The 570,560-nt window shown below is 35.9% G+C and overlaps 2 protein-coding genes, 2 long non-coding RNA genes and 1 pseudogene across 15 annotated transcripts; 2 read left to right on the forward strand and 3 right to left on the reverse strand.

Moving 5' to 3' along the window:
• Window positions 1-25,115: 25,115 nt before the first annotated feature.
• On the reverse strand, window positions 25,116-32,319 carry LOC309635316 (activator of 90 kDa heat shock protein ATPase homolog 2 pseudogene; annotated as a pseudogene). Its single transcript has one exon. The product of its transcript is annotated as an activator of 90 kDa heat shock protein ATPase homolog 2 pseudogene (transcript).
• Window positions 32,320-129,471: 97,152 nt separating this feature from the next.
• LOC309635317 (uncharacterized protein) lies at window positions 129,472-319,574 on the reverse strand. Of its 4 annotated transcripts, XM_082406321.1 has the most exons (5): window positions 310,200-310,553; window positions 215,404-215,456; window positions 210,847-210,931; window positions 204,740-204,878; window positions 129,472-136,031 (listed from the first exon to the last, which is right to left on the reverse strand). In XM_082406321.1, the coding sequence occupies exons 1-5, from the start codon at window positions 310,289-310,291 to the stop codon at window positions 135,912-135,914; spliced, it is 489 nt and encodes a 162-aa protein (XP_082262447.1). In that variant the 5' UTR covers window positions 310,292-310,553; the 3' UTR covers window positions 129,472-135,911. The 4 variants fall into 4 exon arrangements, 1 of the variants encoding a protein (XP_082262447.1); XR_014248760.1 differs by lacking the exons at window positions 129,472-136,031; window positions 210,847-210,931 and having other exon boundaries at window positions 203,753-204,878; window positions 310,200-310,311; XR_014248758.1 differs by lacking the exons at window positions 129,472-136,031; window positions 210,847-210,931; window positions 215,404-215,456; window positions 310,200-310,553 and adding an exon at window positions 315,371-319,574 and having other exon boundaries at window positions 203,753-204,878.
• A 157-nt stretch (window positions 319,575-319,731) lies between these two features.
• EPHA7 (EPH receptor A7) lies at window positions 319,732-487,005 on the forward strand. 8 transcript variants are annotated; one of them, XM_082406314.1, is made up of 17 exons: window positions 319,738-320,057; window positions 324,448-324,512; window positions 328,098-328,767; window positions 378,487-378,642; window positions 379,461-379,796; window positions 453,657-453,781; window positions 456,620-456,803; window positions 461,646-461,754; window positions 462,407-462,462; window positions 466,864-466,977; window positions 467,806-467,991; window positions 468,574-468,635; window positions 470,147-470,356; window positions 471,073-471,222; window positions 479,722-479,915; window positions 481,129-481,284; window positions 483,462-487,005. In XM_082406314.1, exons 1-17 carry the CDS (start codon window positions 319,961-319,963, stop codon window positions 483,574-483,576), a joined length of 2,985 nt encoding a protein of 994 aa, XP_082262440.1. In that variant the 5' UTR covers window positions 319,738-319,960; the 3' UTR covers window positions 483,577-487,005. The 8 variants fall into 8 exon arrangements, with proteins under 8 accessions (XP_082262446.1, XP_082262444.1, XP_082262440.1 ...); XM_082406315.1 differs by having other exon boundaries at window positions 456,620-456,788; window positions 466,852-466,977; XM_082406316.1 differs by having other exon boundaries at window positions 456,620-456,788.
• A 36,389-nt stretch (window positions 487,006-523,394) lies between these two features.
• On the reverse strand, window positions 523,395-545,451 carry LOC309635321. The gene is made up of 2 exons (XR_014248763.1): window positions 537,208-545,451; window positions 523,395-535,050 (listed from the first exon to the last, which is right to left on the reverse strand). It is a non-coding gene; the product is annotated as an uncharacterized lncRNA (long non-coding RNA).
• Window positions 545,452-545,979: 528 nt separating this feature from the next.
• Window positions 545,980-558,077, forward strand: LOC309635323. The gene is made up of 2 exons (XR_014248765.1): window positions 545,980-546,023; window positions 546,333-558,077. It is a non-coding gene; the product is annotated as an uncharacterized lncRNA (long non-coding RNA).
• The last annotated feature ends 12,483 nt before the right edge of the window (window positions 558,078-570,560 follow it).

Here is a 570,560-nt window from a genome sequence, read left to right on the forward strand (position 1 = left end):
TCAGGGTATATGCCCAGTAGTGGGATTGCTGGGTCATATGGCAGTTCTATTTTTAGTTTTTTAAGGAACCTCCATACTGTTCTCCATAGTGGCTGTATCAATGTACATTCCCACCAGCAGTGCAAGAGGGTTCCCTTTTCTCCACACCTTCTCCAGCATTTATTTTTTGTAAATTTTTTGATGAAAGCCATTCTGACCAGTGTGAGGTGATACCTCATTGTAGTTTTGATTTGCATTTCTCTAATGATTAGTGATGTTGAGCATCCTTTCATGTGTTTCTTGGCAATCTGTATATCTTCTTTAGAGAAATGTCTATTTAGGTCTTCTGCCCATTTTTGGATTGGGTTGTTTGTTTTTTTGATATTGAGGTGCATGAGCTGCTTGCATATTTTGGAGATTAATCCTTTTATGCCAAGCATTTTTTAACAGCCTATACATGAAACATAAAGAAAAAGTGAATGGGAGATGCTTACTTAATTCAGTTAAAGACTTAATTAGGAGCTCAATTCTATCAGACATTTTATATTGCATTTTATTCTCATTTACTCTTTTATTTCTAATAGAAAATAATGGCATGCCAATTGTATATGATTATGGATAGCTATTTATGGAACTAGGTCTTGCCTCTACACTTAATTACATTTTGTTTGGAGGTTAATATTATATTACAATTGTAGCTTTTATTTCAATCTATTCTTACAGTTTTCCTCTCTCATTAAGACTTAGATTGCTGGTTCATAGATTCTCTTGTTTCAGATTTTCTCTATTTCTTTTTTCTATTTATAGGCCTATCCTCTAGTGCTGCATTATTCTTTTTAATGACTTTAAAAGCATTTAGGGGTAGAAGGAAAGAAATAATTCATTTGGCCATAGGCTGAAGGCTTTGACAACGTATTTACAAGCTAAATAAAAACATGCCATATATTTTGTGATTCCTAATGAATACATTTGGTTTTTATTTAATTTGTCTCTCCATCCTTTATTCTCTACACTGCTACAGGATCATTGTGATTACTATAACCTGTTCATCTCAAATCATGCAACTATGCATTGAAACTAATCATGGATATCCACCATCTGCATTGTTCAATATGTTTCATCACTTCATGTTTCTTCCTGTTCTGCAAAAGAATTTAGAATTATTCACTTATTACAAATATCATAGAACTAATTAATTTTATGTAACCAGTAATAAGACTCAAGAAAAACGTGACTAGATTCATGTTTCCATTAACACTCTTACTTGTTAGCAGCATGATTTCTTTAAAGCCTAACCCTATACTTGGCCCAACTGTTTTCATTATTCAGTAATCATTTACTGAGTATTTTACAAAATTACTTTAAATTCTATTGGATAAGTCAATTCAAATTAATTAATCACATAGTTGCAGTTTTATTATTATTCCATATTACCTAGGAATAAAGTCAATATGATACTTCATAAATTGAAACCATGCCTTCCTAACATGTTCTGATATGCCAACCAACAAATAGATTCTTATTTTTATTCATGGGATTCTGTAACCAATAACTGGCTGGTAAAGAATGTGTCAAAATCAATCAAGTTTTAGATACATGCTCAATAGATGGATAGGGAGAATCACTAGGTCTGCTCATAAAATTGCACTTTCGATCTAACAAGAGAAGCTATTTTTTCATTAGAGTTCCAAATATCTCAGTGTTTGGTGAAGTTTCCAGGTAATATATGCAGTGAAGAACATTACTAGGCACTAGGAAACAATAGGCTTCTATCAATCAACATGTATTTGAATATGAACAGCTTTTAGGAAAGCTTTGGGTATTTTTTTCTTTCACTGACATTGATGTTAATTAAGTATCATAATTTAATGAACCCAAAAAAGACTGACATTTGTACAATTAATCTTCACATGGCACGCAAATCTGATCCTCTAAATCTGAATTTCAGACAACTAGTACTGCCATTGTGCACATAGAAAAGAAGTCTGACACCGGCTTCCAAGTCTCCCATTATATTCCTAAGCATAGCAGCATAAAATAAATGAAATGAGACAAGACTTCAGCCACAATCTTGCTTTACTCAATTGAGAAGAGTATAAAGAATGAATAGAGGCACCATCAACTCTGGCATGGCTTACTGAAAATTTAGGGCAGCCATAGTAGGATAACAAAATATTAATTTGTATTGTGTCTTTCATTATATTTGCAAATATTTTTACATGCGTTCTCATGTATTCCAGATTCTGGCTGATTTCTTTGCTTTTATATACCTCAATTTTCCTACTAATTATCCCACTGAAGGACTCATTCCCTTTGAATTTTTAGTTTGCTTTTGTTTTAAGAGGTAAAATACTTAGCTTTCTTACAGTAGGCACTGGCAAGGGAATGGAATCACAATGATTGGCTTAATCCAGTGTTTTTCTACTTCCTATGGTGACATTAATGGGTTTGTGATATTAATTTGTTGAATTGCAACTAGCATTTCATTGTGGAATGAAATAGACTATACTAGACAAGAATCGAACAGAATAGAATAGAGTAGAGTGAATTACATATAGTAACCCTAGATGTTTTCATTTATATGTGTGTATATGTGTATCTGAATTAGATCATCATCTAACATGTTTATGCATTTATCATTGTAGGTGAAGTTAAAAATACTTATAAGGCACTTGCTGATTCTAATTAGGACTCACTCCAGGAGACAACATATTGTCCCAAAACTGTATGACTGCCATATAAAAGAAAGAAGTAAAATAGATAATGAAAAGACAATCACAGTGTCAACTATGATGAAATTGTAACATGACCCCATTCTATAATTCCTCCCCTGAAGTCACGGGTGAAGACCTATATATATGAGATCACTCCTGTGATTAGGTTACTATATATGGAAAAGAAAAGGGGAATTTGCAGATATAATTAAGGTTTCTATTTAATTGAGTTTGTGCTAATCAAAAAGAAGTTTACCTTGATGGGCCTGACCTAGTCAGGTGAGGCATTTAAAAGAGGATCTGAAGGTAAAAGATAAGAAGCAGCAGTAGATGTTCTTATGCTGGCCTTGAAAAAATCAAATTGCTATGTTGTGGAGAGAGGGTCATGTGGCAGAGACCAATGGATGACCTCTAGAAGCCAAAGATCTTTAACCTACATCTATAAGGAAGTGAATTGTGCCAACAGCCAGAGAGCTTGAAAGAGGACTTTGAACTTCAGATGAGATTAGAGCCCCAGCTGACGTCTTGATATCATCCTTTTGAGACCCGAGGCAAAAGACCCAGCTAAGACATGGCCAAACTTCTGACTTAAAGAAACTGTGAGATAATAAATGAGTGTTGTTTTCTCTCACTAAATACGTAAAAATGTGTTACATAGCAGTAGAAAACAAATACAGTTGTCTATCTAGATTCAAGTGCATAAAACCACTTTTCTTTGTCATGGAGCTCTCATTGATACTATCCGGAGAAACAAGATTGGCATTCTACCATCTGGCTGAGTTTTTGCAGCAAAAACCCATCATTAATATAGTTCTCTTTCCCATCTGCACATCATGTCAGATGAGTGTCTTTCCCCTTTGGCTTTTCATTATATGCTACAATCTTTTTTAAAAAATACACCCGGGTAAGAAAGGTCTCTTGGTATATAATTCTCACACATTTATAACGTAGATGATATTAACCTGCTTTACAGAAGAGAAAGCCTTCAGAAGATGGAGAGGTTTAGGGACCTTTTTTTTAAGAAACACTTAGCTTCTGTAGCTAAGTCTTCCACCACAGAGTTCAGGAGTCTCTCTCTAATTGTCTTTTTCTCACTAAATTTCTCAAAGCAAGAAGAAATCCAATTTGTTTACCATAAAGCAGATTTTGAAGTGAAATTAGTTGTTTGGGGTTAGCAAAGTTAAACTATTTGAACCTCCAGCTCCACATTTCCTCACTTGTGTGTGTGTGTGTCTTTGTGAGAGAGAGAGAGATAGGGATTATACCTATACTCCAGAGTTGTGGGAATTGAGATAACTACTGCATACATATTTATTTTAAACTTACTTAATCACTATCCTAATTCTGTTAACTCCCTTTATTGTGTACTTTAACAGAAGTTTATAATTTAATTTCAAAATTAAAATGGACCAGTACCCCAGAAATTCAGTAAAATCTTTGCAATATAATTTTTCACTAATAGAGAATTTATGATAATTTAAATAGAATGAGACCTGAAATTAAAGGGAGAAAAAATGAATAAATTATGAATACTAATAGAACAAAGGAGATATCTGGAGGAAATTTAATATATTTTAAAATATATTTTGTTATAATAATGCATGATTTACCATAAATTAATCTTATATAGATTAACAGATCTCTACCTAGCAACTTTTCATTGAGTATTATCATGAATATTTGTGCACCTACCCTTGCATTATTTTTATAAATCTAATTGAACTTTCCTCCCTATAATTTATTTGCCACATTAATGAGTTTTTAATCCAAAGTTAAAGTAAATCAACAGTATTTGAACATATTTAGATATCAAAATGTCTAAGAAACTTTTGTAAAAATAAAATCTATCTCTTATCTCTAAATATCTTTTTCCAAATTAAAAAAAAATTCAGAAAAGTTGAACTCACAAAAACAGAGAGTAGAGTAACAGGGGTTAGGGGTGGAGGAGATGGGGAGATGTTGATCAAAGGGAACAAATTTTCAGTTATAAAATGAGTTAGTTCCAAGAATCTCCTGTAGAGCATGGTGACTGTAGTTAACAATACTGTATTATATGATTGAAAGTTGCTATGAGAATAAAACTTTAATGTTTTATTCACATACACACAAAAAAGATAACTATGTGAGGTCATGGATTTGTTAACGTATCAAATTGTCACATTGCATATCTTAAACTTACACAATGTTTTGTCAATTATATCTCAATAAAGCTGGGAAAAAAATCTGTCTTCATGGCTTAAAATGGTATGCAAAAAGCATCTTCTGATAAACAGATTGAATTTAAAACTAGAAACAATCTATGATTATGTGTCTCAGTAGAAGTTAATTCTGCACTTCCAGCACACATCTGCACCAGTTGAAATCTAACACTTACATTAATACAGTAGAACAGGAAGCTGCCTGCTTTTGCAAATCTGAATCAATACCACTGTGTACGTATCATCATGCTTTATATATTATGTTTTTATTTTTCAGGGGTCATTATGATAATGACTACATGACTAATATTCCCTATCACATCTATGAGAATATTACCTGGCCAAAATTTATCATAGTACCTGTTATATGGCAAAAGATTTTTCTTTATAGACACTGCTTTTAAGCACTAAATGACAGGCATTTTTTAAATACAGATCTTCCTCAACTTACATGGGGTTATGTCTCAATACACCCATCATAAATTGAAAGTATCTTTAAGTCAAAAAATGCATCTAATACACCTAAACTACGAACATGGTAGCTTAGCCTAGCCTGCTTTAAACGTGCTCAGAACACTTGCGTTAGCCTACAATTGGGCAAAATCATCTCACACAAAGCCTATTTTATAATAAAGTGTTGAATATGTCATATAACTTATTGAACAATGTACTCAGAATGGTTGTATGGGTACAGGCTGATGATCACGTGGTTGACTGGGAGCAGTATCTTGCTGCCTCTGCCCAGCATCACGAGAGTATGTAGTCGCATAGTTTTAGCCCTGGAAAAGATCAAAATTCAAAATTCCAAGTACAGTTTCTACCAAATACTATCACTTTTGCACCATTGTGAAGTCAATAAATCTTAAGGCAAACCATTGTAAATCAGGACTAGTCTGTAACTTGTTAATCTACTATTGATATGTACATTACATTATGGCAACATCTGCATCCATGGGATTTTTTTACGCAGAAGTTTCTGCCTTATTTTGGATCTGTTTCCTTTCCTTTTGACTAATTCTTCAAAAACTGTCCTTTGATAGAATGAATAAAGTGTATGTTTAACCAAAGAAAAGGAACAATTTTAAGATATTTAAGAGTAGACCTGGAGGAAAAATCTTGGATTTCTCCACACCTAATTTTAGGCCAAGACATGGAAATCTACATTAAAACAACATTAAATGGAAAAACAATTGGGCCTGAATAACAAGAGAACTATGTTACAATTGAATTCCAACCATAAGAGCTCTCAAGATTATAATCAATTTTGTGATTTTTGAAAATGTCTTGCTTCTTTTAAAAATTATTAAATAAATGTAAAAAATAAACCATGTACTATGGTGTCTTCCATGGCCTCTGCTGCCTTCTCACTGGAACTTTCCTGGCTACAGACTAGAGATGAATTTTGAGAGGGGCAGCTGAAGATGATTTGAGGGTGGGCACAGTGCTGCCAATAGCCCCTGATGGAGCCCTTGCCTGAGGGCTCTCATGATTGAAACAAATGGCTCTCTACAGAATTGGACCTGGAAAATACAGGGGATAATACCATGTGATGAAAAGAGGAGAAGTAAGAGAAATGTAAAGGGCATTAAGGAGAAAGGAGTGAGAATCAGTATTTAGCTGGATCCCTAGAACACCTTCAGCCCATAATGGTGTTACAGCTTTATTATTAGATCTTACATGTCCTCGTGTTGAAATCTCTTCCTCTTAAGATGTCTTCAATGAGTTTCATACTTCACCAGAAGTAATACATAGGTTCAGAGAATTCCTTGGCATACAAATGAATTTTGGATGCCTCCTTTCTTACACTGTAAAATACCTGCTATTTTCAACTATGGAACATTGAAAAAAAGAAAAAAGAAAATAGGAGAGAGAAACAAAATGCTCTGTTGTATTGGATCCATTTCTATATTGACTTGACTACATTCAGTAAGTAAATCTGAGTTGACCTAGCTGTGGACAAATTGCTGACAGTCAGGATATCTTATTTCTTTTCTATAAACTTTGGTTATTTTTTTTTTTTCAGAATAGAACCTCTGAAATATGATTACTACATAACCAGATGGTAACATATTTTTTCCAAATGAATGGCATTTTTGTAAAAGAGTGTATTAATTACCATTTGCCACAAACTCTAGATAATCTCTACAACAGTGGTTCTGAAACTTTTTGGTCACAGGACCGTTTTTCCTCTTAAAATCTAATGAGAACCCTAAAAAACTTTGTTTCTATGACAAAGTTTTAAAAATAACAAAAGTATATTATATGTTAAAATAAATTAGATCCTTTATGAAGAATAGCTATATTTTTCCAAAAAATTGTGAGGGGCATTGTTTTGCATTTTTGCAAATCAGTTTAGTGCCTGGATGATAGAAAATCACTGGATTCTCATACCTGCTTCTGTAGTCTGTCTGTTGCAACACATTGTTTGGTTGGAGTATATGAAGAAAGTCTGACCCTAAACACACATGGAGTGGGACAAAGGAGGACCTCACAGACCCCTGAAAAGGTCTCAGGGTTCTCCAGGTATCCTCAGATCACACTTTGAGAACAACAGCTCTGTAGGTAGCCTTCTACTTGCACTTTTCTCTCTTCCTTAACCTCCTCACACTAAATATCTCTGCTCTTTCTTTTTTTCATTCATGTCATACATGTTTTTATTTCTTTCCCCTTCCCTTATCTATTTTTTCTCTACCCTATTTTCTCTTTACTCCTTTTTTTCTGACCTGTACCTCCTTCTTCACTTTTACTTACTCCCCTTGAACACTCTCTACTCTGTTTTCTCCAAGTTATATATGAAAATGAAGTCTTTCTAAAAAAGAGGTTATGTTGGGGGATCTTGGAAAGATGTATAATATTTCTTATTTATTCCTCCATAAATTGCCTCTGTAAATGGCAGCATCTAGCCATACATACAAAAAAGTCACATACCCTCATTTCATACATCTAGTCTCAATACTCTCCTTCCAAAATATACCTTAAATCTCTCTACTTTCCTTCAACTTCACTTTTCTAATCCGATGCAGATTAATCCACTTTCTCCCCTCGTTTGTAGTATTAAAACAGTCTACTAACTGGTTTTTCTTTTTCTCCACTTGCCAAACCTCACCAAAGCCACAATCAGTTCAATGGCCAATGTGATTGTAGTATAAGTTCTTGGTGACCTAGGTTGATCTCCTTTTCCAGATGTTGTAAGGATTGGCTAATAATAATACACAGATGACTGTGGTTCCCTCTGCAGATCGACTTACACAAAATAGGAGCTGCCTCCTCCTGAGGCTGCACCCTCTTACAGCCCCACAAAAGAAAATGGTCAGTGACTGATAGGTAGGGTAAAAGAGGCTGGACCCCTGCCTCCAGGACTAACTCTGTGGTGCAGTTTGTGTCCAGAGCTTTCCCATGGGATCAGATGAAGTCAGTCTCCACTGAGACTGCATTCTTGCTTCTCTCACTCCCATTCTTCTGAGACTGCTGGTTGTCTCATGCGCTGCTTCTAGGGAAGTCAACCTAAGACAGTAAAAGTCCAATATTCTATCAAATTATTTAGTTTTCTGCTTAAAACTCTCCAATGAATTCCAACCTCTTCTTTTCATCCTACAAAATACTGCTGTAACTGACAACTGCCTATCCTTCTGACATCATTTCCCATCAATCAGCTAAGAAGGAAAAATCTTTCCCCAGGGCATTTGCGCTTGCTATTTCTTCAGTGTGGAATTCTGTTCCCTGGATTTTTGTCATGTTCAGATTTCACTTCTAACATTACCTTCTGCTAGAGGCCTTTCTGACCACTCTATCTAAACTTGCTCCCTACCTTCCTTCCTCATTCATTCTGTTAAATTAATATTTTATGTTTTTCAGAGCATTCATTACTATTAGAAATTATTCTGTTTACTTATTTATTTTTAATTATCTCTCTACCCACTAGAATGTAAGGAATAGGTTTTATCTGTTTTGATCACTGCTGCATCCCTAAACATAGAACTAAGTATGTCATATAGTAGATGCTCAATAAATATTTGTTGGCTTGAATTAATATTGAATTATAACATTTATGCAATTAGTTTTAAAGTAATGTTGTATTCCATGATAATTTATTGATTTCCTCATTCATTCATTTAACAACTACTTTAGAGACTTATTTTGCTGAACTTTAAATTAAATGTTATAAAGGTTGGAAACCTGTGGTAGACACTACTAGTTTTCTTCAATATCTTGTTATTTTCCTCCTGGGAACACAAGAAAACTGCACTTTCTAGCCTCCTGTGTGAATAGGTAGGTCGTGTGAAAAATCCCATAACAGTAGTATAAGCAAAGCCCTCTAAGAATTCATCATTATGGGAAAGCAGGTGATAAGCAAAGGTTTCAATGAAAATGTGGTAATTGATGCTTTTATAAATGAATATTGGAGTAAATAATTTTAGTCGAAAGAACCAGGATGAAAGAGAAGAAAATGCAAAATCCAGTCAAAGGACAGAAAATAGTTTGGCCAGGACAAAATTATATGTGGGGGAGGAGTATTTGGATTGATGACCTGGTGCTGAAGGGAGAAAGCCACCCATTCCTGTTCTTCTATGATTTACAGATGGCCAGAAAATTTTTTTAAAAAGAAGAAGGAAAAAAAAAAAACTCTTCAAATACTCATGGCTTAATCAGCATAGTTCTACTCTTACAGAAAGTGAAGCAGCAGCTGTGTGAGATGTGATTCAGGATTTCATCCAGCTGTCTGCTTCTCAGCATCCTTACAATGTGGATAGTGCTGGATGTAGATTTATCTTTCCCACAAGCAGGGAAAGAGCTCTACTTTCCCTTTGGAGCTTGCACCCCATCTAAGACTGCACCCAGTTACATTTCAATGAATAACGATTTTATTGACTAATACCTATCAAAAATAATAAGTACTTTTATGGTCTCTTCTGTTGAACAAGTGCTTTATCAAAGTGCAAATATATTTGGATAAGCTTCTTCATCTGAGACTATGCTAATACATAAACCCAGGCTAATAGGTAACTCAGATGAATAGCTCAATCAGAGGCAGGGATTGGGGAAGGGGAGGCGGAAGCAAACTAATTAATTGACAGTTTTCAAACTGATCGATCAATGAAGTCAAAAACCTAAACCAGTTTATCCACCAGATTGAAGTTTTGTTTAAATGTTATTAATTGCAAACTTGGAGAACAAAAGAAGATGACTGATTACCAAAGTTTGGAATTCCTGAAGTGAATTTAAATCATTCCCTTTATCTTGGGAGGGAAAAAAAAGACATAACTTTCATCAAAATTTGTACAATGTGTAACCCTAATGGTGAAGTTAAGCTCCGGAGACCCTTTATGGAATATAAATCTCTAGTATTCTGAATGCTGTCACAATAGATGCCTCACCATAGGCAAACATGTTGTAAGATGCAATTGATGCACTTGCCAAACAGAAGCCAGAGAACTACCATGTCTTTTAATGGCTAAACAGAGAACATATCAGATTGCTTACCTGTTTATGTTATACACAGTCAGGAAATATGTTCTGACAGTTTCAAAAACAATATAATTATTTTTGAAAATTGAGGATGACATAGCTGTTTTATGATTCTTTAAATGTAATAAAATATAGAATCTATCTAGAGGGAGATTCCACCTTGATTTTCAATTAGCTTAATGAAACAGAGTAAACACAATTAGCCACAATAATTTTTACAGCCTCAATCATTATCTGTCAAACTATTTGGGTGATCATTTCTGCTTGCATAGTTGGGATAAATAAACAGGGCATAAAACACAGCAGGTCTTTTTGTCCCTGTGCTAGCTAAACTTGTATATCTCCTATGCATAGTTTATTATTTTTAAGCTGTAAAAGCTTTTGTGTCTTCTGTGTAATTTGTAAAGATGGATGACAAATGTTTAATAAGTAAAAGAAGGTGGGGGAGGCAAAGGAGAAAACGTATGCTTACATTTAATCAAAATTTAGCAAAGTGTTCAATTAGAAAATATCTTCTTTGTAGTGTAAATCAAGAAGGTGTTACAGCTCCTTATCAATGTCTAAAGCTGACTGGACATAGTCCCTAAAGGTTGTCTATCAATCCATGATAATAAATAGTTACATTCTAGGGAGATGGTATTTTCTTACACTTGTAAGACAAATTACTATTGAGTTTGTGTTCCTTTTCCTCACTCACTCACAAGTTTGAGCCAGTCATTCTCATCATTAACTTCTGGGAAGTAATAATTAACCCAATGTTCTAACACCATCACAAGGGCCTCTTAATATGCCATGTCTCTCTTCCCAATCTCACACTGTATGTGTGTGTGTGTTTTCTTGGTTTTTTTCTTTAACGAATTACCCATCAATTTTGACAGTACTGCTTATGAAACCAGTCAACTCAGTTTAAGTGGTTAGAGAAATTGAATGCAAAAAATGCATTGTAAAATCTCATAGAATCTATTTTAAAGAGAGGAAATATAACATTTGAGGAAGAACAATATCCAACAAGGAATGTAGAAAGGTTAATAAGATAGTAAGTGGTAGAAAGTTTCAAATATAGTTCCCGAAAATTCTTTCTTACACACTAACTCTTCTCCAAGTTGTTCTTTTCTCTAATCTATTTGTCACTCTCATAACTGCTTTAAAAACTTTGTTAATATATCATATCAATCTCTAAAATGAAGTCATCTTAATGATATTTTACCTTTAATGTTCCATTATTGTTTTGATACAACATATTCTTTATCTCATTTAGAAATATACAACAACCCTGTGGAAAGTTCTCCAGATACCCCCATTGTACTCCTGAAGAAAGTCAAAGTTGCAGACATTTCCTAACTCATGCCAAGTCATGCAAGCATTCAGCCCTGTGATTGGAACTCAGCCCCAGGTCTCTTTACTCTCAGTTCAGCATTCTTATGACAATACTCTCTGAAATCTGAACATTTCTCCACAATCTGGGAAAGTAATTTTTCTGCTCATCTCAAAATGTTTTTGTGTGAATAGTGCTATGGACTGAATTGTGTCCCCTCAAAATGTATATATTAAAGCCCTTACCTTTAATGTAATGTCATTCGGAGATAAGACCTTTGGGGAACTAATTAGGGTTAAATGAGGTCATGGGGGTGGGGCCCTCATGAAGAGATCAGTAACTTTATAAGAAGAGGAAGAGAGATCACGACTTGCCTTGTGCAGACACAAAGAAAAAGCCATCTGCAAACCAGGAATAGGGCCCTCACCAGGAATCAAATCAGCTGGCACTTTGATCTTGGACTTCCCAGCCTCCAGAACTGTAAGAAATTAATGTCTGTTGTTTAAGCCACACAGTGGTATTTTGTTATAGCAGCCAAAGCTGACTATAGTTATACAATTCATACCATGTTTATTGTATTCACAAATTCACATATTAACAAATGCATTAATTTAGAAATATGCCCCCTTTTTCCCCAAATTTTCATAATACCTGAATTTTCAAATAATTTTATGAGATTAAGGCCAGTTTTATTAATCACTCTCTTTTTGTTTGATTCCTTTTTGTTGGTGGAGTATTCACTTTTTCTTGTCATTCTAGTGGCTTCTCAGGAGGGCTTCAATATAAATGTGAGTAAGAAGTCAGATTGAGATGCAGACCCGACAAAGTCTGGACCCATCTTGTCCATCAGAGTATCAGAGTTGACCTGCCTTGGGCCAAAATGGCCTGGCCTTTTTACCCACACCTCACTCAGCCACTCTATGGAGGCTGTTCTGGGAAGCACAGTGGCTCACTGGAGTTGAGACACATCCTGAAAGTGCTGACTGCTGGAAATCTCTGTTGACTGCCTTCCTTACAGCCAAGCAGGATCAGGTTGGCCCATCTCAGTCTTCACAACAGCTGGATATTTAAGATTACCCATTACCATTACAGTGTGGGTAAAGGCAAATTCTGAACATCCTGAATGATGCCCTGTGTCAGAATATCCTGAAAAAATACAATACATAGATCCTGTTGAAGTCAATGGGATGACCTTGGCTATTTTCTGCCGTGTCTACACCCGATCACTTGCCTACTATGGTCACCACCTGGCTACTTTTGAAGAAACCGATTCACTGTGGAAGACCACACTAGCCATCTGCTCATCCTCTGGTCACAACTCTTGCTCCATTAGACCCACAGTATAATTAACTTTTACCACACACTTTACCTGGGTGAATAGCAAAGGGAGGGAATCTTAATAGCCAAGTGTTTATCCCCTCTTTTAGTAACCATATTTTGGATCAATTAATTAGCACTAGACATATAAGAAGAAATGTTAAGCATATATTAATCCTAAAATATTCAAAGAATCATTTAATCTGAATACAACTGTTGGCAAATATAAAATATTGTTTTTCTTTGTTTCTTTTTAACAGAACTAAAACGTTTATCCCCAACTCTCCTTGAAAAGCAGCTCAATTAGTATATCTATAACTGGTTTCTCTCTCTTTGCTCATTCCGTCCTTGGGAAGTGGAGTGATCTAAGGAATTTGTGAATTTGGCAAAGAATAGCTGGGCATATGTGACTCCACTCTGCCCTTCTTCCTCTTCTGGGAAAGCTGCTGAAAGAGAGCATGAGTTATACCCTGTTCTCCCAGGACAGGTCTCCACACGAGGCTGCCTATGAATGGAAGGTAAGGACCAGTCTAATTTTGAAACTATAATCCATGTCCTAAACCTGACTTTTATTCGTAATAAAAGAGACACTTGGTATTCATGTTTATTCTTTGTGTAATTTCTTCCTATTTCAGTATCCAAATATGAAAGAAGATACTGTGAGGGTCTTCCTCAGAAACTCTCAATAATTATAACAAGGTAGACAAAATAAATAAAATCCTAATCTGTCTTATAATGATGTCTTTGAATTACTTTTCATATAAGTAAAAGAGAAAGGAAAGTTAACAAGTAAATATGAAGGGGAAAATGTATATTTTAAGCTCCTTTAAAAGTCTGCTTTGACTTCAAGGTAATCAAAATTCTTATAAATATCTGATAATAATGCAACACAATAAATAATGTAAACAACTCAAGTTTTCATCTGCTATGCCAAATGTAATTCCTCTGGTTTCTTTTTGTTTGTTGGTTCATTCGAGAAAGTCTTCTTAAAACATGGATTGACCAGATGGGCTTCCTGTACTGCCGTCATATAAGAACAGCTAGAAATGTTGAATAAATAAATCAGTATGATAGAGCTGTATATTAGAAACAACAAACAGGGATTGTCCTAAATGTTTGCCCCATAGCCAGGTTACTTTGAGCCAGCATATGAAAGATTTTGTGATTAGGCCTCAAAGCACAAAAATACCAATTAATTATGATGATTAGATATGTCTTCATTAGTATGCTGTAAATAAATCATGCTCAGCATTATGCAGTCAGCTATCCTGGAAAAATATTCTTCTAGAGGGCTGTGAAAACAGCTTTATTAATTATAAATGCTCTGCAACTTACCACATATTATATTTTGAAATGTTAAACGTACATATATACACATGTTATATATGTGTGGAGGTATTTGTCAAACTGTTTCAGTGTTTCTTTATGCTACTTACCACTAAAATACTTTCCAGAATCAAGATGGGAGTTTGTTAAAAATCTGTATTTATTGTTAAAAATAAAAATGTTAGTTAGAACACTTATATTTCCAACTCCTTTCATGTTTTCAGATGACAGTGTTTCTCTTTGATATTTAACTTCTGTGTTTCCAGAGATGTTTTGTGAATGTGTTCCTCTCCACTTCCCACCCCACCCTCTTGCTGCCCTCAGTATATTTTCTTCATTTATTCAAACGAATTTCTTCCTGAATATGTCGCTGTTATTAAAAACATTTTCATTGCATTTGAAATTAAGCCAATTGTGCAAGGTATCCCCCATTCCCTCCTCCAGATCCCCTGTTCCCTTTTCTCTACCCTGCTAGACCTCTAAGAGACTGACCTCTGTGAACTGCGTCGAGCAATTCCTTGCCCTCTAGTTTCCAGTTGATTTCTGCTAATACGGATCCCTGGCGGGGGATCAGAAGTGGGTAGGGGAATTTATTCCCTAGCTCCTTCTCTGCAGGTTGACTGAGTACCTCAGCCAAAGGTCACAGCTCCTGGCATGTGATTCTTACCAACAGATCCCTCTATGGGTTTTAGTCCTTTCAGATCTAAGAGTGGTAACAGATCTTTCCCTGTAACTTGACTTGGGGAACTGCATTATCTCTCTGGTTTCCATATACCCTAGGCTAGCTTTTGTAAATAGTCCTTTAATTAAATTTATCTAAAATTACCCAATTTGAATAAGTAGTCTGTGTTCTACAGGACCTTGATTGATACATGCTTCTCTTGTAGATTATTCAAACAATACAAAAAGAAAAATAGTAAAACATGAATATCCTAATTACATCTTTTGATTGTGAATACTGGAAATACAATTCAAATTGGCTTTAGCACCTGGATTTTTCTAGTTTTCTGAGTCAATATATCACATACAGAAACATACGCAGAAAGATGCACTTTTCAGAGCCAGTTGGGGTTTAAATAGGCCACAACAGAAGTTCTAGGTCCCATCAAACATGATTTTCCATCTGTTACCCTGGGAAGGAGTTTGTATCAGTCAGGAGACAAAATCAAATTAGTTAACTTAACAGAAACAGTATATGTAAAGAATTGTTAGTTAGGTATTGAAGAATGAAAAAGGCAAAAAGAAAAATTAAGTTATTATAGAATGACTGTCAACAGGCTGCAGCTACCGTCCTAGGGCTTCGGGAAGGAGAGCAAATGTATAAATTTGGAGTAGGCGCCCTGCAGAGTTGAAACTCAGACCTCAGAGAAGGGACCACTGTTTGACCTAAACTGTTATCTCTTAGCTTGGAGGAGAAATGCCACTGGACTAGGACCCAGACTCCTGAAGAGGGATACTGAACAACATCAGAAGGTGCTGGAGTTTCTGCAGGCACACACCTAGGCTGGTCCAGCAAGTGTTGAAAGACTGCAAACTCAATTCAACATTTTACTAAAGCAAACTAGTGCCTCCGAAGGGAAGAGGTGAGAAGAGGCCAAGGTGATGCTGATAGGGACAGGAAGCCAACAGCAAGCAAACAAGATGAAACAAGTCCCTCTTCCTCCTTCATCTTTACAGCTCCCTCTTGTGCTTCATGCTGGCCAACACAGACAGAGAGGCAACTGCAAAGCTGACAGATTTCCAAACCCAGCATCACAGAACACTCTAGAAGAGAGAGTTTGAGCTGAGAGGCAATGGCTGAGAGGCAATGACTTAATAACTGGCATAGGGTAACAGCCAGAAAATCAACTACACTCCTTTAGTGAAAACACAGTTTCAGAGTTTTCACTGTATACCAGGCCCTGTGTGAGGCTAGTCTGCCTTAACTGCATGTAAATTTTTGTCTTATTTCTAATAGGGCATTTAATATGACAAAGAAAGCAATTATAATATTATGTAAGAAGTGCCATGATAAAGGTAATAATATGGGACTTTTAGAGTGGCATTTAAATTAGGCAAGAAAAATAAAGTATCCAAATTGGAAAGGAAGAAGTAAACTGTAACTATTTGCCAGGGGCATGATTTTATAGGAAAATTTAAAAACTCATCAAGAATCTGTTAGAACTAATAAATTCAGTAAAGTTACAGAACACAAAATCAATATGCAAAAATCTATTACATTTCCATACACTAGTAACAAATTATCAGGAAGAGAAATTAAGAAAACAATCCCATTTACAACTGCATCTAAAAGAATGTAATATCAAAAAATAAATTTAACCAAGGAGGTTAAAGATCTGTATACTGAGAACTACAAAACATTAATGAAAGAAATTGAAGAAGACACAAATAAATGAAAAGGTATTCTGTGCTCATGAACTGGAAGAATTAATATTGTTAGAATGCCCATACTACCCAAAGCAATGTATAGATTCAGTGCAAACCCTATCAAAATTCCAATAGTATTTTTCACAGAAATAGAAGAAACAATTTTAAATTTGTATGGAACCAAATACAGATTTGTACAAATGCAAAACCAAGTACAAATAGCCAAAGCAATCTTGAGGAAAAAAAAAAAAAAGGACAATGCTGGAGGCATCATGGTCTCTGATTTCAATCTATATTACAAAGCTATAGTGATTAAAACAGTATGGTGTTGCCATTAAAAGCAGACACATAGATCAAAGGAACAGAATAATAAGCCCAGAAATAAACCCACATTTATATGGTCAATTAATTTATGACAAAGGAGCCAAAAATACAATGGGGAAGGAACAATCTCTTCAATAAATAACATTGGAAAAATTAGACAGCCACATGCAAAAGAATTAAATTGGACCACAACAAAAATTAACTCAAAATGGATTAAAGACTTGAATGTAATATCTGAAGCCATAAAACTCCTGGAAGAAAACATAGGCAGTAAACCCCTTGACATAGGTCTTGGTAATGAGTTTTTGAATCTGACACTAAAAGCAAAAGCAACAAAAACAGAAATAAACAAGTGGAACTACATCAAACTAAAAAGCTTCTGCACAGCAAAGGAAACCATCAACCAAATGAAAAGGCAACATATTGAATGAGAGAAAATATTTGCAAATTATTATATATTATGTACATATATATAACTATATATCTGATAATAAGCTAATATCCAAAACATATGAGGAACCCATACAACTGAATAGCAAAAAATAAAATAAAATGAAATGTTTCAGTTAAAAAAGGGGCAGAAGATCTGAATAGATATTTTTCCAAAGAAGCATACAGATGGCAAACAGGTACATGAAAAGATGCTCAGCATCATTAATCATATGAAAATGCAAATCAAAAGCATAATGAGATATCACTTCACACCTGTTAGAATGGCTGTTACCAAAAATATAAGAAATCAGAAGTGTTGATGAGGATGTGGAGAAAAGAACCCTTGAGCACTGTTGGTGGGATTAAATTGGTACAGCCACTATGGAAAACAATATGAGGTTTCTTAAAAAATTAAAAATAGAACTACCATATGATCCAACAATTCCACTTCTGAGTATTTATCCAAATAAATCAAAAACACAAATTTGAAAATACATATGTATCCCCATGTTCATTGCAGCATTATTTACAGTATCCAATATATGGAAACAACCTAAGTGTCCATTGATGAATGAATAGATAAAGAAATTGTGGTATACATATACAATGGAATAGCATTCAGCCATAAAAAAGAAAGAAATCTGTTGTCTGTGACATCATGGATGGACATTAAGAGCGTTATGCTAAGTGAAGGGCATAGAAAGACAAATACCGGGACTTCCCTGGTGGTCCAGTGGTTAAGAATCTGCCTTCCAATGCAGGAGACGTGGGTTCGATCCCTGGTCAGGGAACTGAGATCCCACATGCCGTGGGGCAGTTAAGCCCGCACGCCACACCTAGAGAAGCCTGCACGCCCCAATGAAGACCCAGCGCAGCCAAAAACAAACAAAGACAAACACCACATGACCTCTCATATATGAAAACTAAAAACAAATAAAACACAAGCTTCTAGATACAGAAAACAGATTGGTGGTTGCCAGAGGAAGGAAGTGGAAGATGGGGGAAATGGGTAAACTTTTTTTTCAGCTTAAATAAATTGAAAAAAGGGAGTAAGGGGGCATCTGGTTGGTGAAAGGTAGGTTCCTTGCCCTGCTCTACGTGCCAGAGGAAAAAAGTCTTTGACCCTTTTGTCTCTCCTTGAACCTTGGCTCCCTCCAAGATTTACAATGGAGACTTTATTCCCAAATAAGTTAAACATTTGTATTTTGGCCCTGAAATATGTTCACTAAAAATTGTCCCTTTGGCAATCCAACATTCATATAAAATGTTCTTCCTATTTTGAAAGAAAAAACTCCTACCACAAGGCAGTTTCCTCTCATAGCAAAAGTCCGTTTTTACCAGTGTCTCAAAAAGAGAAAACTCTAAGTCTCTTCCATCACAGCATCTAGCCCCAAGTCTAGGATCCTTCAGTAACATCCGTCCTGACCCTAGTTCTCTTGAATCCAGTCTTGATATTCAACAAAATATATCTGAAATTATAAAGTTAACCATCACTTATTCCTGTAGCAGTAGTGACTGAAAGAAAAGGAACTGAAAGGAGAAAGAAGTTACAATTATGTATATATATTTTAAATAAAAAGGTTTGCAGAGAAAAAGATGTATACAATGGAGCCAATGCTCATTTTTACAATGATCACAAAATAATATATACATATATATATATACGAGTGTGTATATATATGTGTGTGTGTGTGTGTATATATATATATATATATAATCACTTTTTTTTTTTTTTTGTCTGCACCGCGAGGCATGTGGGATTTTAGTTCCCCAACCAGAGATCAAACCCGTGCCCCCTGCATTGGAAGCGTGGAGTTGTAACCACTGGACCACTAGGGAAGTCCCAATATCACTTTTATTTTTCTCTAAACTATATATTTCCTTTGCCATCAGCTGTTGTGGAGTTCTTTAGCAGTAAAGTGATCAACCCTTTATTCCTAGGAGTTCCAAGTCCTTGCTAGTTCTATCTATACAGAGTCCCAGTATTTTACAAGTAGATATGGTTGTATGAAAATTCCTCAGGGACCATTTAAGAATGCATCCTCCTTGACGCATCATTACTCTCTTTTTTCTTGATTTCCAGAATCTAATGACCCAATCCAATACAGTAACCCCTTTTTTTGCCTGCTGGCTCAGTTTCATGAGACTGAATTGTCTAGATGGTGTTGTTGACTTCCATGTAACCGTTGCTGAATCCCCTGGTAGAACATTTTTCCCACGGTTATTACTAATGTCTAAACTAGTAGTTCCCAATCTCAGGGATGAGAATTTTTCTAAAAATGAGAATGGCTGATTAGGTTTAACTGTGAGAGGTGCTAATTACAATTTTATTCCTTTGTTTGGGGACCTATATATACTTATTATGAAAGAAATAGCACCATACACTGGTCAATGTTTCAAATCATAGGTGGCATCCTATGATCTGGTGCCGTAATTGATTCTTCAATAAGGTATAAGACTAAAGTAACCTAAGAGCACTACCCCCATTGTCGTATTTCTTTCATGGGAAATTGAGTTCCTTGTTTGGAAGAAATTGTGAGAAATATCATCATGCTGAATAAGGTATTCAGTTGATTAAAACATTCATGAAAATGCTACCTTGAGGCATGATGAATGGAGAAATCAAATCTAAATCCAAATACAGAATAAGTAACTAATCCACATCACAGGAACTCTCCACGACAAAAGAAGTAAAAGAAAAAAAAAATCAACTGTTGCCCAGAGGTATTATGGTACAATATTATAAGTTCATATTTACTACTTTTGGAAAAATGTCTTCATACGCTGGTAAAGGGAATTCTGTGTTGTTGCACTTGTGAATTGCATCCATCTTGTTCACCATAGCCACATAGTTCATTAGGCAAGTTCTGAAGATATTATAGAAGGGAGATGACTGACACTGAGAGATCATGTTCTCTTGTCTACCTAATTATTATGAGTGAAGATGTCCTTTGAGCATGTAGCATGGATATTCTTTATGTTCCAAGCCCATTTCAAAAAAATTCTTCCCTGCTTCTCCTTCCTCTCCAAAATACTTATCCTTTGAGATTCCTTATTATCTATGAAAACTAGCAGCCACTTCCCATAAATTCTTATAGGTTCTTGTTTAAGGCAATGTGAAACAATTGTCAAGGTCTACATGATATACTAGCACCAGAGAAAACTGGACTTCCTGTGGCATTATTTTGTACCATGACATTCACAAGTGGCCCTGTAGGTTGTAAAGAAAGAGTATCCTCCAATAGGTACAATGAGTTAATATATGCTTAAAGTCTGAATAAGCATTTCCCTTTCACCAGGGAACCTTTACCTTGGTAAGTGGCTATAGGTGTCTTTAGGGTGAGGAATGAGGATGCTTCTTTGCATGTTCTTCAGTGTCAATGGACTACGGGTGGGAATTGTTTAGGGTGCCAACATACTCTTCCTACCAGTTCTTTAATTTCCACATGAGAGAGAAGGAAAAGATGTGAATTCAACTGATAGTCTTAATTTTACTATCTCTAAGACCACATTTTGTTTTTTACCCAGCTCAGTCCCTGCAGCAACAAAAGATAAGAGATTCTTTTATCTTGATCCTAGAAACTCCCTGGATTTCAATCAGTGCTATGAGCCTAGAATTCAAGGATTTTAACTTGTCATTCTCTTTCTTTAAGCTGCCCATTATGTTTGAAACAGCTGCTCCTTTTCTAAGTCCATAAATTCCTCATGTCATCCTACTGTTCTGTGGTAAGAGCAACTCAATTCCCATAAGTCATGCCTGCACTGCGCACTTGATGCCAGGTGACCACAGGCAATGATTTGATTAGGTTTTTCACTGCTGAAGAATTCCCATCTTGGCATTTGAGCAAGATTTTGACTAGCTGACCCAGCTATGCCAGATAAACAATTGATGGTCCCCATATTCCCTTGCAGGTATCTATCGATGCACCCCATTCCTTGGTAACAATTTCTCTCTCAGTTAGGGATCTTCGTTGTGAGCAGCAAAAACAGCTCTTCTAGCTAATAAAAGGAGAAAATTAATTTATTGAAGGAATGTTGAATAGCTCATAGAATTAACTGGCAGGATGGAAGACCTGCTAGGAAAATGGGCAGAAGACAACAGAAGCTTTGTGGGAGGAACTGCTGCCAAGATGATGTTGAAGAAATGCACTTGTTTGGATGCCCCTTAGGTACCAATGGTGCTATGGTACAGATCCACCGCTGCATACTACCACTGCTACACACACCAGAAAGTGATAGATGATAAATGCAAAGGACATAAATCCAAATATAGATCACTGGTAAGCATGAAAAAGAATGCAAAGCAAACAGAAGAGAAACTAAAGGTCATCTCTGTTGGTGATACACAGGAATGTAATAGAGGCATTCATTATTTGAGATTAAGGGGGAAGGGATATTAAGAGACATTTGATTAATATGCCATCTTTATTTAATATCTTCCATTATGCTCAATTATCAGTTGTATGACCTGGAGAAAGTCACTTATCCTTCCTGTAACTGGTTCATTATCTCTAAAATGAAGATAATAATATCTACCTCTGAGGACGTCGTGAGGAAAAGATGAGTAACACACACGAAACAGGTACAGGTGGTACCCAGCATATAGTATGCACTTTTAGGTGTTAGTTTACTAGTAGTAGTAGTAGTAGAGAGGTAAGAGCCACTTTAAGTTTGAAAAAAGAAATACAAATATGTAAATACAAAGAAAAGAGAGCACTTAGACAATTGTTACTATAATTAATTTGAGAACTGCTATTGGAACAAATTAGTCAATTAGATGTGTTTTACTTTTCATCTTATGTTAAAAAATTAAGTCATAATAATTGAATGAGTATTTTTCTCAGAGCTGATACTTGTCTTCAGATGGAAGTTTCTTTATAAAAATAGTTAATATGCTGGAATAGAAAGAAAATTTGGTTAAGCATATCTAGTAGGAACAGAGCCAACAATATACTTGATGCTAAACTATTAGTGGCAGTGCCATTATAGTGAGAAGCAAGATGCCACTATTACTACCAACTGAGTTCCTAGGTAATGTAATTATACAAAGCAATACATATATGGGATATTACAATGGTAGGAAAAAATTACTCTTGCAAAAAACATGATCGTCTATCTCAAAAACACAAGGGAATTAATGAACAAAATGTTTAAATTAGGCCTAATAAAATGGTTCTAAAAAGTAATTGAGTACACCAATAAAGAAAAATCAATGGCTTTCCCATTCATATACACAAGATTCAACTACTAGAAAATACAGTGAAAATATATAATAGAAAATTATGATGTAAAATAAAGGACAAATTCCATTCACAGTGGTAGCAAAACCTGTAAGATTCCTATGGATTAATCTGACGAGGATGTGTAAAACCTAAGTGGGGGGGGAAATATTTCCTGAAGACATGAAATATACCAAGATATTTTTTTCCTGAATGAGGAGTTTCAATCCTAATTCTTAATTTTTCTTAATTGTTAGTTCTCCTCCAAATCAGTTAATTTTTTAAAAAAATTCAAATTCACTTTTTAATTGTATTTGTCCAACTGATTCTAAACTGTTTTTCATTTGATATTTTTTGTTTTTTGCTTTGTTTTATTTTTGCTTTTCCTTAAACAAGTTTTCTCAAATAGAGATATTGTTAACATTTTGGTTAACATAATTCTTTGTTGGGTGGGACTCTTTTACTTATTGGAATATCTTAACATCTCTGGCTTTCACTTAGTAAATGCTAGTGGCACACCATCAGTCATTTTGACACCATAAAATACCCCCACACCTTCCCAATATTCCCTAGTGATATGGAACAACTTAATATTGAGAATTAGTGGTCTGGAAAATATCAAATCATACTATAAAGCCAAACAAGCAAAACATTGTAGTGTATACACAGAAATAGGCAAATAGGTCAGTAAAATCGAATAGGAAGTATGAAATAACAATAGATTTATGTACATGTACAAATTTTGCTTATCATGAGCATGATCTTTAAAATCATTGAGGAAAAGATCTATTATATATTGATTAGTGTCAAAAACAAGATCAGGTTAGAGATCTAACACTCACATACACACACACACACACACACACACACACAAGTAGTTTCTGGATGGATTGAAGCATTAAATAAAAAGGAAAATAAATGAATTTCTGGGAGGTCTGTAGGGGAGTATTTTAACAACCTTGACATAAACAATATTTTCCCTAGGAAGGAAAAAACTAGAAAAAAGTAACAGTTTTGCTTACAAAAATATTTAAAACTTCTGTAAAATGACAGACGCCATAAAACATTAAAAGGTAAATGACATGCAGAGAAGAAAAAATTAACAAACAAATAATACCAATAATATAAAGTGTTTCTGTACAATGATAAGTTGAAAATAAATTAATTTGGTGTGAAATGATCTTTACAATATTGAAATTTCAATCCAATGTATCATTTTAATGAAAAATGTTTTGTATACATTAAAATCAACAAATTTACCCCAATTGAAGATCAATTCTGATGATTAAAAATGTCCCTTCAATATTGGACAAAAAATAAAAGTAGGAAGAAAGAAAGAGACAGAAAGGGAAGGAAGGAAGGAAGGAAGGAAGGAAGGAGGGAAGGGGGATCTAGTTGGTCATAATCTGGTGAAATGTGTGAATTTCAAGGATTAAAAAAATACTAATTTATAAGAAGTGGAAGATCCAGCAGGAAACAAATCAGTAAGGACACAGTTGAATTCAAGGACACCATCAATCAACTGGATATAATTGACATCTATAGACTGCTTCAACCAACAACAGCAGAATACACATTCACCAAGATACGCCATGTTCTGGGCCATAAAACACACTTTAACAAATTTAAGAGAATAAATAGAGTTCATACATTATCTGCTCTCAGACTACAGTGGGGTTAAACTAGAAACCAGTAAGAGAAAGATAACTGGAAAATCCCCAAATAAGTGGAGATTAAACAACACACTTCTAAACAACACATAGGTCACTGAAAAAATTCTCAAGAGAAATTTTAAAATATTTTGAGCTAAATGAAAACACAACTTATCAAAACTTGTGAGATACAGTGAAAGCAGTGCTTAGAGGAAAATATCATTGAATAAATATATTAGAAAAGAGGAAAGATCTAAATCAATAATCTACATTTCTAGCTTGGGAAAATGGAAGAAGAAGAGCAAATTAAATCCAAAGTAAGCTGAAGAAAATAAATCATTAGAATTAGAGCAGAAATCAACAAAATTGAAAACAGAAAATCAATGGAGAAAATTGATGAAACTAAAATCTTGTTCTTTGGAAAGATTAGTAAAAAATATGTATACACCTCTAGCAGGCTAAGAAAAAAGAGGATAAAAAGTACTGTATCAGAAATGAAAGCAAAGGTCTCACTAGAGATCCTTTGGACGTTAAAAGAAAGATAAAGGAATACTGTAAACAACTCTATGCCCACAAATTTGATAACCTAGATGGAATGGACAAATTCCTTGAATGACTCAATTTTTCACCCAAGAAGAAACAAATGAGTCAGTCTAAACCTATTACAGAAGTTGAATTAACAATTTATAACCTTCCAAAACATAAAGCACCAGACCAGTGAATTCTACCAAACATTTAAGGAAGAATTTGTACTAATTCTCTAAAATCTTTTAAAGATGATAGAAACAGAGGACATACAATCTAACTCATTCTTTAAGGCCAGAATTACCCTAATATCAAAACCAGACAAAGACATTACCAGAAAAGAAAACTAAGACCATTATCTCTCTTGAACATTGATGCAAAAATCCTCAACAAAATATTTGCAAATTGAATCCAACAATGTATAAAATGCATTATATACCATGACCAAGTGAGATTTTTCCCAGGTATGCCAGGTTAGCTCAACATTCAAAAATTAAATAATGTAATCAATTATATCAATAAACAAAAAAAAATCATATGATTATATCATTAGATGCAGAAAGGCACTTGGCAAAATCCAACACCCATTCATGATAAAAATTCTCAGCAGACTAGGAACAGAGGATAATTTCCCCAATTTGATAAGTATTCTCATCAAAAAACTTACAGCTAACATAAAAGCTTTCCTACAAGTACAAGACAAGGATATCTTCCCTAACCAACTCTTTTTCACCATTGTACTGGAAGTACTAGCTAATGCAATAAGAAAAGAAAAGGAAATAAAAGATATACAGCTTGGGAAGGAAGAAATAAAACTGCGTTTGTTCGTAGAAGACAACTGTTTAGAAAATCCAAATGAGTGGACAAAAAAAAATGATGGAGTTAATAAGTGATTATAACAAGGTTTCAGGATACAAGGCAACATATAAATCTTCTTCACATAAAGCCTGGGCACCTCTCGATTGGCTGCTTCTGCACAGGCCCCTGGGAGATTGGACTTCTTATGCTGAGAACAGGCCTCTGTTCTCTGGAAATTTAGAGACAATTGATCAGTGCTTATGTCTTGGTATGTGTGGGTTGCCTGTATCTCAGGGAGGGAGTCAGCAGCACAGAAGCTTTCCCAGCCATGAAATTTTGCACAGATATATATTTCGAGATTGAAAAAAAATCTGGAAGAATTATTTCCACCAAGGGACCAAGCAAGTTTATAGTAGAGTCATGGATGAACAACTCCTAGTCCAAGAACTCCTGGGAGACTTTGAGGGTTTACCTCAGAGACCATCTGGTTTTGTTCATGAAGCTTGTGAGCATTCTAAACTGATCCCCACATTCAAGGAAACCCTTTTTCTCATTTTATACAGAGCCTTCTGACTGAGCTGTGTCCAAGTCTGGCCCCTTCTGTGATTATTTCCAACCCTCTAGTGAGTACCAGACCTGTCTATGCACAGATGAAGATTCCATGACCATGCTGGAATGCTGAAGAACAGCCAAGGGCTTTATTTCATAGTTATTTGTATGGTTTCTTCACACTGCAGGAAGGTGAGAGTGAGGTTTGTTAGGATTACTGTGACCTTACAAACGAGGCCCAGACTAGTACTAGCAGTAATCTGGGAGCACAACCTGGGTCTTTTGTTTCCCTGCCCAGCCCATTATGTAGTTTTTTAACTCTTTCCTTTTTGAAGCTAATATATTATTGATATCCATCCAGTATTCACAGAAGAGGGAGAATGAAGGGGTTATTAAAAAATTGTAGTTTGAACTTTGTAGCCCTATAATGAATGGGCTATTTCCTTTCTGGGTTCAATTTCAAAATGTAAACAAAAATGACTCCTTCAGTTCTAAAGTACTACTAGTACAGTTAAACACTGTGCGTAATTTTTTTGCTGACTTTTTAGGAGAACAATTTAAACAGATAGTAAGATTGTTGCTCTTTTCAAGTAAACAATGAGAAGTCAGGTAGAACTTATCTATCAAAACATAAAAACACAAAGAAAAAAAGCAAATATGTTTTAGAGGAAAAAGAAAGAGAATTTTTTGTTTGTTTTTTAAGGGAATGGTATCAACATGCCATTTATTTATTTATTTATTTTTGTCTTCCTGAGCTAAAACCACAGCTGAAAGTAAGTTTTCTAGGACAACATTTAGCTTGGGAAACTTCAACTATCTGTACTCAGGGACTCAATCTATCCCCAGAGGATCATCTATGGGAGGTAATGTTAATACCTAATTTCAGGTTACTTGCTGCTTTTAACTCAATGCAGAGTCTAGTCGTAGTAAAGATACAAACAATGCTTTAAATTCTGTATAAGTTCATGGATTTCATCCAATATGAATTAAGAGTTTTTGTCCTCATTTTTTAAAGTAATAATAGGGAAAATGTTAACTTGATACTTTCTGATTACAAAAAGTAATGCCCTTATAAAATCTTCTAACTAATTCAACCATCTAGGGTGGTCAGCTGCAGTAAACCTTTCATTTCTTCAAAATGCTGCTTCTACCAACAGAATCTCATGTTTTCTTCTTTACAAACAGGAAGTCCTTTACATTTCAATTGTAATTCCACTTACCTTGGATGGGGCACAAAGTTCAGTTCAACTTCTGGCCAGTTCCTACATCTCCACTTAATGATTATATTTTCATTTGTTAACAATTCCATACATTTACAGTGATTTTCCCATCAAACATTTGTGATTTCCTTCCCTTTTCATCTTCTAATACAGCAGGAAACTTATAAAATTTGTGCACCAAACTTTCACATTGAAGACACTATACAGCTTCTCTACAAATGTGTCAAATAGTTCCATCATGTGCAGTGCCACCACATTGGGAATCCTGATGCCCAATGCCATGGGAGATGGGGCCTGCAAGGTATTCTCACTCAGTCTCCTTTTAACAAGAGGCAATTCCTGAGTTGTCATAGCTTTTTTGGTAAATCATTCCCATCTTAAATTCCTTCCTACGTGCCTTCAGGCAATCTCAAAAAGCCTCCCTGCTCTTGGCAGTGCCTTCAGTTTCCATAATGTCCCCATCTTTATTTTTACTCACATTTGCCTCAATGTCATCTACTTCATTTTCTTCAGAAAGGTTGAATATTTCTATCAATCCCTTGTGCTTTGCTCTAGATTCTTTAATAATACCTTTCTAACCCAGTTTGATGTTCCAATCATAAAATGAAATACACTTTCCTTTCCAGCTGCTGCAGAAAACCTCATCTTGCACTTGCTTCAGCTTACTGATCTTGCAGCAGCCAGCCTATTCTCTACAACAGTGACCACCAGTAGCTCATCGAACTTCCCCTTGGACCAGCTGGTGACATCCTGCTCTGTCCATTGCCAGTTGTTCATGTTGGTCTGTCCTCCCACTCCTCCATGATCCAGGGCAGGTCCCCAGCCCCACTTGGCCATGTCTGCACAGGTGCTGCAGCCTCGTTCAGATTCAACACATGATATATCCTGAGGAATGTTCTATGTGCAATTGAGAAGAATGCCTATTCTGTTGTTTTTGGATGGAATGTTTTGTATATGTCTGTTAGGTCCATCTGGTCTAGTGTGTAGTTTAAGTCCAATGTTTCCTTATTGATTTTTTTGTCTGGATGATCTATCAATTGTTGAAAGTAGGGTATCAAAGTCCTCTACTATTACTGTACTGCTGTCTATTTCTCTCTTCAGATCTGTTAATATTTGCCTTATATATTTAGGGGATCCAATATGGGTACACAAATACTTACAAATGTTATATCCTTTTGTTGGATTGCCTCCTTTAATATTATATAATAACCTCCTTTGTCTCTTATTGCAGACTATTTTATCTGGTATAAGTATAGCTACCCCTACCCTCTTTGGGGCTTCATTTCATGGAATATCTTCTTCCATCCCTTCAGTTTCAGTCTGTGTGTGTCCTTAAAGCTGAGGTCTCTTGTAGTTAGCATATATTTGAATGTTGTGTTTTTTAACCCATTCAGCCATTCTATGCCTTTTGATTGGAGAATTTAGTCCACTTACGTTTAGAGTAATTGTTGAAAGGTAAAGACTTACTTTTCCATTTTATTTGTTGTTCTGTGACTGTTTTATAATTCCTTTGTTTCTTTCTTCTTCCCTTGCTCTCTTCTTTTGATATGATGATTTTCTGTAGTGGTATGCTTAGATTCCCTTCTCTTTATCTTTTGTGTATTTAGATAGGTTTTTGCTTTGTGATTACCATGAGGCTTACATAAAACATCTCATATTTATAACATTTTATTTTAAGCTTGATAATAACAACTTTGAATGCATAATAAAGCTTTACATTTTTACTATCCCACCCATGCACACACACATTTTATAATTTTGATGTTAAAATTTACATCTTTTATCTTATGTATCCATTAACAAATTATTGTAGTTACAGTTGTTTTTAATACTTTTTTATAACTTTCATATGAAGTGGTGATTAATTTACTCCATTAAAATTTTAATCAGAGTTCATTTTACTTTCAAAGGAAAATAATTCAGATATTAGAGCACAATTAAATCATGTAATTGTCCAGCTTCTATCTGTATTTATTATAAAGGTCATTTAAACATTTTATTGGGTAAGTCATTTTGCAAGATTAAAGAACTATTATTTCTGATCAATATGTATTGAATTCCTAAGTAAGACTGCTCTATACTCAATGATTTGCCCTAAACATAGACTCTATATTTAACTTAAAACCTTTATAAGGTATTTCTTTAAATTAAGAAAATTTTATATAACAAGGTATTGTTGAGACACTCAGCTATAAAATTGAGATATTGACATTACCATTGGAATTATAATAATGGACTGAGTGTGAGACTCTGAAAAAGATGATGCTTCATGCTGAATCACCTACAGCAGCTTGTATTTGCAGGGCACTTTGCCAGGTTGGATTTGCACTCTGTGACTCAGGATTCTTGATAAAGATAACTTCCCAGTGTGGGAGAGTATAACAAAACATTTTTAATAATATGTTCTAACAAATTGAGTTTGAATTGCATGCCTCATCTTTCTTTCTCTGGTCAATTTTAGATTCATTTCTTTGCAGAATCCTAGATTGTACTTAAGTGTTTCTCAAGGTCATTCATAGATCCTGGATTCCAAGGTCATAGAGACCTTGGCCTAAGTCCTGATACTATCTTGTAACAGGTTTATGAGTTCGGGAAAGTTGCATAACCTTCTAAGCCTGCTTTCCCTCATGTACATAATAGAGATAATAGATAATAGTACCTGCCTCATAGGACTGGGGTGAGAATTAAATAAGAAATTGCATATAAATGTTTATCTCATGCCTGATAAGTAGAAAAAAATGAATAAATGTTAGCTATTATATTATTATTATTTATTTGACAATGCCCCTTCCTCTAGTGGTTTGCATAGAGACGTTGCAAATATAATCAAACTGGACCCACATTCTTAGAATTTGAAGTCAGTTCCACCGTATGCTCATGTCTACACAAAGCTACTGATAGAACTGGATCCCAAAGTTGGAATTCAGACCAGAAGATCTGCTTTGTTGTGTATATGACAATGTACACAAATGTCTTTTCACAGGCCTACCTTTCAGCTGTGTTTAGCTTCTGTAATACAGATACAAACTAATTTAGACTTTGTTGCAAGATAGATTGCATAGGCAGCATGATTTGAAGCAATTGCAGTAGGTGGCTTTTGAGAAAGCTAAGCCGAAATGAAATGTATTTCATTATGGGTTTATTCTTGAGATGCAAAATATTTTAGGAAGACTAAGTCTTGATGTATTAACTTCTGCATTTGCCCCTTTTAGTTTTCAGTTTCAAGGCAGGCCCAGATGGGAATATCAAAAAGGAAATGCCCATCTTATGTGAACACCCTGTGTGGTACCTTTGGCCATAGAATGATATTTGTTCTTGAGAGGATAATTAAACTGTCCTTATCCAATGTCTCTTGCACATTATGTGTGTGCATTTTTACAAAGGGAAAACAAAACCTGACTGCAAAGCATAATTATAAATGGTAATAGTTACATTTTCATCATATGTATGCAATAAATAAGTCTGTCAAATCTAGAATTTGGAATTTGTAGTGTGCTTCCCTCCTGTACTGGTATATTTATTTTGCTCCTCTGCTAATGAGGCTAGCTTTAGATAGCCATGAGCATCAGTCTCAAATAAAAATTAAAAGTCAGTATATTACATTTCTCCTTCTGTTCTTTCTGCATATTACATTGCTCCATAAGCTCATTGATGCTGGAATTCTATCTCTCCTTTGGCACAATTTTCCTCTGTGGTATGATGCTATGAATATTTATGATACAATAAAAACAATATAATAATAGGCATTTCCTAATCTTGTGCTGCATATATCTTCCGACAGGAGCTGGGAGGGCTATATCTGTTAACTCCCACTAGAGAAGATCTTTATGTCCTGTGAAATAGATGGCTGTCCCAAAGACCTTCACTTCCACGTGAGTTAAATGGCTTCTGTACTGAAACATTCCGAGAAGAATTTTTTCTTCTTCCATATATAGTTTGGACTCTCATCATCTCTGAAATATTGCCAGATTTTCCTTACATTGAGTAGGCATCAATTGATATCCTTATTCATCCTTCCTATGTCAACCACTACAATTCATTCTTTTATAGCCACCTTAAATCTTTAGTCTCTAAAATTCCAGGGTCCAGAATACTCTGAGCAGACTATTATCTTGCTCAGTGAAGCAGTACTGCTTCATCCTCACTCATCCTCCATCACCTTAACTGACTGGATTTCTTTTCGTTTATAAATTTAACTCAAATTGTTTTCTTTTTTCAAATATTTGCCAAACTTTCTCATTCCAGCCAATTTTCCCAGCTTGATATCTGCTTAGCTACACATAATGCTCCTAATCTGTGACTTTGGATATTTCCCCATGTCAGTCTCTGCAGTCATTCTTCTTATCTATGTTATTAATATAGTTAGAATTCATTCCATATCCCATTAATAATTACTGGAAAAACAGGGTTTTTTTATTTTATCAACTACTAAAGAAATTATGACGTTCATATTATATGAATATCCTGATATTTTTATTGTAAAACTTCTTGGAATTATTTTAAAGCTATAAGATACCTCAAAAACACTTCTTCAACGTTTGGGGGGGGAATGTGTGTGTGTGTGTGTGTGTGTGTGTGTGTGTGTGTGTGTTTGTGTAAGAGAAAGAGACAGAAACAAAAACACAGACAGAAAATGCACTTTAATACATTTTTACAGGGGAACGTTTTTGGGAGACAGTTATCCACGAGTTTCTCACATTTCTGCATGTCTTATGAGCAGAGGCACAGGCCTTTGTTCTGGACTATTATTTCAAGGATGTTAGTACAGCAAACAGCCTCAGGAGATAGAGGTAGTTTCTCCCTCTGGAGCAAAAGGCAGTTTTATTTTTTGTTTTGTTTCTTTGTTTTTGTTGTTCTTGTTTGTTTATGTCACTGTCCAGTATAATGAAAACATGTTTATCTTTGGTTAAAAAGTAAGCATGTTTTCTACCTATTACAGAAGATTTGGTTTCTCTAACTCATGTTTTGTGTCTCGTACTGTAACCCACTACATGTTCAGATGTCAGCTGAACCTCTTCATGCCACCCTATGGGAATTGGAGCTTGGGGAAGCAGTGTAAACACTGACACTCTGGCTATTACTGTCATTGGAAATAATAAAGTCCTTTGTCTCCTATCCCAGGGGTTTATTTTTTATTTATTTATTTTTTGTCTTCTCTGAGTATCTATGAAAGAGAGGCAGAATAACTTGCTAGTCAGGTAAAATCTCAAACCCCTCCATTGTCCTGAGAGATGGGATGCTGGTGGAGACATGGCTTTCTGCAAGAATAAAGATAAGGGTATCATGGCTGATTAACAGGAGAAGAGGGAAGTTAGAAGAGGGAGGTTTATGTAAGAAGATCAAGTGGGTATAAAAAGTCCTCCATTTTATTTCCTTTTAATTAAGAGGAATTGTGGAGATGGTTTCAGGCCAAGCACTAGGAAGTAGATGTAAAGACAATTTCAAATGATGCCCTAGGTATTGCTAATTCTTTTGTAAGAGGGGAAACTGAAGGCTCTCATCCACTGATCATCCTCAGGCCTATTTCTTTGCATTAACTGGTACTAGGACTTGTCCTGGAGTTCGGTGGCAGAAAGTTCTACCACCAAACTCCTTTGGAAAACCACAGATGCAACACTGATAAGGATTTGTGCTCTTACTTCCCTGGGTGAGCTTTACAATGCTGATGAAAGTGACCCACTAATGAGTAAGAAATGGACCCAAAGAAGCCTAGTAAATTTGTTCAGTAAGCAATGTCACCTTGGAAAACTCCCCTAGGCCTTACATTGAAACTGGGAAAGAACTTAAGTTGTTATTTTGATAATGGAACTTCAGATGTCCTAGATTAAGGTGGAATAAAAAAAGTCTCCACTGCATATATCACATCCAAACTATCCAAGGGGAATAAATCCACAGCCTCGACCAGAAAGCAATGTGACTATGGCAGTTGGATCAAAGGTTCCCCAAAGCTAAAATAGCTGGTGTCAGTATGTATAATCTTGGTGCTCATATATGGCTTTGGGTGGACTGAAAACATTGGAGGTTCATTTGATTGAGCTGTATGTAGACACTACTCTGCTCACAATGGAAAGTAAACATAACGTGCCTTCTGATTCCCCCAGGCTGTCTGATTCCTCCCTCTTCATTAACCTGTCTTCAGCCACTTTAAAGAGAAAGATGATTTTGGATGAGTTCTAGGTGTCCCTTGACTCCATGAAAAACCAAAGCCCATATCCATCCATCTAGATTTGCAAGGGAATTTGGAGGAAGGAAAAAATTCAAATGTGTATAATTCTGTTGGAGAAAGGTCCCAACTCACAATCCCTCCTGATTCTGTAGTTCAAGGGATACGCAGATTTGGTAATGAGATTTGGGCTGGGTGCACATTAGGGAAGGGGAGCTAATATGTCTTGTGGATGGGGCCCTTTGGGTCAGTTCAATGTACTGTTGTGATTTCTGCTCCTGAATGTAAAATTTTATTAATTTATATGTGTTTACTGAATCCAGAGTGGATTCTCCCAATTAGGAAGTGTCACATATAGAAAATTGCTCGTGGGACATGTAAACCAGATCCTCTGCCTGTCTCCTCCAAGGTGGTCCATCAGAAGTGATATATAATCCAAGGACGACAAGTGGAAATCATAGTCTCAAGGTCTTAAAGATAACAAGGATAGGTTGCAATACCAACACAACAGCCCTGTGTGTCCAGTGAAAAATAATAATGGGAGATGGAGGCTTATAGTGGATTATTGGCAACTGAGTCTTGTTGTTGCTACTCTAGCCCCACAAATGATTTCCATTACACATACTGATGTCACTTGGTATGCTGTGTTAAACATTGGCAACACCTTATTTTCTATCCCACTGGCACCTAAGGATCAAGACCAGTGTACCTTCATGCAGCAAGGCCTCCAGTATACATTTGCAGTACTCCCCTGGGGGTACCTAAGCTCCCCTGCCATTTGCTTTCAGGGGGGTGGCCTAGGTAACATTAATGTCTCTACTTTATGAAGTCTGAAGTCTTCACTAAATAGATGACAACCTGCAGGTTCGCAACTTTGAAGCCTCAGTGTGAATGGTCTTGACTTCAGTGTTATTACATTTCTCCCAGCAGGAGTGGCTGATAAACCCCAACAAAATCTAGAGACTTGCTAGCCAAGGAGTATCTTGAGACTATGTGAGTGTATATCAAAGCTCTCAACCCCTCTGGCAATCAAGGAAGAACTGTCTCTTGGCCCCTCCTCAAAGAGAGATCCAACAATTTATAGAACTCTTTGAGTATTGAAGACTGTACATGTCTTGAGTGGGCATTCTACTTGGAACATTATATTGGCTAGTTCACAAATATGCATCCTTTGAATGGGACCCAGACCAGAACTATGGGTTGGAAGCTATCAAGTGAGCTTTGCATGATCTCTACACAAATGAGCTCCGTGACTGATGATATTGCTGATTGGAATCTCTGGCAAAGGGAAGCACCCTACATCCAGAGATGCCTCTTGCAACAGTGACATAGTTAAGTCATAAAGGTAATGACAACTTGGTTGAGAACATTGCTTGCCAAGATCCCCTACAGTAGCCCACACTGGCCAAAGTGAGGGAAATAAGGGAGCTCTGTAAGTTCTAGTAAATTGCCTTTGTCACTTTTGCATCTATCCCTTCTGAGTGTGAGCAGCAGATAATTGAAAAAGGTGAAGTTATAGCTACTGTAATGGGACACAGATATTTTATGGCAGTGGAGGAAGAGCATCGCCCTGGAACCTGGAGAGGGAACATCTTACACTCTGGGGAGACATGGATGAGAAAGGAACATTAATATTTTTTTTTTCTTTCAGACCATCCCTGGAGTCTTCCTCAAGATAAAGGCCCTCATGTATGTTTCTCAAACTAATGAGCACTTAAATTTAACTGATTTCAGGATCTGTTCTCCCCCACCAGGCAGCTCTGGTCACCATTGGATTGCCATTCCTCTTAAAATTACCAGAAGCCTATCAAAGGGGCAGATGGTGGCCCTGGTCCCTACACTTCACAGTACAATTGCTGTCAACACCTTTAGTATCTGCTTCACCCCTATGCCGAGTACTGTAGTTCAGTGATGCTACAGAGTGGATAAAAGCCACCCAGCTGATGATGCAGAAAAGTAGGACAGAGCACACTGACTGTCCTCAGACATTACCTTCAAAAACAATAACTAGATTCAATTGTTCAAACTAAACTGAGAAACATAAGATCTACTAGCTGGTTATGAGGCCACACTGGAGCGGAGTCAACGTGTGCTACTGGATCATGTAGACCCCCCGCTTCTGTGGCCCCAATAGCACTTTCTTTTTAGGGATACCACGTGTACCCTTAGGACTATATGTCTTGTGTGGAAACCAAGCATTAGCTTATTTTTCTCCCCCAAATGGTAATTATAACCTTAGGAGTGGTCACAAGAGACCTCCAAGTTTTTAAGGAAATACCCCTAGAGGATAACATAGCCCTTAGATGACTGCGCCATCTTCCCAAAATGATTACTTGGGGAAGCTTTCCAGAAAGGAAACTGATTTGTACTTGCACCCACCTTGCAGTCAGTTTTCCCTACAATGTGAGTTGTCCAATTAGAAAAGGTGATACAAAATTTGTCTTTGATGTTAGTTGAGGTGATCAAAGACACTGCCTCAGTCCTGGAATGTATTCAGGTTAGTAGTAACTCAGTAATCAGGCTTGTGATAGATGATATTGCCCCTAAGTTTTCTCCTTGAGTGCCAAGGTAGAGTCTGTGTAATCTCTAAAACTCCTGCTGTACCAGACTAGGGACATAGACCAAGTTGAAAAGTCAATGTGGAAATTTAAGGAGAAAAACACCTAGATTTCTGAGGTAGATCCAGATGGTTTATGAGATTTTCTCAGCTGGTTGGGTCTGGGACAGTTGGTGTTAATACTGCAAATTTCTTCATACTGCTGCTCAGAGTCCTATAGATATCAGCCTTAATGAAATGTAGTATGAGCCAAATGGAACATATTTAGTCCTAATCTCTATCAGCCAGATTAATCAACATGGCTGACAGAGGGCTATGCTCAGAGGAAACATTTTCCAGATGTCAAGACAGTGTTGGATGGAGAGGTGGATATCATTAGAAGACATGTCTCCATAGGTCTTGCCTGTTTATTGCTCAGTATGACAAAGATAGTGTTTCCCTTGGAGGCAAAGATCAGGCAGGTTTACTGCCCATTATAAAAGATTCAGTTTCCCTAAGGTTGGAATCCCACTCCTGGAATACAAACCACTGTGTGTGTGCAGGCACTTGGCTCATTTCACATTGTCCTATGGGGCACCAGCATAAATGCTGACAACTGCTATTGCTGTGAGTAATAAAGTCCTTTATTTCTGCAGTCTCCTGTCTTCTGCCAGCACCCACAAAACTGCAGCAAGCTAACTTGGAACACACGTGGAGTAACGTCTCAGACCCTTCTAAGTTTTTGACGTGCATAATATTGTTAATGTATACTAATAATAATTTCAGTTACATTAAGGAGAGTAGGAGAAAAAAAAATCGCTAGTCTACAGATCTTGTAGCTAACATTTTCATGGCATACTGGGCTTTAATTAAGTGACTAAATGAATGTGATTAAATAGAAGGCAATTCAGCACAGTCCTGAAGAGAACTTCTGATTTCCACTAAGAGGATTTATTTTAATATGTTGGAGAAATCGATGAAGGGTATAGAAAACGCCCTGTGACACAAATTGTGCTTTGACATTTGTAGATGGTTCTAAGGCTGTGGATTGTTTACATGAGAACCTTGCTCTAAATGAATTTACTCCTTTTCTGGGGTACAGGGTGAGTACGCTGCTCCCAGGCCAACCTGCTGGCACCTCCTAGGAGTGACATAACAGGTTTCAATACCCTCTAACTGAATTCTAGGCAATGAAACATACTGATAATCAGAACACTAGAACATCTGAAGATGATCCATTACTGAGTAGATGGGTATATGTTAATATAGTGTAAATCCGGAGTCATATGAATCAGGTACATTTCTAAATTAATTTTGACTTCATACATTAGAAGTAGTGGGAGGAAACTTACTGAAAAGTTTAAAAATGGATACAATATCTAACTAATGGGTTTGCTAATAGTTGTTCTCTGACCATGGACATGAATCTAGCGTTTTACATGTCATTCACATGAAGTTCAAAATGCCAGGTAGCCCAGAAATAGAAAACCATATCCATTTGGAGTCAGTTATTTAGCCATGCCTCAAGCATGAGTTGTTTAGTGAAAAATAGCAAAGAATGGTAGGTCAAATCTTAAGGAACCATCTTTCTATAACGCCTTATTCTTATAGCAAAATGGACTAACACTTGTAATTCTACAATTCCGTTCAGAAATGTGTGAGGGAAAATGTACTTGGGAAAAAATACTCAAAATTTTCTTCTTTGCTGGTATGAGAAAAAGGTGCTGAGGGTAGGGAAAAGTTATTAGTTTGCTATTACTCAATCCTTGCTGAGCACAGAACATAAAATAGGAATAAAGAAAGGAAGCCATCTCTCCAATCCCAGCTGCAGGCTGATGAATCACTTAGTGATTAATTGTTGCTACTAGTAATTGAAATAATCATATTTCAGAGAAGGAAAAAAAAGTATTTGGTCTCTAAAATGTTTTCTCCTAAAACTATCATTGCTGACATATTAAGGACTTTTAAAAAGGAGATATAAAGGTCTTAATGTAAAGCTAAAAGGAATATAACTCCCAAGATTGACCCAACATCTGGCATCAGGTTTTGAAAAACCTTCCTCTGGCCGTCAAAATCAGTTGTCCCCTTTACAATAACCAGCCCTCTTATTTTCCTGTATAGTTTTCTTTTCAGTAGAGTTTGCTGTATAGAGAACACAGCATAATGTAGAACACAAAACAATGAAAAACTGTTTAATATATATCGCCTCTTTTTCCAAAAAGCCAGTGAATTCACATTTACTGCCCCCAAAATGGTGTTTAAACTTTTTAATTAATGTGAGTCAACGGACAGACTTTATCATGTTCCGAGTTCTGGATGTGTGTGGTCGTATGTCAAGAATCTGGGGAGTCACTGCCTTCAGGGAGTTTACTGTCTCTAATTGTGGAGGTGTAGTGCATACAGAAAATGTTAGCAATAAGTATGGGACACGTGAGCACTAGAGAAAGACATCATGAAGTTGGACATTCGCATTTGGTGTGTGCTTAACGTGTTCCGGCCTTTTCAAAGTTTTTTCAAAACTAATCTCCACAATGACCCTGAGATGCAAGTATCATATCAGTTTTAAGTGATGAATAAATAGGATCAGAAAAGCTAAGTGATTTACTCACTTTCACACTGCCAGTAAAAGGTAGAGCCAGTTTCAAATGTGGTTCTCTTTCCATCTGATTGCAAAAGGAGGAGAGAAAGGTAACTCCACATTTTATATCCTTGGAGATAATAAAAGTCTGCGATAATAGCATTTATAGAATAGAATTATGAGAAAAAGCTGGCATGGGAGGAGAGATGGCTTTACTTGTGTATATTGTTTCTGAAGCAATACTAGGACATATAAGAAGAAATATTCCATTATCACATAGAGATTAAAAATCCTAGTTAAAAAAAGAAATCAGTCTTGGAGATGTGGGTATGGTATTCAACATTGTTTCACTGTAGACATAATGAAAAATAATAATAAATGAGCAACTGTATTCTTGATTCCACACAACTAAGTGATGCCATCTGGAAATTCAACTTCTAGGAGGTGTGATGAATAGTCGGCAGTGGGGGCTGTAACAGTTCCTTCTGTGCCTGTGTGTGCATGCAACACCTCACATTAAAAATTGGAACCTATTTTTTCTCCCTTGGAATACGGGTTAGACTTACTTGATCAATAGAATGTGGGGAAAGTGATGCTGTACTAGTTCAGGTCCTAGGCTTTATGGGACATGGCAGCTGCTGCTTTTATTCTTTTGCTATCCTGAGCCACCTGGTAAAGAAGTCTAGGCTGTCCATCTGGAGAAAGAGGCCACGTGGAGAGAGAGGCCCCAGCCAACAACCCAGCACTAAGGTCCCCAGCGTGGGAGTAAGGCCATCCTGATCCTCCAGCCCGGCTACCATCTGAATGGGTGAGTGCCACCGACACAACAGAGCACAGAGGAGTCACCTCTGAGGAGCCCTGCTCAAATTTGTGAATCACAGAGTCATGATTAATAAATGTGTTTCATTTTAGTCCACTACGTGTAGGGTACAGTGTTACCCAGTACTGCTAAAAGATAGAAGAGACTGACAATAAGTAATTAAACAAATACTTGCTTTTTCTTCCTGACAGGACATGAAGCATTCTATTAAGAAACATAAAACAGGATTGATAGCGAGCTGCCAAGGAGGTGGTAGAGAAGTGTTTGCGTTGGGTGGTCAGAGAAGGCTTCCTGAGGAGGTGACATCTGAACAGAAAAGGCAGTTAGAGCACTGAATAGGTCACAGTGATGAACCATGAACATCAGGAAAAAAATAATTCCCCAGTGTTTCATAATAGGTTATAATCGGCATGTCCAAAATCAAATTCCCATCTCTATATTGGCATCAGTATAGAAGGCTCTTCACCATCTTTTCTTTTGTCTGTATTACTATTTGTGTTTTAAAATGAGTTCATACACCATGTTCCTCAGAAAGGCCTGAGTTCTCTAACCTGAGCCAGTATCCTCTTCTACATCATCATTGCCACCCACATTTTCTTCTGGGAGAGTTGGAACATTTTATACAGCTTATTTCTTTTTACCCCAAACTTAAAGCTCGTTTTGACCTTTCTAATCTCACAATATATATATTGTAGGTGAAACGGCAGTACTTTCTTGCCTCTATTTACATTACATTCACTATCCTTTCTTTTATTCTTTTTTTTTTTTTAATCGTCTGTTGGATCCCAGATTAAGCACATCACCAAAATTTAGATTAAATCAAAAAAAGATTTTTTTTTCCTTTGGCCAATGGCTGCTTAATCTGTCACTGAAAAGTAGCAACAAAACAAAGCTTTTATCAACCAGAAAATGTACTGTGCTTCCTTTGGGAAGGTAAACAAGACAGCAGATATAGAAGCCTCACTCAAAGGGGGAAAAAAGAAACTGAAGGATTTTAAGAGTAACACCTGTCAAATGGAGCAGTAATGTGTACTGCTTGACAAAATAGGCTGGTGACTGTCAAAATAAATAATAAACCTTCCAGCTCTGACTAATGATAGAACTACACCGAAGACTTGAGGGAAGCATCCAACAAAATGCAAAATTGAAAGGAAAATTGGAACAATCGGCACAGCCTCCCAGCAGCTAAATTTCAAGTAATTTTGGAAAAACTCAGACCATTCACCAGGTTTCATGGCAGATGGAAAAGTTCCAAAAACTCTTCTGATCGAGCATTCCTGTTTTGTTAGGAAATCACATCTCTTCTGAAGGAGTGCCAAGAAGCTGGTTTCTGCTTTTTCAATACAGAAACAATCTTGCCGTGACTGTGGCATTCTCTCTGCAGACATTCAGCTGACTGCCAATAATATCATGAGGAGGAGCAGCCAGAGCTGGACCCCTTTGTAGGCAGAGTGGGGCAAATGGCAGAGAAGGCAGAGATCCAGGGAAAGGCCATCTCTGATTCCTTTCTACGTCCATTTCTTCCCAGTTGAGGTACCTATTTTTCTTTTCCCGTAGCTCCTTAGAGGATCATCTTATTTTTCCTTTCCAGAAAGCCAGGTTTTCTAACACGATTACAAAGAAAACTGCCCAAGAGTCTGCAGATAATGTTATGACCCTTTCCAGGGGCAGTTTCATTTAAACAAATTGTTTTGTGGAGGCCCCAAAACCCTTGATAAATTTCTGCTCTAAAATTTAATAATACATCAAAAGTGGAAGAATATATTGTTCGTGGAAGAATTTTAAGCATCTCAAAAACATAGTTCTGCAAAAGCCATCTTGCTTCAGAAATTATCCACTTATGCCTCAAGTTCTTAGTGGCAGAGGTGAGGGCTGGTTTGTCCCTCTGCCTGACTCCTTTAATTGTATTTTTGTTCCCAGGCAAAGCTATTTTCTGGGCTCCCAAAGTCAAAGTGAAAGAGAGAGGAGGAAAAACACTAAACAGAGTTATCGTCTCCCAAGGAGGGGCCACTTCTAGATATTATTTAGCCTACAGTAACATGACTTGCTTTCTCATTTAATTTTATTTATTTATGTTCTTCCATTATTTATTCCTCCTTTATCTGTTTCATGCATTATATTTATTGACCCTAGTTCCAGATATGTTTTTCATAAGAATTTGATTCTAAGTAAACAGTTTTGGGATGTGAAACAAGCAAAACATCAAATCTAAAAACATACATTTAGTACTTGTTTCTTTGCAGCCAAAATTATTTCCTAAAATCTGCAATTTAAAAAAAATCCTGACCATTTTATTTATTTTAAACATGATTTTGGAGAGTTATACTAGTCTAAAATCTGCATTCTATATTATTTTGATAGCCATATTTATTGCAGCAAAAAATCAAGAATACTCAGATTACAGAATGAATATCTGAACTCAGGACCATACCAGATATATGAGTAGCAAGTAATTGTCAAGATGTGTCATAAGTGAAGTGAAAGGTTGGTTCTCTCCAATAACCATGACTCACAAATGGACAGGAATCAGGATGTTTTGGCTTTTTACCTAGTGATTTCAACATTCTAGGATGATTTTATTCACCAGTCCTTTTGCTTGATCCATCCCACTCTAATTGAGGGTGACCCAACCCAGTCACCATCATGTCCAAGGAATCCTGCACTTCCTGCAGCAGTTATTCTGCTTGGCAGGACTGTCTTCTCTAAAACCTTCTCTGCTCATTATTCTTGCTGCCTCTGCAGGGTCAGTACTGTCTGCCAGTAAAGTGTTGTCTCCTTCCATTTCCTATTCCCATAACCACAAAAAGTAGAAGCAGTTCCCCAGTTGAGGAAAGAGCATTTGTCCATTAATAACCACACTAGTCTAGCAGTGAAATCCCTTGCTGATGCTCTAGTCATTTTTAACTTGGACTACTATAACCACATTCTGTGCTGCCTCCAAGGCTTTATTCTTCTTTCCAGTTTAAAATGATCTGCATTCTGCAGATCAAATCATTTTCTAGATGGACTTAAGTTATGCCCATGGGGAGAAAGAGCCTGGGCTTGGCAATGTTGCATATAGGGAGTGTGGTGTGGAATGGGGAGATGTGTATCTAAAAGGGCATTTAAATATACCATATGATGACAGGGACCCAACTTCGTAGTTTTTTTTGCATTCCAGGAATCAGGAACTCTCAAGATCTTATTACAATTTTAATGACTACATTTGACAAATTATGGGAATTTGCTCTGCCCGTGTCCCAGCTTATTACATAGTATTTAAAAATATTTTGTGTACAGCAAAATGATGTGACTTACATACATCATGAAATGATGACCACAATTTGTTTAGTGAGCATCCATTATCTCTTATAGATACAAAATTAAAGAAATAGAAAAAACTGTTTTCCTTGAGATGAGAACTCAGGATTTCCTCTCTTCACAACTTTCATATAGAACATACAGTGCAGTTGATTATATTCATCACGTTGTATGTTACATTCCTAAGACTTATTTATCTTATAACGGGAAGTCTGTAACTTTTGACTACCTTCATCCAATTCCCCTTCCCCTTACCCCCACCTCTGGTAACAAATCTGATCTCTTTTTCTATGAGTTTGTTTGTTGTTTTTGAAGTATAATTGACGTACAGCACTCTGTTAGTTCCTGTTACACAACATAGTGATTTGACATTTCCATACATCTCAAAATAATCATTACAATAAGTCTAGTTACCATCAGTCACCATACAAAGATATTACATAATTATTGACTGTATTCCCCACATCTTACATTTCATACTGGTGACTCATTTATTTTGCAACTGGAAGTGTGTACCTCTTAATCTCCCTTACCTATTTCCCTCACCCTCTCACCCCCCTGTTTGTTCTCTGTATCTATAATTCTGTTTTTGTTTTGTTATGTTTGTTCATTTGTTTTTTAGATTCCACATATAAGTGAAATCATATAGTATTTGTCTTTCTCTGTCTGACTTATTTCACATAGCATAGTACCCTCTAGGTTCATCCATGTTTTTGCATATGGCAAATTTCATTCTTTTTTATGGCTGAATAATATTCCATTGTATATAATACCACATCTTTATCCATTCATTGATTGATGGGCCCTTAGCTTGCTTCCATGTCTTGGCTGTTGTAAATAATGCTGCAATGAACATAGGGTACATATATCTTTTCTAATTAGTGTTTTCCTTTTTTTGGATAAATACCCAGGAGTGGAATTGCTGGATCTTATGGTAGTTCTATTTTTAATTTTTGGAGGAATCTCCATACTGTTTTCCATAGTGGCTGCACCAATTTACATCCCCACTAAAAGTGCAGAACGGTTCCCTTTTCTCCACACCCTCATCCTCACCAGCACTTGCTGTTTGTTGTCTTTTTAATAATAGCCATTCTGACAGGTGTGAGGGGATATCTCACTGTGGTTTGATTTGCATTTCTCTGATGATTAGTGATGTTGAACATCATTTCGTGTCCCTGCTGGCCATGAATATGTCTAACTTAGAAAAATGTCTATTCAGATTCTCTGCTTATTTTTTAATCAGGTTGTTTTTTTATGTTGAATTATATGAGTTATTTGGTGTATTTTTGATATTAACCCTTTATCTGATATATTGTTTGCAAGTATATTCTCCCATTTAGTAGGTGGAATTTTTGTTTTGTTTCTTTCACTAAAAAACCTTTTAGTTTGATGTAGTTTCATTTGTTTATTTTTGCTTTTGTTTCCCTTGCCTGAGGAGACAGATCCAAAAAAATACTACTAAGACCTATGTATTGGGAATGGGAATTTGCTCTGCCCGTGCAAATTTAAGGTCTACCTTAAATTTAAGGTCTACAGAGGTAGACCTTAAACTTATACAGTGCTGTATGTCGATTATATCTCAATAAAACCAGAAGAAAAAAATAATAAAAATTTTAAAATTTAATAAATTAATAATTGAGAAAACATCCATAGTACAGGAAACATTGTAAGACCTGAATGTAAGGCAAAACTCTTATATTAAAGGGTAATTTGGGGGAAAATCTGCCTTACATTTATTTATTATCAGATTAAACAAACACATAGGTTGTGTGTGACATGTAACAGATGCTCAGTAAATGTGTTTCCTTCCATAAGACATATATATATGGTGTTTTTGTGTGTGTGTGTGTGCGCAACCTTTGCAAGCTGAAAAGCCACCAAGGAGTACTGCCATTGTTTAATAACTTCCTCTTTGATGCAGCCAAATCAGCAGAGTCAATTCTTAAGAAACTCCTTGAGCAATAGGTACGTTGTCCACCAAAATCTGCAGATAAGAAAAGAGTAAAAGCAAGAGCAGCATGAGACAGTGATAGAAAAAGAGCAATTGTCTGCTACCCCTGGACATTGTTTAATTTCCTGGCATCCTAGACATTTTTGTGGCTTATAGTTTAGAATTACTATAGCCCTCTAAGAAAGAGTTAATTCATTACCAAAAGGTGAGCCATTTCCTGCCTACTTAATTGTAGAATCAGAGTCAGCACTATTTTATCAAAGGAACATTGGCTGTCACCCAGCATTAGTCACTTTCAGAACAATTATGATTTATTTTAGACATAAGGCTATGGATCTCTATTTCCAGATTCCATTTTGCCAACTTTGAGCCTTACCTCTTATGTAAGATTATTGCTGAAAACAGTGCTTCTCCAAATTGTCTTCCTTCACTTTTTTTGTCTCTTAAAAAAAATTAATTACATTCAAGCTAGTGAGCCTATGAACCGATGTGAGACAAATGCTAGCTCAAATATTGTTTGCATATAATCCTACACAGATGTGGAGCCAATAGGGAGCTAGATCACTGTGTGCTTTTACACATCTTTTAGTTAAGTTAAAAATCCAAAAGCTAAATCTTGTGTTCTGGGACAACATGTGAATTTGACATTTCCTGGAGGCTATTAGAACCATAAACCAATGAATAGACTATATTCATCCATTTAAGTGGTTTGTGACGTGAAAGACTAAATATTTACAGTGTCTTTTATCCTTAGATACAATATAATGATATCATCATTTTAATAGCTCTTTACTCAAATGTGGCTGCATCCCACTTAGATTTTAGAGACATGCATTTAAAATAGTTTGGGTCTCATTAACCATCTGAGTAAGGCCCAAGAATGACAAAATATATAGCAAGAGTTCAAGGCGTTGAAATTATGATTTTAGTTTTGATTTGTCTTCCCTCCTGAGTCTTTCACTATTTACCAAACTTTGCTCTAAATGTTCAGATAAGAAGATATATTTGTTCACACACAGTTAGTCAGAAGAAGGTCACTAACAGATCCCAGGCATCTGCATACAAATACAGGGCTACGCACACACAAATAGGGATTGGGCATTGGAATGTGAATGAACCAGGACAAAACTGTGGCAGCCACTATGGAAACAACGAAAGCAATGTGGCCCACTGCAAGCTGCATGAATGACCTTGTTGTATATAGGAAAATATAGTATTATCTCATAAAACCTATTATCTTGTCATTTGCTTTTCCTTTTAGAGTCCTACAAGTGCCTGAATGTTCTTCCTCTCATTATTTTCCCTGTGTATACTCTCACGGTTTCTGGAAAGAAAATTGAGTTGGTATATTTGGTTAATATTATTCTTCCCTTCTCCCTCCCATGCAGGATGAAAACAAAATCTGGTTTATTTTCAACACAGAAATGTAAGGACAACATTGACTAGTTTCTTCTGTATTTGGCTGTATTACTCACAGGTTTTCACTTATATTAATTCTCAGTCTTTTGCATAGAAGAGAAATAAAACATACTGACTGACATAGACATTATCAAAATAAATTTATGGTTACCTCCCCTAAGGTGTACAAAGGATATGATCTATTAGGACTTTTGTACTAAGACTTTTGGAATGCTCCATTCATAGTAGTTGACCTCAATGATTATTTCATAAATCATTATCCTAAAGCACCTATCTAAAATGTTTTATAATACCTTGGTTAGATCATTAGTCAAGCCATAGTTTATGTCATGATGAGGTAGAATCAAAATGAAAGAAATGAAAGCTAAGGGATTTTTTGGTTTGTAATATACTGATCCTTAATGAATGTTCAAAGAAAATCATGTATATACAAAGGGGTAATGTTTCTTTCTATCCCACAGCAGCGGGGAAATACACACACATATATATGGGATTAAATGTAATGTTAATAATAAAGACTATAAACGACAAGGTCCTACTGTATAGCACAGAGACCTATACTCAGTATCCTATTATAAACCATAATGGAAAAGAATATAAAAAAAAGAATGTATAACTGAATGTATAACTGATTCACTTTGCTGTACAGCCAAAGTTAACACAACATTGTAAATCAACTATACTTCAACTATATGTAAATCAACTATAAAAGAATAATAAAGACGGTGATATACTAGATAGACATTAAAGGATAAGTAAAATAAAACAAAGCAAATATTTAAAACAAAACAAAAACTCAGTTATTTATGGACTTTAACACCCAATTTCCTTATGCTATATGGGAAAGATATCTGCTGTGTAATACTTTACAAACTTATTGAAAGTATAAAATGAAACAATGTGCTTGAAAGAACTATGAAAATCAAAAGCAACAGGTAATGAGAAGATGGTATTATTACTTCACTGGTAGTGCTGGCAAGTGAGGATATATGAACAACACAACACCCTGTGTCTGCCTTTTAAGTGGAAGGATCATACCCATAAAATGTCATGGGTAAAAGAGTAGGGAGTTCTCAGCTTCCTTTGAACATAGCGGAAAGCTACACAGAAGAGATAACATTTGGACTTGATATTGGAGGTAAAGTAAGGGTTCTTCAAGTGGAGACGAAAGAAAACAGTATTCTGAACAGAGGAAACAATATGTACCCCTACAGATAAGCAAGAAAAATCATAATGAACTCATCAAACCTGTGGCTGAGATGGGGGAATGGGAAGATAGTGAGCCAGAGGTGGCTGAAAAAAAACCTGGTGTATCAGGGTCATTCATGTGTTAGTCTGAGGAGTCAAGATTTTATTGCCTAACTGATGGAAACTCTTGGATTTTATTTATTTATTTATTTATTTATTTATTTATTTATTATTGAAGTGTGGTTGATTTACAATATTATATTACTTTCAGGTGTATGGCATAGTGATTCAGTATTTTTACAGATTATACTCCATTAACGTTTTCACAAGATAATGGCTATTATTCCCTGTGCTGTACAGTGTATCCTTGTTGCTTATCTATTTTATACATAGTAGTTTGTACCTCTTAATCATATACCCTTATCTTGCCCCTCCTCTCTTCCCTCTCCCCACTGGTAACCACTAGTTTGTGAACACTGGGGTGGGAAAGCTTTTGAATTTTTAAAATGGAAAATGTATAATACAATGTATATTTCTGAAAAAAAATTAATCTCAAGTCAGTAGTGTGGACCTGTTATGGAAAGGATTGGTAAACAGACTAGAAAGAAGAATGGCTAGGAGGTTATTCCAATTATCCAGAAAGAAAGGATTAACAATCCATGCTAATTTGGTTGTCCTGAAAATGGTGAAGAAGGATGAGTTTGAGAGGTAGAGATATGGCAGAATTAATAATATCTGTTAACCATTTAGAGTTGTGGAGTAAAGGAGAGGTAGTGATATGTCGGTGTATTAGGGATTTCTGATATATAAAATGGGAGTAATTCTCTAAGCATGTACTTAAAACTCTACCAGAATGAAAAGTATATATTGCTCTAGTGTGGTTCTCTGCTGTGTTTGCCAGTAAGTAGTTTATTTCCTATTTGACCCTCTTCCCCACAGTATATAAAGCATTTTAAAAACATGTAAAGCAGATGCAAGCTAGCAATTCCTTCTTTTTAGTAATTTCTCAGATGAGATATAGAAGATTTAGGAAAAATTCCACTGTGCCCACCCCTTCTTACCATGCTTTCATTTGAACAGCATTCAGTCAAGTCCTGGGATTTCAGCTGGGGTCTTTCCTACGTGATTGGTGGTGTGGTCATGAATCACTAAGACATGCATCTCCTGAGTTTCTCCTTTTTCACCCAGTTCACTGATATACTTTGTTCAAGAGTGCAAATGTTCATGGTAAAAACTTACTTATCTCTTTCTCTTTGTTTAATGCATGACCTTAAAATGCCTGCATCATTGCTGTCTGTACAGCTCACACTTTAACCTCCAATGAGGCAGGAATTGAGCTTAATTAATTCCTGTTTATAACACTCAATACTGCCTTCTAAAAATATGGACATTTAATAAATGTTTTAGTGATAGTGGAATAATGTCTCTTCTAGGGTGCATCCCTTTCAACTGAACCTAGAACAGCATACATTGTACTGGTTTAGGGAGGATAAATGTAATTCCATGACAATTAAAAATGATAGGAGGAGTAAAAACCCATCCATCTGCCTAATGACTAAACTTCAGTGGTGAAGATTTGATAATTCTAGTGAAGTTGTTAGTGGAAGAGTCTTTTATTTTAACACATTTTAAAAATTCAGGGAAGTTTGACTGCTCCTGCTAGCTCAGTAGTGTCGAGTCACTTGAGGCAACCTCAGTGAACTCAGGAAAAGGAAAGGATCGGTATTTTCACTTTAGAACAAAAGAAAACATGATTTGTTTCTGTTTAAATTAATTCAATCTTTGTTCATATTGTTTCCAATATGGTACCCAAATCAAAGAATTTAAGCTCCCCCTTACACACACACATATACACACACACGTGTGTGTGTATGTGTGTGTGTGTGTATATATATATATGTATATATACATATATACATATGACCTTATATAAAATATATATGTGTATCTTCCCCTTGGAAAATAATCATTTTTCTTTATGTTTTATTACTTGAAAAGATTAAAAGATTATTATATTCAACTTCTTGCATCTAAAAGCTGCTTATCAACTGAAATGGGTATATATCAATTAAAATAAGTTTTTATTGATAGAATTTAAGAATTAGATTTTTTTTTATTGATTTATGGATTTGTGTGTGTGTGTGTTTTTAATACCTACAAAAATTGACCCATGAGGTTCCTAGGGACTGCTTGCTGAAAACTTGGCTGATTGGGTAAGGCTTCTTTTCATAGTCATATAATCAGTACTGTGAGCTTGGAATTGAAAAAAAAAAATCTCAAAATGAAGCAAAACAGATTTGTAAAAGAAAATTTCTCATTCTTACCAGAACACATTTTACAAATCTGTTCTATCTAGGTTAACATGTATTTTCAAACAACAGGAAAATTAAAAGCACAGTATAACTCTGTGTCCTAGGCTATTGAATAATTTCTTCTTGTTCAGGCCCCAGAGCAGGAGAAGTGCATTGGTTATTTCAATGACTTAGAAAAAGCATTACCTGAGTATTTTCAAATCAAGCTTATTGTTTCTAGCCAAGCTATTAAAGCAACCATTGTGATTATACTGTATTCCTTACTAACATATAATACACATTCAATTTAATTCTTTTGCTGCAGTTATTTTTGTGGTAGATGGTGAGTTCTAAAAAAGAAACAATACGCTCACGTCAGTAGTTTTTTGTATGTGTCAGGAATAGGATATTTAGAACTTCATTTGTAGAATTTTAAATCATGGCGTTGATTTTGTAGATACCACTGAAATACTTATTTAAGAGACACAGTCTTATTTTAGAAAATGTAGTTCCCATTTTATCATTTATATTTATGTTCCAGTAAATTTGCTTTCTCCTTTGATTTAATTTTATCCACTGAAAAATTGCCTCTGATGTGTTTTGCATTTCCCGCCCCTCTCCAGATGTGTCCTTCCGTGTTTCACCGCCAGCAGATTTACTCTGGTGTTGTTAGCAATTTCTGCCACCACAGAAAGTTATGCTTTAGTTTTTTCCTGTGGTCCCGTTGCAAAGGTTTAAGTGAAAATGAGCTACATTTCAGTTCAAAAGGACATTTCTGTCCAGTGAAGCTACTTAGTTATTTCTTTGAAAATTTAATTTTTATGCCTAAAAATAAATAACATTGTTAGTTTCTATTGACATTTTGAGACAAATTTTACTATTCCTAATAGTATTTTCCTTGAATTAACATTTTTTATTTATATACTTGATTTTTTAAAGGTTTCTTGAATTCATAATTAAATGTATTATGTCTATGACTTCTAAAGTGTGTATATCTAGTTTTATATTTCTAATCAATAGAAAAACATTAAAAACACAAAGTTTAATCTTCCCCACTGAGGGGACCTCTTTGGGTCTAAGTGCTGACACTCTGCCACCTCTGACAGGTAATTTGAAATACTTTGACATTACTTTTCCTAGTTGTGAAGGTAGGACCAAAAGACTTGCACTTTATTTATTTATTTAAACCAATAAATACCTTTTTATTAAAAAGAAAACAGAACACTAGTATGAGAGCCCAGGTATCTATCTTCAGAGCCTGTGCTATCATGAACCATGTAATAATGTTTTTTTTTTTTTAAAAAAAAGAGTTTGACTATGTTTCTTGTGTCTAGATAAGCAAGAAGACAAACCTGAAATATATCATAGATCTAGCGAAGACAGTTTGGAATTTGAGAAGTCACAGTCTGTATTAGTTGGGTTTTTTATTTATAAGACAGGCAAGCTCCCAGTAAAAATGTAAGGACTTGCACTTTAATGCCTGAAACTCATTTAAGAGAAAGATATTGATTCCCTATTCTGTTTCTATAGTGGCAATACAAATGTTGCTTTAATAAAATTAATAATGATGATAGTAAGAATTTACCAAATACTTTCTGGGTATCAGACATTATGATAAAGCTTGCATCAGTAAGAATAGGACAGGTTATGCTCTTGTAAAACAATCCCCAAGTCACCTCTGATGTCCAGCATGAGTCAACATGAAGGCCTAAGCTGAAGGAGGCCCCTTCTCCATAAATGTATCCACGGTACTTCCAGCAGGAGAGAGGAGGTATGGCGAATCTTAATTGGCTCCTCTGAAAGTTTCTGCATGCAACTCCCTGCTGTCAAAGCAAGTCAACTTTTAACTTTCAAGGCAAGTCACTAGGCCATGCCTAACTCCAAAGATGGTAGAAAGTGTAATCCTATCATACATCAAGAAGAAACAATATGTGTGAGCAGCCCTAAAATTCTGAGGGTCTTCTACAATCCTCAAATCAGCTTCTCCAATAAACATCAGGACTTTTTGCCAGCTCTGTCAAGCTCTATTTCCTTACCTTGCTTTATTTTCTTTAAAGTGGCTATAAATGTATGAACTTCTATTGTTTGTTTGTTCTGTAGGTATAGATATGGATAGATATGAATACATTCATAGCTAGAATGTACTCTACATGAGGGCAAGAACTTTCCTCCTCTTCCCTTTCCTTTCTTTTTTTTTCCCCCCCTCTTAACTCTGTCCAATACTTTCATTAGCACCTGGCGCATAATAAATATATGAATGAATGAATTATATACAGTTTACAAATAAGGAAACTGAATCTTAGAGATGTTAAGTAACTTAAGTAAGATGATAAAACCATGAAGTAGCAGAGCTGAGTTTCAGAGCCCAAGGTTTAAAACACTCAGCTGTAAAAGCTGCTGTGCTCGCCAACTACATAGGCTAGTGGGAAAGACATATAGAATTGTGAGGTAACATGAAAAAATTCTATAAGAGAAGCATATACAAATTACTATGGAATTACAGAGGAGTAAAATCTCGCCATTAGGTACAGCATATTTGAAGGTGATGAAAATAGTAGGAAGGAAGATTTCATGGAGTACCGTGCTAGATTTCCAGTGCTATCTTGAAGATGTGTTTACTACTTTGTTTGAAGTTACTTCTTTGACTTTCTGCTATGAGCTAGGCAGGTGCTAGCTTCTAAGGATACAGAAATACCCAAGACAGGAAAAACCTTTGCCCTTCTAGTGCCTCTAGTCTCATGAGTTACATGCCAGACACACACAGACAAAAATCAACCCTCAGTGAGAGGCTGACAGTCCTCTCTGTAGCTTGTGGAGGAAGAGGTGTGGATGAGGAAGAGGAGTTTTTACAGGGGTCAAGTGAGCAGATGTTGACAGGACCACACCCTGCAGAGAGGTCTTTGGGGAGTTATTGACTCCAAAGGCTGTCCCAGCTCACGATCATGGAACAAGATGAAACAGGGCCTGGGTCCCTGCTGTATTCCTTCTTCTCTCTTTACTAAAGCACCCCTCCCCCAATCATATTCTTCTACATTACTTTACAGGCAGATTCAGGGAAAAGGAAAAACACAACTTTTCATAAGACAGACTTAGGGCAAGCACCCAGAAAGAAAATACTTAAACTATCAGTCTTCTGCACTTAGAAGGATGTGAAATTTGACTCTTCCGAAATAAATGGGGAAAGTGTCATTCTTATCAATAACATACATTGATTAACTTCTGAGTTCAGGGCATGTTTGCAACATTTTAGTTAAGGGACAGTGGATGGTATGAGAATGGTAGATAATGATACATTTAGACATTCTCAGCCAAAAGTAAGTGGTAAAGACGCTAAGTCTATTAACATTCAGAGGAAGGAGTGGCATCCAAGGGATACAGTGGATACTGGGATGTGGTCAGTAAAGCAGCACTTTCCAGACAAGTAGAACAAGGAGTTATCAAAGTGAGGAGTTACCTCATTGAAGATTATGCTTGGCTGCCTATCATATAAAGCCCCAAAATAACAGTGTCTTTTAAAAAGATAGATTTTATTTGTCTCTTACTAGAAAAATCCCTAAGTATGTGGTAGAATATGATGTGATATTTCCCCAGGATCCTCTTTTTGTTCTGTCATTTATTCTGGGGGAAAAGTGACTGCATGCTCAAAGGAGTAATAGCCCACAGTTAAATAAAGGAACTATTTATAAAGGTGTCGAAAAGGTTAAGAGCAACAAAAGAGAATGTTGAAGATCCCAAGAACTAGTGACAGAGGGAAGCCAACATATCCTCAGGCTGCTCCAGGAAGTTAGAGCTGTGGCCATAGGAAAAGGAGCTGTGGCCATAGACAGAGGGACACAGCTGCTGCTAAACAGCAGCTCAGCAGAGAGGAAGTATAGGGAATGAACAAATAATCAATCTTTCCCATTGCCATTTTATTGCATCCCGTTGGCCAAACACAACAAGAAGCTGCAGGGCAAGAGAGTCCAGGGAATACTTTCAGCCTCTCAGAGAACAGAACAGGGTGTAGAAAAGTAAAGAATTGAACCAGAAGAACAAACAGAAAAGTCAACACAATTTTCAATCAACCCCTCAGCATTGTACCCCTTAACATCTGTTCTTGTCTTTTTTTTTTTTTCCATTTCGGGCGGCTTGAGTCACAAAATCACTTGGTGTCCCGTGGTTAGTCATTAAGAGTTTACCAGGACCTAAGAGTATGCCAGGAGCTAATTTTCAAGTCGAGTATAGCTATTTGGCAGGATAGGGCATGGATTTAATCTAAAACCCAAGAGGTCTCTGCTGCTATTCTCATGTTTCCACTTGCTAGAGACCTCACAAAGTATCTCCATGTACCACAGCCCCTTGCAGGACCACTGTGCCTGCCGGGTCCTAAGGACCATACGTCAGGGAAGCGTGTGCTGCAGCCGAGACCTGCTGTGTAGTCTTCTCTTGCTTTGGGCCCCAGTCAATACTATAGCCTTAAAGACCACTCGGTAAACATATTGAAACAACATGCCCAGTTATTTTATGTTATTTGCTTCAAAATCGAAAGAAGTTAATCAACCATTATGCCTATTTTGTGGGGGGGGGGAAGGGTATTGAAAAGTGCAGCCACTTATCTTTTACTTTAAGAGAGTATCCCTAGATATTCCCCACCTAAGAAACCCGAAGAAACTTCATGGATTTTGCAGGCCAGCACGTATCAAAATTATGGTGCTTGTTACTTTCTTCTTACCTGTTTCAATTAGCGTAATGCAATGCATCAGCATGCCACAAGCAACCAGATGAAGAAAGAAGATTCGTCTGTGCTAGATTATGACAGAGAGCAAAAGAATTGTCATAGAACTGAAAAAGAAAAAAAGATGGTAAAAAATGGTAAATAGTGCTACTGTTTGTGATGCGTGAAGACAATCTGTTTCTGATTATGTTAATTAGGTGGCCATTAAAAACAGCGTTTTTTAGGGTGAAGGGTGATAGCATACCAGGGTCTAGGGCATCCATTCACTTGCTCCAGTGAAGACACCATGTCCAGAACAGCAGATACAAACTGTCATATTTTCTGATGGTTATAAAGGTTGTTATAATCCACAGTCATTCTCCAAGATCCCTCTAACTTTTGCAGTAGTCAAACCGGAAAGTTAAATGGGTAGAAAATAAAGACATCCACTCCATTATCTCTTAAGTCCTTGGTTGGCGACAATAATGTCTGCAGTAACCACCAGGAATGCGGTATTGCTTTTGGTTTGGTATCTTTTGATTTAGTATCTTGAGGGAGAACACCACTAGAGGAAATTACATGGAACATTTCTACAATAATAGCCCTCATTCCATAGCTCAGAGGACCAATGTGAGGACTCTGTCAGTTACTAAGTATATATATTTACTCCAAAATATCTCAGGCCTAGGGAAATAACAGGAGAAACAATCCCAGTGGATTTAGTGTAAAATTGGCTTTGCCAAGATTGCATCTCTCACCTGATCTCCATTACCCCTAATTGACTAGAGGACCACATGCTTCCACTCAGAGCCAGCATCTAATAATCATGTAAGGCCTGGCTATTTGCTTTTTCTCAGTCACATTGTTAAGGGATTATAGCCTTCGGAGAGGACTTGGAGGAAGATTCACAGTACAGGGTTGAGGCCCTTTTCAAGGGTTTTTTCTCAAAGAGGGCTGGCCTCCCTGCCAGTCATTCTGGGTCTATGAGATAGTTTACATTTTAGAACCTAACGAGAGGCCGTGAACCTCACTACCGTATTTCAAGTCTTAATTTGGCTCAGCAGGCCTGGAATGTTCTGCTTATAAGTCAAACAGCGCATTAAGAGGTTGCCCAGCTGTTTCATTTACAGAGCCCTGGGGCTAATTAGCCACTGCTGTAGACCTCTGTGGCTGATTATGGTAATTGCGCCCACTATATAGCTAAAGGTTACCTGCCAGCACCTGACCTCACCACGCTGGGCTCCGTCATTTCCGCAGGGAGCCTAGTTCCACGGCAGCAGACTCACTGTCTTCCTGAGCTAATGGAGAGCCACCACCGTAGCCCTCTTCATGAATTCTGGCGATCCCCTCAGCCATGGACTCCTTAGTGCATTAGTGAAGAGAATTTCCTGCAAGTTGACAACTGTCTTGGCGTGGAAGCAGTTCCCTCCTGGTGGAGGCCCCTGTCTGTGCCACACTTGAATCTGATTCTCATTTGGGGAATGGAGTCAACGAGGAACGTTGGGAGTGGACACTGAAGAGCGTCAGCATCTCCTCGTGAAGTATCTGCACGAGGTAACATGATTTAAAGGTTTTTGTTTCATTTCGCATTGTTTTTTGGTTTTCACCGTGAGACAGGACTGGTTCTCTTCGGCAGGAATGAGTGGTTGGAGAGGGAGGATGGTAGGAGGGGCTGCTCCCTCAGAAAGCTGTGTTCAGGCAGATTTGAGGGTTCAAATTCTCAGCCTCATCTGTGTCTGTCTAATTGAACCCAAGCCACATCTCGGGGCCTTGGTTTTTCCCAGCTACTACTGTTAACTTATCGTAAGAGACCTGGTGGGAATGTGCAGTTTAGTTTTACACATCTGCACCGACTTTCACAATCACTCTATCCCCATATACACAGTGTCTGGGGAGCTGCTAAATATTGGTCATCCAGGATGTAGTGAAAAAGTATGTACTGTAGCTTAAGAAAGGCTTGAGTTCAAAGCCTTCCTCTATTAGAATTGCTAGTTATATCTCTACTTATCCTTGTTTGTTTTATTGTTAAAATTCGAGTATTGTTTTTTTTCCATGCTGCATGTAAGGAGTAAATGAGAGGACACGTATAATGTTCCCCGTGAAAGCAGTGCTCGCTATGAATTCCCATTTCCATCTTTTCCTTTCTTTTCTTTCCTCTCCCTTTCTTTTACATGCCTCAGTATAATTTTACAAAACAGTACTGCTGTAGTCCCCACTTCACCTCAAGAATTCAAAACCTTCTAAATCCCCTGCCTTTAAGGAAATATAAAAATGCTAGAGACACCATTGTATGTCCTTGTAGTATCCCTTAACACAGAAAACATTAGAGGAAGTATTACTAAAGCATTGTAAACATCTTGGGAAAATAATAACTCAAATATTCAAAATTTTATAACAGCTATGTAAACAAAATGAAAACAAGTTTTATGAAGATCATAAATATTGCACATTTCAATTCTGTTAATTTTTTTTTAATTCTGTTAATTTTAAGGACACCGCTTCCCAGATATAAAACAGGAGTTGGAAACCTGTAAGAACTTCAATAATTGAGTCTCTGTTCTGTGCCCTTTGAGGGCTAGTGCTAAATCTGATGAGTGGGGTTGTTTTTGACTTCCCGTTAATATTTCCTCATTAATCATTTGAAAAGAATTAACAGTGCCAGAGAGGAAAGATTTTTTTTTCTTTTTTTCTTATTCTTATTTACTATACAAACAACCATTTGTTTGATTTCGGTTTTATTCAGCGATTCCAAATTGGTCAATAAAATGCTAATGATTGCCAACATACTATATTTCTCCCTGGGAGATCATCATTTAATTCTAACAAATGCCAGTTGGATACTTGTTAAAACAGCAGGAACTAATTCATAGATTCGAGCTAAATAAATAAAGTTTGATTGCATATTTGTTCCACTCAGCTTTGATGACTAGCACTGTTAGAGAGGTGCTTCGTATAAATTACCTTGGAAAGGCCTGATAACCAAGTCTCAAGGATAAAACTGACATGTTAAAACAGTGTTGTGCGCCTACGTATCACCTGTTTGTGTCCCTGTAAATGAGCATTAGTTCTTGAAACTCACCTTCTGAAATTCTAGGGCAGCCCTAGAATTTCAAGCCCCATAATAGAGACCTTCAGGAACTTACTTTTCCAAAGGGTCTCTATGTGTTAGCCCACCCACTCCCAATTCAAAAATCCTGCTAAGATTAAGGATAATCCTAGAACATTACAAGATGATTTTAACTACCTTAACATAAAAGTGAGTTGAAGGAAATACTTAATGTTCACTTTGAAATAGACTTTCATAGGTGCTCTACTTGAAGCTTCTTTTGATTTCTTGGGAGAATCTACACTTTCAAAAATTCATCTTTGAATCAGCTTCTAGTAAAACATTTCTCAGGGCTTGCTTTTGGGAAATATGACCACTGTCTTATTTGTGTTTAGCTCACATGATTTACCCTCCAATGTAGTCTCTCTGTCTGCTATTTACATAAGATCAGCAAAGTGTCTATGTGTTTGCCCTACTAGGGTCTTATTTTGTAGCTTCATTTTGCAACAGTCAAAAAAGTATGGAAAACCAAAAGCTCAGTTGTTTATCTTGATGTTTTACCAAATATCACATAGGAAACAAATTATGTGTAACTTTAATTTTTAAAATTTGGTGTAATTTCTTTAAAAGTTATCAGGATCACAGAAGAAAGTTTAAGTAAATAGAAAAGTGACAGGTCATAAATCTTTTATTCCGAATTGAAGAGAAAAGAAACTGAGGACTTCCTGTAAATAATTTTAATAGATCCAGTAAGGACATGGAATGATTCTCTGGTTGCTGGTTATTTTCTTTTTATAATGCCAAACAACTGTCTTTATGTAACCTTCCTTCTCCAATATCACTAATATTCAGAGAGAAGATTTTTAAGCAGGTTCTTTAATATAAAGATTCACATTTAACAATACTTTTGCCTAGAGACTTTGTGTGTTTGTTAGAGATCAAACAGCTTCTAACCTCAGAATGAAAACTCAAATAGACAAAAACTTTACACAGGGCTCTCCTTGACATAGTAAGAAGAGTTACAAAGATTTTAAAGTTGCAGTATATACATTGAAAAAAGGCTCTAATACTTCTTTATTGTATGTATGAATTTTCTGTTATTACTAACAGTATTTGATTAAACTGTTGACTGTATTTTTAAATTCCAAATTGTGAATGTCAGCAATGTTATCACATTCATGTACTTCTATGTAGAATGATTTATCTCAACTGAGGTGACCAGCAAGTTCATACTGATGGCATCCCCAGGTGATGGGCAATTACTATGTTACTAATTAGTTAAAGATCTCTTAGGTTATTCAAATATAAAATGGTGGTGTAATATGTATTTGTGTACAGAATCATTATACCTTGTTTCCTTGGCATAATTTGAATGAGAGGATAATGACCTATCTTTAATATATGTCTGAACAACAGGGATGATTCTGAAATAGAGTTGAATCAGAAACCATTAAAGTTTTTAAATGGAAAAAAATGAGCACAGGCAATAAAGTGTATAAGAGAAATAGAGAACCTCAAGAGAAAAGTTAAAAGGCTAAAATCTGAGAAATAAATGTTTATTTAAAAGGTGACAGCTAACTGACTAACAAATGTGTATTGAGCATCTGGTGTATGCAGAATGCCATGCTTGACCCCAGGTCAATAATGAGTTCTTTACCGTTGTGGGTAGATGTGCCCAAGAGATAGTCATTTATCAATGCGTTAACAGTTTAGTTGTTATTCTGTAGTGTTGGGGAGAGAGAAAAATAAAACCACTTTTCACTTGATGCTCCAGATAATGAAAAGTTAAAAGAAAGAGATCTCATAATTCTGCTTATTTCTACAGGCCACATAAAGACTCAGAGGCTGGGTTCCTCCTCACACAGTGATTATACACTCACTGTGTGCCGAGAGCTGCTCTATGCTTTAAAACAGCTGCCATTAGTTGAGTACCTACTGTGTGCAGACAGAGCTTAGTGCTTCATATGTATTAGCAATTTTTGAAACCAGTTTTGGGTGTACCTATTTTACAACAGATGACTCCAAAGTTCAGAGAATTAAGCAAATTACCTGAGTTTACAAAGCTAGTGAGGGGATGAGGCAAACAGGAAATCTCTGTCACCCCACAGCTGATACATTTTCTGCTAAATTCCAGAGCCACCTTCAGAGGCATTGTGACCTTGATGACAAAAATTTACCATTAAGGTGTTGGGTGAATCTATACTTGTAATCTCACCATAATATTCAATTAACCCATCCACACTTTGACCAGTTACCTTCCAATACATCGAAATGCACTCTTTTTCATTTCTTCAGACACAAATCATCATGTTAATGTAACAGAAAAATTGCTAGCTGCTCTCCTTTTTATCTACACCACTTTTTTCCCCTGGGATTTAAGAAAACCTCTAAAACAGTAGTTTATTGGTGTTTTAAAATCTCAATGATACAAGTGAGTCAGTGATGAGAATGAAAATAGCTTCCATTTAGTTGCAGTTCATAACTTCTTCTTTCTTTTACTCCCATTCCAAAGAAGACTTTATATAAATTTAATAATTCAGTGCACGTAAGACACTTCATTAGAGGTTAAAATCACTTGGGCTCAAACTAGACCCGACAAGATTAATGGTGCTAAAGAATATAAATAAATAACTACAAAATGTTGATGTTGTAATTAAAGGGACATGATAGAGCAGATATCAAAGCTACCTTGAAAACAATTTATGTCTAGCTTGTGTGAGAAAAAAATATGGAATGTCTACTATGTGCCAGACCCTAGTAGGTAGTGTAAATAAAATGGGTATGGTCCCCAAACACGTGGAGCTTACAGACATGAAACAGATTTACAGAAATAAGTATAAAATTAGAGCATATTATAGTGCTAGGAAGGAAAGAATACTGAGAAAAATGATAATGAAGTAAGATTGAGATATTATAGAAAAACTGATAGAAAATAGCATTTTAGGTAAGCATTGGAGGGTAAGTTAGAATAGACAGGTGAAAAATGGGAAGGGAGTGTGCTAGGCAGACCCTCTACTGCAAAGTGTTTAGTACGTTTAAGGAATTGAAGTATCTGTTGGAACCTTGTGACTCAGGCAGAAACTAGAGCAAGATGACGTCATTTAAAATAAGCAATGGCCAGACTCTGTAGACTTTAGGCCTAGCATATTAAAAAGGGGTACGTTATAGTAAGGGAAAGATATTAAGGGTTTTAATCATGGGATTGAGGTCATTTGGTTTAGTTATAGCAGGATCACAATTTAATTAAAACAACATTACAAATGTGCATAAAAACATATGGATTATGTTGCTTGTTTATAGGTTCTCATATTTGTCTTTAATTTCCTCCTATCTCTTACCCATGGATCAGCAGGGGGTGGAAATAACTAAATTCTTGATTCTACATAAAGATTCATCAGACGTGATAGTTCCTTTGATGTTTAATCTTTCTTGGATAAAACACCATGCCTCTCATCAGGCTTCCCTCTCCACTCCCTGACTCTCTCCCTAAGGTGTCCTGTGGGTATTTCCAAGGTGCAGGCTAGCTGGGTGCTATCATGGGGGTGGGAAATGGAGAAAGAAGTGATGTGATTTTCAGAGTCTCCTCTTCCTGTAGATTCTTCTTCCCTCCCGCACCCCTACACTCTATGCCCAATTCCCCAGATCAGAAAGGGGCAGGTTTTCAGGTTACTTCCCCTCTGTCAAACCCTCCTAATACCAGGAAGCAGCACTCATTGCCACACACGGAAGGGGAGTTTTTTTCAACAATAGGAAAGACTGTAAAAAGAGTCCTAAGCCCTTGCCCCATATAAAGATAAAGGTGAAGATGAAGGAATTCAGATGATACTTTCTCAACAGAATTCACTAGCAAGCAACTGTTTTGCTGCAAAATCCCCTTATGAAGATGAGAAGAGGAATATAGTTTCCGTATTTCTCAGTCTTCATTCTGCATCAAATCCTAATCTATGCAGACCACTCCCTAGATCCTGAGGAAGACTAGTGCTTCCAGAACACTAGGACAAAAGTCACATAAACAGAAAGGCAAAAGAGAAAAAGCTCTGTAACAATTTTTAATTTATGACATGAAGTTTGTATAATGTGTAAAGATTTTCTAGAAGAAAGATGAAGTGGTTTGCCCTATAATGGCAACAGAGGAGATAGTGAGAAATGAAAGAGTAGATGGAGATCCACAGTGATAAGGGGAGACAGAGGGAGGAAATGTCCCACATTGTACCATACATCTTAACTTAAAAAAATGAATGTCCCCCCCAGTTCTTCAATATTTACTTATTTTATGTGTTAAAACATATTTAAATTGAAATCTGCCATATCAGGAAGAAAAAGCATCCTCTTATTAAAATATATAAGGAAATTTTCTTGTATTAAGAGCTTTGGAAAGACTTCTTCAATGCTATTCTTCTGATTTAATTTTTTTTTAACTTATAATATTTGGATAACCCATTCTTCCATGGCTGACAAGAATAAAAGATTGTCAACTTTGATGGCTTAATTACTAAGTCCCAACATTTTTATGTTTATGCTCTTTTATTTGTAATCATGTTCCCCCATTGCTGTTTACGTGGACCATGGTATCATGATTTGCATGTAAACTTTATCTAAAGTTGAAGAACTAAATATGTTATTTTCTATCACCTAATAATTCAAATTCTAAAAGAGAAATTACATGAGTGATACATACATTCAGATGTATTCTATAGGATGCCAAATACAGATAATAGAAGGTTAAAAACCTCCATATTAGGTTAGTCAAAAAGAGTTTATTGAGCGCTTATGTTTTAGGTACTGTTCTAGACACTAGAGCTATAACATGAACAAAACCAACTAAAGCCCTGCTGTCATGGAGGTTATAATCCAGTTTGAGGAGACATGTAATAAAATAAATTATTTTTTCATATTAAAAAGTAATAAGTGCTTTGGATAGAAATAAACCAGGGAAGGTGATGGAGAACTCTGGGTAAGGACATAGTCACAATTTTAAACAGGCCAGCCCAAGAAAGTTCTCATTAGGAAGTGCCGCTTAAGTAAAGATAGAAGGTTAGAGTGCAAGCCTGTGAGTTTCTAAAAGAAGAAGGTTCCAGGAAGACACGAGCAAGTTCAAAAGTCCTGAGAGGAGTGAGCCTTGGGTATGAGGCAGGGAGGCCTGTGGAGCTGGGGCAGAGCAGAAAGAGAGGAGGTCAGCGTAGCAAAGAGAAGCTGGATCAGGTAGTGCTGTGTGCACCGGACAGGAGTCTCCCTGCAAAACCCATCTGTTCTGCCACTGTCTGGAACACACAGACATGCTAAGAGAGTGAATACCAAAACCTAGCTATGCAATTTGAGTGAGTTTAATAAAAATGTCTTTCTTTCAGAAAAGACAGATTTCCATTTGTCTCAGCTAGCTTTTCATTCAAATTTTTGAAAGTTATCCATGCACCCAGCATTATATTAGTCTCCTGGTGGGTGAAAAATACATAATCCTGGTCTTTAAATGTGTTGATAGTTACTCTCAAATTTTGGGTCATGAAAAACACCTGGTAAGCTTGCTGAGCATTTATATTATAATGCCCAATTCCCAGAGATACTGATTCAGAAGTTCTAGAATGGGAACAAAAGTCTTTATTAGACACTCGTTTACTTTGATGGAGTTAGTCTAGGAACCACAGTTTAAGAATCGATTATCCAGGTGGTATGTTGTACCTTCAAAACAGTAACAGGTTATATATCTTCAGAATTGTATTTCTCCTTAAGAATACGTAATTATAACTAAAGAACTTTTGAGCTTTATTAGTTTAATACCTGTCCTCCCAACTAGAGGAAGTTAAACTGATGAAGTTTACACCTGCTAGATACTTCTCTGTGATGTAGAAGGCAGGATAATTTGCTGAGAGTAAGAAGGAAGGGAGGAAAGGACCAGGAGATTAAAATGTAGGGAATGCACACTGTGTAGTACAAGACGATGATGCAAGAAGGAAAACTGCCCTAAAATAACCTTCCTGAACCAACCATCTGTACTAGGTTCCCTTGCACAGGATTCTCATAAAATCCTCTCGTATCTTACAAAGAAGCGTGTACAGTGCATTAATGAGTATCCAGAGTTTTAGACAAGATAATAATTTGTCCTTGGTTATTCAAGTAGAAAAAAAAAAAAGATAGGAAAGCTGAGCTTCAAACCCACATGCATCTACTTCCAAAGCCATGTTCTATTAACTGTACTTTCTGCCTGCCTCCGGTATAGTACAATAAATTTCAAGAGTGACCCTGACTGTGTAAGGAAGTTTTTACATTGAATTTTTCAACTCCATTCTTCCCATTCCATATGCTGGTCTTTGTCCTACTCTTTTCTAAGCCCATTTTCATATGACAACATAGTTCTTTAAAGGTAAGTTCCATGTTGCTCACATCTACTATATCTAAGACTAGTTCTGAGGTAGTTTGGGGCTAATTCAGCAGTCATTAAATCTTCATATAAGTTCCTAGATCTTTAATAGAGCTGAATGATCTTGGGAATATTGCTGAACCCCTGAATTTCATTTTCCCAACCTATGAAACTGTAAAATGAAGATAAAAATGGTACTAACTCATAGCTATATATATACTATATATGTAACTATATATAGTGTATATATATCTACACACATACATGTGTATGTACATACATGTAAAATGTAAAAAACTTTATACAGTGCTTAAAATTGTGCATGGTACATGGTAAGAGTAGGTGAGGCATGTATTATAGCTGTCATCATCATCATCTTCATCATCTGTGGTTTACAATGGTACAGAATTGACTCCTCAGCATGTGTTCCTTGTTTTCCACATTACATTGCTTTAAGTAAGAATTTCTCTCTTCCTTAACTAAAAAATATAAAAATAAAGCCTATTTATACCACACTCATACTCACAAAAGAGAGCCAGTTCCCATTATCTTTACATTGAAATAAAAATGTTTCTATGTGTCTAATATAATATGTAAAAGTATTATCATTCTTCATAATAATTTCTTCATAGACTGTAAAGTATAAACCCAAAGAACTGAATAGGGGTCCTAACTCATTTTCTTGTTTGATAATTTATAATGAAGCCTTATAATTTGCCTTGGAAATTTTTCTAAAGGTGACATTTTACATTTAAACCAGAATGGAGCATAAAGACTCCTCCTCTTTCAGGAAGTACTGAGGAAAAGACTCCCCAGACCTGGGGAGCAACCCAAAGTGATAACCTTTACCACCTGGTCAAACAATTCTAAGGTTGTTTCCCAGCCCAGACTGATAAAGGAAGATTGCCCTTCTTTTAGCCAGGTGACTAACCAAGTGAACTAACTATAGGACAAAGAATAGCTAGAATTTACTCCAGTTAGAAGAGGCTATTTGAAATGGTAATTTCAACAGCAGGATGGATTTGTAAGAGTTTCGTGTAATAATAATTGTATATAAGAATTAAGCTCTAAAGCACAAGTGCAAGAAATACTTTAATGATTCAATAGAGAAAAATTACGTCTTAATTTAATCTGAGATAACTGTTTCTAGACTGACACTGATGCTGAACTTCTAGAATACACACTATACGTTCAAGTAATTTTTGAATCTTGTTAAATGCTTTTTAATGATGATGGGTTCTTTGAATCCAGTATAATATAATGTTTCTTTCTATGTTTAGATGGTGATGATATGACAATGAAAGATAGGAAATCATATTTTACTCTTTTTTGCTATCAAATTCTAAAGAATTTGGTTGTCTGAAAGTAATGAATTAAAGGGAACATTTCCATAAATTATAAGGAGCAAAAGTGAGTTACATTAAATTGATTCTCTATACTTCTAAAAAATAAAATGATTACTTTTCACATTTTAGTATATTAACATATATTGGCTTCAGGTGGACAGACCTTGTGTGTGTGGTGGGGGAATTATTGTATTTAAAGAGAAAAGTACAAGCTATAAATAAAATTATTTTTATTGTTACTGGTGTGCAATAAAAATAGGAAAATATTTTTCATTAAAATTGATGCCTTCCAACTTTAACTATTAAGGTTTCCTTTTCAACTCTGTATGGAGATTTCCAGGGGAAATCCAGGGGATAGAATTTATTTTATTTTTTGATGTGTTTTCTGATATTTATTAAAATCCTCTCAGACAGTGGAGAAGAGTATCTAGCTTACTCTCCAAGAGTGTCATTTACGGTTCAGATATAAATCTACAACGCTGTAATCAAGTATACAATATGGTATACACATCAACCTCTGTCTTTACTCCATCTGACTCTGCTTCCTGAATAGAGGGAGGAAATCTGATTGCCCAGAATATTTCTTTCACAAGGCCCATAGTTGCACTTTCTCAAAATTGACTATATATTTGGATCCAGGATTTTCACCATGAAAGAAGGAAGATACAAATAGGGAATGGGAACAGAGAGAAAAATTCTGAAGGGCAGCATTAGAGGAATAAGTAAAAGCTATGCTTGCTGGGAAGTTGAGAAGTAAAAACACCCATAGCCGTGAGCACATTTGAGCATATTTTCATCTCCAACACACCATTTCCCACTAAAAAGAATCAAGGAACTATGGAGAAATGGTTACTTGAAGGGCCATGGAGGGAAAGTACAGTACTTTATAGTGCTAAAAAGTTTTTAAAGTGCTCAAAAAACAACAGAAACATGTCAAAAAGATAAAGGGCTCCTAATGGCTAAATCTTGAACAGTTTGAACATCAAAACAAATAGTGATGTTAATCAATTCTGTATTAAAAAGAAAAAACAATCTGTGTCCATGCTGATACTAGAGAAGAGAAAGCTCTTCCTTATAATAAAATGGATAAATTATAGTCATAAAATCCCTTCTTAAATCATAGAAATAAGTGATTTTGGGGAAAACTCGTCAGTGTATGCTAAAAAGGTTTGATGGAAAATTGATTATTTATAAGTGTCAGTTTACGTCATAACTGATTATTTATTAATTACAAAGAAAATGGTCAGTTTTTAGTGGAGAAGCCTGGCAACATTGCTATACCAAATGCCATCAAGTTAACATCACCAAATAATGGGATAAATTGAAATCATGTGTCTCCGGATGTGAGGCACTGAGAAGGACAAGAAATCACTTGTATTCCTGACAAAAGATCATAACCTGTATCTATTTATGAGGCAACAATCAGAAAAAAAATTTCAGGAACATTCAGCAAAATCTCTGGCTACTACTATTAAGAAATGCCAATGTCATGAATGGCAAAAGGTTAGGAACCATTCCAGATTAAATGAGACTAAAGAGACATGAAGGCTGGATTAGAAGAAATTCTATTAAATGAGACTAAAGAGACATGAAGGCTGGATTAGAAGAAATTCTAACAGGACTTTAAGACACTTGGCAAAATTTGAATATAGGTGGTATATTAAAAGTACTCTAAGATATTAAAATTCCTCTATTTTATATTTGCATTATATATAAAATAATACCCTGTTGTTTTAGAAGATAAACATACTGAAACAATTAGGGGTAGACAATTATGATATCTTTAATTTACTCTAAAATTGTTCAGCAAAGATACGTATATACACACACACAAAGTAAATGTGACAAAAACGAACAATTGGTGAATGTGAGTGAAGAGAATAAGTTTATTAAGCATTCTTGCAGCTTTTCAGTTCCTTTGTAATTTTTTAAGTTAAAAGTTCAAAGAAAGATTGAAAGAACAAAGAGGTGGGGTACTTTTCGTTCATCCTGAACTGTACTATGGTACATTGCCCAAAGGTGGGAGTGGAGTTGGTCAAACAAAAGTTAGACATTTTAAATCAAGACACCATAAATAGTCCCTAAAAAACTGTGTTTTCAATAAAATGTTACTCATGTACATGATAATTATTTATTAAAATTTGCAAACATTTTCTCATTTTGATGAACTCTACTCTACTATTAAAATAATAATAATTACTTTAAAAGGAGAAGGCATAGGAGTTCCCTAGAAAATGTGTAAAAGTGAAAATCCCTAGCCACAATGCCCCCAAACTCTGACTCAGTAAATGTGTTGTGGGTACAGGCATCTGTATCCTTAACAAGCACTCAGGGTGATTCTGAAGCAGATCATTACAACCTACCTGGTAAGATACAATGAAGTGCTTTCAAGCTTCCTCCCACGGGAAGCCAGCTGAGTCTGGTTTTTGCCTAGGAGCAAGTGCAGGCTGTTAGCAAAAGATTGAAGAAAGTCTTTTCTAAAACCCAGGGAACAGCCATTCTGGAGCAGCAAGGAAGAATCTATATAATTTTGGTTTTATGCTCTAAGACTGAACATTTAATTTCTCCCACCTTTGACAAAACACTTTGAACATTTTCCTTACTCTCTCCTCCTCCTCTCCTTTTCATGGCTAGATAGAAATTAGGGTTTAAATGTATATTAGATATTAGAATTTACAGGCATTTCCTTTTTAGCAATTAAAAATATAGAAAATTGCAAATAATAAACACCTGCCATTTAACTTTATTGACATTTTTGTGATTTTTTTTCTATATTAAAAGTTTTTTTTTCTGCTAAAGTTGAAATTCCTATTGTTTGGAACTCCAGGTCCCATACCCATATCTCATTCCTATCCCCAAAAGCTAGGCATTATTTGGGATGCATTGTAAAAATTTTCTAGTTCATTTTCCTTACCTTTATATATACATATTTGCTCATAGAATATATATAGCATTTTGAGTGTTTTTCTTTATTTACATAAAGATACCATATCATACTGGGTGTTTCTCTTTGGTATTTTATTTTGTCAGTGAAAATATTTTTTAGTCTATTCATGTTGATAAAGGTAACTCTAGTTCAATCGGCACACATTTAAGGGAAACGTTGCTTAAAATGATACATTGAGAAGTCTAATGTTAAACAGTATTGTCTCACAATTTCCATGGCTTAACCTGAGTGCTTTATTCAGAGTCTATAGGCTTAAATAAAGGTTTCAGTGAGGGTTGTGGCCTCATCTGAAGATGTGGGACTCTCTTACATGCTAATGTAGCTGTTGGCAGAGTCCGGCTCCTTGCAGTTGTAGGGTTGAGGTTGGGAGTTCTCTTCCACGTGGCCCCCTGCATTGGCAGTTCACAGCAAGGCAGCTTAATTCTTTTTTTTTTTTTTTTTTAACATCTTTATTGGAGTATAATTGCTTTACAATTGTGTGTTAGTTTCCGCTTTATAACAAAGTGAATCAGTTATACGTATGTTCCCATATCTCTTCCCTCTTGCGTCTCCCTCCCTATCCCACCCCTCTAGGTGGTCACAAAGCACTGAGCTGATCTCCCTGTGCTATGCGGCTGCTTCCCACTAGCTATCTATTTTACATTTGGTAGTGTATATATGTCCATGCCACTCTCTCACCCCGTCACATCTCACCCCTCCCCCTCCCCATATCCTCAAGTCCATTCTCTAGTAGGTCTGTGTCTTTATTCCCATCTTGCCACTAGGTTCTTCATGACCTTTTTTTTTTTCCCCCTTAGATTCCATATATATGTGTTAGCATACTGTATATTTGTTTTTCTCTTTCTGACTTACTTCACTCTGTATGACAGACTCTAACTCCATCCACCTCACTACAAATACCTCCATTTCGTTTCTTTTTATGGCTGAGTCAAGGCCAGTGTAAGCATCTTCTGGCGTGTGTGTTAGTAAGGCTGAGACTTTATACAGGCAGTCCTCTCTTCGCAGGGTATGGTGGGGATATAAAAATGACAGTGCAAGCTGAAACCATGCAGAACAGTCTTAGCAATCAGTGAGACATTACAATCTTCATTACTGTTTTCTGTGGCCTTAAATTTTTGTCAAAACATTTAAAAATTCTCTTATTATAGATTGAAAATATATAGAAAAAATTTTAAATAGTAAAACTAAAATATATCTAGAACTGTAATTTCAAACAGTAGAAACATTCAGAATTAGTGTTTGATTTCTTTGTAAAAAAATGCTAATTATGAGTAGCTTGAACAGTGCTCACTTTCTTCTCATCTCATAATTTATTAAATGGAATGAGCATCTTTTCTATGCCTTGGTGAAATGTCATAGGCCTTTCTAAGTTTGAGTTAGCTTCCAACACTTTAACCTTTGTACCTTCAATATCATGAGATGGTTTCCAAGAGTTCCTTTTATGTAAGGTGTTCTACCAGCCTCTTCTTCTGGACGTCTCCATCCTTTCCATTCCAACCACTCCATTTTATGTCAGTAAGTTCACTTTTACTAAGTTCTTCAGGGTGCATCTCCTTTATGGTCACTTGTAATTCTGTACCATTGTTGATGTAAATTTTTAAAAGGATTACCTTCCAAAATTGACTTGTCTCATCACCATTAAATATTTCACAATTATTATAACTGCCTTAACCAATACTTGGAATTTGGGTTCAAATTTTACAGCTGCATTCTTATCAGCTCTGGTAGCTTCACCAAACAGCTTAATTTTAATCAATTTATACTACTTCTGGAACAATGAAACCAAACTTTACTGGCAGTAAAAATTATTCCTTCAGCCTCAGTAATTATCTTCTTTTTTTTTCAATTAAGCAACTAAAGTCAGTGCTTTGACCTGAATCTACACAAACTGACTGGGATTTTTTGTGTGTTTATTACAGCCTTCAATCCAAAGTGGAAATAAAAGCTCCATTCCTTAGTGCAATTTAAACTGAAGATATTGAAACAACTTTGCCCTTTTTTTTTTTTTAATAGATTCATGGTACTCTTTCAATATCATTGAAATACCATTAGAAAAAGTAACTTCATGCAAGGATAAGTCTTGTCCTATTTTCCCTTTGCTGTCTCCATATTCAAATACTCTAATCAAATCAAATTTTACTCCCAGTGTTTTCATTTTTCATTTCTTTCCTCTACATTTCTTTGTTAGTCAAGTCCCTCTATTGTTTATCCATTTCTGTGAAATGCTACATGTTTTATTGCAAGACAAGGAGATAATACAACTACATGCTTTGTTGTAAGTGCATGAAGTGACTAACGTGTGTAGTGAACAACTATGAACAGACTTTGAAAGAAAATCAGTGATTGGTCACTGATCATGATGTGCATCTGTTATTTATATAGTTATATGTAGACCGAAGAACTAGAAGCAAAATTTGTATATTTGCAAATACAATTAATATGCAAATATATAAAATCTGGATGATATATTTGGGGGACTGGTGATAGTTATCTAAAGTATGGTAAACGAAATTTGTGCATATCAGAACCATGCTAAGCAATGACTGTATATTGCAACCTAGTCACAATAGTGACATTCTATCATCTTTTCTATTGATTAGACACAAGTGACAGTTCCCACTCACACTCAAAGGGAGGGAATTATACAGAGCATAACACCGGAGGGGGAGGGGTGGTGATCATGAGGGCCGTCTTAGAATTTTACCTACCATAGCATTTGTAATTTTATTAGACTCTGCCTAATTCTGTGGCATTGTATGTTCCCACCAGGAGTATATGAGGATTACTGCCTCTCCACAGTTTCACTGAAACTATTATCAGATATTTATTTTTGCCAGTTCAATAGATTAAAAGCCCTATCTTTTTTTTTTTTTTTTAATTAATTAATTTTTTTTTTTTTGGCTGTGTTGGGTCTTCGTTTCTTTGCGAGGGCTTTCTCTAGTTGTGGCAAGCGGGGGCCACTCTTCATCGCGGTGCGCGGGCCTCTCACTGTCGCGGCCTCTCTTGTTGTGGAGCACAGGTTCCAGACGCGCAGGGTCAGTCGTTGTGGCTCACGGGCCCAGTTGCTCCGCGGCATGTGGGATCTTCCCAGACCGGGGCTCGAACCCGTGTCCCCTGCATTGGCAGGCAGACTCTCAACCACTGTGCCACCAGGGAAGCCCCAAAAGCCCTGTCTTCGATTGAAATTTCATTGCCTTAATTTTCATTGAAATTAAATATTTTTCATGTTTTTAGCCAATCTGCTTTCTCTTTTGAATTACCTATATTCATTTCTTATTTTCCTATTGAATTGTTGATATTTTTCATTTTGCTTCTTAGGAGTAGTTTATATAGTCTGGATAGTAACTCTTAGTATATTACATACAATGAAAATTTATCTTCTCAGTCTAGTCTATTCCTAGCTTTAATTTAGTTAATCATGTCTTTTATTGTATAGAGGTTTTAATTTGAATGTATTAAAATTTATCAATCTTTCCCTTCATGCTGTTTCAAAAACACTCTCCAAGCCCTAAACCAAGGTCATTAATATTTTTTCTTCACAAAAAATAGTACCAAACTATGAAATTAACAATTGATTGCTAAACCATGAAAATTACTCTAAATGTGTTGCAATAACTAGTTTAGATTCTAAATAGACAAAGTTAAAATTTAATATCGAAAGCAAATATAAATATAGAGAGAGTTCAAACAAATCATTACTGCTATATTAGTGGTATTTTCCAAAAGGATAAATAGTGTATTCTGAAAGCAACTCCTTCCAATAGGACATAGGTAGAAGATATCAAAGACAATTTGAGATTCAGCAAAAAAGGAATATGACTAAGATATCTTGGCAAATTTACACCTAGAGTTAAACGAAAAGTGCTATTATTCATTTTAAAATATCTCAAATGCATTAGAATGGCAATATTATTATAAAAACTGTCTACACTACAAATTCAAAGCATCACTCTGAAGCTTGGCCTGAACAATTTATCTTCTAGAATATAAGGTCTGTTTTCTTCTTCTTCTTTACAAGTAGGCTAATACGAAAGCACTTCAGTTAATAGGAAAGCCAAAGGATTGAGTCTTTTCATCAAAACACAAAATAGAAATGCTGTGAAATTAGAGATAGATCTGTTTATTTGTATAAAGATAAATTAAAAATGCATCTGTAAAACAAAGTCAGCTTTTTTGTAGTTGGCTTTCATCTGAAATAATCTAATGCAAATAGGAACACACTTGTATACTACGTGTGTTTGTTAATTAGAAATGGCTTTTAAAAATAGCACCCCAAATGCCCATTATTTAATTTCCAACAACTCCTCAACCTCACCAAGTTTTTGTTAAAATTGTCATTATATTACTGGGTTGCAATTCTTTTTTGTTTCTATGAAATCGTTCTAGAAAAAAATATTTTTCTGTTTTTGAAACAACTTTAACTTGTTTAATACATATTGTTTCACATGGAAAATATGCACACCCTTGAAAAGTCTATTTCTGTTATCTACATGTTCAGTATCAATGTGTGAAGAGAACCCTACAATTCAGCAAGAAACTCTACAAGGATCCTCTTAACCAATCCAGAGTCAGGATATCTGGTCATCTGGTCAGAGTCAGGATATCTGCAGAGCTTTACAGTACAGCCTGTTGCCTTGTGGATTGCAGTTTATTCCCTGTAGGCAATGCATCAACATCTGAAAACTTGAAGTTTTAAAAGAAAAAATTTTCAGGCATATAGACTCCTACATCAATCTCCAGATGGTTTCAATGCATTTTAAAATTTCAGTCTCAGAAATTCTCTGTAGAATTTTGTATCTTAATTCTTTAGTCTAAGAAATGTTCAGTTGGGTGCTTTCTGTTTGCTCTCTTTGAATTTCCCTTATATTTTCATAACATTTAATAACAACCACTTATTTTAAAAATCTCATTAAATGGCAAAAGCACAGGTGGAAGTTCTCTTTTATGAGGTCTCACACAGTCTTGCACGGCCCTGAGAGATGTGAATGTCTGAGGAATGTATAGACATTCGTTGTATATGTTTGTACATTCAAATAGCATATTACAATACTGTGGAGAATTGAGACAAGCCCATTGTATTTGCCCCTCCAAATCCACCCCCCTCTTCTTCTTGGGGGAGGGGGAGCGTGACCTAAAGGGACTAAATAGGAAGGCTCCTATGCCCTGGATTGTCCAGTTGTGAAGGGCCAATGGAAATCCCAGCAGAAGATGAGAGAGAGAAGAAAATGCGTTGAGGGTATTTTTTTCCTTGGCTCCCTTATAACGCGACCAGAAGTCACTGCTCCTGGCAAGGCAGCCAACTTATACTCTTTCCAAGTTCCTGGAACTTCCTTCCCCACTCCGTTTCAGGCTGAGGGGTGGTAACAACTTGGCAGTTACTAGCTCTGTGTTACTCCACAATTCTCTGGGTTCCCCTACAATCATACTTCTGAAGTAAATTGCTTTTTTGTAAATAAACTTGCCTCAAATTATTCTATTTTAAGTAGACCATGTTTTTACTGGGGCTCCTGGTATACCCACTATAACAAATTAATCATAAAATAAATTAATGATTCTCTAGACCAAATTATAAATATATTTTACATACACACAATTTTTCTGATTCAATCATCCAGCAGCCACTAGCAGCATGACAACTATTTGGAGGCATTCTTGACATTTTTTTTAGTGTCTAAAAGGAAACTTGAGAGAATATGATAGTGTATCCAGGTTGTGCCTAGACCAGTCACATGAACTGAAGGGGCTAATATTTTCTCACGCAGTTTGTGGAACAGGGAAAGACACTGTGTGTTGGGAGTGAAATACCAGGGCCCAGAAGAAATACTTGAGTTGTGCTTAAATTGTTCGCTAGAGGAGCCACAGGGATGGCCAACCCTCAACAGAGATTACATGAGCAGAAGAGAAAGGATGGCTGTGAGATGGGAGAATTTTAGAGAGGATTCCTGCTGGTGTAAAGTGCTAAGGAGAGTCCCCTGAAGATTCTGGCCTGAGGGGTTCAGATCACTGTGTGAGAAATTTATGTGGACTATGGATATACTGCTGAAAAAAATTTCACCAAGGACTTCCTGAGCTCTCATAGTTCTGAGAGAACAGGAAGGGGAAGATAAGGAGGTAACATGTGCTTTCTATAAGGAATAAGATCTGCCAGCTGGGCTGTGGTGGTGCAGACTTGGGGAACAGGAAGTGGTATTCATCCTTGAAGTTTGGTCTTCCACCAAGGCAAGAGTCTAGGGTAGAGTGGGATAAGCAGATACCCTCCCATCATTTGATCATGGGCCTCATAACAGAGTCAGGTCTTGTACTAAAATGTGAAATGTGTTGGCTAGAAAGAAAGCACCATCTCCCAGTCCCCATTTTTTTTTTTTTTTTTTTTTGAATCCTATTTCTAGTATATTCCTCACAACAGAGTTGACTAACAAGGACAGGATCAGCTCTAACCTAACTTCTGGGGGAGTGCCTGTGAGGAGCAGGGGACATGAACCTTCTCCAGATAGAAGTCACCAGCCCAAGGGAAAAATTCTCCCCAAAATGGCCTCACAGTTGGGTTGGCCAACACTCCTAGGAAAAGAAATTAGGGGTTGGATTAAAGGAAGAACCTTTGAGTCTTGAGTTGGTAGAGGCCTGGATAGTAATTAAATATCATGTCAATCTTCCCATTGACTCTTTTTAAGAAGGAACATATTGTGAACCCACTCAATGAACAAATATGGAAATATCATGTGAAATGAGCAAAGAATTGTTCTAGGCACAAAAAATCCCGCCTCGCAGCACTTAGGTCTAGTGCGGAAAGACAACAGACAAGATTAATGAGTCAGGTATGTCGTAGGTCAGGGGTCCCTAACCCCCAGGCCTCGGACCGGTACCGGTCGGCAGCCTGTTAGGAACCAGGCCGCACAGCAGGAGGTGAGCAGCGGGGGAGCGAGTGAAGCTTCATCTGCCGCTCCCCATCGCTCGTGCTACTGCCTGAACCATCCCCCCGACCCCCCGTCTGCGGAAAAACTTCCACGAAACCAGTCCCTGGTGCCAAAAATGTTGGGGACCGCTGTCGTAGGTGTTATTGGTGATAAGTGCTAAAGAGCAAAACAAATTGAGAAGTGGTCTAAGGAAAACGTGAGGTAGGGAGATGTGTTGACAACTGGGAGAAGAGGGTGCTGTGCCCAGAGAGCAAGTAGACTGGACAGAAGTCTCCTGTGCCAGGAGCAGCACCGGGGCCAGTGCAGCTGGAGTGGAGTGAACCAGAGAGAACGGCAGAAGAGGTCAGAGAGCCAAGGGGACCTAGACCCCGTGAGGCCATTGTAAGGACTTTGGCTTTATCATGGAATGAGGTGGAGGTGATGGGGGGTGATGACAAAGGAGGGATGTGATCTGGCTTCAGTTTGGGCAACGTCGTTCTGGCCGCTGGGTTGAGAGGTGACTGAAGGAGAGCAGGAGCTGAAGTAGGAGGCCAGGGAGGAGGCCATTGACTGAGGGCAGCCAGAGACTTGGTGGCTTGGGGGAAGGTGGCAGCAGGGAAGGGAATGAGGTCTGGCCCAGTTCTGGCTGTGTTGTAGATGTAGAGACTGCAGGCTGTGATGACCTGACCTTACCCTTCCTCCTATGCCAGAGGGAGCCTCCACCACACTGTCTGCCCCACATCTTGTGGAAAAGCAGCTCAAGTAGATTTGCTGAGGGCTGAGAATATTCACTGGCTGAAGAGGAGGTATTTCATACAAGGAAAACCATTTTTTCTTAGAGATAGCTTCCTCTTAAGTAAAAGATTTGCTTTTATCAAATTTGTATTTCCTTATGATGTTGAGAGAACTAAATTTATATATAAATAAATATATATATAGCATTATATATAATTTATATATAAATATATAATATATAAGATAAATATAGCATTATATATGATTATTCATAAATATATAATATATAAAATAAATATAACATTATATATAATTTATACATAAATATATAATATATAAAATATAGCATTATATAATTTTTATATAATATATAAAATGTATATATAAATACATATTACATACAATTTATGTATATTTGTATATATCATTATATATAAATACCTATTTATATGTAAATATATAGAGATAGATAGCTTTCAAAGGGGCTAGGGATGGCTAATGATCAAACTTTTGTTTTCCCGAGTGCATTATGCTAATTGAGGGCTAGGGCTAAAAGGATCAGAATACTGAAGGGATTTTTCCTAGCCTAGCCATGTAGACATCTTCTGCACTAGCACTCAAAGGCATAATGCTGAGGCTCTACAGGGTCCTCTGAAAATATGTCAGATCTGAGGAAAGCATTGGCTCCAAATCACAGAAAAAAAACAAACAAAAAAACCCCAAAAACCTGCATAATGAAAAATTAATATTAAATTTTAGTTAAATGTCTACCAATGTAGACCCTTATGTCAACTTCATTAATTGTTAAATTTTGAATTCTAAAAAAAATTCATGATATATGGAACAATTTTAGGTTACCTCTTTTCACTTTGCAAGAATCCTTGAGTTAACATGATTAATACAGTACAATTAGAGTCAATTGTAATTTTAAAAGTCACTTCCAGCTAAACTACGTCAAAAGCAAAGTTATAACAATCCTTTCAAAATTGTTTACTGCAAAAAGTCATTTAATGTGTTATTAGGATGTCCCACTAAGTCTGAGAAAGGAGAGAGAAATGTCTAATGGGAGTCACAGGGATCTTTGGAAGAAATGTAGACACCAACCAGGGAACCTTCTTAAATGTCTTAATTTTCCCATGGTGTCCTCAGTAAAAAGTTTAATATCTTATGGAGTTAGGATCCACCAAAATGCTAATTCTGCTTCAAGGTAGGATTGGAACAAATCAGAGGCTGCTAGGAAGAAAAAATTAAGTCTGTGTAGCACTGAAATATGCTAAATGTTGACTCACCATTTTTTAAAATAAACAAGCTAAAAAGAATAAACACAGAGATCATTGTTTTGGAAAAATCTTGTAAACTGAAGTTTTGATTTTAGTTTGCAAAAGGTATGAATTATGTTCAAAAATTTTTGTGGTATGTTTATAATTTGTAGATTATCTGGCAGAAAAGAAAATAAAGCTTACTGCTTTAAAAATGAACATGAATTCTTAGAAAAGGGAATGATAAAAATGAATTATCCAGAAAATTTTCTCTGACCTCAAGCAAAAGAAGAGCTACAAACTGTAGTAGCTGTAACACTTCCATAACAAGGAAAGGGCTGAATATGCTGATAGGAGTATTTCTAAGAGTTAACAAGAGGGGGAAAAGAAGTAAAAATAGCTTAAACAAAATTACTTCCAGCAATAAATTGTCATCTTATTAAAATGTAAGTTGCTGGATGCTGTATGTATTAAATCATTGCAATAATGGGAAGATTTGCACCAAGATTTGCAGCCATTATGAGATAATGATTGGAAGTTTTACCATTTTTCAAGTTTGATAACTTGAAATGCCCAACTTGAAACACCTCCCTTTCCTATTTCCCTTCTGAAATTAACCTATCTCCCAATCCGAAGGAACAATAGTAAGGATATATCTCTTTTTCTTTGTTGTCCAATTTGATAATTCTTATTCATCACAAATCCCGAAAGAGTATCCTTTTCATCTATCATTTGTCATTAACTGAGAGGAGGAATAGGTTTAACAAAGTTCTCATGTTCTTTTTCTTTTAATCCACAATTTCAGAATATAGTGGTCTACCAGAGGTCTTATTTCTCAACCAAATGCAAGGGGCTAAAAGTCCATTTAAATCACTGGGCAGGGATTCAAGAGCTCCCTTGGGATTCAGACAGCTCTGGGTCTGAATCATAGCTTTGCTTCTCCCTGACCAGCCTTATTACTACTTTCTGTAAGACTCACTTCCTTAATTGGTAACTCAGGGGTCTGGTAAGTTATCTTATTAGATATATGTAAGACATTGTCCAACTTATATGGTGTTAGAATTCTAGAATGAACCACATTATGACCAGTTCTCTGGCTTGTATGTTCAAAGGGGAAACAGAAGAGGTAAACGTTCATAAACACTTATATTTATTTTTGGAATATTAACCATAAATTTTTTTCATTATGAAATTATTTAATCTACTCAGAATAAACTTTCTAATCAATAAGCACAAGATACACCCATGCTTTAGGAATTGTATTAAAGGCCACAGCACCTTAAACTTTAGGTGGGATGTATTTGATGGCCCATTAGTTACCTCATCATTGTGGGTGCTTTCTCTCTCCCTAAACCTACTGCATATCAGTCCTAGCCAGGTCTCATCAAGGACAGGTCCTGAGGCTCCATCCAGAGACTTTGATCTTCAACAGTTAGGAGAGTTAAGAGACAAAAATGCAAACCAGCTCTGTGAGCAAGTGTCCTTGAGCTATGAGCTCTTCTAGTTGATAGAGTTGTTACAGTCTGAAGAGCCTGTAGTTATTCCCTGATCAGGATCTGTTGCCCTGGGGTATTCCATTTCACTGCTTACTAGAGCTGGTTATATACAAACTAATTAACTGTAATGTGTTGATCCTAGATATGATTATTGAACAAATGTTGACTCTGTTACACCTGCCCATCTAGCTATAGGATATTTTGGTTATACAAGTAGACATTCCTCATTTGTTGATGCTGATAAGATGCCGAGGCCACCACTGGGACCTAGTATCTCAATTCACAGATTAAATGAGTAAATATATCTTAAAGCACTTAGGCCTGTGCTTCATACTTTGTTAACAACATATTGGTGTTCATTTTTTTTTTCTTTTAAGAGCCAAAGAAAAACAAAAACCATCCATTGGTGTAGCCGCATGGGAAGGGGGTCGAGAATGTATTTCAGTTTGAAAAGTGAGTAACAGTTTGACTCAAATCTCAGGCATGTGGAACACGAAACCATTTTTCTCCCTTAAATCCCTGTTGCAGGCCATGAATAAGGCTTAAAATTCCCGCTTGTGCGGGGATATGAGCCCAGTCATGCCTCAGCCATTATCTCCTCTTCTTTAGGTAACTTCAGCAAAGTGAGAAGGTAATCCCAGATTTGTGTGTGATCATAAATTGTTTCTGTCCCCTTGCAAGTACCTTGCAACCTGAGAAAGATTTAGGATTCAGCATAGGAATGTTTGAGAGGATCCACCCCATAACTTTTATATACGTGGGTTAAGAAGTTTGTGTGGTTTTGGTTTTTTGTGTGCTTGAAAGGTTTAAGATAATTTAACCCATAACAGTAAATTTAAATGTCTAACTCAGTATTTGATTTAGGCTTGTGTTTTTAAGTTGAAATCTTACCATTTCTATATAGTGTTAGAACATTTAATCGTCTTTAGGATTCAACATCTTTAAAAGCTTAATTTATTAGAATTTAAGTACTCAAGAAGATTTTGTTTGTCAGACAAGTGAAGTATTTTAAAAGGAAATAGAACATATTATCTTTATAAATGCCATTTATGTTTATAGGTGTTTGATTAGAAATGTGATCAAATTTTATTCAAAGGCCTCCTTAAAGTGATTGCTAAGTGTGCTAGACTAACATATATAATAAGAGGATTTGTAAGAACTACATTTTTAAATTTTATAACTATAATGAATGAATACTGATATTTTAAAAACAGCTGCAGTTGCTGTTATCGTCCTAATTTTCATCATCACTGGTGCTTTTGTTAGTCTGCTGGACCTGCCATAACAAAGTACTGCCAACTGTGTGGCTTAGACCACAGAAATTTATTGTCTCACAGTTCTAGAGGCCAGAAGTCCAAGATCAAGGTGTCAGCAGGGTTGGTTCCTTCTGAGCCCTGTGAGGAAGAATCTGTTTGTGCCCCTCCCCTAGCTTCTGGTCATTCTTCTCATTCTCAGCAGCAATCTTTGGTGTTCATTGCCTTGTAGAAGCATCATCCCAATCTCTGCCTTTATCTTCAAATGGCGTTCAAGCCTGTCTTTCTAACCCAAGTTCCCCTTTTGATAAGGATACCAGTCACATTGGATTAGGGCCCACCCTAATGACTTCATTTTGACTTGATTGCCTCTGTAAAACTGTCTTCAAATAAGATCACATTCTGAGGGACTGGGGGTTAGGGCTCCCACATAAAGTTTTTTGAGAGATCCAGCTCAACTGATAACACTGCCTTGACAGGTTTTCAACATTCCTTTCAGCCATGTTTAAATTCTTCTCTTCGATAATCTGTGTTTTGCTTATACAATGTACCAGTTTTTAAACTGATATCACAAAGCCCTGTGTTCACATCGTGGCTCTGCCTTTCACTCAGTGGGTAAATGGGTTTCTATGATATTGTTTCTGTAAAATGGGAACAGCAGTGCCATTATATGAATTAAATAAAGTGGGTAAGTCACAAAGAAGAATTTCTTGTAAATAATGGAATCTTGGTAGGTGGAAGCTGCTAGAACTACTGTTATTACTACATTGTCTATGTTTACGATTATCCTGGGAGACAAAGAAATGTTTGTTCTTATGTATATTTAAATTCCCGATTTTATTAGCTGTTATAACAAACTTACCACAAATGTAGTGGCTTAAAACAACACAGGTCTAATCCCTTACAGTTCTAGAGTTCAGAAGTCCCAAATAAAGTTCATGGGGCTAAAATCAGGGTTGTTAGCAGGGCTGGTTCCTTCTTGAGGATCCAGGGGAGACTCTGTTGCTTGCATCTTCTAGCTTCTAGAAGTTGTTAGCATTCCTTGCTTTGTGGCCACATCACTCCAATGTCTGCTTCTTGTCATTGTCACATAGCCTTCTCTGGACTGTAATTCTACTGCCTCCCTCTCAGAAGGACCCTCATGATTATATTGGGATAATCAGGATAATCTCTTCATCTCTAGATCCTTAATTTAATCCTGGGTGTACAATCCTAACTTTATCATGTAAGGTGACATATATTCACAAGGTCTAGGGATTAGGGCACAAACATCTTTGGGGGCCATTATTCAGCCTCTCACACCAATTTTTGGATTAAAACATTCTCTCAACTTTTGAAAGCTAGGATTCTTGCTAAATTATAGCAGACCCCAGCAAATGGCAATAATGTGTAATTGTGTATGTGATGGTGGCCTTGGTTAAATTCGCTATTATGTAGCGTGGGAAGAGAGAGTATTATACAGATTGCAGTACTGAGGCAGAAAGGGGGCAATAGGGGCATCAGAGGTGTTATACAGAAAATGTCACAGTACTGTTCCAAGAAAGTATTGAGCTCCGACTCCAAGAGGAAAATTATATTTCCAGGAAAAAGGATTTAACCCAGCCATACCTGCCTCCACCCAGTAAGAGCATTGTAAGCTTGGGAGGAGGAGTCTGAGGGACTGCCAAGACTGGAGTCCAAGAGCAGGGAGAGCCAAGGTCATCAAGTCTTCCAAATAAATGGAAGGAATGACATCCCACAGATGTCTTCTGCAGCTGTAGAGCATCGTGTAGGGAAAGCAAGCCTTCCTCACAAAGCAGCAGATGCAGACAGGAGACATGTTCAGACGTTCAGAGTAGTAGTCTCTCCTTCCCCTTCCAGAATTTCTTATTGGTTTTAATTCTGACAGGGATGTCTCCATGTTAAAATTAAAATCCAGGAATAGTTAAGAGATAGGAGAATTCATAGGATACAAGGAAAATCTGTTAGAATTAGGAGCAAGAGACTAAGATTTATAACTCTCCTAATATGCAGATAAGATATCATTAATATCATCCTTCAAAACACCAGGAAATTCTGGATAATATATAACAAACATCCTTTTTAAATGTATAGCCTAGCTTTTGATAAATCAAGAGAATTCCCTCAGGGGCCAAAAATAAAGAGGAAGCTGAAAGCCAAGGAATTAAGCTGTCACTTTCAGTGCCTCGGAGGCATTTGACTCTAAATGTCTTCCTTGACTTTAAGCAGGTTAACTCAATTATGCCTGTAAAAGTTTTAAAGATGAAATAACCACCAAAAAGTAGAACATCTCAACCAAGAGTGGAGAAATAATATATATGAAAAAAAGTAGGAATTCAGGGGACTACTTGAGAGGGGCAGCTGAAATAATTTTCTCCTTGGACCTAAGGATCTTTTTTGAGCAGTTGACAATAAACATCATGCAAAATGCAATTTTTAGGTGGAATGAAAGCAAATTTTCAAAGCTCTGTTTATGCTTAAGTTGTACTCTTCAGCGTTGCTCAGTGTTCATGGTGTCTAAGAATCTGTCTACAAATTAGCAAGTCTTTGGCAATAGTGTGCCTTCACCTCCTTCTCCTACTCTTCCTTTGCTTAGGTGAAGGGACACCTATGCCTCTTCCTATGCCTCCCCCTCCCCCCTCCTCCCCCTCTTCCTCCTCCTCCTCCTCATCTTTAGTAAATGACAATATCTGTTTAATAAATATTATTGAAAAGCTTATCTATCCTACAACTTATCTTTGGGTCTCTTAATTCCTCCTCCATCCCATCTCTAGCCTTTCTGCAAGGAAAAAGAACCCTCCCCCCTTTTTTGTCTATAACCAAACCTTCAGGGACCTTTAAACCATTGCCTAGTCTATCTTCTCTCTCTCTCTCTCAGAATTTAACTTTCCTAAGTCTCTCTAATAATTATTCCTCAAAAGAAAACTTTTTACTCAACATTGCATGGCCCTTTGGCCATCTATTTTTTTCACTTTGCAATCAATAAATCAATATTTGTGAAAACATAGTCTATGCATATTTTCTATACTATCCCACTTTCAAACTCCAAATCCCATATATGATGCCATTATTCTCTCAATCCCAACTAAAACTTCTCTAACTGTGGGCAGTAGCGACATCCTTGATGTTAAATCCATGGCAGGTTTGATTGTTGATCTTAAATGTCTTTTCTGCAGCTTCAAACACTGCTGATTCACTTCCTCCATCTTGATCACTTCTTCTTTCTTGAAATGATTTTCACTTTTATCTGTGTAATAACCACTGTTTCTTATCTCTGCCCCTCCTATGACAAGAGTTCTCAAAATCTATGAGATGCTCTTTTATGTTGATAGTCTCTAGAATTTTCTGATTCTTCTCACATTATTCCTAGATGATTTCACTCTTTTTCATGGCTTCACTATCATATACACAATGCTAACAAGGTCAATGCTTGATTTTATCTCAAGTCTATATATTTTATATCCTACTAGATACTTCCATTCGGGTGTCCTATAAACACCGGTTTTCCTATGTTAAAGATGAGTTCTTTATCTTCTTCATAAAATACAGTTGGCTTTCCATATCTGTGGGTTTGGATCCTCAGATTCAAAGAACTGCAGATCTTGTACTACGTTTACAAGTACATGGTTAGTTGAACCTGAGGATACAGAACCTGTGGCTACAGAGGGCTGACTATGGGTATCCATAGTGGGTCCTGGAACCAATTTCCCATGGATAACGTGCAACAATTGTATTCTATTATTCCTTCTATCAGAAAGAAACATCACTTTTTACTTAGTTGTCCACATTAGAGATCAGATCTCATTCTCTACTCTTGCTTCACTCACGCATTGAAAAGCCACTGACTATGATCCTGACTTTGAAACATATCAAACACTCTTTTTTTTTTTTTAGTGGAGAAGGGGAATTCTTTCTTTCTTTCTTTCTTTCTTTATTTTTGGCTGTGTTGGGTCTTCGTTTCTGTGCGAGGGCTTTCTCTAGTTGCGGCAAGCGGGGGCCACTCCTCATCGTGGTGCGCGGGCCTCTCACTATCGCGGCCTCTCCCGTTGCGGAGCACAGGCTCCAGTCGCGCAGGCTCAGTAGTTGTGGCCCACAGGCCCAGCCGCTCTGCGGCATGTGGGATCCTCCCAGACCAGGGCTCGAACCTGTGTCCCCGCACCGGCAGGCAGACTCTCAACCACTGCACCACCAGGGAAGCCCCAAACACTCTTTACCATACCAGTTTCATTAGAGTATTGCTAGAAAGGTGTTGTATAACCATAAGCTACTAGATATATGAGATTACACATCCATAGTTGTCTCTATCAAAAATTGGGAGATAGGGACTTCCCTGGCAGTCCAGTGGTTAAGACTTCACCTTCCAATGCAGAGGGTGTGGGTTCAATCCCTGATCAGGGAGCTAAGATCCCACATGCCTCATGGCCAAAAAACCAAAACATAAAACAGAAGCAATATTGTGACAAATTCAATAAAAGCTTTAAAAGTGGTCCACATCAAAAAAAAAAAAATCTTTAAAAAAAAAATTGGGAGATGAGTCCTGAAGTATAAGTGTACATTCTAGTATAAATATTTGGAATTTTGGAAAATCTGAGGTATATATTTCTTAAACGTTGTATGGATTTTTTGAAATTTGACTCTTGAGAAATTCCATATTCAATGTTGAGACGAGTATAAATTTTTTGAATTGTGAAGTTATCAGATTGTAACATTACATAGCTGAAATAGATGTCCTCTGTGGGATTCAAATCTAAAAAATGTGAATAGCATAATGTAAAAGATAATAAAATTAGGCAAAAAATGAAAATGAAAGGAATAATAAGTTAAATTTTCCCATTTTGTATTCACGCAGTGTATCTGTTTTTATTCAGGGAAAGAAAGAATATGGGAAGAAGTCTCTTCATTATTTTATTCTATTTTTTAAATACAGGCATGATTTTTTTTTTTTTACTTTAGAGAGATACTTTTTATTTGATAATAATGAAAACTATTTAGTGATAACATCCAGATAATTCTATTGTTAACAGAACTTCTAACTTTTTATAGTCATCATTTTTATCTGAACTTAATTCAAAAACCAAGATGTATAGAAAAGAACAAACATAGCAAAGAATTTTTTTCAATCTCTTTGTTACATTAGTGTATAATATCCCCACTTATAAAAGTGTTAAAATCACCATTTTTTATTTTTGATAACCTTATTTTCAAAAATTTGAGATGTATAATTGAATTTAATAAGACACAACTAACCTTAAAGCTCAGTAAAAATGTAACTGTAAGATGAGTCCCTCTTTTTTTCATATTTTCCTGAAGCTTTTTAAACTATGGAATAGATAGTAAGAATAAACAAAGAAATTAACATTATAAAAGTTATCATTATAAAAATATCAGCAAGGTATAGAAAACAATAGATGTTTGTAAAACTATAAAGGATGTTTAGGGAAAAAAATGTTTAGAAAATATTCACTGGCACTAAATACTAAACAAAAGGTGAAGTAAAAATCTATCAATACCAGTAAAGGAAAATATTGGCAATACCTAATTTTCACCCCACCTAAAGCTCTAAAAAAAGGAATTCCCATCCCAGTCAGAAAATACAAGACTGTTGGAGAATTCCATGACTTTCACAAAACCGTGGCAATCACGAGTGGACTCAACTTTGATATCATGAATGGCAAAAATATTTATGTTTTCTCTGTTTCATTCTTTTCTTTTACTGTTGTGTTTATTTTCCTATAGGTGTTTTTGATCATTGATTTACTTGAGAATGTGTTTATCCCCTGTTCCTGATACAGACCTTCTAAAACACTTAATTTCCTGAGTGATAGGGGTCAGAGTAGAATCTTTTGTTATTCATAATAAGCACCTTTCAGCCATACCTGACTTTATGCTAATGAAGTGACCATTCGAGGATGAGAAATGGTTGTCAGAAGAACCAGATATGTGATTAGAATGTCGCAGGTTTCATCCTCACACCACAGCCTCAAGGGAGGGGAGAGGGGCTGAGATAATCACCAATGGACAATAATTTAATCACTCATACCTACACCATGGAACCTCCATAAAAATTTTAAATGAAGGAATTGGTAGAGCTTCCAGGTTGTTGAACATAGGTACATATGTGCTGGGAGGGTGGCACACATGAACTCCAAAGGGAAAGAAGCTCCTGTTCTCAGGACCTGTTCAGACCTCACTTTATGTACCTCTTCATTGGGCTGTTCATCTGTATTCTTTATAATATCCTTTATAATAAATTGGTAAACATAATTAAAATGTCCCCCTGAGTTCTGTGAGCTCTGTAACACATGATTGAACATATAGGAGGGGTTGTGGGAAGCCTGACTTTGTAGTCAAGTCAGACAGAAGTGGCTACCTTGGGGATGGCAGTGTTGTGGGACTGAGTCCTTAAACAGGTAGAGTCTGACACTAACTCAGGGTGAATCAGATACTTCAAGTTAGGAGCAATTCCTTGATACAGTAGATTTGAAGTCATAATGTATTTGGCATAAAATTTGCATGGCAAACTTGCATTCTGCTATTATAGAGATAACTGTGCTTAGGTGGATCTTCTGAGTTTCTTAGATTTCAGTTAAATTCAACAAAGAGTCCTCAATCAGACTGTGTGAGAAAACATAATCAGCCCTGGGGCCGTGAGTTTTGATGCTCCAACATAAAAAGACTATGTTGATGTAAAGTTTACTGAGGTCCCCCATTTATCTGTGGAGGTGGCTTTTTCTGGATCATTTTACTTTTATTTTATTTTTTATTGAAGTACAGTTGCTGTACAATATTATATAAGTTACAGGTGTACAATACAGTGATTCACAATTTTTAAAGGTTACACTCCATTTATAGTTATAAAATATTGGCCATATTCCCCATGTTGTACAGTATATCCTTGTAGCTTATTTTATACCTAATAGTTTGTAATATGATATTTCAATTGAATGCTGGATTTGGTGGCAAACTGTGTCCTAGTTGGACATCATGTTGCATAAACTGGCTGTGTATTGGTCATTATAAAAAATTTTAAGGGAACACTAAACACTAGCCTAGTGTTTCTAAATTGATTCCAAGATAACAAAATTATTTTTGTAAATGACTATCCCTTGCTACTCCAGATAATTTGTCTCTTTCTTTTTCTTTTCTTTTTTTTTTTTGTGTCTGTTTGACACAGTGCTTAGCATAGGCACAGTGAAGATGGCAGGACTGAATTTGATGGCACATCTTATCACTAAGGGATAGATTGCAGATTTCTCAAATGACTCAGCTAAGGAACATAAAGCTTTCTTTTGTACCTTTACTTTATGCAACTGATGGAATTATGCCAATAGCATGGCAAATGCCAAGTAGTAAATATAAACCCTCTGCCTCTTACAGAAACCCATTAAAACTTGAAGAATCTTATTGCTCTTAGAAATAGGCTTTGATGGCCCTAAAGTCTCCTAGAATTGCATATAAAGTTTCCCAAAAACCACCTTTAAAAATTCCTGCAAGCTGCTTCTCCAACTTCCAGCAAGAAAGGCCAGAATGCCAACTAAACACTACCAAATTGTATTGCTTTACAAATAAACAAAAAAATCATTAGTGAAAGAAGACATGAGAATGAGAGAGAAATGAATGAGCTAGTTAGCTGAAACATGCTTCAGTTACAAATAGGTATCCCTATCCCCTTTCTATATGAATACAAGATTGAGATATTCAGTATCATAAGCCACATTGGAAAATACACCCTATATTAAATTATGAAGAATAATTTATTTCACATAAATTCATTGCATGCCTACTGAACTACAATGATGAAGGATTGCCGGGGGTACAGAGACATTTTTACACAGTAGCTGACCTCAAGAAGCTTAGAATTTAGCACAAAAAAAGTAATATTCATGCATATAACACAACAAATTTGAATGAAATAAGTGTTACAATAGAAGGGCAAGCAAAATGCTTTGGCAAAAAAGAGGAAGGAAACGCTTAACAAAATAACTTTTGAGTGAAGCATAGAAAGTTTACTAGGATTTCACAGGAGTATGAGATTCTAAATTGAAGGACTGTCATTAGCAAAAGCAGGAATCATGAAAGTGCATTTGGCATGTTATGTTTGGTCTTGACCACTACAAATGTGTAAATGTGTAAATAAGGCTTAGTTTTCTTAAATGCTCACTGATTAGCAATGTGAACTTCCTGTGCTCCCTTTTCCCCATCTACAAGATGGGCTTTAAAATAGTACTTCATAAATTGCTGAGATTAAAGAAGAGAGTACATGTAAAGTATCTACAACAATGCCTGACACAAAATGAGAGCTCACCAATTTTTAACTGCTTTAGACTGGGAGCCTCACAGCTTTACAGAATTAGCTAATACAGCAACTTAGCTTTCCTATAATCTTAAGGGTCTTTTCTGCTAACGATCTTTAGGTTACATGTCTTTGAATGAGTAGACAGAAAGCTCAGAATGGATAACCTTTACAGTAAGGGAACTCAAGTGGTCCAGTCAAAGAGAGGTGATGTGCAGAGAAAAGTACAGTCCAGTTGACTAAAGCATTTGAGAAAATAATATACCCTCTACTGTGCTCTTTAAAAAAAAAATAAGCAAGTGGGTCAAAATGCATATATTACCATAGCTGTTATTTTAATCCCTTTCCTATCATCTCTAGTATTTCTTTCATAGTACCCCCAATGAATGTCTTAAGCAGTGGAAAATAAATATAATATTGAAATGCACTGTTCTACTTACAAATGCCCAATTCTGTTTTTTTATTGGTTATTTGGTGATGTTGCTAACCAGTAGTACCCGAGCAAATATCCTTCCATTACCCATTCATTTATTCAACAAGAATAAGTTACATCTCTCTCACATATCACGCACTATGTTAGGAACCAGAGGTAGAGGAAAAACAAGTTAATTTCCTTTCTGGCAAGGAGTTTAAAGCCTAGTAGGTGGGAAAGATATGTTTAAATATTTGCAGTACACCCTGATAAATATAATAAAAATCCTTCACAAATCTTGATGGCACAAACGATAAATATCTAAAGTGGGTCAGAGAAGATTTCCCCAAACCGATGACATGGTAACTGACTCTCAAAAGGTGAGTCAGGGCTTCCCAGGTGGCGCAGTGGTTGAGAATCCGCCTGCCAATGCAGGGGACACGGGTTCGAGCCCTGGTCTGGGAAGATCCCACATGCCAAGGAGCGGCTAGGCCCGTGAGCCACAACTGCTGAGCCTGCGCGTCTGGAGCCTGTGCTCCGCAACAAGAGAGGCCGCGATAGTGAGAGGCCTGCGCACCTCAATGAAGAGTGGTCCCCGCTTGCCGCAACTAGAGAAAGCCCTCGCGCAGAAACGAAGACCCAACACAGCCAAAAATAAATAAATAAATAAATAAATAAATAAATAAATAAATAAATAAAGGTGAGTCATTCGTTCTCCTGACAGGCTAGGAAGTAAAGGGCACTTCAAACAAGGAGCAAAGCACGTGCAAGGGTGGAGGCACCTAGTGCTCAGGGATCTTTAAGTGGTTAATTAAGGTGTGAGTGTACGTTATATTTGGGAAGTGGTGGGTAGTTAGAGAGGTAGTTAAAAGCAGAATGTTGGGCTTCCCTGGTGGCGCAGTGGTTGAGAATCCGCCTGCCAATGCAGGGGACACGGGTTCGAGCCCTGGTCTGGGAAGATACCACATGCCATGGAGCAGCTGGGCTCGTGAGCCACAATTGCTGAGCCTGCGCGTCTGGAGCCTGTGCTCCGCAACAAGAGAGGCCGCGATAGTGAGAGGCCCGCGCACCGCGATGAAAAGTGGCCCCCGCTTGCCACAACTAGAGAAAGCCCTCGTGCAGAAACGAAGACACAACACAGCCATAAATTAATTAATTAATTAATTAATTAAAAAAAAAAAAAGCAGAATGTTGAAAGTTAAATATGTTATATCTAGGAAATTAGAAAGACATTGAAGACTTTTAAACAGCAGAGTAGCAATTATCAAATACTCCTCTCTCTAAATTCTGGTACACATTCTACTATTCTGTCTTCTCCCAGGTTCTTTGATCTCTGATCTCCTTACCCATCCCACACCGATTCTACCCATGGAAAAGAACTGAGACTCACTGAAATGTCTTCTCTCTCTGACATTGCTCAAAAATTTGACTCTAATGCTTTGAAACATCATGTTTCAAATATCATTTAGTCTCCTTATTACAAATGGTAATTTTTTTCCATTTCTATTTTGTTATGGTACAAACCAATTCCATATAATTACTTTAGGAGACGGGACTCTTCTCCAATGTAAATATATTCACAAAATATCCTCTCTGAAGATTGTATACAAAATGTCTACTAGTGTCTTTTTTAATGGCCTTATCTGAGAAGAGGAGTATTTGAAGAGTCCACTACATGATTCTTCTTCATTATTAAAAAAAGTATGCTCTTTTCTGTCCCTCAATATAGCCTAACTTCAGAAATTAGAGTTAAAAATCTTTAGTATTCCTCTTTCTGGGGTTTTTTATTTAACCATTTCCTGCTTACCACACAACAGTTGCATCAACCCTTCTTTTAATATGTAATTGGGATATATACAGAACTAAACTTAAAAAAATAATAACTTACAGCTAAGAAAAAGAAGATTAAAAAGTATGCTTTTTTTTTTTTTAACAGATGTGATTTCTTAAAAATGCCTAAAATTTAGGACAAAAGTAATTGATCAGCAATTTTACAAATCAGGTATAAGAACAACACAGGATTCCAGTTTACAAACCACCAGAATTTCTGTTTGTGTAATAACTGTCTTGTGTTTTAAAATGCAAATTTCTTGCATTAAAATGGAAAAGAGGTTACTAACAATATGTATAGTCTGTTATGTTCATTGTTGGCTTTACATATCATATTTCATGAATTATTTCATAGCATTGGTATTAGGATTTTAAAATTCCCAAATCACATTCCAGAAAAGTTGATTTATATATCTTTATTACTGATGGAATAGTGTGAAATGTCACAGGCTTTAAAACCACTTTTTCTTTTATATTTAACTTTGCAACTTCAGGCTAATATTAAAATATTTAGTAGAGTCTGATCATTTCCTGCTGGTTGGATTATATTAAAAATATATGCCTTTATGGGCATAGAAATTAAATACGTGAACAATCAGGCTTTGTAAAATGCGCCACATATTAACCTAAGTAAAAGCCATAAAATATAAACAAAATGTGAAAATTTAGAACATTCTCATAATGTATGTTCTTTTTATGAGCTAACTGCTCTGTTATGGGTCATATTGCACAGACCAGAAAAAAGGATATAATTTAAAAGATCTTTTCATGTAGCTTTGAAAATGATAAACTAAGCTAAATCTTTAGTTGGGTTTTTTAATCATAAATCACTTTTAAGTTTAGTGACTATCTGACATAGTATTCTGACACCTTGACAATAAAGAAGGGCTTATGACAGTGCTGGGGGCATTGTTTTATAGTGTTTCCCTACAGTTAAGCAGTAAATCAGTGACAGACAGGATTCCTAACCTGCCACATTTTACCATGGTTACATTAAATCCACATTACAATATAAAATGTAATTTCTCCCAATCCCAGTTGAAGAAAAGTTACTTCTAGAAATCTGCATTTAAAACTTCTGGATGAAGTCTTGTTTGCATACAACCATGTAATTTCCAAGAAAATGCAGCAACTATTTCAATAATTGCTTGCTGAAGGCCCAGGAAGGGTCATTCCAGAAAAAGAAGTCATAGGTTGATGGGGTTTTTTTTTTTTCTCTTTAATGGATGTGTTTGTTCATTTGCCAGACTTTTTGGCAATGAATAAATTTAATACATCATCCAAAATTATGAGATTATTGTACTCATTTTGAAAGGAAATATGATGTAATACTTTGAATAATATGCTAGCCTTAACTGTGTGTAGTATAGAATAATACAATAGAGTGAAAGAATATGGGGGACTTCATTTAGTACATCCAAAATAACCTGATTTATCTGCATATTCACTTCAACCTCTCCATTAAACTGAGTTTCTTGTAGAAAAACTGTGACCAATTTCAAAGGAAACTGATTATGCTCAATATTTGCAAATGTCACTCATGTAACAGCAATGCCATACAAGCTTTCCTGGAAAGTTTTACTTGTAAAAGAGTAATAGTTCCCTTAAATTAAAAAAATAACAATAATTTAAAGTAAAAGGAAACTCAGGCATGAACTCTCACCTGGAAGAATTATAGAAAGAGAGAGAAAGTGTAAATACCTTTATAATGCATAATCTACAATGTCAACATATGTCCAAGATATGTGAGCCAATCTTTGGAGACATAGGGCTTAGGTGCTTTCATTTCCATTTTATTTTCAGTTCATTTACGAAGTTACTTTTAGCATAAGGTGATCAGATTATTCTTTACACAGCATTTCAATACTCAGTTGCAATCAATGTATAATAAAAATAATTGAAAGGTATCCATTTATGGATTGGATTTGATAAAATTTGAACTAAGATTTTGCAAACACAGAGCAGTCCTCGGACAGGATTAAGCATTATGCTGCATAAGATATTCTAGGAGACACCTTCATTAGTTGGTGTCTTCATTTTTTTTTTTTTTTTTTTTTTTTTAGTCCCAGGGTGTTTAAATCAGGTCAAAAATCATTTAGGATCACAGAGCCTGCAGTTTTTTTTGGTAAGGTCTACTAGAGATAGGTACTATGAAAGGGACATTTAAAATTAAATTTGTATTAATTTTGAAATTTAATTTGCTTCTGAAATCAGAATTGAAGTGTGTCTTAGACTCATTTATCAAGCAGGAGAATGTAAATACTCTGAGAAGACACAGGTTCACCCTGTAAGTAAGTAGTAGCTGTTTCGATTCCAATCTCTGTCTGCATGCTGGAACAGTAACATTATTCCATTGTAGGATATGCTTATCCTTTTTTTATCTTTGAATGCTATTTATTGATTTATTTATTAGAATTTTTAATGTCTCCCTAACTCATGTGGTCCGTCTTGGTAAAATGAATGACAAATTGTTGTTTGGGGGGCGACGTACCATGCAGAGTGCAAATGGGATTCCTGAATGGAAGACGTCCAGCATAGATCAAGACCTTGCCAATATGTGGGGGTTTTGTCTAAGCAATCTTTTTGTAAGCTTTTTAATGCTTAAACAGCTACCGAAGCAAACAGAGACATATTATTTATTAATTGTGCACCGTTAATAGTGAGGTCTCACCAACTGCCAATCCATATGGACATTAAAGCCCTCAGTCCTAAATCTGCTCAGATTAATTTCTTTCAAGGGCCTCCAACAGCGTGAGCCTGAAGTGAGAACGGGGTTTTGCTCCTGCCTTTTTATGCCATGCGTGGCAGATTAGTTCGCTAGGACTTCTTCACAAGCAAGAAAAGCTGCCATCCTTCTTGGTCCTGTCCAGTCCAGAGATTTACTAAGATGAAGATGAAAGGACTTTAGATCTGTTGTGTTTTTCCCAGATCCTCTCCAAAGCCTGCATAATCCTTTTGTCCCCACCCCGACCAAAAAAAAAAAAGTAATAAAAAAAAGATAAGAAACATGCTTCAACAAACTCAAACAGCTACAATATCTAATTATATTAAGTGGAACTCTTACTTGCAAAACCTCAAACTTAAAAAAATAATTAGGCCTAGTTGCAATTTCAAGATGTTTGTGCTTGTGATTCCTGGCTACTTTCAGTCATCTGATTCTTCATGTGAAAATGTAAAAACTACCTAATCTAATCATAACACCCCTACACACATTGTCTGCCACATATCATTATGTTCATTTTTTTAATAAGCACTGGTGGGCATTAAGGAGGCTTGGTTTCTTTTTTTTTTTTAATTTTATTTATTTATTTATTTATTTTTGGCTGTGTTGGGTCTTCGTTTCTGTGCGAGGGCTTTCTCCAGTTGCGGCAAGTGGGGGGCCACTCTTCATCGCCGTGCGCGGGCCTCTCACTATCGCGGCCTCTCTTGTTGCGGAGCACAGGCTCTAGACGCGCACGCTCAGTAGTTGTGGCTCACGGGCCCGGTTGCTCCGCGGCATGTGGGATCCTCCCAGACCAGGGCTCGAACCCGTGTCCCCTGCATTGGCAGGCAGACTCTCAACCACTGCGCCACCAGGGAAGCCCCATTTTTTTTAATTGAGACACATTCTGGTCTTTCCTGAAATTTGCAAACTAGCTCAATATTCCTGGATGGATCAGTTTAGAGAAAGGACCCAGATTTTGCTGCTTCCAGATCTACTTTCTGCTAGATGCCTCCTCCCATTCTTAATAGGCAGAGATGGTCATTTTGAGGAGTTTGATTGTCCCTGGTCACTCTCTTCTATCTTCCTGCTGTTTCTGGGTTCGCCACAATGTGACTTTTCACTCTTCTCCCTCCTGTTGTCTTGCCTCAGTCTGTCTAAATGACTTAAGTCATTTTGTGGTGCATTTATTTCCTTGTAGAGATTTGCAAATGATAGAAATCAGACAAGTTTTTGTTTAACAAATCAAAATATAAAGCCTGGAGATTTTGAGTGGGTTTGTATTCATGCATGAGTGTGGGAGTGTGTGTGCGTGTGTGTGTTTTAACGAATTCAACCACGGTCAAACACATTTTTAGTCACCTCTTAGGACAGTGTCTTTACCATGTTAACCAGATGTTCAGTAAACTATTAGAAAAGCTTAACTACTGAACTTGTGGAACTGCACTGTTTAAACAGGAACTCTGAATTCTGACTTCCGCCCTTTGCTGAGAAAGAACTAAAAGCAAAGTTCCCAAAGGAAGGTCCCCTTGAGAGAAGCTGGGACTCCGCAGTATCAACTGTAGATTTTTAATATTTTAATCTAGAAGACTAGCTATTTTCATCTTTCCTGTCCAGTGCACATTCCCTGTAAAAAGTATGCACGAAGCAGCCTATTACTCACAGGTAAGAAGGGAGCCAGTATGTGGACAGTCCCCTCAGCATACTCAGGGAGCACTCAGCCCAGTTTCTGCCTGGGCCTCCCGGGGCAGAAAAGGTCATTTTCCTTAAGAAACAGCTGAACCCTTCAAGGAAGCGCTCTGCTCTGGGCCTATGGAAATCACTCGTTTTCCACTGAAACAGTATTTTTAAAACAGCATTTACTCTTAGCAGTGGTAGCACTCCCTTTGTATTACTTTTTGTTTGTTTTCAAACAAGTCATTTTAGAAGGTCACCACTGCTTCCTGAGGAATATGTGTTCATATTTAAAGTCGATTGACTTTTAGTGACTTGCCAAGCTTTGTATGTTCCACTCTGGAGCAGTATTTAGTTGGCTGGGTAAACTCACCGCAGAAGAATCTGACTGTGAATGTATTTCTTTTTCCTTTGCTTATATTTTCTCTTTCTTCATCTTTAATTCTTAAGTCCAGACGGATGAAGGCACATTTTACTAATCTTAAAGATGTCTTCTAAACCATTTGCGGTTAGATCCTTGACTTTTGGATCTCAGGCAGCAGCTTGCTGTAGATCTAATGAAAATCTGTGCATGTGCACAAATTGACTAAAGGGAGTGCATCAAATGTTAATTCATAGCTACAGGAGTAATATGCAAATAGAGATTCTAAACTTACTGCACCATCATTTTTAATGAAATAAGTTATTCAGCCCTTACATTTAAAGAAATAATAAAATTATGCCTTGGCTCAGCACACTGGAATAGAGAGTCTCTTCCTCTCAATTCACTGATTGCCAATTCACTTTTCTTTGCCACCAAATGGATTTGAACTTTGTGAACTAAAAGGATTTTTTTCTTTTATCTTAATTTAGGTAAGCTTGACAGGAAAGATGCCTAGTTGTGTATAAATTATGTGCCAATATGTTTTTACTCATATGTAAATATGCACAAAAATGAATACTCATAAGACAGATTGCTAATTTCATACAATATTAATATAAATTCAATAAATATATTACTGCCTCTCAAAGATGAGAGCTATAAAACAGATAAACCTCACTTGTACCTGTAATGTTTTGAAAATTGAATATTTACAAAAAATTATAAAATTGTATCTAAGTTAAAAATTATATTTATAGCATTTACCTTAATATTATTATTTTCTATTACTTTCAGATAATTTTTTATTGTAGAAAAAGAAATTTATTTAATTTTTATTGTAATTGAGGGTATTTACTATAGGTGGAAAATATTTATTAGCAATAATTTTACAATTTGGTTCTAACAGAAAATTTTGAAATCAAAGGCACTCTCCATTGGGCAGCTGGACATTCCTATGGAATTCTACCAAAGATATATTTTTTCCAATAAAGTTTGTAGGCCCTTCATTATTAAACCAGTTCTTCACCTTCGTGAAGCAAAGCGTAATAATACAAAAACAAAAAAACTGAAGATTGGTCATGGGCTGAGCTGATGCAGATGTTGAGTCAACTTTCCCAGGTTCTATCCATCCTGTCCATTATCTCCAAGCACATGTTGACATGTATAGATTTGCTTCAGTCTAAGCAACCTAACCATCACAGTATAAAGGTAGAAGAGGTGAGATATCAAGGAAAATATGGTGGGAATACATGAAACATAAAAATAGAAGAGAGGCAAAATGTATACAGTTCAGAGAGGAAGAAATCTTGGACATTTAAGACTTCATCTCATAGCACAAAATGTCAGTAGGCATGGATGAAAGGAGGAAGATACCTTTACTTTGCCACCTAGTTATACAAGCTGCCCTTAGCATCAGGGGGAGGGAGGACTTTTTTTTTTTTTTTAATTGAGGTATAGTTGATTTACAATATTGTATTAGTTTCAGGTATACAGCAAAGTGATTCAGATATATATAGATACATTACCTATCTATCTATCTGTTATTTTCCAGATTCTTTCCCCTTATAAGTTATTACAAAGTATTGAGTATAGTTCCCTGTGCTATACATTAAATCCTTGTTGTCTATCTATTTTATATATAATGGTGGGTATCTGTTAATCCCATACTCCTAATTTATCCCTCCTCCACTCTCCCCTTTGATAACCATAAGTTTGTTTTCTATATCTGTGAGTCTGTTTCTGTTTTGTAAATAAATTTTTCTATTATATTATAGATTCCACATATAAGAGATATCATATAATATTTGTCTTTGTCCGATTTACTTCACTTAATATGATAATCTCTAGGGCCATCCATGTTGCTGCAAATGGCATTATTTCATTCTTTTTTATGGCTGAATAACCTTCCACTGTATATATATAATATATATGTATATACCACATCTTATTTATCCATTCATCTGTTGATGGACACGTAGATTGCTTCTATGTCTTGGCTATTGTAAATGGTGCTGCTATGAACATTGGGGTGAATGTATCTTTTGAATTAAGAGTTTTCTCCAGATACATGCCCAGGAGTGGGATTGCAGGATTATATGGTAGCTCTATTTTTAGTTTTTGAAGGAATCTACATACTGTTTTCCATAGTGGGTGCACCAATTTACATTCCCACCAAACTGTAGGAAGGTTCCTTTTTCTCCACACCCTCTCCAGCATTTATTATTCGTAGACTTTTTTTTTAAGCATCTTTATTGGAGTATAATTGCTTTACAATGGTGTGTTAGTTTCCGCTTTATAACAAAGTCAGTTGGCTATACATATACATATATCCCCATATCTCCTCCCTCCTGTGTCTCCCTCCCACCCTCCCTATCCCACCCCTCTAGGTGGACACAAAGCACCGAGCTGATCTCCCTGTGCTATGTGGCTGCTTCCCACTAGCTATCTATTTTATATTTGGTAGTGTATATATGTCCATGCCACTCTCTCACTTCATCCCAGCTTATCCTTCCCCCTCCCCATGTCCTCAAGTCCATTCTCTATGTCTGCATCTTTATTCTTGTCCTGCCCCTAGGTTCATCAGAACCTTTTTTTTTTTAGATTCCATATATATGTGTTAGCATACGATATTTGTTTTTCTCTTTCTGACTTATTTCACTCTGTATGACAGACTCTAGGCCCATCCACCTCATTACAAATAACTCAATTTTGTTTCTTTTTATGGCTGAGTACTATTCCATTGTATATATGCACCACATCTTCTTTATCCATTCATCTGTCAATGGCCACTTAGGTTGCTTCCATGTTCTGGCTATGGTAAATAGAGCTTCAGTGAACATTGTGGTACATGCCTCTTTCTGAATTATGGTTTTCTCAGGGTATATGCCCAGTAGTGGGATTGCTGGGTCATATGGTAGTTCTATTTTTAGTTTTTTAAGGAACTGCCATACTGTTCTCCATAGTGGCTGTATCAATTTACATTCCCACCAACAGTGCAAGAGGGTTCCCTTTTCTCCACACCCTCTCCAGCATTTATTGTTTGTAGATTTTTTGATGATGGCCATTCTGACTGGTGTGAGGTGATATCTCATTGTAGATTTGATTTGCATTTCTCTAATGATTAGTGATGTTGAGTATCCTTTCATGTGTTTGTTGGATAAACCATATTAACAAATTGAAGGAGAAAAACCATATGATCACCTCAATAGATGCAGGAAAAGCTTTTGACAAAATTCAACACCCATTTATGATAAAAAACCCTCCAGAACGTAGGCATAGAGGGAACTTACCTCAACATAATAAAGGCCATATATGACAAACCCACAGCCAACATCGTTCTCAATGGTGAAAAACTGAAACAATTTCCTCTAAGATCAGGACCAAGACAAGGGTGTCCACTCTCACCACTATTATTCAACATAGTTTTTGAAGTTTTATCCACAGCAGTCAGAGAAGAAAAAGAAATAAAAGGAATCCAAATCAGTAAAGAAGTAGTAAAGCTGTCACTGTTTGCAGATGACATGATACTATACATAGAGAATCCTAAAGCTGCTACCAGAAAACTACTAGAGCTAATCAATGAATTTGGTAATGGAGCAGGATACAAAATGAATGCACAGAAATCTCTTGCATTCCTATACACTAATGATGAAAAATCTGAAAGAGAATTTAAGGAAACACTCCCATTTACCATTGCAAAAAAAAGAATAAAATACCTAGGAATAAACCTACCTAAGGAGACAAAAGACCTGTATGCAGAAAAATATAAGACACTGATGAAAGGAACTGAAGATGATACAAACAGATGCAGAGATATACCATGTTCTTGGATTGGAAGAATCAACATTGTGAAAATGACTATGCTATCCAAAGCAATCTACAGATTCAATGCAATCCCTATCAAACTACCAAGGGCTTTTTTCACAGAACTAGAACAAAAAATTTCACAATTTGTATGGAAACGAAAAAGACCCCAAATAGCCAAAGCAATCTTGAGAAAGAAAAACGGAGCTGGAGGAATCAGGCTCCCTGACTTCAGACTATACTACAAAGCTACAGTAATCAAGACAGTATGGTACTGGCAGAAAAGCAGAAATATAGATCAATGGAACAAGATAGAAAGCCCAGAGATAAACCCACGCACATATGATCACCTTATTTTTGATAAAGGAGGCAAGAGCATACAATGGAGAAAAGACAGCCTCTTCAATAAGTGGTGCTGAGAAAACTGGACAGCTACATGTAAAAGAATGAAATTAGAACACTCCCTAACACCATACTCAAAAATAAACTCAAAATGGATTAAAGACCTAAATGTAAGGCCAGACACTATAAAACTCTTAGAGGAAAACATAGGCAGAACACTCCATGACATAAATCACAGCAAAATCCTTTTTGACCCACCTCCTAGAGAAATGGCAATAAAAATCAACAAATGGGACCTAATGAAACTTAAAATCTTTTGAACAGCAAAGGAAACCATAAACAAGATGAATAGACACCTCTCAGAATGGGAAAAAATATTTGCAAATGAAGCAACTGACAAAGGATTAATCTCGAAAATTTACCAGCAGCTCATGCAGCTCAATAATAAAAAAACGAACAACCCAATCCAAAAATGGGCAGAAGACCTAAATAGACATTTCTCCAAAGAAGATATACAGATTGTAGACTTTTTATAATGGCCATTGTGACTGGTGTGAGGTGGTACCTTATTGTAGTTTTGATTTGCATTTCTCTAATAATTAGCGATGTTGAATATCTTTTCATGTGTCTATTGGCCATCTGTAAGGATGTGTTTGTTTCAAAGAGCAAAGCTTTTACTGTAGGTGTATTAGTTACAGTATATAGCACTTAATAGATAGTAGATGCACTTACTTATCTTTGTTATTTATTCATCCATTTATTCTTCCTTTAAACATTGAGGCTTAAGAGCCTCATGTATCACTCTCCTAGGTGTACATTCTAACGGTAGGAAAAACATGTTAATCATTGATTATATAGAATAAGATCATTGTTAAGAAAAACATGTAACAGATAGAAATAAAAATATATTTTTAACAGTGACTAATAATAATTCTGAGGTTGTTAATATAAATTTTCTTTCTAAATCATTCATCTGAGAGTCATAATGTAGCCTTAATCTCATGATTTAGATAATTGGAAAGTGACTCTTTTTTAATTTAAATCTATTGAAATTGTATAATTAAATATCCAAAGTATAAAGTTTTGTAAAGAAAATAAATAACAGCAAGGCATTGCATAAAAGCTTTTGGAGGAATAAAGATATTAAGTTAATTTTTTGTCATTTACTATTGGGAGGATTTGAAAGCCTTGGTTATTGCATGCACCCTTTAAAAACATTTCTATTTAAGAATAAGCTGCATGTATACTTAGATGCATTACAGCCTAAGATATTATTGTAATAAAGTATAAATTCTAAAGTCTTGCCCTTTTCTGAGATATTAACTTCAATTCTGTAATGGGTTTTTAGCCTGTCAGGTTTAAAAACAACTGGAGTAAGAAAGATAAGTGAACAATACACATGAACAGAAGTTTAACGGAAATAAAAAAGTGAGAAATTTTGGTCAGTGGAAGAGAAAAAGTAGAAGTCTTGGCAGAGAAATAAGTAGACCATAAGTAGTTCTTAATGGCATGCTTATGGGACATAGCAATGTGTGTAGACCCACAAAGCCAATTTATGGCACACTCTACAATTGCATTGTTGTTGTGCAAAGGGGAATGTGCCATTGTAATGTGTAAACACAAAAATAGAATATAAGTCTTGTTAATGCAATATTTTGCAAGGGTGTGACCACTTTTAATAAACTTATGATTTCCACTCAGTCCAAATATCTACCAGGTATAATTCCAGATTTTATCAGTATAAAGGTTGTGTGTGTATGTGTGTGTTTGTGTGAGTGTATGTGTCCGTGTGTGTGTGAATGAGAATGAGAGCAGAGAGGGTGGGGTGGGGGTGGGAGAGGGAGAAAGGAAGGGAGGAGGTGCAAAGAAAGGGAAAGAGAGAGAAAAAAAAATATGCCTGAACCTCCTAGTGAGTAGGATTATATTGAATATAGAACTAACCTGGGCATAATTAGATTCAACAACTCTTATGTTTCCACATGTTGCTAATATCTACTTCTATTCCTGAGGAAGTGGTAAAAACTGGTAAATAACATTGTTCTGGCTTGGTCTGCATTCCTCTTGTTTCATTGTGCAGCTTTAGCTTATCCTGTTATTTCCTTCCACACTATTTATGCTCCATTCTGTTCTGTCCCGGTTTGGTCACCATCCTCTTGTAGGATACAGATCATGAGTCTTTACTTCCAAATTTGTTAAGTGTTCATTTTAAGACACACTGTTATTGCCAAAGAAGCTTTGCTTCTCCCCAGTACACACTGCAAAACTCCAATGGCTTGAATGCTTACAGAGGGCTTAGATGGCTTTTGTGTTGCATATTCAGTCAGCCATGTTCTCTAACCTGAGAAATCTTTGCTTATTTTCTCTATGCTTGATTCTTTGTCAATTTTCAACAGGGGAATTTGAAATAATTCTTGGACAAAGAGTTGGACAGAGGGGGAAGCAGTTGCCTGATTACAATCTATAGAAGTTCCTAACCAAACTGATTCTGTTAGATTCCACACCGCATCCTTTATATCTTTCATGGGAGATGGCCACTGTCCTCAGGCCCAAGAATGAATCGTTATTTGTCTAAATGGGTCACACTGGTCTCATTCCCTTTGCCAGTGATTACTTTAGGCCTGGCAGGCTACATGGCTCTGGCCAATGTTACATGGGGGAACTCTGCTGTATGTCATTTGGGACAGATTGTCCACTCTGATAAAAACTCTTTTTCTGAACTGAGAGGTTATCATGAGAATGGAATCCACAGCATCTTGCAACCAAGAGAAAACTCACCTGATGATGGTGGAGCAGAAACCTAGAAAAAACCCAGGTCCGTGTACAGCTATGTATCACTATGCTGAGCAGTTTAACTAACCAATCCCAACATCTGTCCCAGATTCCACTGAAAGCAGAGATTGGTAAAAACATACACTATTATTTCATTAAGACGCATAGCCTCAGTTTTTATAAATGATGAAAGGGAGATTGGAGTTAGAAAGGAAAAAAACTTTTTTTTTTTGATGTGTTATCAAACTGATAAGCATTTGTATCAAATGTGGCTAATTGCTCCACCTGGAGCTACTTTCCTGAAGAATCCAAATAAAGAACATAGGGCAGCTCTAGAATTGGTTATTGTGATGTAGATTTGGAAGAAAAGGAGAAAAAATTTATCTAAGGGCTCGTTCCTCCATTGTGTAATTTGGTGTTCAAAAGAGAAAGACAAAAAGATCTAGAGCGGTGCATAGCAACACATAATGGTACATATATGTACCTTCTATTTTACTATTTCTTGAGCGCTTCATTTCTTTGTGTAGAGAAGTCTCTTCTGGCATATTTTTTCTAAATGAAGAACATTCCTTGTAGTGCAGGTCTGCTAAAAAAGAAATTCTCTCTCTTCAAAAAAAAAAAAAAAATAGCTTCCATCTATTTTCATTTTTGAGAGATCTTTGAACTGGATATAAAATTGTGGGTTGACATTTTACTTCTTCCAATACAGCCATACCTCTTTTTATTGTGCTTCACTTTATTGTGTCTCAAAGGTATTGCATTTTTTACAAATTGAGGGTTTGTGACAACCTTGCGTCAAGCAAGTCTATCAGCGCCTTTTTTCCAACAGCATTTTCTCACTTCACGTCTCTGTTTTCCATTTTAGTGATTCTCACAGTATTTCAAACTTTTTCATTATTATTATATTTGTTATGGTGATCTGTGATCAGTGATCTTCGATGTTACTATTGTCATTGTTTTGAGGCACTGCATTAGAAGGCGAACTTAAGTGATAAATGTTGTGTCTGTTCTGACTGCTCCAGCAACTGATCATTCCCCCTCTCTCTTCATCTTCTCAGGCCTACCTCTTCCCTAAGATACAACAATATTGAAATTAGGCCAATTAATTACTCTAAAACGGTATCTAAGTGTTCTAGAGAAAGAAAGAGTCACACATCTTTCACTTTAAATTAAAAGCTAGAAATGATTAAGCTTAGAGAGGAAGCTATGTTGAAAGCTTAGATAGGCTCAAAGGCCTCCTGTGCCAAACAGTTAGCCAAGTTGTGAATGCAAAGGAAAGGTTCTTGAAGGAAATTAAAAGTGCTCCTCCAGTGAACACACGAACGATAAGAAAGCAAAACAGGCTTATTGATGATATGGAGAAAGTTTTAGTGGTTTGGATAGAAAAATCAAACTAGCCACAATATTCTCTTAAGCCAAAACCTAATCCAGCACAAGGCCCTAACTGTCTTCAATTCTATGAAGGTTGAGAGAGGTGAGGAAGCTGCAGAAGAAAAGTTTGAGGCTTTCAGAGGTTGGTTTATGAGGTTTAAGGAAATATGTCATCTCCATAACATCAAAGTGCAGGGTAGAGCATCTAGTGCTAATGTAGAAGCTGCAGCAAGTCATCCAGAAGATCTAGCTAAGATAATTCATGAAGGTGGCTACACTAAACAACAGATTTTCAGTGTAAACAAAACAGCCTTCTATTGGAAGAAGATGCCATCTAGGATTTTCATAGCTAGAGAGGAGAAGTCAATGCCTCGCTTCAAAGTTTCAAAGGACAGACTGTATTGTGCTTGAATCTGGTCCTATTGATTATTTATCACTTGACAATAACTAGTTTTTCTTATTTTTCTGCATATCTTATAATTTTTCACTGAATTCCAGACATGGGCTTTAGATCTATAGAGACTGAGATAAATAATATTTAATATGAATATGGGCTTTTCTTCATTCAGACCATTAGAATGGAGGGCTGTTCAGTCAGTCTAATCAGAAACTTAGCTGAGTTTTGGTTTTGTTGCTTGTACAGTTAATGTCAGTATATTACAAGCTTCAGTTCCTCTGGTTGTCAACTAGCATTGCATCATAGGAGGGCAGATTGGGGTGCAACACAGTTTTTTTTGAGCACTTATGTTCCACATTCAGCTTTCACCATCTTTGCATGCCCATATCACAGAAAGGGTCTCTCTCCACATTCTTGTCTTTCCCTCAGTCGTTGGCTGATATTGCTTGTTAGTAAGTACCAACTTTGTTTTAGGGGTGGGAGGTTCTATGTTATCCTTGTCTCATTTCAGCCTTAGGGGAGGCCATATACGTCTGGACCTTGGGGTGGGATTATTTTAGCGTTGATAATCCACTTCCTCATGGGAGCCAAATTCTGCCTTGTATCTGTGGTTGGTACTAGGTGGGAGTTTCCTACCACTGCTCCAGTAGTAGGAAAACTCTGCTTGGTGTTCATGTAAGATATGAGACCTAAGAACACTTGCCCTTCCCTCAGAGGCTAGTACTTCATCGTAGAGAAGAACCTTGGAAAGAGAGCAGAGCTTTGCCTCTATTCCTCGTGCTACTGCTTATTACTTCATTCACATCTTATAGATGAGAGTGTTTGCTACACCTCCCCAAGCAGCTTAAGGTTGTGTTGCATACAATAGGAAGGTCCACAGAGGTATGCAGGATGCTGGCCTGTCCCCCAACATCCAAAAATCACCTCCTGCTTGCTATCATCATGGATAAGCTCTCTCTCCCCTAACCTGCTCCCAGATTGCCACAATGATGGTGTTCCAGTTATCTGTTGCTGCAAATAAACCATCCCAGTGCTCATTGGTTTAAACCATTAATTTGTTAGAATCGTTCATAGTTCTCTTTGTTGACAAGCTCACCTTGGCTATCCTTGAGGTCTTTTATGCAGTTGCAGTCAAAAGGAGGCTGGGACTGGAGTCAAATGAAGCCTCAAATTCCAATATAGCTCATTCCCATGACAGATAGTGGATTATGGCTCTAGACTAAAACTCAACTGGATTTTTTAATGGAATAGCTATTCTTTGTACCTTGTGCTTCTCATGGTGTGGTGGGTTTTTATTAAGGATAAATTCTAAGAGTAGGCATTTTAAGATGCCCAAGTGTAGTGCAGCCTTTTAACTTAGCCCCAGAATGTCACATTTACCATATTTTATGAGTTAAATAAGTCACTAGAGACAGTCCAGATTTAGGGAGAGAGGGGATTTCACCCTTTAATGTGAGGAGCAGTAGGCGTGGATAGCAAGGGGAGGAATTGATGATGAGCATCTTCAGGACTGTCCTCCACAGACTGCCCTATGGGACCCATGATTCATATCTCTTGGGACATCCAGTTATTCACCAAATAAGAGCTTGAAGCTCACCTCATTACAGTACTAGTTTTAAACACAGGATCTTAGCATCTAAATTGGGTTTAACTCCAGGTTATCAGGTGTGAGTCCTCTCCCTCAGAGTCTGAAAATCTGTGAACTATAATATCTCTGCCTTTTCTATGCCTTCTTCTCAAACCCAGTATAAAATGGTGTTACAGGGATAAGAAAATTATAATAGACATTCCCATTTCAAAAGTGGAAAAGAGGATGGGGGCACATAGCCATCACCAGTCCACCTCTGTGCATGTCACCAGTTACCTGGTTAGCTTAAAATCTACCCTCTAGGAATGATTCTCCATGGCTCTTAAGTCCATTTTCCAGACTCTTGGTTCTGAGATCCAAGTCGTCCATAACAAATGACCAGTGTGTGCAGCTAAGTAGCTCTCATCTTGCTTTCTGCCTCCAGAAGGTTGGGGGCCCTGAAGGTTTTCATTTTGAACTGCCTCTGCCTTTTTTACTCCAAAGTGATGACATTTTTATTCATCCAATATCCCTAAAATGTTAGACATTTCTTATAAATCTTATTAGGGTTCAATTTACTTGACTGAAGCCATAGTCAAAAATTTCTTTGAGACAAGCCCCATTCTGTTTAGAGCTGAGAATCATGACACAGTGCTATAAAGATTTTAGAAATCTTTTTGTCTAGAGAGAGAGTCTAAAAGATATATCATTATCATACTTCCCAGCTTAAAATGCCTAGGAAGTATACCCTTAAGATTCTTAGAAGTCTTCTTTCTTAGCTGAGATGGTACACAAAGCACTGCCTTAAATATTTCTGAAGTCTTAACAAAAGGCCTTATAACCACAACTTCAGTCTGAACATTGCTACCCCGAAGCCTCATTTTACTGGCAAGACCTTGTATTTGATCTTTGCCCAGAGTCCGTTCCTTATTTTGAAAGCTTTTTTGTCATTGTGAAAGTCCAAGAATGAGAAACGATTTAATTTTCGACCTAGAATTTCCAGACTCTGTTATATTTCCTTGAAATTATTTTTGAAAATGAACAATTCGCTTTTCATCCCGTCTCTCTCTATCTGTACCTGATCATACATGGCTTTCAAAACACAGTTGCACTTTTATTGTTCTGGAAATCTTAATCAAAATCCATTATAGTATTTTCTGTTTTCTGCTTAATCCCAAGTTTTGCCAAACATTTTGATACAACAAATATGAAATGGGTCACTTTTCTTTATCCTCTAATAAAATTCCCTCCATGCCTTTCAAATCTACCAAAATAATCCTCTTGAGATCCCTTCAGTTTGTGTCTGCCTCTCAGTTTCAAAGAATGGCCACATGTTTTAAGTTTTTGTGAAGGCAGCAACCAACCTCTGGCATTATTTTTTGTTCTAGTTATTTATTACTGTGGGAAAAAAGTACTGCAAAACTCAGGGGTTAAAACAACCATTTATTGTGATTTCCCATGGTTTTGTAGGTCGACTGATCTCAATTGGTTGATTGTTTTTTTGAATTCCTTATGAAGTTACAGTAAGTTGCCAGCTATGGCTGGAGTGATCGGAAGACTCCACTGGGCCAGACGTCTAAGGTGGCTCATTCATATTGTCAGTGATGCTATCTGTTGCCTAGAAGCTCATCTTTGTTGTCTACCAGGGCAGCTATATGGTCTCTCCATGTGGTTTCAACTGACTTCTCACTGCCTGGGGGCTGGTTTCCAAATAGAAACATCCCAAAGCGGGCATTCAATGGGCCTAAGTAGAAGCTGCAAGACTGTTTTTGGACTAATCTTGTAAGACCCAGAATGTTACTTCTACTGCATTCTGTTGGATAAACAATGCACTAAGGCTAAACCAGGAGCAAATAACAAGCAGTATATGCATATAGAGAGAGAAGGATATTATGGCAGTCATTTTGGAAACTATCTACCATGGAAGGTGTGTGCAAGTTCTGTGAAGGAATAATGCTCAGAGTGGGCTAACTTGAGAAGTAGATCTTCCATAAAGCTTCTCTCTGTATCTGTGCACCATACATAGTACATACAAAAAACATATCATCTCGGTCCTCTACTAACTTCCTTGTCATTAATTTCTATCTTGCCTTTAGTAATCATGTTAGAGATTGAAAACTATGTCAATCTGTCAGTTGCTAAATTATTTTGTTTTTATTGTTTTATAGAAACTACCGCTTGTATATGAGCCTCATTTTATGACTACACACACACACACACACACACACACCAGGAAGACAGAGATTAACACTATGACAGATGACTCCCCTAATAAGTGCCCATGTACCAAGTAAAATATAGCATTTAACTTCTATTTACTTTGGTTAGATAAATTTTCAGAGATTAATCTGCTATGGAATTTTGATTCCCAAATACTGTTTTAACTAACCCAAATTTTACTTTTCTTTATACTGTGCTGATTTCTACTTAACCTCCATTACTCAGTTATCTAAATAATGACTACAATTACATATCACTAGACCATTTTACCAGATTGAGATTGTAATGGTTGCTGGTGATTTTTTTCATTTTTACCACAAACTTGTTGGCGCTTTGCCTTCTGTATCATCAGGTTGCTAGCTTTTGAACCACATGTACATTCATACAAATTTTAGGAGTAAATCACACAGGTAATTTAAGCTAATTAAAAATACAGTACGTAAATGTTCTGCTTTCAAGAAAATTACTTAACCTCTATGTGCCATCTTTAAAAATAGAACAAAATAATTACCCTGTATTATTTCATTGACATGTTTTAAGGGGCTGCTTAGAGGATCTTTTAGCTTGCTGAAGTCCTTCAGTATGCTGTAGTTCAACTTCAAAGTAAAAGAACTGAAGCAAACATTAATAACTCCTACTTTCAAAAAAAAAAAGACTGTTACTTTCAAAATGCACACCCACAAACATACACATTCTTATTAAAGTCGGATAAACCCAAATGTTTATCACCCAATATTCATTCAAGACATCAATAAATGAGCACTATATTAAAATCTGTGAGATTCATTTTTAAAAGAGTAGTTATAACCACAAGAGCTAATTTTAGGGATAAACAATATATAGAAAATAAGCATTTAAATAGTCAAGGAAAAGAATCACAGATTTCAGCTAATACATCTTGTAAGAAATTGTTGAGTGAGGTAACAGTAGAAGGAGTACTTGGAGGACTTTTAAAATTTTGTTGGTATTATGAAGGAAATACATACTCAATGCAAAATATTTAAAAATAAAAAATAAGGTAAATAAGAAAATGACCACACTTCTTGGACCCTCCACTTATTAGCTTTGGGAACTTGGCCTGTTTCCTAATTTGTAAAGTGGGAAAATAATGGTACCTACATTATAGAGTTGTTTTCAGGATTAAATGTGTTAATATGTATACAGAATCTATTAAGATTATTTAACACATAGAAAATATTCAATATGCTGGTCATTATCTTATTATTATTATATAAATTTCTTTTTAAAATTTGTTGGAAGTCTACCAAGTGTCAGGCATTGGTCTGGCCATTAGACAAAAACAGGAAAGATTAACAGACTTAAATCTTTGCCTAATGGAGCTCATATTCTAATGGAAAGAGACAGAAAATGCACACCAAAAATAAGGGGTATATTGCCTGTTAAAAAGTAATAAATGTTATGGATACAAGTGAGGCAGAACTGATGAGCAGGTGATCATACTTTTAACCAGTGTGGACTGGATAGACCTAACTGAGAAAGTTAATTCGAGCAAAGACCTGAAGGAGGTGATGAAGTAAGCCATGCAAAACACACAGTGCAAAGGTCCTGAGGTGTTCAAGGAACAGCATGGAGGCCTCTGTCGAGAGCAGACTGAGTGAGGGAAAGGGCAGCAGAGATGTGGTCCGAGAGCAAGAGGAGGAGCCCATCACGCAGGGACATGTAGGTCTATCGTTTCTAATCTGCATAAAATGAGGAGCTATTAGAGAATTTTGAGTAGACATGATCTGATGGGTGTTTTTAAAGAATCTTCTTTGCATCTTTGAGACTAGACCATACGGAGACAAAGGTGGAACTAAGGAAGCCAGTTGGGAGGCTATTGCAGTCATCCAGGAGAGAGATGATGATGACTTGGGCTAGGATGGTAGCAAGAAGAAATGACAGTGCTGAGCAAAAGACTGGTGGTGCAGGAGAGAGAAAACAAATTTCTTAAATAAAAGCATTGAATAGGAAAGAGAAGTAGGCAGACTGGCTTTAGATTAGAACTACTGTTCATACAGTAACAGGAGGGATAGCAGGACGGTGTGGGATTAGGGATTTATGAGATTCTCTTATACCATTGTTTCTAACTGCAGAGAAAAAAAACATTGATATTTGATGTGTCAGTGTCCAGGCTCTACTCTCAATAACACAGGAGAAAATGAGGGCAGAGATCGGGGTGAGGCATTTATAAGCCAAGAAATGCCAAAAAATTGCCGGCAAACCACCAGTAGGTAGGAGAAAGGCATGGAAGAGATTCTCCCTCAGAGCCTTCAGAAGGAACTGAATCGACGGACATGTGATCTTGTAGTTCTAGCCTCCAGAACCAAGAGACAATAAATTTCTGTTGTTTAAGGCACCCAATGTGTCATACTTTGTTAGGCAGCCATAGCAAACTAATACACTACCATAGCCAAGCGATCAAGGTCAACATCAACAGTAATAAGTCATGTTGATGGTATGTACCCTTGATAGGATGTGATGAAAATGGCACTTTATCTCTGTGGTCTTCCTCCAAAACACCACAACCACAGCCAAATCATGGGGAAAACATCAGAGAAATCTTAACTGTGGGACATTCTGTAAAATACTTGACCAGTATGTATCACAACTGTGAAAGTCATTAAAAACAAGGAAAAATGTGAGAAACTATCACAGCCAAGAGACATCTGAGGAGATATGATAATTAAATGCAGTGTGGTAAAGTGGATTGGATCCTGGAAAAACAACAACAAAAGTACACTAGGTAAAAACTGAGGAAATCTAAGTAAAGTATAAATTTTAGTTAATAAAATCTATCAATATCAATTAATTAATTATAATTAATGTACCATACTAATAAGCATGAGATATTGGGGAGATTAGGTGTAGGTTGTATGGGAACTCTAATATCTCTCATATTTTTATAATTTTAATTTTTGCAATTTTAATACTTTCTGCAATTTTTCTATAAAGCTAAGACTATTCTAAAAATAATATGTATTCTTAAAAACTATGGAAAATGGTGCACCTGCAATGGAAAACGGTATAGAGGTTTCTCAAAATATTAAAAATAATTACCATATGATCCAGCAATCCCACTTTTTTTTTTTTTTTTTTTTTTTTTTTTTAAACAGCTTTATTGAAGTATAATTGCCTTACAATAGTGTGTTAGCTTCTGCTTTATAACAAAGTGAATCAGTTATACATATACAATATGTTCCCATTTCTCTTCCCTCTTGCATCTCCCTCCCTCCCACCCTCCCCATCCCACCCCTCTAGGTGGTCACAAAGCACCGAGCTGATCTCCCTGTGCTATGCGGCTGCTTCCCACTAGCTATCTATTTTACATTTGGTAGTGTATATATGTCCATGACAATCTCTTACCCTGTCACATCTCACCCCACCCCCTCCCCATATCCTCAAGTCCATTCTCTAGTAGGTCTGTGTCTTTATTCCCGTCTTGCCACTAGGTTCTTCATGGCCTTTTTTTTTTTTTTTTTTTTCCTTAGATTCCGTATATATGTGTTAGCATACTGTATTTGTTTTTCTCTTTCTGACTTACTTCACTCTGTATGACAGACTCTAACTCCATCCACCTCATTACAAATACCTCCATTTCATTTCTTTTTATGGCTGAGTAATATTCCATTGTATATATGTGCCACATCTTCTTTATCCATTCATCTGTCGATGGACATTTAGGTTGCTTCCAGGTCCTGGCTATTGTAAATAGCGCTGCAATGAACATTGTGGTACATGACACTTTTTGACCTATGGTTTTCTCAGGGTATATGCCCAGTAGTGGGATTGCTGGGTCGTATGGTAGTTCTATTTGTAGTTTTTTAAGGAACCTCCATACTGTTCTCCATAGTGGCTGTATCAATTTACATTCCCACCAACAGTGCAAGAGTGTTCCCTTTCCTCCACATCCTCTCCAGCATTTATTGTTTGTAGATTTTTTGATGATGGCCATTCTGACCGGTGTGAGATGATATCTCATTGTAGTTTTGATTTGCATTTCTCTAATGATTAATGATGTTGAGCATTCTTTCATGTGTCTGTAGGCCATCTGTATATCTTCTTTGGAGAAATGTCTATTTAGGTCTTCTGCCCATTTTTGGATTGGGTTGTTCGTTTTTTTGTTATTGAGCTGCATGAGCTGCTTGTAAATCTTGGAGATTAATCCTTTGTCAGTTGCTTCATTTGCAAATATTTTCTCCCATTCTAAGGGTTGTCTTTTGGTCTTGTTTATGGTTTCCTTTGCTGTGCAAAAGCTTTTAAGTTTCATTAGGTCCCATTTATTTATTTGTGTTCTTATTTCCATTTCTCTGGGAGCTGGGTCAAAAAGAATCTTGCTGTGATGTATGTCATAGAGTGTTCTGCCTATGTTTTCCTCTAAGAGTTTGATAGTGTCTGGCCTTACACTTAGGTCTTTAATCCATTTGGAGTTTATTTTTGTGCATGGTGTCAGGGAGTGTTCTAATTTCATACTTTTACATGTACCTGTCCAGTTTTCCCAGCACCACTTATTGAAGAGGCTGTCTTTTCTCCACTGTATATGCTTGCCTCCTTTATCAAAGATAAGGTGACCATATGTGTGTGGGTTTATCTCTGGGCTTTCTATCCTGTTCCATTGATCAATATTTCTGTTTTTGTGCCAGTACCAAACTGTCTTGATTACTGAAGCTTTGTAGTATAGTCTGAAGTCAGGGAGCCTGATTCCCCCAGCTCCATTTTTCGTTCTCAAGATTGCTTTGGCTATTCGGGGTCTTTTGTGTTTCCATACAAATTGTGAAATTTTTTGTTCTAGTTCTGTGAAAAATGCCAGTGGTAGTTTGATAGGGATTGCATTGAATCTGTAGATTGCTTTGGGTAGTAGAGTCATTTTCACAATGTTGATTCTTCCAATCCAGGAACATGGTATATCTCTCCATCTATTTGTATCATCTTTAATTTCTTTCATCAGTGTCTTATAATTTTCTGCATACAGGTCTTTTGTCTCCTTAGGTAGGTTTATTCCTAGATATCTTATTCTTTTTGTTGCAATGGTAAACGGGAGTGTTTTCTTAATTTCACTTTCAGATTTTTCGTCATTAGTGTATAGAAATGCAAGCGATTTCTGTGCATTAATTTTGTATCCTGCTACTTTACCAAATTCATTGATTAGCTCTAGGAGTTTTCTGGTAGCCTCTTTAGGATTCTCTATGTATAGTATCATGTCATCTGCAAATAGTGACAGCTTTACTTCTTCTTTTCCGATTTGGATTCCTTTTATTTCTTTGTCTTCTCTGATTGCTGTGGCTAACACTTCCAAAACTATGTTGAATAATAGTGGTGAGAGTGGGCAACCTTGTCTTGTTCCTGATCTTAGTGGAAATGGTTTCAGTTTTTCACCATTGAGGACAATGTTGGCTGTGGGTTTGTCATATATGGCCTTTATTATGTTGAGGAAAGTTCCCTCTATGCCTACTTTCTGCAGGGCTTTTATCATAAATGGGTGTTGAATTTTGTCGAAAGCTTTCTCTGCATCTATTGAGATGATCATATGGTTTTTCTCCTTCAATTTGTTAATATGGTGTATCACATTGATTGATTTGCGTATATTGAAGAATCCTTGCATTCCTGGGATAAACCCCACTTGATCATGGTGTATGATCCTTTTAATGTGCTGTTGGATTCTGTTTGCGAGTATTTTGTTGAGGATTTTTGCATCTATGTTCATCAGTGATATTGGCCTGTAGTTTTCTTTCTTTGTGACATCTTTGTCTGGTTTTGGTATCAGGGTGATGGTGGCCTCGTAGAATGAGTTTGGGAGTGTTCCTCCCTCTGCAATATTTTGGAAGAGTTTGAGAAGGATAGGTGTTAGCTCTTCTCTAAATGTTTGATAGAATTCACCTGTGAAGCCATCTGGTCCTGGGCTTTTGTTTGTTGGAAGGTTTTTAATCACAGTTTCAATTTCAGTGCTTGTGATTGGTCTGTTCATATTTTCTATTTCTTCCTGGTTCAGTCTCGGCAGATTGTGCATTTCTAAGAATCTGTCCATTTCTTCCAGGTTGTCCATTTTATTGGCATAGAGTTGCTTGTAGTAATCTCTCATGATCTTTTGTATTTCTGCTGTGTCAGTGGTTATTTCTCCTTTTTCATTTCTAATTCTATTGATCTGAGTCTTCTCCCTTTTTCTCTTGATGAGTCTGGCTAATGGTTTATCAATTTTGTTTATCTTCTCAAAGAACCAGCTTTTAGTTTCATTGATTTTTGCTATTGTTTCCTTCATTTCTTTTTCATTTATTTCTGACCTGATCTTTATAATTTCTTTCCTTCTGCTGGCTTTGGGGTTTTTTTGTTCTTCTTTCTCTAATTGCTTTAGGTGCAAGGTTAGGTTGTTTATTCGAGATGTTTCCTGTTTCTTGAGGTAGGCTTGTATTGCTATAAACTTCCCTCTTAGCACTGCTTTTGCTGCGTCCCATAGGTTTTGGGTCGTCGTATCTCCATTGTCATTTATTTCTAGGTATTTTTTGATTTCCCCTTTGATTTCTTCAGTAATCACTTCATTATTAAGTAATGTATTGTGTAGCCTCCATGTGTTTGTATTTTTTACAGATCTTTTCCTGTAATTGATATCTAGTCTCATAGCGTTGTGGTCGGAAAAGATACTTGATACGATTTCAATTTTCTTAAATTTACCAAGGTTTGATTTGTGACCCAAGATATGATCTATCCTGGAGAATGTTCCATGAGCACTTGAGAAAAATGTGTATTCTGCTGTATTTGGGTGGAATGTCCTATAAATATCAATTAAGTCCATCTTGTTTAATGTATCATTTAAAGCTTGTGTTTCCTTATTTATTTTCATTTTGGATGATCTGTCCATTGGTGAAAGTGGGGTGTTAAAGTCCCCTACTATGATTGTGTTGCTGTCGATTTCCCCTTTTATGGCTGTTAGTACTTGCCTTATGTATTGAGGTGCTCCTATGTTGGGTGCATAAATATTTACAATTGTTATACCTTCCTCTTGGATCGATCCCTTGATCATTATATAGTGTCCTTCTTTGTCTCTTGTAATAGTCTTTATTTTAAAGTCTATTTTGTCTGATATGAGAATTGCTACTCCAGCTTTCTTTTGATTTCCATTTGCATGGAATATCTTTTTCCATCCCCTCACTTTCAGTCTGTATGTGTCTCTAGGTCTGAAGTGGGTCTCTTGTAGACAGCATATATATGGGTCTTGTTTTTGTATCCATTCAGCCAGCCTGTGTCTTTTGGTGGGAGCATTTAATCCATTTACATTCAAGGTAATTATCGATATGTATGTTCCTATTCCCATTTTCTTAAATGTTTTGGGTTTGTTATTGTAGGTGTTTTCCTTCTCTTGTGTTTCTTGCCTAGAGAAGTTCCTTTAGCATTTGTTGTAAAGCTGGTTTGGTAGTGCTGAACTCTCTCAGCTTTTGCTTGTCTGTAAAGGTTTTAATTTCTCCATCACATTTGAATGAGATCCTTGCTGGGTAGAGTAATCTTGGTTGTAGGTTCTTCTCCTTCATGACTTTAAGTATATCCTGCCACTCCCTTCTGGCTTGCAGAGTTTCTGCTGAAAGATCAGATGTTAACCTTATGGGGATTCCCTTGTGTGTTATTTGTTTTTTTTCCCTTGCTGCCTTTAATATGTTTTCCTTATATTTAATTTTTGACAGTTTGATTAATATGTGTCTTGGCGTGTTTCTCCTTGGGTTTATCCTGTATGGGACTCTCTGTGCTTCCAGGACTTGATTAACTATTTCCTTTCCCATATTAGGGAAGTTTTCAACTATAATCTCTTCAAATATTTTCTCAGTCCCTTTCTTTTTCTCTTCTTCTTCTGGGACCCCTATAATTCGAATGTTGGTGCGTTTAATGCTGTCCCAGAGGTCTCTGAGACTGTCCTCAGTTCTTTTCATTCTTTTTTCTTTATCCTGCTCTGCAGTAGTTATTTCCACCATTTTATCTTCCAGGTCACTTATCCTTTCTTCTGCCTCAGTTATTCTGCTATTGATCCCATCTAGAGTATTTTTAATTTCATTTATTGTGTTTTTCATCATTGCTTGATTCCTCTTTAGTTCTTCTACGTCCTTGTTAAATGCTTCTTGCATTTTGTCTATTCTATTTCCAAGATTTTGGATCATCCTTACTATCATTATTCTGAATTCTTTTTCAGGTAGACTACCTATTTCCTCTTCATTTGTTAAGTCTAGTGTGTTTTGACCCTGCTCCTTCATCTGCTGTGTGTTTTTCTGTCGTCTCATTTTGCTTATCTTACTGTGTTTGGGGTCTCCTTATCACAGGTTGCAGGTTTGTAGTTCCCGTTGTTTTTGGTATCTGTCCCCAGTGGCTAAGGTTGGTTCAGTGGGTTGTGTAGGCTTCCTGGTGGAGGGAACTAGTGCCTGAGCTCTGGTGGATGAGGCTGGATCTTGTCTTTCTGGTGGGCACGTCCACGTCTGGTGGTGTATTTTGGGGTGTCTGTGGCCTTATTATGATTTTAGGCAGCCTCTCTGCTAATGGATGAGGCTGTGTTCCTGTCTTGCTAGTTGTTTGGCATAGGGTGTTCAGCCCTGTAGCTTGCTGGTCATTGAGTGATGCTGGGTCTTGATGTTGAGATGGAGATCTCTGAGAGATTTTTGCCGTTTGGTATTACGTGGAGCTGGGAGGTCTCTTGTGGATCAGTGTCCTGAAGTTGGCTCTCCCACCTCCGAGGTACGGCCCTGATGCCTGGCTGAAGCACCAAGAGCCTTTCGTCCACACGGCTCAGAGTAAAAGGGAGAAAAAATAGAAAGAAAGAAAGGAAGGAAGGAAGGAAGGAAGGAAGGAAGGAAGGAAGGAGGAAGGAAGGAAGGAAGGAAAGAAAGAAAGAAAGAAAGAAAGAAAGAAAGAAAGAAAAGAAAGAAAGAAGCTATAATATAGTGAAGTAAAATAAAGCTATTGTAAAGCAAAGCTATACAGACAAAATCTCCCCCAGAAGCATATACATATACACTCACAAAAAAAAAAGGAAAAGGGGAAAAATTAATATATCCTGCTCCCAAAGTCCACCTCCTGAATTTGGGATGATTCGTTGTCTATTCAGGTATTCAACAGATGCAGGCACATCAAGTTGTTTGTGGAGTTTTAATCCGCTTCTTCTGAGGCTGCTGGGACAGATTTCCCCTCCTCTTCTCTGTTCGCACAGCTCCTGGGGATCAGCTTTGGATTTGGACCCGCCTCTGCGTGTAGGTCGCCTGAGGGCGTCTGTTCCCTGCCCAGACAGGACGGGGTTAAAGGAGCAGCTGCTTCGGGGACTCTGGCTCACCCAGGCCGCGGGGAGGGAGGGGTACAGAGGAGGCGGGGCGAGCCTGCGGCGTCAGAGGCCGGCGTGACGTTGCAGCAGCCTGAGGCGCGCAGTGCGTTTTCCTGGGGGATGTTGTCCCTGGATCACGGGACCCTGGCAGTGGCGGGCTGCACGGGCTCCCGGGAGGGGCGGTGTGGAGAGTGACCTGTGCTCGCACACAGGCTTCTTGGTGGCGGCAGCAGCAGCCCCAGCGTCTCACGCCCGTCTCTGGGGTCCGCGCTGATAGCCGCGGCTCGCGCCAGTTTCTGGAGTTCGTTTAGGCGGCGCTCTGAATCCCCTCTCCTTGCGCGCCGCGAAACAAAGAGGCAAGAAAAAGTCTCTTGCCTCTTCGGCAGCTGCAGACTTTTTCCCGGTCTCCCTCTCAGCCAGCTGTGGTGCGCTAACCCCTTCAGGCTGTGTTCACGCCGCCAACCCCAGTCCTCTCCCTGCGATCCGACCGAAGCCCGAGCCTCCGCTCCCAGCCCCGCCCGCCCCGGCGGGGGAGCAGACAAGCCTCTCGGGCTGGTGAGCGCTGCTCGGCGCCGAGCCTCTGTGCGGGAGTCTCTCCGTTTTTCCCTCTGCGCCCCTGTTGCTATGGGATCCGCGCTGTTAGCTGCGGCTCGCGCCCGTCTCTGAAGTTCGTTTAGGCGGCGCTCTGTATCCCCTCTCCTCGCGCACCAGGAAACAGGGAAGAAAAAGTCTCTTGCCTCTTCGGCAGCTGCAGACTTTTTCCCGGACTCCCTCCCGGCTAGCTGTGGTGCGCTAACCCCTTCAGGCTGTGTTCACGCCGCCAACCCCAGTCCTCTCCCTGCGACCGAAGCCCGAGCCTCAGCTCCCAGCCCCGCCCACCCCGGCGGCTGAGCAGACAAGCCTCTCGGGCTGGTGAGTGCTGGTCAGCGCCGAGCCTCCGTGCGGGAAGTGCGGGAATCTCTCCGCTTTGCCCTCCGCACCCCTGTGGCTGCTCTCTCCTCCGTGGCTCCGAAGCTTCCCCCCTCTGCCACCCGCAGTCTCTGCCCGCAAAGGGGCTTCCTAGTGCGTGGAAATCTTTCCTCCTTCACAGCTCCCTCCCACTGGTGCAGGTGCCATCCCTATTCTTTTGTCTCTGTTATTTCTTTTTTCTTTTGCCCTACCCAAGTACGGGGGGAGTTTCTTGCCTTTTGGGAGGTCTGACGTTTTCTGCCAGCGTTCAGTGGGTGTTCTGTAGGAGCAGTTCCACGTGTAGATGTATTTCTACTGTATCTGTGGGAAGGAAGGTGATCTCCGCGTCTTACTCTTCCGCCATCTTCTCTCCTCCCTCTCCATGACTGCAATCCCACTTTTTGGTGTATATCTAGAAGAATTGAAAATAGGATCTCAAAGAGATATTTGCACACCCATGTTCATTGCAGCATTATTCACAATAACCAAGAGGTGAAAGCAACCTAAATGTTCTTTGATAGATGAATGGATAAACAAAATGTGGTATATACATATAGTGGAATATTATTCAGCCTTAAAAAAGAAGGAAATTCTGTCATATACCACAACACGAATGAACCTTGAGGACATTATGCACAAAAAGACAAATAATGCATGATTCCACTTAAATTAGGTATCTAGACTAGTCAAATTCATAGAAACAGAATGTGGAATGGTGGTTTCCAAGGATGGAGGGGAAAATGAGGAGTTGTCATTTAATGGGTGTAGGGTTTTAGTTTTGCAAGATTAAAAAGTTCTAGAGATCTGTTGCACAATAACGAGCCTTTATTGTACACTTAAAAATAAGATATATCTCGTGTTAAATATTCTTACTGCAATTTTTGAAAATCTTGCGTTCAAATTTCACTGAACTAATTCTGATCTTCTCTCCCACCACTTACCTCAGCTGATTTAATTGGTCCAAGTCCTAATAATTAATATCATAGAATTTCAGTGTTGAAAGGGACCTAAAAGGTCATTTAGTTCAAACACTCATTTTTCATATTAAGAAACTCGGTCCAGAGTGTTTAAGATCATAAAGCCACTGATTAACAGAGTCTGAGCAAAAAACATCAAGTCACCTGACTCCTAGTCACTACACTATAATGCCATTTACAAAAGAGTGTCTCTTCATACCAATTTTTAATATTAATTTGCTATGCAGTGTCATTCAGTAGTTGGAATTTGCCTATTTTCTTTTTTGTTTTATGGAAGTTTTTTTTAAGGAAAACCTCCCTCCAGGAATAACATCTATTTAAATGTTTTTATGCGACCAGTGCTTCTTTTTGGTTTTAAACTACTATTTTTCCACCAAGATCATGCTATTTTCAATGAACTTACTCTCACAAACTATACTTAGGATACAGCACATTAATTTTAAAAGAGGCCACTTTTAAATGGAGAAATATTCAAAATGTTTTTGATAAAAATGACAAGACACTACACAATCCCACCACTCTAATTTAACTGTTTTCATTTTCAGACAGTTATTCCAATATTTATACAGAGCCTTACACATTTCATAATTCTATACATATGGCTCCATATTTATCAGGCCTGATAACGGTTATTTTTAATCACTACACAGTAGTCGGTCAAACTGATACATCATCATATTCTTAACCATGCACTTATTACAGACTATTTTTATTGTTTCCAATTTTCATTGATAATGTTAAATTGCACATAGTTTTTGTCTTCTGCTGAATAATTTAGTAAAGACAAATTCTCAGGACTGTTAGTTAATTCAAATCCTTTATTGTTTTTTTATCCCTAAAGTTAACCTTTAGGGATATGCAATTTAAACATTTTTAATGCAATTTAAAAATAATTTAAAATTATCATTGCATAATTAAAAATCATTTATCAACCCCCCCCCAAAATAATTTAGAACCATAAGTATGCAGACAATGTTAGTAAATGAAGATGTGTCTATTAAGTCAGCAGAGCCAACATTTACCAACTAAGACTATATATAAATGCATGGATATACATTGATAAAAGTTCAGGAAATGTTCTAAGGTAATATAAAGATATTTTTCAAATGTATAAGATTTTCTATATGCTTGTTTTTACAATAAAAAACTAAATAAGAAAAATAGAAACTGGAAATTTTTTGGCTGAGCCCTGTGCTAGTTTAGCCAAGACCTAGACCCTCTCTGATTCTGCCATGCTTAACTGTGTCTAACCCAAATGCTTTCCACAGTTAGGGTTAAAACATACAGGGTTTTTTTGATCAGCTTAGTTTATAGTGACATTGATAACAAGGTAGTGCGTTCACAAATAAGATGAAGGCCATGTTTGTTTTCCTTCCCTCACTAGAGACTTGAGAAAAGGCAAATGAAAAAAAGCTGTTTGATAAAGACAGTTTTTTTTTTATTTGAAAAAAATGTTTAGTCTTCAAATCCGATAGGTACACAATCTAACAGACGATAAAGAGGTGAAATTATAAAGAGGAAGAATATATTCAATATACAAGTCTGTCTTCATGAAAACCAAAGAATAATTTTATAAGTCAATTGCATGCAATTGTGATGAAAGAAAATACAGAAAGATGTTATATATTGCCTTTCACTGTCATTTTAAAACAGCCAAGTAGGTTAAATAAAAACTGTTTGAATTTTTTATATTCTAAAATCATTCGTTAGAATAAAAGGCAATATACAAAATATTCTAACGTTGAAATATAGAGAAATATTTTTAAAATATTATTAGAAAGCAAAAAGAACTCCACGAGAATAAGAGCTTCCACAAAAACAGAACAAATAAACAAAAACCTGCTTATAATACTTCTGAATAGAAATAAAATATATAATATTTTAAAAACTTTTTACTTGCTTTCAAGTGTGAAATAATCTTTAAAGAATCCCAATTGACTTTAGAATGAATATTACATTTTCCAGTCTCTTTGAGCAATGCTAATGACTTTGTGGATCTAAATAAAAGGAAAATAAGTGAAATTTAATAAAAACTGAGGTAAAACTCTATAATTTCAATATCAAAAATCATGCTAACCTTCTGGAAAAAGTTCATAGTATAAGCTATTTTATTTATTGTAATGATCAGTTATATTATTTAGCTAATAGATATTCTAGTCATGTTACGGTGGAAAATAAGATTTTTTAATTGCTATAATATTTTTAAGTGTATTCTTTGAGTTTGCTCATTTAGAAGCAGTCAGTTTGACCTTATGCTTTATAGCAAGTTTCATGTTTTCATTTTTTAAAACTACAAAATGAAAATGAGGAGTCCAAATTTCATCTTTTATAAATAAATGTCATTACTGATCCCTGTCTGCTGGGTGTGCTTTGGGGTTGTTGTTCTCACAGTACTGTTCTTTCATCTCATCCCTTCTTGCAAACAAAGGCAACTTGTCAGGGTTTGGGATATGAGCTGTGACCACAGGTTAGAGCAAAGTTAATTATTCTGTAGAAGCATCAAACCCAAGACTTTGACCTCAAGAATGTCATGCTTGAAGCAACTGGACTAGCTTGGCCATAGATAAAGCAAAATAAAGTTGCAAATGAGCTGGCATTTGAACCAGTGGTGGTAGGGTGAAGGTGGGAACTCATTTTTCCTCTGCATTTTGATTTTACCTTTGAGTAAATTAATCCATTCCAGAAAGTTCCTGGCACTTTCACTCTCTTCCACTCCTCTTTGTTTATTCTCATTCTCCCCTGCTCACAAATCCCCAAACCCTCACAGAGTCCTAAGAGTGTTGAGAGAGAGGATGAAATAAAGTCTTTCATCTTCCTTTAATTCCCAATCATCTATATGCTCTATCAATCAGTAAGCTTTTCTATCAATTGGGATAGCTTTCCTAATTTACATAATTTGTAGTTTAAAAGGAAAAAACGCTCATTTTCAGGTTTGGAACACTGATAATGTGTATCAACCCTAATCTCTTCTTCACTCCTCTTGCGAGAGAGATTAATCAAGATGCTGTGCCTACAATTGTGATTTTCCCCTACAATTGTCTTTTGGTTTTATCCTTCTTCGCCTTGACACAGCTTCCCCTGTAGCATATGCTCTCCATGGCTGATCCCTCACTTAAAGAACACTCTTAATGACTGACTTCCCTGACATGATTCTACATCCTCTCCAATACATTCCACTCATGAGCATTATAATGTTCTCCCTCAGATCCCTACATAATTACTGACTCCCCGTCACCAAACATATCACACTCAAGCTCTTCTCACTAACCTCAAGGGCACACAGATATTTCTTATCTCCGTCGATGTTAATTTCTCATTAACATCCAATGTGCCCCCATTTTCAGTCCAGGGTCAATACCTTCTAAATCACAGAGAAAAGTAACCTCTGTTTCCCTGTTTTCGAGTCACTGAACCCCCAACAGCTCCTCTCTTGCCCCTCATGCTCTTCATGGAGTTGATTAGGAACCTTTCTGTGTTCCAGTCTATAACCATAACACACACACACCAGAACCAACCCCAAACATAGCTGAGGAGCCCTGACTGCTTCTGATCATATTTTCATGTGGCCTCTTCCCAAGCGCTCAAGGACTGAGTCTATGCTATTTTGTTCTTTATCTTTTCAAAGTTAAAGGTCATGAATTAGAGCTCTACACAAAACATTGATGAGTCACAAAACACTGGGTGAAAAAAGGTAGAAGAATGTGTAGTTTGACATCATTTTTATAGAAGATTTTTTAGCACAAAAAACAATGTTATAAATATAAATACAGACCTTATAAATCTGTCATAGATATGTTAAGGTATGATTAAAACATATAAAGAAATGTATGGGAATGGCAAATCTGTAATTCAGGGGTAGAAGCAAGTTCTGTGCAGGAGCAGAAAGAAGAGGGGTCTTTAATCCTATAGAAAATGCTTTATTTCTTAAGCTGAATGGGGAATACATGAACATGTGTTACATTATTTCTCTTTTTTGTGTATTCTATGCTTTTTTATAGTAAATTCAAAGAGTAGGCAATATCCTTAACATTACACACCAAATTCAAAATACATGCACTATTTTCTCTACTGACCTGTAACATTAAACACATAATTACAGAAGGGACTTACAAAGTTATCTATTCCAAACTTCCTTCAAATTGAGAATCCACTACCTAATATTCCAATCATGAATTTATTGTTATTCTTTAAATTAAAAAAAAAATTTTAAAGTATCTCTTTGTGGTAAGCACCAAGATGTCAGTGGAAGACACAGAGAGGAATAAAAATCTGCCTATTTACTCTGGGAATTTAGACTGTAGAGGGAGAGACAGATCTTTAAAACCTTAAGTATTGTAGACACTATGATAAAAGGATCCAGGCAGAAGGCAAAGCCTGATGATGTGAAACTGAAAGTAGCCTAGCATATGGGCTGGGTGCTCAGGCCCAGAGAGGAATAAGGCAACCTCTTAGATATTAGGATTTTGTTTTCCACCCTGCACTCTCCAACCCTATAATCACACTCTGTACACGTGATCTTTATAAGTGTGTTAGAGCTATACACATAATGAATTTAATAATATTCCCGCCCCCACCACAAAGTTCCAATTGGTAAGATCTATGCATAGTCAAAATGCATAGCCTTTGTTTATGAAAGTCAAGCTAAATGAGGTGAAGAAAGGATGTGAAATAAAAGGAGGAATCAGTGATAATGCTTCAATTTTAATTCTAGAGATAATGTTGAAAACATTCCTTTTGCTTTTTGGATTTTTTGTTATCTCGATTGCAAATATTATTTTGTTCACCTGAGTAGTTATTGATACTTTCACCTTTATTTAAAGAAGTAGTTAGTTAGAAGCTCGTATGTTGGCATCAGAAACACTGTCACAATATAGCTGTATGTCTTTAGGGAAATTTCTTAACCTAAGACCTAATTTTCTTTTATGGAAAAGAGGAATGAAAGGAATATTGCTCCTAAATTGTTATGAGAATTAAAATAGATAATTCACATAATGTTCTTAACACATTACCTGGCACACAGTAAACACTCAAAAATGTTCATGTTTATTATTATTATTTCAAACTGCTTATAAGGAAAATCTAAAAGGCCATATGCTATTTTTTATCAGACATTTGAAACTCAATTGTACATAATTCCTTCCTAATCCCCTCTTAGTTCTTTCACTATACATTTTCTAAGATGAGACACTTTCAACTCTATATAAATATGAGTAACACTACAAACTAGAGACTTATGAAATCTGCCTGCCACTCCAATCAGGGAATTGTCTACGTGCTTTTCAGCAAGCATCACCATGCATTTACTTCTATTCTCTTTAGAAAGAAACCATTGATTTTAATGGGTAGCACAGAACGGTTGTGAGAAATTACTGCAAATAAACATGGCATCAAATTACATGCCACTAAGTGCAACATAACATCTAATGGCAATATAAATCTTGGTTGTATCTCCAAGTGTTATAATAATTGTTTGCTAGAGAATTCAGCATCTTTTCTATTTAAAATATTTGTATGCTAACTCTGGTATTACCTTAGGTGATGTCATTTTGTGAAGTTTATCTTTCTATAATTTGCAACTATGATAAAACTAATTATTAGAAAGTTGAAAGTTTTATCTGGTAGGTATATTCCTTAGGAAGATCTTGGGACTATACAGAAATGACAATAGGTGGTTATTCACAAATGATTATTCTCTTCGTTCTTCTGTATTGTCGAAGAACCTCAAAATGCATTCCTTACAAATAAGTTTCTTATTGTGTACTTTCAAAGTCTACACAAACAGTAACTACTGACGAAGAAATCAAACACATTTTTATAATTTGCACAAACTCATATCTGAAACCTTGAATTTCCACAGTTCTTGGGAAATAAATATTAGGGAGATTATTTTTTTGTGAAAAATGAGATAATATGTGGAAATTTTTATGTATATATTTATATAAAGAAATTATTTATGTATGTGTCTTTGGGAATCTTATTAATATTTTAAAAGAGATTACAAACAATAGAAAATTTATTTTTAAAGTGTTTTATAAGATTACTTAAACTAATAACAGCCACCACTTTCCTATACACACAGCGGGACCTGTTTAGAAATAACTATGTAAAAAACTTCCATAACCATTTATCACAAAATGTGGCAACTTTTAAAAATATATATATAAAATGATTGGTGCTAACTTACTGGCATATTTTGAAAAAATGCGGTATCATCTATGGTTTTATTTCTTGTAAGTGATTGGTATACATTAGCCTTTCTGCGGGAATATGAAGTATATGACATAATCTGGTATTTTAAAGTGACCAGAAGTGAAATCATGGTCAAGAGACAGTGCGTGGTGAAGAACAGGTACAAGCCATTTATCTTCATTTACTCTGTCTTTTTTTGGTTAATACCTATTCAGGGTTTTAAGGTAGTGCTGGGTGTCATCCCCCACTTTAAAAAAAAAAAAAGCTTCCTTTTTCTGTTAATAAGTAAACCTTTGATTTTTAGATGACAGAGTTAAATCATCCTTTAAAAAAATTGCTCAACAGGAAATCATATGGAGTGCATGTGGAAAGTCGGGAGAGGCGAGTGGTGGTCATCGAGGAGCCCTTGTGGCTGATGGACAGATCACTGGAGAACAGGAGGCCTTGTACTTATCAGAGCCTGACAGGCTCCAGGAAGGAGAGGTCCTCTGCCAGCACTCACTCCAAAACTTGACTAGTGTGTAGTTAGACACAGTACGATGATCACAGCATTGGATGCAGTCAGAATTTAATACCCTGGCAGCTGTGGAAACAGTAAGAGGATCCACCTCGCTATAGTGGGATTGAGTAACGTTCACAGGCTTCGCTGGGGGTTCAGAAAAGCATAGCAGTGCCTGCTCCGCTGAGCTTCTTATAATTCTCTAGAAGTTTGAAATTCTTCTGTTTCAAAAGGGACATTAGCTGAAGGTCGTTTCTCCTGACTGAGGTTGCAGTGATTAATTTCATTTCCCTTGTTCAAGTGGCCTGTGTATACCTTACAAAATTGCATCAACAAATTGGGTTAGTGGCCTATTAGGCTAAGAGAAATAAAATTATTGCTCCTCATCTCCTCTTTGTACTTTCTGCTGCAGCATGAGTGTGTCTCCCTAGGTCCTGATATCTTCACATGATAAGATGAACTTTAATAGAAAAATCGTAAGTAAGCAGAAGAATACTGCTAACTCAATTTTCCTTGAATGTGAAATAATTAGAAATCAGGGAAGTAGGCAATACTTCATTTTCTGGATCCATATATGAGAGTTTAGGAATCCAGCAATGCCTTTTGCTTTTCTTTTTTTTTTTTTTAAATCCAAATTTTGCTGCAAGAGACCATAGTTCTTTTTTTTTTTTTTTTTTAATTTTATAGCTACTTTATTTATTTATTTATTATTTATTTTTGGCTGTGTTGGGTCTTCGGTTCGTGCGAGGGCTTTCTCTAGTTGCGGCAAGTGGGGACCACTCTTCATCGTGGTGCGCGGGCCTCTCACTATCGCGGCCCCTCCCGTTGCGGGGCACAGGCTCCAGACGCGCAGGCTCAGTAGTTGTGGCTCACGGGCCCAGCTGCTCCGTGGCATGTGGGATCTTCCCAGACCAGGGCTCGAACCCGTGTCCCCTGCATTAACAGGCAGATTCTCAGCCACTGCGCCACCAGGGAAGCCCTGCTTTTCTTTTAAATTGAGATATAATTGATATATAACATTGTATTCGTTTTCGGTGTACAACCTAATGATGGAATATGTGTATATATTGCAGAATGATTACCACAAATCAGTTTAGTTAACATCCATTACCACAGTTACAACTTTTTTCTCTTGTGATGAGAGCTTTTAAGATCTACTCTCTTGACAACTTTCAAATATACAATACAGTACTGTTAACTCTAGTCACCGTGCTGTACGTCACATCCCCAGGACTTATCTATCTTATAACTGGACAGCAACGCCTTTTGACATATAGTTTTGCTTAGTTCAGTGGGACGCTGCATCTCTTTTGATACTTGTTTTTTCTTTGAATGTATGCAACCATTTGTTCCAGTGACGTTTCCATATTTTCTGTTCTGTTACAGATCCTTAAATATTTTTTCTCCTAGTAATTTATTCTGTTCAAAACTAAGAAATATTTTAAAATTCTAGTCATAGAAATATTCTGTTCTCAGAAGAGCAGAATAAATGGTCTTTATGCTAGGGAATAACAAAAAAAAAATGGATTTCTTGGATATGGTGGGAAGCAGATAGACAGGGATGTGAGCAGGAAGAAGTGTGTGTGAGAGGGCGGCGGTGTGTCCGTGTGTCTGTGTTTTGTTGCTGTTAGTACCCCCCGCTCCTTCATCAGGAGGGAAGAAACAAAGAGAGCAGGTGAGAAGTGTGGGCGATGAATTTTTCAGAGGAATAGATGAAGAAAAACAGAGCTATGTGAAAGCTGGTGGAATCCTATTAAAAGAAACAACAAACAGCTGTTTTAAAAAATCAAAACAAAAACCTGAGAGTACCATTACAAAGAACTTTTGTCTTCCTATCAGTAAGAATAGCAATTCATTTTTCTTTAAATTTTTGCCCCAAAATAAAGTATAAAATATGTTGATTTTTTTTTAAGATTTGTTGATATGTCAAGTGTCCTGGAATTCTAAATTAGTGATTTAGTTAATCATGAATCAGGCATCGCGTTTGTATAGCAGAGAGGAGGACATGAGCCTGCTTCATAAGCCAGTGACAACGCTTGTGACGAACGGGGGCACTTGCTGCTTTTTCCAATGGGAAGGATCTCTCTGGAACATTTTGGGCTTCTGCTGACGATGAAAATCAGTGCTCCCCAAAGGACTTTTACAAAGGAAACTGTAGGCAAAAAGAAAAAGATACAGATTACTAGTCGTTTATGTCAATTTAGATAAAGGAGTTTTATTTTGGTGGTGATGGGTTGTTTTGTTGTTTGGAGAGTTTGTTAATTGGACTGTTTGCTCTCAGACTTGTACATTGTTTACACATATATTCTCTATGCAGATGTCAGTGATTATTTTTTCTAAAGGGATAAGAGATATATAGAGATATATAGATAGATAGATAGATCTTTATGGGCCACATAAGCTCTCTGACTGGGCTGTTGCTTCTTTTACCTTCCCTCCTCTCCTCCCCTCTTTTTCATACTCCCCCTCCTAAAATGCCCGAATTGTTCCTCCCATACAATAAAATATTGCAGCTTTGAGGAGCCACTTATATAAGAACATTGGAAGGATACTCACCATAAGACCATGGACCAGTATTTCTAGAAATGACCTTAAGATCATTCCATTTAACACTGATATGTTTCTGAAGTTGTTTTATTTTCCTGATGAGGAAACTTACTGAGAGAAAACAGTGACTATATGTTGTCTTCTGTAATTCTCGATTAAGACACAAAATAGGTTTTAAGTCATCAATTTTTTTAATTTATTTTTTTAAAATATTTATTTATTTAGGCTGCACTGGGTCTTAGTTGCAGCATGTGGACTCTTAGTTGTGGCATGCATGCAGGATCTAGTTCCCCAACCAGGGATCAAACCCAGGCCCCCTGCATTGGGAGCGCTGAGTCTTACCCACTGGACCACCAGGTCCCCAAGTCATCAATTTTAAATCAGTGCCAATTCTTTTTCTAAGACTTCTAAAATGTTTGCATCTCACTAAAATGCTGACTCTGTAGATGTAATTTATAAGGTCGAAAGATAGATGATGGTGTGTCAAAGCAGCATCAAACTCCACGTTTGCATAGTACAAGTCATAACTAGTGTTTCAATATCTATTTTCTTTCAAGGAACATCTTATAAAGGATCTTTTGCCCTAATCCTAATCAGAAATCTCTTTAACAAGCAACTGGGGATTCATTTTTCATGAGCCTTCAAGAGTTCTGTTTCAGTCTTCTTCCTTTTTTACTTTTCACAGATTTCTTGAAGGATCTCATCAACACCAATCATTTTTATATCTAGTTTCCCAACTCCCTAGCTTTATAACTCCAGTCCTGACTTTTAATCTTTCTCTTGATCCATTTATCTAATAGCCTAATAGACATCTTTTTCTGGGGCTACAACATATATCATAAATGCCACGTGTTAGAAATATAACTCTCATTTTTCCCAAGCCTCTTTTTCCATCTGTATTACAATATCAGTCCCATTCAGTTCCTCAGGACTGAATGCTGGGCACCCTATTTAGTTTATCTACCTACCAACCCCCCCGCCCTGCCCCTTATCCCCATGCTAAACCACTTATCGAATTCTGTTGATTCTATCTCTTTTGTATCTTATATATACATCGGGTTTCCTTTTCCACCACTACTGACAGTGTAGGACCTCATTATCCTGGCTTATACTGGTTCAATAATCTCCCTGCCAGCAGCCTTGACCCTCTCTAATCCATACCTGACACTGCAACTAGAGTAATCTTTTAAAATGCAAATTTAATCATCTTATTTCCCTGTTTAAATCCTTCAAGCGGCTTCTCATTTCCTCTAGGTTAAAGTCCAAATGCTTTCGTATGGCATACAAGGCACTTCCATGATCTCACACCCAAACTCACCTCTTGCCCCTGCACCCCCCTTCCACCCATTCTAACTCCCAACCATGAAGGCCCAAACGGAACTTCTTGGAGTTTCTGCACAACCCAATTCTAATTTCTAACATTCTGCTTTCTCTACTTATGAGTCCTTTACGTCTTCATCCACTTCTCAAAGTCCCACTCACGACTTTAATGTTTAGGATTAGTGGCATACTCTGTATTAGGGCTCTCAAGAGAAAGAACCATCTATCTATCTATCTATATATATATATCTATATATATATCTATATCTATCTATCTATCTGTCTGTCTATCTATCTATCTATCTATCTATCTATAAAAATATATGATTTAGAAGGAATTGGCTCATGCAGTTATGGAGCCTGGTAAGTGCAAAATCTGCAGAGTGGGCCAGTAATACAGGAGCCCCAGGGAGAGGTGAGGTTCCATTTCAATGGCCATCAGGCAGGAAGAACCCATGTCGCCAGTGAAGACTGAGGCAGTCAATTGTAGAAGTTTTTCTTACTTGGGGGGAGGAAGGGGGGAGGGGTGTCAGTCTTTCTGTTCTATTCAGGACTTTGACCCGATGAGGCCCACCCACAATGGGTTGGACAAACTGCTTTACTCAGGTCCACTGATTTAATACTAATCTCATCTAAAAACACCCTCACAGAAACACCCAGAATAATGTTTGATCATCTACTGTATCTGGGAACCCAATGGCCCAGCCAAACTGACTCATAAAATTAACCATCACACTCAGTATGAAGTAATTTTTCAGTCCTCTAAAAAGAGTGAGTTGATTATTCTCTCAGTGTAGCATAAACATCTATTATATTGCCTCTATTTCTATTTACAACGTTTTTACAATTATTTATGTCAGTCTCTCCTACCAGATATGAGCTCCATGAGAAAAGATACCATTGCCCTGGCCAAAAATAATGGTTATGAAGATAATAATAAAACCAGAAATTGTAGCGCTCTCTATTATTTTCAAAATCTGCTCTCTCATTTGATTCTCACATTAATCATGTTTATGTACAAATGGCTGGTATTTTTTTCCATCTAATAGAAGTGGTAACTGAGACTTAGAGAAAATATGGGTTTGACCAAAGTTACAGAGTTAGCAACTGTCACTGCCAGAACTGCTGGATTCTATTTAGCACTTTTCCCCTCAATAATCAGGTTTTAATAAAAGCCTCTCCTAGTCTCTTATTTTGTCATTTTTTTTAGCTAAGTGTCTTTTACTTGGTTATTAATTTTCAGGCTCTTACTGTACATAGTGAAGTGATATGCTGTTACTTGGAGCAATATGTTGGAACATGCTACTGCTTGACTCATTTCCAACTTTCAATATCTGTAAAAAATAGAAGTGGTTCAAGTAGCTGCAAATTAAAGCGCAGTTTAAAATCACTGTATCATATCAAACCTATCTGTACTTTGGCTTATAAGTGCATGCTGCCTGTGCAAGGATAATCCATTACAGCTTAAAATTAGAAAAAGACTCACAGCAGGTCACTGGTTTTTCTGACAACATGACCTTCTAAATACTTCTTAAACTGAATAGATGTGTTTTCCACTCCACGTTTTCAAATCCAGATAGTTTCAATGGAGCCTCATTTCTGTCTGGGAAGCCTATTCGAGTCCATCATTTAATTAAACTGGTATTTGCATTTATAAAGCAGAAATGACCGAAGGCAAGGGCATCTCCTCATACGTGTGCCCTAGTTCCATAATGGAGATGTGCACATCTGTCAAGGTTGTTGAAACTGAAGCCATGTGTCCTCTGATGTTGGATGGTATTCTGGACACACTGCTTTAGCTTGTCTGCAGAGCAGTGTCAGATTTCACAGCCCCTCAAGGGATAAAAGGAATCTGTACTGAGATGTGGTAGTATTAAATTTGGTCAGTATTTCTCATCTCCCTTTTTAAAAACCATTTTTATTATGTTTATTTTCAGTGAACACTTAAGAAGTCTGGGGATAACTATAAATGTAACTGTTCACAATACCCACCCGATTCAAATATCCAGCTAATATCAAATACCCAGCTATTTAGAAACATGTGGATGACTGTGAGAAGGGTTGCTCTTCACAAAGATTGTGCCAGTACAGTCTCCTTTCTAGACTCAACATCCATGTTATTCCCTCAAACCAGATTTCTTCTCTTTGTTTATGTGACTGGAATTCCAGGTATTTTCCTCAGCATGCATTATCTTATATAACCACTTATCCAAATTTGTATCTCCCTGTCCCCCATACTCACAACAATTAAAAATTTTTATAACATTAAATTAAACACATAGTGGGTGATATTTTATGAGGCATTGTGGGCTTCTTGCAAAGGTAGTGATCATATTTCTTTTAGCCAGGATCACCATATTCTTTTTTTTTTTTTTTAATTAATTTCTTTGGCTGCATTGGGTCTTCGTTGCTGCGCGGGCTTTCTCTTGTTGTGGCGAGCGGGGGCTACTCTTCGTCACGGTGCGCAGGCTTCTCATTGCGGTGGCTTCTCTTGTTGTGGAGCACGGGCTCTAGGCACACGGGCTTCAGTAGCTGTGGCACACGGGCTTCAGTAGTTGTGGCTCGCGGGCTCTAGAGCGCAGGCTCAGTAGGTGTAGCGCACAGGCTTAGTTGCTCCGCGGCATGTGGGATCTTCCCGGACCAGGGCTCAAACCCGTGTCCTCTGCATTGGCAGGCGGATTCTTAACCACTGCGCCACAAGGGAAGCCCCACCATATTCTTAACTATGAGTGGAAGGCTGCTTCTTTAGGATAAAATGTAGGTTCCTGGTCTGCCTTTGATGGGGAGGATTTTAAATTGTGCAGCTGAGGGAGGAAACTTTAGGTTTCTTAACTGTTAAGCTGTTCCAAGAAGTTGTGCAGCTGAGAGGGGGAATATATCAGTGGGCTTCTCCTCACTGGGAGGTAGTGTAAAAGTGAGAGATTCTACAGTGAAATGGGCGTGGGGAGCAATGAGAGCCTGCCACAGCTGTGGAGAATTGCAGACTTCCTTTTGGCTAATGAGAGGGATCTAGAAGGAGCATCTGGCAGCTGGGAGGGGCCTACATTTTAGTATAGACAAGAATAGAAGATAAAAGGATGTAGTAGATGGAATACATGCACTTTGGTAAAGCATTTGATACAGTGTCTGGTGAAATTGCACTTTAAAATACTTCTAGTAGGTATAACTATCCAAACAGATGAGAAACACATGAGAAACTACACATAAAGGCAAAGGCATCGTAGCCTGGTATGGTTGGCATAGGACCGCCTGGAGGACTCAGCCTTCTCCGTGGAATCCGATGGGTCACGTTGGTGGGCTTGCCTGGTGCGTCACCTCCTCCAGTAACTGGACAGAATGGGAGGGGGGTTGTACATAATTCATGGATGATACTGAGTTGGGGATGTGATATGTGCACAAGTAAATCCTACAACAGGACTCAAGGAGCTCGGGGTATGTATATATCAGAGACTAGAAGGTCATGGGAAGTAGGATTCGTGTTCTTCCTATGTTCTGAGCAGTACCTGGTTCACTTTGGGGATTCTGCCATCATTCATTTAGCCCAAAGTGTCAAAGTCCATCCTAAATAAAGACTTGATTTTGCTAATCTATCTTGACAAAAATAGCAAGAGCCAACGACAGCAACTGGAAGCTGACACTTCCTTAATATGGAAAACAAAATAAATTTTAAAAAGTTAAGAATAAATATAGTTAATATGCAAATAAAAGCCACAGAACTGTACATTTCTATGTAAAATACAATAAAAGTCATCAGAATAAAAGTTAATTGTATTTTTAAACTGTTAGTGTGAAAATTATATTACTATACTTAGTAAATAGAAGATCTTCTAATGAATAAAGAAAAAGATACAAAGCCAAATTTAAGTGAACAGAAATTATATTTTTAGGTTTTGTTAGAGTAACAATAATTTAAAATGCAAAGATAATTGTAACCTTGAATGATTGCAGAGTATTTTTCTTACAAAGAGTAAGTCAGAATATGCTAATGGATGAGATAGGATGTGATAAGGTATTTCAATAGCTTCACAAAGCTAGGACAAAAGCCATATGGTGAAATCAATGTATATCTCCCTTTCTAAATCTTGTTATGTTTAAAAGTGGTCTTAAAAATCATTTGTCTTATAAAAAGACACATGTTCCTCTAATGGAAAGCAGTGCGCATCTGAGCACAATTTGTGACTTTAATCTGATTGCTAATAAGAAGAAGACTTTATATAAATACAAGGCAAATAATTGATGAGAGAGAACAAAGGAGTAAATCTAACACAAATTTTCTTCTCTTTTGGCGCTGAGAAAGGAAAGATGCAGAAGTTATCAAGCTGCATGGAAAATGTTAAAAAGGCAGAGTAAGGCTTTATCTCTAATTTACAGAAAGCTGTCATGGATGAGACTTGCACTCAACTGAAAGAGCAAAGCAATTGATGGATATTGGCCTAAAGCCCTAGAGCAGTGTGTGCACTTTGAAAACATTTTAAATTTAATTAAAATATTCAAGATGGTTGAAAGAGAGGTCTACTCAAACCAGAGTATAAACTACTACTAGAAAAATTAGTCATTATTAACAATTAAGGATCAAAGTCAAAATACAATAAAATTGTATGTAAGTATTGGTTTTGGCATATAGAAAAAAAGAAATCTTTTCTAAGACCAAGACCTATATTTTCATAGCTTACATTTTAAAGTAAATAGTGGCTATTCCCCCATAACCACCGCTCCAAAAAAATCCTTATCTGTTAATTTTGTTTTTAGGAAAGCTTGGTGTCCCAAGCATGAGGGTATGCCCAGTGAACCATCGCTCTCAGCACAACCTAAGTTAGTAATTTTAGTCATAAGCTTAAAAGATTAAACCTAGAAATGGTGATAAATAGACCCTGCCTAGATACAGAGGGTTTACATTTTAACCAGAGAGGGAAATTTTGTGATTAAAATTACCATTGACCTTAAAAATGTTATCTATTATCTTTTAGAAATTCTTTTATTGTATCAATCTCTTTTACTTCTTTCATTCTTTATTATTAACATTATTGTTTTCTTTATTCTCTCATTTTGTTCTTTATTGCTTCTATTTCTGGGTGGAGACTAAGCAAAGTGAAACAGTAGACTTTTGAAGTTATGTGAAGCCTGGTCCGAGCACTGACTGGGTGGCTGGCCTCCCACTCACCAGAATTTGCATCTACCTGAATTTCTGCATCCCACCCTTTTGGCCTCCCCTATCTGGAAACTTCCCTGGGTAGGAATGGTCACACACATCCAAGGTGCTCCCTACTGTCTTCACATTATTACATTCTTATTTGTTCATATTAATTCTTTGTGGCTTGTTTTTGGTTTCAAATCTAATATTGAGTAGTTTATATGGGGATTCAAGATTTTGAGAGTGCGATAGGAGGAGAGAGAGGTCTTTGATACAGGAAGAGAGAGGATCTTGTGGCTGTTGTCTAGTCTGATACCCTTCCTCAAGCTGGCCAGGAGTCAGGTCATCCCATGAATGCACATTTTCTACAATATTCCTCTGCCCTAGTGATGTCCAATCTGTGTAGACTTCTTCCTGACATCTTATCTCTCCTAGTCTGGAACATTTCATATCCCTTTTGCAAATGCTTAAGTATTTACATTCTAAAAGGAAATTTTCAAACATTTCAAAAGAAATGTCTTAATTACCAATTCAATTTTACTATAGAATAATAGCCCTCACAAAATTAAAATATATAAATATGTATGTTCATATAATAAGATTTACATAATCTTTACTATTTAAAGATGATATTATTGATGATAAACAAAGGTTACTATCAATGATACAGTAACTGGAAGTAAGAGTGCCTGGAAAGAGCAAAGCAAAATGAATAACATTTTCTAATCAGGGTCCATGAATTATATAGCTTAAGCCACATTTCATTTGTCTTTTGTAATAAAACACTGCATTATCAGAAAGTGAATATGTATATTTAATATTAGATTACATCCATTAGTAAATGAAAATATTGTTGACATGATGAAATTTAAGTTTAGAATGTTAATTTGGTAAATAAATTCAATGTTATGTTACTATTTTATTCTTGAAAGTAAATTATAAATAAATATATACATACATATATATATGTATGTATTAGAGAAAAATTAATGTAATTATTTTCTATCCACACAGGACATTTAAATCACAATTATTAATTGTTTTGGCAATAATCTTTATGATTCTCACAGTACCAAATTGTTTTGGAAATGTACTCATTGCAAGGTAAAAGAATCCAGTAGAACCAAAGGATAAAGTTGTCTGGAATATGAAAGAGTCAGTGATTCATCCATTAATTCAATAAATACTGGTATCTACCATATACTCGACAACCGTGCAAAGTGCTAGAAATTCAAAGATAAGGTGCTCCCTGCAGTTAATAGTCTAGCCAGATACGGTATCTCTTAGTTACCCTAGCTTCCTGGGTATTCATAAAATGGCAGCTCCATGTTCCTTGACAGATTAAGGTCCTGGCTGGACACTACTTTTCCTCTTTCCTTTTACTCTTGATTCTTCCCTCTTTTATTTTTCATTTATTATTTTTAATTGAAGTACAGTTGATTTCCATATTCTTCCCTCTTTGAAATCCTCTAGACTTGAACCCTACTATCCTAATTTCTTGCTTTCAGTTTATCTTCAGGTTGGACCTGAAAGATAACCCCTTTTCATATAACTAACTGTGGACCTTCCAAACAATCTTTCAAGTTCTCCTCCTAGCTGTACTGTTTCAAGTTTCAGGCATCCTGAGTAAAAGTTCCTTTTTGTTGACTTGGTCCCAGCCCGGAGGTCCCCCTTCTAAATACTGCATGTCTCCAATGCACTCTTTCATCATATCCTCGAGCAAGATCTGGAAGTCAAACAAGAGAAACAGACATGTAAACACATAGTGAAACCATGCATGTGGGATATTATTCCACAGAAGTCAACAAGGTACATTTATGATATAGAGCAAAGAAGAAATACATCAGTTTTTTTAAAGTATAAACTAAGATCATTTTGCCATAATTTTAAAGCATTCGCTATATCCTCTAACATAGTTCTTCTTTACCCATTTAGTAAGTAAATATTTACCTACTATAGCTCTGGATATGCAGTAATGAGGAAGGCCCTACCCTCTTAGAGTTTACAGTTTAGCAGTGAAAACAGACATTGAACAAGAATCACAAGGGTGTTGTGTGCTATAAAGGAGAAGAGCTAGGATCATTCAGACATATGATAGACAGCCTTTATCTAGCCAGCCTTCTGGGAAGAAGTGAGAAGGAGTGACTTCACATAATAATGTGTCAGTTTCTCGAGCACCATATCCATTTTTATGAGCCTACCTGTGATTCACCCAAGAGAAAGTGATCAACAATTATCCACATTTTAATTCTCTTTTAGGACAAGGCACTGTACTCTTAGGAAGTAAATATATTTACTGCTCAATTGCATTGCTTAATGTATAATAACACATTTCTCTTGCTGATGATCTTCTATTATCATAAGTGCTTATGGCAACAAAAAACAAGTGAACCAAAAAGTTAACGGACAGGAGTGCATTCAGCTCTTCCCATAACATGTTCCCCAAAGCACTAAGGTGGTAAATCATTTGACACAGCATGAGAAATCCACAGATACTTTTTTTGTTCCATATAGATACATTTAGGAATAAGTAGATGCATAAATTTATTCAGGTGTCCAAGATACTATCTGCATAATGTAGTTTTGCAACAAAGTACTGAATTGCTCAAATCCCACCTTTTCCATTAAGCCAGCCCTCTACCCATAAATTTGGATAAATCTTTTATTATTATTTTCATGTATTACATATCACATTTTCTCTCTGTGTCAGAGTTTTGTCAGTCTATACCATTAGAGGACCCTCTGCTACTGAGTGTTTGTTTATTCCCCCCTTTAAGTTTCCCACAGGAACCCTAGCACAGCGTCTGTTCTGCAGCCAGTATTTAACACATTTTTGGTGGGTTAAATGGAATGCAATGGGGGTAAGTGAAATGTCTATAAGATCAGTCATATTAAAAGTTTTAAAGTAATGATCTCAAAAAACACATCTGAATACTGAACAGAAGGTCCACAATTGTATAAACATCTTGACCATGATTATAATTATTTTCCTACAGAACATGGGGACATGAAAAATTGAAATCACTGAGTTATTTATTTCAGTCGCTTTTTTTTCAACCAATCTTCTTATTAGAATTGGTAGCTAATTTTCTGGTTTGAGAATTTTTTTTCTTCCAACTGATTTATGTTATAAAGGGAACAACATCAGGGGAATGATTAAATACTGAGGAAACAAAAGACCTAGGCAGCCCATAGATGACAAGCCCTGAATTATCAAGATTCTCTTGCTAATTGCAGCCCAATTACGACAGATTGGGGTGTTGCTATGTCAGAAAGACCAGAGTCAAAAACCATAGATGTCAGTACTAAATAGGCATAGAGAACGCACACAGCCCACAGGGAAGACAGTTATCAATACAGTTCCTTCCCCTGTGGAAAAGACTTTGGTAACTAGCGTTAGTCTGCAGGAAGTAGCTTTCCTAGAAGGAATAGGGATTCAAAAAAATACCCCAGGCTAAGAAGGATACTAAATGTGATGAAGAGGTCATTGAGCAGAGATCAAAGGAAGTCTGCAGCTGTTGTATTCTGGTTGTCCAGGGGTGTTCTTTGATGTCTGTATAACTGTTTGGGCTAAAATCAGAGCCCTGTGGAGGAAGGGCCACGCCCCCTACTTTCCCCAGTCCTACCCAGAAATTGAGAATTGGGTAAACACCCAGGCCTATCGGCTATTTAAACATTTAGAGTTACGGGAACGTTCTTACTTTGGAGAAGTGTGGTAGATGATTAAATAGAAAGTGTACACAAGTTAAATGTCTTTTTTCTTAATCCCCTATGCTAGTATAATATTTCATGTGTCAGAATTTCAGATTTCCAGTGATGAGTCTGCTGCCTCTTTCAAGTTGCATCTGTTGTACCTTACTACCTTCAAAATGATCTGATCTTTGTCTATCTTTAGACATGTTCCTAGAAATTAAGAGGTTAATGTTGAACTAGCTAAATTAAATATATTAGCCACCATGAATGTTATGTGTTATGATGTCATTATGCTTTGTCTCGCTAACACTTTATATATATATTTTTAAAACTCAGCAATATTTCATTTAGACATATTTCTTTTGGTAATGGTAACTAAATAACTAAAATATAAAAGGTTTAATTGTGAGAGGAAAAGAGTGCTTACATGTGTAAGGGATTTAAGGATAAATTTAAAATCCCCTATTTTCACAAACCAATTGAGTGCACATTTCTTAAGTCTTTCACCATGGCAACAGTGCCAGCGGGTTCACTCAGACCAATGTGACACAAATCTGGTATCATTGGCACATTTTCATAGCCAAAATGAAATTGAGAGTAATTATTGAATAACTCAAGCAAGAAAACCCTATCCCACAATTCCCTTAACTATTTGGCTAATAGGTTTCTGTCTGAAACATCCCAATTAATTACAGCATTTCACACTCCAGCCTGACTGTGGACACTTGCCAGTTCAATGATATTCGTCTGTCCTCTGTGCATGCAAATGTCTCCATAGCAAGGGACGTGCTTTCTGAAGAGTGACTCTCCTAGATACCTTAGAACATAAGTGAGGCAATCCAAACAACAGCATTGCAAAGTGGGTCTGTTTTATTTCTATTTAAAAGCCAGAGAGACGCAGCACCAAAAAGGCAACCTGTTTCCTCAACTGGAAAATTTCACTTAATCTCTGTGACACTAAAGGAACAAGTATTTAGAAAGTGTCCAATTAATGGGAGCAATGAAGACCACCGATTCAGACCATATATGAAAAAGCTGATCCCAGTTACTAAGTTTGTAGTAGTTTATTCTGGAACTCACTATATCTGCATTTATACCCCATAAGCAAAGTCTGGTTGACTGGGTAGATAATACACTGACCAATAGACAGAAGACAGAAACAATATTTGCTTTTTTATTGAAGACTCTGAAGATGAAGAAATGAACATTTTAAATAAGGCTTTTTTTCGTCTTTATTGCAATTCAGGCATACTTCCTCTGCTAATTTGTGAAATATAAATATCCATTTTATGATGTATAATTTCTGGACAGACTTGTTTCTAGAATAATTTTTAAAAGTGCTTTATTTCAGCTGGGTTTTTGTCTGGCTTTGTTTTCCTCAAAAAGAAAGCGAGAAACTATAAGGTTAGACATTTCAGGCTTCTTAAAAGCTTTAGATGCATTCTATTTCCTTTCAAGGTTTTATGTTGAGAAGTTATTTTAGGGATAGAAAAATTAATTACAATTATAGCAATTACAAAATGGAAGGTAAAAAGATACTGGGTTAATGTGTCATATACAAAGCGCAGGGCCTGGTTTATGTAAGAATTTTATAAAATACTCCTGTGTTACCAATCACATCATGCGAAAGTAGTTCTAGGGTAGCCAGCAGAGGGGATTTAGAGATCAAGGGCATATCCCACTGCTGTGCAGTCCACCAAGGGTAGTGCCTGTTGCAGTGTGGCTTTTGCTCTTGGTTTCAAGGGGAACCTTGGCACAGAGTTGGCCCTGGAGATGGAATTGTGGGAGCAACATACTGACCATTCTGGCCTGTGTGTTCAGCATCTTAAATGGGAGTTAATTGAATGGCTATGCCCATGGCATTCTGTTGTCCTGCCCACTTCGTCTGTCCCTGCAGGGATGGAAGGTAAAGACACCGAGTTCTGGGAAAATTAAGAGATGCCTAAAGGGCAAAGGGGCAAAGCTGCACTGCGGTCAGGCATGAAAATTTCTCCAGCTGTCAGTTTGGACTCCAAACACTAATTTTAAAGCAGAAAGATAAACCTTATCAAGTTGTATGCCTTCCCTAAGTGAATCTGTCTCAAAATGCTAGCCTCCTTCCTAAAAAAAACCCAGACAAATAAAAGCTTATGTTCGTTATTCTCATCGAGAAAAGAGAAAATTACCGAAATGATGCACTACTCTTCCCCTGTTTTCGGGTTACTTCAGTCCTTTTACACTCTTATGCATGGTTTCTTCACATGTCATATGAATGCTGTTCCTATGTGGAGCATTGCTCTTTGTCTGTTTTAAAAATTACAGTAATGGTTTAACCTCAGTCTCTAATTCTGTTCAAAGGCAATTTTTTTTGGTTTGTTTCAACATGTGCTTTCTTTAAAATGTCCAAACCAAAAAAAACAACATTTCTCCAGATGAGTGAAAATTAAAATATAATGTTTTAGCGACGAGGAAATCACCACCCCATCCCCAATCTCTTAGGGTACAAATGGTGACAAGAGCCCACCGTTTTGCAAGGCTCAGAAACATACCTGTTAGCGACCTTTGTTTGCATCTTCACTTTCAACCATCTCCACTTTTGAACCTTTAGAAGTACAGGCCACACTACTCGCTACAGTTTAATACAGTGGTATCACTGTTTCTCTCGTAGGTTGGCAGTACAGACAGTACGTTGCTCCCTGGGACACTCATTCAACAGACGTACATTCAACAAAAATTTATTGAGTGCATCCTATGCACTCAGCATTTTATGTTCCAGTCACACTGAACTACTTGCCATTCCTCCCACATGCCACCGTTTCTAGTCCTCATTCCTTTGATCGCACCAACCCCCCTGCCCAGATTGCTCCCCCCCCCGCAATTACTTCACCACATATATCTCTGTTCCAATCTTCTCCTCTTCAAGGCACGGCTCAAATGCGTCTTCCTTTTGAAACTATTTCTTATTCCTTTCAGCAGGAGGTGACTTCACCCTATTTCATGCCCCATAGGACCTCATCTGTACCCAGCTACTTAGTTTGTGGGATCCAGTACAAAATGAAAATGAAGTGCCTCTCGTTCACAACTAAATAAGAATTTCCAGAGTGACAGCAGAGCATGAAACCAAGCGTGGGCCCTTCTAAGCATGGGGCCCTGTGAGACTGCACAGGTCACACGCCCATGAAGCCAGCCCTGTCTGTGCCTCCCCAATGCACTAATTGCTATCAATTTTGTTAATGCGTGAGCTATTTTTACACACAGATTGACTTTTCTTTTTGCATATACTGTACACTCCTTGAGAACAGTGTCTGCATATATTCCCACAGTAACTAAGAGAGGGAGAGAGTGTGAGAGTCTTACAAAATATCAGATATTCTAATTCTTGCTACTAAAATGTAGTCCACAGACTGACATCACCGGGAGCTTGTTAGAAATTCGGAATCTCAGACTTTACCCAGAACAATGGAATTAATCCACATTTCACAAGATCTCTGTGTGATCTGTATGCATATTCAAGTTTGAGAAACACTGTTGAATGAGTAAAAGAATAGCTCTCTAGAACAGAAGGCACACGTGAGGTGAGAAAAAATATGTTAAGGGTTCTGTTACTATCTGTTATTCCTTCACACTCTGACAGAAAGGAGATTTCTGCCTTTTTCAAAAGGAGGGAAGTGTTGAGTTAATGGTTCCTGTCCCTCATTTAATCCTCTGATTTTCTCTTCCCTTTGAGAGGAAGGGCTACTTTTCTCATTGGTGATACAGGGAAAAGCCTGGTAGCTTCTAGAAGTGGTGCCTTGTAAAACGCAGGTATGGAAACACAGATCTGGAAATTCCAGTCTCTCTCTCCATCCCACCCTCCCTCTCTCTCTTTGATCTATCTCTCATTCTCCTGTGCTTTCTGGTATTCTGGTTTGCCCATGACTCCTATTGTTAAATAGCCAAACAATTCTGTCAGTATGACAAAAGTTAAACAAAACAGGCTTATTAATTGATATAACTCAGATTTCACCAGAAAACTCAAAAGGCGTCATGTCTACTATAATGTTCTGCCTTTGATTCTCCCTTTGATTCCTGTCAGAACCGTCCACATTAAGACTCTTTCAGAGCAGCCAACATAGCAGTTGTGTGGGAAGATGGAGTATTTTGGAAATTCTCTAAAAATTCCGGGTCTCTATTCCAGGAGATCCTGAAATATGTTTCCTCGAAAAGATCGTAAGAAGATTTGTGCAATCATGTAAATCACTCTCTCATAATGACAGCTCTGTGACTTGGCTTTTAAAGAAAACCTAGATAAGTAAATAGGAAATGTGGAAGGAAAAGTAAACTTAACCTTATTAAAAATTATCCTAGAGAATCTAAATTCACCAATTTAGGAAAATGTCTATTAAATAAATAGTTGCTTCAATGGTGCCAGAAAAGAAGCCTGATTTTATTTAGAGTGTATTCTGACATTTACTTATGACTACTTCTTGCTTACTTGCTCCCGAGATAGTTTATTTTCACAGGGTTAGATCTTAGGGCTGTGAATTCTTAAGATACATAATCAAAGTTTAGAATTTCAATACACATGGATTTTAAGAAAATTTACAAGACCTTTATAAAATTTCAACTCCAAAAGTGAGCTTATGTATCCAAGCGTATTTGTGCATAAAAGTCCTCTAGGGGAAAGTTTTAGCTATTTTTAATCTGGATAGTCCTCGAATTTTCCAGCCCTAATTTCACTTGTTCATATAGTCCTCGAATTTTCCAGCCCTAATTTCACTTGTTCATATTCATGGAAGTGAAGTTTCTTTGCTATTACATTTCAGAACCTGTTTGTGTTGTAAAGGTAATAATTGCAGGTAACATCATATTGAGTTCTGCTACCGAATGTCCAAAGTGCTAAATAGAAGGCAATCGTGGCAGACCAGTAACATAAGGGGAAAAGCCAGAAATTATATGTTGAGTTTGCTTAGAAGAGAGAACTTTATTCAAATCTTTTATGGTGATAGTAGCAGCTAGGAGATTCAGGTAAAGCTGAAACAAGCCAAATTTCCCTTAGCAAATTGCTTTTTGCTAATTGGTGGCAAGAGATAGCTACAGTTTTACAATAGCAACTTTGATTCCATTGTATAAGCTCTGATCATGATTCTATTCCTATGTATTGTTATCTATTTCTGTGTAATATACTACTCCAAAACTTAGCAACTTAAAATAGTACCCATTTGTTATTTCATATTTTCTGTGGATTAAGAATCTGTGTGCTGTGAAGGATTACTGGACTGAATGTCAATATTATGACATAGTATGAGGGTGTTTCGTGTTTGGTAATTGCAATCATTGTTGCTTTTGTTGTGGTCATCCATTTACAATGCTTGGTGTCAGTCTATTTATCTCTTGTAAAAATAAAATACAGTGTGTGTGTGTGAAAAAAAGAATCTGATAGACAAAAAAAGAATAGATACAGGTATATGTATAACTGAATCACTTTGCTGTACACCTGAAATTAACAAAACATTGTTAATCAACTATACTCCAGTATAAAATTTAAAAAAAAGAATCTGTGTGCTGTGTATCTAGGTGTCCATGTCTCCAGCTCACTCATGAGGTTGTAGTCAACCTATAATCTGGAGCTGCAGTCTAATCTAGAGATTTGACTGGCAGACGATCTGATTCAAATCTAATTAACATGGACTCCTCCACAGGACAATACATGACATGGTGAGACATTCACAAAAGAGCAGGAGAGCTTCAAAAGGAAGCACTTGTTTCTTTATAGCCTAAATGCAGAAATGATGTCATAGGTTTCTATTGGTTAGAAGTGAGTCACTAAATCCAGCCCACAGTCAAAGGGAGGAGATTATCAAAGGCAGGAATACCAGGAGTGGAATCACTGGGGGTCATTTTAGGGACCACGTATTACACCCTCCCACTTAAGAGAAAATAAGAGCTAAAGAAATGAATCATTTCTTCTGTTTTAGTCTACTACCAACATTTTCTAAGGTATTTTTATTTGATCAGCCTAAAGAAATTTATGTGTAATTCTCCCATTCCATCCTAGAAACATGTCATACTCTGGCACATTTTTGTTTCATGAATGGAACACACTTCACTTTGGGGGAAATATGAAACAATTGAAAATGTGTTAATCAGAATTCTTTCTTTTACTAGTAACCATAACCCAATTCAGATAAATGTAAATTTTAAAAAATTTTGTTCAATGCCTGTAAATTACAGGTGTGTTTGGATTTAGGCATGGCAGAATATAGGAATTTATCCAATTTATCATGTCTTTCTGTCTCTCACTCTCACATGCTCTTTCACTCTCTCTGTTTTTTCCTGTTTTGAACTCTTTCTTGAACAGGCAATGTTGATGTGGAGAAACCTGACATTTCCAGACTCATGTCATTTTTTATAGCCAGAATTTCTATTAGAAAGCAAGATTTTTTTCTATTCCAAAATTCCAACTGACATCCTAGAATCGAGCATTTATCATACTGGTTTAAGTTGCATATTCATTTTGACCAGGAAAGGGCATATGTAAAATATGTGAAGAGCCAGGCCTGGGTAATAGGTCTGTGCTTTAGGTTGGGGGTAGGATCAGTCTCACTCAAATAACAAGTACTGAGCGTGAAGGAAGAGTAAATCCCGAAAGTGAAATTGGGTGCTGAAGACTGGAATGGGTCCAGCCGAAACTACGTGTCCGTTACACGTATTTGTCTGTTACAAATATTTATTCAATGCCTATGACGGGCCAGGCACAATGCTGTCATTAGGAACAGTTCTTCTACCAACTAGTAGAGTTTTCTTCAACTCCTGGGAGAACAGCACAAGAGGGCTGATTAAATGGTAACGGTGGACAAAGTCCCCTAGTTCTGAGGGAAAACAAAATCAGCCCAAGTGAGTATTTTGCATCATAAAAATTTTTATAACTGCGTACGGCTTTAACAATTATGTTAGTTATACTAACATAATTAAATAGCTTATAATAGAGAGAAAATATTTTCAAAGCGCTTATTTTATGGTTAAAAATTAGGATCCTCCACCTTTGGCATCGTAACAGTATCAACTCTGGTACCACCTCCTGCCTCTTTGGCTACATAGTCATGGGAAGAGCAGAGTTACTTCTTCATTGTCCTGATTTGTCTTTCTCTCTCTTTGATGACTTGGAGCCTCTTTCACCAGAACCCTAGGGAGGCCAGGTTGGGCTTAAAATAATCACAAGGATCAAACATTATGGTGATTATTTCTACTTGGGAGTATATTCCTAAGGTGAAGTTATAAGTTTCCAAATCCGGTTTTGTCAAGGATGATATGTTAATTCATGTCATAGAATAGATCCAACCTTTAACATGCTTTAGGGCAGGCACATTACACACATTTGGAGTTCTCTTACACTTTGTTAGGAGATGAAGATCTAAAGGAACACTAGAAGACTAAAAGTTACCAAAAGAGACATACTGTTTCTCTGGCTTTAACCAAAAAAAAAAATCAACCTGGAGAAGGGCTGAGGGTCAGTGTATGTGTGCAGTTGTTTAGGGAATATGTTCATTTTTATTTGCTTAAGATCATGAACTGTTGGATCACTGCAGCAGTTGTGAATGATTTATGGAATGAGACACATCCCTGCTTAGTGCACAGACTATCAACTGTGCTAGCAATTACAGAGACATGGTGCTATTTTTAGTGGTACAGTTACACAGGAACCACATTATTATTATATGAAATATCATGAAATATAAACTAAGCTTCTCTCACAATGGAGTTCTTAGGAAGTTATGCCTAATAGAAAAGTCATGAGAGAATGATTATATTTCTCTGCAGTCTGTGTCTACACTTGCAAAATGAAGGGATTAACAGAGATTATACATCATTTTAGTTATAGCACTTGGTTCTGCAGGGAACCTTAATGGTCACGTGTTATATGTATCCCACTTCAAGGGTACACACATCCTCTACTGTATTTGGGCGAGGTCGGTGTGTCTTGTCTCCACTTCTCAGCCAGGCATTTGTCAGCTGCTTCTCTGCTTACACTGTGTTCTAGGCATGGTGTTCATTGCTATATTATGGCTCCTCCAGGTATAACTCAGATCATTTTATTCTCTAAAGCACCACCAACTTATAGATGTATGTGTGGCAAACATTATGTACATGTTTTGGAAAATGGAGGGGGTAGTTTTCAGAGCATGGAGACCAGAACATTTTTTAAATAAATTTTAAGAAATGTTTTTCTTAAATATTCTTCACCATTTCTGCTATGGAATCTTCACACTTGTTGACTCTTACCCCCAGGATTCAGCTTTGCTCCCAGACTGTAGAACTCTCCTTTCGCCCTTGACCTCTTCCCCAGTCGTCTCGAGCATTCTCCAAACCTCAGGTATCTGTTAATTAGTGTGCTCTGCAGATGGAGTTATCATTTAATCTAGTCTTAGTCCATGGGGCTACATACCTATTAAAGTATTTTCCTTGCAATGTAAATAGTTGATTGCACAGCTGCGTAAACTAACACAGATAGAAAACAAGACTGAGAGACACAGAAACACATGCAGAAAACAAGATACAGAGAGATATACAGACATAGACATGCTATATATGCATGATACACACATGCACACACTCAACATATATGAATAACAAAATAAGACTGGAATAGAAAAGAGCGATTTATTCTTACTGTTGCCACTCATTATTTGAATCAACTTTTTGAGGTATAATTTGTGAAAGAATTCCTTGCAATCTAGACATAAAAAAACTGAATATTGTAGACATATAAAAAGTAATGGTTACTAAATAAACCAGGATCAAAAGACCAAAATGGTTACTAAATAAATAAGATTCAGCTGAAGCATGCTAAATTAAAATCACAGAATAAACACACACACACAAAAGCACACACACGTGCGCTCACACGCGCTGAGCCGATGCAGCAATCTACACAATTCAGGGGAATACTGCTTCTAAGTGCTGATTGTGCATTTACGTGATCAGCATGATGGAAGGATTTCTGTAACTTAAGTAAGCCATTGTCTTGTCCTTATTCTTTTTGATGACTGTGTATTGTCATTTTTATCCTGGCTTCTGAAAACCATCATCACTCTGTGAGTAGAGAACGGACACTGTGAGCAAGAAAGGTTTGTCAAATGCATGCAGGAATAGGAATAAAGCTATCTGGTGTCTTGTCCTCATTTTATTTCTAGGCTGGGCAATCTTAGAAAATCCACCTAATCTCTCTGTACTCTTGAACTTTCCTGTTTTATAAAGTGAGACAACCACATATTGTTTATGATTTCTCTCACCTAAAAATTCCTATTATTCTATGAAAACATAACGATAGTCATATCTCACACTTGGGATCACAGAGTAATCATAATGCTGAAAACTTCATTTATAGAGAAAGTCCATCAGTAAATAACTAATATGTGTGTTACTGGATAACCCTCCCCATGCATGTGGTGGGTGAACCCAAGAAGGGAGTGCCAATTCTCCTTGGGTGCTGTGGAAGTATCAGCTTGATCCAGGCATCGTTTCCATAAAATTCCCTACTTAGGACTTTTACATGAAAACTGTACCCAAACAAAAACAGAATTGAAGCTCATTCAGTGAGCACAGGATGTCTAAAAAGGCATAGACTGATTTACTAAGCCATTTTATTAGTTATAGACAATTAATTCAGGCATCTCTATATGAAACATACAAACTTGAGTTGCATTGAGGCTACTTGTGGGGGGCTCGTGGCTAAGGACTGGAGGCGGGGACTCAGCTCCAGGTTCGAGCCTTTTTTTGTCCTTTGCTCTTAAGCTAATTTCTTATGTGTCACAGGTTGTCCTCGTGAATCAAACTTGTTCACCTGGCCATTATATTGTCTTTCTTTTTTCCCAGTTATTTTATATTGCAGTGGGTTTACTTATACAAGTTATTACTATATTTTGTTATCATTATTAAATATTAGTAATATTGGTAATAGCTAATATGTACTAAATGCTCACTATATGCTTAGCACCATTCTAAGTACTTTATAGAGATTAACTCATTCCGTCCTTGTGGTGCAAAGAGGAAGGAAAGCAGTCAGTATCTCCGTTGTACTGTTGGGGGAACTGAGGCACAGAGTAGTTAAGTAACTTTCTCAAGGTAACACAGTCAGTAGGGATGGCTTCAGAACTTGAACCCAGAGGCACTGATTGTAGAGTCTATCCTCTTAACCACTAAGTACCATGCCTCTTGTTGGTTTAATTATTTCTAGTGCATATTAACTCATTTATTACTATTGTTCCAATGCTCTGCATCCTTGTTGCACATATTAATATTTTTACTGTATCCGTTTTACCCCCTTCTGTATTTTTAACATTTTCTCTGTGGGATAAGACTCCCTGCAACAATCTACTTAGACCTGATAGGGTCCTCCTTCCTTTTCTCTGATCACTGTCTGCACTCTCTTTTTTCTCTCTTCTCACGCCACTTCCCAAGCTTGCACGTAAAACAATTCCTACCCTCTCCCTTCTAGCACTTCCACTCAATCTCTGCTCCCAAGGCCGTTGGATCAAAGATCCTCTCCTCCCAAAATGTGACTTAGTCTCTGATTTATTTTTATTATATATGGCTTGAATGAATAAGTTTCCTTCAGAAAAGTCCATTCCTTGAATGGAAAAAAAAAAAAAAAATCCATCCAGGTTTTTGTTGTTGTTGATGCTGTTTTGTTTTATTTTTAAACAATGTTCCCGGAGAGACCAATACCTGAAATTCCTTTCCATTTACTTGAAAGAGTTCTCCCACCTTTAAAAAAAATCCATATGTCAAAACTTGTCAGCTCTTTATGAATGGCAAAAGTATCTCTTAAAGGCTAAGATACTTAAGATTTGATTGACCAGTTGATGTGTGCAGGACTCTGCTAGACTCCAAGGAAATGGTGATCTGAGTGTCCTTTGATTGAACTTACAAAGAGACTGGGCAATTTACTCAATTTTGCAATGGCTACCCCCAGCACGACCAAATTGAAGGCTGTTGCTTTTGTTTATCACCAAGTGCATTTAAAGCATTGTGGGACTTGTTTAATCCAGATATCAGCTAAAAGTTGTTTCTTCGGATCTTAATGAAATTGTTTCAAACCTCTAATCTACGGATTATGGAGAATCAAATATCTTCCCCAAGGTTTCTATGAATTTCTGAAGAGGTTTTTGATTTTCAGCTGTTCTCTTGTTTATATTTAGGGATTAAATAAGTGTCTAGATTGTCTTATTCTGTTTTTAAGTGCTAACACTGAGGAGGAGCTCAGTATACTCTGTGTATAAACCTTTATTAAGGGTTAGAGGGATTGGAGTGCACAGCAAGGTTCTCAACTTAAAATTCCACCTTGGGTGGGTAAAGGTAAGGGAGGGATCAATAGCCAGAGTATAGAGGATATTTAGGGCATTGAAACTACTCTATTTCATACTATAGTGTGGGTACATGTCATTATACATTTGTCAAAACCCACACAATGTACAACACCAAGAGTGAACCCTAATTTAAAGGATAGTCTTTGAGTGATAATGAAGTGTCAGTGTAAGTTCATCAGTTGTAAGAAAGTACCACTCTGGTGTGAGATGTTAGTGGCAGAGGCTGGGGAGGTGGCAGTGGAAACGGGGCATATGGGAACTCTCTGTACTCTTGCTGTGAACTTAAAACTGCTCTAAAAAGTTGTCAATTTAGAAAATAGCCCACACTGGAAATACTGCTATTCCTAAAGCTTCATAACCATTTCTTTTGTTCTGACTTTATCTTCCTACCACGCTGCCCAGCCATCTCCTATCTCCTATTTTCTTTACTCTCTCACAGCCCCCTAAGATTTCTGTTCATATCCAGTGCAAGGCAGTATTACAGTCACCTTTACCAGCATGGGTTCCACAGAACCATGCTTTCAGAGTCCCATCAACCACTTCCAGTTGTCTCAATAAGGTATTTTCCCCAAAGACAGTTCTCTTCCTAAAGTTAGAATTCTGGAGCCAGCTGTTGAGGTAATTAAATCTCAAACTCCACTCAGTGAGCAAGGCTCTGATTGCTTGAAAGCAGCCCAGTACTCAGAATAAAATACTATCCTGAGTATTTTAATGCCTAAAATAATTATAAACATATTATGGTTCTACCTCTTTTCTTCTCATCATGCAGTGTAAAGGTACATTTCCTAAGTCCTTTTCTTCTCTCATGACGATTAAAAAAGGATAAATCCTTTGAAATCCTGAGACATTCCTAGCCATTTAATTTTTTGAGCTTGTGTCTGTTAAAAGTCAGAGTTAAATATTTCAGATTCTCAACTTGACGTTGATTACTTCCCTTAGTCCTTTTATGTCTCTAGATATTCCAAAAATTCCATGTTCATTTAGGCAACCTGAGGCAAGAATTCCAGCACCGCAATTTCCATTCAACATACATGTTACATCAGGAGAGTTATACCATAGTTTAAGTTTCCAATCCACCTTTACAATCTTCATGTCAGTGATGCTGACTTTTGATCCAAAGTGATATCCAAACATTGACTAAATTAGCTTCAATATTGATCTACTGCCTTTTTGTCATTGACTTTTCTACTTAATAGGGACTTATTTAATCCTGAAAATGGAGGTAAAAATGATTCTCAGTTGAGTTGGTATGTACAGCAACATCCTTGTGGTCTGTTTATTCTGGGCAATTTCATTTCATTCGTTAGACACGGTGGTCAGAAGAACGTGAATTTAAAATTAATATACTAAGATTACTATTGTCATTATCTATACAGAATTTTTAAAAAATTTTTCTCAATTATGTGTATGCCTACACTTTGAAGAAATCATTGTAAGTTTAAAGCCAAGTTTAAACCGTTATTCTTTCTGTTGCTAGTTGCTAATTAATTGTGCTTAATTATAACTCACTTTAAACGTAGTTATTATGAAAGTGTAGTTAACTATTCCACATTATGACAGATTGGGGTATAAAATAATGTATTCAAAGAACATCAAAATATTCTGTTGAAGTAAATATTTTCCAAAGTTTGTGTAATTATTACCCTCTGCTGCTGAAAACTCTATGAAATGACTCTATCTTAATATATATTATTATAAGACCAAATTAAAAATTGTTGAAGTAAATATTATGACTTTTCTATATTTTATATATGAACTTCAATTTTTTCTGCTAAGTGTATGCACATACATTTAACGATTAAAATTGAAAGATAGTTGAGTTATCCAATGATGCAAACTGAACAAAAATGAGAAAAGAATGCAATAAAGCATGACTTTTTAATGACTTTAACTAAAATAAAAAAGATTTTCATTGGTGAAAATGCTTTTATTAGAACTGAGATCATGCATAGGAAAGTTTAAAAAGTGTTGCAAAAGACTCCATCTTGCATTGTATCTTATATCCCTCTTTCAGCTATCTGCTGTATGACAAACCACTCCAAAACTTAGTGACTTAAAACAGCAACCACCATTTTTAGTTTTCACCTTTCTGCAACTGGGGGCATCTTTGCTCTACATGATATTGTCTAAGGTGGCTTGACTGGGGCTTGATGATCACAGATGGCTTCACTCACACGTCTGGCACCTCAGAATAGCTAGAAGAACTGTAGGACTGCCTGGGACTCTGCTCATAGGCTTTATCACTCAGAATTCTTGCCCAACCTTCTTTACAGGGAAGTGGGATGCCAGGAGAGCAAACATTAAGCAACCAGGTTTCTTAAAGCCCAGACTTGGAACTGGCACAGTCATTTTGGTAGCATTCTGTTGGTCAAAGCAAGTTACAAGGTCACCCAGATTCAAGGAGAGGAAATGGATTCCCTCTTGTGGCGGGGGGTTAGGACAAGCATGCCGGGGACCGTGATGAACTGTTGGCAGCCATCTTTGCAGCCGTCGCCTGCAATCACTATCAGACTGGCACTTAAAGAAAGAGACGTGGTGGCTAACAGGAATTTCCAATGTGCGAGACTTCAGATATCAAGTGAAACACCAACACTTTTTCGATGAGGTTGCTGCTATTTACGAATTCTGAGACTCCAAAATAAAATTTTAAAATGAGAAAGAACATGCTGAGATGTTGGCAAAGTTAGATGCCAACTAGCAGCTACCAGTTAGCACTGGTTAATTAAATATCACTGATTGTAGCCAGTTCAGTTGTGTTAGCAATCTATTCTAGGCACTCAGAATTTTTATCAGAAGGACATACAAATATTAGAATCAGTGAATGATGTGCTAATAGCCAAAATTATATGTCAGTTATCACATTTTCAATTACCTACCACATTTGGCAATTAACATGTTGTTAATCACCCGTTCTCCAATTTGATGTGACTTTCTAAAGTAAGTAGCTTACCCTCTACCTCTGAAAAATTACTGTTTACCATTGGTGAATACATAATCAGTTCCTAAACTTTACATTTAATTTAAAACTGTCTTGTAATGCATTCACCTCAAGCAGGATTTGTTTGGAGTAGTGTACATATATGAGAGCAGACCTTTGAAGCCATGGTTCTGTGGTTTGGATGTCCTCACTATACAAATAGTATGCCAAAAATGATTCTCAGGCATTAAGAAAGGATTTTTAATGATGCTCATTTTGACAATCAGAATGCTTTACATACAGGAGTGTTCTGGTGGCACTGTAAGGAAAGCAGAATGCTGCTCTGATCAATATGAAATTATATGAGCTGAGATTTTGAGTAATACTTCAAATGCGGTTCTTCTGTGTACATTTTGGCTCATGAAGCGTGGTATAGTGGAAAGTACATGGATTTTGACAGATTTGAGTTCAAATCTTAGCTCATTGAATTATTAGTGGATTTGGCAGCTATTGGGGTGTTAATGCTACCTAACAAACCATCCCCAACAATAGACGTTTAATTTTCTAGCTCATAGGTCTACAGATCAAGGCAGTCTGGTTCTATAGGCTATGCTTGGCTGGGCAGCTCTGTTTCAATCTGTGATCAGGATGGGCCTGATTCTTCAGTACAGGTCAGGTTTAGGTACCTCTCCCATGGATCAGTGGCCACCTAGGGTATATTATTATCATAATAAATAGTTAAAGGCAAAAGGCAAGCTAAGCTACACAACGCATCTAGAGGCTCTGCTCACAAAATATCCAATTATGGATATTCCATTGCCAAAGCACATGGCCAAATCAAGATAGGGCATAGAACATACTGGATTCCAAGAACGAGGCAGGGACTTGAGTGAATGTTTGCTGAATAATACTTCAATCAATCACAGTAGCTCTCCACATTTGGGCACTATCCTTATTGTCTCTGAGTTTTAGTGCTGTCATCTGTAAAATGGGAATAATGATATAACATGTTCAGAATTATGTGGGGATTAGCATGTTCTTGACACAAAGTTGACTGGATAAAAATAATTATGATGTCATTGAGTTCAACAAGGATCTGTGTTATGCAATAGATTTAGCTAAAATTAAAAGAAGTGAAATTTTTGCTAGTTTGAAATTTCTGTCATCAACTAGTAAATAGCATTTACTTCTGTTAAAATTAAAGTTGAACTCAGGCTATTAGTGAAAGTTTGCATAAAAATACTAATTTCCATTTAATATAGTCATAAAACCATATTCCTTAGATGTGTGGCATTGGCATATATCAGTAGATAAAATAACCAACAAATATACATTAAATGCTCTGAAAATTTGTGAAATTGCCATTGTAGCAAAGAACTGAAAATAGATATAACATAAGAGATTTCCCTTCTAGCAGCTTCCAATCTTGATATGGAGTATAAAACAAGAGCGTTTAAAACACAAATTAATGATGCAGATAATTAGATCGTAGAATTAAGGGAGGACAGAAATCTCAGTAGCTTGATAATAATCATGAATAAAACTCATAAGACAAGAAGTAATATTGTTGTAACTTAATTGAAGGATTAGTCTTGAGTAATAGAAATGGTTGGAAACTACTAGCTGGGAGAATTTGCCACCTTTATTACAGCTTTCTTTATAGAACATCTCCCTTGTCTCAAGCTCCATGCAGGCACTTTACCTTCATTAGTTCATTATCCTACAAAGTTGGTGGTTGTCCCCCTTGAAGAAGAGACTCGAAATTTAATAATTTTTAGAAATGCATCATAAGAGATAAAAGACTAGTGTTAAAACGACAGGTCTCAAACTCTATACCCAAAGTATTGACTGTGCAACACCCTCTCACATGGTGTGACTTACCTGGCTAAACAAGAGAGTATATGTAGTATAGCAGTAAGAAGTAATAATTAAAAGGGAAGCTTAGTTCATATTATAAATAACTTTGAATATCAAGCTAAGGAATTTGAATGCTTTGTGTCAATAGGGAGCCATTGATGGATTTTGAGCAGGAGGTTGATGAGAGTAAAGAAGTGTTATAAACAAGTCAGTATGCTACAGAGACATTAGACCACATTAGACAGATGAAAATTAGATAACATATTATGCCATAGTCCAGCACTGTCAGTGAAGGGTATGCAATAGAACATGAGAGAAGTGAAATAGAGGAGAGACATTATGAAGATGACATTAGCAGGGTCTTGAGAAAGGGAATTCTACCTTTTTGAATTCTTCATTCAGCCATATTTTTATATAGCATACAAGGGAAGAATCTTTCATGTTATTATTATATAATGTACAGCCATTAATATCTTATGTGTGTATGTGTGCAAATATGCCTGTAAAGCAGGGCCAATAAATGTGTTACCTTTCCCCTGTTAAGACATTCCATTGGCTCATACATTATTGTTGAAAGACAGAAGCAGATGTTAATGGAAGTGATGTTTAATGATCTGTGACCCTATATACAAAGAATACAGGCATCATAGTCATCTGCTAACCACATCCATGAAACCTGCCAGTGTGATAGAATTCCTGACCTTCAGATCTCAAGCACCAGCCTCTTCCCAGTGAGCTGAAAGAGCTCAGCTGGAGGAGGAATAAAAAACAGTGTAAACATTTGAACAAGTGTGACATCCCCTTGCATTGGGGGTAAGTAATATATACACAGCCTTCCCTTTACCTCCCATTTCCCTTGCAATTAGGATGAAGCTTGTTCTCAAGATGCAGAGCAGCTGGGGTTCACAGAAGGGCATTACCACAGTTGGATGCCAATCTTTAATGATGCAGTACTGTGTATGTACACAGACATCAAGGTCAGCAGCAAATATGTGAAAAATATCACAACAAGATTCTATTAAAAGCATCAATAATGATTCAGTGACCAAAGGAAGAAGTTCACTTTGATTAATTAGAATCTATAGACAGCTGAGCACATGAACTTTGTAGATGAAAGAAAGGGCAGTATGTATTATCAGTTTGAGGGTAAATCTCCAAAAAGTAGGTTTCGTTAATTATCATTACTGAAATGAAAGTTTCACTTTGACACTGAGAGTCGCCAAGAGAGAAGCAGTTCAAAATTCTTAGGCATGCTGCCATGTTATGATTAATTTTACAGTCCATGCATGGAAGTTTAGTTAGAGAAGAGAACTGTAGATATCTTGTACAATCCATCAAAATAGTAAGAATAAACTGTCACTCCCAACCTGAGCCGTGAACATGTTTATTTATGAGCCACTCTGCTGAAACTGAAAAAAAGAAAATCAAGACAGCAATGCAAAGAGAGGTATCTAAAATGCTCTCTGTTAAGCAACAGCTAATGGAAACTATGCAACAAAGAAAGCCTGGCTTATTTCCAGTTTTCAAAAAGATTGAGGACATTGGTTCAAATGGTTCAGGTTTCTTATTTGACCCACCTTAAGACCCTTAAAATCTAATGTGATTGTCTTTAGAATTTGGCTTAGGTTTTAAAAGTGAGTGAAATCTCTTTTTCAAATCTTTATTTTTAAACCTTAGTAAGAAAAACTGGAAATAAACACACCAACGTGGTAACTGTTCATCACTGATGAAAAGTACTGTGGATGATTTTGTATCTTTCCAGTTAGGCATTTTTTTTTCTCTTTTTCTACATTATAAATTATATCTATAATGCGACATAAAGCCAGGATCTTTTTTCTCTTTTATAGCAGCCTTATCCCCATTTCTTGGGGCAATGACTAGTGTAAGGTAGGGACTCAGTAAATATCTGTTAAATGAAGAAATGAATGAATGAATTGATCAAAGTGATATCAGTCTAATACCTCATAAGGAAATTGCTATTAAATTACCACTAATATAATTATAGATATAAATAAATGAACACAGATTTACACAAACTTTGACAGCTTCAGCTAAAAAATCTACTTATTATTAGCACTTGGAAGAAATTTCTACAAACCGCGAGGCCAAACTAGAAGCAAGTAAAAATTAATTGGTGGCTCCAATGTGTTATACAAAAATAAGAACCATGTAAACTTAAAAATATTTGATCCTCTTATTAAATATTATGTCAAAGGGAAGACAAAACTTTGATTACAAAATCAAATCATATGTTGTCAGAGACTTTTTGATGGGGAAGACAACTCATTACTTAAAAATGTGATCTAAGATGTTAAAAACTTGACAAGAAGATAATAAATAAGGAATGAAGCAAAAGAGCAGGGAACTGACAATTCATAGTCTGATGCTTTATAAAAAGATGACAACTAGAAAAAACAACAACAAAAAGAGCAAACATTGGAAACCTTTCAGAGCAAAATAAAATTACTGAGAAGAGTAATTATTGAATACAAAGAACTACAATTGCAGTGGATATGTTAAAAATCATGAGAAAACACTCCATACACGATGGAAATAAATTTGAAAACAAGTATTTATTTTAAACAGGTATTAAAATGGTTTTCTGAAGTGGTAGAAAATCTAGGAGTTAACCTATAACCAAAAATATAAAATGCAAAAAGTATCAAAGAAATACTGAACCAGATGCAGCCAGTTCCTTCTGATTTTTCTGACAAATGCTATCACACCTTCAGCAAGTAAATAATCTCTAGTCCACTGAAACATAGCCCAGAAAATAGAAAATTCTAAAGTTTCTCCCAATAATTTTTTGATGCTAGTATTACCAAACCTAAAAAAGTACATAAAAAACTAAAACCACTTTCTTGGAACTTTGCTTTTTTGCCTTCTCCCTGGAATGTTCTTCCTAAGCTGTGAATCCCTCTCATCACTCAGGCTCAAATGGCAACTCCTGAACTTTCTCTCAAAGGCTGTTCTGCCCCAGCATGGCTGTCTTTCTTATTCAACCAATTTTATTTCACTTGTTGAATCACAATGTGAACTTATTTTACTTGTTTTTTTTTTCTTTTTAACATGCTTTTTTTACATCTCTGGCCACTGGAGGGTAAATTCCATGAAGACACAGCTGAAACCTAAGTACCTTGAACACTGCTGACCAAGCACTGCTGAGTAGGCACTCAGTAGATATGTCTAAGTGTTGTTATTTCTCATTTATGAAAGACATGGAAACATCTTAGATATAAGTTAGATATTAATGAATGATTTCACTGTAAGTATAATAATTACATATGTTTTTATATGATCATAGATTAAATACAGCAGTGCATTAAAAGGATACTAGACCGTAAACTGATTATAGTTTATTCTGCAAAAGCAAGGATGCTTGGTTCAACATCAGAGAATCTGTAATTGTTCGCATACACATGTTAAGAGGCAAAAATATGATTGTTGGTATAGATGTATTTAAAGTATTTTATAAAATTCAGCAAATATTCCTACTTAAAAACATTTAGTACAATGGCATATTATGATGGAGGTAACTATGTAAGTAAAAGTGAGGTTTTGTGTGGTATTTGGTTACATTCCTGTGGCACATGGCCATAGATTACGGGTGTTGCTGTGGTCTGGGAGATAACTAAGCTTGACCAGGCCACCTGACAGGAAAGCTTGAATTCTAACTTGGCTCAGTTATCCCTCCCTTCTGATGTTCCTGATATAACTCTGCATTCTTTAAAGTTAACAAGTTTAAGAAATGGAAGAAGTTCTTAGTTGGACTGAGACTCTACAACCCCCTACACAAACTTTGTGGAAGTTGGACTGGAATGTGTGGCCTGGCCTATAGGAACGTGAAGCTGCAAACGTTGTGAAAAAGCACAAGGTCCAGGGCACTCAAGGGAGGCCAAGGACTTCTTTATGCAAATACAAGAGAGAAAAAAATAAAGCAAGCTAGCCAGGTCTTCTGGGAGAGAGGACTTTAAGTCACCAAATTAAAAACTAAATTATTAATGGGGACAGAACATGCCAATTGGCAATAATATTAAAATATTTTAAGAATCTAATGAAATTTTAAACCTTCAAACTAGAACAAAAATAGAAATATGCCTTGCTGAAATGGAATTGAGTCCAGAAAGAGAACCAAATTTTAAAACAATATGATAAAAATTATATTCAAAACCAGTGGGGGATATACTGCATTAGGACAAATGACAAGGCATTTGCGAAAAATAGTTAAATCTTTATGTTATTCCTTCTACTTGAATAAATTCCACATTCATTTCTAAATTAAATATGAAAATGGAATTATTAAAATTTCTAGAAAACTTAAATTTAAAAAATCTTATGGGTGTCACACTCTTTCTAATTCTGATCTAAAACCAGGAAAAAAAAACCCTCACAAAATTAATTTTAAAAAATGAACACTGCTTGTGGTAAAAACATGACAGCATATTTAACAGACAAATGACAAACTGGGGGAAATGTATAACATTTGACACTCAACTATGAGCTACTTCTACAAATCATTAAGAAAAATTTACTGTCTAATAGATAACAGAAAAAAATTCACACACACAATTTAAAAATAAATACATATGACCTATAATCATTATTAGTAATCCAAATAGGTAAAAATTATAATTAAGATGAGATATCATTTTTGCCTATCAGAAGCAACTTTTTTGTTTTTTCTAATAATAATGATAAAATGATGATAATGATAATTATGAGGGAAATCAGGCCGTTTAATAGACTACTAGTACACTATTTGACATAAATTCATAAATAGGCATTTGAAACTATATTACAATTATGAAAGGGGCATGTGTTGAAATTCTCCTTATGGGAACTTGTATCAGTTAAATAATCTGATATGTGCAAAGACATATGCATAAGGATTTCCATACCAGCACTGTGTTTTTTGTTTGTTTGTGTTTTTTTTAAAAATTTTTATTGGAGTATAGTTGCTTTACAATGTTGTGTTAGTTTCTGCTGTACAACAAAGTGAATCACTTATACATATACATATACCCACTCTTTTTTAGATTTCCTTCCCATTTAGGTCACCACAGAGAATTAAGTAGAGTTCCCTGTGCTATACAGTAGGTTCTCTTTAGTTATCTATTTTATACATGGTAGTGTCTATATGTCAATCCCAATCTCCCAATTCATCCCCCTCCCCCCCCTTGGTAACCCTAAGTTTCTTTTCTACATCTGTGACTGTATCTCTGCTTTGCAAATAAGTTCATCTGTACCATTTTTCTAGATTCCACTATAAGTAATATTATATGATATTTGTCTTTCTCTTTCTGACTTACTTCACTCTGTATGACAGTCTCTAGGTCCATCCACATCTCTGCAAATGGCACTATTTCATTCCTTTTTATGGCTGAGTAATATTCCATTGTATATATGTACCACATCTTCTTTATCCATTCCTCTGTTGATGGACATTTAGGTTGCTTCCATGTCCTGGCTATTGTAAAAAGTGCTGCCAGCACTGTTTTTTAATAGACAAAATGAGACATGATTGAAATGTCCATCAGTATTAAAACATTTACAGAAATGTTGTACATCTGTCTTCACAAGGGAAATAATTCTATGCAGTCATGATGCACAGAGTTATGGATGAGTGCATTTTCCACTGTGACTCTATACATACAAAAAAATTGGAAACTATATGTGAAATATTAACATTCTGAGCCTATTGTAGTCCACTGATCTTTATTTTCTTTTATATATATATAATGATATATAATGATAATCTTTATATATAGAAAGATATGTAAATATCTTTAATCAGAAAAAAATAAGAGTAGTAATAAAATGGATAAAGAAAGAAGACTTTTCTTCAAGATATTAAATCATAGCACAAAGTTTTAATTATTTCTATAATGTGATACTGGTGTAAGACAGTAAACAGACAGGTCAAGCAGAATTAATTTTGTTGATACTTCAATATAGATAGTTGATATTTAGAATATGCCAAAGGACATATCACAGATAAATCAAGGAAAGGGATGGATTATTCACCAGATGGTATAAAGAAATACATCTAATTATAGTAAAAAATTAACTTTGATCCTAATCTTACACTATACTACATTTTGGAATAATAGATTCAATCTGAAAAACGAAATAATAAAAAATTGAAGTGACTTTTGATCTGTGTAGGGATTAAGAATTATTTACTAAGTATGAGAGCAGTGGAAGGTATTATAAAGGAAAATAAAAGTTTATCTAAATACATCAATTTTAAAAGCATTTTGTGCTGAGAAAACACACTTTTAGAAATACAGTTCTTTATTCAAACAATCAAATGTTAAGGCAGAATAAAGGTATTTCATTCATGAAAAGATTCTTACATCCTGGGTACCATTCATAGGAAGATACTGAGGTTATACTTTAAAAAATAACATGAGTACAAGAGATAAGAAGCAGTTAAGAGATTCAAGATTGAGTTGATCTAATCCTTTAGAGCTACAGTTGGCCAGAAGATCAGGCTTGAAAAAAAGATGCTCCACAGAATAATTACGATAATAGAGACATTAGAAGAAATAAGGTATGAAATAACAGGGAATCAGAAACTTCAGGAAAAACAAACAGCTGCAAATGACAGCCACAAATCAATTGTAAAGAAGCCTATCCAAGACAAAATAAGAAGACTTTGGTGTTTATGAAGAAAAATAGAGGGAAAGAGTACATCAAAAATAAAAATAGAACGGCATCATTACAACCACGAATATTCTTTATGGAGAAGAAAGCATGTATTAATTTTTTCCCAACAAAACAAAAGAAAGGTAATTAGCAGTTCTAGGAGGAACCTAAGGAGGAACGTTTTTCAGTTCTGGAAAAGCCTGATTCAAATATGAAGGAGAACAAAAACAGTGTAATTTGAGACATCTTCTAGGTTTTAACAAAGAAAACTCTTGAGTGGTGCTGGAGTTGTGACGTTGAAAGCACAGAGAAGGAAGTGTAATTATAGAAAACTATATGATTCTGCAGTGAATCTTATCTATTTAGTCATAATCATAAATAATGTTTACTTCAAATTTTAGAACCAACCTATAAATAAAGCAAGAAACATTTAATAAAGTGTGCAAAACACAGATGTAAGGGAGAAGAGAAAGAGAATGAGATGGCAGAGTCCTTGATAAGTTCATTTAAAGTTACGAGGGAATCAAGAAGTACTTATTACCTGTATGTTTAAGGTATTGATTTAATGATCAAATTATATGCAATAGAGGAATTAAAGATGGGTTTACAAAACTAATTGGAGTTGGAGATAGAGGTGGAAGGGGATGTAAATTAACAAACCCTTATAAAGGATTGAATTGATGAAATTTATTATGAGCAAATTATTTAGACATCTAGATGTGAATGCCAGAAGAAATAAAAACAGAAATGACAGTATGGGGTTAACTCAAGAAAGTGGCCCTGAAATCTGGGAGGAATGAGCACGAAACTGTTGCTACTGAGGTTAAAAATATAAACCTCCATATTATGATAGCCCTATAAATGAAGTTAAAATGAAAGAGGCAGGCAGGGAAAATATTTGTAGCACATAGGATATTTTCAGGGTTAAAAACATAAATATCTTCTAAATAAATAAACATGAGTGTACTAATTTTTGAAAAGAAAAGGAATCTAAACTGGTAACTAACAAAAGGAAAAATATAGTCAATAAATATAAAAAATGTTTCATCAAACCAAATAAACTAATACACAAATTTGACAAAAATGTCTTTTTAAGCAATTAATTTTTCAAAATATTCAAAAATATTATAATATTAATGCTGTGGTAGGGACAGTAATGTAGATACTTTCACACATTGCAGTTGGCAGTGTGATAAAAGGTTACAGGTCAAATAATAGTAAATGTATCTAGTAGGTTGATCTAATAAATTTTTAGTAATTCACCTTAAAGATATAATCTTATTCATTCAAAGATTTATAAATGAGCATATTTATGTCAATATTATTTATAGTAGTCAATACAGCCATCTCTTGATATCCCCAGGGGAATTTGTTCCAGGACCCACCCCCCAATACCAAAATCTGTGATACTCAAGTCTTTTATATAAAATAGAGTATTTGCATATAACCTATACATATCCTCCTGTATACTTTAAATCATTTCTAGATCACTTATAATACCTAATACAATATAAATCATTGTAAATACAATGTAAGTGCTAGGTAATAGTTGCTGGTATGTGACAAATTTTTGCTTTTTGGAACTTTCTTGAATTTTATTTTTTTCTAATAATTTTGATCTGCTGGTTGGTTGAATCTGTGGATGCAGAACTTGCAGATATGGAGGGCTGACTGTAATTGAAAACAAGCAATGTCCAACTAAATGATTAAGTATGAGTGAAGATCCAATCAATGTTTTCTTAGACCACATAAAAACTGAGGAAAGCACACACAATATAAGATGAATTGACACAGCAGGCTGCTTACAATCTCAATTTAAATATATTTCCATTATCCATATAAATTTAAGTAATTTATTTGTATAAATATGGATTATATGCACAATTAAATTTATATGTATGCCTATATATGAACTTAGGAACAATTGCAAAATATCATGTCTGAGTGGCTTATTTATGGTTAATATTTTTCATGTTCTTTATATAATTCAAATTTTTAAATGTGTTCTTTTATATTATAATCAGATAGAATACATATTATTTATAATAAACTAAAATTAACTAAAATAAAAATAGTTATTATTTCACAAAGCCAAATATAAGTTATGTAATAACTTTGTACTTAGCTCAAATCATATCACTTGAATTAAATTGCAAAGTATTTTCAAGGACTTTGTGAGACTTAGTGATGAGTGACTAGCTATAACTAATTCATCATTTATATAACAAACCCCTCATTCAAAAATAGAACTGAGTGGTCTCTGAACATATGATCAAAAATGAGTAGAGGTTTTATTAATGAAGCTTATTGGGTCAACAGAAAGTTTTAGTTACCTATTTAGGCTTAATTACAGTTATAGAATTCCTCCAGAGATGGTTGACATAAATATTTATAAATTTTAAAATTAAATACATTTATTTTCATGAAGATTTAGCATTGCGATACTGGTAATTTTGTTTCAGTACCTATTTGGAGGAATTCATCAAGCCAAGGAAAGATAATAGGGATTTTTAAAAATTCAATTTCAGTGTATCTCACTTAAATCAGTAGAATATATCAGTTATACACACACATATTAAAAACTAGAATTTTACTGTGATATCACTTATTATGGTAAAGGATTTTATACAGGCATATCTGTTATAAACCTCAACCAAAGAGCTTTAGATGATAGTCTCAGGCCATGTACCCTAAGGGGAATGTTATTTTAAGTTTTCTATGTATAACAATTTTTTCTTCACTAAAAATACAAAAGTTAATTATCCAAAAAGCTAGAAGCTTGAGTACCTGAACTGTTTGGAAAATAAAGCCCTTCTGTTTTCTCCCAGTGGAAAGGTGGGCAATAGAAGAGGATGCCAGTAAATGAAGAATTAAAATAGATTGGGGCCAATTTCAAGGGAAATTATAAATTATAATAGAATTTGAACTATGTTCTGTTGGACAGAGGGAAACATTGTGGTTTTTTTCGTTGGGTAGAGATTGGGTCTATGCTTTGGACAGAATATCCCACAGAAATGCTCTGTGAATGAAGCTTTCTTGATTTAAGAATTTAGGAAATACGTTCTACATTTATAGACATTTGTTCAGATAATCACAATGAGTTTTATCATAGGAAAGGCTCTGAAAAGTCCTGTAATAAAATGTGAAATCTGCTTAACTTCATTAAATATATTTGCTCAATATATTTCATCAGAAATTAGTTTTGGAAATAACATCTAATCTTCTAAATAATCTTTGGAAACAACTGCTTTATAATGACATCAATATATTCTACAACGTAGAATATAGACAGCAATAAAAGTCTACATTATGCATCATTCATATGGCTTACCAGGGGAATTTATTTTTAGAAATTTTTTATACTAGGTCTGATTTCTAGATCTTAAGCTTGTCTTTTTGTGTAAAACATTAGTAAGCCCAATTATTAAATATATTAAAAGGTAAATTCCAACAGGTTAAAATGTGTCTAAAATGTATAAGAAGAATTATTTTAAAATAGTAAATAGTTTTTTTCTTTATGAGATATGCTATAGTCTATTAATTCCCTTAAAGGAGTTAATAATTAAATTTAAAAAAATCAAAGCTCAAAAAGCATTTTTATTTTAGTGTAAGTCCATGGGCATTACTTTCAAATCTTAAGTCAAACTCTATAATCTCCACTCCTACCCCCCCAAAAAAAATCCATAACCACTAAAAACTTCTGTTTCATCCAAACTAAAACTACAGTTTAGGATTTCTGAAAGATTTAATTCATACTTTTTACACAGAATTGATTTTGTGAGAATAAAAGACTATTTCACCAAATCACTTAGTCTGAGCAGAGAATACTGTTCAAATAGGCAGAATTAGAAAAAAGAAATATTAACATCTTTGAATGTCAGTGTTTGAAATACATCTTAAACGACTGACAGTTCTCTCTGGCACAGCTTTCTGACCACCTCATGAATTAGGAGAATGAACACAGCCTTGAAAAGTTAGAAGCTTTCTTCTTTTGGAAAAGTCATATTCACAATGACTTGTCATCTCCATTGTAAAACCCCCTCTCTGTGGAAGTTCTCTTGGGTCTTTATTTCAGTATTAGAAGGGACCAAACTCATTATGCTATTTAACACCTTGAACTAGACAGCAACTTGGCACAGGAAAGGAGCAGCCAGTGTTATATTTGCCATTAAACACAGGCACCTTTTAAACTATTCAGAGTGCAATTTTATTAAGCAAAAGACATATTATTGGCCTAGGGCCATTTACTATAAATATTTCCTGGTCAAGATCAATTGATGTAGAACATCTTGAATAATGCTACAGGAAATATAAAACAAGGCCTAGATGTCAGATGATATAAAACATTACATACATGTTACAAATTAAACTTAAATTATTTTGAAATCATAATTCATGTATGATCTGGATATTGTTGAAATAAGGTACGTAAAATCCAATCCTAGATATAATGAGAAGGCTGAGTTTATACAATATATAGGATATGCAAATGTCTCTCTTCTCTAGTGCTCTCAAAGTAGAATCCATGAAAAGCAAATCAGCTTTTGGCTCCAGAGAATGTTTCTTTCCCTCCAAATGTGGGAACATTAACCAATCAGTATCATTTTGGACGTCCCTTTTTGTCTTCATTACTTTAAACCAAGAGTCCTGAAAGTTAAGCAGTAATAAAGGAGGAAAGTTGAACACATTATAATGAAATTTTACTGAAGCCGAAAGCTTATTTCAGTGGCTACTAAGTGGTTAACATCAATTTGTAGGAAGATGGTAACTTAGTTATTCTTGCTTTGTTTCCAGATGGATACAGAGCAGCAGGAGGACTTCATGAGAATTTTAAAAAGAAAGAACTATTTTGGAATGAATAAGAAACTGATAGTCCTTATTTTAAAGGAATTCAAAAGCAAATCTCTTAGGTAGCAAAGGTATAACTTGGATTAGTAATATTTTGCAGTAGATATCATCTGTTCTTTGCCAACGAAGTTTTAGCATTGCTGTATAAGTAAAGAGAGAAAAGTATATTTGGGGCTATGTAATATATACTAAAACAGAAATGAAAAATTATTTTTATTTATAAATATGTTTTCAATGTAACAGAATTATCTTAGCAGAAACTTGCTGTATTTGCCCCTAACTAGGTTCAAAAAGTTGTCTAATGGTTTTTGCTGAATAAAGTAATTTGTCATTTGATGACCCTGAGGCCAGCAATCTCTTTCATCTAAGCATAGTTTTATTTTTCTTGATACAGGAAGTGAACAATGTAGAGAGAACAAAAAACACTAGGAAATGAGAAATTTGTAATATAGACACACCTTTCACCTCACATGCCCTCCCTCACTAAGAAGATTTGCATACATGTGTTATAATTTCCTAAATAGAATACCAGTTCCTTAAGAACACAGAGATAATCCTTCTACTTAATTGATTTCTCACAGAAATCAGCAAATTGTGAGTACCTAAAAATAAGTTAAGGATCTGTTAACTAAATTAAAGGTAAAGTTTAATAATGACTAATTTCTATATATGAATCCCCAAATTGCAACTTAATTAACTGAATAGACATAACACAGGACAGAGTAGGAAGATCAGTGTCTAAGTTAATTCTTCCCACTTACCAAGTGAAGTCAACTTGTGGACCTTAAGGAAGTTACCTAACCTCTCTAGAAGTAGGTTTTGTCAAAATTAAAATGGCAATAAAACAATACCTACTACAAGGTTGTTATAAGACTGTAATCAAATGTATGTTATATATAGTAGTGAAAGCACTATGGAAATAAAAGTACGTATCATAATTTACAAAAAAAAGATGTGGCAGATCAGCTCTATACCTACATACTCTTCAATAAAACTTAGTGTAAGTAATGATGATTATTACATTTATTTTAGAAAAGAAACAGCTTTAGATTGAGAGCACTTGAACAAAAGAGTATAGGATTAGAAATCTATAATTAAACCTAGAGAAGTATGTATACTTATACCACATATTCCTGAAAAAAGAATGAAGGAGCTCACACATCTAAATACAATTTGAAAGGGACAATTAAAAATAAAAATGGGAGAAAAACAACTCCTAAGAAACAGGGAAATAGCCATATTTTCAGAACCTGTTATGACTTATTTAGTGTAGTTGGCGTTTAAATTCCATCTGAGCTTTAGCAAAATTGTTGCTGTGGACAGATTGAGTGAGACCAACTTCCCCCAGCTGGTGTGAACTTCTTCATGAAGGGTGAGCAGCTGTAAGCCCTCGTACATGATGTTGCAGGGTCTTGCACGCTCCCCAGTGAGTTGTCTCCATTTTACCTACACTCTTGTTTCCAGCCACAATTATAGTTCCCTCACAAATAGAAAATCCCCTCACCCTGGACTTTATTCTGATCTAGGCTATTTAACTCTATCTCCCTCAAATATATTCTATCCTATCTGAAAATATCTGTAACTTTTCATCCGTCCTCTTCTCCTTCCTCTACTGAGAGAAAAATATAAAACCCCTCCTGTTTTCTAAAGCTAACTATCCTCTTGTGATCTTGATTGTCTTCTAACCCTCTTCCACCATCAATCTCCTGTGTGTTCATTGTATTTCAAACTCTTCCTCTCCACTGGTTTCTTCCTCTCTACTCAGTAAAATATTGATCTTTTCTTACAAACTGCATTTCCTGATTCCTGACTCATCCTAAAGTACAGAGAATACAACCTAGGAGGTAAACTCAATTCACCTTGAATACCAGTTACTCATGAGCTACCCAGATCCCCATCCCAAGTATTCAGCTTGAGTCTTATTTTGAATTTTTCTCCCCTCCCAACTGTATTTGAATTTAGCACATTGTGTCATTGTGCAGATTTTCTCAGCAATGTTTTTGCTTTGACTTCTTCCTGTTGGTTTCTTCCAGAATCATACATATTTACACTTTGATTGATTCCTTCTTTTCTGAATTATTGTCATAGCCTACTGTTTGCTCTTCCCACCCCTAACTTCCCGATCTCTAATCTATATTTTACGATATTACAAGAATTGTTTCCCCGAATCACACTTTTTATCTAATTTTTGTTGTTAAAATCTCAGTGATTTCCATTGCCTGAGAAATAAATTGCTATCTCCTAAGCAAGGCATTGAAGCGTTCTACAACATACCCCAAACGAGCTTTCCAACTCTTCCTACAACGGAGTTTCATGGACTCTCACTTTACAATTGCAATTGCAATGCAATAAAGTTGGCCCATGCTTTCCTGCCTCTGTGACTGTGATCATAATTTTTGATACCAAGATGACTCTTCTCAGAACCCTGAATGTCTTTGATGTCTTTAAAGATGTCCTTCAAAGTCTTCTTCTTACAGTAAGTTTTCTAGGATTCCCCAGCCTGAACTTTTTTCCATCTTTCAATTTTCCACAAGACTTTATGGTTTTCTTTTGACATTCACCTTCTTCCTTATCCTTTAGTTCTTTCTCTATGTATCTTTTCTTGGCTGGTAGACTCAAGCTCATCCATATCAGTCATTATGTTGCTTTTGTCTCTGCCCCACTCCTCATCAAATCTTTCTGCCTTGAAAATACTGGGCATTCATTTAAAAGTAAATGAAGGTTGACTTTGCACATCTCTACAAAATAAAAAATAAAGACCCAATTCTTCCTTTCTTCTTACATCAAAACAGAAGTTCACATTTTGCAGCCTGTTTGTGCACACCTACACACACAAAGAGCCCCTGAGATCTCGTCAACTTCAAAAGTAAAATCTTGTGCCAAAGTGATGTTTACATGGTGGGTGAAAAGAGAGAACTGGATGACAGGAAGGATGACAAGTCAAGTGAACCAAATCTGAAGTGGTAATTTTTACAACCTGAATAATCTGCTCTCCATATGTTCCCTGCAAATCCTAGGAAAGGTACTATAACCATGATCTTTGCATTAGAGTTGCGCATATATAGATTCACCTCTACGCAGGAATAAATTTAGAAATAGAAAAACAAGAGGAAAGATTTTTGGCAACCTTTCCTGAAAGTGTGTGCAAAGCTGAAAAGCCAAATGGAGAGAGGAATCTGCTAACCTTTATCACACACCACATACAAAGTAATCACACATCATAATGCTTTCATATCCTATGTTCCTTTCACATTCTCGGACATGGCACCACATACTTAAGCTTCCAGCAGCTGGAGAAATTATAATTATAACCAGACAGCAATGGTCCGTCTACCCATAGAGTTCAATGCCTCCTTTAGAGTTCTTGTCTTCAACAGTCTGAGACAAATAGAAAATTTTATGCTCATAAGCTGAATCCAGACTGTGACCTAAATTAGTTTTCTTAGATATTTTTTAACGTTTTAAATCTATACAATCAAAATTGGAGAAAGTAAGGTGAGTTCACTTTTATATGGAGGTGTAATGCAAATTTTTATACTCTTAAAAGGAGATCTTTCCCTCTTGTCCCCTTGGTTCTCATTGTCCCTTATGTGTCCCATCATAAGCAGGGAGATATGGACTACCATTTGGGGAAGAAATATTTTAGGTGATTTGTTCACATCTTTTTTTTTTTTTTAATATATTTTTTAGTAGATCTTGAGATTTTTAACTTAAGTGTGGTGCTATTTATTTACTTATTTACTTATTTGTTTATTTTTGGTTGCGTTGGGTCTTCATTGCTGCGTGCAGGCTTTCTAGTTGTGGCGAAGGGGAGCTACTCTTCGTTGCGGTGCGTGGGCTTCTCATTGCGGTGGCTTCTCTTGTTGCGGAGCACAGGCTCTAGGCGCGCGGGCTTCAGTAGTTGTGGCGCACAGGCTTTGTTGCTCCGAGGCATGTGGGATCTTCCGGGACCAGGGCTTGAAACTGTGTCCCCTGCATTGGCAGGCGGATTCTTAACCACTGTGCCACCAGGGAAGTCCCTGTTCACATCTTAAGAAATGATTTTATTGCCATCATCCTCAAGTACCTACCCTTTTGGTAATTTTCATTAGATAGTATCCCCTTTATTAGAAAATATAAGTACTCGTGAATACAGCACATCAGAGGCATTAATATTTGGGCTCTGTGTTAATGAGAACCTGTTCTCCTTAGGTACTCCAAAGCAGACAGTGGCCATCATTCTTGCCCCCTTATTTATCTTATTGGCTAACAGAAGACCAAGAAAAGCATAAGCAAGTTGTTAATATACATCTACAGGGCTTTTCGTAGTTGTATTGAGGTAGTGGTGTGATTAGAGGAACGTGTTTGGGGCCTGGTTGTCTGGGTTTGAGCCGTTCCCAGCTTCTCCTCTTCATTTGCTGGGTAATATTGAACGAGTTACTTAGAAAACTTATTTTGCATCTATTTAATCATCTGTGAAATGAGGATAATAAAACTCACTCTCAAATTTTCCTAAGGATTTAATAATATGATATGAGTAAAAGTGTCTAATACGCTCATTAAATTGTAACTCCCTTTTATCTTCTTCTTTCCCCCACCTCCATTGTAAAGGTAATTCAAGCACTATTTTGTCTTTCAGGTAGGTGGACTGTAGGTGTGGACCCAGTTTTCACTTTTATCTCACATCTGATCTCTGGACCCATCTGCATGCTATGTCTATTTCTGAAGCACTCTATTGCTTTTCACCATTTTTTAAAAAATGCTACCGGTATACAAACCGCTTACCTCTGCATAATATCTCAGTGAATTGTCATAACAGTTATTCAAAATAGATATTATTTATCTGTAATCTATACATGAGGAAACTGAGGTTAAAAGGCTAAGTGACTTTCACAATACCATGAAGGCTAAGCAAGATTAAGTGGCTTCTACCATCCCATAACATGAGTAAGTAGCAGTTCTGGGAATTGAATCCGATTGTCTAATTTCAAACTGACTGAACTTTCTCCTCCTTCATCCTGGGAGAGCTTTACTTTAGATAGTATCCCCCCCTTTAATATACTTCTATAATTTTCATATTAAACTCAACATTTTGCCCTCGTCCGTTTCCTCTTCCTGATCTCCTCTAGGAACCGAGAGAAAACTCTGCCTATTTCTGTAAATAGTAATCTTTAGTCACTATTATGTTAAAACAGACTTTTAACTGGGGAAAAATATTTCAAGCCATGGTATTTGAGCCAAATGAAAGGGGGAAAATAGTGCTTGTCAATTATATGAAATGACTTTTTTGGGTAAACGGCAGAATATTATACTTTTTAAAACACATACCACTTTAGGGTATTACATGATCATTAACTATAAAGAAAAGACATTAAATTAACTATGGCAGAAGGAACATAACTATTTGTACAATTAACAGTTAACAATAGCAATCTTGGAAATAAGGTTGTGTAAACATCATTAGGTAAGTAACCAGGCTTAGGCTTTAAGGAAGGAAAAATGAATGTGCAATATGGAATTTGAATGTCTGGATAATGTTTAGATCACTTCTATAGGGTTTCTGAGTAGCATTTTGTTGAAAAAAATATAACCTATCCTTCTGATTAAGATGAAAGAGACAAGGGAAAAAAGAGAGAGACCATGCTGATGTAAAAGAAATGTTTTTGCACAATAAAAAGCAGCATTTCCACAAAAATAATGCATCCTCTTAATAAATAGTAGGAACACTGAGAATTTTTCTTAAGCTACCATCAGTCATTAAATATTAAAGCATATTATTTCTAAGTATCTCTATTATAATTAATTTTTTAATTCAAATAATACCCTAATAAAATTAACAGCAAGAAATTATGAAAGACTATGGTAGAAACACATTTGGCTGAAAGATGAGAAAATATATGTGATTCCTCTTGAAATGAGAGCTACCAAACCACACAATAAAGTACAGTGTAATGGAATACAAAAAAAAAAAAACCAAAAAGAGAAAGTCTGAATGATTTGAGCAAAGAGGATAGGGAAAAAAGAAGAAAATGAGTAAGTTTGTCTGCCAAAATGTTTACAGTTTCAGACATTCTTATTTTGGACCCTGAGAAATAAAATGATTTTATAAATATGATTTACAAATAAACTCGAGGACATCCATACACTTAAGTTGCCAAAATCATGAATATGATCAGGAAGAATCTTTAAAGCAATGGAAAATAGTTAGTGATAAAGTGAGTTAAAAATGGTAGTGTACCAAAAATACAGACTCTGGCCCCAACTGCCTCTAAAATCATTACATTTAGATGTGTGACAAATCGATAATTGTTTGGGAAAATATAAGCAAAATATTAACAGAGGTTATCTCTGGATAATGTGGTTGTGCATAATTTTTAATTTCATTTTGTGCTAGTATTTTCTAAAATGGACATAAATTAATTTTGTCAAGAAAAGGCAATAAAGCTGACATCAGAAGTCCAAGTTGACTTAGTCTATTTTGGATGCTGATCGCTCAGACATGGCTCATGCATTTTCTTCAGTCAGGGAGATGCCACTACCAAGTGACTGACAAAGGGAAATAAAAAGAAACTCCTTTTTCAAAGAAAAAAAAAAAAATAAAGCAGCCCGTTTTTGGTTGTCAGTATGATCACATCAGACTCTAAGACCCATGGAGAGAGACGTTTCATTTAGTCTCTGTGCTGTGCAGAGCTACCGGTGCCATGCACACAATTATGATCATTGACAGTCACTCAATCTCGTTCCTTCTCTTCTGCGCCATTGCTGCCCTGGTGCTGCCTCGGCAGCATATTTAGGTTTTAAGTTGTCAATCATGATTCTTTTATATTCCCGCAAAATGAAAAAAATTCATAATATAAAAAAGATGCCTGGTGGGACAAAGTTTTTGCTGGACAACTGCATTCTTTTCCATGTGTGTACTCTGCAAATGTCTAATACACCAAATGTTCCATAGTCCAGTCAATGTACGTTTCCTTGTTTTAGTTTCCATCTAATATATGTTGAAAATTTGGCTCATTTATAAAGAATATTCAGCTACTGCTGCACAACTTCCCAAAGCTGCCTGAGATTAAATAGGGAAACCAATCAGAACAAAACAAGATCTCCTTTGCCCTTCTACATCAAAACACTACAATGCATTCTCTAACTGTTCCCAAGAGGAAAATCTTCATTAAGCTGAAATACATACATTGCCATAAATCAAAGCAACCATATATCTCTGCTTTGCACGTTCTATTTTAGGGTGAGTGATCAATACTACTTACCACTTAGGGAAAGAAAATAGGTGTGTGTGTGTGTGTCAGTGTGTGTGTCTGTGTGTTTCAGTATTTCAAATGGAATTTTCAGAGAATCTGAAAGCTAAAGAAAAGCTCTACAAGCACAAGATGAGCATTACAATAAATAGACATTTAGTGAACTTAAAATTGAATTCTAAGAGTAATGTGTGTGTATGTGTTTTCTCTTCATGAGTCAAAATGACCTAGGAAATATTTGCTACTCAAGAGATCACCTTTGAAAGCCCTAGAATCCTAGGATGAACAAGGAGGTGGCAAGCTTGGTGTTTTTAGGAACAACTACTTAGGGTTTAAAAAAATAAACTGTTTGATGAAGTTCTCATCCCTTTGCCAAGAACAGCTGGCCAGATATGTGGCTGGTCATGCTGAATAATAAAGTTTGGGACTGGATTGTCCCCTTGAAGTGTGTGAACTGCTAGACCTTCAAGTTCATTACCAGAGTTCTTCATGCACACATTTTTCAGTAAACTAGAACAATTACTATGCCTAAAATTGTGTGAAGCCATTTACCTTAATTGACTATGAGAAGTAATTCATTTTATACCAGGGTTTTGTTTGTTTTTTATATTTCTTCACAGAATAAATTAGATATATGCAAAATCAACAACAAAACCTTGTCAATTATCACTGCACAATTTTTGTTTTTTGTGCTTATTTAGTCTTAACATTTATAGATTCAGATGCAGTGTTTTTTCTTTTTCTTAATTGAAGTATAGTTAATTATAATTAACTTCTACTTAATTGAAGTTTAGTTAATTTACAATGTTGTGTTAGTTTCAAGTATACAGCAAAGTGATTCAGTCATATATATATATATATATATATATATATATATATGCACATATACATATTTTTTTCTTTTTCAGACTCTTTTCCATTATAGCTTATTACAAAATATTGAATATAGTTCCCTGTACTATACAGTAGGTCCTTGTTTATCTATTTTATACAGAGAAGTGTGTATATGTTCATCTCAAACTCCTAATTTATCTCAAATGCAGTGTTTTAAAAGAAGCTTGCTCCTGGAAAAATAAGCCAAATATTCAGAATGAAATTCATTTGCTGTTGGAAATAAATGTTTCAAATTTCTGACATTTTTAAGTGCAGAAAGATTAATGTACAATGTGTCCCAATAAGTGCTGTGAACAGAAGTAGTTAGGACTTTGATTATATGTCTCATCTCAGAAAATCACCTTCAGAAACCTAGAATGCCCTAACTTGAGTATAGGGCACTACTGAAATTACATTAAAAAGGCAGGGAAAATGTAGTTACAAGGTAAAAATGTAAGAGTAGTAATTACTTGGTCTGTGTTAGGGCAAAGTCAGGAGACAGAGTCATGGAATGAAACCCGATTAGCAGAGGTTACAAAAAGAAATAAGGAAACACTTATTGTAAGTGCCTGAGAATCAAAAGAATGTCACTGAAGAGTCCAAGTCCACTACTTAATAGGAAAAGGGAAAATTACAGACTACAAGGAGGGCAATACATTTAATTGCTCCTTGGGTTTCTTTTCTAAATACTAATAATTGTAAAAGGTTGCTTAATGTGATAATAGTTACCAGGGTTGAAGAGATCAAAAGGCAATGTCAGAAAGTAATAGATTGAGGTGAGTACACGTTATTGTGAATGTATTCAGATTAATGGTGCCTTGAGATGGACCAAGGAAGGAGATGCGTCTGATGCTGAGGTGACTGTGAGTGTGGAGAATGGTAAAATAAATTGAAAATATTCATTTCAATTTGAGTGGTCAAAAGACAACCATTATGCCAGCAAAATCTTTTAAAATTGATAATCATAAAATCAGTCAACTAGCAAATGTTTGTTGAATGTAAATTGTATTACTAAGAGAGGCTATGGACCCCAGTAAATCTCTAAAATATACATGATTTATTGCTACTCAAGCGGATTTACTCCAGATTTTGGTGAGTAGCTAATAATGTATATTACTTGTGTACACATTATTAGCTAATTGTGTACAGTAATTAAAGAACAGTTATGATGAATATGAAACTTGGTAATGAAGATATTCTAGGTCATATGTGACCAATGATCCAGGGTATCAAGCTTTCTTACTAATGTGACACTAATATTAACTCTAACCACATCAATTTCAGTGTGTAGAATAATTCTATTCTGCATTCTAATGCCGTTATCAAATTTTTCTCTTCAAGAGGGCTTGTTCAAGTCCCTGTGAAAAGAATATGAATTGTAAATAAATACCTATACCAAGGGAGCAGAACACATAAATGTACATTCTGACTTCCTTAGATCACAAAATACTTTTAAATAATAAAAAAGGCTTTTTCACTTAATTTATCTGCTGTCCTTCAAAGAATCAGCATTTTTTTTATATTTTAATTTTTTACTTAGTGGCATTGAACTTAAACTAAAGAAAAACAAAAACTGTTCACCCATTTGTCCCACCACCTACCCCCACCCCTCTGGCCTCTGGCAACCACCAGTCTGTTCTCTGTACCTGAGCTTATTTTTGTTTTAAATTAATTAATTTTTAGATTCCATATATAAGAGAGATCATATGGTGTTTGCTTATTTCACTTAGCATAATGCCCTTGAGGTCCATCCATGTTGTAGCAAATGGTAAGATTTCATTCTTTTTCTTATTGCTGAATTACATTCCATTGCATGTATATGTGTGTGTGTGTGTACATATATATATATATATATATGTATATATATATATATATATATATATATATCACAATTTTTTTATCCATTCATCCATGGATGGACACTTAAGTTGTTTCCATATCTTGGCTACTGTAAATAATGCTGCAGTGAGCTTGGCTGGTGCATATATCTTTTCCTTTTTCTTTTCACTCTTTCTTTTTTTTCCACTCCTTTTTTCTTTAAGTATAGTTGATTTACAATGTTGTTTTACTTTTAGGTGTATAGCAAACTAATTCAGTTATACATACATATATATCTATTTTTTCAGATTCTTTTCCTTTATAGGTTATTACAAAACACTAAGTATAGTTCCCTGTGCTATATAGTAGGTCCTTGTTGGTTACCTATTTTACATAAAGTAGTGTGTATATGTTAATCCCAGCCTCCTAATTTATCCCCCCTCTTTCCCCTTTGGTAACCATAAGTTTGTTTTCTACATCTGTGACTCTTTTTCTATTTTGTAAATAGGTTCATTTGTACCAATTTTTTAAGATTCCACAAATAAGAGATATCATATGCTATTTGTTTTTCTCTGACTTACTTCACTCAATATGACAATCTCTTGGCTATCCATGTTGCTGCAAATGGCATTATTTCATTCTTTTTTATGGCTGAGTAATATCCCATTGTATAAATATACCACATTCTTTATCCATTCATCTGTCAGTGGACATTTGGGTTGCTTCCATGTCTTGGCTATTGTAAGTAGCACTGCAATGAACATTGGGGTGCATGTATCTTTTTGAATTATGGTTTTCTCTGTATATATGCCCAGGAGTGGGATTGCTGGATCATGTGGTATCTCTCTTTTTAGTTTTTAAAGGAACCTCCATACTGTTCTCCATAGTGGCTGTACCAATTTACATTCCCACCAACAGTGTAGGAGGGCTCCTTTTTCTCCACACCCTCTCCAGCATTTATTATTTGTAGATTTTTTGATGATGGCCATTCTAACCTGTGTGGGATGATACCTCACTGTAGTTTTGATTTGCATTTCTCTAATAATTAGTAATGTTGAGCATCTTTTCATATGCCTCTTGACCATCTGTATGTCTTCCTTGGAGAAATGTCTATTTAGATCTTCTGCCCATTTGCTGAGTGGGTTGTTTCTTTTTTTGATATTGAGCTGCATGTGATGTTTGTATATTTTGGAGATAAATCCCTTGTCGGTCACTTCGTTTGCAGATATTTTCTCCCATTCTGTAGGTTGTGTTTTCGTTTTGTTTACAGTTTCCTTTGCTGTGCAAAAGCTTTTAAGTTTAATTAGGTCCCATTTGTTTATTTTTGTTTTTATTTCCATTAATCTAGGAGACAGATCCAAAAAGATACTGCTGTGATTTATGTCAAAGTGTGTTCTGCCTATGTTTCCCTCTAGTAGTTTTATAGTATCCGGTCTTATATTTATGTCTTTAATCCATTTTGAGGGAATCAGAAATTTTAAAAGGAACCTCAAATATTATAACCCAACTATCAAACCTTATTGGGGGTTCATGTATATTTTTTCTTTAAAATAGCCCTTATTTAAATTACTGCACCTTGAACCAATAATTAATAATTGTGTATTTACAGAACTAAATCTCAACTTCTTCACCTTCCTATTGTACAACTTGTAATTGAGTGCAAAGCAGACCATGTTAATAATAATTAGCGGTATTATTGGTATCTTACGACTATAGTAAAATAATACTAAACAAACCATAAAGACTCAGGCAAAATAAAATTGAAATTGCTATATCTTTTTTGGGATAATTAGTAAATAAATAAAAATAAATTTAGACGTAAAGATAGTTACTACTTTCCCCCAAAGTAGTGTCACTATTGGTTTCAAAATTATATGAGTATTTAAAGAGTTAAATATACGAAAAGAAATAATAGGAACAGACCAAAATCCAGAAAACAATGTTGAAAAGTCTTCTAGACTAGATAGTTTTATAGGTGAGTTGTTTCCTACTTCCAATGATAGTAATAAGCATTTATTGTAAGAGTAAAAGGTGAATTAATTTAATAAATTTATTAGTAAAATATTTTCTTTTTCAAATTAAACAAAAATTATATTCATGTTAGTAAACTTATAAAAGTTAATTAAGAAATCTTTTATGAAATCCCCAAAACGATTTCTAATTTTTAAAAATCAAATTATCATAACAGATTAGAAATAGAAAAAAGTATTTTAAAGGTGAACCATTGAAAGCAGTCCCATTATAATGAAGAACAAAAGAAGTATGGCAATCACTATTACTGTTATTCAAAAGTATTCTGTACATCCTAACCAATTCATGATTCTTATATGCTGAATATCTTCTATTCAGTTGTAGTCATTATTCTTTTTTATTTGTAAATTGTCTCAGGTTTGGCAACTGGTACCTCTTTCTAATTGTCTTCTGTGTCAATTTGACTTGGCCATATTAGTTGTTGAGCATATTTGCTTTCTGACACAAAAAGGTGGTCCAGACCTATCTTGTATATTTCTTGTCTTAAAACTGGAATCACCCATTTCTCCATGAACCCTAGTTCCTTAGTCAGGAATGGTAAACTGATGTTAGTTCTTTAATACTTTTACATACACACACACACACACACACACACACACGCACGCACAGTGATTTCTAAAGCCTGTTGCCATGTGTATTCTAATTTTTAGAAAAGAGTATAATGTTTTATTGAATATATTTATACTAATTTCTTAATATATAATGTTTAGTTCCCTTTTTAAAGCTATTTTGAGTCAATAAATTCCTGTACTTCTCCTCCAGTATCAAATTTAAACTGGTTAACTTTTAGTCCCAGTTTATACCTGTGAGGTAATAGTGAGTTTAGTCCACTTTCCATGGACTCTCCCATCCTCTTCTTATATTTGTCAGTGGCATTACTCTTATATTATCATATATTTCTGTCATCTTTATGCCCATTATTTAGTTCTAAGTATAAAGTTAAATTATTACATGTTCATCAACAGTACCTGTGGCAAAGTTTCATCAATCATATGCTGGATAGCTGAATCTTATTTTCTAGTTGGTTCTTCAGGCCAACCACATGGGAACAATATTCTCAAAGTTCTTCCATGCCCATAAATGTTTGCCTATGAGCTAAGAACAGTGTGGACAAATTTAAAATACTTGACTCACGTTTTCTAAGTGTCTAAATAATGCTGCTCTAAGGTCTTCTGGCATCAAATATTACAGCCAAGACATCTGATACTAGTTGATTTTTTGTGTGTGATTCTTTTTTTATTGAAGTATAGTTAATTTACAATGTTGTCTTTCAAGTGTACAGCAAAGTGATTCAGTTACGTATATATATTCTTTTTCAGATTCTTTTCCATTGTAGGTTATTACAAGATATTGAGTAATTTCCTGTGCTATACAGTGGGTCCTTGTTGTTTACCTATTTTATACATAGTAGTGTGTATATGTTAATACCAAACTCCTAATTTATCTCCCCCTGCCCCACTATCCCCTTTAGTAACCATAAGATTGTTTTCTAGGTCTGTGAGATTATTTCTCTTTTGTAAATAAGTTCATTTGTATCATTTTTTTTAGATTCCACATATAAGTAATGTTTTTCCTTGTATTCTGAAAGTTTTTAAACCAGTGGCTGGTCAAAGTTAGTCATTTTTCTGGAAACTCAAAACATGTTTTTTAAATCTTTGAAGTTCAGTTATTTTTTTAGGATATATCTCAGAATTTGACATTCAGATTTAAATTCCCATGTACATTGTGCCTTTTTAATTTATGATCATAATTATTTCAGGAAATTTTTATTTGAATTATAATTTAAAATACTTCATCCCATGGCTTTCCTTCTCTCCTCAGCATACTACAACCACACATATTGTACATCTCCTTTGATTGTCTCCTATATTTGTCCCTTTTTCTGATTGCCTTTTCCCTTTTTGATTTCTTATATTTTCATCCATCTCATTTCAATCCCTTCACTCTGCTTTACATGATATCTTTTTACTCTTACCTTTCTTCTCAGTTCATCTATTTAAAAAATATTTTTCTCCTGGCTTTTCACTCTTATTCCTGAATTCTGTCAGCTATTCTTTTAGTTCTGTTGTTAAGCCTTCTCATTCCTGAGATTTTCTGATTTTTGACATTCTTTCCAGGATTTGAGAATTTGCCTGATGTCTTTAAGTTATTTTGAAATATTAGGATACTGTGTTCATCTTCTGTGTGGCACCAATTTAAGAGTATTTCCCCTCCAATTGGGGTATCATTTGATTTTCATGTTTTTTATTACAATATTGTTTGTGTCAGATTCGATCTGACACAAACAAAACGCAAATTCTTGTGTTTTCTAAAAATGTTTTCCTGTGTTGGGACAGAGATAGGTCATGCTGGCTTTCCAAGCCTCAGAACTCCAGGGTTTCCTCCACTCTGTTAATATGAAGCGTTCAAACAGCCATTTTGTGCCTCCATTTGTCTGCCTTTACAGGATAAGCCTGATTCAGGACGGCTTTGTCCTTGATATTTCTCTAGGTTAATCAGATTTCCAAGGTCTGGCCTTCCAAAACCGTGCTCTCACTTTAAATGTTGTATCTTACTGCTATAATCATTTCATAGGTTTGCCTCCTCTGTTCTTTTTAACATATTTATAAAACTACTTTAACATGTATATAAAGGGATAAAGATATATGAATGTTAAAGTCAGTCATAAAAGAGGAGAGTGAAGGACTTGCCCTATCGTATATCCAGATATACATCCCAACCATAGTAATAAAATACAGGAATGAACAAATAAGCCAGTGAAATAGAATGGAGACTGACCCATATATAAAAGAATTTAGCATAAAATTAAAATGGCACCACAATCTAAAGGGAAAGGATAGATTGTCTGATAGATGGAAAACAAAATGGAATCCTCATCTAATCCACATGGAAATGTGAAGTGCATGAATGTATAGAGTGCTAGCACAGGTCAAGTATCATTAAAAAAAACAAAGCTTCAAAAGCTCGAACCATAAGACAAGAAATTTGTAGATTAAAGGATAAGAGCTCCAACACCTATTAGTTGAGTGAACTTGGACAATCCTTTAACTTTTACGTGCCTCAATTTCCTCATTTTTAAAATGGGTACTAAATGGTTTAATATATGCAAAATGTTAAAAAATACAATGTTTTGTACACAGTAAATGATAAATAATTGCCTACTATGACTACCTCTACTACTGTGCCCAAATTGAGAATTTCTTAAGGAGTGATATCACAAACAAAGTAATAGACAGGAGAAAGAAGAGAAGATATTTGCCAATGTCTAAAAACCATGAGATTAGTATTTAGAATATAAGAATCTTCTGCAAAAGAACCAGAAAAGGAAAGCAACCTGATAGAAAATGGGTAATAAAATAAAACAGGTTATTTATAGAAGATGAAACACAAGAAGCTATTAGGTTAAGTCATATGTAACTGCCATATTTTGTAAATCAAAAATGTTTGGATCTCAGCAAATTCATATGCTTCAACTTAATTAGTAATTGATGAGACATGGAAAATCATTAGTAATCAAAAAAATGCAAATTAAAACTGCAGTGGGGAAAAAAATAAAAGGCTTCATATAATGCTAAATGCTATCAGGGATGTCAATATATAGGAACCCTCGTACACTGCTGGTGAGTGTGTCGAGTGACATAGCCATTGTGGAAAGCCTTCAAGTAACACTTAGTCAAATTACATAAGTACATAGCCTGTGAAACAGCAGGTCCACTTGTGAATATATATCCCTGGGAAAATATTACTCTAGTTCATAAAGGGATATGTATGAAGACAGTTCTCCCAGTGTGTGGCAGAAAAAAGGTGAAAACATCCTTTGTGTCCATCACTGGGAAAATGATCAGGTAAAATATGGTAAATGTCAACCATGGAATATGCAATACTTAGTAGCATTGACTAAATGCAAAATGCATACCTATCAACACAGATGGATCTTAATAATACTGTTTCATTTTTTAAAGTAGAAAACAGAATTTGGTATATAACATAATACTATGTATCCATATAACAAAATGCTATTTATGCACACACAAAATATTATACTTGAAACACTAAAATGACTGATTCTGCAGAGAGGGAAATGAGATAGTGGTTATGGGCATTAAAGGAAATTAATAAAACAAGAATGGGAAATAGAGTAAATATTCAGGTCAAAAACATCGCAAAATTAAAAGGCAACTGCAAACTAAGAAAATGTTGCCACAAATATGACAAGGAGTTAATGTCCTTGATTTAAAGAGGAGTTTTCAACAATGAAAAGAAAAACAGTAATGCCTCAATAGAAAAATGGGCAAGAAGAGAAACATAGAGTTCCCAAAGAATAAATAAAAATGGTTATTAGGGATGTAAAGAAAATTCACACTTCTTAGTAGTAAAATTAATTTGAATTAAAAGAAAAATTTGTTTTTATTTTTCACACAAATGCAAATGTGAAAAATCATCATACTCAGTACTGGGGAGAGTGTGGTGACAAAGAGACATCCAGTGCTGATTGAAGAAGTTTCTGTTAATAGAAAAGGGTCTGGGAATGTGTGTCATCCTACTGTTGGCCAGTAATTCTGTTTTGGGGGAATCTATGATAAGGGAATAAATAGATGCAGGAGAGAATATTTATTGCACAGGAGTTTGTTACAGAGTAAGATACAATAGGGGAAATTAGATAAAAACAAAGGAGATGATTAATTCATAAGAAATATGAATAAATTATGTTTTCAAAGATTATTAATCTTTAAAAAGCTTACTTTAAATTAAGAGAGAAAATCACGATTAAAAAATATATATACATGTGTATATATATATACATATAAATATACACACATAATATATGGTAGGCTTTTTGAGGTTTCTGTTATTTTGACATTGAATAAGTACCATTTAAATTTGCTCACCTATTCTACAAGATAGGTAGAACATATTGCTTAATATGTTCAACAAACCAATGTTATGAAAAAAAAGTGAAGAATGGGGGAGGAGAGTTCTAGATTAAGACAAAGTTACCTGCTACTCTACCAAATTCATTGATTAGCTCTAGTAGTTTTCTGGTAGCAGTTTTATGGTTCTCTATGTATAGTATCATGTCATCTGCAAACAGTGACAGTTTTACTTCTTCTTTTATGATTTGGATTCCTTTTATTTCTTTTTCTTCTCTGATTGCTGAGGCTAAAACTTCCAAAACTATGTTGAATAATAGTGGTGAGAGTGGGCAACCTTGTCTTGTTCCTGATCTTAGTGGAAATGGTTTCAGTTTTTCACCATTGAGAATGATGTTGGCTGTGGGGTTGTCATACATGGCCTTTATTATGTTGAGGAAAGTTCCCTCTATGCCTACTTTCTGGAGGGTTTTTATCATAAATGGGTGTTGAATTTTGTTGAAAGCTTTTTTGGCATCTATTGAGATGATCATATGTAAATAAATATTTACAATTGTTATATCTTCTTCTTGGATTTATCCCTTGATCATTATGTAGTGTCCTTCTTTGTCTCTTGTAATAGTCTTTATTTTAAAGTCTATTTTGTCTGATATGAGAATTGCTACTCCAGCTTTCTTTTGATTTCCATTTGCATAAAATATCTTTTTCCATTCCCTCACTTTCAGTCTGTATGTGTCCCTAGATCTGAAGTGGGTCTCCTGTAGACAGCATATATACAGGTCTTCTTTTTGTATCCACTCAGCCAGTCTATGTCTTTTGGTTGGAGCATTTAATCCATTTACATTTAAGGTAGTTATTGATGTATGTTCCTATTGCAATTTTCTTAATTGTTTTGGGTTTGTTACTGTAGGTCTTTTCCTTCTCTTGTGTTTCCTGCCTAGAGAAGTTCCTTTAGCATTTGTTGTAAAGCTGGTTTGGTGGTGCTGGATTCTCTTAGCTTTTGCTTGTCTGTAAAGGTTTTAATTTGTCCATCAAATCTGAAGGAGATCCTTGCTGGGTAGAGTACTATTGGTTTTAGGTTTTTCCCTTTCATCACTTTAAATATGTCCTGCCACTCCCTTCTTGCTTGCAGAGTTTCTGCTGAAAGATCAACTGTTAACCTTATGGGGTTTCCCTTGTATGTTATTTGTTTCTTTTCCCTTGATGCCTTCAATATTTTTTCTTTGTATTTAATTTTTGATATTTTGATTAATGTGTGTCTTGGCATGTTTCTCCTTGGATTTATCCTCTATGGGACTCTCTGTGCTTCCTGGACTTGAATGACTATTTCCTTTCCCATGTTAGGGTAGTTTTCAACTATAATCTCTTCAAATATTTTCTCAGTCTCTTTCTTTTTCTCTTCTTCTTCTGGGACCCCTATAAGTCGAATGTTAGTGCATTTAATGTTGTCCCAGAGGTCTCTGAGACTGTCCTCAATTCTTTTCATTCTTTTTTCTGCTCTGTGGTAGTTATTTCCACTATTTTATCTTCCAGGTCACTTATCCATTCTTTTGCCTCAGTTATTCTGCTGTTGATTCTTTCTAGATAATTTTTAATATCATTTATTGTGCTGTTCATCATTGTTTGTTTGCTCTTTAGTTCTTTTAGATCCTTATTAAGCATTTCTTGTATTTTCTCCATTCTGTTTCCAAGATTTTGGATATCTTTACTTTCATTACTCTGAATTCTTTTTCAGGTAGACTGCCTACTTCCTCTTCATTTGTTTGGTCTGATGGGTTTTTACTTTGCTCCTTCATCTGCTGCGTATTTCTCTATCTTCTCATTTTGCTTAACTTACTGTGTTTGGGGTCTCCTTTTCGCAGGCTGCAGGTTTGTAGTTCCCGTTGTTTTTGGTGTCTGCTCCCAGTGGGTAAGGTTGGTTCAGTGGGTTGTGTAGGCTTCCTGGTCAAGGGGACTGGTGCTTGTGTTCTGGTGGATGAGGCTGGATCTTGTCTTTCTGGTGGGCAGGACCACATCTGGTGGTGTGTTTTGGGGACTCTGTGAACTTATGATTTTAGGCAGCCTCTCTGCTAATGGGTAAGGTTGTGTTCCTGTCTTGCTAGTTGTTTGGCATGGGGTGTCCAGCACTGGAACTTGCTGGTCACTGAGTGGAGCTAGGTCTTAGCATTGAGACAGAAACCTCTGGGAGAGCTCTCACTGACTGATATTACGTGGGGCCAGGAGGTCTCTGGTGGTCCGATGTCCTGAGCTCGGCTCTCCCTCCTCAGAGGCTCAGGCCTGACAGCCGGCTGGAGCACCAAGACCCTGTTAGCCACATAGCCAGGTATGTGGAGAGTTTCTTGCCTTTTGGGAGGTCTGAGGTCTTCTGCCAGCGTTCAGTAGGTGTTCTGTAGGAGTTGTTCCACATGTAGATGTATTTTTGATGTATTTGTGGGGAGGAAGGTGATCTCCACGTCTTACTCCTCCACCATCTTGAAGGTCCATCCTAAAGCTGGGTTTTAAGTAAAGTATTTTATTTAAAAAAATAAATAGCAATATGTTGTTAGACTTAAGGGACTGATCCAGTAGAGAGCAAATAGTGATGAGATAGAGGAGAAAAATTAGAATTACCAGACAAGAAGTGCTAGGAAAGTTGGCTTTTGGAATAGCTCATTTCTGATCATAGACGGGAAGGCAAAGTATGTGGGTATAAATGCTAGAGGGTGGGTATACATGGTTTGGAAGTCTGAAGAAATTTGCTTCTGATTGTTTTAATGTTCTCAATCAAGTAGGAAGAAAAGTCATCAGGTAAGAAAGAGAATGTAATAGGAGGTGTACAAGTTTGAAGAGAGGAGAAGGTGTGAAATATTCACCTAGGAAGGTGACTGAGTGAATGAACCGGGGACATATAATGTGATTGTCTGGGAGGATTAAGGGACCCCTTGAGGTTTATGACCACGAATTTCAAATGGACACGTCTATGAACTTGTATGCTTTTATCTAATCATATTCAGCTGGCTCAGGAATATAGTAGCTCTCTGCATCCAGTCAACTATGTAGTTTCACCAAGCAAATAGAGGGGCAAAGGAGTCTAGTATGTAAATATAGGAGTGGTTATACTGATTGACCATGGAATTATAATTTCAGTTGAGTAAGAAGATAAGTCAGGATATACATGGAATGAGAGACAAAGAAATGTCTATAGAATCAATACATTGGAAGTCCCAGTGAAGTGGAGTCAGAATAGTAGAGGGTGGAAACTTTAACAAGTTGTTATCTTAAAGCTTTATTGTTTTAAAATCTGTTATTTTAAAGTCTGATTAGTGACAGCAAAATATGTTTAGGTTACCTCGTTTTACTCTTTTTATTTTCCTCATATTCTTCATAAACCTGATTGTGCGAGCATCAAAGATGATTTGTCATAAATATTATTGTCCATGATTTTAAAAAATTGTCTTCCTCATAAAATTTGAATTGGAAGCTTCTGCTTTTAATTGAGCCTCACAAGATGAGGAATTTTTAAATAGGGCTTTTTCTTGAAAAACTTGTACCATTGATGAATAACTACAAATTAAATATAGCTATTAAATGATATTTTATTGAGTATTATGAATACTAGTACAATAAACAATTCTACAAAGATTAGAATTATAATTTAATATAATCTCTTATTCAGCTTTGTGTCATTTAAATTTGTTTTAGATTTCTTTTTTTTCTTTTTGCTAAAAGGAGATTATTTCTCTCTAGTTATCTAGCTAAGGTCCTGTTTTAACATTCATTTTTTAATCATTAATCTATTTTCCTGTTCTTGTAAATATTTGAAAGTTTTCAGTAATTACTTCTGTGTGTACAAGCAATTTTCACTAATTAATAGAGCATTTTGCCTTTGTAATAATAAACAACTATATGAATTGAGAGGAATAATAGAATTTCAATATATAAGCACATAAAGAAATTTTCACTCCAAGCTGCATTTGAAACACTTGGTTCCAATACATGTGTGAGTTGCACCTGGAATCTTTATTGTTCCATTGATTATTTTCTCTACTCTAGCACCAATATTACACTATCTTAATAATTTTGCTATAACATCTTAGTAATTTTGCTTTAAAATAATTATAATTATGGTAGATTATATTTCTCCACCTTTTTTTTCTAAACTTTCATAGAAATCTAAGTGGCAAAGATGCACTCATGTTATATGGGAAAGTATAAGGGTACACACACAAAATCTTTCCTATGTATAACACTTGGCCCTGTGCTCTTGGTTTCTAAACAAACACCACCTACCAGCCCAGTCATACAACATTTGCCCCAGGAATTTGGCACAGATTCCAGAGATTTTTTTTTTTAAACTTTAATACCAAACATTAATTTAATATTGAATATTTCTCAGATCACATGAACTTGAAATTCATTTGGGTTAGTTTCTATTACATTTAGAAGTATTTAATTTATAATTGCTTACTTTTATGTCAATTAAATAGAGCTCTTTTACAAATTAATTTTGATAGTACCACACAGAGGTAGAGACATATCATATATCTACAGTGTACACACAGACATACAGATTGACAAAATAAGAGATCATAATGCTTCATTTTTAAAAGTTATGAAGAAGGTGTTACAATATAAACTTACTAATTTATAATAAAAGTTGGAATAAGTTAAGTTTTTCTGCTCAGAAGGCTAACGCTTTTTACTATTCACAGAAAAATTTAAGGTTTTTTTTTTTTTTTTTAATGTCTGAAACATTTATTTTAACATATTTCCATACAAATAACCCAATGAACGTTTAGTATTAGTTGTTTTGTTTGTTTGTTTTTATACTGCAGGTTCTTATTAGTCATCAATTTTATACACATCAGTGTATACATGTCAGTCCCAATCGCCCAATTCAGCACACCACCATCCCCACCCCACCGCAGTTTTCCCCCTTGGTGTCCATATGTCTGTTCTCTACATCTGTGTCTCAACTTCTGCCCTGCAAACTGGCTCATCTGTACCATTTTTCTAGGTTCCACATACATGCGTTAATATACGATATTTGTTTTTCTCTTTCTGACTTACTTCACTCTGTATGACAGTCTCTAGATCCATCCACGTCTCAACAAATGACTCAATTTCGTTCCTTTTTATGGCTGAGTAATATTCCATTGTATATATGTACCACAACTTCTTTATCCATTTGTCTGTCGATGGGCATTTAGATTGCTTCCGTGACCTGGCTATTGTAAATAGTGCTGCAATGAACATTCGGGTGCATGTGTCTTTTTGAATTATGGGTTTTCTCTGGGTATACACCCAGTAGTGGGATTGCTGGATCATATGGTAAATCTATTTTTAGTTTTTTAAGGAACCTCCATACTGTTCTCCATAGTGGCTGTATCAATTTACATTCCCACCAACAGTGCAAGAGGCTTCCCTTTTCTCCACACCCTCTCCAGCATTTGTTGTTTGTAGATTTTCTGATGATGCCCATTCTAACTGGTGTGAGGTGATACCTCATTGTAGTTTTGATTTGCATTTCTCTAGTAATTAGTGATGTTGAGCATCTTTTCATGTGCTTCATGGCCATCTGTATGTCTTCTTTGGAGAAATGTCTATTTAGGTCTTCCGCCCATTTTTGGATTGGGTTGTTTGTTTCTTTAATATTGAGCTGAATGAGCTGTTTATATATTTTGGAGATTAATCCTTTGTCCATTAATTCATTGGCAAATATTTTCTCCCATTCTGAGGGTTGTCTTTTCATCTTGTTTATGGTTTCCTTTGCTGTGTATTTGTTTATTTGTTTATTTTTGTTTTTATTTCCATTACTCTAGGAGGTGGATCAAAAAAGATCTTGCTGTGATTTATGTCATAGAGTGTTCTTCCCATGTTTTCCTCTAAGAGTTTTATAATGTCCGGTCTTACATTTAGGTCTCGAATCCATTTTGAGTTTATTTTTGTGTATGGTGTTAGGGAGTGTTACAATTTCATTCTTTCACATGTAGCTGTCCAGTTTTCCCAGCACCACTTATTGAAGAGACTGTCTTTTCTCCATTGTATATCTTTGCCTCCTTTGTCATAGATTAGTTGACCATAGGTGCGTGGGTTTATCTCTGGGCTTTCTATCTTGTTCCATTGATCTATGTTTCTGTTTTTGTGCCAGTACCATATTGTCTTGATTACTGAAGCTTTGTAGTATAGTCTGAAGTCAGGGAGTCTGATTCCTCCAGCTCCGTTTTTTACCCTCAAGACTGCTTTGGCTATTCGGGGTCTTTTGTGTCTCCATACAAATTTTAAGATGATTTGTTCTAGTTCTGTAAAAAATGCCATTGGTAATTTGATAGGGATTGTATTGAATCTGTAGATTGCTTTGGGTAGTATAGTCATTTTCACAATATTGATTCTTCCAATCCAAGAACATGGTATATCTCTCCACCTGTTGGTGTCATCTTTAAATTCTGCCATCAGTGTCTTATAGTTTTCTGCATACAGGTCTTTTGTCTCCCTAGGTAGGTTTTTTCCTAGGTATTTTATTCTTTTTGTTGCAATGGTAAATGGGAGTGTTTCCATAATTTCTCTTTCAGATTTTTTATCATTAGTGTATAGGAATGCAAGAGATTTCTGTGCATTAATTTTGTATCCTGCAACTTTACCAAATTCATTGATTAGCTCTAGTAGTTTTCTGGTGGCATTTTTAGGATTCTCTATGTATAGTATCATGTCATCTGCAAACAGTGATAGATTTACTTCTTCTTTTCCAATTTGTATTCCTTTTATTTCTTTTTCTTCTCTGATTGCCGTGGCTAGGACTTCCAAAACTTTGTTGAATAATAGTGGTGAGAGTGGACATCCTTGTCTCATTCCTGATCTTAGAGGAAATGCTTCCAGTTTTTCACCGTTGAGAATGATGTTTGCTGTGGGTTTGTCATATATGGCCTTTATTATATTGAGGTAGCTTCCCTCTATGCCCACTTTCTGGAGAGTTTTTATCATAAATCGGTGTTGAATTTTGTCAAAAGCTTTTTCTGCATCTATTGAGATGCTCATATGGTTTTTATTCTTCAATTTGTTAATATGGTGTATCACATTGATTGATTTGCGTATATTGAAGAATCCTTGCAACCCTGGGATAAATCCCACTTGATCGTGGTGTATGATCCTATTAATGTGTTGTTGGATTCTGTTTGCTAGTATTTTGTTGAGGATTTTTGCATCTATATTCATCAGTGATATTGGTCTGTAATTTTCTTTTTTTGTAGTATCTTTGACTGGTTTTGGTATCAGGGTGATGGTGGCCTCACAGAATGAGTTTGGAGTGTTCTTTCCTCTGCAGTTTTTTGGAAGAGTTTGAGAAGGATAGGTGTTAGCTCTTCTCTAAATGTTTGATAGAATTCACCTGTGAAGCCATCTGGTCCTGGACTTTTGTTTGTTGGAAGATTTTTAATCACAGTTTCAATTTCATTACATGTGATTGGTCTGTTCATATTTTCTGTTTCTTCCTGGTTCAGTCTTGGAAGGTTATACCTTTCTAAGAATTTGTCCATTTCTTCCAGGTTGTCCATTTTATTGGCATAGAGTTGCTTGTGGTAGTCTCTTAGGATGCTTTGTATTTCTGCCATGTCTGTTGTAACTTCTCCTTTTTCATTTCTAATTTTATTGATTTGAGTCCTCTCCCTATTTTTCTTGATGAGTCTGGCTAATGGCTTATCAATTTTGTTTATCTTCTCAAAGAACCAGCTTTTAGTTTTATTGATCTTTGCTATTGTTTTCTTTGTTTCTATTTCATTTATTTCCGCTCTGATCTTTATTTCTTTCCTTCTGCTAACTTTGGGTTTTGTTTGTTCTTCTTTCTCTAGTTCCTTTAGGTGTAAGGTTAGATTGTTTACTTGAGATTTTTCTTGTTTCTTTAGGTAGGCTTGTATAGCTATAAACTTCCCTCTTAGAACTGCTTTTGCTGCATCCCATAGGTTTTGGATCATCGTGTTTTCATTGTCATTTGTCTCTAGGTATTTTTTGATATCCTTTTTGATTTCTTCAGTGATCTCTTGGTTATTTAGTAACGTATTGTTTAGCCTCCATGTGATTGTCTTTTTTACGTTTTTTTCCTTGTAATTGATTTCTAATCTCATAGCGTTGTGGTCAGGAAAGATGCTTGATATGATTTAAATTTTCTTAAATTTACTGAGGCTTGATTTGTGACCCAAGATGTGATCTATCCTGGAGAATGTTCCGTGTGCACTTGAGAAGAAAGTGTAATCTGCTGTTTTTGGATGGAATGTCCTATAAATATCAGTTAAATCTATCTGGTCTATTGTGTCATTTAAAGCTTCTATTTCATTATTTATTTTCATTTTGGATGATCTGTCCATTGGTGTAAGTGAGGTGTTAAAGTCCCCCACTATTATTGTGTTACTGTCAATTTCCTCTTTTATGGCTGTTAGCAGTTGCCTTATGTATTGAGGTGCTCCTATGTTGGGTGCATATATATTTATAATTGTTATATCTTCTTCTTGGATTGATCCCTTGACCATTATGTAGTGTCCTTCCTTGTCTCTTGTAACATTCTTTATTTTAAAGTCTATTTTATCTGATATGAGTATAGCTACTCCAGCTTTCTTTTGATTTCCATTTGCATGGAATATCTTTTTCCATTCCCTCACTTTCAGTCTGTATGTGTCCCTAGGTCTGAAGTGGGTCTCTTGTAGACAGCATATATATGGGTCTTGTTTTTGTATCCATTCAGCAAGCCTGTGTCTTTTGGTTGGAGCATTTAATCCATTCACGTTTAAGGTAATTATCAATATGTATGTTCCTATTACCATTTTCTTAATAGTTTTGGGTTTGTTTTTGTAGGTCCTTTTCTTTTCTTGTGTTTCCCACTTAGAGAAGTTCCTTTAGCATTTGTTGTAGAGCTGGTTTGGTGGTGCTGAATTCTCTTAGCTTTTGCTTGTCTGTAAGGCTTTTGATTTCTCCATCAAATCTGAATGAGATCCTTGCCGGGTAGAGTAATCTTGGTTGTAGGTTCTTCCCTTTCATCACTTTCAGTATATCATGCCACTCCCTTCTGGCTTGTAGAGTTTCTGCTGAGAAATCAGCTGTTAACCTTATGGGAGTTCCCTTGTATGTTATTTGTCATTTTTCCCTTGCTGCTTTCAATAATTTTTCTGTCTTTAATTTTTGCCAACTTGATTACTATGTGTCTCGGCGTGTTTCTCCTTGGGTTTATCCTGTATGGGACTTGCTGCACTTCCTGGACTTGGGTGGCTATTTCCTTTCCCATGTTAGGGAAGTTTTCGACTATAATCTCTTCAAATATTTTCTCTGGTCCTTTCTCTCTCTCTTCTCCTTCTGGGACCCCTATAATGCGAATGTTGTCACGTTTAATGTTGTCCCAGAAGTCTCTTAGGCTGTCTTCATTTCTTTTCATTCTTTTTTCTTTAGTCTGTTCCGCAGCAGTGAATTCCACCATTCTGCCTTCCAGGTCACTTATCCGTTCTTCTGCCTCAGTTATTCTGCTATTGATTCCTTCTAGTGTATTTTTCATTTCAGTTATTGTATTGTTCATCTCTGTTTGTTTGTTCTTTAATTCTTCTAGGTCTTTGGTAAACATTTCTTGCATCTTCTCGATCTTTGCCTCCATTCTTATTCCGAGGTCCTGGATCATCTTCACTATCCTTGTTCTGAATTCTTTTTCTGGAAGGTTGCCTATCTCCACTTCATTTAGTTGTTTTTCTGGGGTTTTGTCTTGTTCCTTCATCTGGTACATAGCCCTCTGCCTTTTCATCTTGTCTATCTTTCTGTGAATGTGGTTTTTGTTCCACAGGCTGCAGGGTTATAGTTTTTCTTGCTTCTGCGGTCTGCCCGCTAGTGGTTGAGGCTATCTAAGAGGCTTGATGGGAGTCTCTGGTGGTGGGTAGAGCTGACTGTTGCTGTGGCAGTCAGAGCTCAGTAAAACTTTAATCCACTTGACTGTTGATGGGTGGGGCTGGGTTCCCTCTCTGTTGGTTGTTTTGCCTGAAGCAACCCAACACTGGAGCCTACCTGGGCTCTTTGGTGGAGCTAATGACAGACTCTGGGAGGGCTCATGCCAAGGAGTACTTCCCAGAACTTCTGCTGCCAGTGTCCTTGTCCCCACCGTGACACAGAGCCACCCGCCGCCTCTGCAGGAGACCTTCCAACACTAGCAGGTAGGTCTGGTTCAGTCTCCCCCGGGGTCACTGCTCCTTCCCCTGGGTCCAGATGCGCACACTATTCCATGTGCGCCCTCCAAGAGTGGGGTCTCTGTTTCCCCCAGTCCTCTCGAAGTCTTGCAATCAATTCCCACTAGGCTTCAAAGTCTGATTCTCTATGAATTCCTCTTCCCATTGCCGGACCCCCAGGTTGGGAAGCCTGACGTGGGGCTCAGAACCTTCACTCCAGTGGGTGGACTTCTGTGGTATAAGTGTCTGCCAGTCTGTGAGTCACCCACCCACCAGTTATGGGATTTGATTTTACTCTAATTGCGCCCCTCCTACCATCTCATTGTGGCTTCTCCTTTGGATGTGGGGTATCTTTTTTGGTGAGTTCCAGTGTCTTCCTGTCGATGATTGTCCAGCAGCTAGTTGTGATTCTGGTGTTCTCGCAAGAGGGAGTCAAGGTATTTGTTCTTGATAAAGCCTTAAGGAGACTGTGACTCCAGAGATTTTTATGAGACTCTTGATAGTTTGATATCCTACTGGATGAGTACTATTATCTTTCCCATTTCACACAGGGGAAAATGGAAGTTAATGGATTTTAAGTAAATGGACCAACTAGATTTTAAGTGTATCAGGTATATCTTAGTATACTTCAGAACTTCTAACATTACTTGCCTATAAAGAACACAAAAATTTGATCATTGACTTATTATATACTTCATAAACAAATTCATTATTATAGATCACAGAATGTATTTTGGAGAGGAAATCAACAGAACACTCTTATTATTTTGACAGATAATTATTAGCAAACATCAGGAAGAAGCATCTTCTATTGTCTAGTTTGGGCATATAAAGTTAAATGTTGTCAAAACCATGTATTAATTGTCTTTTAGACAAGAGCTGAGATTTGGTCGGCTCATATATATGGTAATTGTCATTATTATGTGCAGTCCATTACAAATCATTAATAATGCACCATGTGGAAGAGGTTGTCAAAGCACCTCCATAGTTTTGCTGCATGACATACCTGTGAAGCTTGTTTTTAGTTTGAAGCTGCAGTCATGGACTATTTTCATCCATCTGTTCTGCATCATGTTCTAAGTGATTATTCTTGTTGAATAAATGTATCTCATCTCTGATGACTGCATGCCTAGTTGTGCTCTCTGCCCTTGCTTTTTGCTAGCAATTTATCTAAGAATGCTTCAAGTGAAGTTGTACTTAAATATTTTTTAAAAATTTATTTCCCATACCTCTTATTCAATAAAATCAAAGTGAAGTTGTAAAAGACCACTTATTAGAGATGTACCCCTTCAAAAATTTCTCTGAAGCAGCAGCCATAAGTGTGCCTGAGAGAATTCCTTACTGCAGAATCCCTAGTGCATCAAATTTCAGTAAAATGACTGGTATAGAGCTGGTAAGGTGAGTATACATGGTTTGGAAGTTCCAAAATAACAGGAACATGAAAATACAAGAGATAATATATAATTATTATACAAGAGACCAAGGTATATTAAAAAGTGTTTCTACTAAAAAGTATAGCTTAGAATTAAATGTAACTGTAAGAGTTACTCAACTAACTACAGTTCATATGAATACATGTCCAATTTAGATTTCTTTACTCCCTATGACCTTTCCATAACAGAAACTGTATAATGAGTGGAGTGATTGTTATGTACTCATAATTCAGGCAAGCACATACATTCTGGGTTACACGAGAACAAATATCTTGGCCCTTGATTTTCCTTAAGATATCATCCAATCATAGCCTAATGACTGTTTTTTCCCCTTTTTTATCACTCTTTATTAAGACTTCTTACTGATAGTAGATGTCACAACACACATTGGTCCTCTCTCATTCTTATATAATTTTCCATCCAAGCCAGATTCCTTTACGATAGTTATTATTTCTTAATATCATTCTACTCAAATCAATCACAATCTACTTTCATTATCCAACCACATGAGTCTTCCTAATTTTATCCTATCCCCTGAATCTGCCTTTTTTTAAAATAAAATAGAGCCCCCCACAAAGACAGAAGTTTCTTATGTTACCGTGGACATTAGCTCAACACTCGCAAGTAAATAAAAATAGATATGTAAGAAATAAACATGCCCAGAAAAGATCAGTAAGCCTTATTAACATATGCAGATGATGATAATGATAATAGTAATTTGTTGACCACTTGTTCTGTGGGGTAAGTACTATTAAGATGTACATTTTACTGATAAAGAAACAAGCTGAGATAATTACATAACTTAATGGAGATCATTCACCTAGTTAGTGAGAGAGTTTAGAAAAAATCAACTTTAGATTCAAAAGCCATGATCATTATGGTAAACTGTGTCAGAATTTTGGGAGATCAAAGTGAGAACCCTTCAAGGTATGGAAGCCTTGAGCAACAACACTACATATATCTTGCTGTTGTGCCCTTAACTTCTATAAGGGCTGTCAAAAACAGAGCATGTTCTCAGCTACTGCTACAAAGGTGGCTAGAATAATGTATATAAATTGTGCATTATTAAAAACAAACCAACACATAAGCAAAATAACTTCTGAACCTGTCATGGTAACATGTTTGGTAGGGTGGGGCTAGCAGGAGTGAATTTGGATACACTGCTGGAATGGCTCCTTGAAGCTTGGAAAACATGATGGCCTACAGTAAAAATGGGAGGTAGTTGTGAAAATTGCCTTGGCATAGTACTGAGGAAGGATGTAAGAGGTTCAGAGAGGTTGTCATGCTAGAATGAATTTATTATGTGTTATCAGTGAATTTATTATGTGTATTATGTGTTATCAATGAATTTATTATGTGTTATCATAAGCTGCCTATGCTCCCTAGGAGGACCTAGAGGACACTTCCTTCACTAAAGCAATAGGGGATGATCCAGTGGTGAGGGCACTGCCATTACTGGGGAGCTTAGTTGTAACTTTCCTTTGTGGGTCAGAGTTAATGGTAGGGAAGCCTTCTGGGTTCTTTAGAGGCAAAAGAATGAGATTCTGAATAGGACAAGTCAGATGACAGCAATGAACTGTCAGAGGCAAGGTGTTCACTATTACCGTAACAGGTAATTAATCCAAAATGGTAACCACAAGTCCTGACTTGCAGGGATCTGTGCCAACGGCTGACAGACTGTGGTGCTCCTAGGAGTGAAATGCGTGGATATCCAACAAGGGTGTCATTGACCTATACAATGACAAATACCAAATGAGAGTGAGCTGAAAGTTGATGTCCACTAATGCAGTTGAAAATCCCATTCCTCATCCAGTTTGTGTGGGAGTGGGCACAAAGGCACAAATTTTTATATCTTATATCAGTGCTAAGTAAAGCGTATCTAGCATAGAAGAGACACTAAATAATGAGGAGGATGACTCATTCAATGGAGGTCAGTCAGCTTTAGTCCTTGACTATTCCATACTTGTATAAAGGACCCATGAACAGAGTCACCACTAGTATTTTGGACAAAGGAATAAAAGTGACATACTTCTGAGCAGGTTGGAAAACTATTACGTTATCTGCTACCTTGCTTCTTTACCTTGTCGTTAGCATGGAAATATCCTTAAAAGGAGGTGCTCTGTCACACTGGGTTCCAAGGTGAAAAAAAAGAAGGGGTTAGAGAGATGAGTATACAGCTGACCAATGATGGACAAATAACATGTGCAAAAATTAAACCACTGTTTTTTTTAAAGCCACTGAGGTTTTTGAAGTCATTTGCCACCACAGAATTGCTTAATTTATTCTGGCTGATCACAACTATCGACTCTGAGTAATTATAGCAACAATTTATCAAAAAAAAAAAAAAAAAAGAATTAACTAGTCCTATTTTATAACCTATAATTCCCAGTGCTTAATTTTCACAGGGCCCTGAAGTCCCTTTCACAGGGACATAGAGAGGAGGACATGCACATTTCTGGATCATGACTTAATATCTGTTATAAAGACTGAGCTTATTTTCCTTGTGGCAGAGCTAAGTGTGCACAGGACTCATTTCAAGAGCAATCCTTGACAGGTGTTCAGCCAAGTTAAGTAATAGCTTCCTTATCACCATGTACAATGGGCTACCCATGTAATAGTGTTTTCAATTTCAATATATGCCACCTCAAATGAATTCATAGGCAATAAGTCAGTAATTTTCAACCTTTGCCTTCAAAATTTTATAAGGGAGGGAAGAGAGCAGCACATTCATTGCTGATTATCTTTCCAGGTCTAAATCAGGATCTCTACCACTCACAGACTGTCATTGTGAGTGAATGTTCAGTTTCCTATTAATTTGCAGTATCTTTGTAGACCTATCATTACCACAAATGCAAATGCAAGCTCAGTTTGATTTAACCACATAGGCACCTGCTCATTTGCAAAAACAAAACAAAAAAATCTACAATAATGTGTGATGTAGTTCACATTTCTGAGACTGAAAAGATAGTTTCTTACCACAAGGTAGAAGTAACAATGACAATAAAAATCTCTCTCCTTAGAAATATGAAGAGCCTGATAAATTCAGTGTGGACTTGAAGCTGTAGCCTCAAGGTCTTTACATTGTCCTAGGTGCCTTGGAAGCCCACAAGCCTTTGAACATGCATTAATGTTTTGTAGTAAAATCGTTAATTCTCGTGTGTATGTCATGGAAGGGAAGAATTAATTCAAGGAGTCTTCCTGACAGGTGTACCCATGGGTTGGGTATATGCAGAAGCACAGCATGTAAACACAAGTGTAGGACAACCCCTTCCTTTCCTTACTGTGAATCACTACTGTGTATTCTTATATCATGAGGTGATGGGAATAGTCCTTTATCCTGGGCAAAATCTCCACCATTGCGCATATAAATATTGCCTTTATTAGTCTAAGACACAATGAATCACAGTGTACCTTCCACAGATTCTTTTTTTCTATTACTTCTCTTGGTGGCCCTGGATCAAAATCAGATGGTTGTTTTTAAAAACAAAGACAGTTGGTGGTTAGACTTACAGAGGGTAATAGCAGTAAATTCCTACTTGCACGTTGCCTGAATTAAAGGAATAATATTTTGCTACAGTCATAGTTATACCACCGCTTCAGCCATCATGTTCCCTTTTGAAAGACATGGTAATATCGGTTTGCTGATAGAGCCCCAATGTCAGTCTTTAAAATGCCCACTCAAAATGCCCCTGAGTGATTTTTAGCATATTATGGGATACATCTTGGGGGGCGGGTGCCACTTCTTGGTATCACAGGCTATCTGGTGGTTTTCCCCAATTAAGATAGCTATGCACTCTTACACCTTTTCCAGATATTTAATGCAAGAATTCTTTAGGGTCAGTGTCAATAGCGACCCCATGTGCCAAGCATTGCATGTTCTTTACTCCAGCCATGGAATTTTATTTTCTGACAAGGATCTCACAGTGCCCACCTAGATACTTAAATTGTTGCATGACCCAATAGATAGCAAGAACAGTGACTTTATGGGCTTGAAATCATTACCTATGCTTCTCTAAGATGAGGACCAGAAAGAGGCAATGATTTTGGCAATTATAAGTTACTGAACAATTTGGAGAGCAGCTGCAGTAGAGTCAGTAAACGAAGCAGCTTTCACTCAAGAGGGCTCTTTCCAATAACAGGGAAAGTCCAACAGAAAAAGTTAAACCCATATGCTACATAAATATTTTATCATTTTTTCTCAATTTACTAAGTGATTTAATATGATATATCCTACTACATGTCATATCTGTCACATTAAAATGGCCAATTTTGCATTTTGATAAGTATTAATTAGCTTAATATTATTGGAAAAAAGAATGCTTCCAAGTATCCTAATGCAAATTGACTAATAATCTATTAAAATTTAGAACCCTATGTCCCAATTCCTTCACATATGCTTTTCAATTAATTCTTTATTTTCAAAATTACTATTGTGTTCTACCTCAAAAAAACCGGAAACCACCAAAAAACCATAAATATGAAGTTGTGAATCATAGGTAGAAAGTAATTTCTATTAAAAAATTGAAGTGTGTACTAACTGTCTCTGGAACTCTATGACAAACATTTTTCACAGGCGTTCGCCTTCTCATCAGATATACGTATATGATGGTTTGTTACAACCATTTAAAACTATTTTGAAAAATGCATATTAATGCAATGGAAACAAACTTTTTATTGGTATTTTTCAAAAATAATTTCCAATTAAACATGGTATTTAGGTTGGTCAGCTGCCAAGTATTTTTGTAGTTTTTGAAAAATTTTGTTTTGATGAATACCAAAAATAAATTAGTATACTTTTATTTTTTCTATCATTGTTAAGGATAGAAAAAGCTCTTAATTTGTATTACATATACAGATGATTTATGTTTTTTCATGCATGGTATGGCAATAGGACTTCTTAGAAGGATGCATATTAATAATCTTAGCTGAAGTTTATTCTTACTATCTAGCAAGCATGACTTCTTGTAATTTTATGGAGCACTTACATGGGTCTAGAGTCCAGAAATTGTTTGTATGTAGACTTCCAAAAATCTAAATGGTAATCAGTATTTTTCTTCTTAAACCAGTGGAATTATTTTCATTTAAACTGGCAGAGGAAAAACAGTTTCCTCTTCAGTAAATCATGGTATAGGATCACATATGGCCATAAAGCAATTTTGTAATAATTATATAACGATGAATTCTTGTGTAGACTGCTGTATCAGTGGAGGTCCAGTCAGGAAAACAGAAACCATATTTGCTATGTGAACACAGAGAAGTCAGTATATGAAATTGCTTAAACATATGTTAGAGAACTGGAACTATAAAAAGGAAATACTGAGGTAACACAGAGACAGTATCTTCTGGAAGTAACCACCAGCTCTGGGGCTGGGGAACAATGAGAGGTGGGTGGAGGGCCCTGGGAGCCATGTCCCTTGCACTTCTGAGGGGTCTGGCAGTGGGCACAAAAACAGGCACTGGAATCAACTGCCACTGCCAGGGTGAAGGGTTGTTGTTGAGCCATCTGTCAGGACCAGCAAGCAAAGAGGACAGAATAAGCCCTTTCTTCCTCTCCAGCCTTCCAGGCCCTTTCTTGTGACCCTGTTGGTGGAAACTATCAGGTAGCAGCTGGCAGTGTGGTCTGCAAGGTCTCCACCCCAGCATCATGGTTTAGAAGGATGGGCTTGGAGTCAAGAGAAAGAGTAGCTAAATAACTGACACATATTTATTAATGTTATTACTGTGAAATTCTTCTTAAAAATCTAAGGATTTAGATTTCATGATTTAATATATACTTTTAAAAAGTCAAGTTTGATGTACTTTATTTGTATATATCGCTATAAATCTTGGTATTTAATGATTTTTACTTATAGTAAAGGATTACACAGAAAAGAAACATTGTATTTTTCTTTGGTACTTCTTAACCTGTTCTCAAGTTCCCTCTGGATTTCTCCACTTGAGGGAAAGTGACAGAAGTGTTTCATATCTATGTTCACTTCTCTGTTCCTTCCCATCAAGAAGGGCAGGTTGACTGGCTGGGCTGTGCCATTTGTCAAGTTTGTCAAGGAATGAGTGAGCAGTACGTTTAAAGTGTAAGCTGCTCCTCTTTTATTCATGAAAGAATTTATTTATATATGTGTATTGTTATTGGACTACTAGTACAAATGTAATGATTGATTTTTCTATTAATGCCATGCGCACTGTTGATATTTCCATTAAAGCATAATATTCATGTTTAGGTACTAATGAAAATGTTTATCTTTATATATGGCAAAATGTATGATTAGTTGAAGTTTTTATTTTCCCATTCAATCAGTATTGGCATTTCTATGAAATAGAATTCTTTAAAGAAATTTAGAAAATTGTAATTAAGGTATTATGATTAGAAAAGTTAAGTTCATACTGAGAGTGGCATTTGTGGCATATTTGAGACTTTCTCTTAAGTAGAATTTGTCCTCAAGCAGCTAAAAAACATGCTAAGAAAGAAATGTTTGAATAGGGTCTTAAGAACAATTGCTTCCATGTATTGATAAAAGATCAGCTTAATTTAATTTATCAATTTTTATTTTGAATACTGGTGGACTTACCTGTTTGTAAGTGGGATCCTTAGTTAAAGTTCCTAAATATTCTTAAAACAGTCCATATATCTAAATGAGTGGGTAAGAGATTCTTTGGAGTTGTATAGCATCTTGATTCCATTCAAGGAATCAGGGACATGAAGCTTGAAGACATTTCTATGACTGTTTTTTAATTAAAAATATTTTTATTGTAAAAGATAACATATTACAGAAAAATGCACAGAACATGTACAGTCCAATGAATAACCTTAAGCAATTACATAATCTCCACCAAGGTCAAGAAATTGACCATTGCCATCTCTGGCAGGCAAGCTCTATGGACCTCAAAGACACCTGCTTCCCGTTTATTCATGCCCTTGTATTATTTGGGCTAGACTTGCTTCCAACAAAAAGAATGAGGCAGAGGTGATGGAGTGTCACTTCTGAGATTAGATAATACAAAGGACATGGCTTCCCTCTTGGCATTCCTTCTCTTGTTCTCCCTTAAATCACTCACGCTGATGCAAGTCAGCTGCAAAGTCATGAGACAGCCCTGGGGAAAGACCTGCACGAGTGAGCTTGGAAGCAAATTTCAGGGGTCTGCCAAAACCACATTAGTGAGTTGGCATAAGATACGTTAGCCCCAGTTGATGCTTGAAAGGACTGTCCTGACTGACGCTTTAATTTCATCCTCACGAAAGACACTGAGGCAGAGGCACCCAGCTAAATTGTGCCCTGATTCCTGATCCACAGAAACTGATATAATAATTATTTTAAACTGCTAAGTTTTGCAGCAATAGAAACACCATCACTCAAAAGCCCTTTTTCTGTCCCCTCCTAATCATTTCCCTTCTCTCCTACCCCGTCCCCCAAAGTAACCCATATTCCTACTTCTTTAAATTAATTTTTTAACTGGAGTGTAGTTTATTTACAGTGTTGTGTTAGTTTCTGCTGTATGGCAAAGTGAGTCAGTTATACATATACATATATCCACTCTTTTTTAGACTCTGTTCCCATATAGGTCATTACAGAGTATTGAGTAGAGTTCCCTGTGCTATACAGCAGGTTCTGATTAGTTATCTATTTTATATGTAGTAGTGTGTGTATGTTACTCCCAATCTCTCAATTTATCCCTCCCCCACCCTTTCCTCCTTGGTAACCATGTTTGTTTTCTACATCTGGGACTCAATTTCTGTTTTGTAAGTAGATTCGTTTGTACCATTTTTTTTAGATTCCACAAGTAAGTGATATCATATGATATTTGTCTTTCTTTGACTTAACTTCATTTAGTATGATAATCTCTACGTCCATCCATGTTGCTGCAAATGGCATTATTTCGTTCTTTTTTATGGCTGAGTAATATCCATTCCTCTGTGGATGCACATTTAGGTTGCTTCCATGTCCTGGCTATTGTAAGTAGTGCTGCAATGAACACTGGGGTGCATGTATCCTTTCGAATTATGGTTTTCTCCAGATATACGCCCAGGAGTGGGATTGCTGGATCATATGGTAGCTCTACTTTTAGTTTCTTAAGGAATCTCCATACTGTTCTCCATAGCAGTTGTACCAATTCACATTCCCACCAACAGTGTAGGAGGGTTCCCTTTTCTCCACACTCTCCAGCATTTATTGTTTGTAGATTTTTTGATGATGGCCATTCTAACCAGCGTGAGGTAATACCTCATTGTAGTTTTGATTTGCATTTCTCTAATAATTAGTGATGTTGAGCATCTTTTCATGTGCCTCTTGGCAATCTGTATGTCTTCTTTGGAGAAATGTCTATTTAGATCTTCTGCCAATTTTTTTATTGGGTTTTTTGTTCTTTTTGATATTGAGCTGCATGAGCTGTTTGTATATTTTGGAGATTAATCCCTTGTTGGTCACTTCATTTGCAAATATTTTCTCCCATTCTGTGGATTTTCTTTTTGTTGATCCATATTCCTGCTTTTAACACAATAGTTTTTGATTTCTCTGCCTTTGAACTCTTATGAATCCAACAATACAGATGACATTCTTTTGTGCCTGACATCCTTTGCTCCACATTCTATTCAGGAGATTCATTTTCATTAATCTGTAGTTTCAGTTGGGGCTCTTATGGTTATTATTGTTAAAATTCTTTTAGTACTCAGATTTATGTATTTCTAATTAGTACAAACCTTCAACTAGAATTTCTGTATCAAAAAGTCCTCATATTTCCAATGTTGGTGTATCATGACAAAATGTTTTCTGAAGTGGTTGCACCAATTTACACACCCAACAGCAGGGTATGAGAGTTCCCACTGTCCCACATCCTCACCCAATTTTGCTATCTTAAACTTTAGCCCTTCTTCCACGGGAAGAGCGGTATCTCAGAGGGGGGTTAACTTACTGACGGCTAATGTGGTTGAGTCTTATTTGACTTCACGGCCGAGTCCTGCCACTAAATCTATGGATTTGTCCTTTCCTTATCGATTTGTAGTATTCCTTTATAATGTATGGATACAAACCCTTTCTTAGCTGTACGTGTTTAAAATCATACCACCCATTTGTGGGGGTCAGGGGAGCTTGCATTTTTATTCTTCAAACGGTGCCTTCTGATAAGCAGTAGTTTTTATTTTAATCTGATTTCTCAGTCTATTTTCTATGGTTATCACTTTTATAACTAATATAAGAAGTCTTTCTCTTTCCCAAGGTCAAGAGGATTTCCCTCTATATTATCTTTTAAAACTTTATTGCCATACTTTTCATATTTATAACATAATCCACCAGGAATTGGCTTTTATATAAGTGTGAGGTAAGTGCCAGATTTCATTTTTTCCCCTATGGATATACAGTTGACACAAGATAATTTATTGAAAAGATCATCTTTGCCCCCTGGCATTATAGTGTCATCTATGTCATAAATCAGGTGACCATATACAGGTGGCATGTTTCTGGACTCTCAATTTCATTTCATTTAGCCTATATATCTGTTCCTATACCAATACACATTGTCTGAATTACTATAGCTTTATAATAGTTCTTGAGTTTTGGTATCTGTTAGTGTACATTCTCCAATTTTATACTTCTGTTTCAGATTTGTTTTGCATTTCCATATTTATTTTTTAACCAGTTTATCAATTTCTCCTAAAAAATACCCTTAAGGATTCTGGTCGGAATTGCGTTGAATCCTTACATAAGCTCAGGAAAAATTGACGTAGTTACAATAATTAGTCTTCCAATTCAAAACCAATATAGTCCCTTGATTTATTAGGCATTTTATCTTTGGTCTTAGTTCTTTACCTCCAGCTCTGTGCAGGTTTAGAGCTCAGGACATACACTGAGGGGGAGAACAGCCATATTTGAGCTCCCTGAAACCTCCCATTCTGTTAACCCAGTGCTGTGTGACCTGCAAAATCTCTGCTGGCCACTCTGTCCCCCTAGTAGCAACACTATATGCAGGTTTACTTAGGGATCTCTGCTTTTGTCTCAAATCTACAACCAACAAATGCCTGCAAGGATGCTCAAGTCCTTAGCTCTCCTCCATAAATGTATCCCCTTGTTGGAATCTTACTCTTTTTTTTAGTCTTTGTAGCTGCTGAAGTTCTCTGATGCCTTTAAGTAAATCGTTTTGTAACTTTTCTAGGTTTTCTGAATTGTTTTGATCTGCACCAAAATGTAGTTATCTCAAGGCTTAACTAGGGAAATATCCACTTCCAAGTTCAGGTGGTTGGTGGCAGGATTCTGTTCTTTGCAAGCTGTTGGACTGAGGGCCTGAGTTTCTCACTGGTAGTTGGCCAGAGGGAACTCTCAGTTCCTTGCGTGTGGACATTTCCAAGGTGTCAACTTGCTTCATGAAACCATGCAAGCTGAGAAGGCAATAGAGAGAGTCTGCTATTAAGATGGAAGTCACAATCTTGTTTACACAGTGACAGCCCAGCACTTATACTGTCTTCTGTTGGTTAGAATCTAGCTACAAGGTCTGGCCTACACTCAATGATGAAAGGGGATTACACAAGAACTGGAATGTGGAAAAGCTAACATGTGGAAGAACTGACCAAAAAATTCATATATAATTGGGACTTATGATCTTAGTCATGTCCTGATCACTCTTGCAGAAGCAGTTCTCTAATCATATCACGACCCTGCCTAATAAACATAGCAAAGAACCTCTTGCCCACAACTACCCACAATCAGACCCCAGTCTTCATTTCCAACTTTTCTCTTACCACTCCCTCATGAATTTCATGCTGTAGCCAGTGCTGTGAGCTCATTTCACAAGGTGCTTGCTCTGCATGTTTGTCGTGTTGCTCCCCCTGCCTGAAATAACGGATTCTTCTTCTCTTGCCATAAAGTAAGGTTTTTAGCCTGGAAAAAAGAAGGGGAGGTGGAAGGCACATTATTTTTCTCTTCACATATGTAAAGAGATAGCACCAAATAAGCCAATGTATAGAAGACTGAAAGGGCAGGTTTTCAGGTATAATGGAGAATTCCTGACAGCCATCAAGGCTGCCCAACAGTGAAATGAACTGCCTGAAAAATGGTGAGTTTTCCATTTTTTTATGTGTTCAAATGAAGGAAAAAAATCTGTCCATTACGGGGATAAAGGGATACCAGTGTTTAATGGGAGTTTAAATGAAAAGACTTCTGAGGTACCTTCCAACTCTTAAGAGTCCATGAATCTATGAATTTATATAAGGATAAAAAAACATTGAAATAAATGTTTAATGAGTCAGTCATTGAGTGAATGAATACAATGACTGATATGAGACTCAAATGGGGTCCCAGTGTATTGATGGCCTTAGAACTTTAGATCCTGCTGAGTTGTTTGTTGTCCTGCATGCAAGGATTGTGTGTCACAAAAACCAGGAGCCTTAAGTGAGACTGAACGCCACTATATACTAACTCCCTAACAAGAAATAGACATGGGTGCAGGCCCATCTGGCCAGGCTGTTTCTGTCACATACATGATGTCATTCAAGACAAATAAGCCAGACAATAGACAATGAATTTGACTATTGCATAAATTTGGTGTTATTTGGTGTTAAGATGCAACATACTCTTGTATAGATGAGGGTGGACTTTCCTTTAAGATAAATGGGAAGAAGTTAATTCTGGCACCCATGGCAGTGGATTTTAGATTTAGGGAAAGAAATTTGTTCTGGTCTTCCTGGAGCCTCAAGTAGATCTGACTCTGACATGTAGGAAGGGAAGAATTGCCATGGCCTCTGGAAGCGGGTCAGGAGCAAGACAGAAAGCAAGCCAACGGCTTCCCTGGTGGCGCAGTGGTTGAGAATCTGCCTGCCAATGCAGGAGCCACGGGTTCGAGCCCTGTTCTGGGAAGATCCCACGTGCTGCGGAGCAACTAGGCCCGTGAGCCACAATTACTGAGCCTGCGCGTCTGGAGCCCGTGCGCCGCAACGAGAGGCCGCGACAGTGAGAGGCCCGCGCACCGTGATGAAGAGTGGCCCCCGCTCGCCGCAACTAGAGAAAGCCCTCGCACAGAAACGAAGACCCAACACAGCCAAAAATAAATAAATAAATAAAATTAAAAAAAAAAAAAAAGCCCTACAAGTGATTTAAAAAAAAAAAAGAAAGCAAGCCAAATAAGGAGGTTCTGTGATGGGTCTGGACCTGTGCAATTGTTGAAAGTACTCACTTTTTTTTTTTTTTTTACATACACCTACTTTCCCAAATGTTTACTAGACTTTCATTACAATTTACAGTGTGGAGCCCATTGGCCAGCTGCAGAGTGTTGTAAAGTTAGCGCCAAGTCCCAGAAAAACAGATTGGGGCCAATTGCAGCATATAGTGCAAGTGGGGCAGAATGTGCACAGTGGGCCCCTCCCCCAGGAGACATGCAAGATGGGGCATTTGTTGGAAGAGTCTGTGAGACCCTCTCTCTGCCCAGAGCTCCAGGACCAATGCATCTTTCCACCACCTTAAACCACTGGTGAATATCTCCTCAAATTACAGAAAGACACACTGTGGAGGAGCAGCTAGGTGGAGACAAGATGGTGGAGTAGAAGGACGTGAGCTCACCTCTTCTTACGAAAATACCATAATCACAACTAACGAACTGCTGAACAACCATCGACAAAAAAAAAAAAAAAAAATTGCTGGAACCTACCAAAAAAGACATCCTACATCCAAAGACAAAGCAGAAGCCACAATGAAACAGTAGGAGGGGAGCAATCACAATAAAATCAAATCCAATACATGCCAGGTGGGCGACCCACAAACTGGAAAACAATTATGTCACAGAAGTTCTCCCACAGGAGTGAAAGTTCTGAGCCACATGTCAGGCTCCCCAGCCTGGGTGTCTGGCAACAGGAGGAGGAACCTCCAGATAATTTGGCTTTGAAAGCCACCGGGGTTTGATCACAGGAATTCCACAGGACTGGGGAAAGAGAAATTCTACTCTTGGAGGGTGCACATAAGGGCTCGTGCTTACTAGGACTCAGGGAAAAAAGCAGTGACATCATAAGATCCTGGGCCAGACCTACCTGCTAATATTGGAGGGTTTCCTGTGGGGAAACCCCCTGTGGGGGGGCGGGCGGTGTGCAGCTGTGGCTCACTGCAGGCACAAAGACACTAACAGCGGTAGTTCTGGGGAGTACTTACTGGCGTGAGCCCTCCTGGAGGCTGACATTTTCCCACCCAGACCAGGCCCCACAAATAGCCTGTAGGCTCTAGTGCAAGGATGCCTCAGGCCAAACAACCAACGGGGTGACAACACCCAGCTCCACCCACCAGTGGGCAGGCACCCATCCGTCCCACCAGAAAGCCTGCACAAGCCCCTGGACCAACCTCATCCACCAGGGGGGCAGACAGCAGACACATGGAGAACTACAACTCTAGCCAAGGCAATGAGAAGAAAACTAAATAATAAATAAAAGGAATGCAAATTGGAAAAGAAGTAGTAAAACTGGTGCTGTTTGTAGATGACATGATCCTATACGTAGAAAATCCTAAAGATGTTACCAGAAAACTACTAGAGATCATCCATTAATTTGGTAAAGTTGTAAGATATAAAATTAATACACAGAAATCTGTTGCATTTCTATACACTAACAAACAATGAAAGATCAGAAACAGAAATTAAAGAAACAATCTCATTGACCATTGCATCAAAAAGAATAAAATACCTAGGAATAAACCTACCTAGGGAAACAAAAGACCTGTACTCCAAAAACTATAAGACACTGATGAAAGAAATTGAAGGTGACACAAACAGATGGAGAGATATACCATGTTCTTGGATTGGAAGAATCAGTATCATCAAAATGACTATACTACCCAAAGCAATGTACAGATTCAGTGCAATCCCTATCAAATTACCAATGGCATTTTTCACAGAACTAGAACAAAAAATTTTAAAATTTGTATGGAGACACAGAAGACCCCGAATAGCCAAAGCAGTCTTGAGAAAGAAAAATGGAGCTGGAGGCATCAGGCTCCCTGACTTCAGACTATACTACAAAGTTACAGTAATCAAGACAGTATGGTACTGGCACAAAAACAGAAATATAGATCAATGGAACAGGATAGAAAGCCTAGAAATAAACCCACACACCTATGGTCAATTAATCTATGACAAAGGAGGCAAGAATATACAGTGGAGAAAAGATAGTCTCTTCAATAAGTGGTGCTAGGAAAACAGGACAGCTACATGTAAAAGAGTGAAATTAGAACATTCTCTAACACCATACACAAAAATAAACTCAAAATGGATTAAAGACCTAAATGTAAGACCTGGTACTACAAAACTCTTAGAGAAAAACAGGCAGAAGTCTTTGATGTAAGTCACAGCAATATCTTTTGCAATCCGTCTCCTGGAGTAATCGAAATAAAAAATAAACAAATGGGACTTAATTAAACTCAAAAGCTTTTGCACAGAAAAGGAAACCATAAACAAAATGAAAAGAAAACCCACAATAAAGGAGAAAATATCTGCGAACAATGCAACCGATAAGGGATTAACCTCCAAAATTTACAAACAGCTCATGCAGCTCAATATCAAAAACACAAACAACCCTATCAAAAAATGGGCAGGAGATCTAAATAGACATTTCTCCAAAGAAGACAGACATACTGATGGCCAAGAGGTATATGAAAAGATGTACAACACTGTTAATTATTAGAGAAATACAAATCAAAACTATAATGAGATATCACCTCATACCAGTCAGAATGGCCATCATCGAAAAGTCTACATGGGAGTTCCCTGATTACCTAGTGGTTAGGATTCTGGACTTTCACTGCTGTGGCCTGGGTTAGATACCTGGTCGGGGAACTGAGATCCTGCCAGCCATGAGGCAGGGCCAAACAAAGTCTACAAGCAATAAATCCTGGAGAGGGTGTGGAGAAAAAGGAACCCTCCTATACTGTTGGTGGGAACATAAATTGGTAGAGCCATTATGAAGAACAGTATGGAGGTTCCTTAAAAAAACTAAAAATAGAGCTACCATGTGATCCAGCAATTCCACTCCTGGGCATGTATCCAGGGAAAACCAAAGTTCGAAAGGATACATGCACCCCAATGTCCATTACAGCATTGTTTACAATAGCCAGGACATGGAAGCAACTCAATGTCCATCAACAGATGAATGGATAAAGAAGAGGTGGTACATATATACAATGGAATATCACTCAGCCATAAAAAGAATGAAATAATGCCATTTGCAGCAACATGGATGGACCTGGAGATTATCATACTGAGAGACGTAAGTCAGAGAAAGACAAATATCATATATCACTTACATGTGCAATCAAAAAAAATGATATAGATGAGCCTATTTACAAAACAGAAACAGACTTAGAGAATGAACTTATGGTTACTAGTGGGGGAGTGTGTGTGGGGAGGGAGGGATAGATTGGGAGTTTGGGGTTGACATACTATACTTAAAATAGATAACCAGCAATAGACCTACTGTACAGCACAGGGAACTCTGCTCAATATTCTGTAATAACCTGAATGGGAAAAGAATTTGAAAAAGAATAGGTACATGTATAACTGAATCACTTTGCTGTACACCTGAAACTAATACAATATTGTTAATCAACTGTACTTCAATATAAAATAAAAATTTTTTTTAAATGGAATCACAGGAAAAAAAACAATTTGCCATGTGAACTTTGCCTTTTATTTGGGAAGAAGTGAACACATTCTTGAGTGTCCCAGTCACAGTGGCAGGGACAGTCACCAGAGGAGTGGTGACCCTGGCAATCAACAGCAACAGAAACAGCCCAGTTTCCTCCACAATGCAGAAGGCCAGAGGAAAAATCCCTGACAAATTGCTTGAAAATATTCTGAAGATATTTAGACAGTGGCCATTTAGTAATAACGCACTTCATCTGTAAAATGGGGCAATAATACTTGTCTCTGCTTCCCTCCAGAGAAGTTATGAAATGTAAAATAATTCATGTGATGTGTCTGAACACCTTGAAAAAAATAGAAGTATATGATATCATGATTACCTCCATAATAAAAAGAAAATACTAAAATAATATGTGCATTTTCAACACCTGCAGTTGTATATGAAATATATAACTTTTATTGTTTCTGTCTAATCCACTGCACCCGCATTAAAAAAATGTACCCCAATGGTCCAATTTTTAAAAATACATAAAATTTAGACAGATACTTATTCTTTTATTCACCCCATTGTGCCTAGGTATCACAGAACATATTTTAAATAATATGCTACCATAAAGAGACCACTTCAATACAAATCTCCATAGTGTGGGTTAGTAAAAATTACTTTTAAAGGCAAACATCTGGCACCTCATAAATATATATCACCTTCCATCAAGAGTTTCTCAAACTCTCTTCATATATATTATACTTAAAAGCATTATTAATTCAGCATATTGTACATTGGTTTGAAAGTAGTCCCAAAGCAGAATTACATATGTAAAATATGGGCTGCAATACCTAGGCCTGTGCAGCTCATAAAGAACATTAGCCATGATCCTAAATCCTTTTGATTTAATGTTTTCTGTTAGCTAACAGGGGTGGGCGATTTTTTTGAGCACGGATACAAGAAAATACTATAGTTAAGCTTAAAGGCAGCTATTATTCTCATTTTTTTTTCCTCTCATGACATTTTAGCAAATTATTCTAGGCTTACATTTAGCTTGTGTCAAAAAAAATGTCTGAAATATTTTACTCTGGTTTATTTTTACATCTAAAAGAAATTTTCAGAGATGACTTGCCTTTACAAAGGCTGAATCTGAAACACCTAACTGGTATTTCTCCTTTTCTAGAGGATACTGTAAAAAAGAATATTCTGTAATACCCTTTGGCAATTTTTCCTGTCATTAATGATCTTACCAGGAAGTTATCTGAAGTTGTACTTCAGTTTGTGTTTTTTCTGTACAAGTAAATGCCAATTCTTCTTGCTGTGTCTTTAATAATGCTGCAGAAAATACAATCAGGTTTATTGTTATATTTTTGTAATGGTGCATATATTTAGTTCATAAATCTTATTATTTTGCCAGTGATAACACTCACTCCTTTAGCTGTTCCTGAAAGTTAAAGTTAGAGGCATTTTCTTGTATTTTCATATTTCTCCCAACCCCTTTAAGAAATGAATAACACAAAATGGGCACAAAGCTGAAAGTTGTGAAGGTGTGTGGCCTGACAGACTACACAGGCTGTTTACCTCACTCATCTCATATCCCTGGTATCTCGTCTAAAACTATTGATTTTCAGGCACTATGTTAGGCAGTGGAGATACAACTACAAGCATAACAGAATTTCTAACCACACAGAGCTTTCAACATAAAAGAGAGCAAAGAATAAGTAAAGAATTGGTCAAATAACTTAAAATTGTTTAAGTGCTCTGAGGGAAAAATATAGATGGTTATGCCCCAAAATTAAAAAAAAGGACCTTCTTTGGATGGGACGGTCAGAGATACTCTAAGCACCTCATGTTAAGTGTATCATGCTGATTTCCTGATTAAATAATGAATGGCCACATCTTCTTTATCCATTCATCTGTCGATGGACATTTAGGTTGCTTCCATGTCCTGGCTATTGTAAATAGAGCTGCAATGAACATTTTGGTACATGACTCTTTTTGACCTATGGTTTTCTCAGGGTATATGCCCAGTAGCGGGATTGCTGGGTCGTATGGTGGTTCTATTTGTAGTTTTTTAAGGAACCTCCATACTGTTCTCCATAGTGGCTGTATCAATTTACATTCCCACCAACAGTGCAAGAATGTTCCCTTTCCTCCACACCCTCTCCAGCATTTACTGTTTCTAGATTTTTTGATGACGGCCATTCTGACCGGTGTGAGATGATGGCACATATACACAATGGAATATTACTCAGCCATAAAAAGAAATGAAATGGAGGTATTTGTAATGAGGTGGATGGAGTTAGAGTCTGTCATACAGAGTGAAGTAAGTCAGAAAGAGAAAAACAAATACAGTATGCTAACACATATATACAGAATCTAAGGAAAAAAAAAAAAAAAAGGCCATGAAGAACCTAGTGGCAAGACGGGAATAAAGACACAGACCTACTAGAGAATGGACTTGAGGATATGGGGAGGGGGTGGGGTGAGATGTGACAGGGTAAGAGAGTGTCATGGACATATATACACTACCAAATGTAAAATAGATAGCTAGTGGGAAGCAGCCGCATAGCACAGGGAGATCAGCTCGGTGCTTTGTGACCACCTAGAGGGGTGGGATGGGGAGGTTGGGAGGGAGGGAGATGCAAGAGGGAAGAGAAATGGGAACATATTGTATATGTTTAACTGATTCACTTTGTTATAAAGCAGAAGATAACACACCATTGTAAGGCAATTATACTTCAATAAAGATGTTTAAAAAAAAATGAATGGGATACACACATCTTTTTCTCTAAATCATATTAAAATGACTATCTAAACATACGATATATACAGAGAAAATCCTGTACCAGTATTAGAAAACATGGAAGAATATCAGTCACACACCAGAAACTTTAAGAAAATTCTCTACATAAGGAGAATCTGCACAGACAACTGCTTGTCTGTATGCAGATGAACACCTCGCTTGGGAAATAAGTGAGATCCCAAAAGAACTCACTAGCAGCAGCATGCAGAAGGACAAACGGGGTATTAGGACAGTAAGACAGCAATATGTGATCCCACCGGAAACTCAGTAAGTGCTCAGTTCGTGTCTGCCGCCTTACATGTCTGATCCCCTGGCACTCGCTCACGGTGTATCCTTGGAAATACCCCTGCCAAATAATGGCTGCCATGATAAACACAAAAAGGTGGTCTCTGAATGGAGGGAGTCTCCCTGCTGCAAAGCCTATCCCATTGGTCTCTCTCTACAAACCTCTGGAAATAGAGCTCTAAACTGACAAATGATATATGGGAACTTTATTCTTCTCCCTTCATTTCAGCTTGAAAGACTCAGTCTCACAACCTCTGACAGGTCCCATTTCACACCAGAGCAGAATGATCCAAGAGAGTTCTCTGTAAGGAGAAGCTAGTATAGAAAAATCACTGGGTATACAAAAATTACATGGAAGTTCAAAAGAGTAACTCAGGGCTTCCCTGGTGGCGCAGTGGTTGAGAGTCCGCCTGCCGATGCAGGGGACACGGGTTCGAGCCCTGGTCTGGGATGATCCCACATGCCGCGGAGCAACTGGGCCCGTGAGCCACAACTGCTGAGCCTGCGCGTCTGGAGCCTGTGCTCCGCAGCAGGAGAGGCCGCGACGGTGAGAAGCTTGCGCACCGCGATGAAGAGTGGTCCCCGCTTGCCGCAACTGGAGAGAGCCCTCGCACAGAAACAAAGACCCAACACAGCCAAAAATAAATAAAAAAAAAAAAAAAAAAAGAGTAACTCAGAAGAGCAGTCAGAAGAGTTAGGTTTTCTGACAAAATCCTAAACATTTAAAAAGTATGTTTACTCATTGTCTCTTTATAGGAGTCAAGGCAGTAGTGCAGACAATGAAAGGGAAAATATGAACCAGAAGAAACTACACAGAGAAGAACAATACAATCACTGAATTAAAGACCTCAGTGAAGCAGACATTAGCAGATTGAAAAGGCAGAAACTAATGATCAACACTAACTTTCACTATGAGCCAGACAGTCTTCTCAGCACTGTGGATACAGAAATAAGGAGAACCAAGTCCCTCTCTTCACAGACTTCATGTTCCACTGGGGAGAGACAGCCAGAGGCACAATGAGCAATTAAACTTCTGCCACATTGGAAGATGATACGTGTAATCAAAAATCTATAAAAAACGGGGAAAGGGAATAGGGAGCAAGGATGACAGGTTGCAGTTAAAAATGCATGAGGTCAACAAAGTCCTCACTGAGAGGGTGACACTAGAAAGACTTGATATTGTAGAATAGACAGTGTGTGACTTCTTCCATCTTGACTTCTTAGATCACTCTCTAGGGATATCCAGCTGTCATGTCATGAGGACATTTAACCAGCCTGTGAAGAGGCTATCGTGGAGAAGAAATGATGTTTCCCACCAATAGCCAACACCAACTTGCCATACATGTGAGCAGGCTCTTTGGAATTGGGTCTCCCAGGCCCAGTAGATACATAAATACATGGGATGTATGCAGTCCCAGCCAACATCTTGCTGCATCCCATGAGAAGGTGAGACAGAATTTCTCAGCCAAGATGCCCCTGAATTTTGGACCCAAAGAATCTGTGAGAGCTAATATTTAAAATTTCAAATCACTAAGTTTTGGGATAATTTGCTAGGCAGCAGTAGATAATCAATACACATGCAGATATCCAGAGGAAGAGCATCCAGAAAGAAAAGCAAGGGCCAGTCTCTGAGATAAGAACATGCCTGGCATGTTTGAGGAACAGTAAGAAGGCCAATGTAGCTGGAGCTGAGTAAGGAAAAAAAAATATAAGAATTGGAGTTAAGTGAAGAAATAGGTGCCAGATGGTATAGAACTGAGTTAGCCATGGAAAGGATTTTGATTTTCACCTTGAGAAAGATTGGGACAGACGGGGATTTTAAACTCAGAAGTAACATAATCTGAATTAGAGTTTAAAACATTCACTCTGGCTGAGGCTCAGAATACAGTGGGATGGGGGGCAGTGAACAAGTTTAGAAGTAAAGAGTTAGGAGGCTATTGCAATAATCCAGGCACAAATGATAGTGACGTGTACCCGACCGGTACCAGTGAAAGTGGTAGAAAGTGGAAAGATTCTGGATATATATCGAAGAGAAGTCAAGAATTAGATGTAGGGTGAACAAAAAAGAATCAATGGTGACTCGTACATTTTTAGCCTTAACAAGTAGAGTAATAGAGTTAAATCTGAAAGATATCATAAACGAATAGCTATAATATTTCTTGAGGCAACTAGAGGATGATGGAAATAACAAGCAGGTTAGAAAAAGATCAAATCACACTTTTACAAATAAAAATTTTAGTTTGAAATTAAGAATTTTTCTATAAAAAAGCAGACAGAGGTGAAGAGAATTAATGAGTAGGATAAAAAGGATGTTGCAAAATAATACAGACTATAGCACAGAAAGCTAGAGAGATAATCTGTCAGATAATATGAGAGATAAGTTATGAGATAAGGAGGATATAATAATGTTTGACATAAATCCAAGGCTGCTAGTTCCATAATACCTAGACAAGTACTCGGAACACAGTAACTCTCAATAAATATTTACATATTTATTGAATTAATAATAATGCTAGAAAAAAGGTGTCAAGAGAAATTCCTATGGCAGCATAGGAATTTCTAGCTCTACCCCAACAAAAACATCAATTTGATTAACTATCTGCATTCAAAAATACCTTCATAAAAGTGAAGGATTCAAGGTGAGGGATTACAGCACGTGGGTGAAGCACAAAAATGAGAAAAGATGGATTGAGAAGGGTGCATACATTCACACTACCTCCATCATCCTTTCCCCAAGCCTGGGCAGCCTGGTGTGGAGACAGACACTCCCTGTGTGAGAAGAAGGAGAGTGAAGTGAGCGCTTGACTTTACCATGAACCCCAGAGGAGGCCTACCAAATTCCAGGCTGATCCCTGAGCCTTAGGTGGTCCCTGCATGCTCCCACAAACCCAGGCCCCTGATGTACCCTGGCACCTGCCAACTCCAGTGGCCTCAGTGGCTCCTGAAGCCCCAGGCAGCATATATGGCACCAGGCTCCAAATAGCTCCCAGCTCACCCTCACTCCTGCCAGCTCCTAAGGACCTGGGCAGCTCCTGAGACCCCAGGTGGCTCCCATGACACCAGGAGGTCAGTGGAATCCAACAATCCCAGGCTCCCAGCCCACCCCAGTGCCAACTGGCTCCAATGGTCCAGGGTGCCTCCTATGGCCCCAGGTTTTCGATGGGCTTCTGTGAACCTAAGCTCCGGCTCACCCCAGTGCCAGCTGGATCCCATGGCCCTGGGCAACTTTCATGGCACGAAGCTCCAGGTGGGCACCTGTGAATACAGGCTCCCAGCTAGGCCGTATGCCAGGCCAACTCCTGTGAACCCAGACTTTTGACCCACACCAGTGCCAGACCAATACCCACAGACCTAGACTCTAGACCAGCTCCCACTGACCCAGGCTCATGGCACTAGGCTAGGCCCAGGCTAGTACCCGAGACCTCAGGTTATAGGCTGACTCTTGTAGCCCCAGGCTCCAGGCTCATCCTACTATGAAGATGACCTCAATAACCCCAGCTTCTAAACTGGTCCCACCAAACCTGGCTGCCAGCTAATCCCAGTACTGGTTTGCTCCTGTGGAGTCGATATCTAGGTCTACAACTGCAGATCCAGGCACTGGGCTGGTGCCCATGTACCCAAGCATTAAGCTTGCCCATCTAATGACCCAGGCACCAGCTGTGCCTGCCCAAGGACTCTAGCAGCAAGTCCACCCATGGACACCATCAGATGGCCCACCCAGAATCTCTGGACAGACTGACTCTGGAGGGCTATGCCTGCTGAAACCAGTCTATAAAGACTAGAAGAGGTGCCTCTCAAATGCACAGACATAAATGCAAGGCCACAAGGATCATTAATAATGAAGGAAATAGGACATTGCCAAAGGAAACTAATAAAGCTTCAGTGACGAATCCTAAAGAAATAAAGATCTACAAGTTGTCTGACAAAAACTAAAATACAGATCACTTGAAATCACACAGTCAGAGGAGAAAAAGATAAAAGAATGAAAAAGAGTGAATTATGGGCTATCATTAAAAGAAACAATCTAAGCATTACTGGAGTCTCAGAAGCAGAACTGAACAAGAAAGGAGCAGAAAGATTAAAGAAATAATGGCCTTCAAGATGGCAGAGGAGTAAGACACGGAGATCACCTTCCTCCCCACAAATACATCAAAAATACATCTACATGTGAAACAACTCCTACAGAACACCTACTGAACGCTGGCAGAAGACCTCAGACTTCCCAAAAGAGGCCCTCAGGTGACCTACACGCAGAGGCAGGACCAAATCCAAAGCTGAACCACAGGAGCTATGGGAACAAAGAAGAGAAAGGGAAATATCTCCCAGCAGCCTCAGGAGCAGCGGATTAAATCTCCACAATCAACTTGATGTACCATGCAACTGTGGAATACCTGAATAGACAACGAACCATCCCAAAATTGAGGTGGTAGAGGTTGGAAGCAACTGTAGACTTGGGGTTTGCTTTCTGCATCTAATTTGTTTCTTTCTGGTTTTATGTTTATTTTAGTTTAGTATTTAGAGTTTATTATCATTGGTAGATTTGTTTATTGACTTGGTTGCTCTCTTCTTTTTTTAATTTTTTATATATATATATTTTTTTCCTTTTTCTCTTTTTGTGAGTGTGTATGTGTATGCTTCTTTGTGTGATTTTGTCTGTATAGCTTTGCTTTTGCCATTGGTCCAAGGGTTCTGACTGTCCTTTTTTTTTTTTTCCAGTATAGTTTTTAGCGCTTGTTATCACTGGTGGGTTTCTTTTTTGGTTTGGTTGCTCTCTTCTTTCTTTCTCTCTTTTTTTTTTTTACTTTTTACTTTTTTATTTTTAATAATTTTTTTCTATTTTAATAACTTTATTTTTTTCCTCCCTCCCTCCTTCCCTCCCTCTGCCCCTTCCTTCCTTTTCTCCCTTTTCTTCTGAGCCGTGTGACTGACAGGGTCTTGGTACTCTGGCTGGGTATCAGGCCTGAGCCTCTAAGGTGGGAGAGCCGAGTTCAGGACGTTGGTCCACCAGAGACTTCCCGGCACCATGTAATATCAAACGGCGAAAGCTCTCCCAGACATCTCCATCTCAACATTGAGACCCAGCTCCACTCAATGACCAGCAAGCTACAGTGCTGGATGCCCTATGCCACACAACTAGCAAGACAGGAACACAACCTCAACCATTAGCAGACAGGCTGACTAAAATCATAATAAGTTCACAGACACCTCAAAACACACCACCAGACATGGTCCTGCCCACCAGAAAGACAGATCCAGCCTCATCCACCAGAACACAGGCACCAGACGACTCCACCAGGAAGCCTACACAACCCACTGAACTAACCCTATCCACTGGGGGCAGACACCAAAAACAACAGGAACTATGAACCTGCAGCCTGCGAAACAGAGACACCAAACACAGTAAGTTAAGCAAAATGAGAAGACAGAGAAATACAGAGAAGATGAAGGAGCAAGGTAAAAACCCACCAGACCAAACAAATGAAGAGGAAATAGGCAGTCTACCTGAAAAAGAATTCAGAGTAATGATAGTACAGATGATCCAAAATCTTGGAAATAGAATGGAGAAAATGCAAGAAATGTTTAACAAGGACCTAGAAGAACTAAAGAGCAAACAAACAATGATGAACAAGACAATAAATTAAATTAAAATTTCTCTAGAAGAAAAGAATAGCAGAATAACTGAGGCAAAAGAACGGATAAGTGACCTGGAAGATAAAAAAGTGGAAACAACTACCACAGAGCAGAATAAAGAAAAAAGAATGAAAAGAATTGAGGACAATCTCAGAGACCTCTGGAACAACATTAAATGCACCAACATTCGAATTATAGGGGTCCCAGAAGAAGAAGAGAGAAAGAAAGGGACTGAGAAAATATTTGAAGAGATTATAGTTGAAAACTTCCTAATATGAGTAAGGAAATAGTCAATCAAGTCCAGGAAGGGCAGAGTCCCATACAGGATAAATCCAAGGAGAAACACGCCAAGACACATATTAATCAAATTATCAAAAATTAAATACAAAGAAAAAATATTAAAAGCAGCAAGGGAAAAACAACAAATAACACACAAGGGAATCCCCATAAGGTTAACAGCTGATCTTTCAGCAAAAACTCTGAAAGTGGCAGAACATATTTAAAGTGATGAAAGGGAAAAGCCTACAACCAAGATTACTCTACCCAGCAACAATCTCCTTCAGATTTGACAGAGAAATTAAAACCTTTACAGACAAGCAAAAGCTACGAGAATTCAGCACCACCAAACCACTCTACAACAAATGCTAAAGGAACTTCTCTAGGCAGGAAACACAAGAGAAGGAAAAGACCTACATAACAAACCCAAAACAATTAAGAAAATGGTACTAGGAACATACATATTGATAACTACCTTAAATGTAAATGATCCAACCAAAAGACATAGACTGGCTGAATGGATACAAAAACAAGACCTGTACATATGCTGTCTACAAGAGACCCACTTCAGACCTAGGGACACATACACACTGAAAGTGAGGGGATGGAAAAAGATACTCCATGCAAATGGAAATCAAAAGAAAGCTGGAGTAGCAATTCTCATATCAGACAAAATAGACTTTAAAATAAAGACTATTATAAGAGGCAAAGAAGGACACTACATCATGATCAACGGATCAGTCCAAGAAGAAGATATAACAATTGTAAATATTTATGCACCCAACATAGAAGCACCTCAATACATAAGGAAAATGCTAACAGCCACAAAAGGGGAAATTGACAGTAACACAATAATAGTAGGGGACTTTAACACCCGACTTTTACCGATGGACAGATCATCCAAAATGAAAATAAATGAGGAAACACAAGCTTTAAATGATAATTTAAACAAGATGGACTTAATTGATGTTTATAGGACATTCCATCCAAAAGCAGCAGATTACACTTTCTTCCCAAGTGCAAATGGAACATTCTACAGGATAGATCATATCCTGGGTCACAAATCAAGCCTTGGTAAATTTAAGAAAATTGAAATCATATCAAGTATCTTTTCCGACCACAATGCTATGAGACTAGATATCAATTACAGGAAAAAAAACTGTAAAAAATACAAACAGGGCTTCCCTGGTGGTGCAGTGGTTGAGAATCTGCCTGCTAATGCAGGGAACACGGGTTCGAGCCCTGGTCTGGGAAGATCCCACATGCCACGGAGCAGCTGGGCCCATGAGCCACAACTACTGAGCCTGCGCGTCTGGAGCCTGTGCCCTGCAACGGGAGGGGCCGCGATAGTGAAAGGCCCGTGCACCGCGATGAAGAGTGGCCCCCGCTTGCTGCAACTAGAGAAAGCCCTCACACGAACCGAAGACCCAACACAGCCAAAAATACATAAATAAATAAATAAATAAAGTAGCTATAAAAAGGAAAGTTAGAGTTGGAGGAGGATTCTCTCCACCCTCTCCTTCACCTGGCAGCTCCCACCCATTTAAAAAAAAAAAAAAAAATACAAACAAATGGAGGCTAAACGATACACTACTAAATAACCAAGAGATTACTGAAGAAATCACAGGGGAAATCAAAAAATACCTAGAAACAAATGACAATGAAAACACGACGACCCAAAACCTATGGAATGCAGCAAAAGCGGTTCTAAGAGGGAAGTTTATAGCAATACAATGCTACCTCAAGAAACAAGAAACATCTAAAATAAAAAACCTAAACGTACACCTGAAGCAATTAGAGAAAGAACAAGAAAAAAACCCCAAAGTTAGCAGAAGGAAAGAAATCATAAAGATCAGATCAGAAATAAATGAAAAAGAAATGAAGGAGGGCTTCCGTGGTGGCGTAGGGGTTAAGAATCCGCCTGCCAATGCAGGGCACATGGGTTTGAGCACTGGTCTGGGAAGATCCCACATGCCGCGGAACAACAAAGCCGGTGCGCCACAACTACTGACCCAGCACTCTAAAGCCCACGAGCCACAACTACTGAAGCCCACACGCCTAGAGCCAGTGCTCTGCAAAGAGAAGCCACCTCAATGAGAAGCCTGTGCACCACAATGAAGAGTAGCCCCTGCTCGCCACAACTAGACAAAGGCTGTGCACAGCAACAAAGACCCAACTCAGCCAAAAATAAATAAATAAATTTATAAAAACAAAAAGAAATGAAGGAAAAAATAGTAAAGATCAATAAAACTAAAAGCTGGCTCTTTGAGAAGATAAACAAAATTGATAAACCATTAGCCAGACTCATCACGAAAAAAAGGGAGCAGACTCAAATCAATAGAATTAGAAATGAAAAAAGAAGTAACAACTGACACTGCAGAAATACAAAGGATCATGAGAGATTACTACAATTATCTATATGCCAATAAAATGGACAAGCTGGAAGAAATGGACAAATTCGTAGAAAAGCACAACCTTCCAAGACTGAAACAGGAAGAAATAGAAAATATAAACAAACAAATCACAAGCACTGAAATTGAAACTGATTAAAAATCTCCCAACAAACAAAAGCCCAGGACCAGATGGCTTCACAGGCGAATTCTATCAAACATTTAGAGAAGAGCTAACACCTATCCTTCTCAAACTCTTCCAAAATATAGCAGAGGGAGGAACACTCCCAAACTCATTCTACGAAGCCACCATCACCCTGATACCACAACCAGACAAAGATGCCACAAAAAAAAAAAAACTACAGGCCAGTATCACAAAATCCTCAACAAAATACTAGCAAACAGAATCCAACAGCACATTAAAAGGATCATACACCATGATCAAGTGGGGTTTATCCCAGGAATGCAAGAATTCTTCAATATACACAATTCAATCAATGTGATACACCATTTTAACAAATTGAAGGAGAAAAACCATAGGATCATCTCAAAAGATGCAGAAAAAGATTTTGACAAAATTCAACACCATTCATGATAAAAACCCTCCAGAAGGTAGGCATAGAGGGAACTTACCTCAACATAATAAAGGCCATATATGACAAACCCACAGCCAACGTTGTTCTCAATGGTGAAAAATTGAGATCAGGAAGAAGACAATGTTGCCCACTCTCACCACTATTATTCAACATAGTTTTGGAAGTTTTAGCCACAGCAATCAGAAAAGAAAAAGAAATAAAAGAATCCAAATCAGAAAAGAAGAAGTAAAGCTGTCACTGTTTGCAGATGACATGATACTATACATAGAAAATGCTAAAGACACAACCAGAAAACTAATAGAGCTAATCAATGAATTTGGTAAAGCAGCAGGATACAAAATTAATGCACAGAAATCTCTTGCATTCCTATACACTAACGATGAAAAATCTGAAAAAGAAATTGAGGAAATACTCCCATTTACCACTGCAACAAAAAGAATAAAATACCTAGGAATAAACCTACCTAAGGAGACAAAAGACCTGTATGCAGAAAACTGTGAGACACTGATGAAGGAAATTAAAGATGATACAAACAGATGGTGAGATATACCATGTTCCTGGATTGGAAGAATCAACATTGTGAAAATGACTATACTACCCAAAGCCATCTACAGATTGAATGCAATCCCTATCAAACTACCAATGGCATTTTTCACAGAACTAGAACAAAAAATTTCAAAATTTGTATGGAAATACAAAAGAACTCGAATAGCCAAGCAATCTTGAGAAAGAAAAATGGAGCTGGAGGAATCAGGCTCCCTCACTTCAGACTATACTACAAAGCTACAGTAATCAAGACAGTATGGCACTGGCACAAAAACAGAAATATAGATTAATGGAACAGGAAAGCCCAGAGATAATCCCACACACATATGTTCATCTTATCTTTGATAAAGGAGGCAAGAATATACAATGGAGAAAAGACAGCCTCTTTAATAAATGGTGCTGGGAAAACTGGACAGCTACATGTAAAAGAATGAAATAAGAACACTCCCTGACACCATACACAAAAATAAACTCAAAATGGATTAAAGACCTAAATGTAAGGCCAGACCCTATAAATCTCTTAGCAAAAACAAAGGCAGAACACTCCACGACATAAATCACGGCAAGGTCCTTTTTGACCCACCTCTTAGAGAAATGGAAATAAAAACAAAAATAAACAAATGGGACCTAATGAAACTTAAAAGCTTTTGCACAGCAAAGGAAACCATAAACAAGACAAAAAGACACCCCTCAGAATGGGAGAAAATATTTGCAAATGAAGCAACTGACAAAGGATTAATATCCAAAATATACAAGCAGCTCATGCAGCTCAATATCAAAAAAACAAACAACCCAATCCAAAAATGGGCAGAAGACCTAAACAGACATTTCTCCGAAGAAGATATACAGATTGCCAACAAACACATGAAAGGATGCTCAACATCACTAATCATTAGAGAAATGCAAATCAAAACTACAATGAGGTATCACCTCACACCAGTCAGAATGGCCATCATCAAAAAATCTACTAACAATAAATGCTGGAGAGGGTGTGGAGAAAAGGGAACCCTCTTGCACTGTTGATGGGAATGTAAATTGATACAGCCACTATGGAGAACAGTATGGAGGTTCCTTAAAAAACTAAAAATAGAACTACCATACGACCCAGCAATCTCACTACTGGGCATGTACCCTGAGAAAACCATAATTCAAAAAGAGTCATGTACCACAATGTTCACTGCAGCTCTATTTACCATAGCCAGGACATGGAAGCAACCTAAGTGTCCATCGACAGATGAATGGATAAAGAAGATGTGGCACATATATACAATGGGATAAGTACTCAGCCATAAAAGGAAATGAAATTGAGTTATTTGTAGTGAGGTGGATGGACCTAGAGTCTGTCATACAGAGTGAAGTAAGTCAGAAAGAAAAACAAATACCATATGCTAACACATATATATGGAATCTAAAAAAAAAAAAAAAAAAAAGGTTCTGAAGAACCTAGGGGCAGGACAGGAATATACATGCTGACATAGAGAATGGACTTGAGGACATGGGGAGGGGGAAGGGTAAGCTGGGACGAAGTGAGAGTGGCATTGACATATATACACTACCAAATGTAAAACAGATAGCTAGTGGGAAGCAGCTGCATAGCACAGGGAGATCAGCTCAGTGCTTTGTGTCCACCTAGAGGGGTGGGATAGGGAGGGTGGGAGGGAGATGCAAGAGGGAGGAGATATGGGGATAAATGTATATGTATAGCTGACTCACTTTGTTATACAGCAGAAACTAACACACCACTGTAAAGCAATTGTACTCCAATAAAAATGTTAAAAAATTTTTTTTAAATATAGAAATTAAATCAAACTAAAAAAAATGTAAGGAAATAATAAGAACTTCCCAAATCTGGGGACAGATTTCAATATTTTCAATATCCAAGTTCATGAAGGTAATAAGTCACCCCAAAATTTCAACTCAAAACAATCTAACTCCAAGACACATAATAAAACTGAATAAAATCAAAGAGAAGGCGGGTAATGAAGGTGAGTAAATCACAAGTCTAGTATGAAGGTTACAGACAAAAGTATTGAAAATAACTATAAAACAATAATTTGTAAATGGATATGCAGTATATATAGATGAAAAGTGAAATCAAAACCAAAATATATGAGGAGATAGAAAGCTGTAGAACATTAGTATGTGTTTGGAGTTATTATCAACTTAAAATAGATTGTTGTAAATATAATACGTTTTCTGTAAGTCTAATGGCGACCACAAAGCAAACACCTATTGTAGATATATAAAAAATACTAAGAAAAGAATTGACATACCACTATAAAAAAAATCATAAAATCACAAAGGAAGAGAGTAACAGAAAAAAGAAGGAACAGAAATTACAAAAAGGCTACGAAACAGTTAAACAAATAGCAATAGTAAATCCATGCCTATCAAAATTATTTTGAATGTAAATGCAGTAACTTCTCCGATCAAAAGAGATAAATGGCTGAATGGATTAAAAAATAAGACCCAACTTTATGCTGCCTACAAGCGACTCATTTTAGCTTTAAGGACACACATAGGCTCCAAATGAAGGGATGGAAAATGATATTCCAAGCAACTGGAACCCAAAAGAGAGAAGGTTGCTATACTTATATCAGACAAAGTAGATTTTAAGTCAAAAACTTTAACAAGGGACAGATACATAATGATAAAGGGATCAATTCATCAAGAGAATATAACAATTATATATGCACCCAGTAATAGAGCACCTAAATATATTTAGCAAACACTACAGAATGGGAGAAATAGACAATAACAGTAGGGGACTTCAATACCCTACTTAAACTATTGGAAGATCATCCAGACAGAAAATCAGTAAAGAAACGTTGGACTTGAACTATAGCTTAGACCAAATGGACCTGACAGACATGTATAAAATATTTTACCCAACAGCAGCAGAATACATATTCTTCTCAAGTGCACCTGTAGCTTTCTCCAGGATAGATTATACGTTAGGACACAAGACACGCCTTAGCAAATACAAGATTGAAATCATACCAAGTATCTTTTCCAACCACAACGGTATGAAACTAGAGATCAGTAACAGGAGGAAAACTGAAAAAATAATAAATGTGTGGAAATTAAACAACCACTCCCAAACAACCAATGGGTCAAAGAAGAAATCAGAAGGGAAATAAAAAATTATCTTGAAACAAATGAAAATACAAAATACCAAAACTTATGGGATGCAGCAAAAGCAGTAAACTTTTATGACAAAAACTCTCAACAAAGTGGGTATAGAGGGAACAGACCTCAACATAATAAAGGTCATATATAGCATCACACTCAATGGTTAAATGTTAAAAGCTTTCCTACTAAGATCAGGAAAAAGACAAGGGTGCTCATTTTACCATTCCTGTTCAACACAGTACTGGAAGTTCTAGCCAGAGCAATTAGGTAAGAAAAAAATAAATAAATAATAAGTGTCCAAATTGGAGAAGAGGAAGTACAAGTGTCTCTGTCTGCAGGTGATATGATCTTATATATAGAAAGCCCGAAAGATGCCACCAAAACACTGTTGACACTAAAAAGTGAATTTTAAAGAAGTTGCAGGACACAAACATCAACATAAAAAAATCAGCTGTGCTTCTATGCACTAACAACAAACTACCTGAAAAAGAAATAAATAAAATAACCCCATTTCAACAGAATCACAAATAATAAAATACTTAGGAATAAATTTAACCAAGGAGGTTGTAGTGTAAGTGTCTGACAGTTTTTTGTTTATTTTTTGTTTTTTATCATAATGCAAGTGCCTAACTTAAGCTCTGATTGCTAAGGAATCCAATTCAAAGACAGCTCTCTTGACTAAACACACTGCCAGCCACATGACTAGGTAAGAGCCAGGCTTCGCACCACATCCACCTCACCCCTACTGCACCAAAATTTGCTTGTTTTAGAGATCTTTGATTCACTTAGATAACTGACTGTTGGCTGTTTGTTTTTCTCTTCTTGAACTTTAATTCCTGATCTTATGCTTTAAATTCACCAATAAAGAATGAACCCACGAAACCATAGGCCCCCACTACTGACCCCAATAAAAGCAGAGCTCCCAGGCCTGAGTGTGTGTGTTCTCTCTCTCCCCACCTGCCCTCATTCTGCCTGAGGCCTCACTGTGTGGCCTCAGGTGTGCCACGTACTCTCCAAGACCTGTGAGTAATAAACCCTGTTGTTTCACAGTGTCTTGATATTAACTGCTGAGGGCATCTTGCAGTCATAATAAGAACCACAAGGGCTGGTCCAGCCACAACATTGGTTCCAAAAGGGGAAAAGTCTATGGGGAGCTTGCCTCAGGCCCAGGTAAGCACCCAACCCTGCTATTTCTAGCCAAGACCAACACTATCAATAGGGTGGGATCAGCACAAAACAGAGGTGAAAAATCTGTATGCTGAAAATTACAAGAGCTTGATCAAAGAAATTAAAGAAGTCACATGCAAGTGGAAAGATATCCCATGTTTTATGAATTGGAATAATTAATGTTGTTAAAAGGTCCATACTCAAAGCCATTTATAGATTCAATGCAATCCCTATCAAGATTCCAATGGCATTTTTTACAGAAGGGCAAAACAATCCTAAAATGTCTATGATTTTTTTGGATAGACACCAAAAGTAATCAAAACAGTCTGGTACTGGCATAAAAATAGACACATAGACCAACCGAACAGAATCAAGAGTCCAGAAATAAACCCAAGCATATACAGTGAATGAATATTTGATAAGGGAGACAAGAATACTCAATGGGGAAAGCCTAGTCTCTTCAATAAATGGTGTTAAGAAACCTGGATATTCACAGGCAAAAGGATAAAATTCAACTCATATTTTATAACACTCACAAAATTAATGCAAAATGGATTAATGAATTAAATGTAAGACCCCAAACTATAAACCCATTAGAAGAAAACAGAGAAAAAGCTCTTTGACATTAGTCTTGGCAATGACTTTTTGGATATGACACCAAAATTGTAAGCACCAAATGCAAAAATAAACAAGTGGGACTACATCAAATTAAAACGTTTTAGCACAGCAAAAGAAATCATCAATGAAAAGAGAAGGAAATCTAGGAAACAGGAGAAAATATTTGCAAACCATCTGTGGGATAAAGGATTAATACAAATCAGTAGCTCATACAACTCCATAGTTAAAAAAAAATCCAATTAAAAATGAGAAGAGGATTTGAATAGACTTTTTTTTCAAAGAAGATATACAAAAGTGGCCAACAAGTACATGAAAAGATGCCCATCACTAATCATCAAGGAAATGTAAATCAAAACCACAATGAGATATCTCACACCTGTTAAAATGGCTTTCATCAAAAAAAATAAGAAACAAGTGTTCCTGAAGATGTGGAGAAAAGGGAACCTTTGTGCATTGTTTGTGGGTATGTAAATTGATGCAGCCACTACGGAAAACAGAATGGAGATCCCTCAAAACAGTAAAAATAGAACTACCAGATCATTCAGCAATTCCACTTCTGGGTATTTATCCAAAGGAAACAAAATCACTATCTTAAAGAGATATTTGCACCCTCATGTCCATTGCAGTGTTATTTACAATAGACAAGACACAGAAACAATGTAAGTATTCACTGATGGATGAATAAACAAAGAAAATATGGAATACATATACAATGGAATATTGTTTAGCCATAAGAAGGAAGGAAATCCTACCTTTTGTGACAACACAGTTGGACCTTGAGGGCATAAGCCAAGGGAAATAAGTCAGAGAAGAGAAAGACAAATGCTGTATGTTCTCACTTATATATGGAATCTAAAAAAGCTGAACTCATAGAAAGAAAGCAGAATGGTGGTTGCCAGGAGTTGAGGGGTGGGGGAATGTTGGTCAAAGGGTACAAACTTCCAGCTATAAGATGAATAAGTTCTGGAGATCTAATATAAGATGGTGACTATAGTTTAAAATAGAGTATTATACACTTGAAAGTTAAGACAGTAGATCTTAAATGTTATCACCACACAAAAAAATGGTAATAATGTAAGGGGACGTAGGTGTTAACTAATCTCATACTGATACTCATTTTGCAATATACACATGTATCAAATCATCACACTGTACCTCTTAAACTCACATATGTTATATTTTAATAATATCTCAATAGAGGTAAGAGAAAAAAAGAATGAAAGAGAATATTTTATAAAATTATGCCTGAAAATTTCCACAACAAATTCTTCAAATTAACAAAACACAAGGGAAAATGTACTGGATAAATAAAAATAAATTCAAATCCAAACATTTGTTTAAAATTTCTGAAGAATAAAAACAAGACGGTGACTGCATGTGAAGTACAATTAGATTGAAAGCAGAAATTTTTATCAACAACAATAAAGCCTGGAGCCTTATCTTCAAAACGTTGAACTTAGCACAGTATACCTAGGTAAACTTGCTTAAGACCAAAAGAGAAATAGACATCTTGAGAGAGGCAGGAGGACCTTATCTTTTACAAGTTCTTACTGGAAGCATCATGAAAGGATATAAAGCTGACTCCTGAATAACACAGGTTGGACTGTGTGGGTCTATTTATAAGTGGATTATTTCAATAGTAAAAACTACAGTACTACACCGTCTGCAGTTGGTTAAACCTGTGGATTCAAAACTGTAGATATGGAGGAACCTATATATACAGTCGCCCTATATGTGGAGGGCCTATTATAAGTTTATATTTGGATTTTCAACTGCATGGAGGCTCGGCAACCCAACTGTTGCATTGTTCAAGGATCAGCGGTATATCTAAAAAAAGTACATACAAGTAAAAGGAAGGTAGGGAAGTTAAGTCAAAGGCATTGGAAAGCAAGAAAATCTTGCAAAAGCATTGTCTGTAAACAAATAACAATATAAACAATGACAAAAATAATAATGGCTATTTATGAAAATACATAAAATGAATGACTAAAGGGGATCATCAAAATGAAAAGTATTCTAAGATGCTAAGATTATGCTAAATATCAGTCTTAAAATACTTAAAGTAAAATTTTTTAATTTTTTAAAACATTGAAAATAAGCGGAATGAAAAACTGGCGTAGTAAAAATAGCTTAACAGATCAAGTGGGCCAGAGCATTTTAAAATTTTCCATTAAGGGCCATTAATAGCAGAATACAATTTAGCATTTTTACTTCAGTCAATATCCATATTTGTTTAAATATAAAGGTATTGATTCCTCAACAGAAAAAAATTATTTTAGTAAAATTAATGTTTTGTAGGGGGATTAACCAAGATGGCGGAGTAGAAGGACGTACTCTCACTCCCTCTTGTGAGAGCACCAGAATCACAACTGGCTGCTGGACAATCATCAACAGGAAGAAACTGGACTACACCAAGGAGGATACCCCACGTCCAAGGACAGAGGAGAAGCCACAGTGAGACGGTAGGAGGGGCGCAATCAGAGTAAAATCAAATCCAATAACTGCTGGGTGGGTGAATCACAGACTGGCAAACACTTATACCACAGAAGTCCACCCACTGGAGTGAAGGTTCTGAGCCCCACGTCAGGCTTCCCAACCAGGGGGTCCGGCAACGGGAGGAGGAATTCACAGAGAATCAGACTTTGAAGCCTAGTGAGAATTGACTGCAGGACTTCGAGAGGACTGGGGGAAACAGAGACCCCATTCTTGGAGGGCGCACATGGAATAGTGTGCGCATCAGGACCCGGGGGAAGGAGCAGTGACCCTGGGGGAGACTGAACCAGACCTACCTGCTAGTGTTGGAGGGTCTCCTGCAGAGGCGGGGGCTGGCTCTGTTTCACCATAGGGACAAGGACACTGGCAGCGGAAGTTCTGGGAAGTACTCCTTGGCATGAGCCCTCCCAGAGTCTGCCATTAGCTCCACCAAAGAGCCCAGGTAGGCTCCAGTGTTGGGTTGCCTCAGGCAAAACAACCAACAGAGAGGGAACCCAGCCCCACCCATCAACAGTCAAGAGAATTAAAGTTTTATGGAGCTCTGACCACCACAGCAACAGTCAGCTCTACCCACCACCAGAGCCTCCCATCAAGCCTCTTAGATAGCCTCAACGACCAGAGGGCAGACAGCAGAAGCAAGAAAAACTACAATCCTGCAGCCTGTGGAACAAAAACCACATTTACAGAAAGATAGAAAAGATGAAAAGGCAGAGGGCTATATACCAGATGAAGGAACAAGAAAAAACCCCAGAAAAACAACTAAATGAAGTGGAGATAGGCAACCTTCCAGAAAAAGAACTCAGAATAATGATAGTGAAGATGATCCAGGACCTTGGAATAAGAATGGAGGCAAAGATTGAGAAGATGCAAGAAATGATTAACAAAGACCTAGAAGAATTAAAGAACAAACAAACAGAGATGAACAACACAATAACTGAAATGAAAACTACACTAGAAGGAATCAATAGCAGAATAACTGAGGCAGAAGAACAGATAAGTGACCTGGAAGACAGAATGGTGGAATTCACTGCTGCGGAACAGAATAAAGAAAAAAGAATGAAAAGAAATGAAGACAGCCTAAGAGACCTCTGGGACAACATTAAACGCAACAACATTCGCATTATAGGGGTCCCAGAAGGAGAAGAGAGAGAGAAAGGACCAGAGAAAATATTTGAAGAGATTATAGTCGAAAACTTCCCTAACATGGGAAAGGAAATAGCCACCCAAGTCCAGGAAGCGCAGAGAGTCCCATACAGGATAAACCCAAGGAGAAACTCACCGGGACACATAGTAATCAAAGTGGCAAAAATTAAAGACAGAAAAATTATTGAAAGCAGCAAGGGAAAAATGACAAATAACATACAGGGGAACTCCCATAAGGTTAACAGCTGATTTCTCAGCAGAAACTCTACAAGCCAGAAGGCAGTGGCATGATATACTTAAAGTGATGAATGGGAAGAACCTACAACCAAGATTACTCTACCTGGCAAGGATCTCATTCAGATTTGATGGAGAAATCAAAAGCTTTACAGACAAGCAAAAGCTAAGAGAATTCAGCACCACCAAACCAGCTCTACAACAAATGCTAAAGGAACTTCTCTAAGTGGGAAACACAAGAGAAGAAAAGGACCTACAAAAACAAACCCAAAACAATTAAGAAAATGGTCATAAGAACATACATATCAATAATTACCTTAAACGTGAATGGAATAAAGGCTCCAACCAAAAGACACAGGCTTGCTGAATGGATACAAAAACAAGACCCATATATATGCTGTCTACAAGAGACCCACTTCAGACCTAGGGACACATACAGACTGAAAGTGAGGGAATGGAAAAAGATATTCCATGCAAATGGAAATCAAAAGAAACCTGGAGTAGCTATACTCATATCAGATAAAATAGACTTTAAAATAAAGAATGTTACAAGAGACAAGGAAGGACACTACATAATGATGAAGGGATCAATCCAAGAAGAAGATATAACAATTATAAATATATATGCACCCAACATAGGAGCACCTCAATACATAAGGCAACTGCTAACAGTTATAAAAGAGGAAATTGACAGTAACACAATAATAGTGGGGGACTTTAACACCTCACTTACACCAATGGACAGATCATCCAAAATGAAAATAAATAAGGAAATAGAAGCTTTAAATGACACAATAGACCAGATAGATTTAATTGATATTTATAGGACATTCCATCCAAAAACAGCAGATTACATGTTCTTCTCAAGTGTGCACGGAACGTTCTCCAGGATAGATCATATCTTGGGTCACAAATCAAGCCTCAGTAAATTTAAGAAAACTGAAATCATATCAAGCATCTTTTCTGACCACAACGCTATGAGATTAGAAATGAATTACAGGGAAAAAAACGTAAAAAACACAAACACATGGAGGCTAACCAATACGTTACTAAATAACTAAGAGATCACTGAAGAAATCAAAGAGGAAATCAAAAAATACCTAGAGACAAATGACAATGAAAACACGACGACCCAAAACCTATGGGATGCAGCGAAAGCAGTTCTAAGAGGGAAGTTTATAGCTATACAAGCCTACCTAAAGAAACAAGAAAAATCTCAAGTAAACAATCTAAGCTTACACCTAAAGAAACTAGAGAAAGAAGAAGAAACAAAACCCAAAGTTAGCAGAAGGAAAGAAATCATAAAGATCAGAGCAGAAATAAATGAAATAGAAACAAAGAAAACAATAGCAAAGATCAATAAAACTAAAAGCTGGTTCTTAGATAAACAAAATTGATAAGCCATTAGCCAGACTCATCAAGAAAAAGAGAGAGAGGACTCAAATCAATAAAATCAGAAATGAAAAAGAAGTTACAACAGACACTGCAGAAATACAAAGCATCCTAAGAGACTACTACAAGCAACTCTATGCCAATCAAATGGACAACCTGGAAGAAATGGACAAATTCTTAGAAAGGTATAACCTTCCAAGACTGAACCAGGAAGAAACAGAAAATATGAACAGACCAATCACAAGTAATGAAATTGAAACTGTGATTAAAAATCTTCTAACAAACAAAAGTCCAGGACCAGATGGCTTCACAGGTGAATTCTATCAAACATTTAGAGAAGAGCTAACACCCATCCTTCTCAAACTCTTCCAAAAAATTGCAGAGGAAGGAACACTCCCAAACTCATTCTATGAGGCCACCATCACCCTGATACCAAAACCAGACAAAGATACTACAAAAAAAGAAAATTACAGACCAATATCACTGATGAATATAGATGCAAAAATCCTCAACAAAATACTAGCAAACAGAATCCAACAACACATTAATAGGATCATACACCACGATCAAGTGGGATTTATCCCAGGGATGCAAGGATTCTTCAATATACGCAAATCAATCAATGTGATACACCATATTAACAAATTGAAGAATAAAAACCATATGATCATCTCAATAGATGCAGAAAAAGCTTTTGACAAAATTCAACACCCATTTATGATAAAAACTCTCCAGAAAGTGGGTATAGAGGGAACCTACCTCAACATAATAAAGGCCATATATGACAAACTCACAGCAAACATCATTCTCAATTGTGAAAAACTGAAAGCATTTCCTCTAAGATCAGGAATGAGACAAGGATGTCCACTCTCACCACTATTATTCAACATAGTTTTGGAAGTCCTAGCCACGGCAATCAGAGAAGAAAAAGAAATAAAAGGAATACAAATTGGAAAAGAAGAAGTAAAACTGTCACTGTTTGCATTTGACATGATACTATACATAGAGAATCCTAAGACTGCCACCAGAAAACTGCTAGAGCTAATTAATGAATATGGTAAAGTTGCAGGATACAAAATGAATGCACAGAAATCTCTTGCATTCCTATACACTAATGATGAAAAATCTGAAAGAGAAATTATGGAAACACTCCCATTTACCATTGCAACAAAAAGAATAAAATACCTAGGAATAAACCTACCTAGGGAGACAAAAGACCTGTATGCAGAAAACTATAAGACACTGATGAAAGAAATTAAAGATGATACCAACAGATGGAGAGATATACCATGTTCTTGGATTGGAAGAATCAACATTGTGAAAATGACTCTACTACCCAAAGCAATCTACAGTTTCAATGCAACCCCTATCAAATTACCAATGGCATTTTTTACAGAACTAGAACAAATCATCTTAAAATTTGTATGGAGACACAAAAGATCCCGAATATCCAAAGCAGTCTTGAGGGAAAAAAACGGAGCTGGAGGAATCAGACTCCCTGATTTCAGACTATACTACAAAGCTACAGTAATCAAGACAATATGGTACTGGCACAAAAACAGAAACATAGATCAATGGAACAAGATAGAAAACCCAGAGATAAACCCACGCACCTATGGTCAACTAATCTATGACAAAGGAGGCAAAGATATACAATGGAGAAAAGACAGTCTCTTCAATAAGTGGTGCTGGGAAAACTGGACAGCTACATGTAAAAGAATGAAATTAGAATACTCCCTAACACCATACACAAAAATAAACTCAAAATGGATTAGAGACCTAAATATAAGACTGGACACTATAAAACTCTTAGAGGAAAACATAGGAAGAACACTCTTTGACATAACTCACAGCAAGATCTTTTTTGATCCACCTCCTAGAGTAATGGAAATAAAAACAAAAATAAACAAATGGGACCTAATGAAACTTCAAAGCTTTTGCACAGCAAAGGAAACCATAAACAAGACGAAAAGACAACCCTCAGGATGGGAGAAAATATTTGCAAACGAATCAACGGACAAAGGATTAATCTCCAAAATATATAAACAGCTCATTCAGCTCAATATTAAAGAAACAAACACCCCAATCCAAAAATGGGCAGAAGACCTAAATAGACATTTCTCCAAAGAAGACATACAGACGGCCATGAAGCACATGAAAAGATGCTCAACATCACTAATTATTAGAGAAATGCAAATCAAAACTACAATGAGGTATCACCTCACACCAGTTAGAATGGGCATCATCAGAAAATCTACAAACAACAAATGCTGGAGAGGGTGTGGAGAAAAGGGAACCCTCTTCCCCTGTCGGTGGGAATGTAAATTGATACAGCCACTATGGAGAACAGTATGGAGGTTCCTTAAAAAACTAAAAATAGATTTACCATATGATCCAGCAATCCCACTACTGGGTGTATACCCAGAGAAAACCGTAATTCAAAAAGATACATGCACCCCAATGTTCATTGCAGCACTATTTACAATAGCCAGGTCACGGAAGCAACCTAAATGCCCATCGATGGACGAATGGATAAAGAAGGTGTGGTACATATATACAATGGAATATTACTCAGCCATAAAAAGGAACGAAATTGAGTCATTTGTTGAGACGTGGATGGATCTAGAGACTGTCATACAGAGTGAAGTAAGTCAGAAAGAGAAAAACAAATATCGTATATTAAGGCATGTATGTGGAACCTAGAAAAATGGTACAGATGAGCCGGTTTGCAGGGCAGAAGTTGAGACACAGATGTAGAGAACAGACATATGGACACCAAGGGGGGAAAACTGCGGTGGGGTGGGGATGGTGGTGTGCTGAATTGGGCGATTGGGACTGACATGTATACACTGATGTGTATAAAATTGATGACTAATAAGAACCTGCAGTATAAAAAAAACAAACAAAACAACTAATACTAAACTTTCATTGGGTTATTTGTATGGAAATATGTTAATATAAATGTTTCAGACATTACATGAAATTTCTAAAAATCTTATATGTTCTGGTATAATGTTATAAGTCATAATCCTAGTTATTACTTTAAAATGTATATCTCAGAAATAACTAATTTTCTTGTCAACTGCATTATTATGAACTTTCATCAAATCTTTAACCATGGTCATTTTTAAGTCTTTTGTCATTTACAGACAGTTCTGGGTGTACTCTGATGCTTTTGCAAATATGTTCCTATAAAAGGGTTTCATCTTTAAGAAATTCATGGGAAATACTCTGACAAGTACAGGTTTCTGGTAACTGACTGTACTGCTGAACTGAATGAATAAGCATTTTCAGAACTCTAATGAAAAACTGATGAACTCATAAAAGTGCTAACAAAAGATCAAGATGAAAAAAGAAAATTACATGGGACTGAGTGAACTGATGAGGATGAGTATAATTTTTGTGACTTTCTGTTTGAATTAAAAAAAAAAAATCCCAGAAGGACTCAGAGGCAAAGAATATACAAATCAATTTTCACTGCAAAGTAAAGGAGCTGTTACAGTGGAGGATTACTGGACTGAATGTCAATATTATGACATAGTATGAGTGTGTTTCATGTTTGGTAATTGCAATCATTGTTGCTTTTGTTGTGGTCAAAAAAAAAAAAATAATGTTTTGTGTTCATGCTGTGACTTTATCTACTCCATGCATATCTCTATAAGCCCCTGAGTTGTGTTTATCACAGAAAATATCCTTGCCTTCACAGCTTACAGTACAGTTTTACAGTTACATTACTTCAAACTGTCAAGAAACATACTATTCTCAGGATAGTAAATTTAGCCTTCATACTTAGACCTCACAAAGTAACACATAAACACATGCACATGAACTATGGTATGACCTTTTGAGGTTGTCCAAAACACAAGGACATGATCTTCAGAAGATTATTAAAAGAATTGTACTTCATAATCAATTTATATACAGCAAGAAAAGGATGGTTCCAAGTAGGAATTTTAGTAACAAAATTCTTTAATATGTTAAAAGAGAGAAAACTAAATTATCATCTGCAAAAATGACAAAAAGATACCAAAGAAATTGTCATCTTTAGGAAATTAAATGTAGAATGATACTTCTTCAACATGTACAGGACAAGAATTTCTATGCTCTCCACTTATCATGCCATACTATTTGAAACTTCTTGTCAGTGTGATAAATAATAGTAGAAATAATTTGTAAAGGAAGGCATCCAGAATATGCCACTATCTACCTACAAAAAGCAAAGGAAAAAATTAAACTTAAAAGCACTTAAAATAAAAAATGGTATATGTTAGATGTGAAATATAAAGAAATAAAAAGTTTCCTTGGATACCTAATATCTAAGATGTGAGTCTCTATAGCAACCAATGTCTAAAATATATAGGAATTAATTTTATAAGAAATATTTATGAAAGGTATCACAAAACTTCATGAAGGAACAAAGAATATTTTAAAAGGTAAATAAAAGGAGAGAGATATACCAGATTTCTGGATGAAAAGATGGGATGTTATAAAGGTATCCGTTTCCAAAAATTACTTGTAAACATAATGAAATTCTAATCAGTATCTGAAAAAGATGTATTTCAAACTTGACAAAAATGTTTCTAAGGCTTATCTGAAAAAATAGATGGTGCTGTTCTTATGCCCTATCCCTTAGAGAAGGTCATGCTTGAGAGAAGCATTTGGACTATGTTCTACATGTCCCTGAAGATATTACATATATGGATGGACAGACAATTGGTATGCTACTGTTGTTAGGTTAACTGCATATCTTGATAGGTGTCCTATTCCATACTATTTTCTTACAATCCTACTAAGTAGGAAATCGTGTTTCAAAACTTAATGTACACTACATAGATCTTGGTACTCAGAATTGCAAATAAACAGTTGACTGAGCTTCAACATCTAACTTTTTCTTTCATAAATGGGAACTCAGATAAACACTGATATTTACTGAGCACTTATAATTTTCTAGGAACTTTACATGCATTTCCTCACACAATCTTTTATGCAAACACCATGAGATAAATATATCAGCAGTTCCATGAGAAAATTAAAGCTCAGAGAAATTCAACACCAGTTTTTCAACTACTTATTGGTGAACCTGATCAATCCCAGGACTTTTGGGCTTTCGATTCAGGCCTCTTCCTTGTTGCTGTCATTTGCTTATGGTTTTATTGCTTCTTTTAACTCTTTAATCATTTTTAGTATTCTTACTTCAAATATTATTTCTAGTTAGGCCGTTCTGCTCTTCATTCTACCTGCCAATTCTCATGTTACTTTATTTGCTATGCATTAGCAATTTTTGTTTGGTTGAAATTCTATTTATTTATTTAATTTATTACTTTCAATAGGAGGCCCTCAAGTTGTTGTGAAAATGTCACTTCAGAGATGTTTTTGGCTTGTTTATTCAGGGAATTTCAAGGGCTTCAATGATCCTGGACCAATTTCTACACTGAATTTCTGCCATGTGGTTCTCAGCCATGTGGGGTATGTGCATTATCTCTCCATACCTACATGGAAGGTATGCCTGGGATTCCAATTTCCCCTCAGTGACATTTTCTCTTAAGAGAGAGATACAACAAATCCCCTTACCTTTTTGCAGGAAGAGGTGGGGGAGTGAGGAGTACTGAGTTTTCTGCAGGTCCTTACCCTGAGCAGCCCTGAGGCATGCTGTCCATCCTTGTAAATCTTCACAAGCTTCAGAGCTCACTTCTCCAGCCCCTACAAGACCTTCTAGAACCCCAATCCCTTGACCATTTGAGTATCAGCCCTACCACTTTTGCACTGGTTTTGTAACTGATTTCAAGCAAATGCAGATTCACTTGTTATTATTTTTAGCTTAGATATTTAACTTTTTTATTCTAGCACTTCCATATGTTTTTAAAGGAACATTGCCTCTTCTCTCTCTTTCCACATGAGCTGAGTCTTGGAACCCCATACTCTTCCCTCATTTTTTTGGCTCTACTGACTGAGAAATCTTTCTAACCGTTTTTTTTTTTAAATCCCATCCACATATTTTCTGTTCTCTTACCCCTTCCTCATTTATTGATTTCTTCTATCTTCTCCCCTTTCCCTGGGGTGCCCCTTCCTCTTTACCTATGTTCAACATCAGCCAACCCTATTCTCCATCATTTTTTCCACTTTTCATGTAACTTATTACCTATTAGCTATACATTTTGTTTGGTTGTCTCTTGTTATACAAGGATAAAAGTCACAGCTGGAATATTATGCTATTTTTTGTGTGTTTCATTGGTTCGCTCAGAACACTACAAGAAATTACAACCAAAATGGGGCTTTAGGGATCAAATTATGATGAAAAATTAATTAAGTTAATTAACTGCAACTTGGAGTTTGAATGTACAGAACTCTTTCAGGTAATTAGCACACCTACAGGCTAGGCACTCTATTATTTAGGGTGTAACAAAGTGTGACGCTTAAACTGAAATCAGATAATTTATGGAAAGACTCTTTCTCAACTGTTAGTTCTAAATTAATATCAAGCATTTCATTTTTAATGTTAAGATATGTTAAATATGTCAATACAGCTTTAGAACGAAGATATTCTGTAAATGTGGCTAATTCTAATATACAAAATTAGGTAAAAATTACAGCAAAGATATTTTGATTGATGTAAGGATAGGGTTGCTCTATCATTTGGAGGTCACCTTTGAGCAGGACCTCAGTTTGTATAATAGAAAGAACAATAGCTCACGCTTACTGTGTAGTTACCATGTGTGACTTACCTTTAATCATTCCTCTCCTTCTAAAATGACCCTAAGAGATAGGTTATATTATTATTTCATCTTGCATATGAGAAACTAAGGCACAGACAGGTTAAGTAACTTGTTCAAGATCACACAGATATTGAGGTTTGGAGTTGGGATTTGAAATTAGACAAATTGGCTTCATTCTGGGCTTTGAAGAAACATTACACTTTCAAGAACTATACTTAAAAGTCTAAAGCAACCACATTATAAGAGCCATGAAGTCCTTGGATAAGTAATATTAATTGAAACCTATCTTTCAGTTAAGTATATATTAATATTTTAATCATTTTATAAGTATCTATAATTTACATGAAGAGATAAAACTTGCACTTTTTTTAAACCAAAAAGGTATTCCTTAATATATTGCCATTACAGGTGTGTGTTGTCCCAGTTGAATGTAAGCATTTTAGAAATACCATGAGAAGAGAAGCAGAGATCATTAGGATAGTCTATGAAGAGAAATTAAAGGAAAGACTCACCATAGGGCCATCTTTACCTGGCCTTGGTCCAAGAATTCATTATAGCTACCTGTGACTTTATTAAGATAAAGACAAATAGAGAGACAGAAATGAAAACAATAACCACATATAAAGGAAATTATTTTGACAATCTCTATTCTCAGGTACTAAAATAAAAATAAGAGATTTTTTAATATTTCATATGCAACATTTTTAATTTGTGTACTTCATAATTATTGTACTATATTTTCTTGATTACACAAGCAATATATGTTAATTATACAAAGTTTGGAAAGCAAAGAAAAGCAAAAAGAAAGAAAGGCAAGAAAAAGAAACCAAGGAAGGAAGGAAAGGAGGGAGGAAGGAGAAATGGAAGGAAGGAGGGAGGATGGCAAGGATGGATGAAGGAAAGAAAGAGAGAAAAGAGAAGGAGAAAAAAAAGGAAATAAAAAAATAAAGGAAAGAAAAAATCACCTACAGTTCAACTTCCCAGAGGTAATTTCTGTCAATATTTTGGTGTACTTTCCTTCCAATGTATATTACATATCATTAAAAATAGTCACATACACAGTGGGATGAATGCGTTCATTTGTAGTCTCCTTTTTCTGTTATCAATGCATTATGAACAAAACATGGCCTGTGCCATTAATCAATTATTTATCTTTTTCAATTTTTCATTTTAAAATAATTTCAGATTTACAAAAACATTTTAAAATTAATACAAAAATGTTGTATCTTTCCTCCATCTTTTCCAAATGTTAACACCATTATATAACACAATAAAATTATCAAAATCAGGAAATTAACATTGATACAATAGTAGTCAAAACCTAGAGACCTCATTGAAATTTCATCATTGTCCCACTAATGTCCTTTTTCTGGTCCAGGATCCAATCAGGACCACATATTGCATTTAGATGTCATGTTTCTTTAGACCACTTTAACCTGGGACAATTCCTCATTTTTATCTTCCATGGTCTTTAATCTTTTGAAGAGTATTGGTCAGATATCTCGTAGAATACCCTCAATTTAAGGTTGTCTGATGGTTCAGATTATGCATTTGGGGAAGTATATCACAGAAGTGATGTTGTGCCCTTTTCACTTCATCATATCAGGAAGTGATGAACTTATTGATATGTTCCGTTACTGGTAAATTAACCTTGTTCACTGAGGTAAGATCTTCTAGGTCTTTCCACTAAAAAGCTACCATTTCCCCTTTTGTTTTTAATAATTATCCTATGGGAAGATACTTGAGATTATGTAACTATCCCATTCCCATCATACTTTCACCCACTAACTTTATCACCCATTGATAATTCTTGCCTAAAATAGTTATAACTACATTCTTTACCAAATTGCAATTTTCTTTTTCCATCATTTCTTCTACAATTATTAATTTGAATTCTACTATAAAGACTGTCACTTCTCTCATTTATTCAAATATATATGTGTATATATATATGTATATATATATGCACATCAGTATGAACTCATGGATATTTGTTTTATGTTTTATAATCCATTACTTCTATTATTAATTTTCTTGCTCTAATTGTACCAGATATTTGGCCATTGGAGCATGTCCCAATCATTTTTTGAGCGCTTCCTTAATTTCTAGCACCACAAGATGTTCCTAGCTTATCATGTACTTTCCCTGCCCTGGAATCTGCCATGTCTCCAAAGAGTCCTGGTTCCATTTGTAGTAAAGTACCATTAGGAAACCAAGATCCAGGCACTGGGTATGCCGATTGCTACTTGGTTTTGTTTCCAGGCCCTTTCAGTAGACAGAGCTAGAAAATACATGTATATATACACAAAATTCTATACACGTTTATATTTATCTCCATATATGTGTATATCTATTTGTCTATCTATATTAAAAATAATGAATTTATACTGATATTTCTAATTCCACTCCAACAACTTCTAGCTTCCTTTCTTTCCTTATTTATAACTCCTTTCCTCCACAATAAGAAACCTGACACTTATGACCCACAATATTTACTCATTTGCTCAATCGAAAATAGTTTCTCAATTACTAACCCATTCTCCTAGTGAAAATGTTAGTTGTGTAAAATTGGTTTTGTTTGTAGATTAAATAGTCAAAATGTTGTTTTGCAAGTTATTTATATTAGTTCTTTTTTCTCCACCCCTTCAATATAGTTACGTTATTCATTTGTAATACGATTAAGTTCATTTATACTCTTCGTATTATATTTTAGGCTCCCTCCCCAAATCCTGGTTTCTTTTACTTAATTAATTAATATACCCCAAATTATTTTTTAAATTAACTCAGAAAGACCCACACTTAGCTTAAGTTCTGTTGTTGCCATCCTGAAATTTTTAACTTTTGAACCATAAGCCCCCCTTTTTATTTTGCACTTGGCCTCCCAAATTATGTAGTGGGTCCTGTGTCCTAATGAAGGTATCAATATACTCTTAGTAGTAGCTTGCATGTCCACCTGCTACGACATCTCAAAGTAATTCATATCTTTCACCATCCCTTACTTCTCATTCACTTCTCCTTTCCCAAGGAAAGTTTATTGTTGAGTTATTAATTCCATTATCTCCTAGTTCTTAGGAAATATTTATTATATACTTCATTTATTATTCCATCTTTAACTTCAAACATAGTCTTGGGTCTGCAACATAGTGAGTTAAAAAACTATCCTTACTTGGTAACTCATCAAGCTAAAATTGTGTTTATTTAAATCAGATACCTCAAGAATGCTTTTATTTTCTCTCTATTCACATCACTCTTAAAGTTTTACAGCATAGCTTTTGTTCCTTGAAACTTCATTTTCAAAGCTCAGTAATGATCTACTGATTGCCAAAATTAGCACATTTTCCCTAGTTTTTCACATTTCCTTCATAATGTTGTTGACCGCTGTTTTCTACTTAAACTTTTCTCCTCAACTGCCTCTCATGATAAAAATATTCATCCTTTTCCTCTATGCTCTGATGCACCCCCCTCCCGCCCCTGCTCAGTCTGCTTTTAGTGGATCTAAACAGGGCACATATCTTAAGGCTCAATCCTCAATCAAAAGAGCCATAGGAGAATTTAAAGGCAGGATGCAGAGGTAGAATCCAAAACCAAAAGGAGTGCTGGAGAAAAGCAGAAAGCTAAGAATTTCCCAGGATTTAGCTACAGAAATTTGGAATTTCTCTTTAGACTTTCGCTATTGAAGTGCTTCAGTCCAGTGATTCCTAATATTCTGGGAGGTTTCGAATTCCCAAAAGAAAGGATCTGATTGAGTCATCTTAGGCCTTGGATCAATCATTTTTGGCCCTGTACAAGATCAGGAATAGAGTCTTGGTCCTAGCAGTCGGAAAAGACCACAGTTGGTGTCTACTACAAATATTCACTATAAATATATCCTACATTTCTGCACTGAAAAAAAATTTCTGGACTTTTATTCCATTCTGTGTGATATAGTTTTAAAGCAGACAATGAAAACTAGCCAGTTAGTTCCCAGAGAGAGTGGCTGAATGAACATAGAACATAAAAAATATATATATATATATATCAGATAAGAGTTGGAGGGAAGAAAATATGCAATAACAGTTTTCAAATATTTTAAACTTATTATGAGTTAGAAAAGGTCAACTAATTTTCATACCTCCAGGGAACAGAAATGAATATCACGATGTAAAATATGTGTGATCGTATTTCTGTGGCTCAAAGAGGAACATTTTTTTATCTTTTATTGAAGTATAATTGACTTACAATACTACATTAGTTTCAGGTGTAGCACACAGTGATTCAACATTTTTGTACATTACAAAATGGCCACCACTTTAAGTCCAGTTACCATCTGTCACCACAGTTATTATAATTTTATTGATTATATTCCCTTTACTGAACATTATATCCCTGAGACTTGCTTAATTTATAACTGGAAGTTTGTACCTCTTAATCCACTTGGCCTATTTCGCTCATCCCCTCACTCCCCTCTCCTCTGGCATCTACCAAATTGTCTTCTGTATTTAGGATTCTATATCTGTTTTGTTTTCTCATTTGTTTTATTTTTTAGGTTTCATATAAGCGAAATCAGATAGTATTTACCTTTCTCTGTCTGACTTATTTCATTTAATAATACCCTCTAGGTCCATCCACCTTTGTTAAAAAAAGGCAAGATTTCATTTGTTTTTATGGCTGAGTAATATTCTTGTGTGTATCTCATATCTTCTTTATTAATTCATCTATCAATGGACACTGCAATGAACTTTGGGATGCATATATCTTTTCAAATTAGTGTCTTCGTTTTCTTTGAATAAATACCCAGAAATGGAACTGCTGAATCCATGTTAGTTCTATTTTTAATTTTTTGAGGAATCTCCAAACTGTTTTCCACAGTTACTGTACAAATTCACATTCCCACCAACAGTGCACCAATGTTCCCTTTCTCCACATCCTCACCAACATTTGTTATTTCTTATCTTTTTGATAACAGCCATCTAACAGGTGTGAGGTGATACATCATTGTGGTTTTGACTTGTACTTCCCTGATGATTAGTGATATTGAGCATCATTTCACCTGTCTGTGGGTCATCTATGTCTTCTTTAGAAAAATGTCTATTCAGGTCTTCTGCCCATATTCACATGTCACTCCCCTTATCAGATACATCATTTGCAAATATCTTCTCATATGTATTAGGCTTGCTTTTCTTTTTGTTGATGGTATGGTTTCCTTTGCTGTGCAAAAGCTTTTTAATTTGATGTACTGCCATTTGCTTATTTTTCCTTTTGTTGCCCTTGCCTCAAGGGACAGATCCAGAAAAATACTGCAAAGACCAATACCAAAGAGCAAACTATGTATGTTTTCTCCTAGTTTTATGGATTCAGGTCTTATACTCAAGTGTTTAATTCATTTTGAGTTTATTTTTGTATATGATGTAGGAAAGTGGTCTAGTTTCATTCTTCTGTGCAGTTGTCCAGTTTTCAGAACCATTTACTGAAGAGACTATCTTTTCCCCATTGATATTCTTGCCTCCTTTGCCAAAGATTAATTGACTGTATAAGCATAGACTTATCTGTAGCCTCTCTATTCTGTTCCATTGATCTATGTGTCTGTTTTTATGTCAGTACCATACTGTTTTAGGCATGATACCTCCAGCTTTCTTCTTTCTCAAGATTGCTTTTGGCTTTTTAGGGTCTTTTGTGTTTCCATACAAATTTTAGGATTGTTTATTCTTGTTCTCTGAAAAATGCCATGGGTATTTGATCAGGATTTCATTGAATATGTAGATTGCTTTGGGCAGCATGGACATTTTAACAATATTAATTCTTCCAATCCATGAACACAGTACACCTTTTCATTTGTTTGTGTCATCTTCAATTTCCTTTATTGATGTCTTATAGTTTTGAGAGTAGTGGTTTTTCACCTCCTTGGTTAAATTTATTCCTAGGTATTTTATTCTTTTTGGTGTAATTGTAAATGGGATTTTCTTAATTTTGCTTTCTGATAGTTTGTTGTTAATGTATAGAAATAGAACAGATTTATGTATATTAATTTTGTATGCTGCAACTTTACTGAATTCATTTATTTGTTCTAATACTTTTTTGTAGCATCTTTAATATTTTCTAAATATCTTGTCATGTCATTTACAAAGAGTGACAGTTTACTTCTTCCTTCCCAATTTGGATTCCTTTTTTTTTTTATTGTCTGATTGCTGTGGCTAGGATTTTCAATAACATTGAATACAAATTGCGAGAGTGGGCATACTTGATGTGTTCCTGATCTTAGAGGGATAGCTTTCAATTTTTCACCTTTGAGGATGATGTTATCTGTGAATTTGTCACATATGGCCTTTTTTATGTTGACATATGTTCCCTCTATACCCACTTTGCTGAGAGTTTTTATCATAAATTTATGTTGAATTTTGTCAGATCTTTTTTCTGCATCTATTCAGATGATCATATGGTTCTTATCCTTTGTTTTGTTAATGTGATGTATCAGGCTGATTGATTTGCAGATACTGAACCATTCTCCCATCCCTGGAATAAATTGCACTAGTTCATGATTTATTATACTCTTAATTTATTGTTGAATTTATTTTGCTAATATAACCACAATTTGTTGAGGATATTTGCTAATATAACCACAATTTGCTGAGGATATTTGTATCTAAGTTCATCAGGGATATTGGCCTGGATTTTTTTTCTTTTACAAAAAAAAATACTACAGTATCTTTATCTAGTTTTGATATCAATCAGGGTAATGCTGGTCTGAGAAAATGAGTTTGGAAGTGTTCCTTCCTCTTCAATTGTTTTAGAATAATTTTGAGAAAAACAGGTATTAACTCTTCTTTAAATGTTTGGTAGAAATCACCTGTGAAGCCATCTGGACCTGAAGTTTTATTTGTTAGAAGTTTTTTTGATTATTGATTCAATTTCATTACTAGTAATCAGTCTGTTCATATTTTGTTTCTTTCTGATTCAGTCTTGAAAGAGTGTATGTTTCTAAGAATTTATCCATTTATTCTAGGTTGTCCAATTTGTTGGCATATAATTGTCCACAGCAGTCTCTAATGATTCTTTGTATTTCTGTGGTATGGGTTATAATTTCTTTTCTTTCATATCTGATTTTATTTACCTGCGTCTTTTATTCTTGGTGAGTCTGACTAAACTTTCATCTAGTCTATATTTTCAAAGAACTAGCTCTTAGTATTATTGACCTTTTTCTATTTTTTAGTATCTATTTCTGCTCTGATTTTTATTATTTCCTTGAGTCTAATAACTTTAGGCTTTATTCTTTTTCTAGTTCCTTTAGGTGTGTAGTTTGTTTATTTTGAATTTTTCTTGTTTCTCGAGGTAAGGCTGTTCACTATGAAATTCCCTCTTATAACTGCATTTGCTTCATTCCATTGATTTTTTAAAATTCTGTTTCCATTTTCATTTGTCTCAAGGTATTTTTAAATTTTCTCTTAGATTCTTCCTCTTTGATTACTGAATATGTGATTATTGACAGGTACGTACTTGCTGCCATTTTATTAATTTTCTGGTTGTTTATGTAGTTCTTCTCTTTTTCTTTATTCTTCTGTTAGTCTCTTCCCTTGTGGTTTTATGATTTTTTAATGTTATGCTTGGGTTCCTTTCTCTTTTTTGTGTATATAATTATTACATGTTTTTGGTTTGTGGTTACCATAAGGTTCATGAATATTGACCTATATACATGTGGTTTATTTAGGGCTGCTAATCATAAGTTTGAATGCATTCTAAAAGCAATATATTTCTATTCACTCCCTCCCACGTTTTATGTTTTTGACATGATATTTTACATCTTTTAATTTTGTGTATTCCTTAACTAATTGTAGTTACCATTGATTTTATGACTTTTGTCTTTTAATTTCATACAAAATTTGTAAGTGATTGATCCACTGCCTTTACTATATATTTAACTTTACCAATGAGATTTTTTTTTCTTTCATAGATTTTCTTATTTCTATTTATGGCATTTTCCTTTCTGCTTAAAGAAGACCCTTAAACCTTTCTTGTACAGCTGGTATAGTGGTGATGAACCCTTTAGTTTTTGGGTTTCTGGGAAACTCTATCTCTTCTCAATTTTGAATGATAATCTTGAAAGGTAGGATATTTTTGGTTTTAAGTCTTTTTTTTCCTTCAGTGCTTTAAACACATCATGGCACTCCCTTCTGGCCTGCAAGGTTTCTGCTGAAAATCAGTTGATAATCTTACAAGGGTTTCCTCGCATGTGACTTGTTTTTCTCTTGCTGCCTTAAAATTCCTTATCTTTAAACTTTGTCATTTTAATTATAATATGTCTTGGTGTGGGTCTCTTTGGGTTCATCTTGTTTGGGACTCTCCATGATTCCCTAGGTTAGGGAAGCTTCCAGCCCTTATTTCTTCAAGTTTTCTGTTCCTTTCTCTCTCTTCTCCTTCTGGGACCCCCATAATGTAAATGTTAGTATGTCTGATGTTATCCCAAAAAGGTCCCTTATACTACCACAATTAATTTTTTTTTTCTATTTTTGCTGTTCTGATTGGGTGCTTGCCACTACTCTGTCTTCCAGATCACTGATCCATTCTTCTGAATCATCTGTCCTGCTGTTGATTCCCTCTAGTGTAGTTTTCATTTCAGTTATATTCTTCAACTCTGATTGGTTCTTTCTTATATTTTCTAACTGTTGAAGTTCTCACCACGTTCCTCCATTCTTCTCTCAAGTTTGGTGAGCACCTTTATGATCATGATTTTAAGCTCTTTATTAGGTAAATTTCTTATCTCCATTTCATTAAGTTTTTTCCCTCCCTGTAATTTTGCCTTGTTCTTTAATTTGGAACATATTTCTCTGTTTCCACATTTTGTTTGACTTTCTGCGTTTGTTTCAGTGAATTTGGTGAAATGGCTACCTCTCCCAGTCTTGAAGGCGTGGTCTTGTGCAGGAGCATCCTCTGTGAGTATTGCATGTGCCAGGCAGGTTTGGCAGGCAGGCTGGAGTGGGTGTGGATGGGGGAATCCTGGGGTGCACTGTGTTGGGGCCACGTTGGCAGAATGGATGGAGCTGGAGAAGATGAAGGCAGTGGGAGTGGAAGGGGGAAGTTCCAGATGCACTGGGCTGGAGCTGCCTCATCAGGACAGGTAGAGCTAAAAGCAAGTGCAGCCAGGGGGATCTGGGGCATGCCATGGCCAGGCTGTCTCGGTGGGATGGCTGGAGCTGGAGCAGGTGTTCTGGAACACCTTAAGAGCATGGGTTATTGTTGGCGTGGCCAGGGACCTGAGGCATGCTGGGATGGCCTTGGCAGGCTGGTTAGAGCACGTGGACTGGGGTCCTACCTGCGCTATCAAAGTGTAAGGGGAAGGCAATAAAAATGGTGTTCTCAGGTGCTTCTGACCCTGGAGAGAGTTCTAGCAGTTCCCTGCTTATTTAGCAATGCTCTGGGATTAGTAAATTTCCTTTACATGTAATCTAGGTGCCCCTTAAACCACTGGGTTGTTTCTTTTTTTCTGCTGTGCCTCAGGCCAGCCAAGTCTGCACAAGGGTCCCTTAGTGACATCCTCCTTTCTGCCGGTCAACAGGTCAGGAGCGGTCACTTATCTCTGTCTCTCCTATTTGTCTCTGTAGCCACTCTGTTTTTTGTTGTGCAGGAGCTGTTCAATCAGCCCTCCGATCTTCCTCAGTAGGAATTGCTCTATATGCAGATGTAGATTCAGTGTGTCTATGGGAGGAGGTGAGTTCAGGGTCTTCCTATGCTGCCATCTTGGACCCACCCAGGAGAAACACTTTAAAATCACAAAGTTTTCTATTAACAATGTTATGAGAATTTAAACACTATAAATATTATAGGCAAACTCAAATTTTCCTTTCACTGGAGATACTCAAATTGAAAATTAACAATTATTTGAGGAATATTCTAGAGAAATATACTAATACAATTTGAGGAATCTACAGTAACTATTGTCCAAGAATATAATTAAATAATGTTAGCACTGGAGTGGGTCTTAGGTACTCTAGTCTACTTAAATCACTCTATAAATGAACAACTGAGACAATGAAGTTTTGTAGCCCCAAGGTTGGTTAGTGACAGGACCAGAGCAGAAACACCCTTTAATGAATGCTCCACAAACCTAGAACAGATTACAACACCTACAATGAACAGGGGAACATACTAGTTCACAAGCAGAAACACTGGATAATATTAGTGCTTAATGTCAAAAGCTTTTCTGACAGGCTAAAGCTATAAAGTTTGCCAGATCACTCTGTTCTGATGTGGGGAAATAGCCTAAGCTGGCATTTTTTCCACTCAGGCTAATAAATATTTATATAGTGTTTAAATGTAAAAATAATATAAAACAAAACAAAAACATGCAGAAAACAGAAGAAAAATCACTGACAGCCCCACTCAAATACAATTATTTTGGTACTATGGTTTATCTAATTCCAATATTTATTACTTTTGAATATGTTTTATGTGGCTTATATACACATACTTCCCATATGTAAAATTCTGCACCTTCATTTTTACTTTCCTCCTATATATTATCACACACTCTTAAATAGTTCTCTACGTTTCCTTTAAAGGAGTTATCAAAGAACAATCTTAAGAAAATATCTTAATGAAGTGTTTTTTAAAAGAAGTAGCAGAATACAATTGCATTTTTTCTCATATTATAGCAATGTTCAGGTTGTACAATCACCATATGTAACTTGAGAAGATTCTCTAACCAGTTGGGATGAAAGGCTATGTCTTTCCTCCACAGTCATTCTCATCTGTGAATAATTTAAGGCAGAGCAGATTTGTGACTATACTCCCACCAATTTCTTAGCCATATTATCACAAGTTCTTTTCATAGGTAATGCTCCTCTTCAGAGTGATAGTAATGCTTTTCCTCTCCAGAGGGATACATATGGTGCATTACTCCCCTCCCCAATAAATATTGCGAATGAATGCAAAATATGTTATGTAAACTTGTATGTGCATTTAAAGCCCATATAAGATTCACGTATTTTCCTGTTCGGGAAACAATTTTTTTTTTTTTTTTTCAAAGGTGAGTCTGCATTTTTGCCAGAATGTTATCCTTTAAAATTTAATCCCTTGTGATAATTGAGCAAGAAATGTCAGGAAATCGTTATTCTGGTGAAAATGAGCACATGAACTATATGAAGGGCTGTGAGAGTTCAAAATAACAGAAAGAGCATTCAGGTTAAAGTTAGAGAAAGGAAGAAGATGATACAGAAGAATATTTTTATTTTTAATTGTATTTTTAAGCATACTGGAATACCAACACTAACTGTGGACAAAAATATCCTATCATTCATCCTTTGTTAAACATTAACATATGTTAACTATGTGTGTGACAATGACCAAAGCACCTCTCTTACTCTGAGTTCACCCATCAGTGCACTAAATGATACAGTGTCTAAGATTCCTTCCTGTTCTTCAAATCTCACTGCCACCTCCAACAATATATATTAAAACCACAAGATTACCTTAGTGGGAATACAAACGATTATTAAACATTGTCCCTGCTGTCAATGGGCCTAAATCTATATGGGCCTATATCTATGTTTCTAGTGAAACATAGCTAAATCAGGGATTATAAATAACAATAATACATAAATTAAACATTTTATTTTAACTTAACATATACAAATGATCACTCATTCACCAATCTTTTCAGGTAAGAACTTTTAAAAATATGGGTCTCATGATTGGAATATATTCTTTATAATTTCTACTCTTTGTTTCTTTGAAGTAGAGTGAAGTAGAGTGACGATCTATGTGTAAAAAAACCTTCCAGTATTGCTTTTCTTTTTCTAATCAGTTATTATGGTCATACTTATATATGGTCTTACTTATATATAAACTTAAGGATATTTTCCTCTGGTGAACACATATTGAGTCTTTCCAAAGCACTGGACTTAGTTTTCAGAGTCCAACTCTTGTCACACTTAATAACTAAATAATTACATATATATGATTATATATGTAATTGACATGATATGATATACATATCATATATGTAATTATGATATATTTGTAATTATATATGAAATAGTAATTATATATGACTACAATTTTATATGTAAAATATAAATATGTAATATTTATGTACTACAAATTATATATGCAATATGTAATTATACATAATTACAATTTTAGTTATAACTGTTATAAGTATGTTTGAGAACAAATTCAACTGACTCTTGTTAAGCATACGAGCACCTCATGGGAGCCGAAGTGCACAGGTGCACTAGAGAGAGGCCTACAAGCAATGAATATTCACTACGCCTTGGACAGCGGTCAGTGTCATTTGTAGACGGATGTGAGCACCTGTTAATACAGCAGTTGTACTCAGTGGAGACTGGGTAAGAAAACTTCTACTCTATTTGGGGACAACAAATAAGCATATAGAGAAGTGTGTAAAAATATGATACGAATTACTATAGAACAATGTAGTGAATATATAAATATATATAATCCAACGTCTAACAAATGAATGGAAAGTATATGAGTCCAGATAGAACTTTTCAGGGTAAAAAGTGTTAGGAGGTAACAGTTGTTTTCCACTCCTGTCCTCTCTCTGCCTCTTTAATCTTCCCATCCCAGGGGAATACAATGCCTTTTCTCATTGGAAAATTTGAGTTTAACATTTCCCTTCTTCTCTTTGGGGAATGACCTGCCCATCTGGAGTGGGCTTGCTCTCTCAACACTAGGCTCTGCCCCAGGTTGTAGAGGGACCTTGCCCCAGCCCACAGCTGCCAATGGTTTGGAATTTGATATTAAGAAGCACACTTGCCTACAGACATAAGCCACATTTTTCAACCCAGACTTTATCAGTAATAAAGGTGATATTTTGGCTCCCATCTACTTGTTATTATCTATTTTTTTCATTTGGTTCAGAATGTAAATGAAGAAGATAGTTCTAGAGAGTGGTTGGGCCCTTCAAAGAACCCAGCAAGAAGATCAAAGAAGGCTTGAGGAAAGGTGTGGAACTTCAGGTGGAGACAGAAATGGAGAGTCCCCAGAACTCACGTTTCACTGAAAATGGCTTTTAATGGGTCTGTCATTCCCAGCTCTTCGCTAATAACTCTTTCCACTCTACCACGAGAATCATCTTTCCTAGAAATGTGCTTGTGATTAAATATCTCAATTACTTCCTTAGCATAACATGGTTATTATTAGGGTGACCATTTATCCTGTGTTGTTTAGGGAAGTCCTAGTTTGAATCTGTTGTTTTGGTGTCATTATTTTTAACACCCCCTTCTACTCTTAAAAGTGTTCCAGTTTCAAAGTTTTATTATAACCGTATTTATGATGTACCTGTTACCTAGCCTTTCAGTCTCTTTTCCTACTTCTCTCTAACTTGCAATTCTAGCTCTACCCAATATAACCCACTCAGCAATTCCAAATAATGCACGCATGTTGTCTCCTATGGCTCTTTGTCACAGCTGCCCCTTTTCTATGGAATGCCTTTCCTTCCTCCCTCATTTGGTAAAATCCTACTTATTCTTCATGGTCCAGATCCAAGGTCACTGCTTCTATCAAGTCTTCCATGACCCCTCTCTGCTCATCCAAACTCACACTTAGTCTGTGTCTGCCACTGGAATGAAATGTACTTTGAGGCACTAAGGCACCAGTATATTTTGCTCGATGTATACAATTTAATTTTTGCTAAAACAGAATATAGAGAATGTTAAACAGTGTCTAAAGAGTGAACACTGCACTGAGAATCCTTTACTGTGGTTCAGAGCTGGGCATAAGACGCGCTCTGTAAGAGTCAAGCAGAGTTTAATGTTAAGCAGGTGACAGAGAATAAGCACAGGTCAAGCGGGATGTGTGAGAACTCTCCCTGGTGAGTATATTACTGTGCTTGTTTAGATGGGCAGTAAACAGTCCAGCTCCAACAGTGGCCTGTGCTAGAGAACAGTGGATTGTTTTTATAGACACTGGGAGACGTTGTTATGCTGTCACAGTGATTGCACTGTCATTATTGCTAACCTGTTTAGTGTTCTTTTGAGTCTTTTAACCACTTCAAGTGTACTGTCAAAAATTCTAGTACTCAGAACTGTGCTGTGATGACAAAAAACCTGGAGAGCTACTGGTAGGGTAACTAAGAGCATAGGTGTTTTGAATAAAGAAGACCTGGGGATACATTCTGCCACCCTCTAAATGTGACTTTAGATAAATTATTGAAACTCTCTAAATGAAGTTTCTTCATCATTAAAAGAGGGACAACCATATGATCCAGCAATCCCACTCCTGGGCATATATCCAGAGAAAACCATAATTCGGAAAGATACATACACCCCAATGTTCACTGCAGCACTGTTTACAATAGCCAGGACATGGAAGCAACCGAAATGTCCATCGATGGAGGAATGGATAAAGAAGATGTGGTACATATACACAATGGAATGTTCTGCCATAAAAAAGAATGAAATAATGCCATTTGCAGAAACATGGATGGACCTAGAGATTGTCATACTGGGTGAAGTCAGACAGAGAAAGACAAATATCATATGATATCGCTTTTATGTAGAATCTAAAAAAATGGTACAAATGAACTTATTTACAAAACAGTAATAGAGTCACAGATGTAGAAAACAAACTTATGGTTCTCAATGGGGAAAGAGGGGAGGGATAAATTGGGAGATTGGGGTTGACATATACACAATACTATATATAAGATAGATAACTCATAAGAATCTGCTGTACAGCACAGGGTACTCTACTCAATACTCTGTAATGACCTAAATGGGAAAAGAATCTAAAAAAGAGTGGATATATGTATATGTATAACTGATTAACTTTGCTGTTCAGCAGAAACTAACACAACATAGTAAATCAACTCTACTCCAATATAAATTAATTAAAAAATAAAAATAAAAAAATAAAAGAGGGACAAAAATACCTATCCTATAAGGTTGGTTAGGTCAGTTACATAAAATCATGCTTGTAAAGGGCAGTTAGATTAAGTACTCAGTAAATGTTAGCCACTCCTGCCTAGAAAATATTTGTGTACTCATGTAAGTTGAGTCATGATACCATGGGAACTAATCAACTGATGCAACTTTGTGTTTGTGGGGAAAAGTGTGCAGAAGAAAACTAACATGTTTGGTATATGTCTCCCCTAAACAGCTTTGCAGTCAGAACAGACTCTGAGCCACCAGCCCCAGTTTTCATAATTTGGCTCAAGCAGGTTGGTCACCGAGGGACTGACAGAGAAACCTGGTCCTCCTTCAGTGTACTTCCCTGGGGATAGTTTTCAAACTTGAATACCTTTACATCATTGCTTTCTCTCCCTCTCCCTCTCTTTTTTTCTTTTAAGAAACCCAAGTGTTTACCTGGCAAGGCTCTTTTTCAACCATTTTCCTAACAAAGGCCTCTATATCTTCTGAGTCATAACATGATAGAAAATAATTTCCTGTCTTCTCCCCTCCTCTATTCCTAAACCAAGTACACAACATAGTGAAGGTTTTATTAAAATGCTATTGTTATTAACGATGACAAAAAGAAGAGAGGACCTTATTTCTAATGTCCTCCTCCTCACTATACTCTATGAAAAATAAAAATCAAGAATAATGTCCCTCTGTAAGGACTAATGGTAGATTTGGGTAGACAAACAACAGAAATATATCCCGTCCATTTTTGAGAGGAAAATCATTCTGAGAATATCTGAGCATTTCTTCTACGCTAAGGTTGAGAGTCAGTGCCTGGGAGGGTCTCTGGGTAAAGTGCAGAGGAAAGGAGGGAGGTAACAATGGACAGACAGCAGCTGTACTGACCAGCAGTCGTAGCAGAAGGTTAATGGAAGATCAAGTTTAGAGAGTTATTTCTCTTTCTTCTATTGTTCTTGCCCAGATCAATGTTAATCTTGCCTCACAAATTGTTCTTCCATTTTTCTCATGATTGATAGAGATAATATCATCATAGGGTTGTTATGAGAAGTAAACATGATAATAAATGCAAAACACTAAATGCATTGCCCATGAACAAACTCAATGGTGTTAGTCATCATTATTATCATTAATTTTTATTATTGTCCTTATCATAGAGTGACACTAAGGTAGAATGAAATACTGGATAGATTGTGCAATGGTGTGAAATAGGATGAAGAGAAGATAATGGTTCCTGTACTAAGATAGGAGTTTGCAGATGAAGAAAACAAAAAATACAGAAACACTCTACTAAGAGGAAAGGGAGGTCCCATATCTATGAACACAGGGATATATATGTTCAGTGTTTGTTTGATTTCAGCCTGGGAGTCAAAAACACATGGGCTGTAACATGGTAAGAGGGCAAAAAGGATAACTGCGCTAGGGTGGAAGTGGAATCAGAGTAAGACGGAAAGCAAGATTGTGCAGAATACCAGGCACAGTGGAAGCTTCATGGAGACGACCCTGGAAATGGGCACAGATAATTAAGACAATTCTAAGTGCCAAGCTCCTAAGATTGAAGGGTGTGAGAGAAAATGGTTCTTCAGTGACAGGAATGTGGTGGCAAAGCAGTAACATCAGTGCAAAGCAAAGACAGTGAACTTAACAGAAGAGATTCAGGTCATCCTAGGAGACTTCAGAAAATTGAAGGAGATTGTGAGCGAAAAAGTATTCAGAGTTCAGTCCATGGGAAATGAATCAAGTTAAAATAAGAGAGAAGTATAACCTCAGTCAAAAGAGGCTAAGACATCAATATTCTTTAGGAACCAATGTGATACGAGCTCATAAAATAATGGGATCAAGTAATTAGCCTAATTTCCCAGGGAGAGTTTTGAGACAGACCTTTGCCACCCAATCAGGCAGTGAAATGTTTCCAAGAACATCTTATGAGTAAATTAATTAACTGGCCCTTTATCTCCTAAGAAAATGAGCAGGGCATCCTGGGATAAATAAATACGGAGACCTAGATATACCTGAACATTGCTATAATATGAGAAAAATGCTATTATAGTATATGGCTACTTCCTTTAAAAAACAATTAAGATATTCTTTTCTTAAAATTGTTCTTTGGGCTTCCCTGGTGGTGCAGTGGTTAAGAATCCGCCTGCCAATGCAGGGGACACGGGTTTGAGCCCTGGTCCAGGAAGATCCCACATGCTACAGAGCAACTAAGCCCGTGCACCACAACTACTGAGCCTGTGCTCTAGAGCCCGCAAGCCACAACTACTGAGCCCACATGCCACAACTACTGAGGCCCACGCACCTAGAGCCCCTGCTCCGCAACAAGAAAGGCACTGCAATGAGAAGCCCACGCACCGCAATGAAGAGTAGCCCCCGCTCACTTCAACTAGAGAAAGCCCGCGTGCAGCAACGAAGACCCAACGCAGCCAAAAAATTTTTTAAAAAATTGTTCTTTGATAGCTCCTTTAAAGGAAAGGTAGAGAACTATTTAAGAGTGGGTGATAATACCTCGGAGAGAAGTAAAAATAAACCCACATACTTGAATGCCCATTTGACCCACTTGATTGGGGCAAAGATAATGAAGTTCCTTTCACATGCTGAAGCATTTACAGTCATAGAAACCCACTTACTGCAATCCTTGTCTGAGTATAAATGCTGAATAAATGTGGCTTGTATCTAAAAGAGTACGTTTAATTTTTAACAATGTATTTTAATCCAAATATAGAGTACTGAATGATGGAGGGAATTTCTAGTACATTGGCAGGACTAAGGATGGAGATATTTTGGAGCCAAAAAGTCCTTTGCAACTTTTCAAATCTCACTAGAAACCTATATGTGCCTAGGACCAGAGTTCAACACAGCCAGTTTTTATACAAGTTTCTAGGAGTTGTGAAGGACACCACAATAAATATTGTCCACATTCCCTGGGGAAAGTAAGTCAAATTACTATTTGTGGAAAAAACAGTCTGAAATTGTGAGGGCTTCAGAAAGTCACCAAAGATCTGTCGTGGGATCAGGTGAGCTCTCAAAATTTAATAATTTGGGGGCTAGAGGATATACTAAAATTCTTATTAGCAAAAATGAGGGTAAAGGAAGCAGGGTGCAGAACTGTATATGTTTATATAGAAATTAAATATATATGCAATTGGGATAACAATATATTTGGAAGAACTTTCAACTTGTGGAAAGTTTAGAAAATGAAGTTCAGGGTTACCTGAGAATAAGGGGCTGGCTATTTTTACTCATCACTGCAATGCAGCCGTCAATATCTTTTCAAATAACCTTAAGTTCTCTGAACTCTTCTGGATTTAACTCAGATTTCTAATGCCATTTTAACATTTTATACAGTGGTTTAATAATACAGAGTCTTCAGCTCAAAAAAATTAGGAACAGATGGTGAGAATGGACTCATTCCCATTCCTGATGTGCACTTTATTATACTCCTTTCAAAGAGTGACTTAAAGCACATTCCAAAAACGTACAGTAGGTGTGTGGCTTGCGTCTCTTGAGAAATGAATATTTTTGTGCAGTATTCCTTTAACTATTGCTATTCCAAGCTCTGTTTTGGCATGCGATGGGACAATCTTAGAAAACACAGCAAATTAATAACTAGTGATGCAGATGTCCAACACAACAATTATTCTACAACCTATAAATGAATTTTAGTATTTAAATCTCTCTTTAAAATAAAAATTCTATTCCCTAATATTTAAAAAGGACTTTTTAACAATACTCAGTATCAACCACAATAGGATATTTTCAATTAATTTTATTTTATTATTTATTTATTTGTTTTTGTGGTATAATTGGCATATAACATTATATTAGTTTCAGGTACACAACTAGTGGTTTGATATTTGTATATATTGAAAATGAGCCTAACAATAAATAGGATATTTTTTAAATTCCTGATTTCAGAAATTGATTATGAAATGGTGACATAAAAATAATAACAGCAGTAGCTAATATTAAGTGAGTGCTTGTTATTTGCCAGTCATTATTTTAAGTGTTATATATTTTAAAATCTCATTTATTGTTCAAGATTACCCCAGTTTTAGGGAATACATTTTTAGGGATACGTTTACCCCCAATTCATAGATGAGAAAACTGAGATACGAAGAAATTAAGTATTTTGCCTTCCCAAGGTTTATAAATAACATACTCTGTTAGATGGCCATTAATAGTAACATTTAGTCACTAGTAGAACAGAAAATATTTAAATGTACACCTACAGAGTAAGATAACTTAATTGATTTTTTAATGTACTTCCTACTAGATTACAGTACAGTTTGTTGTCTACCAGAAACATAGGTAGCAATAAGTAAGTTTTCTCAAAGTATACCTCTGGCTCAATGTACTCCCACTATATCCCAACAAAGTCCCTAAAAGTGTGATTAAAATTTGATACTCTGCTTCTTATGTCATAGCTGTTTTACTAGAATTATAAACAGAGTGGAGAGGTTGGGAGAGGCGGATGCATTTCTACAGTGGTAACAGCTTGCTATGAGCACTTGGCTTGGGAGTGAGGGAAGTTACATATTGTAGAACATTAATAAACAGAAATCTCAATTAAATAGGGTCAGGAGACCAGAAGGGGGAGCTCTCACACCCTATGAAGATAGCAGGAAGAAGACTCCTTTCCTGGCAAGGTCTCAGTCAATGAAAAGCCATGGACTCTTTGTTTACTGTAACCCTCCCAACCCTTTGTTTACTGTAATGCCCCTCTGAAAAGGCATTCTCCTTTCTTTGCCATGCTGGGATTTGCACGTGGCTCACCATGGTTGCAGACCCCAAATTGCAATTCTCTGCCAATCCTGAATAAACTCATCTTTGCTAGAGAAATACCTGGCAGTCTATTTGTTTTAGGTCAACAATATATATGAAACAACAATGATCCAGATCTAATTCTATAAGGAAATTCCCCACAAACACTACTAAAGTGATCTGCTTGGAGTATACTTTGGTGTTCTGGAGTCACACATCCTCTTAGAGAGATTTTCAAAATAACACCTTGTCTTTGATCAGTAAATCTTTTCTTCAAATGACTTCCCAAAGATCATGCTTGCTTGAAAATTATGAGAGGAATAATGAAGCAAGAGATCCCTATCTTCATTTTATCAAGTGACCAAAGTTTGGCTTGTACTTCCTCTGGATTTACAAGTTAGGAAGACTGCACTGATTTGGGCTCTGAATTAGTTTTTGCCAATTTTGCATGCTGCATGAAGCAGTGGTTCTCAAACATTAGTGTATATCAGAATCAACTGGAGGTTTGTAAAATTCATTTTATTGGGGACCCTGCCCCCAAGTTTTGGATTCAATAGGCCTAGGATGGGGCTGAAGAATTTGCATCTCTAACACATTCCCAGGTGATGCTGATGCTGCCAGTTGGGAGATCACACTTTGAGAAGACAAATCAGTGTGTCCTACACGAGTCTTAAAACCAAGCATCGACCATTTTGACTTGCATTAGATTTTTAATGTCTTTGGTTATTTTTTCTGAGAGCTAATTGATAGTATTTAATACTTTATGGTTGGTTGTTATGTTTAAATTTTATAGCTTCCTTTTTTCAAGGATGGTTGTTGCCCTATACATTTTTCTCTTCTGGGTACTTGAATTCTAAATCCAAAAAAAAAAAAATGTGAAATTTTGTGAAGGCATACATTCATATATGTAAATCTTCCTATATTACCACAAGCTTTAGGTGGTGGTTTTGCTCAAATGAAAGGATTTTTTTTTTTAATTAAGAGAATGGTAATATGCTTCAAGTTGATCTTCTTTCTAAATGGATAATATTACAAATAATCATCGGTAGCTTTCCAGAGTATATACAAACCATATAAAGTAACTGAGGTACTGTGCTAGATTAGTCCCATTATTTTCTCTTTTATAAAACAGTCATTTCTTTAATAGGCTTAGAATATTATAAATAAAGTTTTGCATAGCACAATTCCTATCAGGTTTCGAGAAAAGATTTTTGGTGCTACTTAGATATGCCATCCCTTTTCAAGGAAGATTACCCTATAAACCTAATCTTGGAATTGAAGATGTTTATTGGCTAATAGTATAAAAAGAAAACACATTAAAAGCCAGTAAGAAATTATCTTGCTTATTAAATTTTAATATACAGCCACTCACGTCTGTGGCTTAATGTGGAACTCATTTTACAGATTGTTGACATGTTATTTTTTATGTAACAAATGAGAGAGTCTCTTTATCTGATAACTCTAAACACAGTTATGTTAAGGTACAGTATTTAAAGAAATGCTTACAAACTTAACAAAGTAAAGCCGAACATCTGTTTGCAAAGTAATTTTGCAGTCACTAAGAGTAAAATTATATTACTATTAGGAGACACAAAAGAAGACCAGAGGAGTTGTATTTTCTCAGCTTGTTTGTATTGTGAAGCACTGTTAAACAAATAGCATCTCCCTTTCATGGTTCAGAACCCCAGCCAATAACACAGCTGAGGCTGAAACTATTTGAGAGGGAGACTTGGCTTTTGTTGAGATCTGGCTGGAAGGCATTGCTTAGTAGAAAGCCAAATTGCTGTTGCTCTACCACAAATACTTTACAAGGCAAGGAACTTTAGAGAGAGACGACAGCAGAAACTATTAGAAGATTAATGAGGATCCCCCTGGCCTGTTCTTTTATGGATTGCTGGGAACTCTTTCATCAACCATATTTACTGGGCACGTAAATCTACTACAAAAATATGTATATATGATATGTATCTGTATCTACCTATCCATCCATCTATTTATATTTAAAAGGATTTCCTACAAGTCTGCTTTCAGGGAAGAGATCTTAAACAAAAGGTTTAATAACATTTTATCAATAATGAAAGACTCAAGGAGGAAAAATAAAAGGAAGGGGAAAAGCTAGGAAAACTTTCACTGTGCATGCCAATTAGACATTTTGCCCTTCAATGCCAACAATCTTCTTTTGGATTTTCTCATGAACATAAAGAAAGTAATGCAGGATGAAAGTGAAACATACTAACAGTGTATTAACGTATGTATTAAATCATTTTAAAACTGCTTTACCAGTAGTATTTGTTATTTCAACAACCAAATATAGACTTATGAATGAATTCATTACATAAAATTAACAAGAAAAATGAGCATCATGTTTTTTAAAAAATTGCAACAAATTTGATATTAAGTTTATATACTACCCACATAAAACTTAAAAAAATAAACAGACAACAGGTTTTAATCTGCTAATGGTTTAGAGGAGCAGAGTAAGTTTAAAACTTCAGATTCCAAGTAAAAATATCAGAACGATCCATGCAGTTCTGGATTAGTTTTAAAATAAACACCACGCCAAGAGAAAGAGCCCCCTTCTTTTGTAGCGCCACCCCTTCCCTTCCTTACTGCCTCTTAACAGGGCAGCATGTAGAGCTCTGGCAGAAAATATGCAAGTTAACCTAAACAGAACATATGATAACTCTCTGCTAAAGAAGGGTGCTCTGTTCCATTGACAGGGACAAGTATAACAAAAGCTGAACTACTTTTAGGTAACTGTTTTTGGTAACCAGATTTTTTAAAATTTAAATTTTAAATTTGGTATCATGTTGCCTCCAAACTATTTGGGATCACTTTACAACATTCCTAAACAAAACGGTATCCTAAATGCAGATGTATATAGATCCAGAACATAATTCACTTATGGAAAGAAACCAAATTAGAGTAATGGAGTGAGAGGAAATGAAGCAAGAATTATTAGTAGCGCCATCAAATCTCACAATGTAACCTCAGCCACATACCCACAGGAAAGAATATCATAGTAAGAGGTATGTGCTTATTATCATACATAGAAGACCATCACCAATGTCAACTATATAGACTTTGGAACAAAATTAAATACTTACATTTGAATATGAGTATGTTTGATATTTCCAAAATTTATTGCATTTCAGAAATACTACTGCTTACAACTGTCACATGATATCCATTAGCCTCTGGTTCAACCAAATCCTAAGATCCTCCCATTAGGTGAAAGAATAGTATTATTTACCAGATTAATGAAAAGTATAAACCAGCAGATCTGTCCTCTCCCTTTCTGAACCTATCCTTCTTTAAAACACAGTAATAAATAAAATGTTTAGACTCAAAGACTTTCCCTGTTAGGCAGCAGGCAAAACACAAAAGTAATCACATTTACTAAGAATAATTGAAAGGAAGGTATATCTGTAAAAAATAATAAAGATAAATTTATTTATGGATTTAGAGTCATTTCAAAGATAATTTCTAGTACTGTTTTGGCCTTCTATGTAATAACATACTATACAGTATTTTAGTAAAAATGATTTAACCCCAAAGAGTATATATTCTAATTTTACTGTTAAATTTATGATAAAATATTTTAATGATATGAAAAACTATTAAAATAAGTCCAAGAACTCAACACCTAGACTGAGACTTAACAGTTTTCAGTTTGGTATATTTGCTTCAGATATCTTTCCTTTCCTCCCTCCCTCCCTTCCTTCTTTCCCATCTTCCTTCCTTCCTCTAGATTAGTAATAAAAATAGATATTAAATGTATCATTAATAAATTAAAATTGTGATTTGGGCTGTGAAGAAGCTCATTATAATAAATCTTACTAATGATTAAGCAAATAAATTTAAGGATTAAAAAGAGATCTTACAAATATGTAGTCTAACTTCCTCATTTTTACCCAACTCTCAGTTCCCTCTTACTTGTCAAAAATACGATGGAACAAATTTTTTAAACTGAAACGTGTTTGACATATAACATTGTGCAAATATAAGATGTACAACATGTTAATTTGATACATTAATATACTGTAATATGGTTACCACTGTAGAAATAATTAGCACCTCCGTCACATTATATAATGATCCTTTCTTTTTAGTGGTTGAAATCATTAAGTTCTAGTTTCTTAGCAATTTGATGATTATAATACACTATTGTTTCTATATCCACTATATTGTGCACTAGATCTCTAGGGCATATTTATTACTCATTGCAAGTTTGTACACTTAAACAACATCTATCCTATTCCCCCCACCCCCAATCCCCTGGTAGCCACTATGTTACTTTATGTTTTTATGAGTTTGGCTTTTTTATATTCCACATGTAAATGATATTATATAGTACTTTTTCTTCTGTGTCTGACTTATCTCACTTAGCATAAGGTCTACCCGTTGTCACAAATGGCAGGGTGTCCTTGTTTCTCATGGTTGAATAATACCGTAGAACAAATTCTTAAACAGGTGGAGGAAAAAAATGCCTTCTAAGGTCACATTCAACATTAAATTCTATAATTCAAACTTAAATGTTCATAAGTTAGCTGTATTTTGGTGAATAGAAGCCATAATAGTTACCATGTTATACAACTGCGTTGAAATGCAAAGCTGGAGATCATGTAAGGAAACTTGAAAACGTTCATGTATGAACAGGCGGACACTGTTTTGTGTTCTTTTTTCCTTACCACAATCTTTCCTGTACAACCAGAGTTCTTGGCATACTGTAGATTCTCAACAAATATTTGCTGAACTAATAAAGAAAATAATAAAACTGTACATTGATTCTGTCTACCTTCTACTTAATGGCCCATCCTGCATACATTATCCTTTAAATACTCAGTGAACGCCTTGTGTAAATGACACTAGTTGGTGCCCCAAAAGATCTATCTACTTCCTAACCCTGGAAAACTTTGCATGCGACCTGATTTGAAAAATGGTCTTTGCAGGCGCAATTAAGGATCAAGACAGAATTACCTGGATTGTCCAAGTGGGCCCTAAATCCCATGACAAGTGTCCTTATCAGAAACACACAGCAGAGCCACATAAAGAGAGAACAGAATGTGGCCATGCAAAGACAGAGTCAGAGCTGAGAGTTATTTGGCCATAAGTCAAAGAATATATGAAGCTACTAGAAGCTGGAAGAGGCAAGGAAGGCTTGATTCTCCCTTAGAGCCTTCTGAAGGAGTGTGGACCCCGGATTTTGGACTGCTGGCCTCCAGACTTGGGAGTGAATGAATTTCTATTGTTTAAGCCATGTAGTTTGTGGTATTTGTTATGGCAGTCTCAGAAAATAATATAATACAGTGACCAAACAGCAAGTTCAAGGCTGGAAAGTTTACATTCTAATCCTGCCTTCATTTTTTTTATTGGTTCTGTGACCTTGAACAAGGGACACAGACCAATGAACATCAGTTTCCTCATCTCTAGGAGAGGATAACAACACTTACTCTATGCTATTCCCAAATGTCAATGAAATAAAGCACAGAAACAGTAAGACACTACAAATAGAGGAGTGTTTTAATGTCTCTTATAATCTCCTCTCAAAGATAAATCTCTCTGGGACTTTTACCTTTTTATCATATGGCACAGTTTCAAATCCTTCATCAAAATGGTTATCTTCTTTAAAGATAAAGAGAGGATTCTAAAGGCAGTAAGAGAAAAACAAAGAGTTAATTACAAGGGAACTCCCATAAGGCTATTAGCTAATTTCTCTACAGAAACTTTGCAGGCAAGAAGGGAGTGGCAAGAGATATTCAAAGTCCTGAAAGGGAAAAATCTGCAAGCTAGGATACTCTACCCAGCAAGATCATCACTTAGAATAGAAAAAGAGAGAAAGAATTTCACAGACAAGCAAAAACTAAAAGAGTACAGCAACACTAAACCTATCCTAAAGGAAATATTGAAAGGTCTTCTCCAAATAGAAAAGAAGCAAGAATCTATAAGAAAGAGAAAATCACAACTGGAAAGTAAATCACTTAAATAAGCCAGTACACAGATTTTAAAAAAAAAATTCTTTGAAAGAAATGATAACCACAATGAACAGCAAAAGGATAAACATGAAGATGTAAAAGAGGAAACCAAAATCATAAAATGTGGGAAGAAGAGTAAGAAAACGTAGATTTTTTTTTTTTTCAGAATGTGTTTGAGCCTACATGACTATCAGTGTAAAGTAAGTAGATATACGAAGGGGTTAACATACTTGAAAAACAGGTAATCACAAATCAAAAACTTACAATAGAGTCACAAAAACCAAAAAGAAGAGAATACAAGCATACTGCAAAAGAAAATCATCAAACCACAAAAGGAAAAACACAAAGAAAAAGAAAGGAACAAAGAAGAATACAAAATCAATGGGAAAACAAGATTTAAAATGGCAATACATACATATCTATCAATAATTACCTGAAATGTCAATAGACTAAATGTTCCAATGAAAAGACAAAGTGGCAGACTGGATTAAAAAAAAAAAAAGCCTACACTATGCTGCCTACAAGAGACCCACTTTAGGGCAAAGGACACACTTAGACTGAAAGTGAGAGGATGGAAAAAGATATTTCATGCAAATGGAAATGACAAGAAAGCAGATGGCAATACTCATATCAGAAAAAATCGACTTTAAAACAAAGGCTATAAAGAAAGATAAAGAAGGACACTATATAATGATAAAAGAATCAATACAAGAAGAAGATATTACACTCATCAACAAATATGTACCCAATATAGGAGCGCCTAAATACATAAAACAAATACTGACAGACATAAAGGGAGAAGTTGATGGGAATACAATAATAGTAGGAGACTTTAACACCCCACTCACACCAATGGACAGATCTTCTAGACAGAAAATCAATAAGGCAACAAAGATCCTAAATGATATAATAGAACAGTTAGACTTAATTGATATTTTCAGAACATTACAACCAAAAAAACCCCAGAATACACCTTCTTTTCAAGCACACATGGAACATTCTCTAGGATTGACCAAATACTAGGGCACAAAACAAGCTTCAACAAATTTAAGAGTAAAGAGATTATTTCAAGTATCTTTTCTGACCACAACAGCATGAAACTAGAAATCAACCACAGAAAAAGAAACAAGAAAACGATTACATGGAGACTAAACGACATTCTACTAAAAAAACCAATGGGTCAACGATGAAATCAAAGAGCAAATTTAAAAAATACCTTGAGACAAATGACAATGAAAATACAACCATACAAAATCTGTGGAATACAGCAAAACAGTTCTTAGAGGGAAGTTCATAGTAATACAGGCCTTTTTGAAGAAACAAGAAAAATCTCAAGTAAACAACATTACCTATCACCTGAAAGAATTAGACAAAGAAGAACAAACAAAACCTAAAGTCAGCAGAAGCAAGGAAATGATAAAGATCATACAGGAAATAAATAAACTAGAGATTTTTTTAAAAATGGAAAAAAGTCAGTAAAACCAAGAGGTGGTTCTTTGAAAGGGTAAACAAAATTGACAAACCTCTGGCCAGGCTCACAAAGAAGAAAAGAAAGAGAACCCAAGTAAACAAAACAAACACTGAAAGAGGAGAAATCATAACCGATACCACAGAAATACAAAAAACCCTAAGAGGATACTATGAACAATTATATGCCAACAAATGGGACAACGTAGAAGAAATGGACAAGTTTCTAGAAACATACAGCCCACCAAAACTGAATCAACAAGATATAATTTGCACAGACCGATCACTAGAAGTAAAATAGAATCTGTAATTTAAAGAACTCCCTACAAACAAAAGTCCAGGACCAGATGGCTTCACAGGTGAATTATACTAAACATACAAAGAAGAACTTTTACCAATCCTTCTCAAACTCTTCCAAACGATTGAAGAGGAGGGAACACTCCCAAAGACATTCTATGAAGTCACGATCACACTGATACCAAAACCAGATAAAGACACTACCAAAAAAGAAAATTACAGGCCAATATCTTTGATAAATATAAATACAAAAATTCTCAACAAAATATTAGCAAACTGAATCCAGTGACACATACAAAAGATCACACATCACGACCAAATTGGATTCATCCCAGGGTCACAAGGATGGTACAACATACACAAATCAATGTGATACACCATATCAACAAAAGAAAAGACAAAAACGACATGATCATCTCAATAGATGCAGGAAAAGGATTTGATAAAAGTCAATACCCATTCATGATAAAAAACATTTATGCAAGTGGGTATAGAGGGAACATATCTCAACATAATAAAAGCTATTTATGACAAAACCACCGCCAATATAATACTCAATGGTGAAAAGCTGAAAACCTTCCTGTTAAAACCTAGAACAAGACAAGGATGCCCACTCTCACCTCTTCTATTCAACATAGTATTGGAAGTCCTAGCCACAGCAGTCAGACAAGAAAAAGAAATAAAGTGTATCCAAGTTGGTAAGGAGGAGGAAATAGTGTATTTATATGCAGATGACATGATACTATATATATAGAAAACCCTAAAGACTCCACACAAAAACTACTAGAACTGATAAACAAATTCAGCAAGGTAGCAGGATACAATATTAACATAAAGAAATCAGTTGCATTTCTTTACACTAACAAATATCAGACAGGAAATGTTAAAAAAAAAAAATCCTGTTTAAAATCACATCAAAAAATAAAATGCTTAGGAATAAACCTGACCAAGGAGGTGAAAGACTTACATGCTGAGAACTATAAAACATTAATAAAGGAAACTGAAGATGATTCAGAGAAATGGAAAGACATCCTATGCTCTTGGATTTGAAGATATTGTTAAAATGGCCATACTATCCAAAGCAATATACAGATTTAATGTGATCCCTATCAAATTACCCATGACGTTTTTCACAGAACTAGAACAAATAATCCTAAAATTTATATGGAACCATAAAATACCGAGAGTTGCCAAAGTAATCCTGAGGAAAAAGAACAAAGTAGGAGGCATAGCCCTCCCAGACTTCAGACAATACTACAAAGGTACAGTAATCAAAACAGCATGACACAAAAACAGATATATGGATCAATGAAACAGAATAGAGAGCCCAGAAATAAACCCACACACCTATGGTCAATTAATCTTTGACAAAGGAGTCAAAAATACACAATGGGGAAAAGACAGCCTCTTCAGCAAGTGGTGTTGGGAAAGTTGGACAGCCACGTGTAAATCAATGAAGTTAGAACATCCCCTCACACCAACACAAAAATAAACTTAAAATGGCTTAAAGACTTAAATATAAGGCATGACAACATAAAACTCCTAGAAGAGAACATAGGCAAAACACCATCTGACATAAATTGTACCAATGTTTTCTTAGGTCAGTTCACCAAGGAAATAGAAAAGTAAAAAAAAAACAAATGGAACCTAATGAAACTTATAAGCTTTTGCACAACAAAGGAAACCATAAAAAAATGAAAAAACAACCTATGGACTGGGAGAATATTTGCAAATGATGTAACTGACAAGGGCTTAATTTCCAAAATACACATACAGCTCATACAACTCAATAACAAAAAAACAAACAACCTTATAAAAAATGGGTGGAAGATCTAAAGAGACATTTCTCCAAAGAAGACATACAGATGGCCAAGAGGCACATGAAAAGATGCTCATTATCGCTAATTATTAGAGAAATGCAAATCAAAACTACAATGAGGTACCACCTCACACAGGTCAGAATGGCCATCATTAAAAAGTCTATAAATAATAAATGCTGGAGAGAGTATGGAGAAAAGGGAACCCCCCCTACACAGTTGGTGGGAATGTAAATTGGTACAGCCACTATGGAAAACAGTATGGAGGCTCCTCAAAAAAACTAGAGTTTCCATATGATCCAGCAATCCCACTCCTGGGCATATATCCAGACAAAACCATAATTCGAAAAGACACATGCACCCCTATGTTCATAACAGCATTATTTACGATAGCCAAGGCATAGAATCAACCTAAATATCCATCAACAGATGAACAGATAAACAAGATGTGGTGTGTGTCTGTGTGTGTGTATGTATATCTATATACATACACATACATACACACACACACACAGACACACACATATATATACATATATATATACACACAATGGACTACTACTCAGCCATAGGAAAGAATGAAATAATGCCATTTGCACCAACATGGATGGACCTAGAGATTATCACACTAAATGAAGTCAGAAAGAGAAAGACATTTGCCATATGATACCAGTTAAATGTGGAATCTAACACATGACACAAATGAAATTATCTAGGATACAGAAACAGACTCACAGACATAGAAAACAGACTTGTGGTTGCCAAGAGTGTGTGGGGGAGGGATGGATTGGGAGTTTGGGACTAGCAGATGCAAACTATTATATATAGAATGGATAAACAACAAGGTCCTACTCTATAGCACAGGGAACAATATTCAATATCCTGTAATAAACCATAATGGAAAAGAATATGAAAAAGAATATATACATATGTATGTATAACTGAATCACTTTGCTTTACAGCAGAAATTAACACAACATTGTAAATCAACTAGACTTCAATAAAATACATTTTTCAAAAGCTTAAAAAATGGTTATATTCTTATGGAAGAATAAATTTGACTATTCTGAATATTAACTCTCTTTCTAATCATTAATTGAACAAACTTGGTCTCTTCCATTAGGATGCATAATCCATATTCTTGAATAATATACCTATTAGCCATTAATACCTAAATGCCTACTCAGCATCTCTACTTGCATGCCCAATATGCATCTCAAAATCAGTAAGTTCAAAACAGAAATCTTCACTCAACCTCAGCCTCAAACTTACCCTACCCCCAAGCCACTTCTCCTTTTAGATTTCCTCATTCATGGTCAATGGTTCCTAGATGAGCACACCTAGGCAATATAAAGTATAAAAGGCAAAATTAATTCCTCTCTTTGGTCACCTCTCACATCCAACCCACCAGAAAGACCTCGTGCCTGTACTTCTCACGTATATGCCAAATCTGACCATTTTCATTGAACACTCAACCACCGTGTTCATTACCGTCTTCTCTCAACAAGAATACTGCAACAGCCTCCTAACTCATTTCCCAGTTTCCATCATGGGTTTACACGTGGCTCATTTTCTACATGCTAGTCGGGCAAACTTTCAAAAATGTAAATCAAACCATGCCACTCCTCTGATTAAATCTCTCCAATGTCTTCCCATTGCAATTAGAATACAATTTAAATTTATCGTCTTAGCCCACAATACACGGCTGGATTTGGCCTCTCCCTGCTTGTCTAACCATTCACCACACTCCAGCCAAACAGACCTTCCTTGCCAAGCTCATTCTCTCATCGGGGACTTTACATATTCTGCTTAAAATGTCCTTGTTCTAGTTCTTCAAAAACCTGGTCCTTTCTAACAGTTAAGGTCCCAGCTCAAAGGTTACCTCCTGAAAGAGATCTTCCGTGGCCATCTCATATAAAGCAGCTCTCCCTCCTGTTTCTATCCTAGCCACTCCTGATCCCAAATTCCAGTTTTCTTATTACAGCACTTATTACCATAAAAGAGTGTCTTGTTTAGTTATTTGGGTATGCATTTACATCTGCTCTCTTTTTTGGAAGGTGATACCCACAAGAGAAATTACCTTTTTGTGACTTTGTACACCACCTGGCGTCAACTACCAGACATTTCGTGAACACTCAATGAATGTCATTAAATACTTCAAAAAAGCAGATGGGAGCAATAAAACAACAAAAATATGTGACCACTGTGGGAAAATGTGCAAATAGTCACAAATATATTTAAGTGTTCTGACTGAAATAGAGAAAATAAAGTGAGATAATTACTCTAAAATTCTAAAACTGTGGAAGAAATGTTAGTATTTTGAAGTATTGATTTAATATCCTTATTTTCCTTTCTAAAATCCTCTTTTCTGCACATTGAAAAATAGTACAGAATCTAATTAGTAATAATGAAGATATAACATTATGCAATGATAATGTAATTATTATGATTTGGTTTACAAAAGAAGAAATATAAGCAAAATAACATCCCCTAATAAAATTTTAACTCACATAAACATTTAAAGATCCAAACAACCACGCAGTAGGCTGATTCATATGAACAGTATGGAGTAATTCCAGCATTAATAAACTAATAATAGTCATTGCCTTTAATGAAGGTCATACAATTTCCTTTTTCAAGTCAACATAATTTTGAAACTTTATAACTCAAGGAAAAATATGAGGAAATATATGAGGGCTTGAAAACTATTCAAGCACGTCATGAATAGCAAGGGTACACACTTTACTCCTGGAAACTTTATCAGTGTAAAATGAAGATGATTATGATTTGATTTGTGCAGACTTGTATTTGTGATTACTCCAATGTTGCCTATTAATTCTTAGAATTATATTAAATATACTCAAGGAAGACTGGTTAATATCTCTTGAGATTTCCATGAGAAATAAATGTCTTTTTCATTTGGCTAGTCAGGTGGGAAAATATGAAGACAAAGTCTATACTAATTTACATAGCATACTGTGTTGTTTCCAAAGGCTCAAGAATATGCATTTTTCCGGATAGTAATAATCCCTTCCACTTTATAGTTTGCAAATCACACCACATACATTATTACATTTGAACCTCATAAAAATAAGTATAACAGTGTACTATTTCATTTTCGTATCAATAAATGAGAGAAAAAATTTACATAACTTTTCCAAATTGCATGGCTAGAACATGGACAAACCAACAAGAGCCCAGGGTTGAAATTTTCATCATACCATCCTCCCTTGTTAATTTCTTGACAGGTAGGGCATAAAGTAATTAAAGAAAAGTGCTTTCAGCTACTGCTACCCAAGCACGTGTCATGACATCCACATTTCCCTGCAACAGGAGAACCAGTTCTGACTCCAAGCAGGAAGTAACTCTTAAAAACAAGGGGCTTAAAAACCCCTCTTGCATCACCAAAGTAAAGAAGAAAACAGTAATTCTATGAAGAGAAAGCAGCTGCCAGCAGACACAAAGGTCTTAGAAGGGCAGAGAACAGCTGGAAACTACTCCTAGAGAGCAGTTTACAAAACATATTAAAGTGAAGCACAGCTTTCTGTAGAAATCAATTGATAAAAATCCAGTACTTAAAGATTATACATTGAGGAAGAAAAACAGAAAAAGACTGAGACCATTACATTAAGGAGGCTGAAGCTAGGTCAGGCAGACTTGGGCAAGAGAAACTTGAGAAAGATCAGAACCCAGACTGGACCATATCACACTGTTGAATGAATATTACAAGTCTTATGTGAGGGGAATTTGGAAAAGTCAGAACCTCTGTTATGCCTATTATAGATCTTACCTTACCACACTGTAAATTGTATAACACTTTCCTTTGGCTTATGGGCTCAGTTACTCTAGACAAAGTTGCTACTGTCATTAAGTTTCAGTATGAAGAGACTTCTCTGGATATGTTTATATGAAGATACCTAGACAATGCAGTTCCTATTAGTGTTAAAATTCTGGAGCCCAGATTAGATTAGTCAGTGAACCAAACTTACACCCTTTTTAATGAGGTTATTTCTGTCTTAGGCTGTGTTCATCCACAAACGGTCACTGCTTCACTCTAGGACAAGATTATACATGACTGTATCCCTCAGGCTCCCCAAACTTCTTCCTCCCTTATTCCTCCTGGGCCTAAGAGTGGTAATAGTTTGTTTGCTAATATACCCAAGATTACTGCAACAGTCTTTGTGATTACCATACACCCACACCTTTATAATTAGTAGCTCTGTAAATAAATCATTCTAGAATTAACCTATTTCAAGTGTGCCATCTGTTTCCTGTTAGTACTCCAAAAGATACAGATTCACATAGTACAAGACTCTTTGTTACCTAGTTCTCATCACAACCATGACAGATAATGAATTTTAGTATTTCCTATCGACACCAATGCAACTCGGGGTTGTAAAGTAATTTACCTAATGTCACACAGATAGTAAGGTAGTACCAAAATCTTGAAATAGAATAATCGGAGCCAAAACTTCTGGTATTTCCACTGTATTGCATTGACTCTTGAGTTTTTTATTATATATCTTTCCACATACGTATACCTGATTTCTAACAGAATTTGCTATAAAGTGACAGGATGTTTGAGTGAAAAAGATAGTACAGATAACCTATCTTAAAACCTTTATAAACAAATGAGGTAAGAAAACTGGGGAAAATGAAGTAATTTGCTCAAATTCACAAAGGTACTGACTGCCAGCCAAATTTCCCACACATTCTTTAAATAAACAGATATGTGCTATTCAATGACATACTGATACAGACAGGTGAAATGACTTGCCAAAGGTGATATACTCAAAGGTTGAGACATGTTTCTTATTCTCAAACATCTGTTATAAGAGTTGTAGGGGGCATCCCTGGTGGTGCAGTGGTTAAGAATCCACCTGCAAATGCAGAGGACACGGGTTCAAGCCCTGGTCCGGGAAGATCCCACATGCCGCGGAGCAGCTAAGCCTGTGAGCCACAACTACTGAGCCTGCACTCTAGAGCCTGTGAGCCACAACTACTGAAGCCCGCACACCTGGAGCCCATGTTCCACAACAAGAGAGGCCACTGCAATGAGAAGCCCGCGTACTGCAACAAATAGTGGCCCTGCTGCCGCAACTAGAGAAAAGCCCCACGCAGCAACGAAGACCCAACCCAGCCAAAAATAATAAATTAATTAAATAAATAAATTTTTTAAAAAAAAGAGTTGTAGGGCAGAGTAGGTGCTCATAACTCTAATAGAGAGGAAATCAATATTTTTTAAACTGAAATTATCCATCAATTGCTTTATCTAACCATTTTACAGTTTTGATTAGAAATAATGAATCAATTTCTGAAGGAAATGGTAATCTGGGGAACATATTTGACATTTTGAAATGCTATAATTATTATTATTATTCTCATATAGTATTCAGAGAATCACTATCTGGTCAAGTGAGGAATAATTCTGATATTTTACGCAATTTTGAGTAAACCTTATTACTAGCTTTAAAATGTAAAATAAAATAAGTTAGCTAAAGCATAGCTAACTCGTACTAAATATAAGACGCTAGTAAAATCAGGGGTAAAAAAAGAATTTCTAGTAAAAATGTTATAATTTTCATGTCTTTGGAAGTTCTAACCAATACAACTTATCAAAAATAGAAGTTAAATAATAGAAATGAAAATATGGGGAAAGAAACAAAATTATCACTTTTATGGATAATACGATTGTATAGCTAGTAATTTCAAAAGAATGAAGAGAAACTTCTAAATTAACATGAAAATTCAATAAGGTGGCTAGAAACAAACAAAATGACATAGTTTTCTTGTATAGCAGTATTAAATAATTAGAAGTATAATTTAAAAACGTATACTAGTATTCAAATATAAGGTACTCAGTAAGAAAATGAACAAAAAATATATGAGAGCTACATGAAATCAACTACAAAATTCCTGAAAGCCATAAATACATTAAAAGTCATGCACTATTTCTGGATCAAAATACAAATTATATAGATATCTGTTTCCAAACTTCAGTAAAATTATAATACAATTTTAATAAAAACTCTGAAGAGATCTTATCCTAATTAAAAAAAATAATTATAATGTTCATGAACAGACAAGCAGAAATCAAACAATTTTTGGGAGGAAATTTACACGAAGGAATTAGTTTACATAAAGGAATATATGATAAAGAAAACATGGAAAACAATGAGGAAAGAATAGATTAATCGACCAATTATCTTGCACAAATGGTCAGCTAATTTAAAAATATCAGCTAAGATTCTATCTTTATAATACATGCAAAAATACAGTATAGATTAATTAAAAATTTAAATATAAAATATCAAGCCATAAGAAACAGAAAATATTAAAACTTTCTACTTTTAAAGTCATTGGAAGTAATCATGAAGGATACAGTTAATATACTGGCAAAATAAAAATATAAAACTGAATGTTGAAAGTATTGTAAACATTAAAAGATAAACTGAAGAAATATTTGCAATAGAGAAAGGGTTAGTGAGTTTAATACATAGAGTTTAGTCAAGCAATTAAGGAAAAATTTGAGATAATACATAAATGAAAAAAGGATATGAGAGAATTCATGAAAAAGGAATTTTATGTAATAAATATATTTTAAAAAGGCTGAATGTCAAAAGTAATGAAAGATATTTTACTTAAAATAAAAATCAATTTTTCAACAAATAGATTTGCAAAGATTTTTTTAAAAGTTAGTTTTACAAGGTTAAGTTATGTACATAGTACCATGTTTGAAAGTATAATGATATAGCCAGTAATTTCATCCTTGGTAATCCATAACAAGGATATACCCTGAAACACAAATATTTATGCACTAAATTCTTCTACACTGCATTGGAGTAAAAACAGGATTAATTTGCATATGGGATATGATATTAACTATGTTCTACCAGATAGGAAAATAGTAGGAAGTTTTGTAAATTGTATTTCATGTTGATTCTTTTCTTCCCTATTTTACTGAGATATAATTGACATACAGCACCGTACAAGTTTGAGGTGGAAAGCATAATGATTTGACTTACATACATCATGAAATGATTACCACAATAAGTTTAGTGAACATCAACCATCTTATATAGATATAAAATTAAAGAGAAAAATATTTCCTTGTGTTGTGAACTCCTGGGATTTCCTCTCTTAACAATTGTCGTATATAACATACAGCAGTGTCAATTATATTAATCATTTTGTACACTATATCCCTAGTACTTATTTATTTTTTAACCAAAAATTTGTACCTTTAGATCCCCATCATCCAATTGCCCCTCCACCTAACCCCAGTCTGGTAACCACAAATCTGATATCTTTTTATATGAGGTTGTCTGTTTGGGTTTTTTTTTTAAAGTATGATTGATCTACAACACCATGTAAGTTCCTGGTGCACAATATAGTGATTCAATATTTCTATACATCACAAAATGATCAATATGATGTCTAGTGTCCATATGTCACCATACAAAGCTATTACATTATTATTGACTATATTTCCCACTCTGTACATTTCACTCCCGAGACTCATTTGGTAATTTAAAGTTTTCACCTCTTGAGCTCCATCATCTATTTCACTCAATGACCTGTACCCCTTTCCTCTGGCAACCACTTGTTTGTTCTCTGTATCTGTGACTCTGTTTCTGTTTTATGTTTGTTCATTTGTTTTGTTTTTTTAGATTCTACATAAAAGTGAAATCATAGGGTTTTTGTCTTTCTCTGACTTATTTTGCTTAAGATAATACCATCTAGGTTCATCCATGTTGTCTCAAAAAGCAAGATTTCATTCTTTTTTACAGCTCAGTAATATTCCATTGTGTGTGTGTGTGTGTGTGTGTGTGTGTGTGTGTGTGTGTGTGACATCTTCTTTATCTTTTAACCTACTGAAGGACACTTGAGTTGCTCTCATACTAAGGAAATTGTAAATAATGCTGCAACGAATATAAGGGTGCATATGTCTTTCTGAATTAGTGTTTTTGTTGATTTCAGAAAAAAAAAAAACCAGTAGTGGAATTTCTGCATCTTGTTGTAGTTCCATTTTTAATTTTTTGAGGAATCTCCATACTGTTTTCCATATGGGCTGCACCAATTTACATTCCCACCAACAGTGCACAAGGGTTCTTTTTTCTTCATATCCTTGCCAACACTTGATATTTGTTGTCTATTTGATAATAGCCATTCTAACAGGAGTGAGGTAATATCTCATTGTGGTTTCAATTTGCACTCCCCTGATCCAGTGATGCTAAGCATCTTTTCATGTTTCTGTTGGTCATCTGTATATCTTCTTTCAAAAGGTGTCTACTCAGGTCCTTGGCCCATTTTTCCATTGGGTAGTTTAATTTTTTGATATTGAGTTATATGAGTTCTTTGTGTATTTTGGATATTAACCTCTTACAGAACATGTCATTTGCAAATATCTTCTCTCATTTGGTAGGTTGCCTTTTTCTTTTGTTGATAGTTTCCTTTGCTGTGCAAAAGCTTTAGTTTGTTGTAGTCCCCTTTATTCATTTTTGCTTTGTTTCCCTTGCCTGAGGAAACATTAGAAAAAAATATTGCTTAGGCCAATTTTAAAGAGCATATGGCCTATGCTTTCTTCTAGAAGTTTTATGGTTTCGGGTGTTACATTTAAGTCTTTAATCCATTTTGAGTTTATTTTTATATATGATTAGAGAAAGTAGTCCATATTGATTCTTTTGTATATAGTTGTCCACTTTTCCCAAAAGCATCAATTGAAGAGGCTTTTTCTCCATTAGTATATTCTTGCTTCCTTTGTCGTAGATTAATTGCCCATATAAGTGTGGGTTTATTTCTGGGCTCTCTATTCTGTTCCATTGATCTGTGTGTCTGTTTTTGTGTCACTACCACACTGTTTTGATTAGAGTAGCTTTGTAGTATAGTTGAAAATCAGGGCATATGATACCTTCAGCTTTTTCTTTCTCAAGACTGCTTCATTTATTTGGGGGTCTTTTGTGTTTCCATACTAACTTTAGATTTGTTATAGTTCTGTGAAAAATGCTATGTATACTTTGATAGGGATTTTACTGAATTTGTAAATTGCCTTGGGTAGTATGATCTTTATAACAATACTAATTCTTTCAATCCATGAGCACAGTATATCTTTCCATTTGTTTGTGTCCTCTTCAATTTCTTTCATCAGTGTCTTATAGTTTCCCTAGTACAGGTCTTTTACACTCTTAGATTTATTGCTAGGTATTTTTTTTTTTGATGCAACTATAAATTTCTCTGATAGTTTGTTGTTAATGTACAAAACTGCAACAGATTTCTGCATGTTAATTTTGTATCCTGCCAATTTACTGAATTAATTTATTAGTTCTAATAGTTTTTTGGTGGTGTCTTTAGGATTTTCTATATATAGTATCATGTCATCTGCAAGCAGTGACAGTTTTACTTCTTCTTTTCCAATTTGGATTCCTTTTCTTTCTTTTTCTTGTCTGTTTGCTGTGGCTAGGACTTCCATACTATGTTGAATACAAGTTGTAGGAATGGTCATTATTGTCTTATTCCTGGTCTTAGAAGAAATGTTTTAAGCTTTTAACTGTTGAGTATGATGTTGGCTATAGGTTTGTCACATATGGCCTTCATAATTTTGATGTATATTCCCTCTATACTCACTTTATGGACAATTTTTTATCATAAATGATGGGTGAATTTTGCTAAAAGATTTTTCTGCATCTATTGAGATGATCATTGGATTTTTATTCTTCAATCTGTTAGTATGGTGCATCACACTGACTGATTTGCAGACATTGAACCATCCTTGCATACGTGGAATAAATCTCACTTGATCCTGGTATACGATCCTTTTAACGTATTGTTTAATTCAATTTGCTAATATTTTGTTGAGGATTTTTGTATCTGTGGTCAATAGTTATACTCTCCTGTAATTTTCTTTTCTGTGGTAACAAGAGATGAAGTGGAGTGACACAGACACTCCAGGCTAGGACTCTGATATATGAATAAAAATATCTAAAATAATTTGTATTTCCCTAATGTCTAATGATGCTGAGCATCATTCTGTGCACTTATTTGCCATCAGGATATCTTCTTTAATGAAGTGTCTTTTCAAAACTTTTCCACGTTCCTATTGAATTATTTGCGTTTTTATTACTGAAGTTTGAGTGTTTTATATACACTCTGAATAGTAGGCATATAGTGAGGTACCATTCCACATCTATTAAAAGCTATAATTAAACAAACTGACTGTACCAAGTATTGGGAAGATGTGAAGGAACTGGAACCCCCTTCCTTTTTTTTTTTTTTTTTTTTTTTACTTTTGGCTGCATTGGGTCTTCGTTACTGTGTGCGGGCTTTCTCTAGTTGCGGTGAGCAGGGGATACTCTTCATTGCGGTGCGTGGGCTTCTCATTGCAGTGGCTTCTCTTGTTGCGGAGCACAGGCTCCAGGCGTGCAGGCTTCAGTAGTTGTGGCTCACAGGCTTCAGTAGTTGTGGCTCGCGGGTTCTAGAGCGCAGGCTCAGTAGTTGTGGTGCACAGGCTCAGTTGCTCCATGGCATGTGGGATCTTCCCAGAGCAGGGCTCAAACCTGTGTCCTCTGTACTGGCAGGCGGACTCCTAACCACTGTGCCACCAGTAAAGTCCTCTCAAACACTTCTGCTGGTAAGATGGTACAACCACTTTGAAAAGCAGCTTGGCAGTTTCTTAAAATATCTACTATATAATCCATCCATACTACTCCAAGTACCTACCCAAAAGAAACAAAAGTATATGTCCATACAAAGACCTGAATATGACTGTTCATAGAAACTTTATTTGTAATATCCTCAAACTGGAAACAACCTAAATGTCCATCAACAGACCAATAGATAAATAAATTGTAATTCCATACAATAAAATACTACTCAGCAAAAGATAGGAATGATACTACTTACTGATACATGCAACAATATGGATGAATCTCAAAATAATATGCTGAGGTGAAAGAAACCAGACAAAAACTATGTATATTCTATGAATCCATTTCTATAAAACTCTAGAAAATGCAAGATAATCTATAGAGAAAGCAGATGAGTGGCATGTGAAAACTGGGAGGGAGAGAGTGAAAGGAGTGTGAAAAGGGTGCAAAACTGGAATTACAAAAGGTTATGAGATTAGTTTAGGGAATGAAACTTACCAAAATGTACATTTTGTATATGTAAAATTTAGTGTATGTCACTGTTACCACAATAAAAGCTGTTAAAAATTTATGGTGACCACGTGTTACTTTTCGTATTTAGATTATTTTTATTATTGTGAGTGCATTATTACATATTCAGATTCTGATCATGTAGTAGTAACTTAGTGGGTTAAGAGTTTCCCTCAAGGGAAAGGTTTATGGAGGGAAGTCCTGTGTGGGCCAGTTAGGCAGGGAATGTTATACAGATATCTCTCTATGGTATAGGAGGGAAGACAGAGAAGCAGGAGGGAGGACAGGCCAGAGGATAAAGAAAGATGAACATGGGCTAGTGGGACGAAATGGGTTTGAAAAGGTCCAGGAGGGCATGAGGCCAAGGTCAGTAGCTGAAGATCCAAGAAATTTAGGTGACCAGGCTGGTCACCTAACAGGTACAGTCTGGAGAGTCTACTTAGATTTGGGGGGAGAGCCTAGCATATTTCATTAGACTAGGGTAAGACAAGTGACATATCTATTCTAAGCTGGGTAATGAATTCACTGGTTAAACAAAGAAGAGATCTCACAGTGATGCTCTTTCAAAAGAAGAGAAGTCTCCATATTTGACTAGGAAGAACACTTCACATTATGTAAAAATGACTGTTGATGAAGTTGGATTGTGGCTGGAAAGGAAGATATGCGAACACTTTCATTTCCTACTGTGTATATAAAATAATTGCTTTTTGAAAAAGTAAAATCTCAATTTAGTGATAATGCTTAGGGATTAAGATGTCCTTGTTAATTGAATTTTTTATTTATACAATCATTGATGACAATCACAGAATTTCACAGCTGGAAAGGACCTTGGAGATCCTTTAGTCCAACCTCACTTTATAGATTAGGTAACAGAGGACCAAGAGGTTAAGTAAATGGCCCAAGGTGGCAGTCAATTAGTGACAACTGGGATTATAAGAGAAATTTAACTAGAACATGCTTTTGTTTCAATCCTTGTGATTGAAACTTTTTCTTCAAGAATGTGTTCATCTATTTAAATGTTTTAATATGGAAATACAGGAACTCTGAACCTACAAAGAGGTGTGCCTCCAATTTCTTCTTTTATCAATTGATTTAACTAATATTTATTAAATTCCTACTATGTTCTGGGCACTGATTAAGTTCTGAGACTAAAGAAATAAAATATAAATAAAAAGAGCTCATAGTCTAAGGTGCTGACAGAAAGTAAATGTGATTAATGCTATGACAGATGTAAGCATAGGGGCTCTCAAACCACACCAGAGGGATGTCTGCTGGGATGGAAAAGAGTTGTGACAAGTATTGCATTAATACAAACAATATATTAATTAGACACAAAAAAAACGTAAGAAAAACAAGGAAATAATTATCACAAAATTTAGGATAGCAATTACCTCCAGGATGGAGTAAAGGGAGGCCATTACCAGAAGCCCATTCAATTATATTGGTCATGATCTATTTCTTAAACTGGATGGGCACATGTATGCTCATTCTAAGTGATTTTTCTAAATAATAATATATAGTTGTTTGTACACAGGCTACGTTACATACAGAAAATATCTTTTAAGCAACTGAGAGCTAGAGAGAAGGAGAATAAGTGAAAACTACAGTCCCTCCAATGGTGAAGGGAAGAAAGGAGTTTCTATAGGAGTTCAAGGGGTATGAGGGGGGGAAAAATAAAGTATTTCAGCTTTTCTGCAGGCCAACAAGAAACAGATTGAAAATTACAGAGGACTATATTAATACCTATAATTATGAAAACTGGAGAATGTAAAAGTTTTGCTTGAGAAAAGTGGCAAGCACTTTCTTCTGTTAGACGAAAGAAAAAGGAAAAATAGTTAACTGCGAGAAACATTAGGAGCAAATAAAGGCATTTCCTGAAGCTCCTCTTGAAGGCTCATGGTTTTCTTAGCAAAAGTAAGGATCTTATTCCTTATTTGCCCAGAGAGTAAGGGCAAGAGGTGGTAAGGGAGGGATAGGGGAGTGGAAGGGATAGAGACGGGGAAGAATTGTTCTTAGAAGCTGGAGGGAAATGAAAAAGTATGAAATGTCCTCTAATGAATACAGACATTACCACTCAAGTCTATCTGAGGAGTAAGAGTAAACCTGCAGTTGATTATATTGGCAGTCTTGGGACTTTTTTTTTTTTTTTTTTTGCAATGATAAGCAAGCTGGCTGCAGAAGTAGAGAGCTCAGGTGGCTTAGAATAACACAAAGTGTTCTGTGGACTTGAATGAGAAAGCAAGGAAACATAGGGTGTTGGGACATGTCATACATTGGACTGGGTTATGAGATGTAGAGCTCCAATCAGGCAATCAAAAGAGTGGAAAGGATGAAGCCACTTGGACCTTAATCTAACTCCACCAGGGCAGAACAGGTATGGAGATTATGCTTAAGATTTAATAGTTAAGATTTATTGTGAGCCGAACTACAAAGTGCAGTTGAAAGGGGAAGGGGTGTAGGAGGTTGTGAGCCATGTACAAAGAATGTGATGAACTCAATTTGGATTCAGACAAAAGTCAAAAGGGGGTTTGCAAGATCAGGTGTTAGATCCCAGCAGGAAGGCAGAGCACAGCTATATAATCTGGTTGATGGCCCAGGAAATTTAGGAAAAAAGAAAAGTCATTATTCAGAACCAGGTCTGTAGGTGGAAAATAAAGGCCCATTTAGTAGGTGGGTATTTAGAAGCAACACTTTTGTACTTCTAGAAGGGAGTAGAAAAGGAGACAGGCTAAAAGAACGAAGTTACTAATTAGCTATGTTCTGGGAACTGGACCCCTAGAGATAAGGGTAAGTGTGACTCTGAAGTCTATATATCAGAGTCTTTGGCTGGAAGAATGACGAAGGCTAAATGTCTGTTAGATTGGTGTCTTCAGCTGTTCAGTCGTTCTTTCATAAGTCAGTTGCTCTTTGAACTGGGGGAAAAGAAAGGTGTACTGAATGTATAGAAGTGGACGCAGTTCCATTAGTGGAGCTTGGAACAGTAGAGTCAAGAGAACTGAGGTGGAAGGATTAATTAGGAGTCTGGGGTTAAAACATACACACTACTGTATATAAAATAGATAATCAACAAAGATCTACTGTATAGCACAGGGAACTACACTCAATAACTTGTAATAACCTATAATGGAAAATAATCTAAAAAAGAATAGATTTGGGGGCTTCCCTGGTGGTGCAGTGGTTAAGAATCTGCCTGCCAATGCAGGGGACACAGGTTCAAGCCCTGATCCAGGAAGATCCCACATGCTGCGGAGCAACTAGGTCCGTGCGCCACAACTACTGAGCCTGTGCTCTAGAGCCCGTGAGCCACAACTGCTGAGCCCTCCGTGCTGCAACTACTGAAGCCCACATGCCTAGAACCCATGCTCCACAACAAGAGAAGCCACCACAATGAGAAGCTCGCGCACCGCAACGAAGAGTAGCCCCCGCTCACTGCCACTAGAGAAAGCCCACACTCAGCAACGAAGACCCAACACAGCCAAAAATAAATAAATTTATAAAAAAATTAATAGATTTGTGTATATGTATAATTGAATCACTTTGCTGTATAACTGAAACTAACACAACATTGTAAATCAACTATATTTCAATAAATTTTTTTAAAAAAGAGAACTGAGGTGGATACTGTCAAAGAGAGCATGGTAAAAAAGGATTAACATCAGGTCTAGGAGACTGGCAGAATCTGGGCCCAGATGCTGATGAGATTTCTCTAGGTGTGATTAATACACTATGTTGGTGGACTTCAGGTTTCCTATTAGTTCGTATCTGTACCCAGACTGTACCAAATGATTTACAGTCACCTGTGTTTCTTCTTATAGCTGGACTTCAAGATCACATTCATCAGACTGTCAGAGCATGTGTTAGTGTTTTCAAAGACTCGCATTCTTAGGAAGCTTGAAGTGTTGCCCAAAACACATGAGCACCAGTGCTGTCAAAACTTCCACAGTATGTGAAAGTGCCAAATACACATATACAACACACCTGACTTCACAAAAAATTTAATCAATTTCACCCATAAGCCATGCTTAACAGAAAAATGACAAGCCAGAGTTGCCACCCTTGAGATTGTGGAATGTGGTTAATCATTTGGGAAGGTTAAAAAGAGAAGGGTGGGCAGAGGGCAGTAATACTTGTGAAGACGATTTGACGTGAAAAACAAAAGGAATAATGCTAAAGAAATGTAGGAACAAATACTCAAACAAAATAGAAAGGTGAAAGGTACATTTTCACTTTAAAAACGTTTCCTTGTTAAAATATGTTTTAAAGTTACTTTAAATATAAAGGATTGAATCTTAAAGAGCTATGTATGGAGACTTCACTGTGTGGCTCTTCACTTTGGAACTCTTCATTATAGAAGATTCAAGTCTATTTGGGTATCAATTGGAGAATGAGTATTCAATAAAATACCCAGAGGATCGCAAAACTATTTCACTAAAGGCAGTCTCAAAACAGGAACCTTGAGTATAGTGTTTTAGCAAAGTTCCAGTATATATTTGTATTTTAATCCTTTGGAATAAAAACTAGAATAATTTTCTTAGGAATTAAAACATAGAACTCTAAGAAAAACAGAAATAGACTCACAGACATAGAGAATAAACTTATGATACCAAAGGAGAAAGTGTGGGGAGGAAACCGTATGTACTGTATGTATAGCACAGGGAACTATATTCAAGATATTGTAACAACCTATAATGGGAAAAAATCTGAAAAAGTATACATATATATATATGAATCACTTTGCAGTAGAATCACTGTAAATCAACTATACTTCAATTAAAAAAACCCCCCCCCAAAAAAATATAGTACTCTAAGAATCTATGATGAGAATGCTAAGGAGAAAAATCTCTATTTTATTTTCCTAAAAAATAAGGAATACTTTATAATTACATCACTATGAGTAATATTTTTAATCTTCACTTTTTAAAAACATACATAAAAATATTTGAAAATTATCCAAACTTTTAATATCTCCCTTACTGTTGATTTCAATTGTTACCCACAGAAAGTTTAAAATTAGGTTTTCTGTGCTTAAAGCACAAAACTTTCATGAAAGCTTTTCTCAACCTTATTTACCCTGAGAAATATGTATCTTAATTTGATTTATGCTCTCGAATAAATAATCAACTTAATAGGGAATTTTTCTTAAAATGTAAATGCTATTCAACTTCAATACACAAACTTTTAAACTATTGTTCTGCAATAAAGATACATTTTGCAAAAACATGCCATGCTTATTTTTCAGTTCATTTTTAAGTTAATCTTGTGCGTGCGCGCGCGCACACACACACACACACACACACACACACTTGCTTAAGGGTGAACAAAACTTATGGTTGTACAATGTAGGGAAAATACAAAAGGGAAAAAGTCATTCTTATTCACTTTGAATTTTATCTATAGAATAAGCAATCACAGAAGTAGAAGAGAATTATATCTGTCATGTTCCCAACAAGAAACAGATGTCACACTCAAATTAGGATAATTCAACAGACTACCTGGCTATGGGGCTATTTACAGAGATGGGAGTGTAGGGGAACCACAAAGTAGATACAGCAGTGTGGGCTTAGTAGTAACTGTGGAGCTGAGGCCCCTGACCCAAGGGAGAAGGGAGGGAGCGGTTATTGGACCACTGAAGAGAGAGCCAAGAGAACACATACCTGACTTCATCCTCTTCCTTCCCCAGTGACCAGACCCAACCCAAAGCCTCTGGGCACAAGAGCTCCATGGCTGTAGGGCAAGTTGTTCCCTTTCCTCAGACAGAGAACAGGGTAGAGAAGGGAAGAGAACAGAAAATCCAAAGGAATGAACCAACAATGTCAAAGCCAAAAATATATAACCATAGCAAAAAACTCTTCTCCTAAACTAATAGATAAGATACGTAAATTATAATAATTATTGAATAGTATTAGTAATTACAACCAAGCAGCACATGGTTGAATTGCTTATAATTTCCATTACCATTAACGACAGAGTTCACAATCTGGCCTAACACAAATCCCATTGCTAAATCATAGTTAGAGGAGACACGGAGACACACGCACACACACACACACACACACACACACGCGCACACACACAATGTAATATATTCAACAGCTAGGTTCATCATTCATTCTTTCAGTCATTAACAGGTACTCTGCTAGGCACTAGGGATTAAAAAAGGAGATCTCTGCTCTCCAGAAATTCACAGTGCAGTGAAAAAGACAAATTTAGCAAGTAATTAGGAGACAATAGAAGTGAAAAGTGGTAAAGACCTCAGAACAGGGAAGCCTTCATAAAGTGCTAACTTTTGACCTGAGACTTGAAGGAATAATTACTCTAGACAGGGGATAAAGCTTGTACAAAAGCATGGAGTGAGAGGGTTTGGTATGGTTGGGAAACCAGAAAAAATAATTCAGAGTGATGGGGAACATTGTGAGTGAGGATGCAAGATGCATATGAGATAGAAAAGATGAGTTAGGACCAAATTATTAAGGCCCTGTTTGCAATGAAAATAGAATAAATTTCATCCTAAGATAATGCTTTTCAAACTTTTCACCATAAAAATAACACAGAGAGAAGACAGTGAACTTATACACCCACAGGTCTGTTGGCAACATCTGCAGCAGTTTCTACTTCAAGCAAAAACATTTTTAAAGTCTTAAACCTTACTGTGAAAACTAATGAGAATTTTGCATTCTACTCTTTTGTCTGTAACAACACAAAAGGGATATTTTGACACACTTAAAAATGAGTAAAGTGGATACTACAGTAAGCTCAGCCATAGTTAGTTTGGGGCTTCTAAAACTCCCAGGAATAAGCTAAGAAAACACCCTTTCCAGGAAGTTTGAAAAGCAGATTTGAAAAGTCTCATGGGGCAATAGAGATTTTATATACATATATATATAATATATAAAAATACAGACAGTGATACTACAGAAAAGAGAATGGATTCAAGAAATGTGGGCTCTAGCGTCTGGGAACACTGGGAGATGAAGAATGAGACAAGGATGGTCTCAAGTTTTCTATCTTGGGTAGCTGGTCTCAATGGTAATGATATTTTTGAAAATCACAAACAAAGAGAGGAAAGTTTGTCAGTGAATGTGGCGAGTATAGCTTGGGAACATAGTGAATTTCAAGAGTACGCCATACAGATTAGTAGAGCTTTCCAGAGGAATGATATAAAATAAGGTCTAGAGTTCTAAAAATGGAGGTTGAGATTAAACATCAAATATTAGTCACTCTGAAACCAGATCTGGTCTATACAAGTGTTGTGTTTGACGTTCACAGTGTGAAAATATGTTTTTGAACTAACATTCAAATGTTTGGAGACTAATTTCAACTATTCTCAAAATACTTCAAATTCAGGGAACCCTGGACCAAATTACCACATGACAAATCTCCCACTTACGAAGTAAAGGCTGCTCCTTTTGAAGAGGTCTGCACCCTCCTCTAATCAAGGAGGCATATACACTTACCTCCATCTGCCTCACTCATGTATAGTGTTACTTGTGAGACCCTGATGATGTTTATACTTGCAGTGTCTGGTCTAAGTGAAAGCTAAGCTTTTATAGTTAATGAAATCACTTGCATGAGAGAAGAGGAGGGTAAGAGAAAGGAGAAGGGAAAAGAGATGGGAAGAGAGACAACGAAAGGAAAGGGGAGAGGAGAGAAGGAGAATGTTTTCTCTGAGAAACAGTTGAACACTTGCAAAAAGAAGTGCCAGAAAAGGATTGCAAGGATGGTCAAGCCAGTAAGAAAACTGAGACTGTGCTGTCGTGAGAGCCAAGGGAGTAGAGATCGCCAATAAAGAAATGAGAAATCCCATGGGGTCGAAAGGTTCAGTTCAAATGAATTTGGAATTGTGGAGATCCTTGTTGTTTCAACACAAGTCAGACTGCAGTACATTTAGGGGAGTGGAAAGTGAGAAGAGAGATACAAGTAGCCCAAAACATCCTTTTAGTAAATGATTTTTTGTGTGTTCTTTGAAAAGTTTAATCCACATGACAGAGTGCATTCTAAAATGATTTCTGAGTTATTTTTTATATTTAACGGTTTGCAAAACAGATGAGAAATTAGTGTCCTAAATTATAAAATCTTTCTTAAACTTCAATTTAAATAAATTTTATTTTCAGGATACACATATCACCAGAAAAAAAGGGATTATTGGTAAAGAGAACAATGACTTATACTGTATCTAGAACATTGCTTGAATATGAGGATAGATGAGACTTGAAGTAACCCAACTTCATGGCAAGGCTGTGGTGATTATTTTTTACTTGACTTTGATACTGACTCTTCTCTATTTTAGAGGAATGAAAAAATATTAATAAAAGCATGTATAATGACCAAGATTTATGCAGATTATCCTCTCACTCAAATACTAACAAGTACATTTGTGGAACAGAAATAAATCCATTTACATCCAATGACCTGTCCTGCAGGTTATGGCAGAAAACCAAAGATATATTCAAAAGGAGTCTGTGATTGCAGAGAATTTATGGAAGGGACTGTTTTACAAAGGCTTTCACACAGTTAAAGGACAACAATAAAGAATGGTATAAGATCCAAGGGCTCGTGACAGTGGAAAGAAGGCCAGCCCCAGGCCTGAGTAAGTAAAAAGAGGGAATATTTACAAGAACCCAGGTAAACATGTAACTATAGGAAAAAAAAAAGGACAGGAACTTCCAGAAAGCAACAGCTACAGCCAATCTGAATGATGCCTGACAGGAAGGGAGCTGGGGGAATAAATATCTCAAACCCATTGTCCTCCAGATCTCCAATTTCCGGCCATTGTCTCCCATTTTCTAAACCCAGTCAGAACATAAGGGAGACCAGTTGATGCGACCATTAACGCCAGCCTTCCCACTAGCAGACAGAAGAGTAGAGAAGGGGTAAAAAGATATCTCTAGCATATCATCCAGAAAGTAAATAGTTCTCCCTCAGGGAGTTGCCTAGACCTTACATTACAGCATTTTCTTCAACCAATGGCGAGTTGGTCCCCTTTTGCAATAATAGTAATGTTTCATTTTCTCATTGTTTGGAAAATTGGCATATAAGGCAGCGTAATGGTTAGCGTAGTGGTTTTTTGTTGTCCGCTTGTTGATTTATAGCATCCAACCCCCTTTCTTATTTCCAGGGAATCTGTCATTGTTGACTGTCTCTGTGGGGAGGTGGGGAAAGGTGCTCCTGCCTTTGACTAGGAAAGCTTGAGAGATAGCCCCTTCCTCTTCCTGCCCTCTGCCCACAAAGGCAAGTCCCTGGACCTAAGAGCACTGAATGAGATGTGTTCTCCCAAGACCCTAAATTCAGAGGAAGTAAGCAATATTAACCAGAGTTAGGATTTCTTCCAGGCAGAGGAAGCTGTGCTCATTTCCTTAGCAACAGCAGTAGCAGCCTGGCCAGGTTATTCCTGTTAAGAACACTTGTAGTACTTTCTGTACTTTTACTACTGAGAAGCACTTAGCTCAATCCATTCTGCTAACCGAGGCTTCCAGCTTCTCTGCAATTACCTAAGTTCCAAAGATCCTCCCAATAAACGCTCTTGTTGGTTTCTGTTACGTGTACTCAGAAACATCTTCACATGTATGATTACCATTTGCAGCACTGAGTGGCCAGTTGGATGACACCAGGTTTTCCCCAGGAGCAGGTTTCCTTCACACATCTGATGTGGACCTATCTGCATTTGTCCTCTCCTCCTTACCCAGCACTCAGTCCCCATCTCAGTACCTGACCTAGTCCTTCCTTTGCCCTGACCCTGTCCTCAACCAGGGCCTTTCTCTCCCTTTCCTACCTTTCTTTTAAAATTAGTACCATTTTTTAATCTCAATCCTCATCTTCAGTAATATTTTAATTCCAAGTCTTTTAATTCCGATATTTGAATTCATTTAGATGCGTATAACTGATAGAAGCTTGACAGGACAAGCAATAGATTTTCACGTGTCAGAGGTCAGCTGTTAGTTGAGATATCTGAGGAACAGGGAGACTATCCCGGCAGTCTTAAAAACATCTCAGCAGTTAGATGACTGACTACCCTGCTTAAAAATCTAAATGCAAGAGAAAAAGGGAAAATAACATTTTATACTTGTCTACTGTAAGTCAACCGCACTGAGCTAGCCACTTTTGGACATTTTCTTTCATTCTCACAATAAGAGAGTTCAGGAAACTTCCCCAAATAAACTGCTATTTAGTGACAGAGCTGGGATTTGAACCTGTAACTCCTTCCTCAGCTCGTGCCACACCACCACTCTGCCTAAAAATGACAGCCACCTCTTCAAAGATTCTGACACTCCGAGTGTGAGAAAATAGTGGCAGCAGGCAGTTCAGTGACGAAGGTACAAGAGACTACATGGCATCGTACATTTCAAGATGAAATTTTTGACAGCACAAGAGGCGCTTTAGAAGAAGTCATGAATTTGATTGGGTTAAGCTTAGAACATCTACTAGAAAACCATTTCTTAAATTACTATTTTCTATGGTATTGATGGAAAGGAAACTGTATAATTTGCTCATGTGTCAGAGGTAGTCTGCTTGTTTACTGTTAATGATAATCAAAATATCTGACATGTAATAATGTTCGGGTAACACTTAAATCAACCTGATTATACTGGAAACCTAATAAACAATAACTACAGAGTTTTTTTGTTTAATATGCCTCTGGCAGCTGAAGTACTGCCAATCTGTAAAATATTTGAATTCCAAACCACAAATGGATATGTATTCGATTGTATAATCAAAAGAGAGGAAATACAAAACACAGCTTTGATGGAGTAGCCTTTTAACATAAAATTAAAGAAAAAAACCCTGAAAATCATAAAAGTACACTTCAATTTTGAATGTTAATTTTAGGGGATTAATAATATTTTGTGGCCAAGATGAGTTTCTTTAGCATAATTGAATTCTTTTTGGTAATCGGGTTTCATAGGTGTGACTGGAAGCAGCTGCAAAAGCAAATCAGGTTTTCTCAGAAAGAATATTAATGGCGTTCTGAAATTCCTCATTCCCAAGAGGAGAGTAAAACTTTAAGCTAAATACTTGAAAGAATACACATTTTACATGTTTCTTTTATTAGTGATGAGAGTTGCTTATTAATCAATGTTTAACAATGTAATTACAGCTGTTTTAGTCTCACCAGATAACACAGATTAATAAATGACCTGCAACTAGTGAAGTGTGCAGAAAGGGTAATGAATTCTTTCCATCAGCACACTAATATATTAGTAATAAACAAAGACCATGATGAATTAGGAGTATTGTAGAGTTTCTGAATATTGAAATCAAATTTCCAGATGAAAGCATTTAATCATTCAGTTTTCCTTCATTTACTTCTCTTCATGTCTGATAATGGGTTGGGATTTGCTTTTCTGGACTGCATTAAAATAGTGCATCTAAAGCTCATCTCATACTATTTTTGCAAGTTTACACTGATCCAACTCTTATTATTTTATATTAGTTTTACCTAACACTTAAAGTAGTGTAACTTTGATATCAACTAATCGAATTATTACGTTTAGAAAGCTCCTTGTTCCAGCTCAACAAGGTACTACTGGATGAGCCCTGTTTTTCCAAAACTGGCTTTAACTATGCAGAATTCTATTTGAAAAATTTAGTTAACTCAAAGGAGAAAGACACAAACACATGTGTTTTATGATAAATATCACCAAAATCTGATGGGCAAGGAAAGTTATTAGTCATACACACACCCAAAAGTAACACTGTACAATGTTTAAGAGTCATTTCAAAATATTTCTTTGTTTTAACTCTAGCCTTTCTTTGTTTTAACTTCTAGCCCTTGAAGTTCTGTAGCAGACAGTTGTTCGAACATGAACTTTACCTGGTGGCATATATTATACTACATGTTCCTTCGATTACATCCAATTACTACCAAATGCACCTTCCATATCATTTCCGGGGGGAAGATATTCTAAATCTGAGTTACTAAATTAGAAATGCAGTACTGTATTAAAAATAATTAGCTGCATAAGATGCCAAGCATTTTCTTAAACTATTTAAGAAATTATTATGCCTAAAATATATATACATATATATATTTTTTTCTGAACTGTATTTTAAGATGTAGATTCTGAAAGAAAGGTATAAATCCCTTTAAGACACAGAACAAAGAGTGAGCTACAAGTGGGAAAAGTCAAAGGATAAGAATTTGAAGCAGTGTAAATTTGTGCACTAACTTTCTGCCCATAATGAAAATGAGTTTAGCAAGAAAATTACTCTCTCCTGATGAGAAAGGCTAAATCACAGAATTTTTCAAAAACCCTGAGGGTTGACACTGCTTCCTGTATCCACATATTGTTGGAGATACCCTCTCTTTTTCTATCTTGACTCTAGCCTGGTGGAACAGAAAGCTTTTTCCTTCATGTAAAGGAAGCAAGTAAGCAGAGGGAGAAGTACTTATACATGAGCAGGAGGTAACAGTGCTTTTTCTCCATGAAAACCTCTCAAGGAGGGTGTTAAAAGCTTCAACTTTAAGGCTGGAAAGTGTAGTGGACAATGGCTGGAGAAATTGGAAGCATCCTACATTGCTAGAAGGGTTGTGAAATGGTTCAGGTACTGTCGAAAAGAGTTTGACAATTCCTCAAAAAAATTAAATATAATGTATACAACTGAGCAAATCCACTAAGTATATACTGAAGAGAAATGAAAACCGGTACTCAAATGAATACATATTCACGAATATTCATAGCAGCACTGTTCACAATAGCTGAACAGTGAAAACCATCAAAAGATGAATGGATAGACAAATTATTACAATGGAATGTTATTCAGTAAGAAAAATAAATGAAGCACTGATACATGCTTCAACTTGGATGAACCCTGAAAACATGCCGAGTGCAAGAAGTTAGTAACAAAACACCACACACTGTATGACTGCATTTATGTGAAATATATGGGACAGGTAAAATCCATGGAGACAGAGCTGATTGGTGTTTGTCAGCAGGAGGATGGGGAGTAACTGACTGATGGGTTTCCTTTTGAGTGAGAAAAATGTTTTAGAACTAGATAAAGTTCATAGTTGCACACACTGTGAATGTACTAAACACCACTGAATTGACATTTAAAATCATCAATTTTATGTTATGGGAATTTCACTTCCATAAAATTAAAAACAAACCAAGAAATAGATAAAATCATAATAAACGATGGCTAAATAGTGTTTATTCCAGAAAGAATGACCAAATCAGGATACCTACTTAAGTAAAAAATTCATTTGATTATACAAAGACCAATAAAGTTTAATAGCCAATGCTAATTTTAAAAAACTCTAAATATAAATAGAAGGAAATGATATAATGTTGATAAACATTAATAACAGATATGTAACAAAAACTTACCATTGTAGTGAATGGTGAAATGTTAAAATCGTAACACAAAAGTCAAGAACAAGACAAGAATGCCTATGCCAACTATTGTGATTATGAAAATTATTTTGGACAATTCAGTTAATGCAACTGGACTTTAAAAATGGGACTTTTTTAAAATATTGGAGGAATAAAAACATATTTATTTACAGAACAAATGATACATGCCCAGAAAATCCAAGAGATACCAAACTTCTAGAATTAAAAATAGAATTCAGTAAGTTGGGTGGTATCTGAAAAACATACAAAGTTCTATAAATAATTCCCAATAACAAGTTAGATAATAGGGTTGCAAAATAAATGTCCCTGTTACAACTTTAAAAACACTACAAAATACAATGAGTATTTTTTTAAGTACAGCACCTACATAATGGAACTGGAACACAGGGCATTCTCACCACTCTAGCCACCAACACCATTTAGATAAGTTTGTGGTACCAGGTTCCTAGGATGTTGGGGCAGAATGGCACAGATCAACCCACTGTCCATTCCACAGAAACATGCAGGGATTGGGCTTCTCAAACCTACCACAGATGCATGAGGGTTCCAGCATGGCAAAGATCTGTAACTGGTCCCAAGTGAGAAACCAGGGAGACTGGAGAGGATGAGGCTTTCATTGAGATGTTTGAGATGGAATCAGAACGTGGCAGAGGAAGCTAGGCCATGTAGCAAATTGTTCTCCATGTCAATTAGGCTGGTAAGTAATCCACAATAATAAGGAATATATACATATAATTTGTTAAAAGACTACTGACTTAAGTCTTTTCGCTATAAGACAACTTTTGTAAAGTTTGACAAGGCACTGTGGTGAGTTATATTCATAATTTCAAATTGTTACAATTATTCTGGCAGATGCATATTTTTAATCCCTGTTAGACAGATGAGGAAAGTGATACTAAACAGCTGGAAGACACCTGCTCTAAATCACAGAATGGATAAGAATGGGGACTGCGATTTGACCATAGTTGTGCATGCATATATCATTATGTATCATTCAACAACGTAGCCCAGAGTAAGACTGTAGTAATGTCTTTGATGGTGCTTCTTGAACAGGATTTATGTCCAAGATATACGCCTGGCACTAAGAGCTGGACTTACTACAAAGATCACATTCAATTAGTGAACAGGCACCATCAACTCTTCTCCTTTCACACAATTTTTCTAACAGTGCAGTCTTAGAACTTAGGCCTGAGTTATTGAACCTATAATTATGGAAAACTTTTGAGAAAAATGGATGAAAGCAAATGGTGAGATGTAACAGAAAATTCATTATCAACTTCTATATGATGGAAACACGGAATAGAGCAAGTGCTCAGAAAATTTAATAAGCACTATTTAAGGTTATGTGACGACACAACATATCTGAAGAAGAGATAAAAAGAGTCATATGGAAGCATCCTTTGAATTGAAAGAACCATCAAACAAACATAGTACTAAGAAATTTACACCAAAAAACCATAAACCAGGAAAGACCCTCTGCTGGGGAACATGACCTTAAAACATACTTGCTTCCCCAGATTGTCCAGATAGTACACATGACAGATCATGAGTTGATTTAATCATTCCTTTTATCACAGGTGAAAGTCTCTTTGTCTTTAATAGACAATGATATATTGACAGAATCTTGAAACTTGCCCAGCTGAGTTCAGACAAGGCTATCACAAATAACTCAGAAGCTGCAGGATCTGCAACGTGTGGAGAGAAGCTGTTTATGGGTGGCTTTTTGGGTGTAAAGAAGAGGATAACCTGTTACAGTCATGTGGAGTGTGTTTCTCTGGTCAACTGCAGATAAACTGGGGATGGGGATGGCTTCTGTCAAGGCATAAATCTCTGATAAGCTAAAAGAATCTTGCTCCATCAAGCTGTGACAGGAAACCCTACTGGGAACTTCAGCCTCACATTCGTCCTTCTGAGATATTTTCCTTGCAAGAAACTTCAGCCTTGTCATGGCAGATGCAAAGGGAGTTTGTTAGTGGGATTTGACCATCTTACAACTCAAGAAGGGCTTAGTTAGGACCTAGGACTTGAGCTTAATGCAATTTAGAATAACAATGTGTTTTTATTTCTGTATCTACTTTTTTTTTTAGTGGGCTGTCTTTTAGCTTCTTTTGTTTTTTGATTTATTCTACTACATGTTGAGAATAGTGATCAATGAATACATGCATAACACAGTCTATTATGAGAGTAATTGAGCATTAAAGAGTAAAGCTAGATTTACATCACAAAGATATGCAGTCTCCTGAAACAGGTCCCAAATTTGGGCCTTGAATATGTTCCTGTGATTGCTTAATATTAAAAAAAACATTGCCCAGTCCTTTTCAGAGGGAATTCAGGCATGTACTAGAACAACCCTGCTATCTGCTTCAGAAACACTCAGCATTTCAAACAAAAAATTTAAATGAAACTCCTATTATAAGACACCTAGGGAGACCTTCAAGATGACGGAGGAGTAAGATGTGGAGATCACCTTCCTCCCCACAAATACATCAGAAATACATCTACACGTGGAACAACTCCTACAGAACACCTACTGAACGCTGGCAGAAGACCTCAGACCTCCCAAAAGGCAAGACACTCCCCACGTACCTGGGTAGGGCAAGAGAAAAAAGAAAAAACAGAGACAAAAGAATAGGGATGGGACCTGCACCTCGGGGAGGGAGCTGTGAAGGAGGAAAAGTTTCCACACACTAGGAAGCCCGTTCACTGGCGGAGACGATGGGGGGGGCAGGCAGAGGGGAAGCTTCGGAGCCACAGAGGAGAGCGCAGCAACAGGGGTGCAGAGGGCAAAGTGGAGAGATTCCCGCACAGAGGATCGGTGCCGACCAGCACTCACCAGCCTGAGAGGCTTGTCTGCTCACCCGCCGGGGCGGGCGGGGGCTGGGAGCTGAGGCCCGGGCTTCAGAGTTCAGATCCCAGGGAGAGGACTGGGGTTGGCTGCATGAACACAGCCTGAAGGGGCTAGTGCACCACAGCTAGCCGGGAGGGAGTCTGGGAAAATGTCTGGACCTGCCTAAGAGGCAAAAGACCATTGTTTTGGTGTGCACGAGGAAAGGGGATTCAGAGCACCGCCTAAATGAGCTCCAGAGATGGGCACGAGCTGCGGCTACCAGCGCAGACCCCAGAGATGGGCATGAGACGCTAAGGCTGCCGCTGCAGCCACCAAGAAACCTGTGTGCAAGCACAGGTCACTATCCACATCTCCCCTCCCGGGAGCCTGTGCAGCCTGCCACTGCCAGGGTCCCGTGATCCAGGGACAACTTCCCCTGCAGAACACACGGCGCACCTCAGACTGTTGCAACATCACGCTGGCCTCTGCCGCTGCAAGTTCACCCCGCGTTCTGTACCCTTCCCTCCCTCTATGTAAATAGATTAAATGCTCTACAATCTATGTAAATAGATTAAATGCTCCAACCAAACGACATAGACTGGCTGAATGGATACAAAAACAAGACCCGTATATATGCTGTCTACAAGAGACCCACTTCAGACCTAGGGACACATACAGACTGAAAGTGAGGGAATGGAAAAAGATATTCCATGCAAATGGAAATCAAAAGAAAGCTGGAGAAGCAATTCTCATATCAGACAAAAGAGACTTGAACATAAAGACTATTACAAGAGACAAAGAAGGACACTACATAATGATCAGGGTTCAATCCAAGAAGAAGATATAACAATTGTAAATATTTATGCACCCAACACAGGAGCACCTCAATACATAAGGCAAATGCTAACAGCCATAAAAGGGGAAATCGACAGTAACACAATCATAGTATGTGACTTTAACACCCCACGTTCACCAATGGACAGATCATCCAAAATGAAAATAAATAAAGAACACAAGCTTTAAATAATACATTAAACAAGATGGACTTAATTGATATTTATAGGACATTCCATCCAAAAACAACAGAATACACTTTCTTCTCAAGTGCAGATGGAACATTCTCCAGGATAGATCATATCTTGGGTCACAAATCAAGCCTTGGTAAACTTAAGAAAACTGAAATCATATCAAGTACCTTTTCCAGCCACAACGCTATGAGACTAGATATCAATTACAGGAAAAAAACTGTAAAAAATACAAACACATGGAGGCTAAACAATATGCTACTAAATAACCGAGAGATCACTGAAAAAATCAAAGAGAAAATCAAAAAATACCTAGAAACAAATGACAATGAAAACACAACGACCCAAAACCTATGGGATTCAGCAAAAGCAGTTCTAAGAGGAAAGTTAATAGCAATACAATCCTACCTCAAACAACAAGAAACATCTCATATAAACAACCTAACCTTACATCTAAAGCAATTAGAAAAAGTAGGATAAAAAAAACCCCAAAGTTAGCAGAAGGAGAGAAATCATAACAATCAGATCAGAAATAAATGAAAAAGAAATGAAAAGAATAGCAAAAAAAATAAAAAATCAATAAAACTAAAAGCTGGTTCTTTGAGAAGATAAACAAAATTGAAAACCATTAGCCAGACTCATCAAGAAAAAAAGGGAGAAGGCTCACATCAATCGAATTAGAAATGAAAAAGGAGAAATAACAACTGACACTGCAGAAATACAAAGGATCATGAGAGATTACTACAAGCAACTATATGCCAATAAAATGGACAAGCTGGAAGAAATGGACAAATTCTTAGAAAAGCACAACTTCCGAGACTGAAGCAAGAAGAAATAGAAAACTATAAACAGACCAATCACAAGCACTGAAATTGAAACTGTGATTAAAAACCTTCCAACAATCAAAAGCCCAGGACAAGATGGCTTCACAGGAGAATTCTATCAAACATTTAGAGAAGAGCTAACACCTATCCTTCTCAAACTCTTCCAAAATATAGCAGAGGGAGGAACACTCCCAGACTCATTCTATGAGGCCACCATCACCCTGATACCAAAACCAGACAAAAATCTCACAAAGAAAGAAAAACACAGGCCAGTATCACTGATGAACATAGATGCAAAAATCCTCAACAAAATACTAGCAAACAGAATCCAACAGCACATTAAAAGGATCATACTCTATGATCAAGTGGGGTTTATCCCAGGAATGCAAGGATTCTTCAATATATGCAAATCAATCAATGGGATAGCCCATGTTTACAAATTGAAGGAAAAAAACCATATGATCCTCTCAATAGACGCTGAAAAAGCTTTCGACAAAATTCGACACCCATTTATGATAAAAACCTTCCAGAAAGTAGGCATAGAGGGAATTTACCTCAACATAATAAAGGCCATACATGACAAACCCACAGCCAACATTGTTCTCAATGGTGAAAAACGGAAACCATTTCCTCTAAGATCAGGAACAAGACACAGTTGCCCACTCTCACCACTATTATTCAACATAGTTTTGCAAGTTTTAGCCTCAGCAATCAGAGAAGAAAAAGAAATAAAAGGAATCCAAATCAGAAAAGAAGTAAAACTGTCACTGTTGGCAGATGACACGATACTATACATAGAGAATCCTAAAGATGCTACCAGAAAACTACTAGAGCTAATCAACGAATTTGGTAAAGTTGCAAGATACAAAATTAATGCACAGAAATATCTTGCATTGCTATACACTAATGATGAAAAATCTGAAAGAGAAATTAAGGAAACACTCCCATTTACCACTGCAACAAAAAGAATAAAATACCTAGAAATAAACCTACCTTAGGAGACAAAAAACCTGTATGCAGAAAACTATAAGACACTGATGAAAGAAATTAAAGATGATACAAACAGATGGAGACATGTACCATGTTCTTGGATTGGAAGAATCAACATTGTGAAAATGACTATACAACCCAAAACAATCTACAGATTCAATGCAATCCCTATCAAACTACCAATGGCATTTTTCACAGAACTAGAACAAAAAATTTCACAATTTGTATGGAAACGCAAAAGACCCCAATAGCCAAAGCAATCTTGAGAAAGAAAATCGGAGCTGGAGGAATCAGGCTTCCAGACTTCAGACTCTACTACAAAGCTACAGTAAACAAGACAGTATGGTACTGGCACAAAAACAGAAATATAGATCAATGGAGGAGGATAGAAAGCCTACAGATAAAACCATGTACATATGGTCACCTAATTTTTCATAAAGGAGGTAAGAATATACAATGGAGAAAAGACAGCCTCTTCAATAAGTGGTGCTGGGAAAATTGGACAGCTACATGTAAAAGAATGAAATTAGAACACTCCCTAACACCATACACAAAAATAAACTCAAAATGGATTAAAGACCTAAATGTAAGGTCAGACACTATCAAACTCTTAGAGGAAAACATAGGCAGAACACTCTATGACATAAATCACAGCAAGATCCTTTTTGACCCACCTCCTAGAGAAATGGAAATATAAACAAAAATAAACAAATGGGACCTAACGAAACTTAAAAGCTTTTGCACAGCAAAGGAAACCATAAACAAGATGAAATGACAACCCTCATAATGGGAGAAAGTATTTGCAAATGAAGCAACTGACAAAGGATTAATCTCCAAAATTTACAAGCAGCTCATGCAGCTCAATATCAAAAAAAACAAACAACCCTATCCCCAAATGGGCAGAAGACCTAAATAGACATCTCTCCAAAGAAGATATACTGATTGCCAACAAACACATGAAAGGATGCTCAACATCACTAATCATTAGAGAAATGCAAATCAAAACTACAATGAGGTATCACCTCACACCAGTCAGAATAGCCATGATCAAAAAATCTACAAACAGTAAATGCTGGAAAGGGTATGGAGAAAAGGGAACCCTCTTGCACTGTTGGTGGGAATGTAAATTGATACAGCCCACTATGGAGAACAGTATGGAGTTTCCTTTAAAAACTAAAAATAGAACTACCATACGACCCAGCAATCCCACTATTGGGCATGTACCCTGAGAAAACCGTAATTCAAAAAGAGTCACGTACCACAATGTTCACTGCAGCTCTATTTACAATAGCTAGGACATGGAAGCAACTTAAGTGTCCATCGACAGATGAATGGATAAAGAAGATGTGGCACATATATACAATGGAATATTACTCGCCATAAAAAGAAACAAAATTGAGTTATTTGTAGTGAGGTGGATGGACCTAGAGTCTGTCATACAGAGTGAAGTAAGTCAGAAAGAGAAAAACAAATACCAGATGCTAACACATATATATGGAATCTAAAAAACAAAAAAGGGTTCTGAAGAACTTAGGGGTCAGACAGGAATAAAGACGCAGACGTAGGGGATGGACTTGAGGATACGGGGAGAGGGAAGGGTAAGCTGGAACGAAGTGAGAGAGTGGCATGGACATATATACACTACCAAATGTAAACTAGGTAGCTAGTGGGAAGCAGCCACATAGCACAGGGAGATCAGCTCGGTGCTTTGTGACCACCTAGAGGGGTGGGATAGGGAGGGTGGGAGGGAGACGCAAGAGGGAGGAGATATGGGGATATATGTATAGATGATTGACTTTGTTATAAAGCAGAAACTAACTCACCATTGTAAAGCAATTATACTCTAATAAAGGTGTTTAAAAAAAGACATCTATTGTGTGTGCATGCACAAACATATTCATATGCCATAAACAATGTTTGAGAGTACATATGAACGTTTTTATGTACATGATGAGGATACAGTCAACTGCCCAGTAATCCTCTCTATGGATGGATGGGGGGAATGACAGTTGACCCTTGAACAACACAGGGATTAGGGGTGCTGGCGTTTCCTATGGTCAAAAATCCGAGCATAACTTTACAGTCATCCCTCTTTATTTGTGGTTCTGCATCCCTGGATTCAACCAACTGCAGATCGTGTAGTACTGTAGTACCTATTTATTGAAAAAAAAATCTGCCTATAAGTGGACCCATGCAGTTCAAACTTTTGTTCAAGAGTAAACTGTAGTTTATATATGTCAATCCCAATCTCCCAATTCATCCCACCCACCCCCTTCCCCACTCAGTAACCATAAGTTTGTTCTCTACATCTGTGTCTCTATTTCTATACACACTACTATGTATAAAATAGATAACTAATGAGAACCTACTGAATAGCACAGGGAACTCTACTCAGTGCTCTTGGTGACCTAAATGGGAAGGAAATCCAAAAAACAGTGGATATATGTATACGCATAACTGATTCACTTTGCTGTACAGCAAGAAGCTAACACAACATTGTAAAGCAACTATACTCCAATAAAAATTAATGTTAAAAAAAAGAGTGAACTGTAGTTGAAAATATACGTTTGTTGAATTAATTGTAACCCATATTATCCTGGTAATTATCTCCGTCTACTCCTACAGAGCCCCCATTTACTCCAAACTCCCTGCAACCCCCTCTTCCCAGCTACATCCTAGAACCTCCAGAGAATGTGCCACTCTCAGAAATAAGTTCCATCCAACAAACAAGAGGGGTAAAGTAAAGACAGGCAGAAAGAAAGCCTTAGGAGTGATTGATTCCCTGGTTCCAGTTAGTCCTAAAACCATCCCCACTCTTCCTTATATAAGCCATATGTTTTTAGCTATTCAAGTTATGCTGCTGTCACTCCCAACCCTACAGATGCCACAGTATTGCAAAACTTATCCTGGAGTCAACTTCTCATCTTCTGCTTCTATTCTTCCTTCAGATGCTAGGCTAAGAGAAAGGAGAAATTTCTGGCCTCGTATTTCTATCGGCATAAAGTGCCTGTGTGTAAAGCCCAGAGCACTTCTCTACCTTATGCAAACTCTCATTCTGCTTGACATCTTGTCAGCATTTGGCACAGCTGACCTCTTCTTGAAACACATTGCCCTACTGTATTCTAGGATATCACACTCTCCTTTATGCCTTCTTTCTCACTGGTTCTTCTACTCCTTGACAACCCCTATATATTGGGATTCCTGTATGTCCTCTCCTATACCTATATTCTCTCCCGATGGGATTTCATCAAGTTCTAAGGCTTTAATTACTATATGACAAATGTGTGTGTTTGTACCTGATCTTTCCCTTGATCTCCAGATTTGTATCTCCATTTGACTACTCAGCATTTCAACTTGGATGTATTGTAAGTATCTCAATATTAACAAGTATACAACAAACACTGGATACTCAACATCTCCCAAATCTATTTTCCCCTAGTTTTACCCATCTCGTACAATTTCTCGTATCAAAAAAGTTATATTTGATTCCTCTCTGAGCTCACTCCATACATCTACTGCATTTATAAGTCCTGTTAGCTCTACTCCAAACTGTAGTTGGAATTCGAGCTCTTCTCCTTATCTCCCCTGCTGTCACCCTCATCCCCATCACTATCATCTCTCACTGAGGGTTCTCCAAGAATCCTCTAGTTTGCTTCTTTCCCTTTGATTTCCCCACATGTGACTTTTTCCACATATTAGCCAATGTGGTCATTTAAAAATGTGAATCACATTACTTCCCTGTTTAGAACCCACCAATGTGACCCCACGGAATGAAAATAAAATGCAAACTTCTCATCTGAGCCTAGAAGAACCCACATGATCTGGCCTCTGCTGGCCAACTCCAAAATAGTACCAAACTATCCTGCCCAACATGAGCCACACTGACCTTCTATGTCTGATTCAAAAAGGATGGATCTCAATGACAATTCAAGGCCTTTGCATCACTGTTCCTTCAACATGGAACATTCTTGCCCCAGATTTTAGCTCAACTGCCTCCTTCCATCTCATTAATTCAGTATTCAAATTAAATAACACTTTCTGAAAAATAACTTTGCTTACGTCTTGATTTAAATTTGTCTTCTCTTCTAATAAACTTGATCATAATACCAGCATTTACTAGTCTCCAAACACGTATTACTCTCTGAGCCTGCATTGTTTTTAGTTGTTCACATTATTTGTCTCCCTCATGCAGAGTATAAATTCTGTGGAGATAAGTATAATTTGCAATTGCTACATCCCCAGGTTCTACAACCAAGTCTTGCTAAGAAGGCGAAAGAACAGGAGAAATATAAGAAGAATGAAAGGACAATGAGAAGGAAGAAAGAGACGAGGGACAGAGGGGAGGTGGAGAAGAAAGTCAAGAAATGTATTGATAAATCTGAACCTCAACTCAGAATACTCAAATTAGCCAAACTCCAAATGTGTTAGTAAGTCTGGTACCTGAGACTCTTGAAACGAACTTCCTAATGACTTGTAGAATGCACCAGAAGAAGGAGGTAGATGCAAGGGTATTAATTTGCCAAAGTTTGCAGTGGGTTTTAAACTTGACTGGGAAAGTGTCAGCAATTTTTAAACTTTGCTGCAGAAGTGTTTTCAACAAATGGTGCTGGAGCAAGTGAAGCATACCCCACCCCCAAAATAAACCTTTACCTAAGCCTCATACCTTATAAGAAAGCATTACTCAGAAGAATCACAGACTTAAATATAAAACTATTAAACTTTTAGTTAAAAACATATGGAAATGGGAAGCAGCCACACAGCACAGGGAGATCAGCTTGGTGCTTTGTGACCACCTAGAGGGGTGGGATAGGGAGGGTGGGAGGGAGATGCAAGAGGGAGGGGATATGGGGATATATGTATATGTATAGCTGACTCACTTTGTTATAAAGCAGAAACTAACACACCATTGTAAAGCAATTATACTCCAATAAAGATGTTAAAAAAAAAATCATCAATGTAAAGGTGTCAAATGAGAATATTTTAGGGAAAATAACTAGGTATAGACCCTTCATGAGATCTTTTATTCTCTAATAAGAGCAGAGCATAATCACATAGTTAAAACAATGGTAGGAAAAAAAATATATAGAAAAGTTTTAAGTCTCCAGAACAAGCAAAGAGATTTTAGACTTGATAACAAAAGCACAATTCATAAAAGAAGAAAAATGAAAATTTGAACCTCACCAAAATTAAAAACCTTTTCCTTGTGGAAGACCTTGTGAAAAGATTGAAAAAACAAGCTACAGATTGAGAAATAATATTTGTAAACCACTTATCTATAAAAGGTCTTGCATCTAGAATATATAACAAACACTCAAACTTCAACAGTACAAAAACAAAACAGTATAACTGGAAAACAGACAAAAGATATGAAGAGTCATTTCACCAGAGAAGATTTCACCAGATGGCAAATAAGCATATGGGAAAATATTCAATATCATTAGATATTAGTGAAATGTAAATTAAAACCACAATGAGATATCACTACATACCTAAATTAGTGGCTAATTTTAAAAAAATTGTGATAACACCAAATGCTGGCAAGGATGCAGAAAAATTAGATCACTCATGAATTACTGTTCAGAATGTAAAACGGTACAGCCACTCCGAAAAAGAGTATAGCAGTTTCAGTTTCCCACAAAACTAAACTTGTGCTTACCATATGATCCAATAGTTGTACCCTTGGGCATTTATCACAAAGAAATGGAAACTTATTGTCATATAAAAACCTGTACATGAATGTTCATAGCTTTATTTGTAATGGTCAAAATCTGGAAATAATCCAAATGTCCTTCAATGGATGAATGGGTAAATAAACTGTGGTATATTCATATAATAAAATGCTACATCAGCAAAAAGCATGAACTATTGATATACTCAAAAAACTTGGATGAACTTCATGGATATTATGTTGAGTAAAAACAGCCAATCTCAAAAGCTCATGTACTGTATGATTCCATTTGTGTAACATTCCTGAAATAACAAAATGATAGAGATGGAGAAGGTATCAGTGGTTGCCAAGGGTTAGGAATGCTGGGGAGAGGGGTTGAGTGTAACTACAAAAGAGGAGCATGTAATATCTTTGTGATAATGTAACAGTTCTGTATCTGGATTATGGTGGTAGCTACGTGACTCTACACACAGGATAAAATTGCATAGAACCACACACACACACACACACACACACACACAGAGACACGAGTGAGTATAAAACTGGTGACATCTGAATATGCTGTGGATTGTACCATTGTCAATTTTATGGTCTTAATATTGTACAATATTTTTGCAAAGATGTTAACACTGAAGGAAACTGGGTGAATGGTATTTAGTCCCTCTGTACACTTTGTATACTCTGATTCTGCGAATCAATAATTCTTTAAAAATGAAAAGTTAAAAAATCAACTGAGAATCTTTTTAAAAACTCAAGCCCAGATTTCATCTCGAACCAGTTAAGTCAGAATCTCTAATTAAGCCAGGTAGTAGTATGTTAAAAGCCTCCCAGGTAATCCCAATGAACAGCCAACATTAAAAACCAGCGTGCCAAAGTGTGGTTTTCATGGTGTGATCCCAAAATGAGAAGCAAAAAAATCATCTGGAAATTTGTTAGTCATGCACATTATCAGGCCCCACCCTAGACCTACCAGCTCAGAAACTGAGCAAGCTGTGTTTTAACAAAACTTCTAATTAATTTTGATGTATACTATCCAATATGGTAGCCACTAGTCACATGAGCTATTGAGCAAGTTGAAATGTGACTAATGCTACATGTTGAAATAATATTTTTGACGTATTAGCTTAAATAAAAGGTATTATTAAAACGAATTTCACTATTTATTTTAAAAAATTTCCAGCTCTATTGAGGTAAAATTGACATATAACATTTTACAAGTTTAAGGTGTACATGGTGATTTGACACACACATATATATTGCAAAATGATTACCACAATCAGGTTAGTTAACACATCCATCACCTCATAAAACTATAATTTTTGTGTGTGTGGTGAGACCATTTAAAATATACTCTATTAACAACTTTCAAGTATATGATAAAGTATTGTTAACTATGGTCACCATCCTGTACATTAGATCCCCAGAACATGTTGATCTTATAACTGGAAATTTGTACTCTTTGACCAACATCTTCCCTCACCTATTTCTTTTTAATATTTTTAGTGTGGCTACTATAAATTTTAAGTTACATATGGCTTACTTTATATGTCTATTGAACAGCAGTGCTCTACAGCAATTATTCTCAACTCTAAGTATACAGTAGAATCACTCAAAGAGCTCAAAAAAAAAAAAACAGAAAACCTAGTACCCCATCCCAGATTGATCTATATAAATCAAATTGCTAATAATGCAAACCTGGGGTCGACCATTTTAGAAAGCTTCTTGGATGATTTTAATGTGTTGCCAGGTATGACAATCACTGATCTAAAGCTGGGTTCTGAATTTTTGCCGCTTGGATTCCTTCAACAATTGGATTTGGGAAACTTCTCCCAGTAAATACACATTCACAGACAATTTACATATATTTTCAAGATACTTCTAGGCATCATATAAAGTCCCCGCTCTAGGACTTTCACATGGTTTACTTTTAAGAAATGGGTTTTAGAGAGTAACATTTTTTCATGTCCTTAGATCTAGACGTTTGTTAGCACATTTTGTTTCTAAGTAGATAAACTGGAGCGAGGGTGAGCTATCCATCTTAATCTCAGAGATGATTTTTTTTAATTAACTAAGCATGTATAATGAGAACGTATCCTGCTTAATTCTGGTTTATTTCCCCAATAATTAACTGCTATATTTTATTATGTATAGCTCTCTTTAAAAATGAATAAACATCCTCTGACATATTGTTCCCTCTTTTGAATTTTATATATTAGCTACTCTAATGCTTTTCAAAGATTTGAATTGTTATCATTAATGGCACTGCCAAAAATCTCACCTCCAGAAACTCTAGACTACAAGAACATTTGTCCTTGTAGAACATTTTTCTAGAAATAACTTCACAGAGCTGATTATAAAACTCATGGTCAAGCTAACTGAAAACTATTCATTCACGTATTCAACTATCAAGTACCTAGTATGTGTGTAAGCACTGTTCAAGGCATCATCGAAAGAAAATATTCCCCACCTTCAGGGGTCTTACATTCAAGTTTGGAAAGAAAGATAATAAATAAGGTAAGTAAAGACATGATATATTGAGTGGTGACAAGATCTGTAGAAAAAGAAAAATGGGGATAGAGAAGTCCAAGGAAAACCTTTGTGAGAAGAGACATGAGTAAACCTAAAGGAGGTGAAGGAATCATAGATATAAATGTCTAGAGGAATTAACATTTCAGGCAGAGGGAATTTGAATGCCTTGATGCAGAAGCTTGCCTGGCCTGTTAGAAGAGCAAGAAATCAGTGTGATGGAAAAAAGTAAGAAAGGGGAAAAGAGGCAAGAGAGTGGCAGTCACAGGGGTCATAGTCTGCTGAGATTGCTTGGGTCGTTAATGAGCTTGACTCTCATCCCAAGTGAGATGGGAGCCACTAGAGAGTTTCCAGTGGAGGAGTGAGGTGTTCGGACACACGTTGTAAAAGGATCACTCTAGCGGATGGTTGAGAATGAACTGAGGGTACGAGCAATTCCGGAAGTAGAGAGCCCAGGTTAACAGAATCATCCAAATGCTAGGGGGCAGGTGATATATTTTAAACTTAAATGCTGTACTTTATACCTGAAGTTCTAAGTTCCTATAATCACTTTATTTATAATCACTGTCAGCCTGTGTTATGTCCCAGGGGGGATAAAGCAGGAAGGGGAAGAACAGGAAGCAGCAGGAATGCATGGCTCTGGGTCCTTTTCTCTCTCTCAGAAAAAAACTGATGGACATGCCTTTAAAAGCTTCTTTATTCTTGCCATAATTAATAACATCACTTGTGGCACTGCATGCTACTTCCTGTCCAGTGAAACAGGAAGAATCAAGGCAGATGAAACATCTGTGGGCTTGTCTTAAGTAAGCAATCTATTTTCCAAAGATCAGGGTAAACTTCGAATGGGCAACAACTAGATATTGTCTCAAAGTATAGAGAAAGGTTTCTGAAGTCCTATCAACAAAAATCAGATCTTTGTGAAGCCATGGGATGGCACAGAATTTTAAATAGCACATTTCCCCCCTACTCAGAAATAAATATGTAAATATTTATTCAGATTTCTGACTAACATGGTTTCTTTGACAATAGAATTTCACAAAAACTTAGCAGAATCTTTCACACATATAGTCATCCACCAGATTACGATCAAAGCTCTATTGTACTACAATGCAGAAAAGTAGGTCTTTCCAAGAAATGATGCTAGGCCTATTGTATACTCCATGGGAAAAAAAATGCATCTTGACCTCTACCTGCCACCAAAAACAAAAACCAATTCTAGATGGATTACAGATCCCAATATGAAAGGGAAAACAATACAGACTGTAGAGGAAAACATAAGGAAATCTCTGTGGCCTTGAATTTGGCAAAGAATTCTTGAACAGAATACTAATATTACTAATCTCAGAAGAAAATCATGATAAAATGCACCATACTAAAATCAAGAACTTCTTTTTATCAAAAGATTTCATTAACAGAGTAAAAAGGCAAGCCACAAAGTGTGACAAGACATGTATACCTGACAAAGGATGCATATCTAGATATATGAACTCCTATAATCTATAACAAAAAGACAACTCAGACAAAAAGGACAAGAATATTTAACAGACGCTTAACAAATGATGATATTCAAATGGCCAGTAAACATACAAAGATGTATTCAAGTTCATTAGTCATCAGATAAATACTAAAACCACAATATGATATCACAGAACGGCAAAAATAAAAAATAGGAAAAATATTAAGTATATGGAGCAATTGAACCCCTCATACCTCAGTGCTCTGATAGATGTATGAGGAAACATAAACTGGGTACTTTAAACTGAAGAAACTTAATTTGGAAATTAGATGCTCGCAAAAATTTGTGAAAGTTCTTGTATTAGTTTTGTACAATTGCATAACAAATTAGCCCCGAAGTCAGCAGCTTAACATAACAACCAACATTTATTATCCCAGTTTCTCTGGGTCAGGAATCTCATGTAACCCAGGTGGACCCTTTGGGCCAGCGTCTTCCACAGGCAGCAATCAAGGTGCCCATCTAGACTACAATCATCTCAAGGCTCTACTCAGAGGCTTTGCTTCCTAACTCACACCTGAGGCTGTTGTTAGGCCTCATAAGATCTACTTTCAAGATCATTCAAATGAAATTTCTTCAGTTTAAAATGTCTAGGGAGTTTCTGTTTTTCCAGTAAAATATAACATATATGTACCCTGCTATGCCCTTTACGTATTATCTCTGCTCTCTGAAATTTCCATCCCCCCATCACCTTCATGTGGCCAGCTATTCCTTGCAACCCAAGACCAATCTGAAACACCAGTTACTGCTAGGATGTTCTCCCCATTCTGACTTATTGCTCTGAATACATCTATCAAAGCACCTATCTCATTTAAAAAGCTCCATCTGTTAATTACGTTAATTATGTGTATTTCTGTCACATACTAAAATTTTTTGTGTGATATTTTACAATATATAGAAATATTGAATCATGTTGTACATCTGAAACTAACATAATGTTTTATGTTAACTCTACCTCAAAATCATAAACTATGATATGCTAGGAAAAATATAATATCAAAACTAGTTGCTTCTGAAAACAGTTAAAACTTCGCACCGTATTTCAATTCTCTCCTCCGCCGTCCCAATTTTTTGTTTGTATCATACCTACATTCTCAGAACGTAAAGCTATTATGAAATAGGCTGGGACCTGGGGCCCTTTACCTGAGTGCTTGCACCTGGACAAAGGTCTCCTTGAGCAACAGAATACAAAGGAACTAAAAGGGACTAAAAATAACTGCACCCAAGGCCGGGCAATTACAAACAATAAGATACAAAAAGGCCACAAACCAACTGCCACTTCTGAGGTGCTAGGAGCAAAGGAGGGCACTGTGCATGACCCCTGCAGACAGCACCACCAAGGGGGTGGGCAGACCACCTAAGGCACCCCTCCAGCCCGACCCACCGACCCACTCACACCTTCAAGCCATTTAAGGAAACAGCCTGCTCTCCTTCAAGAGCGAGCAAGGGCACCTGTTTCTTGTTTTCACTCCCTCGTGCTACACCAGTCCCAATAAAGCCTTGCCTGAAATCCTCATCAGACGCCAAATGATTCAAGAGTCCAAGGACCCGAATTCCTATCAATTACCTACTATACTCTCTTCTTTTTAACCCTCCTTTAATCTTCACACTAATCCTTACTGCAATGTCTCTTTAGTTATTTTGACTTCTGAAGCGGGTTCTTTAGTAGAGTCCTCAAGGAGGGCTCCTGGAACACTCTCCTGAAAACACTGTAATAAAGACAGGATCCGTATTACCGATTTTTCCTTTTGCCTCTAGGCTCCAGTATGGCTCAGCATCAGACTGTTTGTTAATGAGCCTATCTTTAAAAGTTTGATATTTCTCTCATCAAGGATTTTTGGCATTAAATTTGCTTTTTGAAAAATTATTGCATTAAACTCATTTATCTTGATTTCTGAGTTGTTTGGTGCCCCTTAAATTTTGTGCCAGAGACCTGTGCCTGTTTTTTTTTTCTTTTTTTGTTTTGCCTCTCCTGGTTCTAGCCCTCAGCTGGAACTTCTCCGGCTTTTGTCTTTACTGTTCCCATCCTACTTAATTTTGACTCCACTCCTTAGAGCTAATGTCTATTGTGGGGTCTAGTCCCAGTGGAGGCCTGGCAGCCCAGTGTGAGAATTCAAAGACTTTCATGCCTTACTTTAGACTTCTCCTCCGCGTCTCAACTGCAGGTGCTCGCCCGGCTCCTCCACCGCTCCGGCTCCTCCACCAAAGCACCTCACAGCTCTGCATCAGGTCCTCATTTGGCACCTCCACCCGCGCATGCGTGGGGCTCTCCTGCTAAGAGGGCGGGGCGGGGCGGGGCGGGGCAGGGGCAGAGTGGGGCGGGGCAGGGGCGGGCTCACTCTGCTGCTGTACTGAGTGTGCGCAGGGCCCTCGGGCGTTCGGTTACACTGTTGCTTCCTTCTACTTTCCCCGCACTTGTGATGTTGGGCAGCTCTCATGGCTGTTGTCCACCCTTTGTATTCTGGGGTAACACGGGGATAACTTGTCCTCTACTCTTGTTGTAAATATTGTCCGTGGATTTTGGTTTTAATATCTTAATTGCTCTGTGTTATGTGGGAATCGTGGAAGACACAAATTCTACTTCCACGACCACTGCCATCTTCCCAGAATTCTTAATCTTAATTTATTTTTAAAAGGATACTTTAAAAGAAAACAATGGAGAACCAAAATTATTTGTTATGTACAGAAAGCATTTAAAAAAAAAAAAGCTACATTAAAAAAACCCCCAAGGGGCTTCCCTGGTGGCGCAGTGGTTGAGAGTCTGCCTGCCAGTGCAGGGGACACGGGTTCGAGCCCTGGTCTGGGAAGATCCCACATGCCGCGGAGCAACTGGGCCCGTGAGCTACAATTGCTGAGCCTGCGCATCTGGAGCCTGTGCTCCGTAACAAGTGAGGCCGCAATAGTGAGAGGCCCGCGCACCGCGATGAAGAGTGGACCCCGCTTGCCACAACTAGAGAAAGCCCTCGCACAGAAGCGAAGACCCAACACAGCCATAAATAAATTTAAAAAAAATTAAACTTTAAAAAAAAGAAAAAGAAAAAGAAAAAAAAAACCAAGACGATTTTTTGCTCAACGCCTAGGTATGTTCTCATTGTTAACAAGGGAGACTACAACTGCTAGGCACGTGACAGCTCCTGGTCCAGGCAGGATGTTGAGTAGACATTCCAAACACCCTTGTGCTACAAACACCCAGGCATGAGATGTCCTGGCCAAGCTCAGAAGAGAGGAAGGGGAAGGCCTGGGGAGTGAAGAGGGAAGGGAAACCCAGGTGCAGGTTGTGATCCAAGGTTTCAGCTGCCAGGGTCGGGGTCCTGCTATTGGCCCATGGAGCCAGGCGAGTGAATGAGTGTCACTGCCTTTTGATGGGAGAGAAGGCAGGGATCAGGGATGGAGACACACACACACACACACACACACACACACACACACACACACACATACACACATAGCCAGGTCTGCTGGTGGATTGTGCCCCTAATAGAAGGTTGACTAGAAAACATTCTGCTCATTGAGGAGGCTCTGTTGGCTGGGCTCCGGTTGAGGAAGAAAGAGACTCCCCTGAGGGGAAATATTACTAGGTCTCTGCTAGGGACTGAATATTTATGTCCCCCTAGATTCATATCTTGCAATCATAACATCTAAGGTGATGATATGAGGAGGTGGGGCCTTTGGGAGGTGATTAGGTCACGAAGGCAGAGCCCTTATGAATGAGATGAGTGCCCTTGTAAAAGAGGCCTGACAGAGCCCCCTTGCCCCTTCTGACATGTGAGAACACAGAGAAAAGATGGCCATCTATGAACCAGAAAGTGGGCCTTCACCAGACACCGAATCTGCATGCTCCTTGATCTCAGACTTCCCAGCATCTAAAACTGTGAGAAATAAAGTTCTGTTGTTTATATGCCACTCAGTCTACGGTACTTGTTACAGCAGCCCAAACGGAATAAGACAGCCTGGGATTCAGGGAGGCAGTGTCTGATTATAAGTGCTATGGATATAAGTAAAATAGAGGAAGGGGTGGAGGTGGGGAATGGGAGACATTTTGTTTTAACTGGGGTGATAAGTGAAGTTTTGAGTCAGGAGGAACATTAAGGAAATGATATCTAAGGAGAACACTATATGTCCATCTCCATAGGGCCTGAAAATGCATTTGAGAAATTCAATAGCCTTTTCTGATTAAAAACCAAAACAACACTTAAAATGGCAATAGGTAGAAATGTCCTTAACATGACCAAAAAAGTGTGTATATATATATATATATATATATATATATATATATATATATATATATATACACATCAAAACCCCAAAGCCAGCAAGTATCCACTATCATCAAAACATGCCCTGATCTCACCATGAACAAGACAGCAGATACTACAAATAGGTGGATTAGAACCTCAAGACCTTCATGAAATAGAATAATTTGATAAAACTAAAAAAGAAATTCCTGTAAATTGGTTAAAGACCTAAAAGATCATATTGTAACCCTAAGTGAATAAGATACTATGAAAAAATAACAGGAAAATTAGAAAAACAAAACAAGATAAAAACAATTTCTAAAACCAAAAAAAGAGTTATGGAAATTAGAATTCTATTGAATGGATTAGATAGCAGATTAACCAAAGTTGAGGAGAGAATTAGTGAACCAGAATGTTGCAGAGAGGTAAAGAGATGGAAAATAAAAAGAGGGCAAATACAATGAGACATTAAAGGGGTAAATATAGAGCAATTTTTTAAAACATATTTATTGTATTTTGAGATATTTGAATACATAGAACTCTAACATTGATCCTAAGCTTATCGCTGCTTTTTTTTTTTTTTTTTTTCCTTTTCATTCAGTATCCTTCACCATCCTGTTGTGTAGCCTTAGGAACAAGTATAACTGTTTGAATCACAGCTGTTATTCTCTAAAATGTACATAACTACCATTTAAAATGTGATGATCTACTGGACAGTTTCCCTCAAGTATCTGAGGACATGCATGTTATTATAGTATACCTTTGTTCAAACTTGGAAGGTAGTTGTTCCCTCAAAAGTTTATCTCAAAGATATATGTAAATATATGATAAATTGTTAAAATGAAGACAGAGATGTGATTGTATAGAAACATTAAATCCAAGTTGAGATCTGAAAGAACTCAAATAAGGGGTCTCGTCCTTCTTTATTGGAATGCTGGATAAATTTCTTTTCCCTGTACTTGTGAGGTAGATAAAGTAGGTTTTGCCTTTTATGGTTATCATCTATCCTTAAATGAGGCAAATTTCTGTCATGTTTTTCACTTCTTTAGTTTCACACACTTTACCACCAGAGCTTGCTGGATAAAAGACTGCCGAGAGAGTGACTATCAGATATTAAAATACTTAATTAAACTGAGAGAGACCTCAGTCATTTCATCAATCTAAAATCAACTAGAGAATGTGCCAGGTTAACTTTGTAGCTTTAGCTAAAGCAATGCATCTGTAAAACCAAACAATGATAATAATAAACTCACAGAATCTGAGATGGAGTATAAATTTTCATGAAATTTTTTTTTTATCTAAGAGCAGAGAGGGGAAAAGAAAACACCCTTGGACAAGCCAGATGATAAAATCCATATTGTGCATTGAATCATCTTGCAATTTATGGTCCGAAGTGTGACTATGAAGACATCATCACTGTTGAAGTGGCCGAAATCAACACTGAGTAAAACTGGCTAGTTACCTATTTCTCTGAACATATGATTTCTCTGTTTCTAAAAGGAAACATGAGTTACAAAGGAATCCTGATGGTGTTAGGTCTTCTGAATATTGGGCTATGCCTTTGTTCATCTGAATATGCCCCCAGTGCCTTTCTAAATATTTAATAATACTCGAAAATACTATTTTTAATCAAGGTTTCTATCAGTATTCTTTTTCTGAAATATTATGCTATTTAGATTGTGAACCTGTAATCTATTTGATCCACATCATTGAGGAGAAGCATAGTCACTTGTCTCTTTTAATTTGACTAGTTCAGCTTAAGGGGAAATCTAGCACCTCCTTCTTGAGGTTTTCTTTTCTCCATAATTGTCTAAGAACTCCTAGAAGTACAATCAGTCCAAAGGGATCAGATTTCTTCCCAATGATTCATATGTTCAGTCCACTAGTGACTTCATTTTCCTTACTGCCACACTGTATAACATTTGAAACCTAGCTTTACACAGAATTGCTACAGTGAAACCTTGTTCTGTAGTGTCACTCAACATTTGAGCTATAACGGTATAGCTCTTTTAGTTCACACTTACATAATTAGTACAAACACCATACCTGCGTTTCTGGGTTCAGAGGGCTTCTGAGCCTCAGGCATATGTGTTCACCCAGCAAATTTTAAGCCCAGAATTTTCATTCCCTCACAATAAGTACTTCTCTGAGGTACTTAGGCTTATTTACTTCTCAGAGCCATTCTAATATTTTAGAGCTTCTAATATTGTTGAAATTCAAATGGGATTGCGTCAGGGACTTAAGATACCTTTCCTCCCAGGAAGGTCCTTGTCTCATACAAATGTGCCAACTTTCCCCACAGAGAACACACTGTGGGACAAGTTAAGGGGTAGTATAAGGCACCGCCTTTGGCAGTGTGCAGAATTCCACCCTTAGTCAGTGGAGAAAGTACCACAGCTTTATATTTTACAGCTAGGACACACTATTCATGAATTCTTTTCCCCATAACATAGAAACACTATTTCTAAATTACTTTGATGCATAAAATTACTATTGTTGAGATTTTTCTTAGACCTCCTTGAGAATAGCCAGGCAAATTTTGACAGAATTTCATTTTTAGTATTAACCATGGCAGAAGACCAGGGAGAGAAGAGGTCTATAAAATGTTCCTCAAGCTAGAGAGTCCTAGGAACATCACAGGATCCTTAAAAACTCAGAACTGTCAAGTCCAAGGGAATACTCAATCCCAGCCTGGCCCTGTTTCCAGGGTAAAAAACTTTGGGAGTAAAGTGGGTGGAAAGGAAGGAAGAGAATATCTGAGGTCTATCTGGAGACTGAGAGTTGCTCAGATGTTTGGTTTAAAAGAATTGAAGAGAGCTTTTCTGCAATATAATTCACCTTCTAAGGTGTCTTCAGGGCCTCTTCAGTTAAATATGGCCTGAATAGACTGAAATAGGTTATAGAACATCTCACAGATTTTTACAAAGGCCTTTAAGTAAGTTGGCATAGGTACAGAGTATAAGAAACTTAAAAGTGTCAAAGGAACAAATAGGTACCAATTATTATATATAAAGTTATATACAAATATATATATACATATAATTATATATGCAGATAATTTCATAATTACCTCATTTTTATTCAGTGTGGACTTGGTTGGCTAGGACACCCAGAGGTCCTGATGCCCCCTGGTGGTCACTGAATTATCACAGATCTCCTTGACACCTGAAAATCCACTGGGTTTGAAGAGCTAAAAAATTGCAAGATGAGAAACCGTGAAATCATGTAGAAGTAATTTGCATAATTTAAACTAGTTCTTCCTATCAGTGCTGGTGATTTATAGAAAAATGAAGTATAAGTAGTGGAAAAGAAGAGCCTCCCGGGCAAAATCAAATTTGAAAAAAAAAAAAAATTCTTAAGCACAATTGGACATGTGTTAAGTGATTTTGAATATAATGTGTCACATTTCTCTGCTATGTTTAGTAGTTCTCTTATTAATAGTCAAATAATAAAAGTTATTTGATTTAACACCTTTGAATATTTTAAGCGATCAGAAAATTTCAGAGTGACACCTTAGCAATATTCAATTGGACTCATAATCTTGATATAAATTGTATTTTTATTTGTTAAGCTCTCTTGAATTAACTCAGTAATTGCAGTTAAAGAATTATAATTTTAATTTTCTAAGCATCACCAATTTATCTGACCATACAAAAGTGAATGAACTTTTACAAAGGCACAAAACATAGTCTTGACTTATGATTTGATTTCTGAACTCTGACTTCCTATACTGCTAGATAAATCTGAAATTTTGAAGAATAAGTAAAATTATTACTATGTTTTTTATGAGCTTAGTTTATGTACTTTTTTTTTACATTGGACTGCAAGTACATATTTAATATACACTACATAAATCATGCTAATGTAAATATGTAAGTGATTTTCCTGCACAGTGGAAAGACTATTTACATTTTGACCAAAATCACAAATAGAAAACCTAATTTTCTGTAATATCTATTAACTGAGACATAATGTTTCTTTTCTGTTTATAATCAGTTTCTTCTGTATGGTACCTTTTCTAATTCAGTTTAAATTACCCCCTTTTCTGTGATGAACTTGCATTTTCACATTTACCACCTGTGAATGTATTTAGATAGTAAGTGCAAAAGTAGTAGGTTCAGAGACATCCCTTTGAGTTTGTTGTCGTTGTTAACTACTTAGTTTGGCAGCCTTGGATTTGTAACATATTGAAGTCTCAGGTTCTTCCTTTACCCTCTAAAGGCCTGTTTACCACACACATACAAAGGCTTTTATTTGAAAATTTATGGAGGTAATTCCCTGAAGTCATTAGAATTTACTCCTAAGTGACTATTTCTCTCTTAAAATCAGAAAATATCCCCCAGAGATAAACAGTGAGGTAAATATTAGTGTTGACGCAAGTTAAATGAAGATAACAGCTATACCCTCATTTGGAATGTGTGTCTTGAGTTTGTACATTTATTTTCATATATGTACAGTTATGTGTGACTATTAGTAATTAGATAGATAAAAATAACATGGTGCATAAATATTGGGCATGTCTTCTTTGCATCTGAAAATAGGCATTTTTCATCTTTCTGCTATACAATCATGATAGATGTTTCAAAAGAGGGTCTATAAATGGTAATATTAAAGTTTTGGTCTCTTTTTTTCCATTTATTTAAAATTACCTAAATATAAGTTGGGTATTAAATCAACTGCATTTCACAATGAATACCTAAAAATGAAAAAACAGCTTTTAAATTTTCTGCTTTGGCTCACACATGTTGGTTATATATACACCATTTGGTATTGTTCAGGAAAATGATTTCTAATTCATTTTATATACACACATACATTTACTTTTCTAAAATTTGCCTTAGAGATAATATGCACAAATCATAGATAAGAAGCTAAAATAAACCATTTTAAAAATGATATAAAGAAATTACCTATTAAAAGTTATTTTAAAATATGAAAGTTTTGTGAACTGATTATTTTTCATTTCAGTGGCTTCATGTACAAAGAGGTTTACATGCTTTGCTGTTAGTCAAATACAGTCTAATGCCAATTTATATATTATATTTATATATTAAACTATATACTATATAATACAGTATAATAAACATTCTTTTCTTGACTAGGTCATTCAGTTTTTATTTAAATTCCATGACTTCTTCATCACTATACCTAGATACAAAAGAAAGAAGAAAAGGTTGGTAAACCTAAAAATGAGTATCACTGTGTAACTCTGCAGGAAAAACTGTCAGCAGTCTGGCACATGTGCATTTAATGTGAAGCCTCTTGTCTCTAAAAATAAAAGCGAAGCTGAACATGCCCCTATGTCTGATAGAGAGGGGACACAGCAAGGGGACTCCTTATACCACCTACACTCATCAGAGTGAAGGATGTTACTTCTTTCGTTTCCTGGTTTAATGGAAAGGTATTTGTATTCACATCACTGAGTATTAATCATTGAATAGATGAAAGGAATATTTTAAACTTTAAAGGCTACCTTGGTGTCATTCTAAGAAGTGGGGATGAGACCCTGGGGAAAGTGTTGAAATCCTGGAGAATTATTTTAACTACTCGAAGTGGTTTAATATCTGTGAGTATGTGAGATTAACAGTTTTATTGCCTATGAGTGGGGATCTATATTTTTAATTCTAATGTTTCACCTTACAATTTTTACTCCTTAAAGCATCTGTTTGTGTCTATACTGCTTGATCTCTGTAACAAGTGCACTCTACATCTTTTTGTCTATTTTCAAGGTTAATCTATTAAGCAGTTTACATTTTCTATGAATCCTCTAAAGGGCACTTAAGATGCTTTTAGATATAATTTCTAAAATATTTAATAGGGGTAATGGCTAGGAACAAGTAACATTTAAGAAATAAACTACAGACCCAAAGAGAGGTTAGAGGGGAAGGAAATCTCATTTCTCTCTTCTTCGTAATTGCATTAGGCAAGTAAAAACTACAAGAGACAATTTTCCATAAGATAAAAATTTTAAAATCTGGGGATCTGTCATCTCTTTGCTATAAATACCAGAAACAACTCAATTTACATTTCCAAATAGAAAAGTTAGGAAAAGTTTGGAGTCTTAGGCAAAGTCAAACTTTTTGTCTCTCATAAATAGAGGCAAATCGTGAATGACAGATTTTTTTTTTTAAGGGAAGAAATATAGGACAGGAAGAAAATAAAGCTTGTCTTTGACATGTGATCAAGTTACTCTGCTTGACCTTTGAATTTGATGATTTGGCAATTAAGGTTTTTAAGTTCTTCCTCTTATTGTACTACCCACATCTTGAATTGCAAAGTGTCAGAAACTGCCTAACGATAAAGGGATTCCTGTAGGCAGTCGTCCTCAATATTTAGTTAGACGAAATCAACTGTCGATATTAGTAACACTTTTTATTCTTAGCTTGCCTTTGAAAGATAATTATTGAATAATTATTGAAAAGTACTCAATATTTGCGAAAGAGGTCTTGATTTTAATTTAATTTTAATTAACTTAATGCATGGTAGCATTCTTTAAAATTAAATGTAATTTATGCAGCGAAATGGAAAACGATCAAAGTGTGGCAATTCCAGGAAAATCTCAGAAAATGATAAACATGTAGGAAAAACGATACGGAACCTTCAGAAGTTTCTCTTAATGTGCTACTTCGTCCAACCAACTATCGTTAAATGATAGGGCGGGAGCGAGAGGGCACATAAAACAAAAGACTTCCTTTCTCCACTCCCTTTTCCTCTGGTTCTTTTGCCAGAGCTTGTTTCAAACTCTTGGAAACATTGTTTGAACATAATACATTTGGTTACTTTTATTCTTCCAGGGATTGTGCTGGGTGGTGCCTAGAGCTAACTGCCTTTGGAGTAACAGAAAAAGAGAAGTAGTAACCCTTCAAGAAAGAAAAAGAACAAAGTTACCCGACCCGCGGAGGTTGTGACAACAACAAAAAAAAGTAAAAGGCACTTTACTTAAAGGCACAGCTCATTTCACTGTCCCGGCTCCGTGCTTGGTAGCTGAGAGATGGCTTGCATCCCCTCTGGTTTCTAAAGATCGCGAGGAGCACCGCTATAAACACGACTGTAAATTGGGAGCGTTATTTTAGGATTGATTCTGCTCCACGAAAGCTGCGGTTGCTAAAAGCAAAGCTCCCACAGCAGCACGCACCTCGGTCGCCCTCCACGTCCTCCTTCTCGGAGCATCCAGCGCCAGCCCGGAGCTCAAAACCTGGAGGGTATCCTGGACCCGCAACCTGACTCCGCTGGCCGCCGATTGGCCCACGCCCCGAACCCCGCCCCCAAGGCCGGGGCGGCCGTTTCGCCGGGACCCGCCCCCAAGCCCTGGGAATCGCCGCCTGGGAGGCCGGCTGCGCCTGCCACTCAGCCCGAGTGGCGGAGGCTCTCGGCTCGGAGCCCCGCCCCCCTCCCCCCTAATTGATATTATTGGAGTGTGGAGCAAGCGGCCGGTCTGCAGTCGGAGGCTTGCAGGCAGCAAACACTGTGCGGACCAAAGGAGGAGAAAATTTTTTTTAAAAGCTAAACGTGGAGCAGCCGGCCGTAAATCGAGAAGGGGAATCGATGCGTGGAGCGCAATAATTTTTGTTTTTTAAAAAAGCCCCGCATACTCCGGAGCAAACAGCATTTTAAAAGCTGCGACTCAACTGAAACCTAAGATAAAACCTGTTCATGCACCATGGTTTTTCAAACTCGGCACCCTTCATGGATTATTTTATGCTACATCTGGCTGCTCCGCTTTGCACACACCGGGGAAGCGCAGGCTGCAAAGGAAGGTAAGGTGATGGGAAAGCAAAGTTTGTTCTGACATTTATTTAGCTGTCTACCTGCAAGAGCCGGCTGGTCCGCGGGGTTGCCGGCCGCGCCTCCGGCGCCGGGCGACCCTCCCCCGCCGGCTCCCCGCCCCCTCAACGTTCGGGCCGCTCCAGGCGGGCGGGAGGCAAGCGGGCTGCTCCGAGACGCTTGCAGCCCCGCGCCCGGGGCCGTTCGCCCGACGGGAACGGGATTTCTGGCGCAGACTGTACAGAGGGCGTGAGCAGCAACGCAGGGCGGGGAGCGAAGGTGTGGGAACGGCCGGCAAGCTCATTCTCCGGGACCCCGGGCGGGTCAGATCTCTTCCTCTAGCCCTCTCCTCTTCCTCCTCTCGCCGTTCGTCTCCCTGGGAGTAAGCTGCGGCCGGAGTTGGTTGGAGACTGGGGAGTGCAGCCTCTAGTATCCTGACCAGCCTGCCGGCGAGCGGCTAGAGTCCGGAGCCTTTCTAGAGGCGCCGTGACTTGGGTGAACTCCGAACGCTCGGGTTACTAATGAAGTGCTCACTGCGTCCGAGGAGCCGGCGCGGGCCTGCGGCTGGCGCTCGGCCGCCTGCATGGAACAATAACGCGGCGGAGGTGAAGCAGCGGGCGGCGCGCGCTCCGCGCCCCGCGGGCCGGAGACATCTCCATTCAGCGCGCGCCGCGCGGGTCCCGGCGGCCGCAGGGACAGCGGCAGCCCAGCGGGCTCGGCGGGGCCGGGGAGGCAGGGGACGGGCTGGGGCAGTGCAACTGACCACGAGATGCCTCCCGGGCGACCAGAGGCCCCCAAACCTCTGCCCCACAGTCCGGCAGTTAAGGAGTACGAGTGGTCTAACCTTGAAAAAGACCTGGACCCCGAGGGCTAGCTCTGGTTGACAAGAGCCAGGATTCATTTGGGCAGCCAGATACGCCTGTATATGGCTATTCCCCCCCCCCCCCCCGCCCCTTCTCCTTTGAACCATTGACAGAAAGTAAAATACCTTTCGGTGCCTGTAGTTGGAGCTGGGGAAAAATAAATCCTGTCAATGGAAACGTCTTGCTTCTGAGCAGTGTCACAATCTACCCACCCTCCTCCGTATCTTGCAGGCTGTAAGTCTAAGGTTGATTTCCCAATATTTAAAAGCAGACTACTAATAATTACTTGTTCCTAAAGTGTGGAGGATGGAGAAATCTGTTAGCAGATTTAGGTCATGGTGGTCGGGAGTGGATACGTATCGGTACTCGCTTCATCTATCCCTGAAAACTTAGTGATTTAGTGCTGCTTTTAAAAATTCTCTTCGTGGACCCTTCTTCGGTCACTCAAAACACCCTCTCCCACAGCCAAACGCCATAGTCTACTCCTTGATCCAGCCTGACCTTCTGACCCCAGTTTCCACATCTGCAACCTGTGTTGATGCTGAACCCATTCAGAGAAAACCTTAACTTTCAGCTGTCGGTTTCGCGTTTGCAGGTGAACCCACATCTGATAGAAACACACAGCCATACACACCAAAGCCCACATTTCTACTCGCATGACATTAGCTATTAGGGACATTGAATCCTGGAAACTTGTATTGATGCCCCTGGAATAGCGGGACCCGAGGAAAAGTTTGCACCGCCGGGGCGAAACCCCGCGCGCGAGCTCGCACAGACCCCGGCTGGAGTTTGAGCTATAAATAACTGCATCACTAGGGGGAGAGGTTCCTGCAGTCAGAATGGCTTGCTCGCCCGCGTTCCTCTTCTGGGTGCGAAATACGTGGAGAAGATTCTGATTCTAGGAGGCCGAATTCTTTACGTGCAGAAGTGAGCTGTTTAAAAGGTGGGCGGGGGTGAGGAATGCGCTCCGCTTCTCGGTGGCAACGCACCCGGCGCGCCGCGGTGGCCCAGGGCTGCCGTTCTGGAAGCGAGCAAGCCCCGAGGCGGCGCCGCGGCACCCAGGGGCAAGCGCCGGGAAGCGCCTAGAACAGGTGCCTGGCTCTCCGGAGCAGATGGGGGTAGTTACAGGAAGAAGGGGCGCCCCCCTTTCTCCCTTTTTCCCGCACACGTTCTATCGGGGAGGTCAGTTCCGGCTACTGGGAGCGCGCGTGTAAGTCAGTCTGACGTTTGGAGGCGAAGTGCAGCCGCTGTTTTTCCTTTCGTTAATGCCGTCGCCGCGCTCCCTCTGAGGAGACGCTTCCCGATAGCCTCTCTCCTTCCCCCCCCCCCGGTTCCTTCTGGAGCTAGGGCGCCACCGGCTCTCTGGAGTGCCCAAGTCTGGCGGAGGTGTAATGGATGCTTCGGCCGGCGGGCGCGCCAGTCTGGCAGCGCCCTCTCCGCCCCGCCCCGCCGACGGCCCCGCCCCGGCTCCAGCCGCTGCCCGCGCGTCTCCGGGCTGGCTTGGCCCGGCGCGACCCGCATCTCGCTCCTAGCCCTCGCCCCCACCCCCTGCATCCCCCACCCCGGCCCGCGAGGCAGAGCGCAGAGTCCCCGAACCCCGGCCCGTGTGACCTGGGTCCTGGTTGGCCGCCGGGCTACGCCTCTGCGGGCGCGAAGGGAGGCTGGCGCTCGGTGCTCTGAGCGGGAAGGCAAAAGCGCGCACTTGCGGGCTGGTCCAGAGAGCGGACGGCGGAAGGGAGACACGCTGAATCGTTCAAGCTGGTTAAACGCTCAGGGGCCGGTTTCCCTTTTGTTTTATTTGTTCATTTGTTTCTCTCTTAACTTGTTTGCCATCACCGCCCCGCCGGGGTCCCTGGTTCCCACCCCAGGCTGTGCTGAGGGGTAACGGAAAAGGAGTAAACAATCATCACAGTGTTTAATTCACCCTCAAAAACGACCCAAGAAAGTTTCCTGGGTTTAAAATTCACTTGTCTCTTGTCACTGCGGAAGACCGAAAAAATAATAATAAGTAATCTCAAAAGGAAAGTACCTGGAACCCATGTTGTTTGTCCACGTTGAGGACAAAAACAAAATAAACTTTAAAAGTTACTTAATGTAAATTCAGTACTCTAAACATTTATGGCTGTTCCTAGTTCGAAGTACAACTTGGTATTTTAAAAGTGTGGCTTTGAAATTATAATTATTATTTGAAAGGGAGTCAAGTGTTTGTAACCAAGGTTGTGCTGTCATGGTCTCCCTGAGAGTCTTAAGTATAAAACATTTTGGGAAAAAAGTGTTTCTATATCCATTTTCAGTTATAGGGAATAACCTTGACTAGCTTGAAGGAGTTGAACACATAATCAACTGTTTCTTTTCTTAGCGTAACAAATTTCGTTACCTTTAAAAACACATTTTTTTCCCTCTGTTGGTCATTGAAAAGTTTATTTAAGCATGTATTTAATTTAAGTTCAAATTTTTACATTTTGCTGAGGATGATGGTAAGCGTATTTACATACTTGAAAATGTATTCACCATTATTTCTGGACAAATTGATACATTTGCTAAAATGCTATAGAATCATAGAAATATTTTTAAAGAATACAAACTCATGTAGCTCTGCAACCGGTTTGAGCAAAGAGTGAATGCTTTAGAAGGGGAATCGTCCTAAAAAGCAATAAAATATATTAAATTGGAAGTATGGTATATATTAATGTATGATATTTGCGTGCATTATCTTATATTAATACCATCAGGAGCATGAATTACATTTATATAAATATTAAGTGTATTATGCTTTATGGTAGCATAAAAGCAGAATACAACTGTTTTATAAAAGTCAAGTCAAAGTTTAAATATTCCATTTTGAGAATTACGTACTGCTTTGAAATACTGGGAAATTTAAAAAATAGACATATTGAAAACAAATGTTTGACTAACCCAATAATATATCTTGTAAGTGATAGGCAATTTATTTTTCTCATGATAACATTGCTTAATATAGTTTTTAATTGTATTCATTTTGGCTTAAGAGAAGACACTGTGTGTGGAAAGTTTAAAAAAAAAATAAGCTCCAATTCTCAAAAGGCACTAGGAAGTACTTTTGGAAGAATAGTACAAATTAATGACTGGCTGAGGAGTAATAGGGAAGTATGCTTTATTATGTTAATGTTATTATATTTGACAAAGTTTAGAGCACTCAGTGGTTTACAAAATTCTTTACAACATATTATTACTATAGAATCAGTATACTTCACATATCAATTTTTTACCCTTGCTTTCATGCTACTTTTGAGTTTTTTAGTTAATTTTAATATTTTAATTAAAAACTATAATGCTAGTGTTTTAATATCTTTTTTCCCCTAAGAAAGTGGAATGTATTTGTAAGAGGTAGGTATACATTTTGTCATTCATTAACGTAAATAACTCTTTATTTTAAATCATAAAATGGTAATTATTTTAAAAATTAGATCGACTTTAATAACTTTTACAAACATGTTTTCATTTTTCATCTGACATTTAGAAATGCAACTTTCTTTTTCAGTACTACTGCTGGATTCTAAAGCACAACAAACAGAGCTGGAATGGATTTCCTCTCCACCCAATGGGGTAAGGGCTTCTCCTGATAAAATATCAACCATTATTTTTTTTAAGTAAGAAATAAAACCTTTTCCTCCTCCCCCAGTGGAATTATTCACATTCTTCATATTGAAACTGTTTTGATCTCAAATATCTTGTTCAATATTTTGTTGTGCTTATAATGAGGCATTGAGTTCTTTGGGTAGACAAGGTATATTTAGAACATTGGAAAATGGATAAAAAATGAGCTCTTATTGTGAGTGGGACCATACCTCAGGTTCCAGGCTATAACTGTTAACTAATTACAGAGAACATGCTTTTCAGGAACTCACCTAAACCTCTTTAGTTGCTTTATACTTCCTTAGTATCATCACCAAGTAGGTTGTATGTAGTTCTTTAAAACAGTAGTTCTTTAAAACTGTTTTCCTCTTTTGAAAAACGTTTTAGCATCATTCAAAATATACTTGAAAAGGTAACTAAAAATGTAATATGCTCAATATATTAACATAAAATTTGCTCTAAAATATGATTTGGATTTTCTGAAATTTATATGTTGTGCTATCTGTTGTTATTAATCAGAAGTGATGGCAGGGTATGCCCATATCAGAGTAAAAATCTGTTACCATAAATGAGTGAAAGCCGTCCAATAAAATTCTATGAAAATATAAGTAGATTCTAAAAAAATTCTGACCGTATGTTTCATATATCTGAAAAGATATATTACTTACTTAAGTTTAGTTCAGTGTCTATGTCTTCACGTCTTATTTTAATTGTGAGACAGGACACATCCTTCATCCCTGACTAAGGAAGGGGGCTCCAAGAAAGGTAAACGTACCCCATCGTTACTTAAGTTAATCTTCGGTACAATAAAAAGTCTGGAGTCAAAGAGCATGAAGTATAACTGAGGATATAAAAAGTGTAAGAAACTTTGCAAAGACAAGAATGAAAGTCTGAAAGGGATTTTTGAGTATAAGAACATCATAAAATCAATATGTTATAAGCTAGAAGTTAAAGAATGCAAAATGTGAACAATGCAAATCTGTTTAAAGTATTTAGGTTTTTTATTAAATTAATATTTGAGAGACGCTTAAGGTCATATTGCAGCTATCTGTATTGGTCAGACAAAGCTATAAAAAATGACAAATATTTACAGATTAAATATAAAAAGTATGCTGAGTTTGAAGTATGAATGTCATACTTTTCTTGAAAGTGGAGTAGTTTCCATGAGTAAAATAATATACACTATAGGAAGACATTCGCAATAAAAAATGAAGCACCTTTCTTGCCAATGACAGATGTGACCCGTTTTCCACCATCCATCAATTAAAACAAATAGAGATACAGCATGGTTTTTAATCTCTAAGGGGAAGTAAACTGATATATTATTGTAATATTTCATCCATGTAATCCATAAAATGATGAATTATGACTGTCTATGTTATCTTGGACTGAAATGGACATTTTATCAGTCCAAAGTATCTTGAGTTAACCGTTAACCCTACATATCTTTAGGAATCAACAGATGATATTAGAAAATGACGACTGACAATATATTCCATATATGAAATGGATTGGCTTACATGTGGTTAAATATCTAACTGGAAATAAAATGTTATTAAGATATAAGTGTCTAGAAATAACTTTATAAGCATACTATAAAAGCATGCTAGCCGAATTAAGACTTCTTTCCCAATGGTGTTGTTTGTAGAAATCACTGAGGTCTCTTAGAAAGTGAGATAATAAAACAAAAGTTACATTAAATGCATTTATTTCATCTCACTCTTTGTTATTTATGCAACAGTTATCTTGAAACTTTCCCCACAGGAGTAAATTTTTAATTAAACATTAAAATTAACTGAGTTTCATTGGTAGTAAAATTGATTTTTCATACATTGAACAAAATAATATAATTGTTCTTGGAACTAGAAAAAGGAATTCTTGAGATATATTCCTTTCTAATAATTAGCCTTCGTTTCTCGTAACTAGGGAATTGTTCAAAAGAGCGCATTTATCCTTGGAGCTTTTCATTTTTTGGTAGATGCTACTACTAGTTTTACTTATTTTAATAATTTCAACCTAATTACGAGACTAAAATCTGCTTGTGCAAATGGAGGAATTTGGTTATATTTGGCTAAGGGCCATTCAAGCAAATTATAAGCAACTAACTGAAACAGGAAACTATGCACTCCATCAACTAGTCACAAACTCCAGTTGTGTTGAGTAAAAGCTGAACATGATAATCAGTTGTTTGCTGCATTTGAGGACCTTTGATGATATGTATAATAAAATTGTAGCAAATATATAATATTGCATCATAAGAAATTTCTGAATTACAGTATATTACTAATTTGTCTTGTTAGTTTTCTAAGAACTACTTTTAAAGTTAAATATTAATATTTCACAGAGCATTTAAGTAAATTGATTTTTCTGATCGAGTTTTACAAATAAAACTCATTACCACATGCTTATTACTTTATTTTCCCACCTGCTTTTCTTGAAACGATAGTTTAAATATTTCATGCTATGTGACTGGATTAGAATACTAATATAATTTTATATTTGGCATTTCCTATTGGGGAAATGAATACAAGTAGGTGACAATTTCACTATTAAGGTATCATAAATACAAACTTGGAAATTTTGTAATAATGGTAAGAAGAGACATAACTGTTATCTTAGGCTTTTAGGTGAAATGAATTTATTAACTAATGAGCAATATAGATAGATTATACAAGACTTAATCTTTAAATTGTTGCAAATTTGGCTAAGCTTATTGTTTTCCTTTTTTGTGAAAATATATGAGTTTGCTGTAGTGTACATTATATCAGCATATGAATGGACATTTTTAACCATCTGATATTTTTCCTGTCAGAAAGCTTATTACTGAAATATGATCCAGCATGCTGATTTGCCATGTACATTTGTTTGTCTGCTGAAAGCAACTTATTTGTAAAGATATATCACACTTTTATAACTACTTATTTATAGTTATGTGGCATTATGGATAGCATTATATATAACACTGCAATAAATAAATAACTCTGTAAAATGTTCCTCCCTTATATCTCATTTTGCAAAGATCATAAAAGATTTAGCATTATGAATATCAACATGTTGTGGAATGCTTTTACATTTCAGAGTACTTTTGGCATTTTCTTCCGTGTGTTTTTAGGTACTCTCTAAGTTTAACATCAACACTTAAAATGTCAACGGAGTTATCAAGAACTCTGCCATGTATCTGTATGTATATGCATTAAATGGTAATTTAAGTAATTTTGTTATGTGCTTTAGTCTATAAAAATCCCAAGCTCAGTGGAGACATTGGCATAAGCAAACATGTAAAAAGCAACACTAATACACCAGCAAACAGATATCAAGCAAAATGAAAGATTTATTGTATGCATAAACAACACAAGCAACGAAAATGATGTTCTGGCACCAGGATGAAGCGGAACTGAGACTCTGTTCTAAAGGTTACAGTGTTTGTCAGGGTAGGAATTCACCTAGGTCTTTCAAAGATATGCATTTGTGCTACACTAAAGAGTCCTCATGCACTTGCAAAAGCCAAATGTTATTTTTTGCTGAATGACTGATGACCTTTTCTAAATTTTACAGTGGGAAGAAATTAGTGGTTTGGATGAGAACTATACCCCGATCCGAACATACCAGGTGTGCCAGGTTATGGAGCCCAACCAAAACAACTGGCTGCGGACTAACTGGATTTCGAAAGGCAACGCACAAAGGATTTTTGTAGAACTGAAATTCACCCTGAGGGATTGTAACAGTCTTCCTGGAGTCCTGGGAACTTGCAAGGAAACCTTTAATTTGTACTATTATGAAACCGACTACGACACTGGCAGGAATATAAGAGAAAACCTCTATGTAAAAATAGACACCATTGCTGCAGATGAAAGTTTTACCCAAGGTGACCTTGGTGAAAGAAAGATGAAGCTTAACACTGAGGTGAGAGAGATTGGACCTTTGTCCAAAAAGGGATTCTATCTTGCCTTTCAGGATGTAGGGGCTTGCATAGCTTTGGTTTCGGTCAAAGTATACTACAAGAAGTGCTGGTCCATTATTGAGAACTTAGCTGTCTTTCCAGATACAGTGACTGGTTCAGAATTTTCCTCTTTAGTCGAGGTCCGAGGGACATGTGTCAGCAGTGCAGAGGAAGAGGCGGAAAACTCCCCCAGGATGCACTGCAGTGCAGAAGGAGAATGGTTGGTGCCCATTGGAAAATGTATCTGCAAAGCAGGCTACCAGCAAAAAGGGGACACTTGTGAACGTAAGTAATGTGTGCTATTAAAATTTCACTTTGCACTTTCTTCTACATCAGAGATTTTAAGTAATAATGACTATTAAGTAATAATGACTATTTGAACAAGTGAGTCTGCTGTGTACCAGCAGCCCAATTGAGTAGATCTTAAGCAAAGTCACTATTGAACTTATCAATGATTCCCCATAGTGATATCTGCACTAAGGAGTCAGTAAATATTGCAGTAAATATCGGCGATAATAATATTTGTTACTAAAATTTAATTGGCCCTATGCTTGACATAGAAGACAACAGTTGCACATTGGGCTACGAGATTTAGGAGAGAAGATTGGGCAGAGTGAGGTGAGATTAATCAGGATTTAATGATGTGTGATTCCTCCTGTCTTGAAACCCATATCGTCTGGCCTTGTGGATAACAGGAAAAGGAGGTTAAGGGGTCTGCTAACAAGAGTTCTACTAATAGGCAAGACACATGCAAATAGATTTACAAACTTTTAGAATTATTTTTTATAAGTACTAAAACTTTGATTCAAAAATCATCAAATTTCCCTTGCTAACTTTCTAAGGTTGCTTCTGCCAAAGCCGTATTTCTTTCCTGGACTAAATAATAAAAGGAGTATTTCTCTGATAAGTCACATTATAGGTAGACCACAATTTTGTGGAAGTGGGCCAAAGCAAGTTTTAGTTATCAGAATACATCAGCTGGAAGTTTTCTGTTTGTTTTGAAACAATAATAGCATATGAATTAGTGAACCTTTTCCTTTGTATAGTAAAACTGGATTTTCTCTTACATAGCTTTATGTGGTCATAATAATTGGCCAGTATTTTTCTATTTAAAACTATGTCACAGGGACCTTCAAAATTAATAGATATTTTTCTGTTTGTGGATATCCTGAAAATATAATAAGGTTATATTACTTATGTCTCTTATAACTTAGAAAACATAATATATTCCCCAGAATAACTTTCATGTATTCTTTGTACCCCTAAGCCAGCTGCATAATTTTAATATTTGTACATCCTAGTTAATTTAGAGGGAATTGTAGCTAACAGTGATTATTGTAACTAAATGTTTTTGCTAATTTACTATGTGCAGATACTCTTCTGTGTGCTTTACACATACGAGTTCTTTTAATAGATAGGTAACATTATCATCTCTATTTTACAGAAAATAAAATGGGGCTGTCAAGGGTAAGTTGCTGATTGCAATTACTTTAGTAAGTAATATTTGTCCTATCTTAGATTCAAGCTCAGGGTGTTCTGATTCCAGAGCCGGGACTTTAGCAACAGTGTTGCCCTGGTTTCCATCAGAAAGCAAAGAGAATCCTGGCAAATATTATTCTGTTTCATTGCTGAACTTAAATGCCTTGGTCCTAGTAGTTTGTTATGTAAATCACATTACTTCCCCATAAAATTCTCATTCTAGTAGAACATTTCAAGAAATAATTTAACAAATATTTAGATCTGTGTTGTCTAATAAGGTAGCTGGTGGCCACATGTGGCTCTGAGGTTCTAAAAAGTGGCAATTCTAAATTGATATGTGCTGCAAGTATGAATTACATACTGAATTTCAAAGGCTTAGTACAAAAAAAAAGAATGTGACAAACATCATTAGTAATTTTCTATGTTACTTAGATATTGAAAGAATCATACATTAGATATATTTGGTTAAATAAAATATAATATTACAATTATTTCAACTGTTTCTTTTTACTCTTTTCTGATGTGGCTACTAGAAATTTAAGAATTACGTATGCGGCTCACATTATATTTCTACTGCACACATTATTTAGGTAGAGTAACTGAGCAAATATATTTTTTCTGTCCTGGTTGAAGAGTTAAATACTTCATGTGGATGGTTGCTAGCATATAAAATGCCTATGACCCAGCACTCAATTATCATTCCTGCCATAGCTGACATTGTAAAGAGAACTCTGAGCTAAACAAATAGAGATGCTATAGGTTCTGGTCCCGTTGACCAGTTTAGCAGCCTCCTTTGACACTCCCTGAAGGAATCAAACCTGTCTACCCACTGTCCTCTTCCCCCTTCCTTCACTAGTATTTCTTAACAAGTAGAACATCCTGCAGGTTCCACATGTGTGGAAATCAAAAACTGATGGAGATTTATCACTACTAATAGGCAGAATGCTATTCCACTTGGTAAGTATAGAAATATTCTTTTTTTTTTTTTTAATTTATTTATTTATTTTTATTTTTGACTGTGTTGAGTCTTCGTTTCTGTGCGAGGGCTTTCTCCAGTCGTGGCAAGCGGGGACAACTCTTCATCGCGGTGCGCGGACCTCTCACTATCGCGGCCTCTCTTGTTGCGGAGCACAGGCTCCAGACGCGCAGGCTCAGTAATTGTGGCTCACGGGCCTAGTTGCTCCGCGGCATGTGGGATCTTCCCAGACCAGGGCTCGAACCCGTGTCCCCTGCATTGGCAGGCAGACTCTCAACCACTGCACCACCAGGGAAGCCCCAGAAATATTCTTAATGAACTAATTAATTCAATGAAAAGGAATGTTTTTATTGACTGGAAATGTTTTTATTGACAAGTACTTGAAAAATGATGGTAGATTCAACAAAAACTATTATAAGAACATTTTAACAACACACTATTACACTTCAGCTGTGAAAGCAGCCAGTTTCAGTAGTATGGAGATTTTGATTGATGTGAAAGTGGAATTTTAAATGTTTGCACAATTAAAAATGGGACACATAAAAATACATAAAAATGCATATAAAAGGCCTTATCCACAAGGCCTTTAGACAATTAAATTTGTCTAAAAAGAAACTAGGAAATAACATTAAAAGTCCTGCTCTTTTAAGGTTTAAAAAATTTTAAAGCAAATTATAGTCTCTTTTGTTTCATTTTGTGGATTTAACTCAATTGATTTCTACATTTACTTGTTAAGAAAAACAAACAGGAACTGTTTGAGTTCTACACTTCTGAGTATAGAATTTAGTAAGAAAAGCAGTCTTTAACTGCAGTAAAGAGATATATTTACCATGACGACTCCAATTTCTTCCAAATGAACAAAATCATCTCATTAAATGTGGTACTATTAAGATTATTCACATTCATTTATTTTGGTTTCGAGAATTGGAACCACATTTGAGTACCAAAATTATTGTCGCCTGCAAACTGCACCAAGGTACTTAAAAATGAAGTAAAATTAGTTCACTGTCATCTACTTTAATCTGCATTGGAATAGGTAGAATTAGGTATTAATAGTGAGAGTTCATTAAAAACATGTGATTAAAGGACTCAAGATGCCTCCTTATGGTTCAGCCGAAAAAGGATGTGCACACTAATTCAGGTAAATTGTCTATCGTGTAACGTTCTTAATTTTTAACCTTAGTGATGTTGACAAAGGAATTAAATACCTTATGCTTAACTGTGGCACTATGTTCATTTGCAAAAACACTTCCCTCCTGGGCATAATTCCAACGCATTGCTGTGAGAGTACTTGCCTCTGGAGTGAGTCCAGGCCTGCCTTTATAAGTATTTCTCCTGTTTCCTTTCAGTGATCCTGTTAAGAGTTTGAAAATAAATTCCAGTCCCATATAGAGGAAAACTAAAAGTGTTTGGGAGAGGATGCTAGTAAGCCCTTAGCCAAATGATGGTGGTTAGCTACTTAAAGGCAAGTTTATCTGGGCACTTTCTAGAATGGCAGCCCATTGTGATGTGTGTTAAAGTATAGTTTGAAATACGAACAACTGTGAAAACTGAACACAGTTTTGATCAGTTGATGGAAAAGCTTTTACTTCTTTGTGATTTTGGAAAAAAATAACTCAATTTTGAAAACCACATGTTTGTCAAATCTAATATATGGAGAACTTGTCTAATTTTTTAATATAGTGATTTAAAGAAAACATCTCTTTACAGTCATTTAAAAATATAATTCCAGATAGCATGCTTTGATTGTCAAACAGTCCTTTTGAAAATATTTAGCATATCAGTTACATCACAACTTCTATGCACAGTAACCAATATATTTAGATAAAAAGTGTAGTCATTTTAAAAAATTGAGAGCAGATTTTAGTTTACATATATAAATATTTTTAGAAGACTAATAAATCATATTCTGAAATATAATTTGAAATTTTTAGAACTTTTGTACAATTTTATTCCATTTTAAAAGTAGAATAGTATTTCTCAAAGTGTGGAACTCGGTATTATAACTTGGATTTGTATAAGTAGGTTGTAGTTTACACTGAAAAATTATGTTCATTTTTTCTCATTTAATCCTTACCATACCGCTACGAGGTAGAAAGTATTATTTTTTCTTTCTTTGAACTTAGGAAGAAACTGAAGCTCAGGGATATTAATAAGTAGCAAAATTGGATGAGAATCCAGGATCCTGTTTATCATTTCAAGTCTTTTTTCCCCACTGCACCACACTACTCCCTAAAATTTGTCCTGAACTTCAACCAGTGGATTTTAGTTACTGAAGAACTGATGAAACTTTATTCTGAGTAGGGTGACCATAAGTCTAGTTTGCTGGGGATAATTGTTTTACTTATTACGCTGTGTCTTTTTGCTTTCAAAAGTGTTCTGATTTGGATGATAGAATATATGGTCAACCTAATTGTAAAAAATCCAAGGATGTAATGCAGTTTACATGCACATACATCAGAACATAGAGATGTGAGCTGCTTGCATTATTTATATTGCTTAATTTTAATTTTCTGAGTTAAAGATTTAGTAATTTTTTTGATGATTTCATGTAAAGGGGAACTCAAATAATCATAGACTTCTAGTTTTTATTATAAGGAATTTCCCTAATAGTTTCTTCTTAATATTTTCTATTATCAAGTTAGCAGATATATCATTACTTTAAGAATGTAAAACTTACAGACATATAACGTATGTTATATGTTACTTCAATAATTAAAACATTCAACTTAATAGCATTAATAATATTGAAATCTGTGTTTGTTGATTAGATTTTTGAAAACCATGAGTTTTTTTCACAGAAAAGAAACATGTAATTTGTACCATTACTTTTCATGATAACAAATGAGTTTTTGTGATACATAGTATTTATAATCAAATATATACAGAAATGTAAGGTACACTATAGGGTTAATAGCTCAGATGCTGGAGTCACAGAGTTTTTAAATTCTGGCTCAACAACATACCAGGTGCATAAACTAGGACAATCTCTCTAAGCCTTAGTTTCCTTAAGTATAAAATGGGGCTAATAAAAATAGTACCTCCCTCATATAGAGTTCTTGTCAGAAGTGAATGAAATAATGCATGTAGAAACCCTAAGAATAGTATTTGGGACATAGCAAATAATCAGTGAATGCTTGCTATTATCTTAGTATTAATAATGCAACAAGGAGTTGGCTAAGTAAAGAAATTTCATGGGCTTCCCTGGTGGCGCAGTGGTTGAGAATCTGCCTGCTAATTCAGGGGACACGGGTTCGAGCCCTGGTCTGGGAAGATCCCACATGCCACGGAGCAACTAGGCCCGTGAGCCACAACTACTGAGCCTGTGCGTCTGGAGCCTGTGCTCCGCAACAAGAGGCCGTGATAGTGAGAGGCCCGCGCACCACGATGAAGAGTGGCCCCCGCTTGCCACAACTAGAGAAAGTCCTCGCACAGAAACAAAGACCCAACACAGCCAAAAATAAATAAATAAATAAAAGAAGAAAAAAAAAAAAAAGAAATTTCATGGCAGTGAGTGAATGAACATAGATCTCAAAGGCCACAGATAGTTAAATATCCTTTAAGTCAGTAATCTCATCCCTGGTAATTTACCAGGGAAGATATTTCAGTGAAAGAGAAGAACTTTTTATATAACCTTTTTTTTCCCTCCAGCAAAGCAATATATATAATTTGAAATATTGAAAATAACCTAAATGTCCAAAGTTAAGTGCCTCATCTTGATTGAACTTAGTCCTTAAAGTATCAACAATGTGATATAGGAATTTTAAATCATCTTATTAATAATTTTGAATGAAAAATAAAGAATAAAATGTATACACTGATATTTAGAATTAAGCAAAATATGCATAGGGAAAAGCATAGATGGGAACATAAATATCGTCACAATGAATGTGTCAGAATGGTGAAATAGTGGGTGATCTTCTTTCCCTGTGTTTTTAAACTTTCTTGAACATTAACCTTTTTTAGCCATATAATTATGTTTTATGTAACCTGGTAGCTCATACAAAGACAACTTGAATTGTATCTCCAAAATATGGGTTTTTAAATTAAGTTAGCATCTGTATAAAATACAGGGCTCAGGCAATAGAATAGTAGTAAATGACAGGTATAGTTTAAATGATTTAAAAGCGGGGAGAGTCAAGGCATTCAACAAAAACAGGTCATAGATTTTGTTTGTTTTTAAATTATTAATACATGGCAAGAGCTGTTGTAAGTGTTTCACATGTGTTAATTCATTTAGTCTTACAGAGAGGTGTTCCTTACAGAGAGGTAAGCACTGTTATTACCCAGTTTAAAGGAGAAAAACATACTTAAAAGTATGTAAAACATAAAAGTTACATTTTATATGTTAAATCATATTTACATAAATGATATGTATACACATTTTTATGTAAGAAAACTAAAGCACAGCAAGGGATGGCTTAAGTACCCACAATCACCAAGAGCACAGAGTGGCCGACTGCTGTTTAATCAAGGCAGTCTGGCTCCAGAATCCCTGCCCCTAACCAATACAGTGGACCACATCTTTATAGATGAGCATTTATCTATCACAAGGAATTTTTAAAAAATAAAGTTTCTTTCAGGATGTCTTCATGGTGATACAAATCTGAGCGCTTTCTTTCATTTATAATAATTTCAAAATACTTATATCTCTGTCTTTCCCAACATTCTAAATATTTCATCTGCTTTGCCATTTTCTTTTCTATTCCGGTTCTTCTTTCATGGGGCGGTCAGAATGCACTTTGTAAAACACAACATAGACCCCGTTACTGTATTATTCAGAAAGCTTCAGGTTCCTAATGACCAATAAAAATTCACTGTTTCTTAGGGTGGCATTTAAATACCTCCTACTTGACCCTAGTATTCTTTTCTAACTTTCAGTCACATAATTTATCATCCTTGAGAGCCCTGTTCCCTCTGCTTGGTACTGACTGGTCTCTCGTTCTACCTGAAGCACATCCATAGATGTTTTTATGATGCCCTATTACTTAACCTTTGGTCCCAAATAAACAGAAAAACAAATAAACCATCATGACAATAAACCATCATAAACCATCACAATTACCTATTGTATCTTAATCTCTCACATCCCCAACTTCTTCAGTGACCTCTCTTCCAAATTCTGATGGTAGATACTGGCTGTACCATTCTCCTGGTTTTTACCTTGCCTTGCCTTCTTCTACCAGCAATGCCACCTACCCTATCTCAGGCTGTTGAAATTTTGCCTTTCCTTACATTTCAAATTAAATGGCACTTATACCTTGTTAAAAGATCTCTGTGGATTCTTAAAAGTACTTTGCCCTTTCTCTCTGGGGATCTTCATATGCGATCTGATTTTTATCAATGTTTGTAATTTCCTTTTACAGCTTCTAAAGCTTCTTAACAACCAAAACTTACTTATAGTATTCTACCTACCTACCATGGTACCTAGCACAGTTCCTTGCACCACCCAAGTCTTCCAAATAAATGTTTATCAAATTTCTTAAAGACTTTGAGAAATTTGGTTATACACTACCCACTCCCAAGGCAAATATTTTCTTATTTCAAATTCATATCACTAGTTAATTTCTTGTTGTGTAAGTCCAGTCTCTGTGATTAGTCTTAAACTTTGTAAGAGAACCCTATATTGTATTTCATTTTGCTCATAGCATATAGCAAGTTGATATGCTAAGAATTAGCAAACATGAACAGGAGTCTGCTCCAGATATGGGGAATTTATTTCTATGAGAATAATGTAACTATTTATATTTATTCATTATCATATTCCCACTTTCTATTTGTCCATTGTCTTTATGTGTCTTTCCTTTTAACTACTCCATCTGCCTCTTTTAATGAACAAAAAGCCATTTCCCACTTTACTAATGTAATATTTATGTCTTGAGAAAGAGAGTTGCAAGAGCCTGATGCATTTTCTAAAATAAGAAGGTCTTAAAGCTTATTTATCTTATATGGGAAAGTAGCTTTTGTTTTAAGAATATATTGGTCTTCTTCCAAATTATATATTGTAAATATTATCTTGGTTTGCAAAACAAACGAAAAATAAGAGAAACAAAACTGAGAAATCAGTCCCTAAGCTAACATTACACTCTATTCTATAAATTGGAAATTATGTAAATTCAGTATCACGTTCAAATATATTTCTGCTATTTCAGTTATGACTACATTACATTACAATTTTTATACTCTTCTTTAAATTATTCACTTTCAGAAGCTCATAATACTTGTTTTTTTAAGGCTTTGTGAACAGGTAATGTGCATAGATCTGGAACAAATGCCATCGCTGTGTGCTCCAGTCTCAAATACCTTTTTCCAGGAGCAGCTACTGTTAATCAGTTTCTTCTGTCCTTTGCGAGATATTTGCTCATAATTCCTTAAAAAATATGGAGAAGGATAATTGTGATAATAAGAATCATAGCAAAATTTCCTTCTAGAACATTGTAGACTTCATTTAAAAATATACTGCTTTTTACTCATCTTCAATCAACATTGTATGTACCCACAGTACATTGAACATGATAACTATTCAAAAAATAAAGAAGGACAGAAAGAAGAAAGACCTGATGAAAGTTAGGAAAAATGAGGAAAGAAGGAAGGCAATATGAAATTCATATGTGCGATTTAACTTCCTATGATTTAGAAACTCAGTACATGACTTCAGAACATTTCTAATTATCCTAACTTTGGCAAGTATATGGTTACCCTTTTATATTTCTAGTGGAAGTTTAAATTGGCATCAGTTTCTAGAAGATAATGTTAAAATATAAATCAGTGATACCTTAAAATGTTGCAATTAATTTGATTTTTTTTTTATCGAGCTTCAAGCCATTTTCTCTAAGGTAATTATCACTAATCTACAAAAGCTTTTATTTATGATAATAGTATATATAATGTAGTTATTTTGTGTAAATAATGGTATTATTTTAATGGGAGAAATTTAACCCAGCTGTGTATTTGGTATTTTTCTCTATGGGCATAAAAATCTGACGCAGGTATCAGAGAGGAAAATTTCTGACAATCCTTTTATTCTAATTTTCCTCACATTTAAGTTAATTCAGGTTATCTCATCCTATGCAAATTATCACAAAAATTTACTTTTATGGAAGCTTATCTTCATTAGGTTATCGACATAGTATTAATATGTGTTAATTCCTATAGTATTAATACGTGGGCAGTAGAAGGGCACATGCACACATAAAACAAAAACAATTCAACTTTGAGTTTAGGTCAAATTAATGAGTTAAAGACATTCTTTTTTGTTTTCTACCTATAATATCAACTTCATTAAAAGTTATAATCTGTGTATACATATCGAATATTAATCCCTAATAATAGCATTTCACAGGAACCCAGAATAATACATACATCAGTTGAAATAAATGTGCATTATTTTTCTCGAATTTTGTGGTCTTATAAAGAAGTATGTAAGGTTTATTATTTAGTGTATTTTGTTTAGTCTGGGGTCAATGAATGACATAGAAAAGAGGGGAAAATACATTCTGGGGCATAGTAGTTTGAAAAAATTTTAACAGTTACATTTTAGGTATTGTGGATTTTGAATTTTTTAGTTTGGTTCTTTCATTTAAATTATTTACTGTTGATAATTATGTTATCTCTTGCTTCCAATATATTAGAAAACTAGGAGGCTTTGAAAGGACACATACTGTGGTTTATTTTTTGTTTCATGTGTCACCCAGTTAACATCTAGTTTAGCCCCTCACCTACGGTGGTATCAGCCTCAGACCTGCACTGAAGCTATTAACACTGAATATAGAAACCTAGATCCGGGGAAGGGGGCACTGTGTTGCTTTTATTAATAAAATATAATATTGATCACATATAATTATTAGCTAGATATCTTGTATTTGTCATTTATTAAAGTTGGTTAACAGTCTGTTATGTTAATATTACCTATTGTACTTTTTAAGAAGATCATTCTTTCTAAAAGAGAGATTAAGGGTGGGAGTGGAAAGATGTAGAATATATCTAAAGAATCACTAGATATAATAAAAGTTTATTCTGAGAAAAATAAATTGATTATTAGTAAGTTCACTATACTAATCTATGTTTTCCAATGATACATATGTTCTATGTTTATTTTAATAGTAGTTTATTATTTTAGCTAAACCAGTTCCCATATAGGCAATGACACTTAATGGCATTAACTTACCTATGACATTAATTAATGACATTAATTTAAACTAGTAGATAGGATAAATAAACTTGATTGATTTCAAAAAATGTTTCTTTATATCTTCTATTTTTAAAAGTTGAAATAATTATACTACATAGTGTTCCTATTTTAGTTGACACTTTCCAGTAAAGTAGTTTTATTCTTGAAAAGAGATGTGAGATATGCATCTTACCCACTTAAATGTATAAATTCATTATAACATAAATGTTCTGTGTACATTCTTATACTCCTTGAGGGTATAATCTCTTCCTAGACAATTAGAATCACAAATTCTTGAAGGTTGAGTGTACCTTAAATTTTGTTGAAGATAAATTAGAAGGTCTTGGGGGGGCTTGTAATAAATGGGACAACTAAGGACCTCATTTATAGTTCTAACAGTTTATTTATGACAGATCCCAAAGTAAAATCAGAACTTAACTGTTTCCTGTTTTCTTTCCACTTTAACATCACACACACACACAATACATATACATATACACACATGTATGTATGTACACATATGCACACATACAGATATAGGTACACACACAGACACACTGCCCACCTCTACTCCCACCAAGAAGAAAACATGCAAGTGAACACAATGGAACAAAAAATTAAGTTTATTGTTCTCCTTGATCCATTTTTAGATTGCTAAATTGCTGTGCACTAATCTCTTAATTTATAAGTGCAGAATAGTTAAGATTTTTTTTCTCTTTGGAAATCTCAGGTGACAATTATAAAGAGGCTGAATACTCATACAGGATATTCTTGGATTATTGCATATTTTAAAAAGCAAAAACAAAACAACATAAAGCTCAGTAATGTCTTTAAATTTTGCTTCACGAAGCAAACAATTTATAAACAGATTTTTGCTTCCTTATTTTCAAGTAGATTGTTTATATTTCCTCTACTATAAGTGAAAATAAATTTCACTTTTTTTTTTTACTTACTTTCAATTCTTGTAGTATTTTACCAAATCCTAAGAAGGTAAATTTTTGCAATTAGCGTGTTTTGGATTTTGTGACTATTGTAGGTAAATGTGTTTTAAAATGAGAACAGCAAACACCTCTTACATTATCAGAAACCTAGGATTTGGGAGGGAGCAGAAACTCTGCTGTTTAACTTTGCGGTTTCCGTCTAGGTCTCCCTCTGAGAAACCTACAGACTTCAGCTTTTCAGTCTTTTCAAGGACAGAGGGACAGTCAGACTTCAGTAAAATCTGTTTCTCAAACTGACCTCTAAAATTAACGCATGCTAAGCTTAGACATTCAGCTTGTGATCTGAAACTGGGAGAACGTGTGGCTCAGTATTTTAGTTTGCAAGGAAAACCTGATCGGAACTTTTTAAAAATTTGCTCTTTGGGCCATGCTTCTTGCTGTGTCTAATGTTTATTCTGCACAAACATTACGTACTTGAGCACTGTGTTTTTCAAGGTTGAACATAATGGTTTGATCATTTTACCCCTTTGTAAATCTTTCCAATATGATGACATTGCTGCTCACTTCAAATTCAGACAGCCATCTCATTGATTTTCAAGATTATTCACCAGGCCATCCCTATATATGTAGTCATCCTTCTTTCTAATATACTTCATTCATCCTTCAACATGGTAAAGTGGATGTTCTTTCCCATCCCAGCTCCCTCTGGTTTCTTCTTTTTTTTTTTTTCCCCCTGCATTGTTTCCTATAGTGGTATAGACTTGGCAATAACTTTTCATTTACCTTTCAGAAAATTCTACAGTATTCCCAAGTTTAAAACTTTTTAGAACATACTTTCCCATCTATTAAGTGGACTAAAAGTGAAAGTACATCTTCCTTCCCTACTCTGTGTCTTTATTGATGAAATATAATATAGCTGGCAACGTTTTGCCCTTTTGCCGTTCTGACATGACAGTAATTCTATATAACTCAGTATTATACATATTAATAGGCAGTTAATAAAAAGTTTGAACCTTATTAATAACTCTTTACTTGTTTTCATTGCAAAGTTTTGGTCTAATGATGGTATATCTTTCTGTTTTGAACTATTATCCATCCTTTCACATTGCCGGTAGAATTCTTCTTTTTTAAATATATTGATTTATTTTATTTTATTTTTTGGCTGTGTCAGGTCTTAGTTGCAGCACACGGGATCTTCGTTGTGGCATGCAGGATCTTTCGCTGTGGCGTGTGGGCTTCTTTCTAGTTGCGGCGCGTGGGCTCTGTAGTTGTGGTGCGAGGGCTTAGTTGCCCCGCGGCATGTGAGATCTTCCCAGACCAGGGATCAAACCCATGTCCCGTGCATTGGAAGGTGGATTCTTAACCACTGGACCACCAGGGAAGTCCCGCTGGTAGAATTCTTAATTAGGTGTAACAGGAAATCTAGTTTTTACCTCTTCTGTCATTGATGATGTTAATTATCTGCAAAAAATATAAAATTAAGCTTTTACTATTGACCAGAGAAGGAGTTTCATAATGGAAAAGTAAAAAGTGGTAAATTAAAAATTAAAACCACAAATCATAATATATGGCAAAACTTTCACAATTTGTATCCTAACTTGTTGAACTAAGAACATAAACCACACTTTGATCAATGTTGAAGTTTATAGTCCCTCTTGTAATATTTAGACAGTGAGTATCTAATTCTAGAATTACCACTGACAGTACCAAAAAGGAACTCAGTCAAGATGTGTATATGAATGCCTAATCACTTAAAAGTTCTCAATCCTTATTTTTTTCAAAAAGCTGTAACAGTTTCTGTTATGGTATGTTTAAATCTGAGAGAGAGAGATGGAAACTTAACAACAAAGGAGTGTGTAGTAATAACTTAAATAGTTTTTCCTGCCAGGAAGGCAGATTAAGGGTGAATAACAAAAGAGGAGCAAGGTTAGGATACTGACACAACTTCTTCTGATCTTTGGTTTTTTTAAGGATTTTCTGTCCTATAATACTCTATTGTGGAGACAACAAACTACGTGTTAGGTCTGTAAAAGACAGCATAAATATTCAGGAGCCTGTGAATACAGCTCATTTAAGCTCATATGATACAAGCTGAGACAGGGTTGATTTGTCGAAAAGCAAAACAGTAATGTATACCAGAGATCACATTAAGCACATCTTTTATTGCAGCCACTTTTTTTTTTTTTAACCATTTCCTAATATATGAGATGCAAAAACCAAGTCTGCTTTTGCATATAGGCTAATCTACACTGAAAATAGTATACATTTTATTCAAATAAATCAAAAGGACATGGTTATTTATTATTCATTAATGTCAACAGATAACTGACTATCACTTGCTGTCAGAGTGGAGTCTGATAGAATGCTGACATTGACTGATGGACATGGTCCTGAGAATCTGCATAGACAGACTAAGTCCGTTCAACATAAAACCCAGACTGGGCATGAGGAATCCTGTTAGTATTTTTATTTATTTTTAAAAAAACATTGCCTAGTATCCAGAGCTCATTTGATTTTTAAAATTAATTTTAGATTTTTAGCACCATCATTATAAAATAAGAGTAATAACTGATTTGATTTTAAAAATAATTCAGGTTCCTGGTGCTTCTGGCTCACATCTTGGAGGAATAATTTTGATTTTGTTCAGTCTGTCTTATAGAAAGAGAAATCAATAAATAAAAATTGATAGTTGCTTTGCATATGCATACCTGAAATTATTGGAATTTGGGGGGGGAGATACTAGTTACTTCAGAGAATAAAAGTTTAGAGTCATTGATATACCATGTATATGATATTAAAAATAAAAAGGAATTGTGTTCTTGAATTTCCCCTTGAATACCTATCAGCTTATACATTTTAAAATCGATTCCTCACCCTAATAAGTATACTTCCTATAGTGATAGTTGTTAATAATATATTTAGAACAAAATATTTGGCTGCAGAGATTTTAAGTGATGGTTATTTTTAAGTATAATTTATTTTCTCAACTTGAGTGAAAGCACTAACACTAAAAAATAATATGCAGAATTAATAGTTTTTATTTCAAAGTATGGGAAAATGATCATATTATATTTTGTCTGCAATTTCACAGAAGGGTTAACTTGAGTTTGAATTGGTACATCCTTATATTCATTTTTGTGAAATTTTCTTTTATTTTAAGTTTTCTCTTTTAGTACTGAGATTGGTATATTTTATATATACATATATTTATTAGCTAACTGTACAATTCCAGATATGCAAATATGTTAAATTATATTTTGCATGGAATAAATAATGTTGACAGTTATGTATAATAATATTTTAGAGCCTCTGAGTTATAAATCCATACATACTCAAAATAGTTATTTTTCATAAAATATGTTGCATGTAAATCTGTAAGAACTTTTCATCATTTATCATATATGTTCTGAACATTGGAATTTGAGGTAAGGTAATTTCTTTCAAATTATTCAAATATCAATAACAAATCTACAACATATTAAAATAGCTCACAGGCAGGATCTCAAAGAAACATGTAATTTATTACATGGTATAGCATCTTTGTTAGGTATCAAATATTTTTATGTATTTTTTAGTCAGGGAAGGACATATTTCACAGTGTCAACCACTGGTAGAAGGCAAAATAGAGTTCTGAAAATTATGTAGAATATTTTCAGGTACATTTGTTCTAAAATATGGTTGTCAATAACTGCTTATATAAAATGACTGGGAAGCCCTTTTTTCCTACCGACTGAATAGTTCTGCGTAACATATATTACATACTAGTTAGTCATCAAAATGACAGAAGATTTTGATTTTCCATTTAGAAGTATACTGTGAGATTATCTAAGGGTTAATTTCTTCAGACAAACGCCATATCACTTACATTAAAATGACTTTGGGAAACAGAGATAAATAGTTCAGCACTTTCTGTGCTGACATGATGTTTGCCTGTCTGACTGCATCCTTTCCAATACACAGCAGAGATGCAATTACAAAAAAGGACATCTGTGCCAAGGTTTAGCTAGCCAAAAAGGGCAAGCTCTTGTGTTTAAAAGGTAGAGAATCCAATCGATGAAAATGTCTGGACCTGTTAGCACCAATAAAACTGAAGGCCACTGGGAAGCTCAGAGAGGGTCTTTTGTTGTAGAGCTGGAAAGAGACCCAAACTACGACACTTTAGGGGAGCAAGGTCAGCAAGGAAGATCATCCGTCTTCTGCGGTGGCAGCTTTTTGTCAGATTCTAACCCTGTTCAGTGCAGGAACTAAGCCTCTACTGTTGACATCAACCGATTCTCAGCCAAGTGTAAATGAAGCTAATATTCACTGACCCTATGCATAGCAAATGAAGCCCTGTGTGTCACTTAAGAAATAATGTTATCTGACACTTCAAAAAGTGAATGATGGACAGAGTGTGTGTGTGTGTGTGTGTGTGTGTGTGTGTGTGTGCGCGCGCTTGTTGTTCAGGTAAACAAATGTATATCACTTAACCACTCCGTATTTTTAGTTGATTTTCACAGTAGCCACAGATTTGCCATTTTGACACTGATTTACCTTTGTATTATTTTCACTTACATGTCATGAAATTTTACATGCAGATATTCACTGTGCTGCAGAACAAACTCTTATTTGGCTTACTTTAGTTTCTGATACAGTACCTAGTCACAGAAAGAGAAGACTCAGTTTTCACTAATAAAAGATAAAATTTCAGAGAGAATTCTGAGTTCCTAGTTCACATTCAAAACATGATGAAGTAGAATATATGTCTTCATGATTGTAAAAAATGGACTGGTCTCATTATAGTATAGCAAGACAAAATGGCTATATTTTGTTTATCATTTCTAAAGCATTGTCTAAAGCCTCTTTTCTTTCGAGGTAGTAATATTTGTTACAACCTAATAGTCTTTCTTAGTCTATAAATCAAGATGTTCATATATTATGCTTACTGAGGATTATATTTTAAATTGCATTTTGTGCACTTCTCATTCTGAAAGATTTTGCATGGTACTTAAAAAAAAATTCTCACAAAAGTGAGGGCTAAAATGTACCAGTGCTCATAAATATCCATTACATCAACAATATTATGTAGGCAGTGTGCTTTGTAAGTAAAACAATACCACTAAAAAACTGAAAAAATAGCTGTGATAAATATAAAACAATAATTTTAAAGAATGTGCGGAATTCAAGGATTTAAGGGAAAGATGAGTTAAAGAATGGTGTTGAATTTTCAGAGTTCCATGGAGGTGATTTATCTGACATGGATTTCATGAGAATCACCAGGACAGATCTGCATCTAATTGACTTCAATCATGTTCGAACTGAAAATAAACAGTTGTAAAATATTTGGGATCTGTGTATTGATTTTTGTTCACCTCATCAATCTTGTTTATTTGTACTTATTAAAGGAGTGAACATGTTTTTTGTTCTACCAAACTTAAAAAGATAGCATCTGATCAGTAAGATATTTTTTTCTTCTTTTTTGACAAGTAACTAAAATCAGATGACATCATACACAAAGTTTTCTCCTGGCAGTGTTCCTGAATCTAATCACACAAAGACACTAAACATGTGTTTAGTCAATTCTTATTTCTTTTTCCACACATTTATCTGAATCTAAGCACCCTTGTAAGTAAAATGAAAGACCAAAGAGAAAATACCCGTGTTGAGAGTAACTTCACTGAGTTAGGACAGCTCTTTCTCTGCAATCAGTTGTTTATCTTCTGCAGGATTCAACAATGATGTACATATAAAACACAAGTATTAGAGTTGTAGCTTGTTTATGAATGATATGTGATAGCTGCGCATATAGATGGTAAATTCGGTCAGTGACAATTATTTCCAAAGCAGTGCTCTGACAAAGAGTAGCTTCATAAGTTTTGTTGTTAGCTGTGTTGGGGGGTCGGGGGTGGGTTAGGGGTTAGAGTTAGGGTTAGGGTTAGGGGGTGGGCTAAACTGAGCTGATTTTCATATATTTTGAATTGCATTTGTTTGTACAAAGGGTCTTTAAGATAAATCCAGTGGCTGTAAATACATACACACTTACTCCAGAAATGACAGGAGCCTCCTATTCTGGATATGTTTGTCGGAAGCAATCTATAAAAATTTGTGAAAAGCTCTCTGGAATACAAATATAATTTTGCTTAAACTTTCTACACTATTTTGTTATAGATTTTCTTGATTTCTTCAGAAATGTCCTTCAAAGAGTTTTCATAATAGAAGAAAGTAAGGGCGAACTTGTTAAAAGCCAGTACATTTTGCTTCATGGAATCACTGTTTAATGGATTTAGCCAGGTGTTTGAATCTACGTTGAAAAGGCCAATTGTACTTTATGATCTGTAGAAGTCAGATTGGATTAGTAACACTGAAGTTTAGAAACCAAAGTGTCATTTCGTGCTGCAAAGTAAGTCTCAGCCCCTTTGCCCTGAGAGTTTACAAAGTTCAATTCAGTTCCATCCTGCTAGCCCAGTAGAGGGTTTTTTATACGCGGATCAGTGTATTATGGTATCATAACGACTTCTGGTAACTTTCCAAAATGATTCCTTGTTGAATCATTTGAACTCGGGGTGTCATCTCACAGGACTGCTTGGCTGCTTCTTAGAGGCATTGTTTGAATTGGAAACTGAGACAAAGAAGGTACTAAACATCTTTCCTGTACTAATTTCCTGTACTAATTTATTGAGTCATTGATGGAGCTACATCACTCAACATTATACTAGGTGGCATATTCACATACAATACTGATTTGTATTTCAGATTTTCAGGATCCAAACAATGCCTGAAATAATTGGGATCCCTGGTTTCCTGTCAGAAAGCTGTAATAGTTGAGCGCTGTGGTTTGAGAAAAGATGCCATAGAGGGTTATTAAAGATGCCTTAAAAATCACACTACTTCAGTATGATTTATAATTTGCTAGAGCAGGTCTTAAAATGAGTTTCAAAGATCTTTACATTCACTCAAACTGTAGAATCAAGACAACCTTTTCCAGAGTTGATTATAGTTATTGCCTATATTATTATTAAATGAAATGAGATATTTTGTCCAACTGGTATTAATTTCATGATTTTCTCTAAAGTAAGGATTGCTATAATTTATTTAATAAGTATGTTTGCTTAAGTGTTAAACAATAATTCCCAATAAAATTTTTGTTTCTATTTATTTTCAAGGAAAAATTGAAATATATTTCAAGTAAATTAGTTCTTAATTTTACATTTTACGCTTTAGGACCTCACCTGGGAAATATATATATATATATATATATATATATATATATATATGTATATATATATATAAATAAGCATTTTGTCTATTGTTTTAAAATAATAAATGGTGCTTTATTGTGTAAAGGACAGGCTTGACATGCTTATGTTTTTCAATAAGAAAGAAATTGCTCTGGATTCAAAATCCCCCCTCCCCCAAAGTCAGTCTTTTCCATGGTATTAATTTTATATGCTGTGTTAATATATATTAAATGTTTCCTTTTTTATCTTCAAGGAACAATTTATGGAGAAATCAGGTAAATGGATAGTATTCAGTTTTAAATGCTGTTTGTTTATTCTTCCTGTTTAAAAAGTGAAGGAAAAAAATGGGACGGGTTATCTGTAGTATAATCAGTTGGAGACTCATCACGTGAATAGTGACATCTCTGAGAGCTATGAAAGTATTTTCCTTTGTGTCAATCTGGAGGGAAAAATAAACAGATATTTCCCATCTTTTCTTATTGAGGCAGCCAGGCAAAAGCACACACAGCAGCTGAAAAGGTAACTATCCCTTTGAGGGCATGGTTGATTTTTCTTCTGATTCTTACTGTGCTATAGGAGTCAAGGGTTTCTGGAGAAGCTTGACCTATGTTTGCTGTCAGGAAAAGTGGGTGATTTTCACTCTCTATACCTGCAGGTCTCTGAAGTTATGTGTAGATTGGAGTTTTCACTGCTTTGTCAGCATAGCTGTGGCTTTTTTTTTTTTTTTTTTTGACAGTTGTAAAAGAATCCTGAGATGGAAGGAATTGAGTGTAAACATTGCTTTCTTCTGTAGAGCGGAAGACTCCTATATAATTTATAGAAATTTAGATTGTAACATGTACATTTAAAAAAAATTTTAGATTGTGCCGTTTTATATTTAAGAAAATTGTGTCTAATGCTGACTGATAATGCTCCAAAGTATAAACATTATAATGAGTGAACTCCAACTACAATTCGGTTCTTAGATTTTTTTGTCTTAGATTTTCTGTCTCCTAAACCATGAAGGGTTTAATTTTTATTCTGTTTTTAAGTAGCTGGAAGTTTAATGAGGAAGTAATAGGTTAGAAAAGTAGATTATTTTATTCCATTGTCCTTATCTTTTAGCTAGTTAACTAAATAACTAACCATCTTCTTCCTCCATTTCTTCCACCCATCCTTCTTCCTTTCCTTCTGTTATTTACTTATAATCATAAATATAATATGGGTAGTTTATAATGACATAAATATATTCATAAATATATATAGATAGGTTTCCCAGGTCAACAGGGTTTGCAGTAAATCCTTTCTCATCTACATCTTTTCCTTTGGGACTGAGAAATTATTCCTTGAGTTTTTCCCTATTCATGCTACTTCCCTTAGGCCCTCCTCTGACTTGTTCAACCAATACATAAAAGTTGACATGAGGAGGTCAAGTGCTATATTTTCTTCTTGGTAACACCATATAATTATTTTGCACCATTTGAATATTCTGAAATGTTTTCTAGTGTTTTTTTCCTCTATTATCAGTTGTCTGTTTTTGTTTATTTCTTGGACAGTGGTATGTTTGTAGCTTATCAAGTGAAGATGATGCTGAAGTTTCCATTCACATTTTTACACCTATAATGACCTTTCTTGCTCTCAAGGTAGAGGTGCATGTTTTGGCATCTGAACCTCTGGAGGGCTAGTATGTAGCATAAAATTCCAGAGGGATTGCTTTCATTAGAATATACTCATAGTAAGGCTACAAGTACTAGTAGACTAGATTTAAATATGTGTGGACAATTTAAATTATTGCCAAAATTTAATTTTATTGAGGAAAATGAAACTGACAGGAATATAAGGGGGATTAGAGATTCTTCAGTGCTGCCTGGAGAGTAGAAGATCAAACAAAAGAAAAATATTGGCATTAACAGGAATTCAGTACTAAAAGGACGGCTGGGGAAAGATGTTTGGAATATAAAACCAATTCAGTTTAGTTCAACAAGTATTTCTTTTTTTTTCATTTTTTATTTATTTTTCTTCATTTTTTATTTTTTTTACATCTTTATTGGAGTATAATTGCTTTACAATGTTGTGTTAGTTTCTGCTTTATAACAAAGTGAATCAGCTATATGTATATATCCCCATATCCCCTCCTTCTTGCTTCTCCCTCCCACCCTCTCTATCCCACCCCTCTAAGTGGTCTCAAAGCACGGAACTGATCTCCCTGTGCTATGCAGCTCTTCCCACTAGCTATTTTACATTTGGTAGTGTATATATGTCCATGCCACTCTCTCACTTCGTCCCAGCTTACCCTTCCTCTTCCCCGTGTCCTCAGGTCCATTCTCTACATCTGCGTCTTTATTCCTGTCCTGCCCCTAGGTTCTTCAGAACCATTTTTTTTAGATTCCATATATATGTGTTAGCATATGGTATTTGTTTTTCTCTTTCTGACTTACTTCACTCTGTATGACAGGTTCTAGGTCCATCCACCTCACTACAAATAACTCAATTTCTTGAGTGCTTTCTGTTTATAGATAACTGATGAATTTGTTAGGCAGAGATAAACTTACATGAGTTTATAGATTGCCAAAAACACTCAAAATTAATAATGTTAACAATCCAGCAGTGAATATTTATCTCCTTTAATTTCTACCTTATAATATTTTTCTTTTGAAAATGCCTAACCAATGGTAAAAGAAAGAATAGTATGATGCACACCCTAATGGTTTTCAGTCTCTCCAATTTTTAAAATGCTGCCACATTTGTATTTGTTTTCCCCTCCCCACCCCTATCTGTGTGTGTGTGTGTGTGTGTGTGTGTGTGTGTGTGTGTGTGTAAGTTTTTTGGGGGGCTGAACCATTTGAAAATAAGTTGCTGTCATCATTATACTTAACTTCTAAGTGTAAGAAGTTAACATACTTTAAAATATTTCTCCAAAACAAAGGCATTCTGCTACATAATGCTACATTTCAAACCCTCCAAATTTAACATTTATTTAAAAGTTTATCTGGTAAATAGTACATGTGCCAATTTCCCAGTTGCCTCAAACTGTTATTTATACCTTAATTTTTTTTAATCCGTGATTCAATTAAGGGTCCCATATATGTTTGGTTGTCATATTTCTTTTTTTTCTCTTTAATCTGGAACTTTCCCTCAACACTTTTTTTTTTTTTTCATTTTACTGACAGTTTTTTTTAAGACTCCAGACCCATTACCTTTAGAATAATGCCACATTCTATATTTGCCTGGCCATCTCCTCATTATTAGATTCAAGTTAAATTTTTTGGTAAGGATACAATATAGTTGTTTTGGTTTATTTTCCATTGCATCACATCATGTCACATTGTCCCCTTATTTGTGATGCTGTTTGATGACTTGGTTCAGGTTATGTATACCATATCCTTCTATTGTAGTAGCCTGTTTTCCCTTCGTAATTAATCAGCCATCTATTCAGTGATACTTGGAGACACTATAATTTTCTAATTCCTTGACAATCTTTCACCCAGTGTTTTATCATCCATTGATAATGGCAAATGGAACCATTTATTACATTGGTAGTTGCAAAATGTCAATTTTCTAATTTTCTTATTTCTTTTACATTTGGTAGTTTGTTTCATTCCATAAGAAAGAGTTGTTCCTTCTCTGGCCCCAATTTTATTTTTTGAATAGTGCTATGGACTCATAGAATTTAATAAAATAATACTTGTTTAAAGTGAGTTTTTACTTAAAGAAGAATGATTTCTATTTAATGAAGAAAGAAATTGAATATTAATAGTATTCACTTTAATGTCAGTTCATAATTTTTCAGATTGATATTCTAACCCACATCTTCCAACCTTTGTTCTATTATTTTTTTCCATGTTTTCCCTCTGAAGAGGAGTTTAATGCATCTTTATTGTTGTGCATGCTTTGTAACTGAGTGAATAAGTATTTCATTTTCAGAGACTTTTTGAGACGTCTTTCAGAATGGCAGCATAACCCTATTAAAGTAATTAAATAATGGCTTAAAAATATCTCTTCTAGACGAAAGATACACAGAGGTGCCAGTCCAGAAACCAACACCAGCTAGCTCTATGAATGGGCAGGCTAGTTAATCTCTGAAGACCTTGGTCTCCTACATTCAGAGAGGGAAATACTAGCACTACCTTATTTCAAGAGATTGTGCGTGGACCAAATGATCTAATATACGTAAAACACTTACACAAGGAAAGTGGACAATAAATGTGCATAAAAATGAGGTGATGCTTGTAAAGCATTTAGCACACTAACACATGGTAGCAATCCGTACATGTTTAGCCACAATAGTTATTATTCTAAGAATTTCTGTCTGTGTTTCTTATTTTGGTAAATGGGCCTGGGAATGATCCAGAAGTCTTATTGATTCTACTGCCATAAAATCTCTCTGATCTATCCAATCGATTTTCCCCCATCCACTATCTTAGTTTAAGTCCTTTCCATAGCTACCTTAGAGAATATCAGTAGCCTCTTAATTTATTTGTTTGCATTTGGTCTTACTCCCCTTCAGTATTTTTCTACTTACCCTCCAGAGTCATTTTTTAAAATACAAATTCAGTCATGCCACAACTTCCTTCAAAAGGTATAATTGCCTCACGTAGTTTCCAAGTTATTCTTTAACATCCTATTCAAAATCCTTTTAACTTGCCTCTGCATATCATTTTGCCCATTGCTCATCTATACTGAATAATTTGAGGTATCCTAAATATTGAATTTCTCCTTCTGATTTTCATATATTGTAATTTTCTGCCTAGATTGCCATCTCTTTTTGGAAGACTTTTCTAATCTTATCATTCTCCACTCTCCTCCCTGCCCCCTTCTTCACAAATCCATAGCCATACTGGTCAGGCAGGCTTTCAGTGTGCGTCACCTTTATTGTATGCTCCCTATTAGATTATAGGTTACTACAGAATAATGGCATTTCCTTATATTCTTCACAACTAGCACCCTACCTGAAGGCTTAAACATATAAATGAAGTTATTTAGTTAATTTCTGTACCGCAGGACACAAAGATTACATATCATATCCAATATTCAGTTGTGCCAACAAGTAATTTTGGTGATAAGAATTATGTTGATAATAGGGATTCTCCTCCAAAGCAAGAAAAAGACCTTTGACTCTTGAAAAGGATATACCAACCTAAATGTCCAAGAATAGGAGATGCAGGCTATTATGAAATATCCCCAAGTTGAGATATCATATAGAGTCTCAAATCATGTCATTGTATAATGTTTATATGGGAAAGTGTTCACAATATTAGGTTAAGTAAGAGAGCAGTGAGCAGAGTAGTGTGACATCATTGTTAGGAGAGACTGGAAAAATATACACGAAGTTGCTAACATGGATCATCTGCGGCCAGTGGAGCTATAGGTTATATTTGGTTTTCTTTGGATTATTCTATGTTCTTTACGTTTCCTGCATTGATCATGTGTTACTATGTATGTATATATGTATGTGTGTGTATATATGAATATATGTGTACATATACTTATATATGTATGCATTTATCAATCTATCTATGTAATCTATCTGTAGTTTTTTTTTTATAAATTTATTTATTTTTTTTTATTTATTTATTTTTGGCTGTGTTGGGCCTTTGTTGCTGCACGCAGGCTTTCTCTAGTTGCGGCGAGCAGGGGCCACCCTTCGTTGTGGTGAGTGGGCTTCTCCTTGTGGTGACTTCTCTTGCTGTGGAGCATGGGCTCTAGGCGCTCAGGCTTCAGTAGTTGTGGCACGTGGGCTCACTAGTTGTGGCTCGCGGGCTCCAGAGCACAGGCTCAGTAGTTGTGGCGCACAGGCTTAGTTGCTCCGCGGCATGTGGGATCTTCCCGGACCAGGGCTCAAACCCGTGTCCCCTGCACTGGCAGGTGGATTCTTAACCACAGCGCCACCAAGGAAGTCCCTCTATCTGTAATTTTACAAAGAAAAAAGGAGCAAGGAAGTAAAACATGACAAAATTAGCCCATCCTTGCTTTGTTTTTCACTCTCATTAACATGTACAGTGCAAATACTTTTTTTGATTGTTGTTTAAAAATATGGGACACCATTCTAGTTAATAAATATGGGGTCTCTTATTTTCAGAAATATTTTAGTATTAAAAAATACAATCTAGACCAATTTAGTAAATGTACCACCATTAAATGTAGAAGGAAAACAGACTTTTGGGGGTTTAAAAAGTTATGAAGTGTTTAACTTTTATGATTCCTTTCTGATTACTGGATGACGCAGAGTAGATTATTTAAGCACACTGTATATATAAAATACATAAAACTATCTCTTTCTCCCTATCTCTCTCTCTCACATGTATATATCTGTGTATATATATATATATACACATACATATATATATGTACACAATACACACATGTATATTTTACTCTTATAGATTACTAATCCTTGAGCTGTAGGTGTTATTAATAAGCTATTATACATTTACAGTCAATTGCATTGTTTTGTGGCATTAACTATCACTTATAGAATAAGGTGCAAATGGGTAGCATGAGTTCTAGTAGGTTTTATGTATTAATTCCCCAAAAGTAAATGTGTCTTTTTGTGTAAGAAAGAAATTAATATATAACTGCATATTAATTCCAAAAATGAAACCAAATTAATTATAAACTTAACTACTAAAAGGAAGTAAATACACTGTAACAATCATTTTCAATAGCAAGTTGAATCTTGCCATATTCTGCATATTGCACATACATTTGTATTTGTACTGCAACTAATTTTTGATTGTCTGATATCATATCCAAAATTTCTGGCTTTCTTAGTTCAAATGAAAAATACAGTTTTTAATTTTCATGCCATTCGGTAGGTCTATTTTAAGGATGCCTCACTAATAGACTACATATTAGACTACAGAAAATATTTTAGGGAGATAAATCATCTGGGAATCATATGATAGAGTATAATTTATAAGAGTTTTTTTAAAGATATATAAACTTGTGGCCTCTAGCTCTGCATAGTCCTATATATTTTTTGGTAGATCAGGCTTCTCCACTCGGATGTTTAGGAGATAGATATCATGTCAGGATCCCAACCTTAGAAGCTTCTGCAGCACCAGGAAACTTGATTTGTGGAGTAGATGGAAAAGGCTGCCCACAGCTTGTGTTTTCCCATCACAGCAGCTGTTGCCCAGCCTAAGACTTGCATCAGGAAAATTTTCATCCCTGCTGACAGTTTCCTCCCAAATTATCTCCCCATCCATTAGTTGAAAAAACAAGCCAGAAAAACAAACAAACAAAAATCTGTACTGAGTTTCTGTGTACCATAGGTAAACTTTTTATTTTCATCAAAGTATAAAGGTTTAAATAACTAGTTACAATATAAGTCAGAAAATCGTAAATTATATATAAATTCTAATTAAGTGAGAAAATAAATTTCAACTTTATTAAAATAAAGGCTTTTAGGAGATGGTATGTACATTGAGTTTTAATAGACAGATGTGAAATCATATAAAGGCACTTCCAGGCGCCGTGAACATGATGAGCAAAGGTGGGGCATGTATGAAATTGCAGGTCATATTTGTTGATCAGATAGCTGGGGTGTGTGTGAAAAGGATTATAGTGATAAAGCTAGGAAAATAGAAGATAAGTTGGATTGAGTCTGGGGGGGCTTTCTATGTTGTACTAAGGAATTTGTACTACGTTTGTAGTTATGGAGAAATCATCACAAATTTTTAAGTAGGGTACATAATCAAAGTTGTGCTGTGGTGATAACTTGAAGGGAAGTTGAAGACTGGATTAGAGATGAGAGAAACCAAAAGCAACACCTTTTGGAGTGACTAGAAAAAAATCTCTGAACGAAGACCCTGTTACTGAGAATGGGAAGGAAGGGGTGTGTTAGGGACACATTAGGAAATAAAACTAATGCTCAGAAAAGCAACAAGATGTTAAGGGTGACACATGACATTAGAGTTTTGAGCTTCTCTTTTACTACTCTCTTGTTTAAGCCAACTTCACTTTAGTCAAACTAACTTCATTTGTCAATAGTTTCTAAATGCAGTCCTTAATTTTTGGTTTCAGTGTTTTCTATTGTGCTTGTTTCACTTTCCTGATACTCCTTTTCCTCTACATCCACGTGAAATATGTATATATTGTGTATCCTTCAAAAGCTCAAGGTAGCCCTTGAGCCCTCTCTGATTTTCCAGGTAGCCCTCTCTGATTTTCATGGTCCAAATGAATCTCTTCTCTCTTGAAGTCCCAGAATATTTTATTTGTATATTCTTTATGAAAAATATATTATTGCCTAAGATGCTACATTTCACTGGTAAAGAGCAAGAGCTTTGGAGTCAAATTCTTACTCTACTACTTACTAGTTGTGAACTTGAACATGTTACTTCATAATCTGTTTCCTCGTCTTAAATTATGGATTCATGGTAGAATCCATGGAATCTGAGTGATAGCTGATATTATTATTAATACTAAATTGTGTAATGTATATGTATTACTGAGTGACATCCCAGGAACAAAATAAGTGCTTAGTAAATTTAGTTTAGCTATAGATGGTATGTGAGTTGATGGGAATTACCTAAAAGCTTTAAGGCAGTAGGGAATGAGGCTCTCCCATCAAATGATGGGCCAGTCAGATTGAGTACTCTTAGTGCCAGGCTCTTAAAATTGGATAAAGACTTTGGGTACAATGGACAAAGCAGGAAAGAATAGTTTTCCAATACTCAGTTTTGCTAAAGTCTCATCCTTGGTCAGCTCAGAAAACCAGGTAGTCTGGGCTTCTGCCTTAAAATGAATGTGGCTGTGGATGGTGGTTGCATGCAGTGTTAGAAGCCTCTTGGAAGTGACTTAGATAAGCTAGGACCTTGTCAGAGGTATTTGTGAAAGTAGTAGTAGTAGTAGCAAAAGCTGGGAAGACAAGCTAGATCAAATCCCAGTGGGAGAGTTTTTCAGGAAGAACCATATGGGAGTAAGTAACGTCTCATTCCATCATCTAGATAGTTGTGAGGGGAGAAACCAAATTCAAGTGAGCCAAGGAATGAATGGTCAAGTGAGAAAATGGCTGTTGTGCAGAAAAGAAAACCAAGACAAAGTAAGCTTGTTAGCAGAATGGATAAAAGTTTATCTATTTAGTTACTTGGATGGTCCACATTAAAAGGGTTCTTATTCTCTGCTGGAGAGTTAATGATATGAATCAAAAGCTTTGAGAGGTTGGCATTAAAGACTTTTTCTATCCAAAGTTTCCTAAACTGATTTGATTGATCGAATGTGCAAAGCTGACTTTAAGATAAATCCTTTTTGTGTAATTCTTAGTAATGTTTGGAACAATGTTTCCAAATGCAGTGGGAAATGATTGTCTAGGGTCCTTGAAGGAGGAGGACATAGAACGCAGGATTAATGTAGGATCGGAAGAAGATTCAAGGCTGAGATCAAAGTGGGAAATATCAGAGTTGTTAGTGACTGGGAAATGAAAAAATTCTGATTGATGACGATGGCTTAAGTATGGCTGTGCTTGTTGACAGATAGAGAGATGCTATCAGTTTATCTCTCCAAAAGATGGAGCAGAATTGGGCTGAGAGGATCTCAGGGTATAAGGAAAAAGGACAGGGATGGGGAGAGCGGAGGGGGAGGGGGTACAGAGTACCCTGCCTCAGAATTCCAGAATGTAATTATCTTTTCTCCTGACTTATTAGCTCATTGGTTCCAACAACCTTTGATATAAAGTTTCTAAGCTTTTTAATTTGTGATTTAATTTGTGATTAATTCAATTTAATTTGTAATTAATTTGCTAATGTTTATTAATTAACCAGTTGTTAGAATGACTAAATACATGTGTTAATAATCACAATACCAAAAGAAGCAGCTTTCTTTGCCCTACAAAATAAATCAGACTGAAAGGTCCTACTTTTTAAGGACATATCTTGAAATGAAAAGGATTTTCTAAAATAAAAATCTTTAGTTTGTTTCAGAGAAGGTAGTAAAACACAATATGATCTTTTAAAGGCATATTATATTAGGTCTTACCTGTGTTCCCCACCATTTATGTTCAGTTCTCGACTTGTGAAAATGAGATATGTATCATTTAACTATCTAATAACTTAAAATAATAACTTGTTTTATTGCTTATTTTACTGTTAACTTAAAATTTATCACCTTAGAATTTCCTCAATTTGTAATTATCTTGTCAAGGACAGTTATGCATGAAGCACTGAAAGTAGATGAATTTGTAAGTAATAAATATGATCCTTTGAAATGAATACACCTGTGACTAGAACAGTAAAAATTTTCAGCAAAATCGGCTATGTGTTTTTGCTAAAGAGGATTTCACTATATTTAAGAGGATGATCTGAAAATGTTCAGGAGGCAATGCTTTAACGTTAACCAAAACACATGAAAAGAAAATGGAAACAAGACAGTCACCTTCCGCAGAGCTTTTAATAGTTACGGTGAAAAATTAAGGACCACCTGCCACGTTGAATTTTATAAGTATGAATGATGTAGCAGTACTTGCCAATACATTCAGGAATAAGTGAAAAAAGAGGGGTTTTATATAGTAACACAAACCTTCAAATGGAGTTAATAAAAGACAAGGCTTTTCTTTACTGGGTGGAAAGTTATCTGCTATATAGAAAGGCCTACTGAATGAAACATTTGTCCTCAAATTCCTTTTAATCTGCTGTGAGGTTCTGCCTGTTAGCTCACTTGGAATAATGTGCCAATTTTGTAAGGATAAAGAGAATTTTATCCTTTTTTCGTTCCTTTAGCTTCTTGATGTAACATTTCCTTGAATTTCACAGTACCTACCTGTTTTTAGCAGCTCTAATTTCAGACTATCACTTTCCCGGACTAAAGTGTAAAAACTGATATTCTCATGTCCTTGATGGAGAATATTCAAGAAATGCAATCCCAGTGAAAATGCTGCTTACTAATGGATATTTCTTTCTCCAGCCATCTTTAAAAATTCAGTTTCTGTTTCAACTCTTTAATACCTCCTGTTCTTTGCAGAGATGGATTAAAATGTCTAGTATCTGTGGAGGAATGCTTTTGTGGTAGCATATTGCTTTTGTATTATATATTGTAAGTGATTATCGTTCATAGCTCACACCTTAATAGTTTGAGTTAAAGTATTTTTCTTTGCTCCTACCAAAATATTTGCTTTGTCCTGTGACAGTTTGGAAATGAAGTACAAGAATTATGAGAAGGTATAATAGGGCTTGATTAGTTTGGCAACTAAGCTTTGCTTTTCAAAGTTAATTGGGTATTGTTCTTATAGATTGAAAAGATTTAAGTGGAAATAATAATAGATTTTAAAAATGTTATTTGGAGATTGAAATCTGTTTGGTGACTGTGGCAAGATATTCAGGTTCTTAGCACTAAACAAGGGTGCTATAGTTAGTGTGCAGGAAGGTTAAACATAAACAGCAACAAAAACTTCTTAGAGTTTTCAACTCAGTTTTAAGCAGGTCGTTATTGTGAAATATATTGATTCTAACTCACTTCTAAAAATATTGGTAGATATAAAATAAAATTTTAAAAACTAAAACAGAATTTCTTTAAAAAAATAAAATAAAATAAAAAATATTGGTAGAGGGGCTGACTGTTATAATTTCCAGAATCTCCAGATTTCAGAACCCTGATGTATGTCTAGGTTATTTAGTTATTTTAGTTGCATACAAAAGTGAATTTTACTGAGGGTCTCATCATTGTAATTTCATGAACTCTTAGAAAGGCCATTTCCCTTTGTTGTCATCTCATTCTACTGATTAAGGTGACACTCATTCTGTTGTTATTAATACCTCCCCTTTCACTCTTGAAAAGCTCCTGGTTTGGATGATAAATAATATAGTCACCTTCCATATAAAGTGTTTGACTTCCTCCTTTTCACACATTTTATATGTTTCTAAAATAATCACTTTTTTAAATGTATTCTTTTATCTTTTAGATTTTTTAAAATATAAGGCTATTATTGCCTACCATATCCAAAGTAAAATTTATATATGTGTAACCGGTAGTCATATCCACTAAGAAAAGTAATTATTAATGCCCTAACATTAAGTTATTAAACTATGACTCAAGTCTTCATATTTCATGATAGAAATTGACTAATTATAGTTTTTGGAGTTAAATTTAGGGCTGAAAATGTAGAGCATCTTATAGGATTACTTGTCAAATGCAACTAAATGGAAAGAAAAATCATCTTTTGGAGAAAGAGGCAATGCAACGTTTTTTGCTTCTCCGGAGTTAATGTGCATTTAGAGTGAACTTGCATGAAGGCAAATTTGATTTTTATAATTCATTAAATATTTATGTTCCAATCATGCCAGCCAACCCACGTGAAACATAATTTTAGCCTGGACAATGCTAATAGATATCGTCTTCCAATATTACTTATATTAATATAGATGTCTATTTATGATTTTATTCATCCAGTTATGTTCAATATAATAAGAGTTTATGCTCTTATTTTCATTTCTGTTTGTAATGGTTAGTAAATATACATATACACTAATGAAATGATTAGAAAATTATACTTGACAGTAATCATATGCCAGAATGAGTAGTATACACCAAGCAGCACACGACTTTGGCAGAGGTCTAGATCCAGGAAAAACACTCTGCTAGAAACAGAACTGGATTCAGAAACTGATGGCTGTGTTCTAAGCCCACTTTTACTCTTTAGTAACATTATAAATTTGCATGTTACTTAATCTCTCTGAGCCTTCACTTTCATCTCCTGTCCAGTGAGGGAGATTTGCTTGCCTACTTATCTCATATGATGTCATGAGGACCCTTTTACCTCTTATAAATCAAACTGCATTTTAATTTCCAACATTTTACTATTGAATCTGCTGGCATGTGCTAGACAGTTGGAAAGTGTAAGTGTAGAGAATGGGGACTATCTAGTAAAAATCTCTTGATTCTACCTCTCAAAGATCTACTGAATGTCCAGGTCTCTATAAACAAACTCATGCATCCTCTTACAGGCCACCATTACCTTTCACCTGTATTACTGAAGCAGCCTTCTCTCTGTTCTCTTTTTACGCCTCCTGCTAATCCATTGTCGTTAGAGTGATCTTTCTAAGTGCGAGCCTTGACAGAACGCTCTTTTCTTAAAATTCTTCAATGGCTTTCTATTCCTCTTAGAATAAAATAATAATTCTTAACTCTTACCCCTGCTTCTTTTTTCCAGCTTCACCTCTTGCTTCTCTTCCACTTGTATTCTACATTTCAGCCCATTGACATTCTGTCATCGCCTCAAATGTGCCATCATCTTTTCCCTCTCTGCTCTTTCTTTCCTTGTGAATAATCTCTTTCCACGCTCCTTTGAATATTTCTTCCTGAGTCTGCAGGTTTCAGTTATACCAGAAGAACTGTCACTTATCTGTGTTCCTACAGTGATCCGCTTTCTGAACACATCATGATTTATGAGAATTGCTTCTTTAATTATTGGTCTTCTGCTGGACTGAGAGCTCTGTGAGGGCAGGGATTTGTCTGTCTTTCTTCCCACAATGTCTACTGTTCTTCACATAAACAGTACATAAGAAGTATTGAAAATATTTGTTGAATGAATGAATAAGTGAATGACTACACAGCAAGATAGTACAGTAAACAAGATGTACCGTGATAAACATTTGACACAGGGTTGCTGTGATCAGAGTGTCGAAAGAATAACAGACAGGAATTAACTTGATATGAGAAGTAGCAGAAAGTAGAAACTCCAAGTTTCCTGCTACTGAAGGAATGACAAGTTCAGGGTTTGTTTTGTTTTGTTTTGTTTTTCCCTTTTGAATTTTAGGTTTGGATAGGCTTTATAAGTGGAGACACTTATACGTAGCTGGAAATTTGAAATAGGGGGCACTGATATGATCCAAGAGATAGATAGTGGTAATAACAATAGTTCTGTCCACTTCCATCTATATAGCACTTTTTTTTAGTTTTTTAAAAACTTTTTTTTAACAGAAGTTTCAAATGAGGTTAATTTCTAAGCAAATCATCTAGAGCTTTAGCTGGAGAACTTTGAAGAAAAATTAAGTTTATGAAAGATAAAACTAACTTTTGTAACAAAATTATGTTCTATTTTTGTATAAATATGAAAAAAAAAATCTAGCCATGATCCTTTCTTTATTTTGCCTAGTTAGGACAGAGCTTCATTAACACGGAGATGCCTAGGACTCAGAGTGAAACTGACAGATACCTGTTTGTAGTAAAGCAAGGTTTCTCAACAGCAGCACTATTGATGTTTTGTGCCAGATAATCCTCTGTTTTGGAGAGCCCAGCATCTCTGATGTCTGCCTACTAGATGCCAGTAACATCACCACCCCCTTATAGTTATCATAATAAAAAAATATCTGCAGACACTGTGAAATGTTCCCCGGGGGCAAATTCCCCCCACTTGAGAAGTATTGCACTGGGGAATTAAAAATTACATCCCTATGCCATAGATAGGAAAACTTTGTAATATACTGGAGCCTTGTAATTCCCAAGTAAATTATTTCTAGATATTTATTTGGTGATTATTAGCAAAATGCAGAGGACTGATGTCACTACTCTCAGGTATTGCTAGGAATGTAGAAGTGGTGAGGACTCTGGGATACTTTTCTCAGAAAGCAAAGACATCTAAGGAATAAAGGATGGGAACATAAGAAAGGGAAGGATAATTAATTTGTGTTTTGAGGATCTGCCTCAAAGATGGAAGGAGAGAATGTATGAGTCTGCCTGAATCTTTCACTTTATCTTATAATGGAAGGACATGATTTTCCAGAAAATCAGCCACATATGTTCCTACAGGTGAGAAAAACATCTTAGGCCTTCTGTTCTCATACATCATGATAGGTTGTGTTTTCTCAAAGATCTCATGTCAGTTGTTTGGCTGCAGACTACCAGTGTTGTGTTATTATGTGAAAATGAAACTACAGTTTGTTACTTGATTACTGCTCCTGACGGTACGGCCTGCTTTCTGGAGTGTGTCCTCTCTCTCTTTGCCTTGTTATCGTCAGACTTGTTGTTAATTATGAGAAGACCCCACCTCCTTCTCCCCAACTTGCCCTATATCCATAGATCATAAATCTCTTATAATGAAGGTTCTATTGGGCATGTGGGCTAAGAGAATTAACAACAGAAGTTCTAAAATACTGTGATTTTTTTTCGTTTTGTAGTCATGAAGGAAGAGAATGGTAGCTTTCATTTTTCTCTGGTAGCTTTCATTTTTCTCAGTTGTCTTTAGAAAAACATTGTCAGACTTGGCAGATGTGGGTGGAAAGCAGACTGATATCAAGTATCGATACTTATATCACTGTTAGTGGTAGCAAAGAAAACTCATGAACTGACCTGAAAAATAAGTTGTATGATTATAGAAATCTGTTTTTTCATTACTTTCCCCTTTCCTTCTCTTTTTCATTTTTTTCAATGAATGTTTTGTCTATGATAGCTGCCTATGAGATATCAGAACCTTTCAAATCTCAGTTTTTATCAGTCTGTCTTATGTTGTTTTCTTTTGGTATTACATGGCAAGTTACACAGATTGAACTGTGTGTTTGGTATATTTCCTTTCATTGTAGAGTATAGTGTAGAGTTGTATCTCCACCTAAATAACATACTAAACAAAGTAAGTTTACCTAGACCAAAACAACAGAAGGGGAAATAGGTTAATTTTCAAATGAAGAATTTTTTAGAATAATGTCATTTTAAAGAATCTAATATACCTGATTTCTTTAGTTGTTGAAACTATTAAAGGAATTGCGAAGTTGAAACTTTCGCACATTAAGCTACTGGATTTATATAATGATGCAGTTAAACAGATAGTTTGCAAAAATGTTGGAGAATATTCCAGAAGTTTTTATATGTTTTAGTGGAAGCAAAATTATCTTAATTAAAAAAAAGAGAGTTGTCTTTACTATGTTAACATAATGATGATAATTATATTAACTGACATGTATAGAGTACTGAGTATGTACTAGATATTGTTATAAGTTCTTAAATTTAGCCCATACAGCATTCATATTAGGAAAAATCTATTACTATTCCTAGGCAGTTTTCTATTCAGTGGTCTAGTGGTAGGTCTAGCATTTGAACCTCGGGTTTGAACTCAAGGTGTTTGTCTCCATAGCCTGCATTTTTAAAGACTGCCTTCTACTGTTCTATAAACTTTTCCTTATCCATCAATACACATTCACATATACAGATATTTTCTATTTCGGCAAAGAAAATTACAATGTACATAAATATACATAAAACAGCAACATCCTGGGTGATAGTAGAGACTTGCTTAGTGAGGCATGACACTCAGAAGGAAAACTTCAAAGGACCAAACTGCTGTGAAATGTAAAGGAAATAAAGTTAACACTGTTACATTTACTTGGAAGAATATGTTAACTATCTTATAAGATTGTGGTGATGCTATAATGTTACCCAGCATGAGATAGGTAGATAGATAGATACAAGATAGAGATCTTGAATCTACAGTGCTTAATTTTAGGAAGGGTAAGAGAGAGGAGGGGCTCAGTTGTCTAAACCAGAGGTCAAATATGGCTTCACTAAGGAGGTGTGGGTTGAAATTTTAGCAAATATATTTGTAATGAATCTCCTTTAGGAGTTCAGCACCACAGAGCTTACTCCGTAGTATAAATATCTCTAAATTTGAGCGTGAATCTAAGAAAAAAATAGTGCTCTATTTTAATACCTTTTGTGAGACTCCATGTTATTTTAGTGCTTTCTGTTGGTTGGGAATTCAGTAGTCTACTGTCTTATTATTTCTTCTGATATTTGATAAAATCTTCTTTATTTATTGTTATGCTGTTTCTCTCTGAAAGTTAATAATAGGAGTACTTATGAAACACCAAGGTGTGCTGTAAAAGGATTTATTCCTTCGTATGTTAGTCTAATATGTAAAATGAGATTTGTAGTAATTTTTTTTATCTTTTGCAAAACCACACACAACAGTATATTAATCCATAGTAAATGATGTGCTTATGTTAAGCTCGTGATTCTTCACAAGGGATTGCACCAGAAGAAAAGGGAGAGTAACAAATATAGCATAACCCTTTGTCATTCTAGAGAAATGACTTTGGAGACGTTGGCGAATCCTGAGAGCTAAAAATACCTCTAATTTTGATACTGTCATTCAAGCTCACTAATTAAATTATCTCGGTAACACTGGGGGATAATGCTATGTGGTGGTAAACAGCTGACAAATCAGTGTTATATCAAATTCCAGAGAATCAAGAATCAAGTATTCTTGATTTATTGTTGGCATGATTGAAAAACTATTCCATAGTATTTCCACAAATTATATTGAATAAAAGAAATATGATTTTAAAGTACTTTACTGCATACAAGGTTTCCTGTCCTACCAAAGTATTGATTGAAGAAACTTAACTGTAGGATTCAGCATTTCCAAAAAGTTAGGGCTTCTGTTTTCTACTTGATACAACTCTGTTTTCCACTTCACCAAATTCTTAAAAATCTAATATGGAGCATCTGGATTTTAAGAAAAGCTAAGGATTATTGCTTTTAGAATTTTCTGTTAAATTTGTTATTTTTGATTTTTGATATTTAAGCAACAAAGTAGAATTTTTGGATTATATTAATAAAATTAAATATGATATAAATATAGAGAAAATATGTCTGTTGGTTCATTTTAAATATAAATTATTATAAGTATATATTGACTATGTCAAAATACATAGATATTGTTCATTTTATTATTATGTATCACAACTAAATATTTGAATGGAAAAAAATACATAAACCCTAATCTAGACAGCTATTTTGACAATTCTTTTAAGAAACAGCACACTCTAAATTATAAGTCTGTATACTAAAATTTAGAAGAGAGTAGTATATTTTGAGAATTCTCTATTCCCTTTGGCAATATAACTTTATTTCAGAGTAATCAAAGAATTAATTTAATGAAAATTAAATAGCACTCAAGTTATTAGAACTACAAGCATAGTACTTTGCAGTTAAGTATTCAACACATTTCATGAACAACAGAAAACTATTTAGAAGTTTGGACAAACTGCATTCCATTTGGGGATGTAACTTAAATGGAAAATTTGTAAAGCAGAGATATAATAAAGATAACAGGTAAACAGCAATGTACCTTCTCTTGATAAAAAACTGTTTCCTCCAAATTCTAATTTTGCAACATATTTTATAGCACTCAATACTGTCTATTTGTATGGTAAGAGAAGAATTTCATTTTGGGAAAATCCTAGAACTTTATTGGCACTGTGGCCAGACGTTATCCTTTAACATCTGCACCTTGAAAAGCTTAACCTTTTAGCCTCTTACTTAAAGGACTACTAATTTAAACTACAAAATAACCATCTTCAAAAATTGCAAAAGGAATAGTCCTGTTCTTACAAGGTTTGGACTCTCTCCTTTTATAATTTTTGGCATTTGGCAAGGATCACCCTTGGTCTAATCATGCCATAGGTTTTATGTTCATTATGGTGACATGAAATAGAAGCACATGAAAATTTTCAACCATCAGATACCTCATTTTTCCATTGGCATACATCTACTCACAAAGGTTTTTATGTCATAAATTCTTATACAATGCTTGATTATCCCTAAATTACATAGGACTGAGTCAATAACACCTTAGCTTTTAGGTATTCTGTTTATTTAAACATACATACAACTACTATTCTTATCAGTCTTTTGTTGAACATTCACTCAAAAGGTAATTCAACTTAAATACTGAAAAAAAAGTCTATTCTAAAAATATTGTCTGATCTATTCCACCTGGTTTCCATCTGTGACAGTGTGTCTTCACAATGTCATGTGCTTTTCTTTTGTATGTTCTTTACCATTTGGCTTGGATGTAATCTTTGAACTGATTTTTCTTCTTCCTTATTGTCTGTATTCTGATTAGTATAAATTGAAATTTCCAAACCTTTATGTAGGTTTTGAGATGTTTTGATTCTAATTAATTAGGAAGATTTAATGCATTATAAGCTCTCTATAAAATATTATATTATAGTGCCATTAGTATAGCAATAGAATCAATCATTATATTCTTTTTTATTCTTTTCTTTGTAAGAACTTTCAACAGATTTTTCATTTACATTATTATCCTTTTCTGTGAGAAGGCAGTATTTCACTTCTGAATTTCTCAGTTATTTCAAATTGACGTATGTGGGCGTTTATGTGTTGAGTTTGATACTTTGTAGTGTTGACATTACATTTCCTGAGATCACCATAAATGTTAAGGTACTTTATATTTTTATCCAGTTTTTCTGTTAAATTTCAGTTTTGACTTGAAAACAGTGAGATATTATATGTGCATATAAACAGGCTTTAACCCTTAGTTTTATCATGCCCCTCCTCCCATAGGTCATAGGCAAAACAAATTAATTTGAGACATATGAAACTGAATGGAATAATACAAATGTACAGAAGGGTGTGTGGATATATGTGTGTGTTTGTGATCATAATAAAAGAAAACAACAGATGTAATAGCCCATTGTATTTAAAGTAGTTCTTTTGTTTACTCTACAATAATTGTTTTTAAAATTTGAAAGAGAGCCAGTTAGAAATAAATCGAAATCATTTTTCATAATGTAAGAAATATCAGTAATATTTCTGTGTTTTCCAATAGAAATGTTAATTACAAGAATTTATTTTAAAGGTGGCCTGTCTAGTTCCAAATTACTAACAGAAATGAAAGCATCTCTGTACTCTCTAGAATATGGCAATTCTAGATTATCTAAAACTAGAATATTCTTGGTTTTGAGTTTGGATAGATCATATATTTAAAGAAAAATGGTCTTGTTTAGGAATATGAGGGGGACTATTATTCTTTAGATTTTTGTCTTGGAAAAGAGCCCTACACTGAAAGTTTTGTTATGATTTATAATTCACTACTTAGTAGTTTCTCTTTCTTGGACCTTCCTTCTCCCATGTTCAAAGAAAATGCTCTCAATTATACTCATAAAATATTTTACATCTCATTCATACACTTATTCATATTACTATGTTAAGGATTCTCATAGAATCATTTTAGAAATCATCTAGAGCATTAATCTAAACATGGCTGTGCAGTTATTTCACTGTACAGCATAACAGGGAACTCCTTAGGAGTCTGAGCTCCTGAACTGTCTCTCCTTTAACTGTCAGAACTGTACCACATTCTACTAAGAATGTACCACGTCATTTCCATTGATCTGATTACTATGAAAAATTTACTAAGTGGTGTCAATGAATTAACCTTTGGTAAGTGGGATGGCTATTACCAGGTGCATACTGCTGTAGGATGAATAAATGTTCTTTCATTCAATAAATGTAGGTTAACCTCCTGCTGTGTGCTAGACATTGTGCTGTGGTTTTGGGATCCGTGGATAATATCATAATCCCTGTCCTTGAGGTGCTCACAGTGGGCTGGAGGAGACACACATGAAGAAATAATTATGGCAGTGATGGCAGTGTTAATGCCACAATCGTGACCAGTTTGTACTGCCTCCTACGTAGGAGTTAAGCTTCTGATTGATTGATTCACAAAGGATGAGTCAGTTATTCTTAAAAAAAGGAACTAAACTAGTTAAGATGTCTTTTTACATGTGTAACACAGCTTTTTCTAAAGACTTGATTAAGAAACATATTAAATAATATTCTGTTAGTACCAAGATTATCTTTTTGCAAAATACTGTGGATGCAAAGTAGATAGGATATGTTAGAACTATATCATTATTGGCTTGGTGTGGAGATAAAAATTAACAACTAACTGGTTTTCTATTATTAAGAAGTGGAAAGTGTGGGTATCCAGTTAGAGAATTCTTACTATTTTGTTTCTCTCTAACCATTCTGTTTATCTAACAATTCTGTTCATCTCACATATCTGTATATGTATGTATCTATTTGCTTTGTATGTGTGTGTGTGTGTGTCTGTTTTGAAAAAAAGATTGAGCTCAACATCATCATTTGTTGTAAGGACTTATTCTGCCTGTTATTTTCTTTTATTTCTGAGAATTAAGGATTGAGTGAATCTTCTCATTGTCCTGATGCATCTTTTTAAGATGTCCTGCTTCCAGGTAAACTGATTTCTTTATGATCTTCAGAAAATTTTCCTGTAACATAACAGAAATGATTATTTATTTCCCCACATGTTCAAACTGCCTTCAACTGCTTTAGGGTAATTTGCTTCACAAGACTTAGTATTGATCCATATTTTATAACTGACTAAATAAGAAAAAAAGAGTCTCCACAAAATAGCTAGAAAGATTGCCTTAACCAATGATTTCGTTTTAATCATTTTTGAAATGATTGCAGAAAACTGGTGGTGAAAAGCCCGTATCTTAGACTGCTTAAAAGGGAAGGTCTGCCCTTTATTTTAAGAAATTAAGATGAAATTAATTCTTTTCATTTTGGCTGTGGATCTTGCAGACTTTATCTACATATATGTAGTTTTAAATAGATTGTAGAAAACCAATTATTGATGAAGCACAAAGTAGTCTGATTTTAATTCTTTGAATTTAACTAAAAATGTTCACTTTATTAAATATAACAAAATCTCAAACATTTTTATTTATATACATATTTCTTGTCCAGCTGAAGTCTTTTGAACTTGAAATAACCTGCCCTTACAGAGTATCCTGATGTTGCCAGATCCACTATTAGCCTCATTGAAAAACAAGCCAATAACTGCCACAAATAGCTCCCCAGTTTAAATATAATTGGTCAATAATATGTACCTACACACATTTCCTGCATGTCTACCTACACTGAGTAGTTTTTTCACTTCACATTGATGAAATGCTACAGCTTTGGCAGGAAAGGTGACTTCTGAGTCTATGTTCAACACTGAAATAGGAGATAATTAAGTGCATTGTAAAAGATACAAATTAAGGTACAATATTTATAATTTATGTAAGTAATTTCTTATGAAAAATCAGAAATTTAATTAGCTTAAGCACATAATTAACATAATTATCCATACGATTTGATGCTAGGTCAAAAGGTAATATAGTATTGAGAGATCATATTTGTCTTTCAGCAGTTATAACTTTGGTCTATTGCCTGGCACAATGCAAAGAGTAGGCAAACAATAATTATTTAGTCAGAGAATGAATGCATAATATGGCCATATTTGCCTAATAATTAATTTGTGTTTCTTATTTGCATATATCTCTGGTAATGGGGAAGTGGCTCAGTGTTTATCAGGGGTAGAAACCAGAGTGGGATCAAAACTTTGCATGGAAATTGACGTTGTGAAATAATCATAATAGTTTACTATTTATTGAGTGCTTATTCTCCACCAGACATTGTGCTAAGTTCTTCACATGAATCATATACTGTAATTCACAATAATCTTTGGAAGTAGTCTTATTATTAGGTTTTTCTATTTTAGGTATGGAAAAACTAGGCTCAGAGAACTTAAGCAATTTTACAAAGGTCACACAGCTAGTACATGCTGGAGGGAAGTCAGATTCATAATTTATATAAAGGACAAGTTGTATTGCCTTTTCAAGATTGTTGGAGTGAGACCTTAGATGATGAAATTAACAATGTCTGTAATTCAGAATATGAACTTTATCTTTTAAGAACTGTTGTTTTTAATATGATTATGTTAAAACAAGAATCTTGATCTTTCAAAAGAGGAATTCTCACTCGTATATTTTACATTATGTTTTGAATATAGAGCTTATATTATCTGACCTTTCTTGCTGTTTTCAAAACTGTGAGGATAATTCAGCATAAGAAGAATGAATAATATAAACAAATTACAGAAAGTATGTTATTATAATAACTATAAAAGAAATATTTGAAAATAAACTTGACAGTGGCCTAAATGCTAGAGTAAATCGTATCCCCCATCTGAAATCTTCCTAACACAAGTTGCTGTTTAAGAACTTACTGCATCCTCTTGTTCATAATGACATGCCCTCAAGGAAATCTTTTAGTAAAATAAAATAATACTCTGTCATAAATGTCACACATTTTTTTAGTTACCACAAATAAATAATATAATATTCGAGTTTGGTTAGCTGGCTTCCCCTAATTTTGACCCATGGGAACCCCATAATTATGTTATTTTGCTATAGACATGAATTAAGGTTAAGATTACTTTAGTTCATTTCCGGTGGGGTTACTAAATCCTGAGACTTCATAGTTAATTTATGTTTTTTATCTGTAGGTTGATCTCAAAGTAGACCTTTGAGGATAATATTGAGTGAGATCCAGAAGGGTCTGATATCATTTTGAATCTTTCCTTTTATGGGAGTTGACTATTAAGTAATTTACATAATTAAAAATTCCGTTTCTGGATCCTTACCTGCATGAACCAAAATGGATGTGCACATCTCTGAGAACACACACAGGGTTTGGCAACAATGGCACAGGGAGAGATCGAGGTGAATGGCTGAGCAGAGGAATCCTTGACACAGTGCCTGCCACTGCCTGTCAGGGATGCACGCAGAGACGGGACGGCCCTTCCAGAACCTGTCTTTCACACTCTTGCTGAGGCACCACTGAAAGACTAAGTGGGTGTGAGTTAGCATGTACCGTTTTGGGGCAGTGATGGTGATAGAAATATACGTGTTTTTACAGATAGCATTTCAACGAAAACAATCATGCTAGAGTTTAACAGCTAGATAACCAATTACTGTGTTGTTAAAACAACCTTTTGAAAATTGAAATAAAAAAAAAAAACTAGTGTCTCTAGCTCTTAGTAATTAATAACAAGGAAACAAGGACATCGAAGCCGAGAATGTGAAATGGCTTTGTCCAAATTGCATGCCAGTAAGTGGTGGCGTGGATTTGAACACAGTTCTTTGAGTTAAAATCCAGTTCTCTTTTAAGAATAAGAGAATAAAAGGAAAAAAGATTTTGAATATTCTAACTTGACATTTTTTTCCTCTTTTAATCATTTTGGTAATGAGGTCAGGATTATGGTGAGATTCTGGTACAATAGAGAGCGTTTAAATGCCAGACTTCAGCAAAATTCCTAGCGTATTTCAAACTGATAATTTAACGAAGAAGAAAAAACTGTTGACACAGTGCTTTGTTTTATTTCCTTTTACAGTCTAAATCCTAAAAATAAAACTTTTAAATCCTTGTTATTTTACATCTGTTTCTTTTCCACTGTATAATATCAAAAAACATGAAGTACTCAATTAAATAACACAAATAAATAACATCTATATTTATAATGCCCCCCAAATTAGTTTTTCTTTTTAGTTTTAAAAATCCCAAAATTATTTTCAGCACTTGAGCACCTGTTATCAAACTTTATATTTCTGCATCATTTCTTTTCTAAACTCTTACAAGTTAGTTATGGGATAACATGGATGGTGCTTCACAAACTGTAATATACTCGTTACATCATGTTGTTTTTATCCTCCCTGCCCTCTGTTCATTCTCAACGTGAAAAATCATAACATGTCAATGACAGGAGGTCTGGCTTTCAGGCCGACTTTTGTAATTATTCCCACTGAGGAACTGTCAGTAGGATTAAAATACAGATCCTGGATCTGTCCATCCCAGATGAGGTCAGCACTTTGAGCAGTGGCAGTACTATTTCTGCAATCTGTGCTTTCCCCTTTGCATGTAGAAGCATAGACATTAATATGACACAAATATTTGAAAGCTCCTATGGAAACAGGCTAGCTTGGCCTAAATTCAGTCAGTTGTCCATCTGCAGTCAATAAAATAACAGCATTCATTAGAATCCGTAGCTATGTATGTGTGTAGATTCTACAATAATATTAAAGCCCAGAAAGTTTCAATTACAGAACAATCCACTTATAGTTCATAATTAATAAACTCTTTGCAGCTGTGTAACTGTGGCCGGAAACATCTGCAAAGCCTCATATTTTACACACAGACACATACACATAATTCCTTCAGAAAAAGTTTAATTGTGCTTAAAATCACAGGTCTGGAAACAGAGGAAGACCTGAGGAAGCTGAGTCTAGTTATATTCAGTTAGCTCCTTGGAGGAGGAGTTGGGGGGGAAAGGAAACCAGCCCTTGTCTGGCACAGGTGATGTAGGTAAAAAATAAGAATGTTTAAGGTCTATTCATATATTCACTGAAAACTAACTTTGTATATTATCTCCCCTATATATAACTTGGTATTGATAAGCATCTATTTAAGTTATAAAAGTACTCAGTAAAATGCTAGTCCTCAGATAAAAGATAAATTATTATTTATAAAACTCTAAAATTAGAAATGGGTAAAAAGAATATATTGATTATATATTTTCCTTTGTTTTGGAATTTATAGTTAATTTTTTACACCTAAATGTAGCTTTATAAAAATAAATGAATATAGAGCATATGTGTTAGAAAGGCAAACTAACATATTTTCGACAGAAAATTTGGTATTTTTTCTTAATGTTGTCTAACTTAAATGTTCAGTTTGATGTTGCATTATCAATGGATTTTATTATACATGACAACGTTACTGAGGTAAAATTCACATACCATACCATTCACCCATGACAGTTAACAATCTAGTGTTTTGTTAGTATAGTTATAGAGTTGTACAACCATCACTACCAATCAATTTTTGAACATTTTCATCGCCCCAGGAAAAAACCCTGCACCCATTAACAGTCACTTGCTATTCCTCTCACTACCCCAGCTCTTAGCAACATCTAATCTACTTTCTGTCTCTATAAATTTGCCTATTCTGGATATTTCATATAAACAGAAGTATATAGTATGTGATCTTTTGTGACTGGATTCTTTCACATGGCACAATGTTTTCAGAATGTATCAGAATTTAACTTCTTTTGATTGCTGAATAGTATTCCATCGTGTGTATTCATTTATTAGTTGATGGACATTTTGGTTGTTTCTACACTTTGGGCTATTATGAATAATTCTGTTATAAATATTTAATTATGTTCAAGTTTTTGTGTCAGTAAATGTTTTCATTTCTCCTGGGTACATACCGAGGAGTGGAATTGTTGGGTAACATGATAACTATGTTTAAACTTTTGAGGACTTGCCAGTTTTTTTCAAAGTGGCTGCACCATTTTACATTCCCAGCAGCAGTGTATGAGAGTTCTAATTCCTCCATATTCTTACCAGACTTCTTTTATCTGTCTTTTTTAATAGTCTTCCTACTGGGTATAAATGGTTTATCATTGTAGTTTTGAGTTGCATTTCCCTGATGACTAATGATCTTGAGCATCGTTTTGTGTGTTTATTGGCCATTTGTATATGTTCCATATAGAAATATCTATTCAGATTCTTTGCCTATTTTTTGATTGGCTTATTAATGAATTTTAATTTTTTGATTATTTTAAAATTCTAACTTATTATAATTCTCAATAATATCTAATCTTATCTCCCTCATCAATTTTATGGTGGACATATCTTTTATCATGCGTTCTTTACAGACTTTGATAGTCCAAGAAAAGACCTAGAACCTCCAGGATGATGATTCTAAACACCTGGAAAGCTTTTAAAATATAGATATATCCGAACCTTAATAATGACTCAGTTATCTTTAATAGGGCCAAGACAGTAGTCTCTTTTCAAAGCATCCCTCATGTGCAGTCATGGGGGACAGCCCACTAAGATATGGAGTTTCAGTGCCTTAATGTTCAGGATGGGTCAGCTATGTCTGAAAGTAAAGATGGAGTTTAAGATTTCCAAAAAAATGTGCCCATTATGGTTGAGGGAATCTTTCTTGGCTGTAGAGAAATTCTAGAAGTATGTGGATTTTCTGGGATGACCAGTTTGTGGGAGAAGGTCCTTAGAAGTATAATCAGATAGGATATCCCCCAAGCTTACCCTTGTAGGTCATAAACCTAAAGCACCAGGGTAAGTCTGAGTATCTACACCTTTGATCAGAAAAAAAAGAGGTATTCCACTTCATCCAGCTGCTTAGCCTGAAGAGTGGAAATTTGTCGGCGGCTTTTACAGTGGCCTTCAGGATTGTTCATTGAGAACACAGAGTTGTTACACCAGTACCCTGATTGTTCCACAGACTGCCTCATGCAAGTATATACTCAAAGGCCTGGCACCCCATTGCTTATACACTTGAAATCCATTGAAGACAGCTATAGCATATGCTAATGTTAGGAGAGTTTGAGAATCAGGATACAAGGCTTTTGTATCAACTCTCTTATGTATTTAGATATCTTTGTGTTCAGAATTTTGTTGCTCTTAATTTACTTATAAATGGGAAACCCTGTTCCACTTTGTGTGTGTGTGTGTGTGTGTGTGTGTGTGTGTGTGTTTTAAGAATTTAAATCCCACATATTTATGAACCAATTTTGTTACATAAGACAATCTTCTTATTTAAAAATGGTTGAAATTAAATATAATATTACAGTTACTTCATTGCAGTAAACAATATAGCAGATCTTGGAATATAGTATATTTTGTAATATAATTTAATAGTTATATTACAGTAGATAATCTTGTTACTGTCCAGTAAAAAGAAGTTTCATGTGCTTCCTAGATTTTCTTTTTCTTTGGTGCTTTTCCATTTAAACAACTGGCCAAGCGAACACTTGCTCAGTGTATGAAATCTGACAAGATTATGGTTCTTAGCTCTAGGATAATGAACTTATGTTATTTTATTCATTAAGCCCCTGAGGGCTAGAATAAAACAGTCCAAAGAATCAGTCCCAGGCCTTTGTGGTAACACTGAAAAATACTGTTACTAAAATAATTGGTGAAATATTATTTTTACAAAAGTAAATATTGAAAACAAATTTTATACATATTCCCAGTCTTCATCAGTCCAGTGAAATATTACCTTAAAACAATGTTCAGTTTAAAAAACAGTCATCGAAAGGCAGGAGATTAAAATGGTATGTTTCTTATTGTAACTAATTTTACCATAGTGCCTACAGTATATTAATTAAAGTTTGCTTTGAGTTCAAATGCTGTTGAACAAATTGAGAAATAAAGCAAAGGAAGCAAAAAGTTTTAAAACTGCTATTGCACGATTCCTAGAAAGTTATTCTTATATACTTCATCATTATGTATAAAGGGAATTTATCTTTGATTGAGGTTTCAGAAGGCATTTACCATGAAAAACTTTTTTACTAGTACGTTTTTGGAAAACCAGCTGAATTTATAGAGAGGAGAAATTGCCCTTATTTCCATGTAGGCTTTTGGGAGCAGCTGGGGAGCTCATCTAAGTCTTCCTTAAGTGGTTAAATCTCAGGTATATCACTTCACCCCAGTTTCTCTCTGAGTATTTTACTCAAGCTATTTCATCTAGATATCTCATCTAAAATTTTAATTTTATGAGCATCTGTTCCTTCCTTCCTAAACTTTTTACTACGCAATTGCTCACTACTATCCTGAGAGATACAGGTTATGTCTTCTCGTGTTCTTGGCTTTGCTCTTCACACCATAGCTCCCAAGATTTTGTACTTATTTTTAATAAATCTAAATTAATAGCTTCCTTAGATGTTAAGTGAAAACTCTCTTGTTACAACTTATTATTTTCAATATTAAGTGAACTGAAACAGAATAGTACTTCAAAGAAAAAATGTTAAGACTTTTATGACCACATTTTTTCGAGATTGCTTCTCTCATTATCTATTTAATGATGGCCTACATGTACTCCATTATTTTGCAGGCATCTACAATGCCAAAATTCATGGTGAAATTGAGATCTATTTAATATCTCTTCTGTAAGGTGTACTAGGATATTATTTCAGCGTTTTCTAAGTTAAAGTAATAACTTTAAATTAGTCAAAGGGTATAATAAAAGGCAACAGGGGCCCATTGAAAATTCATTTTTGGGGTTGCTAAAGCTTCGAGACCCATTGAACAGATGCCAGACTTTGGCTCATTCAGCAGTCAAGGCTGGTGCAATAGCATATGGTTGAGTCTCAGCAGTCCTGTGTTCTAAATCCAGTTTTAACCTAGACAAACAGAATTATTTGAAGAACTCAGGTTAATTTTGCTTCAAGTCTGTTTTTCCCATCTGCTAAAATGGTAACAGAATTTAATGAAATTTGAAAGTTGAACGATAAGGGCTTTAAATTTCTCTACATAAGGTACTGTATACATTCTACAAATCATGTAAGTGGAGCAAGAAATGGACCTACTTATTTGTGGGAAAAGTGGAAGTAAGCCTTTGGTTAGAAGCCTTTATTTGCAACAGGAGGGTGAGAATTGCAAGAGATTCCACTAGGCAGTTTGCTGCCTACTGTTCTGGAAGCCTTACCTAATGGATGTTAAATCGTGTTGCCATTCCCCCCCCATTTCCTTGCTCCCCAACTCCTCTCCCTGTAAAAAGTGAGTAAATACACATAATATCATCAAAGGCTCTCAGCATACAACTCTTCTCTCTGTCTCTCTCTCTTTCTTTGTTAATTCTCTGGGCCTTAATGTTATCAAGCTGCAGGTTGTGAGTAAAGCATTGCCTTCTCTGTGTTACGGACGTTCTATCTGATCACTCAATTACAGATAATACATGGGGCAAGATACAGTGCATACTTAAAGAAAGGAATTTCCAGCCTGAGAAATCCATGCTAAATCCTTTATCCTACCAGTTAACCATTCTTTTACGCGGCAAGATTGTATCTTTAGAAACATTTTAAAGTGTTACTTTGTTTCATATTATTTCAAAATCGAGCTCATTTTTCTCTCTGTGTCTTAGATTTGTAGTAATTGCTACAAGAACACGTGAAGGTGCATTAAGCTTCGTTGCCTAATATGTTTGTGAGTGCTTCCCTCTTGTATGAATTGAGGAAGCCAACTAAAGGCAGACTGGCTTCTGAGGGCAGCAGTGGATCATAATTTACAAAGAGATGATGGTAGTTCTGTTCACAAATCTATAACTTATCTATCACAATATGACCTATCTTTAAGTTTCTAAGTTATCTAAAATACCTGTCTTGTTCATATAAAACAGCCTTATATTCTTGAAGCTTAAAAGATAATTTGGAGTTCTCAATTGTACCAGATTATGTATTAAATATTCAGCATGTGAACAAAAGTACAGAATGACTTGACTTTTTTCTGGAGAATATACTATCCTAATAAGATAGGATTGTTTTTCCCACCCAAGAGTGAAAATGTGATTACACTCCTGAATAATGCTCAAGTTGAGAACATTAAACAAACTTGAACCTAATACATAATTGAATTTATGTTAAATATTCACTTATTTTTCTTTATAGATATGATTTATTAATTTCTATTAAATTTGAAGGTCACTAAAACTTAAATAGATATTCATTTAATAAAGATGGAGGGTAAATTGAATCTATTTAATATATTCAATGTATAGTACCATCAATTAATTTAAAAATTGTTGAGATAATGAAAATTGAACTTGCTAAATTTTAATTGAAGATAAATATGTAAAATGTCTGGGGATAGTAAATAGTTCCAGGTTACTTAATTTAATAACAAGTAGTCTCTAAGTGAGTTAGGGCAACTTCACTGGAAGGTGATAGAGATGTCTATTCATTGCTGAGAGCAGTTGCTGTGTTAGTGTGACTATCTTAACCTCTCCCAGCAGAGGAGAAACAGTTATCACCTGTTTGTAGTTGATGGCTTTCTCCTTATTTCTGGCAGAATAGGTTTCTTCTATTCATAGCATTTCATTATTTTTAGTAACAAGGAAGTTCGCTTAGTGGAAAGCAGCCTGCCTTGGAACTTAAGTTGGTTGAAATTATATCTTGAGGTTTTCTGAAAATTGCAGGGTGCGAGGGGGAATACATTTCTATCATTTTCAGATGACAGTTTTTACATCACTATTATTTCTAGGCAGGTAATAAAATTAGTTTAGTATTTTTCACTATGAACCAAATTCACACATAAAAACTTAATTTATAGCTATACTATATTAAGAAAACATAACTTTGAAGTGTGTTAATGCGAATCAACAAGCAAGTTAATTATTACTGAAATCAAAGTTCCCCTGAATTAACTATCCTGAGATTTTATCTAAATAAATTATGCTTGTGTTTAGTTTTGGTCTCTAGACTTTGGACTGATGCCAACTACAGGTGCAAGTTTGCTATATCATTTGGTTTTTATTATTTTGTTTTAAAATACAGTATTATACAATTGGGTTATTGATATACACTAAACAGAATTTTACCATAAAGGGCATGTTTTTCCCTTCTTTTTTCATATAATTAGAGACTTATGGTTTATAATTAGTTCCCAGGAAACGTGACAACAGATATAAAAAGAATGTGTTAGAAATTTCTTCTTGGAATCTAGGTTTCTATTGAGTCTGGTGATAGCAAATTTGGAAACCAAATTTCACATTTTATTCTTTGCTAAATATTACTAAAATTTAAAGAAGGTCTGTTTGTTCTCATGTTTCTATTTTCACTTTGTTCTGCATTCCCAGCCTGTGGCCGTGGGTTCTACAAATCCTCCTCTCAAGATCTTCAATGCTCTCGTTGTCCAACCCACAGTTTTTCTGATAAAGAAGGCTCCTCAAGGTGTGACTGTGAGGATGGGTATTACAGGGCTCCATCTGACCCACCGTATGTGGCGTGCACAAGTAAGTTCATAATTGTAAAATACGGACTTTCAAATCCCTTCCGTTTGTTTGTAGTATTGTGACATCATTGAGATAGGCATGAAATTTATGAGTACATTCCACAAACCGATGAGGCTAAACAATAATATAAAAGAGATACATCTTACATCATCATCAGTGTCATTTTCATGTTTGCCAGATCAAAATGTATTTTAATCATATTTTACACATGTATGCAATAGGAATAATAAATAAAATGTAAAAGTTATTTGAGTCTTGCATGGCTGTGAAATGTGATTAAAAAGTAATGGTTTCTGAATTAAAATTCCATCACTAAATAGGGCAAATCTTACATCTTGGTGCTTCAATTAATGTATGTTTGAGAGATTCAAATCCAAAGCCAATTCCAGCCATTACTATAAATCATTCTTGAGCACATTAAGAATGAATGGATGTATTCTCTGTTATACAGTTAAAAGGCAAAGTATTTTTAAACAACTGCACAACTGTTTTTTTAGGTGCATTAACTGTTCTTTTTTAATAGCTTGGAAGAAAAATAGCTAAAGACCATGGCAAAAGGACAGAGACAGTTGTTATCCTGTTTTCATTTTGACATATTAAATAGAAAATAAATAAAGCCTCTTGCCAAGTGAATTCAAGAAGGCTTTTATTCAGTTTCTCTAGGAAAGGTAATGAAATGTTTATGTGCAAGAGAGCATTTCAAGTAGTTTTCTGTATGGTAATTGAGCCACTAGCTTAATGCCCCACATGGATCCTTCGGTTCATTTTTGTTTGTTTTTTGTCTATTTTGTTTATTTGCTTATTTTTGGTTTCCAAAGGGCCTCCATCTGCCCCACAGAACCTCATTTTCAATATCAACCAAACCACCGTGAGCTTGGAATGGAGTCCACCTGCAGACAATGGGGGAAGAAACGATGTGACCTACAGAATACTGTGTAAGCGGTGCAGCTGGGAGCAGGGCGAGTGCGTTCCCTGTGGGAGTAGCATTGGCTACATGCCCCAGCAGACTGGATTAGAGGATAACTATGTCACTGTCATGGACCTGCTGGCCCACGCTAATTATACTTTTGAAGTTGAAGCTGTAAATGGAGTTTCTGACTTAAGTCGATCCCAGAGGCTCTTTGCGGCTGTCAGTGTCACCACAGGTCAAGCAGGTATGTTTTTGTGTTTGTCTTGACAAAGTGAAAATGTGACTACATAAGTGAGGTCTCTTGCTTGAATATCTCGTTAACTTGGCTCTACGGAACTTGATTATTCCAGCTTGTTGATTATTCACACCTTTAGCTTTTCTTTGCTATTTCTTCTGTTGCCTGTTAAACCATTACTAGACTCATTAACATCTCCTCCAGAGATCTGGCAGGAGAAAGAAAAGGGGATAAACTGTAAACCAATTAAGACTGCTCTAAGAGGACCAACTCTATTAAGATCTAGGGGAGGAGAGGGAAAATATCGGACAAAATAAGATGTAGGATATTTCTTGCATTTTTTACCTTTTTGTGTGCTACGTGCTCATGATTAAAATCTACAGGCTAATCAGGAATAATGAAGGAGTTGGCTTCAGTGTCTCACATGGTGTTAACCAGTTTTTTACCACATAAAATGTTATATTTGTAATAGATGGCAAGTCTGCCTTAAAATTTGCATGAGGGAATTTTACATTCCTCCCTAGATTTGTGATCATATTGATGTCTATAGTATTGGAATAAGTACTTGAGAGATCTCATGAGGCTTTCAAAATAAATGAATTAAGAAATATAATAATCATGATGATTGTGAACTGGTAGCTTAGCCTAAAAGCAGTTTTCGCTTATTTTCTTATTGGCATTTAAGATGCCCTGCTTGGTCATTCTTTGCTGTGGTAAGTAGGTTTTGGAAAATATAAATTGGGAAGGAAGCTTCAAAAATGGGAGACTTTCTAAACCTTTAGAAAAATATTATTACTGGGGGAAGTTCCAGAAATTGAGGGCTTTTTCAAACTTTTGAAAATTCTTGCTGCTGAAGGATGACGCTATGTAGTCAAAGTAGCCAAGTGCTATGTCATCGTCATTAATAAAATTGGACCTGCACTGGAGTACTGAGTTGTGTAAGCATCATAATAAGCTTATAACAAGGTCTTCTTGATCTTTGGCTAGCTGTCAACAGTCAATATTATCCCAAATTCCTGGACATAGACTAATCTATTCTTCATATCTATGCCAATTTTAATAAAATGTTACCTATTTAAATTATATCTGCACAGTGAAGCCTATGTATATAGTCTCATGCTTACCATTTTGAACAGATTAGTGGGTTCCTATTCTAAAGGTTTTATTTTGGTGTTTATTTCAAAGGCTATTGCAAATCAGATTTCTTACGTAAAAGCTGAAGTCTGGAGGTAAAACCACATAGAAACTTTTAGATCTTGAAAAATTGGGCAAAAGAAGCAACTCATTTAACGGATATTTGGATTGATTCATTTTATTTACCCTTACACCATTTGCCATTCTTTTATAATGCTGTTGTTAGTAGGTGTTTTTACTTGTTTTGCTTTATATTGAAATTTGTCATCGTAACGTTACAGTGAGTGGGTTTGAAACATTTTAGCTTCATGATTATGATACTAGAGCTATCTTTGGAACCATTAATAAAAACTCTTAGGTCTGCTGAGCTAGAATAACTGCTTTATTCTTGCTGATAATAAGAAGGGGTATTTTTATTTATTTTTTAATACAACCTACAGATACTGAACTGATACCACAAATAGAGTTTGCCAGGTAGGCCACTTTGGGGATCTGTTTCCTTGATCTTTAAATGTCCATTGTTTAATTTTTCAGGTTAATAGTACACAGCCTAAATAGGTCACAGATATTCCATAAGTTCCTGAATCAACTATCTTATAGTAGTTACGTAAAATGGCTTTGTCCCTTGATTCTCTTCCAGTTAAGAGCAAACGAGGTTTGTTTAGTTTTGGGGGGGAGGTAATTTAAATGTACAAAAATTAAATTGCTATGATTACACAACTATGTAAATATACCAAAAATTGTTGAATTGTGTGCTTAAAATGAGTAAATTTTACGGTATGAGAATGATACCTCAGTAAAGCTATTAACATTTTTAAAAGAATAAATATAATAAAGTTAAAAAGCAAGCTAGGTTTGTACTTTTATATTAAAATAATTAATTCACAATTGCCTGGTCCCAACTGCATCTCAAATACTACAAACCCGTGAATTTACACTCTTAGCTTTTTCTGCTTTCAAAAAGAAAAGCATTAATAAGGCAGCAAGCTGTGGTAATTTTTTTTTAACATCTTTATTGGAGTATAATTGCTTTACAATGGTGTCTTAGTTTCTGCTTTATAACAAAGTGAATCAGTTATACATATACATATGTTCCCATATCTCCTCCCTCTTGCATCTCCCTCCCTCCCACCCTCCCTATCCCACCCAAGCTGTGGTAATTTTTAAAGTTTTAGTTTATTTTTTAACAGAGGAAATTTAGAATATGTTAGTGACTATTGTTCAGTTAAATTTGTACCCATTCCCCCCACCCCATCATCAATATTTTTGCTTTTTCTAAGGGGGGAATGATTTGAAACTTTGTCCATGTTTACAACTATCCATGGAAACCTACAATGATCCTTAAAATTCTCATTCTGTGTTAATCAAACAGCATCACCTCCCACCTAGTTTATGCTACAGTCACTTCAATAATGAATTTAAGGATCTCTGCTCAGTTGTCAGTTATCCCTCATCAGCAATCCACTGATGCCTAGTACAAAAAGAATCTGCATGTGTCTGGGCAAGAAGAGAGAGTAAGGATGGGAAATCATCAGGCAATGTTTGAAAGGTAGTGTGTACTTTGTAGTTCCTTTTCTATTAAGTTTGGAGTCTGGAGCTCAGGACCCCCCATACCAGTGTTTGTGGAAATGGAAGTACATTGAAGACCCCCTCGTCCTTTCCTCAGGGTAGGAGTAGGGTTAATGGTGTTTAAGGACCTGTACCCCAACCCCTGTTGCCACTTATGAGGTATGTGCTGTTGGGTAGACCGCTAAAGTTCCACATGAGTAAGATGGAGATAAGATGGTATCTATCTTCCTGCATTATCCTGTTAAATGAGATATTGGAGAAAACTTAAAAACTCTTTTTTGTCATAAAAATGTTATTTGCCGTGAGTAGCATAATGAATGCTGATTAATCCTCTTTTTATGTAACTCTTTATGAACCTGTCAAGGCAAAACACACTAAAATCTTTACCTATTGCCATGTGTCCAGAGTGGGGGGTATAATCGAGGTCCAGGATTGGCAATTATGTGTTATAATGTTGCAGGAGGGAGAAATTAATTTTTTTTATCTAGTCACAAGTTATCTTAAGACTGAGATTCTTATTTAAACCAATAATTAGCTTTAAGATGAGATGTTTATAGAGAAGCCTAATACGTGCTATTCATATTTAGATAGTTTTTGTATTTACCTATCAGGAACATATTACCTACACAAGCTGGCTGGAATGTATTCTTTTTGTTGTTGTTTTGTTAGGAATGATATTGACCTATTAAGGGTGAAGTCACACAGATCAAACTTAGGTACATTGGAGATATTAAATATATATATATATATATATATATATATATATGTATATGTATATGTAAGATGGAAAGCACATGCATTTGATTTATGGCATTATGAGCTTCATTCTTCCTTACAGTGGAAGGCTCCGGATAATTAAACAAGTGTTCTGAAGAGGTAACTATTTAAATGCTAGTTTTCAAAACATTAACCCAGCCAACTGTACTGAGTAGTATATGTTAAGCACTGTGCAGGATGCTCAAGATAGGAAGGCAAAGAATGGTCCTATCCTTATGAGAAGCTGTTACTATAGCAGATATGTATTAATTTATACAACTAATGATAGGACACTTGAATATAATGTGATGCATGCTATAGAACAAAATTTGGAACAAAATACAGAACCCCAAAGAAGGAATGATTCATTCTATCTGTGGAAAAAAGGGGAGTCCTCACAGAAAAGATGCCAATCAATCTAGAACTTTAGAATGGATATGGTTTTGCCAGAAGGAGGACAAGTAAGTCATATTCTAGGCCCTCAGGCGGACCTGTCCCATGAAAACATAATCATTGCCACTACATTCCTTCCACAGATCAAGTGCATTAACACACCAAAATGGGCTGCAGAAAAGTTAGTAAAAACAGGTCACCCTAAAATTACTGTCTCTGTCTGTAATACCTTCATTCACTGTGGGATCATTTAGACAATTAGATAATTTTTAACCTTTTTAGAAAACATAATATAAAATTATAATATGTGGTCTTTCCCACAAACAGACTTAAGAGACTTAGTCATTATTCTTCAGGTCAGTAATCATGTTATGTTTTTGTCTTTACCGTCTAACACAGTTCTTTCTCTGTTCCGAATGTCGTGTAATTAATTCCAGTAAGGAAACTAGTCACACACAAGAAAAGTTAAATGATTTTACGGGAGTGAAAACATTCAGACATGAATGGAAAAGGCATAGGATTTGATATTTGATGACATGATAACTTCATGTTAGACAAGTTATTTCACTTCTTTAACTTGAATTTTCTCCTGAAATGGGATCATGTTACTTGACTCCTCATATTGTAAAAAAAAAAACTGAGCTTTTAGCTTAATACCTAAATACCTTAATACCTAATACCTTTATTTGTTAGAATACAAACAAAGTGTTTTTGTTTTTGTGTGTTATTGTACTACAACAATGATAATAATAAAAGTAATGATAAGGGTTTACAAGTGATTGAACACAATACATTTTTGGTACTTTTTAAATGTACCAGGTCCACGGAAAGTGTGTCAAGTTGGGTCACTTAATGTCTGTGGACTCCTGTAGTCCTCCTAAGTAACGGAGAGGTCTGGGGCAGAAGACCTCTAAGAGCCCATCTTATGTCCATAATTAAATGGACAATCATAATACAGTACAAACTATACATTGCACAGTGCAGGGTTGACTGCAAATTATTGATAGCTGAGTAATATGTGTACAGATACTATCATTTTTAATGGGATCCATGACTTACAATGCTGTAGAAAGCACTGGGAAGGAATTAAGAATGAAAACTGGAACCTCTTGAAAGAGGATATAATTTCCCGAATTGGGCTCCCTAGAAAGCAGACACTTTGAGGCAGATTCCTTGCAGGAGTTGTGTTAGGGCATGTACTTGGGATCAGCACCATCTGAAGAGAAAGGAAAGGAGCAGGACTGAGCAGAAGGGAAATTGAGCCATAATGCAGTCTCACTGGGATCCTCTGCCAACTCCATGGCAAGCTCTCCACCCGTAAGGGACCTTCAGATTGTCCCAAGTGGAAGAGATAGTGGCAGGCTTTTATACCTCTTTGTCGTACAGACACTGGCTGCAGACTCCTCTAGCAGGCTCCTCTAGGAAGGTGTCATTTTTCAGACAAGGAAATTCTAAAGGGCGGCAGGGAACTGAGGGTTGCTTTTGCCATGCTATCTCAGCAGCTAGCAAATATGTTCTTCATTCCTTCGCCGAGGGTAATGGGGACCGTCCATCATCACATCCATTACATAGAGTTAAATCATGCCAAAGGATACAAGGGGCAAAGTTCAGAGTGTGTTTAGAGAATAAGTGGTAGCAACTGGATGAATAAAGATTTGTGGGAAGAACTAATGGGAAAGTTTATTTTTAGGAAAGAAGACCTTTCTAATGGGGGGAGGAGATAGTGGGAACTGAATGTTTTTGAACAGAAAAGTTACGTAAATGACCCTGGTTTACATCTTAAACTTTTGTGTATCTTCCACAGAACATTTGATGTATTCCATATAGCAGTTTGTTTTTAAAAAAATTCTCCTGCTTAGCCTTGATTCCTCTGGAAAACAGATATATAGAAAACATTTTCTGAAAATATGAGAAAGTATCAGCAAAGTTGCCGTTTTGAGGCAAAATTTCTTAATTTCTCTACAAAGATGTCATATAGAATCTCTCTCAAAAAGAACTATTTTCTTTTTATCATCATCAGTTTTGTTGTATATGGGTGAATGGTTTATATAGCACTTATATATATATTATATCATTAAAATTTGAAGTAAATTTATAAAGTTGGTAAAACAAGTATTAATACCATTTACAGGTAAAAAGTTGAAGCTTAGACTTAACAGTGTCACGTGGTAAATTATAAAGTGGTGACCCAGATTATTGTAATCAAGTATACCCCTTACCTCAGAATTATTATGCTCTGTAATCTTATCATGGACTACTATCTTAAAGAATTTAGCTCTACAATCCTTTGCATGGGAATTTGCAGATTGATTTAATGGTCTGATCATAAATTACTCTTCAATGAAAAGGGGACCTCCTAAGAAGTTTTGTTTCCCGAGGATATGAATAACACATATAATCTCTGAGAGGGAGCATTGGTAACTATAGTATTTGCCTCCTGGCTATGATTTTATTGCCCTTCTTTAAGAAACTTCAGAAACATCCCTTCATATCTTAATGGACTAATTTCCCGTATGTCTTCAAATCATATTTGAAATCATATTTCAAATCTTATTTCTCTGTCAAAATTAAGATTGGCTTCAGTATTCCCTTTACTTAGATTTGTGATGTTTACATAATGTTCCAATTGAAATATAATCATAGAGTTATATGATATAACATTATACATAAGCAAAATTCTACAAAAAAGAGACAATACCAAAAGTCATTTCCTGTATTTGTCTGAAATATCTTCACTCACATTTATTAATGTGACTCAACTGTGATGATTTTTCTCATAAGTTAACTCAGATCATCTCTTTTCAATGATTTTAAATAGTAGGCCATCAAATTATGTGTCCTTTAAGGAAAACCAATTAATTCCATTTAAGTTTATATATTTTGAGATTTCTTAATTTTTTAAGGGAACGTAATGTTAAGAAAATAATATTTTCTTGTTTGAGAGCATTTTCTGAGTAATATTAAAAACAGCTATTGCCATAAGGTGAAACAAGATATAAATGCAAAAAAACCCCAACAATGACAAAAAATGTGTGGAAATAGTGTCAATGTTATTAAAACATGCATACATACATACACACACTTATGCAGTCTGCAGCAGAAAAATCAACTGAATGTGATTCCTTTAACAGTAAACCATTCAAAAATGCATTTCTGTTTCTAGTTATTTTGTAAATCTGATGTACCTGAATGGCATAGCAGAATTCATTCATGCTAATTTATACCAGAGGGCATGACATTTTAGAAATTTATATGCTTTGCTTTGCAAGTAGGAGCTTTAGACTATGTTAGTGAAATTGAATCCTTTATAAAGTATTTTTGTGACACCACTAATTTAAAAATATACATGTAGATCCATTTACAGTTTTTCTTCAGTGATCAGTAATTAAAAAATATATATAAAAGAATTTTTTGGATGCTATTTTAATAAAATTTTCATTATAGGAAATGCAACCATGTGGTATAAGTACTGATAACAAGTATTAGTGACTACTTGTTGACTATTTAGTATGTGCTGATCACTTTATATGTAAAGACCCATATGCCTACACAGTATCTTCACATCCCAAATTCACACTGAAAATTTGGGAGAAAATTATGTCTTTTTGTGATCTGATCTTACAGTAAGTATCTCATGCATTTTCCTATAATATTTTTCACATATTATGTGTGAAATGTTTGTCTTCCCTGTTAGAATTCACAGTGTAAAGAAACAGTGGCATCTTTGGTCTTATTCTCTAGCCTCTGTAACATATTGGGCCCAGGGTACATGCTTAGTAAACTTGTTGAATTAAATTCATAAATTCATTGTTTTTTGTCATTTAAAGAGACTTTCTAAGATTATCAAGATTAATACATAAAGGATTAGTTAAATTCAAATGCATTACAATTTTATTTAAATTATGCAATGAATATATAAGATAATTATTTGAAGTATAAAAATTTTGTGATTTGTTCTTAAAGCTATAGATATACTTAAAATCTTAAACTGAGTTTTTATCCACAACTTGGTATTTAAGTAGAGATTTAGAACAAAAGCTTAAAATAATCTTGTTATGAAATATTAAGATACAAGTCACATTTAATTTTGAAAACTTTTATAATTCTTCATATTTTGAAAACCTGCAGAAGGTCGAATTAATTTTTTTCTTTTTGGACTACTATTTTAAGCACATGACACCAGCTTTTTATAGTTTATTTTAATAGTTTTTCCCTTTGTGTAGTTTTGTAACTGCTTAAGACTATAGCACATAGCTGTTCTATGATTTTTCTTGATTAAAATATATGTAAGGAAATGCCTGTAAACACCTGTGTTCTCACCCCACACCTTCATCTTCATCCCTCCTTCCTGTTCTCCAGTCTCAGTATGTTTGTAAGTTGTCATATCCACCCTTTTCTGATTTTATAAATATTTGTAGTGAACTATCTATGCTTATGTTGTCAGGGTGACAAGTTGATCTGCATACTATTGGATGGAAAGACTCTGTTAACGTTTGAAAGAAATCTAGTATGTTTTAAGAGTCTCTTGTGTTTTCATTTCAATATATCTTAATCTTTTCTTAAACTCTTTGATCTCAAAATTGCTGTTTTGTGGGTAATGATATTTAAGTGGGAAGAAAGAGTTGATTTGTGCAATAACTCAGTTATAATACTGCTGTGGGCTGAACTGTGTCTTTCCCCAAATTTTTATGTTGAAGCTTTAACCTCAGTGTGACTATATTTGAAGATAGGGACTAAAAGGAGGTAGTTAAGGTTAAATGAGGTCATAAGGTTGGGGCCCTGATCCTACAGGACTAGTGTCCTTACAGTAAAAGACACCAGAGAACTGGCTCTCTCTCCATGCACATGCAGTGAGGAGAGGTCAGTGAATACATAGCCAGAAGGTGGCCATCTACAAGCCAGAAAGAGAGGCCTCATCAGAACCTGAACCCTACTGGACCTTGATCTGGGACTTCCAGCTTCCAGAACTATGAGAAAACTAATTTGTTTTTTTTAAAATACCAAACCTATGGTATCTTATTATAGAAGCCTGAGTAGAATAATACAAATACTCATCCCTGAGATAGTTTAGTTCCATCCTATTATTTTGAAGGAAAGTATTTATTTTCCATATGCATGAGGACAGCTAAGGCATGAACACGTTTTTGTGAATAGGTCAAGGAGTGGGAGTTGTAGGCATTTTATGCATTTCTGTGATTTTGCCCCATCAAAAAGTACTAAATTTATTTAGTGCAATGCATTACTAAGTGCCAGAAAGACCAATAGTAATATTTTGCTTTTGACATTAAAAACATTCTGTTTTTTAAACCAGAGCCAATTAATTATCTCATAAATTGTAGAAGGTGCTACATTGATGGTAGCAGAACATTCAATACAAAATAAGTTATGAGTTTTGTCCCTGAATATTCAAGCTTGAGCAAGTTTGTCATATTCTTGGCAATTTTAAACTAGCAATTTCTACATGATTAAGAAGTGACTGCAGTTTCAGGATTTTCTAGTGAAAAAAATTTTATAACTCTATGTTTTGAATATTTAAATTTGTAACTTGTTAAATTTAAGCTTCCTCTAAACAGACTCTTCAAAAAATATGACTGCCCGTTAGGATCATTATCCTGGAATAGTCCATAATGATGGAATTATGTAAAGTAATTCTTATTATATATGCATTGTCCTTAATAGGAGATCCTTCATTTTGCTACTGTCAGTTTGTAGAGATTATAGATAATTGAAAATATAGCCACTAGAATGTTCTTTATAAAGAAATAGCTACCTTACTTTTAAAGTCAAGGAGTTTGTTCAAGTGAGATATAGAAAATCTGTTTTAACTGAAATGTGACTAACCAGACCACCTGCTCTTTACTTTTAGGGAGAAAAAGATACAAAAAACAAGTTAACAGTAGGGACTGATGTAAAATATGCAAAATTTTTTCAGGTTACAGTCCTGGGTCAATATATATTGAATCCATTCTCTTTTTCTGGAGGTATTACACAATCATAAATAATAAAACAGCAAAATGTATGTAATATAGTAAGGTTACTCTGCTAAGAATATAAACTAACACGTTTGTGAAAGATTTTCAAATATGAATTGAATCAAGAAGTGATTTTTGGTTGATCCTTAGTTGACCAAAACTGGTTACCTGATTTACTTGGTGGTGTTCCACAACACAAAAAGGTTTTGATCTGTGAGTTGTTTGCTTAGTTCTTATAAAGCAAACTGTCATAACCATTGTCCCAAAGGAATAGCATTATGAAGACAGGCACAGTTTCAGAAAAACTTCATTTAAGAGTCAAGAAATCAATAAGCTGCATTTCAGAGAATGAAAAGTCAGTAGATGGTAATTTCATACATTATTCATGTACAGACGAGTATATATAATGTGAATTGGTAGTGGTGATGATGATGATGATGATATTGATGATAAACATTCAGTGAAACTAATATAATGTTGTATGTCAATTATACCTCAATTTAAAAAAAAAATGGATTTGAAGTACATATTTAGGTTCCACCCAGTCCCAACTCCTACACTGTGCTACACCCAACTATACACATCATTTTAAGCCCTGGATGAGCTGAGGGACATAGCTTTGAGACAGGTAGGAGATAGTTTTTAAATTGACAAGCATTTAGTTGTTCTGTTTTCAGTACCAGTGTTAAGAGAGAGTAAATGTTGATTATTTTATTCCTTGCTTCGCTGGTGATGAATTGAAGCAAATTTGATTCAGACAAGCAACCTGGTGGAATGATGCAGAACCATCCACAAAAACATCTGTACTAATCAACCAATGCAGTAAATTAGAGCTACAAGGAAAAGACATTGATCCAAGAGAATCATTAACAGTTTTAACCAACCGGTCTAAGTTATAGGGTAAAGGAGAGAACACTATCAAGATCTTGCTTTTCACATCTGTCAATTACTACTGCAAAAGCCTGATTGCTACTTGTTTCAGTTCAAACTGTTTCATGACTTTGGTTCCCTTTATGCTATTGTAAGCAAGAAACAAGGATTAAGAGGTAAAAACCCAGGAAAAATTATCCAAATTTCCTGCACTCCATTTACAAAGGAGTCAGTCACAAAGAGAGAGATAATTGCTGCAACTTAACAAAATAATCAGGGAGAAGGCAGAGTGGATGATATATGTTCTGTGACAAAGCACGGGGCAGAGATGTGCCTGCAGTCCTGTGGTTGCTTGCCTTGTTTTAAGACACAAGGACTAGAGAAGATCCGTGAAAAACAATTAGCGTAACTTTAACGCACACAGTTCTTAATTATCCACAGCATGTTGACATCAGATAATTATTCTCCCAAATTTTAATAATATTTGATCATAACCTCAGCATATAGAAAGATGCAGAACACTGAGCATAGCATTCATGATGGCCATCATGTATTATATGATAACAAATGCAAGGATACTGGTTAAGCCATATCCCTATTGTATAGTTTATTCAAATGTTGCTAATACTCTTAAACACAACACCCTTAGCTCCAGTTACATTAGGCTGTTACATGTGATCTGATGTATCTACAGACATGTATATGGACAGTTATAACTATATGTATGTTTTAACTTCATACATTTTATGAGCATATATACATTCCTAAACGAACGGATTTTAGGATGTTGGTGAAACTTAAAAGTTATAGGTTTGGGAATCATAATCATAGATGGCGAGTTAATGAATGGCCTTTTGGGGGAAAGAGGAGGTGGAGCTAGAATTTAAAAGTTTGAGAGAGAACTGGCAGAATATCCAAAGCACATGACGAAAATCAAAAAGGAGTACCCAGACCATTTGGATAGGAGGGCTGTCACAGTAACCAAAGAAGGAAAATTTCCTGAGTCAGTTGATCATAGAATCAAATGTCACAGGAGGTCAATAGAATGGAGACAGAAGAAAGTCCACTGGATTTAACAGTTTCAAGCCATGAGACAATTTTGATAGACAACTTGGGGTAGAGAATGTCATGATCATATTTGTCATGGTTCAAAACAAAGCCCCACACTATGACATATGGGGCGTAAGTGCTCAGTGTTGGCTGAATTGAAATGTAATTACTTTTTATGCTTATTTCATACAACATTTATCAGACTGGTAAAGACTCTAAGGTAGATTATGAGTCTGAATTTTGTTTGAAAAAAAGACCGCCTTTGTTCTTTTCTAATACATTATCATAACCTTGTTTTCTCCTTGTTTTGACATCTCATCCTGTTTTCACACATCCCTGACATCACTAAGAACCCAGATTTAGCCTCACATAAATTTCATTGTTGAGAACTCATAATCTCAGAAATAGAGGTCATAAGAGAAAAGATGTTAATTCTGTTAAGATAAACTATGCATTTATCATTCTTAATATAAAATGTTGCTTAATTCTTAATTATTATACTAATATATATTTTCTTCATATAAAATAAAGTATATATAGGTATAGATATAGTTACATTTTATGTTATGCTTTTTGTTTTCTTAGTTCTTTTTCTCCGTAGTTTCTTTGCTTTCCTCAGACATTTTAAATTATGTTCCATATCATGTGTTCATCTATAAAAATGTAGGAGAACTACCTAAAAGTTTGGAAACTTTATTCTTGCTATTTCTCTGTATGATAATACTAAGCCTTCACCTTTTATTTTGAGTCACATTTCCTTTATCTTTAAAAATTACATAAACAACAAACAGAAAGCCATGATGCTATTTCACCAAACCTTGGGAGTTATTATGATTTGTAAGTCACTTCTCGTGCACCTGCTGCATTAAATACTGGTGTTATGTTTGAAAAGATACTAACTGACCTCCTTTAGACTGCTGTCTGACTACTTTGATGTTTCATTATTTTCTTCAATCCAGGGATGAAATGGATGAATGGATCTTAATTATAGTGTCCTGGTGACTCTTTTTTCAGACCATTTTTCTGGACAAGCCTCAGCTAATCTGACAAATCATGAACAGTTTACTTTATAGTTTGGCTGGGATTAAGTTACTAACTGGAACCTGCAGGGAACATAAAGAACAGTGTCTCCTGATAAAATGCATTGGATGTTTACCATGCCTGTTTTCAATTTTAATCAGTAACCTTTAGGAATGGAGAACTATAAACAGTTCTCTGACAGATGTATTTTTATATGTTCACCTATAGCACTTCAAACAAAAACAGGCCCTGTGTATCAAATTTACATATCTAAAATCTTATTGTGTCTTTGCCTATGAAAGCTACATAATCATTTGAGGGTTTTTAATAGTAAATCAATATTTACATTATTATTTAAAGATTTTCATACACCAAACATCTTTCAACTTTTATGCTGTTTTTTATTTTTTCTGAGACAGTGATTGGCTGTTTTTGTGAATTTCATATGCAGTCTACTAGATGACATGGTTTCCTTGTTCAGCATTGTTTGTTTTTGTAGACAAGAAAACTCTTACGTGTTTTCTTTATACAGGTCAGTAAAAGCAAGATGTGTTCATTAGTTAAACAAATGAGTAACATGTAAAACCATATTTTCCAGTAACTATCATTTAACTGGACATTTTGCTTCATCTATCTTCTGTTAGGTGTGTAATAAACATACCTGAAAGAACTCAACATAGAAATTAGATGTAATATCCCTCTAGGTAACTGAAATTACCCTGATGTTGTTTTAAAACAGTTTTTAAATTGTTCTTAGACTGTAAATAAATGTATTGACAGTAAAGAATTAACAACACATCCAGGAAGACTTTAAATAATGATGATGTAAAATACGTCTTATGCCATTCAGTTTATCTAATTTATAACTCTGTTTGATTACCCCAGCAAGCCTTTCATCTATAGAATTGCGCCCTGGGGACTAGTCAGCTTATTAATTCATCACTTGTTCTTTTATGGTTGCATCCCTATTACAGTATGAACATAGGATGATATTCTCTTCTGAAAGCTGCCAGCCAACTGGTTCCAGTCTAGCTGACCTTTTGTTTGTAACTATGATCCTAATAGTTTTTCTATTGGCTTCTGTTTCTAAAAGGTTGCATTACAATCTACCTTTTTGTCTTATGGTATCATGATGAGGATAGGCCTGCAAGAGTGAATTCCACACCTGCAATTACAGAGTTTTATAAAGAGGAAAGACCTGCTTCAAGTTAACCTGTAGTCTTTTTTAAAATGCCTTTTGATTTATCTGTCACCTGATCCATCAGCAATGAATAATTTTCATGGAAGGTGCACTTTAATTACATTCCCATTTGACTTGCATTATCAAGCCCTATCTAGGTAATTAATCTCACCAAGTATCCAATTTCGGCCTTTATTGCTGGCAGGCAGGCCTCTTGAATTATGTGTGCTTGAATGGGTCTTGGGTCATTTTAACCAGGCAGACCCTGAAAGAGATCTGGGGCCTTCCAAATCCTGGAACCGTGACTCAGAAAGTTTTTTTTTTTTCTTAGATATTGTGATTAAATTATATCTGACATCAAAAGTACACTTCCATCTTTAATGAGGCCTATAGATTACTGTAATCATGAAAGCCTTCACTTTTAGGTATAGCCAATCTGTGCGTAATTTTGTATGTGGGGAGCTGTGCTCAGTTGTTAACTGTAGCTAACATCTGTATCAATCTGCTGATATAAATTTGCCACAGTTCACCACCTACACTTAAGCATGTTCCTTTAGTTCAGGATTTAAGATTTATATGAATTTAGGTGAATATTTGACTTAAAAGACGGTTAGATCAAAATTAGAATCACAATTATCCTGCTTTGTATCTAGTCATATACTTTTCAAAAGTTCTCTTTGTTCTGAATTAACAAATAACTCACCTTTTATGTTTTCCCTATCTTTTGATGATTTTCATTAAGGAATTACTTATACCAATTAATGCCAAAGTTCAATGATCTTACCAAGTTAGCTTACACACATACGTACCATAATTCTGAAATATGTAACTTGCCTTTCTGTTATAGTGTTGTTTTAAATCTAGTGCAAAAATTTCAGTGTGCTTTGTGATTTTCTAATTTGGAAATTATGCTTATAGGGAATATAGTTTTTACTTCTCTACTCTGAAGACATTTCAAAAAACACTGGGAGCTTCTTGAAAATCAAATTAAAATATAGTGTAAATAGATCAGTGGCCTGTGAAAGTGATCTTAATATCTGTCAATTTTTTAAGCCTTAGATTGCCTGATTAGTAGAAGAGAAGGCTGTCCAATCTTTTGTAGACTAAATAGGCTATAATGTTTACACAGTAAGATATTTTGGAAAATATGGACTGGTGATACTGAAAAAAAAGGATGAGTACTTCTCCACCTTCTACTATCACCCTTGCATGGTTAATCGTGTACATCTCCGCCGCTTACCCTGACCCCTCTCACAAATTCATGCCATGTATCTCCACAAGGCCATAGGTTATGATTGAATTTATTAGTATTCCGCCATCAAACCAAACGCTACACAGAAAAAAGTCTAACTAGTTTTTTAAAAATCTCTTAATATGTAACTTTAATTTTTGACCCTTTGTTTTTTAGACAAATAGTACAACACATTTTAATGGGATACATATTAATTATGGATTCCAAAAGCATTTAACACAAGTTTGTAAGAATCACATAGTATTTTTTTATCCAAGTATTAGTTTCCCTTGTCATTTAGAAATGAGTCTTCTATTTTTTTCACAGTGGTTTAATTGCAAGAATATATAGAAATGTTTTACCATTCATAATATTTCTAGAATGGAGATGCAATAATTCAATTTAATCTATTTTGACTAGACATGTTCATAATTATTGCTTACAAGCTACAAGATAGCTTAACTCAGAATTTAATTTGGCCAGGGATATTTGCTACTGAATGGTTCACTATTGTGAATTCCTCAGTAAAGTGTGTGTGCACACACATCTGTATATATACACACATGCACATCCAGATATGTACATACCACGTTGTATGAATATGTATGAATTCATATTAGACATTTTGAAAGGAATTATTTCCTTTATGAATACACTATTAACATATATGCCCCTGATAATTAGATATATAGTATCTCTTAAATAGTTATATTTCCTCTTAAATGTTAATAGCCAAACAAGGAGCTTATGACTTTTCAACATCTGTCCCTACATTTAGCTTCTTTTTGACATTTCTGATTCATGACGGTTTGTATTTTTCAGTAATTGTTATTGTTCCCTGTAACATCATTTTGAATTGGAATATAACAAATATAATTAATGTTCACAGATAAAGGAATTGAGACTTAAATGAGAAAGACTGCTTATATAGTATCATATAGTAAATCAGTAGAATCTAGTTTAGAATTTAGGAATGGTTTGTTAACTAGAAACATTCTATCAGAGTTATTTTGCTTTTCTTCCATATATTCTTTGATGTTGATCTTTTTCAGTGTATTGACTTGCCAAAAATTTTTATTGCTTAGGCTGTTTACAGAGCCAATAAATATATCAAAATAAAATCAGTTTCTACATAATAGTGCATGGAGAGATAGATAGACTTAAAAGACACATTAGATAAGTTTGACTTAGAATGCTGGATTTGGAATCAGAGTGTTTGAATCCATGCTATATAAGTTGTTTTTTGACCTTGGGCAATTAATGCAGTCTCTATATCTTACTAGTTAAGTAGGTATTACATAAAGCAATACATGAAAAAGTTTTATAAAATAAAAACACTTTGCAGTTGTCATTTGGTGGTGTTGATATACTAGAATGGAAATTTGAACAGCTGTGCTATAAATTTGACTGTAGCAAAAGCACTGTCTTGGAAAAATTAGCAAAATAATACTGATTATAGCAAAAATTAATATTGACCTCATTCTCCTAATATGTAGTCTTCTCAATAACCAGGCCTACGAAAGTAAAGACATTTCTAAAAACCTATTTCTGGGCAAAACCATCATAATTCAGAGAATTCCAGGAATTAGTATCAGGTGTGTTAGATATAATCGATTTCATAAAATGAACTTTGAATTCTTAAGACCCTATCTCACAATAAATTAAAAACCTATTTTTATTGCCAGTTTTCATATTATTTTACTTTTAGAAAATGATGCTCAGTATCAATGTTAAAATTTAATATTTTTTAGGATTTAATTTAACATAAAGTTTAATTTTCTAGATATATGGAGATATTATAGCTATATACAATTTTCTTTACTACTCCATCAGAATATAGGGATCTTCCACTTTTAGGCTCAATTTATATTGTATTTTGAGGGTACGATAATATAAATCTAGAAGAAAATGATTTTATAGAAACAAATTGGAAGTATTCTAAGGATCAATAATCTTTAGTTATGCTTTTAAAAGAAGATATCCTAGTATCCATCTCCATTAAATAACAGAATTAAAATGACCTATTTTTGTTTTGATTATTATTTAATATCCAGATATAACTGAAAGCTTTGAAGAAATTTTAAATACCTGGGAACATCTATATTTGTAATTTAAGCCCATTTATGGCAAACTGGGAGTAGGAGAAATATGGTTTATTGAAATAACAGTTCAGAGAGAAAGTTGAACTTCAGTGGTTCAGATATGGCATAGGATCTCAAGCAGAGTGTTCCATTTTGTAACTCTGTACAAGCTTACTAAGTACCTGGAAACTGTTCTCTTATTTGGTATATTTGATTGGTTTCTACTTTTCCAGTGGTTTTTTTTCTGTTGGCTAAAACATGAGCCACTGAATACACATTCTTGCACACACACACCCTGCTTAGATTACTTCAAACGATTGGGGGAAAAAATGCAAGAATTAGGAAGCCAAAAGATGTAAAAAAAGAAAGAAGGAGGAGAACATGACTTTGCACATGCATTCTAGTTTTGGATGGAATAATATATGACAGCTGTTCCAGACTGACCTTTACCTCAGAAAGTCCTTGTCTGCCTTTTACATTTCTACCCCCAGGGGCTATTGATGGGGATTTTTGGCAACATGACAATATTCTTGGGCCTCCTGTCCTGGAGTTTTATACTATTTGACATGTCATCTCTTTCTCTTTTCTTTTCTTTCCTTCCTCCCTCCCTCCTCCCCCCACCCCTTTTCTCTCTCCTTTCTGCCTTTCCTGCCTTCCTGTTTGATTTGGTGGTGAGCAGCAGCTAGGTACAGAAAAAAAACATGCTACAATATGAAACCACTATTCCAGTGTCACAAGAGTCATATAAATGGTGAACAAAGAACAGGTTGTTCCCTGAGAATTCATTTCTTTGCCTCCAGTATGCTGCTGCTTTTTCCATCCTGTGATATTTACTTCTCTTTCTTAGGTACATCTGACCTGAGAGCTGCAGGTATGAGATCAGTGGTGAGAATAACAACAGATTTGTCTCTGATACTGTCCTGTTTGATATGGAAAAATATTGGAATATTTTCTTTTCCTGCTAGCTTTCTATGAGAGAAATTTCTCAATTATTGACTGAATGCATTTATACAAATCTGCATGAGTGGTTTTTAAAAATAGGTGTTTGAGACCTTTTGAAAACAGGATTTTCTTTCCTTTGGGTACTTCAAAATTCTCTTCAGTAAAAAGCAGCACTATGTCTAGACTGATTTTATATTTGTAAAAGTTGCTTTTTCTAAGGGTAGACTTGGTCAGAGAACTACCCACAGAAAAGTAGGTCTCATTTCTAATCTGTATTCCAAAGAATAAAAATAGAGTCTTTTATTACAGCCTTATTCAAACAGTGTGTAAATACATTCACTTACTACAAGATCTTGTGATTCTGACCTTTTAGAAATGGTGTGTGGTCACTGGAACCTTGCTTTTGATCACAGGTAGTCTTTGACATTATTGAGCAATCTTATCCTTGAGGATCTTCCCCTAGTGTTCTGGGTCAGTCTCCCATGGGAGAAAAGTGAGGTTTTCGTGGAGTTGAAAACAAAGCAGCAGTACACTCTTCTGTTGTTTAAGGTACTTTTCTGTGAAGATTCTCACTGTAGTTAATGTGCCTTCAGCCAAATACAGCAAAACCACACCATCAGTCACTTTTAATTACTCCTTTAAACTTCACTCATGCCTTTTTCTTAACCGCTTCCAACCCCCATCCCTAAGGGTGCCGAACAAAAGGAACAAGTTAGCTGATATAAGCTTCTTTGGGTTTTTTTTTTTCTTCCTTTTCTATAGTGTTTAATAAAGGAGATCCAATTTATATCACTCTAAGCACCATCCAAATTTACGGTAAAATTGTTAAATTGGAGGAAGGATGCCATGCAAAGCAAGAGAGATTACTCTTGGCTGCTTGAGGAGTAGCTGCTATTGGAGCTGGTCATGGGGAAAACTGTTTGCTTCTCCTGTTCTTAGAAGGTGTAAAAGGCTTTGTACACCTGTACATTTCACTCTGCATTAGGCTTTCAAAGTGGTGGGCTCACTATATCAAAACAGTTTGTAATAAACAGCATATGAGTAGAATCTGAAACTTTATGTATGTTTTGCACTTGCACGGTTTACTGATGCTAAACTCATTGAAGAGAGTGCAAGGAATATTCCTCTGAGCCATCTTAAGAATCAAGAGCAATGTTGTAAATGAAGTTACACAATGGTTATATGTTATTTTTCTCTCTTATGTTAAAAAGCCTTATAGTAGTTGAAAGGCTTGAAAGTTTTGGTACTCAGTACATTACATAAACGTTTTAAGTTTTTTCCCTTTTATGATACTATTTTAAGTGTGCTTTTTAAAATGTATAAATTACAATTAGACCTTATCCAATTTATATTGTGTAACAGGATAATACCTGTGCCTCTTTTCTAGAGAGAAAGCTGCATCATACGTCTCTCATATCCTGTATAAATGTTTGGATCTCTATCCTACCAACTCTATAGATTATCAAGAGATGAATAAGGGAGTTCTTTATTAAATAGCTAAATAACTTCTTTCTCTCTGTTTAAGTTTTCACCAAATGCAAAGGAAAATGATGTAATTTACAGTGATTCATATTTCAGTAAGAAATTATTGTTATAAGAATTCAGAAACTATAACTATTTTCCAGATCTCCATTTTACTTCCTATAGATAGCATGGGATTTAAAATTAAAAAACAAAAACTGTGGATGATTATCATAATGTCACTAAATTATGGGTTAACTTATGGGTCCAATAGGTTTTTTGCCTTTTGCCCCTTTCTTTATCTTAGTACTCTATATCTTTTCTGGTGGTCTCCTTCACAAAACACAGGTGCTTTTTTAAGTATAATTATTTCACTGTTTTTTGTTTAAGTAATTCCTTATGTCCCTAATGACACCCAGAGCTTTAACTAATCCTTTGGAATTATAATGTAAATACCAATGAAATGGTAAAATTTAAAATAGAATTCATGTCCCAGGTTTGGTCAGGCCAAAAAGCTTATATTACAATCCTAGACAGATAATATATCACACATGTAGATGATTATGCTTTACATTGGATGAAAAGTCTCATTTCATTCTAATACTAAAAACAGAAGTAGAGAGAATTTTTATAATATTACTTGAGTACCCCCTTATATTTTAAGAAACAGGAAAAGTAAGACTGGAGTTACAGGAGAGGTAGTTAGTGATTCAATCCTGCCTACTAACATTTTATTGACTCCCTAGTTTGGGGAGAATGCATTATTCAGAATGCTGGGGAAATTTAAGCAAATTGCCCCAGGTGATAAGTGTCTGGGTAAGCTGACCAGTGAGGTCAGACTGTGGCCCATCCGCTTATCTCCTAGGTTATATTACTTCTTCCTGTTCTTGATTTTTGTAGTTGTGTTGTCTTTATTTCCATCCTAATAAACATGTGATGCATCCGCAAACTGGAAAATTTCTAAATACAGTCTACACATCACAAATCTATACCACTTTTGGATTAAGTGTAAAAGTATAACATGCAATTGTATTCATGGAATTCAGGGGATAAAATGGATTTGCATCACACTTTTAACCTTAATATTTGTGGATTTGATTCAGAATACCCTAGTTATAATGCATGGAAAACCCACAAGGATGTAGATTTCTACCCAGTGTAGCAGCCATGGTAACATTTAACATACTTCTTTGGACATTTTCCCAACATTTTATGTTAAATTTGCTCTCTAGTAATGGAAAGTATTTCAAATTGTAGGTGTTGTATATGCAGGTTAGAGAATTATCTCTAGAAATACCAAATTAATGTAAGTAGAAATATAAAATTAGTTTCTATTATTTTGATAATTTTGAACCAGCAGTTTTCATGTTTAAATTAAAATTTTACACAATTTGATTGCTTTAAATCTTTGCCAGATCACATTGTTCATCACATCAGTTTCTTTGAAAATTTGAAATTCGAAAACATCCTGAATAATATTGTCTACTTAAATGTATTGAAAATTTAAGGCATTTTTCTAAAACATCTGTGGCTTTTGCCTTCAGGTATATTAATAGGATGTGCACATAACCAATATTAATGTTTATATGAACTTGCTTACTTTTGCCATGAACAAGAATATTACAACGTAGCACAAAAATTTAACTTCATTAAAGTTATAATTGAGTTCCTGTGTAAACACTGCATATAATAAAAATATAAGCCACTTAGCAAAGAAAGAACTGGAATTTGCAGTGTTTATAAAAGTTCATATCAGATTAAAGATTACAAATGTACAAAGCTCACACTCTATAAATAACCGTTCGTTGTTTATAGCATGTTCTCTTCATAGTCAGAGCCAGTTAGCAGAAGTGAAACTTGCCAATGAAAGTAAGAAGAGTTAAAATATCTGTTGTTGTGTATATTTTATGAACATTGTTATTCATTTATTAATCTTCCAAAAAGACTTTTTATTCGTTTATTTTTATTTTTTGCTTGATTCAGTTCCACTCCTCAGCTCCCCCCAGGTCCATGGAGCTTCCCTGTAAACATTCCGTGAATACAGTTCTGTGAGAATATTCTTAAACAGGTGCTCTTATTCCACATGTTTTCTGTGGTCACGCACCTAAAAATGTAAGGTGCATAGTACGTGCAAAATACATACTTCTTGAGAAAGTAGATTTACTTTCTTCCAGTTTTATTGAGATATACTTGACATACAGCACTGTATAAGTTTAAGGTGTAAGCAGCTTAATGATTTGACTTACATACGTCATGAAATGATTGCCACAGTCAGTTTAGTGAACATTCATCACCTCATATATATTCAAAAGAAAAAGAAAACAGTTTTTCCCTGTGAAGAGCTCTTAAGATTTCCTCTCTTTACAACTGTCATATATAACATACAGCCGTGTTAATTATATTTATCATGTTGTACATTACATCCCTAGTACTTATTTACCTTGTAACCAGAAGTTTGTACCATTGGACAACCTTCATCACCATACAAAGATACCACATTATTATTAACTGTTTTCCCCACACTGTACATTTCATTCCTGTGACTCATTTATTTTGTAACTGGAAGTTTGTACCTCTTAATTTCCCTCACTATTTCACTAATAAAATATATTGTTCTATTTTATTTATATATTAAAATAGATACCGCTAATTAATCAGATTTTAATACATTATTTCTATTGAATTGAACTATGTGAGTAAATGTGACTTAGAGTTATCTGTGTTCCCCTTAAGGCAGAGTTGATATAATGAACTCCTTTGCATTCAGTAGTGGCTTGTGGATACTTTGGGACAGACAGAAAGACATAGTGGTTTACACTAGCAGCTGAAAAGTGAAAAATACATACCACTGAAGAAATAATTGATAAACTAAACAATGTATAAAGAGTTGTTGATATTTGTCACGTATACACAAATAACACTGAGAAATTTATTGGGTGAAAAAGCACTGTTGCCTCAATTGTTTGTATATTTCAAATTAAAAAATTATTTGTCCTCAGTTATATAAATTATTTCTTTAACTCTCGTGATCGTTTCTTTGAAAAAGTTTATGTGCGTACATAAACAAATCTAGTGTGCATTCTAGAAGGAATCTCTTTTTTGAAGTAAGTTCTAAAAGAAAAAAAAGAGACCTATGTCTGTGTTTGATTTGAGGGAGCTCCAGAGAATGCTCTTTATATATTTTTTTTGGATGAAGATGTAATTCATATTTCAGTAAGGTATGTATTCAAGAGTTGCAGAATTTGGAAAGGGTTTATGGGTGGAGAAAACTGAGAAAGACATTTGGATTTAGTTAGAAGGATATTAATGGAAACCTTAGAAAACATGGTTTTATTATAGTGGTGTGACTATATGAGAAATGAAACTGGAGGAAAAACTGTTTTTAGGCCATCTCTGTTTACTGCTTCTCCTAAAGTACAGTGATATTCCTTATTTATAGTATTCTGATTTATACATTCTTTGCCAAAAGTTATACCTAAAATCTTATAGTTTTACTGCATTACCATGTTGCTAATTTATATTTCAGCATTGCAAACTTTTCTTCAAATAGCCATGGTTTATTGAAATGTTTGATCACTCTTAAATGTGAATATGATCAGACAAATCTTCTACTGTAAAGCCATTTAAGAAATCCTCAATATTGTAGTTAAGTGTGTGTGTTTTCCATAAAGAAAAGTCCTAAGATCAGTTCCAGGATAAGTCAATAAATGCTTGACACCTAATGCCCAAGCTAACAAGGAAGAGAGGGAATAATATTTTGGGGGGGGTGCTTTGAAGAAAATGCTGTTGATTGCCTTGGATAAACAGTTTATCCATGATTACCACTTTATGCATTATTTGGAAAAATTTAATTACTGTGTTTACCATTGTATACAAGGACTATTCCAAGCTTCCCTTAGCCATCTCCTCCCCTTATCCCACTGATTGTGACATTTTTCTCCACTCCACCAAAAATGTAGTTTTTATTTTGACCGGTGTAAAATGATGGATCTGGTTATACTTTGGGTGAGAGTTTACATTGCTAATGATTTAATTCAACAGTATCATTGCTCAGTATCTTCTACTCCAAGACTAGGTCTTTGTTTTTGATTTCACTTCAGCTGTTGAGCATAGTAGAAAAAAGATGGAGCCCTCAAGCAAGAGAGACATAGTTTTACTTTCTAGTTCTGCCACATTACTATTGTATGAAGTAAACAATATATAAAGCAAGATTATTTTATATATAATATTATCAAAAGTTCTTGAGAAAATGACAAAAATATTTGAGAAAACCCAAGAAGTCCTAAATTTATTTAACCTCAGTCATGCTTTCTAAGGTATGGAATGTATACTTTGGGAAATGTCCCCTTATTTTCAAATTCTACAGAGAACAACTATATTGGAAAAGTACTTGAAAAATCAAATATATCAGGATTCATAGTTCATGGTATAGCACTCACATTCTTTATCAGGTGTGGAGTAAAATTCTTGGAAGAGCTCTTGGACCAAATGCTGTTGCTGCGTTAGTGTGTCTAAAAATGGCAATTTAATTTCATATTTGTGTTAATATTGCTTATGGTCTGGCTTGGACGTTAATTGATAAAACCTTTCAAACTTTTTGTCTGAAATAAAAACTGCTGATAATTGGCTATTAAAAATTTCAGTTATTTCTGCTTAGAAGGTAGATGGTAATTGTTTAGTGGCCAATGTCTCCTTTAGAACTTGAGGGATAAGCTCTGTAGTTATTTATCTTACGCATATATTACTTATATCATTACAATACAGATCTGGAGAAAGATGATATTTGTTCAGTCTGACACTAAAATATGAAATTTCTAAAGGAGACAAAAGTTGAAAGTTAATGGTAATTTAAAAAACAAAATAACTTCATTAATCTCAGTTTCATGAGGAGTTCGTTATCTGCATGTATTTAAATGATGAGACTTTCACCATTATGGTGTCATCATTACAAGCTGATTTTGATCATGAAAGGTGGTTTCGAACATGGATTTTATAATTCAGTTTTGGTGTTCTTTGTCTACAAAATATTTCCTTTCTTCTTTTCCTGTCTTAATTTTGTTATCTTTAAGAACTTAGAACTTTGCCTATTTTGTTTACTTTATTGTTAAATCAGAGTATTATTTTGTTCATGGTGTGTATGTAGTTTGCTTTAGGAGACCACGCCACCTTTCCCCCCTATATGCCCCAGTGACTCTTTCTCCTATTATTTAAGTTTTGTGCTTTGAGGGGCACATTGATTATGTAGAGCTTTCATGGGCGTTCTCTAATGAGAATGTATTATTACCCAGAGTGAATAGTGACCCTATAATCCTTTTCAGTTGCTATAACTCAGGAACCAATGTCCTAGGAGAAATCTTGGTATCCAAAAATAATAAAGTTGGGTAAGACCAGCTTACCTCTATTTTGAGTTAGGAAAAAAATCAATAAAGTGTGATGTATGGTGCACTTCTAGGAAGGTGAAGATTCCATCATACCAGACCTCTTCCCAGCTGGCTGATTGTTGATAATTCACTGGTGCCATGCTTTCCCTTAAAACTTTCATTCATGGAATTCCCTGGCGGTCTAGTATTTAGGACTCTGCGCTTTCACTGCCAGGGCCCGGGTTCGATCCCTGGTCAAGGAACTAAGATCCTACAAGCCTTGCGGCATGGCCAAAAAAAACCCTTTTATTCATTCTTTTATTGTGCAAAAATCTTTATTCAATGTATCATAAATTTTATACATATTTCTAGGTCCTGGGAGAAAGAACTAGACAAAAAAAATCCGCTCTTAAGAAACTGCTAGTAGGAGTGAGATGCAGGGTGGAAAAGAGAAAAGTCTATTAAATGTGTGACATATTTAAAAACTAGATGATGTTGTCCAAATAGTGTAAGAAAGGCATGAACAGAGTGTCAGAGGGGTTGCAGTTTTTAAAACGTTGTCAGAGAATGTTTCTTGAGAAGATGACATTTGAATACAAGCCTGAGTAAGATATGAAAGCAAAACCAAGGGTAGGAAGAATGTTCCAGTCAGAGAGAACCCTCTGTGTGAGGTCCTGAGGAAAGAGCATGGTGGGCATGTTGGGCTGGGAGGAGGGGGTAGCTGGTGTGGGGAGATAGAAGAGAGTAGAGTGGATGCCAGAGATTTAATGGGATTGGAGGATATTGTGTTGGTCCTTGTAGGTCATTGTAACCACTGGCTTTAGATGGAGATGGAAAGTTCCAACAGAGGAGTGACATCAGTCTACTTCCATTTTAACAATATAATTTGGCTGCTGTGTTAAAAATGGATAAGAAGGGTTCAATGGTGGAAGTGGGAAATTAGTTCCGGAGGTTATTGCAATAGTCTAGAAGGGAGATGAAGTTACACTGTGTTCGGCTACTGGCAATGGAATGGTAAGGAGTGGTGGTCAGAGTCTGGATACATTTTGAATATGGAGTCCACAAGATGAGTTGACTGTTGGAATGAGGGCTGTGAGAGAAAGAGGAAGATCAAGGGTAATTCCGAGCATTTTAACCTGAGCAACTGAAAAGATGAAATTGCTAGTAACTCAGATGCAGGAGATTATGAGAGGGACAGGTATGAAGGAGAAAATTAGGAACTCAGTTTCGGATATGCTAAGTTTAAGATGCCTATAGTTGGATATACAAATCTGGAATTCATGTGTGAGGTCTGCGTTAGTGATATAAATCTGGAATTATCAGCAAAATATGGAATTTAAAGTAATGAAACTAAATGTGATCATACATGGAGTGAGTATAGCTAAAATCACAAAGAGGGTTCAGGTCGAAGTGCCAGGGCAATGGGTGATGAGGAACAGTCAGAAAAAAATGACAGAGAATGAATGGCCAGTGAGATAGGAGGCAAATTCAGAGTTTAATGCTCTGAAAACAAAGAAAGTGTTTCAAGGAGAAGGCAGTGATCTGGGTCGAATGTTAATAGCCCTGCAAGGTGAGCAGTGAGAACTGGACTTTGGATGCAGTGAACTCCGCATGAGTCTGCTGGCCATTGGAACATCTCATATGTCTTTGATTGCACTCATCTATCGTCTGAGGATGTCTGACATTCAGCTCTGCTCCACACTTGTTACCTCCAACTGGGAGTATTGTGTCCAGTTATGATGCAACTCACAATCCTGCCATATGAATACCAGTCGAAAGAATGGGTTTGGCTCACTTGGAGAAAACAGAGGACGATACAATAGTAATCTCCAAAAAACTATGAAGCTTTATATCTAAGAAAATGTTTTTCTTATATTTGGTTATAATTTGTCTCTTTGTGGTTTCAGCCCATTCATTCATTTATTCATTAAATATTAAGTGCCTATGATATGTCAAACACTCTGCTGGCCACTGGAGACCAAGTAGTGTGCAAGGAAGGCAAGATCCCTATGTTCGTGGAGTAGATTATCTGAAGAATTTTAGTCCAAAACTGTAATATGCCTTGTTGAGATTCCAGCTCTGTGGGTATTCTGCATTAGCAGGAAACTCACTCACTAAAAGTGAAAAGGGAAGAGAAAGTGTAATCTCACCTTAAAAATTCAAGGAACAAAATATTTCTGTTTTAAAAATTGCTTTTTTTTTTGCTTGTTTCTGCTTATAATTTCCAGTGAATTACTGAAAATCATCACATATGGTGGATTTAGATCACATGCTAGTCAGCCTTTCTTCTAAGGAAGTCCTAGCTGTACTATTCATTAAACGTTTAATACTCATATTAAATTCATTTAAAATCACTTCTTATACATGTTTAAATGACTTAATGTTTTGTCAATGTTGTATTCTGATTTGGGTTGTGTTTTTACTCGTTTGTGAAACAAATATTTAGTGAGAACTTACGTATGTCAGGTAGTTTGCTGAGGGCTGGGAATTCTGTGGTAAAATGGGCATAGTGTCCCATGGAACCTAGATTATTGGGGGAGATAGGTATCAATCTCTTTTCCTTTTTGCTTCTACTTTCCACGTAACATTATTCTTGAGTGTTCTTATGAGATTTTCATTAATAAGCTCTAGCCTATTAATAGGATTATCTGCGTATGGCTGTTTGGTGAAGATATCAGGCAGTTTGTAAGTCTAGAATTATTGTTCTTGAATCTTTGATGGATCTCAGTGATGGCAAAGACAGGATGTTATGTCATTTTTTTCAGTAAGCGTAGGCATCCGCATTACATCTATCTTGAGCCAGCAAAGAAAACAGATAATTATTTAATCTCATGTGTTTGATGATAACCATTCTTCTTGGCAAATGCTTGAATTAAGCAAGTTTTCTTCATTGGTATTTCTATGATTCAAAGTCCTTTTTCCAGCCAATTAAATATATTCAGAGTCTTCAAAGTGTGTCTAGTATATATAAAATATTAAAAGTACACCAGTATGTTCAAAACAATTTTTCTACTGCAAGCAGAATTGGTTCACTGTATACCTGTTTTCAATATTAAAAAGGTGGTAGTTCATTTTGTTGGAATATTTTTAAAATTCCTTTTACTTATTTTATCTTTTATTTTTCTCCTGGGTGCCCTAGTACATGTATTTGGCAGGAGCAGGAATAGGTGTGAAGGGTAGGAAGCAGTAGTATATAGTAGGATGTTGTATCTTCACTTTTACCAATTTAACCCAAGCTTGAAGTTATGGAAAATTTTAGACAATAGATCCTAACAGATGCTTGGATCTTGTGAGTCAGTCACACATCACTGGTTTGGCCCATGTTATCGTGCAGCTGAATGGGCCTGGCAGTTGCTTTGATGAAGTGGCATACTATCTCTTTTAGAAGAATACGGTGGAGAGTTTTTTACTTAGAGTTTTGATGATTAAAAGGAGATCGAAGAAGTAAGATAATGTTGACATTTCTATTAAATAAAAACCAGGCAGGACTAATTCTTTCTAAATTCCATTGGTCCTCTGCTTTGAATTTAGGATTAGAATTGAACTGTATTTTATACAAGTATTTCCCTTTGTTTATATATTGCTTTTGGCAATTCTAATTTTTTTTTCCTTTCCTTAAAAAACCTTTTGGTCTACACCATAGGTATTTATATGCATTGTGATTTGGATCTTTTTTTCTTTCCTGCACTTTCTTTTCACTTGGGGAGGTGCAGAGATGGAGGCTAACAGGTGTTTTTCTCAGAAAGATACTTAACTGAGGAAAATCTCCCTCTTTATGTGCTCCCTCCCTTTCCATCTCACTGTCCTCCCACCCATTCCCATTTTTTTAGCCTACATAAACCCCAGTCCTAGAAAAGGTGTATTTATGGGAAAGAATGCTTTTTTCAGGATTATTATTAATTACGTAAAAAATAAGATAGTGAGTTTACATAAGTTTAAGGCGTACAGCATAATGATTTGACTTACATATACTGAGAAATGATTACCACAATAAGTGTAGTTAATATGGTTCGGTGTTTTCTTTTCTTGGCCATGTTTCTCAGAGTCAAAGAGTGGGCCCTCCTATTTGCCACAGCATACTTGCAGACATATTTCTAAAGCACGGCCATCAATGTTATCTAGAAGTAATGTGCACGGTTCAGAGAATACGCAGTTTTCTGTTTCCAGACTTTTCCTTTTATTCACTAATATGTTGTATGAATTCTCTGACCCCATTCTTGCCTCAGTGACAATCCTGTTATATTTTTGTACTTCATACCTTTCATTTGCTCTTGGGTCTCCCAAAATCTAATAATGGTTTATAGATATTTCTTCCCCAAACTGAAAAACCTTCTAGCCACTGAGGTTTATGGAATATTCTTTAGCACCACCTGAAGTTAATCTCATTTTCAGGTAGAAACTTTAAAAAGTTACTTGAGATTTAATTGACCACTCTACATAACTGAGGCCCAAGAAAAAACATTCTCATAAATATTATAAGGATTCAATCATAAGAATATTTCTTGTTAGTTAACAAATTCATACGTAGGTAAAGAAAGTTATCCCAGGACAAACTTAATGCAGATTTGGAAAAAAATCATATTGGTACTCTCCATTAACATTTATGTTGTGGCTTTTTTCTAAGCAAACAGATCAAAAGATAGTAGCAATACTCCTGTGAAAACTCTCAAAAATATTTCCTGTGCTCAGAAAGTCCATCTCCCCCTTCATGGATGGTTTAAGATAACTTTTGGCAACGAAGAGCAGACCACTGATAATACTTGGAGGTAGTTTTGTATTTGTGATTAAAGGCATGTGAAATGTATAAGTGGAAGGACTCCTGGAGTTAAGATGTTAATATTTCAGTGATAGATAACTCTCTTTGAAAACATAGCTTTTTATACAGATTTGGTGTGAAAATGTTTAGTCGAGCAGATGGAGATCCAGCTGGTAGAGTATATGTTTGTCAGGGTATCTGGCATTTAGCTACATCCAAAAATGATATCAAACCGAAAAATGCTAAGAGCAGCCCTGTATGAAAACCAGTATGATCAGTTAGGGGTAGCATTCCCTCAGTTTTGATTTTCTAACCTTGTAGGAAGATATTGTAATCCAGAGGGAATTTTCCACTTCAAAAATAAAACCTGAGAAAATAGAAATAAAATTGTCAAACAGCTGCCTTTCCAAAATCATGATTACAGTAGGCCAGGAAACACATGCTACTTCGTGCGTTGAAATTTGGTACCTAATGAACAGTATGTATCTGTAAGCATACAAAATCATACATATTTCCCAGAACTTTATATTCTATATACTTAAAGTCATCATTTTGGTTTCATGAGCTAAACTGTAAGAAGTGGCAGAGGATAATGAGTAGAATAGTGCAAGAAAGATGGAAAGCATTTGGGGAAGAATGACAGGAGCCCCAAATATATTTGAAAACATTTTACCCTGTGGGATGCCAGTATTTAATAAGCCCACACTGAAGTGGATAAAAGGCCAGCTTAGTATGTTTACTCCTGAGTTTTATAACATGTATATTTGGTTGCTTAATATAGTCAACTTATTCATTTCTTTCCCAAAAAGATGAATTATTAGAAATAAATTATTTTGTCAAAATGTACATGTACATCAAGAAGTCCTATATTGCACATTTGAAATTGTTTGCATTGAGAGCAATGAACAAAAGTCATAATTGTAGTTAATAAAAAATTTTACGTCGTGTTTTTTGTTTGGTTCCCCTTTTGATACTGTTTTAGTAAAATAGAAATTCAAACTTTAAGTTCACTGAAAATGACCAATTTGATTGATGTTTTATATGAGACCTCCATAGCATCAATTAATATATTTATTCATAGAACCGTTAACACACACACAAGCGTGCACACACGCACAAGCGTGCACACACACAGAGTGGGGAATGGAATGTCCCCTGAATATACTCGGAACCGCTTACCACAGTGAGTACGAGAATCTGCAGGTGACTTTTGGAAGGTTTACCGTAGAGATTTAAATGAATCACTGACTCCAAAGAGAATTTTTGATCCTAATTTGATTTAATGAACTCATGAATTTGGGATCCCTGTTTTATAAGTATAAAATCAGAATAAGATAGTCACTAATATGCCTCCCTGATTCTGCCACTGATATATCAAGAGCTAACTATACTACTTTAAAATATCTCCTTACCAAACACTTGGGCAGGGAAAAGCATGTTTCCTACCATGATTTAGTTAGTTCAGATTTAGAAATTGTTTAAGGAAGCATGTGTATCTGCAAAACTCTAGTGTACTTGTCAGAAAGCACACCTCTGTGAAATAAAAAATCCTTTGGCCTCTCCAGGGAGCTTCATATTTCATAAAACAAGACCAAAAAAAAAAAGAATTGCTCTGAGTAGACAATAAAAGATATTTGCTTTTTATTTCCATATAGTTCTTTATTGCAGTATATCTTCCTAAATTTTAAAAAGAATGGTAATGAATAGTATATTTCCTCTCTTCAAATATTCGTCTTAAACTGTACTTGTTTAAATCACTTTCCTATAGTATAAATTATATATATATGTATATAATATATAAGTTAGAGTATAAATTATGCATGTATATATATGTGTGTATATATGTATGTATCTATTATATATATAAATAAAATGTGTGAGTGTGTGCATCTGTGTGGTGTAAAAACCTGATTGCTTAATTTACTTTATACTGAGTCCTGTGTTAGGTTCTGTGCATACATCATTTCAGTGAATCCTCATAGTACCCTATAAGGCAATGTTAATTTCTCCATTTTACAGATGACAAAATACAGGTGTAGAAAGTTTGATAACCCGAAGTTGTACAGAGGCAGGAATCAAACCCCAGTTCACGCTCTTTATCACTATGCCTTAATGCCCTGTCCTAATTTTCTAGTCCTTTCAAGATCCAAAATTAAGTCTTAAAGGGCATAGTTTAGATATTCACCTGAGTAACTGACCAATTCCTTTAAACAAATTCCTAAGCAATTAACCTATCAATGTTGAGGCAATTAATGTTGAGGTCCCCATGGAGCCACGTGGCCCTTGGTGACCTGGAGAGGGGATGACTCCTTTCAGGTGGCAGTGCCTCCCACCTCTCACTGAAGATGCAGACATTCCCAGGGAGGCCAGGTCTGGCAATTCCAGAAGGCAAGCCAGAAACTTAGATTTTGTCAGTGAAATCTCAAGATTTTACAGTTCTTGTGGAATAATTCAATTTTAAAACAAACAATACCCACACTGGGTCAACAAAACAGAAAAATAGGAAGGAAAGAAGAAGTGCATTAATTTGTGAGCTCAGCAGGAGAGGCAGGTTGAATTCTAGGAGTAAACAGAGTCTGAGACAGAGATGTGCACACAGGAAGTTTCTTGGGGACTGCTTTTGAGATCAACACCTCTAGGGTGCAGAAGTAGCAGGACTGAGCAGAGAGACTCCCTGAGCTAAGATGCGACTGCAACAGCGGCCTCAGCCAATCCCACAGAGCACTCTGGCACTGGGCGGGTATTACAGAGTTACCCTGATTGGGGCAAGGAGCCAGGCCTTTATGCTGTCTGTCCTCCCTTTTACCGTTAAGTAGTCATTGGATATGCACCCGCTTGGGACTATGGACTTGGGCCATGTGGCTCTTATTAGCCTAGAAAAGTTTTCAGAGGGCGACTCAGCCAGTATCAACACAGTTATTACTAAAGAGGAGGAGCTAGGGAGTCTGGGTGGGACACCACAGCAAGTATGGCATCCTGTTATCCACAGTCTAGCCCCGGCCACTTTTTTTTTTTTTTTTAAAGGAATTCCTTTATTTTTTTTTTTTTAAATTTATTTATTTATGGCTGTGTTGGGTCTTCGTTTCTGTGCGAGGGCTTTCTCTAGTTGTGGCGAGCGGGGGCCACTCTTCATCGCGGTGCGCGGGCCTCTCACTATCGCGGCCTCTCTTGTTGCAAAGCACAGGCTCCAGACGCGCAGGCTCAGTAGTTGTGGCTCACGGACCCAGTTGCTCTGCGGCACGTGGGATCTTCCCAGACCAGGGCTCGAACCCGTGTCCCCTGCATTGGCAAGCAGATTCTCAACCACTGCGCCACCAGGGAAGCCCGCCCCGGCCACTTTTACCGCCTAAGTCATCTAGTAACTGTTTTCTAACTATTCCCTAATAATCTAGCCATCTCACCAGAAACACCTACCTTCCACCTCTACACATTCAAATTCTATCCATCCTTAAAGAACTTCTCAAACCTCCCTTTTTCTATGACTCTTTATAGACCATATCATATATATATATATATCTATGCCACTATGAGATATATATATGTAATCAACAAATAGTATATTGATGTTACCCATTCTTCGATTCTCAAAATTTTATGTTCCCAAACTTCATGTCAGGTACTTGTTACAAATGCAGACACTGGTACCTAAACTCAGGAAGTTCTGATTCTGTAGGTAACTGGGTTGGAGCCCAGTTATGTGCATGTTTATATGTATGCAGGTGATCCTTAATTTAAATACATATGCCAGATGTTTATATAGCAGTTTGATATATACCGATTTAAAAGAGACATAAAAATAGAAATTCATATATCTTCTTCAGGGCGTGGGTTGTGTTTTTGTAAGCCTTCCTCAAAGCACTTACGGTAAATAAGTAAAAGTTACTGCTATTTTATTTATCAGTTATTAGATGAGAACAAAATACATAAAAATATACAAATTCTTTTGTAAACATGAGACATGTTATGAGTGAAATTATATTTTAACTAATCAAAATTATTCTGGAAAACTTCTGACTTGGTAAGCTCCCTACATTCCCATATTTCAGGATTTTAATGCTGCCTCAGAACTTGGCTAATTGTGTTGGGCCATCTTGTCTCTAAAGCATTAAATACTAATAAAGCTGTGTAAGCTTGAAATATAATTTTCCAAATTATATTTTCTGACTAGTCCTTATGAAATTTCATTTATTATCAAAAATGCAACACATGTTTTATTGTAAAATGTATGTACTTCCCTCAGTTGTAATGCACATCTGACCTGTGTCTAATAGCATCTTTTTAAAACCATGGAAGAGAAGAGTAAGCATTATACTTCTACAGAACCTGGTTTTTCTAGCTACATTCTTAAATATGTTTACTAAATATGAAAGGGAATTGTTTTTCTCCCAAGTGAAGTAAAATTGCGCTACAAATCATTTTGTGCTAATGATTGTATTCTTTTAAAATGGCGAAGAATATTCAGTCTCTAATCACTTTACCTATCATGGCAATATAATGTTAATTTTAAAGAATTCTCTTTTGAAATGAAAGAACTAATATACGAATCTTTATTTGAATTTTCCTTATGTATCAAAATGCTTTGCTAAGCTTTTGTTAAATCTGCAGAATATTCCAACATGTTGAATCTTCTTAGTATTAAAATACAACATTTATTAAAGCACTTCTGAGTAAAATAAAACCAGGCATGAAAATATAATATCATATAAAATTTCTACAGTTTCACAAGGAGGTTAATTAATCAATGAAATGGATCAGTGATTTCTCTTCCTTAAATGAGTAACCCATTAATACTAGCACACAAGACATGCCACGGATTTTACCACTAGGTCACATCTTTAATTATCTAACATACTTATTGTAACATATTACCCAGTTTAACACACAGTCCATCATTCAAATATCTAGTAAATATGTACCAGTAAGAGGGATCCTCAGCATGGAAAATTTATTTTTCAGCTTACCACATAAATTGAAAAAATGTATAAAATGAATGATTTCATTGCCTTATAGATATTATTTTCTATGTGAATTTAAAATGATCAGTTATTGGTTACTAAATAAAGATTATTATAATACTTGATTGATAATATAGGCAGTCTCTCAGCAAATCCTGTTGACTTTATCCTCAACATATTTATATATTTACAAAATATCTATGTAGAATCTGACCACTTTGTTCACTTCCATGGCTATTTGGCTGTTTCAGGCCACCAACATTTTTTACCTGGATGACTGCAAAACTTCCTAACAGCTCTCTTGTTCTACCTTGGGCCCCTTATTGTCAGTTCTCAACACAGCAACTAGAGTCTTCTTAAAGCATGTACGATTTTATTCCTCTGCCCGGAAGGCTGTTATAACACCCTGTCTCACTGAGAGCACGAGTAAAAGTACACCAGGCTTTCTGTGCTCTGCTTCCTACCCCACCTCCTTAACCTTTCTGGTCTCGTCTCCTACCATTACCCCCCTCACTCACTTACTCCAGCCATATCAGTCTCTTTGCTGTTCCTAAAACACACCAGAAATGCTCCCACCTTTGGGCCTTTGTTCTTGGTATTCTCACTATCTTAGTATTGCCTTCACCTGGATATCAGTTTGGCTAACTCATCTTCTACAAATCCTTGTTCAGAGCCTACCTTCTCAATGCGGTCTATCCTGACAACCTCCTTAATGTGACAACTTTTAAATTCTCAGTACCCTGACACTCTGACCCTGCTCTACTGTGTCTCTATGTCAGAGCACTTTTCACCTTCCACACTACATAATTTTTTTAGTTAAAGCTGCAGGGTAGAGATCTTTATTTTCTTTGATTTTATTTCCCTAACAGAAGAGTTGTGTGAACATAGTAAACCCTTAGTAAATATTTGTTAAATTGAATTGAATTGTGACATTAGTAAGAAGGTGAACTATTAAACACATTTTATGTGTTAAATGTGTTACGAGTTATTTATGTGTTAAGAATTGAAATCTAAATTTAAATGACTGCAAAGATTAAGTAGAAACACCAGAAAAATTAGTTATACTGGTCAGAAAAGACCAGCATTTTTTTCTGTCAGCCGCAAATAATATTTTCCTGATTCTAGAATTTCAGGAAACTTTAAAATTAAAAATGAAAGGCTGACAGACAAGGAAGACTTCAGGAAGCTTTAACAACTAATCGCATTATGATATCATCACCATAAAGATAATGACATAGACTACAAAGCAAAAAGACAAAAAAAAAATGACTGTATAGTTTTATCTCCACTATTTCTTAAAAACAATTGTGTCTAAAAACTGTGTGAGCAAAACATAAAATTGCATGATTAATGGCATCTTTTAAATTAAATACATTTGTCTTTATTTAAAATGCACTGATTTTTAGTATTATCTGTCTTTTTCTCATTTCTAGTGAAAACTGCATAAGGAATAGCACTAGTCCACAAACCTGCACTTAGGTACTGTGAACCAGTGAACTCATTGCCTTCAAAATGCCTGATTCCAAGTAGTTTCTTTCTATCGCTACATGTATCTTTCACTTTCTCACCAAGCAGATGGTAGCATAGTGGCAAGCTACAGAGACATGCAGGCCAATTTATTCTGCCATGCAGTGAAAACTAGAATTTGTGCTAGAATTTGTAGGCAAAATAAAAGCAAGAGAAAGAAACTAACATTTTTGAGAGCCATATTATATACCAAGCACTATGTTAGTGTTTTCACATTTATATTATATATATATATATATATATAATTTCATTTAAGAAATCCATGAATTAGCGAGAGAGAGATATTAACACATAGGAAAACAGTATGTCTTATAAGAACAACATTTTTCTTCTGAGAAGAGTAGTGCCATAATTGGATTAGCTCTTCATGCAGTGTAATATTTTGATCAAAAGGAAATGGTAGAGCATTCCAGATACAGAACATGATTATGAAGAAGGTATAGAGGTGAGAACAAGAGCTGTGGTTATTGGATGGCTGACCTGAAGGAGGATGAAGAGTTCCAACTCATATTGTAACCTCATTAGATAAACTATTTCATCTCTTTCTGTAGCTAATGACTCTCCAAGGGGTTCTTAAGCCAGCTGTGATGGTAGCAGGAGCCAGCTTCACATATTGAGGTGCTAGACAGGGTCAAGGATTTCTGCTTTTATAACAGCTGAAGGGATTGGGTGGGAGGTGATGTGAAGGAAGGACATAATTTAGCTCTGTTTTATTCTTCCAAAGTTGGTTCTGCCCAAGCAGTCAATATTTAGACTTGTCATTCTGTATAACTCTGTGACAGACTACAAATGCTGCTTAAAATTAAACCTTCATATGACAAGACCTTATTAAAGAAAGTTCATAGTTGGATTAATCACTTTGCTAGTGTTAAAACAGAATATCCTGAAAAATGTGTCAGGGAATCCACTATGGTCCATAATTCATACATAAAAAGTATCAAAACCAGCACAAAACTGGGTCTTATATAAACATGCCCCCCAAGTTAGCACCTTTCCTTTTTGAACACCTTTGTTTCTAGGCTAGTTCCTATTGCTGTTTATACCATACATTCCTAGGACATGCCTCCAAGTATCACGCATGGAGAAATGTCAATTCATTTTCACGTTAGCTTATTTAAAAATATAATTAAGAGAGTAAATCATCTTTAAAATCCGTATAATAAATTCCAAAGCCAGAAGGTTATGGGTTTTCTGTAAGAGTGTTTTATAGCTACCCAGGCGAACATGCAACTTACACAGTAGAGAATAAAGTCCTCAAGGGCTTCTGCCCTTAAGCTTGCTTTCTTCCTAGCAGAAAGAAAAAGAAGGGAAGAGAGGAAATTCAAAGTGTCCAGCATGTTTGGCAAAGAGCAGCTAGGGAGGAATGACCCTAGTAAACGTAGGAGGTAGTGTTACTAAATGTGCAATATGAAATTACTACATTCCATCTTAAGGGTGTGGTTTAGTATTCTATTGTCAAGGGTAATTACTATTTTCCTTCTGACTTCTAAACGTTTTCAATATTTGTTCTTATAGCTCCATCACTTACACATTTAGAAGCCATACATATGAGGAAATATATCTGAGAACCTTGAAATGAGCACCATTTGTTTATATAATGTAGAAACTCAGTAATCAACAGGAAGTTCCTGAAAATATATAATTCTTCTATTTTAGAAGTGAAGTGAAAATCTATGCCTTAGGTTTACTTAGTCATTTTTACCAACTGATATAGAAAGTAATTACTTAACTCAATTAGTAGTTTATGTGTAAATTATTAATTGCATATCAAAAAAAAAAGCAACTTGGGACCTGATAGGTAGTCATTTAAAAGAGTAGATATTGCTTAAAAAGTGTAGATGTTTGTGGGCTTCCCTGGTGGCGCAGTGGTTGAGAATCTGCCTGCCAATGCAGGGGACACGGGTTCGAGCCCTGGTTTGGGAAGATCCCACATGCCACGGAGCAACTGGGCCGGTGAGCCACAACTACTGAGCCTGCGCGTCTGGAGCCTGTGCTTCGCAACAAGAGAGGCCGCGACAGTGAGAGGCCCGCGCACCGCGATGAAGAGTGGCCCCCGCTTGCCACAACTAGAGAAAGCCCTCGCACAGAAACTAAGACCCAACACAACCATAAATAAATAAATAAATAAAAGGCAAGTAACTTTTATTTAAAAAAAAAAAAGTGTAGTTGTTTGCAATGAACTTGTATTACACACAACCTAAAAATTCTGTAAATGTAATACATAATCAAATACAAACTATAGCTTTCAAGGTCTCTAAAAATATCTCTAGCTCCACAGGGAAAAACCCTAAGTATTTTCAGGCTGATTCTGTAAGAGTAAATCCTAATGTTATAAGCTACTTGACATGTTCAAGAAATGAAAAACTTACAAGGATTTAGTTTTCACATTATTTAGGAAGCTAGAAAGGGGACGTTACACTCTCAGACTTAAACACAGAAAATCTGCTACATATTCATTATTAAATAGAAAAGATTTTTAGAAATCAACTCCTGCGCCTGCCATACCAGTTGCGGTTTGAGAGGGTAGACTCATCTAATTATCTGTTGGCTTCCCTCTATTATTATCATAACTACGACAGTTCAGAACCTTCCTATGATAGCATAACTCAGTCATAGGCTTCTGTTTACATCGTGTCTTCTCACTGTAGCCTCTCACCACGTTCCAAAAAAGGTAGGAGCAAGAAAGACAAATATACAATATCGCTTATATGTGGAATCTGAAAAAATGGTACAAATGAACTTATTTACAAAACAAATAGAGTCACAGATGTAGAAAACAAACATGATTTTGGGGGCCAAAAGAGGGGAGGGATAAATTTGGAGATTGGGATTGACATGTATACACTACTATACTATACATAAAATAGAACCTACTGTATAGCACAGGGGACTTTACTCAGTACTCTGTAATGGCCTACATGGGAAAAGAATCTAAAAAAGAGTTATATATGTATAACTAATTCACTTTGCTGTATACCTGAAACTAACACAACATTGTAAATCAATATACTGCAATAAAATTTTTGTTTAAATAAATGCAATATGGGATCCTAGCTGGGATCCTGGAACAGAAAAGGACATTAGTTGAAAAACTAATAAAATTTGAATGAAGCCTAAAGAATAAAAAGTAGGAGCTTAGCCATTTCTTCTTTGACTCAGAGGAGCTTTAATTTCTACAACAGATCCAATGAAATCAACTTTTTCATAAACCATTACAGGTATCTTTTACGGTACCCATTCCAGGAGGCCTAGTCTTCCAATAGCGTTCTTATAAGAAAACATAAACTGCTTCTTAGGGAGAATAAAACTCAGTGAATTATCAGCACTTTGTTTATCATAAGTAAAATAACACATTGGGAGAAACCTAAATAGCTTCATAGGCCATGAAATTGGTAAGGCAAAAACATGGTGCACTGTAGTAAAAAGTTGAACAAAGGAAGATCAGCAGATACTCAAGGTGTTGCCTTTTAAAAGATTGGCACATGTATTCTTCTGAGTAATGTTCACTAACATGGTTTCCAGGTTGTGGTTCTAATGGTTGGTCATGGTTGTACGTCATGTCTGTAAGGTGGACTTGCTACTCTGTTGGTTGAATGAAGCTCTCTAAATGCTCAGTAGATGCATGTTATAACTGATGATTGTGAAGTAGGTTAGGAGATATGATGGAGCTGGGCGCGTCTGGGGAAGTGTCTCTGCCCTTTGCAGTCAGATGTCTTTATGCTACCTTGTTAAATCTTCCTCCAGGCCTAAAATTCTTCATCTTCGAAATTGAATCACCGTAGCAGTTATTAGGATGGTTACTGTGCCAATTAAATAATAGATAATTAATATTATACAACATAATAGGAGTAGTGGTAATTGGGTGTATTATATAGGATTTTTTCCCATGTAACACTTCTTAAAAATAAAGCAACTTACTCGTTTAACTGAAATTTCTCAACATTTTTTTTTAAAGATTTTTTTGATGTGGACTATTTTTAAAGTCTTTATTGAATTTGTTACAATATTGCTTCTGTTTTATGTTTTGGTTTTTTGGCCACAAGGCATGTGAGATCTCAGCTCCCTGACCAGGGATCAAACCCGCACCCCCTGCATTGGAAGGTGAAGTCTTAACCCCTGGACTGCCAGGGAAGTCCCCTCAACATTTATTTTTTGATGTAATTTATTTTTATATATAGTTTTTAAAAAATTAGATATTTCCCTCAATGAAAAGAAATATTTCCTATGGGATATGCTTGTTTAGCCTCAAGGGGAAAAATGTGAACCCAATAAGATTGTTTCAGTATGACTATTTTTCAGAACACTCTAAATAGCCTCTGTCATGCATGTTGAGACAGCTGTTGTCAAATGAAACTAATATCTTATAGAAACCAGACAATGGAATAAACAGATGAAGACAGGGATGAGGTGGTTGATGGAACAGAAAAATAATGGAGAAAAAAGTATAGACTACAATACAGAAGCAAAAGAATTGAAAAGAGAAGAGAGGTAAAAGGACTGGGAATATAACATAGAACACAGGACGAATAGAAAAGATGAAGAGAAAGGCCATCCCTAAACTCTTCATTTTCTGTAATGTATTTGCTACCCTCTGTGTCTGGCTGCCAATTAGTGCTAGGTATGGAACTGTTGCCTCAAATTTCCCTCTTTCCCAGCCTGAAACCATCTTCCTTAGTCTGGTCCTCTTCCTCATTACAGGGTAAGGAAATCTCTGCTTGAGTCTTTATAATGCTTGTACCGTCTCTTTAAGGAATACTTAACTCTGATGATTAATACATTTTTTTAAATAAATGTTTATTTATTTATTTATTTATTTATTTTTGGCTGCGTTGGATCTTTGTTGCTGCGTGCGTGCTTCCTCTATTTGCGGCGAGCGGGGGCTACTCTTCGTTGCGGTGCACGGGCTTCTCATTGTGATGGCTTCTCTTGTTGCAGAGCACGGGCTCTAGGAGTGGGGGCTTCAGTAGCTGTGGCCCACGGGCTTAGTAGTTGTGGCTCGCGGGTTCTAGAGCGCAGGCTCAGTAGTTGTGGCACCCGGGCTTAGTTGCTCCACGGCATGTGGGATCTTCCCGGACCAGGGCTCGAACCCGTGTCCCCTGCATTGGCAGGCGGATTCTTAACCACTGTGACACCAGGGAAGCCCAATACATATTTTAAAAAATTTTGTCTCTTTAAAACCAGAAATCATATGAGAAATACCTTGGGTTTAATTTTGCAATCTTAAAATTTTCATATTTGGTAATTATTTAAAAAAGAATATGTCTTATTCTGCTTAGGTATGTATATTAAATTTTGTTTGTACCTCTGATTATACCAAATAAGAATGTTTTGCTATATGAGGTTCTCTAATAATAACATTTATTGTTTCTGGCTATAAAAGCAACATGTGTTTGTTATAGAAAATAGGAAGTCCAGATATGTACAGTGTTCAAACAGGAAAGAAAATGATCACCAACAGTTAAATTTTTCCCAGATTTTCATTAGTAGTGTTTATTTGATTCTATATGCTACTTTTTCCTCAATACCACATAGGATCATTTTCTCTTGAAATGAAATATTTCTTGAAAACATTACTTTCAGTGGTTTTATAATATTAACATATGCAGGGTATTTAGATTGTTTTCAAATCTTCACCACAGTTGATAATCCCTTCCTATTTCTTTCAAGATATACCTTTTAGCGTCTATTTAGGATACGTTTACAGAAATAAGATTGCCCAGTCAAAGATTTTGTGCTTATTGGTAAATTGCTTTACACAGGGTTTATTTCAGTGTGCACTGTATCTAACAATATAGGAGAGAAGTTGCCTTGAGTTTTGAGTTTTGTTTTGAACTTTTATGAGACTACAAAGTGAAACACTATGTAAAAAAATTGATGTCATCTACTGGGGGGGCTTTCCATTGCTGATTTTCATTCAATTTTCAATGGCTTCCACAATGAAACTGAAAAGTTACTTGGGAGTTGGAGAGTATAACTTTCTCCATTGAGGCCATAACCAAAATTTATATGAACTTGACTCATGTCATATGCCAAGTAATTTATTCCAAAACTCAGCACCATGAAAATGCAAATTAACTATAATAATTCATCTTTATTGAAGACTATTCAAAAACATAGCCCTTTTTAGTCTTTTTAAATGTACTTGTTAGATGCCTGATAAAGTAATAAAACTGTCAAGGACTGTGAGCCAAGTATAAAGTGACTAAAATGGTTAAAATTCACCTCTAAACTTGCTTTCCATAACCCTGACCTCACTTCCTTTGCTTGCCTTTTAAAAAGTAAAAACTGAAGAATGTTATTTTCTGATATAAGTGAGATTAACAGAACATCTATCTACATTGTTTATTTAGTTGTGCAACTACTCATGTTCATTAATATCAGAAGTTATGTTAATGCTAATTTTAGTTGCTAGTCTCTACATGAACATTTATTTTGTTCTTTACTTACGTGCTCAAAAATAAAACATCTTATTATAAAATATTTTAATAGTATCATGACACTTGGGTAGGTATGTATTCATTTTCTCATATACTTATGTTTAATTAAATTATATAGGACCATAATTTATGAAATTTGAAAAATAGATTTTATTTGAATAGCATATATAATAAAGACATCTCTGATTAACCTTATTGGGCACCAGGAATTTTTGGCATTGTTTCAATAAAAGTGATAATTTCTTTATAAGCCATTATTTTTTAAATAAATACTAGCTTTTCAATTGATGTATTAATGTGGTGAATGCTGGAAAAAAGTTTTGAACAGAAAAATTTTATAACTTTGATGACTACAATGATTTCTTATTATCAGTATTTCATATTATAAAGTATTTAATACAGAATTTTTTTAAAGTGGCCAACATTTCAAGAGGCATTTCATAAGTTAAGGTTATTCCATTTGTACCCTTCAAGGAAAGATCTCTGAAATTAAAAGATAGTTGAATTATTTATAAAAATTGTCATATTAATTGGGTTTTAAAGATCCACATGTAAGTATTCAACTATGAATTTTTAACTATTATCAGAATTAATAGTGCATTGATTCTACTACTCATAACAGCAAAAAAAAAAAATGAATAAGAGTATTTTTCCTCTTGTGTATTGAAATCTGTTACATGATAGCCAGAGCAGGTGTTGAAGGGCCTGTGTGCTCAGCTCAGTGAGCCCCAGAGAAAAGATTCCAGTATCCTGAGCAAGAGGAATGGTCAGAGCCTGAGACAGAGTTCTCATGTAGCATATCACTCATTAGTGATTAAACCTCAAAAGATTAAAAATGGGCAGCATACAAAGAATATGCTTCCTATTTGGACAGTGTCAGGTTTCTGTGACTCTGATACTGTTTGTCTGATACTGTTTGCTTATTCTGCTCAAACACATCTCTCCCACCCTACACTCTTCACCAGGGAACACTGCCAGTGGGAGAGCTCTGGATAATGTTCTCTCTTTATTCTGAGAGTGCTGCCATCCGAACAAAAATGCTCACATCCATATTCATCGTAAAGAAATATTGATATTTGAGAACCAGGTAGAAATTGTTTACTACTTTCACTATTTTATAGTAACCATAGAAGGTATTTTTGTTATTAGTAAATCTTCCTGGTTTCATCTGGACTCAAAGCCTGGATGAGAGCTTTCCCCAGAAGGAGGAGAACAAGATGTGATCACATAGTCATCAGGGGATAAGTTATAAAGATTGGTCTGTATTAATATGTAGCATAAGTGCACACACATTTTACCATAATTTTTCCTTATTTTTCCAGGGTCTGCTAACTGCTTGATCTGAATGCCATGAAATTCTATTTGTACTAATCAGCCTAATGGGAGTACAAATAAGCTTGACTCAAAAATTGTATACTTTACAGTATAAAATTTAAAAACAGTTTTTTAGCTTTCATTGAACAGATTCAGCTCCTTAAAAAAACTTTTTATTTTAGGAAGAAAAAAATGGGTGAGGTTAAAAACTCTTCTTTCCATAATATCTATTTGCTAAAATAGTGTGGGAATAATTTAGTCCAGAAAAAGCTGAAAATGGTAGCAAAAAAAACAGTTATTTAAAATTTGTTATCAGAGTCAGAACAACTCAGTTCATTAGCTGAGTTCATTAAAGGTTTATTATCTTCGCTTTAATTCTGCTATATGGGATAGAGAGTGCCTTAACTAGAATTTTATGTTTATATTTGTCATCGTGGTGAATTTTTTTCCTATACCACGTATTGTCACACTGGTTGGTTTTCTAACATAGAAAATACAGAGAAATATAACATTTGGTTGATACAATGATAGTATCATTAAGTATTTTCTTTGTAAGGAGATACAATTTAGGTAGGCTTGATAATTTATAGTCTGATTTCATTTTCCTAGCAGTTACATTAAAATCCTATGTTCAAATATAGTATTATTTATAATTTTACTTTTTTATATTAGATCATTCTGTTACGATTAAATTGAGATATGAACAATTCTAAGTGTATCAATCTACTCTGATATTTTCTGTTAAAATAAATAATAATTGCTATTAAAAGAATTAGGTTATTTTATTTTTATAGAGAGACTTTTCACTCGTTTAAGAGGGAATTTATTTCTCTCACCTGATGAACCAAAACATCAGTGAGAACCTAGCATTCCCACTGTAGGTCATAGAATTCAGTTCAAATCTTATCCTAGCTGGAAATAAACTGAGGGCTGACATTCTCATACTTTAGAGAATGTAGTTAGATTTTTAGAGGGTCTGTATTATTTACATATTTCATGAATATATGAAATGATTTGAGCTGCACATGAATTTAGCTTAGAAGTCAAGGAAAGAAAAAGCAACTTACTTACACTGAATTTTGTTAAACATTGGAATTAATTTCACATAAAAATGACTATATTCAGTTCAGTATAACATAGGTTACATGAAATACTATCTAGCTTTAGGTCTCTGTTTTGATCTAATGCCTCTGGTTTTATAATTTTTAAGTCCGTAGTTCTGTGCCATGCACACATTACTGGGTTGGGTATATCATCAGGAATTACTATTTAATTAAATCCATTTGAGTAGTTGAAAAATATATTCCTAAAACTTCTTGGTACTTTGTAGGAACCTAATACTTTGCAGACTCCCTGAGGGCATTTTTTATATTTTCATTCCCACAGAAGCAAACATTTACGGTTTCCTTATCCCATTTAATGAGATAAAATTTAAAGTTTTCAATCTCTGGCATGTCAGCAAAACAAAGAGTCTTCCAACTGGGATTCCTGGAAGGATTTATGAGAGTAGAGAAGAATTGTAGGCTGCTTCCACAATTCTCCAGTCAAATCATATTTTTAAAAGTTCTTTTAAAGTAAGAGACATGTTTGGACTTGGTTGAGATAAGTATGATTCTGGCATAAATAGTGATGACCACACTAATTTTTCTTTTGGATATCTGTTAATGAGCATAATGGTGACTGTTTTAAATATCATTACCTCTGTGAGAACATTCAGGATATATGGGGTCAATATATTTTTTTAAATCTTTCTGCAAGTTTGCAAAGATGGCACTAATGGAGGTGTTGACAACGGGGGGGAAAGGATTTACTTAGTTCCCAGTATTTATTCCCATAAGTAATAGAATAACTTAATGACCTTGATTTTCATCTGCTTGGCAGTTTACAGTCTGTATTTTTCACCGTAACCTAAATATGTCTAATAAGTCTAAATTAGCATTAAAATTTATGAAGAATTAGAAGGAAAGCCACTTTCAGAATCAGTAGTTATTGGTCACTTAATTGCTTAGTATCATGTATTGTGTTTTGTTTGTGACCAGCGAAGTATTTCTTTCTTACATGGGCATTTTAGGTTGGAATTGCCCATGTGGTTTTTGGTGGTTATAGAGAAATTGCAGGAGGAAATATTCCTTACAAAAAGTGATTTGTAAACAGCATAGAGCATATCAGGGGATTATTAGGAGATTTCAATCCACTAAATTCTGTAGAGCAGAACTGCTTCAACCTCTCATATGATTCCTTGACATTTACTTGCATAATTTCTCTTTTCACTGTCATCACCTTTTACTTTCCTTTTTTCTCTGCTTAATCAAATCTTCTCCCATCTTTTAAGGTCCAGTTTAGGCTTTTCTTTCACGAACTCTTTCAATTGTTCATTGATTCCATACATATGTATTTTATATCAGGAAGCAATAGAAATAGTATAGAAATAGTTGTGAAAAAAACACAAAAACTGAAGCCCTCTTTGGAGCTTCAATTTATGTTCTAAATAACTTTTTAAAATAAAATCTTAGAATTTATTCTCAAATTCTAGAGAAGTAAGGGGGATAACCAACAAAATTAATAAACTATATGGTGACTTAGAAGGTCATAAATAGGAATAGGGAGTAGGAATGTGTGGTAAGGCAGAGGCTGATTGAACAAGTTTAAGTAACAGGGTAACATTAATAACATGGAGGAGGAAAGGGAGCAAACCATGTGCATATCTAAGGGAAGAATGTTCCAAGCAGATGGAACACCATATGTGAAGCCATGAGGCTAGAGCATGCCTGGTTAGTTCTGGTCATGGCAAGACTATTACTAAAAAAGCAAGGGAGCAAGTAGTGGGCAGTGAAGTTACGTAGCTACTCTGAGGGCTTGGGTTTTTTCACTGATGTAGTTGGAAAGCCATTGGAGAGTTTCAGCACAGGAGTGACATAATCTGACTTAGGGTTTTAAAGAATCCTCTTCTAAATCCACAGCATTCTTTAAGGCATATATCTTATTATATGCAGTTGCATCTTACTTTCTTAACCTGATTATATTCCCCTTTCAATCAAGGACATAAGGTATAATCAATCATTTTATACCCCCTGGAGCATTGGGAGTGAGGTATATGGTATAGTGGCATTAAGTAAATAATCGTTGATTTGGTTTGGAAGGCTGGAGTAGAATGGATAAAATAAGCATTACAACCAGCATTGGCAGCCCTGGAAATCTTTTCTACACAGATTTGTTAGTTTACCTTTAAATACAAGCAGCCGATAGAAACTGTTTTTCTATCTTCAATCTAGAACCAAGAACAAATCACAAACCCTTAAGTTGCCTCTATATTGCCTTTCAAAAGATGTAGTTTGAGCAAGTATCCAAAATTTAGGTCTTAACGTGTTACAACCCCTCCGTCCTAGAATGCCTATTAGGTCTTTACACTTTTCTTTAGTGGATCCTGTGATTTAATCAGAAATTTCTGCAGTGTTCTTTTCATTTGCAGGCAATGAAGGCTGTCTTTAAAAGTAAATGCACAACCATCTTCCTCCTATTCATTTCTCAGACATTTATATCTTGCAGCATGTGAGAAGCATATTAAGTGGCTGTTAGGTGAAAGTAGAAAGGTTTCCACAAATAATGCCTGACAATTCAATCAAAGAAAATCAGGAGGAACAATTCATGGAAAAAGGTGACATAGAAGATAGGTGGGGTTCCTGGGGACATTCACAGAATAGAGTGGTCCTTTGCCTTGCTTTTTCATACTCCAAAAATACAGCTTCACCTCCCATTGTTACAGAATCAGAAATCACCTATCTACTGATAAAATTACAAAATTAAAAATCTCCAGTTAAAGCTTATTTAATTTCATTTAAAAATGCAGAGTGTATACTATGCTGATTCATATGATTATGTGTACGATTTTGTCTCCATTTATTTCCGTTTTGTTTCTTAAAAAGGAATAAATGGTAAGGTTTTACTACTCAAGGAGGTGATCTGTATGCTAGATCTAAAATTGCAGCCATCAACAATATTTCCCATCTTTCTACCCTGCCATATTTTTTCTTCTTAGCACCTCTCACTGTTATCATAGTATATATTTTACTTATTCATGTTATTTCCTATATATCTGCTTCCCACCCCCATTAGGATGTAAGCTCCTTGAAATATACATATATAATCTATTTTATTCATTGCTTAATACACTTAAGAAAGTGCCTAAAATATATTAAACACTACAGTATTTGTTGATTGAGTGAATGAAATAATTATGATTACAAATTTATATATAATTTGATATGTATTTATATATATATGTCTGTATATACACACACCAAATGATTCCAGTTTGTTGTGTTTTAATTTTATATATGCCACTCTTTGACACAGAGAAGTTTACATTTTTATAAGTCTATCTTTTGCTTAATGGTTTATATCAGTATTAATTATGCTTTGAAAAACCTTACCCATAACAAATTTACAAAAATACTTTTTCAACTATTCTTCTTTTATTAAATGGCTTAGATTTTATATTAAGATTTTAAATTATCAAGAATATATCTCATATGCAATGTGAAGATGTTTTTAACTTTCTCCTTTCACTAATCTTTTCAGTTGCTTTGATACTATTTATTGTAAAATTCATCCTTCTCACGGTATTTTAAAATGCTAATATTTTATACCAAGGCCATGTAGAGACTAGAGCCTGTTTCTGGACTTTTTAATCTTATTGAATTCTTCATTGTTTATTTTGTTGGCTAATATGACATTATTTTACTTAATACAGATTTAGATTTTTATATTTGTCCACCTAATTATAATTATCCTAATTTTATTCATTCTAAAGTATTTACTTGTCCAACCAAATATTAGTTTCTTTGTGTTGAGGTTTTTAAAAAGCCTCTTGGAATTTTCATTGAGTTGTCATTTTATTGAATTTTTGGATTAATTTGAATAAAATAGAGATCTGTCCAACATTGTGTCTTCCCATCTCAGAACATATTCTATTCCTTTATTTAATTACATTATGTGTCTGTGTAGCTGAGTAAAGGATTATTATTTTGTTCATATAAGTCCTGTTGATTTCTTAGGTTTATTCCTAGGTGATTATTCTTAATGAATTTTTATGCCTGAAGGAAAATAAAATCACTGTTGACTTTCAGAGCTGTAAGATTAAATCTACCATAAGAAAGCCAACTTTTCAATTCATAAAATTTACAGATACGTGCTGCATTTTAAAGGTTATGAAATAGTACACTACGAATGACAGACCGTGCACTCTTTCGTAGTCAATTTACTCAACAGAGCATTTCTGGAAGGTGCTTCACACCATGCCCATTGGTCCACGTCTTTAAACTCTGTAGTAAAAGGTACCTAAAAGTGGGAATGTTTTTTGTTTGTCTTCTTTGTGGTTCTAATACATGGATCAGAGAAGTACCGTCTTGTGGCTGCCCAGTTAGTAACAATTTGACATACTGGAAAACCCACTGACCAGAATACAAGAAAAACTGAATTCTAATCTACTGATCTATTAAGTTACCATTTACCCTTGACAAGTCACTTCAGTTCTTGGAGTCTCAGTGTCCTCAGCTATAAAATTCAAGATATTGAATTGGAAAAGATATTTTAATTTATTGACTCTGTTCCCACTGTGACCCTACTACTGTTCTGTTTGCTGGCTCTGTGTCAGTGAATAAGGCAAAGTCCGCGTCCCCATGGAAATTAGATTCTAGTGCACCTAGAACCGTTCTCAGTCTAATGTTCTCTGTGTCTGTATTACAAATTGTGATGGAGTCTGGAGGAGAACTAAGCCCTAAGTTATAATCAAGAAAGATACAGCCACTGGAATTCAAGTACAGTTGGCCCTCTGTATCTGCGGATTCCACATCCACCAATTCAACTGGCAAAACTTGAATTTGCCACATGCAGGCAACTATTTACATAGCATTTACATTGTATTAGGTTTTTATAGGTAAAGATGATTAAAAGTATGCACACCCACCCACCCAAAGGGCCAAAGAATAGTCCCTGTGACATTCTGCCTCCCTCCATTTAGTCCCTCTTGGAAATCCATCATCAAGCTTGGGGACTTCACCCCAACAAAATTGTAAGCATTGTTAGGTTTTCGTGTAAGGCTCTTGCTGTAGCGTGGATAGCTGTGATTGGTGAATCAACTGTCTGTGGCTACCAGTTGCACTGAGATTGTAACAGCATTTTTACTTTCTGCACAACAAAGAAGCTTTGTAAATAAAATCTTAACATTTTGGGTCTGTATAAGAAGAAAAGTATACGATGTACGTAGGTTATATGTAAAAACTACCCCATTTTATATAAATAGCATTGAAGATGTTGGTATCATTGGGGATCCTGAAACCAATCCCTCGTGGATACCAAGAAATGAATGTACAGTAAATTCTCTAGTGACTATCACTAAAACCAAGAAGCTCAGGAAATAGCATCAGGTGATATACTAGGCTTTATAACCTGCATATTTTTATATAAATTTAGTTCAACCAGCTCCTGCATGTGTCTGTGGATAAGCTTCCTTACCTCTACCTTTCTAAACTTCAAAATGCTCATTTGTACAAAGGCTACAATAATAGCCACCTCAATGGTTTATTTTGAGGAGTGAATGAAATAACATATGTCAACATTTTAATATAAAGCCTTAGAAAACCTCTGCTTAATAAATCTTAATTTTTGTCCCTGTTCAACATACTCTGAAATTGGAACTTTTCTTCACCTGTGAATTATATTAGGTTGAGGTCAATGTAAAGATCACAGTAGGTCAAAAACAGAGGATGTATAAGTCATAGAAGCAGCTTTTCTGTTTAACAACATGCTGATCTACCAAACGCCTCCTGGAAAGAGAATTTCTGAAATGACACAGACCTAAAAGCTAAAGCTAATTTTGTTCCCACCCAAACTAAGGATAATTCCAACTCTAATCAATGAGGAATTAGATATAAAATATCATAATGGAAATAAGGGTCAGCCAGGGTATTTTTGGCAGAGACATGCTGAAGTAGAAATTTTAGTGGCTTAAAAAGCATTTAGCTCAAGCCTTTGTAGTATGTTTTGGTGCAGACTTGTAGATATAGTATATAGGGGCCTCAATTACTGAGTTTCTGTTTTTAGTAAATAGCTGCCCTGTAGGTCACTAAGTGCTATTGCTGACAAGGTTGTATATGAGAAAGCTTTTATTTTAATAACCAGTGACAACTTTGTACTTATAAAGAACCTTCCATTTCTCCAAATCCTTTGGTTCAGGATAGCTAAACAGAATTGCAGTCACCTCTAGAATAGTGGACCTAAACCGAGTATTAACACAAGAATAAATGGGACATCAAAGAAAAGGAGATTTTTGAGTAGAAACAGAGCACCAAAACTAATTCTTATAAAATGTGGCTTGGAGTCTTTATGGCCACGTTGAACAAAATGCTTTTCTCAAGATCCATATGCACTAACCTGCAAGTAATTAGGCTCACTTTCCTCAGAAAGAAAAAGTAAGTTAAACCTAGATCATGTAGACTCTACATTGTAGTTGTCAGCTCTTGGTGTTGTAGGTTTAGTGACCTTGGGAAAGTTACTTAAATTCTCTTATCTACTTCCTATTTGTAAAATGGTGAAAATGGCTTATCCAAGGACTTTTGATGATTAAATTAGGTAATTATATAGCACACCTTTTCCAGTGACCAGCATACAGTAGTTGGAAAATTCATGAATAGTGGCTAATGAGAAAGCATAATTTAAAAAATGCAGTTGACAGTTGTAAAAACAAACACAAAAATCTGTAAGGGGCCATGTGTTAAGCAAGATTTTATAGAAAAAAACTACAAAACATTTTCAAATGACATAAAAACGACCCCAAGGTAGAGAAAGGCTGACAATATTTATTGCTTGGAAGTCTTCATACCATAAATATATCAAGGCTTCGTAAAAGAATTTTTATATTCAATATGATTATAATCAAATTTCCCATATAATGTGTGCATGTATGTGTGTGTGTAAAACTTAATGTTAGTCAAATTCCTGAATTGAATGGAAAAAGGGAAAATGGATAGGAACAGATAAAACAATTTTGAAGAAAAGGTGTGGAGATGTATTATAAAGCTGTGGAATTTTTTAAAAATATGCCATCAGCAAAAGGTAAGTAGCCTAATAAAACAGAAACAGAAAAAATATTTCAGACATATACAGAAATACCATATGTGACAGTGGTGATATAATTAAATAAATAGTACTATAACACAATTTATTGTACTGTATAAAATAAATAACATTTCTATAGAATAAAGACAATTGTGAAGAGAAAAATATAACTTAAACAATTTTGAAGAAAATATAGAAGACTATCTTTATGACCTTTGATTAAAGAATTTCCAGGAAACCCAGTCCATAAAGAAAAGGTTGATAAAATTGACTATATAAGGAAAATATAAGGCACACAGTGAGAGGAAATGTTATACATATCTACCAAAGGAGTAGTGTCCCGTGTTTATTTTTTTAAAAATTACAAAATACTAAGAAAAAGAAAACAATCTTATGAAATGTATGAAACTGAAGAAACAGGAATGGTTAATAAATCAATAAAATTAGGGAAATGCAAAAATGAATAGCAACAAAAGACCATTTAACACATAAGAAGAATAAAATAGTAATCAAAAATATAATAGAATATTGTGTTGTCTAAAACATAAAAATGGAAATTTTATAAATTCCTGGTAGAAATAGAAATTTATAAAACTGCTTAAAATAATATAACAATATTTATCAAAATGAAAATTATCTTACTATTGAAATTCTAGTACACACAGATGTTCAAAATGGTTCACTGTATCATTGTCAGTGATTAATTACAAATAAAAATGGAACATTAACTTAAATGTCTGTTAGGAAATACTGGCTGTTAGATAACATTTTTCTTTCTGTTTTTAGACTATGTGGGAATTTTTTAAAATTTTTAATCAAATTTTGTCCCAACTTTTTTCTCTCTCCCCACCCCTCTCTCTCTTGCTCTCTCTCAATTTCTGAAAATAATCACACTTGATAGGATTTGGAAGATTTTTTCCACAAAAAAAAAGTAATTCAAAACTTTTAAATCTTAAACTTTGGAAGGATGACCATTAAACAAGCTAACAAGAGTTTTAAATAGAGCTGTCACATATTTCAGGTGAAATTCAATAAAATGTGTGCAAGCAAAGGTATTGGTTTTATTCTACTTTTTTGTAGACCACCGAAGCTTTGATTTATTATCAATGGCATATGTGAATACTTACCTATTAACATATGCCTTGAAAAAGTTGGATTTAAACTAAGCATGTATACATCATTATTAAAGGTATATAAGTTTTTGAGAGCTGGGAAGCTGTAATTAATATAACCATAGATGGTTATCTAAGATGATACATATTATATTTATATATTCTTTGAAACAAAGCAACATTTAACTATAAATTTATAACATCATAATTTTATTTTTTTAATCTGTGTATGTTAGAAAACATTCCTCTTAATAATAAAGATGAAACTAGTTAACTAGTTAGCCATGAAAAAAATGTACATTTCTCCAACACACATTCTTCTTCAGTTTTGGTTTACTGGTAGTTACATATAAATCAACTTTTTAATACATCAGAACGGAGTTTGTTTTCTTACCTATAATTGTCATTTGATTTAAAGTTAGCTTAATTTAGTGTGTTGCCCCTGATGCATTGCCCATTTAAGAGGGTAAGGAAAATCTTATTACTACATGGAAAAAAACTTAGTATATTCTATTCAGAGTCCAAAGTTAAAACCCAGGGTATATTGTCATCTCCACATTCAAAATCATAGTGTATTAAGACTTTTTCCACAGCTAACATCCTTGAGGTTGACATCTTCTTGTGACTGAGTAGATAGCAGTAAGAAATTCAATTACAGCAAGTCGGCTCTGTCATTGCACCTGTCTGCTTGCGCAGGAAATGATTTGTAAATTGGGCTTTATCTTTCCCATCCCATAAATCTCCTGTCCATAATTGACACTTGTCACCATAGATGAATAGTGGGAGAAAGGAAACAGAAAGTAAATGAGTAGCCCACCTGGGAAAACAATGTCTTGTTGCCTTTGGGAGTCATTTGCAAACAGCAGTACCTACAGGCCAGAGTTTTTATCCACAAGCAGGTGGCAAACATTTTGCAACTGAAAAATAAAATGCCTGAGCTGAATCACAACGCAGACAAGAACAAAGGAACAATAATTAATATATAACATTTTTCCTGAGCATATAAACATGTCCTCCAAGGAAATAGAAGCTTTTCTTTACTATTTGTGATGCTCGCTTATTGCTGCTGCACATTTGTAAGTATCGGGTTGGTGTCGACCTGTCAAAATGCATTCATGAAGCAAGCATTTCATCTGTCTTGGGAGTTGATATTGTCACTTGTTACACAACTCAACATCAGTTCAAAGTTGTTTGATACCAGTGTCAACAGATTGGTTTAAAAAAGACAAGAATGGTGATGTTTTCTTTCAGATGTCAAAGAAAGAAACAAGGGATTTCATAAAGATGATCTTGGGAGCAAGCACTAACCGTAAACATATGACAGATAAATCTTCATATCTAATTTTCCTAAACGGCTTATTTAATTTTATGTTTCTTTCTGAAGCTTATCTCATATTGTGAAACACTCATATTTTAAAACAAAAGAAAAAGCATTTCAGAATTTATTAATAATCTCTTGATACTAAAATACCTGAGTATTCTAAAAAACCATTCTTAAATTGTCACCAAAATTTTGATTAATAAAATATAACCACAAATGCAAATATATTTAAATAACAGATCAAATATTTTACAAACTAAATTGTGAATTACAAAAATCATTATTTATGAATCATGTATGGCTTGCCTAGTCTTTTCTACATATTACCTGATTTTTTAATAATTCTTTAGTGTATAAAATTTTTATCAGTAGTTTTAAAAATATACAACTTATTATTAGGAAAACAGAAATTATCATTTCTTTTGAATATTTGCAGATCCAGAATTATTTCTTTCACTTTATGTTTTAAAATATATTCTAACTTAAAAGGATAAGAACGTCATCATTCCCTTTGCTCCTGCAGATCAGCACGAATATAAAGAGTTATTTCCTCTAAAATAAGACCAGAAGATTAGAAGTGTAGAAATGGCAGAAGCATAGACTTAACTTGAATACCTCTCCACTATCTGCTCCTATCATCTGTGGTTCAAAAGGTTGTTTGCCTATCTACCTAGCATTTAAAGAAGTTGTCAGCATTCTGTTATTTTTGTACTGCAAGATGAAAGTTTGAGTGAGGAAGTTAAGTTGCTTCTCTGTAGGTTATTGTTAGTATAAAATAAATGATTTATTTATGCCGACTTTAGTATGCTGGGCTTGTAAACACAGTGGGGAATTTCCTGGATATTGATCTAAAGCAATAGGTGTTTATAGTGTAATACAGTGGTATTCCACAACTCTTTATCAGGGTCAACTTTGTCATTTGGCAACTTAACCTAAGAACAAAGAAAAACCTTTTAACGCAAGTTAAGAGTGCTGCCTTTTACCTGCCTTTTCTTAAATCACCAGTTTTCCAATAAAAAAGTATATGTGCTATTGTTTATCTAATGAGTGTATCAGTCTGGCCATAGATATTTAAAATACTAAGGTAATATCAACAATATTAGGCAACATGGAAAACGGAGATGTGGATATTGTTGTAAATTTATTTTAAAGCATCTTTAAGTAGATGCATTGCTTGTCCAAATGTCAAAAAACCTTTCAAGTTGTTCCACAAACACATATGAAGTACCTGCTTTGTGTTTGGTTCTGTGCAGTGTCTGGGAATGTAACCAGGAACACATACAGTCCCCACCCCAGTGGAGCTCATGTACTGTAAGGGAGGAAGGCATGTAAACAGGTAATTCCCCTAGTTGAAATATACACCAAGTACAGAGAAGCTAAGCCTTCAGTTGTCTTGAAGTTGTGGGCCAGAGCTTACCAGCAGACTAGGACATGGGTTTCCATGTAGAAGAAATTGAGTAGCCATAACTACGGAGTCATGAAATAGCATGAACTGTTAAACAAGAGAGAGATTTCCCTGTTAAACAAATTTGAAGGCATTTTGCAATCCTGGCAGATAGGTATGAGAAGGAAATGACAGGTAAGTGATGCTGGAGAAGTAAACAGAGGCCAACCAGGACAGGCCTTGTATGCTGTGCTCATTTTATGACAGCTGTCATTTATTCTATACTTAGTTTGCTAAGCACTTCCTATCTTTTCTCATTTAATACTTTAGGTATCTCCTTAAAATTTGATATTATTACTTTGGAGAGATGAGAAAACTGAGGCACGATGAAATGAAATAATATGCCCAAAGTCACACAGCTTAAGTACCCAGCACTATGATTCTTAATTGGGAGCGATTAAAAGCGCTTAGAAGCATCAGAATAATAAAATCAGAATGTTTTTCAAAAGTTATAATAGGTGTTATCAAGAAATGTTAAGGCCATCCATTGACATAATTTAAAATAATAACAAATCAGTGTATTAGCAAAGACAATTCCCTCTTATCAGAAAATATTACAGTTTATAATCAATATTCAGAATTTAACATATAATAATTTATTTAGTAAATATCATCCTTACATTAGAATTTGTTTGCATGGATGATTTCACATTTTGTAGAGCATTTACCAAGTCATATTCTTTATTAACACACATAATTAAAAAAATGAAGTAAGATATAATAATCGAATAAGATTGTGCATCTCTGCACCTGATGCCTGAATATAGTATATCCCCGTGGATCTAAAGTAAAATACTCAAGGTTTCAAATATATTGTATTTAGAATATTTACATTAAATTATAAAATGACAGTTTGCACTAGAAGAAAATAGTGTCAGTGAACCGAATAGAAATGGTTTTTGTTGTGCTGTTTTGTAAAGTCGATTTGTCATGCTTATTTCCTCTTTAATTTCTTTCTTTCATAATAATACTAACAGTTATTGAAAGATTGCTAATTGCTAAACGTGTATGTGACTCACATTTATTATCTTTTAAAATCTCTGCAGCACCCATATCATTTCAGTTTTGCAGATGAAAAATTATGTAGTTCAGAGCAGTTTAGCAACTTGAGCAAGATGACATAACTAGTAAGTGGCAGAGCTGGGATCAGATATTTTCTGTGTGACTTCAAAGCTTGTGAAGTTCAGCGGTGGGGCATTTTTATCAATACATTTTCTTTCCATTTACTCGAATTACTCATATATACATACAAAACAGTGCCCAGTCGTATGTTGTGGTGAGGATGGAGGTTAATTTCAAGCATGAGAAATCAAATTTAGACTGATTCGAAAATACTTTTCCTTCTAACTCTGGGGCATAATGAAGTTACATGCCATGCATGTGTGTATGTATGCACACGCGTGTATGTGCATGTGTAGGGCTGTGTGTGTGTGTGTCCTCAGTGGCCTAGTGTCCTTTTGCACTGTACCTAAGGAATAATCTACAGTTTTTTTTTTAATGGACCAATGGGCAGCTAACAAATGATTCTTGTTCCTTGAACATATAACCTGGTACTCTGGCACCAGAAAATTATTCCTTGTCTGTTATTTAGTGGCAAAATATTAATCTATTCTGCAACTTTTATCAAATACTTTATTTGGCTGTGTGGTTAGATGCTTAATGATAATTCTTTTTTGTCTCTGACTAAAAAAACAAAAACAAACAAACAAAAAAACCCCAAACCATAGAACACTGGAACTCTGTTAAATTCAAATGTTCTTATTTTAAAATACTGTAGAAGGAACCTTCCATTCAAAATAAATTCTTAATAAGCACAAACCATACAGAATCTGTCTCTCACTTTTCATTGATATGTAACACAAAATATGTTACACAAGTGCTTTTGTTTGTCATCCATGACAATTTACAGCAGAAATAAGGGATGTGTTCAGAAATATGATGGAGTTTTCCAGAGAAGTGTGCCACTGGACAAATTTTATTACTGGACAAAAGAGAAAATGCACTCATCTTAAAGAGCAATTAAGCATTTATTGGTCAGTGACTTGCAATTTTAAGTGAGTATCAGCAGGTTAATACTTGCAACATAGACAGTTAGAATACATTTCAATGTTACATTCTCTGCCTGCAGTTGTACTTTTTGTTTTCTTTTGTTTTATGATGATGAAAAGTCAGATTTGTATTAACCAGGAAATAGAATTACCTTAAATGAATTATTCATGCGACTTTCTGCCAGGTTCCTAGTCATAAGATAACCAGGTCACTGGGCATTCTGAAGAGCCTGGCTCTAGCACTGAGTGAGGAAAGCTTGTTATGTGAACATGTAACGGAAGGTGCTCAGAACCTGGCATTGCTTCACTTCTCAGAAAACAGAAGTTGCTGTTGAGCCTTGGTGCTGGTTTGTAGGTTAATCTGTTGATTTAAGACAAAAGAGATCTACAGCTGCATAACTAACCTAAAACTAAGAGAGAGAGAGAGAGTAGGGAGAGAGAAAAGAAGAAAGAAATTCTGTGTCAGAGGAAAATTTTAGATCAGAATTTTCTTATCAGAATTTTGTAAGCAAAATGGACCATGATGAAAACAGTCCCTTGAAATTAGACCTGGCAGATTGACCCACAGAGTTGAGGAAAAGTCTAATGCTATTTCTCATGTATTGGCGATTGTTTGAATAGAAAGCTGAAGAGTTATCAATTTCATCCCTTTATTAAATATAGAGTTTATTTTTAGAGACGATGCACCAATAAAATTTCTGAGACTGCCTTATATCAATAAGAAATATCTGTAATGTACAAGTCATTTATTTCACAATACTTTTCTGTAGTTACCACATTTGGAAATCAGTAGTGATAAAATTACCAAAATATGTGGGTCATAAAGTGCTTTTAATTACAGATATGAAAAGTTTGTATATGAGTATCATTATATATATGTGTATATGTATGCATATGTTCATATATAGGATACATATGTATTTATATTTAGGTACTGTAGATGAAGAACTATAGTATTTTCTTACATGAAAAATTACTTTGAATAAATATTAAGAAGATATATTTTATATATGTATATAAATATAAAGTGTATCAATTTTTATAAAAATAATTTGTTCTTTTATAATTTTCAAACATTTTGCTTTTTTATCCCAAGCAGTTTTAAGGCCAAAAGAATAAGTATTAACTAAAATCCTTCTTAATGATGACCATTTAAATAAAAATTCAGGGAACTGAAACTAACATTTTGATGGGCTTTGTTTTATTAACAAGTATATTATATATAACCAATGTTTTTATGTCCCATGATTTTATATATCTCCAAAATCCTGTGCAGACACACAGAACAAGATGTAATGAGAGAACTTGGTTGCATTTGGAAATTTTTTTAATAAAATAAAATAACACCTCAGAATACCATAAGCAAAATTATGCTTATTTGAAAGAATAGTTTGAATTCATTGGTATCAGAATTTATCTTACTGATATTGATATTTTGAAAATTACCAAAAATTAATAACTGACTTTTAAGTTACTCTAATATAGGATGGTTTCACTAGTTTGTTTGTCTTTTTTTTTATCATTTGGCATTTTGTGATGGTTTTCCCTTAGAGAATTGCAATAGATATTGCAAGCAGTAGTCCAAAAAAACCAGTCTGATCTTAAGGTATGTATTCAACTTCGCAAAGTTCTGAAAGATACTTTCACACTTTAATTTGAGAGAATAGTTATCCTGGAACAACAACAAAAAAATTTGCATCCTAGAGGAAATTTTTAGATAATTGAGAGCTGTACTTTATACGTTAAACCAGAATTTAATATGTACCTAAAGGCTGGGAACTGTGATAAATAGTGAGGACATTTTGTTGTCAAAACCAAACATGTCCCTCCAACCTTATGGAGCATACAGTGGGGGAGACAGACGTTCATCAAATAATTATACAAACGCATGTCAATTTCCACCTCTAAACTGCTGTAAATGGAAATTTTCTAATTCCATGAGAACACAAACAGATTGGGTTGTATTCAGTCAGAGAAGTTGGAAAAGATACTCTAAGAGGAACAGTCAGAATGATGTTTCACCTCAGTGTGAACAGGAGTTTGTCACAGCTGAGGAACAAAAGGAATATAGGATACACAGAATGGGGGGATATTTATACATGGTGAGGCTGGAAAGATAGATGGAGGTCAAACTGTAAGCTATGTTAAGGTTTTGGTCCTTATTCTAAAGTCATGGAAAGCCAATTTTTAACAGCTTTCATTAGATATAATTTGCATACTATAAAATTTACCCATTTCAAGTGTATAATTCAATGATTTTTGGTAAATTTAAAGAGTTGTGTAATCATCACCACAATAAAATATTAAAGCATTATCATTACCCTAGTAAGATCCCTCCTGCCCATTTTCAGTCACTCCCCATTCCTACCCCCAGACCTAGCCAGCTAAAAATCTAATTTTCGTCTTTATAGCAGCGGTTCCCAACCTTTTTGGCACCAGGGACCAGTTTCATGGAAGACAATTTTTTCACCGACAGTAGGGAACGGGGATGGTTCAGGCGGTAATGTGAGCAATGGGGAGCGGCAAGTGAAGCTTCCACTCACTAGCCTGCCTCTCACCTCCTGCTGTGCGACCTGGTTCCTAACAGGCCCCGGACTGGTACTGGTCCTCGGCCCAGAGGTTGGGGACCACTGCTCTGTCTTTCTAAACATTTTATATAAATGGAGTCGTACAATGTGGGTCTTATGCATCTGACATCTTTCAGTTAGCACACTGTTTTTTGAGGTTCATTCATGTACCATATAGCAAGTCCATTCATTTTTATGAATTGAATATATACTGAATATATACTGTTCCCTTGTATATATTCCATTTTATTTGTTTACCAGTTGATGGATCTTTAGGTTGTTTCCACTTTTTGGCTATATGAATAACATTGCTATAAACTTTCATGTTAATGTCTTCATGTGGACCTATGTTTTCATTTCTCCAGCGTAGACAACTAAGAGTGGAATTACAGAGTCATATGGTAACTTTATATCTAACTATTAAAAGAATTGCCAAACTGCTTATCGAAAGTGGCTGTTCTATTTTACATTTCCACCAACAGTGTATGAGAGTTCTAGATTTTCCCACATCCTTTCCAACACTTGTTATTATCTGTCTTGTTGACTGTAGCCATTCTAGTTGATATCAAGTATATAGTATCTTAATGTGTTTTTAATTTGCATTTCCTTAATGACTAATGAAAATGAGCATCTTTTCATACAACCTTCAGGAAATTTGGCTTTTGAATGAGGAGAAGTGGCTTGCAAAAGGAAAGAAAAGAATTAGCCAGACAGATAGAGAAAAACTAGAAGAATGTGTCATGCGAGCCAAGGATAAAATGAGGAAAAGTTAACAATATTAATGCTGTTGAGAATACAAGAAAGATGAGGACTGAGAAAAGTACTTCACTGTGGTTAGATGAGGGCATCGGTGGCTTATCCAACCAACTGGATGGAATGAGGTGGACTGAAGCCAGACTAGAGAAGGTTGGAGCATGAATGGGTTTTGAAGAAAGGGAAAAAAATAATCTAGACAACTTTTTTGGCATATTTGACTGTAAAGGGAAGAAGAGTGATTCCCTGGCAGATGGAAGGGGATATAGGCTTGAGAAATAATTTTATTCGCGTGGGAGAAATCTGTAGTCTATTAGGCAGAATCCAATGGAGAGGAAGAGATTGGTTACATAAAAGAGAAAGGGTAATTTGTATGTAATAAATGTATCCATTTATTAGTTATTAGTCCATTAATAAATGTATCCACTTAGTACTTAGCATGTACTAAGTGGCTAAAATATGCATGGTGGTGTGTTCCTTGCTAGTACTGTCAATCAATTTGAGACTCTCTATTTCACCTAGGAATTTCTCGTGTCAAATGGCTAAATGAAATAATGTCATTAAAAGGTGTTCTTATAAAAAGTTCTCTTTAGTTAACATGTTATTCATGCTGTCTAGTAAATGGCTTCTCTCCAGGAAAATCTGTTTAAATCACCTGATATGACCTTTTCAGACCTGACCATTGCACTGTTCAGGTTTTCTACAGCTATCTGGTCCTATAAGAAAAAGCCTTACCTGAAATAACTCCCTGATGTGACCAAACAAAGAAAACATTTTTTCTCACTTCACTCTTAAACTTGCCAGATAAAGATTTAGTGATATCGTAAATATCTCTCAAGTCCCAGTTTACGTAACCTTACTTTTTATCCATGATCTGGCGCCTTCACTTAGGAATCTGAATCACTTTCCTTCATCCTTTCTGTTCTATATTCAGAAAAGAAATTAATTGAGGAGGTTGGAAGTGTAGAAATCAAGTTAAGTGAATGATCTCCCTTTCTCTTGCTATTGGGAAGATGAGGGTGGCAGGCACTGCCTGTTTCCTCCCTAATATCAAGTTCTTTCTTCTTATTTACTATCGTTTTTTTAGGGCAGCAGTATACCCAGCTTAAATTTTAGAAATCCATGTCCAACCTAGGGAATAAGATGAATGAGACAAAAACAAAAGACTGCTAGAGCTTGCTGGAATAGTTGGCTTTCCTTATTTAGACCCGGAGCATTCCACACTGCCTTTTCATTGCAAGCCTGCAACATGGATATGATTGCTGTAGCAGCGGCAATCGCAACGCATTGCAACCAATGAGGGAAAGGCCAGGAGAATCATCTTTACATCCTTGAGCCACTGGACAAAATATAGCAACTGCTCACTTGTGAAGTATATTCCTTTTTGCATGAGAAAAGTAAAAAACAATTAAACCCTTGTTTATTTGGGTTTTACTTACTTGCAACCAAACAAACTCTAACTTAGAAGTGAGCAAACTTTTTCTGAAAAGGACAAGATAATAAAAATTTCCTGCTTTATAGGCCATATTTTCTCTGTTATAATTCCTCACCTCTGATATTTTAGCACAAATAGCACCCATAAGCCATATGTAAACAGATGGATGCAGCTGTGTTCTAGTGAAATTTTATTTACAAAAACAGGTAACTAGCCAGATTTGGCCCAAGGCCATAGACCCCTGCTCTAACTGATAAAAGGTGAAACTAGGGGACGTATTGTCCTTGTATTTATGTTCTAGTTAGTTATTGAGATGGTTATTTCCTGGTGGCTGGAGACTATTTAGGAATAAAGTCAAAACTCCCTATAAGGAAGATGAGGGCAGTGGCAGAAGCCTAGTAAATATTGATCAGTTTCTGTCTCTGGCTAAGAGACACCAGAATTTTGGCAGGATTCTGGAAGATTTTAATTCTTGTATTGAAGCACCTGTATTAAATAGTAATAGCAAACACATTTTTTTCATCCTATTGGTTTTTCTGTTTTCCGTAGTTACTAGCATTGAAGCAGAATTGTTTTTAACTCATTTTCTTAACAAATGTACAATATTTTAATGACATTCTGGGTCAAAATGTGTTTGTTGGCTAACCTGGCAATCTAAATGCTTTTTTTGATACTGATTCTATGAAAAATGAAGTCCAAGTTACAAACAACTAAACTACAAATTAACTTTTGTAACCAAACTTATTCATAAATTGGTAACTCTCCCTATATATAACTATTTAATTATAAGCCAGATTTTCCCAATGTATAAAAATGACTCTTTGGGTATTAATTGGCTACTTTAGGAAATGGCATTAATTTTCTCTTGGTACTAAAATATTATTTAGTAAATTAATGCCACATGGCACCATCAGCATTGTACAGGTTTAGGAAATTGAAGGCAGTTTTCATCTATGCCTGACTTCCTAAGCAATAGCAACAGCTTTAAAATACAAGCTGCAATGCTAGTTGAAATGTATTCAGGAGACTCTATTAAACTACGTACTTAGTTTGTAGTAGGTTCTTGAAATAAAGTAATAAATCTTGACTGGTGTTGAGAACTTATTATTAAGCAATGTGAATCTCTTAAGTTTATGCACTTCAGAGATGAAATGTATTCAGAGTACCTGGAGCAATTGGGATGATAACATTTTTTAATTGCACATTTTAAGTGAGATAATTTTAGTGAGTTTTGAGATACTTTAGGTTTCCTTCTTTTTCTGTTCCTTCACCTTCTCCTTCTCCTCTTCCTCCTTGTTACATTCTTCTTCCTCCTTTCTTCTTTTCCTTCTTGAATAATCAAACTTATAATAGAACGGAGAATTAAAATCAAATTATTTGTGAGGAGCACTGGAGTGATGATTTCTGCAAAAAATGTAAAAAAATAAGATAAACAAAACCACTAACGAAGAACAATAGCTGCAAAAAAAAAATTGTTAGATAATATTTAAGAAAATAGATTGATTTGGATACATACAAGTTTTAGGTAGGCCTAGAAAACATACAGTCAAAAATAATTCATACCGGAGTAGAAGACACAAGCAGGAAAAGTAAAATAAAAAGAAACTGTAAAGTGGAAAAGCATGAGATTGATAGCAGCCAGAATATCATGAAATTGGCTGTTCTCTTCAACCATTATCAAGAACTTGGGATAGAGTAAAAGAATGGTGTAACAGGGAACTGTCACACTTACTTCTGCTGTATTATGTTTTGTATTATATCACTTTAAACACATTCATATCTCTTTGTAAACAGATATACCCTCAATTATATATCATGTAATAAAGTGGCTTTCAAAAAAATTTTAATGTATTTATTAAAAGTAATTCATAGATGCACGTTGTATATCTGTACTTTGGTATATTTATACACAAACACTCACATGTGAAACAAACATTTTATGAAACCATATCACTATATGCAGTAAACTCAATTTTTATGGTTTCATTCATTTTTTAAAAACTTTGGTTGTAACACATTATACCCATTTTATGATGATGAGAAATGGTGGTGTACTGGAAAAGGACTTGGGGGTTAAAAATGCAGTGTAGTCACATAGTAAGCACACAGCTGGCATTCAGTAATGTAAGTTTTATTCTAATGGGAATTCTGAATATACATTATTAATGTCCTGCTTCAAGGCAAATCTCATGTCTCCTCTTTCTTTAATATTCTTTCTATTAACAATGTTCCTCTTAATAAACAACCTACATGTTATTTAAATAAATGCTATACTGCCTCTGAAAAGTAAACTGAATCTTTGGAATTCCAGAATGTTATAATATACAGAACAATATTTTAAACATTGTGTAGATATTTAGGAAGAGGACCTAATGAGCTTACTTAGCCACATAGTTATATATGTAAATATTAGTATATATGTTATTACATAATTTAAGAAACATTCATATGTGTTCATGATACATATAATAGTATATAAATTAAAATTATTTATCTAAATGAGGGACTACATTCATCTCATATTGTAAGGAAGTATAGTTACAGTATATTGAATAAAAAATTTAGACAGTCTGTGTTTAATATAAATTAATAGAAAGAATATTCATGTTGTAAAGAATGTAAATAGATAACTATGAAAATTATAATTAAAGATAGCCATAACACAAGGATTTGGACTAAATCAGCGTTTCAAAAATTGTCGACTGGTATTACAATATTTTTGTGATTGAAATACAATATGATTCTCTATTTATAATAAAACATGTTCCAAGGTCAAAGAAAATGTACACAACTGAAAAGCTTATTCTGATGACATGTAAAGGAGGTTTTGGTCATTAACAAATGTGTATACACACACATGTATATCTTATTCTTAACAAGGGTTTATTTTCATTATTGAAAAGGTCTGATTGTGGGCTATAGCTATCCCATACTTCCTTATAAATCATTTCTATAAATAGTTCATCATTAAAGTGAGACTATAGTCACGTAGTTGACCTTATAAATAGGTAGCCTTTAGCTCTAGATTCATGGAAAATTAGAGATGGAGTCAGATTACTTGATAGACCACATGTGAAAGTATGTGTTTTTTTTCTAAAGCAATCAAAATATTAATTTCCCCACCACCCAAAATAGAAGAAATTGCTTCATCTGTATTGTTCTCTCAACTTAATATGTAATATTTTTAAAAGAATGTGTGTTGTTGGACCTCTTCCCGTTTTGGTAGTTATTTCATTTTTTTTACAATGATACGTTCCTTCTAAATGACTTAACCTTAATGTCTTTCTGTTTAGCTGGTATATATAAAATAGAGAGTATAAATTATGGAAATTGGTCATTTCTAAATGATTGAAATTGAATAAAACCTGTCAATATTTAAAAGCCTAACATTTGCTAGCATTTATTATAGACAGCCCTGGAATTCCACATTGAAATGACAATTTATTTTCCTGCCAAAGCTTCAGAGGAATTGATCTCAGGCTTAGCTGTACAGCAGCTTCATCTGAGGACCATTTGAAAAATAATGAGGCCTGAATCTGATCTCAGGATCAGAGTATTCTGGAATGAGTCCCAGGCATCAGTAAGTCTAATACAGACAAACTAAGTATAGGATCATAATAAATATACATATATATATGTATTTCTTACCATGTCGCAGGAGTGGTTTTAAGTATTTAACATGTATTTATATACTGATTTCCAGAACAATTCTATTTATGAAGTATGCACTCTGATTAAAGCTATTTTAAAGCTGAGAAAACTGATGCTCAAGAAGTTTGGTTCCTTGTTCAAGATTGCACAATTTGCCAATAAACGCTGGAACCTAGGTGCACACCCAGTAGACTGGCTTTGAGCCCATGCTCTTCAGTCCTTCGCTCTACTGCTTCTCCAAATGTCCTGCCTTCAAGGAGCATCAGAATAGCTGAGGAGACAAACAACTATGAAATAATTAAACATTACATTGTGTAGTACTGTCAGCAAGGGAAATAGGATTTTGGGGAAAAAATAATAAAATAATTCTGTATTAGCCGAAGCAGAGGAAGAATGATTCAGTGAGTTGTAACTTTTTTGTGGAGGCCACTAGAGAGAAAATCATGGATCCAATCTTGAACCTGGCTCTGTTATTATTTAAGATAATAGGAGACGACTATAGTTATTTATAGGCATCTGGTCAAATATATCAGTAGTACATTCACAGAATGGAATACAACACAGCTGATTAAAGAGTGATGCAGATATGTATGTGTTGAATGATACAAGTTATAAAATACAAGACAAATGAAAAACATCAGGGTTTTGAACTATTAGAATAATATCATCCCTGTTTTTAAAATATACATACTTTTGTATATATCTAGACTATTTCTGTGAGGATACCAAAGAAACTACTAAAAGTAGTTGCTTTAGGGAAGGGTAACTTTGTGACATGGGAACAAGGTTCAGAGGAAGTCTCCCTTTTCACTATATTCTCTTGTACCGTTTGAATTTTGTTGCATATAACATGCATTTGCCATTTTTAAAAAAGTAATTTTAAAAATCTCTGCTCAGATTGACCTCTTCTGGTATCTGCAGGTTCTAGGACTACTACCTATTGAGTAGACCCCTAAGGGTCTTTTCATCATTATGGCCCATCATGGAGTCTCAACACATGCTAAGTGTGTGACTTAGCTTTCCTGCTTCTAGTGCCTGCTCTCAAGAAGTGCCAGCACCTAGAATTATTGCAGCGTAGTTGAAAAAATATAGGGATTGGAATTTGAAAAATGTGATTGAATCCAAAATCTGCCCCTTTCTGAGTGGATGCTACTTAATTTCTGTAACCCTTAGCTTTTCCACCAGTAAATAGAACAACACTACCTACCTGTACGGTTGTAGTAGGGAAGAAAGGAGATATATATATATATATATATATTTTTTTTTTATATTTATAGCAAACTGTAAGTTTCTATAGAAATGCCACCATGCCCTGCATCGAGTAAATGCCAAACAAACATTTGTTGAGTAGAACTGAGCTAGGAAAAAGTACTAACTGTTGATTGAAAAGATAGGTGACATGTATGACTCAATATCAAGGGCTCCTTAACCCTGCTGGATTGTCATGTTAGGTTATCATTTAGTTATTCCTCTGTGGGTAGGACTGGTGTGAATAATACAGCTGGTTCTGGGCAGCTGCCTAATTTATACCTGCTGTTTTTACAATATTCTATTTTATTTACATAGATAGTTACAATTACATTGTAATTCTATGAAAATGCAAATGCACCTGGAGTTACAAATTAACGGCCTCATCAATTCACATTTTACTCAGTACTTAAGCAGAGATGAGCAGGAGTCCAGATATGTTTTTAGAACCAGTTGCCACAGTGGCTTTCTCCACAGCCCTCAGCTCTTTGCCCTTTAAAGCACTTTACATAGACTTTCCAGGAGGTGCGAACTCGTATTGTAATTAATTAAACATTCCAAACAATTGGTTACTAATCATCTGATGATGGCAGAGGAAACTTTATTTTCAGAAAGATGTATTAGCAGATCATTTTTGCAAAGATGTTGTGACTGTTGCTTTAAAGAACAGCGCTATCCATAGTTGATCAAGTAGCAGAGTAGTGACGTTTGTTGTTCTGTGAGGAGTGTTATTACCCTACTGAAAAGATATTGACTTTACTCACAGTATATACTTGACTGGCACCCCAATCACGATGCTTTCTTTTTCCTGCTTTGTCAGTTCAATATCATTCATTTTTTGTTACAGAACTTTCAGATCTTATATTTTAGCTCTTATTCAAGTTGCCTTTTCAGTAATTGTTCTTAAATATATTTAGAAATCCATTCTGTGATATGTCTTATGTATTATATTGTGTATTTTACATTTTTGAATAAAACATCATCATTCTAATTGGTAGGTGATAGCTAGCAACGCAAAGAGCGTAATTTAATTTTGAGAAAGATCAATTCATTTCCCACTGATTTGTTCAACTGCTTATTATAGAATGAGATTTATGTTTGTTTTAGCCACAAATCAAGTTCCTCTCCAACCAAAAACAATTTTACAGGTACATATTGCAAATGGATTGCACATAATTCCTGCAGACTCCATTGCCCTTAATCCCTGTGCTTTAATTTTTAGATAAAATTTTGTATTTATTGCTCATGATATTATTACTGACCCTTTTTTGTTCACAGCCAGGAAATTGAAGTTTAGTGAAATCACGTTAGAATTTTTTACATATTCCTAAATACCCTAAAAATTGAATTGATATGTTACATGATACTCCACTGGATCATGTATACTTTTGGTCTACTCTTTTGTTATTGGAATAAATTTACATGTGTTTTTATACATTTGTTCTGTAGTGCAAAAATGAAACACCTATGGGGAAGAGTAAGAAAGCTAAAAGTTGTGTATTATAAAATCCTAAACTCCTAATAATACACACATTTGTTATTTCAAAGGATGACAAAAATGAGCTCCATACTATAAAGCAACAAAAGTGTTCAATAAAAGTCTATTATTCTATAATTGTCAGATTTGCATTTGATTGTGTTCTAAAGATGTTTTCATTTTCACTTTTTGTGTTTACCTAATGGAAATCTAATAAGTGTCAATGGATGTAACAACTTGAGGTGTGTGGTGAAAGGTCATTTCATACTTGTTGACCTATCTTTCCTGATTGTATTATTTAGAAATACAAATATTATTTTTCCACTCACCATTCTTTGTTGAAATTTAGTGGGAGAATTTATGTAGTGAAAATAATGACCAGTATAAATAAATTACTTTTAAAATCCAAAATCAAATTCATGAACTTCATTGAAGTACTACCACAAAAAAAAAAAAAAATTCTTCCAAATGTATGATGGAGATTTCTTTTCTATAAGACAGTGTGTTTTGAGTCCTAATCAAGATCAAAATTCCTTGATTCCATGTTATTTCAACATAAATTTCAACATATTGCATTATTAAACTATCCTATCACTAACCTTTTTTCACAGACTTTGTTAAAATTCCAGTAAATCTATTCTTTCTTTACTGTACGTATTAGTTTTCTATTGCGACCATAAATAGTTACCACAAAAACTTCAAAACAACACTCATTTCTTATCTCCCAGTTCTGTGGGTCAGAGGTCTGAACACGGCGGGGCTCAGCTGGAGCCTCAATTGCCAGCCTCTTGGGCTGAAGTCAAGTTGTCAGATGGGCTGGGCTCTTATCTGGAGCCTCTGGGGAAGATCCACTTCCAACCTCATTGATGTTGTCAGAATTCCAGGCCTTTGTGCTGGTACCATTGAGGTCTCCATTTCTCTGCCTCTGTCACCTAGGGCATGTCTTTGATCCTTAAAGGCTGCCCCCATACCTTATGTTCCCCACGTGACTCCTCCAGCAGTGGCGGGTTGATTCCTTCTCATGCTTCAGATCTCTCTGGCTTCACCTTTCGCAACATCTGTCTAGCCCTGGCTGGAGAAATCTCTCTGCTCATAAGGACTGATGTGATTAGATTGGGCCCACTTGAAAAAGTCCAAGATAATATCTTTATTGTAAGGTCTATCACCTTAATTACATCTGCAGTGTCCCTTTTGCCTTGTAATGTTGCACATTCATACATTCCAGAGATTAGAGTATGGAGTTTGGAGGGCCATTCGCTTACTATATTATGTTTTAAAATTGTCTTTTTCCTCACTTTATGCTAGGAAATGTTTCCATACATATAGGTAAGCTTAACATTGTGGGGGGCATAGGGTGAGGGGGAATGGAGCCCTTATGAGTACATTTCATCTTGTAACTTAAATATAATTTTTGTACTTGGATTTTAATTAAAAATTGATTAAGATCAAAGATCATGCATGAGTGCTTGAAGCTCAAAATCTGGAAAATGTTGACTGGTTCAGGTCTGTACATAAACCCACCATTCTTACTGATTATTTTTCAATTCAAAGCCTCATACTAAACGATCCTAGCCCACAAATTTACCTTTTAGCCTGTTATTTGACTTTTGCTTTTCTGTTGCATCAACGTTGTTTTTATACTGTTGAGATTTACCACTTTAAACCACAGAAAACATTTCTGTATTTCCTAAGATCGTCTTTCACTGTCATTTGTGTAGACTCCAGATATGTCCCCAATAATTCTTGAAAATATTTAAGGGCAAAACGTTCCATCTGTTTCTTCAGTTGAAATTAATTTTTATAGCTGAATATTTCTAGAAATTTAGGTGAGAAATTAATCTGTTAATCATTTTTTAGAAACTCTACTACAAATTCATGTTTAAAAGCTTGCCTCTCTGAATTTGTTTTCTTACATTTTCCAATGCAGGCAATTTACTATTGTCGATTACTATTTATTAGCTTCACATTAATTCCAATTACAAAAGATTTTATTTCACTTTGATAATTATGAAAATTATAAATGTCATAATACCTTATGGGTTGTTAAGTATGTATATGATTTAATTAGTTGTATGCATATTCTTTTCAAAATGAACTTCAGATTGTAGTTAATTGAATATTTTGGTGTAAGAGCATATTCTTAGTGAAATTGTTACAGTGTGATTAATTTAGCAGATCAAATATATTAACCATAGAAATCAATGTTTTTTAATATTTCTTTCAATTTTACTTTTATGTATAACTTTATCTGCAAATCATGACTGTTAGAATCTGATTAGCTTAGAGATATTTTTGTTTATAAACTGTATATCTTATGAGTTGTATATTCTCTATGCCTGAGATATTGAAACTCAAGGGAAAATATTATCAATTTTTATGTACCAAAGTGTTGTATTTGAAGGACATAAGGTAGGGAAAGATTTTTCCTACGTGCAATTTATCTATTCTCAAGGGCCATGTGCTAGTACTTCTGTCTCTGACTCTTTTAAATGTGTGGCTTGATACAGTATTAGCAAGGGATAAATTTTTAAAAATAAGAAATACACAGGAAATCAGGAGTATAGTCACTGACAGATATGGCTCTTTGTACAAAAGAGGGAAAATACATTGTAGAGTACTGCACCGCTAGTGCTGTGTTACGGGCTTCAAAATACTGTACATTTCAAATGTGTTTTTTGGCATCTTTCCCCCCATTTCCCAATTACCATCATTTTATTGGTAAAAGTTCTTTTTCCAGGATGAGTAATGAGTTTAATGTTAATGTGTAACTTGCAGAAATCATGTCTCATACTATACTTAGATCTTGCTGCAACATATTAGAGCTAAATGAGGTACATTTATACCCCAAGTCTCTGCCATATTTTGGAGGATTCAGTGTCTCGTCTCCCTCATCTTGCTGTTTAGGGATAGGAACTAAGCAAAGTGTTTTATAGTTTGACTTACACTGAAGATCACATTAAGCTATGTGTGTTGTTCAAAGAAGACCTAGAGATTGGCACCTACTAGTGCTCCCACCTATTTCCATTTAACCTGTTTCCAAATGGCACACATCATGCCGTAAACCCTGATCGGAGACCCAGCAGCCTTACTGAGTAATTTATGTATTAACTATTGCAGTATTCTCACCTGTGCTGCATTCTGTTTTTTACTAATTAAAATTAAAATACAGATTTTATGAATGGCTTTAAGTAAATTAGACTATTAGAGATTACTGGCTAAGTAGAATCTCATCTCACCATTAGCTGGGGAATGTGTTTCCCAAGGCTATGGCTTGGGGATGCAGCTTCTTAAACCACACAGTTGGCTGAGATGCTAAAAATGTTATGGGTGGAGAGATAAATTACTTTAGAAACAAGTTCTTCTTCGCTGCATATATCCAGGTTTTAAAAGTCGTGGCAAAAATAAGATTCCTTATTAGAAATTGGCTTCGTTGGAAACATATCAGAAACGCATTTAGTCTGTAAACAGTCTGTTGAGTACTTCAGCTGCATGCCCCTAAAGGGAAAGTTGTTCCACTTAATCTGCCCTAGTTATGCTTTTGTTAGTAATCTGAGAGGAAATGGGAGTCATGCATCTTCCAGGTCCTTCCCTCAAAATCGTCAAGCCAGACAGCAGTGACAAATGTTTTTCTAGACATTGATATAAGAAAATATTAAGAAGTAGAAGAAACAAAATAAAGCCAAAGGGATAAACATCAGAAGCTTGCTTAAACAGCTTTAGACCCATATAATTGCTTTTCTGTCAGCAGGATTATTAACAATTTTGGACATCTGAAAATTAAATTAACAGCCTGAAAATATTTTACAGAATGAGATAGAGCATGATACATGAAACATAATGACCCCACTGAAATTCAGCCAAGCCAATGCAGCTACTCATTTAGACAGAGAAGATAACTAGTTAATCGTCACTGAACAAATTAGACAGAGCAAATTAGTTTGCTACATTCCACAGTCTTAGCTACCAAAAAGAGTATATGCCACTAATTAGGATGAAGGAACTCTAGCATGTTATTATCTGTATATAGAGAGAAAGCAAAACTGTAGCTTGAATTGCTTCTATCAAAGCTTGAAGCCTAGGTTACGTAGGTATAAATTACATGTGGAAGAGTCTGTGTGTGTATGTGTGATCACGCACATATTTAAGTAACAGAAGCCTTACCATTTTCTCACACCTTAACCTAATGAAGTATAAAACACCCACACGCACACACACGCACAGACACACACGTGAAACATAAAAACATTATTTTAAAGTTTGATTCCTTTAATTGAAAATGAAAGTAGCCATTTAATATACTTTGGCACAGTATCAAGTTATTTGTTTCTTTTAAAAAGTGTACTGCTGTTGCATGTGAAATAAATATTTGGACTTAGAAATCATATTTTGTAGCCTTAATTAGCATTCCTTTGCTTAATTGTCATTCTCAGCCCCATCATTTCCATTTTTCACTAACTTGAACAATGCTATCTTCTGCTGTTTGCACTTTAATTTAAATTTCTATTAAGGTTTATGAACAGTAATAAGGTCCTGTTTGAATATTCATTAGCTTCTGAATTGTGAGCTATGAAAAGGTGCTTTCTTTTACCTTAATGAAACTGGCACAGCATGGGACTGATCAGTTGTGACATTTGATTTGAGGCATCCAGTGAATTTTCTCATTGTTTATTGACACATCTTGTCCAAACAGCTCCCTCGCAAGTGAGCGGAGTAATGAAGGAGAGAGTGCTGCAGCGGAGTGTGGAGCTTTCCTGGCAGGAACCGGAGCATCCCAATGGAGTCATCACCGAATATGAAATCAAGTATTACGAGAAAGTAAGTGCTAAGAACAGCTGAAACGTACCACCACGTACGATGCTCGGTGTGTCTTGTGTCATCCTACCGCACTGTCGACTAAAGCTGGTCATTATAACAGCTATTTGGAGCTGCTTCAAAATAGATAGTTAATTGTAACCACTTTTAATAACCCTCTCCCTGAATCTCTGGTTCATTATTATAATGATACTTTCTGTGTATTAAGTTTTTGTGTTATACAGATGAAAATATCCCACTAGTAGTATGTTTAGGTATTCAAGTTTTGATGTCCTCACGATTAGATATAGGATGTTTATTTAGTACCACAGAAACCACAGGGCCCAATGTGGTATTTTTTTTCCCTCTGTGTTTTCGAAAATGTTTCTTTTAGGGTGTCTGTTTGAGCCCTTGATGATTTATTTTACGTATGTGGTTTCGGTGGTAATGACGTGGCCTCAAATAATTTTGTAATTTGAAAAAATAAGAATATTTTCTGTAATAAATGTGTAGTGTTCTCCGAACTTCAGAATCAGGTGATGATATTTCACTCCTTTAAATTCCTCCTGAAATTTATTTCATATATGTTGTACTAATTATGTCTACTACTTCTTTATACCCTTCTCTCCATGAAAAAAATAGCATGGCTAAAACTCAAGTACTGCCCCTTTAATCCCCTATAATGGCTAAATTTTAGTAAGTAGTGACATATCTCAGTGTATGAGTGCATTTATTTCTGACCCATCTAGAGAAAGATAGACAGACAGACAGACACAACCCTGTTCACAAATTATTTTCTAGGCTGTACCTCTCAGAAAGACCTGATTCAAGGTTTGAAACATGGAAACTATTATTATTACTAATAGTAATAATAATAATAAGTGTTACTATTATTGACTTAATTAGCTGAAGTACTCTAATATACATAACCATTTTAACCATTTAGACAGAATTTCAAAATGGAAACGTAAAGCTTTGGAAATACCTGGGGACTGAATTGACTTGATTGAATCGTTTAAATGCATACAGTGCCTTGGCAATAGACACTTTTTTTTCACTTTGATGGAAAAACAGATAGTTTAAGATTAGTTTCAACGTTCAGATTAAGTTTACAATATTTTTACTTGTTATTTCCTTTATGAATGCGTAACTTCCATAGCCAAAGTTACATTTTAAATACCTCATTTTTGTACCAGAGAATACATTTCTTGTCTCATCAAATGTATTTCTAAGGGGATACTTGTTTTTAGTGTTGGGTTTGTTATGTCTGTTTTCCTGTGAACTCTGACAGTTTTAAGTCCCTTCTGAAATTTCATCAGATTTCAAAAGCAATGGGATACATTTTAAAAATATAAGTTAGGTGGTAAGTGAGAGAAAAGTTTCTTACAATGCGACACAATATTTTGCAAATCCTTGCTCTGGAATAAATTTGTTCAAATAGTTACTTTTCTATTTTACATGACAGAAACAGTGTATCTACATTCACTGAATTTTACAAATTACAAAATAATCTTACAAATAATACTATTGCTTTATAATGTATGTAAGCCTGTGATCTAATGTATATATCATTATGTCTTCTAATATCAGTTATGCCTAGTTCTTTTATTTGAGGTAAATATATATTTATAATATCAACTCTCATTTTTATAAATGATTATAATGAAGACAATTACAAGTCAGCTTCACTAAATCCAGTTTAAGTATACATTGATTTATGCTTTTGCAAATATCATCGTGAAGGTAAATCAAACAACGAAACCAACATTTTCAGATTTCACTGAATAGTTTTATTTCTAGACACAGTTGAGTGCAGGTATTTATTATTGAACAAGTAAGAACCCGTCTAGAATTGTATATTTTGATGAGTAGTTTTTATAACTTTTTTCATAAACAACACATTAGAATCATATCAACTAAGCTTTAAATTTTTATTCATTTAACTATTGTTTAGATGGAGTGTTTTATATTCTTGATTTTTTAATTATTCCATTCTTAAGCTTATCATATGTAATATGATAAACACATTTTTAAACTCTGCAAGCCTCAGTTTTCATATCTGAAAAACTGGGAAATTGAACTGAGATGTTTAAAATATTGCTAAATCATAAATTATATAACACTTTAAGTTTTATATTTAAGACATTAACTTTTATATTAATAGTTTTAACTTCAAGTATTCCATCAAATGCTATTTTGTAAAAGTGGTTTGATTCTGTGAGAAATACATTTTTCTTTTTTTTAGCCGCACCGTGCGGCAGGGCACGCACGACCAGGGATCGAACCTGTGCGCCCTGCAGTGGAAGCCCAGAGTCTTAACCCCTGGACCACCAGGGAAGTCCCCTGAGAAATGCAATTTTTAATGAAAACAATTGATATGTCACTATGCTGGTGGTATTAGCTAAGTTTCTTGATTTTATAGATGTCCATAAAAATTTTTAGCCTGTGGCTTTTTGCTTGTTGAATAACATTCAGGAACAGTATTAAGAGAACCACATTATGAAGTGAAGACCTCTACTAAACTGTAGATTTTACAAGTGTACTTGTGTCTTGGTCAAAAGGACATTTGATTATATTTATGGATAAATAGTTCTTGCCACTGTGCCCTCTACCAACAAAGCAAAGGCTCAACACATCATAAATGTTTTTAAAAAATTATTTCTCTTTGAAATTTATAGAACAAAGGCATGTGCTCACATTTACATTTTATATTATCTGAGAAACAACTCAGTGTTCCAATATTCCACAGGGTACAATGTAACCTTTATAAAAACAATGCAGCAAATTGAAATAAATTGCAAGAATTGGCTGTCAAATTGCCTGGTTGCAATCACAATTAAATATTCCCTGTATTGTTTCTAGGATCAAAGGGAACGGACCTACTCGACGTTAAAAACCAAGTCCACTTCGGCCTCCATTAATAACCTGAAGCCAGGAACAGTGTATGTTTTCCAGATTCGGGCTTTTACTGCTGCTGGTTATGGAAATTACAGTCCCAGACTTGATGTTGCTACACTAGAGGAAGCTACAGGTAAAATGTTTGAAGGTAATTACCATCTTTGGTTTGGATTCTTACTCTCTATAACTCTGGCATATTTTTTTTTCAGTACTGGGGGCGATGATTTAGTTCAAGATGATTTTTACTTTTAAAGGTGAATGTATATGCATATGTATATATATATTCTTTGTAAAGGTTATTCAGAATAATAATTTAAAATTTGCAGTTTTGTGATGTATACCCTTGTGACTCAAATTAGTTTCTTTAATACAAACTGGGTTTATTTTGAAAAGATGAAGTCAGAAACAGAGGCAGGACTTGTTCAAATGTGTATTGATAGAGACTGTTTTGGTAGACCCCAAAATGATCTTACTCTAGTTGTCAGTCAAAGCTGCCCCCAAAATGAAGCCAAATGAAGCCAGGAAAACCCCCAAATGAAGCCGGAAACCCCCAAATGAAGCCAGGATGTACACCAGGGTGGGCCAGAGAAAGGTGGTTTATAATAATCATGGTTAATTCAAGCTACTTACCTTTTAGCAATGATTTCAAAACTTGCCATTCAAGAAGAAGATCTTAGACCTTGTCATTCTTTTTATTTTTGTCATCTTCTTTCATTTTTATGAAATATTTCCAACATACTAAATGACATATTTAAAGTATATGTGAAATATTAAGAATAATTAATTGAATATCTCTGTATCTACCACTCAGCTTAAAAATAGAACATCAGCAATATCTCGAATCCCCTTTATCACTTTGTGTTTTATAATGCAGCATAGGAACATAACAAAAATACACGTGTCTATAGTGTATCACAAATAAGCAGATGTATCTTAGGACGCACGTCCCAGTCTACTGTCAGAGTGCATGTTTAGAACAGCTTGAGTACCACTGCTGGTTGTTATTCAGCTAGGTTGAAGCCTCAGAGTGTGTTTCTGTGTTTTGGAAGTTTTTGATTTCTCTCGATATTACTCAGACTCAAGGTTCACCCAGCTGTTACCTCCTCCTCTCCTTACCAATCTAGTGTTCCTGTGGACTTCTACACAAATATTAGCTAAAAAATATTATATGATTTTCTTTTCTCAATTTTTAATAGAAAATTTTTTAAATAAATTAAATCAATACAATTTTGATCAAAGAGTTATTTTGACTTCGGGAGAATATTTTTCTAGCTCTTTTAAAAGGTAGAATAAATTGGTAAATTCTTTTGCATTAGCCATTGCTTATGAAGTTTGCTAACAGTAGTCTTTTTTCAAAATATTTTGTTATATTTTTAAATTAAGCAGTAACTCTCAGAGCCTCAAATAATAAAACATATGTTGAAATAAATTTGAAATATAAATAATTTATATAGAATTATAGACACAAAAGTCATCAATTGAAAAAGATTTCACATAATATGATGTGATAAACTTATTATCATTATTCTTTGTCATCTTTTTTAAATGGAGTGTGTAAGATTAAAACTGAGAATATCTAAGTTCAATGGCCCCAAAAAATTACAGTGTTTTACACTAATATTTCAACATTTAAACATTTGAGTGGTCTTCTGTTAAATGTGTTGCAGTAGTTTTTCATTTAGACTGATCTCTTGATATTTTACTTTGTAATTTCTAATACAATAAAACAATTCAAACTATGTTTTTTTTCATATTCTAATGAATAGTTCAAACTTAAAGAACCATCAATCGGCTATACTTACCCAAACATTCTTTATCAGTTAAAGGTTTAGGTTTGAAAACTTTCAAAAATGAGTTTGTACATTTTCCTGACTTCGTAAATTAAGAATGTTGGGTCAAACTATTATTTACTAGTGCTGAGGTTCATAGATATTATTTTCATTATTTAACAATGAAGTAACTAACCCTCAGAGAAATTGAGATGAAGTAGTAGAACATGAATGAGCACATGAAATTAATGTTAAAAATGAATTTTGCATTAGAAAGGATTTGGTGATTTTTTATCATCAGAATAGTCTCTCCACTGGAAGGTCAAGTTGATGAAAGAACAATCCATATCTCCTTTTCTTACTTTAGTCTTGCCAGCGCCTAATATAGTGCTTGATGCATAGAAGGCAGTCAGTAAGTAAGCAAGAAAGGAATACCTCACAGTCATCAAAAAAACAGATTATCAGGATCAGTCGGAGCTAGTAGACATATTCCTGTTTTCACATTTCAGCTCTGCCATGTCCATTTGTGTGACTTTGGATGAGCTACTTCTCTGTGCAGAAGTTGCTAGGATAGCAGCACCCAGCTCTCAGAGTAGCCTGAGGATTAAATAAGTTAATGTACCCAAAGTGCCAAGTTCAGTGCCTAGCACACAGACAGTCTTGAATGTCAGCTTTTCTTATTTAGGACAGCCATTCTCAAGCCTTTTGGTCACAGGAACCCTTACAAGCTATTAAAAACTATTGAAGATCCCCAAATAGATTTTGACTATTTGGGTTATATTTATTTATGTTCACCACTTTAGAAATTAAAACTGAGAAATTTTTAAAACACAAATATACACAATACGCATTTCATTAGCCATCAGAGTGATATTATCACGTGTCATGTAAGTTCTTGGGAAACTCAACTGTGCACTTGTAAGCATGTGAGAGTGAAAAAGGCAAATAACATTAAATGAAAATAGTGTTGACCTTGCAGATTCCCTGGAATGTTCCTGAGGAACCCTCAGGGTTTCCCAGACACCTTTTAAGAACTACTGATTTAGCACACGTTACTGTGCTAAGAATTAGGGAAGTACAGAAACACATGACACATTTGATGCTCTCAGTTAGTGAAAAGAGAGAAACTTGTACACAAGTTCTGACCGTACAATTGAGCACTGGTAGAGTGCATGGCCCAGTGCTATCAGAGTGTCAGGAAACAGTGATCCTCTGTGCTAGGAAGGAGGGCAAGAAGGGAAATGCCACCAAAGAGAAGTTACCTGAGCACTGTTTGGAAAGAGAACTCAGATTATTCCATTGCACATACATCCTAAAATCCGCTTCTGCACAGAGCCAACGCTACTGTTTTCACAATTTTTAAATCATGGTGTAGTGATTATGACACATATAAATTACTTTTAAAATGTATTATCCATGAATTAAATGAAAATATGAACCATAAATTTTGACTATGTTAAGATTAAAGTGTGACCCTGAATATATATAAAAATATGTAAGTAAATATTCACAAACTCTAATTCATCATTCACCTGAGTTCAGTTTTCTCATTGGAGTTCTGTTTCTGAAGCTATGGGCAGAACAGAGCCTAAGACAAGCAAAAAATTAGACCCATGGGACAGATTGACTGAAAACAATTTCTACACATACGTGTTTAATTTTTTCCTTTCTCATGAACAAAACTACTCCATTCTTTTTCCTCTCTTAATATATATTAAAAGACAGATAAAAACAAAAAACAACCAAACCAAGAAAAATACTTGAAGGCATCTTTTCTCTGTTTAATCATAATAGGCTGTAATTCAGAAATTAAAGCTGTAAAGTTGCTTTCTTTTTCTTCTTTTTCTTTTTCCCTTGTTTCATTCCCTCAGGGAGCAAATCAGCAGGCGCTGAATTACGGAGTGTGTATAATACCTCTTTTCAGAAACCAATACACCAGAGCTGTTTTTACTGTTTTTCAACATAAGAGCTATCTATAGTTAGCATAGGTATACAAAATTAAGAGATGAGTTGTCAAAGGAGGGAGACGTAGATAAACTAGAGAAAGGCCAATCAGAAAAATTTATGCTTCCTGTTGGGGCAAGACACACTCTGCCTACATAAAATTTACTGCTCTGGAGACTGAGTCCCTTGCCACACCAAGAAGGAGTAGTATTTTCCATCCTACCTTAAAGATTACAGCTGTTGATTTTTTCAGAAATAAGCAAACTATATTAGTTTGATATTATATAATTATCAATTTGCAACTGGATCAGCGATTGGAATATATATTTTCATTGTGTTGCATTCTTTTGATTATTTTATGAAGTCTATACTGGTATTGAAAATATAATGCTCTGGGGAAAATGTGACAATTGTGAATTGCCAGATAAGTAAAACTTCACTAATTTGGAAAAATCCAAGTGAGAAGGCCGTGTGACTCGATGAAGAATCAGAATCAGAGGCTGCTTTAAAGGACATGTAAACATATACTGTTCCCAAAGAGACTCTCAGAAAGGTTCAGCTGGGCTTGCCTTAATGAGCGTAGAAGAATCACTTAGCATTGTACAGGAAGCAACTACGATTAGATAATGCAAAAATGTTTTTTACAGTGCTTGCAGAAAGTTGGCTCTTTCATAAATAGCCTAGCTCTTAAACTCTCAAATGTGTATATTGCCTACTTTGTCAAATTAATACCAGTAATTCTGTTCATTTTCCTTAATTAAGGTGGATTATAAATTCATAATGATTTACTATGATTACATGATGATTTTTATTCTATATTGATGATATGAGAGATAAATCATTTAAGGTGCTTTGAAAAATGCTGAGAGTATGTATTTGGGTTCCTTTTTTACACACCAGGAAAACAGACACAGAGGGATCAAATACCTCACTGAGGGAAAAATAAGGATTTAATAGCAATTGTAGATGAAAGATCTTTCTCTCTTGATTTATAACTAAGTTTCCAACAATTAAGCAGGGGATAGCCATTCAATAAGGCATTTTGTAGGGATCTTTTCTAGCTGAAGAATATAAAATAGATGAAAGTATTGTCCTTACCACTTATTTAAAATGGAAAAATAAATGTTTATTTAAATTTATGTTACAATAGAATGCATTTAAATTAAAGGTGAATTTAATAGCATAGCTGTCTTGTTTATAAGATTTTGTTTAACCTCTCTCAAGTGCTTGCAAGATATTGAGTGTTTTATTGAGCCTTTTTTTTTTTCTGTTTATAGCTACAGCAGTCTCCAGTGAACAGAACCCTGTTATTATAATTGCCGTGGTTGCAGTGGCCGGGACCATCATTTTGGTGTTCATGGTCTTTGGATTCATCATTGGAAGAAGGTAGGAGACAAATTTGTTCTAATCTCTAATATAAAATGTGTTGATTTTTCAGAATTATGTCAGCCTATTACTTATTGTTGAGTTTAGAATGTTAAATAGTAAATGCAAACATTTGTTGTCTCATATGAAACATTGAAAGTCAATAGATTTCCATTCTCCCAAGGTCAGAATGTAGTGTGAGCTTGATCATTGCCTTTAGTTTAAGAGGAATGAGTATTGTAATTTCTATTGGGTGACTTTTTATTAGTTATTTTCAGAGTTAGATTTTTGTAATAAATATAGAAGACACCTGGGGAAAGATTTACTCTTTTAGGTAATGGTTTGTGGAAACCATTTAAAATCTGTTGTTGTTGTTGTTGTTTTTTCAGGAAAAAATATAAGCAAATATTCACTCATTGATAAATCTAAATCTATGAAATATGTCCCTTCTACAATGTCTCACACAAAGACTTTCTATTCCCTGCTTTTTTTAAATCATGTGAATTGCTATATTATTATTGAGTTCAGAACTATGGACAGAAAGTTTATGTATTTTGTTTATAGCTCTAACTAGCATGTTGTTAAGTAATTAAGGTATATCATACTGAATTTTAAATATATAAAGTGAGATTATTGGTTGAGAATAATCATCAAAAATCTGATTTTTTTCCAGGCACTGTGGTTATAGCAAAGCTGACCAAGAAGGGGATGAAGAGCTTTACTTTCATTGTAAGTGTTTAGCTTTTCTTTATTATTATTTACCCCAATTAATACAGAAACCTGGTTGTTAATATTGGCATGAATAAATTCCTAATGCATCAGGCTTGAAAATATATCATGAGCTCAAAAATGTTACTTTAAAACATTTGAACAAGATATGCAGAATGAAGATCATATGATGTGAATTTTTAAAAAATATATTCAGACATGTAATCTCTCATAAGAAATTTTAATATAACTACAAGGATATTCAGCAGCTTTTATGTCACAATTGTTCCTTTTGCAAACTTTGCCCAAGTGTTTCATATCATTCTAATAATGATTCATTAAATATTGCATGTGCCCATGTTGTAGCTCAGGAATTCATTTCAAGTTAAAAGGATAGGCCCTTTTTTTTCTACCCAATGAGTGATGATATAATGAAAGACTAAGCTAAGGAGCCTCTTTCTCTCCATCTACTGTAAAATGTCCATCACAGATGATATTTCAAAGGACGTAAATAGTATAATAATAGGATTCAATCCTCTGATGTTTTCCTGTGGATTTGGGCTACCTGATTCTTAAAAGTTTATTTTAGAAATAATATCAGAAGAAAGCTCAGGGAACCAAAGAAAATAGATGCCCGACTGCATTAATCTTATCGTTGTTGCATGTGGATGGCAAGTGAAAAACTGAGAGCCGTACAAGTAAATGTTGACTTCTTGCAGTCAAAGTAAAATCCTAACAGGGAAATGATTTTAGTTCTGATAATTGATGATGCCCTTATCCAAACCCATTATTCCTATTTTTAATCCTTGAAGATATTGAAAAATAATTTTATTTATTATTTTTCTTAGTAACCATAATCTTTATGAAAATTTCTCATGGGGAGATAAATTTCCTGTAAATGGCATAAGAATTACATCTATTTTTGTGTTATTTATCAAACTCTTATGTCAGTATCTAAGAAGATATTGTCATATACCCCTTCTAAAGTCACAGGAATATGTAAGCATCAATCAGGGAAATGTGTGGTTGAAAAAACACAAGTTGTGAACACCATTATTATCATTCCTAAGTTTCTTCAGTGTGTTATTAATTGTTGAACCAATAGCTCCCTTAACTTTAGTTTTCAAAAGAAAAGTGGCTTTACATATTACATATCCAAATTGATGATGAAACTCTGTAAAATTCCAACCACTGACAGCAGGAAGGGTATTGGGACAGTAGAAATTATAGTAAAAGGTATGACCAAAGGGCGCTTTATCATGAAGTTTAAGTTTCAAGGCCCCTCACTTTCACAGACTCCTTTCAAGGCCCTGGAAGAGCCCTAGCAAGTTAGTGTGTAGAATATTTTTTCTTAAAGAAAGTATCCCAAATTGTAGAAGGTTCAAGCCCCACAAAACTTAAATCTGCCCCTGATTATGACTGAACACCTGTGATTCTGCCCCCTCCCCCCTGGGATTATTTGACATGCTCCCAATGTCAGTGCGTCCTCTTGCTAATCTGGCAGTGATTTTGTGACAAGTCCCAGTAATGAGAGTACCATAGGCCGTTTACACCTAGAGGATATACAGAAAAAGTGGAAGTTACATTTTTTTTCTTTTTCATGACATGAGAGAATACTTTTAACACTTCCCCAGACAGAAAGGAGAGGATCAAAACTTGAATGCATTAATTTTTGTATCTAGTTTAAAATGTATATAGAAGAGTGACATAAGACTATAGTTGCTGGAATCCTTGACTCTATCCATATGTTAATAATTTGATGGCAAAATCATTTAATAATACCTTAATCAGTATGTCACTTTTCTTTTCTTCATTGAGGATATCTGAGACATCCCCAAATGATCAAATGCTGCCTCTTAGTTTATTTGCTATTAGCTTGCAGGTTAATGCTGAAGGTAAATTAAAACATGGCTTACCTAAAACATGATGTATAGCCTAATGCTTAATTGTCATCACTCAGTTTTGATATTTTGGTGCCATCCCCTTTTTTTACATTTGACATCCAGTTTGTAATTAGAAAAAAATAAAGCTGCATGTTTTACCTGCTAACATAGAAAAGATAAGCTTGAGGTATATATAAACAGTTTTCATCTCTAGAGCAAAATATCAGTGTTGGTTTTAAGATGTTTAACATTCATGAGAAATGTAAATGAGATATTAAAACACAAAAAAGCTCATACTCTTAAATCAGGAAAAACAATAGACCAAAATATTCAGAAATTACATCAAAATTTTTCTTATTTTAAAGCATCCATTTTGAAACGAATAATGAAAGAAAAATAAAGTACACTTAAGATATCCTATCTTGGTAAAACCTTGATATTTTTGAATTACCCTTTTTACAAGGATATCTTTTCTTGTCACTTGATGAGAACCAGGCATTTTATTTGATTTTATGACTGTATTTACAATACGTAAAGTACGACACTGTGGTCACCAGCTATTTACAAGTTGGTGTCCTTTTATTCCTTTAGTATACAGACAATTTCCTGAGGTGCTAAGACACCAGATTGAATTTTTACAGAAACATGAAAGCAACCATTTTCCTAGCTTTTAGAGCACTGAATTTAATAGAATGTCCAGTCATTTGTATCAGGTGCCCTCCACTCTCCATGGCCCCAAGTGTTACATTTAAAGATATAAACACGATGGAGGAGTTTAGTGAAGCAATTCCAATTTACATTTTGTTTCCTCCTACCATTTCTTCTAACAATGTCTTTGAATCTAAGCTGGGCAGTATTTCATGTTTTTATGCCAAAATTGCTCTGGCCTGTCAAAATGTTTTATGACAGCTTGAATAAAGAACCATCAGAGACCCGTTTGCGATGCAGAAGGCTACCTTCAATCCAGCTCCCGTATCACAAAACCAAACCAAAAAGAAAAAAACAAACAAACAAACAATGAAAGAAAGGAAGAGAATAAAAAGGGAGAAGATGGCTCATTCTCCATCTGCCTACCAATCTAGGAGGTTAACCTATTGTTTTCTTCCCTTCTCTCTTTTTCTCTTCCCGCCCCCCTTCCCTGTACTCCTTTTTCTCTCTTTTCTCTTTCTATCCCCTCTCTCTTTTCTTCTTGTGTTTTTTTTTTTTTTCATGTTCAGCTTTAGTAACAAATGAGCATCTGTCAGTTTTATAGACTGCAACAGTAATTGTTTAAGACAATCAATTTTGGATAAACAGTCAACTACAGCAGAATAATTCAAGATTTTTAAATCCCATTTTTCCTTTATACATTCTGCTTCTTTTTGTTTGTTATATGCTTATTTTAAAAATATAATTTCAATTTGATGTGATGACATAAGCACAGTTAGGCTACAGTGTAATACATAAAGAAATATATTGTTCTCCAAATAGTAAGATTTAATGAAAAGATTGTTCAGTGGCTTTGTTAAAAACAATAAAGTTTTTCTGAGGATATAGTGTATCTTTTCATTGCATTAATATAACCAAATATATGCCTATCTATCTTATCTTTGTCTTTAACCAAATGATTAGATTTGGAATACATTATTGTAATTGATTTAAAGTTGACATAGCATTCTCTGTTACCTGCATGCTTCTGGGTGCATTTTAAGAAGATTTTAAGATGATTCTATGTTGTTTGAATTTTGACTACCTTTTCTGAGGCATATTGGCTACCTCCTCATAGCAGTTAAGATCTTCCAGAGCCTTATAATTGAAAGTTCATATAAACCATTCCTCTTTCAAATTGCTGTCATACATGGTTAGCAGATCCCAGGAATATTGTAAATTTTCTAACTTTACTCTGCACTTTGTACATCTGGCCTCTATTGCCCTTCAAGGTGAAGAAGAAACTGTGTCATAGTAGATTTCTCTCTGGTTCTGTGATAGCAGTCCCTCACATCTTGTATTAATTTATATGTCTGTGTCAATGGTGGTTGGTCTTTAAAAAAATAAATCAAAAGAATAAGTAAGATGTCTAACTGTTTTTAATATTGCTGTCAGTGTAGTAGGCTACCTGTAAATGAAATGTCTTCTTTTCCCAGTGTATTAATTTGATTGATTGACTGAATGATAGATTTACAAATGTGTTTCCAAGTCCATTACAAACCTCAGTATGGCTTGAACTATGCCATGATAGCAGTGAATTTAATTAAACCTCCAGTCGGATAAGAGTCATGTCAGAGAATTTCGGTGATGTCCTTTGTTGATTTACTGGAAAAGCAATTCAGTTAGTAACCTATGAGCTGGATCCTATGTTACCTATAGAAGCTTGCAGATAATACCTATACGCCTGCAGACTGAAGTAGTCTGTTAAAACTGCTGTGAATCAGGTGATATGGAAGCAAGTTCACTGTTCCAAGGAGCACTCTGCATAATGAAATTCCTGGGCTGACTGCACAATAAGTGCTTTGCTTCATCACAGTCATGCTTTCTTACATCATTACAGTTAAATTTCCAGGCACCAAAACCTACATTGACCCTGAAACCTATGAGGACCCAAATAGAGCTGTCCATCAATTCGCCAAGGAGCTAGATGCCTCCTGTATTAAAATTGAGCGTGTGATTGGAGCAGGTAAGGCTGTTGTAGCTTCCTTGTTCAGCTGTTCCATTTAGCCAAGATCGAAAGTCATACATCATAATGACAGGCAAATAATTATAACTCAAGTATAGAACCTTTGCATTTACCTGAACTGTTAGAAGCAATGAGCCTGTACTTGTTTGTGAAATCTTAAGAAAAAAGTGAAAAAGAAGCATGTGGTACAGAGAATCGTGTATCTTTTGTCTTCCGTTGGATTTTTAAGATATCGTTCTATTATAAGCTATTTCGTAATAGTTCTGGCCTGTCCAAGAAATGACTTCGTATTTAAAATAATTAGAATGTCCCGAATTTTGCTGGAATATACATTTCCTCTGACTTGATTTACCATCTTCCTGCTAAGCTTTAGGTATTAGCCGTTGTGCTGTGTAATTCCATGTAGAAGATTAATATGTATGGATTATTTAAAAGGAGGATTATTTTCTGTGGATACAATGTATCTTCAGAATAATTATACATTTTTGGATCAAGTCCATTAAATCTAGCAGACATAAGTAGCTATGAATTCCAGATTTTTAAATCTTTGAGAAGTATTTGCTTCTCAAGCTGTGAAAACAACATCAATGTTTAGAATTTGCTAATGTGCCCTTATACTCTAGTAAGCAGTGTACATTATGCAGCGTATTTCAAACCTGAACGTTGTTTCTGAAAGAGTTTTTGTTAACCCAGTTAAAAAAAAATAATAGTGTGTGTAACAGATAGTTTAGGAAAGTTTAAAAGTGCTTTTAAAGAATTTAATGCATTTACTTTAAGAGAGGAAATATTTCTGACATTAAAATACACCTCCCTGTTCTGTTACTTCAGGAGAATTTGGAGAAGTCTGCAGTGGTCGTTTGAAACTTCCAGGGAAAAGAGATGTTGCGGTAGCCATAAAAACCCTGAAAGTTGGTTACACAGAAAAACAAAGGAGAGACTTTTTATGTGAAGCCAGCATCATGGGGCAGTTTGACCACCCAAATGTTGTCCATTTGGAAGGGGTTGTTACCAGAGGTAGATATTGATTATATATTTCATTTATCCAGCGAACTGTCGGAAATTAGTGTTATTTCATAGATACTAAAAAATCAAATTGTAAATACATTGCATATTCTTAATGAATTTTTTTTCTTGTTATGTAACTGACTAAATTCTCTCTTGTGTTACCATCTCAGAAAAAAAAAATCAGGATAAATGAATGCAGGTTTAGAGCTAAAGAATATATCTGATAGATAGATGGAGTGACAGATATTTTCATTTAGCTTCAAAGCCACAAAAGTAATACAGTTTAGTCTTCACATTTTCTGTAAAGTGTCATTTTCTCTGAGTTTTGTTCACACAGCAGGAGTCAGAAGAACACATTGACTTTTACTGTTTAATTTTATGAATCATGACCACGTTCCAAACAGACAGTTAATGACTCTTTGCGTTTAGCAGCACTAAAAGCGTTAAAAATACTCACCGCTCACCCAGTCAGTCTTTCAAAAGAGCACCATGTGTTTTATCCGGAGTGAGAAAGAGGATAAATACGAAGTTTAGACTACGGTTTTGGAAGCAACACTGTTTTTTCTTATGTATATATTTTTGTAATTTTAGGGAAACCGGTCATGATTGTAATAGAATTCATGGAAAATGGAGCCCTAGATGCATTTCTCAGGGTAAGTAACAAAGTTATTCTCCCATTCTAAATATACTATACATGCTACCAATGTAGTTTTCTGAACTTTTCTTTGCAGTGTAAAATGTGAACAGTATGAACTTCAACAGGTCACAAAATTGTCTTTGAAAAGCAGATTAAAAGAGTCTTAGACTGGATTGAACTAGAATATTTTTGAGCATTTAAGTGATACAATGTAGTTAAAAAATAGTTTCCATTGACATATTACCACAAGTACGGAGGATACCTGAAGCCCCGTAATTTGAATACCTGTTGTAGCGTAGCATTTTACTTTTTCAGTACAATTATAAATGAAATACAGACGTAATACAGAGAAGACTGAGAAGTGAGATAGCCATTCAACGTTGGTAGGATGATCCCAGCTCTGCTCTGTGGAACCATTTCTGTTATATTGTTATGTGAACACCAAGCCTAAAATAAAGAATTATGAACCTTTTTAGAGTTACAAGTATGTTATTTTTATAAATAATAAATTCTAAACATAAAAACATACGTATTTTTACATTCAGAGACTTTCCACCTAAGAACGTGAACACATGTTAACATTTTTTCAAATGGCAAAGAGAAAATAATGAGAACATACATGATCTAGAATGATCAGTTTAATAAGGATTCAGAGGATTTTGAGAGGTCTTTATTGCTGCATCTTGATGATATGCAAGACGCAACTGTCATCTTGCATATGACACGCAAGATGATATGCATAACTGTCAACTCTCTGGAAGAAAGCATCACCTAGCAAGCCCATCTACTCAATCCACAGTCCTCATGCACCGTATCTGTAATTCAATTGGAGAAATCTGTGGGTTAAAAATATATGGTGGCCAGTTGGTTGCAAAGAGTGCTCAATTCTACTTGCTAGTACATGTATTTTAGAGAATCTTGGTTATAAGTAATGTACCTATGGATAGCACAACAATGAAAAGTATAAAATGAAAACTAAGTCAGCCAGTATAATCCTTTTCTACCTCTTAGTTTGTCTTCATCCTTACTCAGAAGTTTTTTCACCTTTACATTTTTTACCATTTAGAGAAAGAAAGCTAATATATGTGTCTTTATCCCTTTTATATTTTTAGATTATTTATGTAATTTTTGGCAAGTGAGGAAAACAGTTAACTGTCAGGGATCATTTTTTTTTTATATTCCATTCCCTAACTTCGACTTAAAAATTAGCGTATACTTTTGGATTTGCACAATCTGAAATTATTATTAGTTAATGTTAACAACACATCCATATAAATAACTAAATGATTATCAGAACAACACATCCATATAAATAACTAAATGATTATCAGAACTCTATTACCTGACTATCTATCAAGTTAAATCAGCACCTGTTATGTCTTCCACAAGTGTCTACACTACATAGAAAATTAACTGGTGATTCCTAGTATACAGTAGAAAATGACTAGGGTGCAGACATTTTTCATGGTGATTTTTTTTCCCTTTCAAAGCATAGCTAACTGGACTTTCATTTTTGTCTTCCTGTAGAAACACGATGGGCAATTTACAGTCATTCAGTTAGTAGGAATGCTGAGAGGAATTGCTGCTGGAATGAGATATTTGGCCGATATGGGATACGTTCACAGGGACCTTGCAGCTCGTAATATTCTTGTCAACAGCAATCTTGTTTGTAAAGTGTCAGATTTCGGCCTGTCCCGGGTTATAGAGGACGATCCAGAAGCTGTCTATACAACGACTGTAAGAAAAAGTCTATTACTGCACCTTTTCATATTCCTGCGATTTTCCTACCAAGAAAGCAGGGCCTAATAATACAAAACTAAATGGGAGAAAAGAGGCAAATTGATCTCAGCTTTTTGTTGTTGCTATTTTTTTCCTTTTGGAAGAATCTTTGTTGCTTTTACAATCTACATATAGGCTAAGACGAGAAGTAATGATAAAAATGAGAACAGCTTATTTTATATTGGGATGTTCATATAAATAATATACACATACAACGTTTGGGTACTAGCAGTCATAATTGTAGCATAAAAATATAATCCCATTTTAATAAAGGTTTTAATAAAAGATTAACTATGCTAATTCTTATAACTTTTGTAAGATTAGAAAAAGGGAAAATATGAGGATTTACTTATATACTATTGATATTATTCCAATGTTTCATTCCATTTTAGTAGCTGTTTTGTCTAATTTGTTATTGTCCTTTCGACTAGACTCTTGCCCTACAACCACATAGGTCCATTATTGATTTGCCTTAAAAATGAAAACTTAACTGTGACATTTTAAAAAACAGATTAGTAACTTTAAGTGCACTTAGAGAAATTCAAGATGAATAGACCTGATACTGCTGAATTGCCAACCAAATACACAAGTGTTTAACTGTAGCTTAATGGTTCTGCTATAAATGTTTTATACATTATTATACATACTTAAAATGTCAATTTCTTTTTATACAGGGTGGAAAAATTCCAGTAAGGTGGACAGCACCTGAAGCCATCCAGTACCGGAAATTCACATCAGCCAGTGACGTATGGAGCTATGGAATAGTCATGTGGGAAGTTATGTCTTATGGAGAAAGACCTTATTGGGACATGTCAAATCAAGATGTAAGTGTTACACTACTTAAACTAAAAGGATTTATTTAATACATTAATATTCATATTATGGGAACATGTAGGTAATGGCTCATAAGAAGAAACTTTTATAGAATCATAAAAAGATGATTGCTGAGTTTTCACAATTATTACCACAAATTACCACAATAATTACCATAAATTAGTGGTTCAATTAATTTCATTTTGTCTTCATTTTGAAGAATTGCTTTTTCTTTTTTTATTTAAATTCTCTGGACATAATAGAAGCCTGCAAAGGATATTTCTCCTTAATAAATGTAATCATGCTGAGCTTGCACACCTGTAGTGGGAGAGTCACATGAATAAAAGAATCATTTGCGGAGGGGAGGGTGAGGAAGGTTGTGTTTGATTTTGTTGTTGAAGCTTGTCTTTCTTTTTTTAATTTCCTGATAAAATCTGTTTAAATTATCTATTGTTGATTGATTTACTTAAATTTTAATTTCATGAGATAACCTAGATTCTATGATCAATATTGGTGTTTCATAGTGATATTTTAGAATGTAATCACAATGGGACTATCTTTGGAAATTTCTTCTAAAAATACAACTTATTAAATGTGTATCTTGTTACTAAGGCGTAAGATACGTTGTTATCCTTTAAGAAGCTGATGATAGTTCTTGAGCGTATACGTCTCACACCAAGAAACCATTTATAAAACAATATAGCATAAGTGCAAGTAAGTATTTGCTTCTCTAAGTTGAATTTTACGAAATTAACATTTTTGTAAGCCAGAAGCTTTCAAGTACTGGCAGATTCATATGGCTTAATTTATTGAAAATATGAGTGAAATTTAGATAAAAGTAGAGCAAATGTAAAATCTAGGAAGGTACCCTGGACTTGAACTAGAAATATGGAGAAGACCTTGGTTCATAGTTGATTAGAGAATTCGCCGAGGGAGCCCTTTGGAAAGTCCAGAAATAAAGGCTTAGTGAAGTGTATGGGGACCAACCAAATAGACTCCTATGCATCTCCTATAAGGGAGATGCATACATCGTTAGTGATTTGAAATGAAGGTTAGGTTGGGGCAAATTGATGAAAGCTTCTTTTTGAAGGAATTTGGAAATGGTAAAAATGCATGCTCTTGAAGAACAGAGTAAAAAAATAAGTGGTGCTTGAAGAAATTCTATGTTACCATTGAAAAGAAGGATGTGACAAGCAAACCGGTTTGGAGTAGTCAATTCTCGAGGTACTATAAACATGGACAGCAATAGACGCTGACTAACAGTAAAGTTGAGTTATTTTTCAAAAACAGATCATGATCATTGTTATATAAAATTAGTATCTCTTTTTTATTTTAGAATTTTCCACATCAAGTTCCTATGGTTCTTAAAACTTATAAATAGCTATTTTTAGACAACTAAAATGAGACTGCTTGTTGGTAAGGTAATTTTCAATACATCTTTTAATAAATGTTTGCATTGGCTGAAAAATTCACAGCCTGAAGAGGGGGAGCTTTGAAATCAGTGAAATCTTTTGCTATTTTGAATTGAATAATTACATAAAATTTTTATATTTGGGGGTTTTTTTTTTTTGGTTTTGGTTTTGGTTTTTCAAAGATAAAAGTCTGAATGATGAGTCCATTTGGCAGAGGCAAAGTTGTTAATATTTGACAGGTCTCAGTGTCAAAGATTTCATGGACTGTCAAAATGTGGGCAAACAAATCCTTGGGGCAGAGAAAGAGAAATATTTACATTTCCCTAGACACTCGGCAGAGTTTCATTTCTTTTGACACCTTCCTTCTGTACTAGATTCAAACATAAAGGGAATGACAGGAATATAAGATGACTTAAATTCAAAGTTCGCTTAACTTCTAAAAATAAATAATAGAAATGGTTAAGAAGAAAAAAAAAAATCTTCAATTTAGTTTTTAGTATTCCCTATTGTTTTTCTTGAAAATTAAATATCATAAATGTATATTTAGTCTATCAAGCATTAATAAATATTTTTACTGATCAAATGAAATTTTTATAGGCCCAATGAAGTTTACTTCTGACCTAGAACATTTTAGCACCATCTTTCTTCTTTTTTTTAATCACAGAGGTCTGAATTATTAAATTATTAAATTCAAACACAAGAAATTACCTATGCAGTTCAGTTTTTATAGTGAAATTGATATTAATATTCTTCTTAAAGCATAATATTCATTATTTTATACTTATGTTAAACTGGTATTTGAGCAATTATATGTTTAATCTTCAATATACAAATGGTGGAAAAAACTGGATAATTTAAAATAATGAATTCCATTCTAGCAAAAATATTCTCTAGAGAAAAGCTTTTTTCTTGGAGTCTCTGGGTAGGAGACCTTGGAGAGACTTAAGTGACCTGCCAACTCCCTGATGCATATGGAAATCCTCTGTATATGTGAATATATGTTATTTTTCTGGGAATGTTGCTTTCATCAGATCTTCAGAGACATTAATGTTTTAAAAATCAGTCTAGATTGATTGAGAGAATCACCCTTGATTGAATCAACTCACTTTGTATTGTTTAAATTTAGTTGGTAGAAATTTGTTAAGGATTTTAGAAAGCCCTCAAATTTCAATACCTTGGGTTACAAGAGACTTTTCTTAAGTCACCATGAGAACAAGATCTAAGTTGATAGTTAATATTTGTCAGGAACTCCACAGAATTCTAGGCTGAAAGCTAAATAAAGTGAGGTTTCTGTGATCACTCTGAAGAAATAAAAAAGAGGTACACTAGTCCCTTAGTATCCATGGGACATTGGTTCCAGGCCTTTGGCAGATACCAAAATCTGAGGATATATAAAATATAAAATGACATTGTATGTGCACTAAACTTGTGCCCATCCTCCTGTATACTTTAAATTATCTCTAGATTACTTATGATACCTAATACAATATAAATACTATGTAAATAGATGTGAATACAGTGTAAATGCAGTGCAAATAATTACTGGTGTGTGGCAAATTCAAGTTTTGCTTTTTGGAATTTTCTGGTTTTCCTTTTTCTTTTGAAATGTTTTCATCCATGGCTGCCCAATCTGAAGATGTAGAATCCTCCCAGGATATGGAGGGCTGACTGTATTGTAAAATCAATGAAGTAGATAGTGCCAAGAGGCTTTAGTTGCACTCTAAAGCAGGGAATAAGCAAGAAAATCTTGGGAAAAGATAATATGCATATGTATGAACTTACCCACACCCAAATAGGTTTATCACAGGATTACTGCTCATTGTTTTTCATGTGCCCATAAATTTCCTGAGTTTTGACTGAAATGGAAGCAGTTAGAATCTAGGTATTTGCAGTTAAAACCAAGAGGGTAGGCTTTCCCAATAAATTTCCAACTTTCATTCTTCTTTAAAATCTGTAGGTGTTTAGCCCTTTCCATTAATGACCTTTCAAAGACAGAACTTATATGTATAAATGCAGTCAAATATAATACATAATACACAAATTGGAAATACTTATATTTGGTGTTCACAGCAGCTGTCTTTTAATTGAATTTATGCCTTAATTAGTCCAAATATAATTTTCATAGTCAAATTATGAAATTTTAAAATTCTTCATTATATGGATTACTTTTTTTCCTGTTTATAGTACTCAACAAAGTCATTTCTTCTTACTTTAAGGTAGGCCAATAAATCATCCAATTTACTGGTAGGTAGTCACAAGGATGGTAAAAAATTAAGCATCCATAAAGATAGGAGACATAAAGATAATTCTTTAAAGTGGTCCATGAAAAGACATTTAAGAGCTTTGAAAATATAATATGCTTGTAACTAAGTTTATTCTCAGCTAAACTGTGAGCCCTCAACTTTTCGTTTTAAAAGTCACCACTGATTTATTACTTTTTTTGCATTAAGATATAAAAAATTGTGGATTTTTTGGTAAAACTTTGCTGTAATCCTGTATGTGAGGTCCAAAATATTTAATTGCATAAAATGTGGGTCATGTTATTGTGAGGTTAATGAGATGAAAATGGGCATAAGTGGAGAACAGAAGCCAATCATGTTATCTCCCATTTTGAGTTATTACAGGCCCATTATCATGGGGTCTGTCTGTGCTCCTTTTTCTCTTATCTAGTGTCCTGCTGTAGGAATAGTGAAATACATCTCGGCAAGCAAATGTGTGTTTTCCAAGTATTTCTTGGCAGTCTAAGAAGTGTCCCATGTTGGATCCCATTGTTGTTTTAAAATGTCATTTACCCTAGTCACTTCCTATTCCTCTGGGAATGATCTAGAATTAGAAATTGTTATGAATATTTTCCTTTTTTTCTTTGACTTTTATTATATTGCTAAGGCTAGATCTCGACAGGCAAATCCAAGGGGTTTCTAGTAATTTCACAAAAAGACGTTTTAAATGAATTCCATGGATAATTGCATAATGCTTTAAGAAGTGTAGGATCAGTCATCTTACTGTGTGTTTTGTTGTTTCTGAGAACGTGTAACTATTTGCGCAGCACACTTTTTGTTTTCCCAGTTGGAAATATAATGCAGCTCTCAACAGCATGGGCTCTGGTCAGACAGCCTCCATCAAATTCTGCCTCTTCTACTGACAGCTATGTGATGTTTTCCCGGTGCTTAACTTCTCAGCACCTCTGATTCTTTGTCTCTAGAATCAATATAATAATACTTGCCTAATAAGGTTTTTGTAAAGATTAAATGAGATAATTAAAACAATGCTAATCGTATAGTAAGTATTCAATAAATATTTACTATGATTATTGTATCGTTAAAAGATAACTTGTTTCTCTGGCAGGCTAACCAGATAAAACCTGCGGAACCTCAAGTCTCAGTTCCTGGCTGAATCATCCCTTGAGGGCGGGTTTATCCTCAACAGGCTTGCCTTGAATTATGCCAAACTATGCTCTGTAGAGACCAAGGTTCCCAGAACGTATCTCTGGTACCCCTGTAGGTAGGAGCATGATTGTTAATGGCAACTTTGGAGTCCCAAAGTCCATTCCCAGTCCAGAGCATTTCTTATTTTAAATGTTATACTTTGCTGCTGCTCCTTTAAAAATTTGTAAACCACTGTGCTTTTGAAAGCTAGAAGTTTCATTTTGTATTGATAAATGTTCTCTGTTCTAATACTAGGAATCGTCAAATTTCTGTAGTGCAATAGAGATTAACTACAGAAGTTTACTAACTCTTTCATTCCTGTAAGAGTTATTTCATGTTACTTTATTCTTGGCACAAAGATTTAAGAATATACTGTGCTCAAAGCCAAAGAATTCTAATTGGAGAGCTGTTGAAGGGTATTTTGTCAACAGGATCATGATAAGGTTTAGATGTACGTTTAAAAGATTATTTAGGGGCTTCCCTGGTGGCGCAGTGGTTGAGAGTCTGCCTGCCAATGCAGGGGACACGGGTTCGAGCCCTGGTCTGGGAGGATCCCACATGCCACGGAGTAACTAAGCCCGTGCGCCACAATTACTGAGCCTGCGCGTCTGGAGCCTGTGCTCCGCAACGGGAGAGGCCGCGATAGTGAGAGGCCCGCGCACCGCGATGAAGAGTGGCCCCCACTTGCCACAACTAGAGAAAGCCCTTGCACAGAAACGAAGACCCAACACAGCCATAAATAAATAAATAAATGATTAATTTAAAAAAAAAAAAAAAAAAGCCACCTTACTACGCTGGTCTAAATTTAAAAAAAAAAAAAAAGATTATTTAGAGGGAAATAAAAAAGGAAAGATTTCTCTACCTGCATTGTTCCTTTCAGAACTTCTGAGAAAAAGCTACAAGTGGGGAAATAGGAGGTGGTAGAAAATAATAAGCATTGCCCCAATCTTATGAGAATGGGGATGGAGTCCCATCAATTCAGAAAAATACTGCATATGTTCAGATACAAGCAACCTCAAAATAGAGGAAAGCCACTCTTTTCCCCATAAAAAAAATGTTTACTCTTTGGTCATTTTGAATATATAAAGTTTTACCAATTATTAATTTACTTATTCACAACTTGAGCCACTGTTTAAATAACCCAGCTTTCCAAAGCACATTATTTTTAGTTTTTTCTAACTTGTTTAACATAGAGCACTTTTGAATCCTAAAATAGCGCTGTCCCTGGAGTGTTATACAAAGCCACATGAAATTCTTTGCATTTAAAAGGTTTTTTTTTAATTTAATTCCTCCTGTAGTTATATGTTGGTGATCTTTACAGAGGTCCCATTTGTGTATGTTTTCTTGTGTGCTTTTTAAAGGGATATTATAGAGGAATGTTTACAATGATATCCAACATTTGTAGTTACAGAGTCATAAACAGGAAAATTTTAAAACTTCTCTCATACAACTTTCACTAGCATTCAATACCAACACTGATTAAAGTCACTTAACGCTAAGGTGTTTTCTCCATAGCTGTTATACAAAATAAAGTACTGAAGGAAAGATCCCATAGTGTGAGACTTGGTAAAGACATAACTACATAACTATGGGATAATGGCTCCATTACTGCAAAAATAAATATATATTTATGTGTTGTATTTTAATCTATTATGTTCATGGTATTTTCTACCACACTTCCCCCCACCCCATACCAATTTAATAAAACAAATATAAAGGTAACATTTAAAAAATTGTTGTATTCAAAATTAATAATAAACTTTAGGGTAAATAAGCTTTAAAACAAAAGTACATAAGCAAAAATAAATAATTTTCACCAACCCACTAACCTAATTTTCAGAGTAAAGCCATTTCTAATTACAGCACTGTGTATGTGTATACACACACACACACATACACACACACACACACAGAGAGATAGAGATATCCATATACATATAGGAAAAAATACTTCTACCTTTTGAGTATATTGTATTTAGGAAGTAGTATCATCAGAAAGTGGTGACTAATTGCCTGTGCATGTAAGAGAGTCTAGATTGTTCTCATTTCAGCTCTCTGGATGGGTTGACTGGAAGTGTCATTAATTGAAAGAGTAAGAGCTTTGGGGAAAGGTAAATAAATTCAATTTTAAATAAAGTATGAAGTTCCTATGGAAAATCTAGGGGAAGATATCTAGTAAACTAATGGACTTACAGCCTAGTGATCAGGGGAGATTTTGGGCTGAAGATTTTATACTTATGAAATTTTTCAAAAATTACTCTATTTAAGTTTATCTCTTTACCTTTTAAACTTTATCAATTTGCATGTATAAATTTTCCTTAAAGAAAAGTGGACACTGTTTTTCTTATACAGAGGATTTTCTCTAAAAATTGTTGATGCTAGCTACTTTGTTTTTTCCATCCTACAACCTTTTACATTTTAATGTGCTATTCTTGAGTGTCAGCAAGCATCTTAAGGATATGTTTCCCTACAAATATTAAGTTCATCGACGTTTCTTAAAGCCAGCTTTTGTCTGCCTACTTTAGTCCTGTTTTCTTCAAAAACTCAGGGTTACCTCTTTTTTTTTCCAGAGAGCCATTTTTTCCTACATTTCTACTATTATTATGTTAGTATCAAAGGATTTGTTAATCCCTCTTCAATAATATTTTGATGTTTTACAAGTCCTTCTTATTTGTGTTTTTTTGCTTTCCTATTATTTTCCCTGTGCTGCTCAGATTTGTAACAATGTCTGATTTTAAAATCTTTTTTTGCTTTCCATATAAATAAAAAACCCAAGTCTAAATAAGTAATTTTTGGACTTTCTGATTGCCCTGTACAAATGTTTATGGAGGTTTAGTTTTCATTAACATTCAAAGCTTGATACAAATAGCCTCTTCCGCTGTTAATAGATATAAATGGGCAGTGATGTGCTGATAAAAGTTTAACAGCCAGCACTCTGAGTGGGAAACTGATTTGTAACCTTTCCCAATTTCCTGGTATAACCCTTTCCTCCCTCCATCCCCCAAGGCTGGTTTCAGTCTGCCTGTGTGAGGTCACGGGACTTGGAGTTGGGAAGTGATCCAATCACCTTTATGAACAGTACAAATTGGTTCTAGCACAATACTGTATCTTGTAACACTATACACTTCATAAGTATATAAGCTTCATATTGTTTAAAATAATAGTGTGCTTGGTAACATTTTCTGTCATAGTACATTCACATATTTGGATATCTTGTTGAAAAGTATCATTTGAACTCTTCAAAAAGTGAAACTTTGTGGTAGGGGCTAATTCTGGGTAACTCAGACCTTCTTTTTACAACTTGAGGGATTCATAAATGTATGGAAAGATATGTACATACACAGCTATATACAATAAAATCGTTCCGTTAACATCTTCCCTTTTGAAAACCTCTGGGATGACATTAAAAAAGTTTCCATCTGTTGCGCCCTGGGTGAGCTTAATTGTTGCTCCCTATTGCTGAATTAACTAGGAAATGTCATCATACCCTGCGCTTCATGCACCCCTTAATAGCATGCTTAATATCAATGGATGTTTTGGAAAAAATAAGTAAGTCTTTTGCATAGAAGTGTACTTTACTCTTATCTGGATAAATCACTTTGCCTCCTGGGCAATTCATTGGATTATCATTGAATCTCAGTCAGTATTATTTTAATGTCCTTTTGGCTATTAGGTTATAAAAGCAATAGAAGAAGGTTATCGCTTACCAGCACCCATGGACTGCCCAGCTGGGCTGCACCAGCTGATGCTGGATTGTTGGCAGAAGGAACGTGCGGAAAGGCCAAAGTTTGAACAGATAGTTGGAATTCTAGACAAAATGATTCGAAACCCAAATAGTCTGAAGACACCCCTGGGAACGTGTAGTAGGTAAGAAATAGCTAAAGAAATGAAATCTGGGAGAAATTCAAACTTCATATGAACCGTTTATCTCCTCAGCCCCACCCCGATGGCAAATTGACATTTGTGTTAAATTATTAAAGTCCATATTAAATTTCTTATCTTTACAGAAGTTTTTTTTTTTCTTTTCAGATGGCTTGTCTTAGTTAAATCAGTGTTTAAAGAGATCTATTCATTGTTATTGCCTTAAATAAAATTTATGATCAATATCACTGGCTGTCATTTTAGAAAAATTTCTCAAGTGAATTTGTGTGATTAGGTGGCATTTCACTTTTTCAAATTATCAATATTACATGGATTTTTATTGCTGTTGCCCCAGTTTTTTACTCTATCCATATTATCTATTAGACTGTTTTGCTTTGACTTTCATAGTAAAATGATTCCATGAATTGAATTCCAAGGTAATTCAATACATGATTTAAGAGGTATACCCATTAAAAAGAACCTAACCTCCCCATGCGTGCTTCATGGTAATGGTAATGTACATTAGTAGTTATTCGGCTTCAGCTGCCAGGTAGACCTGTTGCTCTGTCGTCTGTACTGTAGTCAGGCCCTTGCGGAGGTGTATGAACTCACAAGGCGCACAAGGGGTGCCATTGGTACAGTGGGTGCATTATGTTCTCTAAAGCACCCTCTGAACAAGTTAGTTCACAGCCAGATGTGCTTTCTTTACTCCCAGTTAACTTTCAGAGAAGCAAATGAACAAATATCTACTGATTACAAATATTGTTGGCCATACTCTGAAAAGTACATGGAAGATGCAATCTGCTGGTCATCATATCTAAATAAAATAGAAATTTTGGAGTCAGTAGGTTTTTTTTTTAAACTTGTTTTATTGAGGTATGGGTGATTTACAATGTGTTAATTTCTGCTGTACAGCAAAGTGATTCAGTTATCTGTATATATACAGTCTTTTTCATATTCTTTTCCATTATGGTTTATCACAGGATATTGAGTATAGTTCTCTGTGCTCTACAGTAGGTCCTTGTTTATGCATTTGGAATTTGGAATTATTGGGCAAACTTTACGCATTAGATTTTTATTAGCATATCTGTTTATTTGTTATTACAATATCAATTAAAATATGTAATTTTATTTTTTATATCCTTACTTTTGTGGGGCTAAGGCATGCTTTCTTTCGTAATTCATGAAAAAATTGCTTTTCTGTATTATTCTCACCCAGGCCAATAAGCCCTCTTTTGGATCAAAACACTCCTGACTTCACTGCCTTTTGTTCAGTTGGAGAATGGCTACAAGCTATTAAGATGGAAAGATATAAAGATAACTTCACAGCAGCCGGCTACAACTCCCTTGAATCAGTCGCCAGGATGACTATCGAGTAAGCTTAAACCTGCAAAATTATATTGAAGAATGTATCAGGTGCAATCCAAACGTTAGACTTTAGGTCATCTTCCATATATTAAAGAGGTATGAACCCAAAAATCAGGGAGAAAAGTGTCTCTTTAATAAGTGCCTACTATGTCCCAGGCATTTTGCTAAACAGACTTCTGAACATACAGTATCTTTTTTAACCTTCATGGCAACAATTTTATTAAGTCAGTAGTTTTACATACGACAAGGCTAAGGCTCAGAGAATTTAGATATTTGCCCTAAACTGACTCAATCGTAAGTGGTAGCTAATTTGTCTCCATAGCCAGAGTTCAGAACACCACCCAGTGAGACTTCCTCTTTCATTAACCGCTGTATTATCTATCTTTTTTAATTTTTATTTTATATTGGAGTAGAATTGATTAACAATGTTGTGTTAGTTTCAGGTGTACAGCAAAGTAATTCAGTTATACATGTATAACTATTCTTTTTCAAATTCTTTTCACATTTAGGTTATTACAGAGTATTGAGCAGAGTTCCCTGTGCTATACAGTAGGTCCTTGTTGGTTATCTATTTTAAATATAGCAGTATATTCATATCAATCCCAAACTCCTGCTGTATTATTTAGATTCCTAGTCACTGGGGAAACTTTCTCCATTGCAAAAGAGGATTTCTTTCACCATGTTTGTATCAGACATTAAAAATCTCGAAATTTCAATACCAAAATGCATTATGAAATCCAGTATGAGCACTTTCTGAAGAGGTCAAAGGACGCCTAATTCAATTAACCGTAATAAGAATTTAACTTAAGTTTTGGAAGGTTTGTGATTGATTGATTTTTTTTTTTTAATTGAAAAATGACCTGATAAAACAGTTTTTGAAATTGCTCTGAACTGGAGGTAAAAAGAACTAAATATTTCTTTCCGGCTCTATAACTGATTATGTGGTCTTAGGAAATACATTTAGTATCTCTGGACCTCAGCTTCCTTGGCTGCAGCGTTACTCTTACAGGCAATGCAGTTCCTCTCAGTCAGTGTGTTTGAAAATGGGAAACAATTATCAAGGTTCTATTAGTGGGATGCTATTTACATCCCACTAAGACTGTTGGGAGAAGTGTTTCACATTTTTCAGATGAGAAGAAAGCCAGCAATCACATACTCTTTCCTGGCATGTCAGGAAATGGCATATACATGAATTTCGGCATGTGCATGCTCTCTCGTTTGGTTTTCTGCTAGGCACCACGTGGGTAGAGCTGATGTAATTACACCTGTCTCTCCAAAGTAATCTACTCCCCTGAAAAACTGTGCTTCTCAAGGTCTTATTAGACCACGGCTCTGAAATATCGCAGTATCTACTGTGGCTATATTTTAGCTACTTGTAAATACCTAAGCTCAGTCTTTGTGGCTAATAGGAGGGGTAACAGCCACAGACAGATACAGCTGGCGTATGGCAAATTTAGGCTATTAAACAGAGGTATTGCACACTTTAAGGAATTTTTTTTTTCCAAAATGTGGTCAAATGATTGTACTAAACTGAAGTATACAACCAATAGTATGCTCAGGATTACCACACGTTAATTAAACTCAGTATAATACTTTGTATGATCCTTGATGATTCTTGATCTACTAGAGCCACGCAATGTTTCCATTCATACTATATCCTGTTTAAACAATGAGATATTTTAAACTTTCCTTAAGTTCAAGAATACTACATTTCAAGTAACGTTTCCTAGCTGTACCTTAAGTTAATAATAATTTGAAGGCTTTGATAATTTCTTAAATAAAATGTCAAATCAAAGAATTCCGTCGTGGTCCAGTGCTTAGGACTCAGTGCCTTCACTGCCCAGGGCCCAGGTTTGATCCCCGGTCTCGGGGAGCAACCCCCCAAGTCGCGCATAGCGGCCAAAACATAAAGTCACCTCACCCGGTTAAAAAAAAAAGGTCAGATCGTTTAAAAATAACTGATCATGACAAATTGAGATCCTGAGCAGCAGGGTTTTACAAAGGAGAATGTTGACGCAGGTTGCCAATCCGACCCACTGTGGGAATAGGATCTTAATATCCAAGAACACCAAGATAAGATCTGTGTGCCTAAGATAAACATATTAATTAAAGAGTTGATGACAGTTTAGTACCAAATACAATTTTTGTAAGGTGACTAATAAAAAATGCATTTGTCTTTTTCAGGGATGTGATGAGTTTAGGGATCACACTGGTGGGCCATCAAAAGAAAATCATGAGCAGCATTCAGACTATGAGAGCACAAATGCTCCATTTACATGGAACTGGCATTCAAGTGTGATGAGCGTTTCTCCCTTATGAGGGAGACTATGGACCACGAGAGAACAGTACTGGCCTTCAGTATATGCGTAGAATGCTGCTAGCAGACAGTTGATATCCTGGGTCCTTCCTACAGTGAAGAGAAGATTTAAGAAGCACCTATAGACTTGAACTCCTAAGTGCCACCAGAATATATAAAAAGGGAATTTAGGATCCACCACTGGTGGCCAGGAAAACAGCAGTGACAATAAACAAAGTACTACCTGAAAAACATCCAAACACCTTGAGCTCTCTAACCTCCTTTTTATCTGATAGACTTTTTAAAATGTACATAAAGAATTTAAGAAAGAATATATTTGTCAAATAAAATCATGATCTTATTGTTAAAATCAATGAAATATTTTCCTTAAATACGTGATTTCAGACTATTCCTTTTTAAAATCATTTGTGTTTATTCTTCATAAGGACTTTGTTTTAGAAAGTTGTTTATAGCTTTGGACCTTTTTAGTGTTAATCTATGACACATTACTACACTGGGTACCTTTGAAAGAATCTCCAATTTAAAAAAAAAAGCATAGCATGATTGAAGATATATCTCTGTCAGAACATTGGTATCCCTTTTGTGCCATTTAATTTTGTTTAATCAGTGCTGTTTTGATATTGTTTGCTAATTGGCAGGTAGTCAAGAAAACGCAAGTTGCCAAGCGCTCTGATATTTTTTAAAAAGAAATTTTTTTGTAAAGATCTGACAACACACTATCTTTTCAGTGAAAAAAGCAATAATGATGCATAAATACTATAAGGCACTTTTAACAGATTGTTTATAGAGTGATTTTACTAGACAGAACTTAATAAAAACTCAAAGTGTAGGTTTCTGATTATAAAAAAAAAAAGATGAGGCACTTCATCTAAAGAATGTTGGTGAAGGCAAGTCTCTGAAAGCAAGAACTAGCCAGTGTTATCTAAAATTTAATCTGAGCACATCACGATGTTTTCAATATCGAGACATTAGGAAATTTAGGAGAAATAGTTGACATATATTTTATATCCTATTCTGTTTAATGCAGTCCAAACATGAAAGGAAAGAATTAAGTTTTATATTAGAACTCTGAAAGCATGATAAAAGGGGCAGTTCACAATTTTCACCTTTCAAAAACAAATTTGCTGCACAGAATATCACCACTGCAGTTTAAAAAAAAAAAGTCTTTTTATATGTGAACGCTGATGCGGGAAGCTTGTTAAATGAAAGAACGCTTTTTACCATGTAAGGAAGAGGTGAAGGGTCTGGCTTTTTCTTTAAGCTTTATTAAACAATATTATTTGATGACTGTGTTAGAATTTCATAAGCAATAATTAAATGTGTCTTTATAGCTATTTCAGGAATGTATACATATTGTGAGTAATGCTTTCAAAAGTAACGAAAATCATGAACTACCCCAGAATTGAACTGTTGTATTTCCAAAGAGAATTGGGCTGTTTATAATGATTTTAATAGAGAACGATCCCAGGGATCGGTCCTAATTGGTCTTGTTTGATAATGTGGGCACCCACAAACAAACAATCAAATAACAGAAACAAAACCTGTAAATGTTCCTTTGTAAAACTTGTAAATTTTATTTATACTGTCTTGTTTTGTACACACATTTCTCTGTAGTGGGCTCTGAATACATTGAAAATGCACTATATTTTTCTATTTTACTTGCAGAGCATCACAAAAGAACAGGTATTTTCAGTGCTACATAATGTGTTTTCCCACATTTAGGACCAAAGACGGCTATAGAAAAACTCAAAAGGATTGCATCCCAACCCCTCCCCACCCCTTTTTCTTTCTTTTAAATCACTGTACAGTGTTGTTTGATATTTTAATTTATTTTTTGATTGACTAGAAAAATCATTTTAATTTCACTAAAATGTTTTTTGTCCCTAAGGAGAAATAATCTGTAAAATAATTTTAATTAGCATAATATAGTCACCTAGACACTTCCATTTGTAATCTTTGTAATAGACTGTAAATATATTTTTGGAACTATAACACAATGTGCTTGAGGGTTATTTTTCAGTGTCTGCAGTGTATACAAGTGTTTATACTAAGTACAGCACTTTACAATCCTAATCAGTAGCATTGGCCTTTGTGAGAATGAGTGAAAGAGTTTGAGTGAGTGTTCTTAATTCCGTTTGGATTCTAGACTCACTAATAATGAAGTTCTTTTCTTGTTCATAGCTTAAGGTGCTTATTTTTTCTATTAAAATTAAATTAACAAAAAGCCATTCTAGAAATAGAAAACATAGTAGGGTACATGCAAACGGTGTCTTTCCTGCTTTTTTCTAGCACTAGATTTATAGTTGAGTAGTCTTTCTTGAGTAGAAGGGCAGAATAAAAGTTTTTTTGAGTTTTTTTTCAAAAATAACTTTTTCCTTCAGCAATATACCTCATCTGCCTTAAATTTTTTACAGCTCTTTACAGGGAAAGGGAGAAGGGATGGGAAAGACACACAGCACAATAGGAAGGGTATGACGCATCACTCTCTCATTGGTAGGTTTCTTTTCCCAATCAACATTATGATTTTGAAATACATGTATGTGAAACAGATATTCAGAGAAAAATAATTAACCTTGTAATGCTGATTGTAATACTGTCTTCCAGAAAGAGATGAAATGGTATAACGATAAGAATGTACAACTTGCACCTTGAAATCCTTTTTCTTTTCTTTTTTTTTTTTTTTTGATAAATTAGTGCTCAGGGGAGGAAGGGTAGAGAAAGCAAACGTCAGAAAGAGAATTCAAACGTAATAAAAATGCAAAAGGAAACAGCCTCCTTGCTTAAACAGAGCCACCTTTTTTAGAATGCTGTCTTCACACATGACTTGTGTTTTGCATTCAGGACTGAAATAAAAGTAACTTTTATTACATCTGAATCTAACATTTTCTCGGCAGTTGATCTGGGCCTTGTTTACTAGGACTGGTGGTTTATGCTTGTCAGAGCACTCTGAGTTGAATCATATTGTATACTTATGTAATCTACATTAGCTAGTACTATTTAGGACGCTATTTTAATTGCTCCTCTTATCCGTGTTTTTAAGACAATTAAAATGGTGTAAGTCACCTCTCTTTTTTATTTAGATAATGCTGATATTCTCCCTTTTGTTTCCTGAGTAGCCTGGAACTGTGCTACTCACTAATGTGCATGTTCAAATAAATTACTGATGTGTATTTTTTTGCTATATGTGGAGAAATCATGGGGAACTCGGGGCGAGATGTGCTTTTTGTTGGTTGAATTTGTCCCTCCTTGCCTAAGAATTACTACAGGGGTCATCCTTTTATAAGGACAAAATGCTTTTGAACAGTGTCTTCAATGTATCAAGCACAAATAACTCTTTCTTCAACACGAAGCATAAGTCTCTTTTTACCAGCTTACAATAATAAACGAGTCTATTAGACAATGTAAAGAAAATCCTGTCTCCAATCATTGGCGGATTGCTTTATGTCCCTTACTCATTCTTTATTTTCTTACACAATATCATGAAAGGAGTTGTTTAGAGTAAAGGTTTTATTGAAATATTTCAGGGAGCCAATCAGAATATGAAGAAATTACTATCCTTTGCGTCCCCTCCTTCTGCACACAGACTTAATTCCACTCTAATTATTACAGAATAACAAGTTAAGACTATGTCTTCAAAGAGCCAAACTGTCAAATATTTTAATTAAAACCTCTTTTGTTCTCTTTTGAATCTACAACTACATGGTACTAACAAGAATATTTGCATGGGAAAGGTAACACTTTGTCATGAGACCCTGACAAATATTTCTTACATTTAGTATAATATGGCAACTTGGAGAGTCTCTGCGTTTAAGATGCTGCAGGATGCAAACAGAGAGTCCAGAGAAAATGGGAAAAGTGATAAATCTGGTTATCTGATTGTTTATCAACGACACTGACTTAGATCAGACCAACTTGCACCTGAAATAAAGAAAACGAAACACTCCCTTTGCTCCAGCATCACCATTGTAAGCTCTACAAACTCTGAACAAATATCCAAACATGTTTCAAAACATGAGACTAGGCAGATACCAGGTGACATGCTATCACTAGTTATGCTGAGGCTCAGGGTAGGCTGAACTGAAATTGAAAGATAATCTTGAAGTCTTGGCTCTCCCTGACTCTTCAACAAGCAATGCCCTTCCGAAGTTCACACAGTGATTATTACATAGCCCAGAACACTGACGCACAGTCAAATGATCTCTTAAAGTACTGGATTTATAAGTGGTACAAAAATACACTATTCTACCAGCACTCGTTCTTCTCCAAAAGTATAAAGCCATTATGAAAGATATACAAGTTCTATCACTAAGTAAAAATTAGATTTTAATACTTTCAGTGATCATCAGTAACAAGTGTTTGCTGAAGTATTTTTATCTTCTACTGTTACCCTTTGTTTTATGTTGTTAGCTACAGTGAAAACTCAATATCAATTTTGAGAGAAGCTTCTGAGAGGATCAAAGAGGTGATCAAATTCCTAAATTCAAAAGATTGTAACTACTGATATTAACAAATGATAAAAGACAGTGCATGGTGACTGGCAAACCTGCAATCTGCTCTGAAGGGAAAAGCATGCTCTTGGCTTTGTGGCAGTGGCCCTTCAACAGCCCCTACCCAGCTGCTCTACTGTTCTGTCTAATGCATCTCAGCATAGCTTGAAGAATACGAACAAGAGAATAAAATATTTCAATAGGATGCTTCTGTGAACCTCATTAGAGTTAAGTGCTGTAGGGGGGTATTTTTTTCAAGTTCAGTGATTGAATGTAATTAAATCTATTATTAAACAATAAAAGACCTCTTCTGATGGACCTTGAGGTTAAAATAAATGTAATTAATTGATCTAATTTAATTGGACCTATCTCACAAAGTTTGGTAAGTAGCAATAAGTAGATCTAGTCTAGTGTTCCATGGGTCTGTGACAGCACTAGAAATCCCTTAGGTATGTAACAGTAGTAGGGATTCTCAAATTGCTGGCGTTTGATGATTTGGGCACAGTAACAAGTGAGGTGTCTCTTCTAAACCTCCATGAATAATAAGCAAAGCTCCATAAGAAATAACCTGCAACATGTATTTCATTATTTCAGATATCCCAGGTTTCCACTACTGAAGGTTATCTTTGTTTCCCTTTTGAAATTCATAGACCTTAATTACGTATATTTGTGGTTTTATATATAACTTAAGAATGCACAGTATATTTTTAATGAATGATTAATCATAGATCTTAAAGATGCTCACAGGAAGAAACAACAGGCACATTTGTTTTAAGTAATGTTGGTTCTAGTTTAGCAGAAGGCAAACACATACTCTTCAAGTCTCACCATTTCACTATGGAACGAAAATTTAAAAAAAGGAATGACTGGACAGCTAACTCGAGAAAAACAAATAGAGAAAATTAAGCTACATATGCAGAACTGTGTTCATATAAATCACATCTCTAAAATATTTCACAATTCACAGAAAGGAGGTAAACAACTCACACATACTTTTTTAAAGTGACATGAATTTGCAGACACTTACTACACAGATGGTTAGACCTATAGTAAAATACAAGAGAAAGTTCTAAATTTAACCTGGTTTCCCTCTGTCAGTTAGCTAGAGATAAGCACTGTTAAGATTGAAAACCAGACAGAATATGTAGCTAAAATGTTCTCTTTCTAAATGAAAGAGACCCACAGCTTTCTTCAGCTCTGACATTTGCACGAGTGTTTTAGGGATCTACTGGGCAGGGGATCTGCTGGTCATATGTTATTGTAATTCCTTGTTACCACTTAGATCGTCACCCCTTGCACGCTGAGCTCCAAGTGTATTCACCGGAACCCAACTTAACAGAACCCACAGGAATCTGACTTTACAAACACACGTGCTTAGCTTGACCTGAGAAGTAGACAGGAGTTAATGCATGGGCTCCTGCTGCTATTTCGATGGCTCTGCTTCTCATAAAGGAATACCTGTTAGCTTAGTTGTGGTGCAGGGCCAGCAGACACGGAGCAATTAAACCTCTTCTGATCTACCTGAAAAACAAAACTAGCAAACACGAAAGAACGCCATCCTTCAGATTTGCAAAGGAGCAAGTAATACTGTTTATTAAAGTGTATACAAAAGCGTATATAAAAGGAGCAAGTAATATTGTATATGAAAGTGTATATAAAAGGCAGGGATGAATTGCAGGAAATCTGGAGAGTCCGCTAGGAGAAGCTGAGTGTAATGGAAGAGGCAATAAAGAGTTACTGGCAATTCTGACCAGAAAAAAAAGGATGTGGTGGGAATAGAGTTTACAGAACCAAGGTCTGGCCCTGATGCTTGAAGAATGAATTAATTACTCTCTATTTCTGGATCAGAGCAATAGAATCACCTTCTACGCTTTCACAGCATTGCTCTCCGTTCTCACATTCTCTCTCACTTTTCTACACGAGGGAAATCCCCGTCTTCAATACACAACTCATAGTTGTCTCCTCCAAGCCTTCACTGACACTCAGGAGGTAGACGTCTCTCTTCTGTGCTTTGCTTCTGCTGCTGGTGCTGTGATTCCCCTATTGTGTTCTGTCAGATTATGTGTGTGTGTGTGTGTCTCTCCCACTAGATCAAGGGCTCTTGGAGGGCAGAAGCCAAATGGAAATCTTTGCTTTATGTCCTTTGGGATTTAGCTGTTTCTGGCATTCGGTAGACACTCTATAAATATTTTAGAATGCTTGAAGTGCAAATTAATTCAAATTGGTTTCTTTTTTTTTTCGTAAAAGATAGCGTGGATCAGGTGCTCTGAAGGATAAATGGGGTACAGTGAAGGTGGTAGTAAAACGGGTGTTGAGGGAGAAACTAATTGCAGAGCAAGGATGGATGCTTCTGGGATAGGCTGGGGCAGCTGGAAAGCCCGGGAGACTGAGCCAAGGAACACAGTGATGGGGACCCCGGTGTAAAAGGGAGGTGGGGAGGAGATAATTAGTAAACAAGACCAAATAGCAGCATCTTCCTGATGTTGAAAAAAGTAGGAGGTATCACTGGTTGTAAATAACAGAGCAAGATTAAAGAAGAACTTGAAATCAAGTAGAAGAAATTGGACTTGATGAGAGAGACAACGAAGAGCTATTTACCAATATCTTGTCTGACAAGGCAAAGACATGGTGAGAATGTTTTTTAAGGAACAGTAATCTGCAGAAAGATGTGAGCTGTGATTGTGAATATTTTAAAATTAAACCTAGTCAAGGGAAAAGAATATTTTTCTTCTTCTGGAATGAAAAAGTCCCTCACTCCAGCTCTCAATCTCAGGATTATGTCAGTAATTCTATAGCTAAGTAAGAATAGAATAAAATAGAATTTTGTGGGCTTACTTGTGAGTTTAGTTACCATTTACATCTTGAAGAGGCGGCAGAGTGTGGTGGGTGATGGCAGAGGGTTTGAATACAGACCATGTGGGACTAATTCCTATCACCACATGGGTAATACAGAGGAGACAACTTAATTTCCCTGTATCCTTTCTCCTATCTTACCTGTAAAATGGGACTAAATAGTACCCGCTTCAAGAGTTGTTAAATTTGTTAATTGATGCTTGGAAAGTACTTAAAACAGTAGTAAGTGCCCAGTACAAGTTAGCTCTTATTATTTCCCTGGGAAATATTTTTGTCTACATTCCTTTCTAACTATCTATTTGACAAACACTTATAAACACACCTTTGTGAATTCTGAAATAACTCACTTACAAATAAATTTTAGAATATTAATTATACATCTTCCTCCCAAATTTCAACCTTATCTTTTTCTCAGTTTTTAAAAAAATCACTACTGATCATATCTCTCAAAAACGATGGTTCATTATGTCCAACTGATTTTAGCTTTTCGTTATCACTGGAATCTAGCACCTTTTTCACAGCCACTGCCCGAAACTACATTTTCATCATCTCTCACCTAGACTAATGTTACATCCTCCAGTGTGTTTGTCTTTCTCTAATCCTTTTTAATTATGACCTTCAGAGTCATTTCTCTGACACGTATCTGATCTGGGTTTCCCCCAGTTTAAAAGACTTTAATGGCCCCTCACTGATCAGAGAACTGCACTCAACATAGCAACAACAGTTGGGATCCTGCCTTTGTGATCTTCACCATTATCCCCACCTGCTGGACTAAACCACTTGTGATTTTGGAATACAAAGTTCTTTCATGCCCCCTGTCGTTATGAGTTTTCTGAGAGAAGCAAGTGAGTCTATTTTATTCCTCCTGGTATCTATGGAGCCCAGCACAGATTTAAAGGCTAGTGGTAGCTTCTATGCCTATACCATGAAGCAAGAATATGGAATTATCTTTAAAACAAATACTGGATAAAAATTTAAATTTGAGGAAAAACACACAATCCTCCTCAATTCATAACTGGTATCACAATGTCGTTTTTTCACTTTCTAAGCATCTTCTTCACTGACTTGGACACACCTCTAGGAACTATACAACAAAACAGATCATTTGTTAATAAGCGTAGCATTCTGAGTTATCATAGAAAATGATATCGATGTGCTTATGTGCAAATTTACATTTTCTCTCATCTAAATATATGTTTTCAATTTTATCTTTCACTGCTACTTATTGGAGAAGTGGTGGAGAGAATTCTGCATGACTTTATTCTGCCATCCAATCAAGGAGTCAGAAAATCTTCTCCAATTTTCCATTACCCAGTAATGTTATATAATATTTTACATTGTTTCTTTATCTGTCAATTACTTTGCTTCACAGATAGGAAGCAGAATTTTTGTGCAACTCACATTTCTATTCCAAAACCTGGCACAGTTCCTAGCACCTTGCAGATTCCTAATTGGTGTGTGTTGAGTGATTGAGGGTCATGTGACCCTCAAGCTCTTCACTGCCTCAGAGACTCTGATACACCAGCAGTAGGTCCTAATCTAATGCATGAAGACCATTCTCCAAAACTGAGCCTCTTAACCACTCTCCTTCTATTGAAGTGTCTCTTTTCAATGTCACAGAAGTTTCCCAGATGCTGCACTATGCCATGTGTCACATAGTCCTCATCTTCATTGACCTGAGAGATATGCATAACCCCATCTGAAGCCTCCAGACCACAGTACCGCAAAGATCTACACATCTGGTCCAAACATATACTCCAAATGACATCAGCAACTTATGATCACATCTTAATTTCTGATCGGATAAAATCATCATAGTTATATTCAATTAGCTGCTCACAAACATTTTTGAATGAAAAACAAACATGGAATTATAACTTCATCCTTCCAAAATACCATTCTGACTAGTTAAAATATCACCACTGCCATGACATATATTCTTCTCCCCATCTTTTTCCAAATAATCAAGCTAACAACTTTACATATTTTCCTAACCTTACAGCTACTCCTCTCCTTTAGCAAGAGGTCTGTATGGCCTTAGCACAGGTGATGTCACATTTAGTATTTAGCCTGTTTTCTTGACTTTAACATTCTTAAAATGCATACCTTCATGCTTTATCATGCGGGTATGCTGGGTTAAATAAGTGAAACACCTGCTTCTGTAATTCTCACTCTACCTCTATTCTTTGCTCCCAAAGCAGCAGCAGACCCTGCTCCCTGCCTGTGTAATATGTTTGGGAAGAGGGCTGAAGAGGTTTCCCATCTACTGCTGCAACAGAGCAGCACCCTGTGGTCCTTGTCCCCCACCACCATGTCTTCCACCTGCCTTGTGTCTGTGGAAAAACTTTAGCCAAAGAATAAGTTTAATCAGAGAAGTGAGAAAATGCAGAAACAAAGGAAAACAGTCAAAGGAGACCAAATAATAATAGTTTAGTATTAAGCATAGTCAAGGACCTTTAGTTCCTTCTCAAGGGCTATAGATAATATTCTGAGCCATATCCTGTGAGCTGTCTTATAGATACTGAAACCCCCAGCATGTGGAAGAAGTTAACTACATGATGACCCGACTGTAGCCATGACAAAAGCTGCCACAACTCCGAGAACTGGCCTCAAGGAAATGGGAAAAAACCAGCCCTGGAACTGAAGATCAACTGTACTTAAAACAAGATGACGCTGGTCAAACCACCACATGACCAATTTCAAGATGACTGTCAGAGCTGACTGTGCTCTTTCTGCACGTAGCCCCTCCCTTCACCTATAAAAGCTCTTGCCCCCTGGTTGTCAGCTGGGTCGGGGTCGGGGGGAGGGAGACTTTGGACAGAAGTTCGCCCTCCCCTCCTCCCTGCCTAGTTGCCAGCACTGAAATAAAACAAACTTTCCTTTCCACCAACCTGGCCTCTTTATTGGCTTTTGAGCGGCGAGCAGCCAGACCCCATTTTCGGTTACACTGCCCTCACACGTTCAATGTGTTAATGATAAGAGCCAACACCTGCTGTTAGAGATATGCATTTTGCCATCTTTCAGGAGTAAATATATCATCATGGTTTTTACTTTCTTTCCTTTTATAAATAAAGATTTCATTTTCCATTATAGTAGTACAAATGTTGTCTATGCATGAGCTGTGGCCATGGAGTTACTGTAAGGAATTTTCCTTTCCATATATTCACCTAGCACTGCATTTGGGCTGTCTTGCACATGGTAGGTTCATAATCTATAATTTTGACTGAACAACTGTGTCGCCACAACTGAAGCTAAATAAATACATTTCACATATAACTAAAATACAATCTTTCACTTACAAGGTAGACTCTCAATTTTGAGTGCTAAGTTTTAACAACCATCATGGGTATCTCCATATATATTTACTATCAAAGAAAAATCTTTACACTTAGAGAGAATACAAATAACTAAGGTAGAGGAAAAAGTTAGAAGCTCTCAGTATTAGAAGTTCTCAGCTATAGAAGTATTAGTCCTGGTTCCACCATTTACTAATTCCTTGACATTGGGAGAACAATTTAACTCTATAAAACTCAGTTTTCTGGTCCATCAGATTGGAGATATCTGCCTTGCTTTTTTTAAACAGTAACTTTATGAAGAGCACATGAAATTAAACAGACAAATGAACTTTAAAAAATATAGAGCAAATTTAAAATAACATTATGATGACTATTTTTCTTTGAAATGGAATTTCAGATGTTATCTTCTTGCCAATTGCTTTCCCATAGTTTCAGTTGAACCTGGTAAAATTCAAATATATTGTAGGGAAGGATTTGATGTTTTCTTATTTTCAGTGATTATGGTATATGTGCTTCTGATCTGGGTTGGTATTTCCTAACTTCCTTGTGGCCTTTCAAGCTTCATGGCTTGGATGGCCCCTAGTCCAAGAATTTCCCTGCTTTGCTTTCTTTCACTTTGGTGGTCTCCAGTCAAGCACAGTCTCAAATTCAAGGTTTTTCTTTGTAGCTGTTAAAGCTTCCTACAATCTTGCAGCATGTAACCTGCAAGGTCTCTTAATCCCATAAACTCTAAATCACATCCCGTACTCTTCAAACTACATATGATTTATCTGCTCTCACAGCTCCACCTGAAAAGAGCCCCACCTGGAGTTTCGTGGCCGTTGTGAGTTCTCTGTGTTGGCCCCTCGGTTACAAGCGGCGGGTGTTGCTCAGCACATGAGTAAGCTGCCTGAATGAAAGACCTGCAACTTCTGCATGAATAAATGCTGTTTGCTCTTTCTGTAGTGCTCCAGGGTATAGTAAATTTTGATTTCTTTATTTTAATCTTGTTTGTACGCATATCTAATTATGCTTGTTGGTTTAGTGCTGTGTGGAGAGTGTTGGGTAATGGTATTATCCATCTTGGAATGTCAGCCAGAGGACTAGAGTTGAAACATGACTAAGGTTGGGTCAGCATTGGTGTTAGGGTCTGTATAATTTTAGAGATTTATACGTTGGATGTAAATATTCACATCGGCCTCAAGGAGGACAGACATTTTCTCACCAGGTTTCAGGTGATTTGAAAATCAGATAAGAAGATGTCTGGCATTTCTGAGGCCTTTTTTTTTTTTAATTCTTAGGATTTTTAAAATTTTATTGAAGTATAATTGATTTACAATGTTGGGTTAATTTCTGCTGTGCAAAAATTCTTTGGAGTTTTAAATGACTCACCCCCTTTAAAATAAAATAGATTGCCTTAATAGTTTTTGATTTTAATATATTTCAGACAGGTAGAAATATGTATGCAGATGTATAAATAGCAATGCTTTAAAGCTAACCACTTCAAAACTATTATGACTGAATAAATTAATACATAAATGTTATTGAGACTAAAGAAATACATTTCAAAGAGTTACTGAAATAAACTCTGACTTGCTTGGTAGTTTCTCCACCTTTGACTATAAAATGATAGGTATTATCATGTGTAACTGCATATAATTTTTGATAATATATGGCACATTGTATCTTGATTTGCATTTTACTGTTTCCCAAATCTCCCGCAATTCTGGTTCTCCAAACCCACTCTTTTTGTTATCAAGTTTGCAGCATCTTTTCTCAATTTAATTTTCAAAATCTGATGGCAAAAGGTGAGAGTAGTCCCTGTTTCCATTTCAGAAGTAGATGTGTAGACCTTCGTGGGATTCCGAGGTATGACAATTAAGACTCTTCTGTCCTCAGGGAAACTACAAGTGTGAGCAAGGTAGGCATCTACAAATACTTGAACTTGGCTGGAGGAAAAGGTGAGTAATGTTTGTTTCTTCCTTCAAATCCCAGTTCTACCAATTACAGGTAGTGTGACCTTGGGCAGGTTACATAAATGCATTTTGCCTCATTTTCTCCTTTGTTAAATGGGAATGATAAATACTACCTGTTTTATAAGGTTGCTCTTAGAATTAAATAAATTAATATATATAAAGATCTTAGAAGAGCCCCTGGCTATTATTATTTCAATCATTAAGCTCTGTGACAAAGGACCCCTCAGTGTAAGTTAAGGGGCAGTAACCCATTGGAGGATGGTATGCCTCATTTTAAACTTCCAAAAAGATTTGCTGAAAGCAACTTAAACATCAGGCATTTTGCTAGACCTCTGAGCCCTATGATTATTCAAGAGTAAATGATAAAAAATGTAGAGAACTCAGAAAATAGCTTTAGAGAAATTTTGAACGAAAGATCTATACCTGAGCATGCAGATTTCCAGAGCAAAGCAAGGACTCCAGAAAGAATGGAAGAAAACCTGCTCAGGCTCTGCCTTAGGGCACAAATGTGAACTGTGGATTTCTTAAATCTCTTTCTAATCAGATGCAGATGAGACAATTGCATAGATATGGAAGAAAGACAGACTTTGCTTATAGTACTGATTGGGCCCCTCACTAATTATGACATTGAGGAAACCACTCAACTTTTTTAACCTGTTTCATCACCAGTCAAATGAGGCTAAAATACTTGCTTCATATCTGTGAGTCTGTTTCTGTTTTGTTATATTTATTCATTTTTTTGTATTTTTTAGATTCCACTCATAAGTGATATCATACAGTATTTGTCTTTCTCTGTCTGACTTATTTCACTTAGCATAATACTCTCTAGGTCTCATGGTTACCAGTGGGGGGAATGGAGGGAGGAGGGGCAAGATAGGGGTATGGGATTAAGAGACACAAACTACTATGTATAAAATAAGTAAGCAACAAGGATGTATTGTACAGCACAGGAAACTATAGCCATTACTTTGTAACAACTTAAGTGGAGTATAATCTATAAAAATATTGAATCACTATGTTGTACACCTGAAACTAATATAATATTGTAAATCACCTATACTTCAAGAAAAAATAAAATAAAATAAAATACTTGCTTCAAAGTGCTGTTTTGAGAAAAAAGAGAGAGAGAAAACACAGGACGCTGTCTGCTCATATAAGACAATGTTTACTTCCCTCCCCTTGACCATGCCAAGGGCTGACCAGGATACACTGAGATAGAGAGTGTGCCTTTTCCTTGGTCTTCCAGGATCTGTCCCCAAGGACAGAAGTGCTGGCAGCCCAGGCAAGCGTAGTAGTGACTTTATCTCCACAGTGCACACAGAAACCCTGGCTACTCTCTTTCTCCCAAGAAAATTGAGGGATCAAACTTTTTCAATCTGTCTCCACCCAAATTAGCCTTCCTAGTAAGGAGCAGCCAAGATGTGACACAGGTAAAATCTCTTACCATTACCATGTCTAACTTTTGCTATGGTTAACAGAAATCTTTACGGAGAGAAGTGGAAACAAAACATCCATTCTCCACCAATAGCCCCCAAACCCAAGGTATAATCCGGCTACCAAAATTTTAAAGATGTAGCAAAAATATTTGAATTAGTCAGAATTAACACTTAGTATATTTTCAAACTCAGCTGACACCACAAACCACAAATGTATGGAATCTATGTAGAAAAAGAGAAAAAAAGTCAAGGTGAAAGAGATTAAAGAGCCAATTGGTTGTTGAAGCAGAGGTATACACACACACACACACACACACACACACTCACTCACACTCTCTCTCTCTCTCTCTCACAAGAAATACCCTCATTGAATGGAGCATTTATGAGTACATATGATAGTCTGATGCTTAGAATCATAAGCCAATCTGCTGTCACAGGTAGGGTAGATAAGATAGTTTAACTCTCAAAACTTGATGGTATTTAATAGTGAAGAAATGTAAGCCAAAGAAAGAGAAATACCTAATTATTATTTTTATAACTTAATTTCCTCTTTTGCCCAAATTCCCTTTCCTTCCACTACCACAACCTACTGAAAGTTAACTTTTTTAAGAAAGTATACCAGCAGCCTACCTTTCTAAAACTGCATAGGTTTACAAAACCCATTTCTTTCCTATTTTCTAAATAGCTGTAGGCAGAATCATAAAAATTACAGAAAAACACAATCTTCTACTTTATCTTGATATGCATTTTATACTGTGTCACCAGTGGGAGAAATAATATCTCACCTTCATGCACAGTTCAGCATATAAAAGGCAATCTATTTGGATAACTATGCAAAGAGCTTCAGCTAAGCAATAAAATGCAAGTCAAGAAAGTATCTTGCACCCCATCCTTTTATGAATGTTTTTTGTTTGTTTGTTTTTTAATTTATAAATTTATTTATTTATTTTTGGCTGCGTTGGGTCTTCGTTGCTGTGCGCTGGCTTTCTCTAGTTGTGGCGAGTGGGGGCTACTCTTTGTTGCGGTGCCCGGGCTTCTCGTTGCGGTGGCTTCTCTTGTTGCGGAGCACAGGCTCTAGGTGCGCAGGCTCAGTAGTTGCGGGCTTAGTTGCTCCGCGGCGTGTGGGATCTTCCCGGACCAGGGCTCGAACCCGTGTTCCCTGCATTGGCAGGCGGATTCTTAACCACTACGCCACCAGGGAAGCCCTATGAATGTTTTAAAATGGGAACATGTAGACTTCTAGTTTGATCGCAGGCAGTCATTAAAGTTGCAGTTCTAGCCAGGCTCATGTTGTGCTGGGCAAAATCCACATTTGAAATATTGGGAAAAAGCTTAAAAGTTGTCTTTCAACTTCCAATAGTTGACCTTCTCCGGTGTACTAAGTAATATGATACAAAGTGTTGTCATGACTTCTATATTGTAGAATTCCAAAAGTGAGTTCCTATTTATTTGGAAGCATTTCCACCTGTTTATCAAACTTTCTTTACTGCGTGTTATCGAACTCCTTTCTTTCATTTGGAGGGTAGTGGTTGAGGTTTGCTTGAAACGTTTTTATAAAGCTGTTAGTGTCTTAAATATTTCTCAGGGAATATCCATATCCATGCTAATTTAGCTGTAGGGATCTTAAAGATGAAAAATAAAGAAAAGCTAGTCTTGTGTTTTTAATAAACAAAAATAGTCACACAAAACAAATAAATTACATAGTATTAGATAATCTAAGATTATCTTGAGAGAAGTACAAAATTTTCATGGCACTCTCAAGAAGCATTTACAAATTGCTCATCAGTCTTTAGAAATAAATAGAAACATGATTGGTCCAAACTTCTCTGATAAGTAGCACTTTCTCACACCATCATCAGATTGAGAATCATTTGTCAAAAGCCTTGAGGCACCCTGAAATGTAAAACACGAAAAAATTTTACTTCAAAAGAAATCTAAGTAGGAGAATAGCTCTTTGTGTATATTTGGAAACAGAGTTCCCATTGCTTAATAAGCTGTAGGTTAGAAATATTTTATATGACTATCAATGTAAGGCCTACTTTTCCCAGGCACAATCTGAACCCACTCATTCTAATTCTCTTTTTATTTGTTATTATTTATTTATTTTTTTAGGCTGCACCCTGTGGCATATGGGACCTTATTTCCCTGACCAGGGATCGAACCCATGCCCCCTGCATTGGGAGCGCAGAGTCTTAACCACTGGACTGCCAGGGAAGTCTCTAATTCTCTTTTTAGTCCCATAACCGCTGACATCCCAACCCCTCTGTAGCAGCACTGCTTGTCTCGCTCGCAAAGTTTAAAATCTTGCCAGTTATACTGGTATCTTTTTTTTTTTAATTTCCTACTTTACTTAAGTATTACTTCATAGACAAGCCAAAATTAATGGACCTGAGCCAACCCCAAATCGTTTTGCCTAAGTATTTGCTTTAGTGTAAAAATCTTTAGTTAGCAAAATGATGTTCTACGTAAGAAAAGAGAGCAGAGTCTAGGGCAGAGGTCTCCAAGCTCACACTTAAATCAGTGATTGGTTTAAACTCGGACACACAGAAGAATGCATTGGGAGTCTTTTAGAAATACTGATGCTTTGCTCCCACCTGCAGCATTTTGATATACTTAGTCTGGGGTGCAATCTGTACATCAGGATTTTTATTTTCTTAAATCCAGGTGATTTAATTGTGCAGCAACTCTGGGGAACCACTAACTCGGCCCATGGATTTACAGGCTTTGGGATCGACCCAAATAACACTCTTCTAGCTCTTTCCTCACTTAAAGAAATTTTATAAAAGAGGATTCCTTGCAAGTCTCCTTTCCACCCCCAGCCCTCATAACCTCAGGAAAAATGAAGCAGTTGCCTCCGTCTCACGATTTTTCATAAAGCTTCAGACATGTCTACAATAGGGAAATGTACAGGGAAGGATATTCATCTTAATTATGTTAATCCTCCTTAGCCAAGAAATGGGAAGTTGAGATCATCCCTCTGGATCAACAGAGATATGTTTATCATTGCCTTAAAATTGTTTGGGGGTAATTTGAATACATCCTTCAGGTTTGTAAAAGATTCATGAAATAGCACTATATTTCCCTGTGGGTCACTCTATACCATCTAGAATACCAAAGGCTATGACTTTGTTATTTATTTTTCCAAATGCTATTATTTCAGAGTTCTCAGTGTTTCAGTATGAGTGCACCAATTTAACTCTATAATAATCTTCATGGTTTTTTGCCTCTTCCTGGAAAATGTTTTTGGCTGTATCTCTTCAGTAAGACTTTGAAATAAATGGTAATTTTCAAACATGTAATAATAGTGCTTTGTAACATCTTCCCAAGAAAAACTTAGAAAATGCTTATGAAGTTTGATTGATTTTTATTGGACACCTGTGAGGTAAATAAATATGTTCGGGGCCATTTTGCATGGGCTAAAATGAGGCAAGAGATATTTCCAGAGATTTCATATTACTGAAATTGGTTTGTGATTTCTGATATTTTCATTATTAGAAGTCTTCATAGATATACATAATCAATAGTGCAAATTTAATTTATTGACTATATCAGGAACTCTAGAGCTTATTTGTTATCCTTTTTTCCTTAACTATTATTAGACAAACATTTTTTCCAAATATATTTAAATATTTAAGAATAAAAATAATACTAGTTAATGTACTGTTAATAATAATAACGGGTAACAGTTTGCCAGAAATATGCTAAATATGGTATGAAATTATTTGAATTAAGTCTTCTAAAGCTCAGTAAGGTGAGGATTTTGTATCTTTATTCCCTAGATGTGGAAATAGGGTTGCAGAGGTTAAATGATTTCCCCCAGTTACACAGAGCATAAACTGTGAGAGCCAGAATTCACACTTAGGTTGATTATCTCTAGAATCCATGCTCATTATAATGTAATGAAATTAACACCAGAGTGTAGCCAAGTGTGTGACATTTTAACATCCTGAAGAAAAGTTTAAAATCCAGTCCCTAGTTATTGGCCAATGGGATATGCTATCTAGATATTTAGAAACATGAATGCATATTGATTTGATTTGATTTTTAACCAAAAACTTGGTGTCACTTACATGCATCTTTGTTTTTACATAAATGGATTTACAATTAGCAAAATCCAAAATGTTTTTTTCAGAATAAATACATCAATGTTTTAAATATGAAAGACTATTTGGATTATCACCATCTGGATATAAATGAAGCTTTCTTTTCTTAAAAAAACTTGAATGTATAAGTTAAATAAAAGGAGAATATTCATTGCCCATTTAGAGTATAAACCTCACATCTCTCCTTTATCTTCAGGAATCTCCTGGTGGTCCAGTGGGTAGGACTCCGTGCTTCCACTCCTGTGGCCCGGGTTCCATCCCTGGTCAGGGAACTAAGATCCTGACCATGGATCAAGCCGTGTGGCACAACCAAAAAAACCAGAAAAAATAGGTAACCACCCTCTTCTATCTTATTATCTCACAATCACACTAGTACCAGGGGCCAGACTCTTTATAACATCAAACTCAAACAGCTTGGCCCATAACTTTCTTCTTTCAAGAACTTCCCATAAATACCCCCAAACAATGCTTAGGTTTTTCTAGTAGCTACATTCACAAGGTGATATGTGTTCTGATATGCTAAGGCATTACCTAAAGCTCAACAGTTCTCATAAATTATTGTCATTCCATAGTTTCAGATAGAAATTGGCATACTTTTTAGATGGAATGCCTAATAAACTGATTGTCTATAAATTCTAAGAAGAAGAGTTACCATTTAAAGGTGAATACATTACATTTTGGATACAGTTTGAAAAACCATATTGGAAGTATTGATAAGCAGAATTACAAGGATAAAAACTGCCCCAATTCAGAGAAGATGATGGCATAGTTGAGGCTGCTGGAAATACAAACACACACGTACACCTGCACACACACACACACACACACATTCATATGTGTTAGGAATGCACATGTGGGATTATGTAGTCTTTTGATGAGAGAATAAAAAAGCATATAAGTCTGATACCTAAACTTGGATGCGTGTTTACTGCTGATGTCAGTGCATTATAGCCATTGGTATGAATGACATTGCTAGAATCAATATGTGGTGTCTTTTTATTCATCATGATAATTCTGTGAAGCAGATATTATCATCCTCCATCCACAAATGGGAAAGCCAAGTTCAAGAGCAGTTGAGCAATATGTCCAGTGTTTTACAGCCTTGATGGCTATGTTTGACTCTGAAACACCACATGCTTCCCTACGTACCACATTAACTGAACTTAGTTGCATTTTTTTTTTTTTTCTTTCCTGGTTCTAAATGTTCTCCTGCCTGAACAGTGGAGAAATACAGGTATATCTCTAGACTCTTGTCATAAAAGCTTTCCAGAACCATAGAATATGACTATCTTACATTCTCTGTTACATGGTTGAAAAAAGTGGTAAGTTAAGAAATTATCTTATTCAAAATGACCTTTATTTCAGGTTTGTTTAGTGATGGGTATATTTTTTTTTCAATAACTTCCAATTATAAATAAAGGTAAGTAGCTTGCAGTTCTCAAATTAGAAGTATAGTTCTAAAATACTGAAAGGAAACTTCAATAAAATTCAATAAGAGGCATAAAAATATTTTGAAAAGTGAATAATCAATAAAAATGACTCTATTTTCTCAGTATATGTTGCCAAAACCTTTGAGACAGTCTTTCAGGTGCTGGGAGGCATGATGCTTTATTACATTTGGGGAAAAAAGCATAAGTGGCATAAAATATGAGAAAAATTACAAGCAACTTAAAAGTTTAGAGAGTAGAAAAGACGATAATAATTTTATAATCATGAATTACAAACAGCTAAAATTAATTTTATTGCTGCCCTAATGCTGTAACAGAATGCTGGGTCTGTAAGATCCTCATAATGATTCCGGGCTGGAACCCTAAAGAAAAACACGGTCCTGAGACTGTGGTTCTGCCTCTCTGCTTCCTCCCTGCAGGCTTGTCACGCCTCTTTTTTTTTTTTTAATTTATTTATTTTATTTATTTTTATTTTTGGCTGTGTTGGGTCTTCGTTGCTGCACGCAGGCTTTCTCTAGTTGCGGCGAGCGGGGGTTACTCTTCATTTCTGTGCGAGGGCTTCTCATTGCGGTGGCTTCTCTTGTTGCGGAGCACAGGCTCCAGACGCGCAGGCTCAGTAGTTGTGGCACACGGGCTTAGTTGCTCCGCGGCATGTGGGACCTTCCCGGACCAGGGCTCCAACCCGTGTCCCCTGCATTGGCAGGTGGATTCTTAACCACTGCGCCACCGGGGAAGACCCTTGTCACACCTCTTTAAGTTTTCACTGCTTTTCCTTAAAGAAAATGATTGCTTAATTCATAATTTAGATTCAGATTTTAAGTAAATGCTTAGAGATGAAAGGGATAGATAGCACTAGCAAAAGAAACTTGGTTTCTAATCTCACCTTGTGACCAGTAATGACTCTGGTAACTCTCTGAGCCTTAGTTTCCTCATTGGCCAAGTCAAGACCTTGAATGAGATCAGTGGGTCTCAAACTCTAGTGGGTGTCACAGTCACCAGGCGGGCTTGTCAATCACACACTGCTAGACTCCACCCTGCGTTTCTGATTCTCTGAGTTTGAGGTCAGGTGGGGACATTTACATGTCTCTCAAGTTCCCAAAGGAGCCTGATATTGCTGGTCTAGGACCCACACTGTGGGAACTACTGAATTGGATGACGTCTAAGGTCCCTATTATGTCTAACATTTTGATTTTTCTATGTGAAGATTTCAAATTATTTTCCCCAAATTTCCTGCAACAATATTGTAATACTGACCTTTTCACATTTCTATACACAAATAATAGAATAAACATATCCTTACACTGGACACTTATAGCTAGGCTTCAGCATTTTCTAAGATTTTTTTTAAGGAGAATGAAACCTACACTGTACCTAACCTATTGTCTTGTGTCTATTGTTCTTATTATTGACATTTTAACAGATATGAAGACAGAGAAGTTAACTTCCTCAAAAGATTGCTAGTGACAAAAAGCTCAAGTTTAACTCAAGTTCTTTTCTCCTGGGTCACTAAGTTATGCTTTAGTTCAATCTTGCTTTAGAGATGTGCCTGATATTATATCTTCTACTGAGGAAGGATATTGAAATGATTTTGGTATCTCTCTATGCTCTAGATATGAATAGATTAAAATCTGAATCAACACAACAATTCCAAGGTGCAATTTTTCTGGGTAATAGTGTGAACACAATGATACCAACAGTTAGAATAATTATTATCACAGCCCAGCATAATAGTTTGAATGTGTATCTCATATGTCAGCTTTGATATGAGTTCTGGGTATACATATCAGTTCCATAATGCTTTTTTTTTTCTTTCAAAAAGACAAGTTCAACAAGAGCTCTTTAGCAGTCATGAGGCTGGGACAAGGTTATATAGTTGCCTGATATTTCAGCCGCTCTCCTGTCACCCGGCCTTTGCTGCAATACTTAGCAAATAATTGTCAGCAAGGAGCCAGAGGGGGAATCCAAGGGCAGACCTACATACCAGGAGTGTTATTCTCTCACCACAGCTACAGAGCTCAGGATGCTCTGGTCAGTTTGCTCACAGCAGATCCAAATTAGTTTTTCCACATAGGTCAGTATGAAAAGATTACAATGCATTTTGCCCCTTTTATAATCAATCCACAAAAATTACTGATGTCTAAATTTAGACATGTCTTTTCTACATGGGGAACACAGGTGTAATTTAAGACACCTTCTCATCAGGGCAAGAGTCTTTCTTATCTCCTAGTTTCCTGAGGCAGCTGTGAGACTTAGCTTGTCCGGCCCTACATCCTCAGCTGGCCTCACATTCTGAGTTGGCCCTGCCGACAGGGCTGAGTGGTGAGGGGTGACACCCTCCCAGGAAGTCAGAAAGTAAGAAAGCCTTGTTCCCTCAACCAGTCTTCATGCTGCCCTTGTACTTGATTTGACATTGCTGTACTCCACTCTGGCTCCTGGGTACTGGCTTGGACCTTTATTCTTACAGTTTGGTGTCCATGGTTTTCCATCTGGCCTTTGCCATAATTATCTGCTTCTGGGCAATTTGGTAGAACTCCTTATTATAAATCATGTTCTAATGAATAATGAAAACTGAAAAGTAAGAAGTGTCTGATTGCTGGCAATTTCAGACACACTAGGATAGAGTTTAGGAGGGGGGACGTGTAGGTCTCTAAATGTCTCTCAGTAACCAATAACTAGGTTCTGACCTCAGAATGGTGGCACAAATTGCAAAGAGTCAAGTATAATGACAGTTCCACTCATGTTGCTCTGTGTCAGGATATACTCCTATTAGATTATCATCACATGAGTAGAAACACACTAATTGCCTGGCATGGAGCAAATGTTTAATAAGTGAGGCCAAGTACCATGCTCTCCAATTAGGTATATAAACTTATTTGTGATGAAAGTCCTCTATAATCAGGCTAAATATCACTTCAGGGCACAGCCCATGCTTCAGCCAATCGTGTTTCCTGTAAAGGGCCCCTAGACTAGAATGCTCCCTTTCCCTTCGTGGTTGTCATATGCATCTTACACACTCTGGTCCTGCAAAAATGCTTCCTACTTCTTAACTGGACAGCCCTCTTCCTCCTGTCATACCCCCATGACATTTTGCTCTTCTCTGACAAGCGTTTAAATAGGGTTTTTTGGAGCTGACTAGTTCAAATCTCAACTCTACCACAAACTGGCTATGTGACTTTGAGAAATTCATTTAGCACTTCCGAGTTGAAGTTTTCTTATCTAAAAAATGGGATAGTAATACCTGCCTCACAAAGTGGTTAAGAGGAATTAAAATTAAGGTTTATAAAGGCAGAGAGCACAATAAATAGATGTCTTTTATTATTAAGAAAAACACAGTAAGGCTTGATTATAAAGGTTATCATAGAGCATGTTAATACTAAATAGAGTACAGAATTGGTTGAGTGAATCTCCAAATTTAAAACCCTTTGCAGATTCTCCTTCATGTCTGGACTGGACTAGTTAGGGAATTAACGTTGTAGTCAGTATATCAAAGGTAAATCTAGTCACATGTGCATGTGTATGTGTACATACATATGATTTTATGATTTTTATTGTACTAGGGAAAAATTCATTTCTGAAAAATTCTCCCACCTACATTTTCATGAATATTCTAACAGTTAATTTAAGAGGGGTAGACATTCAGTCTACAGCTTCAAATAAGGTTTATGATTCCAAGCACTTTGGGGAGGTAACACTGAGCTAACACGCACATACGTACCTGTGGTCCATCGTTAGATCCTTTCCCTGAGCAGCTATTCATAGAGAGATGGCTGAGGGAGAAAGCATGATGACAGAGTACGTGTAGGCTTGGGACAAAGGAGACAATGGTCCAACATCAACACACTTCAAGTTTTGTCCTTAAATGCTCCAATTTCCCTTGTGAGGATAATATCCTGCCATGTTGAGTATTTGCCAATTACTTCATCCTCCTGGCACTCAGTTTCCAAGAGGAAAGCCCTATTTTCTTAAACGTTTAAATTTTATTTTATTATTTGAACTTTAGGTACACAGGTTTGGATTAATGGCCCTTGACTTTTGATGCACTAGTTTCATCGGTCTAAGCATGGTCCACATTTATATATTTAGTTAGTTAAATAGCTTAATACTGTAATAAGAACCCATGAACCCCAAATCTCAAAGGTCTAATTATGAATCTGTTATAATGTTGGTCGTTATCACTTATATTGATTTTGCCAAAGGTTAAATAAATATAGGTATTATACCATGACCACCTGATAAAATAGGTGACAGTGGACAAATGGCTTATGTTTTCCTACTGCCCACAGCCCTCCTTTGGGGAACTGACCCCTGTCTACTTCCTGTGATTCTGTGGTCTGCCAATCCAAAGATCCCACCTTAGTTCTTAGTGACCTCAAACCATGCACCGATATTTTCCCTGGTTGTCACTTATCCACCTTTTGACTTTGGCTGCACTCGACCACCTAGTGAAACATGTATCCAGGAGCGGGGTGGTGGTAGCTTGGAGCAGGTTGCCGTGGTGGAGTTGGTAAGTAGAATTAGATTATGGATGTATTTTGAAGGTAGAGACAACACAGTTTACACTGACTGGAGGAAGGAAGTGAGCTAAAGAGGCAGAAAGGTAAAGGGTGATTCGAAGCATTGAGCAATTAAAACAGAGGAATGCCCTATTAACAGATGGAGATAATAATACTGGAAGAGGACCCTGTTTGGAGTAGGTGGAAATTGGTTGGTTTTTGGAGATGTTAACTTTGGGGGCTATTAGATATCCAAATGGAGGTGGCAAGTAGTTGATCAATGGGTCTGTGGTTTAGAGCACACAGAGGCTGGGATATAAGTTCAGAGGTGTCAGCATGTAGATGGCAGCCTAAGCCATGAAGCTGGATGAGATCATCAGGAATGAATGGAGTTAGAGAAGTGGACCAAGGACAAACGTGGGGCACTCCTGAGTCCAGAGAGAGAAAGAGGCGCCACTGAAGGAGATCAAAGAGTAGGAAGAAGAGGGTGTTGTCCTAGGGGACAGGGGAAGAAGGGGTTTCATGCAGGAAGGAGTGAACAACTGTCCAATGTCACTGATGAGTCAAATAACATGAGAACTGGGAATCGACCAAGGGTGACCTTGACAGTAGCTGTTTGACAAAATCAACATAAGTAATAATGACCAACATTGTACATAATGAGATTGTACATTGTTTCATACTTAGATCTTTGAGAGTTGGGGTTCATGGGTGATGGGGTGAAATATTTACTGGCGTAGATTCAAGGGAGAATGAGAGAAGAGAAATTGATGATAGCGAGTATTGATGTTAGGTTTCCCCCTTGAAATGTACATCTTAATCTTTTGCAAAGATTTACTTGCTGTGAGACATTTTACTAAATGTAAAACTTACATGGCAATTAATTTAATAAATTCCTTCTTAACATCTAATGAAACATCTGTGCCTTTTTGTCCACTGTGATGACTGAGATGTATGGCATGCAATAAAATTATTAATAATGTTATCCTTTCAAGTGAGAATCTACTCCTTGATTCACACCATTAAATAACCTCCTAATCTTTGAGCCAAAATGTCAACCAATACCTTGAACTGGGTCCTAAGGATATTGGTGGGTAAAGAAGAACACTCCTTATCTGGTTTATATTTCTTTAGTATTAGTGCTAGCTTGACTCATTTCAACTTCTGTAGTAAATTGCTGTTTACCCAGGAATTTGAAAATAATTTAGCTGGAGCATTTCTATACCAGATGTATATATATATTTCTTATTAAATTCTGGCTAGAATCCATCAGCTCTGGAGGTGTATTGTTTTATAGATTTCGTGACTGTTTTGTCACAAAAAGTAGAACAAAATCCAACTTTTTCTTTGCTTCTGGGTATCTGTTTTTCTTGGCAATGCTAGTATTTCACTAGCATCTACAAGATGCCTGATGTTGGGTCATGGCTGAGGCTGAGGCATTGTGATAACACACATTGATGAGCCTGAACCCAGTGTATCACCAGACAAACCAAAAAAGGTCAGCTTTTCTGAGCAATATGTCCCTAGCAATCTACTTGGTTTCAACTTCCATATAAACAGATAGATTTCAATAACATACACAAAACAAACCTACAACTTGGGGATGAATATTTACATTTTTCCCTAAACTGTTCTGGTTGAGCATTAATTTTCTCCACTTAACATGATTAGTAAGGATAGACAAATTTATAACTACATAGGTTGTAAGAATTTTAACACAGCTATTTTAAATATGTGTGTCTGGTGATCTCAAACTATATGATAACTCCATTATTTATTTCTAGGGATTTCTAGATGCAGGCATAGATAATTTAAATAGATGTAACATTCATATGGTATATAATTTTTAAAATATCAGATTTTAAGTATTTATAACTTAAAAGTATAAGTATAGTTATAAAAAAAGGAAATCAATGACTATTAAAAATTAAGGACACATTTATGTAGAATTGTACAGAAATCTGTATAATCTTCTCTATTAGTTTGCTAGGGTTGCCATTACAAATGCCACAGACTAGGTGGCTTAAACAACAGAAATTTATTTCTTCACAGTCCTGGAGGCCAGAAGTCTGAGATCAAGGTGTTGTCAGGGTTGGTTTCTTCTGTGGTCTCTCTCCTCAGCTTGTAGATAATCATCTTCTCCCTATGTCTTCACACGGTCTTCCCTCTATGTTTTAATTTTCTCTTCTTTAAGAACACCAGTCATACTTAATTATTTTACCTTAATTACCTCTTTAAAAACCATATTGCTGAATACAGTCATATTCTGAGGTACTGGAGGTTAATAATTCAACATATCAATAGGGTAGGGGGGAGATTCAATTTAGCACTTAACATTTTCTATCATATTAAACAATTTAAAATTCATGTCTAGAGCAGTGGTCACCAACTATATCTGAGTGTATAATCTACCAGAAAAAATGTTTTCAACACATACCCCCTGCGTATATGTGTATACACACACACACACGCGTTATATATTTATATACATATATACATATTATGTATTTTATACATATTATATAATATGTTTATTTATTTATAAATTGAGACATCCAAAACATAACAAATATGGACAGTTTTAAAAATTACCTGAAGTTGCAATTTATTAAATGTTTTCTCTTTTTCATAGCTTCATACTATCATTATCTAATTTCTCAAAGGGTAATATGCATTTAGGAGGAGGTCTATCATGTCAATAATGAATATAATTTTATATTTCAAATAACCTTGTTTCTTTAATTCTAGGGGAGAGAAACAAATTGTCATTGTTTTCCCATCATAATGTGGCTGGAGACGAGCCCAGCTTTAGGGGAAATTCCCTGCTCTAGTAACTGGCGATTCAGACAAAATCTCTGGCTTCATGAAGCCAACCTTCTAGCAGGAATACAGACAAAACAATAAACAAATACCTATACAGTCGACCCTTGAACAGTGTGCGGGTTAGGGGCGCTGACCCTCAGCAGAGTCGAAAATCCGAGTATAACTTGTAATCAGGGGGCCCCACGCATACGCGATTTCTCAGTATCCGCGGTTCTGCATCCGCGGATTTAACCAACCTCAGGTTGTGTGGTACTGTAGTATTTACTATTGAAATAAATCCGTGTAACCTAGCAGGACCCTATGGGGCCTTCCTGAAACGACCCCCCATCCCACGTCCTCCTCCTGCCTCTTGTCTATAGAAAAACTTTAGCCTCCTAGGCAGGCTCCTAGCAGGACGTGTTGCTCAAGGATCAATTGTAGTTTTTTAAGCAATACGTATAACGAAGAAAGACTCAGTGAGATAAAGCGAAAGAGCTGTTTGCCTTGGGATATGCATGGAGGGCCTCTATAAGATGACGTTAGACCAGAGAATAAAGTGAAGGATAAAGCTTGGGGAAGGTTCGAGCAGTGCTCCAGGATGGCAGTTGGTTTGCTTGTTGTCTGTCTCCCTCAGGAAAATGTAAGCATCACAAATGCAGGACATCTTGGCTGTCAGGCTCAATGCAGATACCTCAGTACCTTAGCAGTGCCTGGTACAGAGTAAAAGTTCAATACACAGTTGATTAAATAACTCCACTTTATTTATCTTTTGATAAATAGTTTAGTTTGATGGTAAGTTAGGGAAGAATTGTAAAAATGCAGCGGACAAATGTGTTTCAATAATAAATCTGCCAAGATTCTATGTGAACAATGATGTGAAAACAAGTCCAATATAAGCCACGAGAAATATGCAGAAAATGATAAATGGAATGTTGATGATTAAAGGTACAAGGAAACAAAGAGTAGACAACTAAATAAGCAAAAAAAAAAGGGGGGGGAACAGATACCCTATTCATTCAGTTTCTATGGAAACCCAATTTCCAGGTTCCAGGTTTCAGTTCTTAATCATTTTCCAGAGATTCCCTCTATGTCATTTGAGTTCTCCAGGAAGCAGAAGCTGAGCTGGAGTTAGGGGTTCACAAGCTTTATTGGGAGGTAAGTCCTGTGAAAGGTAAAGAAGAATGAAGCAAGACAGAGAAGAAAGCCTTCAGACCTCAGTGCCGCAGTGCCAGGCTGACTCCTGGGACAGGGAAGGCAGAGGTGGGGGGACAGAGGTGGGGAGAAGCAGGGTTGTGCAGGAGTGCCTCTGGCTGAGTTGCACATCTGGGGGTGTCTCCACCACCCCACAGGGTACTCCAGAGCAAAGATCACCCTCGGAGGGGTCCTATATTGGGCAGAAATGGCGAGGCCCTCTCCTCCGGCTGTGCTCGGTCATTGCTGGCGGCCCCAGGGGAGAGCAGAGGCAGACAGCTCCTTGCAGCCCCGCTGCAAGCTCTTCCTCGAGGGGAGATCAGAGATGTGCCCCATGCCTGCCGCTCTGACAGAAGTAGCAGCGGCCACGGTGGCACGTTGGGTGGCCTTCCAGGGGACTCACATTAAAGGTCTCACCCCCATCATTTCTGTCGTTCTCTTGTGCTGGCCTTATTAATTTTATTAAAAGTTAGACTTCTTTGTCAGACATCTTTTTAAGCTCTCTATTTTGTGAGTGTTATTTTGTTAAATTCCAAAAATTCATGCAATTGTTCACAGGTAAGATGCAAGTACTACAAACGGCTAAAAGCAAGAGGACTAGTGGCTAGTGACGGTGTCACACCCCACCTTACCCTTTTCTCCAATTCCTCATAGACTCTCCATTACATGTGCTCCTCCTATTACTGAACCAAACTTGGGTCCACTTGCCCACATGCAGTAAAACCAATCTCCTGACACCAGGTTGTGGTGAAAGAAAGTGCAGCACTTATTGCAGGGCGCCAAGCAAGGAGTCCAGGGAACTAGTGCTTAAAAGGCCCAAATTCCCCAAAGGATTTCAGGGAAAGGTTTTTAAAGACAGGGTGAAGGGGAGGGTTGTGGGGTGTGTGATCAGCGTGTGACATTCTTCTGATTGGTTGGTGGTGAGGTAATCAGGAGTCAACATCACCAAACTTCTGGTTCCAACTGGTCTGGGGTCTACAAGCTTGTGGGCAGCATACCGTTGATTTCTTCCACTTGGTACGGTTTTGGTATCTGCAAAACAGCTCAAAGGATATGTCTCAGAATATTATCTATAGCCCTTGAGGATGAATTAAAAGTCCTTGACTTTGTTTAATGGCTAAACTCTTATTATTTTGTCTTGCTTGACTGTTTTCCTTTCTTTCTGCATTTTCTTGCTTCTCTAATTAAATATACTCTGTGGAAATCAGAGAAGGCCTAGGAGGCTAAAGTTTTTCTATAGACAAGAGGCAGGAGGAGGACGTGGGATGGGGGGTCGTTTCAGGAAGGCCCCATAGGGTCCTGCTAGGTTACACTTTCAAATTAGTGAGGGGGCCAGTTCAAGACTGTATGGATATTAGCAGAGCCTACTTTCTTTTTTTTTTCCTTTTCTTTCTTTTTTTTATACATCTTTATTGGAGTATAATTGTTTCACAATGCTGTGCTAGTTTGTTATACAACAAAATGAATCAGCAGTATGCATACGTGTATCCCCATATCCTCTCCCTCTTAAGCCTCCCTCCCACCCTCCCTATCCCACCCCTCCAGGTGATCACAAAGCACGGAGCTGATCTCCCTGTGCTATGCAGCTGCTTCCCACTAGCTATCTATTTTACATTTGGTAGTATACATATGTCCATGCCACTCTCTCACTTTGTCCCAGCTTACCCTTCCCCCCACCCCATGTCCTCAAGTCCATTCTCTATGTCTGCGTCTTATTCCTGCCTTGCCACTACGTACATCAGTACCCTTTTTTTTTTTTTTTTAAGATTCCATATATATGTGTTAGCATACGGTATTTGTTTTTCTCTTTCTGACTTACTTCACTCTGTATGACAGACTCTAGGTCCTTCCACCTCACTACAAATAACTCAATTTCGCTTCCTTTTATGGCTGAGTAATATTCCATTGTATATATGTGCCCCATCTTCTTTATCCATTCATCTGTCGATGGACATTTAGGTTGTTTCCGTGTCCTGGCTATTGTAAATAGAGCTGCAATGAACATTGTGGTACATGTCTCTTTTTGAATTATGGTTTTCTCAGGGTATATGCCCAGTAGTGGGATTGCTGGGTCATATGGTAGTTCTATTTTTAGTTTTTTAAGGAACCTCCATACTGTTCTCCATAGTGGCTGTATCAATTTACATTCCCACCAACAGTGCAGGAGGGTTCCCTTTTCACCACACCCTCTCCAGCATTTACTGTTTCTAGATTTTTTGATAATGGCCATTCTGACCACTGTGAGGTGATACCTCATTGTAGTTTTGTTTTGCATTTCTCTAATGATTAGTGATGTTGAGCATCCTTTCATGTGTTTGCTGGCAGTCTGTATATCTTCTTTGGAGAAATGTCTATTTAGGTCTTCTGCCCAGTTTTTGATTGGGTTGTTTGTTTGATATTGAGCTGCATGAGCTGCTTGTAAATTTTGGAGATTAATCCTTTGTCAGTTGCTTCATTTGCAAATATTTTCTCCCATTCTGAGGATTGTCTTTTCGTCTTGTTTATGGTTTCCTTTGCTGTGCAAAAGCTTTTAAGTTTCATTAGGTCCCATTTGTTTACTCTTGTTTTTATTTGCATTTCTCTAGGAGTTGGGTCAAAAAGGATCTTGCTGTGATGTATGTCATAGAGTGTTCTGCCTGTGGTTTCCTCTAAGAGTTTATAGTGTCTGGTCTTACATTTGGGTCTTTAATCCATTTTGAGTGTATTTTTGTGTATGGTGTTAGGGAGTGTTCTAATTTAATTCTTTTACATGTAGCTGTCCAGTTTTCCCAGCACCACTTATTGAAGAGGCTGTCTTTTCTCCATTGTATGTTCTTGCCTCCTTTGTCATAGATTAGGTGACCATACGTGCATAGGTTTATCTCTGGGCTTTCTATCCTGTTCCATTGATCTATATTTCTGTTTTTGTGCCAATACCATAGGGTCTTGATTACTGTAGCTTTGTAGTATAGGTTGAAGTCCAGCAGCCTGATTCCTCCAGTTCCATTTTTCTTTCTCAAGATTGCTTTGGCTCCTAGGGGTCTTTTGTGTTTCCATACAAACTGTAAAATTTTTGTTCTAATTCTGTGAAGAATGCCATTGGTAGTTTGGTAGGGATTACATTGAATCTGTAGATTGCTTTGGGTAGTATAGTCATTTTCGCAATATTGATTCTTCCAATCCAAGTATATGGTATATTTCTCCATCTGTTTATGTCATCTCTGATTTCTTTCATCAGTGTTTTATAGTTTTCTGAGTACAAGTCTTTCGCCTCCTTAGGTAGGTTTATTGCTAGGTATTTTATTCTTTTTGTTGTGATGGTAAATGGGATTGTTTCCTTGATTTCCCTTTCTGATTTTTCTTTGTTAGTGTATAGGAATGCCAGAGATTTCTGTGCATTAATTTTGTATCCTGCAACCTTACCAAATTCATTGATTAGTTCTCGTAGTTTTCTGACAGCATCTTTAGGGTTTTCTATGTATAGCCTTATGTCATCTGCAAACAGTGACAGTTTTACTTCTTCTTTTCCAATTTGTATTCCTTTTATTTCTTTTTTCTTCTCTGATTGCCATGGCTAAGACTTCCAAAACTATGTTGAATAAGAGTGGTGACAGTGAACCTCCTTGTCTTGTTCCTGATCTTACTGGAAATGCTTTCAGTTTTTCACCATTGAGGATGATGTTTGCTGTGGGTTTGTCGTATATGGCTTTTATTATGTTGAGGTAGGTTCCCTCTATGCCCCTTTTCTGGAGAGTTTTTATCATGAATGGGTGTTGAATTTTGTCAAAAGCTTTTTCTGCATCTATTGAGATGGTTATATGGTTTTTATTCCTTAATTTGTTAATATGGTGTATCACATTGATTGATTTGCATATATTGAAGGATCCTTCCATTCCTGGGATAAATCCCACTGATCATGGTGTATGATCCTCTTAATATGTTGTTGGATTCTGTTTGCTAGTATTTTGTTGAGGATTTTTGCATCTATGTTCATCAATGATATTGGTCTATAATTTTCTTTTTTTGTGATATCTTTTTCCTGGTTTTGGTATCAGGGTGATTGTGGCTTTGTTGAACGAATTTGGGCATGTTCCCCCCTCTTCAATTTTTTGGAAGAGTTTGAGAAGGATCGGTGTTAGCTCTTCTCTAAATGTTTGACAGAATTCACCTGTGAAGCCATCTGGTCCTGGACTTCTGTTTGTTGGAAGATTTTTAATCTCAGTTTCAATTTCATTACTTGTGATTGGTCTGTTCATATTTTCTATTTCTTCCTGGTTCAATCTTGGAAGGTTATACCTTTCTAAGAATTTGTCCATTTCTTCCAGGTTGTCCATTTTAGTGGCATACTGTTGCTTGTAGTAGTCTCTTAGGATGCTTTGTATTTCTGCGGTGTTTGTTGTAAGTTCTCCTTTTTCATTTCTAATTTTATTGATTTGCGTCCTCTCCCTTTTTTTCTTGATGAGTTTGGCTAAGGGTTTATCAATTTTGTATATCTTCTCAATAAACCAACTTTTAGTTTTATTGATCTTTGCTATTGTTTTCTTTGTTTCTATTTCACTTATTTCTGCTCTGATCTTCATGATTTCTTTCCTTCTACTGACTTTGGGTTTTCTTTGTTCTTCTTTCTCTAATTGCTTTAGGTGTAAGGTTAGATTGTTTATTTGAGATTTTTCTTGTTTCTTGAGGTGAGATTGAATTGCTAAAAACTTCCTGCTTAGAACTGCTTCTCTGTGTCCCATAGGTTTTGAATCATCGTGTTTTTATTGTCATTTGTTTCTATATTTTTTTAAAATTTCTTCTTTGATTTCTTCAGTGATCTCTTGGTTATTTTGTAGCGCACTGTTTAGCCTCCGTGTATTGTGTTTTTTACAGTTTTTTCCTGTAATTGATTTCCAATCATAATGTTTGGTCAGAAAAGATGCTTGATATGATTTCAGTTTTCTTAAATTTTCCGAGGCTTGATTTGTGACCCAAGATGTGATCTATCATTGAGAATGTTCCATGTGCACTTGAGAAGAAAGTGTATTCTGCCACTTTTGGGTGGAAAGTTCTATACATATCAATTAAATCTATCTGGTCTATTGTGTCATTTAAAGCTTGTGTTTCCTTATTTATTTTCTGGTGGATGATCTGTCCATCAGTGTAAGTGGGGTGTTAAAGTTCCCTACTATAATTGTGTTACTGTCGATTTCCCCTTTCATGGTTGTTAGCACTTGCCTTATGTATTGAGGTGCTCCTATGTTGGGTGCATAAACATTTATAATTGTTATATCTTCTTCTTGGATTGATCCCTTGATCATTATGTAGTTTCCTACCTTATCTCTTGTAGCAGTCTTTATTTTAAAGTCTATTTTATCTGATACAAGTATTGCTACTCCAGCTTTCTTTGTTTTCCATTTGCATGGAATATCTTTTTCCATCCTTCACTTTCAGTCTGTATGTGTCCCTAGGTCTGAAGTGGGTCTCTTGTAGACAGCATATATATGGGTCTTGTTTTTGTATCGATTAAGCCAGCCTGTGCCTTTTGGTTGGGCATTTAATCCATGACATTCAAGATTATTATTGATATGTATGTTCCTATTACCATTTTCTTAATTGTTTTGGGTTTGTTTTTGTGGGTCTTTTTCTTCTCTTGTGTTTCCTGCCTAGAGAAGTTCCTTTAGCATTTGTTGTAAAACTGGTTTGGTGGTGCTGAATTCTCTTAGCTTTTGCTTGTCTGAAAAGCTTTTGATTTCTCTGTTGAATCTGAATGAGATCCTTGCTGGGTAGAGTAATCTTGGTTGTAGGTTTTTATCTTTCCTCACTTTAAGTATATCCTGCCACTCCCTTCTGGCCTGAAGAGTTTCTGCTGAAAAATCAGCTGATAACTTTATGGCGATTCTTTTGTATGTTATTTTTTGCTTTTCCCTTGCTGCTTTTAATATTTTTTTCTTTGAACATAATTTTTGTTAGTTTGATTAATATGTGTCTTGTGTGTTTCTCCCAGGGTTTACCCTGTATGCGGCTCTCTGTGCTTCCTGGAATTGGGTGACTATTTCCTTTCCCATGTTAGGGAAGTTTTCCACTATAATCTCTTCAAATATTTTCTCAGACCCTTTCTTTTTCTCTTCTTCTTCTGGGGCCCCTATAATTTGAATGTTGGTGTGTTTAGTGTTTTCCCAGAGGTCTCTGAGATTGTCTTCCATTCTTTGCATTCTTTCTTCTTTATTCTGCTCCTTGGCAGTTATTTCCACCATTCTGTTTTCTAGCTCATTTATTCATTCTTCTGCCTCAGTTATTCTGTTATTGTTTCCTTCTAGTGTATTTTTCATTTGTTATGGTATTGTTCGTCTCTGTTTGTTTGTTCTTTAGTTCTTCTAGATCTTTGTTAAACATTTCTTGTATTTTCTCAGTCTGTGCCTCCATTCTATTTCTGAGATTCTGGATCATCTTTACTGTCACTACTCTGAATTCTTTTTCAAGTAGATTGCCTATTTCATCTTCTTTTATTCAGTCTTGTAGGTTTTTACCTTGCTCCTTCATCTGTGACATATTCTTTTGCCATCTCATTTTTTGTTTTCCCCCCGATGGGTGGGATTGTGTTCCTGTCTTACTGGTTGTTTGGCCTGAGGCTTCCAACACTGGAATTTGTAGGCTTTTGGGTAGAGCTTTGTCTTGGTGTTTAGATGAGGACCTCTGGGAGACCTCACCCCGACGAATATTCCCTGGGGTCTGAGGTTCTCTGTTAGTCCAGTTGTTCGGACTTGGAGCTCCCACCGCAGGAGCTTAGGCCAGACACCTGGCTCGTGATCCAAAATCCTGCAAGCCACACAGGGTGGCAAAAAAAAAAAAAAAGAAAAGAAAGGAGAACAATAACAAAGAGTAAAAAATAAAAGTAGACTAGGAAACTAACAGATATGTTAGAAAGAATGTAAAAATAAAAAGATAGATGAAACAACAACCAGAAGGTAAAACAGAACCACAATAGTAAAAAAGAGGAGAAAAAAAAATGATGGAAAAGGCCTTGGCTCTGGGGGGCGGGGCTTAGGAAGAGGCCAGGTTTAGGCAGCTGGGAGGGCCAATGCTTAGGACCCACAGGGCTGGAAAATGCCCTGGGGGTGGGTGTGGGGTAGGGCTTAGGCTCAATGGAACAGAAGGGGTCCAGGCATGCCTCTGGCCTCAGAGGGCTTGGGACCTGGCCTGGGAGCCCAGCAGGCCTCTCAGGCCTGAGTGGGTGGGGAAAATGCCCTCTGGGCCTCTCCCGCTCCTCCTGTCCTGTCCCTTCCACCTACCTCTCCTATTCTCTCCCCCACCTCCCTCCTATGCTCCATGACCAAGGCAGCCCAGAGGGGCCTCTCAGGTCGTAGGACCCAACCCGAGAGCCGGGCAGGCCTCCCAAGCTGATTAGGCAGGGGAAACGCTTGGTGCTCCCCCCTAGTCTGAGCCCCGAGGGTCCCTCCAGTCGTGGGAGCCCCTCCCCCCTCCCAGCCACCCCTCAGGGGCACCGGTCCTGTCTGGCTTCCACTTCTCCTCCCTTCTCAATACCCCCACATTCTACCAGTTTGCTTAGGAGTTCCTCCCATCTCCTTGGGCATTGAGGTCCCCCACCAGCATCCAGCAGGCACCCTAGTTGTGGGGAGACGTGAACTCCGTGTCTTCCCATGCCACCATCTTCTTGTAGAGAGCCTGCTTCCTTTGTCTTTGTCTTATTTATTAAGATGTACACACATGCAACTGGAAATTTTATTTCCTCTCGGTGCCCATTTGGAGAGTGGGAACTATCTATGACATGTAATGAGGAGATGCAGGAGATACAGAAGAGAGTGAACAGGTGTTCCAAAGACAGGATTCTGTGAGGGGTTTTGTTTCCTGCACCCACCGACTGCTGATATCAAGGGGAATCCACACAGTTCAGAAGCTACCCTTACCACTGGCTCAGGTAGCTCTTTATATGGCAACTTAACTACCAGTTTTTCAGGGCTTAGTGTATGTCAGAAGTTTCTTATGTATTATTTTTTGGCCTGAAGTATAGTAATATCATTTCTTCCATTTTGTAGATGGTAAAATTGAGATAGAAAAAGTGATTAAATGTCTCATGCAAATTCATGCAGCTAGCATGTGACAGAGCTGAGATACAAATCAAGGGTGGATTCCAAATTTCAAATTCTACCCACTAATTATTTCTCAGATGAGAAATTACACGGCTTACTAAACTATTATGTTAAAAAAAATAGAAAGAAGAGTATTACTTTTTGTGCATAGACAGCATATGAGGAAATATGCATGTATTTTTCTTTGTTTGGAGTTTTTTTCTACCTCATTACTTCAGTTCTTGCTTGCTATGGGCGGCTCCCCTCTCTAGGTCCTATTTATATTTCAAAAACTCTCGATTGCTGTGATACTGAGAACAGGTTTCTCATTAGTATTCAGGTGACAACGAGAGGAAGCTACCAAACAATGCACATGATGGAGGCAAAGCTGTCATTATAAACTGAGCTTATGAGAAATGGCAGTCAGTGCTGGTTGCTTGTAGGTTTTTCTTTCTTTCTTTTTTTTTTTTTAAACAAGGGCATCGTTTAGAAGCAGCCTCTGCCTACATGGCAACATGCCGTGAGCAATGGTAGTATCTGGGTGGGTTGAAACCAGAGTAGAGAGCTTCAAAGAGATTTAGGGAGCGTGCCAGCTCCACAGAGCCAGCCTCTGAATCAGGTGGGGGTACAGTTGACCTTTCATGGAGGGCAACAAGTTCTGGTCTCTTTGTTCTTAGCAAAATTACTCAGCACGCCAGGTTCATGTTCCTGCTCCATGTTCAAAAATTCGTGGAGAAAGTTCTGCTTTGACACCCTAATAAGAGCAGCCATCTCTAACCAGCTCAGCATTCACTGAGGGGGCAGGACCCAGAGCAGCAGTAGCTCCCCGCTGGGTGGTGGGGATCCTCTTGTGCTGAGGTGTGTGATTTCCCAACGCTGTGCCATGAGCACTCTCCCGGAGCAGGGATCTTGTGTTGGCTTCCACCGGCTCCTTGGTGTGCTCCTATAGTGGGTGAGGACTCCTTTGCCAACCGTTTAGAAACTATTGAATGGTCATCTCGAGATGAGACAAAGGCAGGTGGAATGGCCCCCTGAATTGGGGGCAACTCTCACAGCCCCAGAAGAACTCTCTTTGCCCACCCTTGAGCATCTGTGTAACCCTGCGTGGCTGGTGAAAGGCACGCAACTCAGTACTTCTGCCCTAGAATGTAAGTTCTGTGAAAGGAATAACTGGGTCAGTCTAGGTATGTCTATATCCCCAACACCCTGGCACTGAGTTCATCATAGGCAGTTGATAGATACTTCTTTTTATGAATAGATGGGCTGAGGGAAGAGCTTTCTATCTGTGTTGGCTGATGAACTGGCATTACCCACATGACAGACTACTTCCAGACCTGCCCAGGAACTCCTGCAGATCCATCTGAGGTTCTCCACCGCTAGCTTGGCTTTCACCACCCTCCTGGCTCGTTTCCTGTCCACATATTACTGGTTCTCTGTCACTATTTAAGTCTCCTCTGGCTCTGGCTGACCCTCCAGGCTCTGTCTTCCTGCTTTCTCTAAACTGTCAGTCCTGCACATTCCTCAAAAATCTGACCTCTGCTTCCATGATCTTCACTTTCTAGGGCCTCCCAGGTCTTTTCATGACATCTTGTGACTTTAAAGCTGAGTGACCAAACCCATCTTTCCCTTGAACAACCACCTTCCTGTCACTTCTCCTTCCCTAACCTTCATTCGTGGTCTTTAGGGGGAATGATGTCATGGACACTGTGGATTTTCTTTGAAAGCAGTGACGCTTGCTAAAGTGCCATGCTTCTCCAGGGACAGAGACTAACAGGTAAGCACAAGTAAAGAACCGTTGCCCAAGGTAGAGATAAAATGCAGTGTGACTTTCCATTCTCTGTACTTTGAAGATATGCTCTTGTTCAGCTGACATCTGAACAGCTATTTTGAGTGCATCACTAGGCCAAGTTCTGGGAGGAATACAAAGAAGCAGGTTCCTCATCGTTCAGTGGCTTGCAGGAAGAGCTGTGTAGTTGGGCATACACGACTAATGCTGGGAAAAATAACAGGATGCAGCGTGTATGTGAGCACTACCAATGTAGCAGGAGTTTTAGGAGAAAGAGGATTGCTAAGAATCCCAAAGACCACAAATAAATGCTTTACCTCAGGCTGGTCTGGTTTCACTCCTAAAGAACTGCAATCATCCTGGGAGCGTTTTCATAAGCTGGAAACCTCCAGTGGGACAAATCCTAAAACCTTTTATCTATCATATTTCAAAAGGAGATAATGGAAAGTGTTTCTTTTAAAATGTGTGCATCGCTGCATAGCACAGGGAGATCAGCTTGGTGCTTTGTGACCACCTAGAGGGGTGGCATAGGGAGGATGGGAGGGAGACGCAAGAGGGAGGAGATATGGGGATATATGTATATGTATAGCTGATTCACTTTGTTGTAGAGCAGAGGCTAACACACCATTGTAAAGCAATTATACTCCAATAAAGATGCTAAAAAAAAAACCAAAGTGTTATCCATCAGTAACTAAAATTCAAAATTTTTATTAAAACTGGTAAACAGGTCTATTAAAATGTTAAAAATACAATTTGTAAATTTTGTAACTATTGTATAATGAGTTGGTTTGTTGGCAGATCAATCATGTGGTGATTTTGCTTGCTTCCGTGGAAAGGAAGATAAAGAGAAATACAAGATCTGAGCCATATTTAGAAGATACATTGGATAGGAATCTGTGATTGACTAAAATGTGAAGGTTAAGGGATAAGAGATGTTACGGATTACACCTAAGTTTCTGTTTTAGACAACTGAATGAACACCAATGCCATTCATTTCATTAAAGCAGGAGGAGGTGTGTGCATGCAATACGACAGGACCTCAGGGTTTAGGCAGAGGACTGGCAGGGAAAATGATAAGTTTATGGAATCTGAGAAGTCTGAGATGTTTTGTAGGCATTTGCATAAATGGGGCTAAACTTCATGTAGAAGATCTGGGTTGAAGACATTGACTTTGGGGTGCTATGCTTGACATTATTTATTAACCATCCACCAACCATACCCTCCCATCTTCCTTGCTAACAGAACTCCAATTTTATTCAGGCAGTGATGTACCCAGTTCAAAAAAGAATGAATAAAAATTGGTTAAGTCAAAAAAATAAATAAAATTAAAAAATTAAAAAAAAATAAAATGTGCGCATTAAAATATTTGCCTTTCCAACAACTTATCCCGAAAATATTTTCCCCATGTGTTTTCCATACGTATCTCACTTTAAAATAAAAATTGAGGAAAGTGACCTTCAAATATATTATTGTTATATTTAGGAATATTGAATATGCAAATATTTGCACAACCCAGACCACAAGTCATGTGAATTATTCATAATTTTTCTTCTTCTTCGTAAATTTATTTTATTTATTTATTTATTTTACTTATTTATTTTTGGCTGCATTGGGTCTTCGTTGCTATGCACGGGCTTTCTCTAGTTGCGGCAAGCAGGAGCTACTCTTCATTGCGGTGCGAGGACTTCTCATTGCGGTGGCTTCTCTTGTTGCAGAGCATGGGCTCTAGGTGCACGGACTTCAGTAGTTGTGGCTTGCGGGCTCTATAGCACAGGCTCATTAGTTGTGGCACACGAACTTAGTTGCTCCGCGTCATGTGGGATCTTCCCGGACCAGGGCTTGAACCTGTGTCCCCTGCATTGGCGGGCAGATTCTTAATCACTGTGCCACCAGGGAAGCCCCTTCTTTTTTTTTTTTGCGGCCCAAGAGAGTGTTGTCTTCCACACTCTAAGGAGCAAAGGATTTTTCTCCTTAGTCAATGATGTTAAGCAAAGGGAGTGGAGGAACGTGGGGTGATCTCCAGGGTCTGTTATAATTTGAGAGGTGGATATCTCTGCCACATCTCTGAAGTAACAATTCCTTTCTTCTGACAAAACAAAAACCTTTTTGTATAGGCTACCTACTGTTGTGGGAGACACTATCCCAAACCTCAGCGACTTAAAACAATGTATTCTTATCTCTCACTCAGGGTCTCTCATGTCGCAGGCAGATGGGGACTGAAGCTACAGTCATCTGAAGTTCCAGCTGGGTTGCATATCCAAGATGGCTCCCCCACATCTCCCAGGACTGGCGGTTTAGGCTGGCTGTTGGTAGAGGGCTCCTCCAGGGTCTTGACGGGAACACATACACGTGGATTTTGGATGTGGCTTTGGGGCTCCCAATAGCATGGCTCCTAGGTTCTGGGAGGGATTATAACCATTACATATAATATATGATTATTATATATATTATATGTATTATATTATATAGTATATTGTAACAACCATTGTCCTTTGCTCCCAGCTTTGTACATCAGGAACTTAGGAAGAGCTTGGGTGGGAGGTTTGTCTCTGATCCACGTGATGCCATGTGGGGCTGATTCCAAGAGGCTCAAGTAGCACTGAAAAGCTTCTTCTGTTCTAGCCTCAGGAGCCCCAGAATGTCATTTCCACTATCCTCTATTAGTCAATTAAGCCACTGGGATTAGGCTATCATATTCAAAAAGCGGGACATTAGATTCCAACTCTTGATATGAGAAGCAGCTTGCATTTAGGGAGAGAGACTACCTACCAGTCTGCCCCTGGCCATTACACTTCACGCCTCTCCCACATGCAAAATACACCCCTGCCCAGCTCAAGGCCCATATGTTCTCATTCTAGCATGACAGTAGCTCAGAATCCAGGAGCTCACCATCTAAATCAGGTCCAGGTGTGGTAGAGGTTTCTCAAGTGTTGTTACCCTCAATTTGAGACCTGTGAACTGAGGAGCAAGTTATCTGCCTTCCTCGCACCCAACATGCAATGCCGATGTAAGAGTAGGATAAAGTAATGAATGGTCCAGCGCCCAAAGTGGAGGAGTGTGAGATGACATGTACATAGCATCATTGTCCTAAAGAATTTCTGAGATCTAGCCAGGCACATGTTGGCTTTTCCCTGACACAGGCTCTGATTCCGCTCCCTGGGAGACATTCTCTGTGGATCTAGACTCTGCTCTCTGGGCTTTTGCTCTATGTTTGCAGTTGTGTTGTTTTCTCACCCTGCTTCCAGCCCTTGAAGACTGGGGACCCAGAGGTCTTTCTTTATACTGAACTGCCTTTTTCAATCCAAGCTAACAAGTAAAATTCTCTTACAAACTATGAGTTGCCTATAAACTACATCGGCGTTTACTCTATTAGACAAAAGCCAGATCTGTCCATCTCTTAGATGCAGGTTCCTTTACCTCGAGAGTCAGGGTGCTGTTGGACAACACACTTAGGATCCATAAAGATCCTTTCATCTGGCTGAGTATCTAAAAGCCTTATCCTCAAGATTCTTAGAAGCCTCACTGTTTATTTCCTAGAGAATCTTTGAGGAGACTCTTAAATCTTCCTGAATTCTCAACAAAGTCTCTTACTGTTGTACCTTTTTTTTATGGTCTAAGCATTTTATTTTTTATTTTATTTTTGTTTTTTTAATTGAAGTATAGTTGATCTACAATGTTGTGTTAGTTTCAGGTGTACAGCAAACTGATTCAGTCATACACATACCTGTATCTATTCTTTTTCAAATTCTTCTCCCATTTGGGTTATTACAGAATATTGAGCAGAGTTCCCAGTGCTATACAGTAGGTCCTTGTTGGTTATCTATTTTAAATATAGTAGGAGTACATGTCAATCCCAAACTCCCAATCTGTCTCTCCCCTCAACGCTTTCCCCCTGGTAACTATAAATTTGTTCTCTTAAGTCTGTGAGTCTGTTTCTGTTCTGTAAATAAGTTCATTTGTATCATTTTTTAAAAGATTTCGCATGTAAGTGATACCATGATATTTATCTTTCTCTGTCTGACTTACTTCACTTAGTATAATAATCTCTAAGTCCATCCATGTTGCTGCAAATGACATTATTTCATTCTTTTTAATGACTGAGTAATATTCCACTGTATATATGTACCACAACTTCTTTATCCATTCATCTGTTGATGGACATTTAGGTTGCTTCCATGTCTTGGCTATTGTAAATAGTGCTGCAATGGACGTTGGGGTGCATGAATCCTTGCAAACCATGTTTTTCTCTGGATATATGCCCAGGAGTGGGATTTCTGGATCATATGGTAGCTCTATTTTTAGTTTTTTAAGGAACCTCCATACTGTTCTCCATAGCGGCTGTACCAATTTACATTCCCATCAACAGTGTAGGAGGGTTCTCTTCTCTCCACACCCTCACCAGCATCTACTGTTTGTAGATTTTTTGGTGATGGCCATTCTGACTGGTGTGAGGGGAATCTCACTGTAGTTTTGATTTGCATTTCTCTAATAATTAGCGATGTTGAACATCTTTTCATGTGCCTCTTGGCCATCTGTATGTCTTCTTTGGAGAAATGTCTATTTAGGTCTTCTGCCCATTTTTTGACTGGGTTTTTGGTTTTTTGATATTGAGCCACATGAGCTGTTTATAAAATTTGGAGACTAATCTCTTTTTGGTCTAATCATCTGCAAATATTTTCTCCCATTCTGTTGGTTGTCTGACTTGGGCTTTTTATAGCCTGGTGCTCTTTGGTAGTGCTACTTGTTACATGGCACATGGCTTCCAAGAGAAAGGAAGCTGAAGCTCCCAGGCAAGATAAGGTCAAAGCCTGGAACTGGCACATCATTATTTCTACAATTATTTCTATCTGTCAAAGAAGTCACAGGACCCACCATGTTCCATGAAGTGGAGAAATAGACTCCACTCTTTGATGGGCAATGTCAAGGTGTCATTGCATGAGAGCATGTGGGTTGGGAAATAGAGCTGTGAGCATACCTGAAAGTACAGTCTGCCACTTTCTTTGGTGTTCCTGCCAAAACTTCACTCCATAGCACTTCGTGGCCATATTCTTCCACTGTCTACCCCTCTTGATGCCATACAGAAAAACTGATGTTATCTTACCCCTATTTGCATGAAAACTAGCCTTTAATGTCAAATTGACACTTTATTGTACTTAAAATCGTATTTTTAAGAATAAAATTTAGATGTTAAAAGTAGGTTCTGTGCTCCATCAAATACTTGCTCATCTGTAATTCTTCCCAAATGTGATGAAACATCAAGAAAGCACAAGGATTTTCAGGTTAAATGAGATGAGATCAGGTTCTTCCTTGACCTTAGATGTATACAGTGTTATTGTGAGATGTAAAACAGTATTTACAAACTTTTGTATGAAAGAGAAATGCACAAATTCTTTGATAAAATTTGGCCATCTGCATTTATTTCTGAAGAAATTTTAACATCAGAAGATTGCCAAGGAATCTGTGAAATGCACAGTATTCAGCATATATCTACATATTTTATTGCAACTTCACATCATGGTTTTTAATTTTTCTCAACTTGTGATCTTAAGAATAATTTCTTTAAACAATGATACAAACTTGCCATAGAAACAAAATACAATTTTAGGTTTGAAGAGGATGTTACTATGAAGTGGACACAAATAAACTAACTTCCCTCTGTTTAAACTATAATATTTTGATAACATTTCATAGCAACCAAAGAATGAAAGAAAATGTGTTTAAGCTTTTGTCTTTTGTCCATTGTTCAAGATTCATTTACACTTGCATCAGTGTCTAAATAGTATATATGGTTTTCCTTATTTTATATTTGCTATTCCCATAACAATATTCTTCTGGGCCACTTTCTTCTGAGAACTGCATTTTTGATGTTATCTAAAGAAAATCAGAATGTGTAAGGTATGTTGATTGGAATTTGCTTCTTTATCATAGCCCCCATTCGTAAGAATAATTTATATACAAAAATGCTAGACTAATGTGCACCATCTAGAAGAGGCTGTTATAATTAGAAGACCAGGCTATTATAATTTTACGGGGTAAAACTTCATAGAGGATTTAGTAGCTTGCAGGACCCACTAACAATATGGGAGTGAGGGATCAGATAGCTCTGTGTGTAGCAAAAGTGAAGACCATCTGGGATTTGGAAAACATAATGCCAGACATTCTATCCTTTATCTTACAGAGTTAGGAGTATTTTTTAAGGTCTTTTCTCCTTCTTCTCTTCTTCTTCCTCCTTCTTCTTTTAAAATTTAAAAAATTTTGTTTAAAAGCAGTTGAATTAGTGCATAATTTGCATACAATAAATTGTACCTATAGAAATAATAAACATTGCATTACTCCAAACTTTTCCCCATGTACCTTCGTAATCACTCCAAAATCCCACCTATCCTCCCACCCCAGGCAACTTCTGATCTGATGTTACTCTGATTAATTTGCATTTTCTAGAATTTCATTAAAATGGAAACACATAAAGGTGGCCAAGATGTTAGAGTAGGAAGACCCTGTGCTCACCTCATCCCAGGGCACACCAAAATTGTAACTATTTACAGAGCAACTATCAATGAGAACAATGTGAAGACTAGCAGAAAAGATCTTCTATGACTAAAGATATAAAGAAGGAACCACAATGGGATGGGTATGGGGCGGGGGGAGACATGGTATTGTCAAAATCCATACCGTTAGGTAGACGGCCCCCAAAGAGGAGGATAATTACAATCGCGGATGTTCTCCGCAAGGAGTGAAGGGTCTGAGCCCCACATTGGGCTCCCCAGCCCAGGAGTCCTGCACCAGGAAGGTGAAAGCCTAGAACGTTTGGTTCTGAAGGCCAGTGGTGCTTACTTTGGGGGAGACAGAGAGCTGTGGGAAATAGAGTCTCCACTCCTCAAGGGCTCACACAAAAACTCACACTTTCCAGGACCCAGGGCAGAAGCAGTAATCTGAGCAAAGCCTGGGTCAGACCCACTTGCTGATCTTGGAATGTTTCCCTGAGAAGCGGGAGGCAATTAGGACTCACCCTGAGGACATAGACACTGGAAGCAGCCATTTCAGGGAGCTCATCCTACCATGCGGACACTGGTGCTCGCAAGTGCCATTTTGGAATCCTCTCTCTAGGTTATTAATGCCTGGACCCTACCTGCCCTGTTCACCAGCCAGTCTACACCAGTCCTGGGGCATCCCAGGTCAAGTGGCCACCTGGGCAGGCACACAGGCCCATCCACCAGCGGGTTGGAGGCCACAGAATCCCCTGACCCCCAGCCACCCTGAGACGCAGCCCCACCCACCAGAGGGTCCAGGACCTGCCCCCAGCATCCAGTGGGCGAATACTAGCCCCAAGACCTCTGGAGTCTTGCAGCCAGTCATCAGACTCAGCCATCAAGTATACAAATATTTACATTATAGGATTCCAGAAGGAGAAGAGAGAAAGGGGCAGAGAACAAATTTAAATACATAACCGCTGAAAACTTCCCTAACTTGGGAAAGGAAACAGACATCCAGGTCCAGGCAGCACAGAGAGTTCAGGAAAGGATCAATCCAAAACACACTGTAATTAAAATGGCAAAAATTAAAAATAAAGAGAGAATATTAAAAGCAGCAAAGGAAAAGCAACAAGCTGCACACAAGGGAACTCCCATAAGATTCTCAGGTGACTTTTCAGCAGAAACTTTGCAGACCAGAAGTGAGTGGCGTGATTATTTTAAAGTGATGAAAGGGAAAAACCTACAACCAAGAATACTCTACCTGGCAAGGCTCTCATTCAGATTTGAAGGAGAGATCAAAAGTTTTACAGACAAGCAAAAGCTCAAAGAGCTCAGCACCACCAAACCAGCTTTACAAGAAATGTTAAAGGGACTTCTCTAAGTGGAAAAGAAAACTCTACAACTAGAAATATGAAAATTGCAAAAGGAAAAATCTCATAGGTAAAGGCAAATATACAGTAAGGGTAGTAGATCAACCACTTCTAAAGCTAGTAGGAAGATTAAAAGACAACACCAAGTTTGTATGAGCACCACGTACTGTGCTCTCCAATCTTTTTGTGTGTTTCTTTCTCTGGTATTGGGGAGTTTCCTTACTCAGGTGTATTAATACCGTGTCGAGTAATCAAGAATGCCCCTGTTTAGATCTCCAGAATTTTCTCCCGTGCAGCACTCTCTTATCCACCAACTCTGTCTGGTTGCGTGGTCTCCAGACTCTCAGCTTGGTCTCTTCAACTCAGGGAGTCTGCCAGGCTCTGCCTGCATTCCCCTCCCTGAACGGCAACCTGGAACTTTCTAAAGCAGAAAGCTGGGGTAATCGTAGGGTTCACCTCACTTATTTCCATCTCTCAGAGATCACTGTTCCTTTGTAGCCTGATGTCCAGTGTCTCGAAATCCATTGTTTCATATAGTTTCCGTTTTGGGGGTTTGCTTCAGTAGAAACATAAATCTGTTCCCTGCTGTTCTATTTCGGCTGGAGTGGAAGTCTTCGCTTTTCCTTTTATAAGTTAGACAACAACACCCACCTCTATCCAGTCCAGGCAGATTGTCATTTATTGTTTTAGATTAAGAAAACAAATTTATATAAACCTTAATATTATCCCATGGTTAAAGGAGTTTTAAAACACTTTGAGCATTTTACAGCGAGATCTAGGAGGTACCAGACAGGAATTCCATTCATGACCGACTTATCTCCTTGAAGTCTCCCTTCGGCTGGACCCCAACCCCCCAACACTGGTTCTGCCCTGGAACCATCTGCAGACCCAGCCTGAGCAGGATCTTCTCTCTCTCTCCCCACCTAGCTGTTTGATGTATCTGCCTCTCTAATGTAAAATCAATGAAGACTTTCCAGTCTTCTTTCAAAATTCTCTCTACTGCCCCATCGATATAGATTAAAAAGACCTGCCTTCAGAAGAGGTAAAAACAGAAATCTCCTGATAAAGTGCTGTGTGTATATGTGTGTATATGTTCATGAGTTTGTGAGAGAAAAGTTATGAATATATCTTCTCTAATTTTTTTTAATGTATCACATACCTTAAGCTTGGAAGAGTAATAGGCTTAATTAATCACTCATAATTAGACAAATAAAAGGTCTGTCTGGTCCTAGTTTCCTGACTGCTAAGATTCTCCCAGATTTAAACTTTTTTTTTCCCCCCATTGGATGTCTTCCAATCCTTCTGTGTGGTTCTGAAGGCGTTTTTCAAGGACTGGAAATCTGGAGTGACAGGAAGTATTTCTGTGGGGCATGACAGGAAGGGAGGAGTCCTGAAAGACCACTGCATATTTTCCTCTAGGGTCACCTTACCTGGGAGAGGTGCACCTGTGTTCATGGCTGCAGGAACTCTCTAGTTTAAAGGTAAGGCAAGAGTCAGCAGGGGAAGTGTAACTTTGCACTTTCCTGCCAGTCTGTGAAATAAATGGCCCTGGCCTGTTCTCTGACACTGAACTCAGCAGGGATAAAAACCTACTTGGAATAAGCAGTCACATGCAGCTATGGAGTCGAGAAACCTTTCCTGGGAGGAACACCTAAGAAGGCAAACAGGGTTGTCATTCTGAAAGCTCTCACATGATTTCGTTTTTGCCTTAATGTCTGTGCCATGTCTTTTCTACAAAAGAGAATCTTCAAACGTGAAAGAGTAAAACAGACAGTGTTAAGAGTAAATTTAAATTCAGAACAGGAAAGAAAACTATTATGCATGATAGTAAGACAGCACTTAAATATTTTAAATTCATGTCTTTAGGCAGAAACAAATTAAATTCCAGTTTAGTTGTAACCATTCATTCATTGATTCAGGAAACAGTTATTGAGTGCCTACCAAGTACCAGCCCTGTTCTGTGCATATGTTCATGCAGCTGGGAGAAAAAAAGATAAAGATCCTGCCCTCTAAGTGCTTTTATTTGTAACTGTGATTGCAAAAACCTTACCTCCACTCTTCGAAATGTCATAGGGAACAAGACACTGCCAGTTGAGAGAGACACCAAATTCCTTCTTAATATTCAAAGAGACGGCAGAAGCAGAATTCAGAAACCATGCCACTGACAACCTTAGGTAAAATTAGAAAATAAATTTGAGTCTTTAAGACAAGAAAAAGGAACTACCACGTGCCCAGTTATACAAAGTCATGTGAAAGAGCCTTGCTTCACTTTGTCATTGAGTTTTTAGACAGGTAAGTCAGGAGAATTCTATGTGCAAAGTATATCTTGATTTTCATAAGACATTTCTTAGCTGTTTCATATCACTTTGCAGATTGGTTAGAAGAGTATGGACTGACTGAGTAAACACTCTCTAAGAATCTAGATTTAATGGATTGATATAAAGTTGGAAGGAGATTTAAAATTTCAGCTGATATAAGTATACTTACTTTCCTGTAATACAACAGGGACTCTTGACATTAAAAAAAAAAAAGAATATTAGAATATTTAATTGTGAACCATAGGCACAGGTATGAAGTGAAATAAAAACATCTACTTCAAAAGTTTATATGAAGATTAAGAATTCACGGTCTTGCCACATAATAGGAACTCCATAAATATCACTCTGATCCCTCACTCCCCGGCTCAAAACGTAGTGTTTACTTTTCATCCTATTCCTGAAGATGTGCTTAGATGTCACCATTTCTAAAACAAAATATTTGCATACTATGATTCGAACTTTGGTAATATCTGGCGTTCTGTTACCTTAAAAATGACCTAAAACCACTCTCCATATATTATACTATATAATATTATTTACATTTTGAATGTTGGATATAAACTTATTTTGAAACACAAATAACTTAGTAACTTTTAATAATTAATATTTAGGCTTTTTGGTGAGTTAAAAATACATAAACTACTCACTCTTTTAAGTACCTACATTTTCTCATAAAATGAAAATAGAAAGCATACTTGACCATGTTCTCATCAAAATCTATGTCCTTGGTTTCTTCTCCTGTGAATGTTAATAGCAGAATGATGGCCCCATAAAGATAAATGTACAAGAATGCTTTTTACAGCACTGCTTGAAATTGGAAAAATAAAATAAAACTGTGCTTTTAGGGGAGTGGTCGTATAAGTTATAGTACATCTATACCATGGTGTTAATTATATGCAATGATAAACAATAAGGAGGTGGACCTATAAATATTGACTTGGAGAGATCTCAAGACAACTAAGAAAATAAATAAAGCCTTAGTACAGTATACTTCCAATAATATAAGCAAAAGGACAATGGGTGTGTGTGAGTGTGTGTGTGAGTGTGAGTGCATAGGAATAAGGGTTAGAAGATGGTACTTAATCTTTGTAAAATTTTATTTTACTTTTTAAAATTTTTACTGAAGTATAGTTGATTTACAATGTTGTGTTAGCTTCTGGTGTACAGCAAAGTGATTCCATTATATATATATTCTTTTCCATTATGGTTTATCACAGGATATTGAATATAGTTCCCTGTGCTATACAGAAGTACCCTGTTGTTTATTTTACATACAGTAGTTTGTATCTGCTAATCACAAACTCCTAATTTATCCGTCTCCCCACTTTCCCGTTTGGTAACCATAAATTTGTCTTCTATGTCTGTGAGTCTGTTTCTGTTTTGTAAATTAGTTCATTCAGTACTTAATCTTTTGATAGCAGTGATCTCTGATGAGGGAATAGGGAATCAGTACAAATGAAATGAATGGGACATTTGTATTTTATTCTCATTATTTCTATATTGATCAAGACTTTTAAACAAAAATGCTTGAATATGTTTCTAGTATAAAAATAATAAATAATGAAAAATAACACTGATATTATTTATGGGCATTTAAAGTAAAAGATTGACAAACACTCAGTCATTGGTCAAGAGAAGGATTTTTCTTTAAGCCATGTCTCAAAGAGCACAATAATAACCAGAAGAAAATCAAGGACTCAAATCCAAACTGCGATTTGTTTGTTTAAAGAGAATAATGAAATAATATTCTTATGATTAAAATTTTCTTTAAAAGTCTAATTTGCCTGTACAGAAAAGCAATTTTACCATTTGCAATTAGTCTTCTTTAAACACTAAGAGCAAATATAATTACCATACTTTCTTTTTTTGCAACTATTCACATGAAAAGATCTAAACTTACAATATAAAAGAGGGAGATTCATTAGCTAGACTTTATTTTATGTTAACATTTTAATTTATTTGTCTAGATTGACCCCCAAAACAGTAAGAGCTCGTCTCCTACTTTTGATATTCACAAGAGGGATTCAGATGCTCTAACACTGATTGTGACCATGACGTTCTCCTCCTCCACCTCCAGTTCCTCTTCTTCTTTTTCCCTTTGTCCTCCTCCTTCTCTTCCTCCCCCTCCACTTCCTCCTGCTTCTCTTTCTTCCCCTTCCTCCTTTTCAAATGGCACTTCTTCCGTTCATGTAGTTACCAAATCAGAATGTGTAGAATGGATTTGCCTGTTACCTGTATTAAATGAATCAGCATCAATGAAAACATTTCTAAACATTGTTTCAAAGAAATCTTTGGAGAGACCATCCTCAAGCTCAGTGTCCCCAGCAATATCTCAACTACATAGCCCAACATTTACTTTTTCCATTTTTGACCCAGACAATTTCAGAGACCACTGGATGTAAAATAAGGGGTCTGGTGTCAATCAGTCGTTGTGCTTGTATTTAGATATGTTCCAGAGAACTAAAACGAATTGGTCTTTTTTTAGGGCAATGCCTTTGATGTTGCTTGTGTCAAAAAGTGTCATCCCCTCCTGCTAGAGACCTGTATCCTTCTGAACAGGTCGTAACTTTTCTGTCTATCTTGGCAAGTTATATCTGCTTTTAAAGAGGCTGTCACTTTGGTCATAGGTCACTTAAAGCACTTATTTTGTAAATTGTGGGTGTTTGATTCTCTCAGAGGTGTCAGAGCACTTTGTTCTTATTCCTTTCTAAATTTTGCCATGAAGAAAGAGAGCTGTCATAAATCACCTTCTTTGACTTTCACTGGGCGAGAACTGTGTCCTTCAACTTCAAGAAACAGTTACTGCTACATAGATTTCTTTGTCCTGCCTATTATAAAGAAATAGACAAATATTTGTAAAATCATATGTAAACATCTGTGTGATAAGCGCATAGTACAGTAATTATGTAGCCATCCATGCCAGTCTACATGGAGAAGGCCACCCTGTCCCATTCAACCGGGGTGGGAACAAGGCTTCTCCATTTTCAACATGCCATCCATGAAGACTCCACCAAGGTTCTTAATCTGTTTGCAACACTTTTCCCATGAACCCAAAAGTAGAGTGGAGGGAGAGAGATTCTAGATTTGAACTTGACAAGTATTCATCTTTAGTTGAGTTCCATGGTAAACACGTGCATGTCTAAAAATTGTTCTTATGTTAGTTCAGCCAAAAATCCATACCTTGGCTCAGCATAGATCTTTATGACTTGAACTTGTCTGGATTCCAGCCCCATGATGCAAATGCAGTGAAAGAGAAGTGCTAAGCATGATGGAGGCTAAATTTTCAGCCATCTCATTTGAAATCAGAATTTAGTGAAGTTAGAGAAGATAAACTGATGCTTTATGCACTCAACAAATATTTATTGAGTGTCTCCTCTGTTGCAAGCACTTTTCAAAGCTTTTGAGAAACCAGATAGAACTTTTTTTTTTTTTTTTTTTTTTTATTTATTTATTTATTTATTTTTAATTTATGGCTGTGTTGGGTCTTCGTTTCTGTGCAAGGGCTTTCTCTAGTTGTGGCAAGTGGGGGCCACTCTTCATCGCTGTGCGCGGGCCTCTCACTATCGTGGCCTCTCTTGTTGCGAAGCACAGGTTCCAGACACGCAGGCTCAGTAATTGTGGCTCACGGGCCCAGCTGCTCCGCGGCATGTGGGATCCTCCCAGACCAGGGCTCGAACCCGTGTCCCCTGCACTGGCAGGCAGATTCTCAACCACTGTGCCACCAGGGAAGCCCCAGATAGAACTTTTTTGCAGGGTTCCTGAGAACTAGCTGCCATAGCAAAGGAATTCCAGTATCCTAGACAGTGGGTGTGCTCCTTCATGTGCCATTTATGTGTTGGCCAAAGGCCAGGATAAGATTAGGCTGAACATTAGCCCATAACCAAGAATCATCCACCTCACAAAGAAGGTCAACATCATGAAAATGACATTAAAAATTCCATGGAATGCCCCATGAAGCAGAGTTAATATGCTAAGCACCTCATTAAACAGAACTAATAGACCAAATATTGAATAAAAAGGAGAAATAACCTTAGGTAAAACACAAAAATATTATGTAGAATTACATGTCAATAAAATTGAAAATATGGGTAAATGTGGGAGAAATTATAAAATGCTCAAGTTGGTGCAAGAAAAAATAATAAACATGAATAAATTGATAACCAATAAAGAAATTTGAATGTAATAAAAAGGCATCCTTCTCAAATAGTTCTAGGCCTAGAGAGTATTACAGGTAAATATTGTCAAAATATCAATGAGCAGGGACTTCCCTGGTGGTTCAGTGGTTAAGACTCCACACTCCCAATGCAGGGGACCCAGGTTCGATCCCTGGTCAGGGAACTAGATCTTGCATGCTGCAACTAAGACCTAGTGCAGCCAAATAAATAAGTATTTAAAAAATGTCAATGAGCAGATTCTATTTATTTCTCAACATGCTCCTGTAAATTAAATCCATATATTAAGTTGTGCAAAGTGCCCAATTCATTTAATTATGTATGTATAACCTTGATACTAAACTATCTATGAAAACAAAATTATAGACAAATTTCAAAATATAGATGCAAAAGTTCTAAATTAACATTAGCTGATCTACATTATAATTCAGTAAATTTTTTTCTTGGAAATGCAAGGGTAATTAAATAGCCGAGTATTTCCCAATATTTTTCACCACATTAATGGGAAAAAAATCACATACTTTTTCATACATGCAGAAAAGTCATTTGAAACATTTCTGCACTTGTTTATGCTTATAGAAATTAGGCTTATAGAAAGCAGGAACAGACAAGAAATTCCTTAACTTAATAAAAGTTGTCTCCACAAAACCCAAAGCAAATGACAAGGAATTTTAGAAATATTATCTAAGGTTTGGAAGAAGGCATGGATTCTTGGTATCGCCACTATTGTACAATATATTATGGAAGGTCTGGCCAAGGTAGTATGAAAACCAGTATGGAATAGAAAAGATTATATTGTCATTATTTCCAGAAAATGTGGTAGTTTACCGAGAAACCAAAGGGAATAAACAGAAAAGCTATTAAAACCAATAAAATACTTCAGCAAGACTGTTGGATTCAAAAAAGTAGCCCAAAGTCAGCAGTATCCCCCTACACCAGCAATAATCAAAGATAATATAATAGAAAAGGTACAATAAACATGTGGCAATTAATCAAACAAAATTCTATTAAAACACACCATATAAGGCCTGAATACATGGAGAATTACATTATGTTCATAAACTGGCCAATTTAACATCATGAAGAAGTGAATTTCTTTGGAAGTAGGGAAGTTTTTTAAAACAAGTCCCAAGAGTACAAGCAATGAAAAATCTGCATTTATTCTACAATACCAAACAAAATGCCCCACTTAAAGAAAAAAATCTAAAGATAAGTGACAGCTAGAAAATATCTGTAACATAGATAACACAAAGAGTCAATATCAATAAAATATAAAAATTCTAATAAATAAATAAGTAAAAGAAAGCAACCCATTAGAAATCTGGTCAAGTGATACAAGGAGGCAACTGCAGAAGTCATTATAATGCCAATAAACATGAAACTATGGTAAACCTCACTAATAATTAGAGATACTAATTTTAAAAACACCTATCATTTTTTCACCTATCAGATCACTAAAAATTATAAATTCTGACATTATTAATGTGTTGGCAAAGCTATAGGGCACTGATTCTCAAACATTGCTGTACATTGTAATCACATTCAAAGTGGATCACAAATTCAAAGTGGATCTTTGAAACATTCTAATGCCTGGCTCCCACCCCAGTATTCTGATTTAATTTGAATAGACTTTCAAAATAGTGCCTATGATTTTAGAAAAATATCATGTGGGATGTGCTATAAAATTTCAAATATTCAAAGGGATGTTAGAGGATTGGATTGCCTAATGTGAATCTAATAGGAAGAACAATTATTCATAATTGATGTTTGCAGAAATACATTAGGAAAAACTTTTAGCAATAGTGTCCAAAGAATGAAGGACCTGCCTCATGAAATAGAAAGCTGTATGTCAGTGGAAGTATTAAAGCACATGTTGGACAATAACTTGGTAGGGTTTGTAGAGAAAAATTCAGGTTATTAGATTGGTAGATGGAATAGATGACCTTAAAATGACCTGTAAAAATGTGATAGTAGAAAAGCTGGTAAGAGTCCAACCTGAATCTTCCTTTTTACCTTTTTTTTTTTTTTTTTTTTTTTTTTACCGCCAAGAATTCCTGACTCAAGGCTTTCTCCTGGGGAAAAAAAAAAAAAAAGCATAACCCAGAACGTGGCTGTGATTTCAATTCTTGTTCCTCCATGGTTTTATTGGTCTCTCCAAGTAAGGGGTTAGATGGAGAATAGGAATATCACACCATTCAGGGCGCATTTAACAAAATACTTCCCATCTTGGAAGTGAGTGAGGATTTTCCTCCACTTTGTAGATTATGCTTTAGAGCTTCTGCTTTAGAACTCAGGCATTTAGTGATTCCTCTGCTGTTCAGATGCTTTGGAACACTGAGGCATATCCTCATACAAGACCTGAGGTTTGGCAATATGAAGCTAAAAAAACCCCGCATTTCTGATGCTTCAATTGTTTACTAAGAACAAAGGTGACTAAATCCTCTGATGCTATATGCTGAAACTTTTACTTAGGGTCTGGCAAGAACAGAGGTTTCAAGGCAAATAAGCATACACCACCATTCAAACAACCCCTTGTATTATATATATAATATATTGTATGTATATATATATATTTCAATGATCATATAAATAATGATTTTCTTGCTAAGGACATGGAAAATTCCTTATAATATTTAGTGAAAAAAAAGACTACATTTGGTCCACATATGTGCATGTATATTAACATATGCATAATACTCTGTACACATACCTTTCCTTCTGATAATTTACTCCAGGTGGTTATAAATATAATTACAGGCAGCAGAAAGAAAATATCTGTGACTACCAAAAGAAAAGTACTCAAGCTTTTGAAATAGGTTATGAATCAGTACACAGTGAATTTGAGTTGATTTGTGACTTTTGACTATCATCTTGACTTCTTCATCTATTTGATCATTCTTAATACCTAGTTTTCCTAAATTTCCCAGTGTCCTTGTTTTTAAAGAAAGTAACCTCAAGTTCTTGGCTAGGTGAAGAAGAGAAGCAGGCAGAAGAGGAGGAGGAATAAGTGGAGAGTTAGCATTCAGTGTGAATTATGGTGTGGTGGGCATTTGCAAAAAACTTCCCACCAATATTTTATTGGAGCCTCACAACTCCTCCGTCAGGTGTTACTATTATCTTCCTTTTACATGAGGAAAATGAAGCTTAGAGAGATTAAATAACTTGCCCAAGATCACATGGGGTGTGACAGAACTGTGGCTTGAATCCAAAAGATCTGACTTTGCTGTGAATCTGTTAGTCTGTAGGAACTTGTTCAACATTGGTAGGAGAGAACTTCCAAAAAACTCCATATTACATATAAAAAGAGATAGAACCAGGTATTTTTCAAATCAATTCAGTTTTATGTGAAAATACTTTATAAAGGAACTTTTATTGAATTTTATAAAATACTCAGCAGTGACATAAACCTGAACTCAGATGCTGAAAGATATCACAGATTTATAATACCTTAATTCAGAATTTGTAATTAATTATACCTAAGCTAGATAAAATTTACCTGTGCACATTTTTAAGAAAAGAGCGCTGTATGTAAAATAACCATAAGTGATATTTTAAACAAAGTTAAAGAATAAATTCTTCCTGTGTGTTTTAACACACTCATTTGCGACTAAACGGCACTGCTAAATTCAACGCATCTTATTAAATTTAAGCCTGACATGATCTTCTTTTAGAAATATATAACAACTAGTTCAAATTAGGCTAAGTACTTTAAAGTAAAAAAAATATAATTCATTCAAAAATATTGAATAGTTCAGACATTTTCCAAAATCAAACGAAAGTTCCATTCAGTAATTTCAGATTAATGAGGTTTTATTGTCTATTTGAATGAATGCCTATGATGTCTATTACTTTTGAAGAGATACTGGCGTTGTTAGGATGTTTCAACTGTAGGATACAGTAAATGTTCATTTTCCTTTTAATAAGCATTTGCTTTTATTAGTTAAAGATAATGTTACAGTATTTCTTCATTTTCAGGTTTATATTCAAATTGGTTTTAAGTCCAAACACCTGAGACCAAAGTTACCTAGTATTCTTGAACTCCAAATTATACAGAAGTTTCTAAATTTAGAAGGTGTTGTTCTCCCTCCCATTTGGGGGATTCTGTTTTATAGATAAGTAATAACTTGTCACAGCACTTGAACAAAATTACTGATACCATACTCAGTGATGTTCTTATTATGTTATACCCCTGACACCAAAAGCAACAGTAAGGGCTAAAAGCGCAGCATAGGTGCTTGTTCTCAGCCTGATCAAACAAGCTTAATTATGACCTCCAGATAAAGGTACTGCCATTAAGCCATTGAATTATCACAGATAAGGCTGAGTCTCTGTTACTGTCTGATGATAAATCACAGCTCACAACGGTAAAGGAGTCAGAGCTCACACAGCTAATCCTTCGAGGGCTTGGATGGGCCGGTTCTCCTACTGTTTTGCATCTATTTATATTGTACTCAGAACCCCCAAATGGCCTCTGCTTATCTCCAGCTTTAGATAATTTATGTTTTTTGGTGTGTCACCTCACTGCTGAAGCTGTTATCAGGAATGAGGACGTTTAGGAAATCGGATCCAGTAAAATACTAATCCTCCTGCCAATTACTACACAAAAACAAGTTTTCTTTGCTGATTTGCTTTTGTTTATTTGATACTGCAAATGTGGATTTTATGATTACAGTTTAGGACAATTGTTTAGCTCCAAAACAAGCATTTAATTTGTCTAGCTTCCTCTTTTCACAAGAGTGGTTGGGCAATTTACACTGATTCAAATGGCCAGATGGTTTCCTCTCTGTTTGTCACTGACTAAATAGATGTGTAAATATTTTTATTTTCATAGAGGGCCGGTCTTGAGAAGAGAATTTGTTGAAGCCCCTCTCAATGGTGGGCTTCTGGTCCAAGATGAACTCACCCTAATTTAGATTCTTCCATGTAAAGTGTCTTCTATGTGAAACTATTTCATAGAGAAATATGATGCCTGTCTTGGAATTGCATTAAGATGACATTTTTTTCATCCCTTACTGCTGTCCAAGTTTTATGAACTCTTATCTCTGAGAATTTTATGAGGTTGTTTGACTAGTAGTTAAATGTATTACTTTCAGCGATATGAAACATTCCTAAATGAGTAACTACCAAGCCCATAAAATTATCATGTGCTTATTAGCATAGTATAATGAAAATTTGAAATGCAAGGTTAGACTGTACTTTCAAACAGGCGAATTAAATTCATACCTAACATAGCTATGTTTTTCTATTTACTCTTTTCTAAACAAGCTCTCTAAGGTTTTAAGATTTGGGAAGGACGAGGTCACCCAGCTGTCCTGATTGATCACCAATTATTCAAGTCTTCTTGTGTTGACTATTGATGCCAGTTATTGAGATAGTAATCTTTGGAGTGATAAGGGAAGCTACAAAATTAATTCAGCCTTGAGATTCCATTACACTTAATGTCACCTAATAGAACATTTGATATTTTTAATCCTAGTTAAAGGCTTTCTCCCTAAGCTATTGCCGATGGCAGAAATGATGAAAAAGAAAAATATCTGACTTTATAACTTCTGTAATTCTTTTTCCTCTGGGTATATTTCAGTGTAGAGCATGTATGTAGGTGGCTTTTCAAATGGCTCCTTGATTCTTCTATGGAAATGTGAGGTGGGTGTCTGTATTTTAAGTTAAAAATGAAATGTTCATATTCTCTCATATATGAAAGCTACTTCTCTTAAAGGACTTGTTTCTGCAAGGTATTCTAAATGTTAATTTAGAAACTTTCTTACCTTTTTCTTCTAAATTATCAGAATTTTAAAAAAAAATCTGGGCTAGTAGATCCATGCCATTCCAGAAGCTTCGTAGTTTTGACTTTAATAAATCAAATTTTAGGTGAGATTTAATTTATTAGCATATACCTTGAAGATAAAGTCACCAGCCAAATAATACCCTTCATTGCTTGTTTTATATTTATCAGCTGTCACATTCCTTTTGAAATAGTCATTTCTTTGGTTTTATTTCTCTCCTATGTAACCATGTTTTTGGATATCAAGTTCAAATTCCTCAGGTGCCAGCATACTCCACTATGAACTTTCATACACATTTTACTGGAATCTATGGTCCTATAACTCATTGCTCTTTATGGAAACACATAACAATAATTAAACAGAGCTGCCACACTGTTTGCTTCTCTATACTTGAAATGAAGTTCAAGGACAAGAGCAAAAGCACTCTTCATTTTGTGGCACAAGTAATGATGCTGTGAGTGGAAAGTTGGTATTACTTTGATTTTAGAAATAACAATATCTTTTGCCTTATTTGGCTGTGATGCAAAAAATAGAAATTAGGTAGCATTAAGGACTGTATGTGTGCGTTTATTCATCTCACTCCATTCAACTCTTCTCTAACATTACAACACAAAGTTAGCAAGCTCACGTGTCACAGGGTCCTGATGGATAGAATTTCTTTCACTGACTATAAAAACACAACACAAACAAAATACAAAACACGTGAAAACAGAATAATTTGCTTTCTAGCTGGTGATAATGATTATTTTTACAAAAATGGAGAACAAATATGATATAATAAAATAAGCATGAAGGAGCTATAAAGTCCCATTTTGCACAACGTAGGAGACCGTTCTGAATTTTTTACTGGTCTGTTTGTTTTTAAAGGATCGCTTTCCTGTATCACCTCTACTCGCAATCACCACTTTTTCTCTCCTCTGTCTCTTTTCTCTAAGAAAAGCTCAGCCTTTTTTGGCATAAACTTTCTTAACTCTGCTACAGGAGGAGCTCATCTTTTAAGATACACATTTTCTTCTTATCTCAAACATTTTTTTCTCTCTCTCTCTGATACCTTTTCCCTGCCTTTCTGTTCCCAGCCATTCAGCTTTTCAAATAGCCCTGCTTGGCTCACATTTCATATGTGGACCTCACAGTAGTGATGCCTCAAATGGTTTTACTATGAAAGTTGTCCTCTATGTGATAGTAAAGCCTTAAGCAAATGAAAGAAAAATTCTGACCTTAATATGAAAAGAGTTAAGCATTCAAGTTTTTTAAATTATGTTTCTGAAAAGATGTACTATCCTTATGATCCAACCTAGCACACATCATGTAAATATCCCTAGGCAAATCTCTGTAAGCTGAGAGTGACAGAGAGAAAGAGAGAGACAGGGAGAGAGAGGAGGAGAAGGGCTGAGAGGAAAAGAGAGGTGAGATTGATGTGAAGAGGAAAGCATGGAATTTGAATATTCTATTTCACATGACCTAGATAGTAAGTCAGAAAGGGATGTACCCTTAAATGATACATACAACTACCAACATTGCAATTTTTCTCTACCTCAGGCTTGGCTCCCTTGGGATCAATGAAAAGATTATTAAAGGCTCTTTATTGATCTCTCACAATTTCAAATTTTTAGCATATTTATTGTCTGAACTGCCTGATTTAGGATTGGTTATAAACTGTCTCGTAGCAGTCCTTAATTGTTCCATATATGTGAATGTTTTTCTTCCCCCAAAGCTTCTGCTATCCTTGAGAGTAGGAATGCATCTTCTTATTCTTTTATATCTTCCTAGCACTTAGAATAGCGCTTGGCCCGTAGACATAGGCTATCAATATATATATGGGGATGGATCGAGATGGAGAGATCAGAGCTGAAGATCAGTGGACAGCTGCCCCAAGGTGATGTTCTCAGGATATTCTGAGGTCTTGGGCTCAAGAATGATGCATGTCTTTGCAAGACGAGTTGAAAGGAGATGGCAATAAAAAGCATACATTTTGATGTTTCTGATAGACCAACTGACTAGACAGCAGAGAGTTGGAAAGCCACTGGAGGATTGTTTAGGATACATGACTCCCTTTGTAGCCTGCACAATTTAAGCTCACAGCCGCAGGTACCTGAGATAATACAAAGAATTCTATTTGGACACTTCCTTAGGATTCCCCATAGGTATTTTTGGCCATTCAAGATAGAGCTGTTCTGTGTTATGTAAAAATACATAACTATGAGAGTAGAGACCTTGAAAACTATATTTAAACCAAGAGTAATGGGAGCACAAATTTTGGCATTGGCCACAGGGAGTGAGGATTTTTGTCATAAATGTTTGTTCCCGGGTCTATAGAGTTGCAATAATCATAAAGTCAAACAAAACCAAATGACCACATGTTGTGGTTTGAGTTAAGCAAACAAGTAAGGAAAACACGGAAATCACCAGATACCTGTGTCCACTTGCAGTTTGTTCTCTGTTTTATGTACGTGCATTCATGTGAGGCATTGACTCTGTTTTATGAAAGACTGCTGAGAAAAAAAAATATTGGCTTTAGGATTTTATGAGCTTTTTTTTTTTCGGAGGAAAGAAGTCCAAACCTTTTATAAATCCTACCAGCCTCTCTAAATCTGTGAAAAATATTAGAATACTCTAGAGCAAAGGTGAAAGTACTTGCGTTTCTTTTTTTCCCCTGTTTTTCAACAGGGAAATCTCAAAGGCAAAGACATTTCTGTGCCTCTCACGTTAGTGTTTGGTACATTGGTATGGAGACAGGGCTGTTTCTCTGGAGATTGTGGTTCCCTTTTCCAATCTCTCCCACGTTTATTTCCGGGAGATATCAATTTAAAAAACAACCTTGAGTGGAGGAAAGGACAAAAATAAAAAAGACACCAAAGCTCAAAAGGCAAGCAGAGAGAAATGGAGATAGGAAGAGGCAGCCAGCGTGATGGAAGGCTGGAGCTGGAAGAGACTTTAGCAATCTGATACCACGACTCTACAAATAAAGAATCTGAGGTCCAGAGTCTGTAAGTAACTTAAACACACTCACGCACACAGTCAGTTAGTGGCCAATATGAAACTGGATCTCCTTTTCCTAGCTCGTACATTCTAAGCTTTCCCCCTAAATCAGATTATCTTTCTGGTTGTAACTGATGTGTGAGGGAAAGAAGTCACATAGTTTAGAGCATCTTCTAGGTTTTTAAACTGTTTGTTCTCAGAAACCTGAGCTTTGCCTCTTCTTGTCACTGCTGAGAACAAATCTCCAGCTCAATGGTCAAGCTCCATAATTGACTCTAACCTAAAGAAAGTTTGGACCACAGGCTAAATAAGGAATATTTGTAACCGATGGAGTGACTACGGATTGGTTTGGAAAGTAAACTTATGTTTGCTCATCCCATATGAAATAGGAAACAGGCTGTGATGTGTCGTGTAAACAGTTCAGGGCCCGTGAGCAGGTGTTTAGACCTGTTTTGAGGCAGCTGAGAGAAAGCAGTGTCTGGAGGGGAGGGTGGTGCTTGCAGCCACGGCCTGCCTGACATCAAGGCATAGGGAGTTCAATGAGCTAGCTCCTCATGCTTTTGTATTCCGAAAAATGGCAGTGAACAGGAAAGATGAAATTTTTTGAGATAAAGAGTGAGGAGAACGTGTAAAAAAAATTGCACTGACAAGGTTGTGTGATGGCTTGGAAAGAGACATAGAGTCGAATCTTTGCACAGCGTGCCTAGTCAATTTCTGAAGAGGTGGGATGCTATAATGGGTGTTCATCCCCTTGTGAACCGAGCGAGGGATAGCTGACCGAGTCACTAATATTTTAAACATTTACTATCTTGGGTGCGTGGTCTCAAAAGCAATAGAAAGCTCAAAGCTCATAATCACTTATCGATATGCTGCATGCATCTTGTTGATCTTTAAATTAAATGAAGAGGAAGGTGCTGCCTTTCCTTGCCTCATGAGCGCTCCGGAGCGAGCCCCTGGGTCCTGCTGCACCTGATGTTAGCTGTGTGCCTGCAAGTGCCGAACTACCCACAGGAGAAAGAAACGCCAGTGCTCTTAACGTGCTGCTTTACTTTGGTGGTTCTGTTATTGTTGTTGTTGTTAATGGTTATTTGTTTTACTATTTTTTATAGTTTTTATTTCAAACATTGTGAAATGTACATAACAAATCATGAACGCTTTTTCTAATCCTGCCCCAAACATCACTGTTTGGTATATACACATTTAGCCTTTTAACTATTATATATTTAGCAAAAAGTGAGACATAAACTTTCATTTGTAACATGCTTTCCCTTGCAATATTATGGATATCTTTCTAGATCCATACATACCAATTTGCTTTACTGTTTTTTATTCTTTGTTCTTTTTATTGGTTGAAATACTACTGAGAACCAAAAGAAAAAAGTTAATCATAATTCCACCACTCTTTTAAAAAAAAAAAGTTAAAAAAAAAACAACAGGTAGGGCTTTCCTGGTGGCGCAGTGGTTGAGAATCCGCCTGCCAATGCAGGGGACACGGGTTCGAGCCCTGGTCTGGGAAGATCCCATATGCCGCGGTGCAACTGGGCCCGTGAGCCACAACTACTGAGCCTGCGCGTCTGGAGCCTGTGCTCCGCAACAAGAGAGGCCGCGACAGTGAGAGGCCCGCGCACCGCGATGAAGAGTGGCCCCCGCTTGCCACAACTAGAGAAAGCCCTCGCACAGAAATGAAGACCCAATACAGCCAAAAATAAATAAATATATAAAAATTAAAAAAAACAAACAAACAGGTAAACATCAGGTGAAAGTCTGCTCTCCACTCATCTCATCACCCACACTTAAGCTGTGATAGTAAATACTATTAACAGTTGGGAGAATATTCTTCCAGATTTTGATCATACTGATACTGACATACCTATATACACATCTGCATATATTGTATTTTTAAATAAAAATAAAACAGTGCTAAAATAGTGGTTTTACTTTGGTTTTAAGTTTGCAAAAGAATTCAGTTAACTGTCAATACGAAGGAAACCTAAACATACCCCAAACAAAAGAACAGCATGTAAAAAAGGAAGTTCCCTTTTAGCGTCTGCCTAAAAAAATTTTCAGACTGATGGAAATTAAACATAGAAGCTACATGAGACCAACAGGAAAGTATTTCCTCAGTCACTCATTCATTTATTTATCTGTGTTACTATCTATTTGATGAGCCACACGTTAGACCTTATTCTAAAATGAGATCTGATAGGTGTCTCACATCAGTATTCATAAATATGTAAAATGAGTTCCTGTGTTTTCTGTTCCTTGCAAAAAACACAAATGTAAAATAATGGGAACATAGGTTATGTTTCCTCTCAAAAGCACATTTCCTCTCTCTCTCTTAAAAGAATCCCTAATCATTGTTTCATGATGGGTCACTGAAAATGACACTGGGGGGTGGGGAGGAGGAAAAGATATTCAGTGAACATCTGTAATAGATTCTGACTCCATTTTTGATGTTTGGCCGCTGATAGCTTTCAAAATCCTGTCTTTTTCTTTCTTGCCTCACTTCTGGGAAAATCAATAAGAAGGCTCTAGAGCTGCCTGTCTTGTACCAGTGGGAATTTCAAAGTAGCAAACTACCTGCCTGTGCCCGGGACCCCTCAGCCAAGACCCACCCACCAAGTCAACTGCCTCTCTTTGCTCCCTAAGTTCTTTTCAAACTTGCTTGGGAGCACCAGCCCTCCCTGGAAGGCCTCATTATGTGACTAATAAACTTGCAGACCCCTCTCAGTGCATGCATGGTGTCATCTGTTTCAATATCTGAACAAAATTTGGGGTGAGGTTGAGCCGCTCACCCCATGGGGCAACAACAAAGGTAGCATTTAATACATGCAGGCCTCCATGGGGTTTTATATAAACTATCAAATGTAACCTTTATCACAAACCCATGAAGTAGACGAAAGAGCAGACAATGTGATCAAATAAGTTGCAGAGATTCCATTTAAATTTAGATCTGATCCAATGTCCATATTCTTTTTAACAACATGTGTTAGAGAGATTGTTTTTAGCTGCAAGGGTTGGAAAATCCATACAAATGTTCAAATAATAAAGAGATAGTTCACAAAAGAAGAATGGAACCAAAATTGGTAAATTCGGGAGGTAGTTGCAGGAGGCATAATGATATCTAACGAATAAGATGGGACACTTCTCATCCTGTATCTATTTTTATCAATGAGGAAGACTTTTCCAGAAGCCATTAAACGAATTTTGTCCCCCAGGACGGGAGTCACATTTGCAAGCCTCAACCAGACACTGGCAAACCTTGACTAGCCCATACAGGTCATGGTCACCCTGGGAGGAGGAGGTGTTCTCTACACCGAGCATATGCCAGGGTGACCATCTGAGAGAAATAGGGGCTTTGGCACCAAGAAGGAAAAGGAAGTGCCTCTTAAGCAAGCAACCAACTGTACCCACTATTCTGTTTTATTCTGCCATGTATGTGTCATGATCATGTGAAATCTGATACTCTAGTTTATTATATATTTAATATATTTTTGGTTTCTTTTACATGGTAGTTTTTACTAGCTCATATGTCCCTAAGTTAAACAGTGATAACAACAAGGAAGCAGCCTAAAGATCCCCCCTTTCCTCATGCTCTCAGTTGCGAGCCGTTTATCATTCTGAGCCTGGTAACTCCTGAGGTTTGTAGGCGACCAGGGCTGAATGGACCCCTGGCTCTGTGTGGGTCCGTCTCCTGTGCGCTACTGCATTGACTGAAGAATGGCAGCAAAGCCCAGAGGATGGGCAGGTGAGGGGGGTGGGGTCCTAAGAAGACCTTGGTGTGTGGGAATGTGTGGACTCTGTCACCAAAGGAAGTGACGTGATTACTCCTTTTAAGTGACCCTGGTCACCTTGACCCCTAAAGGCCAGAAGTAGAGTTTTGGCTGATTCTTTCCTGATCCAGCCCCTGTGAGAATGCAGGGAAAACAGAAAACAGAGGGACCACTTTGTGCATTTCAGGAAGAGGCTGATAGCCTGACATTAAAGATATGACAAGATAAAAATAAAAAAGATAACCCTTTGGCCTTTTGTCCTTAGAGAATCCCTGTCGTAAATAAGTTCCAGCCACCAGAACTGAGCTCCAGTGAGCTGCTTGAGAAAATAACTACCCATTTAAAGGGCCAGAGCAGCCAGAGAGAGGAGTGTCAGGTTGAAATTCAGAATACACGCCCGGTGACATATAAGCAAATGAGCAACTGAATTTCTTTTAAAAAGGAAAGGAAGGAAGGAAGGGAGGGAGGGAAGGAGGGAGGGACAGAAGGAGGGAGGGAGGGAGAGAAGAAGGTAGGGGAAAAATGCATTGAAAGACATACAGATGCAACACACACATACACACACACACACACACACACACACACAGAAACTAAATTTCTGATTTTGGAACTAATAAATCAAGTGTATTAAAGAAGGGAATAGCTACTATTGAGACTGGATGATTTAAGTACAAGAAATATCTCAAAACATGGAAAAGAAAGATAAAGAAAAAAAATACGTGAGAATAGCTTTAAGAACAAGAACAGCCAAAAGTGATTTAGAGGAGGAAAAAGGAGTGGATGGGAGTGAGGTAATTATGAAACAACTTCTGGAAATAAATTTTCCTGAACTGAGAATAAATTCTAGTCTAGAAATTAAAAGGGCTGAGAAAGTTACAGGCTGATTTAATAAAGACATACAAAACCAAGTAAATCCTTGCAAAATGTGTGAACTCCAGGTAATGTGAGATGATAGAAGTGTTAACTAACCTTATTATAGTGATCAGTTCAGAATATGTACATACAACAAATCATCAAGTTGTACACCTTAATCTTACACAATGTTATATGTCAACTATATCTCAATAAAACTGGGGGGGGAGGCCTTTCAAAATACACACACACACACACACACACACACACACACACACAAATGAAAACTTGCAAACTGAATTGTCAAAGCCATGGATGGCTAAAACATGAACGTAGTTAAGAACCTGCCTTTAGCTTAATAAAAATATCATTGCTCACTGTTCTCAAATATTCACCACTGTGCAATTTACTTGTTGCTTTGGACTGTAAGTGTCCTGAAGCAAGTATCTCACTTAATCTCTTAAACCCAGTACTCCATATTTTGGTGGCATATTTACTTTTAGAGACTGAGAAACAATCCATTTTAATAGTTAACTTTGGTATAAAAATATTCATTATGTGAAGAGTAGTATCATGCTATTATTAATTTTAAAGGTTTATTCATTTTAACATAGTTTTGAATGAAAGTTAAGTGTGTGCCTGTGCATGTGTGTGTTTGTTAATTGGCATATGGAAAAGGAAGAAAGCTATTTGTTGTCTGAGGTCAGCTATCTCTTTTGTCCATTTCAGTGCTACTCAGATTGTGGTCTATGAACTGTTGTGCCTAATTGCTGGTAACATATTTACAAAAATTGAGAGTAAGAGTTTAGAAACTTTCATGTTTGGCATTGCTCATGGCATACAAACACAAGATCAGTGGACTCGTTTCACTGAACAAGGTATAAACTAGTTTCTGTTATGTTTAACCTCTGTGCGAGTCACAGGTTAGCTCAGTCCGAGACAGAGTGGGGAAAAAAATAAAATAAAAACTGATTCTTTACCATGAATAATTTGAGAAGCACTGGTCCTCATCCCATAAGGTGGATGGTAATCTGAGGTTGAGACAGTTTACTTTTTATTTTTTGTTATTAGCATTTGTTTAAGTGATTTTCTCAACTAAACTGCAGCTGATTATCAATGAGTAAGTAGGTATACAAAATGCTGCCTATTTTCCTTGTAAATAATTGGTGTATACTTGAATGTAGTTATCAGTGAATTTATGAAGTTACACATGGATGGTTTTAATGACTAATAATAATAAATATAATAAAATAGCTAGCAATTATACAGCACTTACGACATGCCAGGTTAAACACTTAAAATCATTATGTTCTTTAACTGTCACAGTAACCTTAGAAGTTAAGTACTATATGATCCTCTAATTATTTAGGAAGCCAAAGCACAGAACAGTTAAGTAAATTACCCAAGGTTACCATATTTAAGAGGTGGTATTCCAGGGATTTGAATTTTAGCTCAATAATATGTAGGCTCTGCACCTCCTAACAGTGTTTCTATATTTTAGCAGACATTGTTAAAGAGATCCCTAGTCCAGTAAGTCTGGGAAGGCTCAAGAATTTGCATTTCTAGCAAGCTCTCAGGAGATGCTTGATGATCACACACTGGGAAGAATTCCATCGTTCAGTCAGAGAGCATTACAGGATATTCTGCTAGAAAGAAACTGAGCAGCCAGGGATGCCTTTCTCTTCTTACCAGGTACGCTATCCATTGTCAAGGACAATGAGACCATCACACAATACCTAGAATAAAAAGCACAAAACAATGTATTGCAGGAGAGCTTTGCTGGTCAGGCACAGTCTCTCTGAGCAGAGCAGAAAACTGATCTCATATGACTTTTGGGGAAGCACGGAGTACAGGCATTGACAAACATTCACAAATGCAAGTGGGTTGACGTCATCTTAGATGCTTAGTTAGTGGTTACTTGTAACCATGGCTACAGAATAATCAGTCTTTTCCCAAATCTGTGGCAACTTTTTCGTTTTCACCACCAAACCTATATTTGTGTGTCAAAGATATACTGTCACCAAATTCAACCATGATCTTCTTCACGCCACTGTATCCGGTTTCTGCAAATGTAGTTGAAAACCAAGTCTAGGGGAGCACAGCTAATTGTATGACAAAGTCTTTATCCATCTGTTTTTAGAGAGTTCCTCATGGATTCTTAGGAGATGCGCAGTGCATGCTTTTTGAAATCGTAAATGTGGTAGAATTTCTGAAGCAAAGTAGGATTCCTGAGAATCAAATAGCAGGAATGAAAGAAACACCCATGGGCATATTTAGTAGATGCGGGAAGAGGAAGGCTCTTCTGGAAGCTTTTATTTATATATTTCATAATTCCATATTTGGAGTGCATAATTTTAAACATTTTTATTCTTCTATTCATTACCAACATAATCACCAATGTACTTACAGAAGATGCTGTGTGTATGCCTGTGTGTGTATGTATATAAATATCTGTATATTTATATGTGTGTATATGTGCATATATTTTATATATATATATATAAAATGATGGAGAACAATTTATCTTTTTTAGTCTATGTTATTTTTATTCCTTTTGAAGTTAGACACTGAGACTTATAAATGAACTAGCTCATTACTGAATACTTAAATACTAACTGAAATATTAACAATGCCATAGAAATTCTGTGTACCATGTAGTTAAGGTTAATAAATGGCATCACTGATTTATTCTAGCTTTTCTTATAGGTTTAACTGTGTAATGGGACTTACTTTTAGAAATGTAAGACCAATGTTTAAAGGTGACAAATACGTTAACTCATAATTTCTATAGCTACATGTTTTGCTGTAGAGCTAATCATTTTCTCTCCGAAGTGTAATTTTGCTATTATTTTCTTATTTAGTGCTCTGTGGCTGATTAAATGTTTTCATGTGTTTTCTCCAGGGATTACCCTGGAAGTAGATATCCAGAGAAAAAGATTACTCTAACTAAAATACTGACTTATTCATGGCTACTTATGTAATACTGCCATTTCACCCATTCTGAACAGGTAAAGAGCAAAAATTTAATGTAATATGTAGACCATCAAGCAATTATTGGCTGCAAGGCTACTCTATTTGTTTAAATTATGCTGCTTCACCAAAGAATTAACAAAGATAATGTATCAAAATTTTCTGTAGAAATAATATGCTTTATTTGTTTATAGACACTAGGGGTTAAGCCCAACAGCTCCACTAAAGCAAAGATTTTTGTCTGTATTGAGAGGAGCCTAGAAGAGTGTCTGGCATATAGTAAGTGCTCATGTCTTGACTGAGTTAATGAATTCACTTAGAAGTAGTCACCAATGAGAATCTAAGCCACAGAACCCATGAACACAAAGGCAGTCCCATTATGGAGAAATCAGCATGGGGTTGTTTAGTCCTGTGTTTCTCAAACCTTATTGTGATTTATAAATAACTGGGTGGTCTTGTTATAATGCAGATTCTGACTTAGTAGGTCTGGGGCCAGGCCTGAGATTCTGCATTTCTAACAAGTTCTTAGGTGATGCCAGTGTTCCTGAACTTGGGCCGTAATTTAAATTGTGAAGGTTTAGCCACTTCTGCTTGAAACTGGTCCTTACCCTATTCTTCCACAGCAGCTCTGGCAACTAATTGCATTATTAAAAATGGCAAATAAATTCTATGCTTGGGATATCAAAGAAAATCAAGTACAATACCGTGTGACCGTTTATAGTTCTCTTTGTAAATTTGCTTGGTTGAACTTGGTAGTCTTGAAGATTATAAAGTCATGGAGAAAGTGTGCTCTTTCTTCCAACAAAGGAGTCTTAAGTCCTAACTGGGAAACAGATTGGAGCAGCTGTCAGTTGAGTTAATTGATGGTTCCTACCGGAAACTGCAAATTTCCTCCATGAGCTCTGTGGAAAAATCACTCTGTTTTAATAAATATAGTTGGTTTACACTTTCAGTCCTCACTTTTTCTTCCCACAAATTAAAAAGTTTGTGTTTCATGTGCCTTATTTCCTTTATCCCTTTGAATAAGACTTGCCTCTTTAGGAAGTTTTTAGAGAGTATAGACAGTTGGCAGAGCTGGGCAAATTTCTTTTGTATGCGTGTAGAGAAAGTAAATGTTCTGTGTTGGCAGAACTGCAACCTATTCCAAACTTATGGAACAGACAAGAGCTATAAAATATGGTCATCTGGAATGAAGTAATCATTCTTGGGATGTAATATGCAGAAGAGGAATCTCTGAGCAGGCTCTGTGAAATGTTTGATCACCCTAAAAACAGGATTTGAAAACAACACCATAACATCCTGCTGCTTTTCAAGTCTGGGTGGCTTGATGATGCAGAGTTTATTGAACAATACACCAGATAATCGTCAAGCTACCTCTTCTTCAAGGTCAAGTCCACACTAGCAATTACAGTAATGTTTGTTGAAGTCACTTGAATGGCAGGTATAAAGGCTGCATTTAACCAAACTGGTTGATCGGGTGACTTTGTGAGTTTCGCTCCTCGCTTTTGCTTTAAAAGAATCACTTGTGTGGAAAGGAAAACAAGTTATTGGCCTAGCCCAATTAACCGTAAAGCTAACAGTTACCTGCAGATAAACCCATCAAGCATTCTCACAGAATTAAACAAAATCCATTCACATTTAATTGAACTCAGTCTCTAGATTCTTACCATATTGACAGTCCAAGATTTAGAAATAAAAATAGTCACTGGTGTTCTTCTTGTGATCAAATCAACTAAAATAGACACCAAAGAGAACTTAATCTCAATATATATGATTAGATTTTTAAATTTGGGAACTGGCAGGGTTTTCTTTTGTTTGGGTCTCTAAGTCCTGACATCTTATTTCTTCCTCCTGTTAACTCTTGGATGCTTGTATCTATTAGATGATCTGGGAACAAAACTGACACTGACTAGCACCTGGCATAAACAGAAAAAATAATTTTTGGAAACTTCTACTTTTTCTGCATAAAACAAGCATGTTAGGAAGAATGATATTTTAATGGTGATCTTAAATGAGGAAAACGAATCTTTGAAATAAGCTTGAAATTTATTGTGAGTTACAGTGTTTATTTTAATATAATTTATTATAGAAATTATAAAATAAGCCTTGATTATCAATATTATCACAGATCATCATTTGATTGAACGGGTTTTATAGGATAGTTATAAATATTTATCCATTACTAAAGTAAACATTTGTTCTGAGTGTCAGCTGCTCCTTACATGCTTTGTTAACATGAAAGATGTAAAATCCTTCTTGGGATAACCAAAAGATATTGTTGCTTGTGAAAGCAAGTTGTAAATTAGTATTCATACTATCGTCTCAATTTTGAAGAAACACAAATAAAAGTATTTTTATATAGTCTTTGTCTTTATATGTATGTTATATACATAGGTATATTAGTCAAGATAGGAAAGATTTTTCTGTGGTAATATGCAATCTTTAAATCTCAGTGATTTAAAGCAACAAGAATTCATGGTTTACTGTTGTGAGTTTATTATGGTTGTGGCCAAATCTACAGGGTAGCTGTCCTCCCCAGTGACTTGGTGATCCTGACCATTTAATCCTCTGCTCTGCTATCTGAATGATAGGCTTGATTGGTTGATCTAAGCAGGAGAAAAACAAGTACTAGAGAATTGAAAGGCTTTCAATTCTTCCAATTCACTGCCTTTGCTTGAAAGGGACACATTATTTCTACTCAAATTTTATAGACATAATTAGTCAAAAAGACTTGTCTAACTACAAGGAGGCTGAGAAAGGTAGGGGAGCCCATGAGATGCTTGGTACCCTATATTTCCACAATGGGAAAGGGTTAAAAGGAGACAAGCCTAATTGTTGAGAATAGATAAGTTTAGGGAGTGGAAGAGAAGTAGCAAAGAATGGTTACTTTTTATTTTTTCAAATCTACATACCTTGTTTTTTCAACAATACTATGTTTTGTTTGATTAAAATAAATGTTAAATCTTATGAATTCTTATAATCACTACTGAAGGAGCAGGGGAATCCTCTGGCTTAATTTTCGTAGAAAGGTTGTGACTAGTTCAGCGTCTGGTATGACATTTAGACCTCTCTTCACTCATCACTCTCCTTTTAGTTTTCTTTCCTACTTAACATTTTTGTAATGTTATCAATTCTCTTTCTATAACTAAAATGTTCTGAGCTTTGTTATCATAGGTCAATGATTTTCAATATCCAATTCGCTCCTAAGTCCTTAATATAATCAGAAGGTGGACTGACTCATCTAGTAAGGCCCCCATGGATTCCAGTGCAGTTCCATCAAATAAAGAGTGACCTGTAACCATGGGGGGATGTTTCCAATGATAAAAACTTCAGATACATTTTATATTTAGTGTGATTTAAAAACTCAGAATCTAAAATTGTGTAAGAAGTTGGGTAAAGTCCTGGGAAGCCTTTTACCACAGGCTTTCAGTGCTCACAGTAGGAAAGAGAAAGCTATTTGGTGAATTTGCTTAGAAAACGGGCTTCAGGGAAATCCCAGTTTGTCTTTGCTTAGCTAATTTAGGAGTGTGTGACCTTACCTGGGCTTTTATGTTTCCCTAGCTCACTTTGAAGGTATATAATTTGTTATTCTTTTAAACATTTTCTTTAGATGTGAATAGTGTCATATGAATGTAATTCTTAACAAGTGCTACATAACCACAGCTATATTAGGTATAATATTATTATTAAACAATTGCCACTCCCAAGCTTTAAAAAATATGTATAAAGTCAGGCAAGATAGGACAGCTGAAGGTAAAAAATCATGGGGGAAATGTGAGAACTCAGTATTCTTCAAAGGATTATTTGCATGAACAAAAGGAATTTTAAGCTGAGGTAACCATAGGAGGAAGTGTAGGATTCATTCAAAAGCAAACTGAGACCTAAGAGTGCAAGCAAAATGCACGCTGAAGTCTGCATTTAAAATAATAGTGTGACTGAAAGTCTGATGTCTCCCTGACCACTGGATAATATTATCAGGAACAAATTTTCATGTAAGAACTGTATTCACAGACTTCATTGTAGCTACTATAAGAAAAAAGGGCTGTGTAGTTCACAGAATCTTCCGAAGACTCAAAGAATCAAGTTTAGACACTCGAAGTTACACAGAAAAAACGCAAGTAGAAAAAATGCCCAATAACCCAGGGTAATGCTCCTCAAGGTGTGGCCTGTGGACCAGCCTCTGATCCACATAACTGTTACTAGTCTGGGGTGAGGAAAAGTGTTTGCACCAGATTGTAAATGGACCATGTCACTAGGCATACTATTTAGTTTAGGTGATAATTTTTTTTATAGTAAGATTTCCTCAATAGAGAAGTAACATGTCAATTTAGATTTGGGTGCAAGCTCTTGTGGTCTGAGTTGGGAACATTAAGCAGCACTGTTTTATGGGTGCACCACTGCCTTTACCATTAGCTGCGTGACACCTATGCTCCTGCAAAGTGGAGACCAAAGCACTCCACCACAGCAACCCCAAGAAAAACCAAATGACTCCATCACCGTACTCGCCAGAAGATTCAATCCTCTTCTGAGCTATAGAAGCTCCCCAGGCTTCCTTCTCCTTCCAGGTCTGATGGCAAATAAATAGTAGTAAAAAATAAAGTGTACTGGTTTAATCAAATATTTTGAGAAATGAAAAACTATCATCTAGAACATTGTTCCATAACCTTTTTCAGGTCATAAATCATTTTGAGACTATGATAAGAGCCACGGATGCTATTCCCAGCAAATTGTACATTCATGCAATTGTACATGGACTCATAGAAGATTTACAGACCCTGCAAAGGCTATCTTCAGACTGTAGGTTAAAAAATCCTGATCCAGAGTAAAGCAGAAATTACTAATTTTACCAATAATTTGATTTTAATATATAACTATATTTTTCATAAAATGATACTTCAATTTGGAGCTGAAAATTGCAATTTGATTTATAACTCTTACTGGCAATATAATCTAGGCATGTAAACTCTTTGGATCTCAATTATCTCACTTGTAAATTGGAGATGATAATAATTATCTCATAAGATTACTGCATATCCTTTAGGTATGTCTAGCATAACACCTGTCACAAAAATATTTAATGAATTGTTCATTTACTCATTCGTTCATTTACTTATTCATTTTTGATATATTAATAAGATTGCTTAGAGTCTCTTGATTATTTTCTGGTTTTACAATTACGTTTAACAAATATTTATTAAATGCTCACCTTGTACCAGGAGCTGTGCTAAGTGTGTGCATAGATGATTAAGTAGAAATCTCTGCTCCAGAGTAATTTATGGTACAGTGGCATGTGAAGAGAAAATTTCAATATATTGTAGTAAGTGATATAAGAAATGGGCATAAGGTTGTATGGGAGCCCATAATAGGAGCAGTGTAACAGATACTGAGGATTTATTGAACAATCCATGATGGAGATGATAGCAAGTTGTGCCAATAATATTAATTAAATAAACTTTCTGATTGCTTTCTGTATGTTGATTAATTTGGTAAATATTCTATGTACTATATAATTTGATCCTCATAAAAATTCCATGAAAAATTCTATTTCCTCTTTTTAAATACCCACTTAACAGATATGGCTACTAGGCTAAAACAGAATGAACAAAATTTCAAGAGATATATAATATAAATCAATGGCAGAGTTGGAATTAGCTCTGACTTCAAACCTAGGTTCTTTAACAATTAGTTGAAGAAAGTTGGGAATAGTGTTTCAGTTGGGGGAAGTAACTCCAAAAATTGCATGGAGACATGGAATGACTTTTTGTATAAGGGAAACTACACAGAATGATAACAGTTGTTATAAACACAAATTGTAAAGCATAATAAAGAGATAACCCAGCCTAATATATAGATTGCTTGATTGTAAAAAAAAAAAAAAAAAGAAAGAAAGGAAAAGAGCAAGTGGTTATAATTAAATTACAATTATCTAACTTGTGAATTCTAGATCTAATGGGGCAGGAGCTAGCTTAGGTGTGGAAAGATGATGCATCCAGGTGTTGGGGAAATTAGCCAGGAGGTAGTTGTATATATATGAGCTCTTAGTCCAGAGATATGGGCAAAAGTGGAAATAAATTTTGCTGACACTGGTTTAAAGATAGCAATAAAAATCATTAGCGTGTATAAAAACACCCAGTAATACAGAAGGAACTTAGCATTGAACTGTGTTTATTTTGACCAAAACACACCTGTATTTCAAAACATACACATGTAGTTTCTTATCCGTTCTTTATAAACTAACTAAAAATTATTTTATACTGTCTGTTTGCAAAAAACGTGGTAAAAGTAGAATCTATGGCTAAGGAAATCTTTGGCTGAAAATTAGTAAAATTAACAAATTAACATGTTTATGCAATGAGACTGTGCTCCACAGGGAGAACTTTCTATAGATGAGTTTATTGAAGTTCATATTATAATAAGTACCAATTAAAACAAACAAAACAAAAACAAAACTAACAACAACAAAAAACTCCCTGTGCGTTTTACTGGGAATTTAAACTAAGCTAGGGAGAGATGATTGACAGCTTTTTTTGTGTGTGTGTGGGGGGAATCAGTCGTGACCAAATTTCTTCAGGTGATACGGTTGATATTTTATTTATAAATCCCTTATGATGTTTTGTAAGTTTCACCTTATTTTTAGGAATATCTGAAGGTCCTATCTGGAGGCTGAAGGAAATTTGAACTGCTTCCTAAAAAAATACCCCCTTAGTAGAATATTCTATTTACAACACAGTTTGATTAACAAGACTGTGTTTCCATTTTTATAGTTTAATTAGAGGTTAAAGAAGATCATGTGAATTGAAGTTTTTATTTTCCCATTGCATTTATTTCCAAACCATCTCAATACGATAGCTGTCAACATCATTGAAACAGAGACATAGATGACTTGTAAAGAACACATTTTCTGTAATTACATGGTTAGCTTCATTCAGACTTACTGATCATTTCAAATACATGTGTAGGTCCATTGATCAAAAACTCACTGCACTGTTTAATGAACAGATGTACAGTTATTAATCTTGGATGGGATCCATATGTAACTTCAATAGAGATCAAAGAAGGCAATGAGAACACAGCATAGCATCCTGTGTTAAGACTTCAGCAGGTACCAGGGCATGAAGTCCTAAACCAAAATTTTCATCTGAATACCAGTAGTTCAAATATATGTGTGCTGACTAGAACATATATGTACTGACTAGAACATTATTCCTAAATGTACAATTTGCATGTTTGCTAATGTATGATTTCTCTCCTCTTAAATATTTTACCTTTTAACTTTCAAGTTCTCCTATGGTTTTCATCATTTGGACACAGGGAATGGGGGGAAAAGATGCTTATTCTCTTAGTGCATAAGAGAATAAAGTCCAAAACCAGGTAAGAAAGATACTAAGCCAAGGCCAAGTAGAACTATTCATGAGGTTATTAAAAAGAATAAATAAAAAATGAATACCTCAACAGCAGGAGTAAGCCACTCTTATGAGAGATTAATGTTTCAGATAGGAGGTTGGCTACAGAGGTAGTATGGTAAGTACAATGCTATGTGCTCAGAAAACTCCAAATTCGAACTTACAGAAAACATGTTGCATGTTCATTTATAATAGAAATAAAATCAGCAGTGTGGTTATGGGCAATGTTAAATATTCTAACTCGGAAAAGATTTTAGTAATGATACTCACTATTTTCTTGCCTTAATATAGCTAAAAGCTGCTTGTGTGTTTGAATTATGAGTAAATCATAATGTTACTTTACATATTTTCAACTTTGATTTTTGGCTCTTCAACAACCTGATACAGTACATGAAACTGTGGTGGCACAAATGATTGGCAATAATTAGAAGATAATTTGACTTTTTAAAAAATTATTTGAAGCTTTAGATACAAAGCTAATTCCTCCTTTAACCATTTCTTTCTTTTACGTGGTTTTAATCTTTCTGCTAACAAAGTCCCCACTGAGATTCATGATTACTGGAATATAATCCGAAAAGAAGAGGTCAGGGAGATTAATTTGTGTGGACACATCTCACTGGTGATCTCAGTGGCAAAAATTCCAAGCTGAGAGATAAGTTGTTTATCCCCCAAATATACATGTTCTGTTTCAGCTTTTTGGCTACTTAGTAGGAAAAGGGCCTGTGCATAAAGAGAAGTTTGAGTGAGTAGATAGACACACCTATGGCTTGATAAAAGTTAGTGAAGGTTGGGCATTGAACAGGAAACCCAATCATTTAATAGCTATTACACTCTACCTTAGAAAATCTTGATTATCTGCTAAGAAACTAAGGTGTGAAAATATCTAAAATCTCAATAATAGACGAACAGTATCTGTAATAAGCTTTATTACAAAGCTTTATTTAATCTTTATTGTTTATATTTAATATAGACAGTATACATGTAAAGACAAATAATCAACAATATATGTTAATAATGATAATCCTGCTTGTGTAAGGTGCCTACTGGTGTTTAGAGCTAGCTGGCATTATACCATTACACCTACTCTCTTTCTCCACACCCTCCCCCCTCAAAATAAAAGGAAGTAATAACTAAAAGGTTTTCACATGTAAGTGTTTCTTTTGTAGAAATGTAGAGACAAGTTTACTGAGTCTGGTTAATGAAGGTTAAGGTTACAGATCAGGAGGATGTTAGCTAGGAAATTAGTACAATTTTTATAAGTTACATTCTATCCTTTCCCTTAGTAATTAATTGACTTTGTTTTGTCTCTCTACCATGTTGATACATAGTCATTATGGTATCTTATCCAGTAGAGATCTTTTGCCCTCTATAATTGCACAAAAGCACTCTTGTGAAATTCACTGCTGTATAAATAGAAACATAGTTGTTTGGGACTTTAACTTAGGCATTTATTTATTTATTTTCCAGTTTTATTGAGATATACTGACATATGGCACTGTACAAAATTAAGGATTACAGCATAATGATTTGACTTACATCATGGACGGATTATCACACTAAGTTTAGTGAACAACTGTCATATAGATATAAAATTGAAGAAGAAACAAATTTTTCCTTCTAATGAGAACTCAGAATTTCCTCTCTTAACAACTTTCGTATATAACCTACGGCAGTGTTCATTATATTTTTCATGGTTTTTTAAACAATGGAGTATAATTGCTTTACAATGGTGTGTTAGTTTCTGCTGTATAACAAAGTGAATCAGCTCTATGTATACATATATCCCCATATCCCCTCCCTCTTGCATCTCCTTCCCACACTCCCTATCCCACCCCTCTAGGTGGACACAAAGCACTGAGCTGATCTCCCTGTGTGATGCAGCTGCTTCCCACTAGCTATCTATTTTACATTTGGTAGTGTATATATGTCCATGCCACTCTCTCACTTCGTCCCAGCTTACCCTTCCCCCTCCCCGTGTCCTCAAGACATCCCTAGTAATTATTTATCATAAAACTGGAAGTTTGCACCTTTTGAGTGTACCTTTTGACAATTTCCTCTTCTTCCCACCACCCTCCTCTTGTAATCACAAATCAGATCTTTTTCTATGAGTTTGTTTATTTGTTTCTGAAGTATAATTGACCTACAATGTTCTGTTAGTTCCTATTACACAACATAGTGATTCAATATTTCTATACATTTCAAAATGATCACTGTGATAAGTTTAGTCAGGATATGTCACTATACAAAAATATTGTACAGTTATTGACTATATTCTCCACACTGTGTATTTCATTCCCTTGACTCTTGTAACTGGAAGTTTACAGAAGTTTACCTCCTTAGTGTTCGCAACAGTAGAGAGCTGCCCAGAGCAAAGGCTGGGAGCAGGTCCCACACTGCGCTGGGTGCCACCAGGCCCGGGACCCGGCCTCACACAGCACGGGGCGCTGGTTTCGCTATGAGACCTCAGGGAAGGGGATCATCAACAGTTTACAGAGGGTCCAGCCGCTGGGTCAGATTGAGACAAACCATCGTGTGGCGGGGTTCAGGTCAGCCGGCTGGAGAGGGTTCTGCTCTTTGATCATTATTGTTTGGGGCCCCAGGGGAGGGTCTTTGGGGCCACCTGAGTCCCAAAGCTGGGAAACTTCTCGGAGATGCTCATATCAGGAGCCTTCTCACTGCTGCTGGCATTCCATGGAGCGTCATGCATCACAAAGCCCTTGGGCGGCACCTTGGACTTCTCATGGTTGGGGGAGTTAATCATCTTCACCTATTTATTTCCTATCCCAACCCTCTTCCCCTCTGGCAACCACCTGTTTGTTCTCCGTATCTATAACCCATTTTGTGTTATGTTTGTTCATTTGTTTTGTTTTTTAGATTCCCATATAAGGAAATCATGCAGTATTTGTCTTTCTCTGTCTGACTTATTTCACTTAGCATAATGCCCTCTAGGTCCATCCATGTTGTTGCAAATGGCAAGATTTCATTCTTTTTTATGACTAAGTAATATTCCACTGTGTATATATACCACATCTTCTTTATCCATTCAACTACCGTTGGGCACTTAGGTTGTTTCCATATCTTGGCTATTGTAAATAATGCTGCAGTGAGCATAGGGGTGCATGTATATTTTCTAACTTAGGTAATTATATATGCAGAACAATAGATTTCCAATAATCTGGGAGACATTTGATCCACTAAATATATATGGAAGAGCATTTCTTCAGCATCCAGATTCATCAAATTTTACTTTATGATATTGAGACTTTTCAGGCAAGCCTAGTTCCTTATCCTTTATAACTTCTTTTTTTTTTAAAGTATAATATTTGCAATGGTTTCAACTCCCTTTTGATCTACAAATTCTGTTTCTTATCTTTCTCCGTGGTTAGCATCTCCTGGTCATGAAGTTATGGCTTAAAGAAGTCTGAGCCCTTAACAGTCTACAAGTAGAAACGATCACAAAGGCAAGAGCAGCAACATTCTCCCTTTGAGCCTGCAGAGAAGACAGTAAATGCTAAATTGTCACTGCTAAGAGAAAATAGAAAGAACGTTCTCAGTTTGTTTTAGTTTAAATTCTTCTCAGCAAACCATAAAATTGTAAATTTAAAACAAATTTTAACGGAAATTGCAATTAAGATTCTATGAACAGGCCTGCTCCGCCCCCTCCCTCCTCGCCGGGTCTGTGGGTCTGTCCGGCACTGGGGCTGTCTTTGCGGACACTGCCCCATGACTGGGAGGGACCTGGCAGGCCCTGCATGGGGTGCAGATGAGGATGCGGCGGGGCAGTTGCCTGCTGGCATCCTCTGCACTGCCCTCCACCACCCACCCCGTGTGGGAAGTAAAGATCAAACCGAATGGGAGGGAGGCGCGGAGGCAGGAGCTGGTGGAGTGATGGGAAGCACATGAACCGGGGCCGAGAGCCGTGTGGCTGACAGGGTCTTGGTGCTACGGGAGGGTGTCGGGCTAGAGCTTCTGAGGTGGGAGAGACGAGTTCAGGACATTGGTGCACCAGAGACCTCCTGGTCCCTTGTAATATCAGTCAGTGAGAGCTCTCCCAGAGATCTCCATCTCAATGCTGAGACCCAGCTCCACTCAACAACCAGCAAGCTCCAGTGCTGGACACCCCATGCCAAACAACTAGCAAGACAGGAACACACCACCACCCATTAGCAGAGAGGCTGCCTAAAATCATAATAAGGTCACAGACACCCCAAAACACACCACCGGATGCAGTACTGCCACCAGAAAGACAAGATCCAGCCTCATCCTCCAGAACACAGGCACTAGTCCCCTACACCAGGAAGCCTACACAACCCACTGAACCAACCTTAGCCACTGGGGGCAGACACCAAAAACAATGGGAACTACAAACCTACAGTCTATGAAAAGGAGACCACAAACACAGTAAGTTAAGCAAATGGGAAGACAGAGAAATACACAGCAGATGAAGGAGCAAGGTAAAAACCCACCAGACCAAACAAATGAAGAGGAAATAGGCAGTCTACCTGAAAAAGAATTCGAAGAAATGATAATAAAGATGATCCAAAATCTTGGAAATAGAATGGAGAAAATACAAGAAATGTTTAACAAGGACCTAGAAGAACTAAAGAGCAAGCAAACAATGATGAACAAAACAATAAGTGAAATTAAAAATTCTCTAGAAGGAATCAATAGCAGAATAACTGAGGCAGAAGAACGGATAAGTGACCTGGAAGATAAAATAGTGGAAATAACTGCCACAGAGCAGAATAAAGAAAAAAGAATGAAAAGAATTGAGCCAGTCTCAGAGACCTCTGGGACAACATTAAATGCACCAACATTCGAATTATAGGGGTCCCAGAAGAAGAAGAGAAAAAGAAAGGGACTTTGAAAACTTCCCTAATATGGGGAAGGAAATAATCAAGTCCAGGAAGTGCAGAGAGTCCCATACAGGATAAGTCTAAGGAGAAACACTCCAAGACACACATTAATCAAACTATCAAAAATTAAATACAAAGAAAACATACTAAAAGCAGCAAGGGAAAAGCAACAAATAACATACAAAGGAATCCCCATAAGGTTAACAGCTGATCTTTCAGCAGAAACTCTGCAAGCCAGAAGGGTGTGGCAGGACATATTTAAAGTGATGAAAGGGAAAAACCTACAACAAAGATTACTCTACCCAGCAAGAATCTCATTCAGTTTCGATGGAGAAATTAAAACTTTCACAGACAAGCAAAAGCTAAGAGAATTCAGCACTACCCAACCAGCTTTACAACAAATGATAAAGGAACTTCTCTAGGCAGGAAACACAAGAGAAGGAAAAGACCTACGATAACAAACCCAAAACAATTGAGAAAATGATAATAGAAACTTACATATTGATAATTACCTTAAATGGAAATGGATTAAATGCTCCAACCAAAAGACATAGACTCGCTGAATGGATACAAATATAAGACCCATACATATGCTGCCTACAAGAGACCCACTTCAGACCTAGGGACACGTACAGACTGAAAGTGAGGGGATGGAAAAAGATATTACATGCAAATGGAAATAAAAAGAAAGCTGGAGCAGCAATTCTCGTATCAGAAAAAATAGACTTGAAAATAAAGACTACTACAAGGACACTACATAATGATCAAGGGATCAATCCAAGAAGAAGATATAACAATTGTAAATATTTATGCACCCAACATAGGAGCACATCAATACATAAGGCAAATGCTAACAGCCATAAAAGGGGAAATCAACAGTACCACAGTCATAGTAGGGGACTTTAACACCCCCCTTTCACCAATGGACAGATCATCCAAAATGAAAATAAATAAGGAAACACAAGCTTTAAATGACACATTAAACAAGATGGACTTCATTGATATTTATAGGACATTCTTACCAAAAACAACAGAATATATTTCTTCTCAAGTGCTCATGGAACATTCTCCAGGATAAATGATATCCTGGGTCACAAATCAAGCCTTGGTAAATTTAAGAAAACTGAGATCATATCAAATATCTTTTCCGACCACAACACTGGGAGACTAGATATCAATTACAGGAAAAAAACTGTAAAAAATACAAACACATGGAGGCTAAACATTACACTACTAAATAACCAAGAGATCACTGAAGAAATCAAAGAGGAAATCAAAAAATACCTAGAAACAAATGACAAAGAAAACACGACAACCCAAAACCTATGGGACACAGCAAAAACAGTTTTAAGAGGGAAGTTTATTGCAATAATATCCTACCTCAAGAAACAAGAAACATCTCAAATAAACAACCTAACCTTACACCTAAAGCAATTAGAGAAAGAAGAACAAAAAACCCCCAAATTCAGCAGAAGGAAAGAACTCATAAAGATCAGATCAGAAATAAATGAAAAAGAAATGAAGGAAACGATAGCAAAGATCAATAAATTAAAAGCTGGTTCTTTGAGAAGATAAACAAAATTGATAAACCATAAGCCAGACTCATCAAGAAAAAAAGGTAAAAGACTCAAATCAATAGAATTAGAAATGAAAAAGAAGTAATAATGGATACTGCAGAAATACAAAGGATCATGAGAGATTATTACAAGCAACTATATGCCAATAAAATGGACAACCTGGAAGAAATGGACAAATTCTTAGAAAAGCACAACGTTCTGAGACTGAACCAGGAAGAAATAGAAAATATAAACAGAGCAATCACAAGCAGTGAAATTGAAACTGTGATTAAAAATCTTCCAACAAACAAAAGTCCAGGACCAGATGGCTCACAGGCGAATTCTATCAAACATTTAGAGAAGAGCTAACACCTATCCTTCTCAAACTCTTCCAAAATATAGCAGAGGGAGGAACACTCCCAAAGTCATTGTACGAGGCCACCATCACCCTGATACCAAAACCAGACAAAGATGTCAAACAAAAGAAAACTACAGGCCAATATCACTGATGAAAACCCTCCAGAAAGTGGGCATAGAGGGAACTTACCTCAACATAATACAGGTCATATATGACAAACCCATTGCCTACATCATTCTCAATGGTAAAAAACTGAAACCATTTCCACTAAGATCAGGAACAAGACAAGGATGTCCACTCTCACCACTATTATTCAACATAGTTTTGGAAGTTTTAGCCACAGTAATCAGAGAAGAAAAAGAAATAAAAGGAATCCAAATCAGAAAAGAAGAAGTAAAACTGTCACTGTTTGCAGATGACATGACATAGAGAATCCTAAAGGTGCTACTAGAAAACTACTAGAGCTAATCAGTGAATTTGGTAAAGTAGTAGGATACAAAATGAATGCACAGAAATCTCTTGCATTCCTATACACTAATGATGAAAAATCTGGAAGAGAAATTAAGGAAACACTCTCATTTACCATTGCAACAAAAAGAATAAAATACCTAGGAATAAACCTACCTAAGGAAACAAAAGACCTGTATGCAGAAAACTATAAGACACTGATGAAAGGAATTAAAGATGATACAAACAGATGGAGAGATATACCATGTTCTTGGGTTGGAAGAATCAACATTGTGAAAATGACTATACTACCCAAAGCAATCTACTGATTCAACACAATCCCTGTCAAACTACCAATGGCATTTTTCACAGAACTAGAACAAAAAATTTCACAATTTGTATGGAAACACAAAAGACCCCGAATAGCTAAAGCAACCTTGAGAAAGAAAAATGGAGCTGGAGGAATTAGGCTCCCTGACTTCAGATTATACTACAAAGCTACAGCAGTCAAGACAGTATGGTGCTGGCACAAAAACAGAAATATAGATCAATGAAACAGGATAGAAAGCCCAGAGATAAACCACTGCACATATGGTCACCTTATCTTTGATAAAGGAGGCAAGACTATACAATGGAGAAAAGACAGACTCTTCAATAAGTGGTGCTGGGAAAGCTGGACAGCTACATGTAAAAGAATGAAATTAGAACACTCCCTAACACCATACACAAAAATAAACTCAAAATGGATTAAAGACCTAAATGTAAGGTCAGACACTATAAAACTCTTAGAGGAAAACATAGGCAGAACACTCTCTGACATAAATCACAGCAAGATCCTTTTTGACCCACCTCCTAGAGTAATGGAAATAAAAGCACAAATAAACAAATGGGACCTAATGAAACTTAAAAGTTTTTGCACAGCAAAGGAAACCTTGAACAAGACGAAAAGACAACCCTCAGAATGGGAGGAAATATTTGCAAACGAAACAAGTGACAAAGGATTAATCTCCAAAATATACAAGCAGCTCGTGCAGCTCAATATCAAAAAAACAAACAACTCAAACCAAAAATGGGCAGAAGACCTAAATAGACATTTCTCCAAAGAAGATATACAGATTGCCAACAAACACATGAAAGGATGCTCAACATCACTAATCATTAGAGAAATGCAAATCAAAACTACAATGAGGTATCACCTCACACTTGTCAGAATGGCCATCATCAAAAAGTCTACAAATAATAAACGCTGGAGAGGGTGTGGAGAAAAGGGAACCCTCTTGCACTCTTGGTGGGAATGTAAATTGATACAGCCACTATGGAGAACAGTATGGAGGTTCCTTAAAAAACGAAAAATAGAACTACCATATGACCCAGCCATCACACTACTGGGCATATACCCTGAGAAAACCATAATTCAAAAAGAGACATGTACCACAATGGTCATTGCAGCTCTACTTACAATAGCCAGGACATGGAAGCAACCTAAGTGTCCATTGACAGATGAATGGATAAAGAAGATGTGGCACATATATACAATGCAATATTACTCAGCCATAAAAAGAAACGAAATTATTTGTAGTGAGGTGGATGGACTTAGAGTCTGTCATACAGAGTGAATTAAGTCAGAAAGAGGAAAGCAAATACCGTATGCTAACACGTATATATGGAATCTAAAACAAAAAATGGTTCTGAAGAACCTAGGGGCAAGACAGGAATAAAGACGCAGACGTAGAGAATGGACTTGAGGACACGGGGAGGGGGAAGGGTAAACTGGGACGAAGTGAGAGAGTGGCATGGACATATATACACTACCAAATGTACAATAGATAGCTAGTGGGAAGCAGCTGCATCTCACAGGGAGATCAGGTCGGTGCTTTGTGACCATCTAGAGCGGTGGGATAGAGAGGGTGGGAGGGAGATGCAAGAGGGAGGGGATATGGGGATATATGTATACATATAGCTGATTCACTTTGTTATACAGCAGAAACTAACACACCATTGTAAAGTAATTATACTCCAAAAAAGATGTTAAATAAAAAAAGACTCTATGAACAGCTGACTAATGTAAATATTTTAGACAATATGATTCTCAGATATCCATTTTAGCACATAAGTTGGATTGAATGGCTGTTTATTTGTAGTCTGTTTTCATTCAGTCTCTTAACTGAAATATTGGAATGCATATTTTGGCAGTAAGGAGATTCATGTAAAATTTCTGGATATGCTTGAATGTTACAAATAAAGTTGTGAAATATTTTTCATGTTTTTTTAAGAAATGAGATACTTGCTCAGTGTCATACTTGAACACCAACGGTTTTCTTTATGGAGAAATGCATTAATTATTCTTAAAGTATTGTTTTTACACTAAAAGAGTCTCATTTACATAGACATAGACAAAAACATGTAGAATCTCGTATTTTTGTAACTATGTAGTCCATATACTCAGATTTATATATAATTTCTGTGTAAACATGTGACTCTGTAATTGAGTTTTCTTGTAATCTAATGGGAGTCCTTTGACAATTGTAAAGAACTTTAAAGTTAAATCCCTATAATTATGGTAGGTAGTAAAATTTGGAGATTACAGTCTCCATTATTAGGAAAGACTGTTAGCTTTTACTAAAACCATATTTCCCTAAAAATAGGAAGGAGAGTTTACATTTAATTTCAATAATATATTAGCATCCATTAAATGTTACCAATAAACTTTTAGGAGAATTTCTCCCTATATTACCCCCTAACATTTAATTAGGAGAAAGAAGCCAAGAGTTGCAAGGAAGTCTGTCTGGTTTTCCTGTGTTTGACTCACACAACCATCTAGCATGGGGATGAGGCCAGTCAGGAATCATTACACTTCTGAAAGCAGACCACAGCAATAGATTTCTGTTATCCGGCACAGCATCTGTCCCTGTGCATGCTTCTCAGATTTTAGAGCACACAGACTTTTAAATAGAAAATTCTAACCTAAAAAAAAAAAAGACTAATCAATTAAGAGATGCAGAATCTTTGCGACTTCAAATCTCAAAAAAATATATAATTAAAAATATTTTTATCTAACAGTTGAAAAAATTGATTGAAGATCTGTGCTAACATAGTGCTGTGATTTAAATCCTTGCATTTTGTATGTAAACATAGATGCTATTACCCACTAACAAATTAGAATATTTTAAACCTATTAATATGGTCTTTATCTACTTTGCTCTTTTTTCCTTTCATGGGCTTAATTTCGTTTGCCTATTCTTAAAACATCATGATTGTAAGATAAAAGAACTATATTTAGGTGGTAATTATAGTGTAGTGTATAAATGTATCAAATCAACATGTTGTACGTCTTAAAAAAAGAACTACATTTAGTCCTTCAGTTCATAAAAGCAGTTACTGATTATCTACTACTTGTTGCATAACTTGTAGGACTGTATTTATACTGTGGGAACAGGAAAGTTATATAGGATGCAGTCATTACCATAGAGAAATTTATGAAGAGAATGAGTCCTAACAAAAAGGAATACTCTTTTATATTAACTCTTAATTTTAAATGTAGTTCTCTAATTTTCTTCAGCAAGGAACTAAAACATTGAAGTGGCAACCAGAAAAATCCTTTAGGACTACAGCACAATTCTTGATTCTTAGTCCCATGTGCAAGGCAACTCTGATTTAACTTTAAAGGAATATATCTAATGACTTAAAGATTATATAATGCACATGTAGCTTTAAGGTTAATGATACTATTCTGATGAAGTAGGTGGATAATGAATATG

Source organism: Balaenoptera borealis, assembly GCF_965194805.1.
Source record: "Balaenoptera borealis genome assembly, chromosome: 9".
In the NCBI taxonomy this organism is placed as follows: Eukaryota; Metazoa; Chordata; class Mammalia; order Artiodactyla; family Balaenopteridae; genus Balaenoptera; species Balaenoptera borealis.

Bases quoted from the DNA above. Each gene is read 5' to 3' on its own strand.
- LOC309635317 (XM_082406321.1), bottom strand. From the start codon at position 310,291: ATGCAGAGCTGTGAGGTGCTTTGGTGGAGGAGCCGGAGCGGTGGAGGA. The intron at 204,879-210,846 runs GTAAGATCATTA...TCTTTTTTCCAG, and splicing joins CAACTTCAGATAACTTCCTG to GCTAAAAACCTTACTTTATG. The intron at 136,032-204,739 runs GTAAGAGAAAAG...TTTGACTTCCAG, and splicing joins ATGAAATTCATGAGGGAGTG to ATCTTGCTCGAGGATATGAT.
- EPHA7 (XM_082406313.1), top strand. From the start codon at position 319,961: ATGGTTTTTCAAACTCGGCACCCTTCATGGATTATTTTATGCTACATC. The intron at 324,513-328,097 runs GTAAGGGCTTCT...TAAATTTTACAG, and splicing joins TTTCCTCTCCACCCAATGGG to TGGGAAGAAATTAGTGGTTT. The intron at 328,768-378,486 runs GTAAGTAATGTG...CTGCATTCCCAG, and splicing joins AAAAGGGGACACTTGTGAAC to CCTGTGGCCGTGGGTTCTAC.